Here is a 487,975-nt window from a genome sequence, read left to right on the forward strand (position 1 = left end):
GATAGTGTTCACACGCATACTTATGCCTTAAAACCAACTAGTGTGAAATATTTCAGTCATTCAATCATGCAAACTGTTAGTGCAAAGGTTGTAGCCACAAAAGTATTTAAAATATGGAATTGACATTATGATTAAATTCGGTGTCAAAAACATTTGTTCCCATAACACTGTAAAGTCCTATTTCCGATTTCCTCAGGAAATGTCATTCAGAAATGTGTTGTTATTTTTTTGTTTTTTTGTATTAAGGACACGTCAGCTGTAAGTCATGTGACTGACGGTAGCGGGGCCTGATTTGATAAAGGGTACCAAAGTAAGGGGGGGAGCGCATCCTGTCGTGACGGGGGGAAAAACTTCAGGGAGTCTACGAGAGACCTGAGGAGAAAAAGAAAAAAGAAGCGCATCTAACGCCCGAGGCATCGGATTCCATTTTGGGGATTTATTTCTGTTTGGACAAAGTTGGACAGTCAACCCTTGGGTGAGAGGATTCCTTTTTTCGTTTGGCTATCGTTTCATTGGGAAGAATGCCTACGTGTCTGGAGTGGGAGTGACCGTGAACTTTGAAAAGGAAGACGCTACAGCACGGACATTAACGGGACATTTAAAGAAAACAAATCGGTTTTGAGAGACTAAGGATTATTATATTATTTGGGTTTTCCTATTGTTTGGTTTACTTGTGTTATATAAAAGAATCTGAATAACAAAGAGAAAAGACTGTTGTGTGTAAATATATCAATTTAAAGAAACTTATTACCCTAAAAAACGTAATGAGCACTATAAATAAATAGATGATCGTTACATATGGTGGCCAGTATGGGGAAAGATTTTTTTTGATATATGTACATGTTTTGTTGAAAAATCATGGAAAGTAGAACAAGTGCGGGTTTGAGTGGCTTGTACAATCCAGATGCTTTGAAAGATCATGAGTCTGTTGATCCGGATTTTACTGTTGGTCAATTTGTAACCATAAGAGAGAAATCTCCAAGTGAAATAACATCTATGTTGGGTTCATTATATTTAGATGATGAAGAGGATGAAAATGAATGTATCGCTCCTGAAGACATCAGACACCGGAAAGCTAAACTACTAAGCAATGTTGAGGTTGTTCATGTTAATGCGGATGATGATGGTGCTAATGCAGTGGATGAGCAACAGTATAGAAGATCAAAGGCTCAGGAGGAGCAGAACATAAAAGCTGACCTAAACTGTGTAACCCATGAAGTTGTTGCTTTAAAAGAGCAGGTCCATAACTTAGAAGTAAGACTGAGGGATTCCATTACAAGTTCTTTCAATCGAGAAAGTAATTTCCGAGAATATATTGATGTTTGTTTTGCAAAAATGGAAAATAACCTTATTTCCAAGGTAGAAAAACTGGAAAAAGATGTGGTGAACTGTATGTTAAGAAGGGATTTGAAATGGAAAAACCAACTTAAAAATATTAAGGCAGAGAGCACTCCCATTGCCCAAAGGTCCATAGCCATTTCTACTGAATTACAGTATTCAACTCTTTCTGATGAACCTCGTCTTATAGTGCCTAGTCAGCCTGGTGCAACCCATTTCTACTCCACTCCTACAGTACACAGTCAGCCTGGTGCGACCCCTTTCTACTCCACACCTCCGGTTCGCTTAGACTTTCCCACTTTTGGAACCTCCAGTGAATCTTCAGATGTTGTCAGTTTCATAGAGCAATGCGAAAACTATTTAGACATACGACCATTGTCCAACCATGAATTGATGGGAGCCCTGTCTGCAGTACTGAAAGGACCCGCTCTGAGTTGGTGGAAAGCCACAAAACATCAAATACATGACTGGACGTCTTTTAAAAATGCATTTATGGCTGCCTTTCTCCCTGCTGACTATTTAACAGAAGTAGAGGAGAAATTGAGGACCACAGTCCAAAAGCCAGATCAGTGTCTGAGAGACTTTGCATATGATTACAGAGCTCTATGTCTTAAGTGGAAGCGGGACATGTCATAAGAGGAGGTTGTGCGACGCATACTAAACAACATCAATCCAAAAGTGGCAGGATGTCTGAGGGGAACGGTCTCTACAGTTGCACAACTTGTGAAAATTGGAGCCATGGTTGAAAAGGACTGTACGGGAGCAAAAGATTATTGGCAGAGAGTTCATGCTAATTCTGACAGATTCCCTAAAAAACCTCCTGACAGAAAAGCTAACCAAAAGGGGACAGTAGGTGTCACTGTAGTTCCACAACATACCATTAGAGAGCCAAACCTCTTAATGATCCCTGTTTCAATCCGAGGGATGCAAGTGGAAGCAGTGGTTGACACTGGTAGTACCTTTACTCTAATGAGAGAGAGCTTGTGGAACCAGTTGACAGGTCCTGAAGAAATATTTCAACTTACAGAAAGACAAAGGTTCGTTATGGCTGATGGAACTGTTCACCAGGAGTTGGGCCATAAGACTCTATGTCTAGAGTGGCATCAGGATCAATGGACAATAAATGTGCATGTGATGGAAGACCGCCACTAGTGCTTGGACTGGATTTTCTATCAAAGTCGGGGGCAATTCTTGATATGTCCCGAAACAGTTATGGAGTGAAAACAGATCATGGTTATAAATTCCATGCATTTCTTCATCAGACAGGAGATTTCAGGGAGTGGAAAAAATCCACCATCTCCTCTTGCCTTTCTCCTGTTAGTCTCTACTATGCACTCCAACCGGGGGAGTTTCCTCCTTGTTGGTCGGTTGTGACTGCCACAGACATGGTTCAAACCTGTGACACTGATAACCCTGACAGTTCCAGACTCATACATAAATTGGTGGAGGACTGGCCAACAGTTACTTCTGGCATTCTTGGGAAAACCACTGTAGAAAAACACACAATCTTCTTACAAGATGAAATCCCAGTGAGATCAAGAGCATATCGGGTTTCTCCTTTCAAAAAAAAAATATAATCGAGGAACATGTGGCTAAAATGTTGAAAGATGGCATAATTGAACCATCACAATCAGCCTGGTCCTCTCCTGTAGTCCTTGTAGACAAGCCTGATGGATCCTATAGGTTTTGTGTTGACTACAGAAGAGTAAATGCCAAGACCTTGCCTGATGCTTATCCCATGCCCCTCATTCATGACATCTTGGCAGATGTGTTTCACAGACTCCATAGGGCCAACCTCAGTCTCAACATGGACAAATGTCATTTCTTTAAAAAACAGTTAAGATTTCTTGGTCATGTTGTTTCAGGAGAAGGAGTAGCAGCCGATCCAGCGAAAACACAAGCAATTGCAGAGTTTCCAGGACCAACTGATATAAAATCGCTTCAACGTTTTCTGGGGCTTGCAGGCTGGTATCATAAATTTATTGCAAATTTTTCTGATATTGCGGCTCCTCTTAATCACTTGAAGAAGTAGGGGGTAGAGTGGCACTGGTCTACCGAATGTCAAGCTAGTATGGATGCTTTAAAAAAAGCTCTAACCTCACCACCCATACTAGCACAGCCAGATATGTCACTTCCCTTTCAGGTTCATACAGATGCCAGTGAGGTGGGCCTTGGGGCTATTCTCTCACAGGAGACAAAAGATGGAGAACGTGTTATTGCGTATGCTTCCAGAGGGCTTCGAGGACCTGAAAGAAATTATTCTACCTCAGAAAAGGAATGTTTGGCTGTCGTCTGGGAGGTTGAGAAATGGCGACACTATCTTGAAGGGAAGGAGTTTTCTGTCTACACAGACCATGCTGCATTGTCGTGGGCGTTCAATTGTCCTAAAACAACCTCTCGCTTGACGCGCTGGATTTTACGGTTGCAACAGTTCCACTTCAAGGTCCTCTATAGAAAAGGTTGCCTCAATGTTGCACCAGATGCATTGTCTCGAGGATATACACCCTTGATAATAAAGCCATCTCCTTGCTTTGCTGTCACCCTGAAGAGTCCTTCAGATCTGCCAACCAGTTTAGCAGAAATCGCTCAAGCACAAGATCATGACCCAAAACTTAATGAAATGAAACGGACTCAAAGTGACATCAACACTTCTCCCCAAAGGATCAGTTTTGCAGAACATCAGGGTGTTCTGTATCGCAGAATTCCCTTGCAGAACCAAGGAGAACGGTTCCAATTGGTAGTGCCTCAGGCCTTAGTCCCAGTGTTTCTCCGTTACTTTCATGATAATCCTTTGGGAGGCCATCTTGGACGCCTGAAAACCCTCCTGAAGATCCTGGATGTAGCTTGGTGGCCAAGCGTACGCAAAGATGTCTGGGAACACACCAAGAAATGTGAAACTTGCCAAAAGTACAAACCTGGCAATTGCAAACCTTCGGGTTTATTACAAAACATCACAGTCAACAAACCTGGAGAGATGCTCGGAATAGATCTCATGGGGCCTTTCCCCAGGAGCAAGAAGTCAAACGTATTTCTTCTTGTGGTGGTTGACTACTATTCAAAGTGGGTTGAATTGTTCCCCTTAAGAGACAGTAAAACACCACGAATTATCAAGATTCTGATAGAGGAAATATTCACTAGGTGGGGCGTTCCTCAATATCTGGTGTCTGACCGAGGTCCTCAGTTTACTAGTAGTCTTTTAATTGACCTTTGTAATACATGGGGGGTTGTGCAGAAGTTAACAACTAGTTATCATCCACAAACCAACCTCACCGAACGTGTAAACAGAACATTGAAGACCATGATTGCATCCTTTGTTGGCCAACATCACCATGCTTGGGATCAATGGTTACCTGAGTTTCGTTTTGCTATTAACACCGCCCAACAAGAAACCACAGGAAAGACCCCAGCTGAGCTGGCTCTGGGACGTAATCTTTATGGCCCTCTGCAGAGACTGATTTACAAACCACCTTCTCCCCAACAACAAGCAACCTACAATCTAGTTGAAAGACAACAACAACTGGCTGAGGAGGTTAAACGGAGAGTGGGTGTGCACCAGGCTAGAAATGCTAAGTATTATAATACCCGTAGAAAAGATGCGCACTTTCTGCCGGGAGACTTAGTCTGGGTCAGGTCACATCCTCTTTCTAAAGCTACTGAAAAGTTTTCAGCAAAGTTAGCGCCGAAGTGGGAAGGACCAGCAAAAATAATAAAGAAATTAGGGCCAATCAATTACAGAGTTATTTGGGGAGACCCACAAAAGAAAGAAGATACTGTAAATGTCGTAAACCTAAAGACCTATCATGGTGTTTTCCCTTAAAAGCCTTTGGCTGAAGGGGGGGTTATATGTAGCCACAAAAGTATTTAAAATATGGAATTGACATTATGATTAAATTCGGTGTCAAAAACATTTGTTCCCATAACACTGTAAAGTCCTATTTCCGATTTCCTCAGGAAATGTCATTCAGAAATGTGTTGTTATTTTTTTGTTTTTTTGTATTAAGGACACGTCAGCTGTAAGTCATGTGACTGACGGTACCGGGGCCTGATTTGATAAAGGGTACCAAAGTAAGGGGGGGGGGGAGCGCATCCTGTCGTGACGGGGGGAAAAACTTCAGGGAGTCTACGAGAGACCTGAGGAGAAAAAGAAAAAAGAAGCGCATCTAACGCCCGAGGCATCAGATTCCATTTTGGGGATTTATTTCTGTTTGGACAAAGTTGGACAGTCAACCCTTGGGTGAGAGGATTCCTTTTTTCGTTTGGCTATCGTTTCATTGGGAAGAATGCCTACGTGTCTGGAGTGGGAGTGACCGTGAACTTTGAAAAGGAAGACGCTACAGCACGGACATTAACGGGACATTTAAAGAAAACAAATCGGTTTTGAGAGACTAAGGATTATTATATTATTTGGGTTTTCCTATTGTTTGGTTTACTTGTGTTATATAAAAGAATCTGAATAACAAAGAGAAAAAACTGTTGTGTGTAAATATATCAATTTAAAGAAACTTATTACCCTAAAAAACGTAATGAGCACTATAAATAAATAGATGATCGTTACAAGGTGAGCTAACACCTGTGCTCAGGTGAGTATTTATGTTCTTCTAAAATGGATGGTGGAACGTGAAAAGAAGGAGGGAGAGTGCCCAGCCATCCCCACCCCAAGACCCCCACCGCAGCAGCAGCGGCAGCCGGAATCCCTCCAACGCCACACGGGAACCGGCAGGGAACAACCGCCGCCCGGGCGACCAAGCCCGCCACCCAGGCCAGGGCCAGCAGGACCGCCGCAAGGCCCCCAGAGCCAGAGAGCAGGGAAGCACGGAGGGAAAGAGAGCGCCGCCCCAGCCCAACCAGGAGAGCAGCCCCCCCGCTGCGCCGGGAGAGCCCAACGCAGGGCCCCACCGGAGAAGGACGCCCACAGCCCCAGACGAGCACCCCACCACCACCCAGGAGTTCCGGGCATCCCCCCGCCCCAACCCCAGGTACAGGCCAGGACCCCCCAAGAGAGACCCGCTCCGCACTCCAGGCAGCCACCCGCCCGGCCCACGGTTGGTCCAGGGAGGAGCAAGGCAGGGGCCCGCCGCCCCCGCCCAGGAGGGGGGAACCCCGGGGAAAAAAGAAGGCCCACAAGGGGTGTTGTAAATATGGCCCGACCAGGCTCGGCCACAGTTGGAAATTTGGCCGGGCCCAGCGCTCAGGAGCAAGGACCAGAACCCACCCCCCAGGGACACGAACACCCCCAGCTCAGATGTAATGTGAACCCCCCCACCGCGCGGAGAGAGCACCGCCGGGCCCAGGAAGCCGGCACCCCGGGGACACGGCCGCCGTTGTAAAGGGGCCCGTACCCCCCACCAGGGAAGAGGTAGGGGACAGATGGTCCTAGGTCCCACCTTCCTTGCAAAATGTGTGTGCATGTATGTGTGTTTGAGAGGGGGTGTGTGTGCATGTGTGTGTGTTTATGTTGGGATGTATATATTGAGGGGGGAGGGGTGTGTGTACTAAGGGGGGGTGCAGTTAAAATTGTTTTTTTTTTTTGCAATTCTGACTTAAATAAACACCAGAACACATTTTTGTTCAATTCATGCAAAATTCCAAGTAATTGTAAATGTTGCATAAACTGTTTCTTGCAACGATATATGTTGTTAGGCAAACAGAGAATCTGACGCCCTTTTGCCCTTCTCTTCATCATTTGTTGCCTGATTTTTTATCTATTGAAGTTCAATTCTTTGTGTTCAGATGGCAGGACTCCTCTGGATGTCGGTGAGCGTTCTGCTTTTCGAAAGCTGCACCGGCATCACTGAGAATCAGCTCACTCCGCTGGTGGTTAACATTTGGAGAAATTGAGTGCACCTCCTCTAAAACATTATGTTTCTCAATTTCAAAAATATGTATTTTTACATTTTTTTTTTATTTTTTTTGGGGATAAACTTACATTCAGATCAGCAACATTAAGTCTATTTTGATCTTTTTGTTGTGACTAATTCTAGGATGTCATACTTAAAATCAGAAAGAAAAAACAATCCAATGGTTAATTTTGTCCAGATAGTAACACTAACTAGTTATCGTTTTAAAACCTGTAATTAAGCATTAACCCTTTGTCTATGTGATGTCATTGTAGCTACCACGCAGGCAAAATGTTCAGCATTGCCGCAAGCATCCCGCACGCGGCAGGATTGTTGCTGCAACAGTTATCCCAAGCCAGATGGCAACGGAAAAATCCATGCATAGTATCGAGTTTTACAAAACTTTGACAACTTGTTTAATCAACAAATGGATTATGATAATGATCTGATGCTTTTTTATGTTCTAGCAGCTCATTGTGTCCAAAGGTGTACAAATGAGAACAATCCAGAAAACATCCTGGAGTATTTAGAAGATTTGAAACAATGGAAGAATTATGTTTTTGTATTCTCATATGTGTATAGACCCAAGTATTTAAGGGTCATCATTTCTGATGAGCAGTGCAAAAATGGTATTAGGACACTTGGAAATAATTTGAGTCTAAGGAATGTGTTTCGATGCAATAAAATAAATGGGGGAATGCAGTGTAAAACCTTTAAGGACCATAACAACCAGGTTGCAAACGATTGTTTATATGACCCCACCTCTCCCCAGTCTAATGATGAAAACTCTGTGACTCCAGCTGTCCAAAATGCTTCAATGCAGCGCAGTAGGGGAGGTAGAGGGAGGGTTAGAGGAAGAGGAGGTGGAGGGACGGTTGGAGGAAGAGGAGGTAGGGGGAGGGTTGGAAGAATAAGGTGGCAGAGTTTGTGAAAGGACAAAAAGCAGAAAAGCAATTGTAAATTAAAAATAAAACTGTTAACAGAAAAATCCAGTTTGATTCCGTTTTACTTTGCATAAAACAAGCTTTGCACTCATGAAGTCAGTTAACTGAATTAAAACTTGTTTTTTTTAAAAAGTTCAGTTTATATATCAGTTCAGCTTTGAGCACAAGAATTATTCCAAATAGTTACAAAATTTAGCCAATTTAAATAATCTGTCACTTAATTAAAATAATAAAGACAATTATATTTGGCATTTTATTTTCAAAAAGTTCTCTGGTAAATGTGAAGCAAAAGTCAATTAGAAATATCTAATTTGACAATTAAAATGGATTAACAGAAATGCTTTTTCATTTTCACAATGTAACTGCATCAAATGAATCGAATACAATATGAAAAATCAATACTTAAATATGCTTTTTCATTTTCAAATTAAATAAATGCATAGTTTTTGACATGATTAAAACGAAAATGCAAAGAGGGGATTGCATTTTCTTTTTCACATCCACGATGCAAAAAGTGTAGCATAAATAATTTCCAGTCAGACTTCCAGGGAGATGTCAAATTAGACATTTTTAAATGAATTTTTCTACACATTTACCAGAGAACTTTTTAAAAATGAAATGTCAATTACAATTTTCATTATCAATTTATGTAACCCCTTGTGCTATCCTAGGCACTGTAACATTGGGAGTTGGGTCATCTAGACCCACTAGACAGTGCTCTGAACCTTTTTTCTTCAATGATTTGTGATTTTCACTGATGTCCATGGATTACATGAAATCTTTCCACCTTTATCCACCTTTGTCATGGTAGAGAGAACACGTCAATGTAAGGGTGGGGTCATAGGATAGCATGAGAGTTAAGTGACAGAATAAGCGGTGTTGAAGTAGAAAAGGAAAAAGCATTTTGAAGGATTGCTTTTTCATTTTAATTTTGAGTCAAAAAATGCAGTTACATTTTGAAAATGAAAAAGCATTTCTGGTTTTGACGGTTTTTTTTTTTAATTATGCTGCACAAATGCTTCATATCATCTTCTTCTTTCTCTTTCGGCTTTTCCCATCAGGGGTCGCCACAGCGAATCATCGTTTTCCACCTCACTCTGTCATGGACATCTTTCACCCCTAACATTAGCCAACTTCATGTCCTCTGTTAAGACATCCATATATCTCCTCTTTGGCCGTCCTCTTGCCCTCCTGCCAGGCAGCTCCATCTCCAACATCCTTCTACCAATATATCCACTATCCCTCCTCTGAACATGTCCAAACCATCTCAGTCTGGCTTCTCTGACTTTGTCGCTAACACAGGCAACATGAGCCGTCCCTCTGATGTACTCGTTCCTTATCCTGTCTAACCTGGTCACTCCTAAGGAGAACCTCAACATCTTCATCTCTGCTACCTCCATCTCAGCCTCTTGTCTCTGTCTCACTGCTACCGTCTCTAACCCATAGAGCAGAGCTGGTCTCACCACTGTCTTGTACACCTTTCCTTTGAGTCTTGCTGGCACTCTTCTGTCACACAACACTCCTGACACTTTCCTCCAACCGCTCCAACCTGCCTGCACTCGCCTCTTCACCTCTTTTCCACACTCTCCATCACACTGAACTGTTGACCCCAAGTACTTAAACTCCTGCAACTTCTTCACCTCAGCCCCCTGTAACCTAACGCTTCTACCTTGATCCCTCTCGTTCAGACACATGTATTCTGTCTTACTACGACTGACCTTCATGCCTCTTCTTTCCAGAGCAAACCTCCACCTCTCTAGCTTTTCCTCCACCTGCTCTCTACTCTCACTGCAAATTACGATGTCATCCGCAAACATCATTGTCCAGGGAGATTCCTGTCTGACCTCGTCTGTCAGCCTGTCCATCAGCATAGCAAACAAAAAAGGACTCAAAGCTGATCCTTGGTGTAGTCCCACCTCCACCTTGAACTCCTCTGTCTGACCTACAGCACATCTCACCACCGTCATACTTCTCTCATACATGTCCTGAACTACTCTGACATACTTCTCTGCCACTCCAGACGACCTCATACAGTACCACAGCTCCTCCCTCGGCACCCTGTCATACGCCTTCTCTAAATCTACGAACACACAATGCAGCTCCTTCCTATGAGGGGCCGTATAAGACATTATTTATTCTGAACCATTCACATTCATACATTCTCTCTCTCACATTCATATATACTCTCTTTCGCATACATATATTCTCTTACGTATACATATATTCTCACTTGCGCATCCATATATTCTCGCTCTCACATTCATATATACTCTCTTTCGCATACATATATTCTCGTATGCATACATATATTCTCACTTGCGCATCCATATATTCTCTCTCTCGCATACATATATATTACCTTACACATACATACATTCTCACTCTCATTGTCACTCTTAGAAAAGAATATATGTATGTGAAAGACGAGTATATATGTGTGTGTGAGGAAAAGTATATATATATGCGTGTGAGAGAGGAGTATGCATGAAAAGGAAGTGACTTTGCATGAAAAGGAAGTGACTTTGCATGAAAAGGAAGGCAGATGATTTCTCGTGCTCTGATTGGACGAGAGGCCGCCACCTCCCATTTTGAACAGATGCTAACATGAACTAGCAAGAAGGAGCCACGGGGGTCCTGCAGCAGGCCATCGGAACCTTAAGAAATATTTTATCTTCACCTCAAGTGGTCACAAATCTGTCTGCATCTCTAGAGACACAAAGGAATGTCTCAAATACCAATAATGGTAATACAAGTGCCACCGAAACAGAAATAAGGGAGCTTTTCAGACCGACTCCACCAACCTCCCGCGCTTTTACTCCGTGTACAACCACCGGAGGGTGGTTGAAACTGAACCTTTGCGTGAATTATGAATTATTAATTATTTGCGTGAATTATGGGCGAATTATTATTATGAATTATTATTAAGAATTATTATTATGAATTATGGATTATTATTAAGAATTATTATTATTATTTATTATGAATTATGGATTATTATTAATTATTATGAATTGATTACGAATTATCAATTATTTGAATTATTTATTATTTTTACAATAATTTATTAATTATTTGCGTGAATTATGGGCGACACTTCCTGTAGACGCAGGAACACGCATTTACATTAAAACAAATTCCTCCTTTTTGCGATCCATAACTACATATAAATGTGGGAAAACCAGCTGTCATGTCTTAAAAAAGGCAACGGTGAGGTGAAGATAAAATATTTCTTAAGGTTCTGATGGCCTGCTGGAGGACCCCCGTGGCTCCTTCTTGCTAGTTCATGTTAGTGTCTGTGAATGGGAGGTGGCAACCTCTCGTCCAATCAGAGCACGAGAAATCATCTGCCTTCCTTTTCATGCAAAGTCACTTCCTTTTCATGCAAAGTCACTTCCTTTTCATGCAAAGTCACTTCCTTGTCATGCATACTCCTCTCTCACACGCATATATATACTTTTCCCCACACGCACATATAAACTCGTCTTTCACATACATATATTCTTTAAGAGTGACAATGAGAGTGAGAATGAATGTATGTGTAAGGTAATATATATGCATGCGAGAGAGAGAATATATGGATGCGCAAGTGAGAATATATGTATGCGAAAGAGAGTATATATGAATGTGAGAGCAAGAATGTATGAATGTGAATGGTTCAGAATAAATAATGTCTTATACAGCCCCTCATACCTTCTGACCATCTCTGTACTTTTCCATCAACATTCTCAAAGCAAAAATGGCATCAGTGGTGCTCTTACGGGGCATGAAACCATACTGCTGCTCACAAATCTCCACCTTCTTCCTAAGCCTGGCTTCCACTACTCTTTCCCACAGCTTCATTGTGTGGCTCATCAACTTTATTCCTCTATAGTTGCTGCAGTTCTGCATGTCACCCTTGTTCTTAAAGATCGGGACCAGAACGCTTCTCCTCCATTCCTCAGGCATCTTCTCACTCTCTAGAATCCTATTGGACAAACTCGTTAGAAATGCTTCATATCATAAGCATCATAATTATGATAATGATCTGATGCTTTTTTATGTTCTAGCAGCTCCTTGTGTCCAAAGGTGTACAAATGAGGACAATCCAGAAAACATCCTGGAGTATTTACTCAAATTTAAAAAATAGAAGAATAAGCTTCCGGCTAAAAATAAGCTTTGCACTCACAAAGTTACAGTTCACTGAAATTAAACTTGCATAATTCTGAAATATATTTAATAGGGCTGCAAAGTTCCTTTCATATTCAAGTTAGGCTTTTAAGCACAAAACATATCAAATAATATCTAATTTAGTCAATTGAAGCACTGATAGAATTGAAGGAAATAAGGGTGGAAAATGAAAATTTTCACTTTTTAGCCACTACTGACCATCTCTAAAAGATTTTACTTTAGTGCTTTGCTGAAACTTTTAGAACAAATCCATCGTAAAACATAACAAAGTATATGGAACTTCATGATCTTGATTTATTAAACATACAAAATTCTCTGTCCTGGAAGTTATGAATGGCTCTGTACTGTGAAAATAAAACGCAGCTTCTATTGTTGCGTGCAAAAAAACCCTCAAATATAAGATACTTTTTCACTTTGTTTTTAGTCAGTAACAGGAAGGAAGAGATTTTGAAAGTGCTTTATATAGTATTTTCATCCTGCTACACCCTTTTATTTGCATGTCTTGCTTCATTATTACCACAAAAGCTTTGAAAAGCAAATAAACATGTCATGGGATTTCTCTGTAAAGTTTGACCAAATTAAATCACAAATTCATGTTATTGAGTTTTTAAAAACAGCTCCATGTGTTAAATGTTTCAGCTAAGAAAGCTCAGCTCTGCAAACTGAAAATGTGTGCTTTATCTTGTTTTCTTTCCCAGCCTCTCTGTTCCAGCCGGTTAACTCGTATGGACTCCTCTGGAAAACATATTTAACAAAGAAAATATGTATTTACAGAAACTTAGAGCAGGTTGAGCTTAAAAAAGAGGTATCTGCACTTAAAAACAAAGAAAATGTACTATGGTTTTGGACATTTATTTTGAAAGTTTATTCTGTACTTCACAATACCTACTACAAAATAAAAGGTGGTAATGTGAAATAAATGTCAACTAAATTTCCATAAAAGTAAAATAACTTTTTTTTTGTTTTAGAGATTTTTTAATTGTACTTAACAGGATGTTTCCCAAAAAAAACAAAACAAAACTTTTATTTATTTTACTGACACTTAAAACCTCTCAAGTGGGGTGAAGAACACATAATCAGTCAAATTCTGATTATTCCCAAACAGCAGAACACCTCATACTTATTTTGTCATGTTTCTCTAGATGAAGTGATGGGTAAAGAGGATGAAAGAAATGTGGGGTTTTAATACAGGATAGTGGAAAAATCCATTTATCTATTGTTGCTGCTCATCCTTGTTTATGAACAGAAAAGAATTTTGTTAAGAGAAAAACGATTGTTTTCTTTTGTCTGAAAAAAATTCATTATGAAATGCACAGGTTTGTATTTTGTTTTATTGAAATAAGAAAGGTGATTAAAAAAAAAAACTCTCAATCTGAACTCAGTCAAATTCAAATCACTAGTTAACTTAGCAGGGATGTATTTGAATGGTGGGAGAAGCAGAAAATTGTACTATAGAAGTAAAACATGAACACTTCTTTACTCACAAAAATTTGAATTTTATTGTGAATCATCAATCCAAACAGAAACTGTAGAGTTAGAAAATGCTTAAAAAACATATAAGATAAAAGTCCTGAAATAAACTTAAACTCAATTAATACAATCAAAATGAATAAATGTTTACTTCCTAAAACATTCTAATTCAACAAAAACCACCAGCATCTTTTTTATAATGTTATTGTATTTTTTGTGTGCTATGACCAAAAATATTTCTGGTTAATTTGGTGAATTTTGTATTAAATGAGCATAACATCCTTTCATATTGCCCATTTAAAAAATGTTAACAGCAATTATCTTATCTTCTGCTCCTCTTTGAAAGTTTGTCAAAGGCACGTTTCAAAATGTGCTGTATTTAACTTAGACATGAAGCAGGTTAACCTTCTTTTTTACGTTAGATGGCAGTATTGTGCTTTTTTTTACAACACATTTTATTCCAATCAAGTTTTTGCTTGAATTAAACAAAAAATAAAATAAAAATATTACATTTGCATCCCAATCTAAATTATTACATATGACGCGCATTAGGGTCACATTAAAAGATTTTTAAAAAATAACACAAAAAACACAAATTAAAATAAAGTTACAAAATTTTGAGAAAAAAGTTAAAAGTTTACTAAAAAGAAGTTGCACATTTATTTATAATTTTTTTTATTTCATTTAACAATTTATGAGATGTTATTTATATACACAAATAAAAAAATCGAAATTAAATATACTAAAATCCAATCTTGAATTTCAAACGAATACATATTTTGTCTATTTTAAATTTCTGAAAATGTAGTTTTAAAAGGGTCAATGGAACAAAGGTTACTGGAAGTTCAACTCTAATCTATTAGAGGATGAAGTGGCTACGTTATAAATGAAATCCAAAAAATAACTGAAGACAGACAGTTTACCACTCAGAGGGAGAAATGGGAATTTTTAAAATTCAAAGCAAGACAGATTTCCATAACTCACAGCAAAAGATTGAGTAGAGATGGTAAACAAAAAGAAATGGAAATTATCAGAGAAATTAACTCTATTTGTTGTAAATCTCTATTGAGTGAAGGTGAGAAACAGAGACTTTCATTATTGCAAACCTCGCTGGATAACATGTACGTCTCTAAAGCCAAAGGTGCTTTCATTAGATCCAGAGCTAAATGGGTTGAAGAGGGAGAGAAAAGTTCGGCTTACTTCTGTAGACTAGAAAAAAGGCGACAAGAGAAAAATGCTGTTAACAAATTAGTAATTAATGGCAGGGAAAGTACAAATATGGAGGAAATTAAGAGAGAAATTTTCCAATTTTACAGCGGGTTGTACTCTTCCTCTTATTCATCTCAGGATGCTGATCGCTTCTTTAATCACATCAAGGATTTGGCTCCTAAAGTGGATCAAACCTTTAAACAAGTGTGTGAAGCGGAAATCACTATGAAAGAAGCAGAAAAAGCCATGAGAAGTTTAGCTTTAGATAAATCTCCAGGATCTGATGGGCTTACTATTAACTTTTACAGACATTTCTGGGAACACTTGAAAGAGCAGTTTCTGTTGGTCATAAAGGAAATTTCTGAGTCGAACATCCTTCCAACTACCATGAAGCAGGGCGTCATCACCCTGATTCCTAAACCTGGGAAAGACGCCAGACTAGTTGATAATTTGAGGCCAATATCCCTCCTTAATAGTGATTATAAAATTTTAACCAACATTTATGCATCTAGATTAAAAACATGACTGAATCAGATCATCTCAGACACACAATCAGGATTCTTAAAAGGACGTTCAATTCACAATAATATCCGGTTAGTTCTTGATCTGATTGACTATAATCAATTAAATGAAGATGATGGCTTCATTTTATTTTTGGATTTCTTCAAAGCCTTTGACACGGTTGAACACAAATTTATGATTCAGACTTTAGAAATATTTGGATTTGGACCTAATTTCACAAGTTTTGTTCAAACAATCTATAATGATACAAACAGTGTAGTTATTTTACCAAATGGTATTTCTCCCAGGTTTTTAATTAACAAAGGAATTAAACAAGGTTGTCCAATTTCACCGTTACTTTTTATAACAGCAACAGAAATGTTATCAATACTTATTAAAAACTCTGGTTTCGGTAAACTCAATGTTCTGGGAGAACAGTTAGCCATCATTCAGCTGGCAGACGACACGGCCATATTCATGAAGGACAGTCATCAAATACCTGAGATCATTCAGACCGTGGATTTCTTCTCTAAAGCATCTGGTTTAAAACTAAATCTCAGCAAATGTGAATTATTGCCAATTCACCATTCTGATCAGTCAGTAATTCATAACATTCCTGTTAGGACTGTTGTGAAATATCTTGGTGTTCATATCACCAAAGATAGCAAAACAATGGAGGAAATGAACTTATGGAAAACTTTAGAAAAATGAAAAGCCAATTTAAACATGTGGTCACAGCGAGACATTTCTATTCTGGGCAGAGTGTTTTTAACTAAATTAGAATGTTTATCCACATTCATTTATCCAGCATATTCACTCCCAATTCCTAAATCTGCAAGGAAAGCAATAAACCAGGCCAATTTCAACTTCATCTGGAAAAACAAAACCCATTACATAAAAAAGGAACAATAATTCAGGATTACAGTGCAAGTGGACTTAAAGCCATAGACTTTGAAAATGTGGATGGTATGATTAAAATAAATTGGCTTAGGTCTTTTCTGCAAAATGAAAGAAATATTTGGTTTCATATTCCTTCAAAGATTTTCTCTCATCTAGGGGGCATTGAGTTGCTTCTAAAATGTGACTTTGATTACAGAAAACTTCCTATTAAACTTTCTACTTATCATCAGCAGGTGTTACTGTACTGGAAACTCATATACAAACATAACTTTAGTCCACACAATACTCCCATATGGAACTGTCGGTATGTTTTATGTAGAAACAAATCTTTATTTTACAAAAATTGGATTGATAACGGCATTTGGTCATTACTACATATTATGAATGACAATGGAAACATTATCTCATTTGAAACTTTTTCCAGTAAGTTTAAATTAAATGATAGAAAACAATACAACAATGTGATCAAAGCAATCCCTCAGACTTTGATCCAAATGTCCTCCAGTTTGGTTCAAAATGTTCAAGTTCAGCTTCCATCTCTGTTGTTTGATGGTCGACCTGTTCATTCAAAACTTCCAAACTCATTTATACGATCTTTATTTGTTAGAGAACTGTTTCCAACATTTGACAAAAATCATTCTATGTCACAGAATTACACAAGAGAGGAAATAAGCAAGTTAAGGTCTCACTTCATTAAATATCCAATTTTCCCTAAATACAAAGAAATCCATTTTAAAATAATGAATGCAGTCTATCCGTGCAAAGAACTGTTACACATACGTTTTGGTTTTCCAGAAAATAACTGTTCTTTTTGTGATATAAATATTGAAACACTTGATCAGTTGTTTTTTGAATGTATGTATGTTTATAGTTTTTGGGAGGATTTCTTTTTTTGGTGCTCTTCAAAGTTTCCCTTTCCTATTTCTATTCAATTACAAAAGCACATTATATTATTTGGAGTCGTTTTTTTGGTGATAATCTATTTGATTTGACATTCAATACCTTGTTAATTTCTGGTAAATTTTTCATTCACAAGTGCAGATTCTTAAAAACCAAACCATTATTCAATACATTTCTTAAAGAAATCAGTTTATATTTTAAATCTCTGACATTGATGAAAAACAAAAATGCAATAAAACAGCGTATTTTCATTGAAGATCACAATCCTTAGTACTGTAAACTACAATTCTATATATTTTGTTTTATTTATTTATTTTCTTTTCCTTTTCTCTCTCTTTTTTGTGTGTAGTTATTATGTGTATGCTTAAAGTTCAAATAAAAAAAAAAGTAAAAAACAAATAAAAAAAAGGGTCAATGGAAAATATGTGCGTCACTTCCGCAAGCCATTTACGCAACTTCCGCTAACTTCGTTAGCGCGCCATTAGGTTAAGCTGTAAAAGTGGCGCCTGTCGACGGTCCGGTGTCTTTGTTCTTGTTTGTCTTTCCTCGTTGGTTTCTCGTTCGTCGTTTTTGTCACTACTATGGCCGATAAGATGAGCATGTCTCTGGACGACATTATCAAAATGAATAAAAGAGAAGGCCGCGGAGGAGGAGGATCGTCCGGACGGGAGAGGGGATCCGGTCGAGCCGGTGGATCGTCGCGGCCGCCGGGTCGCGGTCGACAAAGTAACTTCAGCCGCGAGAGGACCAACAGACCCGCACCGTACACCAGGGTATGGACGACAGCTAACACACACGCAACAACCATGTGGTTGAAACTAACTTTGTTTTGTGTCTAAATATTAGCTGGTAACACGTGCGGCTAAGTTTGGAAAAACCTCCGTTTTTGGGTTCAATCGGAAGTAATGATCGGGTCAGCAAGTCAATGTAGACGGGATCAGTTTAGCTGTAAAAAGTTTCTTTAATCCGATCTGGTGAGTTTCTGTGTTTCCGCTTCCTGTAGCAGCAGATGGAGGCGAAGCTTCTCACCTCAAACGTGCGAGAATCTGACGTGGAAGGAAGAATTTATCTTCAAAGTCGTTTATTATTTCACACACAGTGGGGGAAACGTCACAGGCAACCAATGAAATGTTGGTTCTGCTCGTAACCTCTTCACATAGGAGAGATTTGACCCACCAAAAGTGAGAATTTAAGTTTTCTGGCTTTTTTGTTTTTCTTTTTACAGGAGGAGCATGAGATTAGGATAGAGAAGCATAGAGAAGCTGCAGCAATTGTACAGATCTGTTGTGAGGAAGAAGCTGAAAAGTTAAGATCTTGATCTACTGGACGATCCTGATCCCGAAATATGAGCTGTAAGTCATGAAAAAAGGACAAAACTCGGGATAGAAGTGGCCCAAATCACCTGGACCAAGGCTATGATGAGGAGGAGTTTGAACACCTGGGAGTGCAAAGGAAATGTTCTGCTGATGGGAAAACCTGGAAAATCACAGGTGGTCTGGATACACCTTTACGTCCTCCTTGTAAGGCCTGATGGGGGAAATCCAGGACCTCCTGCTTCGACTGCTGCCCCCATGACGGTTTAAAAGGCCCTATATCTTGCTATTCTTTAGCCTTTCAGAGTACACTATATCTATATAAATATGATAAAACGTTACTTAAGAACGATTTTTTAAAGAAATATGATTTATTTCCCTGCCCATAAGTAAGTCGACTCCATCTCTGAGGCTCCGCCTTTCTCTCCGTGTTCGTTCCGCCCATTTCATGCTATCAACCTAAACCCGGCCTACACGGCTTTTTACCCACAAAAACAAACATCCAAACTTTTCCAAAGATGGTTGTGCATATAAAATGAAAGCGTTTAGCTGATCACTACTAGCTCCACTGAAAAAGTGGCTGTGCGTATTAGCCTGGGGGCGGAGCTGGAAGTGCAGACTTCCTGGAAGGGGCTGTTCCTCACTTTGTGATGTCACTATGTGAGAATCCACTCATTTTTGTGGATTGGGAGGGGCTGTTGCTCAGAGCGCAGCTTTGAGAGGAATACTCAGAAATGCATAAACGAATCACAGAACACCGCCTTGAAGTTTTTTATAGCGTGTAAAGAAAATTATAATACACTTAAAAGCTCAAAAAAGACGATTTAGCATAATGTAGGCCCTTTAAAATAAGGCTCAGAGATTACGTGGATCTCCACTCCATTGTAGGAGTTTCTGCTCTGCTTTTTGCTCACCCTGATCGTCTTTTGATCGATTCTGAAGGTGTTCCCAGGGGTCTTTCTATCATAATTATGCCTTTTGTAGCCCAAAAAAAAAAAGTTCTCGGACAAAATTTCTGCACAAAACACAATTTTCATCAGAGTGGGTCTTTGAGAATAAATGTTTAGAAAACAAAATGTTTCTGATTGCAAAAGAAACACTAGAGAATGCAGGAAGCCGCAAATTTCAACAACAAAGGTGCAAAATATGACACAGATGAAACCAAAAAAAAAGCCCCAAGCAGCTTTGATGGTAGTTGAGGCTCAAGAAAAACTCCAGAGTTGCAAAGTGACCACAAAGAGGACAAGGTGCACCGAACTTAGCATGGCGTACAGAGCGATGGTCCGCGTTCACATAAATCCCTTTCTTCTATCCCCAGCCGAGGGAGTTGCCGGACAAGTGGCAGCACGACATGTTTGAGGAGCATTCTCGTGGGCCGAGGGCCCAGAGTCCAGAGGCAGACGACAGCTTTGGGGGCAGCAGCAGCAAGCTGCTCATCTCTAACCTCGATTTTGGAGTTTCTGATTCAGACATAAAGGTAAATCCCGTCCAGCCCGGGGTGTCCGTGTGTAAACGCGGCACATCACTCACAGGTGGTCGTTTGCTTTGCCTCTTAGGACCTCTTTGAAGAGTTTGGAACTTTAAAGAAGGCATCGATACACTACGATCGCTCTGGTCGTAGTAAAGGAGTCGCTGAAGTTCACTTTGTAAATAAAGCAGATGCCCTCAAAGCGATGAAGCACTACAACGGCGTCCCGCTCGACGGTGAGTTTCACTGCGTTGTCTCCCGTTGGATGTCGGTGGAGAAACTCATCAAACGCCTTCGTGCTTTCAGGTCACCCCATGAAAATCCAGCAGGTGGCCTCAGACGTCGGCACGCAGAGGTCAGATGTGCCGCCGTCACTCGGCAAAGAAACGCTCGACTGATGAGATGCATTAAAAGATGTATTTTTACGTATTACAGCTCAAACAAAGGCTTCGACCGAAGCCGGCTGGGCCAGCCCCGCTTTGAACGGCGGCCAAGGGGGGGCAGCTCTGGTTTCAGAGGGGGGGGCAGCTCAGGCTTCAGAGGCCGGGGCAGAGGCGGTGGAAACAAACCCCCGGTGACGGCAGAGGAGCTGGACGCTCAGCTGGATGCTTACAACGCTCAGGTGAGAGCGCAGGCGCGCCTCTGTCATGTCCACCAGCGAAAGCGCTCCGGCTTATTTTCTCTGTGGTCTCTTTCAGTGCCAGATGGACACCAATTAAAGGAGCTGGAGGATCCAGCGTCTAATTTTTAGGTCGCCTCATGGACTTTTGATGAATCTGACTTAATTCCAATTATGCTTTGAAGCCGTTTCATTGAAGACCAATAAGGTCCATTATTTTTATTTTTTGTATTTTTATAGTCCAGTTGGTTTTGAGCAGATGTTTGAAAAGTGAACTTTGTAAAGTCAACAGTTTGGCTCAAACCTGCGTTGCTGTTTTCTTTTTTTTTTGGTGACATGAGTCTATGACGTAACAAATGGTGTAAAATATATTTCCAGGGTTTCTGTCATTTGGTACTGTACACTTCATTTGTGAACCTGTTAAGACTTTTGTATATAAATGCAATACTGTGATTATCTTTCTGAAGACGTCTTTCCTTTATTTTGTCCAATCCGTGACGTGTCACGTTATGCCTGTGTGACCTGCTTCACGTTTTACATTAAAGCATCAGGAAATTTTGTTAAATATTCTCCTCTGGGGGGCTTTAAAAAACGAATCAGTGGATCCTGTGAGGAATAGAAGGGGTTTATATGTTCTTAAAGGGCCTATATCATGCAAAGTCAAGTGTTTTAGCTTTTAGTGGATTATAATCATTCCTCGAGCAAAACAGGCCCGTATGACGTGTTCCCCATGTCATAAAGTAGAAACGGCCTCTTCCAGGCTGACGCACACCTCCACAGAGCTAGAGGTGATCGACCAAACATTGTTAATGCTCATCCATCTTTGCAAAAGTTGTTTTTGTGGGCGAAACGCAGACACACTGCCGAGGCCGGCTTTAGGTCGATGTCATGAAATGACCCACACGAAGCGAAAGGCGGAACATCAGAGATGGAGTTGCCTTACCTCTGGGCAGGAAATTTAGCTGCAAAATTACCTCATGTAATAAAAAACGATCGTTCTTCAGTGTCCCAAAGGTATTAAATGAACATGCATGGATATAGTTTGCTCTCCAATTAAGCTACAACTTTTGTTAAACCCAATTGACGTTGATTTTGGAAAACTCCAGTCTGTCCCGCTTCAGGATTTATTTTTGCTGTCCACAATTCAACAAAGGATGTCACAGACTACAGATTCTACAGTAAATCCTAAAGCAAAGGTCGTACAGGAACAGCATTTTTACGATTGTATCAATATTAAAACATTCACACACAATAAGTTACAATGATCAAGCAAACATAAGAATATATCTTCAGCAACCAGAATCTCACAGTCATCGAGAAAGAGTTTTTGTAAAGACCCACTAAAAAATTGTGTTTTTAACATGTGCTTGTGGCGTTTTTCTCAAGATAGATGACATATATGTATATAAATTAGTCTAAAAGTTTCATTTTTCAAGCATTTCTTCATCAGAAGCAGAAGAAAACATGCTGTTTGAAATGGGGCCTTTTTGTGATCTTTAAAATACATCTTTTCTTTTCCTTGACTGAGCTGGAATCTGGCTAAAAACTCAAAACTGGATGGCTCTGATATTGCCCGCCATTTTTGTTGCACCGGCAATGCTAGGTTGGGTGTGGGAGGGGCTGTAAGCTAGCGTGTTGGGTGACGGGGAGTGGGGGCTGGGTTGCTCCGTCACAACGGTCCCAGCTTCCACTCAGGGAAGAATTTCTAATGAACTACTGCCGTTCTGCACAATTATCCTAGAAAACAACTTTTTTCTTCTTCTTGTTTTGTTAAAAATCGTTTTAACAATTGTTCAAAAGATGATCAGAGTGGGTCTTTAAACCATTGAAAGCTTTTAGAATGTAAAACATGTTGGGAATGTGCTTTAAAAATAACTTTGCAATCTAGATTATAATGGATGGTTCCCTTTGTTGGAGGGGCTGAGCCCCCCACAGGTGGAAATCCTCAGACTCGCCCCTGCCCGGTCGGATGGTGAAAACTTTGCGCAGCCGGCGCGCGGGGCGGCGCCGTTTCTTTCTTCGCCATACTTGCACAAACGCTCAGATCAACGAACGCACTTAAAACCCTCCTCGGCACCGCAAAGTCCCGGCTTCTTTTTTTATTTTTTAGAATCAAGGTAAGCGCTTTGGTCATTGCAGATGAAGCGGACGATAGGCACGTGGCAGATGTGGCGCGTGCGGTTTAAGTGGAGAAAACATGTCATGCTAGTGCTAGCCAGGCTTTAGCCGCGGCGAGCTAGCTTTGCTGGATTGTTCCTTCAGATTCTGCTAGCTCCCTCATCTTTTCCTCAGACCCACCCTGTTGAAGAGGGACGACGCCTATAAAGTTACAGCAAATGTAAAGAGGTGAAGCGGGTTATTTCCTCAGACTAGTCGATAATAGTGATTTTTGTCAGTACATTTAATATAATAATCTAGAAAAATGTTTTGTCGAATTTCTGAAAAACAACCCGGTTCGTCCGGGGGCAAACGGATTTTGTGCACATCTTCTTTCTTTGTCTTAATTCATATTTAATAACGACAAATATGACGGTAGCGATGCATTTAGGGTTGGTTACCGGAGCCAAATGTTTTTCCATTATATAGTTTTGTTATATGGGAATCACGAAGCTTTCTTAAAAAAAAAAAAAAAATCAGATTTTTTTTTTTTAAATCACCAGATCGACATTTTTCTGGACAAATTTTAAATTTCCGTACACAATTCATACTTGAAATTCCTATATTACATTGACCCCAAATGAAATGTGAAACAAACTTTTATTTCAAACATAAAAGGCACTTTAATTCAAATCTAAACTGATGATAAAACGATGAGTTGAAATCGTTTTTCTGGCAGGTTTCTCAGTTTCTGGTCTCATTTACTGAGCTTTTTTGTTCATAAAACTGTGGTAGTTTCCTCCAAAATGTGGCAAAGTTTTAAAATAATGACTTCCTCAGAAAGAAAGAAAAAAAGATGGAAAAGCTGCTTACTAGAATACTGATTGAATGACCCTTTTCAATAAGAAGAAGCAGTGGATTCAGTGCTGTTATGTAATCCCGTTACTCCCCTCCTTCCTCATCCAGCATCCCAGTGTTTATACATTCAATGATGCTAAATATTTCAGCTGTATAATTCTACCATCTGTTCATATCAAGGAATAAATCAAATGTTCAGTTTCTGCAAAGATATTAGCTCCTCTGCAATGATGTGGACAATTGACCGTGGAATAAGAACACCTGAAACAGTGAAAACATACTTCACAGTTTTTACCGCTGAAATCTCTTTTATGCCTTTTTGTTTGGTCTAAAATCTGGATTATGGTTATTATTTTAAAGAATGCTACTAATAAACTGGAGGAAAATAACACTTTTTTATTCAAACTGATATTACTTCTCAGTCTTTTTTGGTGTTGTGCCATCAGATCAACTTCCTGTACAAATGTGTTCATTTCTAGGTTTTAGGTCATGGTAAATAAACAGAATGGATAGAAATAGATAATTACTGCCAATATCTGGATTTTGGACAATCAGCTAAAAATTATTGGAACAGTTTTTTTTTTTTTAAATCATGGATTTGGATTGAATGCACTCATGGAAATGTTGAACACTGTTTTTCTATTATTACTGCATCTACAGAACTTAAATGTTTGAATGGGCTGTTATATTAATTATGTGGATTTAGTATTAAAACTCTCCATTTTAATTTAGCGAACCTCTGTGTTGTTGTTTATTGTGAAGTTAGGGACAGATAAATGTAGCTTTAGGTGCAGGAGTAACATTTGACAGGATTTTTTAGAAGACACCGCTGTACTGTTTGACTGAAAATGACCAGTAAAAATCGCATATGAAATGAACTTCATCCTGAGTTTATCGTCCTGTTTTTCCCACAAAGCGTTTAGGATGCAAACAGAACTGTTCACAAATAGGACAAGCACAGAAAAAAGCAGATTTTTAAGAATTTAGTTGCTTCAATAGTATGAATAACCAGTCCTAAACAAAGCTTTTCCTCCTTTTGTTGCTTGCCGAGGTTTTAGGAAAGGAAATCTTCCCAGCAACACCCTTTGGACAACACTTCCATGACAGAACAGCAGCTGAACTGAACTCAAATCTAGGAACTAGTATATTTTTTGGTCTGATTTCCTCGTACTTCTTTAAAAATGTTGTTTTTAAATAAACGACACTGCTTTGCTGTTTCAAGCTAGTAGAAAACAAAGAAGTGAAATCCATGAAAACAGAATTTAAGAGACACAAACTCTCCATAAGTGGCTGTTATTGTCTGCTGACTGTAATAAATGGTGAATGGAAGATTTTCCTTTTTCCCACGACCCAAATCCTTTGTGTGAAACGTCCAAAACCCAGAGGAAGCGGGTTGTTGTCATGTGATGCAGGATGGCGCAGAAGGAAAACTCGTGCTGAGGGCATCGTTTCAGAGAGCTAGCTCGTCAGCTACGTAATTAGCATTTTAGCTGTTATAGTCAGTCGGTCGAGTCATGAACCTGAATAAACCTTTCCACTCACGCCTGAGCTGATCCTCCCGCCGCCATGCTTCTCTCCCCCCCCCAGTCATGGCTGAGGATGACGTGACTCCGGAGCAGCTAGCAGCCATCGCCGCGGAGAATGAGGAGCCGGAGCCCGTCAACTACAAGCCGCCGGCCCAGAAGTCAGTGAAAGAGATCCAGGAGCTGGACAAGGACGACGAAAGTCTGCGCAAATATAAAGAAGCTCTGCTCGGCCCCGGGATCAGCGAGGCGGGTAAGACACGACACGCGTTTGTGTTGATGGGATGGAGGGAAACACTTCTGCCCTTTCATCAGGAAAAATGGCAAAAAGCTCAGATGTAGGTTTTATGTATATGAATGTTGCTTATGAATCAGCCACTTCTTGTAGTTTTATACTTGGTTTTATCTTGATCAGGGCTTTAATATTTTACAAGGTGACTTGAAACCGCGCTAACACCTTGACAGCCTGTTTCTTTGCAGCAAAAATGATTTTTCCCCTTTTGGCATCATTTCCAGTCATGGTGGCTCCGCCCTCCTCAGGTCACATGACACTTTTAATGATACTGTGAGAATCTGAGCCTTTATGGCCAAACTTTTTAAAAGATGCTTATTGAGCAAAAAGCTCCTGGCTGTTTTTTGGGCTTTGCACTTATTTTTTTTTTTTTTTTTGAAGGCTCTGCAGCTCGTTTGCTCAAAGGTCCAACGGTCAAGCTGTTCTCTGACACAGAGAGTAAAGGCGTTCCCCTTGTGGGACTGAGAATGACACAAGTTTAAATAAAACGCAGCGGATCAGCTTACAGCAGAGCTGCTCTACATTCAGGTCCCCAGAGTTCGGGCCCTTCAGAGGCTCTGGATGCTGGTCCTAAAAAACCAGCTCTCTCTGTAAAAATAGAAATGAGGACAAACCTCCGTCCAATTATTTAGAAAGCAGACTCGTGTTTAAAAGTTGAAGTTTTGTGAGGTTTTTTCTTGCTGCTCTTCTGTCTTAATGGTCATCCTCGTTGTTCTGACCAGCTTTGTTTCATCGTTTAGGGATCATGAGTTTCTTAGATTTGTTCTGTGTTAATATTTAACCGTCCTCAAGCTTTCGCCATCCCCTCCGGGCTGATCAATATCTGACTGATGGAGATCCAGTCTGGTTTTTCTGGTGCCTCACGTGACCCATTTAGGATTTTCTGAGGACTGTGTGTTGAGATGAACGGGTTGAGGTGGTTTCTGGGTCGTCTGGGTCGTCGCCTTAACCCCCTGAATACTGTCATTTGAACCCCTGGTAGTGTTTTACGATGAAATGAGAAGATGAAAAGTCTCCAACTTTAGTTTTTTTGTGTTTTTAAATCTTCGAACAGGAGAGCAGTTGTGGAGCGACTGCATTCGCCTTTTCTCTGTTAAATGTTTGCATTTCCTGCTGAAGTTTTTCCTTGGAAAGAAGTGGCCTCTCTGCTGCTCCTCCTAACCTCGGGTCAATCTCCAGAATTCCTCGCTTCATTGTTTTTTTTCCAGACGTGCATCAGTTTCTATTGTTTAGTGAGCGGTGCACGTTTCCTGAACAAAGCTGAGTGAAACTTGAACAGATTTTTTGGGTTTTAATCTGCAGTTTAACTTCCAAACTTTCAACTTCCTAACATGTTTGTTATTAGACAAAAAGCTGTAGTTTGTTTCTGTTTTTGAGAGCATCTGAGCATCTGTTTCTTGTGTTGTGCCGGGCCCAAAATACAGCTAAAAATGTGTTGGGATTATTTTATGTAATGTCGAGATTTAAAACAACCAGACTGGATCAGAAGAATCGGAAACCAGTTGAAAAACCGTGAAATGACTGTATTAGTTGCTTAAACTTTCCTTTTTCTCTCTCATTTCACCTCAGATCCCAATGCTCCCAACGTCCAGGTGACCCAGATGACTCTGATCTGTGAGACGGCTCCAAACCCGCTGATCCTGGACCTGCAAGGTGAGTCCGGTTTCAGGAATGAATCCCGCCGTTCATGTCCTACCGAACCGTGATGCTGAGCGTGACAGAACGCCGCTGTGGCGCCTTCTCGGTGGCTGCTCTTTGCCTGTCCTAAATGTGGAGACTTTTTCAAAACCTTCTGGCTTAAAACACCCGATCCATCAGAACCAGAACTGAAAAGAAGAAAGCAGAGCTTCTGCTGGAAACCTGCTAAACGCTGCACATATAACCATTTAAAGATGGCGGCGCGCACAGACGCAGCGGCTCTGTGCTCTCCCTGTAATTTTGTTGTACATGTACAATGACAATAAAGATATTTCATTTCAAGATATTTCCTGAAAACAGCCGTTTGTGACACAATTTTAGACTTAGACATGGGTTAGCATTAAATAAGAACGACAAATATTCATGAAAAATTCATATAACCCACAAACTGCAAACATTTCTTCTGTTTTTTTTTTCAAAATGCAGTTTGTTTTCTTTATACTAAATGCTACTCAGCTAAATAATCCAGTTTTTTTTGTTTGTACAAGTGAGCAAAATAAAAGTACCTGATCAGGTGTGAACATCAGAGTTTCAAAATAAAAGGTTATTTTACGCCAGTGAAAACTATTGACTTTGTTGTTAAAATGTCAAAAGTGTGTCAGTGATGGATATGTGCGACATGCAGTTCTGATGAATGCAGCTCCAAATAATAACTGAAGATCATACGCAGTTTAATACATTCATTTGGATCCAAAGTCACATCTGTTTATTGATTTCTGTCTCATCAATAATTAAAAATGAAAGGAAATTGGCAGTTAGTGGATAAAAAATTATAATTTTTACACCGTTTGAGCAAAACATGGACATATTTTTGATGAAAATGTCATGTTTTGTCAAAAAGACCAACAAAAAATTCTGTTATGTCATTTCAATTTCACACTTTTCAGTGTAAAAAGGTTTGTATGCTGACCCGAATAGACAGAACAAACATTTATTTTGTACAAGAGAGAAATTCAGCATTAAGAATCCAAAGTCCTGAATGTAAGTGTTTTTAAGACAATAAACTATAGTTCTAAGGCATTTCTAACAGAGGAAATGTTGATGCACTAATAGAAGTCTGGCTTGTTTTTAGCATTTTTATGCTACTGTCATTTCTCGGCGCATGACGTTCTGTGACCTAGAGGTAAACGTGCTGCAACAGTCGGATGTTTTTGGACGTGAGTTTGGTTGTTCTGCTGGACGGATAAAGGCGAAATCCATCAGAAAAAGCCGAAGGAATCTTCTCCACACGAAGCAGCATGTTACAAATGTATAATAATAACTTTACTTTTGTGCTTTTTACAGGTAATCTGGAAGCTTTTAAGAAGCAGGCTTTTATACTGAAGGAGGGAGTAGAATACAAGATAAAGATCAGCTTTAAGGTGAGCATTCATGTGATGTTTGTTCAATTGAGATGTTTTTTTTTTTTTAATTAAGCTGTTTAAAGTTTTGGTACTTTGTGTTTTAGTTTAACCCAAAAAACTCCAGTTCAGTACTTGAACTGAGGAGGGGGAAGTTTTCCATCAGTAAAAAGGAATTTTAGGTTTGCTTCATTTCAGTCAGGAAAGCTGATTTGCTGAAAAATAAATGCAGATTTGATCGTTATTTTTTATTTTTCCCTTCTATAGCATGGGTTCTTTTATTATTGGTAGAAAGTAATGTACAGCCAGGAGCAAAATCTTTTCTTTTAAATGGAAAAACTTGTAGTTTATTTAGTTTTCTGCTGAATAAAAATGTAAAAAAACTAGTAATGAGTATCAGCTTGAATGCATTTAGCACAGAAATGTTTCAATTATCTTTTTGTTCTGAGTTGAAATATATTTTTCATGCTTTGAGCCCAGCAGAAACAAGAACTCTACCATCTTTTTCCGGTCTAAATCTGTGTTGTTTTGTGCTTTACGCTCTCACAATACTGTTGTTAGTTTCTCTGCCAAAAACATTTGCTAAATAACACATCATTGTTTTCTTGCTCAGGTAAACCGGGAGATCGTTTCAGGACTGAAGTACGTGCAGGAGACGTACAGGAAAGGAATGAAGAGTGAGTAGAAACTGTTCCTCCTCTGAACACGAACCTCCTGTGTGAGGTTCCGAAGCATCGGCATGGTTCTGCCGGTTTGACTCCTGTTAGTTAACAAAGTCGATGACTGTGAGAAAAGAAAAGCCCTGGAAAAATAAGGAAGTTGAGTTTCATTTGGAGAAGCTGAAGCCTTTGGTAATGAAACAGCAACAGGAAAAAGCTGACGCGTGTGTTTCTCTTCTGCGCTGCGGCGGATAAAGTCCACTGTGTTGATCAGCGTTGCATAACGCTGCAGAATGAACACTTCCTGATTCAGGACTATGGTCTCCACAAAGGAAAAAACCTGGGAAACGGCTGTAGGCCTCGTTTCTAATCCCGTTTCGCAGTGGAACCCTCTGAAGAACCTGGTTCTCAGAGCTCAATCTAACCTAAAAACTATGAGGCAAATCCATTGATTGTATATAAGAACTGGACTGAGTGACCCCTCCCCCGCTGGCATTCCAAACAGGAAGTACCCGCTGGCTCCAAGAAGCCAAAATCCCATCAACTTCTATAGAGAAATAAACAGCTGTTACTCTGTCATTCTATTGGTCAGAATAACCATGTTTTTTTTCCATGTGCTCGATAATATTTAAAAAAATAAAAAAACATGTCACGGGTCAAAATGATTGACTGATTTCATGAGCCGGAACTGAACCATTTTCTGTTAGGGGTGTACATAAATTTGAGATGTTTGGGGTGAACCTGCCTTCTCCTAAAGGCTGCAGGACCGGCCCAGAAACCAGGCGACCCAAATCCAAAAGCAGGTGAGCGCAGGTCATGGATGGACATTGATCGTCGTGAATACTAGTACTAGCAGCTTTACTGTGTGGTACTTCAGGCTTTACATCAAGTAGCTTTAGTCTGCATCTCTACTTGCTTAGCTTTCCGTTGTCATGGTAACTGATCTGCTGCCTGTCCCGCTGCACTGGGCGCTTTCTGAGGCAAGTTCCCCACATTTGATGTCAATTGAGAGGAGCTCTGCAGCTGAAGATGTTTCCGCGGCGCCCAATGAATGACCGCCGTCTTCCTGCTTCCTTCGACAGTTGACAAAACAGACTACATGGTGGGCAGCTACGGGCCACGCGCCAACGAGTACGAGTTCTTCACCACGGTGGAGGAAGCGCCCAAAGGCCTGCTGGCCCGTGGGCACTACGTCATCAAATCCAAGTTCACCGACGACGACAAGCACAACCACCTGTCCTGGGAGTGGAACCTCAACATCAAGAAAGACTGGAACGATTGAAAGAGGCCTTTGAGTTCTGAAGGGGGGTGGGTTGAGAGGGGGGGGTTGGTGTCTTGAGGATGTTTAAATTCCTCACACCCGCCACCCCCCCCACGCACACTCCCATAATTCTCCTCCCATTCCCGCCCTCATCTTCACCGTGTCTGCCTTCTCAATTTTAAGTTGCATCTCATGCCTTCGCCGCCACCTCAGTGTCTTAACGCCCCCCCCCCCCCCCTTGTCGGCAGTAGCAGCCCCCCCCTCCTTCATCATGACCCCCCTGTGCATCCGTCCCTCCCCCGACTAAACCGTGCCATGTAGCACCATGAAGCCCACGCTTCGGTTCAGTTCGTTTTTTTTCTCCCCCCCGCTGCTTGAAGAGATTAATCCCGCCTCCTCCCTCCTCGCCGCCTCCCCTCCGGTTGTCTTCCTGTCAGTATGAAGTCCACGTGGAAAAGCAACTGTACAATCAACTTTAGTTAGCTTTATTTTTTTTTTTTTTTTACATATAAATATAACCGTATCCGTGGACGTATAGTGTGATTGTATTCACCTCATCAGCTGTTGTGTTCACCCCCCCAACACTATCTTTTGGTATAACCGATAAATGCCTTGTAACGGTTCCCAAATGTATCAACCCCCCCTCCATGTGCTTTTTCAAATGGGGGAGGAGCCAAAGCGAACAAAGGTTGGAAAGTTTCCAGACAGCTGCCTTACGCTCAAACTTGTGCCGTCAGGCAGCCTGCAGGGCTTTCAGCCGACCACCACACGGAGCCCGCCACGGTCTGACCCCCCCCAGGCGTAAAGGCTGTCTGGTGCTTCGAGGGGCTGAATGTCCACATAATTAGGCAAACGCTTTTTCCTTGTCCTCTGCCTTAACATGTCGTTACTTCTACCCTCATTTCATGCCATCAGAAGGTCCCAGGTGAAGGGGCGTCGCAAAGAATCCGAGGAGGCGGAGCCAGGCACCGCCCGCTGCTGCTACTCCCAGAGACCTCGGCGGTGTCTGGACTCGGAACCCTGAGCCGGTCCTGGACAGCGACCCGCTCTAAAGGGGTCGCGTGACACTACCAGAGGAAGGCCCCTCAGCTAGAACTCGTACTGTACCTGAACCTATAGTAGCTCTTAGCTTGTTCCCATAGCGACGTATTCCTGTGACATACATTCCTTCACGTTGTACAGTTTCTATGCGAACGCTGGCATGCTGGTGGGGTTGTATATTCTTTCATTTGTGATTGCTCTTCTTAGTCAATAAAGATTTTGCTCAACTTGTCCTCTGCATGTGGAGCTCGCCGGCGCCCTCTGGTGGCTACTGCAGCATTAAAGCACCACAATCGCATCAGTTTCACCCAAGTTTGTATTTCATACGCAACAGTACATCGCCAAAAGCAAAATAGAAATATTACAAGTTTCCAAAAGGCACAAAAATGTAAGTCGACATGCATTTTCTTTCTCACAATGAAGTAAACATTTACAAGCGACCCATCTGATGCACATCGGCTTAAGGGGGGGAGGGGGGATACTTTGGTCAGAGGTCGCTGCTTTCATCCAGTCCACAGGGTCAATTGAAAAACTAACACACAAACTCACTACCAAAGGTTGAGCAAGAGCGAGATCTCATTCGTAACAATGATAAAAAAAAATCTACTCAGAGCACAAGTGGTACCCATAATGCAACAACCGACTGAGCTGCAGGGCCCGCTGCACTTCCACAACACTGACCACTGTGAGTTTATCAAAATGCGTGCAAAACGGTTTTTCTCTTTTCCACTTTTGGCACATTGGAGTTGTTTCCTGTGTGTGTTCAGCCACACGGCTAAATGTCTTTCCCTGCTTTTCCTCCAACCGGTCAGAAAAACAAAAAACAGAGAGCCCTCACTGTGCACGGCTTCCAGTGTCTTCATACATGTTTTATACAAAGAATCACGGAAGCAAAGCCCATTAAAATATTCCAGTTAAAAAATAAAACTTAATATAAAATTGGATGTGAGCAGGACTGTCCCGCTGGTCCTCCATACAGTTCAGCTTGGTGTACAGTAGACCTGCCAAAACATCTAAAGCCCAAACTCAGGCAAAGAATGACCCTGAAATCTGCACATTGATCCACTAGCATGTTAAGTTTTTGGGCAACAGATCCATCCTGTAATACTTTGAATCTCAAGGGTTATCCAGGCTCATCTGGAGAGTTTGCTGATGACTCGAATAAGTGCGGCGTTTTCGTCCTTTAGCCTCTGGTTGTCCGCTTTGAGGTCTCCCATCACCTGCGGGGCAAAAAGCAAACGGTCAGAGGGTCATTCTGAGGCAGAGACCAGATGGGGGGCGTGGCTTCACAGTTCACCTACAGACACATGAAGCATGACGGTTGCCCCTCACCAGAAGGAAGAAATAAAGCCTGAGGGCCAAATGCTTGTGTTATTGAAGTCTTAGCCACATGCAGGTTTTGGGGTCATCTTCGGGGCCCACGGAGGGTCGTAGGGAGGAGCAGATGCAGTGGCTCGTCACAAAAATGGAACGTACCATTCTTGTGCGAGTGGTGAAGTATATGTATGTAAAATAGAAGCTACATGCACTTATAATGTACAGGTGATGCTCCTATGCCACACTAGCTGTTAGTAAAGTGCACATACAAGCCCCATCCTGATGCAAGAATAGTGCACGGACGGGTTGTGCACGTGGATTGTAAGGATGTCCACACAAACTACACTATGGGTGATTTCCTCATTTCAGGGGAGGCAAAATATGGCTTAAATAAATAAAATGAATATACTTTTTTATTAAAAACAGAAATCAAATATTAATTTTTTTACATCTATTCTATGATTACTTTTTTTTTCTGTGTGAGTTTTCAATGTTTCTTTGGTAAGAAGAAAAAGAAAATACAAGAGAAAGAGGCAGGTGAGGCACCAGAATGGAAAACGTGTTCATAAAGAAAAAGTTTGCAGTATAAATATGAAAACAACATTTAGTTTTATGTTTAACGTGTCTGTGGGGAATACGATTCGTCTTTGCTTTGAATAAGAAATTTCCGCTCAACTTGCCGTCAAAAATACCTCACGGGTCACCGGCACACACATCGAGTACCAAAACATACGGCGTGGGTTTGAGATGAACCACGGACTGTTGGCGAGAACCAGTCGGCGGCGGGGAAAGGCGCCTGAGGTGAGACTGAACGAGAACAGGAAGTTGGGGTCCTCCGTAAAGATCCATTCATTTTTAATATGCCTCTGCCCTTTAGTGTGATCTGTGCTATTACATCTTTTCTATTCATTTTAATGTTGTGTTTTTTATTAATCAGTATTTTAATGAAGTTTCTCACATTTGTGCTTTGTAGGTAAACAGGTTTAACATCTGTCTGGGGAAAACAGATCAATAAAAACAGCAGAATAAAACTGAAATAAAGTGAACTTCCAAAGGCATCAATAAAACACAGAACCACAGATAATTTGTGATGCCTGAAATTATGAACTCCTGTTGCTTAAACTCAAATGTCTGTCTGATGTTTAGCATTAAAACCAAAAGATTTTCAGTAGAAAAACTGAAATAAATGTTTCAAGTCTATTAATTTCTTCTGATAATTTCCCTTCCAGGGGATCTAGAACACTCTATTCTCTCCAAGGTTTCACTCTAGTGTGTTTTTTTAAATGAGGCTGAAAGCGCATGCTCCCTCAGTTGAACCGATGTTTCGGGACTCGATGTGTTTACCTGTGACCCCTGGACGTACTTCTGACAGTGAGTTAACTGGGGATATTTTTTATTCAAAACAAGCAAGAGTCGTATTAACCCCAACAGACCCTAAATATTGTACAGTATTTATACATTTTTAAATCATGCATAAAGTATTGAATTTTGTTGTTATGCATACAGTTATCTAACCCACTACACCGGCCCCCACACCGCACACACTGACTTACATTTTTTTATTTTATTTCTCACCAGCTGTCAGATACGTTGGTGCCAGTTTGTGACCTATTGTGACCTCAATATGCACATTAGGTGAGGCAGTACATGTGCCTTAAGGCAGAGGGCGCTGTTGATCCCAGAGAATGTGATGCATTCGCAGCAGCAGAGAGTCAAGTGCAGCCGTCCAGTTATTAATATCGTTTAGCATCGTTTTCTGAATGGAGGATTTCGTATCTAAAGTCTGGAATTTGTGGAGGCAAGGATCTCCATGGAGACGGAGAGACTTTTAAAACTGAAGAAAGAGTTCAACAAACAGGTTATCCATGTTTACTTTAGATGGAGCGGCGCATGGACTTCATTTATGAGGAAAAGTAAGTCAATAATAACATGTTTGCTGATCCTTTTCTATGCTACAGTTTCTAAAGTCTTTATATAACGGCGTTTTTTTGGTTCCCACAAAAGCCAGGCTCACTCGTCCGGCCCTCTGCCGTTAAAAACTGGACTTTGAAGTGCTCCTCACCATTTTTATACTTCAATAGAAAGCTATAGAAGTCTGTAGCTGCTTATCCCACACAGTCTACCACTCCCAGTTGTTTGTAGAATAATCAGCTGGGATGAATGCCTTTTTAAGACAGTAGCGTCCAATCAAAAACATTTGAAGGTCATCAACTCAAAAGGTTGTTTTGTTGGATTTCCCGATGATCCAAACTTTCAAACCTCAGACAGCAGAGACGACTCGTACCTTCAGCTCATCCTCCATTTCCACGGCTTTCCTCTGGAGGGCCAACTTTTCCTGCAAACCAAAAAACAACCCCCATTACCAAACGAACATCCTCTACTTCCCATTTCAGCTGCTGTTGCAACACGCTGCAAGTTCTGACAATGACTCACTTCACACCCTCCCTCGTGCACCTGCTTTCAGAGAAAAAATGATCTAATCACACTTCACACAGGTTTGCAGCAAAGCTGGGGCATGCAACACCGAGTACAGGAAGTGGCAGCTCTGAGCAAACGCATACGTACGAATCTCTCCAGCTCCAGCAGAGCCGGCCTGTCTGCAGCGCTTTCCTGACTCTGCAGCAGAGAAACACAGAAGCCAACGTGTCATAACTGCCGTCATGAATCACTCTGAGCTCAGATAAGCGGACATGTTCTGACTGAAGGAAGTTGGAGGAGCCGTCTCTGCTTGTTCCAAACCTTCACCGTCACACACACACACACACCTGTCGGAGCCGCTCCAGCTCCACTTTGTTCTGGCTGAGCAGCAGCTCCATCTCCTGCAGCTTTTCCTTCAGCGTGTAGTTCTCCTGCAGCGTGTTGATGTACAGCTGCATGGAAACACACAGATGATGAAAAACCCCCACGAAAGCAAAGCACATTTTACACCAGATCCAGCTCCCTGTCATCCAGAAACATGTCGGCGCGCAGACACGCGTGGGGAAAGAAACAGGCTCTTTATGTATGTTGAGGCATGTCAGGGGTTCGCGTTCGTTTTTCAGAGCCTGTTGGGCATCATTCCTGTCCCAGATTCGTCTGCCTGCACCTGAGCTCTTTGCCCTCAGGAGGGTTTCTCAGGTATGTGTGTGGTGGTAGGGGGGGTCCAGACACGCACCTTTTTATAGTCTGCAGACAAATCTTCCAGTTGACTCCCCCTGGAGAGACAAGAAGTTGAAGTGGTGAGAAGAGCAGCAGAGACAGTCGTGTCGTCTTCAAGCACTTCCATTTAAAGACCCACTCTGGTAAAAATGGTGTTTTTGGTGTTTTCACGTGAGTGTTTTCAAGAACATTACGCAGTTTTGAGTATTTCTTTCTTCAAATTGTTGTGAATCGGGAGCAGATGGAAAACACTGTTGGAAAAAGCTCTTATTTGTGACGTAGAAAATACGCTGCTCTAAGCTCTCCACAACTGGAAGGGGAAGGGGGGCGGGGTTACTCTGCGCAACGGTCCCGCCCACAATTTAAGAGGCGAATTTCTGCAGAAAGCATGTCACAGAAAAGAACAGGTTTTCTGATTTTACCTAAAATAAAACGGCATAATTATAAATAAGAGACCACTGGGAACGCTTTGAAAATGGATCGAAACAGGATCAGAGTGGGACTTTAAACGACTGAATCAGCTTACAAACTACATTCATTTCACTTTCAAAAATTTAATCCATTTAATTTTCAAATGTACCTTTTGGTTGTATATCATAAGTAAAAATTATTTTTAATTTGAATCTGGAAATCCTGCATTTAAACCAAACAAATGATGCTTTTTGCCACAAAAATAGCTTCTTTTTTTTTTGTAAAAGACACAACCCATCATGACAATCCAAACAAATGAGACTCACCCTGAAGTGCTGTTTTCATTCTCCAGCTGACTGCCGTCGCTCTGAAAGGTGAGGTGGTTCACATCGTCATTTCAACAAAAACAAACATTTTCTTCTACAAACAAGCATGTCCTAAATGTGTAGACTGCGCGTGGCCGCTGACACGCTCCCGGCTCGTCTGAATACGCCCTGAGCAAATACTTTAGATCACTGCGATGTGGAGGCGGACGCATCATGTGGGCCTTTGGCGAAGCAGGTTCTGTTGCTTCAGACCGAAATGGTGCGTCTCGTTCTTCATTGCAGGGATGGAAACCCTGAACATTCAGAACAGAACTGAAACTCCAACCGCGTCAGGAATCTTTACCGATACCATCGACTGTATCTGAGACCTGGACTGAGCGAGCGTGACCTCACCCAGAGAAAACGCTTTACCTCCAGCTCCAACCAAATCAAGTCGACTCAGTGGCCGTTTTCTTCTGCGGTACAAACGTCAACATGTTAGAGACAGGAAGCTGTGATTGGTCCGAGTCGGACTGAGTCAACGTTTCTATGGCAACCCCTCTCACTAATAATCAGGATCGAGAATCACGTGAAAGAGGGCTACAAGAAATCTGTCAAATGAACCTTTTTGATGTGGGACCACCTACTTTTAGTGAGGTCAGTTTATAACTTGAATAACTAATATTACAGAAAAATCTGAAAAAGAATTTTGGATTCACAAATAGAAAGACTGACTAACAGCTGTTTGTTTCTCTATAGAAGTCTTTAAGATTTTTGCTTCTTGGAGCCAAAAAGTACTTCCTGTTTGGAACACCAAGGGGGAGGAGTCACTCAGTCCAGTTCTCATATACAGTCGATGGCAAATATTATTCAATTAATATCCTTATTTTTTTAAATATGAACACTCAAAAATCTGAGTTTACGACTGCAGAATCAGAGTTCATCCTAAAATCCTGCTGACATAACTGGAGGACACACTGCTGTTAAAACAACAACAGCTTTCAAACTTCCTCTGGTTAGTCAGACAGTCTGTTCATAAACAAAGACGCTCCTGTCGCATGTGGGCGGAGCTACAGCCAAACCTTTATAGCCTCTTCACCAAATGGGTGCATTGAGTGTGCATCTCATATTCCAACTTATAACGATCAGATTCTCCTCCTTGTTGGTCTCCTCTATCATCAACACGATTGGTTGACGTGACTCAAGTTCAGCAAAGTTCAGATATTTAAACTTTGGAAACATTGCGCTACGACGCCAGACCAATGCAAATGGATCTCTGATGCCGTCTGTTCATTGGCTTAACATTGAAACCGACCGGCCCCTGATGCGCGAACCGTGTTCGGTGTGAACGCAGCTCAACTCAGACTCTCCATCATGGCAGGACTTCCCCTGCAAAGACAGCTGAAATCCACTGCTTACTTCCTCCAGCTTCACCACCCCGGTGGAGCGTCTTTCCCTCCTGATTCGCCTCCTGTCCCTCTCTGCCAGGTGCTTGTTGCTGTCCGTCTCCACCTGCTTCAACGGGTCGGTGTCTGAAAGGGTAACGAGAAAACGGGCGGCGTAAAACATGCTGGAAAGGAAGAATGCTGTCAAAGAAGGAAACGGGGACAATTAAACAACCGAATACAGAGAAGGAATTTACGTTAGATCAATATTTGATGTGACAACACTTTGCCTTCAAAATAGCATCAGTTTTTTTTATTTTTGTCTGGTAGGTTCACCTCAGGACTAACCGCAGATCTTCTGTGGATGTCTACTCTCACACATCCTTCTGTTTCTTCATGTAATCCTTCAGGCTCCACGATGCTGCGATGAGGACCCTGTGTGGTCGCGGCCATCACCTCACGTTCTTCTCATTCTTCTCTGTGCTGAAGACAGTTCCTGATGATGACTTTGGCTGGATGTTTGGGTCGTTCTGCTGCTGCACAATAAATTAGTGGCCCTCCTGATGGAGAGGCCTCTGGTTTGACCATTAAGACCAATCAAGAACCTCAGGAACCTCCACCATGCTTCCCAGTTACCTGTAGATGATCATTATTCTCCAGTCCTTCCACAGTTTTGCTGTAAATAAATGTGAAATATTGGACTCTTCTGCAGCCTTTTCTGTCCCGTTTTCCTGCATCTCCAGGCTTCATTCCTTCGTTGTAAGTTTAGCTTTTTGCCTCAACTCTTCCATGAAGACCTCTTCTTCACCGGACAGTCGATGGATCTACTGGAGTCACTCTGCCAGTTCTGGACACCGTCTGATTCCAAAGCTTGATGCGTCTTTCGTCTGCTGAACTAAGCTTCTTTGGTTGATCCCAGCGTCTATCATCCTCAATGATTTCCTTAAAAGAGCTTGGACACTCAGTCTGCTTTGAAATCTTTGTCTGGGAAAGACAACCGAGGGTCTTGTTGCTGTCAAACGGTCTTTGCGTAGCTTTTCCACTTTCCTCTGAAGTCTCCTACGGCGGTTTCTGTCCATGACTGGGTTTCAAACGCCGTGTGATGTGAAGGTCTGTTGGGTAGACCTGGTCCTTCAAACACCCGACTGGAATCCTAGTCTTTGTCCAATTGTTTCTATAAAATTGATGCTGGTTTAAAGGCAAAAGGTAGAAACACCAACTGCTGCTTTGGTTTAGATTTGTTTTTTTTATGTGCTTACCGGTACTTTGCATTTATTTAATTGATAAAAAAGACAATGAATACTTATATTTCTCTCTTTATAGCATTTTTCACACCTGCTTTAAGCTTTTCACAGAACAGTATTCAGTGTTAATATTTGTTTTAAATAGATGTTTTTTTTTCTCTTTATGTCACCTCTGACGACCTTACAGAGCTGTAAATCACAGAAGTGCTTCGTTTGGCCTTTCACACAATATTAGTCATTAATTTTTTACATAAGAAAAAAAACTGAAAACATTCATAAAGCAAAGGGGAAGCTGAAAAAGCCCTGCAAACAGACCACCTCCAACATTCACACAGAAACCCAAATGAGGCGTGCAGAAACAGAGAATCAACCACCGAGGCGTTCAGGAGGAGCGGGAAAAAACCACATTTCCTACTGGTAGTTGCTTCTCGTTTTGTTGCTACACTAAACTGAGGTTGAGTTTCTTTAAAGCAGAACCTGTTTTAAACCATTTTTATAAACAAATGCTATCATTTCATTTAAACAAATGCACTTTTGCCGTTTTCCAAGAGCCCTCTGAGCCAAAGCTGCGCTCTCACCTCTTTCGGCGGGCGTGACGGTGACGATGGGGCTCACAGATTGGACGTTGCGAGGTGGGGAGTCCACAGCTTTACCCACGTTCTTCTCTGCCTCCTTCAGATCAGTCAGAGTCACACCCTGAGAGCACACAGCGAGAAAAAAACCCAGAAGGTCACAGCAGAGACAAGCGGACGCCTTCACACCTCAGCAGCTTCACAGCTCTGAGCTGCTGTGGAGATACGGAGTAATATAGAATAACGAGCTTCCGTCGTCAAACCACATCCAGAGAACACTATTTAACATTCTGTTCTTTAATGGAGACACTTTGATGAATGATTCAATAGATAATCCAACCCTGAATGTGGTTAAATAGGACGTTACTGCCTAGTTTTATAACTACAAAATCAGATAAACAGGTCCGTTTAAAATAAAAAGTCTCAGATGAGTTCATGTTTTAACATTTAAACCACAAACTTTCTTAAACTGAGCATTAAGGCCGGGAGATTCCCTGGTAAGTCTTTGCTGTTGTTTTTTTTTCTGTAAAAACATGAAACCACTTCAGAACACATCAGACGTGTTTATCAAAATACCAGCTCAACACGCAGGAACCCGTATCTCCTGCTGGGAGATCGGCAGCACAGAGCTGAGCGGCTTCTGGCTCAACATGAGGAGAACAAACAGCCTCACTCTAATATATGTATTTAATGTATTTCCACTCCAGTATGTTTTCATAATGCAGGGTCACATGAGCGTATTTTCTTTAAAAAAAACACACCGTCAGTAGCTAATAAAGACTTCATCACCTCAACCGGGATGAAGAAAAGCGTCTTCAGCGGCCGGAAAGAGTCTTAAAACCTTCAGAAAGTATGTTGAGAGCTTTCCTCGCCTCTTTCAAAGCATATTAACAGTTTTGAAGAAAGACTTTTATCCCACATGTGATCTTTTTCCAACTAAACTGATAAGTTCGGCGTGTTTTCATGATCTTGTCTTTTTCTAAAGAAGACCTTCTTTAGGAAGAACTGATGCTTTAAATTTCTTTTTTTTTTTAGATACTGTAATAGAAAACCTCATCCTCCTTATCTCTCTAGTGTCCTTATTTCTCTTTTTTAAAATTCTTACAGACTTGATTTTATCGGACGGGAAACCCCAAAGGAATACATTTTTTTGGTGATTTAACCTGGTTATCGCAGGTGAATTATCACCAATCTTTATACCTGAGTGGAGCGGCGAGACTGCCGCATTAGTCTGGAGCGAGCTTTCCTCTGAGACTCAGACTCTTCGTCTCTAACTGGAGCCTGGAACCTAGAAACACAAAACTCCTGCGTTAGAGGTTTTTCAATCTGATCGAAGCAGCCCAGATGTTGGGTCTTCTGTGTTTACTGTTTGGGTTGCAGTTGTTTCTTGTCGGCGTTGGGCGACTCGGCTGCGACGTCCCTCGCCTGGGGAGTTGGCTGGACTCTGGCGGTGCGGCTCGCCTTGTCCTGCTCCTTCTCCTCCTTCTCGTCTTTCTCCTCTGGTGTCTGAACCTCAACAAAGAGAGGGAAGAAGCAGAAAAATAGCAACATTTATTGTCTAAATAACCAAAAATCAAGTGGCTTTCATTGTAGCATTAACGTGTTTCTGTGGACAAAAACTAAACAGATAATTCCTTTCAATTTACTTTATCTATTTAGGATGGGCCAATCAGGAATCCTCAGATAAACGCCTACACTCTTGCATTTAAGAGACGTTTTGATGCCCTTATATGCAGATGACACTGTTATATCAGTTCAGAGTCCAAACCTGTTGAAGATTTAGATTCTGCAGGTCACTGAGCTTCTTTAAAACAACTTTTTGGTGCTTTTAAAGAATTCTAAAACTTTAGTAAAATTTTAAATGATTCAATCAGTGGCTCAGTACAAACGTCTTGAGTTTTTAAATGACGACTCCTGGTCAAAACTACGGTTTTATTCAGATTTTTTTTCGTGTGTATGCTTCCTTCTTGTCTGTACTGGACTATGTGATGTAATCTAAGTGGGCATTTTTAGGCTTTAAAGTGTTTATCATGACGCACTGAGATTTGTAGACACACAAGTTGACGTATCTGTACGCAACCATTACAGATGTTTGTTTTTCAAAGTAACTAGGCCTTTGCTCACAAGATTTTATACATCCAGAAATCCGTTCCAGCGGGTTGGAAAAAGCTGCAGAGCACATTCTAGTGAAAAGAGACGGTTCCTGTAAATATTTTTAAAAATATTTCTACTCAATGAGCTTCCAGGCGCCAATGCTGTGGAAGAACCGTAAGAGTCGGCTCATGTCAGAATGCCTTTCCTGGTTAAAGAATGTTATAATTATAATAATCCTCATCTTTACTCTTTTGGTGTCGGTGAAGCTAAACATTCAGATGACAGGAACTGGGTTTTATTGCTGTTAGGACAAAGTCCTCACTGTAAAAAGTTGTCGTTACCTTGAAATACCTTTAAAGAAAACTAAAAGTCCCAGCATGAAATATATAGAAATAAAGCAACTAGAACATGTATCCAAAGAAAACTTTCCAAAAACCTGCTATGTGCTTTGGGTGGGGGAGTGTCAGAGTTACAAAACCGATCTGCTTCTATAGTTTTGAAATGCTTTTTATGATGTTTCAGGATTTGATTTGAGCACAAAATGTTCTAAATTCTTAACATTTAAGCTCAGTTTGAGTCAGTTGGAGACATCTAGTGCAATAAAAGTGACATTTTCTGCCTTACGAAGGTGATATTATTTTGTTTTACACTGTGACTGAGTTTAATTATGTATTATATCTGCTCACTATAGTCTTTGGGTCCACAACCGTCACCACTTAAAGAGCCATTCGGGTCGATTTCTCACTGACCACAACTCAGCAGGAGCCAGAAATTTTTATTTCACCATTTAGTAAAAACTAAAACACTCATTTGAATTTATATTAATGTTACTATTATGGTAAATATAAAAAAAATAAGTTTTTTTTGCATAAATAAAATATAAATTGCCTTTTTTCAAAATATGTAATAGTTTCTAACTATTGAGGATCACATAACTTTCTTTAAAAACAGAAGAAACCCTGTTTTACATAGAATCATCCAAATGCAGTAAAAGAAATGTCACAAATGTAAAAAAAAAAAAGTTTCTTTGACTATTTGTGGTGCATTTCAGCCATAAATGAGTAAATCTAACAAATCAAACTAAATTAACCCTAATGAAGTGATCCTTACTGTAAAATTCTTGAAGTTTATGTAAAAAGTGAAAATCCGTTTATTATCTGGTGTGCTTTAATCCTAGTCCAACTGAACTTCTGTGGTTCACGCCTCAAAATCTGTTAAAATATTAGTGATAGGAATGAAGCCACATGTGGCTCCGGAGCATCGGGTTGCAGACCGCTGCTCTAGTCCCTCCACAGTGATATATTTAAATGAGTCTGTTATAATATGAAGAGCAAAGAGGAAACATGTCGTGACTTCTGAATCCTTTATGCAATCCAACCGTAGAGATGATAAAATATCTTTTGCTCACATAACTCAAGAGAATCCACCAAAAAACAAAAACTTGTTCAAGTCTCCACAGGTTAAACACAACGCACAAATATTAAAGTGGCAACCGTAGCAAAACGGAGCTTTTACTCAAGAAAGGGAACAGTTTCTTCAGTTATATGGGCCTGGTCTGGTTTTGTGACTTATAGGGCCCATACCATGCTATTCTTAAGCCCTTCATAGTAAATAATATATTCATGTATTTGATAGTATATTACCTTTGGCACACACAAAAGAATACACTTTTTTTTTTCATTTTCCTGACTTCTTTCCCAAACAGGTGGCAAGATGACTTGATATCTGAGGCTCCGCCTTTCTCTCCTTGTGGGTGCCGCCCATTTCATGACGTCTTCCTAGAGCCGGACTCGGCAGCGTGTCTGCATTTCTTTCACCAAAACAATCAACATCCAAACTTTTGTAAAGGTGGATGTGCATATTGTGCATATAAAATGAAAGTGTTATTGCCCAACAGCGCTAGCTCTGTGGTGAAAGTGTGTGTGTGTTAGCCTGGGGGCGGAGCTGGCAGCACAGACTCTTCCTGGAAGGGGCTGTTCTCCCCCGTCCACTGTGGGTTGGGAGGGGTTGTTGCTCAGAGAGCAGGTTTTTAGAGGAATACTTAGAAACAGTTCGAAATGGCGCTTTGGGGTTTCTTTTCGTGAGGAATGAAGATTATAATTACAATTAAAAGCTCAAAAAATTGATATTGCATGGTAGAGGCCCTTTACGACTTGGAGCAACACGCTGCAAAATCTGTTGCTACCAAAAGTCAGAGTATGACGAGTTTGTTTAAACACCTGAAACAGAGGCTCTCTGTGGAGTGGGAGAGGTGCTGCTCTCTACAAGATGCTCTAGCTAGCAGCAGCACACAAAACAGCATTTTTACAGCTTTAATTGCAATTCAAATTCAGGTCAATTCCCAAAGGAAATACAAGTTTTTTTTAAATATATATTTTTGTTTAAAAGGAGGACGAAAAAAAGAATAAATTCAAACTGGAAATTGAATTTGTTGTGATAAAATCTGAGATGTTATCTTTAGGCCCTCCTTCAAAGTAGAATGAAACTCTCCCCCTGGCATCCTGTGCCTCTTCTGAAATGACTGCAGCACTTTGCAGTTCCCACTTTGAAGCCCTCCTAAAGAACATGCAGTTGTGAAACTGAATATGCGATTTCACATCACACTCACACACTTTGCTTCACAAACCAAAGCCGTTTCCTGCAACAGAAACGCCGCTGTCGCCTCTGACGCCATTTTTGTTTCCACCGACAATATAAATGGTCTTAACGGTTTTATACACAAAACGTCCTCAAACCAGTTTAATCCTCTTTGGTATTAATTGTTTACACATGTTTTTGAATGCTGCAGTGTGATTGGTTTGTACCTTCTCAGCAGGACTGGCTGTGGCCACACTCTCCGAGTCTGGACTGGAAACAGTGGAGCTCTCTGGGTGAAAGAGAACAGACGTCTTTTGTAACGTGTGCCATGAGTCACACTTTGAGCGGCTGAATGAGGCGTTCAGGGGCAGGAGGGTTTACCCGGACTGCTCTCCTTCTCCTCGCTCAGGCTCCCCGAGACGCCCCTCTCTTTGGACTGGTCCTGCACGCTCAGCTTGTCTTTGCTGCTCATCCTGCACACTGAACTCCTGGAAACAAGAACAAAAAAAGCTCATCTAACTTCAGACAGAGCAGCATCAAACACATTAAAGGCCAACTCCAAGGAAAATCACATTTTTGGAGGTTTTAACATCTTCTTGTTGAATTTTTCTCATGATGGAGAAGATATATATAAAGACAATTAAGATTAAAATAGCCTGAGTATTTCTTGATTAAAATCACGATGAATCAGGAAAAAAATACAGTTTGAAAAAGCTTGTAGTTGTTGGTAGAAACTAAAAATTGGCAGGCTAAAGGCTCCCTCCTCCGCTCTATTCTGGTACATCCACTTCTAGACAAATAGATGCACAGACGTCTTTGTTTTCCTCGTCTGAGCTGGAATCTGGATCTAAACTGTGCGGCTGGATAACTCCGACATTGCTCTCCTATTTTGGTTGCACTGCTAATATTACCTGTAAGCTAGCGAGAGAGTATAAACAAAGGGATGATGGGAAATCAGCACAAGCCTACTCCCCGCAAACACAACCTAGAGGCATATTTCTGATTAACTCCTGCCGCTCTGCAGTAAGTATGTCGTACAAAACGACAGGTTTTTTGTTGTTGTTTTTTTTGGGCTAAAAACAGAATAATCCTACTTTAAAGAACACTGTGAACCCTTTGAAAACAGACCAAAGGATGATCAGAAAATACAGAACTTCCAGTTTGATACCCACCTCCTCTTCTTGTTTTGTGCAAGAGTGCCTTGTTGGTTCTGCCTGTCTAGTTTGGACTGTTCATTCCGCCACTGAAATGGGTCCAAAGAAAAACACTCAGCTCCTTAAGGCCATGAACTTTTTTTTCCATTTAAATGCAAAACATTTCCTACGTTGTCTTGTTTCTGTGACAACTCCTCCAGGAGCCCCTCCACACTTTCATCTGCCACTTCAAACGGTGTCAGACCCTGAAAAATGTCACCAAGCAAAGAGGAGAAAAGTGATAAGTTATCAGAACAGGGCTGAAAACAGAACTGAGAAGTTAAAAAAAAGCTAGTTTCCGATCCTCACCGCATTGCTGCGAGCCTGCATGTTGCAGAGCTGTTCAGCCAGTATGCGGCACGCTTCCTCCTGACCCCAGTGAGCGGCAGCGTGGAGAGGCGTCCAGCCGTCATGGTCTGTAGCAGACACGTCCAGCCCGCACTGACACAGGATCCTGGAAGATCCCAGATCCGAGACCGTCAGTGACAACGACTATTATTTTCATTACCGATCAAGCCGGAGCGCTCACTTCAGAGCTTCTATGTAGCCTTTGGCGGCCGCCACATGCAGCGGGGTGGCCCCTGTTCTTGGATGATGAACGTTGTCAGGGGGGCCGTCCACCAGCCACACCCGTGCGTCTTTCATGATTTGCTCCTCCTCCAGCCGTTTAGCTGCCTCCAAGTCCACACCTGGAAACGGGAAAAATGCTTTAATTTGAAATTTCAAAGGAAGTCCACCAAATTAACGAATGGCTGCCAAACACTGCCATTGAACATGTGACACCCACGCCACACTACCAGAGCCGGTCTGATGCAGCCTGACTCTGTCCACTTCAGGGGAAAACACCTGAGCTTCTGCAGAACCCGTTTTTACCTGATCTTCTGCAGACGCAGCAAACAAAGATGGCCGTGCTTGTCTCTGTGGACTGAGAGAGCGAGACATCGCCCAACCACATACAGTCAACTCGGTCGCCATTGTTTCACGATACGGACGCCAGACTACGTCAGTAAGCCGTGATCAGTCTGAGACAGAATGAGTAAACATTTCTATGGCAACCCCTTTCTTCAAACAGGAGTGAGCTTGTTGTAAGGCCACACCCCCCCACCACTTGAAAGCCGAATCTGTCAATCAAACATTTCGAAAGCTAAATGTGGGGCCAGCAGGCACGGTTTATTCTTTTCTGCTCATCGTTAGGTTTACATTTCATCGTTTTTGCATCAAATGGATTTTCTGAGGAGACACCGACGGGCGATTGGTCATCGGACCGCATGAGGAGATGTTTCTGACCACAAAGCTCAACGATGGTTCTGCTAATTCAATGAAAAATAAATGCAAGGGATTCATATTAAGTGAAGACAAAAGCTCTCAAAGCAAACAGAAAATCTGAATTTACATCAAAATACACATTCACCTTAGAAATTCCATCAGCAAAATGCTCAACTTAATAGAAAATCTTTTATAAAGATCAACACTTGACACCCAACGGGAAAATGGTCAACAATCAAGGAGCTGATAACTGACGTTTAAAATGGGGTTCTAGAAAATAAAAGATCTGATTGCCTCGAAGCCTCAGAGGAGCTGGAGGAGGTCAACGTGTCTGAGATGCATTCGGGGTTTGAGAAGAGGTCACTGTAAAAGCAATGAAATGTGTCCATTTCTGCTGATAAATGCCTTACAGATGAGTTTCTACGCACAATAATGGCAGCATTACTTTCGTGTTTGAATGTGAATTTTAAACTAAATACTGCATCCCTTATAGCAGCGGTCTCCAAACCTTTTCAAGCCACAAACCGGTTTAACGTCAGACAATATTTTCACGGACGAGACTTTTTTTAAATTCCCTTAATGACCCACTCCAATGAAATTTGTTGTTTGGGTATTTTTTTAACATGTTCTTGTGGCATTTTCCTAATGATAGAGGACATTTTTAAAGAATCTTAAGCCTACAATTGTGTTTCTGAGTATTTCTTTATTTACATTGTTGTGAATCAGGAGCAGATTAAAAAACTGCTGCTGGAAAAAGTTTGTAGTTGTTGTGAACAAACGACATTCGGCAGACCACACGCTCCCTGTTTCGATCCATTCAGATGCAAACACTTGCAGACAAATGGATCCATGTGCGTCTGTTTACCCCACCTGAGCTGAAATCTGGATCAAAACTGTACGCCTGTTAACTTTGTCAGCAGTAAGCGTGGCCGATTTAAGAAAGTAGCAGAGGATTTTTGACACGTGACCGTTTCCAAGCGTCAAGAATGAGTCGGCTGTGGTGAGAAAAATTCAGCAGTTCTCCAAAATAAAGCTTCTTTCAGAATCAAATAAATAAAACGGGAAAAATGTAGGTCCTGAAATTTTTCTCTACGGACCAATACCAACTGTCCTACAGTACAGTACCGGTCCATGGCCCGGGGATTGGGGACCACTGCTTTAAAGGTGAAGGGGGAAAAAAAAAGGTACTTTGTTGACCAAACGCCACCGCCGTTCTCCACACAGACCACGTGACGTCCTGATGATTTCTCACCCATCTTCTGGCTGTAACGCTGAAGGAGCGACTCTGTGGTTTCATCAATCGCCAGGTCCAGCGGAACTTCGCCGTCACAATTCACAGCAGAAAGACTTGCTCCTTTCTGCAAAAGGTATCTGATAAAATAAACAAGAACAATCTGTTCAGAATAAAACTCTCATTTAGAGGAGAACCCAGCGATCGCATCATTCTATAACATTATCTGTTGAGATGCACCTCCACAGGGAGGACAGAAATACTCATCACCAACAGGAAAAAAAAAACTTTACAGAACAAAACCATGACAAATGTTCAGAACAGCTCGAGTCTGGGTGAGTCATGCGTCAGCTGTCTAACATGACAGCAATGTTAGCATTGTGGAATCAGAAACTGTCACCCACGCTCCCTTCTGACTTGGTTTTATTTTTGACAATGGCCACTTGTAGAAAATTACACAGTTGGACTTTTGTGTTGTGCTGTCAGATTACACACTCTGCTATGTCGGGGTGGCCGCAGGAGGAAGCGGCGTGCAACGCCGTCCATCCCTCGCTGTCAACCTGGTTCACTTTGGCACCGTGATCCAAGAGGAACACGACAATTTCCAAGCTGCCGTCGATGCAGGCCTGTGAGGCACAGAATCCCCAAAAAAAGAGACATTTTACACGATATTTCACCTAAACCTCCAAGGCGGGGAGGAGTGAGGATTTCACCTGATGAAGAGCAGTGATGCCGTCAGCGTTGGAGCAGTTTATGAGGTCTGCCACGCCGTCCTCGTTCACCATCTGCTTGGCCTCCTCCAGCATCATTTTGGCCTCCTCCGTGTCCCCACTTGCACATGTAGCCAGGAATTCAGCCGCCCTGTCAAACCTCACCCGTTTCCTACAGACGCAGAACGGAGACAAAGACGGACGGCTTTGCTGAAATGTTGTTTGGCCTTTTAGAAAATCATGCTGTGCAGGAAATCAAAGTTCTATCACACTTGAAAATTCCCAAATAGGTTGTAAGAAAGATTTAGGGAGAAATCATCCCAGCAATCACTACGGTTTCTAATTCTTTTCAAGAGGAAGAAGCGTGTCGACTTCATGGTCTGAAAAGACCAAAAAACCTGTGAAAACCATGAAAACTATTTCATGATAAATGCATGAAAAAGACAAAGTTTCTAGTTCAGACACGACCCGGAAGTACAACTGTTATTTGCAGTGCTGTACTAAGGTGGAGAACAGACGAAAACACTCAAAATGAGTCATTCTGAAAGACTTTTCCACTGCACACATCTATTTTTGTGAAGAAAATCTGGCATTCGTGGACCAAATCAATTCATAACAGTCATAAATAAGAATAATTCCTTCGTTGTTGTTTACATTGTCATGTAAAAGAATAAAAATAATAAATAAAAAAAAAACAAATAAACAAAAAGGCAGATTTTGGTTCAAATGCAAAACAATGTTTTTTTCCAAACAAGATTAGGACCTGAACTAAAAGTGGGCAAAGAAAAATCGAAAATAAAAAACCCTCACATGGTTCTCAGGTCAAATTCTAGTCGCTATAAAATATCTTTAAATCCTATTTTTAAGCTTTCAGTGCTTCACAGCAGTGGTGCACAGTCTTAATTACGTTATAAGAGGTGCCATTGAGCAGGAAAGGAACCAAAACTTCGTCGTTTATTGGTTGAAGAAAGAAGATCTTTGGTTAACTGAACAGAAAATAACTTTTCTCAGACTACTTAAGTTATTTCTTTTTTTTCTAATTCTCAGTTGAGAAAGTAAATGTACTGCATCTTTAATTAAAGCACTAGTCAAACCATGAAGTCACAGCCTTAAAGTTGAGTTCCACCATTCGTTTTACTGTGCCTTCGCTAAACTTTAATGCTTTATAAAGTTCCATCAATCTATCATCGATGCCTACTTTGTCTGATAGCTTATGGGGTTGCTGGAGCCCGTCCCAGTTCTTATTGTAAGAACAACCTGGTCATTTCACCAGAGAGGGTCTCAGGTCGACACAAACTCGCTCCAGAAGAAAATAAGGGTCTTTATTTAGTTGAAACATATTTTGGGACTCAGAGGAAACAAATTTACCAAAAATACATAAAAGTTTACAAAGAAAAACCCAGAGAATAAACCAGAACAGTTCTTAGAGTAATAACATAACAAATATTCCATTTGCCTGATTCTTATTGCCTATAAAACAAGAACCGCATGAACCCAAATCAGGACTATAATGATTGTTTGAAAACAAATGTTATATAGAAAATTATAGGAGTGCAACTGAAAATCTTGTTTTTTCAGGTAAATACTAAAATAGTGAACTAAGTCAGAAGATATTTACTTATTGTGAATAAGCTCCTTGTTTTTATATTATGTTTGACTATTTTTGTAATTAATTTATTAAACTATATTTTCACTATCACAATAAAGTGCTTCATTTTTGGGGGCGGGGGATCAATAAAGGGGTGTGTTCTAATGAAGAAAAGATGATTATGATGATGATGAAAAAAAGCTCTTTCGCTCATGTTGCCTTCAAGGAAAGTAGATGTTACTTTTTTTTTGTAAACGGAAACTGCACTGGCAATTTAATCATTCAAATCATGCAAATGGTGTTGAAAATATTTTATTTCAAAAAACTTGTAGAGACGGCAGATAACCAAATAAATCCACTGATGGTTAAATCTTTAATCCTTCAGAAGTGTCATTAACGGAGCTTTTCACGCCCTCAGGAACGCAACACAGCACTCAGGATTCCTGCCGCGTCAGCACAAAATGCAGTAATGTGCAGATAAAAGCTGAGATATTCACCAAGCAAAGTGCTGCAATAATCTGTTGTCATTTTTATCAAATAACTGACACAACAGACGTTTGACAGATAACATCTATGTTTAGATATGTGAGTATGGGGCTCAGGAATTACCTTTCAGTCATCTTTAACAGCTTTAAACCTTTTTTGAATAATACTTAAAAGGTTAGTAGTTGTTGCAGTTAAGCAGCTTTAAAAAGATGTGGGGGCAGACATGTTTTTCTTGATCTTTAACTGTTTATATCTCCTAACATCGGTTCAAAGATAATTAAAGTTGTTTCAAGGTAATTTATTCGCCAAGTATGGAGGTTGGCGATCCAATTCACAGATCATACCACAATTCTTACTATATTTAATCTAAAATATGTCTGAATGGTTGCTATACCTTTGTCTTTATACTGGATGAATGACATTTTTCAATATGCATTTAAACACCATCATTTATATTTAAAACAAGAGATTAAAATCAACTAAAAACACAAAGATTTTGAGAGAAAGAAATAGTATTTATCCCTTTATAAAAATGTTATACGCAAAAGTTTGTCTGCCAACTTCCTGGTTAACTTCTGCAGTAAACAAAAGATAAACATCACCGATCATGTGGATCGTTTTACAACAAATCCTGAAAATGCTCGATTTTTCAACTATAAATCAAGGCATTTTGAATTTGAACATGAAAACAAATCAAAAAGGAACATAAATTATATCGGAAGATTACAAAAACAGTCAAACGTATTCAAAATAACTAAACAGTTTCAAACCAAAATATGTTAACGGTTAAAGATTTGAATAATTTTCACAAATATTTTAGTATTTAACATAAAAACCTAGATTTTATTTGTTAGTCATTTTAAACAAAAAGCTGTGATTTAGCTCCACAGACTTGCTGCTCCTAGTCTGAGACTTTAATGACAGCTTGATTTCATTAGTAGTCATTAGAAGAGATATTTAAAAAACTCTATATATACAAATGAATTCACTATAGTGTCATTGTGTAGGGCATTCCCATGCATGGGCAGTGCCAGTCCCTGTTGCAGTGGAGCTGAAGATCCTGCATTGTTTCTACAGGAGACCATCCCGAGAATGTGCAGGGCTGCCCATTCTGTGAGCAGCTTATCTGACATTCTTCTTTGCACAATGAGTCTCCAGAGCAGCCAGCTCAGAATCAACACTCTTTATCAGCTTCTTCAAACGTCTGTCTGAGATGCTGCTTTCAAAATAAAATGTTTAAAAACAACAACAACACTCTAATAAAGCTATGAAACTGCATTTCAAAATGAGGTTTGGAAAAACAAACGTGGACTCCTACTAAAGCTAATAGCAGGAATAATGTACTGGAGGGGAAAAGGGACAAAAATGTTGGACATGAAGACAATTTCAGAGTTTTGCTTTCTCGGCTCATGCGGGACAGATTTTACCAACAGCTGCTAGCTTCACCTCACAAGAATCATTTTTATTTGCTAATCTGCCTTTGGTTTGTGGATTTTGTCCCTAAAAACTTACGTAAACGGCTCATTCTCGCGCTGCAGCTAAGCTAGCAGGCTGTGTTAGCCGCGGCTGTCAGTTTGACAGATATGTACCGAAGCGGGTAAAGAGGAAGAATTACCCGCACTTAAATTCGTTTTGAAACTGCCGGCGACGTTATGGAGCGCTGCACGATTGTGACTGTGGCGGGTTGTAAAGGCAAAGCGCATCCAGAGCGAAACAACACAGCTAGCTGACTTTCACAGATGCTTCCTCACCTTCGGCTGAGGATGGGGCTGCTTTCATCTCTGACCCCAGACTCTGGAGGCACGGCCTCGGGCTCCCTTATTCCGTCCACGGCATCTCCTCGCCATCTCCTCCTGGGCACGTCCGACGATTTGTCGGTGCTCGAACCGGCCCAGCGCTTCAGCTGCTCCCGCCGCCGGGTCTTCGCCAAGTCCCCCATTAATCAGACCGCGGAGGACGGAGTTCTAAAAAACAAGACATACGGTGGCGGAGGCAGACACACCCTCCATGCGTGCGCTTTCACTTCCTGGTTCTTGCTCAGACTGTACCTCTCTCCCGCTGTGAGTTTGGAGGAAGCTAGTGTCGCGAGCGCCAGTCGCGAGCGCGCAACCTGACGCCGTGCTGACCAGCCGTCGTGACGTCACGGCCTTTGTTTTGCTGCTGCGTCCTGAGGAAACGCAGAAATAGGTCCGTGTTCGGACGCTGCGCTCTTACTGACCACTGCACTTCCTACAATTGTCTTTTCTTAGAATAGTAATTCATAAATCTTACAGTTCATAAAGTTTTATATAATTGGAAACATTGAAAGATAAAAACCCTAGAGATGTCCTATTTTTTACGCATTTCCAAGGATCCTACAAAACCTTATTTTATTGAACGATTGAACAAGACAGAGGCCATGGCTATTACATTCAGTAAAATATATAAAAACTAATTAGTAATTAAAAGCAGAAGGAACATATACAGAATAGATAACGGTAAGAAAAAAATTATATATGTAACATAAAATGAAAGATAAAATTCTGCCCAATATAACCTTATAATTTAGTTTATGTTGGTTATAATTTTTTTTATCTTAAATAACTTTTATTCAAGAATTAAAAGGAAAATAAAATGAAACAAAATTAATAAAAGCAATATGCTTCAGGGTCAAACTACAACAATTTTTAACACGTGTTTTCTAGAGTTTTAACAATTAATTGTTCACTTGTTTGTTCACTTGTTTGCACACATAATTAATTTACACTTGATTACTTTGAAAGAATTATAAGGAATCTGGACCTGCACTGTTCAGTACCCAGGTATTTCTCTGTGACTCACACTGGTTACGTTTTTGGCGAAAGATGTCCTGGATCAATCTTAGGTCAGTGAATCAGATCAAATTGGATTGTTTACAATAAACTAAAATCAAAAGTGAATCGAACAGACAACCACAAATTATGATGGGAAACAAACAGTTGTTTAAACAACCTAAGTGTTTTCATATAAAAGGGTTTTATGTACATTTTCAGTTCAGACCCCTGAAGAAAATCAATAGTGGAGTCAACGCACATTCTAGTGGCACTTTCGCGATTTCATTTTTCAGATCTCCCTTTTTCTGATTTTCCCAATATATGTTGTTGTTTTCGTACAGGTAGTTTGGCAGAGATTTTTGTGCCCTTCAAGACACAACTATGTATCTTATCCAGGCTGGGGACGGGCACAGGGAGACCCAGACTTGGGTCCCCTCATGGTAACATTGTCAGGCAGTAGCGTAAATGGTCTTGCCCATAGACCCACACTGGATGAAGCTCATTGTGCCCCAAATTGAATACTGGTCTCTCATGCACCAGTCCAATGCAGCCAACTGAGCCGTCTAGCTGGAAGATTTTACTAATAAAGAAATCAAAGCTCAATTTTAACATTTTTATAACCAAAAACTTCCAAAGTTGTGTAAATGTGTAAATGTAAAAAAAATGCGTTTTTTAAAAACATTTTTAATGCTACTATGTAGAGATTTACTTTTCAATCTGTCTTAGCAAAATATCTTTAAACTTCAATTAGTTCCAAGGGTCAAAAAAGATTGAGTGCATAATCTTAGTAACAAAAGAATTTAAGGTATTCCAGTTAGGAAAACTCCAGTAACATGTCACATTTATCCAAAATGAATTACTTAAATGTGAAAACATGCTGAAGGGGGGCCTGTGAGGAAGCCACATTGGTCAGAGGAATCAATGGGAAACCTCAGTTGTGACCTCTTAACCTAATTATGGTACGTATGTTCTAGTCTAAAGCTGTACTGCTTTTAATACTGCACAGAGGGAGCATTCACACTTATCAGTGTTGTTTAGACTGACACAGGGGCAGTAAAGAAAGCAAAAGTCTTTACAGTATTTTTCTAGTCTTTAAACTATTTATAGTCACAGTATTTTTATCCTATTAGTGGATAAGTGCTATTTATTTCTTTATTCTTTGAAAAATAAATATTACTATTCAGTTTTCAAACCTATGAACCCTCCAATGTCCTTATATTTTTATCTATTGTACAAATGAGAGGTACTTTTGTTTTAATTCGAACAATTTATACCTGCAATACAACCTGCAATATTCTCAGTTTATTCTCAGGCCTTCAGTATGTCTGCATCAATGCACCCAGTGGCCCACTCAGTCCCACGTCACACCCTGACCCGGCTGGCACGAGAGTGGCTAGCAGAAGACACCCCGAACTTTGACCCAGCTGGAGTGTGTGTGGGATCAGAAGAAGCCGAGGCGAGGTTGTTGTGTAAAAGTCCGCGTACAGTCCTGGCAGGCTGCCCTTTCTTCACGGCAGTGTTCAATGAGGTTGGCTGCACGGTGGACTGGATCTACCAGGAAGGAGCTGAGCTTGGTAGGTCCCTCCGTTGGTTTCATATGTCTGCAATCAAAATATGTATAAGGTAATTCATGGTGCTGAAGCCCGATAACTGAGTTACAAAAACAAGATTAACATTTAAAAATAAAAAAGCAAAAGTTAAATCAAAACAATGTTACTGGTTTTCAGATCTGTGATGTGTCAATTTTTACACATGTAGCTAAAATAAATTATTTTTTATATTTAAAGGGAATAATAAAGTGAAATGTTAACCCTTTGACCCTCATTGATGCATTTAACACCATTATTTGGTATCTTTATCAAAGCAAAAACATTAGTGACATTTTTCTTTATACCTGGAGTTTAGTTAGGATGTATTGGAGGGTCTAAAGCAGGGGTGTCCAATTCAAGGCCTCAAAGGCAGGTGTCCTAGATGTTTTCCAATCAACCTGACGTTGACGCTCCTTATTGGCTAAACACACCTGATCCAGGTAATCAACAGCAGATAAGGCAGGGTTTCTGGAAAACCAGCAGGTTGCCGGCCCTTGTGGCCTAGATTTGGACACCCCTGGTCTATAGTAACTCACACAGTTGTGTTGATGAATAAAGCCTTTGTCACATGCATCCGTTTATGGGATTGACCCAAATGGGTGCTGCAGCGTTTTGGGTTATCCGGGTCCGTGGAGGGTCATAGAGGGGAGCAGCTAAATCTGAAGGGGAGCGCAGATGTGTATTTCCCCTTGAGGTTCATATGGACACCTCATGAGATGTCATGAAAATGGATCATACCATTGTTGCGCATTTGGTAAGTGTTTTGTGAAGTTTTCGAAGGCTATTGTAAGGGTGTATTCAAACTGGACACATTTGGTTCACTTCAAGTGAACCAGAATTGTTTACCCCGATAACCCATAAAAAATTTGGTCCGGGACAGACAACCAGTCTGGGATCCATCTTTCAAGGTGGTCTCGGTTTGTTTGTAGTTGGCCTGAGCTCCAGTTTGCTCCGAGTTTTCTCAGTCTGAATAGGCTCTGTACTCAGAGTGGAACAACGTGGCCAAAACGGTCACCATAACCGGGCATTCTGGGATGTAAACAGAGTAGGAAGGAAGGGCTCTATGACCTTGATGTTTAACGCGAGCCACCCAACAAGTTGACAAAAACACCACCAAACACTAGATATATATCTAGTGTTATTGTTATATATAGTGATATTGTTGTTAATCCAACAACTTGTTTTTTAGACCCCATCCCTACATCACTTTTTAAATCCTTTTACAGGTCTTTTGAGAGTGAGATTTTAAATATCATGAACTCCTCTCTACAGACGGGTATTTTTCCTACTGCCTTTAAAACGGCAGTGGTGAAACCGTTACTCAAGAAAACTAATTCAGACCCTTCAATTTTTAATAACTACAGACCTGTGTCCAACTTGCCATTTTTAAGTAAGGTTTTAGAAAAACTTGTTTTTATTCAGCTGAATGAGTTTCTCTCTCAAAACAACATTTTTGAGATAAACCAGTCTGGTTTTAGGACGAACCACAGCACAGAGACAGCCTTGTTAAAAATCGTTAATGATGTCAGATGTGCCTTGGATTCAGGTCAGATCTCAGTACTAGTTCTACTAGATCTAAGCGCAGCTTTTGATACAGTTGATCACCTGATCCTTGTAAACAGACTTAAAAGTCTTGGCCTTTCAGGGACTGTTCCCAAGTGGTTCGAATTGTATCTCATGGAGAGAAACTTTATGGTAAGCATCGACACACACTTCTCTGGGGTCCATGAAATTAATTGTGGTGTGCCTCAAGGTTCCATCCTTGGCTCCTTGCTTTTTAACATTTACATGCTTCCTCTGGGGAATGTCATCAGGAGCCACAACATCAGTTTTCATAGCTATGCTGATGATGCCCAGCTGTATATAGCTATGTCTCCTGATGACCAATAGAAGCACTTTTTAACTGTATTTTAGATGTAAAATTATGGATGGCAAATAATTTTCTGCAGCTCAACCAGGACAAAACGGAAATTTTAGTTATCGGTCCTGAAGCCAAGAGGGAGAAAGAGTTTCTGAAGCTACAGGAACTTTCATTAAGTCATTCAGAAACAGTCAGAAACCTGGGCGTTATCTTCGACTCTAAGCTGACTTTTATCCCCCATATAAAACAGGTGGTTAAAACTGGTTTTTATCATCTCAAAAATCTGGCTAGAGTCCGCCCACTACTCTCTCTTGCTAATATGGAGATGCTAATGCATGCTTTTATCATGAGTAAAGTTGATTACTGTAACGCCCTGCTTTCTGGTCTTCCAAAAACCAACATTAGGAACCTTCAGCTTCTCCAGAACTCTGCTGCACGAGTTCTTACAAAGACCAGGAGGCGAGCTCACATCACCCCAATTTTAAAATCCCTGCATTGGCTCCCCATATGCTTCAGGATTGATTTTAAGATACTTTTAACAGTTTTTAAATGTCTTAACGGTCTTGCGCCTTCTTATTTATCAGATCTTTTAGTAAGATATGAACCCTCGCGGACCCTGAGATCCTCTGGCACTGGTCTGTTAACCATTCCAACTGTAAAAACTAAAACCTATGGGGAGGCTGCATTTCAGCACTATGGTCCCCGTTTATGGAACAGTCTGCCGGAGGACCTGAGAGCCGCAGAGAGCATTAATGCTTTTAAGAAAAGGCTCAAGACCCATCTTTTTAACCTGGCTTTTAGCTAACTTTTTACTACTTTTATGTATTTATTCAGTTATTTATTTATATGTACTTTTTATTTTATTTATTTATTCATCCATTTTATCTTGTTTTATGAACTTGAATCTGATTTTAACGCGTTATTTTAATTTACCTTATTTTAATGTTTTATTGTTTTTATCAATATGTTTACTTGTTTATTCTATTCTAATAAGATGACGCTACCACAGATTTCACAAGAGGGAAAGGATGCAATGGACTCTACTTTAACGGAAGCTGAGGTTAGGAAAGCAATCAGTAAGATGAAAACTGGAAAATCACCTGGGATAGATGGCTTTCCAGTTGAATACTACCAAACATTTGCAGACATATTGTGCCCGTTCTTAACTAAAGTACTTCAAGAAGCCTATGATTTTGGGACACTCCCTGAAAGTTTTAACCAGGCAATAATATCATTAATACCAAAAGGTGACAAAGACTTAACGGACCCAGCCAATTACAGACCCATTAGTTTAATAAATGTGGATTGCAAAATACTATCAAAAATATTAGCAATGAGGCTACAGAAGGAGCTGCCAAAGATTATTCATAAAGATCAAGTTGGTTTTGTCCAAAATAGGTTGTCAGCTGATAACATGAGGAGATTACTACATCTTCTATTCGCAATATCCCTCGATGCCCAAAAAGATTTCTATAGGGTTGAATGGAAATTTTTGTTTACAGCACTAACAAGATTTTGATTTGGAGACAATTTCTGCCGGTGGATTAAGACATTATACTCGGGACCAAAAGCTGCAGTTTTCACAAATGGGGTACTATCTCCTTTTTTTGATATATCTAGATCAGTGTTTTTCAACCAGTGTGCCGCGGCACACTAGTGTGCCGTGGGAGATGGTCAAGTGTGCCGTGGAAAATTGCCCTCATTCACTGATCTAAAAACATTTCCCATCTCCAGGAAATCAGCTCTTTGTTCATCCAAACAGGCCCTGATAAAACACTGAGGAGTTAGGAATATGAAAGATCATAAAATAGATAGATAGATAGATAGATAGATAGATAGATAGATAGATAGATAGATAGATAGATAGATAGATAGATAGATAGATAGATAGATAGATAGATAGATAGATAGATAGATAGATAGATAGATAGATAGATAGATAGATAGATAGATAGATAGATAGATAGATAGATAGATAGATTTTATTCCAGACTCATAGTCCAATCAGTAAAAAGGAGTACACAGACCCACCATTTTTAAAAAGAAATACACAGTGTCAAGAATACACGAGCTGAGGTACAGTGTTAAGTTACAATTAATACAAAAGTTAATAAAAAATACTTAAAAAACAAATAAATTAATTAACAAGGATAAGAATAAATACCAAGATAAAAAGATTACATATACCACACTATAAAATCTTAATTACAAAGACAAGTAAAAAGACAGTCCCTCCAGTGTTTCCATAGATTTGACCGGAAACGTATTGCACTAAATCTAATGTTGCTTATGGCCAAGATGAGAGTATTCTCTGAAGCGTTTGATCTGCAGATAAATTTGAACATAAGCGAGCGCATGCAAGCCCAGAGAGTGTTAATTCTGAGTGAAACGAAAAGCTCACTAGCACTCGTCCTCCTTGGCTTATTTAAAAGCACTCTTAGAGCATCATTGTACGCCACCTGCAGCTTTCTCATACTGGCACTTTTATAGTAAAAATACTTTTTTCTTTCTGTTTATTTGATTCTATCAAAGACATTTTTATAAGAATGACGGTAACGCGATTTAGCTGCAGCTGTAACTGTTATCTGAAAAGTCCCGCAGCTTTTACTGTCTCCACGACTCCACCAATCATTCTTGAAGGCTTAATCACATGTCATCAGTCTGACCAATCAGAAGTGGTTAAAGTATTCACTTCCTTGTTCCAATTTAGCTCATAACTCACTCAGTTCCAACAAAAACACCAGCTAAAGCTCGTCTTTAGCGGTGTAGCTTTCCACAGAATCCGGTATCAGACCGTGGAACAAGTGAACAAAACCATGAAGCTCAGAGACGCGAGTCTTTCTGCCGTTTTCTGGCAGTTTTCACACTACATCTCCCATGATGCATTGGCTTACAGGGACAGCGCCTCAGCGTACAATGAGTCGTCCTTGTTACACGTCTTGAAACCACAACGAACATACAGTTTGTATGTAACTTAAGTTTTATTACATCTTTTAGAAAAAACATCTGCAACTTCCTGCTTTTTCTGCCACAATTATCACAAAAATGCACGTCAGATTGCCGGGGGGGGGGGGGGGGCTGTAGATCAAAACAGACTATGAGTTTCTGCTTTTTTTTGGGGGGGGGGATGCTGGTGTGCCGCGGGATTTTTGTCAAGGTTAAAGTGTGCCGTGGCTCAAAAAAGGTTGAAAAACACTGGTCTAGATCAACCCGTCAGGGATGCAGTCTCAGCCCGCTCTTATACACAATATTTTTGGAACCAACAACCCAATCTTGGAATTCTCAAAGATGGTATGGTTAGAGATGCATAAAAAGTGTAAGCTCTCTCCACACCTTCAAAAATATGCATCTTTATGGCACAACCCTAAAAATAAGATTGGTAAACAATCTATCCACTGGGCACAGTGGTTGCAAAAAGGTATGAGAACATTTGGTCATTTATTCCAAGGGGATATTTTCATGTCATATGATGAAATTAGATGAAATATAATTTGGAAGGACACGGTAACTTTTGGAGGTATTTACAACTTAGAGATTACTTAAAAGGGAAATTAGGCTGTCGCAATATGGGAATCCAATAGAAAATTTTCTGCGACTACCCACATTGCTAAACAAGGCATCCAAATGGTATAAAATCTGCCCATGGGCTAAAAAAAACACAAGCAAAGGACTTGAAACAATATCGGAAAGAGACCTGTGTTGTACAATCGATGATGATTCATGGCAAACAATTCTTTCTGACAATGGAATGTACATCAGGGAAGCCAGAGGCAAATTTATTCAATATAAAATATTTAACAGGTATTACCACACTCCATCTAGACCTCAAGTGATGGAAATCAGTGAAAATGATCTGTGTTGGAAGTGTCATAAGGAGAGAGGTACCTTTATTCATGCAATATGGGAGTGCTCACTTATTTCTACATTTTGGAGTAAAGTGTTGGAATGCATACAGGGCTGGATAGCATGTGAACTTCCCAAATCACCAAGACTATGTCTCTTAGGGGATAGAAAAGAGGTGCCACTACTAAGCAAAACTACTTTCAGAGTATTGAATACTGGACTGGTGACATGTGCTCGTCTTATTTTTTAAATTATGGAAAGAACCCCAAATCCCAACGCTAAAAATGTGGAAAGAAAAAATGATAGAAAATAGCGCTTGTGAAAAGATGTTAGGAAAAGTGAGTTGCAAAAATATCTATGTGGCGGAAAAATGGTACAGCTTCTGTCTTTATCTATCAATGATGACACGTTAATACACTATGCATGGCAAACTGTCATCGGTAATCTTCACTTGTTTATGTTTACGTTTATGTTCTGTTTTTATTTTTATATTAGTGTTTTTTGTTTTTATTAGCGGGTTTGTTATACATGTAAACTGTAAAAACTCAATAAAATACTTAAATTACAAAAAAAAAATGCTGTAGCTGTAACTGAGGCAGCAGGTCGTAGACCTGGAATGCTACAATCACAACAAGCTTGTTGTGCTTGTTTTTTCATCCTGAGGACTATGAAGCTGAAAAATCTGTCAACTGCGCCAGCAGCGTTAATAAATGTGTTGAGCTATGTTTATTTGCAAAAAAAAAAACAGTATCAAGCACCAGATGGCAGTAGGGAGACTTTTGGTGCAGCTTAAATGCTTTCTGAAGGTCAACAGGTTAGTGTGAGAAATGTAGAGTCGTTAATAAAACGTGTGGCGGAGCATTTCTTGAACTTTAGTTTGCTGAAAGTCAAAATCACTAGGCAGACTGAAGTGCCTCAGTCCAACAAGTGGTCAGAATTTGGGTGAAGGAAAGGCTTACTTCAGTTATGTGTGGATCCACCTCTTCACACATTAACACACACACACACAGCCAGTCCATCTTTAGCTTTATCGCCGGAACAGAGCATGATGGGAGTTTCTGAGAAGTGTTTTTTTTAAAACCATAGTTTTCAGAAACCAAAAATAAATTTTCTTTGAGAAGGGGTGGGGTGATGACACTGCCTGACTTCACTGCTGTGAATATGTTAACAGGATGACTCATGCATTATTAAAAAAAAAAAAGAGACTTTGTTTGCTCTTAAAGAGGGGTCGATGGGGTTTGGTCTTTACAGCGAAATGTAAACAGGACCTTAAATATATTTTTACACATAAAAATGTATTCAGAAATGTGAGATTTATCTGTTCAGTTACTTCTTTGAATGGTGTTTATCAAGAATTTATTACACACTAAAACGCAGATCCCTCACAGACTCAAAAAATAACCCAACCTTTTCATGCTCCTAGTTTGAAAATGAATTTTTAATACACTGAATACACCCCTCCCATCTCTCACCCCCCAAAAAGAGGACATCACAGCGGGAGAAACAGTCAAAAAAATGAATGGGGACAAAATCTCTAATGTGATTAAAAAAATATTTCAAAATCCACTAGCAAAACCCAAACACACTTGTTGAAGGAAGTTTATAAATTATTATGGGATGGCCACATTACCTACGGCTTGGCCGCCATTTTGTGGTAAAGTGTGATATTTGCCAATTTTCCCTTTTGCCAACAATCTTGATGAAATTTACACACATGCCACCAAATGAAATCTACAACAACAACAGACGTTTTGTCGACCTTTGACCTTGGTAAAGGGCTGCCATCTTTAATTTAAAAAAAAAAAATCCATTTGGTACTATCAAAATCAAAACTCCTAGTGATGTTCATCTTACTTCTCCTAACTCCTCGACCAAAAATATAGGAAATTGGGGATCTTAAATGGCGTCATAGTGGCGAACTTGCCAAAGAGGCATTTCACTGTTTCTTACACATTTTCTTACCAGAACATTGGGAACATTTAAAAAAATGAATCATTGACTTAAACTGAACAAGACAATACGAGATACGATATGGAATTAATGGGAATGTAGCCATGGTAAACTAAAACACTCTGTTGCCATGGAAATCCCCAATTTTTCTTTTGCTGATTCTTCTAAAAACTACATAGATGTGTTCTTCACTACCAGGTGACCAAAACATGAAATGGTTGCTATGGAGATAAGACCAACAGAAAAGCCTCCATTTTGTAACAAAAAACATGAATTTGTCCTGTGCAGCACTGACCAAGGTGGGAGAGGTGGAGGGGGAGAGACAGACATATGTAGCAGCTAATCACCGAGTGTTGGCAGGTCAAAGGGGAGCGGCGAGGGAGGGGCGAGTAGCATCTGCTGGACTTTTAACGTGCTGTGGCTTTAATTTAAATTATATTCATTTATTTATTCAGTAACTGTGCATGTGAATATTTTGTGTGTTGAGGTCCAGAAGTTGTCACCATTACAGCTGTAGTGAGAGGTCCTGCAAGGGACCTCCTCCTTGGCGAAAGGCCAGCTCTGAACTGCCTGGCCCGGGGCTCTGGGATCGCCACCTGCTGTTCTCGGCTTCAGTCATTCGCAAAGGCTGCTGGTTGGCACGAGGAAGTGGCTGGGACTCGCAAGACCACGCCGGGCTTTCGGCTGGTGGAGAAGTACGCCATGCTGGTGGGCGGTGCTTCCATGCATAGACAGGATCTGAGTGGGATGGTGATGCTGATGGACAACCATGTTTGGACTTCCGGAAGCATCACAAAGGTGGGAAGTTGCGCTTCATCTGTAGAATGTGTCGTTCAAAAACTCTGCATGGGTTCCTCTCAACTCTGTCTGCTGCCCAGACTATACGTCGGTCTCTTTTTGGGGATTTTGGGTACTCTCGTAGATGCCTGCGTTATTACTCTAGCTGTCAAAAATGTTAATTTATCAGATATTTACAAAGATCTCTCACTCTGATAATCTTTGAATTTATTTTCATAGTGGTCCCAGTGGTCTTTCAATTATACTTATACCGCTTTTAGCAAAAAAAAAAAAAAAAAAACTCCTTTTCTAGGACATAGATTCTGCAGAGCGGCATGAGTTCATAAGAAATTTTCCTCCGAGTTGTAGGCGGAACCGTTGGCATGGGGCAACCCCGCCCCCCCTTTCCCCTTGGAGCCCGGGGCAGGGAGCTTGTGGCCCTCCCAGAGTATTAGCTACATCACAAATAAGCTCTTTAAACGACTGCTTTTTTTTTCCTGACTAATAACGACTTGAATAAAAGAAATAATCGGACTTACAATTTTAAGCCTTTTTATCTTATCCATCATCAGAAAGATGCCACAGGAACCAAAAACCTTTTGAGGTGTTTTTGATCTTTACATATATTGTACTGTTTTAAGGCTAACTAACCATAATCTTTAATCCTGGACTTTTTTCAGTGGCTTCAGAAGCTTTTGTGTATTCTAAAATAATCCTTGTTGCTTCTCCCATACCACTGTAACAAAACTCTTTTGATAGCGTTTTAGGCTTCAGAAACGCAAATAGCCTGGTAAACATACCGGTAGGGCTCCGCACTGTTTATCTCAAATATCAGACTATAATATTTCACGACAGTTCTGGTTACCCGTCATTTTATTTATTGTTGTCCTACACCAAATTCAAATTCAAATTAACTTTATTTATAAAGTACCTTTCATGTCAAACAGACAGCTCAAAGTGCTTTCCATAAAAAACAAACAAGAATACAATAAAAACAAGCCCCACATATGAAATAAAATCATTAAATAAGCCACTCAAAATAAAACACACAAAAACAAGCACAAGTAAAAGAGAAATGACAGAGCTTAAGAACAGAAAACCCAGAAAGCGCCGTCCACCCTGTCCTCCTGTTGGCCGGGGTGTCAGCATCTATGCAGCACAAGCACAACTCATCCCCAGCACCCAACCCCCAGTCCCAGAGCACCAACATGGGCGCACCAGGCCTGGCAACCCGGAGGAGCCGGAACAAGAGAAGCCAGAGGACAAGCATGGCCAAAATCTCTTGGAGCCCGAACACTAACACCTCAGCCAAGGTTGAGAAAACACTCGTAAACAGTCTAAAATGTAAAAGTAATAAAATAAGAAAGTTAAAATATGACAACAGGTAAGATATGCAAATATTAATTAAAATAAAATAAGATAAGATGATTTAGTGCCTAAAAAAGTCTAAAAAGTTAGAATAAGTTAAGATATAAAAGGACTAAAAGACATTAAACAAATAAATATTTGATAAAATAGCATATAAAATATAAGAGTAAAGATAAAAGTTCTCTCCCATCCACATTTTAATATCTAAAATACAGTTAAAAAGGTTATCAAGGGGTCCAGTGTCATCAGGAGACACAGCTACATATAGTTGAGTGTCATCAGCATAGCTATGAAAGTTAATACAGAGTCTCCTGATGACATCACCAAGTGGAAGCATGTAAAGATTAAAAAGTGTGGGACCCAGGATGGAGCCTTGAGGCACCCCACAAGTCAGTTTGTGCCTTTCAGATGAGAAATCATTTAAATTAACAATAAAATCTCTGTTTGTATTGTAGGATTTAAACCAACTAAAAGCTGTCCCAGTAATTCCAACCATGTCATGAAGTCTGTTTAAAAGGATAGAGTGGTCAACTGTGTCAAAGGCTGCACTCAGGTCTAGTAAGACTAAAACAGATACTTTCTTCATGTCAGCATTGGACCTGAGATCATTTAAGACCCTGACAAGTGCCATTTCTGTTTAGTGATGAGATCTAAAACCAGACTGAAACTTTTCTAAAATGTTATTTTCATTAATAAAATCATTCAGTTGAGTACAAACAAGCTTTTCTAAAATTTTACTTAAAAATGACAGGTTGGATACCGGCTGGTAGTTGTTTAGATCGGATATATCTAAACCACTCTTCTTCAGACTGGGTCTCACTATAGCAGTTTTTAGGGTTGCAGGGAAGACTCCAGTCTGAAGAGAGCAGTTCAAGATATTTAGTAATTCCTCCTCACACGATGTGAAAACTGACTTAAAAAGTGAAGTGGGGATGGGATCAAGAGAACACGTTTTTGTTTTCATTTGGGACATCACTTCTCTGAGTGCTGCAGCGTCAATCAAGACAAAACTGTCGAACGTTTTCTCACCGATAGGAGGACAAGCAGTAGAAAGGTCAAAACAGGGTCGTTGATTCCTCTCCTGTAGGATAGATAATCTAATGTCATCCATCTTATTGGTGAAGTGGACTGCAAACTCCTCACAGTTTTTACTGTCAAAGGTGGATGGTGGGCCAGAGGTCGGATTGATTATTTTATCAATTGTGGCAAAGAAGATTTTTGGCTTTGACTGATTTTCTGCTATGAACTTTGAAAAGTAGTCTTGCCTTGCCTTTTTAATAGAGTTATTGTAATGTATTAGAGTGTTTTTAAAAATTTGGTAAATTTGGTAACCAGTCATCAGTGGTTTTATCACGGTCCAAGATTTCCTGATCAGGGTTCAAAAAGTCTTCCAAAAGAAGTATGGACCAGGACACAAGGTCATTGTGGAGAGGGGAAGAACTGAGGACCTGTTACAGAGATGAATACAACAACTTCAGAATTTTAACTTAGAAGGGTTCCCAATATAAATGTACAACACAGTCGATATTTAGCTCAAAAATATGCAAACCACAAAATGTCTCCACAGTATTTGAGCTTGCATTGGAAAAAACAAGATTTGACCAAAAAAACAACAATTTCAACAGACTTCCTGTTGCCTTTTTTTTTTTTACATCATGCGACATGATTGAGCATTTTTCTTATCTACTAGTACAAAGTATGTCAAAGATGCTGAAAAACCAAGTTTATCAGCCAGATCACTGATAAAAAACACAGTGGTCATTAAGCCTTTTCCTTGAAACACACTTCATTCTGGCAAATACATAAAAAAAGAAAATTAAGTAGTAAATATAAATTTAACATCCTGTGCATCCAAGATTGCAAAAACCTACAAATAAAAAATGTAAAAAATATTAACCTTAATTTATGAATCTATGGCTTCATTTTTAATTCATTAATCTTAATTATCAGGGGGTACCCCCTGATGAGAAGAAAGATCAAGGAACCGATTACGTCGCCCGGATTGGCGTCACCGGGGCCACACTCTGGAGCCAGGCCCGGGGTTGGCGCTCGCAGGTGAGTGCCTGGTGACCGGGGCTCTTCCCACGGCCCCGGTCAGGCACAGCCCGAAGAAGCGACATTGGGACCACTCTCCCATGGGTCCACCACCCATAGGAGACTTCAAAAGGGGCGGGTGCATTGTGGTTTGGGTGGCAATCGAGTGCAGATGCCTCGGCGGCCCAAACCCCGGTCATGGAACTCGGCTTTTGGGACATGGAACGTCACCTCTCTGGGAGGGAAGGAGCCTGAGCTGGTGCGAGAGGTTGAGAGATACCGTCTAGATATAGTCGGGCTCACCTCCACACATAGCCTGGGCTCTGAAACTCAGTCCTTAGAGAGGGGTTGGACTCTCTACCACTCTGGAGTTGCTCAAGGTGAGAGGCGGCGGGCTGGTGTGAGCTTATTCATGAGCCCACAGCTCAGTCGCCAAGTGTTGGAGTTCACCCTGGTGGACGAGAGGGTCATGTCCCTCCGCCTTCGGGTGGGGGACAGGTCTTTAACTGTGTTCACGGCTTGCATGCCGAACAGCAGTTTGGAGCACCAGGCCTTCTTGGTGTCTCTCGAAGGGGTACTGGAAAGTGCCCCAACGGGGGACTCCATTGTCCTCCCGAGGGACTTCAATGCGCACATGGGCAATGACTGTGGCACCTGGAGAGGCGTGATTGGTAGGAACGCACCCCCTGATCAGAACCCGAGTGGTGTTTTGTTATTGGACTTCTGTGCTCGTCATATCTTGTCCATAACGAATACCATGTTCGAGCACAAGGGTGTCCATCAATACACCTGGCATCAGGACACCCTAGGCAGGAGGTCAATGATCGACTGATCGACTTTGTAGTTGTTTCAGGCGACCTTTGGCCTTGTGTCTTGGACACTCGGGTGAAGAGAGGGGCGGAGATGTCCACCAATCACCACCTGGTGGTGAGTTGGATTCGCTGGCGGGGAAGGAGGCCGGAAAGACTTGGAAGACCCAAACGTACTGTGAAGGTCTGCTAGGAACATCTGGCTGAACCCTCCGTTAGGGATGTCTGTAACTCCCACATCCGGGAGAACTTCAAACAGGTACCGAGGGAGGTTGGGGACATTTAGTCTGAGTGAACCATGTTTTCCACTTCCATTGTCTCTGCTGCTGCTCGGAGCTGTGATCGCAAGGTCTCTGGTGCCTGTCGCGGCGGTAACCCCCGAACCCGGTGGTGGACACCGGAAGTAAGGGATGCCGTCAAGCTGAAGAAAGAGTCCTACCAGGCCTGGCTGGCTTGCGGGACTCATGAGGCAGCTGACAGGTATCGGGAGTCTAACCGAGCTGCGGCCAGGACTGTTGGGGAGGCAAAAACTCGGGCCTGGGAGGAGTTCGGTGAGGCCATGGAGAAGGACTATCGGTTGGCCTCGGAGAAATTCTGGCAAACCATCCGGCACCCCAGTTCTCCACATGCACTGTCTTCAGTACAGGTGGGGGGCTGTTGACTTCGACTGGGGACATTGTCGGGCGGTGGAAGGAATCCTTCGAGGATCTCCTCAATGCCACTGACACGCCTTCTTTTGAAGAAGCAGAGAAAGAGGACTTTGGGGGGGGGCCGTCTATTACCCGGGCTGAAGTCACTGAGGTAGTCAACGAGCTCCTCAGTGGTAAGGCCCCGGGAGTGGATGAAGTCCGCCCTGAGTACCTCAAGTCTCCGGATGCTGTGGGAGTGTCTTGGCTGACACATCTCTGCAGCGTCGCGTGGCAGTCGGGAACTGTACCACTGGACTGGCAGACAGGGGTGGTGGTTTCCCTCTTTAAGAAGGGGGACCGGAGGGTGTGTTCCAACTACAGGGGAATTACATTCCTTAGCCTCCCTGGGAAAGTCTATCCCAGGGTACTGGAGAGGAGAGTCCGTCCGATAGTCGAACCTCGGATTCGGGAACAATAGTGCGGTTTCTGTCCTGGTCGTGGAACAGTGGACCAGCTCTACACCCTGTCTAGGGTACTGGAGGGATTGTGGGAGTTCGCTTACCCAGTCCATATGTGTTGTGTGGATTTGGAGAAGGCGTTCGACTGCGTCCCCCGTGGTATCCTGTGGAGGGAGTATGGGGTCCGGGGAGCCTTACTGAGGGCTCTCCGGTCTCTGTATGACCAGAGTAGGAGCTTGGTTCGCATAGCCGGCAGTAAGTCAGACATGTTCCCGGTCCACGTTGGACTCCCTGGGCTGCCCTTTATCACTGGTTCTGTTGATAGTTTTTATGGACAGAATTTCTGGGCGCAGCCAGGGGCCTGATGGCATCTGGTCTGGGGACCACAGGATTTCCTCTCTGCTTTTTGCAGATGATGTTGTCCTGTTAGCTTCATCGAGCCAGGAGCTCCAGCGTGCATTGGGGCGGTTTGCGGCCGAGTGTGAAGCGGCTGAGATGAGGGTCAGCACCGCTAAATCCTAGGCCATGGTTCTTGACCGAAGAAAGGTAGTTTGCCATCTCTCGGTGGGTGGAGTCTCCCTGCCCCAGGTGGAGGAGTTTAAATATCTGGGGGTCTTATTCATGAGTGAGGGAAGACCGGAGCGTGAGATCGACAGCGGCGTCCGTAGTTATGCGGTCGCTGTATCGGTCTGTTGTGGTGAAGACAGAGCTGAGCCGAAAAGGAAAGCTCTCAATTTACCAGTCGATCTTCGTTCCAATACTCACCTATGGTCATGAGCTATGGGTCATGACCGAAAGAACATCAACAAATAAACAACAATACTTGTGTGCATCCAGTCGTCTGCTCAAAGAGGGAATGATTGATTGGGAAAGATTTAGAGAACGGAAACCGGGAACTGATGGCGAAGAAATAAAGGAACTTTGAGTTGAGGAAGGACATAAAAAACTCCAGACACTGAAAGTAAAACGAGAAGTAATGTTTAGCGACAAAAAAAGACGGTAAAATAAAACACAAATAAGAAAGTTTAAACACATTGTTAAAAAATGCACAGAAAAAAAATAGAAACAGAAAAAAGAGAAGAAAGCAACACAGTTGGAGAAAAAACTCAAATAAAAGGTGATGTTGACTGAACTACAAGTTTGGAACACCTGTTCTACAATGTGCTTGACAACAGTCTGTCCTTTGTCAAAAAAAACTGTTTTATTAACGTGTATGGCTTAGAATGAAGCCTTTAGCTATACCTTCTCTGAGCCTGTGCTCTAAATGTGATCCAACTTTTTAGTTCCCAGCAAACAAAGAACCAGCCTCGCCCTTTCTATGAAAAAACATTTAGTGATTTACGTTGACACGTCAGACTCTTGCACCGTCTGCTTCCAATCAGAACCCACTGAATCATGACAAGAGCATTTCTAGCGAAGTTGTGTGTGGAGGTTTAACCTGCTAAGACTGAAACCAATAAATAAAGAAATGATTGTTTATTGATTTTAATTTCAAAATACCGATTTCTAACAGTCCACTAAAAAAAAGGATTTAAAAGCACGTATTTAAATTTTTATTTTTAAATCATGGATTTGTGGCTAAGGACACTGCTACTGTTTTATATGGAAAGGGAAAAAAACAGTCACATGTGATGGTTATATCCATATCTATACATACACTGGATGAATAATCTCTGACTAGAAACATGGAGGATTATAAACAAGGAAAATAAAAGATTGCGGTGAGTCACGCACAGAGGTCCATAAATGGATGATTGGATTAGAAAAAGAAAATTGAGTGTAAACCTCCTGCTGCCCCCCCCCCCCCCCCATATAAGATTCAATTCTTAATTGACAATGAATGAAATGAAATGAAATTGCAATTTCTTTTGTTTTTTGACCAAAACACCCAGGCAAATAAAAAAAAAGCATAAGATTTTGAGTATTTTAGGTATATTGAGTTGTAAAATGCAAAATGCATGTTCATTTGAATTATGGTTCCTAAAGTCTATAACAATTAAAATGCAGTTAATAGTTTTTATTCAATATGTTGTTTAAAACAATGGCTTGATAGAATTGTAATTTTTCACAAGCCGAAGAACAAAAAAGTCCCAAAACAGGAAAGAGGATCCTAAAATGTTTTTTCCAGAAATTGCATAATGTGAGTTTTCTTAACTTCCTCGTGTTAACACCCATCGCTTTGCTTAATACCAGTGAGATTGAGCTACTGCTTCATATTGATAAAGTGTCTTTAAATGCAAAGCAGAAAATTACAACAAATGCAGCCCAGATTTTGAATAAGTCTTTGTATTGTGTTGCTTATTATTCAAGATCTTCCTGAAAGGAAACACTCGGTGGAAACACCCTTGACAATATATCCTCAGGAAGCAGTACATGCTTATGGAAGCAATTCTGTAGCATTAATAAAAAGCAAAGTCAAAACCAGAAATGCTTTTTCATTTTCAAAATGAAGCTGCATTTTTTGACTCAAAAATAAAATGAAAAAGCAATCCACCAAAATGCTTTTTCTTTTCCTTCCTCAACACAGCTTGTTCTGTCACTTAATTAAAATTAAAATTAAAATGGTATTTGACATTTCATTTTCAAAACGTTCCATGGTAAATATGTAGCATAATTCATTTAGAAATGTTTAATTTGACATTTAAAATGGATTAATAGAAATGATTTTTAATTTTCAAAATGAAGCTGCATTTTTTGACTCAAAATTAAAAAGAAAAAGCAATACTTCAAAATGCTTTATCATTTCCTTCCTCAACCCAGCTTTTTCTGTCACTTAATTAAAATGATAAAGAAAATGGTATTTGACATTTCATTTTAAAAAAGGTCCATGGTAAATGTGTAGCAAAATTCATTTAGAAATGTCTAATTTGACAATTAAAATGGATTAACAGAAATACTTTTTAATTTTCAAAATGAAGCTGCATCAAATGCCTCAAAATTCAAATGAAAAAGCAATATTTCAAAATGCTTTTTCATTTTATACTTAAAACCGCTTATTCTGTGTCATAATTAAAACGAAAATGCAAAGAGGGGATTGCATTTGCATTTTAACATCCACCCTGCAAAACTTGGAGCAATATTCATTTAGAAAAAGCATTAGCAGAGGGGAGGCGGGGCGATGACGTCACTGCTTTCTCCGTGTGTCCGGCAGCTGTCGCTGAGAGACCTGGGGCCTCATTTATAAACGTTGCGTACGCACAAAAGAAGGCGTACGCCACTCTCTACGCAATAGTTGAGATTTATAAAAAGCAAACTTGACGGGAAAATGTGCGGTCCTCCACGCAAGCTCTGACCCAGGCGTACGCACAAAACGGGTGAAATGAGAAACGGCGACACCGTCGGCAGATGGAAGAAACACGTGAAAGTGACAGTGTGTGCCACATCGTGCTGGGATGTGCTGTGCTACACAATGTGGCACAGCTTAAAAACGTGCCTCTACCCCCTGGCGCTGATTGCTGTGTTGGCCCCGACCCTGAACCCCATCCCCACGCATTTGAGCCATTTGCTGCTGCTGTGCGCCAGCGTTTGGAAGTGATGCGTCGCTTGTAAAGAAAAAGAGGTGTGGAAAATATTATTTATTTAAGAATTCCCTCATTGTGCAGTTTATTTCAGTCAGGGCGATCTTGATTTCGCCCAACTCCTTGGCCACCTCTCTGATTGAACTACTGACTTCCCTCTGCATTTCAAGGACTGCATCGGTGAGGACGCGTCCACTGCTGGAGGGTTGAGAGCCGCGTGCCGTGGAGACGCTGGGGCCAGACGGCTGCTCAGCTGCAGCATCGTAACCACTGGCCCCGCTGGAACACCCAGCAACTAAAATAAAATTGTTCTATATTAATAATCTGTAATTGTGTAGCCTGCATACATGTGACTTGACTGGATTCATTTTAATTATTTCTCTTACCTGTGTCACCCTGACCCTGGCGCGTCGGCGTCCCCTCCGTCTCAGTCAGGTGGAGGACGCCGATAAGGGGGACTTAATAGGGATTAATAGGGACTTAATAGGGATTCCCCAATAATAGCGGTCAGTTTCTCATCAAGAGGGGTCAGCTCCGGTCCCCCCACCCCCACCCCCCCACGTGGCGGACACACTCTGCCGATGCAGCGCTAGACGTTTTTTTGCCTCGACTTTGATGTCCGATCATTTCTTTCATTTCTTTTTTATTTAACCACGGTCCGAGGTTGTGAGGCTGCAGCATTTACGGCGTCTGCCACCGTTTGCCGCTCACGTGCCTTTTTGGCATTAGTGATGCTCACACTGTGCCCTCCAAACAACACTTTTCTCCTCTTTTCCACCTCGCCAACGATAACTTCTACTTCACATTGAGTGAAGTTACGTTTTTTGATTTCCCCTCTGTGTTTGCCATGATTTAGCAAGCCATGAATATTAATTTGTGGGCGTTTCACGGACTATTTATGGGCAACTATGGGCGTGTCATGTAGCCGCAAAAGCTGCGCTGCATTTAGAATCGGTTGTGATTTATAAAGGGAAAGATGCGTAGGATGTGCGTGCGCACGGTTTTATAACTCCGAATATTTCTGTGCGTACGCACGTCCTATGTTTCATCCGTACGCCACTTCTGACGCAAATCCTACGCAAAGTTTTATAAATGAGGCCCCTGGTGTGTCTGTGTTCGCATTAAGATCACCTAAAACCGGGTCCTGTTCACAAACCGCTGGACCTGGACTGCTCAAACCTGGATTCCTGGATCTTAATGCGAAAAATGCAGCAGAATGTTCCTTTAGCTCCCTCGTGAATCAGAAGCTGTGAATCGCAACCAAACTTCTTCAGCGTCCCGTCTGACCGCACGGATTTAAAAACATATGATCGAGTAGAGCAGGCCCTTAATAATAATATTGACAGTAATAAAAGCACATTATGAAGATAGTCTCCTGCAGCTTCGCGCTGAGTGAGTGTTTTTGGTCCAACCAGCAACGTTTAGTACGGTGAAATCTGCTATCTGTTGATGGGGCTCCAGCTGTCATCAAACAGCAAATTCAGCGCGAAGCTGCAAATAAATGTGTAAATATGTGGAAATTACATGAGTCTTTATTTTGTTCTGGACACCACTGGAAACACAAATTCATTTGATGGTTTCTCAGATCGCAGCAGCATTTCCGCCTTCAGCGATCATCGGAGCTTCGCGCTCCGCTGTGCGAAGGCAGCTGGCGGTCCGCAGAAAAAAGCTTGTCCGCGGTGCGTCAGGAGGAGGACCGCAGAAGGCGGACATGCTGCTATGTAGTCCTGAGAAGCTGTGGAAACTCATCAGAAGTTCACAACCAACTCAAAGCCGTCTTCTCTGCCGCTAACACAGTCTGCTCCTGGTGCGTCTGTGTGTGTCAGCGGCCGGACACACGGAGAAAGCAGTGACGTCATCGCCCCGCCTCCCCTCTGCTAATGCTTTTTCTAAATGAATATTGCTCCAAGTTTTGCAGGGTGGATTTGAAATTGCAAATGCAATCCCCTCTTTGCATTTTCGTTTTAATTATGACACAGAATAAGCAGTTTTAAGTATAAAATGAAAAAGCATTTTGAAATATTGCTTTTTCATTTGAATTTTGAGGCATTTGATGCAGCTACATTTTGAAAATTAAAAAGCATTTCTGTTAATCCATTTTAATTGTCAAATAAGACATTTCTAAATGAATTTTGCTACACATTTACCAGGGACCTTTTTGAAAATGAAATGTCAAATACCATTTTCTTTATCATTTTAATTAAGTGACAGAAAAAGCTGGGTTGAGGAAGGAAATGAAAAAGCATTTTGAAGGGATGCTTTTTCTTTTTAATTTTGAGTCAAAAAAATGCAGCTTCATTTTGAAAATTAAAAAGCATTTCTATTAATCCATTTTAAATGTCAAATTAAACATTTCTAAATGAATTATGCTACATATTTACCATGGAACGTTTTGAAAATGAAATGTCAAATACCATTTTAATTTTAATTTTAATTAAGTGACAGAATAAGCTGTGTTGAGGAAGGAAAAGAAAAAGCATTTTGGTGGATTGCTTTTTCATTTTATTTTTGAGTCAAAAAATGCAGCTTCATTTTGAAAATGAAAAAGCATTTCTGGTTTTGACTTTGCTTTTTATTAATGCTACAAAATCGCTTCCATATTATGGAAGCAATCACATTCTCATGAAACTCATGCAACAGTTCTCCACCACCAAAAAAAAGATGCGTGACATCTGCCTGATCTGCTGCATTTGGGCTGCAGGTAGGACAACATTTTAATTTTACTTCAAGTAGGAAACAAAATGGTGTTTATTTTGGGTTTTGGGAGAATACAGAATACACATTCAGAGCCAAAAAAACAAGTTTGATCTCGTTTTTCTGACCGTTCTACCTCTTTCTTGTGAAACAAAACAAAAAAAAAACACTTTCTTTAAGTGTTTCTATTTTGTGCCTTCTCAAAGAGGGAAAAAGGTGGTTATCTTCAAAATTAGGAAATCCTACAATGGAGTCAGTGTAACGATTCCAGCACAGACAAAGCCACAAAGATTCGCTTTAGTTCTGGCGTTTTCATCTTACACTAAAGTTTATTTTTCTAAAAGATCATCAAAGAAAACAAAATGATTGAAAATGTGTTTGTGTTCAAGTGAATCAGCTGTTTTTAAAATGTTTCCTGACTTTTTCAAATTATTCTAAAAGTAACAATTCGTTTGCCAATGATTTGATTCATATCATAAGTTGTGGTTGTTCATCCGATTATTGATTTATTTTTGATGCTCCGCAAACAAACAAACAAGGATCAATGCCACATCCATTCACATTTTAATTCCTAAAGTTCAGCCCACTGTTGTTGTTGTTTTTTTCAAACAGAACATTAGACCTCATGTTATGGTCACATGTTTCCACACACTGGAATAAATGATTTATTTTATTTTTTAATAGTTTTATAAAAGTAAAGATCAATTCGATTAACAGCTTGCTTCAGACGGATGGATCCGGTTTAGTTGTAGGAGTATAAATCAATTCACTGATTCATCGTTACACCCCTACTTATACGTAGGTAAGTCTTGCTTCAAAGAAGGAGGTGAAAAGTAACAGTTATATACAGACCACAAAATGACAACAAGAGACCGTCGACGGTAACTACAGCCATACATATCAGTCTGAAAACCCTCAGTTAAGAGTCCTTGCAGAGTTGAAGTCTGTGTGAAAAGCTTGAAAGATGTGTAAAAGTTTCAAATGAGCTGCTGTTTTCCTGAAAGGTTCAGAATAACTGGGTTTGTTTGGGAGGGTTCTATTGAAACCCAATCCTGACCTATAATTTCAGACTTTCATCATTAAAATAACCTTTAACTTTTTTTGGGGGCCTCAACTAATTTGACTAATTTGGTTTGGATGAAGCTAAATTCTGGGCTTTACACGCGCATTTAAGAAAAACACCGATTGTAAGTTCTTGTCCTCCACCATAACGGTGTTCACACTGAAGGAGCAGGGTGGGGCTTCCTCTTCTTTTTTTTTTACTATTTACTAGCTCATGTCCGCAACCTATAGCTGGAAGAGTCTTGGTGCAAAATGTCAAAGCGGTAAAATTCTCGCAAATATTGTTCCAAGCTTTTTATTCACAGCTCTATTCTGAGAATTGAAAGACTTGGATCATTTTGGCCGGACCCAAAACCACAATTGTAAAATGTCTCTGTAATGATTGATTTATCAAACAGTTGGCAGTTCGGTGAATTTAAAGCGATGCCATCCATTCATCCCTACATAATCTGAGTTCCTCATTAGTCAAAGGTCACCGGATTTAACTTTCAACGCGGGATGCCAGTTTTGTACGTAGAGCTGGAAAGCTGTTGTGAAAAGTTGCTTAGCTGTGTGTCAACGTGAAAGTTTTGAACGTGGAAGCCCGAAACGCGCGCTGATGTGCGTCTACATTGACCTTTCTTCGGAAGTTGTCACCTGAACGCGCGTTGCCAAGGGCGGTGTAAACAAAGCTTAAATAGTCTATATCATGCTTTTCTTACGACTTTCAGAGTAAACTTCATCCATATATATGATCATATATAACCTTTGGCACACTAAAAAGGAAATATGTTATTTCTGTGAGTACATTTACTACCCAGAAGTAAGACAAATGCATACCCGAGGCCGCGTGGCCGTGACGTCAACGTTAAAGGTCTGAGGTAGCCCATTTGGCTAACAGTTTAAAAAACAATAAATGGATTAACAAGTTTATGAAGTTTCATTTTTATTTGTGGTTGACATTTTTTGTTTTGTTATCTTAAAAATTCGAACAAATTTACAGTTTAAATCTCATGCTATTGTGCATCATCACTGCGTTAGCACAGTTTTTTTTTAAGTAAAAAGAAAAAAAAGAATTAAAATGTTGCAATGCTTTAGCTCTGTTACAAAATCAAATTTCTAGGTACTGCTGCTTGTAGAAAAATTGGGAACTTACATGACTGTAACCTGAAGGAAATTGTAGTCTTAAAAAGGATTTGCTCGCTACCATTCATCAGGAAGTTCTCATGCAAGCATCTGAGTATTCACTCCTGTGAAAGAAAGTAGAAGCTATACAGACGAATAAATCCTTTAATAATACTCTCTAAGTCATTTGGTCTAAATTCTAACAAACCAAAACTCAGCCAGAGCCACAAAGTCCCAGTTAACCATTTAAAAAAATAATTTTGTGAACATTAAACCATTTATTTATACTTAATTGTAGCTTTTGAGTATTAACAATAGTTAAAAGCAGCTAATTTAATTATTGTAAATAATTAAATAGGACTTAAACCTGTCCCTCAGCCAGGACTTTAACCTGGCTGAGGGACCTGAAACAAAATCACCTTTCTGTGTGGAATTTGCCCGTTCTCCGAATGCATGCGTGGCTTCCTCCCACCGTCCAAAAACATGCTTTACAGTTTAACTGGTAGCTCTAAACTGTCCCTCGGTGTGATGTGAGTGTGTATGGGTATGTTATTGTGGCCCTGCGACAGACTGGCGACCTGTCCAGGGTGCACCCTGCCTTCACCCACGAGTGGCTGTGTTAGGCTACGGCTGCCCTGTGACCCTAAAAAGGGAGAGAAAAAAAACAGGTTTCGAAGATGAATGACTGATTAAATCATATTTTATCATATCTACATTTATAAATAACATATTTACCTTCTTTTAGACACCGAGAAGGAGGGTTTAAGGACAGGGATGTCCAGTTAGCTTAGTCTGTTTAGTTTGGCAGTCAGAGATTGGATTTTATGTTTTTGTGCAATTATCAGTGTGAAGCTCATTAGGACAACTGTGTTGCGATATTGGACAATATAAATAAAATTGAACTGATTTTTCACAGCTGCATATGCAGAAGATCCTTTCAAAATAAAATACTCTCAAATAAAGCCTTCATGGTGCAAAGTTGTGCTTGAAGACAAACACCAAGAATCTGCACAACACTTTACAATTCAACCAACTCCTCAGACAAACATATCCCACTTCTTCTACCTAATACCCACTTTTTCAAATTAAGAGCTTTTTGATTAAATCGTAGGATTTTTTTTACCTTACCTTTTCCTATGTAGAGATTTTTTTCTCCATCTTTTCCAGTAATGCAATTTTTTTAGTTCCAAACTTGAATGTCTCGTTTTTAAACAACTGTTTCTATGTCTTCGTGGCTTGTGTGACATTAGTTAATTTCATTTTGATTCCACAGAAAAACTAGAAATAATTTACTTTTTGTGTTAGTTTTGTCATCATAGATTCTAGATTAAAGAAAACTTGCCACTGATTTTTTTTTAAACATCTAACGGTTCAAATCACACTTGTTATAGTCAAATCAAATATTTCTTACCTTTCTTTTTAGTTGCAGTCTTCCCGGGTTCTTTGGCTTTCAACATTGGAACAACAGATCCCAAAGTCTTTTCTGGAGAGAAGAATGATTTTTTTGGATATAAAGTGCTTCAGATGAAATCAGCTGAGAAGATGGGGTATGTTTTTATTCGCTGAAGACTTTCAGAAAGCCCTTTTTTAATGATCACTTGTGGTTCAACTAGACACACTACTCTCAATAAATTTGGGATATTGCTTTTCCGATGTGGTATGAATATAAATCAAATGCATGAAAGCTACTTTTGATATTACTAATGGGAAGAAACTGCATTTTTAGTAGTTTGAGATGTATTACCCAAAAAATCAAGACAATATTAAAGGCAGCCCCAAGTAACAGAAACTGACCATGTCAAAAGAGGGTTTTCTGGCATTTCTTTCAATAACAGCTTGATAGGGACGTGTCCTGCTCCTCACTAACCTCATGATGTTGCTCTGAGGCGTTCCACTCTTCCACAAGTTCTGCCAGGTCACTTGGAGGTGAGGTCAGATCATCCATTCTCTGCTTCAGCTGGTCCCAGGCCTGCTCTATGGGGTTCAGGTAAATGGAAAATGGCGTATACTTGTAGAGCGCTTTTCTACCTTCTTCAAAGGCCCAAAGCACTTTACAGTCCCATACACACATTCACCCATTCACACGCACTGGTGGGGGCTTCGCTGCCGAACACTGGCACCAACCTTCCACCAGAGGCAAGGTGGGGTTCAGTGTCTTGCCCAAGGACACTTCGACACATTGGGGGGGCAAGGCAGTAATCAAATCTGGAATATTCCAATCAGAGTTCGACCGCCCCACCACTGTACCACAGCCGCCCGTCGGAGGTCATTGCTGGCTAAACCATATGAGTCACACCCAGTTCCAGATGTCCAGCTGTGACTATTCTGGTGGTGGAGCATTATCCTCCATGAATGAAAGTTGGGGTGAGCTGGTGGGATTGGGGGACAATGATGTTCCTGAGGTAAGAATGTGCACTGACTGGGCCATCAACAATAACCAAATGGGTTTTAGTCTGACTGGTGATGCCTGACTGTAGCACCTCCTCCACCAAAGCCAACTCTGGGGACCATGTTGACCTTGGCATGTTGGTCACCTCGCCTTCTCCAGCATCACTGACAACCATCATTTCTGTGCAAAGTGACCCGACACTCATCAGTGAACTGGACAGTAGACCATTGCTGCTCTGTCCAGGTCACATGGTCTTCTTAAGATGTTCATGGGGATGTCTTGGTGTCAGTGAAGTCACCTGTAATAGCCATCTGGCATTCAAGTCAAAACGTCTGAGTCCAATGGTTTGTCTGGGAACCCTAGTACCCCTAACATCTGGTAAACGGACCTGCAGCTGTGTGGCGTTTGGTAAACCATGTCTTGAGTGATGAGGTCCTAATCGTCATGGTGGTGGTCTGTCAATGGTGAGGCTCCACTTCTGGTCTGTCAGAAACTTTGCCAGTAGTTCTGTGTCTTGATGCAAGGGTGCTGATGATACATTGAGACTCACCAAGTTCACCTAAAACATCTGACTGTCTACTACCAACCAGAAGGCACACATGATGTTGTGTTTTCATGGTTGAATGATGATCTTGGAATGACTTGCTGCCAAAATCAGCTTTTTATACCCACAGAATCTTGGCATTGATGTCACATTGACAGTTTATTTTTATTTTTAACAGTATCGTGGTTTTGGCCCCGATAGGTAAGACACACTGTACACAATGAGACTAATATGTGGAAAACAGAAAACACAGTGTTTCTTTCACCCCAATTCCTCTTTATCTTGAAACTCTGTGAAGTGAAACACTGTGTTTACAACATTCCCCAAGTTTTTCCGCAATATCCCTAAATTATTGTGAGTATTGTAAGTTTTACGTCATGTGGCTAATATATGTAACCATATGTACTTTTCTTAACCTGATAGCTTAACTGTGATCCACAGAATTATTATCACGGCACCTCTGAGCTTAAACAGATCCGGGAAAGTATGCAAATACAGCCACGAAGGAAAGTCAAGTTGCCAGACTTCCCAGGGTATGAACCTCTAACACTCTCAATCCCCGTAATCAAATAAAAAAAAACAAAAATACTTCAATAAAATGTAAATAGGGAGCATTTGATGAATGTGACTACAAAGCTTTTTTTTTCTAAATTTGTTCTGTCCAACAGCTGAGCAAACAGAAGAGACCTGAAGGTCTCTTGTGTTGGACATATTTTACTTTTACAATAGGGGTTATGAATCTTCTGACACATGAGGTGTATATTTGTATATTTTGTATATGAAGCTAAACGTTTTTCTTATAAATGTAGCCAACCACAAAGCTTGTTGATTACCTTAATTTTACTTTGACAGAGTTTCTGGAATCAAACAGAACTGTGATCAAGCACTTGGGTTTGTCAATAGCTGCTAAACCCACTGGATCTGAGTTCACAGTAAGAGCTCCTCACATTCTGAGGGATCTTTAGGGGACATTCCAACTGGATTTCTCTTTCATCTTCTGTTATAGGTGTGCAGTCCAAGTGTTGTCCATGAATGCTATGGGAACTCCTACCTCAACAGTTGGTGTTTTAGCATGAAAGATAATCTTTCCTCCATTTTTAAACCAGGTTTCCAAGGTGACAGAAATGGAAATGACGTATTCTGTCCTGTCCATGTTTGCTCTGCTCTTAATCAAATGTGCTAAACCACATATTTTTTCCAGAGTGCACCAAGAATAAAGTAGACCTGGGGCCTCATTTATAAACGTTGCGTACGCACAAAAGAAGGCGTACGCCACTCTCTACGCAATAGTTGAGATTTATAAAAAGCAAACTTGACGGGAAAATGTGCGGTCCTCCACGCAAGCTCTGACCCAGGCGTACGCACAAAAACGGGTGAAATGAGAAACGGCGACACCGTCGGCAGATGGAAGAAACACGTGAAAGTGACAGTGTGCGCCAAATCGTGCTGGCATGTGCTGTGCTACACAATGTGGCACAGCTTAAAAACGTGCCTCTACCCCCTGGCGCTGATTGCTGTGTTGGCTCCGACCCTGAACCCCATCCCCACGCATTTGAGCCAAACGCTGCTGCTGTGCGCCAGCGTTTGGAAGTGATGCGTCGCTTGTAAAGAAAAAGAGGTGTGGAAAGTATTATTTATTTAAGAATTCCCTCATCGTGCAGTTTATTTCAGTCAGGGCGATCTTGATTTCGCCCAACTCCTTGGCCACCTCTCTGATTGAACTACTGACTTCCCTCTGCATTTCAAGGACTGCATCGGTGAGGACGCGTCCACTGCTGGAGGGTTGAGAGCCGCGTGCCGTGGAGACGCTGGGTCCAGACGGCTGCTCAGCTGCAGCATCGTAACCACTGGCCCCGCTGGAACACCCAGCAACTAAAATAAAATTGTTCTATATTAATAATCTGTAATTGTGTAGCCTGCATACATGTGACTTGACTGCATTCATTTGAATTATTTCTCTTTCCTGTGTCACCCTGACCCTGGCGTGTCGGCGTCCCCTCCGTCTCAGTCAGGTGACTGAGGCGGAGGAGGACGCCGATAAGGGGGACTTAATAGGGATTCCCCAATAATAGCGGCCAGTTTCTCATCAAGAGGGGTCAGCTCCGGTCCCCCCCCCCCCCCCCCCCCCCCCCCACCCGGCGGACACACTCTGCCGATGCAGCGCTAGACGTTTTTTTGCCTCGACTTTGATGTCCGATCATTTCTTTCATTTCTTTTTTATTTCGGCCACGGTCCGAGGTTGTGAGGCTACAGCATTTACGGCGTCTGCCACCGTTTGCCGCTCACGTGCCTTTTTGGCATTAGTAATGCCCACACTGTGCCCTCCAAACAACATTCTTCTCCTCTTTTCCACCTCGCCAACGATAACTTCTACTTCACATTGAGTGAAGTTACGTTTTTTTGATTTCCTCTCTGTGTTTGCCATGATTTAGCAAGCCATGAATATTAATTTGTGGGCGTTTCACGGACTATTTATGGGCAACTATGGGCGTGTCATGTAGCCGCAAAAAGCTGCGCTGCATTTAGAATCGGTTGTGATTTATAAAGGGAAAGATGCGTAGGATGTGCGTGCGCACGGTTTAATAAATCCGAATATTTCTGTGCGTACGCACGTCCTACGTTTCATCCGTACGCCACTTCTGACGCAAATCCTACGCAAAGTTTTATAAATGAGGCCCCTGGTCTTTCTGTTTGACGGCTCACGCAGCATGACTGAACAAGACTTTGAAAAAAACAAAGATTTCATTGAGAGTATAATGAAAAGTTTACCCAACACAACAATCAAGGTCAGTAAAGCGCAGCAACATTTACAGATTAGTTTACATCAGTCACATTGTTATCATCAGTAATGTGGATGTTTTATTACTCGTGCTTCAGTTTGCAGCAGTTCAGTTCTCCACCACCTTCAGGACAGTTTTTGACTTCAACGACCACGCCGCAGGGAGAGCTATGGAGAAACTGAAGAAGGAAAAGCACATGATGGCACTCACTAACACATATGGAGCCCTTCAGTTTATCTTGTGAGTAACTTCACAGCTAGTGAGAGAGCTGTTCAAACTTGATATTGTTGTGAAGTGAAAGCTACACAAAGCTTTCTGTGTGACGGGTGTCACTGATGTTGGTTCCAGAACTAACCTGTTTGAAAACAAATCAGCGGGTGCCACCCCTAATGCAACTCAAGTTCTGGTTCTCATCACGGACGGAGATCCCAGTGATCCTTACAAGAATGCAAGTCTTAAAACATATGAGGAGAAGAACATCATTCGGTTTGTCATCGGGGTAAGTTATAAATAAAAAAATAGAAATGTGTGTTTATTGAATTAGTGGAGAAGCTGTTTGCTAAAATTTGTAGGAAACATTAACAGTCTAGTAAATGTGTGAGATTTATTGTCCTGAAGATATCAAATGTCTGACCCATTATGGTGTTTTGGCAAAGTTATCATTTCAGTGTTTTGGTTTTAGGTAAAAATTGACAGCATGGAGAAAATTAAACCCATTGCTTCAGAGCCAAAGGACAAAAATGTTTTTAAAATTGAGGACTATCAGGGCCTTGATGGGATTAAAAAAAACTTCCAAAATAAGATCTTCAACATGGAAGGTAGTTTTTTTTTTCATTATCTTTTTTATACCTTTTCTTCAAGTTTGTATCTGATCTTCCATCCTCCATCAGTAAGTAGTAAGTAACCCGGTGTGATCTTCTTCAGGGTCCAAAGCTGCTCTGGCAGGAGACTTAACTAATGAAATGTCTCAGAGTGGATTCAGTGCTGCCTATCACGGGGTGAGTGATGCTAAATACTACCAGCACTTTTTAATGATTCCAAGAATACATCAATGTTGAAGTATTTAGCATGAAAGGGCATGAAATGGGGTGCAGCCACCACGAGTGTGTGAATGTGTGCGTGCTTGGGTGAATGGGACTGTGACTGTAAAGCATTTTGGGCCTTCGAGGAAGGTAGAAAAAGCGCTATACAAGTATACGCCATTTACCATATGACATTTTTTTTTCAAAAGGTAAAAACAGGCCTGAGCAACACACCTGTGCCATCAACTACAAGAGACAGAAAATAAAACACTTTACCATCAGAATTTTGATAATGGTTCTCGGTAAATCGCATACATGTAATATTGTATGTTCCACAGTTTATTCATCATTACCAGATTAGCATAAAAAAATTCATATCTAAACAGCTGGCCAAACCTACTTTATGATCACTCGTTACAACTGGAGGCAATGTGCAGTAAAAGTGTCTCAAGAAACAATAACTATCCAACCTGAGATGAGAGGTTTGTGTTTCCAAGTGGTTATTACCATTGACAGGACACCCTGGTCCTGGGCTCAGTGGGATCAAACAGCTGGCGTGGTTCTCTGGAAGAGCGTCATCATCAACATGAAAAACAGATTTCAGATCCAGACATGGAAATGGACTCCTACATGGGTAAACTTTCCACAGGCTGCTTTGTGAATATGTGCCTGTTTGAAATCAGCTTAAATGTTTAATGTCAGTCTAACTTGATGGAAAATAATGCTGCAGGATTCAGTTTATCCACTGGGGAGAGGAATGGAGTTCCTCTGTATTTCTCAGGCGCTCCCCGGTTTCAGCACACTGGACAGGTTGTGGTTTTCAATCGAACTGGAGAACGATGGATGGTACAGCAGAGACTAGAGGGGAGCAAGGAAACGCCATAAAATTATACCTACTGGAATTCAAATGGAGAAGGTGAAAATACTTGTGCTCGACAAATGACTTGATGCTGCTTGGAAAGTTTTCTGGAAAAAAAAAGTTCACTCACTTTCATGATTACTAAGAGGAAACCACTGAACTTCCTGGCAACACCACAAACCTGAGCATTAACGGAAAACTTCAAAAAGCAGTTCAATTGCCTAAAACACCACTAATACAGACATTATATTCCTCAGGTTGGTTCCTATTTTGGCGCAGAGCTCTGCACTGTAGATATTGATTTGGATGATAGCACTGACTTTCTGTTGGTGGGAGCTCCAATGTTTTACGAGCCTCTACAAAAAACAGAGGGAAAAGTCTATGTCTACACTCTGACTGATCAGGTGGGTCATCGTGAGACTGAAAGAGTCAGCATTATTGACACACTGATTTAGAAACAGAGGACATATTTGATTCCTGTAGATGCAACTGGAAATGAAGCTGAACGTGACGGCTCCATCCATGGGGAGATTTGGCACCACCCTATCCAGTCTTGCTGATCTGAATGGAGATGGACTCCGAGATGTAGCAGTTGGGGCCCCTCTGGAAGACGATAACCATGGAGCCGTGTACATATACCTCGGAGATCGAAAACGTGGGATACGCCACACCTTCAGCCAGGTGACAAAAAGACTGAGTCTGAAACATCTACTTAAGCAAATGGATCAATGCTTTGATTTTGTTTTCAATCCTCTATTTTAGTTTAATCTTCAGGGGACAAACACAAACAAATTCAGAGAAACGTTTAAAGGGAATGGAACAGAAATTCAGTAAAACTGAGTTGATGAGAGGTCTTGCAATGCACAGCAAACAGTCCAGGATACCTCACCCTTCTTCAGCTGTGTTGGCACCAGCATCTGTGACCCACAATCAAAAGAAGGCAGTTTTAGACAATGGATAGATGGCTGCATTTAAAAACATTAGGTTACTTTCAATGTGAAACTAAAAGATTCCAGATGAACTGGCTCCTATGTGGATTTAACGCAAAGACCTTGGGCTCCTGCTTAGATTTCCAGCAGGACTCATTATTACCTCAGTCTATAGCAGAGACTCCCCCTGGTATGAAAGGTCTGTAATGCCCCTCCAGCGCTCACATTATTTCCTAGTTCAATTGCCCGTATCCTACTTCTATACTGTAGATGCAAAGAAAAACCTCTAATAGCAACGTCTTTTTAGGACAGAAAAAATCTGAATCAAAAATATGAATACAGTGATCCCTCGCTATAACACAGTTTACTTTTCACGGTTTAGCTACTTCACGGATTTGCATCGTGCATTGTGTTCTGCATTCTGATTGGCTAAAAAGTCACTCCGCTTCTTCTCTACCTGTGCGTCAATAACGTTGCAGTTTAATATGTACACATATGTAAAACAGCTTGCCAAATTTACATTATGTACTTGCAAATTCTCTTGATGTTGGCATGTCGGTGTATAAAGATGTTTTTGCGAAGAAGAAAAAAAGAGCGACACCAACTGCCGATCACTATGTTCTTCTCCCGAATAAACACAGCTTCAGCTGCACCGCGGGCTTCAAAAGAAGAAAACACTGCAGAGCGGAGTCAAGATGCAGTGGCTCAGTCTGAACTTAGAGCAGTTAAATACACCTGAGTCACTATTTGTCCGACTGTACTTTGTATTTTTTCATAATCATCATTTTATATTTTCTCCCGTTTAATCCAATTACTCTCGGGTCGCGGTGGGCGGGGCTAATCTCCGCAATTTGAAGTCTTCTGTTCACATTGATGATTTAAATTATTATTTGACAGTACAGAACAGAAGTTATTTGTTGAAAAAAACGTTTCTAAAGTACTTTAGTTTGTGAAACAAATGCTTGAGCCTATTAAATTGTCTTTTTCTTTCTTTTCAATGTATAATAGAGTATTTAATTGTATCATAATTGTAAAAAAAAAATAGAGGTTTCTACTTCACGGTTTTTGCCTATCACAGGCTCTTTCTGGAATGTAACCCCCGCGAAAAACAAGGGTTTACTGTATTCACTTTTAAAACAAACAGAAAAGTAGTGTAAAAAAAGATATTTAAACCATTTATTTAAAAACCAGCCCCCACTTCAGTATATATTTTTATGTAAAAAATGTCATAAAGATGAAAAAGGTTCTCTTTATGTTTTAGAGAATCAGTGGAAAGAGTTTTGAACCTGCAATGAAGCTGTTTGGGCTAGCCATTGATGGACATGGAGACCTTGGAAACGATGGGCTTCCAGACATTGTGATTGGATCACAGGGAGCTGCTGTTGTTTTAAGGTATGCCTATAGTGAACTCTGTATGTGATTCCTGTATGCATGGTTTTTTAGGGTTAATACTTGATCATTAACTTTTTTGTAAAGATACATTTAAATATATTTTTTTAAACATTTTTTTTGTTAGACATCAAACTAGCATCACAGCTGACCATTAGGAATGTCGAGGAAACAATCCTCCAGACAGACAGTGTGACACTTGGATTTCTTAGAAAAATAACACTAAATTGACAATCATGCTCAAAGTGCTCAGTGTGCTGTGTGTGTGTGTACTAAATGTAAAAGTGCCAATGTGTCAATTGGTCAAACTTTTTAATATCAACTTAAGTCAGGGTTCTGTGGTACATCTCAAGCAGTGGCTTGCCCTCCCATTAATACTAGATAGTTCACAAGTCCTCAGCCTCTTTCCCTGCGGCTAGCATACAGTCTTAGGTTGCTGGTATGTATCGCGAAGAGCTTTTCGTGTCGACAGCTCTTCGCTGGGGACAGAGCAACTCCTGGGTATATGTCACATTTCATGGACATCAAAAGTGTTTTTTCACAACCTCATTGAGTTTCTTATGAAGGATTTTAGAAACCTGTTGAAGTTTTACAGCTCCAAGTATTCAGCGATCCATGTGTATGGCATTAAGTCATAGGCTTTTTTGTAATCAATTCAGGCAATACACAGGTTGGTAAGTCATGACTTGCAGTCTTCAGTGGCTGTTCTGTCAATAAGGAGTTGGTGTTTGACTCCTCTGGTATCTCCACCAATGCTCTTCTGTTCTACTCATGTATAGATCCATGTGCCCAATTATTTTGGTTGCAATGATGCATAAGGGATCCTTCTGGATCAAGATAGTTCCCTCTTCCGTTAGCCATTCGGGGCTAGTCCCATCTTTTGGCAGCTGGTTCAGTTGTGTTGCCAGGCGCTCATGCAGTGCAATGAGTTGAGCCAGCCTTTAACCAGTGGGTGTGTATCATGTCAGGGCTCAGTGCTGTCCAGTTTTTCATGCGTGAGGATCTCTCTTGGAGGTCTGCCACTGTGGTGATCACAAGTTTCTGTCCTCAGATGTTCATCCCTCAGAAAGACAAGTTCTGGTTGGGAGTTTGATACAGCCCCTATGCTGGCCTGGTGTTCTGGTTCTCCTATTTGAGTTGCATTTGAGTTGTACCTCTTCAATCTGAAGTTGTGGTATCAGTTGCCATTTGTGGATTTTGGAACGTTAAGCTACCAGTTGCTTTGCAGTAAACCTTGTGGATTTCAAAGCAAACTGTTTCTATATGTAATCTGATCAGGATTATTTGAGTAGTCGCATTCCAACAGAACCAACACACTGGATTATTTTATTGTTTATTGCCCCCCTGGGAATTGAATCCTGATTTCCAATGTGCTATCCATACTTTTTTTTATCTTTTTTATTTTCTTTATGTTCCAATCAATCTATATGTATCGTAGATGTTTTGTCTTGTTTTTGTTGTTGTTGTTGTGATTGCTTGACTTAAACCAATTGTACAATTTTCCTTCATGGGATGTGTTCCAGCTCCAAGCCAGTCTATAATGTTGCAGCTTCCGTGTCATTCCATCCTGAAATGATAAGTATCGAGAAAATCGACTGCGTGAGCAATGCCCATGAAGTTCTTCCCATGGTCAACCTAACAACGTGCTTTGAGTTGAAAGAGGCAACAAAGAGCGTAACAGGTAGAAGAACCAGACTCAGAAATGAAATATATTTTAAAAAATGGCTGAAAATAATATGATTTTTGGACCTGCTGTATGTATTTGTAGAAAAAGCTAACTCCGCCATAAGAATCCTTCTCAGCATGGATTTGATGAAACAAACCCATCGAGGATTCTTCAATCCAACTTATAATAAAACCAAGAGTCTTCACATGCACTGCAACTTAACCACACAAGTGACATGTTTCAACCATTCAGTCTACTTGCCGGTATGCCATTTTATATAATACTGCCTTTCTAAACTTTCTCAAGTATGTCCACACTGGTTTAAACTCCTCTTTTTGTCTGCAGAAATGTGTAAAAGACACTCTATCCCCTATCAGCGTTAAGTTAAGCTTCTCCCAGCCTGATAATGACAACGCAAGTGCTGTCCTAAACGTGGACAGTAAGAAGGAGGCCATTTTTGAGGTGTGTACTCTGAAAAATGTAACAATTTGTAACGGTGGGTCATGCCTTAAAAAAGCTAAAAAGGATACATTTGTCAAAAGATGTTGGAACAAGTGGGGTAATGTTAAGCCAGGTCGGATTCATTTTCTTATTCTAACCTTGAATTTTTACTGACAAAAATCCAACAAAACATTGAGCAAAATTAAAAGGATATTACAACTATGTAAAGGTTTTTATAAAACTTAGTAAACTTAAAGAAATGTCATTAATTATGGGAGCTTTTTTTTATTTGTTTCTAAAGAACTGTACCAAATGGATCAGAGAAAAAGTTGCGTTCATGTGTTTCTTCACCTCACTAGAATAAACACTAATTATAATCAGAAACATGTATTCATTTTGAGGCTTTTAATCATCCTGGTTAACAACAGTGTTGACTTGTGTCGACCTTCAGTGTTTACATTCTTTCGACTACCATTACTCATTTATGCAGTTAATGTCATTCCAGAGGATCCTGAAGTGGAGAAAAGCCAGCTTGCACTGATACACAACACTTATCGTAGTGAAGTTTTTATGCAATCAATACAAATTAGCCAAACTTGTCACAGAGAAAAGGTTAGCACCAGAATCAGCTAATTCCCATTGACCATGTCAAACAGTCTGAGAGTTGTAGATGTCAAGAGCGTGTGTTATTTAGGTATCTCCTGTGACATCTCTGGTGTTGAAGGGTTAAGATCAGGGTTGTGGCAGTAATAAGTAGCACAAAATGAATAGTGTTTTTCTTTTTTTAACAGATTCCATTTGAGAAACAATGCAAAAATAATGACACTTGCATTGCTGAACTGGATGTAGATTTCAACTTCATGTAAGTATATTCAACATACACGGAACAGCCATTCTGCCACTGTCTCTGACTAGATGCTCTTTCAATCTACAAGGACGCCAACGCTGTTGGTGTCCGACCAGAGTTACTTCAACGTTTCCATAGTACTGGTCAATAAAGGGGACGACTCATACAACACCAGCCTCACTGTGCTCCACTCTCCTGGCCTTTCCTTTTCCAGTATGAATGTCACAAAGGTGATTCAAACTTTCTGTCTATGAACAGGGTCATTCTTAAGAGTTTTTGGCAGCAGCATTGATCCATCAAAAAAACTGTCACAAATATATATGTAAAGGGTTTGAACTCAGCCTTTTTCTTTCCTTTAAAAGGCCACAAGACAAACTTTGTATGAGTGCTATGATCTGAAAGAAGTGCGTGACAGAACTCAGTGTGGCATCAGCCGTCCTGTGTACCGCAGCGGCTCCAAGGTTAGTTCCAATAGGCATGTTGACACCATTCCTAAAACGAGTCAAAACCAGCAGTTTCTCCAGTGTGTTTGATTCGGGCTTGTTTAGGGCTAACATCAGCATCTCTTGTGTCCATCAAGGCAACATTCCAGTCGTCTTTCCATGTCATTAAGGATATTGATTGGAATGACACAATGACAATGACCGTCTTTGGCAAAAGGTATGCACGTGAGCTAATACGTTTCGGTTCATTGCCAAAGTATTTTTTGTAATGGAGACAACTGTGTGTCCACAGTGATAACACAAACTCCAGCACGATTGATTCTGTGACCAAAACCATTAAGGTACAATATGAAATCAGGATGGTGATCGCAGTGTAAGTTTTCCTTTTCTTATCAACTGTTTAAATTAGGGGTGAAACAATCAATTGATCATTTGATGAATTGATTTATCCAACCAGATCAATCTGTCTGCGGCAAGGTGTGATTCAAATCAAACTATTCCATTATAAAACTGTTTCAAAATGAAATAAATTTATTATGGAAAATACCATTTGAATTGAGGTGCGGTAGGTTTTATTTTACTTTAAACTAAAAATGACGAAGTGACATGGACTGTAATGATGAACATTTTTTTCTGCCATCACAGCGAACAATACACACATGATGACAGCAAAATATCATCAACCATCATTCCAGTTCAACTTGTGGAAACTCTTTGAATTTAGCAAAGACGTGACCATGCAGTGTGGTAGAATGTTCTATATTACATTTGGATTATTTAATTTGAAAAAACAACAGTAAAACAACTTTATGAAATGTGAATGGATTTGCCCAAACTTCTTGTCTACTTGTTTGTTTTCACGCATATTAAATTTACACTTCATTGTTTTGAATAAATACAGAGAATCTGCAAAACTTTATCTGCACTGTTCAGTAGCCAGGTATTTATCTCTGAGTCACACTGTTTGAATTTTTGGCAAAAGATGTCCTGGATCCATTTTAGGTAAGAGAAAAGGATTGAACCAATATTGACAATAAATTGTATAATCAAACCCAAATTATAATATTAATTGAATTGTTGTTATAATGAATCGTTACACCCCTAGTTTAAATATTTCACAAAATTTCACAAAAACAGATCCTGTTAGTTATTGAATGTTTACAAAAGAATTTTGTCAAACCGAGTCTTCTTTCATAGAAAAGAGGACAGTGTCTCCTACCTGAACTTCACAACAAAGGATACAAAACCCAAAAAAATGGTCATTACTTACCAGGTGAGACACCAGCAGCATCCTTCCCTCTGAAGGCCATGTCACATAGCCACAATGTACATTTTGCACGGATGAAAACTGGTCATACGTGAATATAGGTGGAAAAAGTAAAAAAAGTTGTGGTCTGTACGTGAAATTTTTACAAATGTATCACAAATGAACCACGTCAACTACAGAAGAAGTCAGACTAAACCATGAGAAGATCACATTAATTAACATAGAACATGAACCGTGTGTGACTATTGTGGCATTTATATTCAAAGAATTGGTGATTTGTGCGTCATTTATGTAATTTGAACGTGATATGTGCGATGGTAAATGCGTGAAAAGTCTGTTAGACATATGTGGAACGGTCGTGGAAAGCCACATATGCATCTTGCAAAAATCACACACAATTGTGGAAAGTTTACACAATAATTGCATATAAACTACGTTACATATAAACTGCGTAATTCTCAACCTTCCATAAATTTTGAACAGCTCCAAATCGAATTCACATAAAGAACCGTAGCTCTGAAACCCTTGATGGACATCTATGCACACCGAACGCAAAAAACACTTGTGAATTACGTATGTCACACATGTATCCTTTCATACGTGGAAAATGTATGTTGTAGCTGTGTGACATGGCCTTGAAACAGGAAATCAATGTGTGCATGATCTGACAGTGCTCTCATCTGTTACAGATAGATAATACTGGTTTCAAGGAGTTTCCGGTCAATGTGTCGCTGCACTTCCCAACACAAGTCAAATACAACTTTGAATTAATCAACTTTCAAGTTTTAGTTCATAAAGTACGTAGACAAATCGTAAAAAGAGGCTTTCATACGATTGTTTTTCTGGTCATACTATAAGATATTAACATATCTTTTCCTTCAGAACAAAACCCAGTGCTCTAGTGCTCCCCATCTAAAATCTGAGGTGAGTAAAAAGCATTAGAATAAACTAAACATTCGGACTTCTTCAGTAAGACATCAGTTTGCTTTGTTTCAGCACTGTTCACCGGACATGGAATGCATCATCACACAGTGCAACAGTTTCAGTCTGAAAAAACACTCTACCGCTGTCTTCAGGCTGGAGGCAGACGTGCATTTTAGAGACATTCGTCATTATGCAGAGGTTCGTACTATAGCAACTAGAAACAGGAAAAACAAGGCAGCGTTCTCAATGGGTGTTCTGTTACTTGACAGATGTTTTCTGGCTTTACTGGAGGCAGCACAGACATCCGATTCAAGAGTTTGATACACGTCGATACCGACAGGAGGCGCTATGTGCTGGCTTCTTACAATGAGGTACGAGGAAGTGTGACGCAACCTCACCGATCCTTCATCCATTCATTTTTCGATCTTCTGTATTGAACACAGAAAAGCTCTGAGAAGATCAAGCTTTTGAAGAACGGCCAACACACTGAAAACGATCCAACAACGAAATGGGTATGCAAACATCCAAATGAGTACAGAGACTCCAAAGAACAATCGCTTACAGCTTTTCTGCTTTAACAGAGCGAAGTTCGAGTTGAGATCAGCGTTTCCCCCAACCAGTGGTTGATCATTGGAACTGGAGCAGGAGGGGGATTGCTGCTTCTCATCATCATAACAATCATCTTGTGTAAAGTAAGAGTTGCCAGTGAAGTCGTTGCTCTGTCATGGTGTGAAAGCTCCATAGAAGTGTCCCTTCTAAATACCTGGCTCAGGTGATTACAAATTCTGATAGATTCAAAAAGATCTAGATCAAGCACAGAGGTATCTCTTGAGAAACACCAGTGTCATCCAGCATTTCATTCTTTTAATTGTCTTTTAAATGGTATTAAATGTAGATTAACAAACCGTTGAATGTGGGGATGAATGACTCATTCGGTCCTTGGGGGGGTGGACAAATTAGAGAACCTCAGCAGTTTATTGAGTTAACACAAACATTTATAACTGTCCTATAGCTTCATTTTGGGAGCTTTAGGCTGACCAGGTTACCAAAACCCACTGAAAATAAGGTTTTAGTGTTTGGTCTTATGCTGCTTTCCATGTCTGTTACAAGCTGGGCTACTTCAAGAGGAAAAACCCGCCGGTGGACGAAGAAGAGGAAGGAGTAGTCTTCATCTTCCCCACGGAACAACACACTAATGGAACAGTTGGTAAATCAGAAGACGGAGGCGATTCGGATCGAGTTCTCGAGGAACAACAGTCTCTTCCCGAGAACAACGGAGACCCTCAACAAGAAGACCAGCCATAGGACCAGGATTCAGCTTAAACATTCAGCCTCACAGCTGCCTGAAACTATCCTGACATCTCGTAAGGAATATAGAGAAAAATCTGGAAGAATCACCAAAAGAGTTTTTTCTGTTAAAAAGCAAAACTATGAAACCAGGTCAAGAGTTTGATGACCCAAAATAAAAAATAAATGATAAAACTGATGATGCAGATACTTTTGATCAGATTTGCTACAAACTTTGCCCAGAACTGTCTCTAGTGAAGAAAAGTACTTTTTTATTTCTGAACCTATAATAAATTCAGTGTTTAAATCATAATCCAGTTCAAACAGTTCCCCGAACGGAGATCAAATGGCAAACAGGAAAGAACCGAATAAATCTGAATCGGGAGGACCCAAAGAGCAGAAAACGGTCCTGCTGTGAGCATGTTCTGTTTTAAGGAACGCGTTATGAAAATCTTACTAAAATGATTTACAGGTCTATGTAACTTTGTATTGTTGAGCCATGTCCAATGTGAAGTGTTCTAAAATAACCAATAAAGACTCAAATTAAAGAGTAAAATTCAATTTTAAAAACTTTGGACATGCTTTGAACTTTAAATATGAAAAACCTTCCAAAATAATATCTTCATTCCAATTTTTGCAAAAATAACTATAATTAGTTGTGTTAAATTCTAGTTAACATTTCCAGTAGTACTCTGACTTTGAATGTAAGCCCTAAAGAAACTGTACAGACAGAAATCACCTAATTCTGTCAAAAGAAAAATTGTAAAAATGATATTGCCATATCTAAGCATAAACTGCTCTTTTCTGCATGTGTGTAAATGTGTGTGGGTGTAAGGCAAGGCAAGTTTATTTGTAAAGCACAATTTGTACACAAAGTAATTCAAGGTGCTTCACAAAACAGAAAAAATGCATTAAAATCACAATACATCATAGAAATAATCAACGTAAAATTTTCTTTTTAAAGAAAAGGAAAATTTTGAAAATTGATTTAAAAATAAAGGAAGGAAAGGAAAGAAAAGTGCAGATAGGACCTTTCAGTCATATACATGGCTAAACAGAAATGTTTTAAGTCTAGATTTGAACATGAACACAGAAGAGGCCTGTCTTACGACTTCAGGGAGGCTGTTCCAGATTTTAGCTGCAGAATATTGAAACGCTGATTCCCCTTGTTTAGTTCTGACTCTGGGAATCAACAGGAGGCCGGCCCCTGAGGTCCTCAGAGTACGAGATGGTTCATATGGCACTAACATGTCAGAGATGTACTTTGGTGCGCGGCCATGGAGAGACTTGTACACAAGCAGAGCTGCTTTGAAGTCTTTTCTTTGAGGTAAAATAAAAATGACATAAAAAATCAGATTTCTTTATTACATTTCTTTAATTTTATCAAAGCAATGAAACACAATTCATCAATATTGTAATGAAGTTAAACTTGCACAACAGAGCAGTCACGTGACGCGTCGTTCTCCGCAGAATCCACTGCAGGGCAAATAAACATTTAATCGCTAATAATGCTCATTATGTATTTGTAGCAACTTAGTCATTCTAATAGCAGGTTAATATAGCTAATATAGATACATATCTTGCATGCGTTGCCTTCATTATAAGGCTTAAATAGGGCTTTTAATATTTTGCGGCTCCAGACATATTTGTGTTTTTCGTCCAATTTGGCTCTTTCAATATTTTGGGTTGCCGACCCCTGCTCTGGGGGATAGCACCTCTAGAGCCGCACAGAGGAGGTCAAGTTGAGGGTGGTTTGGGTGATGGACCAGGAGGAGCAGGAGCTGGATGGGATTTGGGTGAACGGTGGAGGGGGCGTGTTGGAGGGGTTTGGATTAAGGACGTGTTGGAGGGACTTTGGGTGAAGGATAAGGAGGGGGCGCTGGAGGGGTAGGAGAGCTGTAAACAGATGTATTTATGTCTGTATATCTATCTGTTCAGAGTTTTAATCATTGCTTGTTGTTTTTTTAAATGATTTAAAAGTGTTTTCCATTTTATACATACTTTCTGTTACACTTTTATTAATAAAAATATACCAAATATCTGAAGATGAAATGTTACTTGACGGAAAGCATATCCAACAGCATTAAATGATAGGATTTTTAATAATAAAATATTTTTTTATGCAGCTAAAATTATTTCCGATGATATTTCATTTTTTTTGTGATACACCGAGATGTATGAACTTCAAAAGCGTTTCTTGCGTTTGTCATTTGTTGATGTGCGCAGATGTCCGTCGAGGGTGTCTGCCAACGGGTCTTTAGGTCAATTCTGTTTTGAGCTGTTCCAATTTTTTGTTCAGTTGAGAATTACGAAATTTGAGTATTTAACGTAGTTTATTGCGAGAAATTTGTGCCTTTCCACGACCGTTCCACATGTGTTTATCAGACTAGTCAAGCATCTACCACCGTAGCATAACTTTTATATTGGGTATATCACGTTAAAATTACGCAATTGGTGCATGGATCACTAATGATTGCATATAACGCAGCAATAGTCAAGCACGGTTCATGTTGTACATTGATTTCTGTGTTCTTTGCGTGATTTATTTGTACAAGTTTGGGATGATTCATACTTTCATGGTTTTAGTGTGGTTCGTCAATGAAACATCTGTGAAAATTTCACGTAAAGAACCACAACTTTTCTCACTTCTACCACGTATATTCACGTCTGACTGATTTAAGTCCGTGGAATATGCGGAAAATGTATGTAGTGGCTGTGTGACACGGCCTTAAGGTTTTAGGATTGTCTGTAGTTGTTCAGGGCAATGAAAGCTCACATTTTTGGCTCATAAATGGATGTGAACAACCCAAGCTGCATGAAAGAAAAAGTAGAACTGTAAAAGCAGAGGTTTTAGTGAGTTTTTCTTCTTCTTTCCCTTTCGGCTTGTCCCAACAAGGGTCGCCACAGCGAATCATCCTCACCGTCAAGGACTAGTCACATGGTAGACTTGGCAATGCTTTACGCCGGATGCCCGGCCTGACGCAACCCTCTCAATTAAACCGGGCTTGGGACCGGCACACAGAAGTAGAGAAGGGACCAGGGAGCAGCCCGGTTTTGAACCCTGGTTTCACGGTCCAAAGGTGCCGCAAACCAGAACGAGCTAAACTGGCTCCTGCAGAGATTTTAGTGAGTTAATGCTTGAAATTCTTAGTTCAGGATTAATAATTTGAACAAAATCTGCTGATGATAAAAAGGTGTAGTCAGAAATCCAGGATCACTGTGTGCTGTAGCAGTGGTCCCCAACCCCCCCAGACAGCAGATTGGAAAGTCTGTTCCGGGCCATGGAGAACAAAACACGATAATAATAATATGCATAGTATTCATCAGCCAGCTGTCTAATGTAACAAGGATGCTGCTAATAAAGTTGTCCAAACAGTTATTATATTTAGAAAATACCCGCTTTTGTCGCTGTTTTAAAAAAAAATATATATTTTCAATATTTTTTTATATTTATGTGCCGCATTTTAAAAGTTAGACAAGGCTAAAGTTGGCGTCCGATCTTTTTTAGCTTCCACTTTACGGGTTAAAAATCTATAATCACATTTCAATGTTTCCTAGAGGAATTCTAGAGGACAACGAAGTTTAAAGCAGCTAAAATTAATTTACAGAGGATGAAGATAAACTTCAAAAGTTAAAGTAAACTGGAGACTAAAAAAAAATACAAAATAAAAGATCAGATGTCCGCTTCAGCCTCATCCATAAAAATATTGTCCAACATTAGAGCACTGGGTGCCACAATACTAAAATCAGAACCAAACGGTGCACCTTGATTGGGTTCCCCTTGATTGGGTTCCTGTGATTTCAGTCAAAAGCAGAACAGTTTAAAGCCTTAAAGAGGTCCTTAAACGAGCCCCCTGCCACACTCCCCGTGATCCCGTCTACTTCCTCTGTCGTTCGCCGAGCAGGACACTGCATCAGCGGTGCCGCTGGTTCTGACGGAACCGTGACCGACTTTCCCAGCTGAAGGGGGGCCGTACCGGGACTGCAAAGACCGGCTGTCTGCTGCTCCACTTTATCTGAAGTCTGGTTACAGGAAGCTGGAGTCTGATGGCCAGAAAAAAACAAAATGAATGAAATGAAGAAAGTTTAGAGGACCCGAGGCGCCGGTCTGAACTCCTGATCCTGTCAGCCCTCCATTCATACCTTTAAATGGAAGAGTTCTCTACTTTAAACACGAAACTTCATCAAGTAAGCTGCTATTCTGCCCATTCAGCTCTGTTTGTGGTCGTTTCTGGAATTTCAGCATTTACCTCGGTCCATTACGACGGTCTGGATCAAAGACTTCATCAAGCAAAAATTACTGGACCTTTTAAATTTAAACAGTTGCCCCTTCAGGCACTGATGATCGGAACGTCTTGATAATTAAACAAACCTTTTTCTTCTTTTGCCTGTGTGGCAACACGAGCGGTTAGGCACACCAAACAAAACTGAGGACTCAACCAGGTGGAGACGTGGTTCTGGCTTAAAAAAATAGTTTTAATATCAATAATAAAAAAAAACAGGATAAAACCAGATAAAAAGAGTAAGAGCTTCATATAAATAATTAAAACAGAGTAAAACAAATAACATTAAGGGCCTCAAGCCCACCTGTTGATAGCACGGGTACCCCAACAACACTGGAACAGAACAAACAATACCCCGTAACATGCAGGGGTATAGGTGCAAACAAGCAAAACACAGCAAACCAGTGAAGTCCCAGAGTTTGTGTACCAGAGTCTTTTTGTTACAGATGGTCAGGAAACGGTAGGTAGGTGTACACACGTCACTACCGGCCTCCAACTCCCAGGAGAACCTGCACAGACACGTGGTTGGCCGTAGACGAAGTGGGAGGGGGGAGCAGACGCCGCCGTCAGCGACTCCCTCGTTGGACCACCACAGCGGATGGGGGGGGGGGGGGGGGGGCGTGTAGAGAACACCTATGGACACCTCCACAAAAAGGACCAAAACTCTGTACAGCAGCAGCAGCGGGTTCCACCAAACACCCTGTGGAGGCAAACCAGAAAACAGGCAGCAGGGCATCACCTCTGCAACCAGAGGACATGCAGGGTGAAGAGGCACACATCACACACATACCAGTCAGTGGGGGATATCACAAGGAACCGGAGCGATGAAAGAAGAATTGCCGAAAGAGTCTGGTCCTTGCGGTCCAAAACTGCTGTGGGACAGGAAAATGCACTGACCTCCCGGTTCTGGGCTCAGATCGTGGTTCCGTTGCTTAGTGTCCTCCTGGTACGGACCCAGACTCACAAACAGGGATTTCAGAACTGAACCGTCAGACTTCTCTGCACAGAAGATAGTTTGTTGTTAAACCTCAACATCTTAAAAATGACAGCAGCACACTCTCACCTCTGGGGGGCGACGCATCCGGCCCCTCCTGCTGAGTCCGACATGCAGACGGGCCGCCAGCAGAATCGGTTTCAGAACTAGAGGAGCATCTGGGAGACTCCGTCTTCTGGGGAGTTTGCTTGGCATCAGCGCTAACCAGACGAGGCATAGGCAACGCCCTGATGGGCCGGGTGTCCATGGCAGGCAGCGGTCTGCAGGGAGGGGGGCTGGGGTGCGGCGCCGGCCCCTATGAGATGTTGGGATCCCTTTAGTTTCTAACGACCGTTTGGGTTTGTTAAAGCCCTGAAGGTCAGACGGAGCCTTCACACAGGCGGGTTTAGGCATTGCACCGTCAGTCACACCCACAAAACGGCCAGAAAAGAGACTCTGTTGGGAAAAGCCATCCCGGGTTTCAGAGGAGGGGTCAGGTTTCAGGTTTGACTGCATGTTCTGGGGCTGATGTGGAGTTTCAGAGGCTTTGGCCTGAACAGAACTTGTTGCAGGTCCATTATTAGAGCCTCTGACACCAACAGAGCGCTTCATTAAAGATAGAAAATCAGGTTGCAGAACAGAAACATGAGGTTTGAGCTTTGGAGGGTGTTTGGGAGAACTTTCAGTGGGAGAAGTTACTTTAGGAAGCTGACTGTTTCTGTATCCAAATGGAAGAGAAGACGAGCTTTCTAGCATGTCATCCTGTGACGTCTTCATTTGAATCGTGGCGTTTTCCTTTAATTGTTGGTTTTGGGACCAAAGTGGACGATCTGTGATTTCCTTAGAGTATGTTGGGGTTTGAGGGAAACTTTTTGTGTTGTCAACAAGTTCCGAACCTTCCATGGATTTAAAAGACCTGAGGACAGCATCCACAGAATATGGAGCTTCCATCGGATTTACCGAGCTGGAGGGCGTCTCTGAAGAAGACGGGGGGACAGAGGGAGATGTTGCTTCTTGACTTCTGGGTTTTGTATAGAAGCTAAAAAGCGGTTTGAAAAGCTGAGGCCCGAGAACCGCCTCCACGGAGTAACAAACGGGCTCCTTCTGCTCCAGACTGGACAAAGAGGGACTGTGAGGCGGATCAGCTTCTGATCCAGGATCCGGCTCCTCGTTCTGACCAACAGATATTTGCTCCTCCACATCTGCGCTGTTATAAAAACTCGGCCTGAAAGAATAAAGACAAAGAAAAACTAGGAGCTGCATTTCCAGGAGAATATGCAGGGTTGAATGCTATAACGCTAAATGAAACTTAAAGGGTAATAAATTGGAAAAAAAATAATAATAAAGAAATAATCAAAGATGACTATAAATAAAGTGAAAATAGCACAATAACAAAAAATACACATTGTACAAAAATTGTACATGTTTTTAATAGTTGATCACATGTTTGCAGTTGAACACGTTTTTACACTTTCGCAGCTTAATATTAATACTTATTTATTTATTTAATACGAATGTCATTTTTAATAATAATAATAATAGTAATAATAATTTTTGAATAATTTGAATGTGTTTAATAATAAACCGTCTGATTCCAAAGCTTGATGCGTCTTTCGTCTGCTGAACTAAGCTTCTTTGGTTGATCCCAGCGTCTACCATCCTCAATGATTCCTTTTTCGCTTCTTCAAAAGAGCTTGGACACTCAGTCTGCTTTGAAATCTTTGTCTGGGAAAGACAACCGAGGGTCTTGTTGCTGTCAAACGGTCTTTGCGTAGCTTTTCCACTTTCCTCTGAAGTCTCCTACGGCGGTTTCTGTCCATGACTGGGTTTCAAACGCCGTGTGATGTGAAGGTCTGTTGGGTAGACCTGGTCCTTCAAACACCCGACTGGAATCCTAGTCTTTGTCCAATTGTTTCTATAAAATTGATGCTGGTTTAAAGGCAAAAGGTAGAAACACCAACTGCTGCTTTGGTTTAGATTTGTTTTTTTATGTGATTACCGGTACTTTGCATTTATTTAATTGATAAAAAAGACAATGAATATTTATATTTCTCTCTTTATAGCATTTTTCACACCTGCTTTAAGCTTTTCACAGAACAGTATTCAGTGTTAATATTTGTTTTAAATAGATGTTTTTTCTCTCTTTATGTCACCTCTGACGACCTTACAGAGCTGTAAATCACAGAAGTGCTTCGTTTGGCCTTTCACACAATATTAGTCATTAATTTTTTACATAAGAAAAAAAACTGAAAACATTCATAAAGCAAAGGGGAAGCTGAAAAAGCCCTGCAAACAGACCACCTCCAACATTCACACAGAAACCCAAATGAGGCGTGCAGAAACAGAGAATCAACCACCGAGGCGTTCAGGAGGAGCGGTAAAAACCACATTTCCTACTGGTAGTTGCTTCTCGTTTTGTTGCTACACTAAACTGAGGTTGAGTTTCTTAAAAGCAGAACCTGTTTTAAACCATTTTTAGAAACAAATGCTATCATTTCATTTAAACAAACGCACTTTTGCCGTTTTCCAAGAGCCCTCTGAGCCAAAGCTGCGCTCTCACCTCTTTCGGCGGGCGTGACGGTGACGATGGGGCTCACAGATTGGACGTTGCGAGGTGGGGAGTCCACAGCTTTACCCACGTTCTTCTCTGCCTCCTTCAGATCAGTCAGAGTCACACCCTGAGAGCACACAGCGAGAAAAAAACCCCAGAAGGTCACAGCAGAGACAAGCGGACGCCTTCACACCTCAGCAGCTTCACAGCTCTGAGCTGCTGTGGAGATACGGAGTAATATAGAATAACGAGCTTCCGTCGTCAAACCGCATCCAAAGAACACTATTTAACATTCTGTTCTTTAATGGAGACACTTTGATGAATGATTCAATAGATAATCCAACCCTGAATGTGGTTAAATAGGACGTTACTGCCTAGTTTTATAACTACAAAATCAGATAAACAGGTCCGTTTAAAATAAAAAGGTCTCAGATGAGTTCATGTTTTAACATTTAAACCACAAACTTTCTTAAACTGAGCATTAAGGCCGGGAGATTCCCTGGTAACTCTTTGCTGTTGTTTTTTTTTCTGTAAAAACATGAAACCACTTCAGAACACATCAGACGTGTTTATCAAAATACCAGCTCAACACGCAGGAACCCGTATCTCCTGCTGGGAGATCGGCAGCACAGAGCTGAGCGGCTTCTGGCTCAACATGAGGAGAACAAACAGCCTCACTCTAATATATGTATTTAATGTATTTCCACTCCAGTATGTTTTCATAATGCAGGGTCACATGAGCGTATTTTCTTAAAAAAAAACACACCGTCAGTAGCTAATAAAGACTTCATCACCTCAACCGGGATGAAGAAAAGCATCTTCAGCGGCCGGAAAGAGTCTTAAAACCTTCAGAAAGTATGTTGAGAGGTTTCCTCGCCTCTAGATAGTCCCAGCGTGTAATATATAGAAATAAAGCAAATAGAGGGGGGCCTGTGAGAAAGCAACATTGGTCAGAGGAATCAATGGAAAACCTCAGATGTGACCTCATAGTGAGCTAGTAAACATTCCAGCTTGGACACTGGGTCAAACTCCACATACGATACGTTTCTGCAAGAGCCTGATGACAGCAGCCACTCTGCAGTCTGTAATCTACTGAGAACATACGTGCCTGGTAAAGGTAGGTTTGCATTTATTTGCGCGGCTCTTAACCTAATTATGGTAGGTATGTACTAGTCTAAAGCTGTACTGCTTATGATACTGCACAGAGGGAGCATTCACACTTATCAGTGTTGTTTAGACTGACACAGGGGCAGTTAAGTAAGTCTTTACAGTATTTTTCTAGTCTATAAACTATTTCTAGTCACAATATTTTTATCCTATTAGTGGATAGTTGCTATTTACTTCTTTTTTCTTTGAAAAAGAAATACTATTCAGTTTTCAAACCTATGAACCATCCAATGTCCTTATATTTTTTATCTATTGTACAAATGGGAGGTACTTTTGTTTTAATTTGAACAATTTATACAACCTGCAATATTCTCAGTTTATTCTCAGGCCTTCAGTATGTCTGCATCAATGCACCCAGTGGCCCACTCAGTCCCACGTCACACCCTGACCCGGCTGGCACGAGAGTGGCTGGCAGAAGACACCCCGAACTTTGACCCAGCTGGAGTGTGTGTGGGATCAGAAGAAGCCGAAGCGAGGTTGTTGTGTAAAAGTCCGCGTACAGTCCTGGCAGGCTGCCCTTTCTTCACGGCAGTGTTCAATGAGGTTGGCTGCACGGTGGACTGGATCTACCAGGAAGGAGCTGAGCTTGGTAGGTCCCGCCATTGGTTTCATATGTCTGCAATCAAAATATGTATAAGGTAATTCATGGTGCTGAAGCCCGATAACTGAGTTACAAAGAAAAAGATTAACGGTTAAAAATAAAAAGCAGAAATTATATCAAAACAATTTTACTGGTTATATTTTTTTATAACTGGAAATTAATTCAGATGTATTGGAGTGTCTAAAGTAACTCACGCTGTAGTGTTGATGAATTAAGCCTTTGTCACATGCATCCGTTCATGGGGTTGACCCAAATGGGTCCTGCAGCGTTTGGGTTGTCCGGGTCCGTGGAGGGTCATAGAGGGGAGCAGCTACAGTGGTGGACAAAATTGTTGGTACCCCTCAGTTAAAGAAAGAAAGTCCACAATGCTCACTGAAATGACTTGAAATGTTCCAAAGTAACAATAAATTAAAATTTGTTGAAAAATAAATAATCAAAATCAGCCATTACTTTTGAGTTGTTGATTAACAGAATTTAAAAAAAAAATTAAAACTAATGAAATAGGGCTGATTATTTTGAGATTTCAGATTTTAGAGATTTGATTATTTAATTTTCAATAAATTTTAATTCATTGTTACTTTTGAACGTTTCAATTCATTTCAGTGAGCAATGTGGACTTTCTTTCTTTAACTGAGGGGTACCAACAATTTTCCCTTGAGGTTCATATGGACACCTCATGGGATGTCATGAAAATGGATCATACCATTGTAACGCATGTGGTAAGTGTTTCGTGAAGTTTTCGAAGGCTATTGTAATGGTGTTTTTAGACTTGACACATTTGGTTCACTTAAAGTGAACCAGAATTGTTTACCCCGATAATCAAAAAAAATGTGGTCTGAGACCAGGAACCGGTCTCTGACCCATCTTTCAAGGTGGTCTCAGTTGGTTTCTAGTTGGACTGAGCTCCAGTTTGCTCAGAGTTTTCTCAGTCTGAATAGGCTCTTTGCTCAGAGTGGAACAACGTGGCCAAAACGGTCACCGTAACCGGGCATTCTGGGATGTAAACAGAGTAGGAAGGAAGCAACCATCACGATGAGACACAGCAACTCATTGAAATTCAGTCAGTTGAATGCCGGCTCATTAAAACAACTAACGATACACATTGCTTCTCACACTGTTTCCCCAACAATCTATACATCATAAACACCAATCACCGTACCTTCATGACCGTCCCCTCCTCCGTAACCGACTTGCAGTATGTCTCCACCGCACCAAAGTAAAAAGTGCTGTACCTGAGGTTGATACAGACGTTCAAAGTTGGTCATTCAAAACTTCGTAATATAACTATCCCGACAAGGATTGCAAGACGCAGGATTTCCATTATTCTTTCTCTTGTTTCTTTGCCCCGACATTGTAATTCCTGGCCAATGACTGTAGAGATCTTTTGGTTCGTAACAGAAAAGTTCGCTGAACACGGACCAAGCCCAAAGTTCAGGACTCGATCCGGACCAAAATAAACAGACTCGTTCCAGACCTAAGGACTTTTCTGGTCTGAATACACCCCAAGTTACACATCCTTATGATGTAACTTGGATGATACGAGTGATGCTGTCACACTCTAGTCATTGGTAATTTGTGATCACTGGCCCCTTACTGACTCTGCATACAAGAGGTGCGCAGGTGATAGGTAAATGTCAGTAGGGTGTCTACACAAACTACACTCTGACTGTCTAATTTCCTAAATTCTAAAAGTCAGGCAAGAAGCATTCACTTACCACTTGAACAGCACTAACAGGCTCCTTGGGCAGTCTGCAGGATTTGGGAGGTTGGACAAAAAAGAAAATTATGTACGACACGCCTGCATCTCACCTTCTTCACCCTTACTCAACCGTGTGTGTCGTATGAGTGTTCATGACAACCTGTCGCCCGCAGCAAGCCCATAGAAATTAATATGCATGGACATTTTCGGTCTCTACGAAAAAGCCGAGCGCTCTATGACCTTGATGTTTAACGCGAGCCACCAAACAAGTTTACAAAAACACCACTAAACACTAGATGTCAGTCAAATTTCTCCTGCTGTAGCTGTAACTGATGCAGCAGGTCGTAGACCTGGAATGCTACAATGCCACAAGCTTGTTGTGCTTGTTTTATAACCCTGAGGACTATGAAGCTGAAAAACCTGTCAACTGCGCCAGCAGCGTTAATAAATATGTGTGGAAGTTTGTTAATTAAAAAAAAAAAAAAAAAAACAGTATCAAACACCAGATGGCAGTAGGGAGACTTTTGGTGCAGCTTAAATGCTTTCTGAAGGTCAACAGGTTAGTGTGAGAAATGTAGAGTCGTTACTAAAACGTGTGGCGGAGCATTTCTTGAACGTTAGTTTGCTGAAAGTCAAAATCACTAGGCAGACTGAAGTGCCTCAGTCCAACAAGTGGTCTAAATTTGGGTGAAGGAAAGGCTTACTTCAGTTATGTGTGGATCCACTTCTTCACACATTAACACACACACCCAGCCTGTCCATCTTTAGCTTTATCGCCAGAACAGAGCATGATGGGAGTTTCTGAGAAGTGTTTTTCTTGAAACTATAGTTTTCAGAAACCAAAAATAAATTTTCTTTGAGAAGGGGTGGGGTGATGACACTGTCTGACTTCACTGAGCTGTGAATATGTTAACAGGATGACTCATGCATTATTCAAAAAAGAAAAATTTTGCAGAGACTTTGCTTGCTCTTAGAGCAATCCAAGATGGATTGATGGGGTTTGGTCTTTACAGCGAAACGTAAAAAGGTTTTTAAATGTATTTTTACACATAAAAATGTGTTCAGACGTAGGGGCGAGTAGCACCTGCTGACCATACAGCGTGCTGTGGCTTTAATTTATATTGTATTTATTTATTCAATAATTGTGCATGATCATTGATTGCGAATATTTTGTGTGTTGAGGTCCAGAAGTTGTCACCATTACAGCTGTAGTGAGAGGTCCTGCAAGGGACCTCCTCCTTGGCGAAAGGCCAGCTCTGAACTGCCTGGCCCGGGCCTCTGGGATCGCCACCCGCTGTTCTCGGCTTCAGTCAATCGCAAACGCTGCTGGTTGGCACGGGGAAGTGGCTGGGACTCGCAAGACCACGCCGGGCTTTCGGCTGGTGGAGAAGTACGCCATGCTGGTGGGCGGTGCTTCCATGCATAGACAGGATCTGAGTGGGATGGTGATGCTGAAGGACAACCATGTTTGGGCTTCCGGAAGCATAACAAAGGTGGGACGCTGCGCTTCATCTGTAGAATGTGTCGTTCAAAAACGCTGCATGGGTTCCTCTCAACTCTGTCTGCTGCCCAGACTATACGTCTGTCTCTTTTTGGGGATTTTGGGTACTCTCGTAGATGCCTGCGTTATTATTCTAGCTGTCAAAAATGTTAATTTATCAGATATGTACAAAGATCTCTCACTCTGATAATCTTTTAATTTATTTTCATAGTGGTCCCAGTGGTCTTTTAATTATAATTATGCATTTTTTAGCCAAAATTAAAAAAATAAATAAAAACCTCTGTCATTTTCTAGGACATAGATTCTGCAGAGCGGCATGAGTTCATAAGATATTTTCGTCTGAGTTGTAGGCGGGACAGTGGGCATGGGGCAACCCACGCCCCCCTTTCCCCTTGGAGCTCAGAGCAGGGAGCTTGTGGCCCTTCCAGAGTACTTTCTACATCACTAATAAGCTCTTGGTGATTTGGTCTTTACACATATTGTACTTTCTTAAGGCTAACTAACCATAATCTTTACTCCTGGACTTTTTTCATTGGCTTCAAAAGCTTTTGGGTATTTATTGTGAGCTATTCCTTGTTGCTTCTCCCATACCACTGTAACAAAACTTCAGGTGAAGTCTCACCCCCCCAACTCTCTTTTGATAGCTTTTTAGGCTACAGAAACACAAATGGCCAGGAATTGATTTGTAAACATACCGGAAGGGCTCCGCGCTGTTTGTCTCAAATATCAGGTTATACTATTTCATGACAGTTCTGGTCACTAGTCATTTTATTTAATGTTGTCCTACACCTTTTTTTACCTGTCATCAGTGGTTTTATCACGGTCCAAGATTTCCCGATCAGGGTTCAAAAAGTCTTCCAAAAGAAGTAAGATCAGGAAACAAGGTCATTGTGGAGAGGGGAAGAACTGAGGACCTGTTACAGAGATGAATACAACAACTGCAGAATTTTAACTCAGTAAATGTACAACACAGTCGATATTCAGCTCAAAAATATACAAACCACAAAATGTCTCCACAGTATCTGAGCTTACATTGGAAAAAACAGGATTTGACCAAAAAAAACGACAATTTCAACAGATTTCCTGTTGCCTTTTTTTTTTTACATCATGCGACATGATTGAGCATTTTTCTTATCTACTAGTACAAAGTATGTCAAAGATGCTGAAAAACCAAGTTTATCAGCCAGATCACTGATAATAAAATACAGCGGTCATGAAGCCTTTTCCTTGAAACACATTTCATTCTGGTAAATACATTAGAAAAAACAAAAAGAAAATTAATTAATAAACATAAATTTAACATCCTGTGCATCCAAGATTGCAAAAACCTGCAAATAAAAATGTAAAAATAGTAACCTTAATTTAGGAATCTATGGCTTAATTTTTAATTCATTAATCTTAATTATTGAATTAATGCATCTTAATTTTTTTTCATTAAATTTTTTGGGAAATTACATAGAAATGAGAGTAACTGCATCAGTTCCATACACCTTTTTTACACAAATAAAAGAGCTGCTCTGCTAGTTGCTGTAATTACCAAGACAGCAGGAAAAAGCAAAAAAAAAAAGAACTGAAACATGCGAAGATGCACAGAGGACATCCATTTTTTTAAGATCATATACACTACCGACAAACTGTCTCCAATTTTGGATCAATATGACTTAAACTTTGAATGAAACTTGAGAAAATAAGTTCTTTGGAGAATCCCAAATTTACCAATAGCAGGAGTTATAATTTAAAATACCTTTGAAACAAAAAAAGGAATTTAACTAAAACCAACATGAAGAAATGTTTTATCAGATCAAATCGTCATATCACATCAAATTTGTCAAAAGTTTAATTAAAGGTCTGATCTCTTTGAGCGATCAGAAACTAACATCTTTACATCGGTTCAGAATGTGCTCTTTTACTCATGTTTTTATACATTTTGAACATTTGTGTTAAATGATTCATAAAAATGTGTTTGAAATAATTGAAGTCCATTTTTGCTGGTTTGTTTCTTATAAAGGTGATAAATTTATCTAAGAGTTGATGAAAGGTCAAAGAAAAAAAGAGGAAACAAATAAGGCCTAAAGATGTGAAAACCTTCCAGCAGATAAAACTGAGAACTTGGTCCTCTACGCTGGCCCAGAAGGGTCACAACACAACACATTAACTTTACACACAACACATTAACTTTACACACAACAGATTAATTTTACACACAACACATAAACTTAACACACAACACATTAACTCACAACACATTAACTCACAACACAACACATTAACTCACAACACATTAACTCACAACACAACACAATAACTCACAACACATTAACTCACAACACAACACATTAACTCACAACACATTAACTCACAACACAACACAATAACTTACAACACAACACATTAACTCACAACACAATAACTTACAACATAACACATTAACTCACAACACAACACAATAACTCACAACACAACACATTAACTCACAACACAATAACTTACAACCCAACACATTAACTCACAACACAACACAATAACTTACAACACAACACATTAACTCGCAACACAACACATTAACTCACAACGGAAGTAAAGCAGCAATGGAAGTGCTTTTATTCTGAAATTTCCACTGGGCTGAGCGGCTAACCACCTAACAGAAATTAACGTCACAGTGAGCTGTGGAGGGAGCATGATTTTTCTACAGGAGAACCTAGCAGCAGTGTTGCCAGATTGGGCGGTTTTGGTTCTAAATTTGCGGGTAAAAATGGCTTTGGCCGGGTTTTCATAATTTGGGCGGTTTTAGGATCGGTTCGGCGTTTTTTCCCCCCTCATAAATATATAATAGCGGACTACGTTAGGCCGTGTGGCCGTTCTTTAAACCCTGACACTGTGGCTGCGTGTAGGAGGAGCCACCAGCTAAAGTTATGGTCTGATCGCGACATGGATCGGTGTCTGTGTTTATCAATCCTTTTATTATTAGTCTGAACTATCTTTTATTTTGAAAAATCATCGGATCGGGTGCTGAATCAGTCCAGTAGGGGGAAAAACTCAACGAAAGCTGTGTATTCTTCTTTCTCCTGATCTAATAAAAGGAGGTGTCTTTTGAATATTTCTTCAGCGGACCGGCCTTCTTTCATTCATTGTGTGTGTGTGCGTGCGCGCGCATGTGTTGGGGACCGCACGTGCATGTGTGAGGGGAGGGAGCGGAAGAAAGGAGAGGAACGCGCGTGCAGCAACAGAGAGGGGTGGGAGGGAGGAGTGTGCGTTCATATTGTGTGTGTAAGGAGAATCGTAATAAAGAGAAAGTTTCTGGCAACACTGCTGCTAGCTTCTCTTGTAGCAATATCATGCTCCCTCCACAGCTTACTGTGACATTACCTTCTGTTGAGTAGTTAGCCGCTCAGCCCAGTGGACATTTCAGAATAAAAGCACTTCAATTGCTGCTTTACTTCCGTTGTGAGTTAAAGTGTTGTGAGGTAAGTTAATGTGTTGTGTTGTGACCCTTCTGGGCCATGAGTTAATGTGTTGTGTTGTGAGTTATTGTGTTGTGTTGTGAGTTAATGTGTTGTGTTGTGAGTTAATGTGTTGTGTTGTGAGTTAATGTGTTGTGAGGTGAGTTAATGTGTTGTGATGTGAGTTAATGTGTTGTGTTGTGAGTTATTGTGTTGTGTTGTGAGTTAATGTGTTGTGTTGTGAGTTAATGTGTTGTGTTGTGAGTTAATGTGTTGTGTTGTGAGTTAATGTGTTGTGTGTTAAGTTAATGTTTTGTGTGCAAAGTTAATGTGTTGTGTGTAAAGTTAATGTGTTGTGTGTAAAGTTAATGTGTTGTGTGTAAAGTTAATGTGTTGTGACCCTTCTGGGCCACCGTAGTCCTCTCTGTTTTTGTCACCACTGGAATTTTCACCTTCAATCTCACTTTTACGCCGTCACCTTTTGTTTAACATCAACATGTCTATAATAACAATAATTTATACCCCAATAAACTGCTTGGAATTTATAAACTAGTGGAATTTATCTATAATGATGGTAAGGGGTAAAAATAGCTAAAGAATAATAAAAAAAAAGGAAAACATTATTTGGAATATGGGCTCAATAAAAAACTTGTCTGTGTATCCTCCACTATTTACAATTTATGTAAACAGAGAAGACCACCAGCTTGTCAATCACATGCAAACCATTAACAAACCTTACCTTTTTCTTTTTTTTTGTAGCTCTTTGGAAGTTAATTGCAATTATTTGCAGTTTTAGGCTCAAGATGATCAATCTGAATCTATCACAATCTGGAGACTCCTATTATTTCTGTCAGTCTAAGATTCAACTTAATTGAATAAGAAGCACAGACAAGACCTTTTTTTTTCATATTCCAGGGCTTTGGAGACGGGCTGCTGTCATTTTTCTAAAGTAAAGAGAATACTTTCTATAAAACTTGAAACATTTCAACAATCTATCACAGTTTATGGAAGATTGGAGTTCTGTCTGCTACTTGTACTCTTTGCTTAAATTCCAGAAAAAAGTGTCCAAAAAGTCTTACACAAAAGTTTAAAGAAGTAAAAACTTTTTGTTTTATTTTTACTGCTTAACACTGTTACTAATAGAAACACACAAAGGAAGATCTTCCTGTTTCTTGTAATATGACAAACAAGACGTTTTGTTCTTACAAAGTTTTGTTTGTCAGGCGGTGAAGGAGACGCGGTCAGTGTGCAGCTTCAGCAGTAAGATCGAGGTGGAGTGTCAGTCCATAGCCGAAGGGCGAGAGGCGGCCGCTGCAGGAGCAGACATCGTCATGCTGGACAACTTTAAACCTGAGGTTCAACACCTAAGACACACAAACTTTTGTTATTTCATTGCCTTTCCCGTACTTCAGTTTAAAACATAAGCATCTCATCCCACCTGCAGGAGCTCCACAGCGCGGCAAAGGTGTTAAAGACAGAGTTCCCAGCCGTTCTTATAGAAGCCAGTGGAGGGGTGACCCCCGAAAACCTGCCTTTGTTCTTCTCCCCTGACGTGGACATCATTTCTCTGGGTGGCATCACACAGGGATGCCCGGTGGCTGACTTCTCTCTGAAGGTTCAGAAGCATTGTGCAAGCAGCATGTGATGACATGAATAAACCAAAGTCAACAAATAAACAACAATACTTGTGTGCATCCAGTCATCTGCTCAAAGAGGGAATGATTGATTAGGAAAGATTTAGAGAACAGAAACTGATGGCGAAGAAATAAAGAAACTTTGAGTTGAGGAAGGACACAAAAAGCTCCAGACATATGAAAGTAAAACGAGAAGTAATGTTTAGCGACAAAAAAAGACGCAAGTAATAACATTTAAACACATAGTTACAAAAGGCACAGCAAAAAAATATAGAAACAGAAAAAAGAGAAGAAAGCAACAAACTAGGGGGGAAAAAAAATCAAATAAAAGATTACGTTGACTGAACTACAAGTTTGGAACACCTGTTGTACAATGTGCTTCACAAATGTCTGTCTTTGATCAATCTGAGCCAAAATAAAGCAAAAAAATAACTGTTTTATTAATGTGGATGGCTTAGAATGAAGCCTTGAGGAACTTTAGCTATACCTTCTCTGAGCCTGTGCTCTAAATGTGATCCAACTTTTTAGTTCTCAGCAAACAAAGAACCAGCTTCACCCTTTCTATGAAGAAACATTTACTGACATACGTTGACATGTGAGACTCGTGCACCATCTGCCTTCAATCAGGACCCACTGAAACATCATGAGTAGAGTTTTTCTAGCGAATTTGTATGGGGAGGTTTAACCTGCTAAGACTGAAACCAATAAATAAGGAAATGATTGTTTATTCATTTTAATTTCAAAAAACCAATTTCTGACAGTCCACTTAAAAAAAAGGATTTAAAAGCACGTATTTAAATTGTATTCTTAAAATAATGGATTTGTAGCTAAGGACACTGCTACTGTTTATATGGAAAGGGGGGAAAAACAGTCACATGAGATGGTTATATCCATACATACACTGGACGAATAATCTCTGATTAGAAACATGGAGGATTATAAACGAGAAAGATAAAAACTTGGAGTGAGTCACACACGGAGGTCCATAAACGGATGAAAAAGGAAACTGAGGGTAAATCTTCTGCTAATCAAAAAACAAAAACAACAAAATACACCCCCTAGGCAGAGATTTGAGCTCTGTGAAGTTAAAAACAGCCAAATAAAAAAACACTCATACACATAAATAAAACCAAAAATTGATTTCACTTTTTGGGTGGAGAAGTAAAACTAGACTTTTCTAGCTTTCTGAAACAGCCCCCCAGTGGTCATTTGAAGAACTGCAGATTTTCGCACTTCCTGGTTTGCTTCAGACTCATGATCAAAAGATTTGGGCCTTAATTTAAACCAAAAACTGAACAAGGAAGTGACACCAGGATAAAAATAATAACAATAATTTAAGGAAATTCAGATGAACTGACAGGATTGTTGTTTTTTCAGATCTGGCAACAAAAAAGAGATTGGAAAATATGTTAATGAGAAGGTAATAAAAATAGTAAATTAAAATTACACTGATCAGAAGCATTTTAAGAAGAAACCAAAATAAGTAAATAAGACAATTGTGACAAAAAGAATAAAAGACAAGAACAGCTTAAACATTTAAAGAAGTAGAAGCAAAATATGGTAGTTCCCCCCCCCCCCCCCCCGCCCCATATAAGGCTCAATACCTAATTGACAATTCAATTTGCTGGTTTATCATGTGTTTTGACATTTACAATTCAATATAAGAACGGATAATTTAATCTTAATTTCTTCAAATTAATATGAAAGCAGATAATATTAAAGCAAAAATCAATTGCACTTTAAATTGTCATAAGTTTTTGGTACTTAATTCAATGAAAATGTATTTAGCAATTGATATTCGGTAATGAAAAATGACGTTTCAACTCCTTGTAACTTTGCCTGTAATGCATTTTCGATTTGCCATGGTGTTTTTGTTTTAAATGTTCAGAAGAAATTGCAACCACACCCCTAACTACCTAACAACCCTCACCCCCGGTTTCGTGCATTTTCATTTTGCGGCTGTAATGTTTTTTCCAACCCAAAATTCAAACTGCCAGACTCTCATAAGACCTGTGTGAAGTCCCGCCTTCACTGACCAATAAATGAAACAGGATTTGTGCAGGAGTCACAGACAGATGTTTACAAATTTAGAAAAGTAATTTTTTAATCCTTATACAGTATGTCCAGAATTGATCCATTTAGATTTAAGCAGATAGATAAGTGCATGCCTATACAACAACAACAACGAAAAACATACATAGGGGCTACCAAAGTACATAGCAGCTATAAGGATGTGCTCCAAAAATAAATTCTATGAGTAATTCAGTCCCAGTCATAAAAACAGATTATTAGCTGATATTAAATGATTCCATTGGTTGGTTGAGTGTCTTTAGGATTTTTAATTGGTCTACCAAAAGGAAATGGAGGCGGGACTGGGCGACTTTGGGGCAGAAAAAGTGTAAATGAAAATGCATCAGGAGGGCAACGTTTTGCCATTTCTTTTGTTTTTTGACCAAAACACCCAGACAAATTAAAAAAGCATTAGATTTTAAGTATTTTAAGTATATTGAGTTGTAAAATGCAAAATGCATGTTCATTTGAATAATGGTTCCTAAAATCTATAGCAATTAGAAATGCAGTTAATTGTGTTTTTATTTAATATGTTGTTTAAAAAAATGGCCTGATAGAAACGTAATTTTCCACAAGCAGAAGAACAAAAAAGTCTCAAAACAGAAGAGCCTGAGGATCCTAAAATGTTTTTTTTTCAGATATTGCATAATGTGAGTTTTCTTAACTTCCTCGTGTTAACACCCATCGCTTTGCACAATACAAGTGAGAACGAGCTACTGCTGCATATTGATGAAGTGTCTTTAAATGCAAAGCAGAAAATTACAACAAATGCGGCCCAGATTATGAATAAGTCTTTGTATTGTGTTGCTTATTTGCTTTCAAGCTCTTCCTGGTAAAAAAAAGTGATCTAGAACTGATTTACTTGTAATATTTTACACACGAAAGTCTGTAAACTTCAATTTGTATGCAATATTTTGGACCTAGATTTCTGCTTGTTTCTGAAAAAGTATAAAAAAAGAGGAAACAAAATTTGCAAAATGCAAGTTAGGAACTGAAGTGTCACCACCTGCGGCGGAAACACCCTTGACAATATATTCTCAGGAAGCAGTACATGCTCACATTCTCATGAGGCTCATGCAACAGTTCTCCACCACCCAAAAAAAAGATGCTTGACATCTGCCTGATCTGCTGCATTTGGGCTGCAGGTAGGACAACATTTTAATTTTAATTCAAGTAGGAAACAAAATAATGTTTATATTGGGTTTTGGGAGAATACAGAATACAAATTTGGAGCCAAAAAACCAAGTGTGATCTCATTTTTCTGACCGTTCTACCTCTTTCTTGTAAAATAAAACAAAAACAAAACACTTTCTTAAAGTGTTTCTGTTTTGTGCCTCCTCAAAGAGTGAAAGAAAGGCGGTTATCTTCAAAATCAGGAAATCCTACAATGGAGTCAGTGTAACGGTTCTAGCACAGACAAAGCCACAAAGATTCGCTTTAGTTCTGGCGTTTTCATCTTACACTAAAGTTTATTTTCCCAAAGATCATCAAAGAAAACAAAATGATTGAAAATGTATTTGTGTTAAAGTGAATCAGTTGTTTTTAAAATGTTTCCTGACTTTTTTTAAATTATTCTAATTCTTATAAGTAGGGGAGTAGCGCTTTGTTTTGCCAACAATTCGATTCATATCATAAGTTGTGGTTGTTCATCCGATTATTGATTTATTTTTGACGATCCGCAAAAAAAAACAATTAAGCAAGAATTAATGCCAAATCCATTCACATTTTAATTTCCTAAAGTTCAGCCCACTGTTATTTTTTTTTTTTTTTATAACAGAACATTAGACCACATGCTATGGTCACATGTTTACACACACTGGAATAAATGATTTATTTTATTTTGAAATAGTTTTATAAAAGTAAAGATCAATTCGATTAACAGCTTGCCTCAGACGGATGGATCCGGTTCGATTGTTGGAGTATAAATCAATTCATTGACTCATCGTTACACCCCTACTTATACGTAGGTAACTCTTGCTTCAAAGAAGGAGGTAAAAAGAGACCGTCGACGGTAACTACAGCCATACATATCAGTCTGAAAACCCTCAGTTAAGAGTCCTTGCAGAGTTGAAGTCTGTGTAAAAATCTTGAAAGATGTGTAAAAGTTTCAAATGAGCTGCTGTTTTCCTGAAAGGTTCAGAATAACTGGGTTTGTAAAGGGTTCTATTGAAAACCAATCCTGACCTATAATTTCAGACTTTCATCATTAAAATAACCTTTAACTTTTTTTTGGGGCCTCAACTAATTTGACTAATTCGGTTTGGATGAAGCTAAATTCTGGGCTTTACACGCGCATTTAAGAAAAACACCGATTGTAAGTTCTTGTCTTCCACCATAACGGTGTTCACACTGAAGGAGCAGGGTGGGGCTTCCTCTTCTGTTTTTTTACTGTTTACTAGCTCATGTCCGCAACCTACAGCTGGAAGAGTCTTGGTGCAAAATGCCAAAGCGGTAACGTTCTCGCAAATCTTGTTCCAATATTTTTTTTTTTTCACAGCTCTATTCTGAGAATTGAAAGAATCATTTTGGCCGGACACAAAACCACAACTGTAAAATGTCTCTGTAATGATTGATTTATCAAACGGTTGGCAGTTCGGTGAATTAAAAGCGATGCCATCTAGTCGTCCCTACCAAATCTGAGTTCCTCATTGGTCAAAGGTCACCGGATTTAACTTTCAACAAGAACTCACTGGATGCCAGTTTTGTACGTAGAGCTGGAAAATCATTGTGGAAAAATGCTTAGCTGTGAGTTAACGTGAAAGTTTTGAACGAGGAAGCCCAAAACGCGCGTTGATGTGGGTTTACATTGACCTTTCTTTGGAAGCGGTCACCTGAAAGCAGGTTGCCAAGGGCGGTGTAAACAAAGCTTACATAGCCTATATCATGCCTTTCCTCAAGCCTTTCAGAGTAAACTTCATCCATATATGATCATATATTACCGTCGGCACACTAAAAAGGAAACATGTTATTTTTGCAAGTACATTTATCTACCCGGAATTAAGACAAATGCATACCCGAGGCCGTGTGGGTGCCGCTCATTTCATGACATCAACCTAAAGCTTCAGCAGCATGTCTGCGTTTCTCCCAACAAAGTCCCAGTTCACCATTTAAAAAATAAACTTTGTGTTTTTGTGAACATTAAACCATTCATTTATACATAATTGTAGCTTTTGAGTATTTACAATATTTAAAAGCAGCAAATTTAATTATTGTAAATAATTAAATAGGACTTAAACCTGTCCCCCAGCCAGGACTTGAACCTGGCTGAGGGACCTGGAACAAAATCACCAAAGGGGGTCCTTTCTGTTTGGAATTCGCCAGTTCTCCGAAACGCATGCGTGGCTTCTTCCCACCGTCCCATACATCTCTAAACTGTCCCTCGGTGTGATGCGAGTGTGTATGGGTATGTTATTGTGGCCCTGCGACAGACTGGCGACCTGTCCAGGGTGCACCCTGCCTTCACCCACGAGCGGCTGTCTTAGGCTGCGGCTGCCCTGTGACCCTAAAAAGGGAGAAAGAAAAAAAAACAGGTTTCGAAACTGAATGACTGATTAAATTCGTATCTACATCTATAAATAACAAATCTACCTTCTTTTAGACACCGAGAAGGAGGGTTTAAGGACAGGGATGTCCAGTTAGCTTAGTCTGTTTAGTTTGGCAGTCAGAGATTGGATTTTATGTTTTTGTGCAATTATCAGTGTGCAGCCCATTAAGACAACTGTGTTGCGATATTGGACAATATAAATAAAATTGAATTGATTTTTGACAGCTGCATATGCAGAAGATCCTTTCAAAATAAAATACTCTCAAATAAAGCCTTCATGGTGCAAAGTTGTGCTTGAAGACAAACACCAAGAATCTGCACAACACTTTACAATTCAACCAACTCCTCAGACAAACATATCCCACTTCTTCTACCTAATACCCACCTTTTCAAATTAAGAGCTTTTTATTAAGTCGTTGGAATTATTTACTTCACCTTTTCCTATGTAGAGATTTCTTTCTCCATGTTTTCCAGTAATGCCGTTTTTTAGTCCCTATAACTTGAATGTCTCGTCTTTAAACAACTGTTTCTATGTCTTCCTGGTTTGTGTGACATTAATTAATTTCATTTTGATTCCACAGAAAAACTAGAAATAATTAACTTTTTGTGTTCGTTTTTGTCAGCATAGATTATAGATTAAAGAAAACTTGCCACTGATTTTTTTTAAACATATAAAGGTTCAAATCATACTTGTCATAGTCAAATCAAACATTTACCTTTTTTTTTTAGTTGCAGTCTTCCCGGGTTCTTTGGCTTTCAACATTGGAACAAAAAATCCCAAAGTCTTTTCTGGAGAGAAGAATGATTTTTTTGGATATAAAGTGCTTCAGATGAAATCAGCTGAGAAGATGGGGTATGTTTTTATTTGCTGAAAACTTTCAGCAAGCCCTTTTTTAATGATCGCTTATGGTTTAACTAGACAAACTACTCACAATAAATTTGGGATATTGCTTTTCTGATGTGGTATGAATTTAAATCAAATGCATGAAAGCTACTTTTGATATTACTAATGAGAAGAAACTGCATTTTTAGTAGTTTGAGATTTATTACCCAAAAAATTAAGACACTATTGAAGATAGCCCCAAGTAACAGAAACTGACCATGTCAAAAGAGGGTTTTCCAGCATTTGCTTCAATAACAGCTTGACAGGGACGTGTCCTGTTCCTCACTAACCTCATGATGTTGCTCTGAGGCGTTCCACTCTTCCACAAGTTCTGCCAGGTCACTTGGAGGTGAGGTGAGGTCAGATCATCCGGTCTCTGCTTCAGTTGGTCCCAGGCCTGCTCTATGGGGTTCAGGTAAATGGAAAATTGCGTATACTTGTAGAGCGCTTTTCTTCAAAGGCCCAAAGCACTTTACAGTCCCATACACACATTCACCCATTCACTCACACTGGTGGCGGCTCCGCTGCCGAACACTGGCACCAACCTTCCACCAGAGGCAAGGTGGGGTTCAGTGTCTTGCCCAAGGACACTTCGACACATGGAGGGGCAAGGCGGTAATCTAACCCGCAATCTTCCAATCGGAGGTCGACCGCCCTACCACTGTACCACGGCCGCCCGTCTGAGGTCATTGCTGGCTAGACCATATGAGACACTCTCAGTTCCAGGTGTCCAACTGTGACTATTCTGGCACCATGTGGTGGAGCATTATCATCCATGATTGGAAGTTGGGGGTGAGCTGGTGGGATTGGGGGACAATGATGTTCCTGAGGTAAGAACGTGCACTGACTGGACCATCAACAATAACCAAATGGGTTTTAGTCTGACTGGTGATGCCTGACTGTACCACCTTCTCCACCAAAGCCAACTCTAGAAACCATGTTGACCTTGGCATGTTGGTCACCTCGCCTTCTCCAGCAGCACTGACAACCATCATTTCTGTGCAAAGTGACCCAACACTCATCGGTGAACTGCACAGTAGACCATTGCTGCTCTGGTCACATGGTCTTTTGGCCCCTCAAAACATTCACTGTGACGTATTGGTGTCAGTGGAGCCACCTGTAACAGTCGTCTGGCATTCCAGTCAAAGCCTCTGAGTCAAATGGTTTGTCTGGGAACCCTAGTACCCCTAACATCTGGTAAACGGGCCTGCAGCTGTGTGGCGTTTGGTAAACCATCATGGTGATGGTCTGTCAATGGTGGGGCTCCACTTCTGGGTCTGCCAGTAGTTCTGTGTCTTGATGCAAGGGTGCTGATGATACATTGAGACTCACCAAGTTCACCTAAAACATCTGACTGTCTACTACCAACCAGAAGGCACACACAATGTTGTGCCTTCATGGTTGAATGATGAACTTGGAATGACTTGCTGCCAAAATCAGCTTTTTATACCCACAGCATCTTGGCATTGATGTCACATTGAAAAGTGTTTTTTTGTTTTTAAGAGTATCGTGGTTTTGGCCCCGATAGGTAAGACACACTGTACACAATGAGACTAAGATGTGGAAAACAGAAAACACGGTGTTTCTTTCACCCTAATATCATTACCTCTGTATCCTGAAAATCTGTGAAGTGAAACACTGTGTTTACAACATTCCCCAAGTTTCTCTGCAATATCCCTAAATTATTGTGAGTATTGTAAGTTTTACGTCATGTGGCTAATATATGTAACCATATGTACTTTCCTTAACCTGATAGCTTAACTGTGATCCACAGAATTATTATCACGGCACCTCTGAGCTTAAACGGATCTGGGAAAATATGCAAATACAGCCACGAAGGAAAGCCAAGTTGCCAGACTTCAGAGGGTATGAACCTCTAACACTCTCAATCCCCGTAATCAAATAAATAAAACAAAAATACTTAAATAAAATGTAAATAGGGAGCATTTGATGAATGTGACTACAAAGCTTTTTTTTCTAAATTTGTTCTGTCCAACAGCTGAGCAAACAGATGAGAGCTGAATGTCTCTTGTGTTGGACATTTTACTTTTACAATAGGGGTTATGAATCTTCTGAATCTTCTGACACATGAGGTGTATATTTGTACAAACCCCTTTTGTATTTGAGGCTAAACTTTATTTATAAATGTAGCCAACCACAAAGCTTGTTGATTACTTCAATTTTACTTTGACAGAGTTTCCGGAATCAAACACGACTGTGATCAAGCACTTGGGTTTGTCAATAGCTGCTAAACCCAATGGATCCGAGTTCACAGTAAGAGCTCCTCACATTCTGAGGGATCTTTAGGGGACATTCCAACTGGATTTCTCTTTCATCTTCTGTTTTAGGTGTGCAGTCCAAGTGTTGTCCATGAATGCTATGGGAACTCCTACCTCAACAGTTGGTGTTTTAGCATGAAAGATAATCTTTCCTCCATTTTTAAACCAGGTTTCCAAGGTGACAGAATTGGAAATGACGTAGTCTGTCCTGTCCATGTTTGCTCTGCTCTAAATCAAATGTGCTAAACCACATTTTTTTTTCCAGAGTGTACCAAGAATAAAGTAGACCTGGTCTTTCTGTTTGACGGCTCACGCAGCATGACTGAACAAGACTTTGAAAAAAACAAAGATTTCATTGAGAGTATAATGAAAAGTTTACCCAACACAACAATCAAGGTCAGTAAAGCGCCGCAACATTTACAGATTAGTTTACATCAGTCACATTGTTATCATCAGTAATGTGGATGTTTTATTACTCGTGCTTCAGTTTGCAGCAGTTCAGTTCTCCACCACCTTCAGGACAGTTTTTGACTTCAATGACCACGCCGCAGGGAGAGCTATGGAGAAACTGAAGAAGGAAAAGCACATGATGGCACTCACCAACACATATGAAGCCCTTCAGTTTATCTTGTGAGTAACTTCACAGCTAGTGAGAGAGCTGTTCAAACTTGATATTGTTGTGAAGTGAAAGCTACACAAAGCTTTCTGTGTGACGAGTGTCACTGATGTTGGTTCCAGAACCAACCTGTTTGAAAACAAATCAGCGGGTGCCACCCCTAATGCAACTCAAGTTCTGGTTCTCATCACGGACGGAGATCCCAGTGATCCTCACAAGAAAGCAAGTCTTAAAACATATGAGGAGAAGAACATCATTCGGTTTGTCATCGGGGTAAGTTATAAATAAAAAAATAGAAACGTGTGTTTGTTGAATTAGTGGAGAAGCTGTTTGCTAAAATTTGTAGGAAACATCAACAGTCTAGTAAATGTGTGAGATTTATTGTCCTGAAGATATCAAATGTCTGACCCATTATGGTGTTTTGGCAAAGTTATCATTTCAGTTTTTTGGTTTAAGGTAAAAATTGACAGCATGGAGAAAATTAAACCCATTGCTTCAGAGCCAAAGGACAAAAATGTTTTTAAAATTGAGGACTATCAGGGCCTTGATGGGATTTTAAAAAACTTCCAAAATAAGATCTTCAACATGGAAGGTAGTTTTTTTTTCATTTTCTTTTTTTATACCTTTTCTTCAAGTTTGTATCTGATCTTCCATCCTCCATCAGTAAGTAGTAAGTAACCCGGCGTGATCTTTTTCAGGGTCCAAAGCTGCTCTGGCAGGAGACTTAACTAATGAAATGTCTCAGAGTGGATTCAGTGCTGCCTATTACAGGGTGAGTGATGCTAAATACTACCAGCACTTTTTAATGATTCCAAGAAAACATCAATGTGGACATATTTAGCATAAAAGGGCATGAAATAATTTTTCCAAAAGGTAAAAAAAATGCCTAAGCAACCCACCCGTGTCGTCAACTACAAGAGGCAGAAAATAAAACACTTTACCATCAGATATTTGATAATGGTTTCGGTAAATCCTGTAAATGTAATGTTGTATGTTGCACAGTTTATTAGCAATGCTACCATCGTTACTAGATTAGCATAAAAGATTCATATCTAAACAGAAAGCCTGCTGGCTTGACACCAACACCCACATCACCATAACGACAATCAAAACAAAATGATACTTGTCAAGAACAGATTTGTAAAACCACATAGAAACCAAATTCAATCACCAAAAATCCTATATCAAGCATTTTCACGATTCATGACTTCATACATTTTTGCATTTTAATTAATATTTGATATAAAATAGATTTAATAGAACAATAACTGATGGTGCACCTGTTAGGACTGGGGTGCCTGGCCAATGCCACTTATCATCTTTTCTTTCCATCCATTCACATTAAAAGTGTAACCTGTCCAACAACCAGAAAACATTTATCCTCACATTTCCCAGACATTTTTATCTAAACCTACAGTACTTTATGATCACTCGTTACAACTGGAGGCAAAGTGGAGTAAAAATGTCTTGATTAAGAAACAATAACTATCCAACCTGGGATGAGAGGTTTGTGTTCTAAGTGGGCTTTACCATTGACAGGACACCCTGGTCCTGGGCTCAGTGGGATCAAACAGCTGGCGTGGTTCTCTGGAAGAGCGTCATCATCAACATGAAAAACAGATTTTAGATTCATACATGGAAATGGACTCCTACATGGGTAAACTTTCCACATTCTGCTTAGTTAACATGTGCCTGTTTGAAATTATCTTTAATGTTTAATATCAGTCTATCTTGGTGGTCAATAATTAGGATTCAGCTTATCCACTGGAGAGAGGAATGGAGTTCCTCTGTATTTCTCAGGCGCTCCCCGGTTTCAGCACACTGGACAGGTTGTGGTTTTCAATCGAACTGGAGGACAATGGATGGTACAGCAGAGACTAGAGGGGAGCGAGGTAACTCCATAAAATTATACCTACTGGAATTCAAATTGAGAAGGTAAAATTACTTGTGCTCGGCAAATGACTTGATGCTGCTTGGAAAGTTTTCTGAAAAAAAAAAAGTTCACTCACTTTCATGATTACTAAGAGGAAACCACTGAACTTCCTGGCAACACCACAAACCTGAGCATTAACAGAAAACTTCAGAAAGCACTTCAATTGCCTAAAGCACCACTAATACAGACATTATATTCCTCAGGTTGGTTCCTATTTTGGCGCGGAGCTCTGCACTGTAGATATTGATTTGGATGATAGCACTGACTTTCTGTTGGTGGGAGCTCCAATGTTATACCAGCCTCTACAAAAGACAGAGGGAAAAGTCTATGTCTACACTCTGACTGATCAGGTGGGTCATCGTGAGACTGAAAGGGTCAGCATTATTGACACACTGATTTTGAAACAGAGGACATTTGTTTCCTGTAGTTGCAACTGGAAATGAAGCTGAATGTGACGGCTCCATCCATGGGGAGATTTGGCTCCACCCTAGCAAGTCTCGCTGATCTGAACGGAGATGGACTCAGAGACGTAGCAGTTGGCGCCCCTCTGGAAGACGATAACCATGGAGCCGTGTACATATATCTCGGAGATCGAAAAAGTGGGATACGCCACACCTTCAGCCAGGTGACAAAAAGACTGAGTCTGAAACATCTACTTAAGCAAATGGATCAATGTGATCAATTTTGTTTCAATCCTCGATTTTAGTTTAATCTTCAGGGGACAAACACAAACAAATTCAGAGAAAAGTTTGAAGGGGATGCAACAGAAATTCAGCAAAAAATGTCCAATTTCAAGATCCAGCCAAGACAACTGAACTGTTAATGTTTTTGAAAAATCACATTGATACAATCTCAGCTGCAAACTAGCACTTCATAAATCAACTAAACTGAATTGATAAGAGGCCTTGCGATGCACAGCGAACAGCCCAGGGTACCTCACCCTTCATCAGCTGTGTTGGAACCAGCATTTCTGTGACCCACTATAAAAAGAATGCAGGTTTAGACAATGGATAGATGTCTGGAATTGAAAACATTAAGGTATGTTCAATGTGAAACTAAAAGATTCGAGACGAACTGGCTCCTAGGTGGATTTAACGCAAAGACCATGGGCTCCTGCTTAGGTTTCCAGCAGGACTCATTATTTCCTCAGTCTATAGCAGAGACTCCCCCCTGGTGTGAAAGGTCTGTAATGCCCCTCCAGCGCTCACAATACTTCCTAGTTCAATTGCCCGTAACCTGCTTCTATAGATGCAAAGCAAAACTAATCTCTACTCTAATCTCTGCCTTTCCCAAATTACAGATTTCCACATCCTAAATCTGTAGTTTTATTCTCAAATGAGCAACGTGTTTTTAGGACAGACAAAATCGGAATCAAAGATATGAATTATCACTTTTAAAACAAGCAGGAAAGCAGTTTTTAAAAAAGCTATTTAAACTGTTTAATAACAAGCCCTTACTACATTTTATGTAAAAAATGTCATAAATATGAAAAAGGTTCTCTTCATGTTTCAGAGAATCAGTGGAAAGAATTTTCAACCTGCAATGAAGCTGTTTGGGCTAGCCATTGATGGACATGGAGACCTTGGAAATGATGGGCTTCCAGACATTGTGGTTGGATCACAGGGAGCTGCTGTTGTTTTAAGGTATGCCTATAGTGAACTCTGTATGCGATTCCTGCATGCATGGTTTTTTAGAGTTAATACTTGATCATTAACTTTTTTGTAAAGATAAATTTAATTAGTTTTTTTTTAAAACATTTTTCTTGTTAGACATCAAACTAGCATCACAGCTGATCATTAGGAATGTTGAGGAAACAATCCTCCAGACAGACAGTGTGACACTTGGATTTCTTAGAAAAATAACACTAAATTGACAATCATGGTCAAAGTGCTCAGTGTGCTATGTGTGTGTGTACTAAATGTAAAAGTACCAAGGTGTCTATTGGTCAAACTTTTTGATATCAGCCATTTAAGTTAGCGTTCTCTGATACATCCCATATAGTGGCTTGCCCTCCCATACATCCTATAGTTCACAAGTCCTCAGCCTCTTTCCCTGCGGCTAGCATACAGTCTTTAGTTGCTGGTATGTTTAGTGAAGAGCTTTCCTGTCGAAACATCGTGGTCTGTAACTCTTCCTTTGGCCATAATTATTAATCCTGCAAGATATCTGATAACTACCAGGGCATACCAGTTCATTGCTCTGGTCTTGTTCCTGCCTGTGAGCTGGCTTCTCTGGACTTGCCTTACTCGTTGGAGGTACTTGGTGGTCGCATCTTTTCTTGTTGCTTGTTCCAGGTTGCCAAATGCCTGTGGTATCCCATGGTACTTGTAATTGTCCTCAATATCTGCTATTTTTCCTTCTAACAGTGAGATTCCTTCTGTGTAATCTACCTAGGCTCTCTTTGACATCCTCCAATGGCATTTTTCAAGCTCGAATGACATCCCAATGTCAGTACTGTAGACCCTCACTCTTAGTGTATGGCGTTATATCATCCATGTAGAGGAAACTTATTCCTGAGTCAGTATCCGTAGCCAGTCTAGTTAACCATTTGGCTCAGAACTATGCAGAACTCAGTGGGGACAGAGCATCTCCTGGTATATGTCACATTTCATGGACATCAAAAGTGGTTTTTCACAACCTCATTGAGTTTATTATGAAGGATTTTAGAAACCTGTTGATGTTGTACAGCTCCAAGCATTCAGCGATCCATGTGTATGGCATTAAGTCATAGGCTTTCTTGTAATCAATTCGGGCAATGCCCAGGTTGGTAAGTCATGACTTGCAGTCTTCAGTGGCTGTTCTGTCAACAAGGATTTGGTCTTTGACTCCTCTGGTATCTCCACCAAAGCTCTTCTGTTCTACTCATGTGCCCAATTGTCTTGGTTGCAATGATGCATAAGGGATCCTTCTGGATCAGGATTGTTCCCCCTTCCGTTAGCCATTCGGGGCTAGTTCCATCTTTTGGCAGCTGTTTCATTTGTGTTGCCAGGCGCTCATGCAATGCAATGAGTTGAGCCAGCCTTTAACCAGTGGGTGTGTATCATGTCAGGGCTCAGTGCTGTCCAGTTTTTCATGCGTGTGATCACAAGATTCTGTTCTCAGATGTTCATCCCTCAGAAAGACAAGTTCTGGTTGGGAGTTTGATACAGCCCCTACGCTGGCCTGGTGTTCTGGTTCTTCTATTTGAGTTGTACCTCTTCAATCTGAAATTGTGAAATTAGTTGCCATTTGTGGATTTTGGAACGTTACGCTACCAGTTGCTTTGCAGTAAACTTTGTGGATTTCAAAGCAAACCGTTTCCATATGTAATCTCATCAGGATTATTTGAGTAATTGCATTCCAACAGAACCAACACACTGGATTATGTTATTGTTTATTATCCCCCAGGGAATTGAATCCTGATATCCTATGTGCCATACATACATTTTTTCATATTTTTTATTTTCTTTATGTTCCAATCAATCTATGCACCGTAGATGTTTTGTCTTGTTTTTTTTTTTGTTGTTGTGATTGCTTGACATAAACTAATTGAACAATTTTCCTTCATGGGATGTGTTCCAGCTCCAAGCCAGTCTATAATGTTGCAGCTTCTGTGTCATTCCATCCTGAAATGATAAGTATCGAGAAAATCGATTGCGTGAGCCATGCCCATGAAGTTCTGCCCATGGTTAATCTAACGACGTGTTTTGAGTTGAAAGAGGCAACAAAGAGCGTAACAGGTAGAAGAACCAGACTCATAAATGAAATATATTTTTAAAAATGGATGGCTGATAATATGATTTTGGGACCTTCTGTATGTATTTGTAGAAAAAGCTAACTCCGCCATAAGAATCCTGTACATGCTCAGCATAGATTTAATGAGACAAACCCATCGAGGATTCTTCAACCCAACTGATAAGAAAACCAAGAGTCTTCACATGCACTGCAACTTAACCACACAAGTGACGTGTTTCAACCATTCAGCCTACATGCCGGTATGCCACTTCATAAAATACTGCCTTTCAAACTTTATCAGGTATGTCCACACTGGTTTAAACTCCTCTTTTTGTCTGCAGAAATGTGTAAAAGACACTCTATCCCCTATCAGCGTTAAGTTAAGCTTCTCCCAGCCTGATAATGACAACGCAAGTGCTGTCCTAAACGTGGACAGTAAGAAGGATTCCATTTTTGAGGTGTGTACTCTGAAAAATGTTGTAGTTGGTAAGGGGGGGGGGTCATGCCTTAAAAAAGCTAAAAAGCATACATTCTTCAAAAGATGTTGGAACAAGTGGGGTAATGTTAAGCCAGGTCGGATTAATTTTCTTATTCTAACCTTGAATTTTTACTGACAACAATCCAACAAAACATTGAGCAAAATTAAAAGTATAACAACTATGTAAAGTTTTTTTTTTAAACTTATGTCATGAATTATTGTAGTTTTTTTTCTTTCTAAAGAACTTCCAAAACTTAAATAAACTCCTGCTTGGGCACTAATCCCATTTTTACTTTTTTTGTAAGTGATAGATCAGGGAAAAAGTTGCATTTGTGTGTTTCTTCACCTCACTAGAATAAACACTAATTATAATCAGAAACATTCATCCATTTTGAGACATTTAATCATCCTGGTTAACAGCAGTGTTGACTGGTGTCCATCTCCAGTGTTGATATTCTTTCGACTACCATAACTCATTTATGCAATGTATTTCCAGAGGGTTCTGAAGTGGAGAAAAGTCACCTTGCGCTGATATACAACACTTTATAGTAGTGAAGTGCTCACGCAATCAAGACAAATTAGCCAAACTTGACACAGAGAAAAGCAACTTTGCACCAGAATCGCCTGATTCACATTGACTACATTAACAGTCAAAGAGTTATAGCATGTCAAGAGCGTGTGTTATTCAGGTATCGCCTGTGAAATCTCTGGTGTTAAAGGGTTATGATTAGGCTTGTGGCAGGAATAAGTTGAACAAAATTAATAGTGTTTTTCTTTTTTTAACAGATTCCATTTGAGAAACAATGCAAGAAGAATGACACTTGCATTGCAGAATTGGAAGTTGATTTCAACTTCATGTAAGTATATTCAACATACACGGAACAGCCATTCTGCCACTGTCTCTGACTAGATGCTCTTTGAATCTACAAGGACGCCAACGCTGTTGGTGTCCGACCAGAGTTACTTCAACGTTTCCATAGTACTGGTCAATAAAGGGGACGACTCGTACAACACCAGCCTCACTGTGCTCCACTCTCCTGGCCTTTCCTTTTCCAGTATGAATGTCACAAAGGTGATTCAAACTTTCTGTCTATGAACAGGGTCATTCTTAAGAGTTTTTGGCAGCAGCATTGATCCATCAAAAAAACTGTCACAAATATATATGTAAAGGGTTTGAACTCAGCCTTTTTCTTTCCTTTAAAAGGCCACAAGACAAACTTTGTATGAGTGCTATGATCTGAAAGAAGTGCTTGACAGAACTCAGTGTGGCATCAGCCGTCCTGTGTACCGCAGCGGCTCCAAGGTGAGTTCCGATAGGCATGTTGACACCATTCCTAAAACGAGTCAAAACTAGCTGTTTCTCCAGTGTGTTTGATTCGGGCTTGTTTAGGGCTAACATCAGCATCTCTTGTTTCCATCAAGGCAACATTCCAGTCGTCTTTCCATGTCATTAAGGATATTGATTGGAATGACACAATGACAATGACCGTCTTTGGCAAAAGGTATGCACGTGAGCTAATACATTTCGGTTCATTGCCAAAGTGTTTTCTGTAATTGAGACAACTGTGTGTCCATAGTGATAACACAAACTCCAGCACGATTGATTCTGTGACCAAAACCATTAAGGTACAATATGAAATCAGGATGGTGATCGCAGTGTAAGTTTTCCTTTTCTTATCAACTGTTTAAATTAGGGGTGAAACAATCAATTGATCATTTGATGAATTGATTTATCCAACCAGATCAATCTGTCTGCGGCAAGGTGTGATTCAAATCAAACTATTCCATTATAAAACTGTTTCAAAATGAAATAAATGTATTATTATGGATATGGCAAAATAGCATTTGAATTGAGGTGCGGTAGGTTTTATTTTACTTTAACGTAAAAATGACCAAGTGACATGGACTGTAATGATGAACATTTTTTTCTGCCATCACAGCGAACAATACACACATGATGACGGCAGAAAATTATCAACCATCATTCCAGTTCAACGTGTGGAAACTCTTTGAATTTAGCAAAGACATGTGGCCATGCAGTGTGGTAGAATGTTCTAATAATATTCCGTTTGGATTATTTAATTTGAAAAAACAGTGGGCTGAACTTTATGAAATGTGAATGGATTTGCCATTAATTCTTGTTTACTTGTTTGTTTTTACGCCTATTAAATTTACACTTCATTGTTTTGAAGAAATACAAAGAATCTGCAAAACTTTACCTGCACTGTTCAGTAGCCAGGTATTTATCTCTGAGTCACACTGTTTGAATTTTGGGCAAAAGATGTCCTGGATCCATTTTAGGTAAGAGAATCGGATTGAACCAATATCGACAATGAATCGTATAAATCAAACCCAAATTACAATATGAATAGAATAGTTAGTGAAATTGATCGTTACACCCCTAGTTTAAATATTTCACAAAATTTCACAAACACAGATCCTGTAAGTTATTGAATGTTTACAAAAGAATTTTGTTTAACCGAGTCTTCTTTCATAGGAAAGAGGAGAGTGTCACCTACCTGAACTTCACAACAGAGGATACAAAACCCAAAAAAATGGTCATTACTTACCAGGTGAGACACCAGCAGCATCCTTCCCTCTGAAGGCCATGTCACATAGCCACAATGTACATTTTGCACGGATGAAAACTGGTCATACGTGAATATAGGTGGAAAAAGTGAAAAAAGTTGTGGTCTGTACGTGAAATTTTTACAAATGTATCACAAATGAACCATGTCAACTACGGAAGAAGTTAGACTAAACCATGCGAAGAACACATAAATTAACAGAGAACATGACTATTGTGCTGTTTATATGCAATTCATTGGTGATTTGTGTGTGAACTCATTTAAGTGTTTTCTATTCACTAGTTTTTATAGTTCGTTTCACTTTTATTAATAAAAATATATCAAGTATCTTAAGATGAAATGTTACTTGACTGAAAGCATATCCAACAGCATTAAATAACAGAAGGTTTCTATGATTAAAATGTTTTTATGCAGCTAAATGTGTCTGCCTCCAAGTTTGACAACACATTCTGACACAGTTGAAAGAGGGCGGAGCCAAAAATTCATGTACTAAACTGTCAGCAGACCACTCAGGCTTCATAACGGTCGCGGCACACAGCTAATATGTTTGTTTTGCGTATTTTCCACCTATGATATTTCGTGTTTTTTTTTCATGATACATGCGTGATGTACGTACTTCTAAAGTGTTTCTTGTGTTCGTCATTCGGCGACGTGCACAGATGTCCGTCGAGGGTTTCCGCCAACTGGTCTTTAAGCCAATTCTGTTTTGAGCTGTTCAAAATTTTTGGTCTCCTGAGAATTAGCAAGTTTGAGTATGTAACGTAGTTTATTGCAAGAAATGTTTGCCTTTCCACGACCGTTCCACGTGTGTCTATCAGACTCAAGCACGTCCCACCGATGCATAACTTTTATGTAAGGGTTAATGGCCAACGAAGTGTGCGTTATTATTTTTAACGCACGCCGTGGAATCCCGGTTGCTTCCGCGAAGTGCGTTAAAAAGTAATAACGCACACTTCGAAAGTCATTAACCCGCTTGTGCAAAACTTTATTTCAAGTGCAGTGGAAAAACTACTTTAAATTTGTCTTCATTGATTTTTCTGTGTTTTGGTGACAGAAACAAAATAAAATAATTTAAACTACTTAATCTCAATTTAAAAAAAAAAATCCAAGAAAAAAAAGAACAGCTAACTCAAAATGATGGAATATTACCTATGTTGAAAGAAAATCTTACTTAAAAAAAGAAGTTGCTCAAAAAAGAAAGAAAATATGGAAGATTTGATTGTTTTGTGATTTTTTTTATGTTTTGAAAGGAAACTGGAGGGTAAAAAAAAGAAAAGAAATTCTCAGAACCAAACGGTGCACCTTTCAGTCGAAAGCAGAACAGTTCAAAGTCTTAAAGAGGTCCTTAAAGGAGCTCACTTCCGCACTGCCCGTGATCCTTTGTTGTTTGCCGAGTGTGGCCCTGCATCAGCGGCGCCGCAATTCATTGGTGATTTGTGCGTCGTTTATGTAATTTGAACGTGATATGTGCGATGATAAATGCGTGAAAAGTCTGTTAGACGTGTGGAACGGACATGGAAAGCTACATATGCATCTTGCAAAAATCACACACAATTGTGGAAAATTTACATAATAATTGCGTATAAACTATGTAAATTAAAATAAAAAAAATCACACATGTATGCTTTCATACTTGGCAAATGTATGTTGTAGCTGTGTGACATGGCTTTGAAACAGGAAATCAATGTGTGTATGAACTGACAGTGCTCTCATCGTTTACAGATAGATAATACTGGTTTCAAGGAGTTTCCGGTCAATGTGTCGCTGCACTTCCCAACACAAGTCAAAGACAACTTTGAATTAATCAACTATCAGGTTTTAGTTCATAAAGTACGTAGACAAATCGTAAAAAGAGACTTTCATACGATTGTTTTTCTGGTCATACTATAAGATATTTACATATCTTTTCCTTCAGAACAAAACCCAGTGCTCTAGTGCTCCCCATCTAAAATCTGAGGTGAGTAAAAAGCTTTAGAATAGACTAAACATTCGGACTCCTTCAGTAACATCAGTTTGCTTTGTTTCAGCACTGTTCTCCGGACATGGAATGCATCATCACACAGTGCAACAGTTTCAGTCTGAAAAAACACTCTACCGCTGTCTTCAGGCTGGAGGCAGACGTGCATTTTAGAGACATTCGTCATTATGCAGAGGTTCGTACTATAGAAACTAGAAACAGGAAAAACAAGGCAGCGTTCTCAACGGGTGTTCTGTTACTTGACAGATGTTTTCTGGCTTTACTGGAGGCAGCACAGACATCCGATTCAAGAGTTTGATACACGTCGATACCGACAGGAGGCGCTATGTGCTGGCTTCTTACAATGAGGTACGAAGAAGTGTGACGCAACCTCAGCGATCCTTCATCCATTCAATTTTCGATCTTCTGTATTGAACACAGAAAAGCTCTGAGAAGATCAAGCTTTTGAAGAACGGCCAACACACTGAAAACGATCCAACAACGAAATGGGTATGCAAACATCCAAATGAGTACAGAGACTCCAAAGAATAATCGCTTACAGCTTTTCTGCTTTAACAGAGCGAAGTTCGAGTTGAGATCATTGTTTCCCCCAACCAGTGGTTGATCATTGGAACTGGAGCAGGAGGGGGATTGCTGCTTCTCATCATCATAACAATCATCTTGTGTAAAGTAAGAGTTGCCAGTAGATAACAGTGAAGTCGTTGCTCTGTCATGGTGTGAAAGCTGCCATCCTTTAGACAAGTTATGTCTAAAGGATGTGTCCCTGCTAAATACCTGGCTCAGGTGATTACAAATTCTGATAGATTCAAAAAGATCTAGATCAAGCACAGAGGTATCTCTTGAGAAACACCAGTGTCATCCAGCATTTCATTCTTTTACTTATCTTTTAAATGGTATTAAATGTAGATTAACAGACCTTTGAACGTGGGGATGACAAGTCCTTGTGGGGTGGACAAATAGAGAACCTCAGCATAAACCTCAGCAGTTTATTGAGTTAACACAAACATTTATAGCTGTCCTATAACTTCATTTTTGGAGCTTTAGGCTGACCAGGTCACCAAAACCCGCTGAAAATAAGGTTTTAGTGTTTGGTCTTATGCTGCTTTCCATGTCTGTTACAAGCTGGGCTACTTCAAGAGGAAAAAACCGCCGGTGGACGAAGAAGAGGAAGGAGTAGTCTTCAACTTCCCCACGGAACAACACACTAATGGAACAGTTGGTAAATCAGAAGACGAAAGCGATTCGGATCGTGTTCTCGAGGAACAACAGTCTCTTCCCGAGAACAACGGAGAACCTCAACAAGAAGACCAGCCACAGGACCAGGACTTAGCTTAACGAAAATTCAGCCTCACAGCCGCCTAAAACTATCCTGACAACTCGTAAGGAATATAGAGAGAAATCTGGAATAATCACCAAAAGAATTTTTTCTGTTAAAAAAGCAAAACTACGAAACCAGGTCAAGAGTTTGATGACCCAAAATCTAAAATAAATAAATAAATAAATAAATAAATAAATAAATAAATTCTACAAAAATGATGATGCGAATACTTTTAATCAGATTTGTCTTTAAAGCAAATGCTAAAAACTTTGGCCAGAACTGTCTCTAGTGAAGAGAACAACTTTGTTTCTACTTCTGAACGTATTAAAAAAATTCAGTATTTAAGTAATAATCCAGTTCAAACATTTCAAACGAAGAACAAAATGGCTAAAGTAAAAGTAAAGTAAAGTTTTACTTTATTTATCCCACAATGGGGAAATTGTTCTACGCATTTGACCCATCCCCTGGGGGGAAAGGTGAGCTGCAGACGAACCGCACCCAGGAGGCGACAGCTGGCTGGGGAGAGCGGGGATTGAACCGCCAACCCTTCAGTCATTGGACGACCTGCTCTATCGTCTGAGCCACTTGCCACCCAAACAGCAAAGAACCGAATAAATCAGAATCGGGAGGACCTACAGAGCAGAGAACGGTCCTGCTAAGTTGTTCACGCGTCCATCTTCATGAAAATCTTACTAAAATGATTGACAGGTCTGTGTAACTTGCTTTGTATTGTTGAGCCATGTGCAATGTAAAGTGTTCTAAAAGAACCAATAAAGACTCCAATTAAAGAGTAAAATCCTATTTAAAGACTTTGGACATGCTATCAACTTCAAAAGTGAAAAACTTTAAAAAATAAAAACATTTATTCCAATTTTTGTAAAAGAATTACAGTGTTAAATTCTAGTTAACAATCATAGTAGTACTCTGACTCTGAATGTAAGCCCCAAATAACCTTTACTGTGAGAAATCACCTAATTCTGTTGAGCAAAAGGAAAGTTGTAAAAATCATATTGCCATTTCTAAGCATAAACCGCTCTTTTTTGCATGTATGTAAATGTGCGTGGGTCCAAACAGATCTATTTATGTCTGTATATCTCATTTTAATATCTGTTTAGAGTTTTAATCATTGCTTCAGTTGTTTTTTTGTGTGTGAACTGATTTAAGTGTTTTCTATTCACTAGTTTTTATACTTTGTTTCACTTTTATTAATAAAAATATACCAAGTATCTTAAGATGAAATGTTACTTGACTGAAAGCATATCCAACAGCATTAAATAACAGAAGGTTTTAGTATTAAAATGTTTTTTATGCAGCTAAATGTGTCTCCGTCCAAGTTTGGCTTAGACATTCTGACACCATTGAAAGAGGGCGGAGCCAAAAGTTCATGTACGAAACTGTCAGTAGACCAGTCAGGCTTGTTGCGGCACACAGCTAATATATTCGTTTAGATATTTTCCGCCTATGATATTTCGGTTTTTTTTATACATGCGCGATGTACGTACTTCCAAGTGTTTCTTGTGTTCGCCATTCGGCAACGTGCGCAGATGTCTGTCGAGGGGGTCCGCCAACGGGTTTTTACCTAAATTCTGTTTTGAGCTGTTCAAAATTTTTGGTCTCCTGAGAATTACTAAGTTTGAGTACGTAACATAGTTTATTGCAAGAAATTTGTGCCTTTCCACGACCGTTCCATGTGTGCCTATTAGACTTTTCAAGTACGTCCCACTGATGCATAACTTTTATGTAAGGGCTAATGGCCGACTATTTTCAGAGAAATCAACAGCAAGTGGTAAAGCACCTGGTCTTGATGGCATCCCATCAGAGATTCTGAAATATGGTGGCGAGAAGTTGTGTGAATGTCTGTTAGATCTATTCAACAGATGTCTTATCTCTGGTACTGTGCCACAAGACTTCCGAGATGCTTTAATTGTCACCATCTACAAGAAAAAGGGTGACCATGCAGATTGCGGAAACCATCGGTGTATGTCACTACTGGCCATAGCTGGAAAAGTGCTTGCAAAGATTGTCCTGAATAGATTAAAGACCATTGCTGAAGTACTTCCTGAGTCTCAGTGTGGTTTCCGGGCTGGTCGTTCCACTTCAGACATGATTTTCACTCTGAGACAGCTGCAGGAGAAGGCAGCAGAACAGCACCAACAACTTTATATAGTCTTTGTAGATTTTACAAAGGCTTTTGATACAGTCAATCGTACAACTCTATGGAAGGTCCTTGAAACTTATGGTTGCCCAGACAAGCTTGTCAACATTATTAGGCAATTTCATGATGGAATGAGGGCACAGGTTTCAGTTGGTAGTGAACCCAGTGACACCTTTCCAGTTAAACATGGCCTGAAGCAAGGCTGTGTTCTGGCACCAACCCTCTTCTCTCTATATCTTACAGCTGTACTGGATACTAAATGGTAAATGGCGTATACTTATATAGCGCTTTCTACCTTCTTACGAAGGCCCAAAGCGCCTTACAGTCACAGTCCCATTCAGCCATGCACACACACATTCACACACTGGCGGCGGCTCCGCTGCCGAACACTGGCGCCAACCTCCCACCAGAGGCAAGGTGGGGTTCAGTGTCTTGCCCAAGGACACTTCGACACATGGGCGTGCAAGGCGGGAATCGAACCTGCAATCTTACGATCATGGGTCGACCGCCCTACCGCTGCACCACGACCGCCCACTATGAAAGAAGGCCCAAACAAGGGTGTCTTCATCCGCACAAGAACTGATGGTAAACTTTTCAACCTCGCCCGTCTTCGTGCCCACACTAAGACACAGGAGATGTGTGTCAGAGAACTACTTTATACTGATGACTCAGCCCTTGTAGCTAGTAACGCATCTGATATGCAACAGGTTGTAGATCGCTTTTCCTTTGCAGCTGAGATGTTTGGATTGAAGATTAATATCTCTAAAACCGAACTACTGTATCAGCTTGACCACATTATCCAACAAACACCCGGAGACGATTATGGTCCATGATGAACCACTGAAGTCAACAAAGAGTTTTCTTACCTGGGCAGTACCTTAACTAACTCAAACTCAGCTGATCTGGAAGTGGAACGGAGAATACTTTCTGCCACTAAGGCCTATGGTGCACTACAAAAGAGACTGTGGAGTTGCCATGAAATCAGTACAAGTACCAAAGTGAAGGTATATGCAATCGCAGTCATCCCCTGTTTGCTATACTCCATCGAGTGTACCACACTCTACCGCAGACATATCAAGGCTCTAACACGACTTCAGCTTCGCCACCTTCACTTCATTCTCTACATCAAGTGGCAAGATCGTATCCCAGATGTTGAGGTTTTGAGACGTGCCAACACAGTTAGCGTTGATGCCCTAATAACATCTGCACAACTTCGATGGGCAGGGCACGTGTGTCGGATGCCCAACAATAGATTACTCAAAGCAGTCTTCTACTCAGAACTTTCTCAAGGAAAAAGGAGCCGCGGTGGACAGACACTACGCTATGAAGATGTGCTAAAGCGACACATGAAGAGAGCAAGCATCCCACACTACAACTGGGAAGAAGAAGCCCTACAAAAATCCAAATGGCGTGCAACTTTAAAGGAAGCCATGACAACCATTGAAGACCAACGCCAACGTGAATACCAACAGGCACATTACCGGCGTCACTCCGTAGCAACTTCAACCGATTTCAAATGCTTGAAATGTGATCGCTTCTGCAGATCCCGTGCTGGACTAGCAGACCACATGAGAGCCTGTCATTTTTAATCCTCAAACTCAAGACAGTCAACTTCGACATACGAAGGACAGCCATACATATAATGGCCGACGAAGTGTGCATTATTACTTTTTAATACCATGATCACTTACAAAAGCAATACTTATTAACCAGTTTTTACTACTTAATTCTTCTTTTTTTTCCGATTTGGATCTCTTTTTCACAAAAAGCAGACCATTTGTTACGTTATGCGGCGCATCATGTAACATGTAGTCCGCGTCGCGCAGCAACAGCGCTGCAGTCAAGATTCGGCGATTATATATCTTTCCAATGGGTTGAATAAAGCATCAGTTCAGAGAGAAAGTTCACCTCTTACTGCTTGTTTTTGTCCAAATGATGAAGCAAAAGCTGGTTTTAAAGAAGCTGGCGCAGTGATACAAAACATTTAAGCTAGGTGACCGGAACTTCTTTTTTCACCGTGCGGTTATCAGGTTTTAATGCACACCCAGCAGCCAATCAGAATCGAGTATTCACCCGGACCATGGTAGAAAGCGCGAATATATCACGTTAAATAATGCAATTGCATAAATAAAAAACAATTATTCCCTAAATATAAACTTAATAAAATAATGTTTCCTACCTCTTAAATATAAAGACAACATTTTGTTTTAATATTTAGATTTTTCTTTTTATTCTTCGTCATGATTTGGTCAAACTTTTTGTACAAAACTTTATTTAAAGTGCAGTAAAAAAAACTACTTTAAATTTGTCTTCATTGATTTTTCTGTGTTTTGGGAACAGAGAAACAAAATAAAAGAATTGAAACTACTTAATTTCAATTTTAAAAAAAAAATCTAAGAAACAAAAGAACAGCTAACTCAAAATGATGGAATATTACCTGCGTTGACAGAAAATCTTACTTAAAAAAAGAAGTTGCTCAAAAAAGAAAGAAAATATGGAAGATTTGCTTGTTTTGTGAATTTTTTTATGTTTTGAAAAGAAACTGGAGGGTAAAAAAAAAGAAAAAAAAGTCTCAGAACCAAACGGTGCACCTTTCAGTCGAAAGCAGAACAGTTCAAAGTCTTAAAGAGGTCCTTAAAGGAGCTCACTTCCGCACTGCCCGTGATCCCGTCTCCTTCTTCTGTTGTTTGCCGAGTGTGGCCCTGCATCAGCGGCGCCGCTGGTTCTGACCGGGCCGTGCCAGACTTTCCCAGCTGAAGGGGGGCCGTACCGGGACTGCAAAGGCCGGCTGTCTGCTGCTCCGCTTTATCTGAAGTCTGGTTACAGGAAGCTGGAGTCTGATGGGCAGAAAAAAAAAAATGAATGAAATGAAGAAAGTTGAGAGGACCAGAGGGGCCCTCCATTCATACCTTTAAATGGAAAAGTTATCTACTTTAAACACTGAAACTTCATCAAGTTAGCTGTTATTCTGCCCACCAAGCTCTATTTATGTTTTTTCTGGAATTTCAGCATTTACCTCGGTCCATTACGACGGTCTGGATCAAAGACTTCATCTAACAAAATTTACTGGACCTTTTAAATTTAAACAGTTGCCCCTTCAGGCACTGATCATCTGAATTTGTTGGTAATTAAACACAAACCTTTTTCTTATTCTTTTGCCTGTTTTTCCATTTCTGTTTTTGCTTGAAAGAACCACATTCTGTGCTGCTCTTTTCCATTTTCATCCCTGAAAAAAACAACAAAATCAAGCATAAATTCAGCAAAAACTATGGAAGGACATTTTTTCTCAAACATCCAGTAAGAAAGACGAATTGTCAAAACAATTTGGTCCTTGCGGTCCAAAACTGCTGTGGGACAGAAAAATGCACTGACCTCCCGGTTCTGGGCTCAGACCGTGGTTCTGTTGCTTAGTGTCCTCCTGGTACGGACCCAGACTCACAAACAGGGATTTCAGAACTGAACCGTCAGACTTTTCTGCACAGAAGAGAGTTTGTTATAAAACCTCAACATCTTAAAAATGACAGCAGCACACTCTCACCTCTGGGGGGCGACGCATCCGGCCCCTCCTGCTGAGTCCGACATGCAGAATTGGTTTCAGAACTAGAGGAGCATCTGGGAGACTCCATCTTCTGGGGAGTTTGCTTTGCATCAGCGCTGACCCGACGAGGCAAAGGCAACGCCCTGGTGGGCCGGGTGTCCCTGGCAGGCAGCGGTCTGCAGGGAGGGGGGGTGGGGTGCGGCGCCAGACGCTGTGAGCGCCCACCCAGAGGAGATGCAAAGGAACTGTTAGATGTTGGGATCCCTTTTGTTTCTAACGACCGTTTGGGTTTGTTAAAGCCCTGAAGGTCAGACGGAGCCTTCACACAGGCGGGTTTAGGCATTGCACCGTCAGTCAAACCCACAAAACGGCCAGAAAAGAGACTCTGTTGGGAAAAGCCATCCCGGGTTTCAGAGGAGGGGTCAAGTTTCAGGTTTGACTGCGTGTTCTGGGGCTGATGTGGAGTTTCAGAGGCTTTGGCCTGAACAGAACTTGTTGCAGGTCCATTATTAGAGCCTCTGACACCAACAGAGCGCTTCATTAAAGATAGAAAATCAGGTTGCAGAACAGAAACATGAGGTTTGAGCTTTGGAGGGTGTTTGGGAGAACTTTCAGTGGGAGAAGTTACTTTAGGAAGCTGACTGTTTCTGTATCCAAATGGAAGAGAAGACGAGCTTTCTAGCATGTCATCCTGTGACGTCTTCATTTGAATCGTGGCGTTTTCCTTTAATTGTTGGTTTTGGGACCAAAGTGGACGATCTGTGATTTCCTTAGGGAAACTTTTTGTGTTGTCAACAAGTTCTGAACCTTCCATGGATTTAAAAGACCTGAGGACAGCATCCACAGAATATGGAGCTTCCATCGGATTTACCGAGCTGGAGGGCGTCTCTGAAGAAGACGGGGGGACAGAGGGAGATGTTGCATCTTGACTTTGGGGTTTTGTATAGAAGCTAAAAAGCGGTTTGAAAAGCTGAGGCCCGAGAACCGCCTCCACGGAGTAACAAACGGGCTCCTTCTGCTCCAGACTGGACAAAGAGGGACTGTGAGGCGGATCAGCTTCTGATCCAGGATCCGGCTCTTCGTTCTGACCAAGAGATGTTTGCTCCTCCACATCTGTGCTGTTATAAAAACTCGGCCTGAAAGAATAAAGACAAAGAAAAACTAGGAGGAGCTGCATTTCCAGGAGAATATGCAGGGTTGAATGCTATAATGATGAATGAAACCTAAAGGGTAATAAATTGGCAAAAAAAATAATAATAAAGAAATAATCAAAGTTGACTATAAATAAAGTGAAAATAGCACAATAATGAAAAATAAATTTTTGTGAAAAATGCCACCGCCAGGTATCTGCCCCAAGCATTCCCCATGTATTTCTATGGAGGCAAAAATCCTGGAATATTTGTAAAAGTTCAAGGATTTTAAGGCCCAAAAGTCATAGCTTGTAAAAAGCTAATGGAGCTGAACTTTTAATAGTTGAAAGATTGTAGAACGAGTTAGGCGGCAAAAAATGGCGGAAGATACTATAATGAAGAAAAATAAACAGGAAAACAACATTCAACCAATCAGGTGAAAGTTCATCCTGACTGATGCAAAAGTAACAGTTAGGATTTGCATACCTGAGAAGCTCCACAGGAATATCAGGAGGATCATTTGGTGGAGGAAATTCAGACATGTTGACGTTTGCCGGCTCTCCCGAAGACCCCTGTTCAGATTTTTTTCTCTCTTCCCAGATTTCCATGTCCCGTTTTATCGCCTGCAGCGAGAAGCCATTTCAGCAACCTTTTTGACAACCTTTCCCACAGTCTGACCTTCACAAACCTCGTCCAGCAGCTTCTTCGTGAGCTCTGTGAGCGGCTCGTGGGAAAACCTGCAGGAGTCTTGCTGGAGGCACTTTCCTCTTTGATGGAAGTACTTGCACGGGAACGATTGTGCAGCAGAGTTCAGGAAATACGCAACAGTCTGTAGTTTGGTGCACCGATATGACGCCTGACAAAAACACGGCTGAGAAGGATATTGTGCATGTACGGACAGCTCTCTCCTTTTATACAACATCCCACCACATAAAATTTGCACACGGCTTTAATGAGGTCGTTGCAACTCTGGACATGCTCCAGCTGGCAGGTGTCGGCCTGCAGGGGGGGAGAAAAGATGAGAATCGTAAGAGAGGACCGCAAACGTAGAGAACGGGAGGAAGGGCTGGTCATTTTCGTGCCTTGACGCATTGCCCCCGAAGGAAATGTCGACACAGCAAGCGTCCGTCCACCTCCAGGGCGTTCTGCTCCTTGAACTCCTCACTCATAAACACGGGCTTCTCCTGCGGATCAGGAAATATCAGCGGAAAAACGCAAAGGAAAGAGCTCCATCACAAAGCAGAAACACTTAGACACAGTTACGTCTTACCTGAGCAAAGTCGTTTCTGCTTCTTTCCCATTTTCTTGGCATATGTTTTCTGTCATCCCAGTTATTGTTTCTGCCTCTGCCATTGTTCCAACGTGGACCGTTCCAACTGTTTCTTTGCTGTTTGTGGCTGTAATTACTTTTTTCTGGCGGACCTTTGTGATGCCTGCTGCCACGGTTCTGTGGTTTACCCTTTTGGCCACGTCTCATTTCCTCGGCGTGGCGTTCAGAGCCTCGACTTTGATAGTATTTGTTCTTAGCATGACTGTCTTTGAAGGCATCACCAGATGTGTTGGTCTGGTGTCTTCTTTTCTATAAATAGAAAAAACACAAATGCTGTAAATCTGATCAAAGAAACTCGTTTTTCCATACATTAAATACTTTATTTATGGTAAAAAAAAAATTTTTTGTGACTATCTGTATCTACTTTTGATTTTTACCTTTCCATTAAGATTTATTTATTTGACTATTAGCTTTTATTTGTCATTTATTTTACTCTTTATATCATTTGTTTTAACTCCAATCATTTCCACACTGTTCTCGTGGAACGAGGTCGTTGCAGTGGAACCTCCCGGGTCTGGGTGCTTGCTTTGATCAGGGGGTGTCCCATGGTGGCATCATGACTGGCTTGTGGACAGATCCCCAAAACTATTTCCTCACATCTTCTGGGTGAATGGGTCTGTGACTGTAAAGCGCTTTGTCCTTGTAGGAAGAAAGGCGCTATACAAGTATACGCCATTTACCATTTACCATCAAGCCAGGTTTCTACGACAGCGTTTTAGGGCAGAGGTGGGCACTGAGGGCCGCATTCCTGCATGTTTTCCAGCATACCCTGCTCTGGCATGTTCTAATTGGCTGGACACACCTGAACCAGGTAATCAGCCATGAGTAGGGCAAGATTATCTGGAAATCATGCAGACACACCGGCCCTCGAGGCCTGGAATTGCCCACCCCTGTTTTAGGGCCACAAAAAAAAAAAAAGGAAATTTACGAGATTTTAAGTCGTAAATTTATGAGATATAAACTCGTACATTTATTAGTTTTATCTTGTAAATTTACGAGATAAAAACTCATAAATTTACGAGATTTTTTGTCGTAAATTTACGATTTAAAATCTCATAATTTAACAGTTATGACTTTCTTTCTCGGAAATTTACGACTTAAATTAAAAATTTCGTTTTTTTTGTAAACTGGTTCTAAAACTCCGTCGTAGGTTTCCACTTCGATTTCAATTCGATTTTTATTTAAATTCATTATTTATGTTTTGTGATGTTGGTGGGAACCGGTTGAAGACATTCTGTGTATTTTATCAATAGTTTTTTAATTGTTTTAAGTCTGTAAAGCATTTTACTGTCGTATGAAAAGTGCTTTATAAATAAAGTTGGATTTGATAAAGTGGACTCAAAGACCACAATTGAACAATCACCCATAATCCTTTCAAGAGTTTGCTTTATTTGGTCAAATTAAATTAAAAAAAAATCTTTATGTATAAGATTGAGATTCTACATGCAGGAACAACTTAAAATTTAGACGTTTGAAGATTATTTTAACTAAATTTGATGCCAAATTTCAAAGCCATTCCAGCAAAAGGCCTCAAGCACGTCCCCTCCACTGCTGTCAAACAACGATGACCATTTTCTCCAACCAGGTTGTATGAAATTAACACTTCCATATGCCATTTGTGAGCCAGCAGTCATTGGCAGAGCGCCTGTCGGTGTTCTGGGATCTCAGCGTTAAAGTTTGTGATGGTTGTTTTCAACTCAAACTTTTGGCTTGGAGCTGACATTATTTTCTCTGTGGCTTAGATGTCTCAGACAGAGAAAACAACATTATATTTATAGCATCATATGTATTTTCACGTACTGAACTAACATTTTGAATTAAAGGAATAAAAACAAAAATCATGCTTTTATTTTGGCAGCAAGAACGATCTCAATGATGCGTTTACCAGAATAAAAGCATGGTGACTTAAAACTGCACATAGAAACGTATTAATACTCTTCTCATAACAGGCAAAAACAGTGGACTCAAATCAATCAATGTAGGTCATTAAACTTCACTTTTTGAACTCACCGTCACACCGGACCCGGGTTGCTTCTGTGCTTTCCTCTTCCTCTCTCCTCCCTCTGTCCCGCATCTAAAATTAAATAGAAAAACAGTAAACCAATTAAAAAACAACAAACAAACACGATGATTGAAAACTTCAGACTGCATTTCCATTAAAATAAAATGATTTTTTAGTACCGGTTTGTGGAGTCTACTTGACAGGGAGCCTTAACAGCTTCGTTGAAACAAGGCAGGCCGGAGAACAGGTTTGCAAAAGCCATATTTTAATCAAGTTTCTTCCAAGGAGGACGGAGTGAAGCTAATGCTGTAAACACGGACTGAACCACACTTTGGCGTGAAAAACATTAATATCTTCGTCTAACATTAATTTGATTGTCTACTATTCATTTTTTTCTAGTCAATTAAAGTATTCAGAGCAAGATCACTTAAAAAGCACATTGTCGTCGTTTTCTTCCGTGTTTGGACCTACGTCACGTCCTTGGACTCTACCAAGTTACAGAAGGGGGGGGGCGCTTTTTTCTTCTGTTTGTTGTTTGGAACTACTTTTAAGTTTTTAGAACTACAAATAAATTGCAGTACTTTACAATGTATGTGTTATAGTTTAAACAATTTTAAAACATGTTCGACATAGGGAATAATGCAGATGTGTGCTGCTTTCATTGTTTTTTACCCCTCCGTGTTTTTGTGCTTGATGTTCCGCCCAACTAATTAGCATTTCTACATTAGTACCATAGGATAAGCCCACGTTTCTGAGTCTGTGTATAAAAAATAAATAATAAAAGTGGCCGGGATAGACTCCGGCAGCCCCGTGACCCTGAAAGGGAACAAACGGAAGAAGATGAATGAATAAAATATATTTTCATATGAAAAGGTTTTTGATTCCAATACATTTATAAAATATGTGAAATGCATCGATATTTTCCCAAGGATGTTACTGTCTTTACATTTTAGTGGAGAGAATAAAAGCAACTAAATTCTGACTTCTTCAGTCAGAAACATAAACAGGATTAAACGTTTCTAATTCAGTTCTTCCTGTAGTTTACAAGATTTTGTTGGAATGATTGCCAATTCTTTTGAAAGTTGTAGCAGCAGATATTTGTGATTGCATTTATTGATTAAAAAATAATAAAACCAAAATGTGCTAAATTGACCCCAGTTATGTTTTCAGTGTGATTCATTTGATATGCTTTTATTTTTACGAGTGTCTCTCAGTTTTAATGCATCAACCTGTACAAAAGGACTGGAAATGACGTGATTTGTTGTGTCCCAATGAGGACATTCATCAATCAGCCACAGTGATAAAAGTTCTGATCTGTGAAAAAGGTGAGATAGAAGCTGGACTTTGTTCCTCCACATGCGAGGCCACCCCTGAGTCTGGCTCAAAGTTCAGAGCATGCACACAGCTGGAGGATTGCCTGTGTGAGTGCATTTGGCGTTTGTGCCCCCACTGAGCTGTCTGATCCGCAGGATGAGCCGCCTGGCCCCTCTCGCCCTCGTTCTGCTCCTGCTGGGCCTCTCCATCCACAGTGGGCTAGGTCAGGACGCCGGGGATCCTGCAGCAGCAACGGCCCAGCCTCCACCTCCGTCCGGCGCAGCCTCTGACGGGACCCAGGAGGATGACGAGAGCTGGGGAGTGAACTCCCTCAGAGGCGGTTTTGAGGCCGTCAGCGGCTACTTTGACTCCATGCTGGAGTTCATGGGTGGACGAGATGGCGTGTGCCAGTATCGCTGTAGATTTGGTGAGTCTGCAAGAGGGTTATGATACTGAACACAGAGTTGGGATTCAACTTCATATGGACCCATTAAGGAGCCTCAGTGAACTAGGTCATTTTGATGTGTCCGTAGTTTCTTTGGCCTTTAGTTTATGGCCTCTCTCCACGTATTTTTAGGATAAAATTCTACAAAAATGACAAAAAGTAAATATATAGTCCATCTGACTGATAACTACAAACCTCCAGAAATGTTTTTCAATTTTATGTTATTTAGACAAACTAAAGATCAAAAAACGCTTCTCCAAACCAATTTGCTGCTCTCTAAAATTCTAAGTCCCGTTGTGAACGATAGGATTTACCCTGTAGGATCTCTGTCCTTACTATCTGGCAAACGGACTGTGGCCTCAGGGCGAAAGGAAGGGTGACGTGCAGCCGCTGACACACACATGGAAAAGGGTTTGAACCCAGCGAGAAGCCAGTGTTTCCACAAATGCAAACAGAGTTTTTTGGTTTCAAGCTGACACGGTTCTTAAAGTCCAGATGTCCTGATCAGAATCCTGATCTTTCAGGTAAAGCTCCTCTTCCCCGTCCCGGCTTCAAGATGCCCGAGCCGGACGGATGCAGCTCCTACTTCTTTGGCCTTCCCATTCCAGAGGGGGTAAGTTTCTGCTGTCCAACCAAAAAAAGTTAGAACTAGCCTTAACTTGTTGATGCTGGTTTACACCAAACGTATGATGGTTTTAAAAAAAAAAGGACGGTAAAATGGAGCCAAACATTTACCAACAGTTTCATAATTTAGCTTTAAATTTAAAGTGTCTCCTCCTGTCCTGAACTCTCAGCGGAAGAACCTCCAAACAGATAAAAATGTTTCCTAGTTTTTGCAAACTAGAAAGGCAAAATTGTTTTTGCAGAAAACGTACAATTCTTTAAAACATATTTTTGGATCGAATTATAAAACAAAGGCCATTTACTGTTTTGAATTAGTACAATTTTTCTCAACATTCTCAGAAAAATAAATTTTCTTTATGGATTTTAAGTTAACTAAAATACTAAGCGGGGGGGATTTGTGTTTGTTTAATAACTATCAAGATATCCTGTCCCTGTTACCAATTAGAGAGACAGATATTGTCCCATGAAAACAAGAAAACATCAATTTAGAGCAGACAACTGATTTAAGTGAACTTACATGCAGTAAAAATCTCTGATCTGCACATCTGCCATAAAACTGTCTGAACAACTAAACTATTATATTGAGATTTAAATGAAAAATATAAAACAGAATTATTTGATAACTTAAGATTAATTTTTGACGTGCTTGTAAAATGTTTTCTTTCAGCCACAATTAGGAAAATAAAAGCTTACCGTAGTTAAAAGCAAGTTGTAAGGTATTCCCAAAATAATTAAATAAGATTTTCTTGTTAAAAAACAGTCTTTGATTTTAAATCAGAATTTTCTACTGTTTTCTTTATAAATCATCACAAAGTGTGAATTTCTTTTTATGCAAGTAAACAGCGAGTCTCTGCTTTCAGCTACACTCAAACGTCCAACTGTCTCCTGATTACAAACGGCTTTTGATTTGCTTGATTTGATCAGGAAACTGATCAGAACCAGTATGGAAAGTGTCTAAATCTATTTACAAACACATTTACTTAACTCTTATATTGCTTTGGGTCAAAATTTGAGTTAAATATATAAAAGACCAAACTTGCTAAAACTAAAAAAAGATAAGCAAAAGTATTTCAATCTCCAAAAATAAAAGATACAGTTGAACCGAAACTTAACTTTAAATTAAAACTGGTTGCTCTCACAGGTTTCCTGATGGCATCCTGTTAACCTTTTGTTTTTTCCAAATTTGTCGTCTAAATTTTGGGAAACGAGAGAAAAATGAAGATCAGATTTTTTTATTCTATTGATATTTTCCTGTAAAACTCAAACTTTGCTTTTGCAGCCTGCAGGATTTTCAATGTAATTTGATGAAACGCTCTCTTGTCCCCCTCTTTGGAGTCAGATTGACGTTGGCATTCCCGCCATGACCAAATGCTGCAACCAGCTGGACACGTGTTACGACACCTGCGGCTCCAACAAATACCGCTGCGACTCCAAGTTCCGCTGGTGCCTCCACAGCATCTGCTCAGACCTCAAGAAAAGCCTCGGCTTCGTCTCAAAAGTCGAAGGCGAGTTCGTCTTTCAGATCCTCAAACTTATTATTGCACCTCGAATAATGATGCATGTTGATCATTTAGTTAATGTGAGCCCCCCTCATCTGTGCACTGAACCTCCTCCTCTGTGCTGCTCTCATCTCCAGCCTGTGAAACTGTGGCGGACACTTTGTTCAACACCGTGTGGACTCTGGGCTGCAAACCCTACATGAACAGCCAGAGGGCAGCGTGCCTCTGTCCTGGAGAGGAGAAAGATGAACTCTGACCTATTTATATATTAAAAAACAAAACAAAAGGAATCAACATATTTCCACCTGAAGTCCCATAAAAGCATAATTTATTAAAAACTTCTTGATGCTGTTCTGTTAGTTTCTTTGCGGCATCGTCTGTTATTTCATAAACTTCCATTAAAAGTTAAATTCATCAATGACTCTGAACTGAGTTTATATGTTAGACTGTTTATATGCAGTTACATATCATATTTAAATGTCACAACATGGGGTTATGAATCTTTTGGAGTATATTTGAATAAACCCCTTTTGTATTTGAGGCTAAGCCTTTTTTACAATTATATTTCTAAGCGTTTTTTGTTGGACCGGAGGAACAGAAAGAGTATGAAAGAGAGAGTGATGTTAGAAAAAATAATTTTTAAAAATGTGATTCATTTCAACATAAAAAAATGGATACCAGCACATTTTTTGATGAATTATTTCCAAAAAATTTTTTTTAAACAGAATTGCAGAATTATTCAGTGCTTTTGCATTTTCTATTCGCTCTTGTGTAAAAACTCATTTGTAGCTAATATGACCGTCTAAAAAAATATTCACAGCTGTGATTTGTTTTGCACACCTGGAAAAAAAGTTTTTTGCCTTTAGAAACGTAACAGGGTTTGAAAATCACCTCATATAGTTGCTCTGATGTTTCCTCTTCAGGTGCACACAAACCTTAAGAGTCACATTAAATCCTTCTAAGTTAAGAATTTTTGCACAGATACAGAAAAGTAAATTAAAATGAGCAGATTTAAAGGGGAAAATCTCTCAGAATTACTCATTAACTATATATTTATTGTTTTTTTGTCTAATCTGTACATTACAGCTTAAGGCCAACACAATGAAAGGTAAACGTGTGGAACAAACACCCATAACTATAGCAAATGTGGTTTTCAGATCATCTCTAGTACGCTCGTAAATCATGAAGAAACATTACTTTAAATGTATTAAAAAGAATTAACAGCAGAGCCTACAGAAGGATTGTTTTTTTTTTTTAAAGTAAACTTCAAAATAAAAGCACGCTCACAGAAAATAAAGGTGGACCGGCTACGGCGTATTTTCTCATGCAGCTGCCGCTGGAGTTCAGCTGGGAATGAAATTAACCGTCTGGTAAACTGAAATGAATAAAGGTGTTGGTTTGAGAACCGCCAGAACCGGCGCCCACCTCACATCCGTCTGTTCAGACCATGGATTCTGGAAGGAAAAGAAAATTGATATTTGTATTTCAGGGAAGACACAAAAATCTCCTTTATTGAAAGAAAAAACTTAAAAAAACAGGCTTATTACATGTCAAAATGTTCTGTTTTCTATGGATGCATCTGTTCAGATGACTTAATGAAACATTTCAAAGGTAAAATGCGAAACGATGAGCTTTCTTTGCTCAGAAATTTGCTAAATGTTTCCGCCGTAAAGTCTTGAAGTCTGGAGGCAGATCCTGACGGATATGGAAGCCGCCAGAATTCCCGCTCCCCCTCCAGCGGAGGAGAAGGAACACGGAGCTGAAGGATCCTTCATGTGATCGGAGGCTGCAGACCAGACGTGTGGAGCCGCAGACAGAGGATCCGTCCCGTGCCGTCCCAGAGTCGGGACATTCGCACGACACCACCGGGTCCGGAGGCGGACGGTTTTGGTGCAGGAAACACCAAAAGAAGGGGAGGAGCTTCAGCGAGTGACATGACAGTGAGATCTCTCATGAGGTTAAAGAATCTATTTCAAAGTGAAATAATGAAACCAAAGTACACTAAGTTCTAAAATTATTATGGGATGGCCACACGACCTACAGCTTGGTGGCCATTGGTGGTAACAACATGAAAAGAAAACGTGTTCATGCTACCTTTCACACACAACACACCAGGTTAAGTCCACAACCACAAAGTTTCATTGACCTTTGACCTCAGGAAGAGGTTGCCATCTTGAATTGAAAAAAAGAAAAGAAAAAGAAAATGGGGATTTCAAACTATCGCCTCCCAGCTCCTTGAGAAAAATGTTGGAAATAAAGTTTGTAGATTTTGAACGCGGCGTTAGCATGGCGAGCTTGCAAAAGTGGCGCTTTCCTGTTGCTCGCACATTTTTCATCGGAATATCGTGAACATTTAACACATGAATCCCTGGCTCAAGCTGAACGAAATAATACGACATAATATGAAGTTACTAGAAATGTGGGCGTGGTCAAGAAAAAAACCTCCGTTGCTAAGGAAATGAAAAAGATTACTTTTGTTAATTCTTCTAAAAATTACATAGAACCTGCTTGTCACCCTCAGGCGTCATCATAATTTATGCATAGTTAAGCAAATGGATGTTGGATTGTCTGATTTTGGATTGTTTTGTCGCCAATTTACTTTTAAGGTTAACTGCTCATTTCACTGAATGTATTGTCCATTGATTTGATTGGATTTGATTGATTTCAAGCATTGTAGTCAAAGCAACAAAGAATGTACAGATTTATCGAACTCATTACAGAAATGATAAAATGCATAGATTAAAACAAACAGAAAATAAAACAAAAAAAAGTCACTTAAATCACATTTGCTTAATTAAATACAGTGATCAGTAACTAAAGTCAAGTAAAGCTTGATTTATTGCTTGAAAAGGAGTGGGAAGAAGCGAGCTTCTATAATCTCACCCCTACTGAGTTCATTCATTTGATAGTTTTACATAGTTTTGTAATGCGGTCAATATATCCAGTCGGTTTAATATATGTATGTAATGTAATGTGAATAAATAATTTTATTTTGCTCTTTTAGGGTGATTTTGACATCTACCCGGGGACTGCAGATGAAAAATAGGCCTTTGGCTAACTCTGGCATATTGACAGGAATGTTTAACAATATGTGCTGTCCCTGTATAGAATAAATAAATAAAAAAAAATGTTCCGATGTAGATCAAATTTAAGACCTCACAAAAAAAGAAAATGTTCAAAATGTCTATATATTCCTACACTGAGTAGTTTTGTAAATTCTCTGACTGTAAATCTTTTCCACCCTTTATTTACATTTCTGCTTCGGTTCTTTGTTTTTTTAAAATCAATTCAAAGAGCGTAAATTTGTAAAGATTTTAAAACTTCAAATACGGAAGAGAAAGTGCTTTAACTCACGTTAGCTCAGCTCCAGGGACAGCGAGTCGTCTGGCTGTGAGGGCCGGTAGATCTGCTTAGCAAGCTTTGCTTTCTCATTAAACGCTTGAAGCTGGAATAAAAACAAAAAAAACAAAACTTTTAGGGCCTTTTGGAGACAAAAACACATTCTGTAATCTCTTTGCTGCTGTTTTTAAGCAACGTTTTTTTATGTTTTCTCTTTCTTTTAAAGAAACAGTCTTGAACGTGGACGTGTATCCGACTTCCTCCCTTAAATTTTGTACAACGACGCATGAAGTGGGAGGTTTACTGAAGTTTGATCTGCCCATAGACGACATTATGTCTACGTTTCACTTACAGGAAAGCCAATCAAAAAGATATATTATTTTAAAAAGGACATTTAATTAAATACACATTCGAAAAATTTCCCCATCAGAGATGTTTGAAAGAAATGCAATATTTGGCACTTCCTGGTTTGGATCAGACACGCAAAGCAGGATGGGAGTTTGCTCAAAATCCCAAATGCAAACCTCTAGGAAAAAACGAGGAGTTGATCAGAAGTATTGACACTAAAATGGCGTTATGATGAAAAACTTGAATAAATCCTGCCTTCTGCAGGGTTAAATGCCATTTATGGCAAATCTTTTATTAGCCAAATGCATAGATGTTGAATTTGTTTAGAAACAATCTTATTTAATTTGATAATATAAATCAAATCAAATCCAAAAGCGCCTGTAGTTTTTAAAATGCATATAAATGTAAATTGATGAAACACAAAAACAGAAATGTGGTTTTGAAGCACAGCTGTGTGAGGAACAGAGGCGGAAGTGGACCAAAGACAAGAAAATGAAAGGAGGGGAAAAAAGAGTCGAAAAAAACTTTTCCGAATGTTTTGATGGATTTTGTCTGGAATGTTGGAAAGCAGACGGGAACCTCCCACCTTTTTCCTCAGGTTCGCCTTTATCTCCTCCTCTGTCAGCAGCTGTGGTTTCCGCTCCTCCGACGGCTTAGTCGGAGCGACACGGCCCGCCTGGGAAGTTCCTGCCGGGGAGGTCACCGTTGACGGTGCCTTCGGCGCCACGGATGCCTTCGGCGCCCCGGAAGCCTGTGGCGCTGCAGGCTGCTGTGATGTCTTGGCCTTGGTCGTCTTGCTCGATGAAGAAAGTGGCTTCGCTCCAGGTTTGTCTCCCTTGTCCTTCTTTTTACGAATTCTTTTTCTGTCTGGTTTTTTATTTTTCTTCCATGGTCGATACTTTTTTTTTGGCTTTGACCCGTTGGAGGACTTTGTGTTCAAAGAAGCCTGCGTGTCGACGACTGTTAGGAATCGAGACCTGCTGTTGGCGTCGCAAGGAGACAATCCGGTCTGACCTTCAGACGCGGAAAGGTCGAGACCCCAAAGCGGGGCCGCGCTTTCCAATCCACACTGAGGGTCGGTCCACGCGGGGCTGTGAAATTCTGCTGGTTGGCAGGAATGCACGTCGGGGGGAGGGGCGAGCGGCGTGCTGTAGCTCTGAGGAAACGAGCAGTAAGGGTACGCCACATCTCTGGTGGCGTTGGCGAGGTCACTGGGGAAACGTGGGTCTTGGTACAAACTATAATGTGGGAATGCAGCAGCAGCAGAAACGTGAAGGTAAGGAGATGCTTCCTGTCGGTTTCTGTCGCTGCCCACCGGACCTTCAGCATCTTCTTCTTCTGGCTGCATTACACTCATTCTGTTTCGTTCGTGAGAGCCGCCATGTTTCAACTTTTGATCTTTCCTGTGGCGATGTGGCGAGCGGCTGCGACTTCTGGGGGAGGAGGAGGAGCCGCTGTGCTCCCCGCTGACCCGCCTGCTCCCGGTCTTCCCTCCTTGCGTGCGATCCGGTTCTTTGCTCATCTTCTCTGCTGCCATGTTTAGCTTCAGAGTTCTACAAATGTCCTGCAGCTGCTTCAACGCTTCCTCTGAGCGTGGCAGTTCTTCATCCTCCAACTTCCTTTTCTTCCTCCTTTCCAGAGGAGACGCCGCGCGGTTGTCGGAGTTCACGCTGCAGAGCCTCTCGTCTTGTGCGGTTTCGGGTAGCGACCACTCTGGACGGTCGGTCCTTGACTCTGCACTGCTGGTCTGGATGCAGCCCGGCAGAGGAGCTCCGCTGTTGGAACAGGAGCTCCCCCTCCTGAGAGGCTCCTCACTCTTGTTCCGCTCCACAGAGGGGAGAAGGGCGGGAACTACCTCCTTACTATCCATAACTATCTTACTGAGGAGGTTGATGTCCACTCCTTTGTTCAGCACGCTGAGGAAGCGCTCAAAACCTTTCTCCACTTTGCTCTCCTCGTTTATGGACGAAGAAGAACTTTGTCTGGGAACAGGAAGCTGTGAAAGTTCCAGCAAACGTTAAATGTTAGTTAAATATTTGATTTTATTTTTACGACTTGAAATCATTTATTTTGAAGCACAGAAAAATATTTATTGAAGTCATTTTTGTAAAGTACTATGAGATTTTTTTTTCAAGTTTCCTCACTGGATGAAAAACGATAGAAAGGAACGACAAAAACACACAAACTGACTTCGACATTTGTTCTCACTCAGGATGGGAAAGGTTTCTGTGTGTGGCACTAAACTTTGGAACGGGTTAAGTAATGAGCTCAAACAATGTACAAATATCCAAATATTCAAGAAAAGGTATAAAGAAGCTCTGATTTCATGATATGAAGACAAGAAGAGTTAAGGATCGACAGCTGTTTGAATAATTCCAATTATGCCTTTCATCATTTCTGTAATGAGTTTGATAAAACTGTGTAAATTCTTTATTGCTTTGACTACAATGCTTTAAAATCAATCAATCAATCAATGTACCTTTTCATTCAGCACGCTTGAATCCGCTGCGTTGTTCAGGTTCCTAACGGCGTGGAGGTCGCGCCGCCCGCTGATGTCCTCGTCTGCAGGTGACGTGTGGATCAAGCTGGGAAAGGGTGGGGGCCCATCGGAGGCCTGGGAAATGTCGGACAAACGCCGTCATAAGAAAAACCAAAATCCATCCATCCTCAGAAGCTGCTGGATGCCTTTTCTGGGTGACGGGGCAGCTGAACCAGCCACCTTTCAGTGAGGGGCAGGTACAGCCTGAACAGGTCACCAGTCTGCTGCAGGGCCGCACACTCATTCACACCTTTAGAGTAGCATGTTTTTGGACCGTGGAAAAGCCACGCATGCACGAGGAGAACATGCAAACTCCTCACAGAAACTCACAGCTGAGATTTGAACCAGGGCTGTGAAGCCAGAGTGCGAACCACTACACCACTAGGACGGCCCTGAGAAAATGACTTTAAAATATATGTATATATTTGACTACTATTAGGCTGTTCTAAGATTTCTCTATGAAGAGTTGGAAAGTCTGAAATAGCAGCCAGAGTTCTAAAAACATTTGTGTGAAAAAAACATTTAAAAAGCTCATGTTTCCTCGGTTTTGACTTCCTGTTCAAAGCAGAACATTAATCTTTAACATAAAGCTTTACATAGCACATCTCCATCTCAGCTCAAAGAGCTCATAGTGTCATATTTTCCAAAGGAAACCCTTTATTCCGTGATAATTTTAAAAAGTAGAATTTCAGTTGGAGAGGCAGAAACCATCCGTCTTCACGGTTGGACCCAACACTTTGTTTTTAACGAGTCTTGAAGTTCAGGCAGATTCTTTGAATTAAAACCTGAACTTTACCCATCCCAAGTTTCCAGGTTTTTTTCCGTCTTCCGTCTGTTCTCCGTAAACGCGTCCCTGAGCTGCAGGTCCTCATCTCTTTCCGTCTTTAGACAGAAACTCCAGTGTTTTTCTCTTTCTTGTCCAGCTTAATATGCAACAATAGATGTCCTCACTGACTCTGAATCTGCTGGAGATTAACTTAAAGTCCCACTCCGATTATCTTTTAAATGAATTTTCAAAGCGTTCCCAGTGGTCTTTTTATAAAGATTATGACGTCGTCTACAAGTGGATGCATCAGAATGATGTGGAGCATGGAGCTTGTGGGGTGACGATCGTAGCAGCTACATCACAGCTACAGGCTTTTTTTAAATGGCATTTTTTCATCTGCTCCTTATTAACAATTATTGGAATAAAGAAATAATCAGAAATGCATTTTTTAGCTCAATTTCCTTTATATACGTCCTCCATCATGAGAAAAACGCCACAAGAAAATCTTAAAAACCCTTTTCTTTCGGAGTGGTTCTTTAACTGCTAACACAGCACAGCGAATTACATTGAAAACTCTTCAATAATAATATAAACTAATATTATTATACAGTTAAAACTATTTGGTATTATTGAATTTTGTGCACTGAACTATAAAATATACTTTATTCATACTAGTTTAATGTTTCTCCCTTTTTTGTGTTTTGAAAGCCTCTGTTATGGTTTGGTGTTTTATAAACTGGATTGAAAGTGAATTATTGTCCTATTTTGGTGTAGTTGTGATGTTTAAAATGTTTTAAACGTTTTTTTCTTTTAAAAAAAAGAGCAATTTTTTTTCCAAAAGACTTGGAAATGTGGATTTACTCGTCTATAAATATAACATAAATCAACTTAAATAATCAATTAAGTGGTTAACTTTTTGTCTTCACTTTTAATTTTAGGGTTAAAAAATATCTACTATCGTGATTCCTCTATGAAAACATTTCCCATAATGCACTACTTCCATGGACATTTGTCCAGATCTTACCATCTCATCAGGGTTGACTTCTGCGTTTTTGTTCAGCAGCCTGAGAAAGCGCTCAAACGCCTCGTCAGATCGACTCGCTCCTTTAGCAGGTGAGGCAACGCCGCGGCTGGAAGAAGGCAGCGGCGCAGAGGAGGTCTATAAAAACACCAGAAGAAGAAATGAGTGAAATGTTTTTAGGGTGACCCATCGCATCATTTTTTTGTCATTCAAACCAGGATTTAGAGAATGGCAGCAACACAACTTTAAAAGGGGATTAAATACCATTGCTGAAGTGTTTCTGCAGGGTTTTCATGCTGCTTTAGTTTGTCGGTGCAAAGACAGGTTCGTTCTTTAGCAAAACAATGTATGTGTTTGATGTTCTATACCAGGGGTCGGGAACCTTTTTTGCCGAGAGAGCCATAAACGCCACATATTTTTAATTGTAATTTCGAAAGAGCCATACATTAATGTAGTGTCCCTTTCCCACACTGAGGCACGGAGACTTAACCTCTTTTAGGGTTCTTTATTCTGGTTACTATAGACCGCCACAAACGCCGTACAACTCCTGAAACTCTCCCGCCGAGACGAGACGAGAGCGCTTCTCCCAACTTTATATTCCCTCACTGCCGCTCCAGCCCTCCCATTTCCCTTATTCGGCCCATAGCTGAACCCCATTGGTCCAAATTACCTAACAACAGGCTGAGCGACAGAACTGAGAGCCAATCAGATCTCTGCATGATGCATTCAATGGACTCCAGAACTTTTAACGCTGCCCAACAGCCAAGTTAAACTCAGTCCGCGACAATATGTTTAAAACTAAATATACAAGTGAATGTGTGCATTTGATGTAATTTCAACACTTTTAAAGTACAATAAGTCTGTGGATTCTTTTTAATAACATCGTTATGCTGTTTCTAATAAATGATGAGTATTTCTCGTGGTAGTTTTGCTGATGGTCTAGTCTGGTTGATACGTGGTGAGTTTCTGCTTCATCATGCAGGCGTTGAGACTTCAAACGTGATCTTAGGTCTGAATGTTCTGTAGATGTGAGAAAAACTGCTCACATGCAGATACGGAGCCAAACACACACTCACACGCTGCAGTGAGTGACGGGCAGCGGGTTTTACGTTTTTACAATCCCTACGCGATTCACCTGCAGCCTGTCCCCACAACCCCTCAGCCCCACCCTCTGCTTTCTTCCTCACACATCCCGTCCCCGCAACTGCGCGCTCTTTCTCAGAGATGGAAGCGCGCAGTTTTAGGCACGGCAATTCACAGGGTTCCGGGTGGTGACAGTGCTGGCGCAGATTTTTTTCTCCAAGCACCGCTACTACTGCGCGCGTCTGGCATCGCATTGCGCCCGAGAAGGACTGGTCTAATGAAAAAAAAAAGTATAATTAAAGATTTGTCTGCGAGCCACATGTGACCATCAAAAGAGCCATATATGGCTCGCGAGCCATAGGTTCCCGACCCCTGTTCTATACTGTCCAAGATGGATGTTTGCTCCTCAGTGAAGTCACTTTAACAATTTTTCTAAATCCACCTAATAAAACATATGAATTTACAAATTCCACCGATAGAAACCTGCTGTGCAGATGAGGGGAGTTTACAAAACGGCGTGTGAAGGAGGAGCCTGACCGGGACCTACCTGTGGTTTCAAGTTGGCGGCCGCCCCTTTGCCGAGCGCCCCTAGAAAGAGCTCGAAGCCCTTCTCCGCGTGATGAGGAACCGGGACGTTCGGAGTCTAGAATCACAATTAAAAACACGCAGTGACAGTTGAGTAGAAAGCAACACAATGTAGAAAAATACAAATTGTGGGAAAGTTTCATCACTTTCTTTAAACGTAAAGGCGGGGCATTGGTGTTTTTCAAAGATGCTCTCAGTCATCCCCCATAAGGTTTAAAGACTCAATCTGATTAAAAACAAACTGTGTTTTGGGTGTTTCTAACATGATGTTGTGGCATTTTTCTGATGACTCACAAACCAGACGGCTCCAATATTGCTCACAGTTTTGGCTGCATTGTTAATGTTGGGTTGGGGCTGTAAGCTAGTGAGAGAGCGTGTAAACAGAGAACTCTCAGTAACAGGGAGGTGAAAGGGGGGCGGTTTTGTTTCGTGCCAATAGTCCCGCCCACAACTAAGGTGAATTTCTAATGAACTCCTGCCGCTCTGCAGAAACTATGTTCAAGAAAACATCTGTTGGGTTTTTTTGGGCTAAAAACTGTATAATCACAATTAAAAAACCCTGGGAACATTTTAAAAGAGCTCCAAAAATGATCAGAGTGCGTCTTTAAAATTGTAAAATAACTTTTTTTTTGTTTAAATGAAACAGCAATACTGTGTTTATGTTTTTGTTTTGTTTGATAACAAAAAAGTGGTAGAAAAAAATTGCTATCTAAATCATAAATGTAACTTATATTAAAGAAATGAACAAGAATGAGTCAAACTGTTTTTTTGTGCCTCTTAACCATGTAGGATCTTTATTCTTTCTAACTAAAACACTTCTAATTTACCATAAAAGATTACATTTAGACAAGTTGAACATTAAAACGCTCAATCTAAGGGTAATTGAAACAGCATGTCTACACTTATTTGTTCAATCACAGAAATGTGAACTGACCTTTTCTCTGTTGGCTGGTAGAACAGCAGGTTGATGGTGTCTCTGCTTCATGAGTGACTGTACTCTGAGTTTCAGAGGATGGGGTTCCAATAGCGAACCGCCTTCATTGAGCAGAGGCGTCTTTAATATCCCTTTCGGCTTCTGGATCTAAACAGTAAGAGATGATTCACGCTTTGTTATGCAGTCATTTTTGCAGTACTGTGACCTGAAATGCTATTTACCTTATGGAAAAAGCTTTGGGGGTGTCGCTGTAAAATGGCCTTTACCCTGTCTTTAAGAGTTTCACCTGGACCTATACCCAACTGTTGATCTGAGGATTTTTTCTCAAGCAGTCCAATTGTTTTGACAGCAATGAATGCCTTTTTAAGCAGGATTCGTTCCTCTATCTCCTGAAGCTCTTTTTTCCTTCTCAGCAGCTCTGGGTCTGAGTGTTCCCCATCCGGACACTCTGCTTCAGACTCCTTGCAGTTCTGGATAGAAGGACTTGGTTCCTTCGGATACGGCCCACTGCTGATGGAAGAATGGGTGTTGGGGCGGCATATGCGCTCAAGGCGAAGGTCCTGTTCAGCTTCACGCCTGAGGACATTTTTAGAACTGCCAGCATCTCTAAGGCGATGTGCCTCCGAGAATGAATGCTGTCTCTGGAAAGAGTAGCTCCAGTCACGAGGATTCATTGCCAGAGTTCTGAAATTACAACAAAATAGGAAAAAAAAATCAGATTAATGAGAAAATATCAGAATTCTTATTTTAGTTTTTAGCCACTCTAATAAAAAAATAAAACCAATTCAATCATGTTTTCACTTTACTGGACATAATAACTATTTAAAAACGCAAGACTCACAAAGTTGAGTTTTTTTTTAATTCAATAAACACCCAACTTTTAATGGTATAGTTATTCAGCTGTTTTTCAATAAAACTAATAAAGAACTTCAAAAGATGACAGACATTTACACATATCCAGAACAGAGAAATATAAAAAGAAACAATTAATAAAATACCAAAACATAACATTAGAATTGTAGTTTACAATACTAGGGATTGTAATACAACATGTGATCTTCAATGCAAATGGACAGTTTTATTGTGAGTTGTCCAGCAGGTTATAGGCCTAGCATAACAGCTAACATTCTTACCTTACTTCCGCTGGTCAAACGCGCCTGTTGCGTCGACGGTTGTCGCTGTTTGTTTGCAGAACAAAAACAAAGGTTCGGCAATAAAGATTAAATAAATTAGCATCAGTGAGCCTAAAATGGCCCCAAAACAGCCCGATTAAAGAAAGGAGAGCCCGAAGGCTGGTCCTTGGATGCAGAGCTCGCCTTTTTCTCTGTCAGCAGAGGGCGCATTAGCGTCCCCTATTGGCCGGAGGACCTTTTTCCCCTCAAACCCGTGAAGTTGAGATAAGATTTAGTAACAGCGCCACCTGCTGGAGGGAAGACAAATCCCAAAACGGTTCGGTTAAACTAGTTCCATGTCTTGTAATGTTCTAATTATTCAATAAGGATTACAAAACAATTAAATCTTCTTAGCTTTAATCTGTGTAGAGCATTCTTCACATCTCTAAAAGCAAAGCAAAAGCCTCTCATAACTTAAATTCTGTGTCTTTCATCTGCATTTTCTGGGATTACCATAACTCAAATTCAGGAGATCAGTTATACGTGTCTAACTACCTAAGGATGACTACTTTAAAGACTGTATAAAAAAAAGCTAAATTAAAGTGTGTAAAACCACAACTTTTAGATACAATTGCTTTTGCAGACAGGTAAAGGAATACAAATATAGAAATAAAAAACTCAGAAATGATCATTTGTGTCCCATTACATGTAAATGTGTAGTTTCCACTTACTTTTATGGTATCTACATTTTACACTACATACAAGTATTAACTATAATGTGACAACGTTGAATCAAGGAAAACTCCACAGTGAGCTTTTCTTGTTCTGGATAGATTTGCCTGTTCTTCCTCAGATACTAAAGAACGTTTACTCGGTAAACTGGTAGAACAATTTACATAAAAAAGAACAGAAAAATAAAAGTTTGACAGTAAACTTATTTTAAAATAAAATAAAAATGAAAAAAAGAAACGACAAGACAGAATTTTTCTATGAAAGAACCAAATGTGAAGATTTTTTTTCATCTGTACAGTTTGATTTTTCACTTTGTTCTTTTTTATGTTCCTCATAATAAACTAATTACACTGATGCACAGCTGAAACCATGATTATGAATAATTGGTCTAGAAAATCTCCTTCCATGTTCCTCAATTTTCATCTTTCCTTTTTTGTTACTTCATTTCTGAATTAGGTTTGATACATATTTACAACTTAATAAAAAAAAACAACCTGGAATTTGAACCTGCAACCATTAAAGTAACTGCTCAAACCTGCTTAGCAACAATAAATGAAGGTTCCTGTTCTGGAGGTTTTTACCTGAAACAGTTGCAGAGATCTCCTGATGTTCCGGTTCAGGTCCAGGTTCCTTTTCACTCTCAGGACTCCTCACCTTCAGAATCAGTAAAAAGTAATTTTCTGGACTAATTCAGCAGGCTTTGTTGGCCTCCGACCTCCTTGAGTTACCGTGACACCCAGCTGCTTCCGAACCGACACTCACGCGATCTCCAACTGTCACTACATCCACAATCCTGCAGCCTCGCGTTTCTCGTACTTTTATTTTGACGTCAATTTCCTGTCTGCCGCAAAAGCGTTACCATCTCTGTATGCTCAAGTGCCTTGCTCAATGACCGTGAGCAGTTTACCTGCAGCTCTGTGAAGCAGCTTTTGCTCGTTTCCGTTAATAGAAGAGAATTTTTTTATTTCACAAACATGAAACAGATACATAATGTTCCCATGAAACAACATGGTGGACCGTTTTTAAACTTTTTTCTAAGAAATCAACCAAAAGTGCAGGAAAAGGGGATTGGTGCGGGTCACCTGACCCCCGCCCGTTCAACCGCTCACTTAATCACCTGCAGGCAGCGCGGCCGCGCCTGCGGCTTGGCTTTAGTGTTTGGGAAATGGTTCAGGGTTTGGACCGTGTTTACGGCTGACGGCGGGAAACGCGGCGAGTTCACGAGTGGCGGGAAAAAGTGTCCAGCTGGATGGTGTGCAGGGGGGTAGATGCTTGGGGGGGCCACAGGAAGACCGGCGGGAACGCCAGAAAAAGGAGGCAGGAAAAAACCCGGTCTGACAGGAGCCAAGCTTGGGGGCAGGGCAGGGGAAGGGGGCGGGTACAAAAACTCTGACCAGTTCTTGGGCGGGTACGTGGGGATAGGGAGCGCTGGGGGCGGCTGAGTCGCAGCATACGAGGAATTCGGAAAAGAGAGGTGCAGCGAAGCCGGACTTCCGTGACAGTTGGACCTGCTGTCCTCGTATCTGTACTCGCCATAGTCGGCATTCTGCTTGGGAGGGGGCTGATGCGCTTCGTCCCTCTGAGAACTTAACGAGTCTTTCTTCGTGTCCGGGCTGCGGGTCAGCGGGCTAAAACTGGACCGGCTGGAAGACCACGATCTACTTCGGCGTTTTGAAGCAAACGCTTGTCTCGAGCTCCTCTCCTGACTGGCGCCCTGGCCGCCATCTTCGTCCTTCTTCCCGTAGAGACGCTCCTGGATCCGGCTGGACATTTGGCCGAGTTCTTCAAACCCCAGATCTAGACCGATAGCTTGGAGAACGCCCTGCATTTGCCTCCGCTTCTGCTCCTCCTCGGGCGTTAGAACCCTCTCCGCCACGGGAGGCTTGGACGCGTCTCTGCCGTCGGTCCTCGGAAGACACTTTTCCGCGTCGGAGCTCCGCTCTGGACTGAGCGACCTCTGCTGAGGCTTAGCGGGAGCGAGCGCGTGAGATCTCTCCCCCCAACCTCTTGGTTCCTGGTTCTGTTGCTTTCCAGCACGATCCACGGTTTTCCCAAAAGGGTTGGGAGACGCACGCTGATCCGAAACTTGAGTCACGATCTTGGTGAGGTCGTCCACATTCACGCCCTGGTTGAGAACTTCCAGAAAGCGCTGGAAGCCCGTGGAGGACTTGGCCTCGTTGCTCTTTGTGGCGTCGTCGGTTGTCAGAGCCTGACAGGAAGCAGAAGGGAAGAGTCGTGAGATCCTCCGTGTTCTATTTTTAGAAAGCTCTAAAAGAATGAGCAGCCGTTGAGTTCCCTGAACGTCTAAGATCTTATGGAGACAATACTTCAGTCATAAACCCAGAATGCTGCTTTTGGCTAAATGTTTCTCTGAGGCAGAGTGTGATCACTCCAGGATAAATGCAGAACTTCAGGTTTTTATTCGCTTTACCTTCAAACTTAGGATGCAGCAGAGTGTCTGGAAACATCTCGTAGGTAGGGGATAATAAAGACAGAACCAGCTCCACAGAGATTTCCCTCTGGTCACGAGCTGCATTTTATCTGTGTTTTCTTGTGATTTAGTTGCTAAGCAACAGCTGTATTGCAGGTCTGCTAAGAATTATCCACATGGATAAAGTTCAGTGTTTTTGGACCAAAAACAGCACCTGAAATCCTTTTGTTTTCCTTTCTAAAATGGACAGTGCCTCTTCTAATCCGGTTCGTCTGAGTGTGAATTCTGGTTGTGTTTACTGACCTGAAACCGCTCTTCTGTGGTTCCTTCGCTTCAACGCGGTTCACCTTTAGTGGTTTTGCTGTTTTCTTTTTTACATCTTACAATGCACTGTGTTCTGTATTCTGTTCACAGAGCTAAAAACTCTGTTGTAATGTTTTAGTACAACTTTGGTTAAGTCAATGTCAATTAAGTTTGCCGTACACAAAAGCTAGTTTTGCAGAAAAAAGGTGCACACAAAGAACAAAAAGCTTCACAAGAAAAACTTTCCATCAACCCCTCTGACACCCACCTTTTGGCCCCTCGAGGAATTCTGGGTAGTGTAGTGATCCCAAATTAAATGTTTTGATTGCTAAACCTTTTAAAATAAGAGATGTGGCCTCTTACATACCGTAACTCTTTGACCGTTCAACACGAATCCGCTGATTCTGACGCAGACAAAAGCGCCTTTCATATCTGCCTTTCATCGATATGAACATAAAGTGTTGCATGACGTTGCAAAACTGCATTCGCTGCAACAAAACCAGCTGATTTACATGGATTGCGTTAACACTTGAGCACAAGGCTGTTCTCCACTTCGTAAATGGTTAAATAGTCGTGGTGCTCTACAGAATGTCATCGCTTGAGCTCGATGTTAAAGAGTTTATGCTTTCTGTAATCTGATGGACCTCCAAAGAATTCACATCCATTTAGTCCAGACTGAGCCCTGAACCACGTCTGTATTCAGACTGCTGTTGCCCGGAGATTTCTGTCCCGGGCCAAAGTTTGTCAACAAAACCATGTGACTAAAGATCTCTGCCGTCATTGGTCAGGAATTACGCAATGGAAGTTCTGCGCTTTTTAATCTTTGTCGGAATAGTTCACAGATTCAAACTTTGTATTTTCCAGACTAACTTTGAACATCTGTATCACGTCAAGTGCAACGTGCTTTACTGTTGCTTTGGTACAGCGGAGGCACGCTGCAGGGCGGTTACTGAGGAGATGTCGGCTAAGAAGGCACTCTGATACGCGTTTATGATACAAAGATTGTTGGGAAAACAGTGAGAAGCAATGTGTATCATGATAAAAGTTGTTGTAATAAGACTGCTGTGTCTCAGTGTTGCTCCACTGCTGTGTTTGTATCCCATAATGCCCGGCTACGGTGGCCATTTTGGCCCAGTTGTTCCCCTCAGAGGAAGGAGCGCATTGAGACTGAGGAAAGTCAGAGCTAACCGGAGCTCAGTCCAGATTGGAAACAAACAGAGACCGCCTCGAAAGATGGGTCCGAGAGCGAGTCCTGGTTCCAGACCAGGGTCCACTTGGGTGGATTCAGACTGAACATTTGTTCCAGATTAGGAGGGGAAATGAACTCTGGTTGACTTTAAGCGAACCAAATGCGTCCAGCCTGAATAGACCCGAAGTAAACCGCTTTTTTTTTTCAAAGCAGAAGCTGAAAAGTTCACCTGCCCGCCGGATCTGTTGATGGAAACTCCTGCACTGTGTTGTCTGCATTCTGCTGTGGGGGGGCTGTCCTTATGCTCTTTATCCTTGAAGTGCATCTGTTTTATAAGTAGAAGCATTTCACTTATTGGACAATTTAGAAAATAATAAGACCCACATATATTGTGCATCTGGACCAACCTTTGTGGGGCGATCTGGAGACCATCTCCTCTCCTGAGAAGAATTCTGCCTCCGTTTCTGATCATCTCTGTCTTTGTACGAACCGGGAAAGCTCCTGTCGCTTAAATCGTCCGATCTCTTTCTGTAGGCGTCCTGTGGATGCCGGTGCCAGGAATCAGGAGGGGATCTCCTGTACCTGAAGTCATCCTCATCATCATCCGGCGATGCTGCATATTTATAGTCAGTACCTTTTTGATTGTTTGAAAAATCTGCTGACAGCCTGCGGGGAGACTCGTGTCTCTGCCTGTATTCGTGGTCGGTATACTCGGCCGTGTACCTCCGCCTCTTTGTTTCATAGCCATCCCAGACAGGTGAGGAGACGCGTCTCCTCACAGGGCTCCCTCTGCCCCAGTCTCTGCTCAGAGAGTCTCTGCTGTAGCGTCTCTGCGGCGAGTCGCTGGCCTCCACGTTTCTGCCGGTCCTCTCAGAGCTGCTGTGTTCATCCCTGTGATGTTTGTGATGGGAATCCCAATGAGATTCAGGCCACTTCTCTCTTCTTTCGTTGGGGTCGTCCCACTGCCGAGAACTTCGCTCAGAGTTCTGCCATCTGTGACCGGACTCGGATCTGCTCGAGTGCATCCTGTGGGGCCCAATCTAAAGCTTCAAAACAGGAAAAAAAGCTGAATCAAACTACGGTGTCTGTAGATTCCCGGTCATCCAAATCTTCTTCTCACAGGTCTTCAAAGCAACGGGGCTTTTAAAAGGTTCATCTAGAAGACGATTCGCTGCTAAATCAAAGTAGCAGCAAAATGTTCCCTAGAAGAATCTTTTAACACTTTTAACTTTGAACTACTGTAACTCTTTAAGCGTTCACCCACAAAACATAAATCCAGTGAATTCTGGAGCGGTTTAAGCCGTTTTAAACTAAATTTTACAGCAGGGAGGTGTTTATGCAAGACTCCACTGCTCTATTAAGACAATCTGCTTTAAAGATTAGATTGCAAAAATAAATAGACTTGAAAACCTTTTCAGTCCATTTTTCACCCTAATAATGTAATTTATTGCTGCATACCTATCTATCTTTTGAATATACATCATGAAATACACCTTTGGAGTTGCTAATCAATAGTCAATAGAATAGAAAAAAAATAGAAAATGGTGTTTTTGGTTGTTTTGGTATTTGTTCATGTATTGATATGTCATCGTGATATTGATCAATAATATCGCAAATCGCGAGTTATCCACATATCATGCAAACCTTATGATGCGTTTCTTTTAACTCTAAATTTGTACTTTTTCAAGTACAAAAGTTATTCTTCTTTCCTCCTATATAACTTTTGCAAGATTTTTTTTTAGTAATGAAAAGAATTGAGGACTACTTTGATTGAAAAAATTGAAAATTGAGATTCAAGTCCACTTATAGGTACATTTCTTATAAGAGAAACGGTAAAAGTCTCAAACTAAATGAATAAAACCCTGCTTGTTTGTTAAAACGGCCTGATAAACTGGTTTGGGTCGTTTCTGTTCGGGTCTTCAGTGACCCGGCGTTAGCGAGCGAGCTGTCGGTAGGCCACCAGCAGCATAGCAGCTGAGCTAGCTTAGCTAGCAGACATGCCATGGCGGCTCGGGAGCTAGCTACTCAAACAGAACAAAAAACTCCCCAGAAATTCAGCTTTCTCTCATTCAAGTGACTTTCTTGTTTAACTAATTATAACTCTGTTAAAATCAGTTTGTTTCATTATTATCTAGCTAGATCAACAAAAACTGTCCGTGCAACAAACTACGCAAAACCCGTAGAGACTGTTAAATTACCTTCTTCGGAAACAAATACACTTTCCGGATGAGGAAAACCTCCAGAAATACAACGTGAGGAAACTATATGGATGTAAAGAAATGCATTTACCCGTGCCACCGATGACAAACTGTAACGGTTAGCGAGCTTCTGAAACTGAACCCGGACGAATGAGTCAGTCAGTCACAATGAAATGCTGGCAGCGCCACCTCCTGGTGGGAGGCTGAACAGACTCTAACTGTAACGTTTTGTTTTTCAAAAATCGATAGATCATTTTTTCTGATGGTTCTTTTTTTAATTTAAATAAAATATATGATTTACAGACCGAATAAACCCTTTGTATACTTTTTTTTAATTCAAACTCTTTTTGCGGTTAGTGTGTATATATCACAGACTTTATAACTGATTGCTCTTGGAGACAAATAAGCTGTAAAATATGATTACATTTTTTGCCATCAAGAAAATCTAAACAGACTTCAATCTAATAGTTTTCTACATATGTTTAGGTTTTGTTTGTTTGTTTTGCAAATCCTTATTCCACAAGGTGTGTAAGACTGAAATCCAGGGATGGTCAATGGTTATTTATATTACATATAAATGACTCCTTAAAATAATTATAGAAAAAAAATCAAATAAAATAATTATAGAATAACAAAACCTCGAAAATTTAAATAATTCCAAATATTTAAATTTATTATTTTTATTATTGTCACAAATTACATTTGGGGGGGGGGGGGGGGTTCTATTTGTACCATGTCTAATTCATGTCTAAGCCCTCACATTTTGAAGAATGAGCTGTTTTTGCTTTTAAATGATACTCAATGCAAGTCTTCTGGTTTTTATGGTGTTGACATTTGGAACTTGATTCCGTAATAAATGTAATAATAATAAGAATAATAATTCTTATTATATTTATTATTATTAAAATAATAATTGTCAACACGGCCAAAAAGTTCTGGTTCTTTCCTAAATTGCAAATTCTCCTGGTGTTTTGTGGGTTTTTAATGAACTCTGGCTTCCTCAAATAGTCCATAAACAAGCCTCATGGACTAATTGGTGACTCTGAATTTAACTGGCAGACTATAATCTTTGCCTTTGTTCTGAAGAAGCTGGGAAAGACTTCAGAAACACCAGTGATTCTGCACATGTATACATTTTGATTTCTTAATTTCAATTTTTTCAAAATATTTGTTGTTTAAAAGCAAGGAGTGTGCGTATCTGTTTAAACGTTTATTTGCCACCTTGATGTTTCACTGTCAGTCTCGTCAGAATTGAATTGAAGCCATCATAGTTATTTTATGTGACTGTGTCTGGGTTGTGAAGCTGTGTTGTTAGATCTTATGTGTCTTTTCTATCTTATAGTTACTACAAATCGCTTTTCCCTTAAAAGTTAAAGTTATTTAGCGTTTATTAACAAAAGAGAATCAGACACATTTAAACAAATGGCTCAAAGGAACACAGCAAAAAATAATAATAAAAAATAAATAAATAATAGGAAAAACTAAATTACAAAGCATTACCATTTAAAACACAAACTAAAAAGGAGGGGAGCACAAAGGGCATCACCAATTATTCATATTGTATTTTCAAATAGGGTCCACGTTTTTAATGCATTTAAATTCTCATTTAAATTATCTAAATTTTAAATAGATTCGTTTTTCCCCCCATTGTTTATCCTATTTTATTTTATTTTTGCAAGAATTAGAAGAAGTGATCAGTTTCTTACCATTTGTCACCGATAGAGGGCGACATTTAAAATCCAACGCAGTTATAAACCAAATGTGATGACACCGGAAGAAGAAAGTTGCACCGCTGTTTGAAAGAACGGCAGCATATTTTTGCGTTGTTTTACACTGTTTTACATGGCTTAGTTCTAACGAACAGTACCTTTTAAAATATTGTCAAACACTTAAATTACACCCCAACTGTTGTTCCTTCGTTAAGCGAGCAGTGTTAAACAGAGCAGGTCGCTTCAGGCTCCGCCGGGTCGACATAGGCTAGCCTAGCTTGCGTGTCCCGTTTGCCGCTGAGCTCCGTGGGTTTCCCTGATCCGTCTCTCGCTGAGGATGAAGGTGAAGATCAAGCAGTGGAACGGAGTTGCGTCCTGGTTGTGGGTGGCCAACGATGAAAACTGCGGCATCTGCAGGATGCCCTTCAACGGCTGCTGTCCAGACTGTGAGTTAACGCGCCCGCGTGCAGATGTTTAATTCCTGTGAAGAAAGAAGTAGAAATCCCACCATCGGTTTAAAGAAATCTTTGTGATGTTTATGTTTCCTCGTAGCATAAAGGCAATTGAGCCGTAATGGCGTTTAAAACCGTATTTGATAGAAAACCTTGTAATTTCACATTTACTCTGTCTGTATTACCTAACAAACTACTTACGACTTAACAATTTTTTTTATATAACTTTATTGAACAAATGCAAGTATACAACATAAAGAACAATCAATGCAGTATACAACATACAATCAATATACAACACAAACAATGTTAAACAGCCAGGGGAGTCGATTCATTAAATATTTGCAGAGAGTTACAAATTTCAATAGTTCTGAGAGCTTTTTTGTTGGAGGAAAAGGATATTGATTTTATGTAAAAAGTTACATCTTTAATGAATTGTGGGAAGTATGGTGTTTTATTAGTAAATTTACATTTATGTATGTAGAATTTTGCCAGAAGAATTAATAAATTAATTATAAAAAATATCTTTTGTTTTTTGGGGGTCCTGAAAAAACAAAGTAATACATTTTCCCATTTCAAGGAGAAATCTTTGAAGACATGAATAATGATGAATCTACTGAACTCCTTCCAAAATCTCCGTGTGGACAAACAGTGCCAGAAAAGATGAATTACTGTTTCTGGGTGATCTCCACAGAAACTACAATCAGTATTAATATCTTTTTTAAATTTTATCATATAATGTTTGGCAGGGTAAATTTTATGGAGAATTTTAAAGGATACTTCTTTTACCTTATTTATTATTAAATACTTATGAGGGATCGTCCAGACTGCTTTCCAGTTGATATCTGGAACAAATTGATTCCAATAATTTAAAATATACGGGGGAGCGGTATAAATCTTTTGAAATAATCTGCGTATTTTTATATTAGTAGTACGCCCATATGAGAAGCATATTTTTCCTACCGGTGACTCATCCGCATTGGATATTGTATTTTGATTAGGTATCAAATTATCAGTGTTCTTAAATAACATTACTATTCCTGAGGGGATAGCCTTCTGCACCATTGAAAACTCTTGTAAAGTAATAGGTAAATTATACTGTGATAGGAATTCGTTATAGTTTAACAGCTGCCCCTCCTTATTAAATATTACGACTTAACTAATATTTGAGAATCAGAGATGTGACTACGCATGCGCGAACATTCTACTTAGTCTTGTGTTTGCCATTGTCACAAGTACAATGCAATGTAGCCGTTATGATACATAATTAAAGGGAAAATAACAGGACCACCTGCAGAAATGCTGTTTTCCTCTAGGTGGGTCGGTTAATAAATGAAGTTGATTAGTTAATTAAATTGCCTCTTCGCTACAGATGGGATGTATTTCATCCCAATCAAAGATGGATGGATGGATGTAATTAAAGTCCTGATTTTAACTAGATGACTGTGATTTGCTATTTTTGTGAATTATTGTCTCATCAATAAGAACTGGATTATGGCAACAATGCAAAAGAAATATATAAAAAGAAACAATTCATTAGGGGGGGGGATTGTATAAAATAAATGAGCTCACCTTTAGGCAGCAAATCAAATTGTGCATGACTTTAAATTATCATTATACTAAATGAATCAAATGTGATTTGTGTGTATTGTATGCATTACTGCGAAAAAGTCTCTTTGATTATGAATAATTAGACTAAAGCAGCCAGCATTGTCTTGTCATCACTGTTCATTTTATTCTTTATTTTCTAATCAATGTATTACTATATCTGAAATGGGTTTGATATATACATGTGTGTTGGTAGTTGTTTTTATTGTATTCAATCATTTAATCAATCAAATGTTCTCGTTTCATCCTGTTTAGGGACAGCAGATGTGAAATAGCATCATGGCTAAAATTGGACATAATTACATCTTTTAGTCTCTGGACATATGTTCAGTAATGTGTCCATATAAAATAAATACAATAAGATAAAATATATTTATCTTATTGTATTTATCTGCAGTAAATATCTGCAGACTTAAGAAAATCAGCTGTAAACATTCATTTATCAAAAGAGATTCCCATAAACAGATTCATGACACGTTTATTGTTGAGGATGAAGTCAGTCGGTCATGATGTGGAGATCAACACCATCACTTACAGGAGTTCGGATTCTTATTTATAAATTGGTGATGTAACATGCCCCATATAACTTTGACTTCGTGTCCATCAGCACACCCCAGCTCGAGTTAAGCCATGCTTCTCCTCATCTGCAGGTAAGGTTCCCGGAGACGACTGCCCGCTGGTGTGGGGTCAGTGCTCCCACTGCTTCCACATGCACTGCATCCTGAAGTGGCTGAACTCCCAGCAGGTGCAGCAGCAGTGTCCCATGTGTCGCCAGGAGTGGAAGTTCAAAGAGTGACGTGTCACGGTTCAGAACAACAACAAATAACTGTTCCCGACACAAAACCTGGGCGGACAATGACAAGAACAGACTCTGAGCGCAGCACGTCTTCACAGGAAAAGGCGAGGATTCCCGCCTTTAGGTGCTGAGCTGGCCGTTTGTGCCCGTCACTTTGGGAGGTTTCCCACGATTTCAGACTCTCGAAATGACATCTTGGCTGGCAAAACCTGCAGTTACGTAACTTGACAGTTACGTTTTCGAAAGTTATGTGAAAGTTGTCACAGAAAAGGAATGTTAATAAAATGTTGCTTTAAAATTCATTGTTTTCTGCCTTTTTATGCCTAATAAATGGGTTTTAGTTGGAACAAAATGAGGAGCAGAAAGGCACAAATGTAAGAATCTGTTTCAGTTTATTTAAACAAAGTATAAAAAAAACAGTAGATTCAAAATGACGACAGTGTTTGCTGGATTTACAGGTTAAAATGTGTGCATATATATAAAAAATGTGAAACTCTGAAAGCATTCAGCAGTTAAGACATCAGCTTGCAGCTCCATTCGTTAACTTGGAGGAGGTCCGGTCACCTCTGGTCAGGCCTCTGTCCTCCTCAGCCCTGCAGCTCCGTGAGAACTGAGGCAGCTCAGGACATCGGAGTCCACGATAAACGCAGCTTCTCTTGCTCGCCTATTTCTGCAGCACTTGCAGCAGCTTTTTAGATGAGAGTGAAAAACCCCAGAAGCTGGCCGCTCTCAGTCGTTTGCTGCCAACCCGAAGAGCTCCAGCAGCTCCCTGTTGTCCAGGTCAATGAGGTCGGCCGGCTTCTCCCCACAATCGTTCTCCAGCTCGGGGTCTGCACCCAAAGAGAGCAGGTATCTAGGAACCAAAAACAAAACAAATGAACCGCAAGAACCTGCAGATCATCTGACTTCTTCTTGTGTTGCCGCGGTGATGGAAAGCCCCAAAAAGCCACGGATGCTCACCGTGCAATGTGTGGGAAGCCGTCACTGCAGGCCATGTGCAGCGGGGTCCATCCCTCCTCATCCCTCTGATGGATGTCTGCTCCGTAATGCACCAGCAGTTTCACACACTCCAGGTTTCCAGACAGCACCGCCTCATGGATGGCCGCCATGCCTGTGCAGGGATGGAGAGCGAGGCGGTCAGCTGCGTGTGGAAACCAGCTTGACGGCGAGCTTTCACCAACTCCTACCTGAGTGGTAAATGGTGCCCAGGCTCACTCTTCCGGCTCGGATGAAGCGTCCGATCCTCTCCAGCTCGCCGTGCCTTACATAGTCCTGGAAAACGATGTCGTTGGGGAAGTGGACGCTCCGGGCTGGCTTCAGGGAGGCCGCAGCCTTACAGGACAGTGGAACGCCACACTTCTGGGTGTACCTGGTAATTCCCACAGACTGGGAGACGGGGCATTCGTAGTATTTCATCCTGATCTTCAAAGCTTGCAGGGTCCTCTCGACAGTTGGGCTTCCTTGAAGGGGTCAGTGGGGAAAAAAAGCCAGTCAGTTCTTCTCAGAGCAGCGCACTCGTCCGCAGATCTGTTCTCTTGAAAGCCCAGCCTCCCCGATGTCTCTTATATGCTCCGTTGGGCTATTTTAGGAGGAAGCTTCCCGCACATCCAATGGCAGCGGTTTGGAAGATGAGTAGCTCGTCGGCCCAGAGCCCACCCGCCTGCTAACCAGTCACAAGCCTCGAAGGCAGCTCACATCTCCAGGGGTATCAGTCAGTAACCTGCACCTACGTGTCACACACTGATATCCACATCCAAGGCATGAGGGACACCCCTCCAGCTGGCATAGGGGTGGGGGTGAACGCTGGAGGCTTCTGGTAAACACCAGGCAGGATGAAAGTGGTTTGCTGCTGCATTGTCTGGATGCCAAGTGTCCTGTGATGACCGTTGACTCCACTGACATAAACAGTCAAGAAAAACTGTTGATATTAATAGTAAATATTTGTCAAGAACGGAGTGGAAATGACCATTTCTGTATAACAGTCCCTCTCCACATGGATGCTGGGAAATGTGTAAAGAAGAAAGTGTTGATAGAAAAGTCTGCCGCATTTTAAAGAATCATTTAAAACAGCCAGACTCTTTGACCAAACCACTCTTCCTACTGTTCATTTAACCCTTGTGCTATCCTATGACCCCCCCCCTACATTGACGTGTTCTCCCTACCATGACAAAGGTGGATAAAGGTGGAAAGATTTCATGTAATCCATGGACACCAGTGAAGATGACAAATCATTGAAGAAAAAAGGTTCAGAGCACTGTCTAGTGGGTCTAGATGACCCAACTCCCAATGGTAAAGTGCCTAGCATAGCACAAGGGTTATCCAGCAGCCCTAAGAATAACATAAGGGACCAAGTGCAGAGCCCTGTGGCACACCAACTCCAAAAATAACTTATTAGGGAAAAGAAGAAAAAAAAACTGAAACCAAAAACATACTGGTGTTAAAAGCATCAAATGAACCAATTGTTTTATTTCATCTGAATGGGACGTTCCCAATACAGAGTAAACCAATAAGACAATGTCAATTTTATTACTTTTATCACAAATGATTAGAAATTTTACAAAGAAATTTTAAGTGAGTTTGAAAATTTTAGTCAAAAGTAGATCTAAATGAGTTTTCAAGTATGCATTGATAACTGAAAAGGTTAATAGAGGGACATCTTTGGTTTGTAAATGTTAGATCATTCAACAAAAAAGCATTTCGATTAAACAGTTACAGCAGTTTATATGAAATAAAAATATTCTTCCTGATCTTTTAACCAGAAGCACCAACAATAACATAAAGGACCAAGTACAGAGCCCTGTGGTACACCAACATTAACTATTGGAGAACAAGCAAAACACATACTGGTGTTTATAGCAATAACAAATGATTTTTTTTTTTTTTGGCTAAACGAGACTTTCCGCATTTGGATTAACCTAAACCTGAAAAAGAACAGCCAGGGCTAGACTACCAAACACTCAGGTTCTCCAATTATCTTTAGTAATCTGCTCCAAAAATGTATAAGTCTTTGAAACGTCCAAGTTACAATAGAGAACCGGCGCCAGTTGGTTTAGTTTTTAAAAAGCAGACCATTAAAGCAGCATGGGAATGTCAATGATTTTACATTATTACATATACATACCAAGGTTGGAATTCTACCATAAAAAGTAATTTGACTATTCGAGTCAAAAGCAGATTTAAATGAGTTTTCAAGCTGGTGAGGCATTGGTGACCAACTGAAAATGTCAAGTAAAAGTGGAAGATTACCAACAATAATGCAGGGAAGTACAGAGCCCTGTGGTACACCAAAATTAACTACTATTGGAAAACAAAAACATACCGGTATTCGTCACAGTAAGACATTAAGTAGTTCAATCTAAATGGGACGTTCCTAATTTGGCCAATTTGTAGAAACCTAAACCTGGAAGAGCAGATTTAAACTAAACCTACAACAATAAGATTCTCCGTTATCTTTTCTAATCAAAAAGTTAAGACAAGTTGACTCAATTTCAAGACGTGGATGAAGAAGGAAACTGCTGACAGTTCAAGAAAAACCAAACAAGCAAACATCTTTATGTATTATTGTTTATTGGCCACCATTTCACGTTTTCCACAGTAATTTGTATTATGATGGAATGCTTTGTTAGTCCCCCCCCCCCCCCCCCACTGCTCCACAAACATCCATTAACCTGCTCCACTTACAGACCCCCCCCCCCCTCCTCCTGCCAATCACACAGTGCATTCACTCCAACCACACATTCCTCACAGCATTTGTAACACACACATGCATGCACACACACGAGCGCTAAAGGGATGTGGGAGGTCAACAGTATGGACGGGGGGGGGGCGGGGCGTGCGACCGTTACTCCCCACCTCAGATATCAACAGGCTCCTCCCTCAGACCCCACTGGCCAGTAAACTCCAATCTGTCCGCTTCAGGAACGGCGGTGAATCTCTGATCAGGCATTAATGCAGTGCGAGCCGTCAGGACCGCTTCAGGGTCAGACCGGGTCTGAGGGGAGGCGTCCTCGGGCCAACGCTGCCCCAACCGGAAACAAGGGGGCACAATGGTGCAGTACAAATGACAAGAAGTCTCGACAAAACCAAAACAAAAAACTGTGACATTAAATAATAGTTTCCCCAAACTGTTGTTAGCTTAACAAAAAAAAAAAAAAGGATTCAGTAGAAATGCTGAAATGACAGGTGAACAGAAATATTTGGAAAGAAATGAAATGAAAATGATTGGTCATGGCTACAAACGAGGGCGGAGGCTCTTTGTGCTGCACTGGACAAACTAAAGACATTAATGGCCCCTTTTCCCCTGAGAGATCGATCGGTCCTCACACAAATCCTACACAACCTCTGGTCGTCTGAAAACCTGTCAAAGGGAGGACAACACCGGCAGCCCCCACCTCGTCGACGAATCCAGGTGACACCTCAACTCCACAATGAACACTTTCAAGAGGGGGGAGAAGCAAACATTTCAACAACTAGATCTCAATGCCTTTTTTTTAACATTTAGTTTAGATATAAACAAGGCAAACTGCTGATATGGAGCTCTATAGACAAGGCATCGAGGTCTCCCACAGTGGTGGAGCGCTGATCCAAAGAGTCCCCCCCCCACCTGCAAAGACGAGACCATTGTGGTCAGAAGTTGCAAGGTTTAAGATGTGGATGGAGAAAAGAAAGACCGTCCATCGGGGCCGGCTTTCTGACAGGGAAAAATAAAATAAAATAAAAAACTGGGAAATTAATGTTCACAGAACTGGGAGAGTCCTCAAAGAAGTGAAGTGGTGACGGTGACTGGTTGAAAGGGTCGGGGTGGGACTCGTCTCCTCTCGCTCTCTCCTTTCGTCTCCTCCTCTGTCTGGTGTTTACAACTCGTCGTGTCCATCCTCGCCTCCATCCTCCAGGTCAGAAAGGTCATCCGCATCGTCCAAATCCTGGGAAGCACAGGAGTCTCAGTGAGCAGGAAACCCAAAGCCTAAATTCTTCCGCATCACAGATGCAGGGTTTCGAGCAGCGGACGCGTTCATCTGGCAGAACCAACTCTGCCGTTTTAGCTTGCATGCAGACACGCACGTGCCGCTTTCAATCAGGACGCTCAGGTCTTCCTGCAAATCCCAGTAAGCAGCTGCAACAGCTGCAGGAGGCATTAGAGGTCTGAAGTCACTGCGACGCAATTAGACTTCAGAGAAAATACTTTGGTGTCTACAGTGAAGCGGGATTGTGGGTAAAACCGAGGACTCCCTGCAGGAGCCGAATGCATAGAAAGGAAAAAAAAAGCTCCTCAGGCTTAAATACTTGATCTACACATATTCATGTTTTAAAGTAATTGTAAAATTCTGTCATCTTGTCTCAAGGCTGTGAGTCTGCAGTGCTTCCCATCAGGTGGTTTGAACGACCTCACCTGGGATTCCACGTCATCATCGTCGTCCCCAGCAGGAGCGCCGCCTTCTTTCCCTCCACTCTCCAGGAACTTTGTGAAGCCCTCCAGCGTTCGCTCGCCATTGTAGTCAATCACCTGAAGCGAGAATGAACGTCAATAGATGTGCATCCGATGGATTTGGTCATTTTAATTCAGAGATTTGTAGTCGATTGGTTTTGGTTTTCAAGTTGGTTCGGATAGGGACAACCACAACCACCAAGCGTTCAAGTCTACAGCAGAACTGCAGGTCTTTCTGTAGAACTGGTTCCCACGCACACCAACAGTCTGATCTCTAGAGTTGTCACACAGCTATGTGTGTGAAATATGTTCTCCCCATCCAGTGAGCTGCACCACCTGCTCGGGAACCAGGTGGTGGTTTAACCCTCAACCCCATAATGCAGGGAAGCATTGGGCCCCATTTTCATTTTTTAGAGTCTTTGGTACGACACGACCATGGATTTGAACTCACAACCTTTTAACTGTCAGGGGCAGATGCCATCACAAGGCCACCGAGTTAGAAGGATAATGTAACGACCTTTTCCCCCCAATAGTAGCAATGATCTGGTATTAGGAAATCTAGATTTCTCCCAGTAAAGCTGATGTTTCCTGGTGTCCATCCACGGTAATCTGATACATTTTATGGTTTCACATCTACACGAGGCAGGAAACCGAAATTCATCTAGAAATGTGTATCCAAGGTAACAGTTTCCTCCTTGTGGAAACCAAACAGAACAGCAGCAAAGTGTTGCCTTTTTTTTATACGAAGAGGAGACCAGGGGATTATTATCATTATTTTTTTTAAACGGCAATTGTAATTACCGTATTTTCCGGACTATAAGTCGCACTTTTTTTCATAGTTTGGCAAGGGGTGCGACTTATACTCCGCAGCGACTTATATTAGAAATAAATTGAAATAAATACATTGTTAACCCTCCTGTTATGTTCATTTGTGAGGAACAGAGATGATGTTCCTGGGTAAATTTGATGTATGAGGTATGTTAAGTGTTAAAAGTATGTTAAGTGACTCAGAGAATCAGCAAACTTTTTTTTACAGTAAGATCTTGAAGGCTAACAACATAATATTCTATTTTCCAATGATTTCATAGATTCAGAAATGCAATAAAAGTGAAAACTGTTTCTACAAATACAGGATGAAAACAGAGTATTAGTTGGCCAATGATGCTTCATGAAAGGAATAAATAATTAAGTAAGAGAAAGAATTACTGTGAAATTATTAGATAAACAGTCTGCTATGATTGTGTCATATAAGGTTGTGAAAGTTAAAATGCGACTTATAGTCCAGTGCGACTTATGTGTTTTTTTCTACTTTATAATGCATTTTTGGGCTGGTGCGACTTATACTCCGGTGCGACTTATAGTCCGGAAAATACGGTATTTCCATACATATCAGATGATCAACTACAACACGTAGACCAACGGCTTCCAGGTTTCCAGTCTTTGTAAGCGGCCTCCGTGACCCCAGAGCTTAGTCATGGCCAACATGAGGGCGCTTGGTCAAAAACACACCCGAGGATTATGTTTTACCGACTTTTAAGTTAAGAAGGCGGCGCCATGAAGTAAATGGCGAGCTGCTCACCTGTCGCTCCTCTCCTGCAGGGAAGAACTTCAGAGTGGGAAAGCTGTGGACTTTGACAGATTCGATCTCATTGGCTGTGGAGTCCATCTTAGCCACAACGATGTCAGAACTGTCCTTGTATTTCTCTCCCAGTTTGTCCCAAATGGGGGCCAGCTGTTTGCAGTGTCCACACCAGGGTGCATCTGGAAAGAAAAGAGGAATTATGCACAAATAATTATGCAGATCTTTGCATCACAAACTGTAACTAGTTAGGAAATAGTTTCCTACTTGAATTATTCAGGGTATAATATAAACTTCGTGGCTTTGCTCCAGCTTGAATGTCTAGGAACTCCCCACCCACCTTATGCCTAAACCATAAGCCGTTTTTAAACAGCCAGACGTGGAAAATTTCTCCAAAAATAGTCAGCGTTTGGCCGAGGATGGCTGTGAAGATTGCCTTGCACTTATATATAACCAAGTCTTTTCAGGGTCAGTGTCTGGTAGCCCTTTAATTTGCTGAGATGCGAGTTGGGGGGGAGGGGGGGTGTCATCAGATGCTTCGAGAATCTGACCCTTCAATATTTGGCTAGTCCAGTTTCCCACCCAAGACGGAGGCTTTGCCAGCTTTCAGCCGCTGCAGAGCTGAAAAGTAAGACTTCAAATAGATGTCAGGAGTTGAGGGAAAACGAGGAGCCCTTACAAAACTCGATGAAGACGTTCTTTTTGGGGTCGAAAGCAACCTCCTCAAAGTTTTTGCCGACCAAAACCTTGACGGGGTTTTTGTCCCAGTCTTCAGGGATGTCCTGGCTCATGAGGTGAGGCTGTAAGGAGATGAATTTACAGATGTTACTGCAAAGAATTGTAGCATAAATAAAAAAGCTTGTCAAGTCCCACTTGCATGAAAATTGTGTTTCTGGTGTTTTTAACATGTTCTGTTCTGATGGAGGACATTTATAAAGAAAATTACACTAAAAAATTGCATTTTTCTGAGTATTGATTTATTCAAATTGTTGTAAATCAGGAGAAAAAGGAAAAATAACATTTGAAAAATTAATAGGATGGGCGGGCCACAAGTTCCCTGTATCAGAGACGGGGAAGGAGGGGCGGGGTTGCTTTGCCCCAGCGGTCCCACCCATAAACCATTGGCAAATTTCTGCCCCTTTGTAGAAACTATGGCTGTGTCCAAATCTGAGGGCTGCATCCCTTCTGGGCTGCATTTGTAGGCGGCTTACGTCACGGCGCCGCGACAAGTCCTGTCCAAACTCAACGACTCCTTCAAATGCGGCCAACGAACACGGCCTTCTTTTTCCCCGACTTCAAAGATCGGTGTGGTGTATCCTATGCTGTACATATCCCAGGATGCATTGCGGCCGAACCAGGAGATTTTCTGACAACAATGGCGGACTGTGAAGCGGGACCCGGAGTTGGAGATAATTACTCCTTTTTATAATTAAACCCCCAAGATTAAAAGTTGGATCAAATAAGCCAGGAAAATGTTGAGCTCCATGACGGTTTTACTACTCCTCTCTTTTCGGGAATTACGGTTGCTAGGCGACAGGACATCCGGCTGAAATCATCTAAAGGCTGGACTCGTCCAAACTAACAGCCGATAACATCCGGCCTACCCGTTCAATGAAGGGCCAAAAGGTCGCCCGGGAAGGCCGCAGATTTTGAAGGAGGTAGCCCTCAAATTTGGACATGCCGTGTTTTAGAAATCGACAAGTTTTTTATTTTTATTTTGGCTAGTAATGGCAAAAATCATCACTAAAAGAACACTGGGAATGCTTTGAAAATAAATCCCAAAAAGATGATCGGAATGCATCCTAAAATGTGTTTCTTGTTTTTACCTTAAGTTTGCCTTCAACAAACTGTGTGCAGAAGGCCACGATGCTCTCTGCGGTGATGTCTTTGCTCTCTGGTTTATATTTGGTCATTTCGTCCTCCAGGGTGATGAGGCGGATGGCGGGGCACTCTTCCTTCTTCAAGCCGAAGAACTCCAGGATGCGCTGGTTGTCGTCGACGTCGCTGTCGATGAAAATGAAGAGAATCTGGACAGAGAGGCAGGGGGCGGTCAACATCCGAGTTGGTTCCAACACGCATTCATGGTGCAGAGACCGTTTCCCCACCTGACCCTTGAATCCTGCTGCAGCTTTCTTAAACTGCTCCATCTTCTCCTGGAAGTCTGAAGCAGCTTTGGGCAAAAACATGAGGATGTGGGACTTGATGTCTCCGCCGAAGATTTTAGGCGCGGTCTGCACAGAATGAGAGATTTAGCAACGTCGCACCGACAGCTTTTCATTGGGACGTCACGGCGGAGTGATGGCAGGTACCTGCTCGGTGAACTCGATGACCAGAGGCAGCTGGTTGGCTTTGACAAAAGCAAGGAGGCCGTCTTTGGTCAGCTCCCCATCAAAGGTGTTTCGCCCTTCGTCAAACTGTGGAGCAAACGGACATCAGCCGCTGATCTGTTTTAATCTGCCTGAGAACAACCAAAATAGAATCTGAAAAAAATAAAATAAAACTTACTGGGAAAAAAAAGGAGGGGGTTGATGGGAGGGATACGAAACGAAGCAAATCTGAAAGCCTCTGTTTATTAAAGCGAACACCTGCTTTCACACGCTCCCGCATAACTGCGGGGCACACGTCAGCGCCGTTTATAACCGCGAGGAGATACCGGCGTGAACCGGAGACCCGACAATGGCAGTTAGAGCTGGGCTGTCTGAGCCAACTTGAAAGGGGATCATCCGACTCTTTAAGGGGTCTAGATATTAAAAGCGGCTTCACACTGAGGCAACCTCATCCCAGTGACACACCATCTATGAAAGTGACTCTGCATCAGAAACCCCCCCCCCCCCCCCCCCCCTCTCCCCAGGTTGGATCTACATGGGAGCAGCTATAGAACGATGCACACAAATGCACCTGAAAAAAAGAAATTCATTCAGCTTTCCACTCGCATTCTGGACTTTAAACCTGGTTGAGATAAGGAAACAGCAATGACCTTCAAGCCCAACATGTTGAGTGTTTCTGCACGACCACCACATTTATCAGCTGTAATCTTTCCACGCCGTCAGTGGTTTTTGACACACAGCCTCCTCCAGATTGAGATCAAAGTGCAGCCCATCACACACCACAAAATCTGACCATTTTGAGCATCAGAATGAGCTCCAAACCTGCAGCCAGCTGCATTTTGGAAAAGTGTCTGGTGATTTTGTCAAGTTCCAAGCATCTCAGCAGATATAGAGCCACTCTTGGAAGGAAGTGTCAGCATAGCTGCTTACTTTAATGAGTTGTTAGATCTATTCTTATGATACCCCAACCCATGATATTTCTACGCATCTGAGGGGGCAAAAATGTAAATATCTTCACATATAAAAAGCTTCCCTTTTTAGCACAAACGATTTCCAGTTAGAACAGACATTTTATACTAATATTTTTGCTTATCTTAAATGTTTTTGGTGCAGACTAAAACCCTGATCTGCTGGAAAGGTTTGGATTTACTTATAAGGAAAAATGTGTGCGGTCAAGAAATCAGGAGTTACAGAACGCCGTCCAGTGGATCACAAAGCAAACATGAAGTGAGAAACTGTAGATGCACATATTGTGTGTTTACTCTGTGTGGGTTTGATATCTAATCTTAATGAATAAAATTCTGTACAGAAACAAAACCAAGCAGGAAGCTGCTGTATTTAGTCTGTTGCAGGTCCTTTCTATAGGAACATGACTGGAACGATTGAGTCGTCATTTGTGTTGGATTGATTTAGACTCCATGTGCCACAGCGAATCGCACGACAAGCAGTTTTATTTCATGTTTTAACACTTACATTTGTATTTCAGGGAAGGCTTTCAACGCTTCCTGCCCACATCTGGACTTTTGCCAGTATTTTTTTTAAGTCTCGTAGCTCTTAGTTTGTGAACATTTGAAATAATTAACAGTTTATTTTTTATTATATTTATTGTTTCATTATATTTAGAAGATAATGTTGTGATTTTAACATGAATTTGGCTATAAATGGGCTTCGGCCTGTTGGCGATAATCTATAAATAAACTTTTTAAGCCATCAATACCAAAAAGTATTTGAAACTGGCATTTTGTCCATACCTGACGAGTTAGAATCTAAACTTTCACCTATAATCAGATTCAATTATTCTTTTAACTAGAGGTATTCCTGGATGTTTTACAATTTTACCTGGACAACATAATATTACTCCAGTTAAGAAAAGGTAAATGAGGAATAAACCAAAGCTTCGCTCAGAGTGATAGGAATATGGATGTACAGGGTCAGTGCTAAGATCCAAGGCCCGGTATTTCTGTTCATGCGCTCCCAGCCACCAGCTGGGATTACAGACAAGCAGCAAATGTGAGTACGTTTCATTGAATAAGACCGAGTCCATCTTTGGAATTTAGGTCAGCCTTTGACGCTGTCGGGAGGCTGCTTTTGAGACGTAGCTTTATTCGTATTTTGATAGTTCAGCCATAACTCCAGCACTTATGTAATGGTCAGGTCGAGGTGTCGGCCCAAAGGTCACAGAATATATAAAATGTTAACGGACCTCAGGGAGGCCAAGATTAGCAAGTGGTTCGGTTGGGGAGAAGGCTGCGGTATCGGCTTACAAAAGGGTGTAAATTTTAAAACGGCGGGGCGTTTTCAGCAGGTCGGCTGTAAAAGCGTTTTATATCAAAGACAAATAAATTGTCTTTTTTTTTAATCTAACATCTCCAATGCCAGCTCAGAAGAGCAAAAACTGTTTAAAAAAAAGAAAACTTGAACCAACCTTCTTGAAGAGGACAACGCCGTCCTTGGATACCTCAAATTTAGAGTAAACAGCGTCGCTGGAGGTAATGGCGAAGGGAACGTCATCCATGGCCTCAGCTGCTTTTTCATAGGCTTTGGCATCGTCTGAGTTGGCATCCTACAGAAACGCAGATAAGATTTGAGCAGGAACTTCATTAAAACGATCACAACTTCAAACATGATACATGTTTTAAGCCGGCGAGAGATCGGAGTGGCACCTTGAAAAAGCCGATGACTGCCACCTCGTTGTCAGCGATCAGAGACTCTGCATCAGTGACCTCGGTCAGGGAGGTGACGGCAGGCCCTGTGCGCTTCTTCAACCAGTTGACCATGTCATCAGCCTGCCTGCCAGCTGTAGACAAAACACAATAGGTCAAGCATTCGAGTGCGTGTGTAGGGAAGACGGGCTTCAGGCTGATGAAACAAACGGACCTAGAAGCATGGAAAAAAAAAGAAATTTAAGGATGTTACAGCTGATACCTGCGTAAATTACAGGCGTGAATGTTTTAACTTAAATACTTTAGAGGATTTCAAAGTCCCACTCCAACTATATTTTTATCTACTATAAAATCGTTCCCACTTTTTTATTACGATTACGCAGGTTTTAGTCAAAATCCTAGGCCTAGCCCAGAATTTTGACTCCAAGTTGTGGGCGGGACATATGGTGCGGATGTAAACTGCTGCTGATTCCCATGATCCCTTTGTTTACCCTCTCTCCCGCTAGCATACAACAAAAATGGCAAACACTTGAAGCCATCTGGCTGAACAGTTTTGAGCCAGATTCCAGCACAGACAAAGAAAATGAAGCCGTCAATCTATCCATTTGTCTGCAAGCAGATGCATCAGAATGGAGCGGAGCAGCGAGACTCTGGCCCACCCATTCCAGCTGCTGCATCACTACAGAGTTTTTTCAGAACAGCGGGTTTCAGTCTGCTTTTGATCCATTATGATTTGAATAAAGAAAAACTCTGAAACCCAGTTTTAATCCAACATTCCTTTGTATGATTTTTTAACTCAGAGAGGGCATTTTAAGCAGTTTTCCTTTCAAAATACCAGACTTTAAAATACCAGTTTTGTTCAGAGTGGGTTTATGGCAACTAGTCTAAAACTAAAAACAAAACTACACCTGAGGTAACATGCAAATTAGCCACTTTCTTTAGTGGCCTGAGGATGAGGCGCTTCAAGGATTCTTTGAAATTGAAATAGTCATTTGCACAAAAGCACTTCTTCCAAACTTCCTCTCCCCGCCTATTCTGAATGGATCTGGGCACAGGCCAGCTGAGCGAGGCAGACGTGAGGAGAGGCACATATGTCTGCCTCAGCTGGGAGTCGGCATGGGAGGAACGTGAGCGGGAGGCCCGGCCCCGGCCCATACGCTGCCTCATGCCTGCGCGCTGTTCGACTGCGATTGGCTGGATTGCCATTTAGATCGAATTACCAAAAAAAAAAAAAAAAAAAAAAAAAGGAGACAGTCGGCCTCACTCTCGCTAGTTTGACCGGATTCTTTTGGTCAGACAAACAGCATGTTAGCATTTTCTGCGATTCCACTCAATCTGTGGTAGTACAGTCGATTACATCAGCTTAGGAGGGAAAAAACAAACTCCTGCTGCAGTGTAAATAAAGCCTCAGTTTGCAGGCAGGAACATGGAAGCCCTTTTAAAAACTGTTTTAACAGTAGTTCAAATACAAAAGTAAAGCTTTAACATCACAGAGTTCTTCCTGGTGTCACTAATCTTTCAGAAGCCATTTGTCACTGCTACGACTGACTCGTCTTAGAACAATGTACCGCCTCATTATATGCTCTGCCAATCAGAAACAGATTTTATTCAATAAGAAATGTGCAAGTCTTAATAAGAACCCCCCCCTTGACATTTTCCTTAGGCATGATGGGAAATGAAAGCTTCTCCTTTTTACGTACAAGCATATTAATTAGTCAAGAACCTGTCAAGCTTTCAATGTAATTCAAAAAAGCTTTTTTTTTCCCCAGAGCTACAAAGTAAAATCCTGAAACAGGGCTTTTATTGTGAAATTTATGAAGGCAGATTCAGAGTTAGACTGAAAATATGGTGAAAAGATTTACAAAACTGATGCCTTGAAGTAATAATCTAATTAAAGTTAAAACAAAGTGGCACAAGAGAAACTAACCCAACACACTGAAAATATTGGCACAAAACAAACTCACCCGAGTACTCCTTAGGAGATTCTTTATCTCCTCCTTTAAAGAACTTGATGGTGGGATATCCTCGGACGCCAAACTCTTGAGCCAGCTCGGTCTCCTCTGTGGCGTCTACCTTACCCAGGCGGATTTGGGAACCCTCGGCCTTCAGCATGCCGGCGGCTTTGGCGTACTCTGGAGCCAGGGCCTTGCAGTGGCCGCACCATGGTGCGTCTGTGGATCGCATTCAGAGGTCTGCTTTACGACGCACGCCACCAAAATGGTCAAAGTACCACACTGACATATAAACAAACAAGCTTTTTAATTGTGATCATCCTAAATAAATACAATACTCCATTAAAAAAAAGGGGAATTCTTCAGGGTACATCATTTAATTTCTTTAAAATATGGAAGGAATTAACAAATTTAACTCAAATGTAGGAAGAAACTTAATATATACAAACTATACTACATTCATTATAAGTTATTCAACATAAAAGTCTAAAATTAGTAAGTATACAATTAAAAACAAATTTGAATACGTCATTTCTAAAGAATAATTAAAAATAGCGCCTTAACGTTTTGATAATTGTTTTTATTTGTCACTTCGTGAATGTTCTAACTGATATTTAAGACAAAAGACTATTGGTCCATTATTTAAATGCATAAAAGTACAAATATAAAGTACAAAAAATTGAATTAAATGGGAATAGTTTAAACCCAATAGGTCAAAAATTATGCCCTTGTACTTTATTAGGTGTGTGTGTGTGTAAGGGGGGGTGCATTCCTAACGGATGACAATTTATAAGAAGTGACACGTAGCATAATGACACCACCACCACTCCATGAACTTAACTTCCTCGTCAAAGTTGAGTCTACATAAACGTTGCTCTTTGGTAAAGTACACGTCAACCTAGCTGCACAAACCGACAGAGATCCCGCCCCTCCGAGCAAAAGGTTGGTTGTCCCGCCCACCCGCAGGTCATTGGTCAGTCACCCCAGGGGCCACTCCTGACTCGTCCAATCAAACGTCACTCAACAGGTCAACACTCCGTCAAGATGAGATCGGTGACTCATTGACGTCCCGTTAATTGGAATTGGACGGTTTTAAGTTTGCTTCGAATTGAAATAATAATTGACGCTCAAAGCGAAACCTTCAAGCATCGTATTGGAAACCACAACCGCCACTCGAAACTTATTAAAGATTCCCCTACTTTCACTGAGTTAGCAAGAGCTGCTGACAAAACAGCGAAGGCGCTGAGCAACTTCACTGCATATTACTGCAACATCCTAAACATGTTTAAAAAAAATCTATTTTGTAAAATACTCCCCTTTAATACAGAGCATTTGCAATTAATTTTCTATTTTGTATATTATTATAATAAAATGTCGCGTACGGCTAACTCGGATTAAGCTAAAAATCTGACGTTGAATTGATTAAAAAAACCTTTTACGGACGCACATTTCAAGTCATGCATGACTTTCGTTTTCTGAAAGTCATGCATGGAGACAGAATAGGGTCGTACCACTGTGAGTGAGAACAACAGCAACTTGTTTTCAAGGGACAAAGTTTAATGCTAACGCCGAGCACCGGCTTGATAGCTAGCTAGCTCCGAGTGAGTCCAGGCGCCTGCAGAGCGAAGCTAACGTTAGGCGAACAAGAAACAGCAAATTTTACTCACAGAACTCGACCAGAATGTTGGGGTGAGCTTGGAGAGCTTCGTCGAAATTACTTTTCTTCAGCACCAAGACATCTTCTTCCTCCGCAATCTCAGCCCTGCTGGCCACGGCCAGAGTGCAAAGCATCAAAAACTTCAGCATAGTTACGTCGAGCCGGTTTTTAACAGGGGGGAAAAAATAGTTGCAGAGGCGACTTGTAGCGAAAAAACTAAGAAAACCGTCTCAGTTTCTGGTTCTTTTTTGCCCTTCTTGTTTAAGGCTGGGAGAGAGTAGCTGGTATTTTGTGTCTACCGCTACTAACGTGGCAGTGCACGCAAAACCGGAGGGGTCAGCCCTAGCGCGCATGCGCCTTTATGAGGCAGAAAGCTGTTCGTGTTGAATTGTGACTGGACCGCAGCAGCCTGCACCAGGAAGTGAAAGATAGGGGCTGCGTGCGCGCCCCCGACGCCGTGCCTGCACATCCCAGTACAGAAGAGAAACAGAGGGACAAATTAAAAAACAACTTCTTCAAGAGAAGAGACATAGATCCAATGTGCTGAGTTTTAAATTATTTTATCACGTGTCATTTATTTTACTGACGGATTGCAAAAACAAAGGTGAGGATGTGGAAATCCTGTTTTTCCAGAGCAAAGTCTGAAAAATTACACTTTTTTTGGGACAATCCTTCAAAACTATAATAATTAAACCAACCCATTTTCCACTGTTTGCAAATATAAAATAAAAAAACCTCTAGTATTAAAACTCATTTTCCACATTTAATTGTCTTTGTTCCAAAGAAATAAACCAATTATGGAACAAAAAGGTAAAAAAAGATGAAACCTTTCATCATCAAAATGGTCAGCTACCTCAAATAAACCTTTAATAAACCCAGAAAATGTATAATTCACTTCAAAAACGGAGGTGGAGGCGAGGCTGATAAATAATAGCACACAGGTCTTGCAGCAAAAAATACCAAGCTGATGAGAGGAAGTTTAGACCTGATGCAACAATGGGTAATCCAGAACACTTCTGACTAATTTACTCTCATACAATCCTATTTCCTTATATTTTACATTTTCTGAAAGGTAATCTAAAGATTCAGTAGATGTGTTCACCATTATCTGTCATTGAGTTTTAGAAACATTTGAAACTTACACTCAGTTGCACTCTGCAAACATGCAGAGACTCTGCAGAGCTGGTTTGACTGCAGGTTTAGGGCTTTTAGTGCTGCAGCTAGCTCTTTTGCAACAAAAGAGAATAAAGGTTAAGACAAAAATCAGTGACACACAGGGTGCAGTGTATCCAAAAGTACAATGCATTTGCATTTATTCAAATTTTGTTGAAACGTTTTAAAACATTTTAAATATTATAAACCTGAGAGCAAAAAAAAAGCATTAAAATGTAAATAATTTCAAGACATAAAGACTTTAATAAGGGGGATCATAAATTCTGTCCTGAGGGTTGAACAAAGTTGCTCACCAACATTGTTTAGATCAGGGGCCTGCAACTCATAGCACTAAAAGAACCATTTAGGCCTGTTTTTTCCTGACCAAAACCCAGCAAAACTCACAAAGTCACAAAAAAACAAGATTTTGTGTCCATTAAGCCATTCATTTACAAAATGTAGCTTAAATACTTACAATAATTAAATTATAACAGTTTTATCTATTTTTTTACATTCAGTAGAACAATTTGAACTTTTTTTTTTAGTTATGACAGCAGAACATACAAGTTCCTTTTAAAATAAAATGAAAATATTTTCTTGAATTGAAAATGCAAGAAAGTTAAAGATGAAATTTTCTATCATTATGACTTTTGAGCGCCATCATTCTTTTATTTTTTATTTAACGTTCAAATACTAACACGACGACACTGCCTTAGAAACCGATTCTTTTTTAAATCTATACATGTAAATGAAATTGAACACATTAAGAATTTTGCCTCCATGTAAACAACTGAACACTTCTGTGCAGCAGAGAAGATAAGACACTCAATATATTGAATATTTGCTTCGTTATCTGACCTGTTGACAACACAAAAGACAAAACTCAACAAACACAAATTTAAATAATCTACAAATGCATTATTTATTCGAGTTGTCAGGGTTTTTCTTAGAGCCACAATGGAGGAATTAAGGAGCCGCATGTGACTCCAGAGCATCAGGTTGCAGAACAGTTGCTTTAGATGTAAAACAATCGGTTGCTTCTAACAATCAAGTAATGAATTCAGTTAGGCTGTTGTTTTAATATGAACATTGTCACTGTTCTGCAGTCTGGGCGACTGCAAAAAGCCGCTCTGTGCTTTTGGACAATGCTAGATCTGTTTCTCTCAGTGCAGCTGGTTTTTCCTCAGTTCAAGAGAAAACCATGGGAAGTTGATGACTGAAGTCTGATTTTAGGATTTACTATCCCATTCATAACCTCACATGTGAAGGAGTTTGGTTTTAAAACACCAAGCTTAAACTCAAATCACTTGAAATTTGACATTTTTCTCTGGCAGTGGGGCCTTTTTGGATCAAATACATTGCTTTTCTTTTTCTTTTAAGCGAGGCATCAGTGTCAGAGCCTTTTCCTGTTCAGTCTCATGTCGGGTCACACCACTCCTGCGCGCTTGGAGCTGTTTTGAAACCTGATTCAACTTGCCGTAACTGTAAACTGACCACCAACTATCACAACAACATGTTTACCCTCAGCTCTTAAAAGGGTTTGCCTCTGCAGCACAGACAAAGGGAGACAAGGTCTCCTTGTGCTCGTTGAGTTAGAATCCGGTGCAGTAAACACTCGCCAAGTTTGACCGAGGTGTTAGATCTGCAGGCCAGCTGGGGCAGTCTGTCACTTTTGCACTTGCTTTAACCCTTGTGCTATCCTAGGCACTTTAACATTGGGAGTTGGGTCATCTAGACCCACTAGACATTGATTTGTGATCTTCACTGGTGTCCATGGATTACATGAAATCTTTCCTCCTTTATCCACCTTTGTCATAGTAGGGATAACACGTCAATGTAAGGGTGGGGTCATCTAATATAGCACAAGGGTTAACCACATCCTGCAGCCACTTACTCCAAAGAAACAAAGTTTCCTATTTAGTCCAATTACAAATAAAGCACAAGACCATTTTAAAATGTCTTTTTTTTTTAAGAATTGCAAGGAAATTATGAGAAATACAAACTTTTTCTTCCACTTTTTGTGATAATTTTTTGTGTTTTGCATGTTGTAAAAATGGGAAAAAAATCAATTTAGTTCAAGATTAACCTGTTTTTCTTAAAATTGTTGCATTCAACTTTACATGCAGCAACAAAATCAACACTAACTCAAAAGTTGGAATTCTTTTCCATCAATGTTTGCAGTTTAAATGTTTAAATTCTTATCAACTTTCAGTATTTTTGTCACTTCTGAGTTATGCTATTTGTCATAAAAAATGGATATTGGGCTTTTGAAAGAGCAGGCTAATGCCATTGCAAAAGGATTTCCAAAAGATATCAATCCCTGTTGAGCTGATAAAAAAATCAGTGATGTAGCAGAGGAACAATAATTAGAAATGAGAGGATGAAAGATTTTTAAAATTGTTTCCCACAATTTAAAAACTCTAAATGCAGTTTTGTGTCTTTATCCAGAATTTTGGTTTCCAGAAAATGTAGTAAAATCTAAAGTCTTCTCAACAGAATAATCGAAAAAAACAAAAATATTTTCAATCTTATGAGCAACTTTGTGCATGAAAAGCCAGCAATCTTGCCCAATTTTACAGCTGATTGATCCTCTTTAGATTATCTATTTAATTTCTTTTATATATCTTTGGGTTTTAGCAATAAGAGCTTTTATTTATCCAAAAGTCCTCTTTTTTATTCCTAAATTAAAGAACACTATCATAACCTGCCCGTATGCTGCGTCTTTTAGCTGCATATGGACAGATTTAGTCAAACCCAGAGGACAGAAGAGGCAGAAATGTAATGATTAACATGATGAGAGCAGCAGGAAGTGCAATAATGAACAGAATGGCTGTAGTGGAGGAGAACGGGCTGGGAGATGATTGAAGGACGCTGACTCATTTGGACCTTCTCTGGAGCTTAATGGTGTTTTAATAAGGACGGTGGAGTCATAAATGACCGCTCACCTTTAAATTGATTTATTTCTGAAAGTAATGTAGTCCGAGGAACTGTTGCCATGCCAACGGTGACGATGCAGACAAGGACGTTCACTACCAGGGGATCCTGAATGTGATGTGGGGTTTTCATGATTAATGCAGTCACAAATGCCACGATCTTTTAGCACCACACTTAAAATAAACACAGGGCTACTAGCTAAATGTGTTTTTTTCAGTAATGGAAAAAAAACAAATACTTGAGTTTAGTTTTTATGTCGATGTAAGGTCACAGGTTAAATCCCTGAAGAGGTTCATCTTGCACACGTTGCTCAGTGTCATGGTCACTGCTACCGATTATCGCAGCCTTGCAGAAATATCAATGAGATTGCAATGCTGGCCTTCTCTGGTTGAGCCACGTCGACCTTCAGCTTCATTCCAGCATTATCTGTTCAACTACAACTTTTTATTTTTTTTCCACATTTAGGTGGAAAAAAAAGACGGAGAAATTAAATGAGTTTTAAAAATGATGAAATTTCCATAAAAATATAGATCTCCTAATCCTTAACATCAGCACGAATTTAATTTCCTGTGAATTATGTTTATGACCCGCTATCATATCCCTTGTGCTATCTTAGATGACCCCCCCCCCTTACTTTGACGTGTTCTCCCTACCATGACAAAGGTGGATAAAGGTGGAAAGATTTCATGTAATCCATGGACATGGACATGGAAGATCACAAATCATTGAAGAAAAAAGGTTCAGAGCACTGTCTAGTGGGTCTAGATGACCCAAATCCCAATGGTAAAGTGCCTAGGATAACACAAGGGTTAAATACGTTTGGTGCCCCCCTCCAACTACCTCGAGGTGTTAAGACCTGCGTTCACTGTGGGCATGCAGGTCAAACTGCAGGATTAACAGAGCTATTTTGATACAAACAGCTGCAGATGTTTTGTGAAATGCAAACCTTGTCATATCAAGTGTTTGGACTAAACTGCTTCAGAATAAAAGCTGTGCTATCAGCCACAGATGGTGCACACTTCGGGTTGATATTCTGCAGCATTTCCACCGATAAACTGTTGCTACCCTGAAGGATGAAAAGTGACAGTTGCAAGGTCAAAAAAGAAGTCACATTCACTGATCATTTAAAAATATATATATAAATATATATACATATATATATCATCTAAAATTTGAAAAATAAAAAATTTAAAAACTTTATTGTAATTGTGCATCCGTTCGGGAATTTTTCACTCACCGTTGAGTTTAAATTAAATCTAAAGTACACATTTATATAGTTGGCATTGACTTTATTATTGGATAGCGTACCTTAATAAATGCTTGGCCTTTATAGAAACATTCAAATGTCCTTGTATTTTCAGGCATCTGAATGAAAAATTAACATTCTTGATTTTTTTTAAAAATGGGTCAGATTTGTTTTAATTATGATATTGAATAGAAACCGTTTAGATTTTCCTTGATTTTCCATGGAAAATGTGTTTTATGATATTTTTTATGTGTTCTGTTATAAAATGGTTCCTGTAGCACAGTGTTTTTCAACCTTTTCTGAGCCACGGCACACTTTAACCTTAAAAAAAATCCCGCGGCACACCAGGATCCAAAAATTAAAAAAAAAAAAAAACGGAGAAACTCATAGTCTGTATTGATCTACAGTCCCTCCACAATCTCACATGCATTTTTTAGATAATTGTTGCAGAAAAAGCTTGAAACTGCAGCTGTTTTTTTCTAAAAGATGCAATAAAAGTTAAGTTAGAAGATGTAAAAACAGTTTGATGTGTGTTCGTTGATTTCAAGACGTTTAACAACAGATCTCCTTGAGCGCTGTCACTCTCACAACCCAATGCATCATGGGAGATGTAGTGCATTAAACGGCCGGCGGAGATCGCGTCTCTGAGCTTCCTTGTTTTGTTCACTTGTTCCACTGTCTGACATCCGATTTTGTGGAAAGCTGCACCGATAAAGACGAGCTTTAGCTGGTATTTTTGTTAGAACTGAGCGACTTTCGGGACAAGGAAGTGAAGACTTTAACCACTTCTGATTGGTCAGATTTATGACATGTGATTAAGCTCCCCAAGAATGATTGGTGGAGACAGTTAAAGGGGCGGGACTTTTCCAAAATACAGCCGGAGTTGCAGTTGAATCGCGGTACGTCATTCTTATCAAAATGTCTTTAATAAAATAAAATAAACGCAAAGAAAAAGTATTTTACGATCTTTTATATTCCTAACTCCTCAGTGTTTTATCAGGGCCTGTTTGGATGAACACAGAGCTGAAATCCTGGAGATGGGAAATGTTTAATTTTTCAGTTAATGAGGGCAATTTCCCATGGCACACTTGACCATCTCCCACGGCACACTAGTGTGCCGCGGCACACTGGTTGAAAAACACTGCTGTAGCAAACCATTTGAGGAAGAAAAGTGTAGTTACAGGAACAATGCCGCCCTCTGGTGGCGAACACACGTCAAAGCAACAGTTCAGGGAAGAAGCAGTCACCAAAGAAGGGAGTCCTCCAAGCCCAAATGTGTTTGGCTTTCCCCAGTCTTCCTCCCATTGTCATGTCCAGTCTCCATCACTGGAGTTAAACTGCTTTGTGTTTGTTGTCAGCAGCTGGAATGTCTTTGTTCCTGGAGCACGAACATTCCTGGAAACCAAATCGGACTTCAAAACAACCCGACATTCAATCTTATGACATCAACACGTTTGCATTTTCAGGTCAGACTTGAACATATGGTTTGATAATAGCAGTTTTTTTCTTTTTTGGGATGGATTTTTTGTTGTTAATTTTTTTTGTTGATAAATTGCTGCAGTCTGGCTCTCTTAATGACACAAAGAAGAATTCAGTTTGTAATCCTGACACATCAAATAAAATCCCTTTAATACAAATGAAAAAAAACTCTCATTGAAAGATTAAACTTTGTTTTTTTTCTATTCTTTAAAAAATCACAGAGCTGTTTTTTTTTTGCGCTTCAAGTTTTATTTTTAATTAAAAAAGCAAAATTGCTCATGTTTGACTGAACTTTATTAAGACAAGATATTTACAGCAGTTGAGCTGCCAGGAGCTTTTTGTGGTAAAAAAAAAAACAGAACAAAACAGAACAGAAACAAATCAAACCCAAAAAATGAAAACAGCACAGTGACAGAAGGTTAAGAAAGAAAACTAAGGTCTTGTCTAGTCCACCGGCTCTGGCAGGTCAGAGTACCTGTTTGGATCTGAGTGGTTCTGACCCGTCTCTGGCTGTTCTCCATTGAGCTCAGCATACTCTACTGAACCCTGCAGACACACAAAGCCAAAGAGCTAAATATGGTCGACTGTAAAACAAAGCAAAACGTTTGGGTTTGTGAGATCAGTGTGGCACAGTTTGCCAGCATAAGGACCGTCTCTGATGGAGCATTTGGATTCTGGGGTTTTTCACGTCTTCTTGTGGCATTTTTCTGATGACTGAGGACATACATCAGGGAAAATTAAGCTCAAAATTGCATATCTGATTATTTCTTTATTCAAATCGCTGTGAATCAGGAGCAGACGAAATAAATGCAGTTTGAAAAAGATCTCCTATTTGTGACGTAGACGTAGCTAGCGGGAGAGAGTAAAAAACAGAGAGCTCTCAGTGACGGGGAGGGAAAAGGGGGGGGCGCAGGTCTCTCCTCGTCAACTCAAAGGCAATTTCTAATGGACTCCTACCACTCTGCAGAAACTATGTCCTAGAAAACGACACAGGATTTTTTATGGGCTAACGGCATCGTTCTACCTAAAAGACCACTGGGAATGCTCTACAATAGGATCAAAGGAGTGGCACTTCATTGTAAATGTGTTTTTACCCAAAATATAAAGCACAGTTTTGCAAAAGGAGCCTTAGCATGAGTGAAAAACAGGTTCAACTGTTCTTCAAGAAGATAAACCGAAGGCAGAATCACAGTCAGAACATCTGCTGCTGCAGCGACTGGCCTGGCGGCTGTGATTGGTGTGCAGACTGAGATGGGCTTGGAGGTGACTTCAGGTCAGAACTGATGGCAGCGGCTGATAGGGAAGGAAGCCCCAACCCAGATGCCTTTGTTTGAGCCTGGAAACCTTGACGGCAGTTTCCCCCTTTTGCTCTGGTTTACTGGCCTGCTGAGGCTCAGTGAAAGCGGGACAAACTCTGGGTTTGCAACTGCAGATTGTATTCAGACCAAGAGTGTTTTTAACATACAACTCAATTTTCATGAAAAGCTTTGTCTGTTTGAGCTTCTTTTGGCTTAAAAAAGACCCCACTCCTGCGATTCTGCAGAACTCCTTTCTAATTTGTCCTCCGTCAGAACCAAAGGCATCACAGACAATATTGGTTCTAGGCCAACAGCTTATCATTTATGTGTTTTCCTGTTTTTACCTCTAACTTAGGAGAAATAGAAGGTTGTAGATGAATTAGTTAAACAGTAGAGTGAAAACAATTCTACACTGTAGAGGAAACTGAATGTGACTCATCTCAGGTGACTCGGATTTGGTCCTCCACAGAACAGAAAACGTTTTCATAAACAAAACAAGCATAAGGAGATGTAAAAAAATATAAAGACATTTCAGGTTGCTGTCATCTACAGATTCCATTTCTATGGTCATCAGCATCACACTGCTGAAATCTGCATTCAAGGTTATAACCTGTTTTGCACAAATGCTGCTTAAAAACTCGTTTATTAATTTCAGTCTTTAGGCTGTAAAAAGCATTTCTGTTTGAATTCATCTAATAAAAATACTTTTGTGTGAACGTGAGGTCAAACAAAACCAAATCTTTTAATTTGATCTCTAAATGCCGTGTAAACCAGGAACAATCTTCACATTTTTTATGCAATTTGGAGACATAACTTCAATCCTAAATAACAATTGGTGCTGTCTTTCAAACATGCATGGGTAAACAGTCTAAGGTGTTATTTTCCTCAACACTTTTGTCAGTATTTCTGCATCTCAAACAACATTGTTGAGAGCAAAAACTAACCAAGTCCCCCAACGTATTTTAATTTATATTATTTTTTTCATAAAATATGACCTTTTTGTAATTTTGTAACAACTTAATTAAAAAAAAAATTTCCTGTCAAATCTTTGATGTAATTATTTGGCTTTACAGGGTTAAATACTTGGATTTCATTCATGAATACAACTGTTGCTGTGAACTGATCCTACAATCTGATCAGAGAACGAGCAGGTGTGCCGTGTGTCACGGGTGTTACTTACATAATCGTGACCTTCAGGAGGGCCTGCAAGAAAAAGCATCAGCAGTTCATTAATAAAAGTTAATCTGAGTAATTCTGTCTGAATCAAGGAAGCATAAAAATGAAGCTTTGTCTCTCACATCACAATCTAAAATTAATAAAAACTCAATTTCTGTTGAGATTTTTAAACAAGATCCAATATTATTGTCTATATCTTAAAAAAATGCAATAATTGTCTGTTTCAACAAATAAAACCGAGACACAAAGCAAGAACTCTTTTATTTCTGCCTATGGCTGCTCAGATGTCCATCAGCGGCTCACAATTCTTCTGCCTCTGAACAGGAAACTCAGAAGTTCAGATGGATCGTCTGATAGGAACCCGGAGTTTGGTAATAACAGGAAGTCCCACAGGGATTTAACAGAACAAAGATAAAGCGCCCTCAGCTTCACAAACTAAAACCTTCGGCTGTGGTGTCATTAAGCTTGTAAGCTGCTTTGTTTTAATTTTTGATATGAAGCTCCAGATTTATATATACCCAGAACATCTTTAAGCATCATAGATCAGGTGTGTGTGAATGTGTGTGCATGGGGTGAATGGGACTGTGCTATATGACGCTATATAAGTATACGCTGTTTTATTTTCTTCCATTAAAAGAGGGTTTTAATTTGAAAACCAACTGCTGTGGACGATAACAAACATTGCGGAAAAGGAGTCGCTGTCCCCTATTTCAGCCCCAAACTGCCAAAATATGTACAAATTTAAACTTTGAGTGGTTTTACATATGAAAACATTGATTGGTTAAGATGTTAAACTCACCATGTGTGGAGTTCTGAAGCTCGCTGTAAACTGTGTCTGTCCCTCGTCTCAGCGGAGCTGTTAATGTAAACAGCGACAAGTGTTGATCTAAAGCAGGAGGTGCTGCGGGTTTCATGTCTGATCAACAGAATCCTGAAACGGGTCAGGTTCCACCACTAATGATCACTCTGGCCCACATGGGGCCTTGAGCAGAAAACTAGGAAGAAGATGCAACTGTCAAAAGCAGACGTGCAATTAGCTCAACCCTTTCCTGTTTAGGTCTACGGCTTTGCTGAAAATTCCAGCCGTTATTCCTGCAGTTATTGCGACCTGCGAGTGTATGAATTAAGTGTAATTAGGCCCCTCCCAGGAAGCGCTGGCTGGTCTTATCAACTGTAAAGAAATGTGGGCGAAGCACTGAAGAGTCGTTTGGATGAGCTGGGATAGAGTGGAGGAGAAGTCTAATAAAAACAAAACAGAAAAACTCACACATTTGACATAACAACTATTGCCAAAACGCAAATGTTTGCTAAAAAAAACTTTCAAAACATTTGCAAATCCTATTTTTTCCCCTCCGAGTTGTTACTGTGATGCAGAATTGTGCTGTACCCTCTTAAAAAAATATGTTTCAATACAGTTACTCCCTCTCAAATTACTCTGTTTAATTTCCATGAGCGAGAAAGTGCAAAATGTAAAAATACTTTGCAAGTAAAGTCAAATTGGGTCCTACTGGATGATAAAATGGGAATCTGACACTTTACACAAATATTATGCAACCTTTGAGCTGCACTGCAAAAACAGACCCCTGGAAACAAAAAAAAGAATCATAAAATTAAAAAAAATAAAATAAAAATCTGTCAATGGGGTAAGAAAATCAAGAATTCTTATTTTAAGAACAATAATTCTAGTCAGGTTATTTCTTGAACTGAGATTATTTTTCTATTGAAAACTTTCTAGCTGAGATTATTTTTCTCGCAAAACAGAAAATACGATTTTTCTTGAAACAAGGGTCTTTTTAATTTCTTAAGATTCCGTTTTTGCAGAGTACTTTAATGCAATAAATCTAATATGAAGACTGTGTTTATGTTTTTTTTTTTTACACGTCAAAAAAGTTCATGTAAAAATCCTTTTCTGCTGTTTGGAAAAAGTCTTCATTGAATGCTTGTATTTAAATCCACCCCTGCCCTCTATCAAAGTAGGGGTACCCCAGGGGCCTAGATTGGAGATCCTGCCATTTTAAATGTGTGTCTTTTACTGGTTGTAGCCTAATAAGACACTTGTCCTGGATTGAGGACATCATTTAAAGGTTGTAAAGCGTTGTTACCTCTGGCAGCTTCTGCTGAGCGAGGATGCACCACTTCCGTGTACTCCACATCTGGCTCATTGGACACTGTGCTGTGGTCCTCCTCGTTGTCTACATCAACAAAGATACTTTTAATTTATTCCAATATGCAAATGACAAAGGTGAAAACAAAAGAGAAATTCATTACGACAGAGCTCAAACAACAATAAATAAATAAAAATCTCTAACAAAGCAGTTTATGCCCGTTAGAAAGGTTAGAAACCTTAAGCTCACCCTTTATGCTTTTCACACACTCACAATAACCTCCTCTTAATTACATCCACATTAACATAACACCCTCATAATAAAGAAAGTAACGTGACTAATGTGAGAATTTGACCCAGTGAGTGTACAGAAAATGGTCTCCAACCAAATCAAGTCAATTCAGTCGCCATTTCTTCGCCGTACAGACGTCGCCACGTTGGAACCAGAAATTGTCAGTCAGCTGTGATTGGTCCGAGTCGGTTTCATGGCAACCACTCTCGCCAATCAGGAGTGAACTTGTTGGCCACACCCCCTACAACTTGAAAGCGGGCTACAGGAAATCTGTCAATCAAATGCTTCAAACATTCAGTGTGAGACCACCTGTTTTTAGTGAGGCATCCGATTGGTCAGTTTATGACTTGAATAACTTAGACTACAGAAAACAAATCACGGAATAAACGAGGATTAGCAATAACACATTAAAAAAAAAGGTAGCAGAGCAGGAATGGTCATTCTGACAGATAGACTGACTGAGTAAACAGCTGCTTTTTTTCTATTCAGACGTCTGGGACTTTGGCTTCTTGGTCCCAGCGGATACTATTGGTTTGGAACGCCACTCAGTCCAGTTCTCATTTACAGTCAATGGTTCCAAACTGTTCAGATCTGTTATTACATGCAGCTCTGGAGGAATATTATTCCATGAGTGGGAAAATGCACATTCATTCCATTGTTTCTGTCGTGACTTGGGCACATTTGAGTAAATACTGGTTGGCAGACCTCAAAACTCTTCAGTTGCAAATTTCACTAATAGGAAGATTTATTTTATGGACTAAAACAGGTATGAAATGATTTCAGGTGATAGCAGGAAACGGACTTTAGGTTTCTCAGTGAAACTCACCTGCTTCAGGTTTTCTCTCGGTCCATACACTGACTGCTGACCTGTTCACCCTCACTGTTAAACACACAGGGACTCGTCAGTTCAACAGCCTGCGCTCAAACCAAACCGACACTAAGCCTTGAAAACATGCACCAGCTGGGATGGAGAAACATTCCTTTAAAGCTACGTTCACACCGCGCATTCAAGTGACCACTTTCATTGAAAAGTCTTTGTAAACAGGCATTCATCCTTGGATGCGAGAAGCCTGGTGTGAACGTAGCATAACAGGAAACAACAGTAACATCTCACAAACCTTATGTCAAGAAAATGGTGGCATTTTGATCAAATGCAGGCAAGAAAATCCAAACATTAGTAGAATTTCAAGCACATACTACATTCAAATAAAGCTGCGTCAAGACAGTTACTGAATATTTAAAGTTTTTTGTTACACAATTTGAGAAATCAGAGGAATTGTTGCCAAATGTAACATTTCTGTTTAAGGAGTCACCATGGACTCTCCTTTGTGTTCTTGTGTCTGTATTTCAGGCGGAAGTGGTGCATAAGACGAGGACTCCTGCTCCTACTGAGAACTCCTATTGTCCTGCAGGAAAAATGAACTGTAGGAAATGACGTAAACGTGACCGTGCTGAATACAATTTTCCAAATTCCTAGACCAGGCCGCTGCATCAGAGCTCACATGTGTGCAAGTCATCTCTGACTCAAACGTTTGTGCCTCATGGAACAAAAAAAGGTTTAAAGGTTTTGTTCAACAGGAGGTTTTTCCATGGATTTTTCTATTTTAATAAAAAGTCTTTATTCCTGCCAGTGTTTTCTCTAAAAAACCCACTATTTTTCCCACTTTTATTATCCTTGAAAAAGTGGTGTGAACCTGTTCTTTCATCTAAAACATGTTTATGGAGGCTTTTTTTACATCAAATTCTAAAACCCTTAAAATATTGATTGATTTTTATTTTTCCAGAACACAAACCCCCTTTTGAGGCCAGACAAAAACATGGGTTTTTCATGAGACCACCGTCCCCATAGTAATAGGTCGCTTGTATAAAATAACACATCTGGGTTTAAAACACTTCTGTATAAAACCGATTTTAATTAACCTAAACTTGTCATTATCTTTGGATGTTCCACCAATGTTTCTTATCATTATGGCTCTCTAAAATCTGGATGTCATGACAGATGACCACCTAACCTTCTCTAGCTGCTCACTTCCATCTAACACAGTAAATCATCTTATCCTCCTTATGATCCTCAGTGTAAGGGTCTTAGCAGGGAAATATAAATCCACATCCTTTCCACCGGGGTTCCACAGGGTACTAAACGTGGCCCTTCCTTGTTTCTGAGTTCTAACCTTCCCAAATTATTTCAATCCTTTCTATGCTGATGACACACTGCTCAATCTGACATAACAGCATCATCATCCATTTCTATCTTGCAAACATCCGTATTTAGATTTGGTTTATGGACCTCCACTTTTTCTGCAGAAAGTTGTCTTTTATCAAATTTACAAGTGTAATGCATGTATCAGCATGCACAGTCAAACTGCTACAAAATGCAAAAAATACATTTTTAATGACAAAAAATTGATCGGCTCTCTGCCCTGGCCTCCTGTGGCTGCCATATCAAAGCAATCAGCGCCCGAACACAACAGCAGCGTCCAACCTGAACTCTGTTGTCTGCTCACAATGTGTGTTTGATGCACAAAAGAAATGAAGCTGAACTCTACAAACGTGGGATCGCACAACAGTAGAAATGGCTACGTGAGACACGCACAACACCTAATGAGTGTTGTGTGATTCTGACATTTTGCTTGAACGGCGCTTTGAATAAAAGCTTCTGCTGAATGTAGAAGTCTAGTCAGGCAGGTTTGCATTGTTAAGCATTTGGAACCCAGAATGACACACAAATGTTGATGCAGCTTTGCAATAAACAGATCAGAGCTCCTTTATGTCTGTGACAAACCCCAACCCTGTTACTGACGCCCATGGGATGCCCACACACTTATTACTTAAACAGGACTAAGGGGCTGGGGCTCCATCACAGAATTTGGGGGTAAAAAGAAAAAAAAAAGGGTGTTCGACGTGCCTGCGTCTCACCTACTGCAGCCATACGTTTTGTTTAAGTGCTTGCAATGACCTGTCAGTGCGCATGCCATGCGTGCATACCAGCATGGTAAATGGTAAAAGGCGTATACTTATATAGCGCTTTCTACCCTCTTTCGAAGGTCCAAAGCGCTTTACAGTCACAGTCCCATTCACCCAGTCACACACACTGAATGCGGCTCCGCTGACGAACACTGACACCAACCTCCCACCAGAGGCAAGGTGGGTTCAGTGTCTTGCCCAAGGACACTTCTACACATGGGCGAGCAAGGCGGGAATCGAACCTGCAATAATACGATCATGGGTCGACTGCCCTACCGCTGCACCATCGGCCGCCCCAGTGGTGCCCCAGTATGCCAGTATTAAAAATTTGCATGAACATTTTTGTTCTATGGGCTCACCAATCTTGATCCACCCGTAAGAGCAGTTGTTATTAATGCATAAATAATCTCAAACTTGGTCTGAACGCTGACCTTTAACCCCGTTCTTCCCATTGAACTTGATTAGACTTCAGTTTCTCAAATTCTTCAGTTTGGGGATTTTTACTAACTAAAATGAATGAAGTTGTTCAGAGATTTCCCACAACTTTTGCAGATTAGCCAGCATAAATGACACCTGATTGGTAGATGATTGACATTCTTTGATAATCCCAGTTGGGGAAAAGCTTCAGTGACAGCTGTAAATCAGCATTCAACAGCACTTATAATCATGTTTGTGTTTCTTTAATCCAGAGGAAAAATAGGGAAATATAAAGTTTTCAGCGCATGTCGAGGCAGTTTTTGGTCGTTTTAATTCTATTGTAGATGTTTTTCCTTGTTTGGTTTAAACAGAGTCTTTCCCTGCCTTATGCACAATGGGCTGTTAATGTAGCAGCGGTTGCACGGTCCATTCTGGCAAAAACAACTTCCCAGTAGAGAATGTAATCTCACACTCTGTTCCACCAGAGCTTTTATGATTAATTTCCTCCACCTGCTGCAGGCATTCAAAGTGAAACAAAATAAGCCCCACCCTCCACAGCACCCCCCACCCCCCCCACCCCCCGTGCAACATGCACCCCGCCTTTGTAGGAACTCTCTGGCAGACTCTATTGTTTTAACTTTTCAAGGAAGTCTCTTTTGTAGGTTAAATATTTCAGGAAATGAAACGACGCCAAAGTCTTCATGAGTTTGACTTTAGATGGTTGCACCGTCTGGCACACATTCTTTTAAAAATAATAACTTAATAGCATTTAAGATTCCTGTTTTCTAACATGAATTATGTCTAGTTTGAAAAACGGAAGAGTAAATGAACGCTACACACACTTCTAAATAAAATCCAGCATCTTTATTCTAGAAACCTCTGCTCTAATCAGACCAGAAAACAACCACAAATATATACACACATTTCCAGTAAAGATATGTACAGATCAAGATCAGCAGACGGACTATGAAGATGGAGATTTTACACAAAGCAAATACAACAATCAAAGAAGAACGTGTGAGTGAGTGGACATGACAAAGACACATGCTGTTGTGTTTCCACTAGGGGTGTAAGGAAAAATCGATCTGGCGATATTTGTATTGATTTAAAATGCTGTCAGGAGGATATTTGTTTAACTATTTATGAGCGTCTGTCTCGTTTTCCACTTTAACCACCAACCGCTAAATGGCAGCAGAACACACTGTGCCTCTTTGAGCAGCTCTACACCGCACAAAACATCTACAAGATCTCAGCAAAAAGCAGCCTGCTTTGTTGTTATGAGACATGAACCACTTAGTTTTTACTCAGGATGGGTACCGAACCAGAACTCTGTGCCATGTTGCTGACAGTATCATATAAAAACGTGGGTTGCGGTGCTTTGCAGCGCGCTCAGATGAGAACAAGCGAAGCAGTGCCGCTGTGCAGCGGGTCACGCACGGAGCCTCAGACTAAATGCTGTCGGCAAAGCGGGCCACAGTTCTGCAGAACTTCACAGCAATAGATTCTAGTTCAGCGACCTGACGGATCAGAGTGATGTGAACGATGCTCTGAAAAAAGGCCAACGTCGTGTCAATGAGCGGTGAAATCCGTGTTTACGTGAACCGTTTAAAAGTACTGGAGAACATTTAGCAATGTTGAGGATAAACAGCAATCTATTTCCTCAATCATACTTTTAGAACCTTGTTGGTTAAGGCACATTCATTTTTTTTCTATTACTGAAAACTATTTTGTTTTGTTGACTGTTCCCTTTCGGAAAAAAATATATTTTAAGTTACCAAAATAAAAGCACGATGAATTAGCTTGGGTAAAAGCAACTTGTACATGAAATACTGCTGCAGTGCTTAGCGTTGAAATCATTAAATAAAACAAATTTTACCATTTTATCACAATGAAGGGCATATTCATATCCAGGTAGAGGTTTTTCTAAGTCAAATTCTTGAAAAAAAAATGTTTTGGTTCAATATCGAGGTATCGTATCGCCAGACTCTTCCCGATACACACCCCTAGTTTCCAGAAAAAGAGAAGCCTGTGAGAGGAGGGGAGAGGGAGCAGTGGGTTCTGCTCATGAAAACCAACAAAAAAAAGTCTGCAGCGGCTCTGCACGATCAACAACGTTTGTGTCTCTTGAGTTCCTCTTGAAAAGTCTTTGCTTAGAGCTTCCTTTTTCCTCTAAAAACAGAAAGTGACCGCCCTTCACAATGTCCGCTCTCTAAACTGTTGCTGGAATACTGCAGCTGCTCCTGTTGCTGAAGTCAGCAGGTAGCGACGCCAAGCTACCTCGCGCCCCATTGGTCGCTCTCCCCTCCTTGTCACCAAAGAACGCCGCTGCGTCTGCAAGAAGATGATAATGGCTGCTCTAAGCAGGTTTTGCAGCAACCGAGTATGAATTAGCATTGAACTGCAGATCCTGCAGCATCTGTGTGCTCGCAGCATCCGGCTTCTTCTGCCTCTACAACTCATGAGAGGAAAAGCAGACAGTTTTGAGGGCGACTCAGAGGGTGCAAGCTCAAGAAAACAGAGAATGAACGTCTGAAAGGAGGTTCAGGTGAAGACAAAAACCTCACATGACCTCTGCATGCATTTCAGACGACTGGTCACTTATGTAAGTAGCAGGGTTGTCACGATATTCAGATTTTTAAATTGGATTTTATTACTAAAAGGATTTATTAAAAAAAAACATACATTTGGACTTGAATCAAAAAGTTTTTGACTGTTATATAAAAGTCACAGAAAAACGCAGACAAGGAAAGAAAAGCTTAAAAAAATGATGATTACCATAAATCCAAACATACCGTGACTACCCCAGAGGCTGGGCAATAGAAGAACATCACACCACAGGTTTGATGCGTTTAAGAAGACAGGAAGTGTTAAAAGGAGTTAAAAAGTCATGGAGGTTGTTAGTGACTTATGGGAGAGAAGTAAAACCAGCTACCTGAGGCTGACTTATAAACCTCTGTGCCGTGAGTTAGAGTCACTGTTAGAGAGTCATCTGATTTAGGGCTTGAAGGCTTTCTGAGAAATAGTGAGAATAAAGTCAGCTCGGCCACAAAGCGAAGAGAACTTTAAAAAAAATCACATCATTTCTGAAGGACTTCATAAACTATACAGGTAGTTTTGCATGTTGTCACTGTACTGCATTGTTTACATAAACAGATGCTGGCTTTCCCTGACAAAAAAGACATTTGATTGAGACGTTTGATTCGTTCCAACCCTAGCAAACGGTGTTATGAACGAATGTTAAGGAGTTTGTCATAACTTGGGTTGTAGAGTATCTCAACGATTGGTAAGGGTATCATGACGTACTTGTAAGGATAAAGTAAGTTACACGCACTTTTGACGTACGGGTGATGGAGTCGTACATTGCCCTTTACGCCACAGTGGCCTCCAACCCTTTTCTTCGTGAGGTTTTGCCTTTGCCGTGCTTTTTTTGCAGCTAATTCTGCTTTAGTCATCATAAATAGCTGTACATCGGTGGTACACGCGTGAAAAGTCAGTCAGATGAACGTGGAACGGTCGTGGAAAACCACAAATTTGCGTATGCACCTTGCGAAAATCACGCACAGTTGCCTAAGATCTACGTAATAATTGCACATAGACTGTGAGAAACACGCATAAACAGTGTAATTCTCAGCCAACCAAAGATTTTGAACAGCTGAAAAACCCAATTTGCGAAAAGACTGCGTACATCGACAAATGACAAACGCAAAAAACATTCATGAATGATGTATGTTTACGCATGTATCACGAGAAGTGATCGTAGTGGCTGTGACACGGCCTTAAGGTCCGAGTACTGGTCACTTTTCCATTCACAGATGGCCTGTTTCCACATCTAAGAGCAGTTGTCACGAATCCTACGGTCACACCACCCTCTGCACCGTGCACTGTCAGTACAAAGTCCATGTAAACGCGCGTTTAAAACTCTCCCCTTCGCCTTTTTCAGGCCGCTTTCAGGCTCAATGTTCAGAACCAGAGCTGCTGAACAGGGGCGGGGCCAACACAGTAATGGTGGCGCCCAATTCAAACTGATGTTTCTGCTGCAGGAGCAGCTCTTTTGAAAACAGTCATGAACGTCTGAACCTGAAACAGCAGCACACCTGAAACGTTCTTTTTGACCGGAGATCCACAGATTCTTGGGTTCACAGGGAGGAGAAGTGGGGAACGAGCCAGTCTGCATAGGTGCACTCTTACAACCCAACATCATTGGTTCTTCAATATCAGCTGGTCAATCAATTTGAAATTAACCAATTTTTTCTACGATTTATTTACAACTATATAGACAAAATCTTCCTAAATAAAGCACAGTCCTTGATTAAATGGTACATTGGGAATTAGCGATTTATGGCCTGAAGGGGTTAAGCAAAGACTTTAGTCAACAACAACAGATTTACTGCCCCACACACCCTGAAACCCTTTTTTTCCTTATTTACCCCACCCCTGAACAGTATAAGCTAAACAGAAGACAAAGCTGAGTGGCAGAAAAATATAAACCAATTAGAACGAAGTCCTGAATCCACAAAGCCAAAAACAGCGTCCCTGCTGCTTCAGCAAGTGTTTAACATGAAGCCCAAGCTTTTTATACAAATAAAAACATGGATTTGGGTGTAGAAAAAGAAAAAAAAACTTGGATCATATTTGATTGAAAAAAAATGGGTGGAAATGTCGGAAATTCACGATACAGCTTCTACATTTTCACTACTTCTGAACATCAAGTCCAAACCAGAGAATCACTAAACTCAACGAAGAAGGTAACCCGTTTAAAATGGCGTGGTCAGAGTCAATCCCAGGTATCACGGACAATGATGGAGGTCGTGATCATTTCAAATGGTTCGTGTATCATCAGCTAGGAGGAACGAGTTTATCCAAATCTAAGAAGCGCTTCTGCTACGTCTGTCAATCATCACCCATCAGTTTAGGGGGTGGAAGGTGGGAAAGGGGTGGGGGGTTGTGCATTGGTCTAGGGAGGGGGCTCTATTTTAATTTTAATTTGTGCTGGTTTTAATATTATTTATTTTGTTTTGTCTTAATGTGAAGCACTTTGTGTTTTGTTTTTGTTGAAAAAGTGCTGTATAAATAAAGTTTGATTTGATTTGATTTGAGTCACGCATTTTATTGAAATACGGATGCCGTCATGTTGGTCCCAGTTTGGTTTGAGGTCATTGTTTCTATGGTAACCACTCTCACCAATCGGGAGTTGGAAAGCCGTTAGCCACTAGCAAGCGGGCTACACGAAACCTGTCAATCAAACGTTTTGAATGTTGGACGTGAAACCACCTACTTTTATTGAGGAATCTGATTGGTCAGTTTACAACTTGAATAACTTACAATTATGAAAAAAAAGTTTATCAGAACATGCTGAAACAGAGTAAGAATAGTGATTCTGACCAAATATAGCTCTTCAAGAAGTCAATGGGATTTTGGCTTCTTGGAGCCAGCGGGTACTTCCTGTTTTGTATGGAGGGGGGAGGAGTCACTCAGTCCAGTTCTCCTATAGATTTAATACTGTGTCCCAAAAAAATCAAACACTAAATTTTTGTCTTGGTTCCAGCTCTGAGGAGCTGTGGTGGTTTGTGACAACAGGGAAAAAAGAAGCACAAATGAAGAGTTTTCCCTTTGACTGAGACAGACTTGGAGTTGCACAAAAAGAACTACCAGTAACATTCATTTGCCTCTAACATATTGACTTCTGCACAATTTCTAATGTTAAGTTCCTAGTTTAGTCTCCATTCAGCCACAACTTTATTTAATAAAGAGGTGACAAATGACTTTTTTTTTTCAGTACAAACTTGAATTGTGCAGTTTTGTGGAAACATGGTTGAAGTAACTTGTCTGACCTCTGTCCCTATGCATAAAAATAAGAAAATCCGTTTACATAACTGCAATGAAGTGACCTGCTTTAGCAATAACAAGCAAAAGAACCTGTATAGTTCTTTTTAGCAAACCCTACAACACAACACAAAATCACTACAACATCACAAAGGGCAAACAAACTCACACTGACAACTCAGGAGCTCTTTCTCGTTTGCCTGAAAGAGGATAAAATGAGAAGAAAGGGAGGTGTAGAAGGTGGAGCACCTCTGTGTTCTGTCATTCACAGTCAAATCAGGGCTGAGTTGCTGGAGGACTGTATATCTGTCTACCTCTCTTGGATTTGTAGTGCAGCACACAGCCGGCCGTCACCACCAGCAGGATGAACAAGAACACGATCCCCCCAATCATGGCTTTCTTCCACAGCGCCATGCGGACTAAAAACAAAAAAAAGTACAGATCAGACAAAAGGTCAACTGAAACGAATCAACTGGATCTCTCTGGATGGTAAACTGACAACTTTTGACCGTTTCCAAGCAGTTTCACAGAGCAGTTTTAAAAACTCATTAGCAACTTCCCAGATTCATGTAGGAATTTGAATTAAATGGTTAAAAAAAAGCAGTTGAAACTAATGGGGGATAAACTATCTAATTATCTATGTCCCCTCCTTGGTTAAGGAGCAACTCTGATGAAAATGTTGTTGTAACATGTTCTTGTTGCGTTTTTCTGATGATGGAGGACAAACGTAGAGAAATTTAGGCTTGAAATAGCATTTTTGAGTATTTCTTTATTCCAATTGTTGTGAATCAGGAGCAAAAAGATTATTTGTTTGTTGTTGATTATTTGCAAAAGATAATAATAGTTACGTAAAAAATACGCCACAAGCTCCCTGCTCTGAGCTCTCAGCAACTGGGAGGGGAAAACTACCCGGGTTTTGTCATAATTGTCATAATAAAAAGACCAGTGGGAACTCTTTGAAAATGGATCAACGGATGACAGGAGAGGGACTTTAAACAGACTAATCGTATCTACACAGATGATAAATTGTACTTAGAAACTTAGAAAAGAAAAAAAAAACAGTTCAAATACTAAGAAAAACAGCAAAAAGAGGAAAAAAAGCGTCGTCCTCTGGTTTTGACCTTAAACTTACCATTTCATTCTGACATTCGCCAATGCAGAATGTGAAAAAATAAAAAAACAATGAGAAGAATTTACTCATTTATGTAGTAAGGTTATTGTCAAAATATTTCTGTATATTCGGTGTGACAGAAGAATGATCTTCAAACTGTGAAACACAGAGGTGGGAGTATCTTGCTTCAAACCTGTTTTTTGTGACTGCAGGTTAGCAGATGGCAATCTGGCCAATTAGGCAATAATTCTGACTTTAAATGCTTGATTCTAAAGGTGAACATCAGCATGGATGTCTAAAGTCAGTCAAATTATTCAGAAAAAAACAGTTTCTGAGGAGAAAAGCTCAAATCCGCCTCACCATCTATGTCAACCGGGTTGCTTCTGACCATGATGCTGGCCCGGTTCTCCGCCTCGCAGTAGTACAAGCCGCTGTGCTGCTTGGAAACCACGGCGACTTCGTAATCCTTGAACGTCTCTGCAGAGGTGGTGATGCGGAGGGGATGTTTGTCCCCCTCACGGTACCACCTGAAGGTGACGGGAGGAGTGCCGTTCACCGCGCAGATGAGGTTGAGCTGGTCTCCCTCTGAGATGTCTGACAGGTCAGGGAGGACAGTCAGAGTCGGTCTGCTCAAAGGCACTGCGGGAGGAAAATAAGGTCAGTTTCTTTACTAAATGTAGAACATGGAGGGAAAAAGTCATTTTAATGAGATGAATGTGTTGAGGGATTTTCTACCTATGGCGCTTATCACCAGTTCCTCGCTCTGCATCCTCTTTCCACCGTTTCGTGCCTCACATTTGTAGCTTCCCAGTTCTTTGGCGTTGTAGATGACGACTGTGAACAGAGCCGTCTGATTGGGCAGATGGACGACGGTTTCCTTCAGTTTTGTGGCGTTACTGTAAAGGATGTAGGTGATGGGGAAACTCCCCACAGCCGACTGACAGAGGACGTGAAAGGGCTGCTCCAGGATCGGCTTGTTCTGGAGTGAGATTTTTGGAACTGAAACTGCAACTGAAAGAGCAAAAACATAGTCACCCGGGAGGGGCGTTGGACAATATCTGAGTTCATAAATGCAAATAGAAAAGCAGCAAAAGGTGATTTTTCCCTGCTGTACAGAGTTTTTCATTAATATATTAGCAGTTGGTCACTTCCTGAGCACAAAAGTACAAAAAAACACACATTTATGTTCAACTCAGGATATCTTTTTACTGTGCAGTCCAAAGGAATCAACTACAGGCCCATTTTGTACTCCAAACAGCATTAGGAAGGACTGCAAGGGTTCAGTCTTCAACATAGCTTTGTAAGCAGAAAGGCTTTGAGGTAACGTAAAAAAAAAAAAAAAAAAGATACTTTGGAAACATTTGTCTATTTTTGTCTCAAACAATCATTATAACGTCATAATATCCCTTGAGGTTGCCGTACAAGCTTCAAGGCACAGGCCTGTGCTCCCCCTGAGATGGAGCGGCTCTTCTGTACGACCCGCCATACGACCCCGTGACCTAGGTTCGTCCCGGCGGCTCACCTTTAGGATGAACTTTGAGGGCTTTACTGGTTTTCCTGATGCCCCTTGCTTGAGCGATACATGTGTGGTCTGTTTTCAGGGCCTTGACTTTAAACACCCCACTTCCATTGGAGGCGAAGCTTTGGTTTGAAGAAAGGTAGTAGCTCAGCTCTGCTCTGTTCAGCTTTTCCGAGGCGACTTTTTCACTTCTGCAGGTCAGCGTCATGGGCTCGTCTTCAAAGACTTCAGCCGGGGACATTGTCAGGACGGGCGCGGAGAACAGCTCTGTGGATAGATTCACAATTAAAGACGTAGACACCAAAGACACGAGTCGGCAGCGCTGGAAGACGGCTTTTTCCTTTAGATTATGGTCACTTATCCCAGAAATACCTAAATTTAAGTTTTTCAGCAAGTTCCACAGGGACGTGTGGCGGCATTTGTAATCAGGAGGCAGTCACATTTTTACACGCGGAGGTTTGAAAAAAATAGTTAATATTTTAAGGTGACTGGATGATTTTGTGACATTGGTCAGTGGCCGCCCGGGCACATTTGGTGCGGTGGCAGGCAGGTGGTAGAAAGGCAGGAATGCCATAATTGACTGATTATCTGCGGCTGTCCCACTGCCACGGTCCGATTGTTAGAAAATGTTCAGCAGCGGTGCAGGCACTCCTTGAAATGGAAATGGACCGCGATGACCAGACGTCAATCTGGTGATCCAGCCCACCGTGGGTCCAAATATGGAGGCAGTATTGATTCTGCACCAAACTTGCCATGGCGTTGATATCACCACAGCGTCTCCAAAACCCGTGTCTTGACTAACTGTGGTTGATGCTAAGAAGAATACCAAGAAGACAGAACTTTATGTTTTCTGCAATAATCATCGAAGAATGACAAAACGCACAAGAAAAACGAAGAAGGGGGGACTTCTGGTTGCTTGGCAATAGAGTAGTTCAAAGTTTTTTTCTTCTATCTTTTCTTTTTAGCCGTCTACAAATGACACGACAAGACCGCCATAACAACGCTTGCCCCTCAACAGTCCAAAATCTCCTCAAAGAAAACTAAATCGGCCAAAAAAGAGGAGGCTGGCTGGACTCTAGAAGCCATCACCACACAGCTGGGGCAGAACCATGAGGCTCTGGCCACAGAGTCTAAAACCTCCTTCGACCTGCCTGACTCAAAGTTGACCCAAACGCCCATCGCGGTGGAGGACCATGGTCAATGTGTTTTATCTCTGGAGCTGGCTTTGGAGGAGCCGAGTCAGCGGGTGACAGATCCAGATGGTCAGTTACATACATTTTGTAAGCTGGAATGGAAAAGGTTTCAACCACCCCATTAAGAGAAGAAACGTTTTTACTCATCTTAAACAACTTAAAGCAGGAGTCGCTTTCCTGCAGGAAACGCAGGTACGTAGTTCAGACGCCGAACGTCTCCCAACAGGCTGGAAGGAACAACGTTTCCATTCCTCCAGGTTTCACTTCTCATCGACCCTAATATCTCTTTTAAATCTCATAGTGTGATTTCTGACAAATCTGGTAGATATGTTGCCGTCACCGGAAAACTGTTTAAACTATTGCTCGACCTAAACATATTCGCTGCTATTATTGGAGGTGATTTTAACTGCTTGTTGAACCCCAGTCCTGGACCGCTCCTCTAAAAAAACCAGCACAATAAGTAGACTAGCTGCTCTCATCCAAGCAGCGTGCGATGTGTGGCGGCGTGAACTATAAAAGATTCTCCCGATGCCTCCCCGTCGAGCGGCGGTGGTGGTGGTTGTTGTTGTTGTTGTTGTGTCTGTAGCATTACCGAGGTCACGAATCCACTCACCAATCACGGTCACATTCCTTCTTTCACTTTTTTTCAAATGCTCCATAGTCATCATGCACTCAAAGGTGAGCTGCGGGCCTGTTGCCGTCATCCTGTGTTTGGTGTTCGTCTTCCCCATGCTTAGCCATCGGGAGTTGCCGTCCTGGCTCAGGTAGACCTCAATATTTTCAGAGTTGAGCCCTGAGGTTTCGACTCTGCACGATATGTTCAGAGGATCTCCTTCATAGACGTTGTTCTCTGGGGAAATCTCCAGAACTGGTTTGATGGAAAGCCCTGCAGATGCAAAAAAAAAAAAAAAAAGGGTTTGGAATTTGGATCCACTCTGTATAGATGTGAAACTACAAAACCCAGACTACCTCTGACTGTGACGATGACCTCGTTGCTTTCCTCGGATTTGACGTCGACTGGCATGTTATCGACGGTGTAGAAACAGTGAAGTCTGTGGAGACCCAAAGTAGTGAAGTGCAGTGTGGACTGTGCACGATTGGAGTCAGTCTGAACATCACCGAGTTCCACAGAGTCATCATAGAAGTAGAACCCGAAGACACCGGTCTCTCCAGGTGCCAAACACGTGGCCGTTACCATATCCCCCTCCGTGAGGTAAGTCCTATTAAGGTGGAGAGTCGGCTTCGACAGACCTGGTTTCAGGTTCGACACAAATGTAAAAAGAATGGCGAGAAATTGTTTTCTGAATTTCTTTTGATGTGGAGAAAAGAGTAAACAGACCTACCCATCACTTTGAGCTTTTTCGGTTGGCTGCTCAAGGTTTCACCCTCGATGGTTAACTGGCACACGTATTTGCCGTTGTTGGAAACTCTAGCCTCGGGCAGCAGGTACAGGACGTCATCAGAGGACTCGGTCATCTTGGTGTGGACTATTCTGTTTTCTTTGAAGATGGTGTATTTTCGAGTTAAAGCCAAGTTACCCGAGGTCAGGACCTTGGTCTGGCACCTCAAAGTCACGTTGGTGTTCCGAGGCACCTCTTCTGCGGGCTCGATGGTCAGGGTGACAGACGAGATCTTGAACGCTGCAGGGTGGTGAGACATGAATCTTTTTTTTTCAGGATAAGGGAAGACCCTTGTGTTTAACCTTTAAATTACTATGAAACCCTTTTTACACTTTGATAGTCTGGTACAGTTCAGTTGGGTGAGGAACCCCAAAAATGTCCCATCCTACTTTTGTTTGCTTTCATTTTGATTGGACCAAAATGCCTGGAAACATCACACAGAATGTCCTGCTGGTCCAAAGTCTATCCTTACTCAATAGTTGGTTTGCTATTAAAGTGCTCTTCCAACCATTCTAACTCAGATATTCTCACACTTAAAAGAGGCAACAGGAATGCTGCTGAACCCACCCGTGCTCTTGTTCCACCCCACTTCGACAACTGGATTAGCCGGGTATTGAACCTGTGACTGATAAATGTCTACTTCAAGCTTCTTTTAGTTTCTTCTTTTCTACTCAAAATGCACATCACTTCCTATTCCTGGTTCATATCTCCTCTTTGGTTCTGTGGAGAGTCCATTTGCTTTCACACTGTAGTGAACAGCACCAGGGTTCATTTGGAAATGAAGCAGGACCCTGCCTGGCTTTCAGTAGATTTCACTTGTTTTTCAAATGAAAAAAATTTAAATGAACCTAAATTAAGCAAACCTTATGAGAAAACAAATCCTGGTTCTTATAAAACAGCTCTGTGTGAAAGTGCCCCATCACGTTAAAGAAAGTGATAAGAAAGAAAGGCAGTTGTCTGACGTCCCGTCACTATCTGATCTGTACCCGATCAGTACGTCACACGAGCAAATCTTAAGATTTGTGACGGTAGAAATCCAGCTCAGAGCAGCTTTGGTCTATTTTCAAAGCGTTCCCAGAGGTCATTTAATGATGATGATGCGGTTTTTAGCAAAAATACGAAAAAAAACTGCAATTTTCTAGGGCGTAGTTTCTGCAGAGCAATTCATTAGAAATTCACCTCTGAGTTGTGGGCAGGACTGCTGGCATGGAGTAAGCCTGCAGTCATTTCCCATCATCCCCTTGTTTACATTCTCTCCTGCTAGCTTCCAGCCCCTCACACCCCCCCAACCTAACATTATTGGTACAACAAAAATGGCGAGCAATATCAGAGCTCTCCAGCCGTCCAGTTTTGATCCAGCTTCCAGCTCAGACGAGGAAAACAAAGAGGAAACGTGGATCTATTTGTCTACAAGTGTTTCCATCAGAATGGAGCGGAGCAGGGAGCTTGTCAAGCCAATTGTAGATTTTACAACTACAAGCTTTTTCCAACTGCGTTTTTTCGTCTGCTCCTGATTCCTAACTAATTGAATGAAAAAATCCTCAAATATGCAGTTTTAATTGTTATTTTCTTTATTTTAGTCCTACATCATCAGAAAAATGCGACAAGAAAAATGATTAAAAAAACAATGTTTTCATTGGAAAGTGGGTCTTTAAGCTACTTGGAGTAGATTAGCACCCTGGTAACATTTCCCGACAGTTTTGCCTCCTTCACGATTGTGCGACCCGTTTAACTCCATGTTCACATTTATTTATGTTTTCCTCAATGACACAGAGTTTCCATCGACTGAATTCCATCCCTGAATAATAAGAATTATTATTCTATATTGTTGTTATTACAATGAAAATCTCAATGACATCATGAATACCTCTCTGAGAAGATGCCCCGGGGGCAACTGCAGCCACTTTTGCAGCAAAATGAACTGTGAATAATGTGTCTGTTAGGGGGGGTTTCCCCGCACTGGGGAGTCAACTGCCATGAAATGAGACCGAACAAGAAGACACTTGGACATGGGTGGTATGGATCGTGCAATTCTGATCCCTAACCTTTCTCTTTTTTGTCAACTTTAAAATAAACGTTTCCATGATTGCAAACATTTCAGGAGGTACTTATGATTGTTAACATGTCAAGAGATACTCTAACCAGTAAATGCAGTAAAAGGCCTGAAGTGTAGGGCACAGATCGGGTAGCCTGTAGCGACAAGTCCCCGTCCCAAACAGCACAGGTGTCACATTATTCATAGAGCAAGTAAACAGGTAATATCCACGACATAAAATGTTAAACCAAGCAAGCACAGTTAAGTTGGAAGTGCCTCTTAATATAAAATAATCTACAAAAACAACCAAAGTATGTAAATCCTGCCTTCAAACACAAAAAAATATTTTGGTCTTTAAAGAAAACCACTAAAGCATTGGCAGCAGAAACAGTTCAGTAAAGCATGGCGGTGGTAGTTGATGATCTGGGCGTGTTCTGCAGTCACACTCACTTGGCTTTGCAAACACATAGCAGTTACCAGCCGATCAGACTTGGCTCAGGTCAGATTTCGTTTTTAAACCTGCATCATACAGGAAGTCATGAAGTTGCAGAATCTTTTGGGCCTCAAAGGTGACAAAATCAAATGAATGCTTGTTGGAAAATCACATTAAAAACTACATTTCATGAAGAGAAATGCTCTGATGGTTTTCCTTCCTTCCTGTATCACAGACGCAGATTTTCCTGAAAAACTAAACTTCACGTTTAAACACAGTCACCCACAGAAACTTTAGAAGAATAATCACCAAAATCTTTGACCTCATTCCAGGTGAAATAACACAAACAGACAAGGTTTTCAAGTTAAAATATGTCAATAAGGACGTTTTTTTAAAATTCAATTCGAAAAATGTGCACGTGAACTGTTTAATATTATTATAAAGTAGTATTTTAACAGTCTATATTTTAGTTCTGGTTTTAAAAACCTTCAAGCAATAAAATTATATTTCTAAAGTAATCCATTACTATATTACTCAAACATTCCTGTTCTAAAGATTAGTTAATTCCAAATATTGTAAATTTTTGTGCAAAAGTTTGATATTCAAACACTAAGCATTTTTTTTAAATGTATAAAAATAAAATATTACACAAAAAATAAAATAATCTGTTTTGAGGTACTAATCTTAGCAAAAAGTAGTTTATTTAAGTGTACTACAAGTTTACTTAGTCTATTCTAAAAAAAAAGGCAGTATACTGGAAGTTTACATTTTATATTGTAAAATTCCAATTTAGTGTATTGAAGTATTCAGTCAGTATACTTCTTACACGTACATGATCTAAAGTATACTTGCTATATGTATACTTAATAAACGTCATGTGTAGTACTTTTTGATGGGGGGTGTGGATCCCCTCAGAGATTTTCTTTTTGAGAAAATGTCAGAAAATTCTGTTTGGATTAAATATGTAACTAAACTTGCTCTTTGTGCCACAAAGATGAAAACAATTTAAATTATCCTAAAAGTTTGGACCTTCTTTAAAGGAAAAATTAGAGGTCAAAGTAATGTTTTAGTGACATTTCAAAGTTTTATTTTCAAACTTTTTTTTTATTTATTTTTTATCAGCTTACATATTTTTTCCCAAACTGATTTTTTTTAAACATTTCTGCTTCAGTTTGGGGGTTTTTGCTGTTTTCTCCTCTTTCAGATGTTCACATTTTGAACGTTTTCAGTAGTAGCTACGGCTGTGCTGTTCTGACTCACACCTTCCATTCACGGTTGGGGAGGCGTGTGACACTGCCCCCCAACACGCTCCCATCACAACTTTCCACCACTTTTATCTGCTAAGGAGCTTTTATCTGTCGCTTTTTCCAGGAGAAAATGATCGATTCCTTTCCCCTCGGAATGACTGAAGGACCGGGGGAAAAAAAAAAAAAATCAGGAATCAGGATCTCAGACTGTACTCACATGTATCTTCGTTCGCCACAATCCCAGACTGGATACCTTGGATTGGAGAGAAGAGTGAAGCTGCAGGTTAGTGTCAAATAAATCACCGCCTGATTAAGGCGAGCGAGGCCTCGGAGGAAGGGGGGGGGGACCTTACAGCCGCACAGGAGCGTGGAGGCGAGCAGCAGCAGGAGACCCATCCTGTAGGAGGAAAACTGATGCCGGCGGTCCTGGAGGGCGACGACTGTGTGACACCGCTGCCAGCTGGAGGGGGCGGTTTATGTGTTGGGCGGGAGCGGGCACCATCATGGCGCTTACCTCAGCCAGTCAGCGGCGGCGGTTATCACAGCGAGCAGCCATCAGCTTGGCTTAATTTGACAGGAAGCGAGTGTTGTTTCCTGAGGATGTTCGGGCCGGCTGTTGTGGAATGTTCTCCTCGCACAAGTGTGAGTGTGTGCGTGTAACGGCGGTCACAGTGAAGCCAAAGAGCGTGGGCCGCAGCGCCCCAGGCCTTTGACCTCTGACCTCGGCTGCCCCGGGGCCTCTGCAGGTAAAAATGGCTTCCTGGGGCGCTTCCAACGGTTTCAGGAGACAGAAGTGGGAGCTCCTGGAGGATGTGGAGGTGCCAGGGGGACTCCCCCTCTGTCAGTGTCATGATTAGACATGAGAGGGCGGAGCCGAAATGGGATAAAAACAATCTGATAAAAACTCTGAATCTGAATCTCACGGGAAACTACTGGAATTAAATAAATAAGAAAAACGTGTTTCAAACTGTTAAAATGGAATATTTAGTAGAATTTCAAAAAATCTTTAATTTATCAATCTGTGGCTAATTATTTTAAATTTACTTATGATAAAAAAAAACCATATAGGGTTAGATAAAGCACTTTGTGCAATAGAAACGGTCTTTTGGCCAAAAAAAGAGAAAAAAAAAGCTGGACAATCTTACAATACAATATAATTACAATAGTAACAATAGTTGTTTTAAAGTGTGAAAATTGAAATCTGCAAGGACAGATAATAAAATGAGCAATTTATGGATTAAACTAAAAAAACTAACCAACCGACGCCCCCCTCATGTGTCCCCCCCATATGTGTCTTTAGTGGGATTCTTTAGCCCTCTTTGCATTGAGTTTACCTTATTGACTGAAGACCACGACTAGTAGGAAGCTGTGGCACAGAGGTGCAGAGGCTGACCTCTGCCTTGTCCAAGTGTCCTTGAGCAACACACTGAACCCCACGTTGGCGCCAGTGTTCAGCGGAGGAGCCGCCACCAGAGTGAATGAGACTGTGACTGCAAAGCACTCTGGGTCTTAAAGCTAAGTTTGAAAACACAGTGTACAGCATTTTGCCCATACCATCACACTTCCTCTGCCAAGACGTAGGATGTAACAATTAGCAGCTTTTGCCTCTTCTCCACACTTTGAGCGTCTGATCCTAGTGCTGTTTGCAAAATCTGGACAATAAAGTTTTCCTGATGCAAAACTCGAGCCTCCTCTTCCTCCTGTCAAAAGTTTCAATCACAGCTGTGAAAGCTCAGATCCTTTTTGTTTAAAACCATCCGTCAACGGTTTATCACCATTCTCTCATAATGAGGAAGCTAAAAGTTATGAAGTTGATCAAATAAAGTCTGACATAAGCAAGAAATGTAGAAAAAATAATTATTTGATCATTTCTGAGATTAGTATAATCTCTTCTTAATATTCTAATTGTAACCATTTTGTGTAAAAAGGTGCTTTTTTAAACATAAATAAGAACTATGGCCTAAAAAGATTTTAAAATAACACATTAAGACATTTTATTCTGTGGTAGATATTTAAAATGACGATCATTTTTGGCGGTTAAAAAAAGCACTCCAGAGACATTTGATGTTTTTTGGTTTATTGGACTCGTTGCTCATGAACCACCGTCAGCAGAGCCGTCTGCAGTCACAGAGACCAACATGATTGTTTTCATTTCTACTTCTTCAAGTATTTTTTTCCCCTCCAGATCTAAAATGTTAAAACTCAAAGCATCGGGGTAGGATGTGTGCTGACTGCAGGGGGGGGGGTGGCCAGGTCCGGTTCTGGTGCACGACAAAAAGCAAAGCCGGGGGGGGGGGCACACACAGAGGGGTGTCCACACTTTGATCCCCCTCTTGAGGCCAAGGCAGAGAGGAAAACTCCAGAAATTAAAAATATAACTTAAAAAGAAGACAAACAATCATAATAAAACGGCTAAAAGAGGCAAAGCTGCAGCCCTGAAGAAGAGGCACGCTGTTGGTGATGCTGCACATGCAGAGGGAAAAAAACTAAATCCAAACAGAAAAAGGAAAAGGACACCGAGGTCAACAATGATGAATCTGAGTGTAAGGAAGCTCTCCAGATACCTGAGTGCTGAAACTAAAGCAGCAGCTCCCAATCCCAACAGAAGACTGCTGGGGAGTTCCCAAAACCAGACCTGGAAACCAGTTCAAGCATTTCTTTTTCCAGTCAGACAGGAGCACATGGAGTCGGACCGCTGCCCCCTGCTGTTCTGACCGTGACAGTGCAGCGCATCGTATTGCTGTGGCGGCGCAGGCCTTCGACCGGACGCTGCAGCGCTCTTATTGCTTCGCAGGCTGAACAGGCGAGCCGTCCACGGCGAGCTCTCATTAGGACCGCCCCCCTGCGGGTGATGGGAAGAGTCCCGGCGGGGGAGGGGAATCTGTTTGGCACACTGAGGTGTGGAAGGCCAGCGCAGGACCAGGAGTGAACCTGCCGGGTCCGTTACAGTCTGTGTGTGTGTGTGTGTGTGTGTGTGTGTGGGGGGGGGGGGGGGGGGGTGTCCTGTACCAGCTTTGTCAGTGTCTCCCCCCTCCTCTGGAACAGGAAGCTAGTGATGCTGGGGATGAGGAGGTTCTTCTGCAGGTACCGGCTCTTTTAAAATAGAACATCTCTTCTTCTTCTGTAATGTACACACTTCCCTCAGCACAGCCAAGTCTACAATCATTAGCTTCATTATAGGACTATGAAGGATCAAGGACAATAGAATAATACAATATATATATGTACACATAGAGTTGTTTCTGACAGCAGCCCCTCTACAACATAAACGGCGTATTTACAGGGAAAAAAGGTCATTTACATCCCGGCGCTCCAGGCTCAAGTTAAGTGTGTTGGTGGGGGTGTGTGGGGGTGGGTGTGTGTGGGGGGTGGTGGTGCTGGTGTGTTATCTCAGCCTCTTCTCCGCTGAATAGATGGACATGTAGTAGTCGTTGCTTCCAACGGCCAAGTGAGGCTGAAAGGAGGAGGGGAAAAAAGAAGAAAAAGATCAGAGCAGCAGAAGGAAATCCAGAGATCGTTTCTCACAGGGATTTTCCCAGACAGGCGGAGTCAGTCACGGAGCTCGCCAGCAGCTTTTAAGGGGCGCCAAAACCAGGAAACTAAAACTTCAAGAGCAAAACAGGATTCTCCATCCGTAAAAAGGTATCGTACTTGTAATAAGGGATTTGTAGGAAATGTTTCATAACTGCCGAAAAAAATAGTCTGTCGGTAAAACGGCATTGTGTGTGAGAAACGGCAAATGGGCAGACGAGAGCGCAGACGAGAGCGCAGACTAGTCCGCAGACGAGAGCGCGCTTTGATCTCCAATGACCAAACCCAAGTGACCTGTACAATTCATTTGCTTCTCAATGAATCAACCAATCAGCAGCTTTTCACTGTCATTCATGACCAAAAAACAATAACAAAAGTTTCCTTATTCACGAAGGGGACGAGACAAACTAGCGTAAGATACAATCAGAATTTCCTGAAACTAATAGCTTAATTTTTTAGTAGCAATGTGGTGATTATATTGATACGTTAATTGCCATATTTCCAGTGTCTTCCACCATTTCCTCTCGTCTCCTTTGTGTAGAATAAAGAAACTTTGTTGTTGTTGTTGTCGGGTGCTGTGTCTTTTTGGAGGTCCCTTGGAAGGAGCAGCTGCATCCTAAAGGGAGCACAGGTGCATCTTGCAGTTCCCTGGAGATGGCCTGAAGGAAAATGGAACGTACCACTGTGGTGTGTGTGGAAAGCATATTGTGAAGTCTTTGTAAGGATAATGTAAGTTAGACGCACTTATATCGTCCAGGTGATGCTGTGGTAAGACGCCCTTAAGCCACACTCTAAAACCTACCGGTTTAACAGCACTAACCAGCTCTTAGTGCAGTCTGCAGGATTTTAGACGGGGTTTAATAAATGAAATATTCTGTACAACCTGCCTGCTCTTACTGGTATTGTAGAAGTGTTTGATATGACCTGTCACTCACCGCCGTAGAAAAAAAACACGCATGAACATTTTCATTCTTCGGGCTCAGCGAGCGGTCTATCAAGTTTGCCAATTTTTTGCCCACAGACAGCCCGTTTCCACCCCTTAAGGGCAGTTGTGAGGAAGAAATAACTCACACTGAGCATGAAGACAAAAAGGAGAACATTTTAGGCACGATGGCTCCAACCGTGACTCACAAGTGGTTAAAACCATTTCAAACAAGAGTTAAATATCGCCTGTGGGAGGATTAATCCGCCTGTGTGTTCTTCAGGATGTGGGAGGGGCCTGACAGACTTAAGAACAACCTGTTCATGCCAGTCTCTGAATGCTCTCCATGTACGCAGAAAAAGGTGGTAGTTGTGTCGCTTTAAAGTTTGTTTTATGTTTTTAGTTGCTGGTCCGGAAAGCGGCACAACTGCAGAAACTGAAATCTGTTTGGAGGAAAAGACGACAGCAGTTTCTGACGCTGATGGAGAAGGTTTGACATCTGTACTTACCCAGTATGGGTGGAAGGCTAAACAGCTGATGGCGCCGATCCTTTGCCCCATGAAGCCGTCGTAGTACTTGATGTTGCTGATGACGTCACCGTTAGAGTTGTAGACGGCTATGAACTGGTTCATCGACCCGCTGAGGGGGCGAGAGGGAGGCATGAGGAGGCGGGATTCTCTGAAGGAGGCGCGTCGGTTGGTGCGTCTGCACAAGAACTCACCAGGCGAAGAGGTTGGCCTGCGGGTGGATGTCCAGCGCCGTCAGTCCCTTCACGGTCTGCAGCACATTGATGGAATCCGGCGTCCGCGGCTCAAAGAAGCGAACGTCTCCGTTAACGCTGACGGGGGGAGGGGGGGCACCGTGGTCAGAACCGGCAGAACGTACACCCGTGTTGGCGAGGAGCGAGCGTACCTGACGCTGATGATGTTGCCGTCCGCCTCCTTCTGCAGATGAGCTTTGACCACCCAGGCGCCGTGCTCCCTGTACGTCATCACGCGACTGCCAATCACAGACCACAACCAAGACCGTCTGAGCGGTTTTACATTTTTCTATACCTCAAAGAACTATAAATCTAGAACTAATTCAACAATACTTTGCAGGTTTCACCTATCGTCGGTTAATTTTTAGAACGTAACTATGGCAATAAGAGTTTTTAAAAAAAACGTACAGTTTAAAAATAAACTAGAAATGTCACTTTAAAAAAAATCTGCTTCCGTTAGATTTTTGCCTTAATTATTTTTGATTCTTTCATTATTTGCTACATCTATGATCTGTATGTTTACAAATCTGAATCAACAGGTAATGATTCTAAAAAGGAAAATGATTTTTTGCATGAAAAAAACAACAACACATAAATGTATATGAAGGTGATGAAGCTACAGTTGGTGCAAAATGAGCATTAAATTATTATTAATATCCTGCATCTTTTTATAGATATAATATCCTATTTGAAAAAATCAATACATATTTAAATAAAAAAACTTCAAAACTACCATTTTTTATGGTTTTATATATTTTATTTAAATCACTTAAGGCTTTTTAAATAATAATTTAAAAGTTGGTTAAATTTGATCTGAACTGAATTAGATTTGAAAAAATTTGAAATAGAATGAGTTTTTGCTGTAGTGTTAGAGTTTCCTGCATTCCAAATTATTATTTTACAAATACAACATATTTATTAAATTTAAATCAAAACCTTTTTTTTTTAAACTTTGATCAATTAGTTAAAAAATAAAATAATTTCCTGCCTGCAGTTTATTTTCATTCTCAGTTTAAATACTTACACGTATTTTTGTTTACCTCAAAGGATGAAAAAAGACTTTTATTTTCTGAACCTTTACAGTTTTCTTCAGGAAACTTGCTTCAACTTCAAGCCTTTAAAGGTGAATTAAAAAAAAAAAAAACTAATGCAAAGTAAGAGTCCGACTATTTTAACGTAATGATGTAATACAGAATAGTAACCACAGGGTGGCAGCAGAACATCAGAACTGAAGTAAAGAAAAGCCTCAAATGAAGCTGTTAAGTGAGAAAAATGACAGTTTTTATAATGTAAGAGGGTTTTTTTTGAGCTGGCAGGATCTGAATCCTCACATGATAAAAATTGAGTAAAATATCAAAGATTTCTCTCTTTGTAAAGCAGAAATCAATAGTTGTTCAGGAAGTCTTGAGATAGAACGTGTATCCGTGAAGTCATAACAATAAGAAAGAAATAGTTTAAGAGCTTGAATGCCAGTTTTACCACTCATTTGGACCCATCCTGCGGTCGAAGACGCGCACAGACCCGTCGCCCAGGCCTGCCACGACGAGCGAGCGATGGGAGTCGCAGGACAGGCTGGTCACGCAGCTGTCGGCACCGGTGGGGATGTCCTGGGACGCAGAAGCACAGAAAGGCTCGGGTAGCGGTTTGATCAGGTACAGAGATTTCCCATCAAACCTCCTCTGAAGTCATCCATCACGTGCAACTCATTTGAAGCTGAACTCTGCGTCGACACGCAGCCACAGGCGAGTCGGGGCCATTTGCACCTGTATTAAGTCCATCCATCATGACAGTGATTAGCAAAGCGCGGCCCATGAACGCGCTAAAGAAGGGAAAAGCACACTAACTGCCTGGAAACCAGCAGCAGAGCTCGCTCGGTGTACTCATTAAGTTTTAATGCGTTGGAAAACAGCTCAGACTTCAGATTTCAGCTGCAGTTCGGAAACTTTTGCACAAACTGGTAGCTAAACTGGACTTTTAACGCTTTTCTAATTGGATTCATGATGGATTTGAATAAAAAGAATGCAAAGATTGTGTTTCTTCATTATAGATTATAGTAATAATTAAACTCTATGTCCTATTAGTGATCCAACTCAGATGAGAAGTTAAACATTTGACTCTGTGGGGTCTTAGAGATCATTTTTTTTTAATGTGTTTAATGTTAAATGAAGTAAACTTTGTAGCACAAAGTTTGCTAAAGGCTAATTCTTTACATTTAATCCTTTCCTACACCTAAACATTCAAAATTAAACCTTAAAGCAATTAAACTGCAAATTTTTGATAACTATGTCTTTGTTGCAACAAAGGTGTAAATCCTAAAAACCAATAAAAACATTTTTACTATGCATGTGATTTATACCTTTTCAGTTTAAAGTTTAGAAAAACATCCTTTTTTTGTAACTAATGTCAAATTCCCTCCAATAAACACTTTAGTTGATATTTCACTGGAATTCAGGGTAATATATATTTTAAAAAAAACAAAACATTTTTCTGAGTAAAAAACAACTTTGTTCGTATTTCTAGTCAATCTCACTTTGAGAATTTCAAGCAAAAGAGGCAAAATTATAGGAAACATTCAGGAACATCAACTGTATAAAACAGACAAAAAAAAAAAACAGCTGGACTTAAGGCCTTCGTCAAACTCCTCATCTTTCCAGATCTGTTCTTTGGTTTTGGTTCTTTACAGGGTTATGTATATTATTTTAAGTGGAAAGTGGAAAATTTATATTTCTTTGTGTTCTCTGGTTCAAAGGGATCAGAAAGATTGGATCATGGAGGAGCTCCAAGTACCTGAACCTTCATTTCTCTGTCTGTGTCCCAGATCCTGATGATTCGGACGTCTCCGGAGGTCATGAGGAGGCCGGTCTCCTGCTCCCAGTCCACGACCATCCCAGCTCCTGCGGAGCAGCCCAGCGGTCAAAAAGCAGAAAACAGGAGGGGAAAACGCGGCACGGTTGCTCGGCCGCCATCATCGCGGCAACAGAAGGAAGCGATAACGTGAAAAGCATGAAATATTAGAGAGCTGAGATCTAATTTGTTCACAGTATGTGAGGTGCTGTTTCAATTTGTTATTTTGGAGCATTAAATTGAATTGAAAATGGACTTTCAGGAGGACAGCTGTTGAACGCGCGGCAGCATGTGTTCCTGCCTCCAAACGAGGCCCACACAATCTGCTGGAGGTTTCAGGCGACTCCTGCTGCCAAATTTAGCAAGTCAAATTAAAGAGAGGCGGAGCCGCGTCTTGCACCAACGCATAACTGACAAAACGCAGAGAGGAACAATATGAAATCAACAAAATAACACAATAATAACGTGAAAAGAAATAAAAACCGAGAGCTCTCAGGAGCAAAATAAGTGGATTTAAGCGATTTATTGCATTACATGTCAGCCTTGGTTACAAAGACTGAGCTTTCTCATAAAAACTGTGGATTTGGGGGCAGAAGCTTCACGCAGACGGGGGCACGGCGCAGCGTTTGGCGTGCATCCTGCCGAAGCCACCGGTGGGAGATGCACACGCCGACCCTGGATCTGAGCCGTTCAGCGTTTCAGCTGTGATGAGCCATACGGCCCTCGCGTGAGAAGGCGAGGGGGCGGCAGGAGCCAAGTGAGCAAAGACCCGAGACGCCCCCGGCAAAAGGAGGCTTCGTCACGGCCTGGTCACGCAGCGCGGCGGCCGCACATGCCACTGCACCCTTCCCATGATTCATGGCACCGTGGACGGTGGGGGGTGTGTGTTTTCCAGCGCCATAACTACCGTTTCACATCTTTGCATCATCGCTAGAAGCGCTGCACACTTCTTTCTTCTCTTCTGTCAGTGTTCATTCCCTCACGCTGGTTCAAATCCTTAGCTGCCTTGCTAATCGACACAAAATCATACAACTCTACGGCGCAACACAAAGAGCTCCATCCAGAAAATACAAACGAAAGGAATAAAAACGAAAAGATATGAACGCTTTAACACATTTCACCGATTTTCCACACTTCTCTTCTTAAAACAAGAGCGAGCTGTCTGACATTCTGATGGTTTTTCATGACTGCACCCGATACATTATTCAGACGTTGAGAAAAGGAGGTGTGTGATGCATTCAGTGGCTCATGCAGCAAATGAAAGGTTTTTTAGGGCGCTGGATCTATTCAAAAAGTCTGAAATGTGTAACAGAACCGTCAAGATGTGATGGGAGGAGCACACGTGCCCTCTTTCTTCATCTACGTGGAACAGATGATCTCACTAGTCCATGACACGCAAAACTTCATCCAAATTCTAGAAATGTCGAATAAAACCACCATTTCGCAATTACACTGTTTCCATTAAATCCCAATTATGCAAATAAAAACACACCAGTTCAAGAACATGGCGATGGATGTGAACAACTAGCGCTCATCTTCATCTATCAAAGGAGATGACGGCGTCTTATTCAGGCTATGGAGCGGCTACGGATGAAGGGATTCTGGGAAATGGCGGTTAGTGATTTTACAGAGGAGCTGAATTAGCGCTCTTGCCTCACAGCAAGAAGGCCCCCCGGTTCAAGACCCGGCTGGGGGACCTGATCCAGAACACCTATGGGGAACCTTTCTGTGTGGAGTTTGCATGTTCTGTCCGTGCATGCGTGGGTTTTCTCCGGCTTCCTCCCACCGCCCCAAAACATGCTTCATAGGTTAATCGGTTACTTTAAATAGTCCCTGGGTGTGAATGTGAGTGCGCATGGGATGGGTGTGTGACATGACTCATTTAATTTTTGTATCCATTGCAGTTTTGGTCAAATTTGATCAAAAGAAAACAACCTACAAGCGCTAAAACATTTTTTCGATAAAGGCGAGGAAATGTGGTGTTGGCAAATTTATCATCGCAAATCCAAATTGATCAATTTTATAGTCAATAGAAACACAACTTTTGAAGCGAAACTGTGAGTTTATGACTGAGGTTCATGGAGCTGAGGGTTCTGCACAGAATGTTCAAAGATAGAAAGAAAGTTTACTCGCCCTAAAATCTTCAGTGCCAGATTGTGAAGAGCATCTTTTTCAAAGGATGGGAACAAAAATACTTTCTATGAATCAAATATTTGCCCATTTAATCTCGTTAACTATTTTGCATCATCTTTAGTTTATCTAAACATCATCTGATCAACATCTGTGTTCCTAAAATGAACTCATTTCCCAATCTCAATTTCATTTTTTTTACTTTCCGCTTGGCGGGTTTTTGGAGCGGCACAGGAAAATATGGAATGAAAACAACCAAAGACCTGCAGCCCCATCAGAAAATCCTGTCGGCTCAAAACCCAGAAAACAACAATTTGGAAGGTGACCACAAACACCAGATGGAGGACCACGAGCTGCAGCGCTGAGAGGAGCACACGGTGTGGGAAGGTAAACACTACATGTCTCGTTAAAGACCCACTCCAATGAAAATGCTGATTTTAAGATGTTCTTGTGGCATTTTTCTGATGGAAGACAAATATAAAGAAAACAAAGCTCAAAGTGGCATTTCTGAGTATTTCTTTATTCAATTTTGATTCAGGAGCAGACGAAATAAATGCCGTCAGAAAAATATTTTATTTGTGACATAGAAAAGCAACGGGGAGATCAAAGAGGGGCGGGGTTGCCCTGTGCCAATGTTCCCACCTAGAACTTAGAGGTGAATTTCTAATGAACTACTGCCATTTTCAGAAACTACGGTATTTTTCAGAGTATAAGTTGCGTTTCGTTTTTACAGTTCTGTCAGGGGTGTGACTTATACTCAGGATAGACTTGTGTGTGATTTTTTTAAAAAACATAAATAGGCTTATATGTTTATTTTCACACTAAAGCCGCTAGAGGGCGCTGTAGGTGTGTGTGTGTGTGTGTGTGTGTATCAATATTTGCTACTGACAGCAACACAGCAGTAGAAGTGCCATCCAGAAGTTTCCCCCTGAACATTATTATTTTGTTTTATTTATTTTTCCTTCCTTGGACAAATGCAGGACAGCAAGTCATCAAACTGGGTTCCAGAGACACTAAGGAACTGCTGGAAATGCAGCTCCTGCACTACAAGGTAAAAGATTACCTTTAAAAAACAAACATATTTGATATATATGTTTTTTCCCTCTTTATTATTAGTTTTCGGTTCCTGCGACTTATACTTCGGTGCGACTTATACTCAGGAAAATACGGTATTTCCTAGGAAACTACAGGCTTTTTGATTTTAGTTAAAACAGGATCATCTTCATTAAAAGACAACTGTGAGCGCTTCAAAATTGATCAAAAGATGACCGGATTGGGTCCACAACAGAGCATTTTCACCAGCCTCTGTTTCTCTAGTTCACACACCTTTCCTTCACGCCAGCAAACACGTGCACCGCGCCGCCACGTGCTCCCATTAGGAGTCGTGATGGTTTTTTCTGAGCCACATGTGTCAGAGCCTCAGACTATTCAGCTCCAGCCTGACGTCAGATGCAGGAAAACCATCTCACTGATGGAAGAGGCAGTCCCTCTGAGCTGATGGTGAATCAGAGCTGCTACTTTCTAGTAAAGCAGGTAAACTTCACCTCCTTTGCAGCAGAGGATGACAGGATGTGACATGAATTTAAACTCAACAGCAGTCCACGCACGGCTTTTGTCTAGAGATACGGCATAATTCGTCACAAATGCATCATTTCTGGCTCTACGACAGACATAGAAACATTGTTAATAACCTTTATAGCGGCAACGATTTATATTCTCTAAACCCTTTCTGTCAAAGAAAACATTTAGAATTTATGATGAACGTTTGACTCTTAAACATGACAGTGGAAAGGTCAGGTTTTCTTATTTTTCTGTGGATTTGGATGACAGTGAAGTCATAAAAAACCTTCTATCACAGTAAACCTTAAATGAATCAGGTCTCAATCTGGTCTATCAGCTCTGAGGTTTTTGATTTCCTTTAAACATCACACAAACGGGAATGTCGTTCCTCCAAACTGAACAGGGAGAAAGCTTCAGATGAATTTACAACAAAGCAGGACAATCCCAACAGAGAGACGCAGTTGTGTTAGATAATCCTTCCTTATTTATGGGACGATGTAAACAGAATGCTCAATTCTTGCATGAGTGATTTTTACCCACAGAAAGGATCAGAGTTTGTGTTCTTTTTTTGCTGCCAAAAGTCGGTAACTCTCCCAGCGACGGGTGAGGACGTTCTTCTTTGTCCCTGTTTTAACTCTGTTTGTTAATTTTGGGCAGCAATTAACAGCAATCAAAAATCTACAAAAAAAAAGAATAAAAAGACAGAAAAAAAAACGACCAAACAAAAACAGCAGCCTAATTTTAAGAACCTTATGGGTTCTAAGGGGGTTAAAGACAAACCTATCTGGAGCCAGGAAAGTTCATAAAGTACCCACTAGGGGGCTTCCTACTCAAGCAAATTGGTACAAAACCCTAAAACAACTTAAACGAAGATTTTTTTTAAAGCTTTTTTTCCCCCAGATCAAATTTAAAATCTGCTGCCTTCGTTTGATGTGCTGCACCTTTTAGTTCCGCTCACGTCATCTTTTGATTTATTTTCAAAGCGTTCCCAGTGGTCTCTTCATGATGCATTAAAAACCTGTGTTGTTTTCTAGGGCATAGTTTCTGCAGAGCGGCAGGAGTTCATCAGGAATTCACCTCCAAGTTGTCTATGGAGCTGAGTAAGCCCGCCCACACTTCCAGTCATCCAACCCCATCACAACTCCAACATACCATTACCGGTTCAACAGAAATGGTGAGCAATGTCGTAGCTATCCAGCCGTTCAGTTTTGATCCAGATTCCAGCTTAGACGAGGAAAACAAAGACGTTCATGGAACTGTTTGTCTACAAGGGGATGCATCGGAATGGAGCGGCGCGGCGAGCTTGTGGCCCCGCCCAACATATTTTCTACATCACAGATCGTCTGCTCCTGATTCACAACAATTTGAATAAAGAAGATACACAGAAATGCAATTTTAATCTCAAAATTCTTTATATCTGTCCTCCATCATGTGAAAAATGCCACAAGAACACTTTAAAAACACAATTTTTATCAGAGTGGGTCTTCAACTTTGACGGTGTTGTGCAGATAAGGTTGTTGTGTGTTGCCGAGTCAGATCAGAATCTCTCACTGCAGCGCACATGCTGCCTCAAAACAGTAAACTCCCCGATGAACTGTTGGACTCCAGACGTACGAGTCATTTAAAGATCAGATAGAAATGTCTGGGTAAATGAAATAAGAAATGAACAAGCACGAATTATGGCCAACCCCCTCCCCGACACAACAGGTCAACGCTTTAATAAAAAGAATCAACTCCCTTCCTTCTGTCTTCATCACGTCCATCACTTCAGAACCCAAACACCGGGCATCGGGGTATCTTCCAAACCCTGCTAAAGACGGGAGTTTCAGGTTTGATACGGACATGTGAAGGAGCAGCTGCAGAAGGAGCAGCTGCAGAAGGAGCCAGGAAAACCTCTCCTCAGCTGTAAATCTTTAAGGTTTTAATTTTCTCCTCCTTGTTGAGATTCAACGCTCTCTGCCCCAATAACAAAATGTTAGCAGATGGCTTTTCTGCTCGCAGAATGTCAACATTTTAACACCATTAGGATCTCATTGTTGTTCCAGCACAATCACTAATTTGTGATTCATTCATCTTCTCCTTTGCAAGAACATATTAGCTTGACTCTCCTCTGACAGCTCCCTCTGCATTCTAATTCTGCACCATTATCCCCAGCGATGGCCTCCTATCCCACAGAGTGCAGCTCATTAAAGCGGCTTCTTCTCTCCTTCAGCCTTTCATGAATGGCAATAAACCTTCTCTGCTACTCCAGAGAATTTAATGCTTCGAACAGAAGAAGACTCCTTCCAGTGGAAGCGCTCTGGCTGACACTTTGCTTTCCGTTTGGAGCTCAGCTAACATTGGGAGGAGGAAAACACTTTGACCTAAAGCAACATTTCTAACTTCAGTTTTTTTCTCAATAATCTTAATTAGCGAGAGTCAAGAAGATCCCAAACTTGCGAAACTTTAACTACGGCAGTTTTCACACGAAGCAAGAACTTCAGGTGTGACAATTGACTGTAAATGAGAACTGGACTGAGTGACTCCTCCCCTTTCGTATCCCAAACAGAGAGCCAAAATTTCATAGGTTGTGTCCACATTCCTTCACTGCTGACTACATAGTGATCTATATAGTGCGTTCCCCATTTTGTAGTGCTGTCCAAATGCAATATTCCAAAATTGAGTGCCCTGGTAATTTCCCAGAAGCATGGATACCAACCCGTGTGCATCGATGCTCACTAGACTGGCGTATATAGACCTCAATGCATTGGGTTTGAACAATTCTTGCAAACATTTCTTATTTAAATGTACTTTTTTTATTCAAATCATGAACGTTTTCATCATCAGAACACAGTGGATTCATAAATAGTCTTTATAAAATGTTCATAGTAATTAGTTTTTTATTTTGTGAAATTTGTGACGCCATAGTTGCCATTAAAAACAGAAAAAACAAAATGGATGGTGTCTGAAATGCTTTTAAAATCAAGGGCACTAGATAGTCTTTTATTTGGACATGGTTCTAGACTTCTATAGAGAAATAAACAGCAATAACTGAGTCATCATATTGGTCAAAAGAAAACTTCTTGCACTACTACAATTTTTTTTAACATGCTCTTGATAATTCTATTATTTTCATGATATATTTTCCTTTATTTTAAGTTGTTTCAAGTTATAAATTGACCAATCAGATGACTCAATAAAAGTAGGTGGTGCCTGTTGGCCCCCATGTCCACTGTTTAAAGCTCACTTCACCTTGACTCGGATCAATCACTGCTTACTGACGACGTCTAGTTTTAAGATGGTGACCGTGTCAGTATTGCAAAAAACAAAACAAAAAAAAAAACAAAAAACAGGCGACATCATTGACTGAATTTAGTTGTATACAGGAGTAAACCATTTTCTATGGATGATGTCAAAGTCGCTCAGTCCAGTTCTCAGATACATTTAATTGTTGGGACTGAAACGGCACATTTACCAGTGGTGGTTTCACAACACAACCAAGGGGGCGGGGCAAACAACGACAACAGGAGTGAAGACCTGTTTTAAAACTGCCGTCACTTTAACCCAACAAGACGGTAGAAGAACTGTTGCCATAACTGATGCAAAACTGCCCAATTATCTAGAAGTTTCTTAAATAAAATTAGGTTGCTTAAACTACACTTCAAGTAATACTTTTTTCCTCGCCTTCACCCAACAGTAGCTGGGACCCGAAAGGCATTCAGAAGATGGAATGAGGGAAATGAATCTGTCTTTTTTTCTTTATGTCAGCACATTTATGTATTAAAATAAAAAAAAAGGAAAATTAAAAAGAAAAATCAAGATAATTTCAGGAAAAAAATAAGTCAAAGTAAACAGAATTTACTGAATAACTACATTACGGTGTTTTCTTAGAAGTTAAGAAATAACCCATCACCTAAAAAGCTGGGCCAAGATAAAAATAAAAAAGTTAAGTTTAAATGAAAAATATTCAAATTATTTTTCAATTAATCTAACCAATTTTCTAACTATTTATAACCAATTATAATCAATTATGAACAAATTTGAGTAATAAAAACATCTCCTAACAATAGATAAACTGAGAATAAACATCACTGTCAATCTTAAAATTGTGCTTTAATAAACAGGAAACTTTATTTAAAGGGTTTATATTTTTAGAAATAAATTGTAGTTACTGTCACACCTTTAAGAGGATTTTGAAGTAAATTTAATTGGAAAAGTTATAAAGTTAGGAAAAGAATTTCAAGAAATTTCTCACAATTGAATTTTTGCTTTTCATTTGACTGAAGAACGGACATTTCCACATTTCCACACTTCCATTCACGACTAAAAGCGGAGTCAAACTTTCTGCTTTACATTCTTGGAAAATCTGCAGACAAAAGAAACGAGGCTGCCTTCAGGATTTTTGTCATTTTCTCAAACTTCCGAGTCTTCTGCTCCAAGTCTTCAGCAGGTCTCAGGATGAGGATTTATCCAGCTCCCTGAGCTCTGATGTTAACAAGGCAGCAGGAGTGCAGCTGAATGTAGAGCAGGGCACAGTGTGAGCGATTCCCCACGGCTAACAAGGAGACGGCTGTCCTACTTTTACTAATGTCGTCAGAAATGGAGGACAATGACTGATGGGATGGAGTAACCTTAAACCTTTGGGTGCAAACGAGGAGAGCATGTAGGGAAGATGTAGAAGAGGTCACGTTAAACCGATCTTAGCCCAGAACCTAAACAGATGGACTGTCAATGCAGTGTGCAAGAGGCGAAATCCGATCATTTCTGCGCCTTTTTCCTCTCTGCCTTTGACGTCCCTTCCGTTCTTCTGTGCATGCTAACCAACGCGTGTTAGCACGGATCAGCCCCAGTTCTGTTCACGCTGATCTGTCCAAAGAGACAGGCTAGGAGACAGAAATCATGTCCAACGCCAGACACTCTTAATGAAACACTTAGCTCATGTCACGGCACCGTTTAGTCGAGCTTTGCTTTCATCAGGCCGCCGCCGCTACAGGATGTCTGCTCCTGACAGAAGCTGATTTATTGGCTGCTCGCTTCGAGCACAATGACATCTAGCAGACTGTGTTGAAGACCGAAGCGGCCTCTACTCAGGATATCAAAATGATTAATCTGCTTCATGCAAAGAAAGTCTTTTAATAAAGTACTCGAAAATCATCCTTTTTATTTTGATGGATGCTAAAAAAACTCAAAGTTGGAAGAAAAGTTATCCCTAAATATCTTTGGACAAAAAGACAGTATATACTTTGTTATGGCTGAGAAGATTTTTGTTTCCCCGTGCCTCACTAAGGAAATTATTTTTTCTTTCTGGGAAACAGTATTTACTACACTGAACAGATAATCTCTGATTACCTTTTCAGTCTCTAACCTACAGGACTCTAAACGTACTTTGACTGGAGTTGATACTTTGACTGGAGTTGATACTCCGGGGGTTGCCCATGTTGGGTGCACTGGGCCTGGGGGTTGGGGGTCTCTGGGGCGGCGGCTGCTGGGGATGAGTTGTGCTTGTGCTGCATAGATGCTGACACCCCGGCCAACACGAGGACAGGGCGGACGGCGCCTTCAGGGTTCTCTTTTCTTAAGCTCTGTCATGTCTCTTTTACTTGTGCTTGTTTTTGTGTATTTTATTATGAGGGGCTTATTTAATTATTTTATTACATGTGTGGAGATTGGTTTTATTGTATTATTGATTGTTTTTTATGGAAAGCACCTTGAGCTGTCTGTTTGCCATGAAAGGTGCTTTATAAATAAAATTAATTTGAATTTGATACTGCCCACCTCTGAGTCCCAACAATGATAAAAAAATAAAATAAAAACAAGTCGCTAATTGTGCACAAAACAGAGCTCTAATAAGATAAAGAATAACTAAAAATCCCCAAATTTGTCATGCACTGAAAATGAACATTAAATACATTTTTGTATACATTTATTTTGGCTGTCATTGCCAACAAAGAGTATATAACAAAGTATTTAGTTGAACTTTTGTTACTGACCAAATACTTATTTTCCACCATGATTTACAAAAAGAATTGTAAAAAATTGTTAAATTTTTTTTAAAAAATTTAAAAAAATAAAAAATGTGATTTTCTGGATTTTTTCCCGCCATTTGTCCTTCATAGTTGATGCATGTATGATGAAAACGACAGGCCTCTCTCATCTTTTCAAGTGAGAGAACTTGCAAAATTGGTGGCTGACTAAATACTTTTTTGCCCCCGTGTATTTATCAGATAACCATTCTTACTCTGATACCTTTTTTTTAAAACATGTTCTTGATAATCCTCTTTTTTTTCCCATTAAATTTTTTCTGTAGTTTAAGTTCTCCAAGTTATAAACTGACCAATCAGACGCCTCAATCAAAGTAGTTGGTCTCAATTTGAACATCTTTGACAGATTCTTCTGTCAGTCAACGTGAGGGTGTCCAACAAGCTCTCTTCCTGACTGGCGAGAGTGGTTGCCATAGAAACCACGACTCATAGCGACCCGGACCAATCACTGCTTACTGACGTGGTCTGGCTTGGTGTTAGTTTCCCGAAAAAATGGGGACTGAAAGGACTTTGGAGCTGGAAGTCAGTCATTTTCTATGTGTGACGTCACACTCACTCGGTCCAGTCTCAGGTACCGCCGATGGCTTTACTGAAGCATAATTTCGTGTGCCACTGAGAGCTGTGCATATGACGAATATCTGATCTGAATGTTCAAAATAGCAGTTAAGGCAAAAAGCATTTTGCATTTCTGTCAGATGAAAAGCGTCATCTTGTGTAATTATTTTCCTCCGGAACCATGGAGTGAGTGCCAGGGATGGGGTGGCAACGAGCAATGGGGTGGGTGGGAATGATCGAAGAGGGAATGAAAGACACACAACAAGAGGCACGCTCCCAGCTGTGCTAGTCCAGAAACGTTTGCCCTGAAACTCAGGGAGACTAGAAGAGAACGAAAAAAAAAAAATGAAAAGAAAAACTCACCTCCTTGCTTACTTCTGTCAAGATAGATGGAAACCCTTCTGGCCAGACCTGCGAGCAGGGAGGGAGGGGGTAATGGAGGGGGGGGGACAGCAGGAACGTAACAAAGCAAGCCACAAATTAGCAAGAACCCCCCGTGCACGCTGAGAGTCACACACGTTTGACAGAAAGGTCATACTTGTGAGGCGATGCGTCATCGCGTCAGAAGTATGCGGCGCCCCTGAAGTGCAAACCACATCAACAATTCACACAACGCAAATAAACAATAAAGACACTATTAAAAAAAAGCAAAACTAGTGATAAAAAAAACAACAGTTCATGTTAGAAACCAAAACATAATTTAAAAAAAACGAAAATGAAACAAAATAAACAAGAAATGTTTTAGAAAACAAAAATGTGTCTTAAGAAATCCAAATTAAATGATGAAAACAAAACCAAATAAGAAACTGGACAAGGAAAGTTTTATAGGACATTACTGATTGGATGACGTTTGTTCACCTTAACGTGATCGGATCACGGAGTTTCCGACTCGATGGAGTCGGATGAGGGATCCTGATCAGGAACCATATATTCATTTTAGTATTATTTTGGTCATTACTATGTATTTCTAGCTAATAGTTTTACATAAATGTCCTAGTGTAAAGTCTGTATATGATGAACACATCACAACATTTATTGCTGTAAAACGCAGCAGAATACGGCTCTAGTTTGAACAGGAGGCGCACAAAACCAGTTTTGACAGCTAGCGTCTTTATTGGTCTGTCTTAATGCAAACAAAAACCTTAAATTTTTTTTTTCATTTTTTATTCTAGTTATTGAGAATTAACTGGAGAGACGGCAGCGAGAAGGCTGCCAAGGGACCGTCTACAAAGTGCAAGCTCTGGGAAAAAGGGACGAAAAAAAGAAACCTATAATCTCTTAAAAACACATAAATAGTTTAATTGATATGAGCAAGTCATAAAATACATTTCATCATATTTATGCTATGACAACGACTCTGGATGAAAGTCATTATTTTTTATTTTTAGGAATTTTTTATGGAGATACAAATCAGACGATCAATAATGTTCTGAAGATACTAAAACTACAGTCACCTAACACTCTCACATGAATAATTATCAACTATTTTTACAAGTTAATAGCTCTTTTTAAGTGTTAGATGATAAAAGAAAGTTACTATAATAAAAAATTGGGGACAACCTGGATCTGTTAATTAAACTTGTTCACTTTATTCACGAGTTTCAAACATGTCGGATCAGGCTCGGTATCGCGGATCAGGACGCGGAATCCAATCGGGGCCAAACAATCCTGTCTGGATGTGTGGAATTTTGCCTACACTTCTAAAATGTTGATATGTTTTGTGATGAGTGATTCGCTGACATGATTTGCACTTAAGGGCCACCGTAGAAGTATTTCTCCGCATGCTTTCGAAAGAGAGAAAAACAAGGCAGCTGCTTACAAAAACAGCCCACTGTGGCTTCAGCAAAGACTCTAAATTAGTCAAAATCTAGAAGTTCTTTCACCGCAGCTGTATAAAAGTTTATGAATGGTGAGAAAGAGTTTTGAAGGTAATGAAGATGCATGAAGACACAGCAAATTCATGGGGAGAAATAATGCGGGACTATGAAGCTCGTAGCTGCTGCCTTGTTCAGCCTCTCTCCAGAGAGGAGGGGGGGGGGAAACAAAACAATATCAAAGACCCCAGCAAACAAGCCAGACAGTCTACAGAGGTGGTTGACTGATGGAATGGAAAAACAGCAACCAGGCATGTTATTGGGCGGTGGAGATGGGGGTGAGTGAGGACAGGTCCTGCAGGTACTCGGGCTGAGTGTGTGTTTGTCTGCCAGCTTCTCCTTCACACGGAAAACTCCTCCAACAACTGAAGCTGAGGGGCTTTTTGGCACAACGAAGCGAGGCTTGTGTAACATTTTGCCGCTTACATTATTAACATAGGACGGTTAAAACTATCAAAACACAAACATGCATGTCGTAGAACCAGAGATGCTCCTTCTGGTGGTAACAAGGTTCACTAAGAGGCTTGAAGAAACTCTTTTGTGGAACTGATTTTTTGTTTCTCTGTTTTTTGGCTTGGATTTCACGGGCCAAACAGGAACTAATGAGACAGCATGTACCCCCACCACCGCCCCCACTGTCCATGCTGCTTTCAGCCAGCGAACAGCGGAGGAGAAAAACTGTCCAGCTGCACAAATGTGCCCCTCGTACTAGAAGGAAAGATATTTTGGCAAATATTCTGCCAATTAAAATTAAAAAACAAACAAACAAACTAATAAGTGAATAAAGAAATGATCAAGTTTATGGAAACTTCTCAAAAACAAGAAGATGTTTTTATCAGTTCTATAAAGTGTGGTTGTTGATGACTTCATTGTCTGGAAATTCCCACAATCCTTCCTGCAGCTGTTCTGGTTTCTCAAAACCATCCCTGACCCAGAAATGAAGCAAACGCCTGAGGCGGAATCCGCGGAGCGCCGCATGTTAAACACCACAACACAAAAGCGGGTGGGTGTTTCTGACAGGTGTGAAGTGCCGCCGTCTGCTCTGGTTCGCATTTCTAAGGATGATCCGCCTCCAGAAGAACAGGAGTGTGTCAGCAGTGAACTTCTACAGCAAACTGATCACTAACACCTGAAAACCAAATCCAGATCCTTACACAGGAGGAGCACATTAAACCTACCTGCTGGGTCTCATGATTTACTGCTGACGGGCTGAACTTGACCCAGTTTGTCAGAGAGGACAGATGCATGATGGGTAAGGTGTGTGTAAAACAGGTGATGAACAAACAGCTGACAGCAAAATTTGCAGTTTCATGTTTTTGATGGATGCAAATCTAAAGAACCAAATTTAAAATCTACAATTTAAAAACAGAAATGGCTTATTTTGGTAACTTTTACTCGGATGAAACCTGTTCTGGTTTAAATGGAGAATGAGCTGCACTGATTGACAGCATTGACCTGTTTGAAATGAATCCTCTGGGAGCTCCTGTCAGTCATTTCTCGCCACTGCGTGTTTCCATAGTTTAAATACTTCTCTGTTTGGCGGCAAATACCAACTGCGGTTTTGAGAAGATTAAATTAAATTACAAAGAAAAACTGTGTGACTCAGCATAAATGGAAGATGGCTTTTGCATTGTCTCTAACCTCTGACCTAAGAAAATGCAAATAAGGTCCTAAAAAAGTGCTGAGTTAGCTTACACTGCTAATTATTAAGATAGATCAAAATGCATTATGTCTTTTTTTTTTCTTTTTTTGTTAAAGACAAGGATGACTGTCTGATAAAAAGAATTTATAACTTAGCATGACCAGATTCTATTAAATGAACGGTGCTTGTATTACCGTCCAAATGTCACCAATATCTTAGTTAATCCTAGAAATGAAAAAAAAAAGGTCACATTCTTTACTTCTTTCCTGATAACTTTATACGTACAGAACACTTTATCAAATATTTTCCTAATTTAAAAAGGACATTTTTGAAAACAAAAAATTTAACGGAAAAATTAAAACGGGACCATTTTTTTAAGGTTAGATGATTCGCCTTAGAAGAGATTTTTAAAGAGTTTTTTCCCCCAGTTTTCTATTATTCTCTATAACCAGGTTGACTGTTTTTAGGGCTGTGATAACTGCCACCCCATCAGGGCAGTAACCTCCTGCATCATTTTCTCTCACTTTGTATTGTGCACACACTTTTAGACACTTTCTTTTCAAACACATACACACGTTTGTTTAGTTTAAAATAGGAGATCCAGTATCACATATTTTAAGCTTTATTTTAATTGTGCATTGAGGCTGGAACCATCAAGTCAGGCCTGACACAAGAAAGCCTGCCGGTCAGCAGAGGCATTATATTCAGCAGGCAGCTAATCGGACTAAACCGTTGCCTGGGGATGGGGGAAGAAGAAACTCCTTTCGTGTTGAATATTGCTTTTCTTTAAATTCTAATTGTTGTTAATTGGTTGAATGCTGTAAAGCATTCAACCCTTTGTTTTCCTGTTTCTCTTTATTTATTATTCTTTACGCCTATCTTCCGCCGTTTTTCGCCGCTTAACTCGTTCTACAATTTTTAACCGATTTTAACCATTCAACTTTTAAAATGTTCAGCTCTTTCAGCTCATTCCTGCTATGACTTTTGGTTTTTCAAATCCTTTTACTTTTTAAGATATTCCAGGTTTTCCGGGAATTTTTGTTCCATTGAAATACATGGAGAATTTTTCGTGCAGAAGTTCACAGCTAAACTCCTTCTACAATTTTTCACCTATTTTAACCGTTTGACTATGACAATGTTCAGCTCTTTCATCTTATTCTAGCTATGACATTTTGGTTCTTAAAATCCTTGAACTTTTCCAGATATTCCCGGATATTCCCGGATTTTCCAATCTTTTTGCTCCATTGGCCACACCTTTGCTTCTTTAAACAATTGTAACTTTAACATTCTTTTGGCTAGAGACACCGTTCAAATATTGAAATGTTCACAAGGATTTGGACTTCAACATAAGGTTCAAAATTATTATGGGATGGCAACACCACCTACAGTTTGGCGGCCATTTTGTGCCAAAATGTGAGGCAATTTTAAACTTCTTCAAACTTTCACCTATTTTTACCATTCTACTATTACAATGTTCAACCCTTTCATCTTATTCCTTTCAGCTATGACTTTTGGTCCTTCACATCTTTGAACTTTTCCAGATATTCCCGGATATTCCCAGATTTTCCAATCTTTTTGCTCCATTGGCCACACCTTTGCTTCTTTAAACAATTGTAACTTTAACATTTTTTTGGCTAGAGACACCGTTCAAATATTGAAATGTTCACAAGGTTTTGGACTTCAACATAAGGCTCAAAATTATTATGGGATGGCAACACCACCTACAGTTTGGCGGCCATTTTGTGCCAAAATGTGAGGCAATTTTAAACTTCTTCAAACTTTCACCTATTTTTACCATTCTACTATTACAATGTTCAACCCTTTCATCTTATTCCTTTCAGCTATGACTTTTGTCCTTCAAATCTTTGAACTTTTCAAGATTTTCCAGGATTTTTGCTCCATTAAAATGCATAGGGAATTCTTGTGCTTAACCTCTTTTACAGGTTTTTACTTTTTTTAACCATTTTACTTTTAAAATGTTGATCTCTTTCAGCTCAGTTCAGCCATTTATTTTACACATTAAGCTTTCTTTCAGCAATACAGCATTCAACCCTGCATTTTCTTCTGGAAATGCAGCTCCTTCTAGTTAGTTTTGTATGTTCATTTACCATAGGATGGACATCAATTTTGTTTGTTTGCTGTATTTTGTAGTTTATCTTTTTCAGTCCCCCCTTGTTTGTCTACTTAGTCTGATCTTCCATATATTAGTTCCCTTGTCTTTCTAATTAGATTGGTCTGTTTAAGTAAGCTTGTTTGTGTGCTCAGTTGGTTAAGTTGGGGCTCCTCTGTTAAATTCAAAGCTTCAGTTCCTTTTGTTACTTTGACCTCTTTTAAGGGCTCGTTTAAGGGGCTGACCTCGGGTGGTGGGCAGCATGTCGGAGAGGCCTTGCCACGCCGTCACCATCTCCGGGTTCTTCTGGTCAGCAAAGTTTTTCCAGATCCGCAGCGCTCCGTCGTCTAGGCAGAGAAGAGAGAAACGTCAAACAAAACTAGGACTGAAATTTTTGTGCTTCATGTCTGATCAGGTTACATTTCACTGAGAAATAGGGACTTGATTCTTATAAAATGTTTCTTAAATGTAGTAAATATATAATATATAAGAAAAACTCATTCCGTCTTGTTGGAATGTTTCTTTTTTCACCACTGCATCCTAGATGTAACTTTAGTAGAAACTAGAAGGAGCTGCATTTCCAGAAGAAAATGCAGGGTTGAATGCTTTATTGCTGAATGAAAGCTTAATTTAATTTAACACAAAATTGCTTTTGCATTGTCTCCAAAACTGTTGCCATCCCATAATAATTTCAAAACATATGGTGTAGTCCAAAGCTTTGTGAGCATTTTAACGTTTGAATGAATAGCTAAAAGTATTTTGAAGTTATAATGGTTGAAAGTAGCAAAAGTTTACCAATGCATTTTAATGGAGCAAAAAATCCTGGAAAACCTGGAATATCAAGGAGCCAAAAGGCATAGCAGGAGTACGCTGAAAGAGCTGAACATTTTAATAGTTAAATAGTTAAAAAAAATTGAAATGTCCGAGCCGGGTCTTGAACCAGCGACCTCATGCACGAAGACTTCCCTATGTATTTCAATGGAGCAAAAAATCCCTAAATCCTGTAATATCTTAAAAAGTTGGTGGATTTGTAAAACCAAAAGTCATAGCTGGAATAAGCTGAAAGAGCTGAACATTTTAATAGTTAAATGTTTAAAATAGGTTAAAAATTGTAGAAGGAGTTAAGCGGCGAAAAGCGGCAGAAGATGAGCGTAATAAATAAAGAGAAACAGGAAAACGATGGGGTGAATGCTTTACAGCATTCAACCAACTAGACAAAAGAAGTAGAGTTTCTGGTGTGTGGTTTGATTTAAGTGTGAGTGCTAGAAAGTGCAACAAGAAGAGACCTTAAATACTGGAGAAGAAAGGAGAGAAGCATCTTTAAAGAGTTTTCTGGAAGGCGTGAAACAAATCAAGGCAAAAGCATAAAAAACTCTGCAGCCAGGATCTGCAGAAAATGCCTGCAAACTCTTGTGAGGAACCCATTACCTCCCATAAATGTCTCGGCTTGATTTAAGCCCTGCGCTTTACATTTTTAACTTTGTATCTTTATGACGGATGTCCTGGCCCACGATCCCCACCCCCCGGCACTTGTCTGATGGAGAAAAAACGGAATAAGTGCACATTACGTTTTGATGAGATGGAATTTAAATGCATTTCTCCCTGAGCCTTTTGTCAGAGGTGTGTGCCGCAGATTCATTCTTATTTAATTAAACGCGCTGAAGATCAAACAAAATCAATGGCTTTTAATGTGTGGTTGTTTTCTACAGAACCGCGTGTTATGAAGATAAAGTCATGACGGATAATTACTTTGTTCGGTGAAATGATGAAGGAGACAGGAGACAGAGAGAGAGAAATCATAGTTTCTGTGGTGCTGCTGGATGTCGACGTCTGGGTGGCGTGTGACCCAACCTGTTGCGGTGAGCAGCAACGAACAGTCGTGTCCGTTCAGATACTGCATGGCGGTGATGCGGGTGTACCGCGGGTTTCCGTTGTAGAAGTAGTCCAGCCTCTCGCCCTTCTCCCAGTCCCAGAAACTGCGGCAAACACGGCCATCAGGCGACAGTCAACACGCTGCAGAACGTCTGCAGGGCGAACCGAGCGTCTCACCAGATGCTGTCTTTGTCGGCTACGGCGATGCAGGTGTTGAAGGGGTGGAACTTCACGACAGATGGAACTCCGGGGTTACGGTTTATGAAGATTTGATCGTCCAGACGGGAAATACCTGGAAATGTAGGAAGAGAGTGGATCATAGTCAGGAAGAGGGGATTTTATAAAGCTTAAAGCAAAAAAAAGAGTCAACGTTTCGTTTTAGGATTACAGAAAAGAGGATTGGAGTGGGACTTCAGGCACCTTAACCCAAACTCTGCTGCATCACAAGAACCAAAACTCACTGGGTTTCTGAAAATGTACGCAGAGCGTTTCCAGGAAAGAGCCAGAGAGCGCTTCATTAATCAGAAACAGTGAACACAAAAATAAGCTCAGAGCATTTAGACAAACATTTATCATAATGGTCCACTCTGATGTGCCTTATTTCATTTTTCTAAGAATTTTCTAGGCTGCAGGTGCACAAAACTTAAAAAAGGTCTCTGAGAAATTCAACACAACAAGAAGCGAAACAATAATTTGTATTCATAAGAAGTTTTAGACTTTCCAAAGGACCATAGGGCTTTTCTGAAGGGACTTTAGTGAGTGGAGGACTGTGGTGGAGATGCACATTCAGGATGTTAAATGATGGTCTTAGAATCATGGAATCAAAAGCATGGCCCAAAACAAAGACGCTCCCAGGATTCCTGCATAACCACAACAATGTGCGCGTGGTCGCAATGAACGACCGAGTCATGAGTTAAGAAGAAACCAAATCAACACAAACAAAAGGTGCAGACCTCTTACAAAAACGAGGTAGAATCAGAGATTCTTTCAGCTTGTGGACAGAATAACGGATGAGAGTCACGTTTTCTACCATCACACATGACTTGTGTTGTGAAACACACAAAAATACTATATTTATTTTATAAATACACTTTTACTAAGAAAAAAGAAGAAGACATTTCATTCATGTAAGAACCATCGGTCTTAATCATTAATTTCATTTTTATTCTGTGTCTACACATGCTGTGAAGATGAGGGGGAGGTCAGTGGCCACCAACCAGTTACAGTTGGGTTTTAGACCAACAATGTTAGCATCCCTGTTAGGTAGATATTCTAATTTTCTCAAGTATCCCTGCTTTCATCATGAAAGATACTCCATTACGTTCCATTATTGTTGAGCATCATTAAGGGTTTCTCCTCACTCGATTCTGCTTTCATTTCAAGTTCCTAATAACTTTCAATAGTTGCTTCATCCTGGTGAAGTGGGGGGAAACTTCAAACTTCAAGATAAAACTTTATGTGACTTTCTAATTGTTTCAGCTCCATGAGGCATGATTTGAAACGTTTGCCACAGTCCTTAATGTCATTTTAATTTTTTTTTTCAGGCTTTGGTAAATATTTTGAGATGTTTTGTTGTTTTGGGGGGGATTTTTGTTATGGTTTCAGGGGAAAAAATACTTATACCAATGAATAAATGGTCCTTCAGTCTTAAAGTCCCAACTTTGATCCTGTTTTGATCCATTTCAAAAGCTTTCCCAGTGGTCTTTAATTGTTAGCAAGGAGCTACAGACTTGCCGTAGTAGCTTCTGCATCACAGCTACAGGCTTTTACAACAACATGTTTCTTTTATCTGATCCTGATTCACCGTGATATGAAGGAAGAAATACTCTGAAATGCAATTTTAATCTTAATTTTCTTAATATATGTCCCCTATCATCAGAAAAAAGGCCACAAGAACATGTTAAAAACATGATTTTCATCAGAGTGGGTCTTTAGGACGACATAATAACTTGTTTGATAAAATGTTTTTAAAATTGTCAATTGAAGGTACCCTAAAAATCAATTTTTTAGGTTTTGTTTACTCTACAACTGCTTGGAGGCAACACAACTAAAACAAAAATTGAAATTCATTTAAAAAAAATACAGTTTCAAGCATTAAATGATAACCAAAGGTTTGAAAAAAAATAGGGAAAAAGTGCTTCTTTCAGTAAAAGTTGGACTTGAAAAAGGATGATTCAACTCATCTGCCGAGTTTTCAATCATAGAATAATAGGTTGTCATGGCAACACTACATTCGAGTCGGCTCTTCTGCTCTTGGCTGCGTGGGGACTCTTGAGACGTCCACAATGATACGATTGAATGCGTGGAGGAAAATCCATCATGAGGTCATTGTGGACGAACACGGCTCGGGCTAAAACCCGGGATCCTCCTCACTGAAGGTCCATCCCCTGCATGTTGATGCAAGCAGAGCTTCACATCAACAAGTGAAGAAACCCCAACCACACGCCTCCCCTCTCCTCTTCCTCCTGGCTCTGTCCGTCTGGGGAGGCAGCAGACGGAATGAGGGCAGCCCTTTTACCTCTTTCAGGAACCCGTGCAGGGAATTCAATGATGGAACAGGCAGATAAAAGAGGGAGAGGAGGAGGTGCGTGAGCAAGCCTCAGCTCTGACGCCAATTGCCTCGTCAATGTGTGAGGAAGAGGAGGGGAGGGCTTGTTAGAGATTCTGTTTGAGAAAACTTCACTTGGAGGCTCTGAGTATTTGCTGGTCCTCCGGGCTGTTTGATCTGGGAGAGAGAGGGGAGTCCTGTGACTCATAAATCAGGATCTTTCCAGCTGTGGACTGATCTCCATCCCTTCTCTGACGCGGTATATCATCTGCACTCGCTCACACACCGGTGACGCCGCCTCACCACAGTCTGCTGTGATTGAGCCTCCACAGCAGTTCTGGGAGGACTCAACACAGGGAGCTCCAGTTCTCCCAGCGCTCAACGGTGAAGCTCGTTTGACAAACGCACACGCACGTCTCACGGAGGGCGGTTACCCTTAGCAAAAAAAACATGTTTCAGTTGTTTTTTTCTGATGATGGAGGACATATATGAAGAAAATTCAGCTAAAAATTAAATTTATTTAAATTGTTGACATCCAGGAGCAGGCAAGAAAATACTGACAAGATTGTATTTGTGATGGTGGGCGGGGCCACAAACTTCCTGCTCTGCTCCATTCTGATGCATCCACTTGCAGACAAATGGATCCATGAACGTCTTTGTTTTCCTCGTCTGAGCTGGAATCTGGCTTAAAATTTGTACAGCTTCAATATTCCTCATCCTTTTTGTTGCAGTGGAAATGTTAGGTCGGGGTTGTGAGGGGCTGTAAGCTAGTGGGAGGCAAACTTCATGTTTGTCAGCAGCAGCACCTTTAGGGTGTTTTTCAGACTGCAAAAAATCATTTGTTATGGACCCAGTCCGCTTAATTTAGTCCGGATCGAGTCCAGAACCTCGCATTTAATCTTTATTCAGGCCACCGGACCAAAGCTTGTAAATAAAACCACATGACTAAAGATCTCTTCAATCATTGGCCAGGAATTACGAGGGAGGGGCAAAGCAACAACAGGCAGAAATTATGCAATCCTTGTCGGGATAGTTCACTTATTAAAACTTTATATTTCTCTCACCAACTCTGAATGTCTGTGTCAACGTCAGGCTCACCCCTTTTAATGGAGGCCTTCTGCAGGGCGGTTACTGGCAAGAAGACGGCTAAGAAGGTACGCTGACAAATTTTTATGACATGTAGATTGTCAGGTAAACAGTGAGAACCAATATGTGTCTTGGTAAAAGTTGTTTGGATGAGTCTGAATTATTCTGATCACGTTTCAGTGATTTGCTGTGTCTCATCGTTGTGGTGTTATTTTTAAGAGAATTCTGTTAAGGAACAACAAGGATGACGTCACAGCAGCGCTGCGTAACGAGATACAGGAAAGCAGGAAAGAGACATTTTTTGTAATGTGTTACAGTAAATGATCTGACAAATACACATTTGGACCCTTTTTAACACAACAATCGTTGCTTTATATTTGTCTGCGGCTCATCGGTTGCTTTCTACTTTGCTTGCATCACATGGCGTCTGGCTATGGTGGCCGTTTTGGTCCGGTTGTTCCGCTCTGGGAACAGATTGTATTCAGACGGAGGAATCTCAGGGCAAACTGAAGCTCAGTCTGATTGGAAATGAACCGACACCACCTCAAAAGATGGGTCAGAGAGCGGGTCCTGGTCCTGGTCCTGGGTCCGCTTGGGTGAATTCAGACTGAAGATTTGTTCCGAATTATCAGGGGAAATGATTCAAACCCCCTCAGACTAATGAAATCCATTTGTGCACATTCGGTTTGTTCTTCAGGTTCTGAGTTATCGAGTGATTAACAAACAAGCTGGAGTGGTTTTCGTTCAAAGTCATAAACTATCAAAGATCATGGAAAATTGGAAAGAAAGACGCAGTTTGAGGCAAAATGAGCTTAATGAATACACACACACCCCTGCATAAAAACAAACACACAAGCCCTTTTGCTGAACTTTATATGACAATAAATAGCTTTTCTTTTGCCGTTTGTGTTGGTAAAATATTTTTTCATCCTATTTCTTTTACCCCCCCTAACCCAACCATTCTTCCATTTGCTCAGGAGTGTCATAATCTGTTACATTTAATACAAAAGGGCTTATATAGACACACATCTACCCAACATGCCTTGTTCTAGTAAAAGCTGTCTGACGCACGAGGGCAGCTTCAGGATCAAAAAGAACTGAGCAGGCATTAGCTGATGATAAAAAAATGCGAGTGTTTGATACATAATTTAATAAGAATTTAAAAAACTGTACAGTTTATCAACAACAAAAAAAGAAAAATTAATGAGTGATGACAATGTAAAAGCTGGTTTTTAAAATCATTCTTGCAAATACCAGCTACATCGTACTGCTTGTTCATTTCTTCTTTATCTATTATTCTCTAGTTTATTGTTTCATATCTACTCTTGTAAGCGTTTGATACCAGGGACCCGCTTGAAAACAAGAGGTTGCGTCTCAAGGGGCTTATCCCGCATGTTTGAATAAAAAAATGAATAAATAAAAAGCATGATATGTGTGCAAGAAAATGGAAAAGATTTAATAAAAACTTTGATCCTCCAGAAGAATTATTCTGTAAAAGAATGTTGTATTTAAAAAAAATCATTAAATTCTTAACAGAATTGAAACGCAAATTCAAATGCATAAAATTGATATTGATCCGGACATATTTTTAACTTTTGATACTTGATCAATTTTTGCTATGAAGATTTTTGAAACAGTGTTATGTCTATTTTACTGATAAAGTATTAGTTTTTTTAATGATATACATGATTTTTATAATTAACATTTTCTGAATAAAATAGTTATTTTTTTCCATAATAATGTAAGTAATTCATCTTTGTCATGTGAATTATTGATACTTCAGGATTCTTAAGTCTGTCTGATAAAAGTTATGAACTGGATAATGATAAATCACGTAATAAAATGGTTACGGTAGAACAGGGGTGGGATTATACAAGTTCCCTTCCTTCCACTTCCTTTCAAGCAATATTTAATTTTATGTCTAATTATCCTAAGTTTGATTCATCATTGTATGAATGTATAACTGATGATTGTATTGTTTTTGTGTATTATTCTTATTTGATTGCTTGAAATAAACCATTTTAAATCAAAAATAAAAATCATTAAATTCTAAACAGAATTGAAACGCAAATACAAAACCAAAAACCTTTAATAAAACGTGATTTAGGAAGAATGTCAGTCTCTTTTTAAAAACTGCTTCAAATGCATCATATCCACGGGTGACAAATGTAGGAGGACTTCCCACCTACTTGCGAATCTTTAAGGTTATATTTTATTGTCAAGCATACATTATATGCTTGTGGTGTTGGACGTGGAACCAACCTCTTTGGGTGATAACTCGACTCTGCCTTCTCACGCGAGCGTTTCTCAGGAACCTCCACTGACGCTCCATCCTCACCTGACTCTCCAGGTCGTGCTCCTCTGGGATCTGAACACAAAACCAGACGACAAGCGGAGCTTTAATTCCTTCAAAGCATCCAGCAGCTGCAGCAAAAACACAGAGCAACAGATAAATACGAATAAAGAAGCACATTCTGATCTGGCTACATTAGGATTTCAGAATCTTTTAATAAAACCAACAACAATTAAAAAAAAAACCTCTTTAAATCTATTTGTCATTGGTTTGTAGTAAAGTTTAAAATGACTTCAGAGTAAAAAGGCTTCTTTCAGGATACTAACACTTTATTTTCAAATTCCTCTTTACGCCTGACATGCTCTTCTATTCCAAATTCCTAATTCATAGTTTTAATAATAGATTTACAAAAAAAATAGGTATTTTTGTTTTCATGAAATCAAAAAACGGGTATTTTGAAATGCTTACGGTACAATTTGATCAACTGGATTAGGGATTTGTATGAAACTTTTCATAAATAGAAAGTTAATTCGAAAAGAGAAAAAAATGAAGTTTTATGAATTCCTCTAAAGGAAGGATGTGCATGTGGGTTTCAAATGTTTGTCTGTGTGCTTTATTAGGAACATTTATACTCAAAGTTCCCAACTCTTGTGGAGTGTTAAACTGTCCTCCGTGCACACAAGCAAAAATGCGTGCACACAAACACACACAACATTCAGGTGACATTTTACCTGTGTTTGTGTGGCTTTTAAGAAAACACATGAGACGTTTTAGCACCTTAGCGTATGAAACCAACGGTTCTGAGATGCTGCATGTAGAAAGTCAGTTTTTAAGTAATTCACATCCAGCCTGTCTGTGGACATTATGAGTGCATGAATGAAGGCCAAAGAGGTTTAGCAGTGAAACCTTCTGTGTGCGTGAGAATGTGAGAGCCAGCAGATCCTTTTGTTTCCACTGCTGTGGTTCGGTCCTGTCGCAGTACGGAGTAAAAAACCGTCTGTGGAAAAAGTGTTCAGCTCTCCTGAGATCAGCTATCATGGATCGAAACCTAGAAACGGTTAAGATGGTCTGAAAATGATTGTGTGAGGTGGAAAGACGTATTAAAAAACAACAAAGACAAGAATGTGGCTTTTTCCCCTCATCAAACTCAACATTTATGTGGATCCATGTTCAATCAACCTAAAACACCTGAAATCATGATCATGAAGTACATGGAAATTATAGAATTCAAAAGGTACTGGCTAAACTAAACAGACGAAGCTAAACTGGGCATCCCTGCCCTTAGACCCTTCAAGTTTATAACTTAAATAACTTGGAATAAAGAAAAAAAAGATTATCAAGACAATGTTAAGGAAAAGGAATCTGAGCAAGAATGGTTATTCTGACAAATAGGATGACTGTTGAACAGCTGTTGATTTCTCTATAGAAGTTTATGTTGATTTCTCTATAGAAGTCTATGGGATTTTGGCTTCTTGGAGCCAGCGGGTACTTCCCGTATGGAAAACAGAGGTGGGAGGGGTCCCTCTGTCCAGTTCCTATTTACAGTCAATGGTTTAACCCATGGTGTTCACACTGGACAAGCAGGGAGGGGCTTGTACTTCTACATTTTAGTTTTTCTACTGTTTACTAGCGTATGTCCGCCACAGTTGGAAGAGGCTTGGTGCCAAATGTCAAAGTGGTGCAAATCTTGCTCCAAACTTTTTCTTTCACAGCTCTATTCTGATATGATAAAATTCCAGCCAGAAACAAACCGCAATTATTCGTTTCTCCTCCATGATCAATTTTCAAACTGTTGCCACTTATGTGGCTAAAAAGGGGTGCAATCCATACATCAGTGAGTCCCTGATTGGTCAAAGTCTGGTTTAACTTGCGTATTCGACAAACATTTCGTACGTAGAACCCAAAAATAATCTTGAAAATGAGCGTAGCTACACGTGAACGTGATGGTTTTGAATGTTGAAGCCCAAAATGCGCGTTTACATAGACTTTTGATTGGAAGCGGCGAGGAACATGCGTTGCCGAGGGCGATGTGAACGCAACCTCACCAGCTTGTGTGTTGGTTTAAGTGCTTTCTTCGACCTGTCGCCCAAAGCAGGTCTACAGAAATCACCCGTAGGGACAGCTGTGACTGAGGCTTTACACGGAACAAGAACGACCTGCAAGCCCTGAAAAAGATTCACAGCTTTTCCTCTAACTGATCATGCAGATCTGTTAGAGGCAGATCTTTTCATTTTGCATTAATGCACTGTCAACATTGAGCAATTGTGAGAACTAACAGAACAATGACCAGCAGAGCCTCCTCATATCAGGTTAACCCTTGAAAAAACGGTAAAATGACAAAAGCACAGATGCAAACAAACCCAAAGAGAGACTAAACATGTCATTAGAAAAACAGAAACTTAGTAGATGTGGAAAACAGTGGAACTCCTCTCCTGTTAGAAGATCCTCCTTTAAATGTTGGGGATGTGAGAAATCTCATGTCTTGCCACGCCTTCACCTTTGTCAGCGTAAATGTGGAATCACACTGGATCTGTCAGAAGTCTGGGCAGAACCTATGGCTTCTGCTTTAAAGGTGTTGGAGGTCTGCAGGGACCAGACTGCTAATGGAGGCCAGAAATCAAACCGAAGGAGGCCAAATGGCTTTGGGCCATTAAGCTGCCTTCTGGTGGAATCAGCTCCCAATGGGACTCAGATTTGATCCAGCTGCAGACAATTTACCACCTAAAGTTAGGATTTTTTAAGCCCCTCATTGGAAATTAAGCTTAACTTTTTAATGATTACAACAATTAGCAGGAAATGCATCAGTTTTAGTGCCGTTTTTTTCCACTGGAGATCCCAATTTTATGCAGTTTCATTTACTTAACCTGATATAAAACCATTTGATAGGATAAAATACTTATACAAACTTTCATTCTTGACTTAGTGCCTGTAAGAAAGTTGGTGTAATAAACCAAACCACCAGTGGGAATGTCCAAATCACTTCTGTTAATCTTGAAATTCATTCAGGACAATGTTACAGCTCAAACCTCTGAATTATTCAAAAAACCATCTTTTATAGGCAGAAGGTAGCCCCCTCCCCTCCCAACTTTATCACTTTTTATATTACTTAAAATAAAAATCATCGAAACAAAAATTGTGGATTCTTTTCTTAGGCGAAGCAGGATCAACATAAATCTGTGATGGAGATTCCCATTTATGTGTGAAAACAAAAAAATAATCCAACCCATCTCTTTTCCTTTTGTTGCCTAGCAACTACTTTAAGCTGCCATTAGGGAAGCAGTGTGCTCGGATAAAGAATATGACATGATGGTTATAAAAAGTTATATTTTTGTTGTTGTTTTTTTTTTTTTAGGTGCGTTGGCTTCATCTGCTGTTTGACTGTAAGAGCGCCATCCTACTCTATTTATCATGCAGAAATACAGCAGCTTAATCCAAAATCAGATGCAGCTCCACATAAAAGAGAATGCACAGGTGAAAAGAGAAAGAGGTACCTTTGTAACCGGCTGAGCAAAGTATTTGGCGCTCCAGTCGCAGAGGCCGGTCTGCAGGGACAGACTGACATAGTTCCTGTGGCCGACCGGCTCGTCGCCGTCTTCAGCTCCCTGAACAAAAGCAGAGCAAAAAAAGCTGGTTGGATTTAAAGAGTTGGGGTCACATAAGTATAGAAATGTGTTTAACTGGCTGCATCGTCTTAATTGAAGGAGATTTCATGTCCTCACCTGCTCAGGGCCCTTGTCAAACATTTTACGAGTGCGTGGAAACTGGTGCGAGTGGGGCGCTTGTCCTCCCAGAGTGGGTGTGTAGGGAGGCCGTGTGGCCGGCTGCTCTCGGTTGGGGGGTTTGGGGACGTCGTTGGTCAGGCTGGAGCTGCTGGTGCTGGGCATGGGAGGAGAGCCACTGAGGGACCAGGAGGAAGGAAGAAGAAGACGTAAAATAAGAATTTACACTGATCGTTTGTCCCATTTACTGAAAATACTGATACCTTCAAATATCAACAATGTCAGAGATTAAATGCAATAATATGAGGTCAAATCAGGATCAGGTTAAAATGAATGAAAAAAAATATTGTAAATTTATTTTTTTTATTCGAATTTATAAATTATATATATTTTTCACAATTTTTAAATTAATGTTTTTTTCAAATATACATTTATTTTTCTAATTTTCAATATTTCTATCAAGTTTTTTTCAAATTTATGTATTTCTTGTAATTTTCAATATTTATTATAGGGCTACATTTTTTCTTAATTAAAAAAAAATTGTTTTCCTAATTATATATATACATATATATTTGGTCACACCTTCTCATTCAAAGATTTTTCTTAATTTTCATGACTATGAAAATTGTAGATTCACACTGAAGGCATCAAAACTGTGAATTAACACACGTGGAATTACATACATAACAAAAAAGTGTGAAAACAACTGGAAATATTTCATATTGTAGGTTCTTCAAAGTAGCCACCTTTTGCTTTAGAAAAATCTTGCTTTAGAGAAATCTTGAAAATTAAAATAGGGTAAATTTGAAATAGAAACATTTTAAATTTCAAGATTGTCAAAAATATTAAAAAGTACATTTAAAAAAATTTAAATTTAAAATAAATATGAAAAAAATATGAATAAATTGACATTTGGAAAAAAAACATGTTTAAGTTGAAAGATATATTGAAAAAATGTTAAAAATATTTAAAATTCAGGAAAGAAAATAATTTATTTACAATTTTGTATTTTAATTCACTTTAAGCTAATCCTGATTTGCCGGCAGGGAATAACGTCAACGTTTTTACATCACTAGAGTGCAACTGACAACAGAAAATTAACATTATTTAGGATGGTATTATCCAATTTTCTGTAATTTATTTAGTAAAATTGCAGAATAATTCTAAAAACGCCTTGAAAAAAGTTCAAAAGTAGCTATTGGTGACTAACACATCTGAAACGGATTTAGGTAGATTGAAAATGTGAAAAATGCAAGAAATGTACGAAAAACTGTACACGAATAGGATAATCCAACATTGTGGGTGTCAGAAAATTGCAAACCACTTTTCAAAAACCTGTTTTTTGAAAAGAGGTGAAATGAACAGTATCGCTGCTTGGAGCCGTTTACATGCAGCTTTTCACACATACGGTTACTGGCTTCACCTCCAGTTTTAGGTCAACTGTGGTTGGATTCTCACTCACCCCGCCTGGTGGATGAGTGTCCCTTTGCTGGTGGGGCTGGCCGGTGCCGACTTTGTGAGAGACGCAGAGTCCAGGATCCTCTGAGGTCGGGCATTCATCGTTGCCTGAGGGGAAAAAACAAAACAAAAAATACCCTTTATTTTTGTCAGAAGTGAAACAAAACGGAGAAAGAAGTGTAACACTTTAGTAAGTTTGCCTAAATTTCCAGAACTTTATCTCATTAAGCCGAGCAGGTAATATAACCTCTTCATTGTGAATTGTCTGGTAACCACACGCGAGGGAGGTGTAAACTTAATAAGGACAGTAGAGGCAAGCATGGCTGATAAATAGCAGAGTAGTTGTTTACTGAAGCAAGCTGGAGACCAAAGTGTGCGGTTTAAATCTTGTTAACAGCAGCAAACACATTTCACTGGCGGGAAGAGCCAGTAAGTTGATTTTTATGCTAATTGCAGAATTGTTGCAGGTATGTGGGTTTTTTTTCAGGCTAAGAGTCTTAGAGGCATGCAAAAAAAAAAAAAAACACTAAAGCAACATTTTCAATAAATGTGGGATTGATGACAAAAGACAGCAGTTCTAAAACTCTGTGATTAAAGGCTGAAGCGGTTCTTATGGAAACCTGCTTATGAATCTCTGTTCAGGGCAGGTTTTCTGTGAAGGTAGTTATTATATTTTGTTGTACTTCAAACTGACTGCGACGACGGACCGCTGTTTATGAAAGCAGCAGCAGAGACGGAATAAATATAAACATTTATCACAGCAAAGGTGAAAAAGGAGAAAAAAAAACTTGAATGAGGTACAAACTTTAATTTTCTTGTATTTGTTTAAAAGGCTTCATTATAAATAAAAACCAATGATTTGTTTTCTAATCGAACATGAAATACATTTCTGTACATGAAGAGGTTTTCTTTGAAATTCCTGTTTTGTAGAGTTTGATGCCATTCTAGAGAACATTTACCGATAAAAGTTATTTAGAAATAAATCTCATCATCTGACCTGAAGAATTTCCTTGATTATTAAAATGATTAACGCCACATTAGAACCAGTTGTCATCAGTAAACAGGGAATGGTCCGAATCGGTCCGGGTCATTGTTTCTATGGAAACCACTTCAAGCCAATCAGGAGTGAGCTTGTTGGGAGTTCCCATCCCTACCACTTGGAAGCAGCCAGCATTCAATCTGTCAATCAAACGTTTCGAACATTTGGCCAGCAGTCGCCGGCGCCGCATGCTTTTATTGACTGGCCAATTTCAAACTTGAATAAGTTACGGAAAAATGATCAAGATTATCAAGAAACATGTCAAAGAAAGGTGGCAGACCAAGAACTGTTGTTCTGACAAAAAGAATGAAATAAATAAAATAGTTATAGCTGTTTGGAATGCCGGGGGGGGGGGGGGGGGGGGTCGCTCATTCCAGTTCTCTTATGTAGTCAATGAATAAACTGCAGAACTTACAACTTTTTTAACCACATGTTGCATTTTCCCTGAAATTAAACAATTTTAAAATCTACAACAACCTTGGCTAATAAGAAATAATCATCGTCTGATCGACTAAAGGGTTTTGACTCTTCACAACGGTTTGTTTCACTTCTGTTCTTCTTAGAATTCGGTTTAAGCGTATTTAAACAGCATCTGAATATAAATCTTACAGTTGAAAATGAAAAAGTTGTGCAACAATTTTTTTAGGTTTACATAAATGCTTTCATCTGGAGGCTGGACAGAAAAGGACTGTAAAGGTAGCGTTGCCATGACGCATAGCAGAACGGATCACACATGTCAGCAAACACCTTGGTCACAAACATCATCACTGGTCACAAATTCACAAAATAATAGCGCAGGTGTGTTTGTGCTACTTTTGACAAAAGCGGAAAATCCTACGAGTTGTTTTTTTTTTTACTCTTTACAAGAATGCTTAACCCCATTTCTCTGATTTTCTTTGGCATTCATGAGCTGGAAAATGAACTGAGAAAAAAAGTGTCTTCTGTGTTTTCAAACCAAAACTATTTCTAGGGTTATAACAGAAGTGGTTGTAAAAACGTGACATTTAGGTTTATCTAAAGTTCTTTAAGAACTTGTTCCTCTAGCTTTGATTGATTACTTTAAAAAATGTGACTCTGGGGGAAAAAAACAAAACGAAAAATGCTTTTAATGTCTTTACAATTAAAGAAAAAGACAACATTTGAATTAGCTGCTGACCTTGTGCACACAGTTAGAAATCGTTAATATCCGACAATCAAAATCCTAATTAGAAGAGCTGATGAAAGCTCTCAGCTCCATGCTGGAGAGAATGTGAGATATGTCCACGGTGACTCGCTTTAGAAAAAAATGCATCTACAGGCAATGCTACTGGGGAAAATAAAGATGAGGTTTTGCCTGTTATAGCAATCTGAAACCAAAGTCAGATGTCTTTTGTTGAAAATCTTACGGAATAATGAAGGATTTTCTGCAGAAATACTGTTGCCATCGAGCGTGTCTGGCCTGAACTGAGTTTTTATCCAAAGATGCACAAACCTATCTTTTCTTCTTTCTGTTAGTCCTGGAGCCTGATTGGCTGAGCTGCTGTATTTAAAGGTGGGAGAGGAGGTTCTTCCTGGACCATTACCACCACTCTCTCTGGCATTTTCACAAGCTCATCATCTTCCTGTGTTTGAGTCAAACGTTTTCTGCAAGTTTGTTTTCAGGTTGAATCCATCAGAATCCGCTGTGTGGCTGGTTCTTAACGGACTTCCATCTTTAGCTTGTTTATTTTATTTAAGAGTTTTTTCCTGCTTTGAAACTAAAATCAGGTTTTCTTTAAATGGTTACAGTGTGTAGTCTAAAAAATCATGTGGACCAAAACAGTTCTACTCCAAAGAGGATGATGAGTCACTAAGATTTTTAATACCTAAAACTAAATAAATGAGTGTTTTTCCACTCGGTTTATGGCTGTAGGAGGAAAACTATGAATTTTCAGCAGCGTGAAAATGTTTACAGGTATGTGGATTAAGCAAATCAGTGCTAGTGGTTTTGCTTCTGGGGTCAAAAGAAAATATTCTGCTTATTTTTTCATGTAATGACACAAAGGTTATTTATTTATTCGGAATCAAAACTCAATCAGGAGATTGCTGTAACAAGAGTGAGTCTGAGTCTTTCAGTTTAAATGAATTTTTCTCATGATCTTTAAGAGAACAGTAGAATATGAAGGTGAAATTTTTGGTCCACTTGTTATTGGATTTTTAAAAGTGACCACAAAAGTTTGGTTTGGGTTCGGATGGGCGGGGGGGACTGCAGTGGGTTATTAAAGCTTTCAAAGTGGCAGCAGCCTCTTTACTCAGTTATACCATGCCAGGCCTGAGGGAGCCATCGGCCCTTAATTGCATTTGCACAAAAGAAATGGCTTTTTGAGGAAAGCAAATGCCAGTGGGACAAAGAAAAGGTAAGCATTGGAAACCAATGTCTTTTCCTGTGTGCTCAAAAGACAACAAACATACAAAGAAAGAATCAGTAGCTCTTTAATGCTCTTCAGACATCCTGATGGTAACAACAGGAGCAAAAACTAGTCCTGAACTTTAATTCTCAACATGAAACTCATTTAAGCTGCACTTTACTTTTTAGGCTTTTCTGATAAAAGACTTAACAAACAAACACGGTTTCAGTGTTTAAAGATAAACTAACAAACCTTGTAAGCGATGCTGTTGAGGACCTTCATGGCCAGATCTGACACCTCAGGGAAAGGATCTGCAGCCAGATGAAGCAGCACTCTCCAGATCTGCGTGTAAACACTGTTGAAGGACACACCTGGAGAGGAAACCAAGAATGCACCAAAGTCAGGTGAAAAAACATCCATCTGTGGGTAAAGGTCTGCTAGAAAGGAGGAGCGAAAATTGCGTTAAAGTGGAAAAAGATCTACAGTAGCTGCAAAACAGAGAATTGAAAAATTAGATAATCAAAACTTTATTAATCTTTAAACTTGTTCACTTTCTACAAGGATATGTACATTTTTTATTTAATGGATAAAAGAAAAAGAAAAAAAAAAACAAGCAGAATAATAACGACCTGCAGCATCGTGCTGCTGATGATCAGGGTTAATCAACACACAAACACTTACTGCTCAAAGCAGTTCTGCTCATCAATTGCAACTAGTGATGGACAGACAAAGCTTTGTGAAGCATTGAAGCCTATCATCCAATTGGTACACTCCAGTGTAAAGCTGCAGAGTCCAGTGCAAAGCTTCATGAAACTCCATAGCAGTTGTATTTGGGTGATAGACACACTTAATTTTGTGTTTTCCACATAATGGTTTCACTGTGTTCAGTGTGTCTTACTTATTGGGACCAAAACAAACAAACAAAAAAAGGACTAACAAACCTTTTCAATGTGGCATCAGTGTGAACATTCTGTGGGTATAAAAAGCTGATTTAGCCAGTAACTCATTCAAACTGCCATGAGAACACAATGTCTCCAAATGGACGAGCAGCACCACCATAGCGCCTTTAGGTCGGTAGCAGACAGTCGTGCATCAGGAATCAGACCTACTGGCAGAGTTTGTGACAGACCCAGAAGTGGATACCCGCCAGAGACAGACTACAACCACGACCAGTACCTAACGACCTCAGCACTCAAGGCATGGTTTACCACATGCACAGCTGCAGGCCCGTTTACCACATGTGAGGAGTACCAGGGTTTCCAGACAAACCATTTTACTCCACCACTTTGTCTTGAATGATAGACGATTACAGGTGACTCCACTGAACCAAGACATCACTGTGAACGTTTGTCGTACTAGACTACGTTACCTTGATGGTGCAGCAATGGTCTACCATCTTGTTCCCTGATGAGTCACCTCGCTCAGAAATAATGGTTGTCAGAGTTTTTAAGGGAGGTCACCATTGTCTCTAGGGTTGGCTTTGGTGATAGGGGGTGCACCAGTCTGGGCAGGCATCACCAGTCAGATTTGGTTGTTGTCACTGCACGTTCTCACCACACAGACATCGTAGAACCCAACATTGAGAGCCCCAACTTTCAACAGGGGTGAAGTTAGTGTTCTTCATTAAGTCTGCTGTTTCTTTTCCATCTGCCAGATGTTACCAGGAGCAGAAACAGAGCTGGAAACTTGAACTCTGAGGATGAGCTCTCATCTCCTCACACTTTTACTCTTTTTCTCATTCTTCAAAAAGCTTCTTGGCAGCGAATCCTGTTTGACACAGAAAAGAATCAGAACAACCTGAAGTCTATTTGGAGCCAGCGTTCCTCTCTTGGGGGAGGCTCATGTGTCCGATGCGACAAAAAGGCAATACAGCTTATTAAAACAGGATGAAATATGGAGGAGTACTGCTGAGGGAGAGCTAAATGAATCCTAGGAAACAGGAGGGAATCTTGACATTGATGGAGGAGTGAGTCCTCCGGTCTCAGAGGAGAGAAGTGGAAAAGGAACAGATCAAAAAGTAAAAGGGGGAGGAGATTGGAGAAGACACAATGGGCAGAGCATGCTCACTTAAACTCTGAATTAAAATGTGTGTTTTGTTTTGTTTTTGCTCTAGTCAACATCAAAAGTGATCCCAAATCATCAAAGCACTGCTGCAATGTCATCCACCGGACAGAAAACGGTGCTGAAAATCATGTAGGATGGGGCCCAAAGCCGCGGTGCTTTGCCTCAACATGATTCCGGTGTCACCCAGGCAGAGAGAAACGAATGCAACGCTGTAAAGATGCTAACCGCTGACTAAATGAAGCACTGCATCACTTTTTTACTGCCTCGCAAAATCTGGCAGAGGACATAAAGTAACGCTAACACCGCATAGCGCTTTTTGAAGCTTTAAATGGTGAAACATAGAAGAAAACAGAAGCAAATTTAAGCTCCTAATGAGAAACAAAACAGTAAACAATACAAATCAGAAATTCAATCAGCAGATCTGCAGCTCCAGTTTAGTGATTTAAAGCAAACATTTTCATGTGAAAAACCCCAATCCGAACCTCGTTTCATCTATTTTCAAAGCGTTTCCAGTAGTCTTTCAATTATAATTATGCAGATTTGACCTCAAGTCAAAAAAGCTGTGTTGTTTTCTACATTGTTTCAGCAGGGAAGCAGTAAATCATTCGAAATTGGCTTTTGAGTGGAGGGCGGGACCGTTGGCGTGGAGCACCACACCACTCCTGTCACCCATAACTGAGAGTTCTCCATTTACACTTCCTCCCACTAGCTTCCAGCCCCTCACAACCCCACCCTAACATTACCAATAAAAAGGGTGAGCAATGTGGGAGCTATTCAGCCGTACAGTTTCGAGCCAGATTCCAGCTGAGACGAGGAAAACGAGGACGTACGTGGATCGAGTCGTCTTTAGGTGGATGCATCAATGGATTTATTTTGCAAGGATTTTTTTAAGGGTATAGTTCGATTAAATTTCATTTGATTAACAACTTGCCTGAGACAGATCAATCTGGTTGGATAAACCGATTCATTGATGAATCCTTACACCCCTACTAAAAAAAATGAATATTTTTTGCTTTTTCTTATAAAAAAAGGTTTTGACACAATATATAAAAAAATAAAAGTATTTTTTTAGGTTATATTGCCAAAATACTTATGTTAGTTTTTCATTTACATAAATCTGAAAGGCATTTTTATTTGAAGTTTTGGTTCTGTAGTTTTGCCAGTAACAAGAGTGCAAATTTAAACAAACAAGAAAATGTAGAAATTAAAGTAAAAAACTAACTTGTGCCTCTAAGTCTTGAAGTACATTTGTTAATAAAATATTTCCGTTAGAAAATTAACAATTTACTAATCAGAACAACAAAATCAGGCAGCAGTGACTTTTTTCTTGACAGCAACTGTAATTTTCTAGGTGCTATGGATCAAACAACAAACTGCAGTTTTCAAACTTTATCATTCTTTTATTCTTCAGCTGGGAGGGGTTTGTGTGGCTGCTGCTGTTGTACGAAATGTGTTCTACCTAAAATGTTAGTGGGTCAATAAATCTCAGCTGTAAAGATGGCCTCCCACACAGTTGAGCTGTCCTGCTGGGTTCCTGCAGGCGGGTGTCCAGCTGAGACTGGAACCAGCACTTATATTTCCTCCCAACTGTTGCGCAATCACTCAAAGGCACTCTTAACTGTGCTCAACTGATGAGTTCAAATGGAAAAGTGAACATCCTGAAAAGGGCTTTCAGGTGAAATGAGGAACGAAGTGTAGAAACACTTAGAAAAACGATTTGATTCGTCCTACCTTTAAATAGCAACTAATGTAACTAATGTACCAGGGTTCAATTCCTGGAGGTGGAATGAACAACGGTACTGGGGCCTTTATCATATCAATGACGAGCAATTAACATCACCCAGTGAGGGCCCTTGGGCAAGACCCTTAACGCTACTGCCTCCCGAGTGCGGGTCGCCTGCAGCTCACCGCTCCCCCAGGGGATGGGTCAAATGTGGAAAACAAATTTCCCATTGTGGGATAAATGGGAAATTTGTTTCCACGTTTTGTTTGGGGGGACAGTCAGGGGCGCTCAACTCGCGCCCCTGACTGTCCCCCCAACTCCGGCTGGATGAAGCTCGTCTGCTGGACTTTAAATATGTAGTTGTAGGGTTAAATAAGTTAATTCTTCTCTAAGAGTTCTGGTAATCGCCTGTCCGTCCTGGGGGAGGATCCCTCCTCCATGTGGGCACCCCTAAGGTTTCTTTCTTTTTTTTCCGTTTTTGTAGGAGTTTTTCCTTACCGCTGTGCCAGTATAGCTTAGCCAGTTTGTTAGTTCAATTTAGTATTTTCCTATTGAACTTTATGTATTCATGATCCTTTTGAGTTCATGTTTTACTTTTTCAATTACCGATACGAAGCCCATTGAGACGACTGTTGTTGTGAATTTGGGCTATACAAATAAAGTTGAAGTGAATTGAATTGTGGGTGGTGCATTTTTGTTAAGTGCTGGTATAAGAAAGGAAGAAACAAGGGGGGAGTTTATAATATTTGAGGTCATCAAACTAATTTTAAAAAATTGTATACAAATAGACGGCCTTGAAAGAGCACAATATAGCTTTTATTATCATTACTTGGTTTCGTTTTTATGCTGACAGCATCCACACATTACTCTGTGTCCTCTTTGTTTATTCAGGAGGCGCGCGGCAGAAAAAAGCTCGCTGGGAGGCTGGGACTGTGACCAGCTGAGGCTGTGGGGGCAGAGTGTTGGGCAGGGGGCCAGAGCATCATTTAACCTGTTTGCACAGAAACTCCCAGAAGCCACTGGGAAAGCTTTAAAAGCGGGATTTAATGTCAAATTTGTTTGCTGAAAGGGTAATGGGTGTCTGGCTACTTCATTTACTGTCATTAAAACAATAATTAAATGCTGTTTGTGGCATTAACAGAACATAAATACAAAGAATAATAAAGCAAATATAATAAGCTTCTTAGTTTTGAAGTCATAAAAGCATCTTTATGTATAAATTTGTGAAAGAGTTTACGCGGAAAAGAAAATTTCAAATACATACGCTGATTAAAAAAAATAAAATATTGATGTAACAGTTGGAAAGACACCACACAACCCCAAAAAAACAGGACACAGGAGGTTTTCACGTTTGACTTCCTTTGCCCTGGTGGGAGGGAGCTAATAGCCTTCCTCTTTGTTGACAAACCAGCTGTCAGGAAGCACAGAAGACCCGCCAATCAACAGAGGGTGAGCCGCTTAACTTCCATCTGGATAAAAAAAAACTTCGTCTCTGTCGTGCCCTTTACACATCTGCGAACCCTCTTTACACTTAGCCTGGGAGCTCTTCGCCAGTCGCTGTAAGACTTTTATTGTCCCCGGAGAAACGCAAAGGTCCCCACCTCTCTTTAGTGCCATCTTATTTTCTGTTTACTTCTGTCTCCCTGAAGGCCGGCCCGCAGTTCACCGTCTCTTTATGGGAGGGCAGCATCTGTATGTTAAAGAGCAGCACTGCTGTTGTTCTGCTGCGCCTCTTTTTGGGAGGTCACTGAAAGAAAGTATAACCCTTTGTGATTTGGCATTAAGGCGGTCCTTACTGAAGGAAGTAAACCAAGTTGTTATAGGTCTAACAAGCGTTAAAAACTGTTAAAAAGCTGTTCAAACTAATGTACTGGAAAATCCATGTAGTTTTAAAGTTGCGAGATTCAATTCAACTATATTTGGGTTGCACTTTTCCTGCTACAAAGGATCTCAAACTGCTCTCCATAATAAAATAGATGATAGCAAGTTAAAAAAAGTAGTTAAAAAAGCAAACATAATGAAAAAATAAATAAAAATGCTCAGAGGCGCAGCCTGAGCGACTGGTACACGTCCCTCGCTCCCCCCCACTGAGATACATTGCTGAATAAAAAGTGGCTTCTTTGTTTTATATCATTTCCATGGCAACCATAATACTTTTTGGTCGCTTAGGTGTGACAGACAGGTCTATGTCATTTTTTAGAAGAATCTGCAAAAGTTAATTATTGTATTTTCTTAGCAACGGAGATTTTATGTCAACTACAACCACATCTATCTAATATGTTCATCTCATATGTTATATTGTTTCGCTCAGCCTGAGTCATGTGTTGTATTTTCACAATATTCCGGTAGAAAAAAAAGGTGCAAGCAACAGGGAAATACCACTTTTACAAGCTCACCACGCTGTTCAAAATCTACAAACTTTAAAACTACACTTTTTTCCCCCCCAAGTAGCTGCCCATTGATGTTCGGGGAGTTAAGAGGTGATAGATTAAAATGTCAAGAAGTTGAAATTTGTTGAAAGGTGAATTTTTGAGGGGGGAAATTTCAAGATGGCAGCCTCTTCCCAAGGTCAAAGGTCAACAAAACACCCTAAAAAACTCCCTCAGCCCTCATTCCACTGCCATACTGGTGCACAGCCTTGTATAGATTATTCTATCACGCTTCTGTTTGGACTTCTGCAAAAAACTCTACTGGTCTAAAATTCAGCATCAAAACTCAGACCCCCTCCTTCCATCAAATCAAACTTGTACTCAAGCACCTTACACCTACAAAATCCTCCTCCTGACTTAAAGAACTTCGCCCCCCCCCCATAACTCTTAGGCAACCTACAAGTCACCACTCCCATCCGCTCCCACAGGTCCTCCTCCTCCCTTTAACTTGTTATCCCCGCCATGCCACTATGGCGAGCAGGGCATTCAGTCGCTCTGCCTGGATCATGGACTCACTCCCTCATGTCCAACCTCAAAACTCACCTTCTCAGACTTGTCTACTCTTCTTGACTGCAATTTTAAACTTTAAAAACTGTAAAGCCTTTTTAAGTTTGTGCTTTTATCCCTGTTCGGCCACTTTTGAGTTGCAAGAAATAAATCTATTGTTGTTATTATTTTAATAGGCCTTCATATTCTACCAGAAGAGGAGTATTTGATGTACCAAACTGGTTCAGGCCAAACAGCATTGGTGGGAATTGGACATCAATAGAAGAGGTCGCACAGTTAAAGGAGACGGGCAGAGCAGGAAGAGTTACCTATGAGGGAGTTGAGTGAGGAGTAGGAGGAAACCCGCCGCATCTTGTCAATGGTTTCAAAGGAGAGGATGTACTCGTCGTTGTCAGGGCTCCCCAGAGTGCTGCTGGCGCTGCTGCTGGTGCTCAGGTTACCAGGCGAGAAGGCTGCGGGTCCACCTGGACAAGTCACAACATGTGGTCAATCAGTTAAGTCTTCACAGAGGAAATAAATGAATTCATAAATAATAGTCAACATCCTAAAAGGTGCTGTGCGCCCGCACGATGCGAGCAGCGCTTGAAGGCTTGTTTCTCATAACTTCATTTCAGCTTCATTCATGTCCTGCTGTAACTCACTTTCACTGAACGCTGCTCTGACTCACACACTCCCAAACACCATGCGTCGTCCTCTAACGCTGCAGGCTGCAATGTGGAAACAGAGAGAACAGAAACTTGCCCTGCTTGTGAGCTTATTGGTGATAAACAGCCCTGCACACTGGGGCAGGCGGCGAGAATGAGAATTAGAAATGGAGTCGGCAGCAGGTGAGGCACTTTGGCAAGTTCCGGAGATTTAGAGCTACTTAGGGCTTGTCCATGCTCAGTCTGGCAGCGGTACACAGGGAGAGTGCAGCTGCCCTACCAGCCTAAATCACTGAGATGTGACAGAGACACAGAGGGCTTGCAGCACATAAGTCAAGGCAGGTTGGGTGCTCAAAAGGTTGTGGAAGAAAACGGTCCAATAACAGGGATGTGACTGACAGTCGGAACAAATCTCTTCAGTAAAAAAGTTGCAACCTTTTCCATGGGAGCTTCCACAAGTTTAACTTTTTTTCTACGGTTCCTGAAAGATCAAGGAATACTATTCCATTGAGTTGTGTAACGCAAAAGCTGAACCTAGATGTGTCAGTGCAACCTGTATCAAAGAGATCTATAGGATCAGGGAGAGTGGGCGAAAAAAGTCTCCTTTAAGTAACCGACACATTCTAACGCCTTCAGCATAAGAAGAAGAGTCGCAGTTTGGTAAGAAATCAGATTGGTGTTTAAATACGGAACAATACTTCTGGCAGTCAACCGTTTCCACAGTTGGTAAACCGACATTTTTGCAGCCGATTATCACCGCTCTGATTGATCTTTCTCCTCTGATCATATCGGCTTGTAAAAAAAGATAAAGGGGGATTAAAAACACTGTGTCTAACCCAAAACATCTAAACTGGGTTCTGATTCACCTAAAAACAAGAACTAATGGGTCATTTTTCAGAAGGGGTGTGCCTAAATATACGACTGTTTGGTTGTGACATAATATTTTTACATACATGTTTGATGATTGTGTAAAGAAAACAATCCACTCTGAGACAAAATGTTTAAAAAAGTCAATAAACAAACTAATCTTTGAATCTTAAACCCTTCTTTTAAAGCTTCAAAAGACACCTTTTCAACTCACAGTGTTTATTTGTTATGAGGTAATAAAGATCCTGTCATTTTAAATATTTAATAAGAATTGTCAGATCTTACCATTTAAATATGAGGTAATTACAGTGTACACAGTCTGATTCACTGATCAGTATAAATCAGCAAAGTCATATTTTTAAATATTTTGTATGAATAAACATTTTGTGTCCCATGTCAAATATTTTCATTGTGATTAACAAGCAACAAAAAAGTAGAATACAGTCATTTTTAGGAGCTCTTGGAGATCTGAAATGTTGATTATCTTTTGTTCTGCAGGAAAGCCAAATTATAACAAATGAGTGTTTTAAGTTTTTCAACTAAAAATCCCAAAAATGTTAAGATTTAAAATAATATTAAATGTTGGAACTGATTTGTAAAAGCCCACATGTTGTGTGAGGTCAAAGTGGGTTAAGTGGCAGACTCCTTGTCTTCAGCACCACGGACAGTTCCCGCGTCACGATGATGATAATCAACCAGAAGCAGAGGAGCTTAGCAGCGTAAACAAATATGGAATACATGATAAAAGTAAGGTATATTAATACTGACATCCAGGAGGGAAACTAAGAAATATACTTTTTTCTTAAGTGGGAAAGAGCAACAACAGACATTAATGCCTCGCTTTCACTGAGTGGTCCGGTACAGTCCCGTTTGGTATTTTAAGTGTTTCCGTTATAAAATGGACCCATTAAGCTGGAGTGAGTCGTATTATTTTTGGGCCCCGGTCGTTTATAGGTCCACAGAAAAATAGTTGGGGCGAAGCTGCTATTGAAACCCGTTGATTGGCTGAAAGTGATTACAACAAATGAAGGCACCAAAAAAAGCTGCTGAACTCCTCTTCACCGCCGGCAAACTTCTCTCAAACAGCATTCCTTAATCTACTTGAAGTACCAAAAGACAAGCAGAGAAAAATGAGCTGCTGGATGACCTCTATTGTTGTTGTTAGCTAAACCGGACTGGTGAAAACGAGGTTTAACGATAACTGCTGTTAAGTAAAAATGCAAAATAGATGGCAAAAGTAATTTATAGTTGCAGAAATCTGGGGGGGGGAAAGACTCTCAGAACAAAAGTGTTTAAAGCCACATCAACCCCAAACTCTGATCATCTTCAACATTTAATTTAAGAAGAAAGTTGTAGCAAAAATAATGAAAGTCTTAGGCTTTAAACAGCAACTGTATCTGTACAGTAAATGTTCTGATGATCTTTTACTCTGATTGTTACTATTTCCTTCACTAACTGAATCCTCAGTAGCCCTCCTTTAAAGTTATGTTTGTGTCTGAACTCACTCACTACTCCCTGGTTAGAGCACTTTATAAGGCCCTCATCATTTTGTCGGAATCCGAATCAACAATTCTAACATCCAGTGACCCGGAGATTTCTCTGTGCGCACTGATGCTCACTAAATTGGTGAGTATAGACCTATGCGTTGTGGTTGAACGAAAAATATTTATGAAGTTTATTTATTTATTTAATTATAGAAGTTTTCATCATCAGATACAGTTGAGTCTTTGTCAAATGTTAATATTTGCTAGGTTTTAGTTTGGCTAATGTCATAGGTGACATTTAAAAAACTTAAAAAATAAAAATAAAATAAAAAGTATTCAGCGTGCTTCTGAATTAATGCATAATGGATAGTCTGGCACTACTGCTTATTGCCTTTTGAGTAGTACCGAGGGAATTCGGACATGTGATCTTTATCATGTTCTCTCATCCTCTATTTCCCAGCTTTCCCTGGGGTCTCACCTTCCTCGTTGAGATTGAGGTTCTGCAGACTTTTATTCAGATTCCGGGCGGTGGTGACAGCTCGGATGTTGGTGTAGGAGTTGACAGATCGCAGGCGGGGGATGGCGGGACTGTCCCTTACTGGCGTGAGGTTCCCAGGCTCTAATCAGCAGCAGACAGCAACAGGTTAGAGCATTAAAAAAAAAAAAAAAAAAAAGCTCTTCTCTTCTCACAAAAGGATTTACGAATAGATTCCAAATTACAGGATAGGTTAGGGAAAAAGAGTAATTACTGTCCTAGAATTCAGTGCTCCCCCGGTGTATAAAGCAACAGGATTGGTTGATTAAACCCCAGTGAGGTTTCAAACAAAAGTGTGGTCCATGAATGTAGAACTTCCTCATAAACTTACCCCTGCAACCCCTACACACCTGACTGAGAAGAGAAGCTTATTTCCAGCTTTAGATCCCTTGAGCTCCTCCTTAAATTTATTCTAAACCCTGTGATGGATAAACGCAAAACATATTTGGAAAAACACGCTTCATCTCCACCTCCATCTCAACGGTTTCAGACTGGAAAGTCCTTTTCAAGTCATGTTTTTGTCAGAAGGAGGAGGAAAAAAACTGCCAGAACAATGTGGAGAAATGGCATAAGCTGCGATTGCTGACATGTTTTAGCAGCTGCTGCTATGAAGTTTGGGAGACAAGGCGCTGGTGTCGCCAGGTGTGTACCTGTAGTGTTAGCGGGTGACGGCACCGAGTAGTTCTTCTCTTCTTCTATAAACTGGAGGGCAACTGTGCAGAAGTTGCTTTCATACTGAACCACCAGGTGACTCAGCGCGACCACCAGCTCCTGAAAAAAAAATATAAACACATTCAGAGAATCCAGTAACTCCCAAACAGATTTTCTTCCTGTCATGTAGGACGGTTGCTTCCGTCAAGTCCATAAATTTCTCAAAGGGCTTTTTCCTGCTTATACCATGGCCACTTACCAAAGGAATAAATAGTACATAAATTATTAGTACTTCAATCTTGATTTTTTTTTAAACACTTATATCATGCTTTTCTTAAGCCTTTCAGAGTAAACCATATCCATATATATATATATATATATATATATATATATATATATATATTGATAAATATATGATAATATATATTACCTTTGGCACACTAAGGAACACATTTTTTTTAATTAAATATGAGTCATTTTTTTACAGTTACTGTAAAAACTCGATCTCTGAGGCACTGCCTTTTTCTCCTGTGACGTCAACCTAGAGCCCACGAAATCAAACATCCGAACTTTTGCAAAGATGGATGTACATATAAAATAAAAATGTTTAGTCAGTCACAGCTAGCTACCCTGAGAAAGTGTGTGTGTTAGCCTGGGAGCCGTGATGGCAGTGCAAAATCTTCCTGGAAGGGGCTGTTCTCACTTTGTGATGTCACAATGTGAGGACCCGCTTGTTTTTGTGGATTGGGAGGGGCTGGTGCTCAGAGTGCAGGATTTTAGAGGAATACTCAGAGATGCTGGAATGGAGCAAAATACCACTTTGGGGTTGAACATTATAATACACTTAAAAGCTAATAAAAAGGAATTTTGTCATGATATAGACCTTTAAATGTTTAATCAGTTTTTCACAAGAAGCAGACTTTTAAACATGGGCTGTGACTCATTGTCATGGTAATGGGTACAGAACCTCTCAATCTGCTGCAGATGATGTGAGGACTAACCAGCAGGGGAAAGCAGTAAAGGTGCAAAAATCCTGAAAAGTGATCCAAAGAATAATTTTCGAGGTAAGGTTCACCACTTGTTTTTATCCAGACAATGAAGCAAAAGTTTGTTTCAAAGAAGCCAGTACAGCGATACAGAACATATGGGCTATGTGAACGGAACTTCATATTTAGGTGTACATTATCACTGTCCATTATCACATTTTAGTTCACACCCAGCAGCCAATCAGAATCGAGTATTCCCCTGGACCATGGTATAAATCGTTATCACGTCTCGGATGTTTTCCTTTGATTATCTGTGGTTACACACATGGAAGTATCTTAGTTTAACTCAGAAATCTCCTCAAAACAAATGGTTTTGGAGTGCTAAAAGTGCTGCTTACACCTTCAGAGAAATGTTGCTTTTATTTGTAGAGAGTGGGAGGAGAGCTCTGCAGCTTCACTCCTGTCAGGGCTGTAAGTTTAAGACTCCAACTGGGAGGTAATTAGTTTTTAAGTTAGCATTCAGGAGGCAGGGGTAAACACTCACCCCATTCCTACAAACACATCTGATGAAGTTTCCAAAATGTCAGAAAATTGTCTTTGTCCAGCAATGTGATTTCTACGTTTGTTCTCAGAGAATAAACACCAGAAAAACTGTCTTTTAATGATTTAAATGTATATTTTTTGCATTAAAGTCAGCATTACAGCACACAGAGCTTAGCATGTGGATGTTTTTGTGCTTCACAGACCTTCCGGACCACAGGGCTGCCATCATTGATAAGCTGCGCCAGCATCATCGCCACGTTGTGGTCGATGGTGGTGGAGTGATCCGTCCTCTCTCCGGAGTTTCCGACAAATGTTCCCAGAGCAAAGACAGCTGCACACCTCACCTGCAGTCACACAAACCAGACAAAGAGCTCGTCTATCTGTCCTTCAGGGAGAACTTGGCTGTAATGACATTAATGAATTCCCGTCCGAGCTCAGTTTTCAGCCTTTGAAAGTCAAATATTTGCTCACCAGAATCACACAAAAATGCTTTAATGACTATAGAGACAAGTGGATGAAAGTATTCGAGGTCATTACAGTTCAATTTTCCGGCTCAGCGTGAGAGTGAAACGCAGAGATCATTAGTCCTGAAGCCTCTTTGTGCAGAGTTTTAACATTGACGCTTTTGTCTCTGCTTCAGTGAGTCTCTCAGAGAGAAGGGGGCGTGGCCACTCGGATAGACCTGATGGCTTTGTTTGGCGGGCCACGCCCATCGACAGTAAACAGAGTAAACATCTTTATGCTTCTATTTTTCTGACATATGGAAAAAAACATGCATAAAAGACAATAACTGTTTCTTTACTCCCTCTCAGAAAAGCCTCAATTAGGAAATTAGGTCACAAACTGAGCTAAAACTGAAGAAATATTTACCTAAATTTAGCTTTTAGCTAAAACATATGAGGAGTCCCATACTATGAATGTGCAACACTGATAAATAATCTTCACTTTCAACACAAAACTATAGATGACAGTTTGGATTTTCTCGCTCTAGTGGATGTATATTTTTTAACCAATCAGCAACCTCTTTATCTTTGTAGATTAAGATTATTTCCGAATGAAAGCAAGTGGAGCAGGGCGCAGTTCACCAATTAGCCTGCGGGGGTTTGTTACAACTAAAAGCTGCTTCTAACATTTCAACAGATTTTGACATACAGCTCTAGAGCTGGGTTTAAAGAAGGATTAATTAAAATTAAAAACTGCAATTCTGATTCTTAAGATCTCTAAATTAGTTTTAAAATTTAAATTACTTTTTTAAGGCAGAAATAGCTTTTCTATTTGGGTTTTATTTTGGTCAAAACTCATTGTTTTATCCCTGAAAGTTCCAACTTTGTTTAGTATAAGTCATTATTTAAGTCAAATTAGTTTTTACAACTAAACAAAACATTTCTGAAAATGGAAATTAAACTAATAAATATATATTTAATCAAATTGTTTTGAATAGGAAATGGTATCTATTGTCAACTCGCTAATCTAAACTGAATTATTGATCCACAAAATTCTTTGTCTGTTTTTTATTTAGCAAATTACTGACATGTGTTGTAGGTAATTCAAAATCTTTTTTGTCATATTTGAACGCCAAACTGTGTAAAAAAGGACGTGGTCTTCTGACTCACAGGTCTTGGTCAGGTGTTTATCTTGTTTTAGTTCAAGTATTGTCCATAAAAAACCCCAAAAAATCTAGAGTTTGGAAACACATTGATAATAGGAGGCAATGATCATCTCTTTAGAAATCAGTCGGTCACAGGACCATAGCAGCTGTCCAATCTTTTTTTTTTTTTTTTTTTTTTTTTATACACTGTATTTTATCCCACGAAGGGAAATTCTTTCTCCGCATTTGACCAGCCGAAACCGCGCTCGGGAGGCAGTATCGTTAAGGGTCTTGCCTAAGGACCCTCACTGGGTGATGTTAACTGCTCGCCATTGATATGGTAATTGCCCCCAGTACCATTGCTCATTCCCCTCCAGGAATTGAACCCCCTTTTACCGTCCTTGAGTTTAGTTTTCACTTAAAACCAGCAGATGTTGTCTAACTCTTCCAGTTCTGCAGGGAGTAGACAGTGTACGTAGACCTTACCTAGACAGATGTCCTGCTTTTACATCTGCACAAGAGAATAACACGCATATATGTATTTGTACTTTTATGTAACACACATTGAACTGGACAGAGTGAGTGCGACGTCACCCATAGAAAATGAATTCAATTCAGTCGCTGTTTTTTTCACGATACAATGTTGGAGCCAAACAGTAAGCAGTGTTTGTTCTGAGTTTATTTGAATCAGCGTTTCTATGGCAACTACTCTTGACAATCAGGAGTGGGCCTATTGGAAGGAACTCCACAGCCCTACCAATTGAAAGCGGGCTACACAAAATCTGTCAATCAAACCTTTCCAACGTTTGATGAGAGACAACAGTTTTGGCATTACTATTGTAAATGTGGTAAACGGATCTTCTCATCAAGACAAAATGATTTTTTTGTACTTCCTGACCTCAGATATGCATGTAGCTTGATTTTGAACAGAAATATTTTGTAGTTATTAATGTAATTTTTAAGTCCAAGTCCAAGTAAGTCCAAACTAATATTTTAGTATGAGCAAAATCCCTGAAATCTGCCAGGTTACACAATCCAAGAGCAGTTGATTCATCAAGTGTCACAGAAAATGTTTTCATTTTCAGAAGAATTGGATGGAAAAAATTGCAGAAGAACTGAACTGCTGAGCCAAGCACAGGATAAAAAAGGCATAATTCTTAAAACAGTCATGTTTCTGTGCTTCATCTGTAGAGTCTTCCTCCAGCTCAGGCTCCCACACAGCTCCCCACTTTAGTCATGATATACCTGCTAAAAAAAAAAAACAGTCTGTGGATCCAGCTCACCCTTCAGGATGGGTACGTTTGGGAAGAGTCAGCTTCTGACAACTTCTTTTCAAATAAGAATAGCAGTCACATAGGTGTTAAACCCTATGAGAATCGCGTTCCCAGCAGCGCAAAAATAGTCACACAGCACAAATACTTCATCCCTTTAACAGCAGAACTTGGAAATCTTGAGGTTTTTCCTGCAGCCGTGTTTCTGACTTCTCACCTCAGGGATGGGATCCGACAGCAGGGTGTACAGCTTTTCGTGGGCGCTATCTCGGACTCCACACCACCGAGCTGGGTCGAAGTTCTGCCAGATGCGGCCCAGGCAAATGGCCACCCACTGGCGGAGCAGCGGGTGGGGGTCAGACAGCTGCTCCAGGCAGTTGGCTATCAGGTTGCCCTGCAAACAGGCTTCCTGGAGAGGACAGAGGAGACGGTGCTGAAGAACTTTCTAAAGGAAAAATTTGTTTTAGACTTTTGCTATTAAAGAAGAAAACAACTGGAAGCAGATTAGAGAAAACTGAGTGAACTATAAAGTAACTTCAGTCGATACCAGCAATACCAGCTCAGTTAAGTTACTCTAAACAAAAGAAAAGTTGTCTTGGTAGTTTATTTCCTTTCTTACAGGCATCCGTTTTTATCTTTTTACTTATTTCAAGTCAGAAAAGCAAACATTTAGGCAATAAAGTATTCTTTATTTTAAGGTGATGCTTTAAAATGGTTTAAATTGAATGTCGATGTCAGTAAAAACACAGGAAGTGTTAGGGCCGTGTCGCACAGCCACTACGCACATTTTGCACATATCGCATGAATGAAAACTGGTCATACGTGAATTTACGTGGGAAAAAATGATTCATGCGCATTTTGTATGTGATTTATTAGTGAATCCTGCGTCAATTACTTAATTTTAGTGTGATATGTGCACCGTTGGCGCGATATAAAAGTTATACACCGGTGGTACATGTGTGAAAAGTCCTTCAGACATACGTGAACATTCATGGAACCATTTGACCATCTACAAGTTTAAACTCCTCCTAGGGTTTTCTATCTATCATGTCCTAATTCCTCGAGCATCACCTTAAAACTAGCTGAAGAAAAAATAATTGGAATTAGAAATTCCATTAATTTTAAGGTAGCGAGCTTGCAAAAGTAGCGTTCCTTCACTGGACGCGCATCTGTTTACCAGAATATTTTGAAAATTTAATACACAAGTTATTGGCTCAAGCTGAACAAAGCAATATAAAAAACGACAAAAACATATTAGGAGAGTGGGCGTGGTTAACAATAAACCTCCGTTGCTAAGGAAATCCAAAAATTTACTTAAGCAGATTCTTCTAAAAATTACGTAGATCTGTTTGTCACACCCAGGCGACCGAAACGTAAAATGGTTGCTATGGAGATAAAACTAGCAGAATGGCAGCCATTCTGAAGAAAGTGCTTTATTTGTGAATTTTTTTTTTTTTTTTTTTTTAACTTGTCCTGTCCAACAGCTCCACATAACAATTTGTGAATTTGTTATGTGGAGCTCTGACCAGAGAGTGAGAGCCATGTAGCATCTGCTTAGCTAGTTATGGCGCTGGCAGCGAGGGCAGGTAGTGCCTGAGGGCCATTCAGCACCTCCTGCAACTTTTATTTTTTTCTTTATTGAAGCAAAATTACGTGATTTAAAAATGTTACTTTTTCAGACGTGTTTGACGCCTACTTTTAAGGAATAAAGCGCTGAATTGTACATTAATTAGGACAGTTGCATCACTTTTAAAGCTGCTGTTTGACTAACTTTTTACAGGTTTTGGAAACTTGAATTGTCACTTCAGTGTGGGGGACGGAATCCCCCTTAATCTCCAATAAAGTGAGGCTCCAGAGCAGAAACCCGTCTGTCATCAGCAGCAGCAGCAGCAGCAGCAGCAGCAGCAGCCTCTCTCAGGAGCGTCAGATAGCGCTTGCATCATTCCCTCGGCTCTGATCGAACCTCTCAGCTAAAGTCAGCCAGCTGGATCGTAGAAGAGAAGGCGAGCCTCTGTGGCGCGTTCGCAACAGCCCTGCTGCGGTAACGAGTGCCGCGGTTGGAAGGGGGATAAATAATGGAGATGTGAAGTAGGCAGTCTCTGCGCATTGCTGGAAATCATCTTTAATTTACAGGAACCTGTGGGAGAGGCAGGAGCTTTTCGCTCACAGGGACTCAGGAGAAGAAGGGGGTTTTCTAAGGAAAGCAGCTCCTCTGATGTGTCAGTTTTATGTACGTAATATCACGGGGAGGAATGCAGAAATAAAAAGAGCAAATCAAATACCATCTACAACGTGACAGAAAAATAACTTTGCAGAGAGAAGAGGGAATCGGGCCGAAGGTGGAATATGGTGAAGTGTGCTTGCGTCGAGACAGAAGAGTTACATCATCTCAACAGTGCGCTGCCGGATGTTTAATGAGCATCAGACACAAAGGGCTTCTGGGATTGAACACCAGAGGCCAGGAGCAGACCGAAGTGACACCTGAGGTGACAGAGTGTCAACACGGAGACGGCTGGGACGGAACAGGAGATTGCAGAGGAGACATAACTGTCACATCAACAATATTTTCCTGCAACAGGCGACCAAAACGACAGGCATTCCAGGAATGACCCGGCTCTCTGCGCAGAGAGGCAAATTAATCATAGAAGACATGCTTCTATTGGCTGCACAAACTCATGCATGTCCATACCTGCCCTGTGCTGTAGTTGTTGACAATAACTGCCAGGATGAAGACGGCCATGGTTCGATGCTCGGCCTGAAAGACAGACGGATCGTTTCACATCAGTTAACCCGGGCTGCCGTTAGACGGCAGGACGATCCGAATGTTTGTCTGTCCGATTCTCACTGGCATGTAGTTGTCCGCCAACACGGACAGGAAGTACTTGTGGCCGTTGTCTTTGACCAAATCAGCCTGACATGACTGCAGAGGAAGATGGAATCAGCAGTTATTTACATCAAATGTTCCCTGAACAACGTTTTTCCAAACGTTCACACTATTTATGCCCAATATCTATGCTCAACATTATTTCATAAAAATAAATATGCAAATTATAAAATAGCAGCAACTGGATATGATCATAAAAAATGATTACATTAAAGAAAAAGACAAAAAGTGTATTGATTGATTGATATAGTCCTTCCATAAATAGTAATAATAGATAATAATGTTATAAGTAAGTAATAACAGCACAACAAAACCTGCAGCTTTTATCTTAGTAGCATTTCCCTATTCTCTTAATGAAATAAAAACACCATTAAATTGTGTATTTTCTTTTTGTCACTAACGCACTCAAAAACGTTTATTTTGTTTGGCTGAATAGTTGCTTCATGCCCACAAATTAAAAGAAACGAAAATAAAAAAAAGGGAAAGATAATAAAATAGTTGTTGGCAGATATGATGTTGATGGATGGGATTAGGCCACACCCACAACTGATATAAGCTCCCAAACCCCAGGTCTAAGATTTTTTTTTTTATATATATGGAGAAAATGTACTTAAAACTACTTCACTATGGAACTAACCATAAAAGAAAAAAAGAAACGTATTAAGAACATATTTTTGTTTTATTGCTTCAAATTCTGCTAAATTTAAAGTTCTGTTTGCAGCAGACGGACATAAATAAATCAGGAAGAGAACCAAAATGCAAATGTTGCACTCACACTGTCCACAGCTAGGATTTTAGCCCAGATGAAAACCAGCAGAGGCCGCAGCTCTCGGGCTGAGCTCTGGAGCAGCTTCAACACGTAGGGGAAGATCCCGACAGACAACGCCTGCAAACACACAGCAGAGGCGTTTACAGGCTCACCAAGAATAAATACAAAATACGGGTTTTATTCCTCCATACAAGTAAGAATAAAACCTAGAAAATAAGCAAGAAAACAGTAGCTGGCTACACAAGATTATATTCACCTTTTGCTGCTTATTTCTCAGCTTCTGTGTCCTAACATACAATTACGAACATTAATAAATGTGTCTAAATCATTGATATATATTACAGGTTTGGTCTTTGCCTACTTGCTGCCGTCCACAGTGACGTGCGCGCTCAGGCGCCTTTGCTTTGCATTGAGTCAAATCAACAGAACCCTGCTGTTCCAGTTTAGGACAGGCAGACATCAACAAAAGAATCTGGCCAGCTCCCTCATTTCTGAACAGATTTTCACAAAACATAGCTCAAATTAAAGCTTGGAAAATTGTTGATCTTGTGTTTTATTTGAATATTTACTTTTTCTAAAGATGAATCTGTGAATAGTGCAAGAGCTGCAACTTCTGGTGTTACAAGTAACACATTGTTGTCAAATTAAAAGCTTTTAAAGATCCGCCAAAAAAATGTACAAACCAGACTAACAGCCCAGGGTCCCAGATCCAGAAACTGTCCAAGCAGTTCCAGAGCTCGCAGCCGATGCACCTGACTCAAGAGGACCTGAAAGAGAACAGGGGTCAAAGGTGAACCTCAGAACCAAAGGGTAGCCTGAGATTAAAAGAAGCGGAAGGACGGAAACAGGTGGCTGCCCCACCAATGCTGCTGATGAAACACCACGGTGCTTCCAGGGAGCGTTTGTGTTTGTGTGTGCGCACCTGCGTAGGTGGGCGGGTGCATCCTCTTGGCTGCCATTTGATTTTGGTTCTTACTGAGGCGTTAGTGCGGGACAGAACTCGGGTATTTGTGCTGTTTGTTGGTGAATGTCGGTGCCAACTGGGGCACCGTTTATAGGGATGCATATGGCAGCCGCTATAAATGTACACATGTGTGGGTGGGGCTTTGGTAGCATTAGGTGGTGCATAACAAATCCCGAGTGAAGGCACGACGCCGGACCTTCGGTCTGTCCCACTGCGTGTGTTTCCAAGCATATGGAGGAAGCTAACATACACGCTCTCCACCCACACAGGCCGCATGAATCGAGTTCTCCAGGGCTTCGGCTTGAGGGCGTGACCACAGGAACAGGGGGAAGCTGCAGGGAACACCGGCTTGTGGGTGTGTGAGTGTTGGAGCGCAAAAGCATGCGTGTTTGTTAGCGTGACACAGGTGTGGAGCCACCGGGCAAAAGTAAACTTAAACCGACACTAAAAACTATGATACTTACAAAGATTTAAAACCTCGTTTTTAGACATTCAAGATATTTTACCAGGTTTAAACTCCTCTTATCAACACTTTTGTCTTATTAAAAGCTAGTATTTAGAAATTATTATTAAAATGAGTCAAAATCTTTGTGCTCCATACTCTTGAGAATAGAAAATACTTTATTTAAGAATCACAAAAACGTATTTTTGGCATGTTATATTAAAGTTCAATACATGTTTTCAAGTTAGACTGGCATTCATTGTCATTATTTGGGAAACAAAAATGTAGATTTATGTTCTAAGAATACGTGCTAGTTTTAGATTTTATGAGAAATTATTAAGATGAACTAACTTGTGCTAAGATGGTTTTCTCGCTTTGGTCACAGTTTGTCCCAAAATGAGTCACTTCCACTTATTACACTAGTTTATTGTCACTGTAAGCAAAATTAACTACAAACATAGAAACTCCAAAACTACAAACCATTTGCTCAGATTTGGGAAAAAATTATTTATTATTGGGCTGTTCAACATTTAATTTAAAGTAATTTTGACAGCTTTTTTAGCTTATTTTTTCTTTTTGAATGCATATGTGGAACTTCTTGTTTCTAGTTTTTGATAACTTATTATCAAATCTATTGTTTAGTAAAAATTACATGCTGCATGGACATACAATTTTAATAGCTTCTAGGGATTTTCTTCTGAAGATTAGCGTTCTTTTCCCTTTTTTTTAGGATATGACATCCATATTTTGTATGTTTTTACATTCTTTAGAATTTAACGCTCACCCATTACAGGCATTATAGAGTAAAATCCCAGATTAACATAGCTACATAAAAAAGTGCGTCTGTGACTCTTTACCTGAATGGTTTAAAGGCAGTGAGTAAGCCCTCTCCTGCGTTACGGTGTGTGCGGTGAGTTACCTGCACTATGTTTTCCTGAAAGAACAAATAGGCATAACAAGGATGCCTTTGTGTTACCGTAACATTGTGGCTCGTAATCCCTTTGCGAAATTTCTTAATCCTTCTTGGATGAATCGGCAGTTGTCAAGACAACGCCGCACCGCATCTCCCGCCTCTGCGGGGCTGTTGTTCTCCCTCTCATTAAAGAGCATTATCGATGGATTACTGCGCACATTTCTCCTCAGTCTTAGCAATCCTTCTAATGGGACCAGGTTTAATTTTATGCATGAACTCATAAATTTCCCAGCGAATACGCCCGTCTTTATAATTATGCAACCGTGTGCTTAAAAGTGTGCAGAATTTGTGTCCATTTGAGTCCTTTTTTTTGTAGTTGTAAGGGAGTAACTGCTGCACAAACCTACTGCGGATACCGGTTGTTCACCAAAAAAAAAACACCACACAAACATCTAACAATCACTTTGGCTTTTTCCCATCTTTTAACGGTTCCCGATAGAACCGCTGTATGGATGTGCTGCTGCTCGCAGCGCGCCGAGTCAGCAGGAAATTACCATTCAGCGCAGACCGCTCCACGGTGCTACTACCCTGTGATATAATACAACTGTACAGAACTGCAGGGAGACATGGGGACGAGGTGAGTGTCTGACTACACTCCCAACAAATGAACACGGCTCAAACACAGGAAGCCGCTGCTCAAGTCACAGCTTTATCTGTGGAAAATTGTCCAGAGAAAACTCCAATAATGATTTCTTTTTACCTTTGGTGTCTGGGAAGACGGGAGGAAAAAAAGACTCTTACATAATAAATAATAAATAATTGGGTCTTGGGGATGAGAAAAATTCTTGCAGTGAGGAGAGCAGCACTGAAGCAGTAATTTTATAGGCTGCTTGGTGGAGTTGAGACAAATGATTTGTGAGTTTAATCAAGATGAATAATAAAGGCCTTTTTTCTGAAGGCCTGCAACACTGATGGCTCTACCCAGCAGGGATTCTGTAGTCTCTGCGCGGCTTCACAAACAGCTGCACGATGTTTGACACCTCCAGAAAAAGCATAAGAGAACAGCATTGAGGTGGGAGAAGATTTTAAGATTGAAAATCCATTTTTCTTTAGTCTTTGTCACAACTGCCCTTACGGACTGATACAAGCCGCCTGCAGACGAACCTGGACGGGTGGGCCCGCACAAAATATCAAGATCATAGTCTGCTTGGTGAGCCCATAGAACGAAAATGCTTTTTTTTTCATTGCATTGCATTGTATAATAGGGGGACAATGTGAGCAACAGGTTGCAGCTTATGCTACGTTCATAACTGACACAGAAACCCGCATTTAAACGACTGCTTCTAATGAAGAATCTATGTAAAACGTGGAGCATATGCCCGTTTCGAGCTTCCACATTCAAAACTCTAGCGTTCATGTGTCCCTATGCACGTTTTTTAGTCCATTTTCGGTTCTCTATGTACAAATCGTGATGATTGAACGTGCACTGAAAGTTAAACCAGTCAAACTTTGACCAATCAGATTTGGTAGTGACATCTGGGTGACTTTCTTGTTAAAACATGGAAGTGCCAACCAATCGAAAACGGAAAAATTGCAGTTTCTGCCCGAGAAGAATGATATGAAACCAAGTCTTTCTTATATCGGAATAGAGCTGTGAAAGAAAAAGCCAGGAGCAAGATTCACCAGATTTGTACAGCTTCGACATTTCGCACGAAGACTCTTCCAACTGTGAGTACATGCGCTACTATAGGGTAGCGACAGACCATATGCTCAACGCACGTTCAAAAACCCATGTTCCACGCTCTCTTAAAAGCGCTACGCATAGATGGCGTGTACATAGCGTTATACCATTATCCGGGTGAATACTCGATTCTGATTGGCTGCTGGGTGTGTGTTAAAAAGTGATAACCGCACGCCCCAAAAAGAAGTTCCGGTCACCTATCACAAATCTTCTGAACTTTCTCTCTAAACTGATGCTTTATTCAACCCATTGGGACGATCAGTATATATATATAAAATAGCTTTATATCGCCGAATCTTGACTGCAGCGGTGGTGCGGCGCCTTGTCATGTTACCATGACAAGGCGCCGCACCACGCAATAGTCCGCTTTTCGTGAAAAAAGCGATTCAAATGAGAAAAAAAAAGAATTAAGGACTAAAAACTGGTTAATATTTATTTCTTTTGTAAATGACCATGGTATAAGCGGGTTAATGGCCTTCGAAGTGTGCATCATCACTCTTTAACGCACGCCATGGAAGCCTGAACCGGGTGCTTCCGTAAAGTGCGTTAAAAACTGATAATGCACACTTCGAAGGCCATTAACCCTTACTTATACAACACGAAAACCCCTAAAAAACAGATTTTAGAAGAAAAAAAAAAGGAGGAAACCTCAGGGATGCCCGTCCCAGGATGGACAGGCGATGTACCAGAACTGTTGGAGAAGAATTCGTTTATCTAACTCTACAACTACATGTTTGCATAGTGCAGCTGATGGGCTTCACCCAGATGGAATTGGGGGAAAGCTGGGGGCGCGAGACGAGCCAGAGATGAGACAGCCAAGGACAGGAGCACAGCCCAAAAACCAGCAAACTTACAGCTGGAGGTCCAGATTCTGTGCTTGGTGTGTGTGGTAAAATAGATCAAGGGCATTGCTCAAGGGCACCGAAGCAGGGTGAGAAAAGAGGAGAAAGCAAAACACATTTTCTATCCTTCTAAGGTTTTGTCCAACCATTTTCAGGACTCGAATCAGCAAACTTAAAGCTGAAAGTCCAGATTTTGTGTTTGTGTGATTGAGTGTGTGTAGCAAAATGGGTTAAGGGCAGTGCTCAAGGGCACCAAAGCAGGGTGAGAAAAGAGAAGAAAGTACAGTACTTGCTGGACATCTAAGGTTTCCTCCAAGGATTAGAACCAGCGAGCTTACAATTGAAGGTCCAGATTTAGTGTGTGTGTGTGTGTGTTTGTGTGTACCTGCAGTACTATGGGGAGTTGCTCTGGGGGGTTTCTGTTCTCCACTCCCATCGTGAGCCACACCTCAAACGCCGTCAGCTGCTGTGTGAAGAACTCACTGGGCTGTGGGAACCAAACAAAGATAAGACAATATTTAAAATGATGAATTCCCCTCACACGCACGCACACACACAGTCACACAAAACGAACCCTGCTGCAGTGACTTCCCCATCATTTCATAAACGGCTCGACATAATGAGCTTCGATGTGACGCTCCGCTGCAGCAGCAACGTAAATCCTTATCCATCATGATCAAGCCCCCCACCTCGCTCTTGGCTCTTCCTCTCCCTCCTGCCACAACAGCCCGCCTGATGGATTATTTTATGGCCGTATGGTGTTTGATCACACCGCAAGTGCTGGAATTTCAGTGGGAATTGTGACGACGACGTACGTTCCGCTCGCGGACACGGAGAAGGGAAATATCAACGCTTGTCTGAAGGATGAATGGAGCTCACGCTTTAAAACACAAACATGTGGTGCATGCTGGGTAAAAGAAAACATCCCCTGCCCTTTAAATGTGAATGATAGTAGTAATTGGGTTCAAGTAAAGCAGTAAAATAGTATCAGATATGGAAGTAGACTAACAAATTAGAGATATTTCTTGCAATCTAATTCCCTGAAGTGGAAATGTTTCCAAAAGCACCAAAGACTGTTGACAGTTTTGAGGTTTGTTGACTTAATAAAATGATTGCTTGGGGGTTCAATACTGTATTGACAGAGTGGCAATCTTTATCACAGTGTAGAATAATGCAGGATACAGAATATATAAGTTATTTGTTTTCATTTAATTTTTTAGTTTGGAAAGCAGTTTTTCTCTAACTCTGAGAGCCAAAATAAAAATAGGTAGTGTGTGTAACTAGGGATTCAGTGGGGAGTTTATTATGGAAAGCGGAAAATAAAGACTTCTGAATGTAGTTTAAAAAAAAATGCATTGCTGAAGTTCATCGGAGAGGAATTAAAAGCTCCAAAACAGAAGTCAAGCCAGAGCAGAAGGGCCTCCTTCAGTGGTCCTCTGAGGTTCAATTATGGCGCCGGTAAGTGATTTCAGCCTCGGTGGAGGAGATGGCAGAGGAGGAGGAGGAAACTGCACTCGAGGGAGTGATGGGAGTAAACTCACCTCTGAACAGACCAGGTGGACGAGAGCACAAAGGCAGAGATAAAAGCAGTGAACTTTCCTGATTAGTTTGCATTAAGAGGCTCTTGTTGCCACTCCGATCCATCTAGAGTAAAGGATCTGTGTCAGCCCGTCAACACTTAGATATATGAAGACATCATCAGCTCAATCAACCACTCGCAGCGTGATTCCATTATACTCAGCATCTCCAGCACAGTCCCCTGCCACGTCAGTGAATATAACAATAAACACTCTGGTGGCTGAAAGTGCAGCACCAGTGGTTTCTGATACCACTTTTCTTTAGACTTCCCCACTTGAGTTATTAGACTTGACATTCTGCAACGTTATCCACTGGGAAAGTGAGTGTTGGTGTGCATGGCTAAGGAACGATCAGAGACGGTGCTGATGGAGGCAAAGCCGCAGTGCAGACAACAACTGCTTGGTGTTTATTGTTGTCTGTAGACAAACGACATCCATCAAGGCTAAGAAGTGCCAGAACTGAGACGGTTCCCTCGCTTACTCTGAAGGCGGTGCCCTCCATGATGGTGGGCAGCTGAGAGAGGCAGATGTCCACCGCCAGGTCCCACGCTTGCCTGCAGAGATGCAACGCATGCACACAAATCAGGTTAGAGGAACAACAAAGGCATTAGAAACAATTTGTAACAAAAGTCAAAAAAATATATCTGTCAAATCTTTGTTAAATGAACGAGCCTCTTTAGTTGTAAAAACTTGCTCACTTATAACTCCAGAAGAAAATCAACATCAGAAATACGTTTATAGCTGCGTTTCCATTGACTCTGAAATTGCACAAATTGGATTTGCGATAATATAATCAGCCTAATGGAAACGCAAAAAACAAAAAAAAACTTGCATTTAACCAAAAAAGGTTTTTGCACCTGGAGGTGGTGGCTTTTGAGGGGTAAATTGACATGTTGACATGGAAACACTTTTTTTTCTAATTAAATTAGTAATGTGACCAACAACCGGATGGCATTGCGCTTCTTGGTAGGAACTGGCTGCACAGCGGCGCCACCAGATCCAACGCTCAAAAGTGGAGCGTTGGATCCACAGCTCCTATGTAAAATCCCCAAGCACCATTTCCCAAAATGACTTCATCCATAGCTGCTCCCACGTGTAAAAAGTTTACCGCTCCGTGGCCTGAAGAAGACGCCGACGTCTCCTTTGACAGATGATGAAGAGCGCTAGCACCATGGCAGAAATTTGAATGTGTCTGCTGTAAATCAAAGAATTGCCCACATCTGTCGCCGTGTTTCTGAATGACTTATCGCGTGAGTTGGTTCATGTTTAATCGCACAGTTAGAGAGAAACAGTGTAATTGCGAAATTACAGTATGCATGACATTTTTTAATTTCTATAAAGTTTTGCACATATGTGTAACGGAAACGCAGCCAATTTAAAGGATTGAGTCTTTAAAGTAGGGACCTGAGAAAAACTGCAGATCATCACTTGACTGTATTTTTCTTTAAGCTTGCATTCTTGTTCATGCACGTACATCACTTTAGAATTCCCACACCCAGGTCCTGGAGAGGGCACTGAGGAGTCTTTAATCCCTTTTCTAAACACCAGCTCTTCTCTCATGGTCATTTCTAATTCATGGGGTTATGTAACTCACATCAAACCACATTACAGCGTCTCCATTCTCCCCCTCAGCCCGACTGCTTTCTCTTCCACTTTGCGGCTCTTTTTCCTTGCAGCAAACTGAACTTAAGGCCTCGCTGGAGCTTTTCCCTCCCAGTTAGCGTGAGTTAGGTGTTGATTCATGTTCCCAGTCGATGCGCGCTGCGCTGCAATGTAATGCGATGCTGGACGAGTGATGCAGAGTTCACCCCAAGACTCTTTCTGCTGCGTAAATGGCTTTCCCCATTATCCCAGAGTGATCTAATAGAGTTGCACTCTGGCCTGACAGCACAGCGCAGAAGGTATAATGGATGATGAATGGGAAACATGCGAAAGTACAATGCTGGAGAGCAGTGGGGGCTATTCCTGCATTCATGTCAGCTTTTACAAATATCACAGCGGAAGACGTAAATAGATCTTCGGCAAAATGATTAGCAGCTACAATTCATCATTCAGTAGTGGTAGCTGTGGTTCTATCTGGAGAACCTCATGAACTCACACAGCTGTAAGGCTTGAAATACAATTTGAAAAAATACGAGTAGCTTAAGATATTTTAGAGTTCCTGTAGAGAGACAGCATTTCTTTAGCATCTAACAGAATTTACATTTGGTTTCAGTAGAGAGGTTCCAAAACTTACATGCAATTGGAAAAATCTGCGGAGTTATCAACTTTTTTTTTACATTATAGGTATTTTAAGGCTGTAAAACCCTTTACTCACTTTTCTCAGATAGACATAAAGTCCCACTATCTGTCACACACCAAGTGTGCGAAATTTGTTCTCCGCATTTGACCCATCCTCTGGGGGAGCGGGAGAGCTGCAGACCTCGGGAGGCAGTAGCGTTGAGGGTCTTGCCCAAGGGCCCCCACTAGGTGATTTTAATTGCTCGCCATTGATATGATAATTGCCCCAGTACCTCCCTCCAGGAATTAAACCCTGGATTCCTGCGTAGCGCCATTTTACCCTACCAACCGAGCTACCCAGCCACCTACCCATGAACCTCTTACACTTTTCTCATTTGTTAAAACTCTCAAAGTTCAAAACTTCGAAAAAGAATAAGTTTGGTATTATGGCATGAAAACAAGGATCATCTTTGCAAACTGAATGTATGCTGTACTGTACAGGAGACACTACACGCACAAACTCTGACAATCGTTTACAACCAATCAGGACGCAGTAAAAAAAAAAAAGCAAGCAAAATTGCTTTAAAAAACTCCACAAAGGGTGTAAAAGGTGAACAATGTTACAGTGAGGGACCGCTGCAGAAACGAAGCACCAAGTTGTAGATTTTGTAGCGTATTGATTTTTTTGCCCTTACAGAAAAAAACACAAATATTGCTCAAGGAGAAATGTTAGTTTTAAAAAATTTGTTTGAGAATTCTCCATATTTTTTCCAAATGTTTATGTTTTGTTATTGAAACAATGAAATATTCAGCTTTGTTTGACCTCCACACAATTCTCTGTTGCAGTGTCAATACGAGTAGATCATTTCTATCACTTTTATTTTCCAGCAACAACCACTTTTTCTTTGGAATTTACTAGTTCGTCAATTTTAAAGGTGCTAAAATGTGAAATGTGAAGATTTTTCTGGAAATCCAAGGATCTATAGGATTCAGTAACATGTTTTTTGATTTGATCAATCCTTTTTTTATTTGTTTAGTAACAATGCTAATGACAATAACAAAGTGTTGGAGAAGGTTCTCATTTTAAGAGGTGACGTCTCAAAGTTGAGTCTCAAAATCTTAAAAAAAGATATTAGAAGATATTAAGTCCAGATCCCATGACAACAATGAAAAAGGTTTAGAATCTTGCCCTTTAACCTTATTGGACAATAACTGTTAAGCTCAATGGGTTGTCAGCCATCAGTAAAGATGGATCTGAATTTCCATGTAAGAATTTAAACCAAAGTTTGAGATTGGTGATTCAGTGAGGCTAAGACGTAGAGTTCAGAGTCCTCTTGTGATAAAAATCTTGTGTGAGTGTTTTCTTGACCAAAAAAACTCTTCTTTGTGTTTGTTGAATTACTTCACAGACTGTGACTGATATCCATGTAGGAACTATTGCCAACACCATCCCCAGCCCGTGCTGGTGGTTATGTAAACCAACAGCATGGAAATAAGCGGACAGACCCTGGTCAGCAAGGACAAACTCTCGGGAAGAAGGCCGCTGCACTGCTGAACATGGCAAGATTAACTCCAGCATAAACCTGTGACTCATCACCCAAAGCCTGAGCAGCATTTGTGTGTGAAAGCGAGCACTGTGGAGAACCATTTGGCGGCTGACTAAGCTCTTTTTCTCCGGCTGCCTGCAGAGAGTGTTTGCAGCAACATGAGCACACATAAAGCAGATGCACACTCCCACACTAAACTGCCCTTAAGGGAGTAATCAGCCTTGGGTTTGTTTGCTCTACTCTTTTCTGCTGCATTTGAATAATAGCTGCACGTTTGAGGGCAAGCATCAATCAATGAGCCCCAAAATTGCTCACTTTTCTTCTATCCGTCCAAAATTTGGATTTATTTTATTCCCTGGCCTTTTATCTTTTAGCAATTCTTCATTTATTGTCCTTGTGGTTTTGTTTCCTGCAGCTCTTAAAGCACCACCTGTCGCTGTGCTGCCGCCCTTAATCCTGCATGTGCTTTTGTCAAAGTGCACCTCCCAATTTCTTGGACAGTAAACACTGCAACGAACCCAAAGTGTGAAATAATGAGCCCACACAAGCAGAAAAGAGAGACTATCGCCTCCCGAATGCAGGAGGAGCAGGCTTCTTTACAAAACAGGAAAGTGTTGCCAAGCTGTTATACAATTCTCTGCAGGAAGCTAAAGAAGTGAGTTCTTCTCCACATCACCAGCCAGATATCGACTGGGAAAGACAGGGGAGAGTTTTAAAAAAGGGGAGAAAAAAGTGTAAACTTCTTTGTGCGACTGAGAAGAGATGGATAACAAGGTCATGTTTCTTTCACAGGGAGGAAGGCATTATGGACAACAGGAGTCCTGTGTGTGGATATCAGCAAGAGCGCTAATGAGAACAAATGGAGAACAAATCAGTTGGATGGTGGGACAAGTAAAACATTTATGGCTAGGTTAACCTCTCTGAGAATAGGGAGAGCAGATTTAAACACTATAATCTGCGTTTATTCTCATTAAAAATGGAAAGGACGACCAATCAGCAACTCCATTTACTTATTGGGGGGTTGAAGTCTATAACAAAACCAGTTTTTCCAGCCGCTTGCTCTCACCCCCACCAGGAGGCACAAATACCTCCAGAGAAAAAAGCTTCTTCTAGTTTCTTGGATCTCTGATTTGAAATGTTTTTAGCACACCACTTAATTCTCACTGGCTGCAAGAAAAACAGATTGCGTTGAGTTTAAAGAATCTCTGGTTTATATATTTTTTCTTGGTTACAAGGAGCTGATAAAAACTTGTCCAACAGAGCTGAAAGCCTCTGGCGTTGGACAGCTTTTACTTTAACAACAGAGGCTTATGAATCTTCTGACACACGAGGTGCATATTTGTATAAACCCCTTTTGTATCTGAGGTTAAACTTTACTTAAATTGATAATGTTTGTATACATTTTTTCTTGGACAGGATGGAAAAAAAGAAGCAAGAAGGCAAGAGTGGGATGTTAGAGAGGGGGAGTACAAAAGAAAGGGCAGAAAAAGTGGGGGGTTAAGGAGGTTGGAGGATGATTAAAGAAGTAGGAAGGGGGAATAATCACAAAGCAACAAGTTGCTGGAGGTTGTCATCATCAATATTGTTATGTGTAGATGTTCCTCAAAAGTAGACAACATCTTCTTAGTCAAAAGTTGTTAGTCAAAAGTAGATACCATCATTCGAGTGTGTCTGTGGACACTCAAAGGTACCTGTCGGCTCCAAAGATCTTCACACACAAACATGTCAACACGTACAAAATACAACCACAGCTCACACGCACATAATAACACATACAATCAAACATGTGTCAAGCATATCCTTCCATCTCTCGTGCTATTTGTGCAAAGGTGAGCTGACACGTGTGCTCAGGTGAGTGTTTGCGTTCTACTGTGGGGGATGATGGCATGTAAAAATAGAGGGAGTGCCCAGTTACCGCCACATCAAGACCCCCACCAAAGGCGAGGCAGCAGCGGCAGCTGGGGGCCCCCAGATACCTACACGGGATTCCTTTTCAACGCGCTACGCTAATTTTTCCCTTATTTCTGTTGGTGACAAAAAAATTAAACACTTCATTGAGTAAGTTTACTTAACAAAAATGCTCCTCAAACGTTTTGGAAGTTGTGTAGTAGTAGTAAGCGGTCCGAGGAAAGCAGGTTGGGGGAAATCATCGTTGTAAACAGTGATGGAGTTGAAGTTAAGTACTAAATCTCCCCTTTTCTACTGCTTTCATATCAGCTGAAATAATGCCCCAGATGCCCAAAAAATGCATATAAAAGGAAATGCCTCAGTCAATGGCTCGCGCCTTTGGTACTAGGGTGGTAGACTCCTATTTTCACCTCAGTAACCTCCTACCCTGATAACCTGTACAAACCTAACTTTTAAAAGCTGTTAATGCCTTTTTAAGAGCTAGTTAAAATAAAGCAAGCTCCATGTTTTCCTAAAGTGCAGGAAGTTTAAACAAACTGGTCTGGCGTTCTGTCCTATTGTAAATTCTGTTTCTTAGGTGCGACAAACATGTTTTTTCTATGTAAATCATGATGTAATGCTGTATGCAGTCATTGTCATCTGAAAAGAAACATAACACAAAAAATGCATCCTTGTTAGTAGTTATCATACCAAAATAAGAGAAGTAGTTTGTGGTTAAAAACCGACACTGAAAGCAACAGTTTCTCTTCATGAAATCTCCTGCACTGCTGTCGGACTTTATTATTTCCATAAACACATCTCTAAAACTTTGAGATGTCAAGGCTGTCTCGATTCTGTGCATCGCTAAACTGATCTCAGTTTTTTGAAATAATCCTAAAAGAAAAACATCACAAACAACCCCAAAATCAAGGTCACTGCCTGATTGTTCTTGGCATTCCCTTAACCTCCAATCACTTTGGGCGTTTGACAGCATTTTCAATCCCCGTATTTTTTTTTTTTTAAGGAAGTATTTACACTCATTCAATATTCATGCCCTAACATGGGGCAGGACACTGTCTCTGGACTAATGAATAAACATGTGGGTTAAGAAGTCTGTGTAGTTCTTCAGTGCTCCGTCAGTGAGCAGATGAAACCTTCAGGAAGAAGCGCCGTCTAACCTCCAGCAACACAAAGCCATAGACATCTGTGCATTTGTGTCTGCAGGAGCCTGGAGCCCTTTGTGTGCATCTTACCACATGGCATGCATGTACGTGGGGGGCAGGCGAGGGCTGCTGACGGGTGTACAGTTGTACGACCTCATTATCCTCTCCGCTAGCAGGAAATTGCGGAACAAGCTGGCCACCAGCAAGTCCTGACGAAACAGCTTCTGGAACAGATCTGAGGTGGAAAAGAGGGAGAAGGAAATTATCCAGAGCTGGACGAGTGAAGAGAGCTCAACAGGGGGCATTTGATTACCCCAAAAAAACAGACAGCAATGGACTATGGACCAATGGCCGAGAGAATTAACACAAAAAAGTATAACTGGAAAAAATGTTAGATTCAAGAAGACAGCTTCAAACAGGCTGTTTGTGGTCACATTTAAGCTGGTTAATGTATTCACTTTATCGGGGCCAAGCCAATCCCACGCCTCTCTTGGCTTGCAATTATGTGGTTCCTGTGTTTGTGAGGTGGAGGTTTGTGCTGGAGTGGGGCTGCTGCAGTGTGTGGTTTGGATCAGGTGTGTGCTCTACATTCATTACAGGGATTCTCTCTGATGCGAGCAGCTTCATTAACAGCACAGCCCTAAGGCTTTAAAAGGCTTTGGCAGCCATCAGCTTTGTCAAATTGCTATTCTAGCAGGGAAAGGTTTCGTCCCGTGGGAGTGTGTCACTGAGTGTGTGTCGCTGCAGCACGGAGGTAAACAGGTGAGCAAAAACTGGATGCGCCTGTGAGCGTTTGAATGTCATTTACCAATGCGTGGAGGAAAAGGGGGATTGTGTCATGGTGCATTGGTTGCATTGTTAGGTTTTTCCTGACTGTTTGGACATTTAAGCTGCCAAATTATGGTCGGAGACTTCCCAATTACTGTGCGCTGAAACTATAAACACGATTAATCTCCATTTGAAAAGCCAAACTGCATTGGTGGCACTTTGTATCAACATTTTAACCACTAGGGAAGTTCTCAGAATATGTGAGTGCTGTTCATATCAATACATTGTACAGCCCCAGGAATGTTGCAGAGGGGATTTCACTTATTACCTGGGTATGCTTATATTAAGAGTAACTTCCACACTATGAGGGTCTAGTTTGTTTGTTGTGTGCAAATGGCTTTAGCCTTCCTATAAGGAATCGTGAAACTCCAGACATTGAGCAACCAGCGGTCCCCAACCATGATATTTCGTGCAGCCATCTGCGTGCCCGTACAGGTTTGCCCATTTTTCACCCTGTCACACAGCTGTAGTAACTGGCGTCCTTACAGGTGGATACAGCTGTGTGAGGGTGAAAAATGGGCAAACCTGCACAGGGAACGTACCATGGGTAAGGCCTATGAGGAGTTAGGTTTGATACCTGTGACCTTAAATCCCTACATTCAATTTTTACGGTTGGTTGAGATGTTAACTCAATGTTTACTAAATATACAGATAGTTAGTTTACATTATAATGTCCTGTATGTACAGAAAAAGGCTCCTTGGAGCTTTGGAGAAAATTAGCAGCAGGAACTAACCCTTTATTTATTTACCACAAATATTATATCTGTTCCCAGATAGCTGGCAAGTTGTAACGTCTGCATTTTAGTAGCTCAAGAATATTTTAAGTTGAAATTAATTTCATTGTCCCTCTAAGTCCTATCCATATTTTGTACACAATTATAAGCAACATTGCATGGTGTAAATGCTTTCAGAAACGAGATGTTGTTTTTATGTACATTAATTCACTACATTAGTGTGGAAAGTCTCACCTCGAGGCAACACATTCCACGCAATCGTGTCGGTGATGGCCGTGAAGATCCAGTTGAGCTCTCCCAGAGGTGTGCGTCTGTCGTTGAGCCGGCCAGGGATCCTAAAACACACACAACCCAAAAATGACACAAGCATAAACTCTGTGCTGATGTTTATTTTTTACCAGTCATGTAATCATGTGACTTACGAAATACAAATAAAAACTTCTGCTGTTGTTTGATGTAAAACTGACGTTTTAGGTGACAATTAGGGCTGCCTTACATTGTGAAACACAGCCAATAAATGAGTGCAGAGACTTGTCTCATATAGCAGAATTTTCTAATATAATCATTTTAACCCAAAGTAGCGAGAAAATTGGGGAAAACTGTGAAAATAAATACGAACCCTCATTTCTGGAGGATCAAATGTTGAGGAACAAAAGGTAAAAGAAAAATAGTAAATTGACACAGAAAGCTAATTGAATTAATTGTAGCAGTTCCTTCCAAACAGTTTTTGCCTGTAAATCTCTTTAAAGGCCCACTCCTTTTATTTTTTTATGTATTTTCAAAGCGTTCCAAGTGGTCATTTAACTATGATAATGTCATCTGCTCCTGATTCACAAAGATTTGAATAAATAAATACTCAGAAATGCAATTTTAAGCGTAATTGTTTTGAATTTTGTTCTCAATTATAAAAAAAAAATCTGTAGAAACATGTTAAAAAATGTATTCTAATTAGGGGAAAAAATGGAATTTTGAAATGTGGTTGTATTTTCTCAGCTGATGGAACTACAGGCGTTTCAATCAAACTAACGGTGAGCAGAACATCTAAGCTAATAGCAGAAATGTGCCGCCCTTCCCTCTCTTTTACAGAGGATGAGGGTTCATTTCTACAGCTGGACCTGCCTGTCAGATCCGAGAACGGGTCGGGCCTCACACAGAGCAACATCTGAAGCACCACCCGTGAGGATTTCACCTGAATGCGAGCTGCAGCCGGCACAGCCACAGAGCTCAGATATACAGAGTTCAGAGAGAGTCTGCCTCAGTTACCGCACTGCATGTGAAAAACTGCTTCCGTTTTCTATTTTTAAATTATTTGAATGAAGAAGAAGAATGGCTGTTAATCAGCAGAAAGAATACCAACCTTGGTCATTCGACAGATTATGGACCCTTTATTATTTTATTTCACAGAATTACCTTATTATAAAAAAAATGCTTAATCAATTATTGAAGATGGTTAAATTGATTAATTTCTAATGATATTACTTCACTTGCTCCAAAAAAAATTGACTCATGTTTTTTCCTAATGAAACATAATTTGCACATATTTTTAACTTTTGATACTTGATCAAATTTTGCTATGAAGATTTTTGAAACAGTGTTATGTCTATTTTACTGATATAGTATTAGTTTTTTAATCATATACATGGTTTTTATAAGTAACATAATCTGCATATATTTTAGATAACTGTTTGCCATGTTGATTTCTAAAATTGTTATTTTTTACATAATACTTTAAGTAATTCATCTTTGTCATGTGCTTTATTGATGCCTAAGGATTCTTAATTCTGTCTGATAAAAGTTATGAACTGGATAATGATAAATCATGTAGAATGGTTACAGTAGAACAGGGTGGGATTATATAAGTTCGCTTCCTTCAACTCCCTTTCAAGCAATCTTTAATTTTATGTCTAATTATCCTGTTTGATAGGTCATTGTATGAATGTTTAACTGATGATTGTGATGTTTCTGTGTATTATTCTTATTTGATTGCTTGAAATAAACCATTTCAAATCAAAAATCCAAAAATCAAAAATGTGTGATGATGAATTCCTCAGGAAACAATTAGACTCTGGAAACAGAAGAGCTGAGGGATGAAAAACACAGCTTTATGTTGAAGTTATGTTGTAAGTTTAAAAAAAAAAACATTCAGACACAGCAATTCCCAAATGATTCATTTGTTTCAAGTAATACCTTTATAATAAAAAGCAATGCTGTCAAAAGATGATATACTACAAAATAATGAATGTTTCAAATCAAACTAAAAACATGTAAGCGCGAGTTAAGCCTGAGAAAAGAAAAGCTGCATCCTCTTTCATCTTTTATGAAGGAAACGCAACACCTGACACGATGGGCGATGAACCTGGATGATCTCTGCTTTCACACAGAAAAAGAGAACAAACAGTTTTCAACCCGGAGGAGATGTTCACGTGGTTTCAGCCGGCGTTCACCGCTCTGCTGGCGTCACTACGGGGGGATCTCTGATGAAACCTTACCGCTCGCTTCATCGTTATGAGCAAAAAGTATTTTAATGGTGCAACTTTGAAGGGAAGAAAAAAGAAAAAAGAATATGTAAAAACTTTCAATGAACATTTTCTAGACAGAGAGAGTTTTTTATTTGAGACGCTACAGAGTATTTTAACCTGTAGACTACCAATGAATTTTTTTTAAAAATCCAACAGAACTACAATTCCCCAAAAACCCCGTTTCAAGCTTGGTATCATAGAAAAGCCCCAAATGTCCACTGTAGATACCAAAAGTAGTTAATTCAATAGTATGAAGTGGTTGGGAGATATTCAGGCTTAGGTATGTCTTCTACAGAGGACACGTTTTTATTCCTGGTAGTCAGGACGGATGAATAAACATGCTGCCATGACGTGATAGAGTATTTTCCCAAAATGTCATGCTAAAAACCGGACACTGAAGCTACATTGTAAGACAAACATATCTTAGTCCTTTATTCTGAAAAATCTTTACTAAACCGTTTATTACAACGGATTTTCTTTACAGGTCTAAACTTGTCTGCGTTGCTTGTGTTTCTGGAAACTATGGCGATAGTGATGCATTTACAAATTAAAAACAACAAGTCTGGTGTCTCAATCAACAGAAAGGAAAACCAGCACAAAGGTTGTGTCCGAATTCCCACACAAACCCCTAACTACTAACGTCATCGATTTCACGAAGTTGAAATCTAATTAATATGAGTGTTTTGCGGCGATTATTTATTAGTCCACTGTCTTCTGAAGATAAAAACGTTGATTTTTTTTTCATTAAAAAAATACATTTATAGACAAACGCATTGCATTGCGGTCTATATTTGGCGATATAGTGAGCATCGATGCACACTGGCTTTTCAAAGACTCTTTTGGGAATTTCTAGGGCATTCGATTTTGGAATTCTAGATTCGGACAGCTCTACAAAATGGCAAAAACACTATACAGTGCACTATGTAGGGGTTTAAATGTCAATTAAATACATTTTAATGTATTTGATTAATTGATTTGAGTTGAAATGGTTTATTTAAAGCAATCAAAGCAAGAATAATGCACAAAACAATACAATCAGTTATATATTAATACAAAGATGTATCAAACTTAAAATAATTAAACATTAAATCAAAGATTGCTTGAAAGAGAGTGGAAGGAAGCGAACTTATATAATCCCACCCTGTTCTAATGTACCATTTTCATTACATGGTTTATGTAATTCCACTTTTTAAAATCAGATATCTATGTCTTACCAAAGCAGTTTCAGGTCATCAAGAATCCTTAATTATCAACAAATCACAGTTTAAAACAAAGACTACATCATTGAGTAGAAACAGCTGCACCAACGTGCTGCCGTAAAAAAAGGTCCCGGATGGTTCTGAGGGCAGAACCGGTCAGAACGTGAGCTGCATGGATGTGAGGCAGAAGGCTGCACAGATGGAGCAGACACACAAATGATTCAAATACTAGGCAAATCATCAATGCTCCAATTGAGCTGACTGGTCTTCCAACAATCAATTGTAACATGTGAGAGGCTATGAGTGTTTGTTGCCGTTTCCATCTGTGTGCGACCTTTTAAAGGTGGCAGTCTGAGCCCAGTGAGTGGCCAGTGAGTGTGCCTCTTTGCTCGTGCTCATGCCCACTCACGTGGGCATGAGCACGAGCAAAGAGGCACACTCACTGGTTGTCCAAGCATCCTGTGATTGGACAACCAATCACAAGGACCAAATACCCACACGCCCTGTTTTAGGGCAAAATATGCAAGTTTTACATTAGCAATGGATGTAAATTGTTGGCACAAAGAAGCTTTTGTTTGGCTTTGTAAAAAAACAAAATATCCCTTTGTTTTGAAAAAACTTCAGCATAGAGGGAGCAGTATCCCTAATTTTACACATTACTTTCATATCTTGTAAACATTTACCATGAACAAACTACAGTACACGTTTATCTTTAGCTGGATTCAAACTGAATTGGTGTTGTACCAGTTTGTCTGAAGATGGCAAAGATGGAGTCCAACAATCATTTAAACACAAAGAGACAGTTTTGCAATTTAGAGTGGTTCTAGTAACAAGATGATTATCAATCGGAACGCTTTCTGAAGAGAAACTGGGTTCAACGCGTAAATGTGGACAATTTCTGAAGAATTTCTCAGGAGCAAACATTTTTGAACAAGTTTAGCTTCTTCATTAGCCTCACAGGAGGACACTTAGAACCATAGCTAACACCAAACATTCTTTCATTTCCACAGTCTTGACCCTTTAACTTTAGTTCTGGTGTTGGAGTTCTTTTGACTATCGTCACTTTTTAAATGTTAAATGGCGTATAGTTGTATAGCGCTTTACAGTCACAAACCAATTCACATGCTGGTGGGGGCTCCGCTGCCAAACACTGGTGCCAACCTCCCACAGGGGCAAGGTGGGGTTTAGTGTCTTGCCCAAGGACACGTCGACACATAGGCGGGCAAGGCTGGAATCGAACCTGCAATCATCCAATCAGAGGTCGACCGCCCTACCGCTGCACCGTTTACGAAACTATTCAACTCAACTCAACTAAGTTCAATTTGATTCAATTCAAACAACTTTATTTATCTGGGGGGGGGGGCTTTAAAAGTAGCTTTAAAAAAGATGTACATTACCGGTACATAGATGCAATAAAAACAAAACACATTACTATACATCACTATAATTTCTCGATTCGAGCAAAGGTAGTAAACAATAACAAACAAAGATACACACAAACAACATAATCAAAGTGTGTGCAAGACAGTGTGTGCAAGTTTAATTGAATGTATTGCACTGATTAGCTTGGTTGCCAGTCAGCATTAAGCAGCTGCTTAGCATAATTTCAGCGTATACTGAAGCGGAGGAAAGCAGCTTCGCGCCGATAGGTGACACTTTAGTGAGGTGCTTACGTAAATCAACATTAATCATCTCACTCTGTAGCAGATAAAAGCAGCCTTGCACCGTTATGCGACACCACGTAAATAATGTGAATTGGTGCACAGTTGTTATAAAAAGCTGCTTTTCTTCGCGTCAGAATCAGCTGATTCCCGATGATCACATTTACGATTAGGTAGGTCAAAAAGATCGCCGGCAACAACGCCGGTGTTAAAGGGTTACTCTGACAAAAACCGATCCAGCCAATCAATTAGGAGGAAAACTGGTTAAAAAAAACTAACAGATATTTGTCATTTTTGAGGACAAAAACATTATTTGGACCAGATCCTTTAAGTTTTATGGTTAAATTTGAAGGACTTTTAAAAAAAACAACGTTTTTTTTATTTCATTTGTCAGTGCCTTTCGAGTAAAAAGCTAAACATGGAGCTCCAGTTTCAGATTTGAAAACAGATTTCAAATGAACAATCATGCATGAAGCAGATAATTAGCATGATCTGATTTCTGTTAAGTTTGAAAGTGTTGAGTTTTTTTAAATAGAGACAAAATAGATGACGGAAAAAAAAGCATAAAGGGTCAGTTTTGTTTGCTAGCATTATCAGACTACAATTTTGAAGAATAAATGTAACATTTTAAAAACATTTTGACTGATTGTTGAGCTTAAACGGCTCAACTTTTTTCTGGACTTTGACACACGACTTCAGTTAAAACGCTGGTCCGGCTCAGCAGAGCAGAGCGCTCAGATGAGTGTGTGCCATTTTTCTATTATGAGCTCGGAGACAATCCATTATTTAGCAGAGCAGGACATTAGCTGACTCAACATTTAGCCTTCTGTACAACACAGAGAACGCGCAATGAACCATAACACCAATTTAAGCTTCTGAGGTCCCACCGAATCTCAGTAAAATAATTTAAAAAGCTCTTATGAGTTGCTTAGACATTAACTCATGAGGAATTGTGCCATTATCTGTGCAATATACAGGGGAAAAAATGCTTGTGCTTTTCTGCATTAAGAGTCAAGAAATTTGAACTTCTCAGCATTTTTCACAGGTGCTAAAAGCTTTTACTGTGAAAAATCTAAAGTTTATGAGAGCAAGGAAGATGACGGAAGGGTCAGGCTTCGGTTTTTGCAGCCTTTCCATGGTTTTCACTCAAAGTTCGTTCAAGCTGATGATGAATTGCTGATGATGAGATGTTACAAGGTGAAATATGGGGGGTGGGGGGGGTGGGGTGGGGGGGTGGGGGTTGGATCCATGTTTAGAATCCAGGAGGCTAATGCAAAAAGCACATGTCCGAATATTTTTTTAAATGTAAATTGATGTTTTTCACGACTTTTTTTCTCTTTTTCTTTGTCAGTACCGCACACACATGTGTGCCCATTAAAATAATGACAGGAAATTGACGCAGTAAAGACCCTCATACAGCAGGCGTGTCTCATTGATCAAGCGGCAACTTAGTCTTCTCCTTGCGTCCAGTTTTAAAACCGCAGGAGGCCTGAAAGCTGTTCTTTGGGGAGGAATCATAAGAACACCCATTAACATGAAGTTTATATGTAGATTCTGCAGTTTACTTTTCCATAATCTGCCTCCCTTTTAATGGAAGACTTGTCATGACATCCAGACTGAAAGTCTGCCTCCGAGGAAAATCAGGTTTTTTGAGTTTTTGACATGTAATTGTGGCATTTTTCAAACTGTCGCAAAGACGCTCGGTTTGCATTAATGAGCTGTTGTGATGTCACAAAGGCCCAAGGGTGCATGTGCATTGCAACAAACTCCCCGATCTGCCCCGTCCAGCGTGCACAAGCTCAGGTGCAGGAGAAGAGAAGACGCCACCCTGCTGCGTTTCCCGCACGTATTTTAAGAGCGTCCAAGGTGTTCTCTGAATTTGTGCTCTCTCTCTCTGACCGAGTTTGAAGGTTTGTTAACCAGAGAGAGTAAAAATAAAAACAAGAATAACATCAGGGGACATTTGTTTGTATTGCCTCGATGAAAAAACGAAAATTGTCAAAAGATTAAGGAGGTCCGAGCAGGCTGGCTCTCTGGAAAACAGGCCAGACAGAGGCTCTCTGTCCGGCCGCCAGCTCGCCTCTCGGGGGCCGGCATAGTGATTGGGATCGCACCAGCTCCATGGGCCCTGCAATTGTCCAGGTGGTACCCGCCTTCGCCCAACAGTAACCGGGATGGGTACCACCTCTGGGTCCGTGTGGCCAAGAAAAACGTTCAGCACTTTGAAAATGACGTGCAAACAGTTTCTTTCTTGCATTTCATTTTATTTGCTGTGCTAGTGAAGTCAACAACTCAACCAACACATGTGGTTGGTGAACGCGAGGCTCTAATTTTTACTACAGTTCATGTTTATCAAAGCGGCTGACAAAGCCTGTTACAATCGTCGGGTTGCGTGTCTCGCTAAAAGAAAAAACCCCTTAAGACTAACAATAAAACCCAGCCAGCAAATTGTAAGACTGGTTCTCCTCCTGAGCCACAGCCCACATACTCTCCCAAATTTTAAAACTGTTCCAACATCATTGGCTTTTCAAAGGCCAGCAATTTATTTAAGGGGGAAACAGAGTAAGAAAATACCTTTAGAGTGAATCACATCTGTTCTGCTCCCCAAACAGATAAATGCAGTTTTGAAAATCCATTGAAGACGACATGGTTGTGAGAAAAAAGGGGTTTACCTTTACAAAAAGGCTTTCTGTGGTGCTTTTAGGATCTGAACTGCGCTCAAATGTTTCCTGCTTTATAACTTCCATTCGAAGAGGAAATATTAAAAAAAAAAACTGAAACGATGCCCAAACCAAATAGAGACAACAAGAAATGATTATGTTGCCTATTGAAGGAACAAGACTACCATAAGTTATAGACTAAAGAAGATGCTTAAAACTGCAATTAAATTCTTTTAAAGACAGTCAGGAAGATAAATTATGAATCTACCAGACAATTTTATTTATTATAAATCAAACCCAAAGAGCATTTGTTACATCAGAGCCTTATTGTAATAATTTAGTAAAAAAACATTTGTACCCTTCATTCATTAATCTGATTATCCACCCGAAATTTACTCTCAATAAAACAGATTTAGTTAAACAAAAGTAAACATTTCAGGGTTTCTCCTTATGTAACTCCACATTCATGGCCTAAAATAACTTGGGTTTAGGTTCAACTTTTCCTTGTGCAGGATGTAAAAATGCCTGATTATGCAAATTTGCCCATTATTCCTCGGATGTGCAGGAATTTCGGCTGCTGCTTCACAGATGCAGAGCGCCGGTGGGGTGTTCGGGAGAGTTTCATTCACAGATCAGCTCCTCCTAGAGTTAAAAAAAAAAAAAAAGGTTTTCTCGAACTATCATTAATTTAATCACACGGATTCACTCCATGTCCTGGATCTGAGGTTGCTTTCCAAAATCCTTTTAACCTGGAGTGAGAGGCTCTGCTGCTGCTTCGAGACTCTGTTACTTATGTTTGCTTCAACTTCTGCTTTAACTCAGAGCTGAAGAATTCACGGTCAGGTCATCTGTGGAAAACCTGACAGGATGGAGGGCTTACGGAGGGAAACCACACAAGACAGCAAAAAGCAGGAAAGAAAGAGATGGAACGTCATTCTGAGACACACTGGAGTCCAGCCCTTATGGGTGGATGCAGGCGAAAAATAGGCAACGGGGCCCACAGGTGGGCTGCTCGAAATATCAAAGTCGTAGACCGCTCAGTCAACCCAGAGAGGGAAAATGTTCAAGCACGTGTCTTTCTACAGGCAACAGGTCATAGTGAACACTTATACAACACGTAAGGGTAAAAGTAAGTGACGTAGGTGAAATGTACGGAGTCTTCATGCTTTTAACGGGCCCAATCCTGCGGACTGAGCAAGAACACCTTGTGTGCAGCCTTAGAATTTAGGAAATGAGACAATCAAAGGGTAGTTTATGTGGACATCCAACGGGGACTTACTTATCACCTGCAGCATTTGCACACGGTCAGTAAAGAGCCAGCATTTGTACTCTACTAACAATTAGAGTGTGGTGGCATAAGGGCACCATATGACAGCATCACCTGTACGTCATCAGTACATGCAACTTACATTATCCTTAGATATAATTCCCAATACAGTTACCAAACGCACGACAATGGTACATTCCATTTTCATGACGTTGCATAAGTTTCAAGGGAACTCCAAGACACCCTTGTGTTCCCCTCAAAGTCCCACTCCGATCATCTTTTGATCTATTTCCAGTGGTCTTTAATTAGGATTATGCCGTGTTTGGCCAAAAATGAAAAGGTTTGTGTAATTTTAAAGGAGTTTCTGCGGAGCGGCAGTAGGTGGTGCAGAAGTAAGCATCGGCTTATATTTCCCATGATCCCTTTGTTTACACTCTCTCCCGCTAGCTTACATCCCCCCCAACCCCAAGCTGACATTAGTGGTGCAACAAAAATAGCGAACAATATTGGAGCTATCCACCCGTACAGCTTTAAACCAGATTCCAGCTCAGACGAGGAAAACAAAGACGTTAACGGGTCTATTCATGTACCATTGAATACATCAGAATGTAGCAGAGCAGTGACACGTCGGCCCGTCAAACTACGTCACAACTGAGAGCTTTTGCTAACTGCATTTTTTCATTTGCTCATGATTCACCACGATTTGAATAAAATTGTACTCAGAAATGCAGTTTTAAGCTTAAATGATTTGATATATGTCCTCCATCATGAGAAAAATGCGACATGTTGGGGGAAAAAAACACCATTTTCATTGGAGTGGGTCTTTAAGATGCGGCCGGTTGTGTCTACGACCCTCCACAGGCCCAGACAACTTGTACGGGCCGACCCCCCGCACAGGTGCATGTGGTTAAGGTGCTTAAAGAATGTCACAGGCAAATATCTAACATACAAATGAACAAGATATGCAACGTTTGGGTAACAGAATCTTTGTGCCTGAAGCTGAAATCCTGTTTTAAACATCTAAAAAGTGGCACCACTTCACCTTTTGTAAGTTTAGTGGTACAAAATGGTCTCATTAAGCTCTTCTGCCTCACCTGAAGAGCGAGCTTTGAAATTGGAGCCAGCTTCGTTTAAGAGTGTCATTTCCTCCCCCTCACACGGCTTCATGAAAATATGGATATGATGTCTGTATTGAGTGCTGGCATCAATTTGCGAGTGTGGCGGAGAGCAAAAAAGTGTTCTGCCCTCAGAAACGGCAGACTTTTTTTTTTTTTTTCTCTAACAGAACGTGAGGTTTTCAATCTGCCAAATTGCCACTGCTTTGGCTGGGAGGCCAAAACAAAGGTAGAAAACTATACCTGCAGGATGGAAAACAGCTGACAGAAGAGTAGCAGGGAAACAGAGAAAAGAGGGAGACGGGGGGGAAAAAAACTGGATAATGATCTCTCTAGATTAAGCTCTACCGAGAGATAGGTGAGAAGATGTTGACTGCTGAGTGCCACTTACTTCTCAATGAGGTCTAACGTCACTCCTGGCACCAGCTTGGCACTCTTCTGCATACAAAACCTGCAGGAAAAACAGACATAGGGACAAGATGATGCATTTGAAACGTTTGGCCGCCACAGCAAATTTATGACCTACAGGAGAAAAGATCAATGGATAAAACATTTGAGTGAAAAACGAGAGTACCACTGCTGAGCACTGATAAGTGCACAAGGGTAGAGTTATGGACTAAAGAGAGAGGGCGGCCAGCAGGAAACACAGAGCTGTATTTTGTGAAACGTCTGCCATCATGGCTCCTGTTTACCATGTGTGCTCGACTCTGACAGGTCGGGCCAGCTGTAAGTCACAGCAGGCTGGCGCTTGGAGTCCCGTCAAAAGCGCAGCTCAGAGTCGTCTCGGGCTGTGAGTCATGGCACACCTGAAGCAGCGCAGGTGTGCGAACATGCCAGACACAAATCAGGTGGAGGCAACATTAAATGGCCAGTGGGATTACGCGTCAAATCATCTGGGTCCTCCAACACAAAGATGAGGGACAAACCACCTTCAGTACTGGATTAACAAAGACTGCAGAAACCAACAATTCTGAGCCTGTGAGCCTTAAATGCATCACAGATACATAAATAGTTATTTGAGCTTAAAACTAAAGACGATGCCCGCATTCACTCACTACTCTCTAACCCCCAAAAGACTACCTACTGTGAGGATTCGGAAGCATGTTCACTACATCTCACTATGTTAAAAAATGTGGCAGTGCATGAATAGTTATTCTGACAAATACATTAACTGAATAATAGCAGTTTATTTCTCTACAGAAGTTTATGGGATTTTGGCTTCTTGGAGCCAGTGGGTACTTCCTGTCTGGAACGCCAAGGGGGAGGAGTCACTTGGTCAAGTTCTCATTTACAGTCAATAGGTTATTTTGAAGCATCCTGGACCTTTACAGACTGATTTATGTTGAAGTTGGGGCTCCAACACAGTTTGTTAGCAAGAAAATTGCATTTAATAGGACAAAGAACTGAAACAACTTGAAAAATATTGTGTCAACAGTTAGAGATCAGGTTGCTGTTGTCTTATCCCTTGTGCTATCCTATGACCCCACCCTTACATTGACGTGTTCTCCCTACCATGACAAAGGTGGAAAGATTTCATGTAATCCATGGACACCAGTGAGGATCACAAATCATTGAAGAAAAAAGGTTCAGAGCACTGTCTAGTGGGTCTAGATGACCCAACTCCCAATGGTAAAGTGCCTAGGATAGCAGAAGGGTTAAATGAACCTACAGACTGTTGGTTAGGCTGCAGAAATAGAGTTCGATAGGATCATTTTGGAAAAATGATGTAATGGTGCAATCTTAGGGCTTTCAGCCATTCTAATCTCTTGAAATGTTAATAAAACATTTAAAAAACATGATTTGTTTTGGGAAATTAGTGCAGATGTGATTAGACTGTTGAAAAATCTTGAATGGGAAAAATTCAGCAAGTCAAAGTTTGTCTTTACAAATCTACAACTTTCAGGCAATCTTTGCCTCCCTGCCTTGTAAATGAGCAATAGCTATATTTTCCACCGGCATCCGTGATTGGGAGCAAATTTAAATTCAAAAGTGACAGAAGCCATGCATGGCTGGGGATTGAATTTTGCATCCGAACGCCTGATACAGCCTCGCTGGCGGCGACAGAGGCTGCAGCTCTTCAGTTCCTTGTGCTGCTGGAGAATAATGAGATCCCACTTGTCTGCAGCCTGACTTATTGTCTCTTTAAAGACCAGCATGGCCCCAAAGTGTGTCTGAAACAAAGAAGAGGAGCGTGACCACGGCCACGCCTAATAAAATCTCACGATTATGTACAGATACTGTAATAAAGTGTGGCGGTGGGTAGACATACATTTCAGAAAGAGCTTTCTGACTTCTCTGCATCCTGGTTTCCTATTTAACTCCAGAAGACGTCTGTTTAAACTTCAATACTTTGCCTGGAAACTGTAAATCCCCAAACATAAACAGGGCTTATTAGATAAGAATAAAGTCTGGCGAAAGCAGACAGACCAAAGTAAACAAAGCAGAGACGTAGAGACTTTGCATGAGGGGCAGTGTGTTTACATCAAACCGCCGTGTGCAGAGATGCAAGATCCCTCTGGAATGGAATTCAGGAGGAGAGAGATGAGAAAAGGAAGATAGTAGACGGGAGGTCAAACACAGTCAGTGGCATTTGATCACGCCAGTGTCTATAATAAATTTGATCCGTATGCTGGCTTTACCCCGGCTTTGAGAGAAGCATTGTTTGTGCTCCGAAACGTTAAAAAACAAACTCAGAAATTCCCGGCACGTTCTCCAAAGACAGGAAAGGCATTTTTCCAGGTCGTTAAAAAATATTACTCTTCATGAACTTGAACCTGAAATGGTTTCTCTCTGGTGCTGTGTTTTTTTTCTAATATAAAAACAGTGAATGAAATACAGTAAAGGAAAATGGATCAGAAAAATGGAATGAGGTTGATCAAGGAATCCGTAAGAAGATTCATTTTCTATTTTCATTCATTTTCTATTCCGTTTTATCCCTTTCGGGGTCACGGGGCTGCCGGAGCCTATCCTGCCCACTTATGGGAGAGGGCAGAGGTCGCCAGTCTGTCGCAGGGTAGAATGTCCACAATCACACACCCATGCACTCTCACACTCACACCTATGGACAATTTACAGTTGTCAATTAACCTATGAAGCATGTTTTTGGGTGGTGGGAGGAAGCCAGAGATCCTGGAGAGAACCCACGCATGCACGGGGAGAACATGCAACCTCCACACAGAAAGGTCCCCTATTGATGTTCTGTTTCAGGTCCCCCAGCCGGGACTTGAACCGGGGGCCTTCTTGCTGTGAGGCGCCACCGTGCAGCCCTCTAAAAAGATGTAAATTATAAGACAAGCAGTCTGTAGTCATGTAGTCACCTGTCAAAGGTAAGACTTAAGAGACTCAGGTCAGCAGTTGGAAACCTCACATTTTTCAGTTTCGCCTCCAGGATTTTGACATTATTTTCCAGCCAGCTGGTGAACAGCTTCACACGGCTGCATGTGTGCGTCTCCATGTGCCTCCAAGAGGTTTGTCTGTCTCCAGCAGTGCTCATGATGGAACCTTGGAGGCAAACTGAGAAGAGATTCCAGGATTACCGGGTTACAGAGCATCGCTCACCCAGATCCTTATTGTCTAAAGAGTTCAAAGCAATGTCGAGTGAAGGTCTTACCTTAGTTTTTGCTCCCATTTATAGAAGTTATTTCAGAAAAAGAAAAAAAAATGTAGAAAAAAGACTGTATTGATTGATTTTTACATTTTTCCATAATAATATTTAGAGGGTTGCGGGTTTGAGGCGGTCATAAAGCTGATGCAGGTTTTTGATATTTACTTCAAGCTGAATGGTTAACTCCTGTTTTTATTTTGAGGCTTTGAAATGGTTTGATTCTAGTAATCTGCTTAAATGCTCCCTCTGCTGAGAGGGATCGTCTGTCAGGTCTTCAATTGGGATTTTTACATAACATAGCAACAATAAATAGGAATACCCGTACAAAGGTTTTAAAAATGTGAGAAGCAGGAAGCTGGAAATAACATTTCAAGTTCAAATGGCCAAATTCAAATCGATTTATTCAACAATCACAGCTAATCTGATCACCTTAAAATAGTCGACATGCTTTTATGAAAAAATATCTTAATTCTGTGTTTTTACATGTTTTAAAATGGTTTTTGACAGTTACACTGTAGATCACTTACGTTTTAAATCTTATAGGTATTCTTTAAAGTTTTGTTTACATATTAATTGTCTTTAAATAACATTCGTCAAGGGGATTGGGAAAACCTTAGCCTTCTCAATAAATTTACCTGAAACGTTACTAGCTCCTCAGTACTTACAGTGGTTTTTGAGAGGATTACTTTTTACTTTTGAGAACTTCTTCCTCCATATTTCGTTATGGTAATTGAGAATTTTCTGACAGTACAACAGGCCTTTTACCTATTTTCTTCTACTCTTTTCATGTCTGCTCTTTAGAAAATGTTGGCTTGGCTTAGTGCAAAAACACGTTCTGAGCCTTTTGTTAGTATCAAAAGTTGAAAAATTTACTATATTACAAAAGAATGCTGTCGGGAGCCAGTTTAGCTCGTGCTGGTTTGCGGCGCCTTCCGTCCGTGAAACCCGGGTTCGACTCCGGGCTGCTCCCTGTTCCCTTCTCTACCTCTGCCGGTTCCAAGCCCGGTTTGAGAAGGTTGCGTCAGGAAGGGCATCCGGCGTAAAACATTGCCAAATTTACCATGCGACTTGTTCGCTGTGGCGACCCCTGATGGGAGAAGCCGAAAGTGGAAGAAGAAGACAAAAGAATGCTAATTTTATTTGAAGGATTTAGTCATGTGTGTATTAAATACTAACGTGTCCTGTGAGTTAAGCATAAACGTTAGGCCAGAGTTAAACCACTTCTGTCTTTTATTACGTTGAGGTGTTCGTATTTGCATAACAACTGAAAAACTGAGTTTACCAGCTAGCTGTGTTGTGAAACTAATATTTATAAACATAGTATAGATATTTTTACAGAATAGCAAAGACTTCACGAACAACACACTGACCCTAAACTTGACCTTTCCCAACGTTAGTTTGGTCAGTTGTGGGATCAAAACTTTGAAAAGGTGGGTCCGGAGACGGGGGAAAAGGATTAAAGACCCATGACGCGCTTCTTCATTGTTGATCTCCAGCTGAACTGCATCAACTGCAGCTGGAAGATGAGGATTCCTGCATAAAGCCCATCACAAACAGACGACCTGAACAAAGTGCAGCAGAGCTGCAGAACGGAGACGGGGCGGAAATTGAGGAGATTATTACTAACAAAGAAAGGTTGCTAAACTTAAATTAGACTTGTGAATAAGAGGGAGTGAATATGTGGGCGCCCGGAGCAGAGGGGAGGAAGTGAGCATGTACATATTAAAGTTGGAGGAGGGAAATGAAGCGGACCTTATGTGAGGAAACTCCCAGGCTGGCTGCTGCTGCTGCAGGAGTGTGAGGAACAGAGCGTCTCCTCTGGTCCCCGCTGAGCCGGCCGTCTTCTGCAGCTCATTACTTCTTTAATCAACCTTCTGGTCTGCGGAGACCGTCTCATCTTAGCTGTGTGTGTTCGAAGGCCAGGCAGGTGTTCTCCATCACTGACCACACGTGACATCTGAAGGACTTAGAGCTGGGACTATTTGGGGGTTTGATTCTGACCTTAAACCATAAATAAACACAAACTTCTCCTTAAAAAAATGCTGGAAAAACAAGCACTTCAATGAAATTTGTGGATTTTGCAGACATTAAAGGCAGGTTTTCTTTTCACCAGGGTGATATTTCAGACTTATTCACGCATACAAAGACTTTTCAAACATATGCAATGTGTTCAGGAAACTGTTCCACCTTTGGGGAGCCAAGCTGGAGACCGAGCTATCAGTATGCATGATGAGGTTTCCTGAGGTAAACCTGCTGCTCTCCTCACATCCACAGGTCTCAGGAAACTACTAAGTGAATTCAAATGTGCTCTCAGCTGCACTTTTTTCCAGCATGAAGAGACAAATGAGAGAAGATGAATGCATCAACATATTTACAAGTAATTTACATTTTTGTTATTAAAGGCTGAGCTTCCCGAGAACAGTGTGTGAGCGGTTCACCCTTTCCTGCTGACAATGGAAGCCACATTTATTCATAACAACCCAGTTCTGTGGCCCAATGATTTCATGAATTGGTCTTCCAGGTCAATTCCAGCGTCTGCTGCTCGCACATCGATAACAGAACCTGCAGAAACGTCCTTGCTCGTGGTCAACGGTGTACCTGTCTGAGGCTCTTTTAAGAAAGCATAGCCAGCAGCGAAAGCATCGCCGAGTGTTGCGTAATAACTAGCAGCACCCAAAGGCACGGCTGGTATCTGTAGACCTACTCGGAGGAAAGCAGCTGCATTCTAACTGCCGCAAGTGGAAAATTGCTTCTAAATATGCACTACAGCTTTTTAAAAGGTTCTCCAAATGTTCTGCTTTTGGTTTTTGTCACATTGGCTGGCTGCAGTCTGAGTCAAAAACAGTAGCGTGGGTCTCGGTTTACTGCAATCTAAGCTGAATTTACTGCCTCATCCATTGGCAACGATGCTGTCCAGGTCCGTGTAAACATGAGGATTGCAGTTCTTTCTGTTCTGCTGAGCAGATTAACCCGAAAACGCAGCATTTCAGGCCGTGCCAGTGTGCCAGCATTGGAGCCATGGGTTAGAGGGCTGCATTGGGATCGGGTCCCGCCGGGTCCCGCGGGACCCAACCCAAATCTCGCGGGATTGGGCGGTTTGAATTGTGCTGCGGGCGGGAGCGGGCGGCAAAAAATAAACCCCGCGGGATCAGTGCTGCCATGAATATCTCATGAATATATATTAGCGGACCACGTTAGGCTGAGCGGCTGTTGGATTCTTAGGTACTGAAGCTCCGTGAAGGCATCAGGTAGAGACACCCAATGGCCTCTGTCATCTAACCTGATGTTGGGGGTGCGCCCCGCCCCGCCTCTTACTAAGAGCGCGCTTCAGGCCGTCTGTCTGCGCGCGCACACACGCACACTTTTAACCGAACAGGATTTGTGAAAATATATTTAATAATTAAGTTGCACATTACACAAAAGAGGAATGCATCAAAAGATGAGGCTGGAGGAGGGACATGAATCTCTTTAGTAATAATATCAATACAAATACGTGTTTTTTTCCTGCGGGACGGGAGACGATACAAAATCAATGCATCTCTATTACTGTGCGGGACTAAATTCTATGAGTTTTGCGGGTGCGGGCGGGAGTGGACATACATATTGCGGGAGCGGGCGGGAGTGTAACGCATACGTTGCGGGAGCGGGCGGGATTGGTCAAAAATTCAGCGGGCGCGGGCGGGAGCGGGATGAAGAAAATAGTCCCGCGCAGGGCTCTACCATGGGTGAAGGAAAAGGGCAGGCTGTCGCTTTGGTTTTCTCTTTAAAAAAATAAACAATATATTTTGACTCAAATTTGAACATTTTAAGCCACAAAAAGGTGGTGCCTAAAAAATGACTAAAGCTTATTAAAAAAAAAAAGTCACTGGGATAGGGGACAGATCCCAAAAGAGGTTAAGTTGGCTTGAAAGACAGATTAATGGATGGAAAAACGGAAGCTTTGCTTTTATAGTTTATTTAGGCAGGAGACTCCATCCAGAAAGTGGAAACAGACGTAATGCCAAACGTCTAAAGACAAATCCTCGTCTTCCTTTGGGCTTCTCCTTTCACCAGCTGCTACATATTTGTTCATCGTAGGTTCCATCGTAAAGCTTTATGCGCTTGGCATTTATTGATGAAAAAACATTACGAATCGAACCACTTATTGCAAACTTAACTTAATTTAGGATCTAATTAAAAGCAAAAACATCAGAGAAATTCTTTTTAATTGCTAGAAAAAAATGTAGACGTCAAGATGTTAACCATGCCAACATTCCTAATATGTTCATATGTCATATTGTTTCATTTAGCTTCAGCCAAGATTTAATGTATTAAATGTTTCCAATATTTCTGTAAAAAACATGCAAGCAACAAGGTAACACCACTTTTGCGATCTCGCCACACTAACGCCGTTCAACTTCTACGTTTCTTCCCAATGATGCTCGGGAAGTTAGGAGGGGGAAAATCAAAGTCTCTAGGAAGGAGTTTAAATTTGTAGATGAGTGTAAAGGTGATTTTTTTTAAAGGAAAATTTAAGATGGTGACCTCTTCCCACAGTGAACGGTCAATGAAACGTGTGGTTGGCAAACAAAATCGCCAAATTTTCAACTTTGCCACAAAATGTCCGCCAAGGCAATGGTCATGTGGCTATCCCATAATATTTTCAAAACTTCCTTTGGATATCCTTGGCATGTGCATTTTGGTGTAATTCATGAAATATTTTCACCTTAAAAGAGATTTTGGGCAAATCATTTTTTCACCTTATTTTACCCCGTGATGTCATTATTATTATTATTATTGTTATCATTATTATTATTATTTATTTTTAGGGGCTAGCGTTGTCAAAAAATAATTTTGGGTACTAGGTGCGTGTAAATGTTGGTAAGTTTGTTTTCACTCAAATACACGGTAAGAAAGAAGAATTGGAAAAACAATGTGGTCCTTGCAGTCCAGAACTGATGCGGGACTTGCTGAAAAGTTTTATCTGCAACCTGAATGGTTTTCAGTCCTGGTTGCTTCCCCCTCTGCCTAGTTTATTTTCGGATGGGCCCCCGCTTTGCCCCCCTTCTTAGCAGCGGGGAAATCCCTTGAAGATGGCACTCCATCAGTAATGATTTTCTACTCAGCTGAGCAATGAAAGGCACTCACCAAGCCCACACCCCGTCCCTGTGTAAACCCCCCATCCTCCATCCCTCAATGCATCTCATTAAAGTTTTAGGTAAGCCAGCACATCACTGCTCACCTCCATTTATGCACTCTGAAGCTCGCCACGCCTTCATTTTCCTGCCACCTTTCTCTACAGGACAGAGCAGGGGGGTATTCCAGAAAGCAGGTTATGCTAGCTCCCACGGTAAGTTTGAGGCTAAGGAAGTTGATAACCACAGCTTTCGGTTCCAGAAATGGAGGTATGTTTCAGGGTAGGTCAAGTTACCATGGCAACTCATGCTCTGAACATAACCTGGTCTGGAGCAGGTTTAGTTGAAGGTTAGTTTCTTTTCAGAGAGGTGAAGCAGCATGGCGTGTCCATTTGAAGATGATTTAGTGGATGAAGAAGCTCAGATAATACTTTTTCCACCGTGAGAGGATGATAAGACCACGTACGGATGTTGAAAAAATAAACTTTTTTACTTTGATCTAACTTAATTGTTTGCTTCAGTTAGGATAATTAAAAATCTTTTTTTTTGTTAAGTCAGTTTAAAAATAACACGTAGTTTTCAGACATTTATTTGGCTTTCATTCAAATTAATTCAATTAAGTAGGTGTAACTTTGGTGCTGCTGTTAGATGGGCACCGCAAGGGATTGTGGGATACCATTCCCTTTGCCTGTCTGGACGGATTTGGGTTTAAGTGTGGGTTTTTGACCAAATGTGTTTAGTTGTTTTACTGCGTTTTGCCGAGTTATTTTGTCCTACTTTGCTCAAGTCTCTGCACCATGAGTGAGAGGGAGGGAGAGGATGATTTTATATAGCACCGCTACAGTCACTTATTATATTGACAATGTTAGAAAATTCCTAAATGAACGCACGCGCTAAGCACGTGCTGTTTTGTTCTTTTTAACGTCAAAAAATGAGTATCGGCCGGCTCAAACTTAGACATATGAGAGTTCAAGAATTCTAATTCATTACGATGGAAAAAAGATTACTTGAATTGGAGTAATATGACATTTAGCTAAATAAATATGTAAATTTGAGTTGTATTAACAATTGTTGAGTTTTATAGACGTAAGAAATTAGGTTGAATAAATTTAACTGAACACATAAAAATGGAAATAAGATCAAAAACTCGTGCATTACTTTGTCTGTTCTTCTGCTACCAGCAGAAACTCTTTCTTTTGATGATGCAGCCGTATTACTTTTTTGATGGACGTATAATCTTCATTCCCCGTCATTAATCTCAGACTCCGTCTCACTGAAGTATAGCGCTCTCTTTTTTTTCTCCACACGTTTCCATGGTTACTCCGGAAATCGGCGATCCATTGAGGATGTCTTTATGTACTTGACGTTCACGTGCATTAACCCAGGGTTACCAAGTCGAGCGTAATTACGCTAACTCATATCCGGTCTTTTGAAACCGACATACCCAGAGTAAGCAAGTTCAGGAGGACTTCAGCCAGAGTTCAGGCTTAAAGTCAGGCTAGTTTAAACATGCTTCCTGGAATACCCCCCAGGAGTGAGAACAGGACAAAACAACAACAACAACAACAAGCAGAGGTGGCACCAATAAAGAATAAAGGCAAATTCAAGAAGGGCTCTGAGATGCTAATCAAGCTCCAGGTCAGACAGGAAGCCCCGGAGCAGGTTGATGCAGCCCACAGCTGCCATGTTTAATCAGGAGGGGAGGCTCTGGAGCAGCAGGGCTGGTCTCGGGCAGATTGTTATTCTTTGCCAAAACTGGCAGGACGACAGCGTACGACCATGAAGCCCGTCTGTGAGGCCCCTCCAAAGAGACCCTGGGTGACCTCTACGAGTAAGACAGGTGACCCTCAAAGCGTGACGGCTGATCTTAAAGTGTGACGGCTGTCATATATCCACGCAGGAGACTTGTACCCAGAATCTATTAGAAACGGCCCCGAAGGGTGTGTTTCACAGTCATTAAATTTTTATGAAGAAAAACAGGAACTACAAATTAATAATGATGAGCAGCATGCATCTTTTATAGGAACACGAGTTTATGTAAACATATTTTTGGTTAGCTTTGAATGAACATGTATTTGGGGTTTGTTCCGCATTTGGCTAAATTATACTTTTATCAATATAGGAATAAATAAATTATAGTGATTGTAGATGTTTTTTGTGTGTTTTTAACATGTTCTTGTGGCATTTTCTGATCATTGAAGACATATAGAAAGGAAATTAGGCTTAAATAAATTTCTGAGTATTTCTTTGTCCAAATTGTTGTGAATCAGGAGCAGACAAAAAAATGCCGTTGGAAAAGATTGTATTTGTGATGTAGAAAACCTGCTGCTCCTCTCCATTCTGATGCATCCACTAGTGGACGACCAGATTCACGTACGTCTAGGTTTTCCTCGTCAGAGCTGGAATCTGGCTCTGACGCTAACCCAACAGTGTACGATTTTCCAGTGTTGCATTTAGGTTCCATTCATTTATTTTAAGGCGCTGTAATTGTAATTGGGAGAAGCTCTGCGCTGTTGAGGAAACCATAAATGTGCGTAGGCATTGGAAACATTCAATGTTTGAATGGTTCGAACAATCGTAAAGGAGGCAAAACTGACAACAGACATAAAAAAATGTAAGAATTACGATAGCTAATCAAATTAAAATTGTTTAACCATCTCAATGTTGGCGAGAAAAGTAAATGTACAGATCAGTTGGGACAAGCTCAGAACCGTTCCACTTTTACTCGCCTTTTTTGATGTACCAGTAATGTTAGGTTGGGGGTGTGATGTGATCTAAGCTAGCAGCAGGAGATCCGGTAAACAGAGAGCAACCAGCAACGGGGAACGGTCCTGCATCTCAACTACTGCCGCTCTGCAGAAACTATGTCCTAGAAAACAACAGGTTTTTGGATTTTGGCTAAAAACAGCACAACAATAATTAAAACGACCCCTGGGAACGCTTTTACAATAGATCAAAAGATGATCAGAGTGGGTCTTTCACAGATGTGTCGTCCTGAATTCATGCAAACCAACAAGTTTCATCCATTTATCAAATCCACTGAAGCTTGACCTCGACTAAGACTCTAATTGAAGGGATCAGGAACCATCCGCCCCTGAAAACCACAACATCCATTTTTTGAGGCTGATGGTAATAAAGAATTATTTAGTCAATATTTTCCGAGAGGCTTTTAGCACCTTGTTCTCCAGAAGGGAAAAGCTGGTAACCGATATCAATATTAATGACACAGAAGTGGGAGCTCATTATGCCTCGGGTCACGGCGGCGCACGGATTTGGAGAAGCGAAAATAAAACTCTGCCATGTTTATGACAGAGAAGAAACATTCAGCTTTTTTCAGTGTGACGACTTAAACTTCATTGGGAAATTTGGGAAATTATCCCCATAACTTTTAGTGTCCACAAATGAAATCTTTCATTAAAATGCAAATAAGTTTCAGGTACATAAGTGCTGATTTATGGCACCGAAGGGCTTTTGAACACTGCAGATGAAGAGTGAGTCTGCAGAGGCAGGGAGCTGCATTAAAGATGAGGTGATGACCTGTAGTTTTAGAGCTTACTTCAGACAAGAAATTCCTTTTGAGCACAGAGTAATGACTGGTCTGAGGCCTACGCCTCTCACTGCTATTCTCCAAATCTCTGTAACTGAGGTGGAGCGGCAAAATGAGGCAAAAAAAACACGGGAAAAAGATGGGGGGGGGGGGACGACAACAATCCAAGAATGCAAAGAGGAAATAAACTATTAATGAAGATGCAGGTGGAAAAAGAAGGGAAGAAATCGTATCCAAGATTAAGCAGAAATGAACACCTTTCACAGCTGGAGACCTCATTCTGAAGTGAGCTCAGCTGATTGGATTCACGTCACCAATTGTTCATGGAGTCATGAGGCGTCATACATCAGAGCTCATCTTCACGGATGCTCTGTGGAAACTGTGGATGCACAAACGAGCATGCAGATTTGTCCATTCGCCATCACTGAGTGTTAGTGCGTGTTAAGACCGTGTCATCCTCAAGACTCCTTTTGAGCCACACATTGAGGCTCCTGCAGAGTCCTGCCCCTCTCTAAAACTGCATCTGCATGTTTCAATATAGGAAAGGAGAACAGACTTGTGACAGGATCACATTATGCCTGAAGGAAAAAACAGAAAGAAAATTAAATGTATATTTTCTGTGAAAAAAAAAAGAAATCTACCAGATGTGCGTTTTCTGTTATGGGCCATTATTGATTCTGTTAAAACATTGTGGGTTGAACCCAAAGTAACATTATTTAAGGTAGCGTTTGTTAGAAACTAGGGAGGGAAAGAAAATGAATTATTTTTAGGGATTCTGAACAGACAGATTGATTCCAAACTCACCGCAAAAGCTGCTCTAACATTACAAACAACAACGACTGATAACAAAACGTCCCAGCACCCTGAGCGACATGGACTGAATGTGTCAACTGAAGACAGAGACTCAAGTGCAGCATGTCATGGTGTTCTGTTTCCTAATGGACAACTCCACAGCATCCAAAAATACAGGAGCCTGTGAAACACAGCTGGTTTCACAGCTTGGGTTTGAAAAGTTACGGACTGGAAACGAGTCATAAAATATTCTAGCCTTTTCTAGGCCTTTACTTTTTTAACAGTATGATCCTCAGCAAAACAGACTAAGGCAGTAAGAACATGATCAGAACCTAAAAATGAACTAATTTGAGTAAAATCACGTTTAGTTTGCCTTATTTTGCTTAATATGTAATAGCAAATTTTCGCTTACAACCAGTTTTGTTTGGCTGTGAAAAGCACATGTCACTACACTAATGACAAACTGAAGAAAAGTGGAACTTTTAATCAATAAATGATTACTTCCAACACCAGAAACTATCTGAAAGGACTTTTTTGCTTTAAAAAAAATCCCACAAAACTAATTTAGGAAAACTAAATTCAAGGATTTGATTAAATGAATTTTATTTTGTAGGTTACGATCAGTTTTAATATCAATGAATCAAAATTTTAACTCTATCCAGTTTAAATGGATCCATTTAATTTTAACCAGTACTGACACAGCTGAGACTCCTCATCTTGGATGAGAAAGTGAAACCAAAGGTGATTTTTGTTTAAAAAAAACCCTTGTGTTATTGCTTCTGCTGTTCAATGTCAGTGCTTCCATCGGCACGGCCACCCTGCACACAGCTGACTAATAAAATCGGTGTGCTCCCGTCGTTTGCTTTGAAGCTCCATCAGTGCGGTTCCCTGAATGATGCATCGCAGCTAATCTGCATCCGGCTGCTGCATCAGCCGAGCCGTTTTTTTGCCTGAATATCTTCCAGATATGTTCTCTGCGGGGATCATCACCCCTGCATCAATGCAGATGAGCTTTTTTCTCATCCCGCTGTAGTATTTCTCATCAGCTGAATGCTGAATGCTGGACAGAGAAATGTTTTCTACCTGAAGCAGATGCAGAAGTGGGGACCCAGTGAGCAGAGACACACCTCCAGAAGATTAACAGATGAAATAATGACTGACAAACGCTTCTTTCACAAACACAACACATGTTCTCAGCTTAGGTTAGGTCAGCTTTGGATCTATTGTAAAACCCTTCCAAGTGGTCTTTTCATCAATTTTATACCTTTTTTTAAGCTAAAATCAAATCAACCCTTTTCTTTTCCAAAGACAGTTTCTGCAGGGCGGAAAAAAATTTCATTAGAAATTCACACCTCTGAGTTGTTGGCGGGACTGTTGGCGTGGAGCAACCCCACCTATTACTGAGCGCTTTCTGTTTACACGCTCTCCTGCTAGCTTACAGCCCCATCACACCCCCAACCAAACATTAGTGGTACAAAAAAATGGCAAGCAATGTTGCGTGATTGAGTGAGACATTTCATAATAGTTGGTTTGAAGGCATAAGTATGTGTGTGTGATCATTACTTGTATTGTGTACATGTTGACATGTGAACATTTTTGAGCCAACAGGTGTGTTTATAACATCTGAGTGTGTGTGTGGACAGGCCCCGCCCTTATAGACCTGTATTACATCTGAACCTCACTTTAATGAGTATAACCATCCAGCAACTTGTTGCTTTGTGCTGCTTCATGGTTTCACCCCCCCTTTCTATAATCACCCTCCTATCCCCCCCACTCTAACATCCCTCTCTCTTCCTCCCTCCTTTCCTTCCGTCCGGTCCAACACAAAAAGTTTTAAAATATGATTAAAATGAATAAAGTTTGGCCTCGATTACAAAAGGGGTTTATTCAAATATAACTCTGGTTTGTCAGAAGATTAATAACCCCTGTTGTTAAAATAAAATATGTCCAACACAAGCTCTCATCTGTTTGCGCAGCTGTTGGACAGGATAAGTTAAAAAAAAAAAAATGGCGAGCAGTCTCAGAGCTATCCAGCTGCATCGTTTTCAGCCAGATTCCAGCTCAGACGAGGAAAACAAAGACGTTCGTGGATCCATTTGTCTGGAAGTGGATGCATCAGAATGGAGCGGAGCAGGGAGGTAAATGAATTTTCTACGTCACAAAAAGCTCTTTTTTTTTTTCCAAACAGCATTTTTTCTGTCTGCTCCTGATTCACAATGATTTGAAGAAGGAAAAAAAAAGCTCAGAAATGCTGTTTTGAAGCTTAACTTTCATATTATATAATCTCCATCTGAAAATGCCATAAAAACATGTAAAAAAAAATAAATAAATAAAAACACACAACTTTTATGTAGTGATTCTTTAAGCAACGTAAGAATAAGAAGTAGGGTTAAGAAATACTCAATAAAATACCCAGGACGAAAACATGCTACGTTACCATCTGAGTGCAATTGTGATGGGCGTGGTGAGGCAGGAGGTGAAGAGGTCAGCCGGCAGGTCGGGGTTCATAGGCAGCAGCTCGCTGGCCTCACAGGCAGCCAGCTGGATGCAGTTCTTCATGGAGGGCGGCAGAGGCATCTGCGCCAGAGGGTGGCTGGGATTGATGGCCGCCACCTGCGGGACCCAACAAGACGACCATTTTTAGATCTATCGGGAGTATTTGGGAAATACTTCGAGGCGGCATCAACAACAGGAAGCAATTTCAGGAGGAGTGTCAGTCACGAGAACAGCTATTTATTTCAGGGCTGCAAAACCTGACCGATTCTCTTGGGGAAACAAACGACAGCAGACAAACGGAGGAGCAGCTGGCTGACTGCTTCTAGATTAAGTGGGACAAAGCTGGTTTGTTGTTACTGTTTCTGTCCATCAGAGATTCACAGACACGAAGAGTATGAACGCCTCAAAGAGATGCTGTTTTCATAAAACTCCAGAATTTATTCAATTTTTTAACATTTTGTTTGTTTTGTTTTCATTCATTTATTTATTCATGTTCGCCAACCCATTAATAGGCGAATTCACACACTAAAAATTCAGATTTGAGGTTTTTCATATAAAATATAACAAATTATTTACCAAATAAACATATTAAGACAGTAAATATAACTTCAAAAAACACAATCGTCAGTTAATTCTACCTTTGAAGATGCTGATTGGAGTCCTATTTTGCATTAAAAAAAAATACGGATTCATTCATGCGAGTAGCTGGAATTATTTTATTAACAAAGGTGAAAAGAAACTTTGATGTTCAGGATTTGGAGCCGGAAATTTGGGTTTTTTGATGAGTTAATTAAAGCAAGAAACCCCACAAACAAGCCTACTGTGTTGCATTTACGCCCAACAGTTACCCCGGCCATCTCTGGTCATCTCTGTGTCTCATATTAAGCAGCAGCCTGGTCCGTTTTCACCTCATAGAGGAATCTTCTGCTAAAACCCCACAGATGAATAAATGTTAAGTAAACTGGTGAAAATGACGTGGAAGTTGCATCAGGGATCTCGGATGAGTGGTTTTAGATGAAACAGTGCAGTGCAGTATTACGTCACCGTGTATGTCTATTTGTTTACGTCCTCAGCAGTAATAGTGAGTCCTGATGCAACACATGTCAGAAGTTTGACACGTTGACGTCGGCAGGATTCTTGCAGTAACACACGATCCCAAAAACTATATCCACAAGATCCCAAAAGTGGAAAACAAAATGAGTCAAACTAAACATACGTTGAGACGATTGCAGATTGATTAATTAAAAAAAAAAAACATATGCTTATTAGATTATGTGATCAGTTGAAATAGAAGTTTTTACAGTAAATAATAAAAAATAAAAATAAAAACATTGTTTAGCATGGAGGTGGAAGTGTCATGCAGACATAGGGAGGTTATCCAGAACCAAGAAAAACATGGCTAAAATAAAATTTCTGACTTTTACATAGAAAAAAAAAAAAGAGTTCCATGCCTTGAGACAGATGGAGCTGTTGCAAATGAAAACAATAATTTTGTGATTCAGTAATACTGCAATCTCTGCTAATGTGATAAATGTAAATAAAAAAAGAAGTAAAGTCTGAAGTGTTGGATAAAAAAAGTAAAAAAGTGCTGCAGTAGAAACCTTTTTTTTTTCAAAGCCTGCCTGGTTTTAATTCATACACGAGTTTCAACCAGTCAGATGTTAAAAAAGAAAAAGAAAAAAAAAGATTAAAAAAAACTCAGAGTCCACCCACTTTGACAGACAAAAGAGCAGAGATTTTTCTCTAAGCAAATTTACCTGAACAATAGAGCTGAGATCATAAAAAGCTGCATAAGCGGCTGTTTGGAGCTTATTACATCAAGAAAAAGAAAAAAAAACATGAAACGTTTAGATTGCAGAAAATTCAATAAATCTCAAAACAAACAAAAAGTCGTTTTTCTTGGGATAAGCAATAAGAGTAATTGCTGTTTTCCCACTCCTGCTCAGAACTAGTGGAAAGTCTGACAGCACAAGATGCAAATCATTATTTCTGCCAAGTTTGCGATCTCTTGCTGGCAGGCAAAATACAACAACTAATATGCAACCTTTGAGAACATATTAAAAATATGTATTTATTTTAGGATCCAGAGGATAAGCAGCCCTTAGCAAGTGTTTTGTGAGGTTAACTAGATTCGTTTCTGTGCAGAGAGAATTAAAGAGCAGCTTTCACATTCTGGGAGTCAATACTTGCAGACATGAGCTATGGAGGAGGCATGCACATTATGTAAAGTTTTAATTATATTTGGAGCTCTTGACTATTTATGTGCTCATTGTGTTGTTGTATTGTTGATTTGTTTGCTGGTGGTTCAATATGCCTTCTGTGTCTTACAGGGCAGACTTTAATGAGCTTCTAGTCCTAATGGAGACAGTGATCCCAGCCTTCTTTGCCTTCCTGTCATCATCATCATTGACTGCTAACGCATGTTTCTTTCATTAAACAGCCGCGCTTCAGCTGAATTAGAAAGGGTTATTAATTGATTCGTTTTTATCGTGAGTATTATTAACTCAAGAAAACTGAAGACATTTTTGGAGTAGGATACTTTTTACAAAACCTTAAAGACCCTTTTTGATATAAATCTTGCTTTTTACACCATCTTGTAGCATTTTTCTGATGATGGACATATATTTAGAAAATTAAGCTTATAATTGCATTTCTGAGCATTTCTTTATTCAAATTGTGTGAAATCATGTCAGGGGTTGACATAGCCCAGAAATTTGCACTGGCCCACACGGCCAGTAGTTTTTGAAAGTTACTGGCCCGACACCGCGCACAGCGAGACCCGCCGCTCCGCAGGTGCTTGCAACTTCAGGGGGGTCCGGGGGCATGCCCCCCCGGAAAATTTTAATATGGTGCAATTTGGTGCATTCTGGTGACATCTAGCACTTATTTATACACTTTTCAATGACTAAAAATAGAGCATATCAAACTTAAATCTGCTCTAGTCTGTTTCAGATGTTTTGAAGAGAGCGCTGCAGTGTAGTAGTTAACACTAGTTAAGAAGTTTTCATGCTGCTTCTAATCACTGCTATTTCACATTTGTTCCTAATCAATAGTTAAGAAGTTTTATTGACTTTTTTGCCCTGACTGCCTTAAGGTTCTGCTTTTTGTTACTGTTGCAAAGTTACATTTACTTTTTAGTTACCTAATTAAATTAAATAATTGAAAAATTAAATACAATTAAATTACTGAGATCATTCAGCTAACTAGAAATACTTACTGCTTACAGTGTTGTAAAGAAAAACAAAATTAAGTAGTTTGACCTTATACTCCATTTGAGTCTGAGATTCAGGTATTTGGAGTTGCCTTTGATTCTTTGACATTCAGCTTAAAGCTTAGTGGATACAGTTTCATCTTCAATGCATTCATTAAATATCTTGCTGTCCATAGCACTAATTCCACCCGTCACTCCATCTAACATATTCCTATCTATTCCTGCCATGTCTTCCACATCTCTGACATGCTTCAGTCTCTCTTCAGTGACGGTGTTGGATTTATGATCATCGCGGTGAAAAACCACCAGGGGGCGCGCTGATGTGTGTGTCAGTTTAAATATATCTGCCTAAAATGTAATAATAACCCACTGGCTTGTTCCTTCGTTGTTGCTGTTTAACATTGTTTAGTATTGAATTGTTACATTCAATAAAGTTTGAAAAAAAAATGAGTGAGCGCGTGCCGCGTGGTGCTCGGCAGCGACAGCCGCGCGCGCAGGCGGGAGAGGAGGAGAAGAGTGATAAAAGGTTTCCCATAGAAACCCTTGAAGTCTGAACACAGGACTAGCAGAAAAAGTGAATTATAAAGACGAGGTAAATCTACACGTTTTCGCAAAATATACTTTATTGTAGATATTTTAGTGGCCCAAGCGGACAAGTAAAAAATAAAGTCTTGTGGTCCGTACTGCTCGAAAAACAGGACCGGGCCAGCGGACAAATGGCTATGTCGAGCCCTGCATGTGCAGATGAAAAAATGCTAGGGCGGGTCACAGGCTCCCTGCTCTACTCCCTTCTGATGCATCCACTTGCAGACAAATAGACCCACGTACGTCATTGTTTTCCTTGTCTGAGCTGATATCTGGGCTCCGAACTGTACAGCTGGATAGCTAAGATACTGCTCGCCATTTTTGTTGCACCGCTAATCTTAGAGACAGCTCTCAGGTATAAGCAATGCGAAAGGGGGCGGGGTTGCTTTGCGCCAATAGTCCCAACCACAAATCAGAAGTGAATTTCTTATGAACTCCTGCCGCTCTGCAGAGATTCTGTCCTAGAAAACAACACAAGCTCTTGAATGTTGGCTAAAAACCGCAGAATGATCATTTAAGGACCACTGGGAAAGATTTAAAAATGGCTCAAAAAGATGATTAGAGTGGGTCTCTAATACGGGACTGGGACTCACAGGCAGTGTTTTTGTTAGGCTACGACTGAATACAGCAGAGAAACAGTGACAAAACATGAAATAAGAAGGATGTCAGATGAAAGTTTTTAACATCTAGTTTGTTTTGTTTTCACAGGATAAAAAAACAAAATCAAAACCTTAAGGAAGTTTAAATAGAATATGTTTTCCTAACGACTACAATTAATATCAAATGCAACACAACTTTAAAGGTAAACTGTTTTACTATATTTGTGATACTAACTGAATGATTGTTGATACAGAAGCAGACACATCTTGGGAGAGAAAAATGTTGTTTCCATGGCAACGCAGGGAGTACAAAAGAAACTTAAGACATATCAAACTGGGGATTGTGTCAAACACACGATGCTGCTGGCAGAACTTGATGGTTAGTTAGCACACTTGAAACATAGCTAAGAAATCCTGGTTCAAATCCCGGCTGGGACCTTTTTGTCTGAAGTTTGCATGTTCTCCTCGTGCATATGTGGGTTTTCTCAGGGAACTCTGACTTCCCCCCCAGAGTTCAAAAATATACTTCATGGTTTAATTGATCATTCCAAATTGTTTGTAGTTGTGTGTGTGTGTGTGTGTGTGTGTGTGTGTGTGTGTGTGTGTGTGTGTGTGTGTGTGTGTGTGTGTGTGTGTGTGTGTGTGTGTGTGTGCATGCGTGCATGGCTGTAAGACCCTGTAACGGATGGGCGACCTGTTCAGGGAGGGCCTTGCCTTTACCCAGCAGCAGCTGAGAGAGACTGCAGCAACTGGAAGGGATCAGCAGGTTCAGAAATAAGATGGATGTCTGACAAGAGAGTTCCCAGTCTTCTGTTCCAGTGAGTTCTGAATTTGCTTCAAAGACCTCTAGGATTATTATTCCACTTAATTTATCACCCCCAACTTCACAGTTTGGCTGCAGCAGAGAAAAGAAAATGAACTCTGCTCGTGTAGAACGTGACAGACGCTCTTGGATGACAGCTCCGTTCACTCCCTTCTTCTACATGACTCACAACCCACTGGCTTCGTTCTTGAACACTGAAAAGCACATCTCTCTGTGCCCTGAGGCTGAACTGTGTCAACTGGAAGGATACGACAATAAAAAGGAAATTATTTAATGATTGTGTGATGTCTTTTTTCCCCGCAGTGTTCTCTGCTTGTCCATTACCTCATTAAACGGCTCTTAAATAAGGGGTGAAGCTCAGATCTCATTAGATGATGCATTTGCTGCATAGCTGTACAAGATGCACTGCACACGTATAAATAAACGATGCTATGAAAACACTGAAGCGTGGTCTCTACACAAAGGGGTGGCAAATATGGAAACGTGTGCATCAGCCTCTTTCATGCCATCAAATGCAGTTTGAAATGCTCCGACATGTGAGTGGGTGCACGGTTGTCGCTGTGTGGCTGGATCTAAGCCAAACTTCTGAGAACATAATGTCTGCTCTGGCTGCCTGATGAAGTCGTCAAATCCCTTCTAGCGACAGAAATCAGTAACGTGCATGTCTCAATTATCTGGTTGAGTCAGCCAAACAACGTCGTCTCAAAAGAAATCTGAGAAAAGCGTGTGACAGAGGGCCGTGATAATCCGGATGGTAAACACAACAACGCTGCAGAGGCTGATTAATGCCAAACATCCTCTGTAATTACCACATTAGCATACTGCAATCCCGCAAATTACTATGAAAATCATCGAGACAGTTTCTTTCTCTGCGGATAAAAGCGCTGCAGTGGTGAGAAATCTCAGTTTCTATAGAATGACATTCATTCATAGAACTGCGGCGAGTTGGGAGGGAAATCAGAAGCAGTAGAGCGCCGTTCATGTTGGACGAACGGCATCAGATTCTTATTCATAAACGGTTTTATTTTTCATTTTTTATCCATACATTTATTATCTGTTTTAATAATACAGGAAGACAGAAAGTTTCCTGGAAACGGCAGCAACACAATCCCACAAACGTCTTTCACACACACATCTGCAGCTAATGCACCGAGCATGTTGGCTGAGTGCACACAGGAAGTGATGAGAAAAAAAATAAATAAAGCAGACGATTCTTTACTGTGAGCACTCACCCAGCTCACATGCATGCAAATGGACCACAACATCAGCTTGTTCTGTGGGTGTGGATGGGTATGCAAAAACAAAAAACACTTTAAAACATTCACTTTTTAATTCTTCAACTTTAATTGAGGAGAGGACCGGATCAGTGACCGGACGAGGACAGGACCGGATGAGTAACTGGATGAGGAGAGGACCGGATCAGTGACTGGATGAGGACAGGACCGGATGAGTGACCGGACGAGGACAGGACCGGATCAGTGACCGGATGAGGACAGGACCGGATCATTCACCGGATAAGGACGGGACCGGATGAGTGACCGGATGAGGACGGGACCGGATGAGTGACCGGATGAGGACAGGACCGGATGAGTGACCGGATGAGGACAGGACCGGATGAGTGACCGGATGAGGACAGGACCGGATGAGTGACCGGATGAGGACAGGACCGGATGAGTGACCGGATGAGGACAGGACCGGATGAGTGACCGGATGAAGACAGGACCGGATGAGTGACCGGACGAGGACAGGACCGGATGAGTGACTGGATGAGGACAGGACCGGATCATTCACCGGATAAGGACGGGACCGGATGAGTGACCGGATGAGGACGGGACCGGATGAGTGACCGGATGAGGACAGGACCGGATGAGTGACCGGATGAGGACAGGACCAGATGAGTGACCGGATGAGGACAGGACCGGATGAGTGACCGGATGAGGACAGGACCGGATGAGTGACCGGATGAGGACAGGACCGGATCGGTGACCGGATGAGGACAGGACCGGATGAGTGACGGGATGAGGACAGGACCGGATGAGTGACCGGATGAGGACAGGACCGGAACGGTGACCGGATGAGGACAGGACCGGATCAGTGACCGGATGAGGACAGGACCGGATGAGTGACTGGATGAGGACAGGACCGGAGGAGGCCAGGACCGGATCAGTGACCGGATGAGGACAGGACCGGATCAGTGACCGGATGAGGACAGGACCGGATCAGTGACCGGATGAGGACAGGACCGGATGAGTGACTGGATGAGGACAGGAGCGGATCAGTGACCGGACGAGGACAGGACCGGATGAGTGACTGGATGAGGACAGGACCGGACGAGGCCAGGACCGGATCAGTGACTGGATGAGGACAGGACCGGATGAGTGACCGGACGAGGACAGGACCGGATGAGTGACCGGATGAGGACAGGACCGGATCATTCACCGGATAAGGACAGGACCGGATGAATGACCGGATGAGGACGGGACCGGATGAGTGACCGGATGAGGACAGGACCGGATGAGTGACCGGATGAGGACAGGACCGGATGAGTGACCGGATGAGGACAGGACCAGATGAGTGACCGGATGAGGACAGGACCGGATGAGTGACCGGATGAGGACAGGACCGGATGAGTGACCGGATGAGGACAGGACCGGATCATTCACCGGATAAGGACAGGACCGGATGAGTGACCGGATGAGGACGGGACCGGATGAGGACAGGACCGGATGAGTGACCGCATGAGGACAGGACCGGATGAGTGACCGGATGAGGACAGGACCAGATGAGTGACCAGATGAGGACAGGACCGGATGAGTGACCGGATGAGGACAGGACCGGATCGGTGACCGGATGAGGACCGGACCAGATGAGTGACCGGATGAGGACAGGACCGGATGAGTGACCGGATGAGGACAGGACCGGATCGGTGACCGGATGAGGACAGGACCGGATCAGTGACCAGATGAGGACAGGACTGGATCAGTGACCGGATGAGGACAGGACCGGATGAAGACAGGACCGGATCAGTGACCGGATGAAGACAGGACCGGATGAGTGACCGGATGAGGACAGGACCAGATGAGTGACCGGATGAGGACAGGACCGGATGAGTGACCGGGTGAGGACAGGACCGGAGACCGGATGAGGACAGGACCGGATCAGTGACCGGATGAGGACAGGACCGGATCAGTGACCAGATGAGGACAGGACCGGATCAGTGACCGGATGAGGACAGGACCGGATCAGTGACCAGATGAGGACAGGACTGGATCAGTGACCGGATGAGGACAGGACCGGATGAAGACAGGACCGGATGAGTGACTGGATGAGGACAGGACCGGACGAGGCCAGGACCGGATCAGTGACCGGATGAGGACAGGACCGGATGAGTGACTGGATGAGGACAGGACCGGATGAGTGACTGGATGAGGACAGGACCGGATGAGTGACTGGATGAGGCCAGGACCGGATCAGTGAACGGATGAAGAAAGGACCGGATGAGTGACTGGATGAGGACAGGCCTTTCACCGGGTCACTGATCGTATCCGACTCACCACTGTACACTGTGCGAACGTTTGGGTTGGCTTTCACAATCAAGCAGAAGCCAGTTTCAATGGCTACAATAGATTTTTTAAATATATCAACTTTGACCTCCCTTTTTATTTAAAATAATATTTAGTTCCCTACAGTTGCACCTTCTAAATCGGGTTCTCCTTTTAAGAAAAATACCTTTGAGTTAAAGCACCAAATGATTGGAACTATCGTTCTACGCTCTCTTGTATTGATCTGTTATTAACAGGGAAGGGTAAATATTATGAGTATCAAGAGTCGGCGGTATGATTGCCTGTTAAGTGATGAGGTAATCAAATTGTGTTTCTTTGTTTTTATTTTTTGTATTTTCCTTTTTGCTTTACCATCTGCGTTTAGCTGCGATGTTTCATTTTCAAGGGGCCGATCCTCCTCTAAAGTCCCATTCCAGTCATCTTTTGTAAAAGCGTTCCTACTGGTCTTTTAATTATGATTATTCCGTATTTAGCCAAAATGTAAAAAACTGTGATGTTTTCCATAATTTCTGCAGAGTGGCAAGAGTTCATTAGAAAATCTCCACTGAGTTATGGGCATGACTTGGTAGGGAGTACGCCTTCCTCCATTTCCCATCATCCCTGTTTAACAGCTCTCTCGTTACCTTACAGCCCTCACACCCCCAAGCTAACATTATTGGTGCAACAAAAATGGCCAGCAATATTGGAGCTCTCCAGGTGTACAGTTTTGAGCCAGATCTATTTGTCTACAACGGATGAATCAGAATGGAGTGGAGCGGGGAGCTTGTGGCCTTCCTTAGTAGCTTCTACCTCACAGTTCAAGCTTTTTCCACCGGCATTCTTTCATCTGATCCTGACTCACAACGATTGGAATAAAGAAATACTCCAAAAAGCGGTTTTCATTTGAATATTCCGTCCTCCATCATGAGAAAAAAATCCCACAGGAACGTGTTAAAAATACCATTTATATCGAAGTGGGGTCTTTAAATCTAATAGCTTAAATGAAACAAATAAGAAACAGCATAGTTTTCAGGGAGGTTTGGTCTGATGATACAGAAAAGGAGGCAAGACGTGTACAAGGATTTTCTTCAGCAGGAGGACAATGTGTCCGGAAGTCAGCACCTCTCCCTAAATCCTCCACCTGACAGCCCAACTACACCTCCTGTCTGAAAGAGAGGGAGAGGCAAGGCCTGAGCCCGGGAAAATAAAGGGGCATGTTATGCAATTTCCCATGCATTTCCCCAAAGGACTTCCTCTGTTTATTTCCTGACAAAAGTCCTTCAGCTAAACCCTCCGGCCGGCTGTTTGGGAGCAACATGTTTGTGCAATGATGCGGCAAATGCTTTTGGAATTCCCCGCATGTTCTGCCATGACAGGAGAATCACATTGTCTGAAAGGAAAATTCAGCAAGAATTGCTGACGGTTTATCCATATTTTATACTAACTTCATTTTTTTGTGTCATATTTGATCAATTCATCAAATGTAAAGATTTAAATAAACTAAGAGTCTTTACTCCTTTTATCTTTTTGTTCTTACTGGTATTTTTTTGCAACTTTTTTTTATACTTGTTGATCTCACGTTTTCTGTTCGGTATATTTATGTAGAGCTGCTGTAATGAATTCATTTTTCCTTTAAAAAGAAGAAAGTTTTATTTGATCTCACCTTAGTTCAAAACTTGTACATTTTGCTGACACCATTTGCAAACAAAATAATATTCATTTATGGTGAAATTGAAAGTTTCACCATAGGTTCTAGCTGTTTATCCATATGTATCAGCCTATGAATAAACTACCATCCATATTTAGGTGATTATTATGATTATGTTGACTTTATTTTTTCATTTCTTCCTTCTGTACGAGTTAGTGAAGATTTATGCCACCGCCTGAGAGCAGAGTGTTGTGACTTTACTGTGTTTCCATCATATTTCTGTCTCTCTTTAAAGCTTTTGAACACAGATTATGTTTTATGGTCATAAACAGAAAAGATTCAGAACTCCTGAATTTTTCTTTGTACTGCCCTTTTGTGCAGTGATAGGACAGCCCAGACATCAAATGGGTCCAAAAACAAATCTGCTTGGTCTTTATGGTAAAACTTTATATCCCTTGTAAATTTAAAGTTAGAAACAAACTACACTTTCTAGGAGAACAGAAGCTGCAGTTTTTAGGTCGGCGGAGGCTAACCTGCTGCGACCTCTGCAGGCTTAGTAGAGAGGGTAAAGACGTCGTTGACAGAGTTAGTCAAACATTGGAGCAACTCAGCAGTTCTCTTAGGTTTTTTTTCCTTTACTTAAAAAAAGGTAATGCACCCTAGCAGCAGCTCCATACTGTAAATCCCCTGCCTTCCTCCTTCCCTCTCCCCTTCTCCTCCTAATCTACAGTCTGGCTGAAACTTCTTCATGAATAATTGAAATGAATGACAGCGCCCACTCATTAGGAATTCACGTAGCACGCCTGAACCGAGAGCTGGAACGATAAGTTCAAGAAAAAGAAGAAGTGCTGGCAGAACCGTGGCTGGAAAGGATTTGGGGCGTGTATTTCTGTGTGTGGAATAAAAGGATCAAGTCAAAAAGCAGTCAGGAAGATCCAATTGTCCACTTGCATGGGGAGGTTTACAGCTGGAAACCTCAACTCCTACAGTGAAAAGACATCGACAGGGCAGTTTCCCGCTTCTTAACAGCTATGAATGTAAAACGTGTTATGTATGTTTTGGTTTTTCCTCACCTCCAGCTCCTGCTCTCTCTGCAGAGCAAATTGTTTGAAGGACTTGACGATAATTCCTGCGTTGGAGCAGTCGTAAACAAAAATGGAGGGGCTCCCCATCCACGTCTGCAGGTCGTAGATCGACAGTGGGATGTACTGAGTGTAGTTCTGTGAGAAAAAAGAGAAAGAGACAAATGCTGAAGAGTGACAAAAAGGTTCTGCATCATGTTATCATCACTCACTTTTATGGATCCATCCTTATTAAATACTAGCTTTGAGAAAAATGTGGGAAACAAGTCAAAAAGTGGAATTTTAGTGGCGTTTTAAGGTGTTTTAATAGACAATTGTTTTCTGACAAACTGTCTGATGATAACTAAATTGAACCAGGGGACTGCAGGGGTCTGGCTTTGAAGAACAATGTTAATAATTGGAAGAAAAAAAGGGTTAAAAAAAAAAAAGTCCCACTCCAATCATCTTGGATTTATTTTCAAACCAGGGTCCCTCTAATTGTAATTATGCAGTTTTTGCCAAAATTTAAAAAAATCGTGTCGTTCTCTAGGACATGGTTTCTGCAGAGCGGCACGAGTTCATCAGAAATTCACCTCTGAGTTTTGGGTGGGACTGTTGGCGTGGAGTAAGCATGCACTGATTTTCCATCGTCCCCTAGTTTCACGTGCTCTCCTGCTAGCTTACAGCCCCTTCACAACCTAAAATTAGCGGTGCAACTACAATGGCGAGCAATTTTGGAGCTATCCAGCCGTACGGTTTGAAGCCAAACACCAGTTTAGACGAGGAAAATGAAGACGTATGGACTGGAGCAGGGAGCTTGAGGCCACAGGTTTTTTCCAATGGCATTTCTGCTCCTGATTCACGATGATTTGCATCAAGAAAATACTCAACAACGCAATTTGGAGCAAATTTTTCTTCATAAATGACCTCCATCATGAGGAAAAATCCAACAAGAACATGTTAAAAACACAATTTTTTATCAGAGTAGGTCTTTAAAACTGATACATATAAAAAAAATATGTGTCCAACATTGACGGGGGACTTTGTGGCTCTTACAGGGGTTTGGTCAGTTAAAAACTAAAGAAAATGACTTTTAGCGCTTAAGGTTGCAGTTTCCTGAACTAAACCTTCATTCACTGATGTTTGAACATCCTACACAAAAACAAGTAAAAACCAAACTGTACAAAAGGAGGAAAAACAAAACAGGAAGAAGGTGAAGCTGTATGGCCTGGGGGTGAACTGGAGGAAAAAAGCAGCAGCGGTGCATCATCATTCTAAGGGGACGCTTTCTTAAAAAGACAAGGTGGGTACCCACTCAGCAAATGTGTCTGATTCAGCAGCAGAGTTAACTTTAGTGGAGCCAAGAGCTCATCTCTGCAGCTAATCCAAGGCTTGTGGTCGCTCAAGTGTGGGTTTGGTGACCACAAAAACTCTCCTTATAGTAATGTTTTAGTAAAAGCAGGAAGGAGGGTTTTTTCTTTTGTTCTTTTTTCAAACACTACTGATACACAGGAACAAAACATGACAATAAATTCTGAAGTGGACATTTTTTAAGAGAACAGAGGACAATAATATCACTTTAAAATAAAGGAATTTTACTCCAAATTATGACTGAATTTAGGGCTCCACGATATGAGGAAAACTCGCGGTATGCGATAGAAGTGATCAATATCGCCATGATGATATAACCTGCGATAAATGAACAAATAGCAAAACAACCAAAAATATAATTTCCATTTCACAGTTTCGACAACAGTTTCATTTAAATAAGAGTAAACCCTGGTCTACATAAGAGGCGAACATCTAACATAAAAAAAGCTCCATCTGATTGGTCTAAAACGTGAAGGCTTCCATCTGATTGGTCAAATGCATGAAGGGATTTATTTGATTCATTAAATACTTCAAGCTGCTATAAGATTGTTTTACCACATTTAAGGTAACCATTTATTGCAGTTTTTGCCATCTTTTGCGATATGCGTATTGCACAGCTTAGTATCGCTATAACGATAAATTTGCGAATTATTCAGCAGGCCTTACTGAATTTAAATGAAATTAATTTGGAATGACCTTTTAACAGACAAACTGGCACTGTTGAAACGATAATATTGGTAAAAAAAAATAATAATTCAGTGGCCTAGTGGAGGAGTGTTCGCCCTGGAAAGTCGTGCGTTCAAATCCACGGTTGAGTCATACCGAACACTGTATCATGACAATGCTCCCCTGTTTGACACTCAGCAGTAAGGGGTTGCATTGGGGGGCTAAACCACACAGTGGCTCCAGAGCGCAGTTGTGTCTGCAGCTCACTGTTACCCAGACAAAGGATCAAACAGAGCGAGCAAATTTCACACGTGCAAGTGTGTAACAACTTCAAATGTAAGCTGTATTTATCTATTTTCTTTATTTGACTTGTGGTTTTCAAGCGTCACCACAGAAAAAATAATCATCATGGTGCTTTGGGATACAGTTTTAACAGTGAATGCTGACACAACTGTAGAGTCAAACCCTCAACCTCGCCTACAAAGGGGCCCTTGATCTGGTAGAATTTAAATAAAAAAAATTTAAAAATAAATTTTAAAAAGTATCTTTTCAGGTTAAAAAAATAATTTTTACCCAGTTTTTTAAACTTCATTTCCAAGAAAAGTGTGATTGACAGATGAATGAAGTGTCTGCACTAATACAGATGCTTAAAGACATCTTCTTCATCTATCAGTTCATCTGGTTCAGCTTTGCAGTTACTTTTTTAGCTGTTCACTCTTTTCTGTCATTCTATGAAACGTCTTGATAAGAAGTGAAAACACGATGGATGTCAATCATCGATCTTTCTAGATGTCCCATTCTGAAGGTGCTGAATCTTTTCTAGCTCCTATTCATTGCACTTCCTGTTTCAGTGTGAAGTGGAAAGGCTTACACTTTCTTCACACTTCTGCAAGGAAGTAACACAGGGAAGTAGGAGTTGTGTGGATGGGTGAACTGACACAGTCAGACATCTTTTTCTTAACAATGATTGTGCGTCTACTAGGCCTGGAAGAAAAATCGATTGAATGAATAAATCCGAATTTTTTGTTACGGGCGATTTCGAAAAGAACTAAATAGAGTTTTTGTGTAATGCCGCATTTTTGGCTCCCGAGAGTTTCCGTAGCCTTAGTTTCACACGGCGGTTTCGCAAGCGACAAACTACAACATCATAGCACACACGAAACAGCAAGCGACAGCATGGCTACCGGTGAGAGCGGGAAGTTTGTTCCCAAGAAAGGAATAAAATAATCTGTTGTTTGGAACTGGTATGGGTTTACTGCCACAGACGTGGAGGAAGAGACCCCCCCCCCCCCCCCCCCCCCCCCGCCCCCCACACACAGGCTACAACATTTGCCTAAAGCCCATCACAGTCAAAGGCTCTCACTCGCTCTTGCGTGGCACGCGCTCAGCCCTTTTACACACGCAGCGTGCTGACACACATACTATGGAAGCGATTATGTAGCATAAATAAAAAGCAAAGTCAAAACCAGAAATGCTTTTTCATTTACAAAATGAAGCTGCATTTTTTGACTCAAAAATATAATGAAAAAGCAATCCACCAAAATGCTTTTTCATTTCCTTCCTCAACACAGCTTATTCTGTCACTTAATTAAAATTAAAATGAAAATGGTATTTGACATTTCATTTTCAAGACGTTCCATGGTAAACGTGTAGCATAATTCATTTAGAAATGTCTAATTTGACCATCAAAATGGATTAATAGAAATGCTTTTTAATTTTCAAAATGAAGCTGCATTTTTTGACTCAAAATTAAAAAGAAAAAGCAATACTTCAAAATGCTTTATCATTTTATACTTCAACACAGCTTATTCTGTCACTTAATTAAAATGATAAATAAAACGGTATTTGAAATTTCATTTTCAAGACGTTCCATGGTAAATGTGTACCAAAATTCATTTAGAAATGTCTAATTTGACAATTAAAATGGATTAACAGAAATGCTTTTTTAAATTTTCAAAATGTAGCTGCATTTTTTGACTCAAAATTAAAAAGAAAAAGCAATATTTCAAAATGCTTTTTCATTTTATACTTAAAACCGCTTATTCTGTGTCATAATTCAAACGAAAATGCAAAGAGGGGATTGCATTTGCATTTTAACATCCACTCCGCGCAAGTTATCACAATATTCAATTCGAAAAAGCATTAGCAGAGGGGAGGCGGGGCGATGACGTCACTGCTCTCTCTGTGTGTCCGGCTGCTGACTGACGCACACACGCGCACCAGGAGCAGACTGTGTTAGCGGCAGAGACGAGGGTTTTGTGATGATTGTGAACTTCTGATGAGTTTCCACAGCTTCTCAGGACTAAGTAGCTGCATGTCCGCCTTCTGCGGTCCTCCTCCCGACGCACCGCGGACAAGCTTTGTTCTTCGGACCGCCAGCTGCCTTCGCACAGCGGAGCGCGAAGCTCCCGACGATCGCTGAAGGCGGAAATGCTGCTGCGATCTGAGAAACCATCATATGAATTTGTGTTTCCAGTGGTGTCCAGAACAAAATAAAGACTGATGTAATTCACAGATATTTACACCTTGATCTGCAGCTTCGCGGTGAATTTACTGTTTGATGACAGCTGGAGCTCCATCATCAGAGAGCAGATTTCTCGATGCTAAACGTTGCTGGTGGACCAAAACACTCACTTAGCGCGAAACTGCAGGAGACTATCTTCATAATGTGCTTTTATTACAGTTATGCTAATATTTTACGGCCTGCTCTGCTCGATTATATGTTTTTAAATCCGTGCTGGCGGTCCGAAGAACAAAGCTTGTCCGCGGTGCGTCGGGAGGAGGACCGCAGAAGGCGGACATGCAGCTACTTAGTCCTGAGAAGCTGTGGAAACTCATCAGAAGTTCACAATCATCACAAAACCCTTGTCTCTGCCGCTAACACAGTCTGCTCCTGGTGCGCGTGTGTGCGTCAGTCAGCAGCCGGACACACAGAGAGAGCAGTGACGTCATCGCCCCGCCTCCCCTCTGCTAATGCTTTTTCGAATTGAATATTGTGATAACTTGCGCGGAGTGGATGTTAAAATGCAAATGCAATCCCCTCTTTGCATTTTCGTTTGAATTATGACACAGAATAAGCGGTTTTAAGTATAAAATGAAAAAGCATTTTGAAATATTGCTTTTTCTTTTTAATTTTGAGTCAAAAAATGCAGCTACATTTTGAAAATTAAAAAGCATTTCTGTTAATCTATTTTAATTGTCAAATTAGACATTTCTAAATGAATTTTGGTACACATTTACCATGGAACGTCTTGAAAATGAAATTTCAAATACCGTTTTATTTATCATTTTAATTAAGTGACAGAATAAGCTGTGTTGAAGTATAAAATGATAAAGCATTTTGAAGTATTGCTTTTTCTTTTTAATTTTGAGTCAAAAAATGCAGCTTCATTTTGAAAATTAAAAAGCATTTCTATTAATCCATTTTAATGGTCAAATTAGACATTTCTAAATGAATTATGCTACACGTTTACCATGGAACGTCTTGAAAATGAAATGTCAAATACCATTTTCATTTTAATTTTAATTAAGTGACAGAATAAGCTGTGTTGAGGAAGGAAATGAAAAAGCATTTTGGTGGATTGCTTTTTCATTATATTTTTGAGTCAAAAAATGCAGCTTCATTTTGTAAATGAAAAAGCATTTCTGGTTTTGACTTTGCTTTTTATTTATGCTACATAATCGCTTCCATACACATACACATACTCATTCTACAACGCCTATATAGTTAGTTCATTAGTTAGATAGTTAGTTGTTACTGTTATTTGTTAAGAAAGAATTCTGCGTTGTAATTAATACTTGTATCGGTATTAATTTGCGACGCGGCCGCCTGAGGATTTTTTTGTTCGCAGGCGACAACAATGGGGGGTTGGGGTCTGGGGGGTGGAGGGGGAGACGGGGTTTCTTAATCGAATTAAAACCTTAGACCCCAGATATGAGCTGTATTGTTAATCCTTTAGAAAATGGTGCTATTCTCAAGGTCAATGTTTGTCTCCTTTAGTCTACACTACAAAGTGTGACTTAAAACACAGCTGGGACTCTAAGTAAAGTAAGTAACCTTTTTATTTTGGACTAGTGAAAACAAGTGTGGAATAACAAAATAAGACAAAAACAAGACAAAAATTATATAAAACAGAAAACCAAATAAAACAAAATTATATAAACAACACAAGTCCAGAAGGGAGTGAGAAGAAGAAACATCTTATACTTAACTTTGATTCCAGGAGTGTGTTCATTTATTTATTATTCATCCCAGAAATGGGGGTTACATTTGTCTTCCGTTTGATTACCGGGGGAAAATCACAAGTCGAATAAAAAAATAAATAAAATGGGAGATTTTATTTATTTTTTAGGCCATATCGCACAGCCCTAGTGTCTACATGAACTCCCTGTTCCAGAGAAAGGGTTCAGTGCTAAATCATGCATTTACGTTTGCTGCAGCTACAGAAATGTCCTCGTATAAACACCGCTGAGAGTTTCAGAGTACACCGTCAATGAGGAAGAACACTATTTCCTACACAATGCTTCGTATAGAGGTGTGTATCTTTCCCTCTCACCTAATTCGATACGCATCTCGATACACAAAAGATTCAACAAACTTCTAAATCGATACAATCCAAATATATATTATTATTCATTTGGCATTTAAAACTATACCCAACCCCTTAATGAGGAGTGCCAAAATGCCTTTTAATAAAGAAACTTTTTTTCCCCTTACGTTTTTAGTTTTAGCAACAAAAAACAAATGTCTTTGATTGAACAGCTTCAAACATTAAAACCTGGTGTTTGGGGTCTTTTAAACTGTCCTATTCTTTGTGAGTATTAAAAGAAAAGTATCTTTTATGTATTCAGGTAAGTTAATGTATCTAATCATATATTTCGTACACACATCACAGGTCCCTCACTGTTTTCACCTTCAGTCAACCAGCTTATAATTGGACGTCTTTTTGTTTGCAGAATGCGTACATAAAAAGACAAAATCAGTGGAGAACACAACAGGAAGAAAGTTTACCACAAATGATTTACTTCTCGATCAATTTTATACCTTCTTACTTACATACATAGCGTATTGCTGGTTTTCAACAGAAACTAGTGTTACTTCCAGTACTATATTGATTTTTTTGATGGGTACCTGTTATCCTTTACATGCATATAAAAATATACCAGCAAGAATCTTTAGTTTTTCTTGATAACAATAACTTAAAATATTGCAAGTATGGTCATCCAAAAAAAATGGGAATATGAGCATAAGCGTCACCGGTGAGGTTATCATTTAGCTCATTCTCTGGTGCTGCCGAAGAATAAAATCAGCTTCCCTGCATGCCGTACCTTGTTAAAAACCCAGATCTCGCCGTTGACGGTCGGTCGTGGAACCCCGTGGCCGTTATAGTGGAAGAGGACTCGCTCCTCTTTGGCGTTACGTCTCAGTGACGTGCAGAGTTTCTTCACTTCGTCCACTGTGGGGTCCAGACTCTGTTTGTAACGTGCCTGAAACCATAGAGAAAGAAATGAAGGAGTGTTAAAGTGCCACTCTGATCTTCTTTTGGTCCATTTTAAAGCATTCTCAGTGGTCCTTTTATTATGATTGCGCAGTTTTTGCCCAAATCAGAAAAATTGCATTTTCTAGCACATAATTTCTGCAGAGCAGTAAAAGTTCATTAGGAGTTTACAACAGAGTTGTTGGCGGATCTGTGGGGCGAAGCAAGCCCACTCCACTTCCCATCACTCATCTGTTTACAAGCTCTCCCACTAGCTTACAGCCCCTCACACCCTCAACTTAACATTTCCTGCCCGGCATTTTTCCTAAGTCACAAATAAGCTCTTTTATAACCAGCATTTCTTTTATATTGAATTTGATTTACAAAGATTTGAATGAAGAAATAATCACAAAAGGAATTTTGAGCTTAATAATCTTTATCTATGTTCTCCATCATGAGAAAAATGCTACAAGAACATATTAAAAACACAAAAAAACACAACTATTATCATAGTAGGTCTTTAAATCTAAAATACCAAGATGCCTAACTTTGATTTTCTATTATTCTAAACAGAAAAATAAACAAATAAGATGAAGCTCAGCTTAATAAGCCTCAGATGTATTAAAAGAGCCTAAACAGAAAGAACAGAAAAAATTTGGGTATAAAAAGTTTGTAAACTTCCATCCATCCATCCATCCATCTTCCTCCGCTTATCCGGGACCGGGTCGCGGGGGCAGCAGTCTAAGCAATGATACCCAGACTTCCCTCTCCCCGGCCACTTCCTCCAGCTCCTCTGGGGGGACCCCGAGGCCTTCCCCGGCCAGCCGAGAGACGTAGTCTCTCCAGCGTGTCCTGGGTCTTCCCCGGGGCATCCGCCCAGTGGGACATGCCCGGAAGGAACACCACCCCAGGGAGGCGTCCAGGAGGCATCCGGACTAGATGCCCGAGCCACGTCAACTGGCTCCTTTCGGTAAACTTCCTCAACCAAAAATAAAATCCTTTTTTTTTTTTTTGCTTTTTGGAATAACTAAACAAGAATAATTTTTAGAAAATTATATCAACAATTCTTATCTGAGAAAAAACAAATCTAAACTTTTCTTAAAATTGTTTGTCTTGAAAAACAGCAACAGTCCTTTTTCTGTCGTGTTGGAGGATGTTCACTTTTGAGAATATCATCCCAAAAATAACAATCTGACTCAGAGATGACTAAAAATCCTAAAATAATCCCGACTCTGAAGAAGAGGTTGGTTATCCAAAGAGGCTTACTAACTTCATCGATCAATAATGTTCATGAAGATTTTACCACAAAGCAAACAAACTCATAACAATAAGGATTATTAAAAAGGTAGCAATATTCCAAAGACAAAAAATGAGTTGAACAGTTTAAACAAACAGCTTATGCTAAGAAAACACTGGAAAAATCGTTTCTCAAACTTTTTGTACAATGTTTCACAGTTCTGACAGTAAAAGCAGCCCGACCCAAAACCAGCAGAACATCCCCAAAACCAAACCACAAAGTGTTGACAGGGACAAGCTGCTGCCTCAGTGCTGTCAGCTGCTTTTCTCTGCCTCTGGTTCACTTCCTTGCATACATCACAGGACTATTGGATTTACGCAGCATCCTTCAGGTGGAGCTGCAAGCTGTGTATTCGCTTGCAGCTCTCCAAGTTACGTAAACATCTTTTCTTCGTCTTAGTTTTATTAGACAATTGCATGTGTGCACGAAAGAAAGGGACACAGAGGTGTCAGATAGTTATGCAACAGAAATGCAGCCGTTTGGATCGGTCTGAATCATAATCACGCTCACCAAGGCCCTTCTGTTGCATAACTAACACGCCTTTCACCAAACAGCCTGCCTCCTGTCCAAAGCCTTTTTGACAAGCCCTCATCTTGGAAAACATCTTGTGATAGTAACTCGCAAGAGCGTTGAAAAGAAGTTCACCAACCTCCAAAAGGTTCCTACAGAGCCTGACAGCTCCACACAAATGCCAGAGCTATTTAAAACACCCCTACCCTTGAAAAGATGACCTCCGCCGTGAGCCAAGACACTAATGATCCTAACCTCAGGCACACGAAGGAGACGCTTTTGGATTCTGGGGCATAGATCTAGCAGGCTTCAACCTTATTTATTATTTAACCTTATTATTATTTTTTTTTACTTTTGTCTCTCCATGAAGTTGTTTATACATTTATGTGCATTTTAAAGACGCCAACAAGTTTCTTTTGTTGTTACTTTACAGTCTTAAAAACTTACTTCTGATCATATTCAGTTTCTGAGAGTAAAGAAAATAGACGAATTGTTTCCTATTTTTTTTTCTTTATTTCTTTGACAGCTTCAATCATTTATTAGGCCCCTAAAGCACAATGTGGAACATTTTTGGGTGTTTCCATTGTCCAATGCTGTAAATGCTACAGACATTTGTCATTTTTACTGCCCCCCTTTCATGAAATTGCTCTGTTCAAGACCCCTGGAGCAGCAGAGTCACATTACTGGAGTATTTCATTTCTCTGTGGTTAATAAAGTTGTTTGATTTGATTGAAAAGGCCCCGCAAAGCAGAAAGAAGACAAATCATGGAGGTATCTTGTTGCTCTGTTCTCCTAAGTTTTTTTCCTTTCCTTTTCTTATAAACTGGCCAATCAGAGGCATCTATAGAAGTATGCGGCCTCAGGTCGAACCTTAAAAATGGCTACAAGATTTGGTGTAGCCCACTTTTAAGAGGAAGGGGTGTGGACCTCCAACAAGCTCACTCCTGATTCGCTAGAATGGTTGCCATAGAAACGTTAACTCAATCAGACCTACTTAGTCCAATCGCTGCTTACTGACATTGTCTGCCTCTATCTAACATGGTGGCGTCTAGTTTCATGCCAGAGCTGACTTTTCCCCCAACAGAAATCAGATTCAGTCTGACAAAAACCCAAAGAGTGTGTCGTCAGCCTGCAGCACATATTCTGATTTAGATTAAAGAAAATCACTGAGGGGAAAGTTGCCCCCTAATTAAGACAGAGACTCTATTTTGTAGTCGGTCTCACAAGATGTTGAGCACAATTGTTGCGTTTGTCCAGATTCCATGTAGTGTTTCTGAAAACTTTAAAACTACTTAAAGATTGCACACTTTGCGAATCATTGTGTTAAACTGGACAGAAAGATGAAACCTTCTATGAATGCTGAGACTGTGGACTGTAGAAAGATGCTGGATGCCATTTTTCCAATTACATAATCAGACTTTTGACTTTCGGGGTGGGGGGTGTATAAGACCAACACTTGCTCGCTTGTTTGTCACATCACATTTCACGCAGTGGCCAAACTGAGCAGGCATTGTTCAAAGAAGCCGGCGTTTCATCTTCCTGGACGTGGAGGAGTTTGCAGCATCATGGATGAGCTGGCAGACCGATTCAATTTGTGTGTGATCAGATAAAAGCGTCTGAGTTCTCATCTCCATGATATCAAGTGATGTCTGAAGGGAATTACAGTGTTAGTGAATGATGGATGCAAGTGTCTGAAAGCAGAGCTCCTATCCGAGTCGGAGAAAAGGTCTCATTCAGGAGGAAGCAATTAACTAAACGAGAATGGAGACAAATAGGAAACATGCAGGTGGGAAAAGCACTAATACCTTTTCTGCTTGTAGTTGTTATTTTTAATCATTCTTCATTTTAACTATCAAAACTTTCCCTTTGGGCCAAAGTCTTTCAAACAGGATTACAGTAATTGTAACATAGATCGGAATATGCAAAAAATTAAAACCAAACACCAGAAGAAAGAATAAAAACGTCAAAAGATTAACAAAAAACTGAAAAGATAATAAAAAACACAACTGAAAGTGAGGAGAACATATAAAACCCAGTAGATATTCACTATCAATGAGAATCCTCCCGTTTACACACACATGCTGCATTCACAGGCTGTGGGAAAGTTCGGCTTTTACTTTATAGGTCAAATCTATCTAAACTAGTGTTCAGTAGCATCAACTTTGCAAAATATTTCAGTCAAAAAAGCAAAAAAGAAGGCAATGAATTAATACAAATGCAAAAATAAAAACTGGAAAAAATATTTGGCATCTTTAAATTATTTTTTTTCTTAACCATTTATTTGTTTAAATAATTAGAGCACTAATCAATCTTTTTGCTTTCCATATGCCGTGAGGTTCAAAAGTGCTCTCCTCACGCAGTTTTCTGCCGCTGGGACAGCATTCCTGTGAGGAAAGTGCAGCGGCTTGTTTTTTTTTCTCCAACCTCACACCAACACAAGAGAACTTTGCATCAAGGCCATGGGAAACAAACTCTTTTTAACGGCGTGTTCAGCGCCGACTTAGACGCCATTTATCATCTTGTCGCTACCTGGGAGCGGGCGACCTTTTTGAAGAACCATAAGCATTCACAATGCAATTAAATGGTAGATTGTAAAGCTTTAAGGGACAGGACGAGCCTCGCTCGCTGTCAGAGACTCAAGGGGATTTTTAAGTGCAACACCTGTGGTGTAAAGGTTACATAAGCCTATATATGAACGCCCAATTTAGCATCTCTTCTGTGAGAGTTTCCCTAAGGAGTTAAAAGCTTTAAACATATTTTACAGAAAAATGCAGGAATCAAGAGTTTTCAACCTCATAACTGACACAATCCTATTACGTCTTGAGAGGAAGATGTCGAGTAGGACTTTATTGATTTCATTATAATTTGAGTGATCACTGTAAAGCCAAATATGGGTAAAGGGCTTTAATAAAAGGAGCTGCATGACATGTGAACTGGAATGACGGTCAAAGGGGGAAACGAGGAAAGTCCACCTTTGTCCTTCAATCACCAGCTGCACTCAACATACCAGTTGATAAAAACTAAAAACACCAGACAGACGGACAGACAGAGAAGCTGTTGGACTGTGTGAGGAATCGTAGGAAAAACAGTTTCTTTCAGCTGCTTCTACACCACGAATACCTGCAGCCTACACGTTCATGACAGGCTCTTATCTTAAAGGACTTTTTGGTTTGTTTTTTATTGAAGAAGCTGGTAAAACATCAGGCCCAAACATTGACTGCACATGAGAACTGGACGGAGTGACCCCTCCCCCTTGGCGTTCCAAACAGGAATTGCCCACTGGCTCCAGGAAGCAAAAATCCCAGACTTCTTTAGAGAAATGAACATCTATTATTTAGTCATTATATTTGTCAGAATTCTTGCTCTCCCACCATTTTTTTTTACACATTCTTGATAATCCTCAATTTTTTTTCACGATAATCCTTTTTCCCCCCCAGAGATTTTTCAAGCTATAAACCGGCCAATCAGATGCCTCCGATTTTTTATGTAGCCCGCTTTTAAGTGGTACAACAAGGTCACTCCTGATTTACTAGAGTAGTTAGCTGACTTCTTACGCGGTTTTGTTTTTAGAATGTGAAAAAACACAACCGTGTCTGATAATAGAAGAACCTTACAAGTCAGTTACCAATCCAGACATTATAAACTTTATTGAACTAAGAGTGGTTACCATAGGAACTTTGACTCAGGACCAATCACTGGCGACGTCTGGCTCCAAGATGGAAGCCACAAAACTGCAACTGAATTGACTTCATTTGGTTGGAGCCCAAAGTCATTGTCTTTGAGTGGCGTCACACTCACTCGCTCCACTTCTCATATACAGTTAATGTGCCAAACCTATGAATTTAAAGGAATAAGAGATTTTACTTGAGTGAGTACTTGAGTATTTTATTTGATCTAAAAATTAACCCATTTCAGCAACTAAAGAGAACAGAATTTGGGGGGGGGGAAATACTAACAGGAAGAATAAAAAAAGAAAAAGATTACTTTGGCGTTTCGCGTTTTTTCTGGGTAAAATAAAGAGCACACAAACAGACATCGTCCAGAGACATCTTCAGAGGAGAAATTATTTACCAATGTTTTTCTTTATGAATCCCAGTTGCTGTATTTTTTTAAGTGCAGGAAAAATCAGGTGAAGTAAAAAAAAAAAAAGTCTTTCAGAAATCCAAACCACGACTTCAAAAGCTCATCCAAGTTTGGATAAATTGTGGTGATCACCTTCTTTCCTTGTGGTCATTTTGCTGCCGAGGCCAATGTGCGTCTCCGGGCTGACTCAGTTCACAGCAGGTCATTTGGAGCAGAAAGAGAGATAACGCGTCACCCTTTCATCCTGCCAGAACACACCTCCTGTTAGACTACAGTACCTACAACCATTTCCCATATGCCAAAGTTACTAAATTTATCCTGAAATCCTTCTAAGGAGGAGGGTCATATTTCAGAAGTGCCTTGCATTGATTTTAATCTCACATAATGTCTTCAAACTTGTAGTCAGTGAAGGTATGGCCGTCCTAAAGTTTGTTGTGTGTTTGAGAGGAGTTTGGTGCTGAAAGAGAGCAGCAGGAGTGTGAACAGTCCTGCTGCAGATGACTAAGTGGCACGGCTTATGTAACTGACAGAAGGTCTAAAAACACTAAACGCTGCACGTTTGGGCGGGTGTAATCGTTTCAAATCCAGTTTTCAAGCACATAACGCAGAAAACGGCTTCACATTTCTGAAAACCGTCATCCTCCCTCTGCCATCTTCGTCTGCATATGAAGCGTGAGCTACAAAATCAATTGAGCGGTTCCTTCTGGAAAGTAAACTATCGGCATTCCTTACTTGTTTTTTATCCATAAGTTCCTCTCCATCTGTTACATGAAGTGTAGATGCAATCCGGAAACTTTGTCACATCTTAGTTTATATGTTTATTTGGATGACAAACAAATAGAACAAATGCCTGGCTAGACATTGAAAGTTGTGATGGGTGATTATAAAATTGGGTTCAAAATAAAAAGGAAAATCAGGAAACGTGTGTGTAGATGTCCTTTTTTTCTATTAAAATCTTTATGTCCTAAATGTGGAAATGATTAAAAATCAAATGTTTTATCTTAGAGAGAAGCCGTTGATGATCCACTCGCACAAACACATTAGTTTTAATTTATTTTCAACAAAGCAAAATTAAGATAAATCCATAAGCCATTATTTGTTAAGAATTAGTGATTAACATTATTAAAATACATTTCACCAATATTTCATAGTTAAAGCAACTTTTGAAGTGTATCAATCACATTTCCATTTGGTGAAGTATGAAGTTACAATTAAAGAAGGAATATAATGAGTCCAGATGTAAAGAATCAACTTCAAGGCAAAAGAAAATCTTTATCTGTATAAGATTTGACATGTTTTTTGCTTTTTATTGATTAAACTCTGACTACAAAATGGAAATGCTTTTTTCCTGAAACAGTCGGGTATCCTTAAAGACCCCTTCTTAAACTCAAGAGACCACTTCAGAATCCCAGCGATACACAAGTTTAAACAGAGGGCAACCATAAGATGTGTCGTCCTCATGGACGCTTTAGTAACCTGTGGTTCTACAAATGCTTCTGAGCAGTTACCCCCATCCCCACCTGCCGGACGCCCATTACACGGCTCTCCTCTGATCTAATCAACTGCTTCCCCTTCTTTCCAGCCACCTGCAGGGAGAGTTGCACGGCTTGGTGATTGAGGAGGGATTGGACCGAGCAAGAGTGCCACAAACCATTAGCGTGGAGTCACAGCTCAGGGAACGCCACTGATTTCCACTCAGCCGGCTACTGCGACTGCGTGTGCCTTCGTGCTTCTGGTATGGCATCGATTAGAAGTCTAATTTGAATTTTATTGAAACCTTTTCATCATCAAGACCTTTACCAAAGGCAGTCTGCAGCAGGTGTGAAAAACAAAGTTCATCACGGAAATGACTAATGAAAGAAGTTAGAGGAGTGAATTATGAAAACATCCAGTGAATAGATAAAATGTCAGAGTGTAAAATGCTGCAGTCAAAGGCATTAAGTCATTTCCATTGTCTGCATATTGTTTGTCACAAAGGGCTGCAAAAGTCTAACAGAAACTACGGCAAAACAGAAGTTCTTAGTATTGATCAGGAAGCCGAGCAAAGAGCTGCTTGTCGTTCAAAAAAAAAGAAGACACTGAAAATATCTGCCGTTTTCCTTCTTTTACATTAAGAAAAAATCCTTGTAGGAGACAATAAAAATCAGCTTGTACAATAGTGACGCATTGATGAAGTCCTGACCTGCTGAGAGGAGCTGTAAACTTAAGTCGTGTCAGATTTTTCATTTAACAACTCACCAAAAAGTGTGGATTGAACTGAAAACTGTTCGTTATTGCTCCATCTTCAAGGAAAAGAATTAAAATAATTGTTGACAGCATTTATTTAGTTGATTATGATTTATATTTGGGTAAAAAAAAAGTTTATTTTATTAGGCCTCTTTTTGTGTTCTCAAAACAAAAATAGCTTAAAATACCCCACTGTCTCCTAAAATGTTGGAAACTGTATCATGAAAAACACATACTGACCATTTTGTAATCAGTCACTCATAAAAAAAAATATCCTACATCAATTTAAAAGAAATATTAATCAAACATTGATCACTATTTGTTAAAGTTATAGGTTAAGGAACAGAACGATTCTCTTGAATATCACCTTATTTTATTTGGCAATACAGCCCCGCTGTTAGAAAGTATTGTATTTTTTCCACTGTGATTTTAACGATGTCCACTTTTCTTAATAAATGAGAAGTTTATTAACTGGAAGCATCATCATTTTCTTTATTAATCACATAATGAGCAGCACAAATAAGTTCTCACTGAATATAGAGATGTTGAATGAGTGTCATGACTCCCGTTAAATGCAGAAGGATCTGGGTTTCTGAGTTCATTTTAAAGAGGGGAGAAAAGCAGGATCAGCGGCAATGACACATGAACACAGGTGCAGTTAATCCACTCAGCTTCAGAAATAATCACAAAAATATGATGCTCGTAGCAGATGCAAAGGATGGCGTTCAGTCCTCTGCTGGAGTGTCTGATCCCAGTCCCAGAGGAGCGACCCACACATGCACGACACGATGAAGTGTCACACATGCAAGCGTCTGCCTGTGCTTAATAGTCTATTAAGCAGGAGCACAGAGAAGACTCAGGAATCGTAGTTACCACTGGATCAATAGCTTTATATGGAAACAGGGGCTGCATTGACCTGACTGTCCTCTATTTGTGCATTTTCCTCAGGATTATTAGTTTATTATTAGCCTTCATGCAGCCAGGATCTGATCAGGTCTTCTAGTATTGCACAAAGGCACATTTTTATGCACTGCAATCTACACAGAGGCAAAAATAGGCCAGACTTGGATAATCTATGCATTTGATCCCGTACAAGCTTTTTTAAAAGATTTTTTGCTGTTTTTAACCAAATTTATCTTTATCAATTAAATAATGACGTTCAATAAATGCAGATATTGGGATGTGGTTCTTTTCCTCAGTGTAAAGATTTCAGTCTGCAGCAAAAGATGTGAAGAGGTGAGGAAGAGGATAAGTTCTGCTCCGTTTGATTTCTGACAACCTTAACAGAAGAAGTGCACAAGAAAACAAATGAAAACACTTTTTGCCTCTTTGCTTGGGAAATACAAGATGCCTCAGAATTTAGAATAAAACCTGCTGCCAATAGACTTGCATTGATTTCTCTCTCTATAAAATCTTATTTTCAATAGCAATGATAAAGCTAAAAAGTCTTAAAAACGTATTTTATTATTGATCTCTGTCATATTTCAAAATGCAATATCGAGTCATTTGGCTCGTGTTACATTAATGAGTTTTTGGTCTCCAGTTTCTCTCATCTATTAGAAATTATTCCCAGTTTTTTTTGGTGGTGAGATAAATTACATTGTCTCATAATAAATGATAAAGTTGTCCAAAGAAAACGCACACACACTTCTACACAATAAAACCTTACTTTTATTCAAATTGATTTAAAGCTGCATCAATAAAACACAAGCGACGTCTGAAAAGGCACCTTTATACTACAATTTGTTTAAAAAAACAAACATGGAAAATGTGTTTTTGTAGAGCACAATGTACCGCAATGTTCCAAAGAGAAGCCTTTGGTATGGAAAACCTGCCACTGATCAACCCACTTTTCAGACAGACTTTTCTTGTTTTAGTCACTTGGAAGAGAAAAACCGGCATTCTATTCCAAATCTGATGGAGTCCATATGTGCTTTATTCAATTCACTGGAAATACAAAGATTTCACTGCCAAATGGCTGCTTGAATCTAACTGTAAACGAAAAAGTAAAAGGAAAGTAAAACAGAACCATATGTGGCTACCTCTCAAGAGAGAGGAAGATCTTTTTTAGGTACTTTTACTATAAAATTATTTTAAAAGTTGCCCTGTGACCTGTATACAGACCTGAACTCATCAGTGTTTGAGACTCTCAGGAAGGTGTTCAGTGCTAAAAATATCGCCTGCCATCCGTCATTTCAGTTCCAACCGGTGCATTTTAACGAGAGTCGTGGCGGCATCCATGTTCTCAGAGGATTAATGGTTGCATAAAACTGTACATCGCACTGCAGGTAATGGCGATAAGCAGGAAGATCCTCGTGGCTTAACTGGACTGGTGCTCTGCTATTTCAGGAAAGTGAGGTAACAGGATCCAGGAGAGTTTCTGACTGCATTTCATATTTTGTCACGGACTAAGTTGAGCAAAAGCAGCCACGTATATAGAAAGTGTCGCAGTATTTATCCCATACAGCTTTACTAGACGTTTGTGGTAAACCAGTCAGCATTGAAAACGCTTTAAAACTGAGCTTTCAGATTTAATAAACAATTCAGACAAGGAGGCAAAGATATGATCTTAATTTTGAGATGTAAATGTGTCACGCATGAAGATCTGATCTTAAGCTGTACAGGTATTAAACACTTATGTTTATGATCTAAAACAGAAAAGTATAAAACTCTGGTTGAATTGGGTTTTGAACTCTTGAAACTACACTAGTAAAACAAGACGTTCCAATAATGAAAGAGAAATTAAAAAAGAAACTTTATCGAGAGCAGAATTTAGTATTTTAAAATAAAATGATGGGCTAGTAGGACTGAATGTGTTTGAATAATCTCCCTCTCGCTCCAAAACCTGAAGGGGAAAACTGATAGCTTGTAAAGAATGGGAGAATCCATTTAACAAGGAGGAGAAGAAAGCAGGAAGACGGGGCAATACCACATTAGATAAGGGAAGCTCATTAGACAGCAACGTCCGGTTATTGTGTTACCACTCAAGGAAATCAAAAGCCACTCTCATTTCCAAAGACAATTCAAAGACGGAACAACCAAGTCACTATGGGGACGACAGAAGAAAAAAGGAAATGTGTGTTGCTGTTCCTATAATTGAATTCCTGTTTGTGTTTTTCTGAGTTGAAAAAGAAAATTTCTTTTTTATACATGAACATGCATGAACATTGTCCCTCTATGGCTTCACTGAGCGATATACAACCTTGATATTTCATGTGAGCCACCTGAACAGATCTGCAGATTTTTTAACCCGCAGACCGCTCAAATCCACCCGTTAGGGCAGTTGTGGCAAAAGCTACGCTGACACCGCCTCACACCAACGTGTTCAAGCGGCCACTTCAAGAGAAAAGTCTATGTAAACATGTGTAGATGCGCGTTTCGGGCTTCCACGTTCAAAACTTTCACTCTCACTCTCGTTATGGAGCAAAACGCAAAACTTATGGAGCAAAACGCGCTGCCGTTGGACAGAGTCAAAAACCAGGTCAAACTTTGACCAATTGGGGACTCTCATTCGGTAGTGACGAATAGATGACATCCCCTTTAATTGAAAGAAGTGCCAACCAATTGTAAATTGATCCTTGGAGGAGAAATCAATTGTAGTGCCCGGCTGGAATTCTATAACACCAAGTCTTTCATATGTCGGAACAAAGCCGTGAAAGAAGATTAGCGAGATTTGCACCGCTTTGACATTTCGTAACAAGCCTCTTCCAACTGTAGGTGGCAGACCTGAGCTAGTATCTGGTAACAACGGTCAAGTGTGAACACCATATGCTAAACAAGCATTCAAGAACGCGTGTCATGAACATAGCATAAGACAGCTTAGTCCCCCATCAAACTATGTACATAGCCCATTTTTTGACTGTGGGAGGAAGCTGGGGCTTTAAAGCTGGGATTTGAACAACCATTTTACCCCCAAGCAGGACACTAACATGTACATTGAAATAAAAGCTGTTGCTGAATGAATGTGAAATGTATTCATGTTGTTACTTTCATCTTTAATTTAGATGCGATTCATTTGCATGTTTTAGAACATTTGAAGCAGGATCATTGTTGCTACGGCTGTTGTAGACAGGTTCAGTAAAAATGTGTGAAGTGCAGAAAAATGCTCATGACATTAAAAAAAACAGTACAATTAAAAGAAGTGTAGAGAAATAATACATGCACTTTTTTTGTTTCTTTCTGTCATTTAAGTAGGCTGTGAAGTATGAAAAAACTGCCAAACTAACATACCACTTAACCACACAGAAGATGACAGTAATAAATGTGTCCCGATAGAAAGTAGAATCTCAGTCTCTATGATTTGTACAATAATCAGCATTGGTATGCCTGAATCATTTACTGGAAGACACATTTATATACAACTCAATGATGCTTTGTGGGAAAAGATGTTATACGTACATTTACCAAACTGCAAGACAGTTTATATCTGTTGACTCAGTTGCTTGGAAGTCATTCTATCAAAGGATAAAATGTCCAAAATTAAAGTCTCTTATGAGAAATACTCGTATCAAGTTGTCTCCTGGTCTAAGTAGAGGGCAGGGTTGTAAGTTTAGCAGACTTTCAAAGACAAGGAGAAAATTCCAGTTTACAGATTAGTTGTCTATTTCTTTTGTTTTAAGTCTCACTGTAACAAGACAAGAAGCTTTTCTTATTGTTTAATCTGAGGCATGAGAAAGGGAGTTTAAATGTGGGTCACACAGCTGCTGCTCTGACAGTGAATAAACTCGGTAAATCTTGAAACAAGAGTGTGAAGGTGAAAGCAGTAATCCTTTTACAAAGGGCTCTGAGGTCACAGGATTATTGTCAAAGACCAAAACCAAAAACACAAAAGGAGAGACTCCTCTGAAACCTAATGAGCAGCCAGGATGAGACCAAGCTTTTTCTGTGAAACATTAGTTTTCTGTGGAGGACTTCCTGTGACTAAAGCTTAAGACAAGGTCATCACACTAAAGAAAGGAAAACAAGTCCTGTGTCAAGTGCCAGCCTTGTTAAAGACTTAATCAAGTGCCAGATCAATCTTGTGAGATGGTCAAAGCTCTTCAGGCAGAAACAGTCTCATTTAGAAATAAGCATCTTCTCTTGAACTCTTTCTCTATTAAAGATTTAGTCACATAGGCCTGTACGGGTGCTGCAGCTTTTTGGGTTGTTAAGGGCCCATGGAAGGTCGCAGAGAGGAGCAGCCACATCTTAAAGAAGCGCAGGTGTGTCTTAGAGTTCCCTTGAGGTTCTTTGAAAATGGAACGTACGGTTGTTGTGCTTGTGATAGTGTACCGTGAAGTATTCATAAAGTAAATGTAAGTTGCTCACCCTTATGACGTACAGAGCCTTTATGCCACATACCAGTTGTTAGCAAGATGCGAGTACTGGCCCTTTACTGACCGTGCGTAAATATTGCGCATGCACGGGGTGTGCACGTGATATGCAAGTTGCGGTAGGACGCCTGTAGGATGTCCTAGTTTGTGTGGACAGTCAGGCTACATTCGAGGAGCAAGAACTTATCAAGTAAACAGCACTCCTTCCACAGTCTGCAGGATTGAAAAAAATGAACAATCTATATGATGCGCCTGTATCTCACCTACTTCACACTTATGTGTCAAGTGTTCACTACGACTTGCAGCATGAACGTAGAACAAAAGTGCACGTACGTTTTCGCTCAACCCGCCTGTCTATAATATTTCCTGCGGGCCGCCTGCATGCCACATACACGTTTGACCATTTTTCACCTGCAGAAAGCCTGTATCTAAGGACAGTTGTGACCAAGGCTTAACCTGCCAATTATTTTATACAGACTGTAAGGACTATTTGTTTGTTTTTTCTTGTCTGTGGCAAACCAGAAAGATTTGATGTTTTAGAAGTAAAATTCCTACATTTTTGTTTGTACCGGCCCGTTAGCCACTTGGTACTGGGCCGCAACCAGTAAAAAAAAAATGCATAGATTAACTTAAATTATTTTGTTGTTTTGTTTATGTTCCAGTACTGACAGAAGTTTTATTTTGGAAAACTACTGGATTCCTAACCCTAACCCATCACATCCGTCTATCTTGACATAGGTGCCCAAAGCTAAAAAGCTAAGGAAAAACAAAAAATAAAAAACATATTTGGGAAAGTTTATTTGGGGAGGAAAGAGCCAGTGAGGAAACCGAAGAAGAGTCTTCGACTTCAAAGAAAAATAAAAACTTAGAGTCATCCTTTAACACACGGATTTATTGAGACTATTCTTTCCACGCACCAGAAGCCGCTTTGCCTGATATGCGGCGACTGATTCTCAAATGTTTCACACATGCAGGTAATAAAGATGCAGGCACGGTGGATTCATGTTTATTTTTTAGAAAATACTAGTTTAACAACGGTTTTGTCGTTTATTTTGCTTTATTTATCCATCACACCTTAAAAATAGGACGCAGCTAAAGTAAGCATCCAGTTGTTAGCATCCACTTTGACGCCTTCATCATCATCACAAATACAGAATGAAGATTCAATCAAATAAAGTTGCCAACCTGCTGAAGATATTTCTGATCCGAGATGGATCTTGTAAAACGGAAATTATGGGTGAATTAGGCAACCAGCTGTTAAGAAACATTAGCAAAGAAAATTTTACTGTGATAAAAATAAACAAACAATCAATCATGATTTTTGTAAAAACAAAATATAAAAAATATTTTATTGCTCTGAAAGATGATCTAAACCTTTTGGAAGAGGGTTTAACTATTTTCCTTTACTGTGTCTTTATCATCTGCAATAAAAAAAACAACAACTAGCATTTAAGCATGAAAAATAGGTTTTTCAGAAACCGAAAGCTAAAAAATATTTAACGCTAACTTGGGTCTCATCCAGATAGGTCGGTGAAAAGATTGTCTAACATTAAACCGGTCATTATCTATTTGTAAGTCTTCTTTCTGCACACACACAATCTTAATCTGTATATAAAAACAACAACAACAGCTTCTTAAATGTATCTAACCTACAACTGCTTGATGTTTGTGATAAACCTTTTACTGTACTTTGTTCTCCAACAAAAAACTGCCTCCTAACACTTTCCGCTCCTAAATAAGACAGCTCATTTTTCTTCCTTTAGACACTCTGGACCTCTAGAAGGATTATCCTTAGAGAATAAGACACAGCAGTGAGTCAAATGTTGACATGGCCTTAAACAGCACAATGGAGGACTGCAGAGGAGCTGTGTAATGATCAATTGTTCAAAGTCTGTGGCAGACTACAAACCCCTTTAATCCGGAAAAGACTCTCTTTCCCCTAATGAAGCTCAAGGACAGAGAAGAAGAAAGAAAACCCTGTCACATTCCACGCGGCAGGACTTTTCGGTTTTTAGAGGATTTTCCACACTGACATGTTTGGACAAATTATTAGATACTTTCTGGATCTTTTTGCAATCCGTTCAGCTAAAATACCACGACATGTCTCTAATATAGAAAAGACTCTTTTGAGAGTGAGCAGACAAAGAATGGACACAATTATCTGATACTGAATCAGAGACCTTGAATAATAAAAAAGTAGTGCCGGTAATTGGATTGAACATCCGCAACAGAGACAGATGCACTGCAGCAATAATCTACGGCACTGACATGAGTCTTAAGGTGCAAAAATCAAGTGTAAAGTGGGTCAGCTGTAATGACTGGAGTTTAAGAAACTCAACAACAATTGGGCAAAGCAAAGTTAAAAGAGAGTTTCTTTTGGGTCCACCCACCTACCAAGAAAAAAAAAATTTCAGCTAGCATAGAATAAAATATACCCATTAGAAAAGCTACTGCATACACCTCCTTTTTAAAGACAAAATGACTTGCTTTTAAATGTTCTGAATCAGACTAATTCATTGATTCTATTAGATAAAACAGACTTGGGTGTGACTATTAAAAACAAATACCTGTTTCCAACCATCCACAGACTGCAATATTTCTCCCCACAGAAGGCATCAGATGAACATTCAAAGATCCCCATGTGTTTAAAATGTAAATCAGCTATTGGAACTATTGGAACTCTCACTGTGTTTGGTTCTGCCCTAAACTTTTGTCATATTGGGGAGACATTTTGGAGGACATGGAAAAGATATTGGAAAAGACTTTGACGCTAAAGCCGGTCTCTTTAATTCTGGATTACAGCGACAGTAAAGCCTCCCCTACCTCTGGTAGATTGTATGATAGTCTGTAATATGCTTCATAACAACAATTCCTCTTGTGTGGATCAATGACAAACGTTTAAGTCTGGGTATCAACCAATATTTTCCAGAATTGATTCAATCAATTTTCTAATAGAAATACATTAATAATCTAGAAAAGTTTTGATATTAATCTGATATAGTTAGCATACTGTCAATTTTATTTTTGAAATAATAAATCAATGAAATTGTTAACTCCACATAGAACTTGCACGATTTTGAAGAAGCTCCAACAAAAACGTGCAGATCATTAACATTGTAAATGTTCTAAACTAGCTTATATTACCAAACACAAATGTCCTGCCTGTCCTGGAGGTGTTTCAGTTTAGCCACTAGGTGGAGCTCGCGCTATAACATAACACTTTATTCCAGAAGATTTGAGCAAAAAACGGTGCTTTAAACTACAAATGGTTACTTTTTTTAAAAATGTTTCCCTTAAAGATTTTTTAAAAATGTATGCATGTTAGTATATAAAGCTGTTCATTTAGTAAACCATGTATGTATAGGTCGACCTAGTGTTAGCATTAGCCGTCCTATGGGAAATTCCATCAAGCTGGCAGACTTTAGCTTTACTGCTGTTATGCGGTTAGGTCACCGGAGAAGCAAAGGTATGAAAGATCAATCTCTACTTTTATTGATCAATATCGATCTATAAAGCTTGGATCGATTCAGAACGGTTAATCAATGTTATCAACCAAGCTATACAAACTTCCCTCCAAAGCAAACTGCCATAGAATTGCCATCGAAGTATTTCCCATTGGAATACGAGACCTGTCTGCTCCTCCACGAAGGATCGTTTCATGAACATACAGACCCCTGTAAGAAGTAATTTTGTTTTGGATAACACTGCTGAAAGAATTATTGCACCTGTGGATCAGTGTTGTGCTGAGTCATGTTTGTGTTTGTTGAAAATATGCTGAAAGGACAATTCAAAATATACTAGAAAAAAAAATTTAAATACCATTTTAAATATTCAGAAAGGGGTTTAGTTTTTATTGACACATGACCATCCAGAACTCTTAAAGGTTTTTATGGGGAATGTTTTTAAATCTGTAAACTGGTTTGTCCGGCCTATTTCCTCTTTTTCGGACGGCCAGAGTTCGATTACTTTATATGGTGCAAAAAAGGCAACAAAAAGGGAGCCAAATATAACAATTCATTAAAATTGACTCAACACAGACCAGTGGTTTTCCATGCAAATTTTTATGAGCCAAATTCCGACTTTTTTGTTCAAAAATTCCTAGATAGGTGCTGTAGGACTTTCACAGCCGTCTGCCATCTAGGTAGCGTCCATCAGGACATTCACAAGCAAAAATGTGACATGTGTATGGTTTCTAGCAGCAGAGAAAAGAACCCTTTCCATTTAACACAACGCAAAGTCAAATATCCCAGAGTTATTCATCTAATTTAACCTCTTTACCTACATTTCAGTGCAAGAACCTGAGCTCTTGATGGAGAAATCGCTAAATACTTGCCAGAGCACTACAACTTCAAGGAGATTGTTCGATTTAGCCAAAGTATGTAGCACTGAAATCTTTGACAGGCTTTCGTGGAATTATCATAGCTGGATGGTAAAGATTTCTATCCAAAAGAGGCTTCAAGTGTCAGCACTACACAGGCAAACATGTCCTTTCACTCAAATGTCCCAGATGGCTGCTTGATAGCTGTCAGCAAATGTTTAATGAGATCCACTCCACATCCGCCTGCACAGGGTCCAGCTGTTTCATCACGATACTGTTTTTAATTCAGGGGCAACCACTACTATTAAAAACAAAATCAAAGCAGACAAGAGGCCATCAGATAAGGCCATTAAAGGGACACTGCTGGTGAGATTGCTGACATGGATATCACCACCGTCCGGAAACACAAGACCACGCCATGAAAAGAGAACATTAATGAAGCAACAAGAGAGCAGCCATTAGCCTCTGGTGAGAAGAGGAGTTCCACTATTTATCAAACAAGAAGCACAACTAACTAGGAAGTAATTAAGGGCGAACAACTCCAGAGGTGATTGTTAGTGAAAGAAGTCAGGCTGAATGCGTCTCAGAAGACATCAGAAGAATTATAATTGGTAGCCACTTATAGAAAATACAGAAGGTCTGATAGATTGTTTTAGATACTAATAAAGAGCAGCAGCCTGTACATTTGTTAAAAGAAAGAGAGCTTGTATTACTGATAATTAAAACACCTTATCTTTGGCAGACTGTAAATACTTTTCCAGATATTATTGATAAAAGAAAGTAAAAGTAAATAAATAAATAAATACAGGAACTCTGACCACACGTGGAAACAAATGTCACTATTCAAGGTGTGCATTTTATGTACCAGAAATGCTGCAATAGCAAAAGTTAACTTTTGTCAGCAAAAAGTTTAGAGTGAAGAAAATCAACAGTGGTTAAATCAAAAAAGTGCAGAGAAATGCCTGATTTGCTTTAGCTTTCCAGAATGAGTTTGGAACTTTGTAAATAAAAACTCAAATAGAAAAGTATTCTAAGTATTCTTAGAAAAAGAAGCTTAAAAATACATTTTTCTGTTTTTTAAACTTCAAAGATGAAATGGAAAATAATAATAATAATAATTCTTAACAAAATATTTGATCTAGCTGTGCACAAATAAAGGCAACTGGTGTAACTCCAGACACTCGTGTTGGAAAAAACTTCATAGATTAAGTAAAGGTATGGCTTAGAAATAGAGATTATTAAAAAGGAAAAACATTGTAGATATTAAAAGACCCACTCTGATGAAAATTGTGTTTTTAAAATGTTTTTATGGCATTTCCATGTTGCAGGACATATGAAAATTAAGCTCAAATTTGCATTTCTGAGTGTTTTATTCCAACATTCCTCACCATTTTTTCTTGGACCGGTAATGTAAGGTTGGGGGTTGTGAGGGGCCGTAAGCCAGCAGGAGAGGGTGTAAACAGATAGCTCTCAGCAATGGGGAGGGGAAAGGGTTTCTCGGCGCTAGCAGTCCCGCACACAACTCAGAGGCACAGTTCTAAGGAACTACTGCCACTCTGCAGAAATTATGTCCTAAAAAACAAGATGTTTTTGATTTTGGCTCAAAATGGCATAACCATAACTACAAGACCACTGGGAACGCTTTTAACATAGATCAAAAGAAGATAAGAGTGGGTCTAGGCCTGCACAATATACCGCAAATCTATCGTTATCGCAAGATCAAGCTGTGCAATATGCATATCGCAAAACACAGCAAAAAATGCAATAAATGGTTACCTTAAATGTGCTAAAACAATCTTATGGCAGCTTAAATTATTTAACGAATCAAATAAATCCCTTTATGCATTTGACCAATCGGATAGAGCCCTTTTATGTTAGATGTTCCCTCCTATGTCAACGAGGGTCATTTGGAGTACAATTCTTAAACTGTTGCAATAAAATGGGAGTGATGTTTTTGGTTATTTCACTATTTGTTTATATACCGCAAATTATATCGTTATCGCAATATTAATCCCTCATATCGCATATCGCAAGTTTTCCTCATATCGTGCAGCCCTAAGTGGGTCCTTAATCTACCAAGTGTTCTAAGATTATTTTTTCTTCATGCTGGCACTTTGAAAAAACAGTTTAGGTGTAAAATAAAGCCCTTCTGTTCTCACAAAAGATATCTTCACGTTTGTAACAGCTTTTTGATATGGATAGAGTAGGCAGTGAAATATACATATTAAAAATTAAATAACAAAAAATTGGCTGCAGAGACCAAACAAACCCATGCGGTCACACTGCTGACAAAAAGAAACCAAAACGTCTGCTTAGCATGGCTGAGTACATCCAAATATCAATTTGGCAGCCCCTCCAATATGGATAAATTTTCTTAATACTGTACGACAGCATAAAAATGTCACAACGGACTGTGTTTAGTACAAAAACAACCAGGCTAAGGGCTTCAAGTTAGATGTTACACCAAATGCTCACAGACTCAACAGCACCTTTGTGTTCATTGTTTCTGAAACTTGGAAAAAAAGAGCTTTTTAATTAAATTTTCCTGCTGCGGTTGGCTGAGTAAAGCTGTTTTAATCAAAGAACAAAACATGGAGACATGGGATCTGGATCATCAACGCGGCGCTGCAAGGAAGGCAGTGAAGTGATTCAGATGACTTGCAAAGTCACACAAATGTCTTTAAGGCTGAGTGGTTTTTGTCATTGCTGAGCTCCTCCGCACTCTGAACACACACAGAGTCTGTTCCTAATTGTGTCCACCCCCAATTTTTAGGGCCCGAGCACGGAGTGCAAGGACCCTATTGTAATTCGAATGTTTATTATTATTATTATTATTATTATTATTATTCTACCGGAAGAGTCGCCTTTTTGAGGCCTTTAACATACCCCAAAACTCACCAAATTTGGCACACACATCAGGAGTCGCGAAAAATTTCGTATTTTATAGGAGATTGGCATGGGCGCACAAAAACGGCTCGATAGCGCCACCTACAGTGACTTTTGTCCCGACGCCCCGCATACGCTTTAACGTACAAGCTTGATTTTTACAGGGCATGTTCTTCAGATGGAGACCTACAAAAAAGTCTGAAAGGACCCACCTGTCAGTCGCACAGGAAGTCTGATATTTTGATGACAATATGTCATTTTTGCTGTATTTTGGACATTTGCAGGCCTCGCTCTAGAACGAACTCCTCCTAGAGATTTTGGAGTAATGACTCCAAACTTTGGTTTTGTAAACTAGACACATGTCCGATGTTAAATTGCGAAGCTTTTAAGTTTTTATGGATGTTTGTGACCATGGCGGCGCGTCAAAATTGGAGGTCGTTTCGAAAACACGCCATGAAAAGAAAAATGGCCATTACTCAGCCATGCATAATCCAATCTGATCCAAAATTTATGTGCATGATTGTAGTCTGACTCTGAACACATCTGCAGTGAAAAAATCTGGAAAAAGTGTAGCGCCACCTGCTGGCAAGAGGAAATGACATGTTTTACTTGGAGCATCACTACTCCGAGTAGGATGAGCCGACACACCTGAAAATGACGTCCACCTGTTGAAAAGCCATTGAAGTTTACTCTGACAAAAAACCCTAACTTTCAATGCGGGGGTGTGGTCGTGACAGAGCGGCAAAGTTGGGCATCTCGCTATGCACACAAAAGTTGCTCTCACGTGCACATTCCTTGTCCAATCTCACTGAAATTCAATGGATATGATGAAGCTTCTATTCTGAACCCATGGATATGACAATCTTGGACGAGCTCTATAGCGCCACCTAGTTATTGCATTGGGCACATTCTGCCCTGTATTTTCTCTTTGCTTTGTCCGATGTGCATGAAATTAAAACTGGAGATACTCAGAAGGGTCCTCTCTCATCATGTAAAGTTTCATGGGTGTACACCTGACGGTGCCTGCGTAACAGGAAGTGGTCGATTATGTGCACCCAAATAATAGAAATTTATTATAAATCAGCCGTTTGTCTCAGGAAGCTGAGATTTCAGAATTAGATGCCTTTAATAACCTCCAGCTTTGATATGTAACACTATAGGGTCTACGAGAAACTTCATCACTTGATTTTTTTAATGAAATTTTGGACTGAACAAAGATTTTTAGCATAAATTCTGTTTAGGTTATCAGCACCAAGAATTCAACTTTCATAGGCATTTATGTGCTACTGCTTCCTAAAAAAATTCAGAATGATTGAAGTTACAGGTGACATCTTAGAGAGCATTACATCCAAAAAGGTCCGAAAACGTCTTTTTAGGCAAAACTGCAAACACCTATTTTTTTGCATAACTTATCTTTCAAATATCAGCACAAAAAAATTAAAAACGGTAGGGATCTGTGTTTGCTGCCTTCCATATTTTTTTCAGACTTAAAAGTGTAACAGATGATTTATAAAAAATCCTTTTCATCCAAAAACCTGTGTTAAATCTGTCTAGACTCCAAACAAACATTTTTTTATGGTAACTTATGTTTCAACAATCGACACCAATTTTCACAGACCTAAAGCTGAACATGTCCCATAGCTCCCTGAATATTTTCATAGATATAAAATGAACTGGTCATTCTAACATCTGGCATTCTAACATCTAACATCTTACATGTCAAAGCCTCTCTCAGCCTGGCTCTGCTGAAGGAGTCGTGTTACAACCCCGCCCCCTCCTGCTGGGACCCCTGCTATGTAAATTAGCAAGCAGTGAACAGAGAGATGAGGAGTAAGAATGGTCATTACTCAGGCATGCATAATCCAAAGACAGCCAGTTAAACACTGAAAGACATATTTTTTCGGTATGTCTTTCATACATCTTTAGTATTAAAAACTCTCCAAGATGAATGTGCCTGACTCCACCTGCAGGTGGATCACAGACTTCCTGACGGACAGACAGCAGTATGTGAGGCTGGGGAAGCTCGTCTCAGATACTCGGACCACAAGCACCGGATCCCCCCAGGGCTGTGTCCTTTCACCCCTGTTACTCTCCCTGTACACAAACAGCTGCACAGCTGGTCACCTGTCTGTCAAACTCCTGAAGTTTGCTGACGACACCACACTCATCGGCCTCATCTCTGACGGAGATGAGTCGGCCTACAGGAGTGAAATAGCCAGGCTGGTGTCAAGACAACCTGGAGCTTAATGCTCTGAAGACAGTGGAGATGACAGTGGACTTCAGGAAGGCCCCAGCCCCCCTCCCCCTGTCATCCTCTGTGACTCCCCGGTGACCTCTGTGGAGTCCTTCTGCTTCCTGGGAACCATCATCAGCCAGGACCTCAAGTGGGAGCAGAACATCAGCTCCATCACTAAGAAGGTCCAGCAGAGGATGTACTTCCTGAGGCAGCTGAAGAAGATTCACCTCCCTGAAAAGATGCTGGTAGACTTCTACGATGCCATCATCGAATCCACCCTCACGTCCTCCATCACAGTCTGGTTCGCTGCGGCCACGGCCAGAGACAAGGCCAAGCTGCAACGCGTCATCCACTCAGCAGAGAAGGTGATCGGCTGCCACCTCCCGTCTCTCCAGGAGCTGCACATCTCCAGGAGCTGGAGGCGGGCAGCCAGGATTGTAGCCAACCCCTCTCATCCAGGACATAATCTCTTTCGGCCCCTCCCTTCTGGCAAGAGGCTCCGGTCCATCAGGACCAGGACCTCGCGCCACAAGAACAGCTTCTTCCCCACTGCAGCCAACCTGCTGAACAGAACCCCAACTCCCCCAGGTGACCCCCCCCCCCCCCCCCCCCGCCCACCAAAGGACTGTCGGTGCCACTTACAGGCCCCACCATCCCAGCCCATCTGTGCTCCCACTTTAATTCACCTTACTCTACTGTATATAGTGTGTTGTTGTTGTTAACTTAATTTTTAACTTATTCTTAATTGCACTATACACCAAGTCAAATTCCTCGTTTTGTAAAGTGCGCTCTACTGAACCTGGCAATAAAACTTTTTCTGATTCCTGATTCTGATTCTGATTCTATTAATCATTGTTTTTTATTCATTCAAAATGCAATTAAATCAATATTTTATTTTTTTTCTTTTCCTTTTTCTTTTTTTTTTATCTCTTATATCCTTTTTTATAATCAATGTTTGAACTTCTTTTCCTTTCTATTGTCATGGTTTCAGTTTGTTGTCTTTTTTTTCGCTTTAGTTCTTGTTCTGTCTTGTTTGGTTCTGTTTCCTGTTTTATTTTGAAAGGTTTCCTGTCTTGTCATGTTTCTTGAGTTTTACTTCCTTTGGTCCCCATCTGCCCTAATCGTGTTCACCTGTGTCTTGTCTGCCCTGTCTGTATATAAGTCTTGTCTCTGCCTTCCTCCTGTGCTGGTCCATTAACTTCTGCTCATGTTGATCACGTCTTCTTGTCTGGCGTCCATGTCCCTTGCCATGCCACAGTAAGTTTTTGTTTTTAGTTTTGTCATCCTGCTCTGCAGCGCTTTTTGTTAGTTAAATAAACCCACTTGCCCTGAACCCGTTTGCCTCCCGTCTCTGCGCCTGGGTCCTACCTGCTCTCGAGCCTCCCCCCCACACGACATCTATACATCCAATGAAATTAAACTACAAATCAACAAACACAACTGATAACAAATGTCTCTAAAAAATGATGTGTATATTTGCAGAACCTTAAAAACACCAAACAAATAACAAATGCTTCCCAATTAAAGCACAAAAAATGGAACACAAAATGTAAAACCCAAGTTAGAAATTGCAATTTGAAAAAGATACTTTTTTCAGCAGCTTTTCAAAATCAATCACCAATTCTACTCTTCTGTGGATGAAACAAAGAACTCCAGAACAATGAAGCCATTTCTCTAAGTCTCTCTCACCTTCAGTTTTAAACAAGGTCTGTGAAAATCCACCATACATTGGTCACATGAACTCAGAGACCTGCTAAAAGTGCACAATTGTAAAAGCTCTTTTATATAGACAACTGTTTGTTTGCTTAGAGCTCTAAATATAAAAAAAAATGCTTTTCTATCACCTAGACACAGATGGAGAACCATATCAACTGGATTAATAACAGGGTGGCATGTTTAGACAACATGAAGCTGTCCATCACATTTTTGACCTAAACATGTAAACACATCCTTGGCTCTGCGGTTACGAAATGGTATTTGGGAATCTCTTTATACCAGGAGCCAGCCTGGCCATTGGAACATCGCCACAGTGCCCATCCAGACTGGGACAGCAACGGGGTCCACTTCAGAGCCGTGAGCTGCTGTTTAACTCCAGCTGTCCCAGCAAGGGAGACAACTGCAGCAACATCCACTGACCAAGCTGACAAGCCCTGGCAGAAAAGATCCCCACAAGAAAAACACTGGCTCAGGCAGGCTGGTCAAAAAAAAATAGTTTTGCCATTGTCTTGCAGCTCGCAGATCAAGTGGTTTAGTTTTCCAGTAATGTCAGTCAAGAATGCAAGTTCAGATTCACAGTAGCCGCGGTTACATGGGCAGAATATCTTGATCGGATCAATGGTCGGGTTAAAATTCACCCGTGCACATGGGCACAGAAAACCTTTTTCCGATTAGAACAAACGTTCCCATGGCTCACACTCTCGTTCGGAATGAATCATTTGGGCATGCGCAGTAGTGTAAAAATCACCCGGATGCGGATATAGGTCCCGTTGTAAACAAACCGCTTCCACAGACATTTATGCAGCAGCTCGGTAACATACGAGACGATCTTCCAAACGTGCTTTTATTAATGTCATGAATATTATGAATTGCCTGTTCGCTCATCGTTATATTTAATCTGTGTGGTCAGTGCTTTTTTTGTGGAAGAATTAAGCTGGACGAAAGCTTAGGACAGACTAACACGGGCTAACATCATTAGCCTGATGGATGGACACAAAATCCAGGACCGTGCGAGAAACGCAGCAATCTGCAGCTTTCTAAGGACTGAGCGACATTTATTTCTGCTCTGAAAGTTCACACAGACCGCCCCAAAGCCACTCTGTGAGCTAGCGGCCCGAGCTCTGTTCGAACACGGTTCCTCCTGAGTCCTGCAGCCGCTAACCCAGAGCGGCGGGACGGCTCGCAGTCTCACACATAACAAAACAACAAAACGCACACGTAAAAAAGCCCCCCCCCCCGACACAAAATTATTAATCCAGCTGCTCTGTTCACTCGGGTGCCAGTGGACCGAGTGAGCGTCAGGGGGCACGAAGCGCTCCTCCTCCGAATCTCCCCCGTGAGGGGTGTAAGAGAGGGGAGAGCCAGCGGGGCGAGAGCGGAGCGGCGCTTTTCACGGGGCGTCCGCAGAGCTGGTCGGTCCCGTGTGCGCTCAAAAGCTTTCTCTCAGCGAAACACCGTCTATGCGTGACGTAAACCAGAGCAGCAGTGACACACGATCGGAATGACCGTTTACATGCTCCACGATCGGATAAACGATCGGTATAACCCACCTATCTCGATCGGAAAGAAATTCTGATCCGAATGAGTCTGACCGGGGCAGAGTATTCCGAACGGCGCGTTTACATGACGCATTTTCTTTCCGATCAGGCGTTCATTCCGATTACTTTTGCCCATGTAAACGCGGCTAATGTTCATATTCACCATATTCAACAGACATCTCCTCCAATAGCACCTTAAAAATCCTGTGCATTTTTGCTTTGCAGCTGAGGTATTTTATGATTTTCAGAATAAGAGTCATTATATGTCCAGAGCCAATCACTTCTGCACATAAGGCCTGCTGGTGAATGACGCAGCAGTAATGCAGACATTTTGGAAAGTCTGGGTCAGCTTTACAGTGAGTGATGAAACCTGTTTGTCTATTGATCATAGCAGGAGTCCCATCTGCAGTCACTGCTACCAGCTTTTCTAATTGTACCTTTTTCTGCACAAAAACTCCTTCACCGTGTTATACATTTCAACTCCTCTTGTAGTTGTCTGTTAGGGCAGATGTGTCAGGAGTTCTTCTCTTGTGGAAACCAAAAGCTATGCTGTACTGTTGCCGTCCACAGACTCATTACACTGGACGTTAACCACCTGCACTTTGCAAGATCCCGGTCCAGCTAATTGGCCAAGTTATCAGACATAGCTGACACTCATCTAGACATTGTAGTGGAAATTGAATGAGTTCTATTGTTCTCATCCTTAGGGACAGTGATAGCAATTATCATCATTGCTTGAATTTTTTTCATGCTATATGCAAAAGTCTTTGTCCCTTAAGGCAACAGATTACAGCCCCCCCCCCCCCCCCCCCCACAGGCTGCTGTCATATTAACATTAGCTTGGAGCTCCAGAATGGACAAGAAAAAACGACGAGAATGGCTCGAGCAGGGCGTTGCTCACGGGGCGGTCGCTCGTGCCAGGCGGTCGTACGTGCTCGGGCCCGCTAAATGCTACTTGTAGCTTTAATTACAATTGTCCTTGAACACACTTTTGCACCCCCACCCACATTCTACTCAACTGGGAGTTTTTTGGACCTGAAACCAGGATGAAACAACACTATCTTTTCATGTCGCCAAAGTAAAAAATAGCAGAATCAAAAGGTGGGAGGTGCATCTTTTGTCCACTGAGTCACATCCTGGCCTCCTGTGTTGTCCCCTCCTGCTCTGCATCGCTGCAGATGGCCAAAACACACACACACGCTTAGGATAAGGAAAAAAGGTTACACACCAACTGGTAACATCAGAAGACAGTAAACACAGCCAGTGTGAACATTCAGTAACAGCAAACAATAGAAGTAATTCCTTTATACAATGGAAACAAACCACTGATGATGAGAAGCAGTTACCAGAGCAACAAGGGTAGTTCAACTTTCTGAGAAAACTCATCGACGGCACTCTCTGGAAGATTCAGACCCAGAAGTTAGGAATAAAGGCTATATTTAACAGGTACATGAAAGTTATGAGGCAGTCATCAAAGCCTGGGATTGAACCTCCGCACATGAAAGCCTTAATGCAATTCATCACTATGCTGACCAGCGCAATTACTGTCAAAATGAGATCAAATTCAAGACTCACTTAACATGCTGTAGACCTCTACTAGGAAGTCAAAAACAGTCTCCTCTTTGGTCTTCCTCTACAACTCTTGCCTTCTTCTACCAATAAATGCACCGTCTCTTAGGATAGTCCTAACCGTAATCATTTTAAATCCTCAATGTCTTTGTGTTGTTAATGACAAACAAAACAACATGATCGTGATAAATACCAACTTTGGACTATCTGTTCTCTTTGTTAAGGGCTGTAACATCTGCAAAGGTGTACCACTCACCCTAAGATGGTGTCAAACTTTTAATGCATTTAGGAATCAACTAAAAATTTGTCTTGAATCCAAACAACACACACTCCTGAGGACGCCACATCCTGTTTCCTACATTGCATGAACCTGCAAATAGAAATGTTGTATGTCAGTGTTGGATGCATTTCACAGTTTTACCGTTTCCATTGTTTCATTATTGTAGATAATTTATCAAATTATATCTTTTTAATTTGTTTTTGATTAAATAAACAGATTTTAAAATATGTAGAGACTATTCTATTTAACTTTCAAACTGACTTTCTGCATTACTTTTTTACTGTTGATTTTTTACGTTTTTGGTGTTGTTGGAAACACCAGGGACTACATTGAAAATTCATTTTGCAGCTAGCATTGGTACAATTACAGAAATGTTCATTAGCGTGCACTGTCCCTGTTTAAGTAGATCTGAAAATAAACAAAATTAACTACACAACAGACCGGATTTATAGATTTGCACCTTCACAGATCTGCTCTATTCATCTTAGTACCTCAACAGAAGGGCGCCAAGTAGAAGATGGTTTATTCTGGAATTGATTCAACTTTTGTTAATGGAAATAGTATGGATGTAGTGCACTAAAGCATCCAGCGGAAATGCAGCTTAAAAGCCATAAGATCTCCAGGTCGGGATAATTTCAGATGCTTTTTCAATTCAGTGATGGTTCAAAATGAAGGTGCTGGATATTCATAGATACATAATGCACATGCATCCCCAGTAAGCTCCATTTTTAACGATGGGTGTCTAAGCAATATTGGTTCTGCATCGATATTAAGTAAGCACCAATACAAGGAAAATAGTGTTTAATGAGGCACGCATGAGTCATCGGTATCTCAGACAGAAATATTAACTAGCTTCTCCCTGTCCCATCAGGATATATCAGCCTTATTCCATGTTTTTTCCCACAGAATTTTTAGATCTGTGCTTGTTGCACATCAGTGGGATAATATTTCTCTCTGTGGCTCCTAGTGGGCAGTTCAAAAACCAATGAAGGAGCTCGTTAAAATATCATGTGTCGCCAAAAATATCAGTCCACAATTATAGATGTTGTAATTCTTCCTCGCCCTGCTACCTTTTTTTTATCTCCAGGCATTGACTGTATATGAGAATTGGACTGAGAGACCCTGACCCCCTCAAGTTCCTACAGGAAGTACCAGGAAGCCAAAATCCCATAGAATTCTATTAAGAAATAAACAGCAATTCCTCAGACAGCCCTCTTTCAAGTATTAGGGGTGTGGACTTCCAACAAACTCACACTGCGTTGGCGGTTACCATAGAAATGATGGTTCCAACATGGCAGCATCCATATAGCGACTTCACTTCAATATTATTTTACAACATTCAATTTAGGTTTTCTGAGGTTTCACCACACAGACACCCCCGGAAGGACATTGGAGCCCAATCACAGTTCAGTCCACCAGAGTTAATGTGGTATTGAAAATGTCTTCATGTTTCACAGCTCGACAGCTAACAGGTGCACAGTAACAAGAAGTTAAGGGATGCCTCAACCCTGCTTTTTAGCAACTTTTAACTATATAACCTCTGATTACAAATGTGCCGTCCTCAGAACTTTTATACAGTCAATCCAGGATATTTGCAAGCAACAAGGAAAGTTTAGATTTGTATACCAACATGGTAAAAGCAGCACACCTCACAAGCAGGCAGAAGGAGTTTGACTTACCGCTCAAGGATAATAAAAAAAAATACATGGTTAGTTGAGAAGACAGGAGGGGTCTGCAGCCACAAAGCAACAAATAGACACCACACAGATGCAAAAAAGTGGGTCTAAACCTGTTTGGCAGCTCTAATGTGTTCAGCAATTTAGCCTCAATGTGTTGGACTTTGAACAGACCGCTTGACAGGACAAACATCGCTTTTCATCTCAGAAACCAACAAGTCGAGAGGAAAGCATTTCAAACAAATAAAGGACTCAAAAAAAAGAAGACAAGCGGAGAGAATATGAAAGTGAACAAGTGAAACTTGAAAGATGACAGAGCAGAGGAATCTTGTTGAAGCAGATACACCGCAAGAAACTCAAAGCCAAGGTATTGTAACATTTCATGTCTTAGCATCATGTCTGCGGAACAAAAGCAGCCTAATATGACCCCAGTATGAGCCTCTAGGCAGAGCATGACACATCCAGATATAGAAAAAAACTTTTGTTCAGCAAAAGAATTGATTTAATTGTTTCTGACAATGACTACACAAACTGAAGGTGCAATAAAATAAGTGAATGAACACAAAGAAGCCCCAACGCAAGTGAAATCAGAGTCGCTTTATGATTGGGCAAACTACACTCCCACAAACGCCTCTAGCTGACCTAAATGAGCGGACAAGTAAATGTTCCTCTGCTGCCGTCATACAGTAACCTGCTGTTCCCCAGCTGCTTATTTTCATCCGGTATGACCACAGTCACGATCATATCTGATGGTCACTATGAATATCAGATATGACTGTACACACACAACCTAATTGCTGAATATGAGGCCTAATGAATAGTGACGCAGGAAAGGTCATTAAATATAGCTTAAACCATAGAAAAAGGAAAAACTACATGGAGGAAACACACCAGGTGACAGAAAAATATGGCAGAAAAAAGATTTCCAATAATCGAAAGAGGCATTTTAAACTGACTTTTCAGATTTTTTTCACCACTCATAAAGGTAATAGGTTTAGGATTTAGCCCAAAATCATTTAAACTACTAAAAAACAAATGTACTTGTACTTTGTCTAACTATTTTCATTCATTAAATTGTTGTCTTGTCTTATTAGCCAAATTATCCTATATGATCTTTAAAGCCTTGTTTCCACTGAGCGATACAGTCCAGTATGGTCTATCATAAAACCCATAAACTCATTAAGCCAGACCCAACTGTATCATTTTTGGGCCTCCAATGGTTGTAGGTCCATAGAAAAATGGAACAGACCGGTGAAGACAGAGCTACTGTTGAAACCTGTTGATTGGCTGAAGGTCATTAGGACAAAATAAAAAAGCGGCAAGAGAGCAGCTGTATCCCTTCACAATCTTCTCTCAAACATTTAATGACTTGTATAAACGAAGTACCAAAAGCCAAGCTGAAAAAAAATGAGCTGCTGGAAGACCTCCATTGTTGCTCTTATTTGCTTCACCCCGCACGCGCCATGACGGTCCAACTTTGAGTGGAAACGCTCACCGGGATTGCCTGGACCATTCTAAACCGGACCGGACCGCTCAGAGGAAACAAGGCTAAAGAGACCGTTTGCATGGAATGATCTGACAACAAAATCTTTAACCAACAAGTTGAAATTTGATAAGTCATGCAGCTCTTTTCTAAACGATTAAAACCTGGCTCTGACAGCCGTCCAACAGTGGTTTGTATAGCTACTGAGGATTTCTGAACTGTGTCATAATATAAGTGCTGTCAATTAAAGAGTCAGCCATATTCACCCATCACCTAATTTAATCAGCGTTTGGTCTATAAACCAGTTGTTTATTACACTTAAACAGAGTAGAGACATTAAAAGGAAATGGAGGTTGGTGCCTGGCCCAAGGGCATTCAGACAGCTGTAATGCAGAGGCCAGTTCAGTGGCCTTGTGTTTATAGTGTCCGCCTTGTTACTGGAAGGTTCAAACCCAGGCCGAGTCATACCAAAGACTTTAAAAATGGGACCCAATGCCTCCCTGCTTGACACTCAGCATTAAGGGGTTGGATTGGGGGGTTAAGCCACCAAATGGTTCTCCTGTGTCTGCAGCTCACCGCTCCCCCGGGGGATGGGTCAAAAGCAGAGAACAAATTTCGCACACCTTGGTGTGTGACAGATAGTGGGACTTTAACTTTACTACTTAAAAAAATGACATGAAGCTGACTGGAATGGACTTCTCCAGCTTCTATTAGCACAAACATACAGAGATATGTAAAGATACCAGAGCTCTGATGAGGTCTAAGATTGACAAAAAAAGGTAAACAAACAAGACATAAGTGTTAAGTAAAATAACAGAAGCTGGTAGTGGTGAATAGGCGGTTGCTGGGAAGAACGTTGCCTTGATCTGTGCATTTTCTGGATTTGAGCGTTGATGTTTGAGCTGGAAACAGGGATGGACTTCTGACAGCAGAAATAGAAACACAAAAAACGTCTAGGCATCTGTGATGTTAGAACCGTCTACATTACAGACAAAGCAAGAAAACCTGAAAAAAATGGATTCCGACTCGCTTTTCTGTCTAATATTCATTAACTTTATGCATTTAAAATGATGTATTATGAGATCTCGCCCCACTGCGACAAAAAGGCAATAACTGCAGTGTAATTGATTGCTTTGTCAACAGTTTATGTAAGGTGTGTTGGCGAACATTGTAGCCCAGTGAGTGCGGTGCTGCTTCGCTGTGAATCCTCAGGCTGGAAAAAGGAGCAGCTTTCGAAGCCTCCCACTCCTCCTCCTGCTCTCCTACCAACATTTGCGGATGACCTCTGAGGTCAATCAAGCCCAAGCCTACATTTCTTTAGCCGCTCTCCCTCTGGAGACTTTTTCTCCTCCACCGTCTTACCAAACAGCTCGTTGCTGTGTTTCTATTTCGACCTCCTCATTGTGAGATTTTGTTTGGAGTCTCCACAGCCGTTTGTGTGCTTACGTTTCCTGTTGTTACCCATCTAAAGCCATCTCTGAGATTTCTTTAGCCAACATTACCAATGAAATCTCTCAACAGAAAACAGATCAAATCCAGTCCTTTCCAACTGGATTTAAATAGTGATGTTTTTTTACCCCCAAATACACGGTATAATCTTAAACCAGATTATAGGAGTATGTTCTTTTTCTTTTCATCTCCTAAAACTCTCAAAAATATTGAATCATTATCTTCAAGACTTATGTTTTGAACTACATCTAAGCTGCAAAATCCAACCAAAAAAAACTGTTTTTATCTATGAATAAAAAAAAACCTGATCATAAATATTGATCACATGAATTGTTGCTTCACCTCAAAATAAGTTTTTATGTTTTCTAGTAATTTCCCGTAAAAGAACAAATGTAATAAATAAACAAATGCTTTCAAACGACAAAAAGTGGTTCTTACTTTGTTGCTTATCCTTTTGTCTTTGCATTTAATGCGTTTACGCTTTTATCTCATCAAATATGCACACTTTTAACTTTTCTTCTTTGATGAATGGATTTTTTATAGTCAAAACTGCAACAGTTTTTCCCTTTGAGAATGAATGAAGTGTTTTAGCATTTTCATTTTACTCCAGTAAATACTAAATTTATAGGAAATTACTCACAAGTAAGTTTTAAGAAATACAGTAGTGCCTGTGGTAGACACACCAAAATCCAAGAAAAAGTAAAACCAGCGTTTTTAAATAAAACACACACTTTCAGTTTGAAAGAAGAAAAAAACATATTTTTAAAAAATGCAACATATTTTAAACATTTAAAGCAGAGCAAACCAAAGAATTGCATTTTTTAACCCCTCTAAGCATCAAGAAGGAAGGTTTTTTTCAAGGACTCGAAAAAAAAACAAGTTCAGAATTGGTTCCAGACAGAAAAAGCCGAAAATATAACTTTTTTTCTTTGGAGTTTAACTGCTACTTTTTTGCCCACAATGAGCTCTGACAAGATAAAGAACGAAGAAGATCTGATGGAGCTCGTGTTAAAGCCCTCATAAACCTTCTCACGAGAAATGTTTGAATATCTTTTTAATTTGGAAATGTTCAGTTTGGACGTGTACATTTTTACATGGTACTTGAGCCTCCTACTCACTTACAGTAGGTTTAGCGTAGGGGGGGGGGAGTGGCTAAAGCTCATTGGGTTGCCAGGATGACTGGAAATCATTTGGCCAAGGGTAAAAACATAGAGCCACGCAGAGTATCCTTGAGCAAGACACAAGATCAAAGCATTCCCTAAATGTTGAGTAATCTAAACTACTTCCTCTTTTTACTAGTTAGTCTATTTGCTAGTAGCATAGTTTAAGTGAACCCAACCAGGGTTTGAGCAAAACCAAGTCACATGTTTCGTCGTCGTTTTTAGTAAGATTTTAAATGTGCCAAAATAAAGGAAACTGCTTTAAAAAAAAAATTTTTAACTGCAAATACTTCAACAAAAAAATAGCTGCAGAGCAACTTAGAAAAAATAAGCTATAGAGATTAAAAATATAAAATAAACCTATTACTGATTTCCTATGATCAATACCAAATGATCAATAACTTGATCACGTTTGCTACGACCGTGACAAACAAAGTCTGACAATTTAGAGGATGCCTACAAGCATTTTCTCTTGGTTTATTACAAACATCAGAATCGATATGCCACAACTTAACAAGGTTGAAAGGTGCTGTTGCTTAATAACTGGCAGCTTTGATGCAAAGCCACTTGAATCATCCAAATTATTAAAGATAGACGGGAGAAAAAATCCATAAAACAAACATTAAACAAGTAAATCTTAACCAAACATATCAACCTTAAAGTACCTCTGATTCATTTGAGTTTCATTACAATCACAGCAAGATTGAGCTCTGCACACATCCCATTATGGTGTGGGTAATGTCTGCAGTAAACGACCTGGGAGGGGGCGGCCTCACTCACCCTGGGCTGCCAGTTTTCATACTGCTTCTGCAGGTTGGCCCCGATGGTCTCCAGGGCTTTCTGTGGACTCATGGACAGAGGGTCTAGCAAGGAGACAGACACAAGAGCGTTACAAGATACACCACAGCTGCACATACAATGAATGAGTCAGGCATAGTCGTGTAGGTTTTAGAGTGGACTGAGCCGCCTTTTGCCAGTTAACTACAACACAGGGTCTGTCATTCTCTGTAGGACGTAGCGAAATTCTGTCCGATATTTTGATGTGCTCTGTGCAAAAACATTAAGACAAAGATCAAGGTTTGGATTTCCCTCATACAGCCTCATATGCGACATAAAATCTGAATTTTGTTTAAACGTCTATCCAAAAGTTTTTTCAGGAGATCACCCTTTCTTTTAACATTTAATATAACCTTAAAAGTATCCTTCCCAACCATGTGACACGTCTGCAGTGTCCTCAGAGAGCACAAAGGGAGTCTCTGAAACTTTAACTACTGCACTCCAAATGTGATGTACCTCACAGGCTAACAACAGTTAGTCTCAGGGGAGGCTAAACTATTGTTTTATATTCAAAGCCAGCCCATGGAGATGACAGTTTCAGTCTTAGCAATGGGACAAACCCTTCAGCTAGTCTGCTACTTAACTATGGACGGCTCTTCCTCCCCACATCCATAACATCGACTCCTTATCACTTTTTTAAAACACTCATCTGATAAGCCCCTCATTGTCGCTGTAACTCTCACTGTTCCATCTTCTTTTTTACCGTTTCGTTCTTTGACCATTTCTATATGGTGTTCTTGGCGTTAAGGAAAGACTAAATAGGTGTTGTTACTGTTATTATCACTTTAGCAATTCAAAACCCAAATTGCTCAAACAGCTCGGCATAAACCCATAAAGTAACCAAAACTGCCCACACCATCGTGTTTCTACGAGGCTGACTAAATATGGGCTTAGCAGTATTAGCCTGGTTTTTGCACCCATTTAAAAGTGAATGGTAAGAAAACAAGACATATAGAAATGTAGACAACAGTGATATCAGTGCTCCAGCATCTGTTATAGATCCCTAAAAACTCATTCATTAATTAAAACAATCCTCACTTAGAAAATAAATTCATGGAACCAGAGAACAATTTTCTTTTTTAATTTTTTTATTAAGTTTTTCGGCAAGAAATGTTTTCACATTTTTATGCACAAATTTAACATTTTACTGGTGAAAGTTGCTCATTCATGCTGTTAAAGCCATTAGTTACTGTATGTGAGAAATGTTTTTCGCGTAACCCAACCGAAACTAAATTCATTTGACAAATACATCTATATTCCATTAAAATGTGGGTTTGTTAACGTGAAAAAAATCACATCAGTTCAGGAGTTTGGCAGTTATACATAGACCTCAGAAAAGTACTAGGACTACAGGTAGCAACATTTGCCCTTTAGCACGGACTGATATGGGTTTCCTGGTGTGATAAAGTCCTTAAACCACAGAGTAAATCATGAACATTTCATATCTAATCGTCCCAAGGGTTTGATGTGTTGATTACTCACCTATCCAGCACTCCAGTCGTGCACAGGGGGAAGTCTTGACCACATCCGGAGGGTCCACTCCCACATTTAGGCATAACACCAGTGCAACACTCACAGTTTTCATCTGTGGGCACACACAACATTCAATTTACCATTCAAAGCTAAAACCACCAAAAATCATCAGTTTTGTTGTTTTTGGTTGTATAATTTGGCTGCTGCTGGTCGCCATGTTTAAGCACCAAAGGGTAGGTCAGACACAAGATCTGTTCTCTTTACTGCACATTTCCCCAACTGGTGTAAATATCAGAGTACCCATAACATTTAGGCTAATTCTGCTCTACTGAAGACTCGTATTTATCATCACAGCTAAAAAAGGATGGAATTTAAAAAAGATTCAAACTGGAGTCACTATAAGCCAAGAATACAACCCCAGATGAAGACCACCCTCCATACAAATACAGGAAGAGAGCAGAGAGAATGGAAGAGGCCATTGTTTGCTATTGATTCAAAAGTTAGGTGAGAGCTTCTGACTCACAAACAAGGTTGATAAAGCAACATGGAGTTCCTCCAGTGCAAATTACACACCGAACTAACAGCAAGAAACCTCGGCTTCTTTCTCATCATCACCTTGGAAACACTTTCCTTTGTGCACCACAGCACACATCGAGCTTGGTGACAATGTATGGCTCCATCCTGATGTCTAACAAGCTTTCACACTAATGCTGAACCTACAGAAGAGAACAATCACTTCTACTCTAATCATTCAGTTTAATTAGGTCTACAGTCTGACGTAAGCACTTTTCAAAGAGGGAATGCTAATGACTTCATCGGTCTGTTAAACCAATCACCTTTCAGATCAAAAACAGCTGCCCGAATAAGGATGAGTTTGCTTTCTTTTGCAGATTAATACATTTTTATTGGAACACACAGAAATGCGTTTGGTTGTTAAACATAGCAGGATAATTGAATAAAAATGTATGCAGTATATATTGCTACCGTAATTGTTAAAAACGCGTACGGCCGCCTTTTGTTTTCAATTTTAACTTTGAATTGTCATTTTTCTATTTCTTCCTAATATGAATCAGTTTTGATTCACATCAAACGTTTTATGCCTAATTTACGACAGGTGTCCATTTATATCCAGCAATCAGGGTGCCAATCAAACTTAATTGATTCCAAACACCAATAAAGGTAAACAGTTAAAACATAAATATACAACAACTCCAATAACTATTTACTATTTATAGAGCCATCCATTTCTGCTCAATCTTGTAATGTTTGTGAGCTCTTGGGGCTGAGTTCGTTCAAAACACTAAAATATTAAAGGCTATTGATTGATTAAAGACATCAACCCATCAATTAAGAAGCCTAAAAGACAAAAAATGCAATCTGAGAAGCTGCGGGGGCCTGTGAGGGGGCTGAAGGCAAATGACAGCAAACAGTCAATGGAAGCAAAAGAGGAAACCGATTCATTCTGTCTCTGAGACCTATGCAGAAACCTGAGCATCTTATTACCACCAAAGTTTGTTTGAGGTTCATTAAAAACTCAAACACTAGAGCCGCTCTCAAAATCCTGGGGTCAGATTAACACCAAAAAAACTTGTTTCTGAAAATGTTCAACAATTATGCAGACAAAAAAAAACAGCAACAAGCATCATCTTTCAACATTACACCTGCTGGTCCTCTATAGTCTTTCTTAAGGCTATGTCTGAATTCTCTCACTACTCCCTAACCACTGCAAGACTATTTATTGCAGGTCTATCTAGTGCCCTGGATTTTAACGTAACCCGGACACATGCTCACTATTTTTTTAAACAGCAGATGACGTCACCCATTTGACGAAGTAAAAACCTAATAAATACGAACATTTCACGAAGACTATTTATGGTCCTAAAATAAAACAAAAATTCAAGTGATAAATCATTCAAACGCAGCAAGTTGTGGTCTACATTTGCCAAACTAGTGCGCATTGATGCACACTAGTTTTTTGCAGGGACTTCAGAGAAATGTCCAGGGTTCTAGATTTTGGAATTGGTAGATCCGGACTAAAAAATGGCATATGCCCTATATAGCGCACAAAATAGTGAGTAGTGATGGAATTTATACACAACCTATATGTATGTTTGTGAAAGCTTCCTTCTGCTAATGAATGCGGTCATTGGTCAGTTTTCCGCATCTCCTAATAACACGTGGTTCCTGACAGACTGCCAGGTGACAGTACAGCTGGATACTTTAAAGATAACCAACAGAAGCACCTGCTGTGTAACGTACTGAGGAAGATCAATGTCACGAGGGCTGCTCCTGTGAAACTAATCAAGCCACTCCGTTATTTCCCCCCAATCCAGCAGTGTGCCGGAGGGACTCCGCAGGGCTGGATCTGACATGTGAACACATGTCACGAATACAAAGAATAGAAGATTTAAAGATCCGCTCTGATAAAAATTGGTATTCTTAACATGTTCTTGTAGAATTTTTCTGGTGATGGAGGACATGTATAAAGAAAATGAAGCTCAAACTTGTGTTTCTGAGTATTTCTTTATTCAAATGGTTGTGGATCAGGAGCAGACGCAAAAGATATTATTTGTGACGTGGAAAATACTGTGGGCAAGCCACAAGCTCCCTGCTCCGCTATGCTCCACACACAAGGGGAAGAGGGGATGGGGTTGCTCCACACTAATGATCCTGCTAAAACCACTTAAGAGAATTTCTAATGAGCTCCTACAACTCTGCAGAAGCTAACGTCCTAGAAAACAACACAGGTTGTTTTTTATTTTGGCCAAAAACGGTATAATCATTACTAAAACTACTGGAAATGCTTAGAAAATAGATCAAAAGTGATCGAGTGGGACTTTAATGTTTCACACTGATGCAGAAAACCCAACTAAGTAGATCAAACCAAAGTTCTTTAAGCAGTATGGCATTTTTTCTGCATCTTAACATATTCAGATATTTATAGATAATGTTAACAGTAATATTTATCAAATGAGAGTAGTTTGACTTTTTAATTAAAATTAGCACTAAGCAACATTTACCTGAAGCATTTGTGATATTAAAACTGTGCACGTGACATTTCCAGCTACCTGTTATTTGCTAAAAGTAGAAAAGCCAATGAAAAAATATTCCTCTATTTTCAGCAGTAGAATTCAAAATAAATATATTTACAGAAGGTTCAGTCATTTAAAACCATTAAGTGTATAAAGCCTGAGAATTTTTTACGATAACTTAAAGAAAACGACTCACAACACAGATAAAAAGAGATTTTGAACAAATGTAACCAGATTTCTATTTCAAAGCGCTTTTATTTTGAATAATTAAAAAAACAGAATGTTCTTGAAATAAACAACAAACAAAAATGTATATAATTTGTTGCTCTAACTAAGCAAAATGTAAACCAATGTAAAATAAAATAAAAAGAATACAACCAGTCAGATACTGAGATGATAATAAAATTTGTTAGATTATTAGATCATTTCGAAATCAAATTTAGTTCGAACAAAAACTAAGACACAAATTTTATAAAAGATATTATAATATCTGCTTTGATAATACTCATTATCAAAGCAGATTTTAAAATGAATCAGAAAATTATTTTGAAATAAACTGATAATTTTAGATTAACTCCATTTCTGCCGCTCAACGTGACGTTTGTACCAATGGATGTTCAATTGGTCGTTTGCATGTCAATCAAGTGATTGATGAGGATTGGTTGATGCCGTTTGTTTTACAGCTATTTTTATTTATTTATTTATGTATTTATTTTGATAGCCCCCTGTTTACTCTGACTTTCTTTGCAATCGACCACCCCCGGTTTAAATGAACCATAACTCCGGTTTAACATTTATGTGACCTGCTTTCTCCTTTACAGCAAGTTACAAACAGTTAGGGAAAATAAGTTAGGGAGAAAGAAAGAAAACAATCACACTAAATCATTTTTATTTAGTCCAAGTTTGTCTCTTCTGTTTGCAAAACATTTCTTGTGTGTGAATTAATACCCAATGTTTACAAGTCAGTCATTGGCAGGGAGATTTATCAGCAAAGGTGCAAGTTTTTTTCCCCCACAAAGCTTGGAGACAGCATGCTGGGAGAATGTGTAGATTCATCTGGGAGAGACAAATATCAGGTTTGCCCTTTAAAATGCAACATCTGAAATGGCAGCACAATTTAGAGAAATATTACTATGAATATCACCGGGGTGAGAAAAGATGTTACTGTCATTTCAGGTAAAATGTCAAACAAATCTGTTGAGAACACTGTAAGGTCATTGCCTTATTTTAATGTCAATACTGACTCACGTTTGCTTTAACACCCATAAGTCCACGGGAAATGCAGCTTTTTGAAAATAGATGCCAGATTTGTAAAGACTATTATCACACTGGATTTAATCATCGCGATTCAGGACAGCAAGATGAGTAAAAGCCTATTAAAAATGGCCCTGATGGCATTATTTGTTTTCATCCAGAGCCTGATGTAGGTATTCATAACACATCTGATCTCCATTTGCTTCAAAATCAAGAGCATTAATGACAGATGTTTCATGTTGCAGCCTGGTATGAGAATGGAGGAGCGTACATGTGTCCAACACTTTTCTTATGGATTATTCTATTTGTCTGCTCCAAACTACCTTGCAATTAGAATCCTGACCAAGTACCTCGTCTCTGGCTCTCATCTACTACTGCTCCTGCACTCGGCTGTGGATCCTGCGTCTGGCTCGTCTCACACCCCCAGCCGGCCCCCGACTCCATCTGGATGAAGCTCATCTGTTGTACTTTAAATGTGTAGTTGTAGCGTTAGATAAGTTAATTCTTCTCTATGAGTTCTGGCATTGCCTGTCCGTCCAGGGGGAGGACCCCTCCTTCATGTGGACACCCCTGATGTTTCTTCGTTTTTTCCGAAATTCGTTTTTTTTAGGAGTTTTTCCTTACCGCGTAGGAGGGTCTAAGGGCAGGGATGTCCAGTTTTAGTTTAGTTAGTTCAGTTTAGCATGTTTCTATTGAACTGAGTGCGTTCATGATCCTTTTGATTTCATGTTTTACCCTACATTTATTAGCACAAAGCCCATCGAGTAGACTGTTGTTGTAATTTTGGGCTATTCAAATAAAATTGAATTGAATTGAATCCATATCTGATTGTAAGTTTAGCCGGGTTGAGAAAAATGACTGGGGTCCACTGTCACAGTTGCACGAAGTATTAATGGATTTTTTAAAGCAATTTAAGATATGGTAAGTTTTTTATATTCCAGATAAAAAGGCAATTTTGGTGAATATTGGTGACAGCAATAATTGTTTGTCACCTGATATAATCTTGTAAGATTTGATACCTCTTAAGGCCTTAAAGACCCTCTCCAATAAAAATCATGTTTATGATGTTAACATGTTTCTTATGATGGAGGACAAATGTAAGAAGAAAATGAAGAATAAAACTGCGTTTCTGAGTATTTCTTAAGTCAAATAGTTGTGAATCAGGAGCAGATGAAAAAATGTCACTTGAAAGAAGTTGTAGTTGTCACGTAAAATCTACAATCACCAGGCCACAAGCTCTGCTCCATTCTGATGCATCAACTTATAAACAGCTAGATTCGTGAACGTCTGCGTTTTCCCTTGTCTGAGGTGGGATCTGGCTCAAAGCTGTATGGCTGGATACCTCCAATATTGCTCGCCATTTCTGTTGCACCGGTCATGTACAGTTGGTTTGTGAGGGGTTGTAAGCTAGTGGAGAATGTGAATATAGGGATGATGGAAAATGAAGACAGGCTCACTCTGTGCTAACAGTCCCGCCAAGAATTCAGGGGTGAATTTCTAATGAACTTCTGCTGCTCTGTAGAAACTATGTTCTAGAAAATGACAGTTGGTAATTTTTATTTTTTTTTTCAGCTCAAAACAGCTTTATAATTAAAAGACCACTGGGAACGCTTTTAAAAAAAGATCAAAAGATGATCGTAGATGGATTTTATGCTACGTTCAAATCAAATCAATTCAAACTTTATTTATAAAGCACTTTTCATATAAAAATATAACACAAAGTGCTTTACATTAAAACAACAAAATATAAAAACAAGCAAGCATTAATAAATAAATAAATAAATAATAGGGCCCCCCTCCCCGTACCTAGCCCCCCACGCCTTTCACACCTCCCACTCTCTAACTGATGGGAAATGACAATGAAAAATAGGCTGTAACACATATGCTGAGCACAAAAACATGATGCTGGAAACGCTAGTAATTGGAACCTCCCCCCCTGTGAACAGCCGCATAGACATCCAGATGCAACATCACAGGTGGGGACCACTCCACCACAGCTAAGCGGTGATGCAGGTCCCCACCCAGAGCCGCAGTGGCTGAACAGCAGCCGTCCCAGAGGGAGAGGTTCCAGCTGAGGAAGCACCGGAAATAAAAATGAATAAAAATGAGAATCAAAAAGTAAACATATTGATAAAAACGATAAAACATTGAAATAAGGTAAATTAAAATAACACGTTAAAAATCAGGTTCAAGTTCATAAAACAAGATAAAATGGATAAAGAAATTAGAGAAAATAAAAATAGAAAATACATATAGATAAATAACTGAATAAATAAATAAAAGTAGTAAAATAAATAAATAAAAAATAAAAAATTAGCTAAAAGCCAGGTTAAAAAGATGGGTCTTGAGCCTTTTCTTAAAAGTATCAATGCTCTCTGCGGCTCTCAGGCTCTCTGGCAGACTGTTCCATAAACGGGGACCATAGTGCTGAAATGCAGCTTCTCCATAGGTTTTAGTTTTTACAGTTGGAATGGTTAACAGACCAGTGCCAGAGGATCTCAGGGTCCGCGAGGGTTCATATCTTACTAAAAGATCTGATAAATAAGAAGGCGCAAGACCGTTAAGACATTTAGAAACTGTTAAAAGTATCTTAAAATCAATCCTGAAGCATATGGGGAGCCAATGCAGGGATTTCAAAATTGGGGTGATGTGAGCCCGCCTCCTGGTCTTTGTAAGAACTCGTGCAGCAGAGTTCTGGAGAGGCTGAAGGTTCCTAATATTTGTTTTTGGAAGACCAGCAAGCAGGGCGTTACAGTAATCAATTTTACTCATGATAAAAGCATGCATTAGCATCTCCATATTAGCAAGAGAGAGCAGTGGGCGGACTCTAGCCAGATTTTTGAGATGATAAAAACCAGTTTTAACCACCTGTTTTATATGGGGGATAAAAGTCAGCTTAGAGTCAAAGATAACGCCCAGGTTTCTGACTGCTTCCGAATGACTAAAGTTCCTGTAGCTTCAGAAACTGTTTCTCTCTCTTGGCTTCAGGACCAATAACTAAAATTTCAGTTTTTTCCTGGTTGAGCTGCAGAAAATTATTTGCCATCCATAATTTTACACACGTTCACACCAGGCATCTGACGTGGATTCAGCAATGCACATCAAGACCCTGGTGTTCACACCAGAGGAGCAGTGAGGGGATTCTTCTTATTTATCTACCGTTTACTAGCTCATGTCCACCACCTACAGTTGGAAGAGGGTTGGTTCAAAATGTAACCACCAAATAATTTCTGCCGCACACAAACCGCAAGTATGTATTTGTCTTCCATGAACAATTTTCAAACAGTTGGAATTTCCGTGAATTAAAAAGGGACATTTTCCATACATCAATACCAAATACGAGTCCCCGATTGGTCAAAGTTTAATCTGGTTTAACTTTGAACAAGTGTTCAACGGCTGCACGTTTTGTTAGTAGAGCCTATAAACGGTTGTAGAAACTTGCACAGCCACATATGAACTACAGGGTTTTGAATGCAGGAGCCCAAAACAAGTCTTTCCGCGCTTTTACAAAGACTTTTTCTTGAAAGTGGTCACTTGAACGAACATTGTCGAGGGTGGTGTGAACGTAACTTTAGTAATATCTGTCTTTACGGGTGGACACGAGTTGTCTGCAGGTGAAAAATGGGCAAACCAATACGCGATAGACAAAATATCAAGGTCGTAGACCACTCAGCGAGGTCATAGAGGGAAAATGTTCAAGCATGTTCATGTAATGGAAAAAGGAATAGAAATATTTTGCCTTTTTAGTTGTTTGTCTTCCTACTAAATTGACATCCCCGTTTCTATGGTTGCTGTGCTGCTTCAATAAGACAAAATTAAAGTTTTGCTTCGGGAACTTTTTAGTCTACTTATTCAAAGTGGAAAACTAATAACAGAATAATTAGAAGATTAGAAAATCTGTAATGATCTACAACATAATTAGTTGAAAACAAAGAATTGCTGGAGAATGTAAACCAAAGTTTTCCTTTACAAGAGTTATCTTTAATGCTTCTTCTGTGTGTGTTTGTGTGTGTGTGTGTGTGTGTGTGTGTGTGTGCGTTTGTGGAAGGAAAAGGGAAAACAAATTAACTTGAATAAGCAGTGTTTGCTTTTAGAAGACTTGTGAAACAAGGTTCATTTTAATAAAGGATAGAGGGGAATGAAAAGTATGCACAACTCGGGCATGTGCATTTAAATTGGAAGCCGTCCTCATGTCATTAATAACTGCACGGGACTCCAGGGGATTTTCCAGGCTTTCCCTCTTGTGCCTTTTTAAGACTCCCACACAGCCCTCTGACCAGAGTAGATCAATTTCTACTGATTAATCCATTTGTTAGGTCAGCAATAAATAGAGGTTATTAAAACAGCGGCTAGCCTCAATCACCCTCAGCCGGGCTAGAATTCTGCAACAGGTGAAATTCTAGATCATCACACTGAAATGAATTAAAGACCCACTCTAATATAAATCTTTTTTTGGTGATTTTAACATCTTGTGGCATTATTCTCATGATAGAGGACATACAGTCATTTTCAACGTAAAAAATGTTATCCTTTTTCTAACTGCATTTTTTTGCCCTCTTCTGATTCACGATTTGAATTAAAAAATACTCAGAAAGGCAATATTGAGCTTACATTTCTTTATATACAGTCAGGACCATAAATATTTGGACAGAGACACATTCTCTCTAATTTAGTTTCTGTACATTACCACAGTGAATTTTAAATAAAACAACTCACATGCCATTGAAGTGCAGACTTTCAGCTTTTATTCCATGGGTTAAACAAAAAGATTGCAGATAAATGTGAAAAACTAAAGCATTTTTTTAAACACAATCCCTTCATTTCATGGGTTTGTAAGTAATTGGACAAATGAGATAACTGAAAACAAAATGGTCATTACTAATATTTGCTTGAAAAGCCTTCGTTGGCAATGACACCCTGAAGTCTTGAACTCATGGACATCACCAGATGCTGGGTTTTCTCCTTCTGGATGGCTCTGCCAGGCTTTTACTGCAGCAGCTTTCAGTTGCTGTTTGTTTGTGGGCCTTTCTGTCTGAAGTTTAGTCTTCAACAAGTGAAATGCTGCTCAATTGGGTTAAGATCAGGCGACGTACTTGGCCGTTCAAGAATATTCTACTTCTTTGCTTTCATAAACTCCTGAGTTGCTTTGGCTGTATGTTTTGGGTCCTTGTCCATCTGTATTATGAAACGCCGCCCAACCAGTTTGGCTGCATTCACCTGGATTTGCGCAGACAGTATGTCTCTGAACACCTCAGAATTCATATGGCTGCTTCTATCCTGTGTCACGTCATCAATAAACACTAGTGTCCCAGTGCCACTAGCAGCCATGCACGCCCAGACCATCACACTGCCTCCACAGTGTTTTACTGATGATGTAGTGTGCTTTGGATCATGAGCTTCTCCACGCCTTCTCCATACTTTTCTCTTGCCATCATTCTGGTAGAGGTTGATTTTGGTTTCATCTGTCCAAAGAATGTTTTTCCAGAACTGTGCTGGCTTTTTTAGATGCTTTTTAGCAAAGTCCAATCTAGCCTTCCTATTCTTGAGGCTTATGAGTGGCTTGCATCTTGCAGTGTACCCTCTGGATCTACTTTCATGAAGTCTTCTTTTTTGGTAGACTTGGATATTGATACGCCTACCTCCTGGAGAGTGTTGTTCACTTGGTTGGCTGTAGTGAACGGGTTCCTCTTCACCATGGAAATGATTCTGCGATCATCCACCACTGTTGTCTTCCGTGGATGTCCAGGTCTTTTTGCGTTGCTAAGTTCACCAGTGCTTTCTTTCTTTCTTTCTTTCTAAGGATGTACCACACTGTTGATTTTGCCACTCCTAATACTGTAGCAATTTCTCGCATGTTTTTTTTTTTTTGTTTTCTCAGCTTAATGATAGCAAAATCTTCAAACTGCATGCACGAGTCCTCTAATCAACTCCAGGCCTTTTATCTGCTTCACTGATAATGACATAAGAAGGGAATTGCCCACATCTCCCCATCCAATAGCATGCAAGTCATTTGTCCAATTACTTACGAACCCATGAAATGAAGGGATAGTGTTTAAAAAATGCTTTATTTTTTCACATTTATCTGCAATCTTTTTGTTCAACCCATGGCATAAAAGCTGAAAGTCTGCACTTTAATGGGATGTGAGTTGTTTTATTTAAAATTCACTGTGGTAATGTACAGAAACAAAATTAGAGAGAATGTGTCTATGTCCAAATATTTATGGTCCTGACTGTATATAAAGAAATGTAAGCTCAATATTGCCTTTCTGAGTATTTTTTAATTCAAATCGTGAATAAAATTAGGCAAAAAAAATGCAGTTAGAAAAAGGATCACGTTTTTTCCGTAGAAAATACACTGGGTGGGCCACATGTTCCCTGTTCTGCTGGACTCCAATGCATCCACTTACAGACAAATACATTCATGTATGTCTTTGTTTACCTCGTCTGAGCTGGAATCTGGATCAAAACTGTCAGCTGGATAGCTCAGAAATTGCTCACAATTGTTGTTGCATAAGTGAAGTTAAGTTGGGAGTGTGAGGGGCTATAAACTAGCGGGAGAGTGTGTGAACAGATGGATGATGGGAAATGGGGGAAGGTTTACTCCACACCAACAGTTGCAAATTTCTAATGAAATCCTGCCGCTCTACAGAAACTGTCATAGAAAAAAGCACTTTTTTTTTGGCTAAAAATGGCGTAATCCTAATAATTATAAGACCACTGGCAATGCTTTTAACACACAAATTGGAATCCTAAAATACTTTTTAAATAATTCTGGGTTTTCTGTTTGTTTTGTTTCATATTTTAGAACCAAATCGCCCATCTATACACAGCCACTGATCTGGACCTCGACACAGTTCATTCATGTTCATTTAAAATGAAAAGTATCTGTCCAGGAACAGAAATGATGAGCCCAAAAACAGATGATATAAAAGCGGGACAGACTGAAAATCTAAGATATTTTCTGGAATGGCAGACATCCCCCAAATGTATCATTTAAAAAAAAGCAAAAAAACAGAAGCAAACAGAATTTAGGGCCATTCAAAGCCAGTGAGAGAGCTGCGCTCTTAATTCTCATCAATGACACTTCAGCAGGGTGGGAACATGCTTTGATCTGAGCTCTCAAAGGCAAATCCCAAATTACTACAGGGAGGTTGCTGCTATTATTTAACTCACATCCCAATCTCTTGCATGAAAATGAGTTTCACTTCTCTGCAGACATTTCTTGCTTTTATGGCTCAATGACTGAAAGTCCACAAGCTGCGTAATGAACTGCTTCTTCGGACTGAATTGAACAAATAAAACTAACCCAGATCTAAAGACTTGTTTCCGTATTGTTGCAAAAGGCTGGAATACTGCTGACCGCATGCTTTAGGGCAAATAAAATCTAAAGTATAAGTGTGACAAAAATAAAAATATTCCGTTTGCAAAAGAGCAAATGTCTTCAAGAGACTTCATTTAAAATCACTACGGTTGGGATCCAAATCCAGAGTATAATTTAAAAAACACCAACACAAATTGTGGCAAGGTAAAGCTTAAAACATTCAGAAATTAACAACGTTCCTAATATCAGGCCATAAGAAAGCACAGAGATTATGAGATGGTAACATGTTTATATTATGGTTAAAAATAATAATATAATTGTTACACTGTTTATAATATTGTAACATGTTTATAAAATTGTAACATATTTAAGTTTTTATTGTAAATATGCAACATGTTTTCATAAATTATATAATGTCATGTCATTGAAAAATAGTAACAATTTTGCCAAATGTTTACAATATTTTAACATATTTCAGTTATTTAATCTTTTTGTAATTTCTATTGCAATACATTTTATTTTTTTTATTTATTTATTTTTTCCTTTTTTTTAACTTGTCCTGTCTAACAGCTGGGCGAGCAGATGAGAGCTGACAGCCTCTTGTGTTGGACATATTTTACTTTAACAATAGGGGTTATTAATCTCCAGACAAACGAAAGATATGTCTGAATAAACCCCTTTTGTAATTGAGGCCAAACTTTATTAATTTCAATCATGTTTGAAAATCTTTGGTGTTGGACCGGACGGAAAAGGAAAGAAGGGAAGAAGAGAGTGGGATGTTAGAGAAAGGGGGGGGGGGGGTAAGAGGGTGATAATAGGAGGGGGGGGGATAAGACCATGAAGCAGCATAAAGCAACAAGTTTACTGGTTGTTTATCATTACGGTACGGTTCAAATGTAGTGTAAAAAGGGCGGGGCCTGTCCACACACACACTCAAATGTTATCAACACACCTGCTGGCTGAAAAAAATGTCCACATGTCAACATTTACACAAAACAGATAGTGTTCACACACACATACTTATGGCTTAAAACCAACTAGTGTGAAATATTTCAGTCATTCAATCATGCAAACTATTAGTGCAAAGGTGAGCTAACACCTGTGCTCAGGTGAGTGTTTTTCGAAAATGGACGGTGGAATGTGAAAAGACGGAAGGAGAGCGCCCAGCCATGCCCACACTAAGACCCCCGCCGCAGCAGCAGCGGCAGCCGGAACCCCCAACGCCACACGGCAGCAGGCAGGGAACAACCGCCCCCCGGGCGACCCAACCCCCCACCCAGGCCAGGGCCAGCAGGACCGCCGCGAGGCCCCCAGAGCCAGAGAGCAGGGAGGCATGGTGGGAAAGAGAGCGCCGCCCCAGCCCAATCAGGAGAGCAGCCCTCCCGCCGCGCCGGGAGAGCCCAACGCAGGGCCCCACCCGAGAAGGGCGCCCACAGCCCCAGACGAGCAGCCCATCACCACCCAGGAGTTCCGGGCATCCCCCCGCCCCAACCCCAGGTACGAGCCAGGACCCCCCAAGGGAGACCCGCTCCGCACTCCAGGCAGCCACCCACCCGGCCCACGGTTGGTCCAGGGAGGAGCAAGGCAGGGGCCAGCCGCCCCCGCCCAGGAGGGGAGCACCCCGGGGAAAAAGGGGGCCCACCAGGGGTGTTGTAAACCCCCTGGTGGGCCCCGACCAGGCTCGGCCACAGTTGGATATTTTGGCGGGGCCCAGCACCCAGGGGCAAGAACCAGAACCCACCCCCCAGGGACACGGACACCACCGGCTCAGGTGTAATGTGAACCCCCTCCCCCGCCTGGAGAGAGCACCGCCGCGCCCAGGAAACCGGCACCCCGGGGACACGGCCGCCGTTGCCAAGGGCCCCGTACCCCCCACCAGGGAGGTACATACATGCAAAATGTGTGTGCATGTATGTGTGTTTGTGAGGGTGTGTGTGTGCATGTGTGTGTGTTTGTGTTGGAATGTATATTTTGAAGGGGGAGGGGTGTGTGTACTAAGGGGGGGGTGCAGTTAAAATTGGCGGGTAGGGCACTGAGGGGACATCTCCTGATTACTCACAGTGATGTCCCCTCACCCTTCCCACCAAGGGGCCCCAAATGTCTGAGGTGTGGTTAAAATTGGCGGGTAGGGTGTTGGGGGAACATCTGCTGCTTGCTGGCAGTGATGTCCAAGCACCCCCCCTACAAAGGGCCCTACATGTCTAAAAGCCCGTACACACCGGGACGAATATTCGCCAAGCGTTATTTGCCAGCGTTTTTCGCCACGTTTTTTGTGTTCACACCCAGGCGATTTTCGCTGACAATGAGCCGAGCGAACATGCAATTTCATTCCCTGACATTAGATGGCGCTTAATGTAAACAGAAATACTCCTGTACACAAGGTGGCGCTGCGCAACTTTACGCTTGTTAAAGTCGCTTTTCACTCAGAAGAAGAGAGCAAGTATTTACGCGCTTGTCAGAATCATACAAAGAAAACATGAATATTTCAAGCATCAGTAGCTCCAACTGGTGCTTGGTTCGGGGATATTTTAGAATGTCCGTCATTATTTCTTCGCGGCAGTGTAGACGCTACTTGGCGTCTATCTTCTTCGCTGGTATGTGTGCTCAGCAAGGCATTTTTGTGTTTGAGCGCCCCCAAGTTGTGTTTTACTGTAACTTCAGAAGCTCCAGACACGTGTGCAAAAGCGCCATTCTCATTGGTTGAATAGATTTCGACGCGACGCGTCAAAAAAAAAAAAACGAACCCGAGGCGTTTTTTTTTTTTTGACGCTTTGACGCGTGGCGTTTTTTCGCGTCGGTGTGCACACTCTCATTGGTGCCCTTTGTTTAGTCACGAGGCGTTAAACGTCGGCGAAAATCGCCGGCAAAATTCGTCCCGGTGTGAACGGGCCTTAAGGTGCAAATAAAACCGAAAGAGAGGGGGCCCACTCCATACAGCAACCATGGGATTGCAATACATTTGAATGGTTGAAACTTCCACTATTGCAACATGCTTACATTAATATAACATGTGATGTAATTGAAACATGTTAACTTCATATTTTTACAATATTGAAACAATATGTTTGTTTAATGGTAATTACATTTACACTATTTATATTCTTGTGACATAATCACATTATTGCAACATGTTTGTCAACAGCTTTCAAGCTAAGAAGAAGCCAGAGTCGTTATTGTTTACCAACTTCTGAGTTATCTTTTATTTAAGGCAGGGCTCCAGACTAACCTTTTTCACTAGGAGCACAGTGGCCCCTATATGAAAATTTTAGGGGCACAACCAGAAAATTTAGGGGCGTATACCGTAAATCAACATTCTAACCAAATCTACTAATTTCCACTGTATTACTAATAAATACTTTAATAATAGATGCAGAAATTACAATGTGCTGTTTAAAATTCAGTGTCACATTTTATTCTACACTTTTGAAGATGCAACAAGAAGGTAAACTGACAGCACCATCGCTGTCATGACAGTACAAATGAGTAAAGAAAACGGATGAAAATTTATCTTTGTGACACCAAATAGGTGCAGCCAATATGCACAATAAGCGTGTTTCAGATCACCCCGGTGGACTCAACGCTGCGCAGATCACCTGGTGTGTGACATATATTTTTGTTTTTGCTCCAACATCAACTGTCAATCATCACAAAAATATCGCGAGAAAGAGGTGGGAGCAAGGGGCAAACCTACCCGGACACAGCTGGAAGCTGAACTGACTGAAAGCTGCCCTGATGACTACAAAACAATGCATTATGGGACATGTGTCCTGATAGTGTAGTGCAGTGATTAATTAAAATAATTTAAAATACCAATTCATTAAAAAAGGCTACATACATCACAAAACATTAAAATAATCATAAAATATATAAGAACACAGATCATACTAAGGGGGAGAAGAATATTAAAACTAAATTGAATGTTAAGGACAACTCCAATTTCCTGTTCTCTTTCAGTCTTGCTGCAGATTCGCTTTCATCTCACAGCCCCCCCGTCTGGTCTCCCCAATGATCCAGGCGAGGTGCCGGTTCATCTCAAACACGTCTATCGTTGCATTTTCCCTACGTATTTTCAGTGAGTCTAAAACTAATGTTGTTTTTGCTCGAGCGTGTTTAAAGTTCAAACCCCGTTAGCTGTCACGCATGTAGGTGTGGGACATTTATTCTCCTCAGCTGACCCGACTCCCGCGGGACGGGAGCGGTGAGCTGCCGTAACGACATAACCGTTTGATGCGCCGCCGTAACCAAAACCTAAACCTTCCTCCGGGTCTGTGCGGCCCAGAGAAAAGTTCAGCACGGACTGCATGTATGTAGAAAATTACGAGCGAATAAATACGTTCTAAAGGAAAGTAAGGAACTCCTTAATGTGGTCCGGGGAAGGGGCTGTCAGGTGTCCTGCTTTCAAGCCCGGTCATTGTCACGCGCCCAATAGTCATATACCCCACTGTGATTGGTTGCTTTGTCAGCTCCGCGCACGACAATGTAAAATTGTCATTCAGACAAACTGGCGGGCTGCAGTAACACTAAACCTTTATATTAAGGCGGGGACAGCAAAATATCATCTTGGGGGCCGCAAATAGCCTGCGGGCCGCGAGTTTGAGACCCCTGCTGTACACTCTGGCACTGGTACACTAGCCGCAGGTCGGAAGAACGAATCAATAGTTCGCTTACCCATAGTTCAGACGCACATATCAGGTTGTGATATTCGTCTCCGTTTCCTTCCCACAGATGTTTACGCGCGCTCGATTATCTCTAGGCCCCGCCCCCTCCACGCATTTTAGCCACTCACAGTGGCTTTGCCTATTCTTCTCACACGCAGTGGCCGCCTCACAGACAGGTATCACGCGAGTATGTAAGAGTCTCTTCTCACACCTGATGCTGTCAGAGAGAAAGAGGCTAGAACTATTTTTGACCACATGCAGCAAACAGATTCTGTTTCTGATATGACAAAGACATGCTGTGGGAAAAAAGAAATCTGTCAAACTGCAGCATATATCTGGACTATATCATTCATCGCGTCAACAACAATCACTACTTTTACTCAACAACCAGCGTCTGTAAGTGTTGACTTGGCCGCTGCCATTCAGTCATTTATTTTCACCACGGACAACAGACCAGCACAAAAAGATGTACTAAATACATCACTGAAGCCATAAAACACAGAGCTCTAAACAGGACAGAGTCTAATATTAAGTTTCAGGTTGTTTTGCGATTAAAATTAAAGATGATCAAAACGGTACAACATGATCATATTTTTAATTTATCTTTAAAATCCTCATAAATAAAAGGCCTTCCTTTTGATGGGTGTGCCGTCTGGCTCTTCTTATTGTGTTCACCTCAAACAGAAAAAGTAACAAGTAATATCTGGTGGTGAAATCTCCTAGCTCAAGGTTAAAATTGTTGGTTTGTTTAATACAAATAGAAAAATTGTGGATGTCATCTTTTATGTAAAGGCAAGACAAACGGCACATTCGAAACTGTTGGCAGGATAAGCTTTGGTACTTTAGTTTATTACAGGAAGTCAGTAAACCTTTATAAAATTGGTGCAAACCTACTGGCGCTCATTAAGTCCCTGACTGGCTGGATGTCACAGACTGACAGCTTCATAAAGGGATTGTGAGACTTCCTCCCATCTTTAATCTTACCCCTCCAAACAGCAAATAACAATATGAACACAAGCAATATGGCTCGTCTCCTTGAAACCTTCCTGATCAGCAGTTACGCAACCTTTTATCTTGTAAAGAGCCCACTTGTCGTCTGAACTTAGCCTTGACCTTTGACTCTGTCTGCACACTAAATGTGAAAACTATCATCCGGATTCCTCCCGGCAGGTGCAGCGTCCATGCGCGTAAACGTGCTTCAGCACGAGGAGCACACATGCAGCCGCGCACAAACCATTCAATAGCTGGCACCGACCCAACGGGGGAATAAACACAACACTGACCAATGGGGCAAGTAATTGTACAGCCGCCCCTCTATTCGTCTTGTTTTATGTGTGTTTGTGTGAGTCTAAGAAAGACCCTGATTTCCCACAGTGCACCACATCATTTAGGATCCACGCATAAGCCTGCTGCTGCACGCCACGCTCAGCAGGCTTAACTTTCAGCGCATTGATTCACTCCACATCCCAACAGCTGCAGATGATGTCCATCAACTAAGACAGGTCAAGGCAGAAGAGAGTGCTGCATATTATCTCAGAAAGCATTGCACACTTCAAACCTATCACATGCTTAAACTTGGTGAGTTTGACTATTTAAAAAGGAAAAGTACAACCTAGTGCGGCTCACATCCAGTGAACACAAAGCAACAATCTAGGAGGAAAATTAGTCATCACTCTGCTCTCATTAGTGTCTCAGCTAATTCTTAAATTAAAGCCAAATTCTCCTTGTAAGAAATAAAAAAAAAAAAAACTTTTACGAACCAAGACTTTCCAAATCAAAATATATGAAGCGTTTATGAAGCACAAACACAGAGTAATGAAATATGTTGGAGAGTAAGATCAAGCATGACTTTCTGATAGCTACTGCAATTTCAGTCCAGCGTTATTCTCCTAAATCAATAGCAGCCTCACATTTAATGATGCCTTCATTTCCTTTCAGTTTGACACCTCTCTGAGCGTTGCACTTTCGTTCCGCTCGTGTCCTAACTGCAGCAAAGTGTCATATTTTCTACAGGGGTGAGGAGTTTGTGGGGGTTATATGTGTGACTGAGTGACACTGCCATCATTATAATGGCAGCACTCAGTAGCCAAGAGGCATGGAGGTAAAGGACGCGGCGCTGCTGCCGATCACACCATGGTTCTGCGAGAGCTGCAACTTTCAGCGGCCGTTCGTGAAGGAAAGCTTTGAGATTGATAAAGATGCACAAGAATGTGATTTGACGCTGTGTCCTGGATGTTAAACAACAGTTTACTCTATCGCCCAGACCAAATGGAGGGAAATGTTTTTAAAGCGGTAACGTACATTTGACCACAACCTTCCTGAAATGTTTTTTACCATTAAAAAATGTGTAAACGTGCGGCAAATCTTTTCAGCACTGTTGGGAACACCAATAGCATGATGGCAACACTAACTGGGATCTTCTGAGAGACTGGTAGCTGGACTTTGTTACTTCAGAGCACCAGTTTAGGCGTTAAACTAAAAAAGTAAATACACGTCCAACATTGCTCTTAGTGGGAGGTCAGATCCCATTCTAATAATGCTTTCATGCATTAAAACATCTAAGCAATTAATAGCTAAACGTCATCAAGCGTAATTTATAAATAATGTACAGATTTACATTAAAAGAGACTTCCAGTTGAAGATTTTATGACATATTCGGACTTCCAAACGTATAAATCATTCACTCCTGACAGATGTTGCTCCTACTGAAGCCGGATGTCTTCAGAGACATGGTGCCTTCCTAAACATTGTCCTTCTGGGTCAAAAACAAACCCTTAGTGGAACTGATTTCTGAAACAACATCCTGGGTTTTTGGGACATAACGATAACTGTTACGGCTGAGCTGATATTTAAAATGCATGAATCTGGTATCAAGCTCTGGTATCAAGAAATTATTGAAAGTTTTATCCAAACTTAAACTTCAGACATGATCAGTATGAAGCTGAGATGGGCACTTGGACTTAAATCACACCGACGGTTTACATGCAGAGACTTGAGACTTGACTTGAGACTCAAACTCAAAGACTTGACAATTAGGACTTGTGAACAATGTCAATTTGTTTGTTCTTATTTTCTTTTAGCTCCAGGACGTCACTCGAGTCTAAAACAATTTTTTTTGTAAATGTATAAAGCTTTTGTAGAAACACCAACTTCCTGTTTTTTGTCCCGAAAACAAGCTCTTCAAAAGCAGTTTGTGACCATGAAATAGTCACTTCAGCCTTATGTTTTAAGACTGGACTTGCAGCTAAATTGACTTGGATTTGCCACCAAAGACTTCAGACTTAACTTGAAATTAAATGCAAAGACTTCAGACTTGCAAAAAGGGAACTTGTGAGCATCTCTGCTGTAAGGATCAAAGGATCTTAGATGGGAAAATGTGATGTTTTGACATGCAGGGCTTTAGTGTGGTTGATTTGCGCAACCTTGCACACTAAAGAATGATAAATCCATGTTTCATCATTTTCTATTAATAAAGCAGTTCCTGGTTCTCCACAAAGAAATTGTGTTTTTTGTTTACTTTTCTAGCTTGCTTTTAATTTAGCTGTAATGCACTATGTACTAGGGTTGGCAGAATGTGGTCCTCAAGAACCACAACCCTGCCTGTTTTCTAGCTCTCCCTGCTGAGTCAAGTGATTCCACATCCCGATTGGCTGGACACATCTGATTTAGGTAGTCAGCATCAAGCTGTCCAATTCTAGATGACTGAAATAAGCATCACAATGGTTATGTGGTGGAAATCATTTAGAATAAGACGAAGAATAATAATAATGAAAGTTATGCATGATGTACGTGCAGTCGATTAGAACTGGGTCCAACTGACCCATGGACTGGTGCTAGTTTGGGACCCGGGGACCAGTGTTTGAGGTCAGAAGTGTTTTATTTCCAGGCAGATTGCATCCAATACAAAAAAAACTAAATAATTCTTTATGAAAGACAGTATTAATAAGTACATATTTAATTTTGCTTCCATATTTGGCATTGTGAATATCAAAGACAGCGTTTGCAGAAACAAATGAAACCCAATCTTGCGTTTCAGATTTCCTCTCTCAGCATTAACAAAGCTCCCTGAGGGACTCATGAAGCTCAAGAAACGAGTATTGAACAGCTCTGCGTATCGACTGCACCAGAAAAGCTGCTCCAGAGGTTTCATAGACAGGCATAAAAAGAAATTTAAAAAAAGAGTTACCCTGTCCTTCATCCTCCAGCTCTGTGCCAACGCCTTGGAGCCTTCGATCTTCTCCAAGTGTCTTTTCTTCATGAAGGTCAAGGGAAGCTTCCAGTCATTCATGTCAGCCTCCTCTTCCTCAGCCAGGCCCACAGCCGGCGAATGAAGCAAGTCCGAGTCCATTTTCATGAGGGCCCTGTGGGAGAGAGCTTATGTTAGCCGCGCTGATGTGGTTCCTCAGGCTGCTGGATTTCTATCAACACCAACAAAATAGTTTGACATTGTTATTACACAAACTGTCCGCTAATATTTAACTCATCTTTGTCTCTCAGATTTGAGCAACACTAGCCAACTACTTTTGTGGTTAAATCATAATTGACTAGAAACACTAAGGTTTTATAGAATATAATACTTCATCTCAATAGGCGTACCCCAGGGTTCCGTACAGGGACCTCTTTAGATTTTTTTATTTAAGACAACATAATGTGGAAAATCCAAACTATTCTGTAAGTCATGACATCATGACACCAAGGACTCACCAATGAACAGATAAAAGCTTGTTATTTTTAACACCATGTGAAACTTCCATGCTTCTTCCTCATTGCATTTTGTTTTTTTCAAAAAACCCTAAACCCACTTTCAGTTCTTTTTTTATTTCACCAAAACGTTAGTAGACAGTCTGGTAGTTATTTTACTAACACGGATTTTGAGTTAGTGCTAACCTTCAGTTATAAGAAAACTGTTACTCAAAATAAAGCTAAAAACATTTTGTTTTTAACGTAATAAGTTACAATCTCATTAATAAAAAAATCCACTTTTCCTCAGCTCAAATCACTAGTTATGTGAAAACACCTTTTCATATTTAAAGATAAAATGATTATTTAAATGATAAATAATAAATCAAAATGTGTTGAATTGGAAATTGAATAGAGTTGTGAACTTAAAATTGTATTAAATTCCTTGTTTTGGCAGCGGTACCCAGCCATAGTGACTTCCACTCATCATCCCTGCCAGGTGACAAAAACACAAAACTAAGTCTTTGTGGTTGTTTTACAGCAAAACAGTTGGTCTTCATAATCAACCTCCTCAGTTATCGCCTCCCAAGATGCTCCAACATTTTTGAAACAACAGAAAAGAGGGACTGGAAAAGAAGCAGGACTGGGTTTGGAGAGTCCTGAAGTTTGTAAATGCTTCATTTCTGAACAGATATCTTGGTTTTTCCCAATTTGCATTTTCTATGGCTTTTTTTTTATCTTTTACTTTAAGACACTTACCATGTTTCTATAAAGTCTGACGTACAACACAAACAAAAAAGCTACAACACAACTCTTTAAAGACCGAATCCCATGATCTTGTGGCATTTTCTAATGATGGAGAACATTTCTATTGAAAATTCAGCTTAAAATGTCATTTTTTTCAGTATTTCAAATTGTTGTGAATCAGAAGCAACTGAAAAAAAAGCAGTTTGAAAAATATCACGTCAATGTACATGCTCAGTTTTCCTCGTCTGAGCTGGAATCTGGCTCCAAACTGTACAGCTGGATGGCTTCAATATTGCTCGCCATTTTTGTCGCACCTGTAATGTCAGGTTGGGGGTGTGAGGCTAGCAGGACATCGTGTAAACTGATAACTCTCAGTTATGATGGGAAAGGGGGTGGGGGTTGCTCTGTGCCAACAGTCCCGCTTCCAACTCAGAGGCGAATTTGTAATGAACTCCTGCTGCTCTGCAGAAACTACATCCTAGAAAACAACACTGTTTTTTTTTTGTTTTTTTGGCTAAGTATGGCATAATTATAACTAAAAAGACCACTGGGAATACTTTTAAAATAGATCACAAGATGATTGCAGTTGGACTTTAAGGGGGATTATGGACCACAAATAAATCAAACATCACTGAAACCTGCAACAAATATTTTGAAATCTCTGAGACAAATGAAGAACGTGCAATTAATTTTAAAATGACAGACAGAGCAAAGCGACTGTTAGGAATGAATAGTTATTCTATGCTTGAGAGATACGGTGTTTTATCCACAGACCAACACTGGTAGGAGCATGTCAGCAAACATCTACTGTTGTCCATTCAACTTTTGGTTCCTCTCCCTGCCTCTGCAGGAACCTCTGAGGGCAGAATGTGTGTTCATTTGGCTCTCTCATTCACAAAAACCAAACTACCGTTCCAACTGAAACAAGTAACTTTCAGAAACTGATTTCACTGACGTTACAGGCTGAAGGAAAGCCTCTGAAGTCCCGTTTTCTGCTGAAGTGACATCGCTTTCATTGAGGCAGTTCCTGTAGTTCTTATAAGTCAGGTTTAAAGCTCTGCTGTGAAATCCCCTTCTTACAATACAAACAACGTCACATGCTAACAGTAAATAAACATCGAGGTATTTGACATTAGTTCAAAAAAGGGGTATGATCTCAGGGGGATTTACACCTGGATGACGTCTTCATAACAGGTTAGGTGGGAACACGCCTGCTGCTCAGCTGTGAAGAACTCTGCCCCAAGGCTGACGGAGCAAACGGGAGCTGGAGGGTCCAGTTAGCTTAATGCTATCTGTCCTCGCGCGCTTCAGTCAGCCCGTGTCCAGTCGCCGTCACTTCTCCTACAGCCTCCCACGGCTTTCTGAGCGCTAACTTAAACGTATCCACTGCGAACCCCGCAGAACACCGAGACGGAAGGGGTGTACAGACCCAGCGAGCAGCTGCATACCGAGTCGGTGCGGCGGGATTATCAGCCCGGACAGGGGAAGCTCTCCGTCTTCTCCGGGCGATGACAGAGAAGGTCGCGCAAATAATCCTCGCGAGGAAGTTGTAGGGCAGCGTCCACAGCCGATACAGGAGGTCGAACCCGTCGAAGGCGAGCTGGACGGGGGTGTGCTTGCAGGGGAATGTTCGGCTCCTCTCCCCGCGGCTCTTCGCTATGGGAAGGGGTTGGAGACGAGGCCCATCTTCACACGGACAGTCTGCCACAGCCACGCTAAGCACCAGCAAAACTTATAGATGACGGTGGTCCTGCCTTGTTCCTCTACAAGCCAGCGACCATGCGAGCCGATTCGGCGCGATAATTCTGTCAGAAATCACAAAAAATCCTAAAAACTTCTCCGGAGAGGCACTGCTTCAGCACTACGGCAAGGGCGCAGCCATCTTGGGTAGGACCCAGAATGCACCGTTAAACGCCACCGTTGCTTTTCCTGTGACGCTAAAAATAAAATAAATAACTGGACCACTGTTCAATTATCTTTAGTAAAGAAAAGTACTATTCTAAATAACGTTTTAAAAAGGAAAAACAATTAACAACAATAATTATAAAAAAAAAGTAATATTTTTTACCATCGTGTAAACTTCCGGTTTTGGATTGCCGTCCAATTATTATGGGGTAAGAAAAAAGGCTAACAAATAAAATATTGAATTTGTTTTATTAAAATATGTAGCCATTCATAAACACATTTTAAAAGTTGAACGTCACAAAGCCAGCCCCCCCCCTCCCCCTAAATGTTGATTTTTTTTTTTTTTGTTGTTGCGTAAATTAAACATTTTGTTAACTTTGTGAGGCTTAGTAATAAAATTTAAAAAGTTCAGCACACAATAACTAATAAGCACTGTTGAAGATTTTAACAGGCAAAATTTTATCAAGCAACGAATGTTTGCAGTGAACAGCATTAAACTTACAATCAGTATGAAGATACTAATTTGTATCAATAACTCTTGTGGTATCTTGTGGGGTCCAGATGACCCCACCCTTACATTGGCGTGTTATTCCTACCATGACAGAGGTGGATAAAGGTGAAGAGGATTTCATGAATCTGTTTACACCAGTGAAGATCAAAAATCATGGAAGAAAAACCTGGAAAACCTTCAAACAAATGTGAAAATTTTAGACCAATAACCTGACCTTGAAATAATCTGTAAAGTCTTATCAACACAACTACAGAATACATTGCCAAGCATTATTGATAGAGACCAAAATGGATTTATATCTGCAAGGCAAGGATTTCACAATGTGAGAAGAGTTTGAAATATTATTCATTATAGCACAAATAAAGCATAAACAGGTTTACGAGCACTGGATGCTCAAAAGGCCTTTGACAAGGTCCATTGGCCTTTTCTCTTTAAGGTCATGGACAAATGTGGATGTGGAACCAACTTAAAAATGTGGGTCCAGATCATTTACAAAAATGCCATGGCAAAAATCTTGACAAACAGGAACACTTCACAGTCAATAAACATAACAAAAGGCTGCAGGCAAAGGTGTCCATTATCACCTATGCTATTTACAATGCAATCGAACCACTACCAATAGCAATACACTCCCATACAGGGCTACATAGAATCGGAGTGGGTCCAGTAGAACACAAAATAGCTTTACAGTATATGCAGATGATGTGATTGTGTTTCTCTCTCAAATAAAAAAGTCAATTCGTTCTTTAATGGAAATAATCAGAAAATATGGAGATGTCTCTGGATATAGAGTGAACCAAACAAAATCCTCTATTTTATTACATAATGAAGAAGAAAGAAAAACCCAACTTCTGAAACAATTCTGTTGTGTGGTGAAACCTTTTCCTGTCATTTTTTGCATGCTTTTGTGTTGAAGTTTGTTTTTGATGGAGGAAGTCTTCTCTGATTTTTGTTTGCATGCTTGTATGGTGGAGTTGGTTTTTGTGTTTTGTGTTGTTTCACCCCCATGAAGACTGGGTCCCAGATTGGACACCCAGGTGTGTCCAATCAGTAAGCTGATGGCCCCACCCATAAAGCTGCACTGGCAGCAGGAGAAAGGAGGAAGAGCAGCTGGTAGCCGTTGAAGGACACAGCACTGGAGCAAACTGTGTGGCTGGAGCTGCAGTCAGTGTAGGAGTCTTCTCCAGGACAGGAGTGCCACAGCGCGACGTACACTCATAGGCAGGGTGAGGAGCCCTGCCGGTGTGTAGATGTTGGGAGGAACACCCCACTGCGCCTGCAAAGGGTGGACAAAGACAAGACTGTGGCTGACTACAAGACCTGTCTCACTGGTGTTTCATGGACTATTTCTTTTAATTATTTTAACAATGTTTTTATGAGGTCCCTCTTTCAAGTTTTTACTGTTTTTACTACCTTTTTAAACATTTGGTCTTAGTTATTTAGGTTTTAACCGTTCGGGCTTTGTCGTGTTGTGGCTGCATGTTTTTATTGGATTAAATTATTGCAGTTTAAAAAACAATTGTTCCTTGGGTTTTCTGTGTGGCGCTCTTTCCCTGGTCCTGAATCTTTTGGGTGTAGCAATTTAACCGGACCCCCCTATTTGGCAAAGGTGGGGCCCGACAATTCAATTTAATGTTGTTGAAAATTTTAAATATTTGGGAATCAATATCAGATCAAGACTAGAACAGGTAGTAGAATCAAATTATGATCCTTTAACTGGAAAAGATAAACGGTTCCATAGAGAAATGGATGACACTACCAATATCAATTATGGGAAGAATACATATATTAAAGATGAGTGTAATCCCCAAACTAATTTATCTGTTTCAAAACATACCTCTGCCACCACCTCTAGACTTATTTTCAAAACGAAAGAGAATTTTCACTAGGTTCGTATGGAATAACAAAAAAGCAAAACTCTGTTTGACATTACTATTTCTTCCCTTTGACAGAGGGGGACTAAAAATTCCAAACATTGAATGGTACCACTGGGCTGCACAGATTAGATCTATAATGTTTCATTTTACTGTCAAAAACACTCCTCATTGGGTTGAAATGGAATCCCAGGATCTAAAGCTGCCCCTCCTGTTATTTCTTAATTCAAACACCTCAAAAAAGCTACGCAAAGAGACAAAGAACCCAATTATTAAACACATGAACCAAACTCAACCTCTGTCACAATACAGCCCAATTTGGGGGAACAAATTCTTCACCCTTGGAAGAGCGGCTGCCACCTTTAAAATATGGGCAGCAAAGGGTCTTTCCACCATCTCGGACTTATATATTCCACATTCTGATGTAATGATGTCATTTGAAGAGTTAAAAACTAAATATGAGTTGAGTAAAAAGCATTTTTATAAATTTCTCCAGGTCAGAAAACTTTTTAAGAAAAACACAGAAGATCCTCAATAAACCACCATGTTCTATTTTAGAAAAAATTTATGTTGAGAGACAGTTCCAAAAAAGGCGCCATTTCTGAGTTTTATAATCTGTTTTTGTCTAATTCAAACGAAGGTTCACAGTATAAAGTAAATGCTTTGAAAGAAGATCTCCAAAAACAATCTATATCTATATAATATATCGGCAGCAGATTTGAATATGTATAACAAAAATATACTGGATGTTTGCCCCAAATGTATGGAAATGCTAGGAACATACTTCCTTACTTGGGAATGCAAATGTATACACACATTTTGGGAAGAGATGAAAGTCCCTATAGAAAATTACTTTAACCCTTGTGCTATCCTAGGCACTTTAACATTGGGAGTTGGGTCATCTAGACCCACTAGACAGAGCTCTGAACCTTTTTTCTTCAATGATTTGTGATCTTCACTGATGTCCATGGATTACATGAAATCCTCTCCACCTTTATCCACCTTTGCCATGGTAGGAATAACACATCAATGTAAGGGTGGGGTCATCTAAGAGAGCACAAGGGTTAAAGCAGATCCCACTGGAGCCAACGTTTTTCTTATCAGGTACATTTCCAAAAATACACAAGGTGAGAGGGCATTTATAAATCTCAGCATTAAATTATTTGATAGGGAACTAGTCCTACATTCTATTATAAACAAAGTCTTTGAATAATCAATTTCAAATCTATGTTTTCTGCTGTATTCAAAACAATTGCTAATTACCTTAATGTAAAAAAGGACATTTTTGGATGCCAAAAGGCACGAGTGATAAATTAACAGTGAAACTGTTCATGAGCTCTAAATATTTTAACATTGGGACTTCATCATATATTGTCAAAAGGTAAAAAAAAACTGATAACACTGACAGGTTTCTGTTAATAAAGCTTTAAAGTGAGAAGAATGTCTTCTCCAGAGACTGCCTCCTAAAATCATAATACTTCCACTGCCATGCTTCACAGCAGCCTTTGCAGCCAACAGAATTTTTAAAAACATTTGGGGAAGAATACAGGGCCATATTCAATTAGTTTTCTGGCTTTATTTAAGAAATAAGTACTTCTTTATGCTAACTATAAATAATATCGCAATGCTAGAGATGATCACTGAAAATTCAAATCCAAGCCCACAAAACAAGAGAATTTGGGTGTTTGTCGTGCTCTTGTTTCATAGTGTGATTCTAACAAACTTTACAAACAAATACCTTATTTTTACTTGTTTTGTTCTAAAAAAATAGCAAGTATTTCTCTGAACCACCATGAGTCAAGTGAACAGTCACTTTACACATTTGCCCCAACATCCTTTGCTGTTCAGCTTCACACTCATTTCACAAACAGCAGGAGCCAAAGGTTTGTTTTTGAAAATGTCCTGGGGGAAAAAAACACACACACACACAAAAAAAAAACAATTCCATCTGTTGAATCAAAACCCAGCAACATGTTCTCCCTTAAACAATTGATCATGACTTTAACGAGAGCTGTTTAATTAAAGAAAGTACAGGCAGCTTGTTTACCAGTTAGCTGTGGGTCAATAATTGATTTGCTTTCAGGCACAACAAGGTGTGTATTCGTATTTGTGACAGTAATGCAATGAATAACAGCTTTATTTGTGTTCTCAGCTCCACACAGTCATAAAAAGGACATGCCGAATGGATGTAGCATGAAAATATGACGCAACACAGGATTGGCAATATGAGTAAAACTTTCTGAATTAGTCCCTGTTTATTCACTTCAACATTTTAGTCTTGACTGAAGCTTAAATGGTTAAAATGTAATTACAAAAAAATAACGCACTTACCTTTCCCATCCTTGTGTATCTATACAAATGCAAATATCCAACAAGGTTTCTCTCAGTTATTCATTCGTTCATTCATTCATTCATTCATTCATTCATTCATTCATTCATTCATTCATTCATTCATTCATTCATTCATTCATTCATTCATTCATTCATTCATTCATTCATTCAATTCATTCATTCATTCATTCATTTCATCTTCTGCCGTTTTATCCCTTTTGGGGCAGGGAGCTGCTGGAGCCTATCCCAGCCACTTGTGGGCAAAGCCAGGGTACACCCTGGACAGTTCGCCAGTCTGTCGCAGGTCCACAATCACACAACCATTCCAATCACAATCACACATAGGGACAATTTAGAGTTGCCAACTGACCTATGACCTCTCAGTTAATTAAATAAAATTCTAAATGATGTAAATTTACATCTAAATGATGTAAATTCACAACTTCTCATATATTTTACACGGATTTTTAGGAGAAAGGTTAATTAAGGTCAATTAATTACCCTACATGAAATATGCTTCTGTTAGTATTTTTTAGAGTTACAGAATAACGCAATAATTTACTGCAGAAATTGATGCTTTTGTAGCATCGCTCACGAAAACTTTCTCTGGTGTAAGTGTTGGTCTTTATTGTAATTTAGGGTTGGCAGAAAAAAATTACTATATTTTCAGATGTTTCTAAAGTTCCACTTCAATCATCTTTTTATACATTTTCTTAGTGTTCCCAGTGGTTTTGTAATTACGATTATGTCATTTTGGCCAAAATCTAAAAACCAGTGCCTTTTTCTTGGGACATAGTTTCTGCAGAGCGACAGAAGTTCATTCGAAATTCACCTATGAGCTGTGGGTGGTACTGTTGGTGTGGAGCAAACCTGCAACCCTGCCTTCTGTGTAACCCTTGTGCTATCCTAGGCACTTTAACATTGAGAGTTGGGTCATCTAGACCCACTAGACAGTGCGCTGAACCTTTTTTCTTCAATGATTTGTGATCTTCACTGGTTTCCATGGATTACATGAAATCTTTCCACCTTTATCCACCTTTGTCATGGTTGGGAGAACATGTGAATGTAAGGGTGGGGTCATCTAAGATAGCACAAGGGTTAAATGCTCTCCCACTAGCTCGCAGCCCCTTATGCTCCCAACCTAACGTTACCTGCGCCACAAAAATGGCGAGCAATTTTGGAGCTATCCAGCCATACAGTTTTGAGCCAGATTCCAGCTCAGACAAGGAAAACAAAGACGGACATGGATCTACCTGTTTGCACTACAAACTTTTTCCAATGGGAGCATTTCATCTGTTCCAGATTCACCATGATTTGAATAAAGACAATGCCATAAAAATATGTTAAAAGCACAATTTTCACTGGAGTGGGTCCATCTATCCAATCCATCCATTTTCTTAACCCGTTTTATCCCTTTTGAAGCTGCCAGAGTAAAATGTGGCTACTGTTAGGTGAAGGCAGGGTACACGCTGCCAGCCTGTTGAAGGTGCACACAGTCCCACACCCAAGAGACAACTTAGACTCCTAGAAAGCCTCTGTTTGGACTATGGCAGGAAGCCAGAGTGCCTGGAGAAAGCCCAAGAATGCTCAGGGAGAACATGAAAACTCCACAAAGAAAGGTCCCAGCTGGGATCCGAACTGGGACATTTTAGCTATAAGGCAAAGGTGCTAACCACTGCACCACCAGGTCTTTAAACTAAATTGTAAGCAATATTAGGGGGACAAAACTCAGTGCAAGGCTACAGAGTGAGCTCTGTCTCTGCAGAAGCATCAGCCCCAGTGAAGATGTTCGTCATTTGCTGAAGGGCAGATTCTGGTTTTTCTGTCTCTGTTGACTGCTTCTGTGAAGCTATGAAACCTTGAGACCAATCACTAAAATTGACACAGATGTGTCCACTTGACTTAGGACTTGGTCCCACCTGCCCTCACAGGTGGATATAGGCTGTCTGTGGGTGAAAAATGGGTAAACTTAAAAGGGGCAGACAGGAAATTTGTAGATGATGAAGATAGTAGATGGCTCAGTGAACCCGCAGAGCGAAAATGTTCATGCAAGTTTTTCCAGTGCAACATGTAGCCTCTAGCCAATTACATGAAAAGGAAGGTTACCAGGCTACCCTCTCACATTGTTCTATGGATGAGCGGGCCAACCCTGGTGTGGAACTCAACCCTGCCTCTTTCCAGTCCTCTTTGACCAGCTTGCTGCTGATTAGCTGACTCAATTAATTTCACATCCTGATTGACTGAACACACCTGATTCAGGTTGTCAGCATCAAGAAAGGGCTGGAAGACAGGCAGGGTTGGGGCTCGAGAGGACCAGGGTTGGCCAGTCCCATTCTGTGGTGTATATCTGACGTTTCTGTGGGTTTCAGGGGTCAGCACAAAGATCCGGACCAGTCTGTGACTCTGCAGCTCATTGAGCATCAAACCAGTTTTTTTCCAACACCTTTCCGTCAAAAAATAGATCACTTACTCGAGCAGTTTAATCTGTTAGATGATGAATGGAACCACACTATATATTCTTCATTCTGAGTGCGTCAATGCGTCCAATCCTCTCTGTTTTCACTGTACCGCTTTCAAAAAGCTCCAGACAAACATCACATCAACACTCAAAAGAGCCACAGTTTTGTGGAAACCTGATCAATACATGAAAATTTGAAAGAACTAAAATTGTCTACGCCTTTGGTTTCTTATAGGCAGAAGAGCGATTCACTGCCGCTTGTGCATCTTCGTCAAAACATGCTGATTAATACATATCCTCCATTATCAGGCTTGGCTTAAATGTTTTCTAGAGCTCTTCATCTGCAAACATCAGTATCCGGAGATGACAGGATAATCGATAGCTGCATACACTCGCAGCTATTCATTCGTGAAAAAATACAGACACCAATGAGCACACATCCTGGGTCTCCTTTCACTTCCTGATGAATGAGGACGTGAAAACAACACAAGAACCAGTCAGCTGAATGAATGAGGGGCACTAAAATGAAGAAAACATGGAGAAGATGGAACCTCAGTGCACAACTGTAGTTAATATGCTTTCTTTCATAATCAAATCTGGGGTTATGGCTGTGGCCACATTCGTTTTTTTATTTTGTGTTTTATGTGCCTAATTTGGGACGTCTGCTTTTTTAAGGATTTTTGTGTGTCTTTGTGTGTGTTCTCTTTCAGGTATTGAAAATAAATAAATACACTTGTTTTTGTTTTATAGACAAGATCTTTATGTGGTTTCTTATGTGGATCTAAAGACCGACTCTGATGAAAATTGTGTTCTGGGTGTTTTTAACCCTTGTGCTATCTAAGATGACCCCACCCTTACATTGACGTGTTCTCCCTACCATGACAAAGGTGGATAAAGGTGGAAAGATTTCATGTAATCCATGGACACCAGTGAAGATCACAAATCATTGAAGAAAAAAGGTTCAGCGCACTGTCTAGTGGGGTCTAGATGACCCAACTCCAAATGGTAAAGTGCCTAGGATAGCACAAGGGTTACAATGTTCTTGTGGCATTTTTCTGATGATGGAGGACCATCTTTCTCACCATCTTTCTTTTGCACCGGTGATGCTAATTTGGGGATGTGAGGGTCTGTACAGCAGGAGAGCATGTAAAAAGACAGATGATGGGAAATGGGGTTGGGGTTGCTCCACGCCAAAAGTCTCACCCACAACTTGGGAGCAAATTTCTAATGAACTCCTGCCGCACTGCAGAAACTATGTCCAAGAAAAAGACACAGGTTTTTGGGCTAAAATAATAATTAAAATACCATTTGGAACACTTGTAGATCAATAGAGGATCAGATTGGACTCAAAAGTCAGGTTCAGACTATCTCCATGTCATGCTCTACCAGATCCTCGTGATATGCAAATCCCGTTCTGACCATATCAGATGTATAGACGATATAAGGACTCACTCACCTGTTAACAAAGACGAAAACTGCTGAGGAGAAGAGGATGGAGCCCAAAGACCATGACCTTTGATTCCAAAGTGACGTCTTCACTTGTGGAGAAGTTGTTTTTTGCTTGACAAAGCGGGCAGTGGAGAGCCTGAGGAGCTCTCCTGCATTGTTCTGTGAAGAAACCCAAAGTGAGATGCTCACATTAATTGGCAGAACGAGCCCACTCTGTGGCGAGCAGCTGCTCACCTTCTCAAACACGCTCTGCGAGCGTTTGGAGTGGCCAAGTCTGAGAGCAAACCAGAACCGACTGCTCCAGTTGACTGGGCGTCGTTTCCGGCAGCAGAATGAATGCAGGCGTGACTGAAAGAGTCAAAAGATCACAAAAACCAACCAAAGCAGCAGCAAAGATCACAGACTGGTTTTATATTTAGCAAGGTCAATCCGCTGTCACACTTTTAGGAAGAGCTGGCATGAACGAGCTGTGATGCATTTCCCCAGGGATCGATCCTGGGACCCCTTCTGTTCAACCTCTACATGCTGCCACTAGGGCAGTTAATACGCAGTAATAACATATCTCATCACAACTATGCAGATGATACTCAGACCTATGTGTCACTGACAACAGGTGAATATGGGCCGGTGGATTCACTCAACCACTGCCTCCAACAGATCAGTGCGTGGATGCAGAACAACTTTCTCCAGCTAAACTCAGACAAGACCGAAGTTATTGTTTTTGGCCCACAGAAACAAAGAGAAAGTGTCAGCAGCTACCTTCATTCTCTGTCTCTTAAACCCTCAAATCAAGTCAGAAATCTAGGGGTAATCATGGACTCTGACCTGAACTTTAACAGCCATATCAAGTCAGTAACATCAGCGGCATTTTACCATCTGAAAAACATTGCCAAAATCAAAAACATAATCTCAAAGCGAGACCTGGAGATACTTATTCATGCATTTGTCTCCAGTAGGTTAGACTACTGTAACGGCCTGCTCACCGGCCTCTCCAAACGAGCTGTAAAACAGCTTCAGTACATCCAGAATGCTGCTGCTCGAGTCCTGACCAGAACCAGGAAGTATGATCACATTAGTCCTGTGCCTCAAAGAATAGACTTCAAAGCAGCTCTGCTTGTGTACAAGTCTCTCCATGGCCGAGCACCAAAGTACATGTCTGACATGTTAGTGCCATATGAACCATCTCGTACTCTGAGGACCTCAGGGGCCGGCCTCCTGTTGATTCCCAGAGTCAGAACTAAACAAGGGGAATCAGCGTTTCAATATTCTGCAGCTAAAATCTGGAACAGCCTCCCTGAAGTCGTAAGACAGGCCTCTTCTGTGTTCATGTTCAAATCTAGACTTAAAACATTTCTGTTTAGCCATGTATATGACTGAAAGGTCCTATCTGCACTTTTCTTTCCTTTCCTTCCTTTATTTTTACATCAATTTTCAATACTTTTCTTTCCTTTTAAAGTAAATTTTACGTTGATTATTTCTATGATGTATTGTGATTTTAATGCATTTTTCTGTTTTGTGAAGCACCTTGAATTACTTTGTGTACGAATTGTGCTATACAAATAAACTTGCCTTGCCTTGCCTTGCCTTACAAACCCCAGAATGTGGGATAGTGGTGAGAAACAACAGCATGTGGTGGTGTTACAACACTTAATTCTACTTATTAAGCCACAGGTTTGGGATCCCAACAATATTTATCAACAAACCTTCTATGATTCATGCCAGATTCTGGTTGTGTAATACTGAACAGCCAAGTGACAACGCTGCGGTCTTTGAGCACATCATACATAATTTAAGGCTTCAGAGGATCTGTCCAAAACCCAAGGTTACATGCTTTAATTTAAGTTTTATTGCAAGGACACACAGGAACTAAACTTTAAAAGGTTCTCAGAAAAATACACTTTTATTTATTCATGATTAAGAAGAAATATTTAAGTTGTAAAACGTTGGCCAACATAAAAACTCCCATTTGTTTTTAGCTGATAGAGACACATAAAGGAAATTAAAATGTAAAATTCCACACAGAGGTTCAGTTCTGGTAAGGATGTTTAACATTGGTCATTCCTTTTTTTGCATGAATCTAACATTCATTCAGTTTTTTTTTGGAAAATGTATTTTCTTCCATTGCATGATGCAAAGTAATCAGCTAGGTCTGTCTTGGTGGTTGAACCAAAACCTCTCTTACAGTCCCACTTTGTTCATGTTTTTTCAAAATTATCCCAGTGGTCTTTTAATCACAATGATGCCATTTTTAGCCAAACTAAAAAAAAACGATTTATTTTTCTAGTTTCTGCAGAGCGACAGGAGTTCGTTAGAAATTTGCCTTTGAGTTGTTGGTGCTGTGCAACCCCACCCCTCTTCCTGTCACCCTTAACTGAGAGTTATCTGTTTACGTTGTCCTGCTAGCTTACAGACCCTCAACTCAACCTCACAGGTGCAACTGAAATGGCGAGCAAATCGGAGTCCAGCCGCACAGTTCTGAGCCAGACGCCAGCTCAGACGAGGGCAAAACAAAGACGTACATGGATCCAGTCGTCTGCAAGTGGATGGAGATTTGGAACGGAGCAGGGAGATTGTGGCCCCCCCAAGCATATCTTCGACATCACAACTATGCACTTTTTCAAACGGCCATTTTTATTCATCTGCTCCTGATTCACAACGATTTCAATAAAGAAATACTCAAATGCAATCTTGATTTTAATGTTCTTGCGTGTTCTCCATCATTAGAAAAAGGCTACAAAAACAGGTTAAAAACACCAAAAGCACAGTTTTCATCAGAGTGGGTCTTAAACGCTTCTTTCAAATCTTAGAAAAAGGAACACAGGGTTGGAACAAACAAGAAACCTGCTTTGACTTGGAGATGATATCAAAACTTCATCTCATGCCAAACAAGCTTAAATGGTTCTTAAAGTGCCTTCCTCTCCCTTCCCCTGTGAAATAGTAGACACTTTGGCCACTTGACGTAATTGAAAGGGAATGAGGCGAGAGCTTTCTGTTCCACTGCAGCCACCTCTGCTTTACAGGGATTCAGCTTCACAATCCTGTTGAGTCCTGGGCCCACCTGCTCCCACAGTGAGGTGGCCTCAGCAGGGCACACGGCTGAAAGTATTCCACCATATCATTTAATATAAAAACATGGCCCAGCATAAAATGTAGGATGGTTGTTTAGTGCTCAGACAGGTCAATTGTGGATTTTGGTGACATTTTCCCAATTTAATCAGATCTGCACACGCGACACAACAGGCAGGTAAAGCAGCAAGAGAAAATGTTGTTTCAAAATTTTGAACGGTTTGAGGGCTGCAGAGCACAGAAACTGTTTTCACACCCATGTGACGAGTCCGTCACTGCCGCAGAATTACAATAGAAAGTAATTAAATGGCAGAGAAAAACAAAAATGCTGTGACAGGAAATCCTGAAAGAGAAGTCAAAAGTGAAGAATAAAGTTGTGCAACATGTTAAACATGCGGATTAAAATGCAATTAGCAGAAGAAACCTGGGAGAAGGAACACGGACGGAGCCGTGGGAACAGAGGCAGAGACCTGTTTATGCAGAAAAAAGTCACTTTTTAGTGATTTATTCATCAGCTACTGTTGACTAATGGGTTTCTCCTGCTCTTCTCAGCTTGTAAAATCCGTTACAAATGGTCTTAACATGTTAGCCGGTCTTTCAACATGAAAAAAAAGGTTGAAAAAAAACTTTGTTTAGTGTTTCCAAAGGAACAGAATCTATGAGGATGAATTCAAGCTAAAACAGGCTTTAACTAATCAGTCACTTGCTTCATTCCACATTATAAAAGCTGGAACAACATGAAAACATCACGTTTTCTGACATAAACCACTCTTTTTGTTAACACTAGCTTAAAGCACAACATTTTATTTAATCTTTGTCAAAGTTTTTGCTTTTCTGGATGTGTTTAAATGACTATGTTTTTTTATTTTTTTTGGGGAAAAGTTTAAAAAAAACTGGAGTACTGTATTTATGAACCTTCAAGGAGTGAATGATCAAAGTAACGCAAAAAAACACAGCGATGACATCACTTTGAGGTTAGAGTACGGTATTACAATAAGACAACCACGAGGGGAAAAAAGTTTCTGTGGGAATTTAAGGGCAAAAAAAAATAATATTTGTCTTATAAAAGCCAAAATCTGCTGAATTCTCAGGATATCAGGAAAGACTTTCTGTGGAAAAATACAAAAATACAAAGAAAAAGTGGAGTAAAATAAACATTATTTCACACAAATCCATCATATGAACACTCAAACACGGTGGGGGTAATGTAATGGTTTGGGGCTGCCCTGCAGCATCAGTATCTAGATTACTCTCCACTAAGTTTTGTCCTCAACCGTGCAAAAAAATAAATATATTTAGGAGAAGTTCTGCCTAAGATTCATGACCATGAGACATTGAAAGTTGAGTTTCATCATTCTGTAAGTGATGTGATAATATTCCTCCACAGATTTCTGAAATACGTTGCCTGTTTTTTCTAACTGTGTAGTTGTTCCCACCAAAGATTATACAACTATTACACATCTTTTAAAAAGTTTTTATTAAAAAACATTTTGTATTAATTTGTGTTAATTCTTGAGTAACAGGGAATGCTTAACCTATGACATTGTCGATTATTGCAAACTTTTGTCATTGATCTGAAGCCCTTTTTAAAAAAATAAATAAATGTATTTAAATAATTTCACATTCTCTCTTTCACGGCTAAGGTGGATCTATAGTGAACAGTACAGACCTATGAAGTTCTTCCACACTTAGCCTAATACCCAGTTACTCTGCATTAGTGGAAAGTGTGAAAATGGGGTTGTGTGTGTTTGTGTTGGGGGGTGTCTGTTTTTAAACTAGTTTTGCTCTTTTTAGATTATTTATTTTGGTGTAGAACATATTGTGGCTCCATGTATAAAAAGATTCGATTCGATTAGATTTGATTCAATATGATCCGATCTGATTTGATTTGAAGCGGGACAACTTATCTTTTTACTTTACCTTTATTTATCTAGGCAATACCAAATAAAAACCCTATTCTTACAGACAGATAAAATCTGCAATAACACAAGAAAATCAAAATGAAAAAAAAATTCAACTGTATTACAGCAGCCTTTATTTAAACAATAATTAGGATACATTTTAGAAACTGCTTTTGCAATAAACTGTTATAAACTTACAGCATCTGTGACTGACAAATATTTTTTCTACGGTTCTTTTGAAGGAAAAATGTGAAAAACTGGCACACAGCTTTGTGAAATGTGTAATTTAGGCAGACAGCATTTCTTTTATCATTGTTCAGTAATATAAACGTTTTTTTTTTAGTCTTATGCTCTAAAATGAATAATTCCAGTCCAGAAAAAGATTGAACGCTGTCTCAAAAGTGTCATAGTTTTTCCGGGTTGATTACAATAAATTATGATGAAATCGGGTCACTTCTCCAAAAATAATCAGCCTGATGTCGGAGACAAACGTCCATTCTCTCCTTTGAAGCTATTTTGACTTGTGGAGGCGAAAGCCAAGTGAGGAAAATGTTTCTGGAGGAGGTCCAACGCAAGCAGCTTGATGAAGAGCCCTGTTGCTGTAAAGGCGTTAATGTCCATGCTTGGGAGAGTTATGATGAGATTAGCCAGCCGCCCAGAGTAATTCATAATACCACACATATTTGTTTATGTCACTTTGGATTTTAATGAGGTGGGAATCAGTTGGTGAATGACTCTGTGGTGTGGCTGGATATCAGCAAGATTTTATAAAATTAAAAAGACACATTGATTACGAAGATCAAATCCTTCTCTCCTGTGACTCTAGTACAAACAAGCATGTTGAAGGAAATAATAGGCCTCAAGATGAAACTATTTATACAATTATGACATGATTGGAAACTGCTGCTTAGAATATTTCCCTCCTTCCTCTCTGGTGGGAACACCAGAGAGGAGCAGCAGACTGCTCCACGGCACTGAAATCCCATTGGACAGTCCCTCCCTGACTCCCTTCTTCATCTGCCTCTCCGCGGAGGGATGCTGGGAATGGAGACATCAGTGGAGCAGCAGGGTTAGAGCACAGAGGCTTCGACTACCTGGCAGCACATCTTCATTCTCACTTGTCAGAAGGTAAGTGTGCACAGTGGGAAATGTACACCAAACAAACATGGAAAGTTAATAACCTGAAAGTACACTTCCCTGGAGCTGTGAAATGAGGTTTGGATCAAACAAGAGGCTGAAAACAGCTGCCAGATGTAGAGCAGAGGTGAGTCAAGAACGCCCTCTGGCCTCGCTGCAGCCCCTGTCCCCTCCTTGTTTTGTCTCTGCTGCACTGTCAGCTTTCCAGTCAAGCCCCCGCCACCCGCAGCCTCTCTCTGCTCTGCTGTCGCAAACGCCAGATAAATAAGCAAGTGCTTTGTTGCCAGTGAGAGAAATGGTTCTTATCTGTCTCTGCCATTAAGGGGGGGTGGTTCTATTATAAAGCCTTGCATTATTCAGCGAGCCGGGCAGAATGATCATCATCGATTTCGGCCCTTTTCCGCTCCGGCCCCTGGAGTCCGACTCGGACTGCAGGGCTGCTGCATTGGCAGGCAGAATCTGACCTCCAGAACTAAGAGCGAGTCTCAACATGGGAGCCCCCCCCCCCCCCCCCCCCGACAGAGAAAGCCTGGCTTTGAAAGATCAAACGCCGCTCAGAAGGATGCTTTTCAGTGGAAAACAAATGCAGAAATCCTTTGCAAAAATGAGTCCCGGTGTTGCAGCCGTTTCATGGCATGCATGCAGATAGAATGCAAGCAAACCCACTTGAACATATGGTGCTGCAGCTTTGCTTTCATTGCCCGGGACAGGAGATGAATATTGAATAGATGTGTGGCGTGCTTTTGCCCCGCTCTGCACCAGCTCTGTGTGTGTGGTGTCTCGCAGTGGGGAAGCACCACTCCGCTTTATCATTAACATGAAGCAGAACACATGAGAAGCTTTGCAAACTGCTGGTAAACAAGCCTCGCATCCCTGCTTGTGGCTGAAAGCATTACTTGTTGATCTGCAGCCATTGTGAAAATGAGCGCTGATGGGGAGGATTGCTGGGTCTTTCACAAGCTTTCTGGAGATGCTGCTGAGAATCTGCAACGCTCTCATCCTGCATGTCGACAGCAAGGCTCCGCCGTTAACCGTTTGTTACAGGTCTCTGTTTCGCAGCTTCAGCTGATTACACGGCGCCGGATCGATGATTAAACAAATTAAAGAGGACTGCTGGGTCAACTTTTATCTGACGTACACATAACTTAAACGTTGCCTCTAGAAAACCAACAGGACGTGAAGTAAAGCCTCCCTAAAGCATGCTTGCAGTGAACGTTTCAAGACTCTGACGCAGAGAGAAGGGGCTAACAGGAAACCTGTGACTTTTCCATTAAGACTTCCTTCAGGTCTGAGAACATACTTTTAATGCTGAAACAATCTACTTATGAACAAGTTATAATTGTAAGATGATGTAGAAGCTGTACGTAAAGATCCACTCTGAGAAAATGGAGTTTCTGGTGTTTTTAACTTTATCTTGTGGGATTTTCTGACAATGGATGATCTATATAGGGAAAATTAAGCTTAACATTTCATTTCTGAGCATTTTTTTATTGAAATATTTGTGAATGAGGAGCAGACAAAAATATGCTGTTGGAAAAAGAGCTTATTTGTTATGTAGAAAATACTCTGGGCGGGCCACAAGCTCCCTGCTCTGCTCCATTCCAAAGTGTCCACTTGCAGACAAATACATCCATGTACGTCTTTGTTTTCCTAGTCTGAGATGGAATCTGGATCAAAAATGCACGGCTGCATGGCGGCGTCATTTTTGTTGCACCGGTAATGTTAGGTTGGGTTGTGAGTTACTGTTAATACAATTTTTATGGGTTTTTGGACATTGAAACGTATTTAAAAAACTCAAAGCATCATCATCCAATCAGCAATGTCCCATATTACCTACCTTTACTTGTTTCTCATTGTATTTCATGTTTTTAACATTTCATTTTCATTTCTGAAAACAACTTTTGTTTCTTTTTTTAATTTTGTTTTGATTTCTAAAATGTGATCTTGTTTTATTATTTGTTTAGCTTTATTAAATTGTCCTTATGATCTTTAAATTGTTCTTGCGTTGAGTGATTTGCACTACAGGGCCACCGTATGGAAGCTACCAGAGTGGCATAAAGGCTCTCAGATATGGGCAGGTTGCTCAACGTCCCACCCACAACTCAGAGGTGAATTTCTAAGGAACTGCCGCCGCTCAGCAGAAACTGTCTCCTAAAAAAAGATTTTTTGTTTCGTTCTTTCTTTCGTCTAAAAACGTCATAATCGACCACTGAGAACGATAAAAAGATGATCCGAGTGGGACTTTAAAACATCATCTTTTTTTTTTCATTTTATCGACAATACCTACAATCCTAAAAGCTTTAAAGTTTTTGAATCAGGATGATAAATTCCCTGACCCTGCATGACTCAACGTTACAGAAACACAACATCAGACCAACACTATATGTTAAACTTTAGATACATTTAATATTTGACTGAACACAAAATGAGTCAAAATGGAAATTTGTGTCTAAAAAGAAAAGTACACACTATGATTTAACAGCTCAAGTCTGCTTACAGCTGCAAAAGTTGGAGGTTGTTGTTCTCCGGTTGCTTTTTCTGTCTGTCACCTCATCTTTACAGTGATCCTTCAGTGTGGATCTATAGTTTTTACATTTTATTTTGCTCATGCTTTATCCGGTCATTCCTTCCCGTTTTGTCTCGTTAAAGTCTTGGTTTGAACTTTCTGTCACTGAGCTCCTCCTCTGTCACTGAGCACAACTGTCCTCTTCTCGTCCTTTGTTACTGCCATTCATATTTCCGCCTTGTGTTCTTCTGATTCAGGTATTTAAACAAACAGCTTCTGTTCTACAGGATTTGGGTCCTCCATAAATCACTCATCCCTGACACCTTCTATCTGAGAGCTTAGTGAGGATCTGTGCTCTGCTGTGGTTCGTCCCCAGACTGGATTAAAGGCAGGGCTTTCCTGTTTTCTCTTTTCTGTCATTCATAAATGGTGGGTGACATCCGAGTATTTGGTAGTTCCTGGTTGTTTATTAATGTTTGTGAAGCTCAAAAAAAAAACCCACTTCATATCAAAGCCTCAGGTACGGAGGTAGAGGGGTAAAAATTGGCACAGCTTGTGCATTTTACTGAATCATCAAAGTGTTACTTCACTTGTCAGGTAAAAATTCATCCTTTTGGACATTTTGGGTTTTGAAGAAATTTTTCAATCATAAACTTCGCTGCTTAGATTTTCTCAGACATACTTCTGTTTTGAAAAATTTTCCAAAAATTGCTTTTTCTATATTAAAACTGTATATGTGAGGTGTCCATTAAATGAGAGTAATGGACTTCACAGAAGCAACCATCCTCCGTACAATTCACACCGCAACGTTTTCTGTTAATTTCTGATAATAGATATACTCTACCTCATCAGGCATTATCTTGCATATACCCTGGTCAGTTACAAAAAAAGGAATATAAAATCAAATATTATTACTTTAACCCCATATATTTTTTAACATTTAAATTGTTTTTCTCAAGAGGTGGACATTAGATACTTGGTGTGACTCCTGATGGTAATGGCCGCTGAGCCTGCATCAACCCTGAAGCTTTATTTAACCCTTGTGCTATCTTAGATGACCCCACCCCTACATTGACGTGTTCTCCCTACCATGACAAAGGTGGATAAAGGTGGAAAGATTTCATGTAATCCATGGACACCAGTGAAGATCACAAATCATTGAAGAAAAAAGGTTCAGCGCACTGTCTAGTGGGTCTAGATGACCCAACGTTAAAGTGCCTAGGATAGCACAAGGGTTAACATATCTTGGCGGTCAGCATAGATTCCAGTTTCCTTGGCCGCTGCAGTTGAGGTCTGTGCCGGCCCAACCATTACCATGACAACGCGTTGCATCAAAATAGTCCGTGAAAAAGTAAAAAAAAAATAACAAGAACAATGTACTAAAAATTGATTGAACATTTATTTGTTTTGCAAGTGTCGGTGGTATATAGGCCGGATAATGGCCTTTGAGATGTCCCTTATCAGAAATGAATAGACTTCACGAGTTCAGGATTCAGTGTTGTCCGTTAATTTCTGATAATAGTCACCTAAGCGGCCAATATCTCTCACATAGTCCACACCCAGCAGCCAATCAGAATTGAGCATTTACCCGAACCATGGTATAATACAGAACGTTTGACCAGAACTTCTTTTCTAGATGTCCATCATCACTTTTTAATGGAATCCCTGCAGCCAAACACAATTCAGTATTCACTCAGACCATTTACATACATATATTTATATGTATATACATGTACTTTTTTTCCTTTTTGGAGTTGCTCTGTCCTTTTTTAATTTGTTCTTGAAGTTCTTCTACCCCCTCTGTGGTGAGAATTGATTTAAAAAGTGATATATTTTATTTCAAATACAGAACTAACTGCATTATTAACTCAGTAATCGGTGGTTATGAGGCATCCTGGCTCCTGCTGCTTCCAGAAAAGCATGTTATTATTGGAAATGATTGTTCCTGCGTGACTTTAGCCTCATCTTCTCTCTGTGGAGGCTGCTGGTGGTGTGTGATCAGTGTCCACCACCTCCTCCTGTACAGTCAGAGGAGTTATCTAACTCTCCCTTCAGTCATTTGGAAACATTTGAGCTTCCATAGCGCCCCAGCCCATGCAGTGGTAGAGCCAAACACAGCACGTGGTCAGAATTAAAAGGTTTTTGCTTCTTTATGATTACTTTAAAGAGACTCGCATGTTTTTTTTTTTATCCAAAAAATTGAGGGTGTGTGGGGCTGCGCCAGCGAGATACATTTCTCTGAAGGGTGCGAAACAGTGATTTAAGGTGGACTGGTCTTTTCTTCACACCAGTTTGGGTGTAAAGATACCTGCAATGTTAACTTATCACTTTAAAAATATTTAAGAAATTGTTCATGATTCAGAAAAAAAATCATCCAGATTTTCTACAAAGAAAACCTACAACAATTACAAAGTGTTTTCATTCTTATATCTCAAGATGCGGGTTCTTTTAATATTTTTTCTAAAAAAAAGTGGTTATTTAAAATATTTTCTCTAACTTTCATTTCTTTCTCTCTGTGCATTTTTGTGTTTATTATATTGCATTTTTGTTTCCACGTTTGCAATTTAAGAAACCCTTTCCCAGGTAAACTGAGGGGCCAGTTTTAGATAGACTAATGCAGAATAGAATAGAATAGAATAGAATAGAATAGAATTGGTCCCACAAAGGGAAACTACCTATATAATGCCCAGAAATTCTCGTCAAAAATGAAACTGGAGTGTTTTCCTTCATCCCCTCCTCGATGTTTCGCGCTCCTGTGAGCCATACGCCCTTAAATAAGGGGCAGAGCTCAGCGGCAGGACCCGCTGCCTCCCCTCTCTGATGCGGGGAAGCTGCGCCGCACGCGCTTCGTGCGCTATAAAAGCCGCGCGCGGCTCCGCCGCCGCCTCACAGCTTCAGTGGACAGCTCCGTGGTGCTGAAGCCACGCAGACCCTCAGCGCCAGCTCTCCGTTCGTGACTGGAGCCATGGCGGGATTCTCGTGGAAACTTTTTCTACTCTCTTCTCTGCTCGTCGTGGAAAGCTCCGCGCAAGACTTTGGACAGACGCAGTTCATTTGCACGTCGGTGCCCAAAGACATGGACTTGTGCACAGCCTCCATGCAGAACAGCGGGCCCGCGGAGGACCTGAAGACCACCATCATCCAGCTGCGGGAGACCGTGCTGCAGCAGAAGGAGACTATCGTGAACCAGAAGGAGACAATCAGGGAATTGACGTCCAAGTTGAGCCGCTGCGAGAGTCAGAGCCTCCCGGCTGCTGCGGGACCCGGCGGGAGGCGGCCGGGCTCCAAGAACACCATGGGGGATGTATCTCGGGGCACGACGGAGACTCTGGCCCAGCTGGGACAGACTTTACAGACGCTCAAACAGAGACTGGAGAACCTCGAGGTAGGAGAGGGGCACCAAAAGTTCATTGAAGCAGCAGCTGCAGGGTTCAGGAAACTCGCAGACGCTGAGACGCGCTGGGCTCCTTTCCTGGGGCCACATGTGTGTTACCCGAGACGCAGAAATAAAAGAATAGGAAATAATGTAAAGGGAGGGGACAAAAAAATTCACAGGAACCTGAGAAATGCTGTAAAGTGTCGGTGGTCCCACTTTAACTGTGTCTGTTCTGTCCTGCAGCAGTACAGCCGCGGGAATAACAGCGCGCAGGCGAACAGCCTGAAGGATCTGCTGCAGAACAAGATAGACGACATGGAGAGACAAGTGCTGTCCCGGGTCAACACGCTGGAGGAGAGCAAACCGGGCGCGAGGAACGAGTCCGAGCAGCGGAACAGGGTCGAATCCACGCTCACGTCCCTGCACCACCGAATCACTGACCTGGAGAAAGGTGCGTGAGGCTGTGCGGGAGTCCACAGCTCCTCTGCCTGAGATTTCACCGATTTCAGTGCCGCAATCATGTTGCGCGCGCGCAGGAGAGAGGGAGGAGAAGGCAGAGCTGCATTGCTTTGCATATCTCAAGACCACTTTGCTTTTTACTGCAATTTTCTTTCCCGCCGAAACAGGAGAGTTAAGTCATGAAAGTCTAAATTTAAACGAGATTTTTAATTTAAAAAAAAGAATTCAGCATTTAAGCAAAACGCACGAGGGAGGAGACTAATTCATTTGGATCGACATAAACTCAAAAGGAAGATGATTCTTTGAAAGAAAAGTTAATGTCTGAAAAAAAAAATCTAACAAACCCCATGTAAGAAATTCATATTTTTGTGTGAAAAAGGTAAAAAAAATAATTGTTTTCATGACGCTGTGTTTCCACACAGACAAGGACGGCAGGCCCACAGATAAGTTCCAGCTCACCTTCCCCCTGAGAACCAACTACATGTATGCCAAAGCCAAAATGAGCCTCCCTGAGATGTACTCCTTCAGTGTGTGTCTGTGGATCAAGTCCAACGCTTCACCTGGCGTGGGGACGCCTTTTTCCTACGCCGTCCCAGGTCAAGCCAACGAGCTGGTCCTGATCGAGTGGGGGAACAACCCCATGGAGTTCCTCATCAACGACAAGGTAACCAGAATGGCAGTAGAGCAGATAGAAAGCTTTGTGTGAGTCAGATGAACTTCTCTGGAGCTAAAGGGGGGGGGGCTAAGGCGAGTAACAGGAGCTGCAGAGGAGGTGGTGCAGCAGGAGGGTGTGGAGCGTCCAGGCAGGGTTTCATTGCATTGCTTCCATTTACAGGATGAATCTTTGTTTCCAGGTTGCAAAGTTGCCGTTCCTCATCAACGACGGAAAGTGGCATCACCTGTGCATCACGTGGACCACTCGAGACGGCATGTGGGAGGCCTACCAGGACGGAGTACTGCGGGGAAATGGGGAAAACCTAGCGCCATACCACCCCATCAAACCAGACGGAGTGCTGGTGCTGGGACAGGAGCAGGTGCATTTATGCATTTTTCAAATGAGTAACGGCAGCCGCTGCTCTTCAGTCCCCTGCAGACGGCATTGGAAAACAAACCTGGGATAATTAGGGATTTAATTTCCAGCAAAGATTAGAGGTAGGGGGAAACCTGCCAGGAGTAAAACATGAGGCACATTTAGAAAGGGTGCAGTTGAGGCCCGCTGATCTAATTATTGTTAATTTTAGTGTGCTTTATCAGTTTTAGATGAATTTGACCCAGAAAAGCAATAAAGGGTGTAATTTCAGAAGCGTAATTGCTTGAGGGACAAAGCTAGACATTTTCCAGACAAAAATTAAGAACCTGAAACTCATTATTGAGAAGAATTTCTCCTAATTTTAATCATCTCTTTCCAGAAAAAGGTTTAAGATTGACGCTGAAAGGATTTTCTGTTGAATTATGACAGACACTCGTGCAGTTTCTGGTTGTGACGGTCCAACCCTCTGGTCTTCCTTCACAGGACACGTTGGGAGGAGGCTTCGATGCGACGCAAGCTTTCGTTGGCGAGCTAGCACACCTAAATATCTGGAATAAGAAACTTTCTATGGCAGAGATCTACAACTTGGCAACGTGCAACAGCAAAGCACCAGCCGGCAATGTCTTCTCTTGGACAGAGAACAACATTGAAATATTTGGTGGAGCAACCAAATGGACCTTTGAGCCGTGCCGTTCACTCAACTGAACTGTGCTTTCAAGAAAGGCCTCTACGTACTTCTGCGCTTTTGTCGTTCCCATCTTCCTTTTGTTAGAGACTTCGGTCAGCTTAAATCTGGGATTTATATTAGCTATTTAACATCTCGAGGGACTCTGAATCCACGCCCCCTTGGAAGCCTCTGTGAGAAAATATTGGCATTTGCTCTCGTTTTTTTTTCCTTTCTTGGGCGTTGAGTTGAAAGCACACCTCAACTTTTTGTCTGGCTCCTCTGATCTTGGACGTGCAGCTGGTGACCTCATGTCTGGCCTGTTGGCGGCGTGATGCTGTCCGCCCCAATACCTGTCAGTGTTTCGCGCCGTGAAGTGATGTCTAATGTGGTACAGCTCTCAGTGAAACCCATCTGCCACAACGACCCCTCGTCTCCTGCTCTGTCCTTCACTTTACCCCCCCCGGAACTTGCACTGTGACCGACTGAAGAAGAATGCCGGAAGAGGAGGGTACGATGAAAGACGCCGCAAGGTCAATTCGTTATCATCGTGCGCTTCAAGTGTTTCTGTGAGAATGTCGTCAAAACTTGCCAACATCGCTACGAAGCCTGGGTGCCTTGGGCTGGTTTCTAGTATTCAGCACATTCAGTATGTTTTCAGTTGCGAACTCAGTGTGTACTCTTTTCTTCTTCCTTTCAAAGCTGGATTTATTCTCTGGTTCCCTTTCTCTGGTTGGTAAATGTACTTTCATTTGACTGACATGATGTGTTTTGGCAGGTGTTTGTACTCCTCTGTATTAGGAATGTTACCGTGTCTGTAGAGTAACAGCATGAATGACGGAGTGCTGTGAAAGCATTGTTGAAGTCTGCTTTACAATCTTCTCTGGGTCTGGGTTTTTTACTGTATTGTTATATGCTCCAAGCATGGCAAAACTGAGAGATGAAGAATTTAATTTTTGTAATAAAATTGTGATACCTGACTGTGCAGTCCTGGCTTTAGGCGGAGCCTCAAAGGCGAAGGAAGGTCAAACTGTGCAGACTTTTTTTGTCTCTGCTGCACTGAAGACGGCACGGCACAGAGGGGAAAAGTGCCTCGTCATATCAGCTTTTCAACGCCGCCCTTCAAACGAGTGCACCCTCAACTAAAACTGCTGCATTGTGTGTTTCTGTAGGAGCAGCTTCTATCTGAGTCTTTACAGTTTCAGTTTCTTCATTAGAAACTGCATTTTGGCTTCCAGCTCCAGAGACTCTGATACTCTGTTTATGTTTCATTTCATTTCATTTATGTGCTCCAAGTAAGTTATTGTTCATAAATGAACAATAACTTACTTGGAGCACAATCAGTAAAAGAAATGCAATCTGAAACTTAATTTTCTTTAAATATGTCCTCCATCATCAGTAAAGCAGAACATGTTCAAAACACCAAAAACAATTTTTTTTCATTGGAGTAGGTCTTTAAAGACGTTGTGTCTAATTGCTGAAATCAATAATGTTTTTAAGTCTGTTGCAGCCGTTGCTTTAAAAGATTGCTTTTACTACCCAAATGCCGCCTTTTGGCCAGCAGGGATGCAGCTTTTTGAGCTCATTCATCACCTCAAGAGTTTTATGCTACGTTCAGGGCATGTGACGGGTTAAGGATATGATGTACAATGGATAAGCAGGGGGGGGGCTTCTTCTTTTTTCTACTGTTTACTAGCGTATGTCCATCACCTACAGTTGGAAAGTCTTGGTGCAAAATGTCAAAGCTGTACAAATCCTGGCGAATCTTACTCCAGGCTCTTTCTTCTACAGCTCTATTCTGATATATGAAAGACTTAGTGTCATAATTATGGCGGGGTACAAACTGCAAATATTAATTTTTCCTTCATGATCAATTTTCAAATGGTTTATTCTTCCGTCATTACCAAATCCCTGATTGATCAAAGTTTGACCTGGTTTAACTTTGTTGCCACAAGTTATGTATCTAGAGCCCAAAAACGGTTGTAGAATTTTAAGTAAACACCCGTGACCTCAAGAGTTTTGAACGCAGTAGCCTTAAACCCGTGTTTACATAGACTTCTCAATGGAAGAAGGGCGCGTGAAAGAAAGCGTGGTGCAGACGGCAGTGAGAACTTAGCTTGAGAGTCGTATGATTGTAAAGTTAGTTGCAACATCCCCCTAATTAGAGTTTTATAAAAATAATTAGAAAACATTAAATGAATTACACTAAATAAGTGGTGCTATTTGGTTGATGTTGGTCCAAAGATGTAACAAGGAATAAACGAGGATTCCTTTGTCATTGATATCTTTAGGAAACTACACATAGTATGGTTGAACAGTTGATGGAACATAAAAAGCTGCCAGTAGGTTCCAATAAGAAGAAATAGACACATTCCTCATAGTTTTCAGGAATCATGGGAAACCAAAATCATAAAAATATTCATATTATATAAACAATACTAGCTTTTAGCACCAAAGGTAAAAGCACAGTTCTAGTGAAGGAGCTTTAGAAATTTCAGTTGGTTGCATGTTGATAGCTACTTTAGTGCGAGAGGAGACGCACGTTTGTAGGATAACATTCTTTGATTGCTTTCAGTAATCAAACAAAAAGGGGCATGTAGAAAATCATTGAGAGGATGTTAAGTTGAGCATTGCACACGGTTCAGTGCAATAGAAATGTCCAACTCCAGAAGACTTAAGGATTCTTGCAGCAGGAGGCGAAAAGGAAAAAACAAAATGCTTGCGATGTTGACGTTTGTAATGGAAACCAAAAGAGTTCAGATGAACAAGTCAAAGCAGCACAGATCATCTGAAAAATCAACATGCTGGTTATCAACTACAACTCCAATGTCATGCATCCCTAGTCTCCATTTGAGCATTGTCACATTTAATTGGCGTCTGGAAGCTATTACCATGGAGAGACATCAGTAGATATAAATGACACACAATTATGGTGGCGTGTAATAGACATGTAACATACACACTGTTTAGCTGCGCATTATCTGGTCACAACAAGGTGATTCATATTTACATTTGTGCCCAATGTCAATAATAAATGTCTATTAGATGTAGATGCAGTTTAGAGTCACGTTCTGGAAACATCTGCCGTATAGGCGGTTTTAGATGAATAATTTAAGTGAAATTTGCTGCAGTTCTCTTTCATGTTCCCTTTGGCACCACATGAACATGGATGTTGGTTTGTTTAAAACAGGTCAGCACATTATCACATGCAGGCCAAATGTAGAATGACATGAAGCATGTAAGATCTGAGTTATAGGAAGGTGACAGGCTTTTAACTTCTGGAGGGAAACACAACTGGACTGGACTGGACTGGACTGGACTGGACTAGACTGAACTGGACCGGACCGGACGGGGCGGGGCGGGGCGGGACGGGACTGGACTAGATGTACTTAAAATAAAAATTTAAAACAACATGGTAACCACTTGGAGCTTGTTCATTAAATGATTAGTTTTATGTATGAACTGGCTCCTATGTAAAGATAAAGGTCATTTGACTGACAGAAGACTTCTCTTTTAGAGCAACCTTAAAGCATTTTAACAGCAATTTAAAGAAAGTCTAGAATATAGTGTCATCCTGAGACCACAACCACCACAGAACAAAAAATGTCTTAAAATGTATCATTGGGTCATGTGACCACACCTGCTGATTTTATGGGGAAAACTTCAGATACAGCTCCTCATCCAGGCCTGTTCAAATGTTCAAATTTCAAGTGTTTTTTATTATCGTAATTTTCAAAGCCGTGTCAATGCTCAGCTGCTGTGAAAGTAAAATCTCGTGATCAGAGGCAGAAAAAGACTGAAACATGAATTTCACAAACTATGATAGCCTTCATGAAACTTTTTGTCTCCAGGGGAGGACATTCTCCTGTTATGATGCTTGACAGTGAGACCAGCGTGATTAGACACTGACCAGAGCTTTAGACGGCCACTCCTCCAAACACCCATCAATAACCACGTCATCCAAATTCCAGCTTCCAGCATGCAGCTCACACCTTGCTGTTGTCATGCTGCTAAGCCCTCATCCAGCATACTGTTGAAGTGCAATTGCATTTGTGGTTCAGACACAGCTTTGTGCAGAATTTAAAGCAGATAGACCAAAATAGATCCAGACAGCCTCAAGGATGATCTTAATCGGAGAGCGATACAAACATTAAGCTCCTCTTACGTGAGCAGTGGGGACTCTTCATGATGAAATACAGGAAGTTACCTGGCTGACTGGTTATGTCAATTGATTATATTTTCATCCATAAAGCTTTGACACAACAAGACCAAAGGACACGGCGTGCGGAGAAAGTTCCTGAAAGCAGTTTTGGGTTTCCAACAGAAGGCACGTTATGTAACGTTTTGCCTGCAAAGCACATTTTCTAGGACTCGTCCTTACCTGGCGACGCAAATAGATGCTGGTTCAGATGGGAGGTAAGGAGAGGCTGCCCCCATGTTTCTCAGTTCTCCACTACATCACTGCACTCAGCAGCAGCATTTACACTGATTTAGGAGTTTTAGTATTCCTTCAACAGAAAAGTAGAAAAAAGTTCAAGCTTCAGTCCATCTCTGCTGGGCTGTTGTTTTCTTGATGCTGAAGTTTTCTGTTAGCAGCTGATTTATGGCCCACTGAAGGCTGGATTTAAGGACTTTGTGCACGGTTTTGTGTGTACCTTACCGCCATAGAACGTTTATTAGCATACTGTAAATGCATTTGACTCATGGGAATGCATTCCAGCAGGTCAAAAGATTGTTGGCTTCCCCTTCTCCACCCTCAAAAACCTGTACAGCCCCCAGTGCCTCAACAGAGCACAGAACCTCATCTGAGACACTTTACACCGTGGTCACCCTGTTTGAGCTGTTACCTTCAGGCTGACGTCACAGTAAAGCAAGGACAGTTTCTATCCAACAGCAATAGATGACATAAAGATCGCTTAAAAATGTTAAAATTGAACTGCAGCTGAAGAAACCTGGTTACTCCTCCCTGCAGGTGGTTCAGTCTAATAAACTTCAGCGTCCTACTTAAGTTCCAGGTGTGCGGTCCAATCCCTCTTCTCCATTTCTGCGAGCTCTGCGTTCATCACCCCACCCTCCTCCCCGGCTTCCACCTGTGAGCTCCGTTAGGGGTAGTTTAATACCCAAAGTTTTCTATGGAGATCTTTGTTTTATGTATCTGAACGGAGCCTTATGCTAAACTAAAAGAATCATGGAAATAAATCTTCTTTACTGCATGAGTTGTCTGACTGAAATGGATAATTGTGTTGGGGGGGTTCAGACTGGAAAGGTCAGGTTAATTTGTTCCAGATCGAGTCCTGAACCTTGTGTTTGGTCTGTATTCAGACTGGCTTTCAACCGGACATCGCTGTAACGGACCAAAGCTTGTAAAAAAAAACAACCACGTGACTAAAGATCTCTTCACTCACTGGCCAGGAATTATGAGGGCGGGGCCAAGCAACGAGAGAATGAACAATGGAAGTCCTGTGTCAAGATAGTTCACTGACTTAAACTTTATATTTCGCTGACCAATTTACAATGTCTGTATCAACGTCAGATGCACCACTTATTATTTTGGTAAAATTTTGGAGGCATGCTGCTAGTCGGTTACTGAGGAGGCGACGGCTAAAAGGCTATGCTGATAAGTGTTTATGATACAAAGATTGTTGGGAAAACAATGTTAGAAGCAATGTGTTTCACATTAAAAGTTGTTTTGATGAGCCTCATCTGTTGAGTTGTATCATTATCTTGTTTGTAACATTCCTTCTCTGCTCACATCCCATAATGCCTGGCTATGTTGGCCATTTTTTGTTCAGTTGTTCCGCTCCGACCACAGAGCCTGTTCAGACTGAGGAAACTCAGAGCGAACCTAATCTCGGTTTGATTAGAAACGAACCGAGATCGCCTTCAAAGATGAGTCAGAGAGCGGTTCCTGGACCCAGACCAGAGTCCACTTGGATGTCTTCAGACTGGAAATTATGAGGGTAACTGAACTATGCTTGGTACACTTTAATGTGTCCAGTCTGAATACACCCTTAGCCTTGAACCATGAAATGTGATGTAGCCCAAAGTCACGACGATCTACTTTTGTGAAAAAAATATAGCGTCATCAGTGTTTTTTTTTCCAGCTTGCTGTAAAGATTTATGCCAAACCAAAAACAAAATACAGACATTGAGTCGTTTACCTCCAATAACTTAGAAGTAAACTATGCAAATCAAGTTTTTAAACCAAACAAAAAATAAATAAAAGCAACACACAAAAGCACAAACACAATGAAACAGCTCCCACCGGACTAAACAGTTGAATAAATGCTGATACGAAAACAAAGGCGGTATGCAAATCTGCTCCCACCGAACAGAGAAAGGGAGTATTTTTAAAGATCATGTCTCTGGAGTCAAACCGCCTGAGATTCACGGCGCGCGTTAAGTTTCTCTGCCTGTGTTATTCCTCTGTTAGAGAGCTGATAAAGACGTGACATCTCAACTGACGTCTCATTAATTCATGAGATGCCCCTCGTGGCATCCGAGACACAAATGTCGTTTTAGTTTGGAGCTGCAGCAGTTAAAACCGACGTGAGGTTTGGTCGTTTGTGATCAACTAAGGTCACTGAAGGAAACATCAGCTGAAAAAAAACCCACGAACAAATGTGGCCCTGCTCAGGATGAACACTCTGAGTGCAAAGGAGATGCTCAAACGTGTACTGCAGCCCCCCCATTAGGGACAAAGACAGAGTCTGACGCTCCTCTTCTCCTTTCCGCTCTCTGCTCATGGTGAGAGCTCTCGCAGTGGGGAGGGAAACTTGTGGCATTTACTGATCAGCAGAAGCTTTCAGGAAGGATGCAGGGAGGATAATGAGGCTTCCTGGGCAGCTGGCTCAAGGTGGATGGATGCCTCTTCCTCTTTCCAACCGTTCAAGTGGAACCCCTCCACTGAATTTATCCTGAATGTCAGGACACAAGCCTCAGCGGGCTTCACGGCTCCGAATCTCACCTCTTTATGACTTCCTATTCATCTTCCTTTGAACAAACAACACAACAAAAACAGAGAAATGAAACTTGAAGGATGGATCAAACACTATTCACTGTATAACTCACGTATCCTTGAATAAAAACCACTTTCCAGCGCTGTTTTTAAAACAAATTATTACAGCAGTAAGAAATGCCAAACCCTCAGCCTTAAAATCTATCCTTCAAATAAGTTTACTGTGTTGACTTTTCTCCATCACCAAAACTTTAAAGACGAACTCCGATCTTTTGATCTATTGGAAAAGTGTTCCCAGTGGTCTTCTTATTATGATTACGCTGTTTTAGGCCAAAAAAAGCCTGTGTCATTTTCTAGGACATCGTTTCTGCAGAGCGGCAGGAGTTCACTGGTTAATTAACCTCTGAGTGGTGGGCGGACTGTTAAGCCCCGCCTCCTTCCCTGTTGCTGACAGCTTGGAGCAGGGAGCTTGCGGCCCACCTAGCCTATTGTCGGCGTCACAAATACCGTATTTTTGTTCTTACAGGGCGCACCGGATTATTAGTCAGAGAGTCAGAGTCAGTCAGTCAAACTTTATTAACTGCGTTGACTTATTTAAAACATGCTACATGTTAACCACGTTAGCATAGCCACAAAATCACCTTGATATCAGTAAGCACAACCAGAATATTCCGAATATAAGGCACTCCAGATTATGGGGCGCACCGTGGCTTTAAAAAAAAGTACGCCTTAAGAGTTTGTAAAATTTGGAATGCCCTTTAGTCAAACTGCATTTTTTTGTCTGCTCCTGATTTACAATGATTTGAATAAAGAAATATTCAAAGGTGTTGTTTCAGCTCAATTTTCTTACTATATTGTCAGAAAAAAGCCACAATAAAAACATCAAACACACTATAGTCATCGGAATATGTCTTTAAAGAGAATTGCTTTGTTACTTTCTTGATGATAAAAGAAAATTCTGGACAAATTACTTCAGTGACTAATTCTAAATCACTTCTTTTGACGGTTAATAACAGAATATGTTGTGTTTCCAAAGAATAGCTGTGTGCTGTCTTTAAGGACTAACTGCTAACTACTAACTTTACTTGGGCAGTTTAACTTTTATAAATGCAAACATTTGTTTATATTAATAAATATCTTGTTGTCAGATAGAGTATCAGGTAAAATGCTTTTAAATTCGGATTAGTTTGTTTGTGTCACAGTAGAAACCCTGTTTTTCTGCCTTATATGACGAGAAACGAGACCTCTTCAGTGGTTGTTTGCATTGGTGCAACAAAAGTCAAAGCTGGTAAATAAAAGCATTTGGTTTTATATTGTTCACCTTTTTATTGCAATATGAAGAAGTTATCTCAGTCAATAAAATAAAGATTTCTTATCTCGTTCTTGCTGCAGCATCATAGACCTCCACAGCAGAGATGTCAGTTTGATGAACAACAACTGAGTTCCCTCTCTGAATTCATAAAGTTTTTATAAACCTCAGGCAATCTTGATAATTTTGCAATTAAATGTTATATAAAAAGACAGAAAACTATGGGGGGTTTGAGGCTTTTGGCTCAGATTGATTTCTAAGATCAATTCCTTTAAGAAAAATTTCTTTTTTTCCACCAAATATAAGGATTTAGAAGGGTAAAATGTTTTCAGTTTTTCAACGTTTGCCGTTTTCATGCTCGAAATCCTTCTCTGTTGTTTGTTTTTGAAAAGTGTGATTTAAATTGCAACACCAGAGAGCCACCTGATGATGCAAGCAGTGCTTCCATCCTGCAACACGCCTTCCCTCTGGTTTAGTTTCATGCTGTTAAACACTCCTGCAACCAAGTTTGGGTTATTAATAATCTAACTTCATAAGTGAAAAAAAAAACTCTGAAGAAAGCTCTCTTTATAAAAAAGTTAGGTTCATAATGGTTGTTCCAGATTTGGTGAAGCAAAAGGGCCATCCTACATTCTTTGAACCCTTATAATATTAAATGCAAATACATTTTTTTAAGAACATTGTTTTGCAATGGAATACTTTTCATTTCTTTGCATTTTTACCTAAATTATTGTGAATTTACATTTTGAAGAGCATAATTTAAAGGAAGAAAATCTGAATAAAAAACCTTTTGTTAATGTGTAATCTGGGTTCACATTAAATGTTACACATAATTTATTATTAAAAGCTTACTGGAAACTTCTTAATGTAAATCATGGGAACAGGAAATCACACAAATCTTAATTCATAAGTGCAAAACACAAATCTGTTCTTTTTGTTTCTAATCCACATTTTAGAAATGAGCAAACGCGTCAAAAAGCTCCAAGGACAAAGTTGCCACAGCTTTACAAAAACGGAATTTAGCCAATCATGATCAAGAATTTGTACAGTTTTTAGAAAGTGCTGGAGGCCGCGTATAATTGGTTTTATGACAGGAACCTGCGGGCTGGAAGAAATTTGAGTGTGTGCCGGACTTTGGACATGCCTGTTTTATAGGGAAGTTTAGTTTGTCGGCTCAGTCTGGATCAAATTTATTTTACTTAAGACAAAAAGTCTAAAATAACTAAATCAACTTAAATAACAGTCATTTCCAGTCTTTTTTTGTGTACCTTCAAAATAGCACTGATCGGTGTTCATGGTTCACTTGGTGCTAATATACACAGCTTTAATCTTGACTTAAAAGCTCTTTTGATGTTTTTCTGCAAACTTCAAGCTTTTGCTGTTTTTTTGCCTTAAAGATTTGATCAGATTTGTATTCCTTAAGAGCACCACAGCTGAATTCCAGCAAATCTAGGGTTATGCCTTCAAAGTGACACGGTTGTTTTCCGTCAAATTCTTCTAGCAGGGATCTATGTCGCGCTTTCAACCCAGATGCCTGCTTCTAATGCCGTTTGTGCGGGTGGGGAGGTGGCTTTCTGGAAAACTCAATAACACATTTCTTAATGAGCTTGTTAGCTTGTCTGCATCTTTTAAAGAGTGGGCATTCCCAACAATTCCAGCCTTTTCTCTTCTGCATAGCAGATCCCTTTGAAGAGAGCGTTTGATCTGCAGCCCTGTGGAGCACAGAGCCCCCTCCTGCACAGACGGATGCTCTTTCCAGTGCTTCTGTGAGCTCTCAGGTGTTTCCTAACCTTGTTTGTGAGGTACTTCAGTTTTTTTCCTCAGAGAACTGGCCCCTTTTGTTGTTCAGTGTGCTGTGTTGTAAATTATACGCTCATACGGGTCCAGTTCATTACAAATTATCATTGTTATAAAGACTCAAAGTAATCCCTTACCTCACAATGTTACTGTCTCAGAACTGTAATGTTTCATGACTTCTGTTGAGGTACTTTCTTTATGACACCAATCTGAAGTGACAAATGTTGGTTGTTTCACATTTAAATTGATGTACAGTAAGGACTTCTAATGTAATTTTGGTGATGTGAGCACACGGAGCTTATCTGGAGGACCAACCCTGACCTTTGGCCACTTTAAATCCATGAAAAGGAAAATGTATAGTTTATATTTTGGAAAATAAAAGTCCAAAACAAACAAATGGCCAGGACAACTCAGAAAGACAAAAAAAATGCAAACGCAAATAAATTGGCAGATTAACGACAGAACAGAGATGTGCAACATCCGGACTACACACTCGCTAACAAAACAAAAAAAACATGTTTGGGGATGTGAAGTGGGAATCTTGGCTCAATGGTTCAGGTCAAAATGAATCAAAACAGCTCAAAACGACTGACAATGAGCAGAAAAGGACATTCTGTAAATGCCTTGTCACCCTACTTCTTTTTAAACCGAAGTTTCTTCTTCGTGCCTTTCCATCTCCATTCTTGTATGAAAATGATTGAATTGTGAAGAGTCTTACAGCAGATTTTGTACACATGTGGACATTTTCTTTGTAAAGAAAAACATATGTGAGAACAGCTTGAAAACTCCAAGGCCACTCCGTGGTTCCGTGCTCACACACATGCTGCATATGGACGCCGTCCCTTGCTGTTTTCTTTGGCTTATTGACCTTTCCTCTGCCTGCTCTTGTTGTCCGTTCCGATTGCATCACTGTAAAACTCACTTCCTGTTTGGCTGTGTCACATCAAGCTCAACAGCTACGTCATCCAGAAGACCTATAAGACCTACATTGCTTCACTATTGGTCAATGTAGATCAAGACTTAAATTTCCTCTAAATAGTTTAATACCATTCATAGTAAAAGCATTGAATGCAACAGCCCTAAAATCCAGGACTGGCTAAAAGTCAGTTCCCTCTGCACTTGTACAGCCTGAGACAAAGTTCCTGCTGCTCCTGAGACATCTGGACAGATTTGCCTCTCCTGACCTCAGCTTCATCAACAGCCTAAAGAAAACCTTTTTCGGTCTGCCCAGACCGGAATGAGAGTCCAACTAAATTTTGCGAGTAGAATCTTCAGTCCAGAACAGTGTCTCAAACAATAAAAAAAAAAAAAAGTTCATTTTTTATATTCAAGATGTAACTATTTTATTTATTTATTTGTCTTTATAAACCAGACTACTCTTCTTCATGAGTTAGAATGATAAATCTCGTCAATAAGTAATTTGTCCTTCTAATAATGAAAAAAGTGGCACTTAAAGAAAAATTATTCCAAACTTAAACAAATTGAATTAATCTATAATTAAGCTTTTTATCCTATTAAAAGCTGAAATCTGTGTTATTTTCAGTTAAAAAAAAGTTGTTCTCCATGGAATTTCCAAAATGAACAAAAACAGAATTAAAAAATGACTTTGCACAAAAGCAAAAATGTGCATTCATATTCCTTTTTTAACTCAATACAAATGAAAACATTTATATTTTTAAGAAAGATAATCCAAAACCAGAGAAAACACAAGCAGAGAAGCAAATATTGACTTGAGCTCAGAAAGTTGATTAAACTGTTCAGACTTTTTTTTGTGTGAATAATTTTAAACACAATAATAAACTTCAACAAAGTTACCACATGTCTGAAGATTGATTTGATGGTTAAAATGTAAAAATGAAGTTATGTTCATCCACTCTCATTAAACTAACAACAACAAATTCTCACCTATAAGCGTGTTTCTTCTTCTCTCCTCTGACTTGGGTAGACCTTACATCCTTTAGGACTCTACTGCCCCTACAGGTGGAAGTTGGAAATGCTGGTAATTAGTTGGGCCAAACAAGTGTCAGTAGCTTTCCAGGGTCTTTCTACCCACTGTGGACAGAGTGGAGAGACACGGGTTCAATATTTTACCCTAATGATCAAATATTCATCTTCTGCTACTCTTCTTGTCCTCTTTAAAGACTCACTTAGATGGAAATTGTGTTTTAACATGTTCTCATAGCTTTTTTCTCATCATGGAGGATACATATAAAGAAAATTAAGCTCCAAATTGTATTTCTAAGTTTTTTTAATTAAAATTATTGCGATACAGGAAAGATGAAAAATGCAGATGGAAAAAGAGCTTATTTCTAACAGAAAATACGCTGGGCAGGCCACAAGCTTCCTGGTCCAAACTCTCAGCAATGAGGATGGGGAATGGGGGCGGGGTTGCTCTGCGCCAACAGTCCCACCCACAAATCAGAAGTGAGTTTCCGATAAGCTCTTCCTGCTCAGCAGAAACTTTGTCCTTAAAGGACCACACAGTTTGTTTGGTTTGGGCTAAAACAACATAAGTATGTTTAAAAGACCACTGGGAATGCTTTTAACCAGATCAAAATGGTGACCGGAGTGGGACTTTAACTTTCTAACTCATCCTCCTCTTTTGTTACACATAAGCTGCCCACCTCATTTGAAGAATGGCACCACCATGATGGCTTTTCTTCATATATCCCACAGATGTAATCAAGTTTCATCTGGAATTAAATATCAAAATACAAATTTCAGGCTCCAACATGAGGCTTTGACCATCTGGAAATCTGTTCTTATGTCATTTATGTCTCACTTCACTTTTGTTTTTGCTTTATTGTGCTGCTGAACTTTAACAACTAGTTACATAATTGATTCTTCTTGGCCTGGGAAAACAAAAATATGCAGTTTAAGATAGAAGATTTTTGGGTCTTATACTTTTTTTATTTCTCAGCTTCCAGTTTTTTTCTTTTACTGTTAAACATCCATTGCCTGAAACTCTCATCTTCTCCCTCCAGCCTTTTCTTCTTACTTTGAGAAAGTTTAGTTTCTTCTCACCTTTAGAAATACTCCATGAGCTCTGCCTCTGTGTCCAAAGGAGTTGGGGAGCTCATACAGCGAGAAAAATGAAGGGATAATTGAAGAAGTTGGAGATGAGGAGCTGCAGATGAGCCGGTCCGTGGTTTCACATCATTTGGGCAAAATGTAGGTGCTGAGCCTGGGGGTGGTGAAGCGCACACAGACCCGCAAATGGGAGGCTGTACGAGGCCATGGGGGTTAAGCAAAGATCTTTTAATTCAAAGTCAGCAGCGTGAATACTAAGAAATGTCCTGGGAAGAGTCGGGAGTCTGGATAAGATTAACACTGCAGGGCCTCCCTCCCTAAACTCTAATGATAATAGAGGACAGAGATTCTGCGTAGTGACACTGTGAGGAGCAACAGAGGAGGTGAAGTGGAAAAAGTAAGGAGGGGAGTGGATGAGAAACAAAAGGGACAGGCTAAATGAGGCATCAAACGAGCGGAGAAAAGACGAGTCAGAAGATGATGCAGAAGAAGCAGGATCGTGACACTGACTATCCAGACATTTTCCAGCTCTGAAGGCCCTGTTCTCACCGAAGACACCCCCTCTTTCTCTCCCTGCCTCAGCCTCCCCCCCTCCCTCCCACTCGCTGTGCCAGAGCACTGCAATAGCAGTAAGCTATGAATAATTGAACAAGCTTGAATCAGGCTGGAGAATTTCTGTTGCGGTTTTGTGCAGCACACAGGCGTCGAAGCATTCATTACAAAAAAAAACAAAAAAAAAACAACAACACACAAACAGTTCCTGACTGCTCCGTCACAGTAAATATAAAAATAACCTTGAGCACTCTTAAAGCACGCAGACTGCACGCAGCAGGAGGCTGCACAGCTCAGCCTCGGCTCACTGTGGGGATTTGATCGGGGAGAATATTGGGCTACAGATGTTTTGGAGGCTTTTGCAGCATCGTACGGCGTCGAGGTCTTGCTCAGCGTCGCAGGCTGCTTGAAACGGTTCAGGATAAGGTTTTGATATTAAAATTCTGGATCAGACTGACACTGGATGGGAATCTGTGCAGGGTTGGATCAATCAGTTTTCCCAGAGGAGAAAAAATAAGGCAGTTCCTGCACAGAGAACAGAAGTTGCCTTCTGCAGTAGATACTTTATGGCAGCAGGACTGCCGCACTGCATTCATGTGCGAAACACAAACATGTTTTCCGTGCAGACAGGAAGGCTGCCGCCAGTGTTAGGAAGGAGCAGGAGGGCGTGTCTGCGGAGGGTGTTGTCAAACCAGGCCGAGCACTTCCAGCTGCAGTGTGTTTATCTTTATCTGTTCCACTTCCAACCTAATTGGCCCAAATCTGCCATTTAACTAGGCTGTTCTTTGCCCCCCATGTGGCCGCGTGGGAGACGTGGAGCACTGCGAGGTGAAAATTCATACACAAACCGAACACTGAAGATTTGTAAGGTAATCAGGTCATCGGCAACGGTTCACCCTCCTTTCTAAACATAAACACATACATGTGGGATTTTGCACTTTTTTTTTTAAATGTCTGGCTACTTTTCATTATGTGAGGGAAATGTAAAGATCTGCTCTGATGTTGCTCTGTGTTCACAAACCTTTACGCTAGCTTACAGCCCCTTACACTCCCAACCTAACATTGCAACAAAAACGGCGAACAATTCGAGAGCTATCCAGCCGTACAGTTTTGATCCAGATTCCAGCCCAGATGAGGAAAACAAAGACGTACATGGATCTATTTTTCTATGCATCAGAACTGTTGTTTCAGAAAAGTGCAAGGTTTGATTTGATGTAATCAGATTTCTTTTAAGCAATCAAAGGAGTTACAACACTGTAAACATCTTTACAAAAGCTCCCCATATCTGCTATAGGTCCTTCTCCACATTCATCTGATTTTAGACTAAAATTGGATTGAGTGGTCACTTTTTGAGCCAAACTGGAAAAATCTGACCAGCCATCAACAAAAAGTATGTAGTATTTTCAACACTAAAACCTCTAAAGCTGAGCCTTTAAAAAGAAGGTCTGTTGAAATTTAAAAAAACAACATATGGACACTTTAGCTTAAAATAGAAATTTCTGGCTGGAAAAAAGCAAAAGGTACCTTGTGTTTGAGGACAGAAAGAAAACGGCGCCAACTTTTAAATCAGAGCTGGATCCATCACGGTTTATGCTTGTGTCGCTCTGGCACGAGGAAGATTTCACAGGGAAAAGGGAAAAATAAATTATATTAAGAAATACCAGGAATTTCTGGAAGCAAGCCCCAATCATTCCATCTGGGAGGAAAAAAAGACTCGATGAAACACTTTTGATCCAAAAGCCTTTGATTTACGAAAAGCCTGGCCTCAAACGCCAAATGCAGGAGCGCACAAACATAGTGACAATAACTTAAAAAAGGAGATCTGGACGTTTTTGAAACACCTGCAGAACCTTTAGGAACTCATAGAAACTGCAGGACACATTTAGTAATAAAAAAAAAAGGTCTGGTTGTGGATCGTGGTTCAGAACCTGGTGATGGATAGAAAGCCAGAACCCTAAACTTTGAGGGGTCAGAGAAAATCACTCAAGTTAAAACCACTAAGATTTGAGTAAACCAAAGACAAACCTTAAAATCTTAGAGTCGTGGCTTAAAAAATCTGTTATAGGGCCTATGTGTAGCAAAATCCATTTTTTGAGCTTGCAAGTGTCTCATAACGTTCATTCCTCTCAGAAGAATCCCCAAAGCGGTATTTGGATCTGTTACTTGATGGTAAAAGACAAAGTACAACTCAGTCTTCAATGCTTAATTCTTTCTTTCTTTTTCGGCTTTTCCCATCAGGGGTCGCCACAGCGAATCATCCTTTTCCACCTCACTCTATCATGAACATCTTCTACCCTAACGTTAGCCAACTTCATGTCCTCTGTTAAGACATCCATATATCTCCTCTTTGGCCGTCCTCTTGCCCTCCGGCCAGGCAGCTCCATCTCCAACATCCTTCTACCAATATATCCACTATCCCTCCTCTGAACATGTCCAAACCATCTCAGTCTGGCTTCTCTGACTTTGTCGCTAACACAGGCAACATGAGCCGTCCCTCTGATGTACTCGTTCCTTATCCTGTCTAACCTGGTCACTCCTAAGGAGAACCTCAACATCTTCATCTCTGCTACCTCCATCTCAGCCTCTTGTCTGTGTCTCACTGCTACCGCCTCTAACCCATAGAGCAGAGCTGGTCTCACCACTGTCTTGTACACCTTTCCTTTGAGTCTTGCTGACACTCTTCTGTCACACAACACTCCTGACACTTTCCTCCACCCGCTCCAACCTGCCTGCACTCGCCTCTTCACCTCTTTTCCACACTCCCCATCACACTGAACTGTTGACCCCAAGTACTTAAACTCCTGCACCTTCTTCACCTCAGCCCCCTGTAACCTAACGCTTCTACCTTGATCCCTCTCGTTCAGACACATGTATTCTGTCTTACTACGACTGACCTTCATGCCTCTTCTTTCCAGAGCAAACCTCCACCTCTCCAGCTGTTCCTCCACCTGCTCTCTACTCTCACTGCAAATTACAATGTCATCCGCAAACATCATTGTCCAGGGAGATTCCTGTCTTACCTCGTCTGTCAGCCTGTCCATCAGCATAGCAAACAAAAAAGGACTCAAAGCTGATCCTTGGTGTAGTCCCACCTCCACCTTGAACTCCTCTGTCTGACCTACAGCACATCTCACCACCGTCATACTTCTCTCATACATGTCCTGAACTACTCTGACATACTTCTCTGCCACTCCAGACGACCTCATACAGTACCACAGCTCCTCCCTCGGCACCCTGTCATACGCCTTCTCTAAATCTACGAACACACAATGCAGCTCCTTCTGACCATCTCTGTACTTTTCCATCAACATTCTCAAAGCAAAAATGGCATCAGTGGTGCTCTTACGGGGCATGAAACCATACTGCTGCTCACAGATCTCCACCTTCTTCCTAAGCCTGGCTTCCACTACTCTTTCCCACAGCTTCATTGTGTGGCTCATCAACTTTATTCCTCTATAGTTGCTGCAGTTCTGCGTGTCACCCTTGTTCTTAAAGATCGGAACCAGAACGCTTCTCCTCCATTCCTCAGGCATCTTCTCACTCTCTAGAATCCTATTGAACAACTTCGTTAGAAATTCCACTGCTGTCTCTCCTAAGCACTTCCATACCTCCACAGGTACGTCATCAGGACCAACGGCCTTTCCGCTCTTCATCCTTTTCAGAGCCTTCCTAACCTCATCCTTTCCAATCTCTGCTACTTCCTGCTCCACAACAACCACATCTTCCTCCCTTCTTTCCCTGTCATTTTCCACGTTCATCAGCTCCTCAAAATACTCCTTCCATCTTTTCTGTACACTCTCCTGGGTTGTTAGCACCTTTCCATCTCTGTCCTTAATCACCCTTATCTGTTGCACGTCCTTCCCATCTCTGTCTCTCTGTCTGGCTAGCCTGTACAAGTCCTTTTCTCCTTCCTTTGTGTCTAACCTGTCATATAGCTCATCGTAAGCTTTCTGTTTGGCCTTTGCCACCTCTCTCTTCACTCTACGCTGCGCTTCCTTGTACTCCTGTCTACCTTCCTCAGTCCTTTCTACATCCCACTTCCTTTTAGCCAACCTCTTCCTCTGGACGCATTCCTGTATTTCCTCATTCCACCACCAAGTGTCTTTACTGTCTTTCCTCTTTCCAGATGACACACCTAGCACCTTCCTACCTGTTTCCCTGATAATCTCTGCTGTAGTTTCCCAGTCATCTGGAAGCTCATCCTGACCACCCAGGACCTGTCTCAACTTCTGCCTAAATTCCTCACAAGTTTCTTCATTCTGTAGCTTCCACCACTTGGTCTTCTTTTCTGTTTTCCCTCTCTTCTTCTTCCTGACCTCCAGAGTCATCTTACACACCACCATGCGGTGCTGTCTGGCTACACTCTCTCCTACCACCACTTTGCAGTCATTAACCTCTCTCAAATAACCTCGTCTACATAGGATGTAGTCCACCTGAGTACTCCTACCTCCACTTCTGTATGTCACTCTATGTTCCTCTCTCTTCTGGAAGTAAGTGTTGACTACAGCCATTTCCATCCTCTTCGCAAAGTCCACCACCATCTGTCCCTCCAGATTCCTTTCCTTCACACCAAACCTGCCCATCACCTCCTCATCACCTCTATTGCCCTCACCAACATGGCCATTAAAGTCTGCTCCAATAACAACTCTCTCTCCTCTGGGGATACTCTCTATGACCTCATCCAACTCATTCCAGAATCTCTCCTTCACTTCTAACTCACAGCCAACCTGTGGCGCATACCCACTGACTACATTCACCATCACCCCTTCGATTTCTAACTTTAGGCTCATCATCCTGTCTGAGACTCTTTTCACCTCTAGAACACTGTTTACAAACTCCCCCTTCAGAATCACTCCTACCCCGTTTCTCTTCCTATCAACACCATGATAGAACAGTTTGTATCCTCCTCCAATACTACGTGCCTTGCTGCCCTTCCACCTTGTCTCCTGCACACACAGTACATCTACCTTCCTTCTCTCCATCATGTCTGCCAGTTCTCTGCCTTTCCCTGTCATTGTGCCAACGTTAAGAGTCCCTATTCTCAAACCTATGTTCCTGCCTTTTCCCTTCTCTCTCTGGCCACGGACCCTTCTGCCTCCCCTCTTTCTTCGACCAACAGTAGTCAAATTTCCACCGACACCCTGTAGGTTAACAGCATCGGTGGCGGTCGTTGTTAACCCGGGCCTCGACCGATCCGGTATGTCTAAAGTGTTGTGGATAGTCTTCAATGCTTAATGCACAATGTCATTTTTAAAAAATGTCCACAATATTTGGTAAACAAAGTTTTATACAGTGGGTATTGTCACCAATATCAAACTCGTCAGGTCAGCTCTGGTGATTTGATTGTTCCTTTTTCAAGATCTAACTATATGAGAAGAACAGTGCTGTTTAGATCTTCTGTTGCATGGAATCAAGTGTCTGTAAGGACAAGGCTTATTAGTAACAAATATCATTTCAAAAAGATTTTAAAACTAAGATACATGGACCACTTACAATAACTAACAATTTGAATGATATGCCATGTATTATTGTTGAGGTTATGTGCTATGTGTTTTGATATGCTGGTATAAAAATGAAATTGTTTTAACTTATTTTAACATGTGAAGCTTTTAAGGTAAACATGATGAATTAGTCACTGTATTTTCTGAAATCAGTTTTGGTTTTTGTGAAATTGGTAAAATGTATGTATTTTTTGTGTATGGACCCCAGGAAGACTAGCGACCACTTTGTGGAAGCTAATGGGGCTCCAAATAAATAAACAAATAAACAAATAAACAAATACTGCATTTCTGAGTATTCCTGCGCTCCCGACCCCTGAAAACGAGCGGGTTCTCATGAGCTGACGTAGACACATGAGAACAACCCCTTCCAGGAACAGTCTGTGCTAAAGGCTCCGCCCCCAGGATAAAACACACACCCTTTCCCCACAAAGCTAGCGGTGTTTGGCACGAAGCTTCATTTTATTTGGACAATATGCACATCCATCTTTGCAAAAGTTTGGATGTTGATTGTTTTCGTGGGCGAGACGCAGACACTCTGCCGAGGCCAGTTGGTTATAGGTTGAAATGAGGAAATCAGCGACACCCACAAAGAGCAAAAGGCGAAGCCTCAAAGATGGAGTCGTCTTACTACCTGGTTGGAAAACCTTTACGGCTGGATAGCTCAGAAATGTCTCGACGTTTTGGTTGCACCGGTAAGGTCAGGTTAGAGGGCTCTAAGCTAGCAGGGGAGCACGTAAACAGAGAGCTCTCAGCAATGGGGGGGCAATGGGGGGGCTTAAAATTCAACATCATTCAACACCAATTGCTCCTAGAAAATTAGACCAAAAATTTCTTTGACTGAAAATGACATAATCCCAATTAAAAGACCCCTGGGAACAATTATTGAAAGATCAAATGACAATCGGAGAGGGACTTTTTTAGAACATTGTTTGTTAATATTTCATTTACTCTAAAAACATTAGTTATCTAAGTTATTATTTTTAGGTTATAAGTTATCCATTAAATATTAGTTATCTACCTTTTTAAGCATTCTTAACAAGTAATCATACAGAGTCTTCTTTTTGCAAGCCTAAATAAAAATGTTAAACTTTAATAGGAAAAGTCATGTTGGCGTTGACATTCTGCTCGAATAGAGAGGAAATGTTTCCGTTGCTCGGCAGTAGGAAGCAGACAGAAGAGCTGATCCTCTGTCAGATTCTCCCCGATTTCTTCTGCCAATTACAGCATGGATGTCCCGCTGAAATATGGACCGAGCCACAGGAGCTCTGCAGAAAACCCATCCTGCCTGTAAGCACACAAAGAGGCTCGAAGACTCATCACACTCTCCTTTAAAGGGATTTGGAAGATCCCATTTACTTTTCCTCTATGCTGAACCTCTGCATGACCTTAACACAGACAAACCTTTTTAAGGTCAACCTGTCCTTATGTGGTATTTTCTTTATTTCTTTTTCCAGCTGGGCAAACACATTTAGAGATACGATGAAAGTAAAGGCTAACGCTGACCTCCAGAAAGAGAAAGTTCAGGAAAAGGTAGATAAATGAGCTATAATGTAAAGGACACACTCAGACATGGTTTAATTCAGGAATGTGAGGAGAATCCTGCTCAGCTTCTGTTTATATCTAAATGAAAAGAAATGAAAGAAATCTGGAAGATGAACATTTATTTCATTATTAGCAAAAAAAAAAAAAAAGAAAAACTCCAAAAAAGCTCAGCTAGTCTGACCAGACAGATTTTCCAAATCTATACTCAGATGGTGCATCTCTTTTTTTCCAAAACTGTATGAGCTCAGAAACACTGAGTGTTTGCGTCTTTTTGGTTAATGATCACGGCATCTTCAGCACACAGAAGTCTGGACTCCAAAAGCCTATTTTTGTGATCGACCCTTTGGTTGTGGAGCGGTCTAACTCATGGCTGAATGTTCTTCTCAAGCAGAACTTCAGGAATTTTAAAGTAAAGAGCAGAGGTTATGCTTCTATCAGAAATCCATCAATTTTCCAAACCTTCTAAATCCTTTTTTTTGGGGGGGGTGGGGAGTTGGGTGGGTCATGGGGTAGTAGGGTGACAGGTCCCCAGTCTGTCGCAGGGCCACACAACTACACACAGTCTCACATGCATGATTAGGGACAATTAATGTTCATCAATACACTATATAGCATGTTTTTGTATTGTAGGGGAAAGGGAAACCCCACACATCCACAAGGAGAACATGGAATCTCCACTTAGAAAGAACCCAGATGGGATTTGAACCAAGGCCTTCTTGTTGTGAGGTGGAAATGCTAACCACTACACCATGGTGCAACCCAATAGTACCATGAAACTTGTGTTTTTAACATGTTCTTGAGGCATATTTCTGGACACTCATCATAGGGTTAAAAAGTTTTTAGTCAGCCACTAATTGTGCAAGTTCTCCCACTTAAAAGGGTGAGAGAGGCCTTCAATTTTCATCATAGGTATACCTCAACTATGAGAGACAAAATGTTTTGTTTGTAGAGCCAGAAATGGTCTTAGAAATGTGCATAGATATGTGTGAATGTGAGAGTTTTAAACCCGGAAGCCCAAAACGCGGAACATAGACTAACATAGACTTTTTATAGACCTTTTTATGGAAAAGTGGTCTCTTTAACCATGTGTTGCCGAGGGCGGAGCCTCAGATGTAAGAGCAAATATTTGTTCTTCTTGGTCAGCAGCAGATTTCATTTGGAAACTTTTCCATTGGTCCTTTTCTGCTTGTAAATGACTTATTTTCTGAAGCTTTGCTCAAAGTCCATGTGTTACACCATCATCAGTTTTTTTTCTTTGTCAGAAAAAAACCCCCATCCATCTGATTATTGATTCAACAAGTGCGGCAATAATAAAGCCTGCAGGTGGCAAACAACATTAAACTCCGGTTTTTAAATAATTAATTTTATCCCAGTTTGTTCAGGATTTAGCAAGGAGGGAGGATGTTGGAGGTGAGGTATCAGTGTGGTTTTTTTTTTAGCCTGAAACAACGCTGGTTGCATAAAGATCTGCAGCTCTGCAGATGTCAAGGAGAGCAGCACCGAGGGACGGGCAGAGGGAGGACAGGATCGGACACATGCAGATGAAGCTTCATCAGCATTGCTGTAAGGAAATCCGTGTACACACCTGAGGGTCTTGAGTCTGTGGAACACAACGTCCCTGATGCATCACAGAGCGTTACCTTCATGGAAGCACAGGAAGCAGGAGGTGTGGTCTCTCTACTCATCAACTGTCTTGGCGCCTTTAATCTCCCCGCAGATCAAAACCACCGTGAGGCCTGGGCGCTCTGGAACTGCTCCAGGAGAAAGTTAAGACAGCTAATCTTTGCAGACGTTCTGCGCATGAAGAGCAGGGGACCACATGAAACACAGTTTGATGGTTAAAGTGAGCTGTGCGGAATCGGTGGGATAAACCTCCCAGAATAAAGAAAACCCAAAGCACTTCATCTCTTCGCTCTTTTGCAACTCATGAATCTAAGAGAATCTGATATTGTTTTGTAACGTGGAAAGAGAAAAGCAGAATTCTGTTCTCAGCCTGTGTGGTTCTGTAATATTAAATATCTGAGACAGAGTGTCAGCTTTCATTACATCCGACAAATCATAAATACCCAGTGAGTATTTCATCTGAAAGATATCAAACCAAGAAACAAACAGAAGACACACTCTCTGCAGGAGACACAAAAATACGTCAGTCCTTACTAAAGCCCACTGAAGCGCTTTTTGGAAAGAAAGTCCACACGGTGATTGCACCATCGGCCGCCCTGGAGATGGGTAGGGTTTGACGGGACCGGTTCAGATTAGACACAAGAACTAATGTGCTTGATACAAGGAAATTGAAGCCGTTAACATCAGAGACGTTGCAGTCGACACCTAAATAAAGGCCGTGTCACACAGCCACCATTTTGCACAAATAAAAATTGGTTGTATGTGAATACACCTGAAAAAGTGAGAAAAACTGTGGTCTTAATGTGAAATTTTCACAGAAGTAACCACATTGAAACCACAGAAGAAGTACAAATAAATCAATTGAATTCAGGACTGTGGAAAAACAACTGCCTTATCTTACTCTACAACTACATGCTTGAATAGTGAAACAGGGCTTCCTCCAGATGGAACTGGGGGACGGTTTGGGGCGCGAGACGACGTCCACGGCCAAGAACAGGAGCGCAGGCGAGCCAAGTGGAACCTGGAATCACTCCCGCACACCCGGAAAAATCTCTGTACTGCGAACATTAACTCCAGGAACAGCAGAAAATCCAGGCGCATGAGACAGCAAGGCTGTGGAAGATGTTTTTCTCACAGATCACATCTTTAAAAAGCTGCAGAACTCCTTCATCCCGCTGCAGACACTCATTTATCTCTGGTTGTCATCCAATTGAGAGAAAAAAAGCGAACACTTTAGTTTTGCTCTACAGCATCCTTCACTTCTGTCTTGTTTATGGCCTGTTGTGTGTTTGGGCTACAGTTGTGCACAGACAGTGTTGAGCGTTTCCTTGTTTTTCTCAGGATCTGACTTCAAAAGTGCAACAGATGGTCTTTTTTTCAGCTTCATTTTGACTTCAATGAGCGAATTGCTTCTGTGGTTTCTATTTACCTTTAAAGAAATTCTGAACCACAAAAAACTGAAAGATGCCGGAGCTGAACGTTTGAGTCGATCAGCCACAGAAGTCAATAAAAATGTCTTTTTTGGAACAAATGTAGGCCACAGGGAAGGAATGACAGCAAAGCTAAAGAAATCGTTGAAGATCTTCGGTGGAGAACAGAGCCCCCCCTTTTATTTAGCAAGAATGAGTAAGAAAATGAAGACAGAAAAGGTGCATAGAGAGAGAGCTGGTTTGATCTGTCAGAGGACAGCAGGATGGCCGCCCTCCGTCAGAGCCCTCAGGCTCCTAATCATGAGAAAGAAACGAAATCCACTCCAGTTTCAAGAGCCCGGAGCCTCTGAATCTCAGAATGACTTGCAGAGAGGATGGAGAGAAGATGGAGCAATTGCATATGGGAAATCTGAAAAACAAACAGAGCTGCAGAAGAGCAAGAATCTGTCAGTTTTCCTCCCCCAATGTCAGCCCTTCACAGACCAGTGAGGCTGAACGGAGGCAAAGACCGAACGAAGGGTCAGAGAGGAGAGCCGAACATCACTGTTTTCAATCAGGCAGCAAAAACTGAATTTCATTCTAACCTTTTCATGACTCGTGAAGAACACTAAAAAACAAAAGAAGGTTTATAAGGGTCCAGCTGGGAGGTGGAAGTAAAATGTATCCTGGATCATGGGTATTAGTTTGGGGAAATACATTTAAAAGAAAAGCTTGACAGTATAAATATGAACCCAAAGACCGTCCATCCCTGCAGTTTGCTGCATCTTTAGCTTAAACTCCGTCCGCACAGGAGCAGTGTTTCCGAGGCAGACAGCACCATCTATTCATAACTAAAGAGCTCAAAAAGACCATGTCACACAGCCACTACAAACATAATGCACATTTTACATGTATTCAATTTAAGGCTTTCGTGATACATGCATGATATTTATAAGTGTTTCTTGCGTTCGTCATTCCCAGATGTACACAGATTTCCACCAAGGACTTCCCCCACAGGTCTTTGCGTGAATTCGGTTTGGAGCTGTTGAGAATTTTGGGTTGGTTGAGTTGTAGTGTATTTTACAATACAAAGCAATTGTGGGTGATTTTTTGCAAGATGCATACACAAATGTGTGGGGTTCCAAATATGTCTAACGGACTTCTCACGCATGTACCACCGACTTATGACTTCTATATCGCGTACACGATGCACACATATCATGTTAAAATGATGTAACTGACGAACAAATCACTAATGAATTATATTATATTCATGTATAAACAGCACAATAATCATGCACGGTTTATGTTCTACATTAGACGGCAGTAGCTGAGGCAGTTGAGCAGGTCGGCCAATGATTGAAGGATCGGTGGTTCGGTACCCAGTCAACTGTTGTTGTGTCCTTGGGCAAGACACTTGACCTTCCCTGCCCGCAGCGTGGTGTGTGAATGCATGTGAATGCCCCAGTGACGGTCAGATGGTCAGGGGGGCCGTAGGCGCCTACTGGCAGCTACAATGCCCCAGGGCAGCTGTGACTACATCAGTGGTTACCATCACCAAGCATGAATGAGGAGTGAATGAATAATGGACACACTGTAAGAACTTTGAGTGTCTGGAAAAGTGCAGAAAAATCAAATCCATTCTTATTATTATTGATTTACGTGATCTTTGTGTAGTTTATATGTACTTCTTCTGTAGTTTTAACGTGGTTCATTTGTCATACAACATATTCACCTTTGACCAATTTCCATCCGTGCAGCAATTGCAAAATGTACATATAGTGGGTGTGTGTGACACGGCCTAAAAGTCTGCATATTTGACCAGAAAATTTGCTATGAATTGCGTTTTAGTTTCCAAACTGAACATCTTCCGGTCTGTGGATCTATGTCCTGCCTTAAGTTGGAGTTCACTTGAGGTATCTAATTTAGAAGCAACAACATTTCTGAGCTGCTTCAATGCCGATTTCTTGCCAGACAGTTTTTCTTTGAGCAGATGGTTGCAGGTAAATAGTGACCAAACATGAGTTTGGAGTCATGGCTCCTCTTTGAAGTTTATTTTCATAAAAGCAACAGGTCACAACTAAGTGAAGTTACAAGAAAACATCTTTTAGAGGCTACGTTTTAAAACTCTTTCAGAAGTGCTTTGCACAAACTACTGCAATTTAGTCCAGACAAGGTTGGCAGGGGTCTGCCTTATTTTTTTTAAAGCTGTGAGATTTTTGTACTCATAATTTGAATTTTACTGTAAAGGAGGAGCGTCTTAGTATCTATCTAAGTATTCTTGTCATGTAGTACTTTAGGATTCTGAAGTTAAATATGCTTTGGTTCACAGAAACTTAAAGATCCACTCTAATCGTATTTTGATGTTTCTTTTTAAATATTCTCAGTGGACTTTTAGGGGATTATCAGAAAACCTGTGTTGTTTTCTAGAAAATAGTTTCTTCAGAGCGGCAGGAATTCATGACAAATTTACCTCTGAGTTGTGGGCCGTTGGCTTAGAGCAACCCCGCCCCCTTTCCCCTCCCTGTTGCTGAGAGCTCGCAGCAGGGAGCTTGTGGCCCGCTCAGGGTGTTTTCTACATCGCACATAAGCGCCATTTTTTTCGTCTGCTGGTTCACAAAAGTTTGAATAAAGAAATACTCAGAAATGTAATTTTAGCTTATCTTGCTTGATCTATGTCCTCCATCATCAAAAAAATTACATGAAAAAAATGTTAAAAACACTATTTTCATCTGAGTTAATCTTTTACATTTCTTGTAACAGGCGAGAGTTTACTTGAATAATAAAAAAAAAAATTGTTCTTATTTTTAAAATATCCCTGAATGAGGCTATTATTTGGTTGCGTTTTCTTTAAATCAGAATTTTACTATTTTAGTTAAAAGTGGATTCACGGACTTTGTCACTTTTCAAACAGGTTAAACCTTTCTAAAACCTTAAAAAATAAGTACTCAAAATATTAATTCGTTTTTGTACAAGCACCCAGAATGAGCTTCCTCTGTAGGGTGGCTGGGCACTCTTTTAAAGATTGGGTGAGAATCCATGGGGGAAGAGCCGCTGCTGCTCCACATCGAGAGGAACCAGGTGAGGTAGCTCGGGGGCATCTAGCCCTAATGCCTCCTGGACGCCTCCCTGAGGAGGTGTTTCGGGCATGGCCCACTGGGTAGAGGCCCTGGGGAGGGCCCAGGACAAGCTGGAGAGACTTCGTATCTCGGTTTGCCTGGGAACGTCTCGGAGTCCCCCCCAGAATAGAGCTGGGTGGGGCGATGGAAGTCTGGACATCTTCGATTAGACTGCTGCCCCTGAACCCGGTCCCAGATGAGCGAAATTTGACGGATGGACAATTTTTAATTTTAGGTGGTAAAAATAGAAAAAATTGCTGATTGCACTTAGAGGATAAATCAAATCAAACTTGGGGCTTTATTTCCCAGAATGTAGCACTTCTAATATTTCAACTCTGAATCACTTCATCCCTTCATGAATTCTAATTTTTCAAAACTTGACACCCCCCCACCCCTCAGTGTGAAACTACTATTATTTTGTGGGAAATGGTTTTTAAGGTACTTTAGAATAAAATAGAATAAAATAGAATAGAATAGAACATTATTGATCCCTGAAATGGGAGAAATACCTTGTTACCGTAGCTCTATTGAAAACAGCAGACAGAAAAGTACTAAAAAATTCACTTAAAGCATGAATTATAATGAGTTGTCCAGACTCACAGGCCTGTTTCAGGAGGGAAGCAGAAACCTTTCCTCTGTTCTGTAGGGACCGCGGTCCGGTCCGTCTCCTCATCATCTTCAGCATCGTCACAGCACCTGGCCTTCGTCGACAGCTCATCATCTGACCCTTCCTGCTGATCAATACCCCCCCCCATGTATTTCTATTTCTGGCCACCATCCCCACAGCGTCAGATCCCCCACACACACTTTTTTCCGTTTGCCTCAGTGGGAACATTCTGGCTTGGGGCCCAGCCTGACTCATTTAAAGAGACATTCGGTGTCAGAGCATCACCATTATTGTCTGCGCAGATAGCGGGCGTTCCCACACGGACCTCTTGGTCTTCAGCAAAACAGTACTTTTCATTTATAACAAATGACCCTCGCTGTGTGGCAGAACAGGGCCGTTTCTGATTTATTCCTAGAATCCCAAATGTAAAAAAAGCAGAGTGACCCACAAATATAACGAGAGCGTTTTATAAAAAGATCCGCTCTGACCCATATCCTTTTAAATATGGGGCGTATGCATTAAAAACGTACAGTTTATTCAGACCAGAAAGGATGTGCTTAAAAAAAAGACAATTTTTGTTGAAATCCTCTCAACCCGCTGCTTTTTGTTTTTATCCGCTGCGCCGTCATCGGCAGCCTGTCGTGACAGAGAGAAAACACAGGAGGCAAAATATTTAGAGTCAAAACATTTCAGGTCTTAAATGATTCTAATGAGTCGACATTATTTAAGAGACATGAAGAGTCAATCTGTCAATCTTGAAGGCTTTCACGGCTGCATAAGTGACAGGTCTCCATTCAGCATTGAGAGGATGCGCTCTGCCCCCAGTGATAAAAACACCGCAGATATGCAAAGTTCTGCCAGAGCTTTGTCACACACCTCGGAAATCCTCCTGAGAAGTGAGCTGAATGGGGCTGAAAACAGAAGGAGGACTTTACATCCTAAACTTCCTTTTAGCCAAAGGATAGATTTTACCCACTTAAGGTGTGAAATGCACATTTTTATGAGCCTCAAACAGTTTGGGTTTTGCATATGAGACGCCTTGCCATGTTTTGTGACTGGATCCTTTAAGTTCCAGAGCAGATATGGACTTATAAAACCACTCTGATGTACTCAGTGGTCTTTAGATTATATATTTAATTATATCCTATATCAAAGTTTTTATAAAAAAAATTGAAATAATGTACTTCTCTTTGTTTTATTGTTTTTATTAGGTATGTTTATATAAAGACTTTGTGATATTTTGTCATTTTCATGAGTGAATTAAATAAGATAATGCCGTTTTTGTTGTTTTCTAGGACATAGTTTCTGCAAAGCGGCAGTAGTTCAGTAGAAATTCATGTTAGAGTTATGAGCAAGGCATACACCCCCCCCCCCCCCACTTCCCATCATCTCTCTGTTTACACACTCTCCTGCCACCGCACAGCCCCTCCTTACCCTAAAATGACATTACAGGTGCAACAAAAATGGTGTGCAATATCAGAGCTGTCCAGCCGTACAGTTTGGATCCAGATTCCAGCTCAAACTAGGAAAACAAAGACGTTCATGGATGTGTTTGTCTGCAAGTGGATGCATCAGGATGGAGCAGAGCAGCAGACCTTGTGGCCCGTCAACACGGTTTTCTATGTCCTAAATATGAATTTTCTCAAACTGGAGTTTTGCATCTGTTCCTGATTCACAATGATTTGTATAAAAAAATAACATGTGTTGCGGCTGCATGACTTGCAGCCCAACAGCAGGAGCCATTAGCAGCCGGAACCATTATCACTTTTAACTGCGGAGGCCTCGGCCTGTCTCCACACTTATTTTGGACCCTGTAGCAACACAATGCAAAGCAATTTGCTGTGAATAATCTCCCAGGATGCTTTTCAGTACATCATGGGGCAACTGGATGAAAGCAGCACAGTGCAGCAGAGCAACAGAGAGGAAATAGAATCGGTGACTTCCACCGACAGACAGACGAAGAAACAGGAGGAAGATGGAGCTGTTATCATGTTACAGGCTACTACAGCGCTGGTCAAGACGCTGAATGGGCAATAAAAGAGCGGCAAGACGGAGTTGTAATGGCAACATAGAGGACATAAAAAGGAGCTGACCCAGGGTCTGCATTAGAAGAATGAATAAGAAACCCGTGGAGTGTTTACAGCAGACAGAGCTTTACCGGGTCTGTCAGGGACCACATTTATTTCGGAACAAATTTACCTTCTAAAGCTTGCAGTGGTCAGTGCTGTCATTCCAGGTTTTATTGTGAAAAGCATTTAATGTAGGATGCCGGCTAAACTCTGCTTCCATAATTTTGTGTTTAGTTATAACAGACAAGTGTGATCAGAACTGAGAGTCTGAAAGACCAAGAAAAGTCAAAATCACAAAAGCCTGTGTCAGTTTCTAGGACATAGTTTCTGCAGAGCAGCAGAAGGTCATCAGAAATTCGCCTCTACGTTGTGGGTGTGGGTTGGCGCAGAGTAATCCTTCCTTAATTTCCCGTCCTGCCTTTGTTTACACTCTTTCCTGCTAGCTTACAGCCCCTCAAAACCCCCAACCTAAAATTCTTGGTGCAAGAAAAATGGTAAGCAATACTGGAACTATCCAGCCGTTTTTCAAACGGCCCTTTTAGGTCTGCACCAGATTCACAGCAACGCGAATACAGAAATACTCAGAAATGCAATTTCAATCTTAAGTTTCTTTATACATGACCGTCATCATCAGAAAAATGCTAAATAACATGCTACGAACACATGGGGAGGGAGAGAGAGGGTTTTAAAGCCTTAATCACAACTGCGGAGGAAAATTGTTGAGGAAATTTAGCTATCAAGACACTTTTTTGATAGAAAAAACCCCACAAAAGTTTATTTAGGATGGACGCAGCAAGAGAGTCACACAGTCCATCAAAGTGGGTTGGATGAGTCTGAATCTCTTCTCCAAGTTCATGATACTTTTGAAGGCCCCCCATCTGCTTTGAAGCTTGACTGCACAGAAAATGCTAAACCAATACATCCCATTAATACGCTGCACAAACTGAGACAAGTATTTCATTAAGACGTTAAAAACAGAAGAGTGCCAGTACTGAACTTAGAATGACCTCGTATCAGAATATAACGGAAACTGGTCGAAGTTAAAAGTTGACATTTTTCCCCTACGGGGTGGATACGGGCAAACCTGTACTGGGCGCGCAGGTGGTCCTCAGTGAGCCCATAGAGCGAAAATGATCATGCAGATTTTCTCTGGACTTTCTGTGGGCGACAGGTTGTGGAAAACACTTAAACAACACGTAAGGGTAACAAAGAGGGAAGTAGGTGAGACGCTGGTGTGACGTAAGGATTTTCTAACCCCTCCGAACCCTGCACAAGGGGCCCGGTAGTGCTGTACAAGTGATAAGTGGGCGCTCCTAACTGTACTCGCCCCTTGCTAGTGATTAGTGTGTAAGGGCACCGTATAACAGCATCACACTTAAGTCATAAGTGTGTGGAACTTACAAAACGTATTATTTGCACGACCATTTTCATGTTTATCCTTAAGGTGGCCGTACACGCCTCAAGGGAAACTTCAAGGGAAATCCTCTCCCCTCTGTGACCCTCCATGGGCCAGACAACCCAAAACCCAGCAGCACCTGTACAGGTGTGTGCGACTAAGGCATAAGGCTTCAACTGGATGCAAAATATTATAAAATAGAGCCAAACTTTTTGGATTTATTAAGATTCTCACATTTCAGTTTTTTTCCCCCCAGTGGATCTTTGTATTAGCAGCAGTTTATTTCCCACAGACAGAAACACGGCTCTTAAAGTCTAGTTTGTTTACGGGGGACTGTGGTGAAAAAAAATATGATTCGTTGCTCTGACGAATGAAATAGGACACAGTTATATTAATTTTCCTGCAGGAGGAGAAGAAATTGTAGAAAATGTAAGACTATTGGATTTAAAAGGCTCCCAATCGCAGTCCTCATCTGCCTTTTATCAACATCTTTTCTCACAGGTATTTTGCTGCGTCACTTTTTGTTTTACCAATTTGTCAGAACCTGAGCAGAAATAAATGATAACTGGGGTTATTGAAGGCAACACCACAGCTTCTCCATTCTCTGGTTTGGAGGTTATTCGCTGAAGGAAAAAAAAGGTCACCAATAAACAGCTGCTATCTAACATTCTGCATTGGGTCAACTTTTCTTTTGTGAACATTCTGGCAGGATCCCCCCACCCATCTGTGTTTCTGTGTTTCTGTGCCAGAAGAAGGAAGGAAATTCTATCTTGATTGTGTCACTAACCAGCGTCACACAAAGGAGCTCATGTTGGAAGGGGGGAATTAGGGAAAAGATCCATTTCCAACACACAAAGGCTTTTTGACCAAAGCAAAAATGTTGCTGGAGGACTGGCGTAAACGGTTCTGTGCTGGGTACTGGCCCCTTACTGACCAAATGCAGCAAGCACAGGGTGTACACATGACATGTAAGTGCCACTCAAACTAAGATCGGATAGTCTCATTTTCTAATTTCTAACAGTCAGGCTGAGAAGTGCACATTTTTCACCTGAACAGCACTAACTTGCGTAGTCTGCAGGATAAAAGGGGGTTGAGAGAATCATCCTCATCATCATTATTTATGAAGCGCTTTAACACAATTTAAAAATCACTGTAGCTGTACATTAAAGCTAAGCAAAATTAAAAAATGTTAAAAACATCATAAAAACTTGAAGGTAAAAACATAAAACACAAGAAAAACATAAAAATGTACGGTAACAGAGCAAAATCTCATGTGTGACCAAATGCTTGGCTATAAAAATAAGCCTTTAGTCGAGTTTAAGAATGGATAGCGAAGAGGTTTGCCTAATATTTAGCGGCAGAACCTTCCAAAGCTTTGGATCACAGATAGAAGAGGCTAGTTCACCCTTACATTTCCTTTTAAACAGTAGCTTTCCACGGGATCCGGTGTCAGACCGTGGAACAAGTGAACAAAACAATGAAGCTCAGAGAAGCGAGTCTGTCTACGTTTTGCGGTCGTTTGCACTACATCACCCATGATGCATTGGGTTAAAGTGACAGCGTCTCAGCTTACAATGAGTCTTCCCTGTTAAACGTCTTGAAACCACAAAAAAACACACATCAAAACGTTTTTTTTAACTAAACTTTTATTACAACTTTCAGAAAAAACAGCTGCAGCTTCGAGCTTTTTCTGCCACATAATCACAAAAATGCATGTGAGATTGTGGAGGGGCTGTAGATCAATACAGACTATGAGTTTCTCCTTTTTCTTTTTTTTTTTTGGATGCCGGTGTGCCGCGGGATTTTTGTCAAGGTTAAAGTGTGCCGTGGTTCAAAAAAGGTTGAAAAACACTGAACTAGATGACCCAACTCCCAATGTTAAAGTGCCTAGGATAGCACAAGGGTTCCTCTGCTGAGTTTATGTACCTTTAAACAGCCAGTCATGGATCTGAAACAAGCAGATGCTCTGAAGCAGCATGAGATCTCTAACTCTTCCTCTAACTAATGACTATTTTTCTCTTCTATGTATGGAACTTTGATTTTGCTAAAGTGTTTTTCCCTCTTTCAATCCTCATTCAATCAATTTCAATATATATATATGTATATATATTTTATCTGTCAAAAAGCAAAACTTAAAAAACACAGAATGTGCTCTCCTCAGCTCACGAAAATGCAAATCTACTTAGCTGCATAGGGCGCTTATTTAACTCCTTTATTAACTCGGGGAGATTGGTGACTTTGGAGCCATTATGTACCTTACAACTCATTAGGAAGAAATGAAGCTGATCTATAATTTACTTGACATGAGAAAATGGAGCTCCCATTTGCAGTGCGTTCCTCTGAGGATAAAATAATATGGATAAAATTCTTTTTTTTAATTCAGGAAGAAGCCGCTAAAAAAAAAAAAAAACAGTTGAAACAGCAGCTGGCTTCTGGATTTATTGATGTGCAAAACATTCATTTACATATGATGATAAGCCCGTGACCCCTCCCACACACACACACAAACACAGCAAATACATGCGGCGGGAAAAATTTGCAAGCAAAATTCCCTGAAGTCAGCACATTTCTTGATGGAAAACGAGCCTGTGAGCTGATTTGTCATGCAGGTCAGGCCTCAGGCATCGCAAGGGCTCATAACATTAACCCACACACGCACGCTCGCTCGCAGGGCTGTAAACATTAGCGGTATCTGCTCATTTCCTCTGCAGGGGCAGGCAGGAAAGCAGTAGATCTGCAGCCTTTCACTGGTAATGATCCCCTTTACACTTCACACTGCCTAAGAGATGAATGTGGCTGGATGGGGTCAGTGTGGGAGAGGAGGAGGCTCTGACGCGCTCTGCCTTTGGTGCTGTGTGTGTTTGTCCATGGCGGGAGTCACAGGCCAAAGGATCTGTGAGTTCAATTAGCTTTATGCGTGGTCATCAGAAACATGATGTCGTGGTTTGAGTTTCTTTGTATTGGTTTTTGCTTTCTTTCTTGTTCTGTCATGTTTGAGTTCTGTTTCCTGTTTTATTTTGAAAGGTCTCCTGTTTTGTAATGCTCTTCAGTTTTACTTCCTTGGTCCCAATCTCTCCTGATCATGTTCTCCTGTGTCTTGTCTGTCCTGTCTGTATTTAAGTCTCTGCCTTCCTCTTGTGCTGGTCCATTAATGTCTCTAACGGCTCTTCCCTGACTCCCTTCCCATGTGTTCATGCTATGCCCACAGTAAGTTTAGTTTTGTGTTCCTGCTCTGCAACGTTTTTTGTTAAATAAACCCCTTGCCCTGGAACCGTGTGCCTCCATCTCTGCATTTTGGGTCCTTTACGCTCACCAGCCCCTCCCAACCTAACACATGGAGACCATAGAATACTGTGCGGCATTGCTTTTTTATATCATTGAGTGTTTAAACACTGCACTGTGAACAAAAGCTCTTGTGTTTTCAGTTGTTGTCTTTTTGGGGGTTTAACATGTTCCTTTAGCATTTTTCTCATAGAAGACATATTTAAAGAAAGTTAACTGTAAAATAGGATTTTTTTAGTATTTTTTCATTCAAATCGTGGTGAATCAGGAGCAGATAAAAAAATGCACCTTGAAAAACGCTTGGAGTTGTTATGGACAAACTAACTAAACTCGGCAGCATGTCTGTGTCTCATCCACGAAATCAAACATCTGAACTTTTGCAAAGATGGGACGAGCATATAAAAGGAAAGCATTTTGCCAAAACTGGGTTGGGGTTCAGCATAGAACAGCGTCATGAAGTATCTCCCCCAGCCCACAGTCATTACATAGAAATGTTCTAAAGGTTTGATCAACAAATAACTCAAAATACAAGCTCTCTGACAAAGTGAAGGATGTGAAAAGGCAATAAAACATCCTGTCATCTTAAAAAATAAGAACAAATCCATCAACTACGATTCATCCCAGAGTTTATGAAAGAACCAGAGGAACATATGAAGGAATGATGGCATCGCTTGACTCCTATATGGTCACATTCAGGATTCAACAAGAAAAAAAAAATGAAAATGGATGAAAATTAAGTCACTGGAGAGTCAACAAGAAAGAGATCAAACACGGTGGTGGCAGTATGGTGGTATGGGCTGTTTTTGACCATACAATTTTCTCTCTAAAATCCTGATCGACAATGTAAGACAATCGGTTTGTAATATGAATTTTAAAAGTATTTAATTTGTCTCACATGAATGTAATCCTGCTGCAGAACTCAAAATGAAAACGATTTACAGTTACAGCATTTCCCAGAGTTCTCTGTAAAGGGTTTACTTCATAAGTTCCATTAAGATTCTACAGAAAATGTTTTTTAATGAACAGTCACACGGGTGAACATGCTCCCTTCATCCTGACCATTATTGACCACAGAAAGTTTAGTTGTAGGACCTGAACACGTTTTATCAGCTTTCAAAAATGCATCAGCTGTAGATTAAAACAAAACAAAATAATCTAAAAACAATGACGCAAAACAGACGTCAGCAGTAATAAAATGGATCGGAGTAAGTGAGACGGCGGGGGTTCAGCTTCTGCACTGCCTGACGTCAGCGGGGACCTGAATGATGAGGACAATGTGACAGAAAACGGGACACCTGCCACTGCGGCTGTCCCCAGGAGACGCCTGGTAGAGCTGCACACCGCTGACCGACTTATAGGGAAAAAGTCAAACATTTATGGCTGACATTCACTGCATGTTGACAGGCAGCAACTTCAATTTAGTGGGAAAGACTTCAGAATTGATGGAAAATGATACCAAGTCCCCATTTTGACATTTTAGTAAAGTACTCATTACGGTCGCTTGGTAGCAGGAGCAGTACAAATGCCACAATTATACATCACAAACTCCAACATAGACATGTTATAGATCCTTTACCTTCATATAATTTCATTCGTCTATAAGTCATTTACCCGTGTGGAAGGAGATAATCCACTGAATCTATTTAACTTTGAATATTATTTGCAACTAGAAACAGAGATGTTGAAAAAACAATGTGTAGAATTACTACATAACAAAGTTCTACTATCCTACTATATGCCTAATGTAAATTTGCCTTGTGCTGGGAAACCTCCACACCTCATTTCCATCCCAGATGGTGGTGTCTCCTGCCCTCCTGTCTCCTCTTCTCCCTTGCAGCTTGCTCCCTCCTTCTCCTTCTACTCCCCAAGTCTACTGGAAACTCTGAAATAAACTGACTCTAATGACCTCCATAAATTCATACCATTTGCAGCATTATTTCAGTGGCCTGCCAAGGAAAATCACCGCAGTGAAAGAGGCGAAGCTGCTTTAGAAACATCTTTCTGCTTAACTCCCCCTTTGCCTCTCCATTTCTGCTGCTTTCACTCTATTCATTTTATAGTGAACTCTGGAGAGCAAATAAATGAATTCACACTGGTAAACAGGATCAACATTGTCGGATTTTAGAACAACGCAATGAAAAAAACGGAATTACCTTTAACCCTGTATAACCAGTCATATAATACTTGTCACAAGCATTTCTCAGACCTCTATTTCATTAGCATACTCCAAACTTTCTTTAAAAAAAAAGTTGTGTAGAACTTGGTCCATGTTTTCTGCCCTGTAGTTCATCACCATTCCACTAGGGGCAGTAGAAGGGCTTCCCCTGCTCATTTTAAAACAACTGCATCTATGACATCTGAAAAACACTTGACGGGAAAATTTTGCTAATTTTAAAACATTTTGTGGTGCAATGAACTCATCTATTGCTATTCTTTTTTTAAATAACTACTTGCTGTATTAAGAGAATCTAAAATTTGTTGATAATTAGTTCTTCCTAATACAGCTATACCATGTGTTAAAAATGTGAATCAAATTTGAGACAGTGGGTAAATACGGTGCTTTTTTTCTGAAGAATCATGCCAATAAATTTTTACATCTTAAAACCACATTGTTGTGAGGAAAACCTTACCAAATCACTGACATATCATAATAAATACTATTTACATCTCATAGAAAAAAATTTCTCATTTATTATCTGGATTAAAGCGTTTAAGATCATCTTAATTCTAAAATAAACGTTTAATTTGCTGTTGATTCCTTGGTGTACTGGGGGGAGATTGTTATGCTACCTTTACACGCCCCTTAGCAGCGCGTGTTCACGTGGATACTTCCAAAAAATGTCTATGTAAATGCGGGTATATGCACGTTTCGGGCTTCTCTGTTCAAAACTCCCACGTTTATGTTGCTGCACATAAACGTGGCCACGTATAGTGCGTTCTTGAACGCGCACCACATGCCCTGTGTGTACATAGCATCAACTGAAACTTTGGGTAAAAATTTAAACGGACAAACGTCTCTATCCAACATATTATTCTTAGTTAATAAAGCAGTTAACTAATTCAATAATTTAACTCACATGTTTGCCTAACATACAAAAAAGTAAAAAAAAAAATGTTTCTAAAAGCATCAAAGTGTGTCAGTTCATTAAATGAGAATCCTTCCTGACCATTTAGAACCAAAATGTCACATTTGGACCCTTTTTCACCAACTCGTTAGTCTTTAAACCCAAACTGGATAAGAGCACAAGAGTCAGAGGAAAATAGAAAAACAATTAAAAAAGGTTGACAACAGACAATGACGGTCATTTTGGTCCACAGCGATCTAAAGTGCTCACATGAATTATGACGATTTAGAGAAACTAGCATCTAGTGGTGAAACAAAACTGATACTGATTTTTCTTTCCAAGTAAATATTCCGTTACTAGCAGCACACAGACACAATGAAGGAATTGTATCCCATAATAGCAAACCTAAAGTGAGCAGCAGAGCCTTCCGACTGTTGCTGGCAGCGTTGAAATGACCAGCTTGTCCGCTGAAGCCCACTGGCTCCTTCCCCAGGAGAAACTACTCGCAAAATATCTTTTTCGCTTTTCAGCAGGAACTGCTACTGTGATGGCTGTCAGACCGTCACACAACGCGCTTTCATGTGGTATTTTAGGAGTAGTCTTGGTGTGTATTGATCTGAATCCAATCACAAAACATCATTCATTTCAGCCCGTTTCAACTGACTGAACTGCCACAGCGAAATGTTCTAAACCTGTCAGGATTTCCACACAGACAGAATAAATGAACAGCTCTGTTCTGGCATCATGCTGTCGCTCACTTCATCTGTCTGTCTGTCTGTCTGTCGGTCTGCCTCCATGGTTTCTGCTCCAAAGCAGCCTCTTAATGCGAGCCGACAACCAATTTGAAGAAATAGTCAACATTTTGATTCCTGATTTGGTTGGTGTCCGAGAAATGGCCACGATGGATGATCAGGGCTGGGAGAAAAGAGGCTGAAGCCCTCCTTACACCAAGTTGGTTTTACACAAGAGGTCACACTTTAACCTCAAGGCTAGTCGTGGTCAAACTTTTAGACAAGGGGCTCTCAAATTTGACAGAGGGGCCAGACCAGGAGCAGATGCAGAAGAGTGTTTTGGTAATCCACCTCATAAAAGAAAGAAATAACATGGAATCTGGACTAAAATATGATTTAATTTTGATTGAAAATTTATATCTAAAATTAGTGGCAATTCCTCCAATTCCTCCAAGGAAAAATGCAAACGTGGAGAAATGCTGCATTCATGTGCTGTTGGATGATCGGAAAAATGCCTTTCCGACTCAGAAAAAAAACATTTTCGAACACTACCGTACATAAATGCAAAATAACTTTCTGTACCTGACCTAAGGTCAATGTATTTGCAATGCGTCGTCTATGAGGGCACACCAGAATTACAGGGAAAAAAACATTTATTAGGATTATCAATAGGATTTATTCCAGTTTGGTGGGCCAGGCTGTAGTGGGCCGAAGTTTGCCAACCCCTGCTCTAGACTAAAGTTCCTTTAAAAGTGGAGACAGTTGGGGCCAAAGGCACCACCCCAGAAACCTTCAGGAGGATTGTCCCGCGAACAAATCCTTTACCACAGGGTTCAATGGTCTAACTTTAATATAGAGTTAAAATATCCAAGACTGGAGACAATTATACAGAGAAGGGAATATTAATGCATTTTATGTTAGACTTCATTATCCCAAAAACCGGAAGCCCTGGTCTAATCTTTACTGAGCTCTGAGGTTTGTCGCGAAGCTGCAGAGGCAGGCAGGGACCGTCAAAAAAGTACACAAAAACGCCCCGGACAAACAATAACAATGTCTCACCATAAATAATCTCAAGAACATCACAAGTGCTCATTACTATCAAAACAAACAACAACAAATAACATTACCCTTTCTCTTAGAGTGAACCAGTATTTTCGAGTCAAGCAAGTTGTAGACGTGTCCTTATCTTCCCTTTTAGGACTACAACTGCTGTAGTTCGAAAAAGAATTATGGCAAAAAACTGAAAAGTTTATGCTGAAAAACGAAAACAAAAAACATTATATAAAAAAAAAACTATTGAAATGAAAATTACTGAAAAACCACAGTTTTTTTTGTAATACACGAAAAAATTAAAGTAAAAATCACTTTTTTTTTCTAATTAAGTGCAATACACTTATAATACACTCACAATACAAGTTCAAGTTTTTGGTTTAAGAAAAAACTTCACGAGGCTGCAAAAAAGGTTTCACTGAATGTTATGGAAGGAAAAAGAATGAAAAGAAGTCCTCCTGCTGCCACACATCCCATCACTGAGGACACACTAAAAGATTTGTTCAGCAAACTGCACCTCACCTACACAACTATGAACATTTACCACCTCCTGTGCTACTCCATTTTCTTTTATGCATCTTTTTTCATTCATAAATTTCAGAATTAAATTGCAGAACAACATAGAGCATGTGTATGTCACATAGAAAAAGACTCATTCAAATGCAAATCTGGTGCAATGGCTGTGATGCAGAAGATTGGTTGCAGTATCTCAGAAAAGATCTTCAGCCCAAATTAAAAAAAAAAAGACTACAACTCATGTTGATCTACTCAATCTGACATTACGTTTTATGAATGGCTGGCTAGGTGAGCCATGAGAGAGAGCCGCAGTGAGAAAGCCCAGAGGCTGCCGGTTCTTTAAAGTGAGTAATGATGTACGCATAAGCAGGCGTGTGTGGATCAGATTTTTGCCCCAACACACCACAGAAAAAAAGGCAAACTTCTGAGCCCAAACCCAGACCCAACAGTCTGAACTGCAAAGCACTGGAGTCTCTGAAGGGGGATTCGCACGTGCGTGAGGGGGAGGACGACACCGCGGCAATGAAAAGGGAGTCAAAGCTGAGATGAAGAGCTGATGCTGCAGATCAGCATGTAATTATTTCAAGCGTTTAACCTGACAGATCCATCAATTTATTTCCTCAAGGGTTGGGGTGTTCATCCATGGATGCAAACGTTAGAATAAGAAGGAATATTTTGCAATGGATTTATTCAAATTGTGCTCATAAAGTTGTGATTAACAACCATAAACTGTAGAAACTTAAACGGTTAAAACGAAAATTGGATTATTTTAAATAATTCTGAAAAGTAGTCATTTTGATTTGCATGATTATGTTTCAGAGCAGATCACGCTGAATTATTTATTTGCTCCATTCATGTCTCCACCCACCCTTTTTTTAATAGAGTGCAAAGCTGAAAGAGCAACCACAAAGAAAAACGCAAACTATGAACAGGAGGCGTGAAGCCAAAAGAGGCAGAACTGAAGGATAGACATGACTCTGAAAATGTACTTTTGTACTTTATCTCTTTGAATTTTTTAACTTATGATTATAAATAACACAAAGCAAACTCTGAGTTTAAAGATTTAAAAGTAATTATGAAGTCAGAAAGTCATATGAGATTCTTGAGGCACAGAAAAGAACCTTAATTTGATCATTTAAAAGGAGTTTCATACACAAACAAGGCTGGTAGTGACATAGCAGTACAACCTAAATGCACCTTTCATTATCTACAACATCAGACATACTCAGTCAGAAGTTTGAACACAGTTATTGGTCATGGGATAAAGAATAAAGACAAGAAAATTAAATTGGTATTTCTGACAAAATGAAAGCAATACAATCAAAAACATACGTACATATATCAAACTTAGGGGGTGGGAATCATTATGATTTATCTTCTTTCTACTACTTTCTGTTTATCGATACCATGTCCTGGATCCATTTTAGGTCAGAGAATCGGATCGAACCAACCAATATCGACTATGAACTGTATCGTCACCCACAAATGGTCATAGGAATCAAATCGTTGGTAAAATGAATTGTTACTTTACTGAGCAGCAGGTTTATGAGGGACAGAATTCAAACCCAAATTGCATTTGCCACATACACTTAAATACATAGTACAATATATAGTGGAATTTCTACCATGGTCCGGGTAAATACTCGATTCTGATTAGCTGCTGGGTGTGCATTAAAAAGTGATAAACCACAGGGATAACCGCACGGTGAAAAAAGAAGTTCCGGTCACCTAGCTTTAATATTTAGTATCACTGCGCCGGCTTCTTCAAAACATCCTTTTGCTTCATCATTTGGACAAAAAAAACAAGCGTAAGATGTGAACTTTCTCTCTGAACTGATGCTTTATTCAACCCATCGGAAAAATCAGATATATCGCTTTATATCACAGAATCTTGACTGCAGCGGTGGTGCGGTGCGACACGGACTATTTGTTACGTGGTGCCGCGCGACGTAACAAATAGTCCGCTTTTTGTGAGAAAAGCGATCCAAATTGGAAAAAAACAAGAATTAAGGACTAAAGGCGGGTTAATATTAATTGCTTTTATAAGTGACCATTGTATAAGCGGCTTAATGGCCTTCGAAGTGTGCATTATCACTTTTTAACGCGCCTCGCGTCGGACACAGCAAAGGCAGAATGGCATGTTATGCGAGTGTGTGTGGGGGGGTGAGTCCAGAAAGACGGGTACCGGATTTTCCAGGTATGGGCCCGAATGGCCTGCGGGACAAAGGTGATACTTGCTCGTGGGAGATAAAAAATGTTCTGCAAAATCTTAGAAATAAAATCTTTAAATAATGAATAGAGTGGGATTTCCATTCTAGTTTATCTTTTTTTTTTAGTTCTGTGGACTCCATTTCCCTTTCTCTATCTAAATTATTATTTCTTGTTTTGCCTCTACCTTTAAATCTATTGCTCTGCGATGGTTACAGCAGGATAAATCTTTAAGGTGAAACGCTTGTCTGTTTGTTTAAAAGGCCCCATGATAACAGCAGGAGCTTCCTATACTGTTATGCAAAGGCTGAGCAGTTTTGAGAGAACATTATCCCTCATTTAAACATTGATTGATTTCCATTACAGTTTTCTAAATTGCTTTTGCATCTCCATTTACTTGTGGGGTTTCTGACAAGTGTTGTGTATGAGCTGACTTTAACAACTTTATTTAGGAAAAACAAACAATAAAGAAAGCCTATTATTTGTTGCGTAAATGTCTGCTTTAATTTCTCCTAAATTCATCACAATCAAAATCTAATTTTCATCAACTTTGATAACATTTTTTTTCAGTCTACTGAATAACATTTCTTCCATTACAGCCTGCTGCCAAGAAAACAGAGAAAACTGTATTTCAAGACTCTCAATCCGGAATAAAACAGCAGCCAGAGATTAGAAACTATTTTTAAGAGCAAATAGTACTCCAGTCCTCTAACTGGAGTACTATAATGGTTGAAGATCTCTGGTTCAGCTTGATGTGAGCAGGGCGGTTTTAACCATTTATTTTTCACCAGAAGAGAATAACTACGGTGACTCGTTTTTGTTCACAAACACCTGTTACATTTTTAAGGACCCACTCTGACGAAAATTGTGTGGCAATTGTTGTGGCATTTTTCTGATGATGGAGGACATATATAAAAAAAAGAAAATGCCAAATCGGAATTTCTGAGCAATTCTTTATTAAATGTTTTGTGAATCGGGAGCAGACGAAAAACTGCTGTTGAAAAAAAAAGATTGTACTTGTGACGTAAAAAACACACTGGGCTGGCCAAAAACTCCCTGCTCTAAGCTCTCAGCAACAGGGAGGGGAAGAGGGGGTGGGGTTGCTCTGAGCCACAACTCAGAGGTAAATTTCTACTGAACTATGTCCAAGAAAATGACAGAGCTTTTAGTCTGGATATAAAATGCTTAAAAAGGCTGAAGTAAAAGCCAAAGAGCTTATTTTAGCTTGTAAAAAAAGCCCTCAGTTGCTGGTACTGGGTGAAAAAGACACAGGTGAGTTCTTTAGAGAAAACAAAAGCCCTAGCCTTTATCAGCTGAGCCTCTCTTCCGCTTGTCCTGTAATCTAACAAGTGCTCTTCATCACCCAACACTGATGCATCTTTATTACAATAGATCAGCTTCAATCGATGCGTCTTTGGAAGCTTCATAGAAAAAAGTGATATTGATTTTCTGCTGGGGGATGTGAATATTTGGACCTCGTGGTGAGGCGGCTGGGAAAACTAGCGATCGGGACACAAACGACTGTTGCTGCGACCCAGGTGGAGTTTTACCGACGGTTAATGCGACAGCAATGAAAATATGGAGCTGTCCCGTGTGGCCCGCTTCTTTGGCACCTTTTAGATTGAAGATTTATGAGGCAAAGAAGAAGAAAGACTTTCCCTGAGTTTTTGTTTGGGTTTGCTCTCAGAGGGAGTGACCCGGATGTCAATGTTAAAGGAGTTTGAAAAAAAGCTGCTTCCTTCCTCAGATTCAGTGTGAGGGGACTTCCAACAACAGCTAGACAAATAATCAGCAACCAGTTCTTCTAAAAATATGTCAAATTCAAACTATCTCATAAAATAAATACCTTCAGATTTAGACTTTTCGCTCATTTTAGCTCTACAATCTGCCGTGTAGGGAGTTAACAATCAATTAAATGTGGCATGAAAAGACCAGAATATAGAATACTGACCCTTTAAATTACAAGATTTAAAAGTTAAAATATTTTAGAAAGGTATACAAAGAGGATAGAACTTTAATTGATCCCACAGTGGATAAATTTGATTGTTATCATAGCTGAAAAAAACAAAATATGAGAGAAAAAAATAGAACTAAAACACAATAAATAAACTTGCTTTATTTTCATCAGGGGTCATTATGTAGTTAGAGTCTTTCAATCTTATGAAGGGGAAGGGCAGGGTACACCGGACAATTTACCAGTCACACAAACATTCATTTCCCCCTTGCCCCTCCGTAGCTATGGCCCTGGTTTACCTGCTTTCCCGCTAGCTTACAGCCCCTAACAACCCCAACCTAACATTACGGGCGCAACAAGAATGGTGAGCAGTATTGGAGCTATCCAGCCGTACAGCTTTGAGTCAGATGCCAGCTCAGACGAGGGAAACAAAGACGTGCGTTGATCTAGTCGTCTAGGAGTATATGCATCAGAATGGAGCAGGACAGGGAGCGTGGGTTCCCGCCCAGCATATGTTCTTCTTTAGGAACTTTTTCGAACAGCATTTTTTTTTTCCAGATCCATCACTATTGGAATACAGTAATGCTCAGAAATCCCATTTGAAGCTAATCTACTTGAAAACTCACAAACCCTATTTTAGTCTCCCTGGTTTCTTGGAGCGATTCATCGATGCACAGTCCTACAGATCAGGGTGAACATGACTCACTTTCAGCTCTACTATCACTCATCCAAAAGATCACGGCAAAAGGGCAAAGCACACCAGCAAAGGGAAATTGATGAGCCTTTTCACATGTTTGCATCACCTCCAAACCTTTTCATTTCTCTCTACCCAGGAGATCTGATTCAAAGTCAGGTGACCTCTCAAAATGATGATCCTGTTACAGAACAGCTTTCTGTTAAGCACGTTTGATGTCAGAGGTTTTTAGAATTGCTCTAAAGCTGAAACCATCTCGCTCCTGATCGTCACCAGTAAGTGCGTATTTACAGGCAAAACCTAACTGACGCCAAAGTTTCTTGCTTCGTCTGTCCGATCCCCTCATCCCTCAAACTCATCCTTCCTGGCATTTGTCCTCTCCATCATGCTGTCTTTCATTCCTGGGGCTCAGCGATTGTTCTTGTTATCAGCGAAGAGCGCGCTGGGTTTGTTGTCAGCGCGTCTGACGAGGAGAAGGTGAAAAATGAGACAGGCAGCAGCCATTTATCAGCACTCCAACAGCCACTCCATGGCAGTGCTGTGGCAGAGAGAGGGCTTTTCTGTGTGAGGCCAGGCATGATGAAAAGGATGCGGATTCTCCTCCTCCGCATCAAAGGGGCAGGAGGAAGAGGAGGGGGAGGAGGAGAGGGGATTTTCCCACCACGTCAATGCCTTTTCTTTCGGATAGTTCCACCAAATCCTCACTCCATCATCATCATTGGATATTAGGAAACCATTTAAAAAAAATCATTGACAAAATAAATGTAGTTGCTGTTATAATGAAAACTGAAATGTCAGTCTATCACACTGATCAAAAACATTACTTTAGCTATTATTTTTTAGTTTTTTACCTGACTTCAACCCACTGACTATTACATAGACTGACTCTGTACAGGATCAGCTGATATACACGTCTGTTAGCGCCTCTGGCTCAATGTGCAGCTCAGTCCACAGGGAGGAAATTCTACATTAAGGCAGCCCTGAGGCAAAGAAAATAAAAGATACTTTAAAAAAAACAAAAAGACTGAAAAGGTGGACACCTAAACTGGTTGGACTTGTCTAATTAAAAAGGTTTGGCTGAATCTGTAGATTAGAGTCTGTTTAAATTAAAGAAGAAAAGATCCAGAAATGATATCTGACTGCCAATATATCCGTAATTAACACAAGAAAGTCAGAAAAAGACAGATATTAAATAAAGGATATGACAAAATGGCTCAATATGGATGATTAAAATAGATGCCTTAGTCATAACTGTCATTACAGGTAGATACGCAGTGAATACTGGTAGAAAAAAAAGGGCAAACCCGTAAAGGGCACGGACATGGCCCACACAGAGTATCAAGAGTTGCAGACCGCTCAGTGAACCCATAGAGCGAAAAATGCTCATACCAATTTTTTTCCAGGCATGCTGCGAGTGACAGGTCTCAGCGATCACTTATACAACACGCAAGGGTAAAGCAAGGATAAAGTAGGTCAGACGCAGGTGTGTCCTACAGATTTTCAATTTCTGGAGCCTCTAGATCCTCCATAAAGAACCCCTAGCAGACTGTGAAAGGCTCATTTTTAAGTCGCCTAAAAAAAAATTGCAAGACACCTGTGCTACCCTCAGGATGTGGCCACTCCTCCTTATGACCCGCCACACGGCCGGACAACTCAAAGCCCATAGCACCTGAACAGGTTACAATCCCCCATATCGGTGCATATGACTAGACCTTTAATTGTCAGTTGTGGTGTTCCTCAAGGCTCCGTGCTGAGCCCCATAACATTAACTCTTTAAACATTACAGATGTTGCCAGCAACACCTAAATAACACAAGCTCTTTTATCTACTGCAACACGTCTACTGTTTACATGATCAATGGGAATCATCTGATTCTGACGCGGGGAAAAACGACTTTGCATTTTGGCTTTGCATTATGCATCACATTAACAGGTTTTGCATAATGGTACAAAGCAGGTTTTATCTGCAACAGAATCAAATGATTCACGTTGATCACATAAGCACTGCACTACTGTAAAGTGTTGCATTTAAGTGCAGAATTTTCTCTGCTTCAGAATCCACTGGAATTACGTTAAGTGCATCAACTGTTGAAGAGCTTGGTTGTTAAAAGAATGTAAACACTGGAGCTAAAGCTCTGGTTTAAAGGGATAAGCTAATACGTGCCTGAATTAAGTAATATCATACATGAGTTAGAATGAACGTTTATTGGTTTGCAGATGACACTCTGCTCTACATTAACTGTAACTCTTTTCTAAAAGCCTAAATGATTTATATTTGCAGAGATTCTCCGTCTTTCAGCTTATGGTACTATAAGACTTCAGTCCCTCAAGGCAACATAACCTAAAGGTTCATCATAAAAAAAAAGATTGACGCTTTTTTGGAAATAAAAAAACAAACCTGAAGTAGTCTCTTTATACAGAAGCTACTTGGATGATCAGTTAAATATTTTCTTGATGAAACTTTAAGTTTTGTTGCCCTGAAGAATAGAAATCCTGACCTTAATGATTTCTAATATTCAGATAAAACTGAAGTAGCACATAATTCACATTATTATGAGATTTTGAGGGCTTTTTCACTAATAGTTGGGAGTCGTTCCTTTTCATACTCAATTTTTTTAAAGACCTGTTAGCCTCTAACTTTAGCTATTTTTGAAACAAAATGTAAAAGAGTTTAGCTTGAATTGGATTAAACTTTTACTTTCTCAGTGATGCACACTTAGAAGACTTCAGATGTCAGCTGGTGTTAAATTAGTAAATCATATTAAATTAAAGCCTCAGCAGCAACACAGAGGATGTCATCTCTCCTATCATTTAGTGTATGAACACGAACAGGAAAAAAAGGCTTTTGAATTCTATTGCGAAAATTTATATTCAAAGCCTCCAGCCAAAGACAAAGATGAGATGAGAAATAATTACAGTTACATTGGATTTACCCGCCATGGAGATGGGTATTTAATCTATTACATCCCTAAGATAGAATGAAACGAAGCATAAAAAAAGGACTAAAGTCAAACAAATCACCAGGCAGCCATGACTCTCTGAGCAAATGCTGTAAAATATTAATGGAGGAGGTTTTATTGCCTCTGTAATTTAACCCTTGATATTGGGAAATGGCAAAACATGCAGAACATTCATACTATTAGTATAGCAGACAGAACTGTTCAAAAGTTCATGTGCACTTATTTGTAGGTCAGATCTAGGTTGCATGAGTTTTCAGCAAGGTTATTAGAACTTCCTCCCATCAGCTCATGCCATCGGATGCTGAGTTATTCCCTAGAGAACAAACAATAGGATTCAACTGAAAGCTTCCTCTTGTTGGAACAAATCTAAAGCACTTTCAGTTGAAAGTTTCCTCCCTAGAGGAGCCTTTAATCTAAACCATTCTACTCTCACTGAGTCACTGACTACCTTATTAGGCATACCTGTCCAACTGCTCAGCCAATCACATGGCAGCAATAAATGCATTTAGGCATGTAGACTATGTGCTGCACTTCAAACTGAGCATCAGAACAGTGGAAGAAAGGTGATTGAAGTGACTTTGAATGTGGAAAGGTCGTTGGTACTGGTCTGAGTATTTCACAAACTGCTGATCTACTGGGATTTTAACCACAACCATCTCTAGGGTTTACAGAGAATGAATTAAAAAACGAGAAAATATCCAATGAGCGCCAGTTCTGTGGGCGGAAATGTCTTTGATGCCAGAGGTCAGAGAAGAATGACCAAACTGGTTCCTGACTGATGGGAAGGCAACAATAACTCAAATAACCACTGGTTCCAACCGAGGTCTGCAGAAGAACATCTCTGAATGCACAACATATCCAACCTTGATGCAGATGGACTACAGCAGCAGAAAACCACACCAGGTGCCCTCCTGTCAGCTAAGAACAGGAGACTGAGGTCATAATTCACACCGAATCACCAAAACTAGACAGTAGATTAGAAAAGAATTGTCTGGTCTGGTGAATCTCCATTTCTGCTGCAACATTCGGATGGTAGGGTCCGAATTTGGACTCAACAACATGAAAGCATGGATCCATCCTGCCTTGTATCAACGGCTCAGGCTGGTGGTGGTGGTGTCATGGTGTGTGGGATATTTTCTTGGCACACTTTGGGCCCTTTGGTACCAATTGTTACAATGCCACAGCCTACCTGAGTATTGTTGCTGACCATGTCCATCCCTTTATGACCACAGTGAACCATCTACTTTCAGCAGGCGCCATGTCATAAAGCTGGAATCATCTCAGACTGGTTTCTTGAACATGACAATGAGTTCACTGGACTTAAATAGCCTCCACAGTCACCAGATCTCAACCCAACAGAGAACCTTTGGGATGTGGTGGAACGGGAGATTGGCATCATGGATGTGCAGGTGACAAATCTGCAGCAACTGCGTGACGCTGTCATGTCGACATGGACCAAACCTCCTACGTCGTCTGGGGGGCGCGATGCGATGCCAGGGGGGGCGCGTAGTGGTAGCGGTTTTAGGCACAGGTTGTTGTTTCTCTTTTGGCTTTTTCCCATCAGGGGTCGCCACAGCGAACAAGTCGCATTGTAAACTTGGCAATGTTTTACGCCGGAAGCTGAACAGAGGAGGAGGACCGAAGAGAACGAGAGGAGGTTTTGATATGGATGAGGTCGGAGAGACAAGGAGGAGCCAGGTTATGGAGGGCCTTAAAGGTGAACAGGAGGAGTTTGAATTGGATTCTGGAGGTTATGGGGAGCCAGTGCAGCTGGTGGAGAACTGGGGTGATGTGACTGATGGAAGGGGTTCCGGAGATGATGTGGGTGTAGCTGAGTTCTGGACCAGTTGGAGCTTATTGAGGGTTTTTTTGGGGGGAGACCAAAGAGGAGGGAATTGCAATAATCTAAACGGGAAGTGACCAGACTGTGGACCAGGATAGAAGCAGAGGAGACAGTGAGGGAGGGGCGTAGACGATTAATGTTACGTAGATGGAAATGTGCTGACCGAGTAATGTTATTGATGTGTGACTGAAAAGATGAGGAACTATCTAGGATGACACCCAGACTCTTCACCTGAAGGGAGGGGAAGACAGAAGACAAATCGATGGAAAGAGTAAGACTTGTGGCTTTGGAGAGGGTGGATTTGGAACCGACGAGAAGTAGCTCGGTTTTATCACTATTGAGTTTGAGAAGGTTTAGAGTGAACCAGTTTATGATTTCAGATAGACAAGAGTGGAGGGAGTAGGGTGGAAGAGAGGAGTCAGGTCATAACATAACTATTAAGGACAAGTACTCACTCCCTCTCATCACTTCTGTGTTCGATTCCGTTCAGGAGGCAAGGATCTCCTCAAAACTGGACCTACGCAATGCCTATCACCTAGTGCGGATCAAGGAAGGTGACAAGTGGAAAACGGCCTTCAACACACCCCTCGGACATTATGGGTACACGGTTATGCCCATCGGGTTAACCGACGCTCCCGCAGTTTTTCAGAGGATGATAAACGGTGTACTAAGAGACTTTCTCAATCGTTTCGCCTTCGTTTATTTGAACGATATCCTCATTTACTCCCAAAACCTTACTCAACATGAAAATCATGTCCGTCAGGTGCTAGAGAGACTGTTAGAAAATCAACTCTTTGTCAAGTTTTAAAAATGCTAAATTCACAGAGTCCTTCTAAAATCGAGGCAGTCAGTAACTCCTCTCAAAAGGAGGAACCCTCTGCAAAGTGTCTCCGGCTGAGCAAAATTGTGACATCGGTAACCGTGAGCTGCTGGCCATCAAACTGGCTCTAGAGGAGTGGTGTCACTGGCTGTAGGGGACTGAGCAACCCTTTATGGTATGGACTGACCATAAAAACTCGGCCTATCTACGAACAGCCAAAAGACTAAACTCACGACAGGCATTATTCATTATTCAGAAGTCATTACTACCAGCAAATCATTAAAACTCTTATTGACAATCAGACCTGAGCAGAGGTGAGGTTCCGGCTAACTAAACACCAAAATGGAACAGCACTGTTGGTCTTTAAAAGTTACTAAAACTGTTTTGTGCCCCATTCTGCACACTTTAAGGCTAGAAAAGGGAATTAGGTGAGTTACAGCGTGATACATTGTTCTTTTTTTACCAAAAGAATTCAAAATATGTCCATGAAATAAAGATAACATTAAGCTTATTAAAGTGGAAAGTCTTAAGATATTATAAAAATGCATATATCACTGCTTCAAAAATGACTGAGCACATTTATGAAAGAATAATCAGGTTAACTAAGGACTAGTTAATTAAATCACACATTTAAAAAAACTACAGTAATTAGCCACGGCTAATTTAAAATTCTTAAACTTTGTAAAACATATGGCTTTTCTGAAACACTGACTCTTTTGACAGTTTAAGGTTATTCGTGTTTAAGTTTTGTTGTATTTAACCTTTACAGACACTGAAAGCCGAAATTTTTCTCACTTTCTTGTTGAATTGATTTAAAGCCTTCATGATGTTTAATGCAGAGGAGGTGATCAGTCAGCGCTGTGACTGAAGCTGTTGCATGGGGACTCTTTAATTCTCTTTTGCTTTTTGCCAGGTTACTGCAGTCTTGGCATTCCAAATGCTTACGTACATGGCAACCCCAAATAGTTTGCCAAAGCGAGATCAAACAGAATGATAGTTTGAAACATAAAGTCAAAATATAGCAACGAATGGTAAAACTGGCAGTTATAATCATTTAATTACCACCACAGCAACAAATTAGGTCTGTGAGACAACACATTATTAAGAGGCGCTCCCAGCTTAGTTCATCGCACAAACCTAGCCAAATTCCATTCCGGTGACATTATAGAAATACTCTTTTAAAGGTTAGCATTTTGTAAATCAGCATGAAGCTGATTGAACAACCTTTATAGGTCTTGTCTGCCAAACTTTGGAAAAGCTTCTGCTCTCTATCAGATGTTCTCTGCACCGTCTTTTGGGTCCAACACATTGACTGTATATGAGGATGAGTGAGTGTTGTGTCATCCATAAAAAAACGCTTTAGTTCTGGCTCCAATGAAATGAGGGAAAGTCAACCGCCATTTTTCTGCAATTAAGACGCCGCCATGTTGGAGCAAGGCATCGTGAGTAAGCAGTGATTGGCACAGGTCGGCTTAAGTCAAAGTTTCTACCATTCTCGCCCTGTCATTTAAGAATATTGCAATAACTGTTTAAACATCATAAATGTGTACTTAAACTGTTGTGGCAAATATTTGTAATACGGTCATCACTGAGATGTTTGTAAATTCCATTTGGACTGTTCACTGACAAAAATGATTATTTCAAAACCTGTAACAAAACTTTTGTTAAAAGGTCGCAATATTTTTAATTTTATTTAATTTTTAATTAAAACAACTGGATATTATGGAGATTTAAGAAAAGCTGTTATTCTAGAAACTACAGATAAATGCATCTTGTTTGGATCTGTAGCATTTCCTTGTGTTTTTTTTTCTGTCTGAGGAAAAACAGAGAAAAAAGATGAAGTGAGAAGAAAAGTTGGGTCAAAAGAAATCTGTCTTGCCTCATGGGTCACCATCAAGTACGGTGGCCCTGAATGCAACTCACATCAACAATTCACTAAAAGCAAAAAAACTTTTTTAAAGATCACAATGACACTTAAAAAAACCAAAAACCAAAAACGGCATTTAATTTTAGAAATCAATATAAAATTCCAGAAATCAAAACAGAATTCCCCCAAAAATTTAATGAAATAAGAAAAGGCAGGTACTGTGGGACATTGCTGATTGGATGATGACGTTTGATTTTTCTCAAATGCATCCTTCATGTTCACATTCTAATTAAAGTTTTTTGATTCTCATTGAGCACATCCAGTATCACTTCATGCCAAATGACTTTCGGTTGAAATGATGAACAAACGTCATCATCCAGTCAGTGATGTCCCAGAATGCTGACCTTTGTTTTTTCAACATTTCATTTTGATTTCTGGAAAGTACATTCCTTTTTTCCCCTAAAACTTTCCATTTTTGTTTCATTTTTTGGAATTTTGTTTTAGTTCGGTGAATACTTCATGTAGTTTTGCTTTTATTTAATTGTCGTTGTGATCCTCAAGGCGTTTTTGTGTCGAGGGATTTGTTGATGTGATTTGTATTTCAGGGCCACCGTAACAAAGTCTTAAAATATTAGTAATAAACCGTAAAACTCAGCCATTTGGTCATTGCAGGAATAAAAGTTAAACCCAGAAGTAAGCAGCAAATAACTCTCCTCAGTAGCGAGAAGCTTTTATCTTCTTCCCCTGACTCTCTTTGTGTTCTGTCTTCCAGCAATCGATTTCTTTTCCAGATTCAGCCCCCCATCCCCCCTCGGCAGCCATGTTTCTACTCCTCTCTGTTGGGATCTCCTCCATCTTTCATGTTTCTCTCCTTTCTCTGACAGAGGCAGAAATTCTGTTTCTCTCCTTCTGCCACCCAGGAATCAGACCTCAGTCTGCAGCCAAATATTACAGTCCGACCCACAGTGTTTAGTGCTCTGCGTCCAGCCGCACGGCTCTGAAGTGACGGCTGATATCCAGCCGTCTCGTTTCGCCTTCACAGAGCTCCTAAATCAGAGCTGCAGTGTGCGTCCTAAACCAGTGTGAAAAGTGAGCGTGCGTTTGAAATATGTTGGTGGGTCAATAATTAACGGTGCATTTAAGGGATAAACAAACTTGTTTGGACGTAAATCTCTCAAATTCTGGTGTGAAAGAATATTGATCCCACCAATAAAACAAGCGTGACACATGGGGCTACATATATTTCTGAAACAAAAGCATCAGACTGAAGTGAACCAGCACCGTTGTTCGGCTCCCAAAAGCATTTTACAGTGCAGTTGCATCATCTCACACGCAGACACACTGGAACATCAGTTGCAACAGAACTGCAATAAAGGTACTGCTGCGTCAGTGGGAGACACCTTGGGCGTCAAATCGTTACTTGGTCATGAACGGAGGCCGGGCGGTTGAACCGACAACTCTGCCGTGAAGGAAAGAGCTGCTTCTGAAGATGAAGGCTTGACGCATTTGTTGATCAGATGGCTTAGCTACAGGATCATTAGTAACTGCTGCTGTCCATCAATGGGAACAAACCCTTAATATAAAAGCATTGTTTGAAGAACAGGACTTTTGGTTGGAGTATTTTTCATTTAAAAAAAAATCCTATTATCTGCAAATACCACAGTTTTAGTGTAGCATTTGTGAGTAAAAAAAAAAGAACAAATGCTGGAATATCAACTGAATTACCTGAGTTTATGACGTTTAAAGACATACAGCTTGAAGTTGAAATGAAACGCAGCTTTGATTTATCAACTGCGTTTTGAAGGTGCAATCCATTTGATCAAAAGTTCCTGCAGCCTGTTGAGGTGTTTTCCACGGGGCTGCTGAGTCAGCACGGAGCCGCTCTCTCTCTGCCAGAGCCTTTTTTGTAAGGAGGCTGATCAAAGCACGGAGCACGCTCGGAGGATTCACCGCGTCAGGGAGCTTCCGAGCGGATGCACATGAACATCCCATTCTATTAGAGGAAGGGGTATGTGCATACATTCCCGTGTGCCTGTGCTCTGCTAAGAAAACCCGTGAACTCTTTGGAGTTCACCTCTCCCTCCGTGCCGCAGAGCTTTGATTCTGGGCACGTCTGTAAACGCTGGAGTTCGAAGGTCGAGTGTGAATGCTGATGAGGATTTCAAATCTTCTGACGGAGCTAATGGTCTGCGCCTTTCTTCTTTAATGAGGAAGGTACGGTCAAACGGAGCAGCCTGGTCTGTTATTTCAGAAAGGAATCGTGGGATCAAAGGTTTTCTCTGCCCACCAATTGCTCGTTTTTAGTGAATTTTGACTTGAGCTGTCCTTGGATGACCCGTCCAGACCCTTCCGCAGAGGCAAAGATCCCATCAAAACTCATAAACTGCCCCCGTCGACCCCTGAAGGATGCAGTTCTTTCCGGTCACAGAGGCTGAAACTCTGGCTCTAAAGGCAGACGAACAACAAAAGCTAACAAAAACAACAAACAGTAGCATAGCAGCAAAGGTTCAGATTCAGGTTAGTGAATCTAACTTTCAAGGCAAGTAATTATCCAGAAAATGCTTGAAAGTTTGGAGTTTCTATTGGTTTAATCTCCCATTTTCATTGCATCTTTAATACATTTTGCCTGGCTTTCTCAGCAAATTATCCCCGAATGATCAGAGTCTCAGTCAACAGGCTGATCATCACTCTGGGATTTAAGGGGGCTTCCTTGATGAATCAGTTGCTGGGTTTTCTAAGCCTTTTTTTTAAGACTTCAAATCACTCCAGCGGCAGCGGATTTGTACATGAAAGTCAAATAATTGCTGCAGAAGCTGTGTGTTTTTGTCAGGATTCATGTGTGTGAGTTATTTGTCAGTTACCTAACTCTGCGGGTTCATGTATCTGCAGCTGGGAAGTGTTTGCGCAGGTATTCTCTGGAGAGACAGTCGGCCTGTGGAGAAGAAATGAGAAAGTCAGGAAGAGAGGAAGAAGACGACAGGAAGAAAGAAAAAAGAAAATTACAGAGATGTTTCACATTTTCCATCTTAATGTCACCTGAATGAAACCACTTCTTGGTTTTTGTTTTTTTTTATTTTAGGTTAATGCTGAATTTTCTCAGGTGGCCAATCAAACCTTTATTTTAACCAAATGCTTTTTCAACATCAGGTGAAACCGTGTAAGATGTTTAAGTTAAATTTGGAAGAATTAGGTGTGGCAAATAGGAGAAAACAGGAAAGTAGACCCAAGTTTGTTTAAAAAAAGGAGTAAAACATCAGCTGGGATCACCTCCAGTCACATTTTTAATCCAAATTAATTGAATTCCTTCATGGTAAAGCTTAGTGAAAGTATAAAATACATTTCCTCTCCACATCTCTTACTTTGAATAGTTTGTACTGCATGTTAAAAAAAATGTCATCTTTGGATCTATTGTTAAAGCGTCTTTCAACTAAGATCATGCCATTTTTAGCCAGATTCAGATTCTGTACTTCTTTCACGGAAAGCAGCATTCTCATTTCTGCTGGTTTCACCTACTAACTAAAAGCAGAAACAGAAACCGTCTGCTTAAAAAAAATCATTGATCGGCCGACCAGAACATTTTATGCGATCAGCAAACAGCCAAAAAAGCCCACGGGACCCTCCAGAACCCCTCTCATATTCAAGTGGCTTCCTTCACATCGCAGACTGAAGAACCACTTTTGTCTCCGGGGCAGGCCAGCTGCTGAATGCCGACTTACAATCAAGCTAGTGCAACACAGTCAACTCGACATGTGCACACTACTGTTACTTTGTTATTTTTGTGTTTTATTGAGTACTATTGTGTCTCTCCTCGTATCGAGGACTTATAGTATTGCTTTTTAACGTGTTTAACTTTCTCAATAGCTATTGTCTGGACCTTAAAAAGAATTAGCCCAAGTAAAGTCGTTGGAATTTGAAATATGTTTTTATCATGTCCTTGTAGCATCTTTGTCATGATGGAGGACATTTATAAAGGAAATGAAGTTCAAAATTGCTTTTCCGAGTATTGCTTTTTTCAAATTGTTGTGAATCAGAGCCAGTTGAAAAAATGCAGTTGGGGAAAAAACTGTGACGTGTGACTTAGAACTAACAACGGCGGGCCACAAGCTACCTGCTCCGCTCCATTTTGATGCATCCACTTGCAGATAAAATAGATTTTCTTTTTGTTTTAAAGCCGTCAGGCTGAAGGGACTCGACATAAACCGAGGATAATCAATGCTGTCTTCTGTTCACTTCTCTGCAAACTGAAAGCAGTGAACATATTTGTGTTTTAGGTTCTGCAGGGGTTTTTTTGAGTGCGAATCCCTTCAGAAAAAAAGTGTTGGTCCAGTGGCCCGGGCAGCTTTTATCCTTCAGCCCACCGTTAGACCCTAAAGCCCAACAGCTCCACACATGCTGCCCTCTGGATTCCTTTGTAAAAAATCCACTCAAGTGTGCTTTTTTTGAACTGTTTTTGTATTTTTCCTTCACTGTATAATTTTTCTATTTATTTTTTAGAAAAAAAAACACCTTCCCGCTCACATTCACGCCACGTCCCGAGTCCCTCGCTCTGTTTGTCCACAGTCTGGAGGCTACAGCAACGTGATGACAGACAGCATCGGGGCCCAAAGGTGAGCCGGCATTTTGAAATTTGTCACATCCTGCATTCAAAAAATTCCCAACTGGTGTCTCCCACAGGTGGCGCTCTGCTGTCACCGACTGTTTCCCAGTTAGCCGAAGTAACACTGTCACAGCTTGGTGAGCTTTTAGCACTCGTGGGTCTTCTTCTGAAACTCGTCGGTTCCCTTCAAATTACGGCAAACACAAAGTTTCCTGTTGCTTTCAGTTTGAAGACAAAAAGCTCCAGAGGTTCTGCTTTTAGAATGAGCAACAAAGAGCTGCTTGACGAAAATTCATCCGTCAAAAAGTCTACTCTATTCCACAAAGACCTTTTCCCAAGTTTTAAAACGGAAAACGCGAGTGAAGAAAGGTTTTTGTGCGTTTTTTTTAGCACATTGGTTAAGATTAAAACAAAACCAAAATGTGTTTTTGTAATTTACTATCAGCAGGATATGAAATTACATTTCAGATAACCTCTGGTGGGAAGTTGGGTGGAGCTTAGTAAGCCTTGTGCTATCCTAGGCCTGTTAACATTGGGAGTTGGGTCATTTAGACCCACTTTTTTTAAATGTCAAAATGATCTTAGTTTAAAGTCCTTTATCCTATTTCATCTATTGTAAAATGGTTCCCAGTGGTCTTTTGATTATGATTATACTGTTTTTAGGCAAAAAACAAACTGTGTCGTTCTCTTGGACATAGTTTCTGCAGTAGTTCATTAGAAATTTGCTAAGTTGTGGGCGGGACTGTTGGCGCACTGCATGCCCGCCCCCTTTCCCTGCACGTTGCTAAGTTCATTTTCAAACAGCTCCTTTTTGAGCTTAGTTTTCTTTATGAATGTCCTCCATCATCAGAAATCAGTCGGAGTGGATCAAAATGCAGGTGTCAACATCACATTTTGGGTTATGTTACTACAGTAGTTAATTCTGCTTAACTGGGGCCCTGTGACTACATGCATAGAGCTCAGGTCTTAAGAAGTTTGAAAACATGTCTTCGTGATTTTTTTCCTAAAATAAGAATTCTTCGTAAGACCATTTTTATCAACCCCTTTGGCAAATTCTTTGGACTGTTTAAAGAACATTTTTCAAATTTTAATATCCTGGGAACCTGCTTTTGTAGTGTGTTATGTCTTGCCAAGACCAAATAGTCTTGTCTTTGTAAAAAGTCCAGGTTTGGTGACGTCACATTCACCCTCTGGCCTCAACCTTCCTTTTATGATCAACACAAAGCTGTTTACAAGCTATCCTGACCTCCTGAGATCCTCTTTTCACACATCCAGAAACTCTCAGTGCTGCTTTTTCATCTGGAAAAAAAATCAGACTTCCTGAAAAACATCCTGAAACACCCAAGTGGATTCATTTCTGACTTAAAGCCAGCCAGTTGCCGGATAAATTGTTTAAATGTTTCAGTAGCCCATTTTTCAAATATATAGAGAGACTACAAAGCCTCTGGCCAACATTACTGGTTGCTATATGCATCAAGTATCTGTATCTATATTAAATCCATAAGTTATCAAGACACTCTGCAGCTTTTATAGCCCAGGTTTTCTGAAGGAAAGCCTTGTTGAGAAACGGCAAATGTAGATCTGACCGTCACCAAATCCTGAAATCCACCTCCCCATTCCAAATGCTTAAAACACAAAACTCAGAACAAACAAGCACACCAAAACAATCGCAGTAAAGTTATGAGTTTGGCCCACACATTACTCTGCAGCACAACTTTAGAGCAAAATGGAAAAGCGCCATATTACCGGTGAAGCTCATAAAACAGACATGAACAAAGTGAAATCTTTGTAAAAACATTTTTTTTATGGTGCGACTTTCCTGCGTGCATGTGTGTGTGTGTGTGTGTGTGTGACACACACGAGTCCCGCATTGTGTTTCGGCAGAGGTGACACCCATCAAAAACACAACAACTTTGCAGACTTGAATTATTTAGCGAGCACAGCGGGCGATGGCGGTACAGATAGATGGGTGGTCGGATGAGAACAGACAAAAAAAAAAAAAAAGATTGCCACAGTGAAGAACATAATAGAGAGAACAAAGGGGTGAGAGGAAGTTGAAAAAGTGTTGAATCATTAAGAGCAAGCTGTAAAAAACAAAAAAAAAAGACATAAAATGTGGTTTGGTGGGGGTCACAGAAAAGGCGAACGTGCAGGGGAAAAGCTATTGTTTCAGCCTGCAGGGGGGGGGGGCAGATAAATCTGCAGACTGCAACAAAGAAAAAGAAAAAAAAACAATAACAAAAATAATAAAACCAGAATCCGTCTTATGCACAAATATTCTCAGCTTCAATAACCGCACACAAAATGTGCATCAGCAATATCCCTCCGTCTCCTCAATCTCTTTTATGCTACGCCCCCCCCCGCTCATCACTCACACTGAAATTGCATCTGGGTTTTTTTTGCAATCTGGGAGCGCCATTGTAAAGCTTTTACATTTTTTACCACAATCTGTGAGGCAGGAGGAGCCCAGAGAGAGACAAACACCAGCATCCTCCCATCCTCCAATGGAGCACTGCAAAGCTTCAAACAGCATCGATGCCCGCTCACCGAACCACCTGGGGGGGCTTTCTAGAGCGCCAAATTAGGATCAGCTCCAAGTGAATGAAACAACAAGTTATAAATAAAAAATGGCTTTTAGAAACAGCTTTAAACTCTAAAATATGCTTTGTAATGGTGAAAATTTGTTTAAATGACAAAAGTTAAATCAAATTTAAAGAAACTTGAATAAGAAAAAAAACATAACAGACTTTGGGAGAGCACTATCACTACTTCAGAGGAGGGACGACACAGGCGGCGCCAACACCAAACGCCATTCTGGAGCGGGAAATCACATCACCAAAACCTCTGTCACCAGATGTCAATCATGTCCCCTGTAGCCAATAGTTGACATCACACACATTTATGTAACTGGGAATCTGAACACATTCTGTACAGGAGTCACGGCACAGAGGAGACTGGTTGACAAGATCAACAGCCAATCAAGACGTAAAGCACAGTGTGCCGTAAAAAAGAGTTAACTACGATTTTAATTCTAGCCTTTCAGCCAAAAACGAAATAAAAAATCCTGACAGTTTTTACAAAGTTTCCAATAGGGTGGTTATAGGGCTGTGGACTTTGCCTCAGTTACTTTCATTTTGAGCTTCAACCCGGAATCTATTTTGCTTTTGCTACATTGCATACAAAAAACTGTGAAAAACTCTGAAAAAGAGAAACACTAAATACGCAGCATTTGCTCATTTGCATCCTCTGTCCCATGCTGACCATGGCCAGCCAGCAAGAGACTGTAGATAAAATAACATAAATAAAAAAGTACATTATTAACGTGAAATTCATGAAATAAAATGACATAAAATTAACATAACATGGGTTGAGTTTAAAAAGGTTTAAAATACTTAGTTCCCCACAGTTCAGAAATGGCTGTGCCTCCGAGGTCAAGTCGTCTTACTTCCGGGTATGAAAAAGAACTCATAGTCAATTTTAAAAAATTGTTCTTAGTGTGCCAAAGGTAATATATTATTGTATCTTTGGATATAGTTTACTCTGAAAAGCTTAAGAAAAGCATGATATTGGCCCTTTATAGTTAAAACAAACCAGACTGAGCTGAGAGCAAATTAGCACAATAAGAGCGCGCTCAGTTTGGATTTCTTTTTGCAACTTTTTTCCTGTTCAGTGGTCTCCACCAAGTTTATTTGTGTGTTTGGTCAGCCGCCCAAAACCCCCCTTGAGAGGTGAAATTCTGAAGTAGTCTGTAAGATTCTGCATCGGAATAATGTGGCTCCCTCTCTAGATCTTCCAGAGCATCTCCTGCACTAAAAGGAACAGACTCCAATTCACAAAACCTCCTGAGGAAACGTTCTCAGTCTCAAATCCATCAAACTTTACTGATTAGAGACCCATACGGTCATTATTCTGTTCACACAATTGTGATTCAGTCCAGTTGAGCTGTAATTTCACCAAGAAGACATTAAAAGTCTGTTACAACATTTTTTTTTAACCAATCACAGTGATGATGCACCATAACAAGCAGCAGAAACAACTCCTCATTAGTTGAGGAAAATATTTCCTCCTTAATTTGTCATTTTGGAAGATGTCTTAAAGTAGAGCGATCAGCAGGAGATCGGAAAGAGAACGTGGCAACAACCCAGAGAGGAAAAGTGAACACATCCCACATCCAGAGGATTCTCAGGGTCCAGGAATGAAGGACTCCAGCTCAGCTGGTGCTTCAATCGGACAAATCAGTTCAAAAGGAGTCTGACAAGAACCGCAAACTCATCATTACTACAGGACATCCTGGCTTCACTGAAACAAACAGCACAACTGGGAAGACAAGGCAGCATAATGAGTGATTTCCAGCGGATTGAAGCACTCAGAGGCCGAGGAGAGGTCTGGAAAAAGGCTCTCATCCAGATCTTCACGTCCCATTATCAGAGAATGTTTTCCCATCAGAGCGTGGGGGGGTGGGGGTGTAATGGATTTGAACAAGGAAGTAATGAACAATAATCAATATGTGGTTACGTGGACAAAGACCGGATTCCACACGGAGTTTTTGTTCCTATGAAGATAACAACAGTAAAAAGTTGTAAAGTTCAAGATTTCTTAAAGGTTTGAAACTAAGTGAATCATATTTCTATTGTAATTTTGGAAAACCTTTCCTCCTTTTAAGCAACAAAAAAATAAAATAAAGAACCTCATCAGATCTGACAAATCTCTGAAATGATGGACATTTTTTATTAGAAATCTAAACACAATTTTTTTGGCTTATAAATAATAGCTTTAACCTGCAATCCGTTACAAAAATATATAATTTTTTGTACCAATTTTCCACTTAGCCAGGCTGCCAGCTAATTACTGGAGAAAGAAGTGGTCTGACAGCAACCACTAAGTTTGTCAAGGAGCATTAGCTCGGAGAAAATTGGGTTTCTCTTCGACTGCATTAGACTTCTTGCAGACTGCAGAGCTGGACGAGGCTCTGGCGGTGTGTAGTTATGCTGTTTGTGCACATTGGTTTTGTGTTTCTGCAGACAGAACAGAGAGGTTACAGTAGTGAAATCGCTTTTTTTATATATACATAACCTGAGCGGACAGAGTAAAAAAAAACAACAATGCTATTTTAGTAAAAATAAAGTGACTGGTTTTTACTGCTGGAAAATGACATTTCTGAAATTAAAAACATCTAAGTTTCTTTCCTTTCACTCCTTTTTAAGCGATTAATCAAGTTAAACAATCATCATATTAAATATAATCAATTTGTGTTTTTAAGTGCAAATATGTCAATTTTATGATTAAGAGCAAATATGTCAAAAAGACAGCAGTTTTTTTTTTATTTAATATTCCATTTATGAATTCATATCTTTAATAGATTTGCTAAACCCTTTTTTTAACATTTTTTTTCTATGTTCTATTCCTGAAAATTGGTTGAAATGAACTAAGAAACACATAATCCATAAAAACAGAACCGTCGGAGCTCTCAAAAGTGTTTATTTACAGACCTGCTGAGAAAATAATAAATTATTTGATCCAAAGATGTTTCACAAAAAACAATACATGACCTGCTTTTTAGAAAAAAAAAGATCTTGAATGAAATAATTTTGCTGTTGATTAATCATCAAGGTCATAGAGGGTGCCGTTGCACTGGAGTGCAGTCAGCTGACAGAAGGCTTTTATTTTCTTGATACCCTCAGGAAATTTAAATACATTATTAATAACATTAAAGCAATTTTTTTAAACCATTTTCAAAGTTTGGCGTGATTTGTTTTTCCATGTGCACTTTGTGGGTTCACCTTTCATTTTTGCAGGTTTTTAAGTTAACCAGAATGGTGAAGGTCAAAGCTTTTTATCTAACATTTATATTTGCCTAAAAATATGATGTTTTTTGAATGAACTATCCATCCAACCATCCATGCATCTTCAGAACCCGCTGTATCCACTTGGGAACATGGCCATGCTGCAGCCGACCCAGCTGATGTTGGGTGAAGGCGGGATATCCTGAATAAACACTGACCCACGCGTCTCACCCTTAAGTATTGCATTAAAACCTACTATGATGAAAACTGTGGTTTTGGTGTGTTTTTTTTAAACTGTTTTTGTTGCCTTTTTTTCAATATTTTCTCAATATTTTTTTAAAAAAAGTAGCTTAAAACTGCGTTTCTGAGTATTTCTTTATCCAAACTGATGTAAAACAGGAGCAGACAAAAAAAGAACTGTTTGAAAAAGCTTGTAGTTGTGAAGTAAGCGCTATAATTGGCGAGCTAACAGCTCCCTGCTCTGCTCCATCCACTTGCAGAAAAACAGATCCATGTATGTCTTGGTTTTCCTCGTCCGAGCTGGAATGTGGATCGGCTGGAGAGCTCCGACATTGCTCACCATTTTCGTTGCACCGGTAATGTTAGAATGGGGGTGTAAGGGGATGAAAGCTATGGGAGAGTGTAAACGGATGAGTGATGGGAAACGGGGACGCGCTCACTCCGCGCCAACAGCTCCACCACAACTCAGAAAGGAATTATTAACGAACTCTTGCCCCTCTGTAGAAACTATGTCCTAGAAAACGACACAAGTTTATAGATTTTGCCTAAAACCATGAGTAAAAAAATGGATCTTTGATTTGAATTGCTCACTTTGACCCGTCGCCCACAGCATGCATGTACATGAACTCAACCTGCGTGCACCAAACAGGTTTGCACATTTATCGCAGCATTGTGGTTCACAAATCCAGTTGACAAACTGACGTACTTCGTTCCAAAGCGGACAGAACAAAAAGCACCTGTTCCACTCAGGCATGTTACTCTCAGTTTTTCAATTCCAGAGGTGAACATTTTGTGTTTTCTGAGTGTGAAGGGAAGAGGAAGAACCAGACATTTGGGTTGTGACATCACAGAAACTTGTAAAGAACATTAAAACAAAGCAACTGTTTTTTCTTTTTTTTAAATATGTTTTCGGTTTGAGTTTGTTTAAACGTAGAACCACTTCCCTGCAGCGCAGAAATTCATTTTAAAAATCTGTTTTTGTATTTGCAATAACAGTAAAGACTTCTGGATGAGCGGCTGCCCTCTGCTCTGCTGTCATGGTGACTGCAGAGGACGAGCCGAGGCAGATCTGTGTTTGTCTTTTACTTCAATCGCATGTTGAAGTGTGAGACGCCGAGGCAGTGTGAGAATTTAATGGAGTGATGGAGCACAGGCGAGAAGGGGTGTGAATTGGCTGGCAGTGTGTGTGTGTGTGTGTGTGTGTGTGTGTGTGTGTTTTAGCCGCTCCACTATGATGTTCTGCTGCAGTGCATTCACACATCAGCCCTCACTGCAGAACCCATCCATGATGTCATTTCTCTCTTTCAACTTTCTCCGTCCAAATCCCCCCACGCCATGGAGGGCGGGGTTTGTTTCATCTGAAGGTGAGAGGATTTTATCCGACGGCGGCACTGACAGGTGGAGACGAGAGGAAAAACAGGAGGAAAGGAAAATAAGGCTGTTAACGGTTGATTTGCTGCTGCTGCTCCTCGTCTTCTCCGTCTATTTGAACTGTGCTCCGCTTGAAGGAGACCCAAAGAAATTATTGATATCAGATCAGTTCTGTAAAAACCTTGAGAATTCCTAAAACCGTTTCTTTCATTTTGATTTGAATAGAACACAAAAATCCTACAATTCTTTAAGGCAGTAAGAAGCTTTAAACCCCCAAACATCCTCATGGGTCTGTACAACAGTGTTTTTTGAAGCTTTTACCTTAAATAAATTAAAAGATATTCTGAAATTATGTATAACATTTACAATCTATAACATGGAAGTATTTCAGTCAATATTTAAGAAGAATTTTTATTTGGACGGAAAAATACTTGGGTTTAAAATAGAAGAAAGTCGTTTAAATAGAGACATTTTTTAATTATTATTTTATTTAAAAAATAAAAACATTTATTTAACACAAATAAATACAAGTTTTAACACCCCTCTTATCTGTTTACGAAACCACCTATTCCGTTTTTGGTAAGATTAACAGTCAAATAGTAAAATCTTTCCAATCTGGTTGAAAACTCAGCGTCTTTGCACGACTGTGAACTGTTTGTATTTATCTCCGCAGTGGTCCAGACTGGCAGTAAGTAAAGTGAGGATCTGCCAGGGGAGAGATTCTGGTGTCGCCGTGAAGGCTTGTTGCACAGAAGGGCTTTAATGTCAGTAATCTGCCACGGCGCCATCATTCTGAAACTCAAAGGAGACATTCTGCTTATGGAGTCATCAAAGCTGCAAATCTTTATTCAAGTGTGTAAATTGCCGTAAAATGACTGACTAGCGCGGTTTATTGTGGTTTGAAGCTTCTCTTGTTAAATTAAAGAGGCACTTAGTTTGTAGGAAGAAAAAAATGATGTTTTGTACGTCAGGTTTTAAATGAACAAACATCTCTCATTGGTTTGTCTTTTGACTGAAAAATAAATGTTTTAAATACAGATTTTTTATATATATTTAGCCAAATGAAAGTGAAAACAATTCAATGGATAATTGTTACGTAAATTATGTTTAAAAAAAGTTGGTTCCATTTAAGCATTTGAACTGACAGTTCTTCATAAAATAGTGCCAAAAACGGTGTCCTACAGGGCTCTGTGCTCAAACTCATGTTTTTTGATTGATTGGTTGGTTTATTTCAAGCAAATGTATCTTAGATTCTTCTGTTAGGTGACAAAAATACTGGACAGTTAAATTTTTGTTTAATGGTTAAACTTTACCAGAAGTAAATGGTTAGTTGAACAGTATGATTTCCTCCAGGTTTGATTCTTCTAAACTTTAATTATAGGACTTAGCTGGATGCCTCAAGACTTCACTGGGTGGTAACATCACTTTGCCGGTTAGCTTAGCACTTTGTGCTATATAAATAAAGTTTGACTGATTGATTGAATACATAGATAAACAAAGTTTTTGCCCATTAGTATTGAAGGCTGATCTGAGGTCAGTTCTTCATCGTTTTGCTCATCACTGTTTTAGCTGTCATCTAAACCCAGTTTTTCTAAAACAGGCAAAGGAGCAGGACAAGCAGAATGAATCAATACAAATAAAATAATTCGACTTTTTAAATAATACTAAAAAGATTTCATTGAAATTGGATTTTGTTTTAGTTTTTGAGTGGATCAAGATTGACCTGCTGTTGTAACTCCGCCACCTAGTGGTTACCTGGTGTATCAATCTGACTACAGTCCAGTGATGGGCGATACTAGACTATTGAAGGGTCAACATTATGGAAACTATTTTATGATTAAATATTCAGTACCATTTACCAATACTGGTAATTTTTTATTGATTAAAATCATAGACTCATGCTGTAATGTGTTGTTGCTCAGGGTAACGCACACTCTGGTCATTTATCTGATGGAGCGGTTCAATATGCTGTGGGCTGGGGGGTGTTTCGGCACAAAACTGCAATAACTCACCTAATAACCAAAACCATCTAGAAATGACACACGCACTTTGATTTACTCATTTATCATTTAGTAATTGATACTTCGAAAAGTATTTTCATCTCTATTTTGCTACCTTGGCATCAATACTCCCATCACCAAAACCAAAGTGACTGTAGTACAGTCACTTTAGTTTTCAAATGAGCTTCAAACGGGAAGTCAAAGTGTTAGCACCTCCTGGCTGTTGGGTGAACTCTTGACCTGAACATGAATTTAAACTCACATCTGGTGTTTGTGGGAATTCAGTTTTTAGTTTTAAGTCACGCTTAGGTTTTCCTGCTATACTATTACCATTCAGTGTGTGTGTGTGTGTGTGTGTGTGTGTGCCCACGTGTGTGTGTGTTTGTTCAACATTTATTTGGTAGAACTACCAATTAAGAAGAAAATGAAAAAAAAATATGTTCAGTGAATATTCTGACTTGAACATTCCTATTTAATTTTTTTTGAATATATGATTTAAAATGATGACACAGAGAGCAAACAATACATCCGATGCAAAACAATCTTTTCCACCCCCACTACAAGCCTGTATACACGCAACGATCCAATAACTTTAAACATTTTTAGTAAAGTGTTAAAAGAAAGGGTCCAAATGAAAGTGTGAGTTTCTGAGGATCATCAGCATAGAGGTTGACTGCTGCTCATGGGTTCAGTCAGTCATATAAAGTCTGTTATAAACGGCAGCACTTGTCTCTGTTTTGCTATTTTGCAGAGAGCCTCACATCAATCTGACGGCAAGGTGCCGGGGCCCAAACCATCACCCTTTTACCACCGTGCTTCAGTGTTGATCTATAGGGTTTGTGCTGATGAGCTGAACTGAATCATCGGTTCAAAGCCTTACATCTCCTGGCTTTCAATAGTTTGTTTCCAAACGGCTGTGATCATCTTAGAGGAAAGGAGCTCAAAGAGCACAATTATCACAATTGATATTTTTCCCTGTGATACTAGCAGAAAAAAAAAGAGCAGAGAGGATCAATGACAGAAACTGAATGAAGGGAAATGAGACAAAAAGACACGAGAATGTCAGGAAATAAAGGGGGAACAGTCTAACGGGGGGAACCAAAGAGGAATTGAGCCGTGAGAGGGCAGAGGAAGGTGTCCGGACCTCTTTCCTCTTCTGCCACACACTAAAAACTCACACTGTGATGGAATAAACACACACACATATGAGCGACACCCTGCATGGTGAAAAACAGACTTTGAGCTGCTGTGCAGGCAGATGTGAGAACAGCAGAGGCACAGCGCAGCCTAGTGGCAGGAAGAAAAAGACAAACGCAAAAGATGTGATGGATGTTTTACATCTGACATTTCAAGCTTTATGCAGATAGTGTTTGTGTTTTAAAACCTCAAACTACTCATTTTATATGAAGAATCCTTTTAAAAAAAGAAGACATGACTCAACAAACGTCAAGGGCAACAACAGGACAGTTTGAGCTATTGTGATATCATGAGAAAAGAACATCTTGCCTGAATTTATTTCCAATTATACATAATCTTCAATGTTTTTTTAGTTTCAAGGTGATGCTAAATTAAGCGCTGGATCAAAAGGTACGCTGTAAATAAGCGTCATACAGCGTGAAAGTGTTAAAACATTTGACTTGTATGAGAACTGACTTTTCTGGGGAGATATTGGGTTTTAGGTGTTTCCTTACGCTAACAGAGAACAAAGTATTTTTAAGCAACAAGTATGTAAATTTCTCAATGCACCTTTAGCAAAATCATTTCACATTGAGGTATAGAAAAGGTTTTAATGAGAAAAGACTGAAGTCACAAACACGTAGAGAGGCAGAATGAGAGGGAAGAAGGTTCATGTTGACCCGATCGGAGGTGAGGATGTTCATCTGTCCAGACTTCTTCTTTAGCAGACAATCGGAGTGAAACGCGCAAGACAGGCGGAAAGGTCAGAGGTCACAGATTCTCAGCTTATTCACACCAAATCTCGTAAAAAGACCCTTGTTTCAAGAAAAAAACTCATAGTTTCCTGTCAGTCAACAGAAAAAGTATCTTAGAGACTGGAATTTTTTGCGTAAAAAAAATATATTTTTTTAGTTAAAGAAAGATTTTACCATTTTAAGAGTTTTTGACCTGTTTCCAACTGGCCTGTTTTTGCAGTGTTTAGAGACTGCAGCTGAATTAACAAAAAATAAAATAAAATAAAAACATTAATCAGGAAGCAAACAGAGGTCTTTAGTAGGAAAATGGAGGAAGTCTGAAAGCTTCCTGATGGAAAACAGTTTCCACGGGCAAAAACATCAAGTCGTTCTTCTTCTATCACTGCAAAAACTGAATTGTAAGAACGTACGAAGACCGTTGTGTTTAAAGAAAATCTGTCTTATTTTCTGTCTTGCAAGACCAAAAAATCGAATCGAAAAAAGCTTTTCAATTGCAAAATAGATTTTAGGAAAACAAGTCTTGGTTGCGAGAATTTTTTTTCCTAAAATAAGAATTGGATTGATCTTTTTCTTGACCTCACTGGTAAGTAAATGTTTTTGTTTATTAAAAGAAAATCTGCTAATGCCTGGTAAGAACATTTGTCTGATTTCTAAAGCGCCTGTTTTTGCCGTGAAGGGTTTTTGATCTTTGTCTGAGAGTTTGTGTTTAGGAACAACTTTATTAATCCATTTAACCCTAAATCTCACAGATTATTAGCCCAGAACGGGACGTTTTTACCCCACAGGTGACAGAAGGACGGACACTGTTCTGTGATCAGATCTAATCTGAATGTTGGCGTCTTGATACGTTTGCAAAAAAAACGTATTTCACTCATTTGCCGTTTCTTTTCTTCTTTTCTCCTCCCTCTCAGAAGGCCTTTTAGGTCTGACATGTTCCAGTTTCTCTCGGTTAATCATTTTCTGCAGCTGGAAAACTACTACAGCATAAAAATAAAGATACAGATTAATCAGAGTTTATGGCACTTTGACTTTGAGAAATGTGAAACTCAAATTATCTGGATTTTCTCAGGAAAAAAAAAAAACCTCTGTAACTCATGATGAAGTCCCCCTTGTCTTGTGTTTGCTGTCATTTCCCCGGCGTAGCATAAATCACACACAGGATTATAATTTGCCTCTGAGCTAGCGTCGCCTGTTGGCTGTGTCCCTCTCATCCCTGACAGATGGGCCCTCATTATTGTCTGGAATGGTTTGCACTCTCCTTTGCATATGATAAGGTATTGGAAAAAGAAAGAAATCTCTGCAGTTTACGCAGAGCCGTCCCTGTTCTTCGTGTTTTCGGGCTCTGCCACACTGTAAAAAACAGGCCCCTTAGAAATAAGTCAAACATTTTGACAACATTGACAGATTTTCTTTAAGTAGGAATAAAAAAAAAGAAAGAAAGACACTTTTTTATTTTAAGAAAAAAAAATCTAGTTACTCAGACTTATTCTATTAAAGCAAGATCATTTTGTTATTGAAAAACTTTTTTGATAAGATTATTTTCTTCCAAACAGAAAATAAGACTTTCTTTTTTGCAGTGCACAGAAAGTGCAGGACGGCGTCCCACCAAACGCAGAGTCTGCAGAACGTCTCTACCTGTCTGATGGGCTCGGGCACCCGGAAGAGGCAGCAGGCCCGGGTGAGGCGCACGGCTGTGTCCAGGCTGATCTTGTGGCCAACAGAAACGTACACCGGCTTGGAGCTTTTATCGCAGCTCCGCAGAGCCTGAAAAACAGACGCAAACGTCTCTTTTCGCATTTCAGCTGTGACTTTTAAAGAGGATCTGGCTTTCAGCGGAGTACCGCCTGATGAAAAGTTTTGCTCGCGCGCCGCTGCCCTTGTTCCTCACCTTTCCCAGCACTTTGCCTGAGGCGGCGGTGAGTGGGAAGCTGTCTCCTCCTCTGTGTAAAGCAGCAATCTGCAGAAGGCAAAGAAAGGGAAGTTAAATTTAAACCCAGCATCCCAGAACAAACATCAGTAAGGAATGTGACACACCATTAACCTGCTTTCATGAACACTTCGACTCGACATCAGGACAAGAAAACAGAAAACAGCCTGACGTTTTTGAAGGGATCAAAAGGGTTTTTAAACCAGAAAAACAGTTTTTCCTTTTAACTACTGACAGATTTATGAACAGCTGTAACTAAAAGAATACTTCAACACAAAACTCCAAACAGTTCTGGGTCTTGTTAGTTTTTTTTTTTAACAATTCAGTAAAACAGAAAACAAACAAAAATCAAAGCGTAGTTTTTCATTTTATAATTTTACTTTAAGTTTAATGGTACAAAAAAAAAAAAAAGAATTTAAAACCAAACCTATAAACATCTTAACAAACAAGAGGGTGTTACAACATCATATGAACAAACATGGCATGGATTAATACGTATATTTTACAATAGGCAATAGACAAAAAAGGATGAAGACAGGACACAAAAACAACAGCGGAAAAGACACAAACATAAAAACACACAGTCATAGAAAGACATTTACTGACCCATCCATCCATTTCTCTCAAGCCGCCTTTTCCCTCT

General features: G+C 40.5%; 17 protein-coding genes, 4 long non-coding RNA genes and 1 other non-coding gene across 50 annotated transcripts; 11 read left to right on the top strand and 11 right to left on the bottom strand.

Annotated features, from left to right (window-relative positions):
• The first annotated feature begins 17,712 nt into the window (after positions 1–17,712).
• Positions 17,713–21,132, top strand: LOC101175372 (THO complex subunit 4). Its single transcript, XM_004065546.4, has 6 exons — positions 17,713–18,039; positions 19,898–20,056; positions 20,136–20,283; positions 20,354–20,402; positions 20,483–20,669; positions 20,746–21,132. The coding sequence occupies exons 1-6, from the start codon at positions 17,848–17,850 to the stop codon at positions 20,764–20,766; spliced, it is 756 nt and encodes a 251-aa protein (XP_004065594.1). The 5' UTR covers positions 17,713–17,847; the 3' UTR covers positions 20,767–21,132.
• LOC110016035 lies at positions 18,046–19,791 on the top strand. The gene is made up of 2 exons (XR_002291297.1): positions 18,046–18,396; positions 18,492–19,791. It is a non-coding gene; the product is annotated as an uncharacterized LOC110016035 (long non-coding RNA).
• Positions 21,133–22,650: 1,518 nt separating the features above from the next.
• LOC101174723 (rho GDP-dissociation inhibitor 1) lies at positions 22,651–31,667 on the top strand. Of its 2 annotated transcripts, none has more exons than XM_020707562.2 (6): positions 22,651–22,783; positions 25,209–25,397; positions 27,006–27,089; positions 28,419–28,495; positions 29,088–29,151; positions 30,216–31,667. In XM_020707562.2, exons 2-6 carry the CDS (start codon positions 25,211–25,213, stop codon positions 30,413–30,415), a joined length of 612 nt encoding a protein of 203 aa, XP_020563221.1. In that variant the 5' UTR covers positions 22,651–22,783; positions 25,209–25,210; the 3' UTR covers positions 30,416–31,667. The 2 variants fall into 2 exon arrangements, with proteins under 2 accessions (XP_020563221.1, XP_023810304.1); XM_023954536.1 differs by lacking the exon at positions 22,651–22,783 and adding an exon at positions 22,888–23,012.
• Positions 31,668–31,733: 66 nt separating this feature from the next.
• On the bottom strand, positions 31,734–53,067 carry LOC101174975 (protein phosphatase 1 regulatory subunit 12C). Of its 3 annotated transcripts, XM_023954515.1 has the most exons (21): positions 53,001–53,061; positions 52,704–52,916; positions 48,882–49,050; positions 48,664–48,794; positions 48,190–48,308; positions 46,201–46,360; positions 45,981–46,125; positions 45,803–45,877; positions 45,651–45,721; positions 44,860–44,966; positions 44,706–44,767; positions 41,174–41,319; positions 41,008–41,095; positions 39,814–39,931; positions 38,026–38,138; positions 36,628–36,668; positions 35,907–35,946; positions 35,518–35,622; positions 35,318–35,368; positions 35,037–35,087; positions 31,734–32,655 (listed from the first exon to the last, which is right to left on the bottom strand). In XM_023954515.1, the coding sequence occupies exons 2-21, from the start codon at positions 52,889–52,891 to the stop codon at positions 32,569–32,571; spliced, it is 2,067 nt and encodes a 688-aa protein (XP_023810283.1). In that variant the 5' UTR covers positions 52,892–52,916; positions 53,001–53,061; the 3' UTR covers positions 31,734–32,568. The 3 variants fall into 3 exon arrangements, with proteins under 3 accessions (XP_023810283.1, XP_023810293.1, XP_023810282.1); XM_023954525.1 differs by having other exon boundaries at positions 41,174–41,313; positions 52,704–53,067; XM_023954514.1 differs by having other exon boundaries at positions 52,704–53,067.
• Positions 53,068–55,024: 1,957 nt separating this feature from the next.
• LOC111947394 (nicotinate-nucleotide pyrophosphorylase [carboxylating]-like) lies at positions 55,025–64,059 on the top strand. Of its 2 annotated transcripts, none has more exons than XM_023954545.1 (2): positions 55,025–55,318; positions 63,481–64,059. In XM_023954545.1, exons 1-2 carry the CDS (start codon positions 55,066–55,068, stop codon positions 63,978–63,980), a joined length of 753 nt encoding a protein of 250 aa, XP_023810313.1. In that variant the 5' UTR covers positions 55,025–55,065; the 3' UTR covers positions 63,981–64,059. The 2 variants fall into 2 exon arrangements, with proteins under 2 accessions (XP_023810313.1, XP_023810311.1); XM_023954543.1 differs by having other exon boundaries at positions 55,027–55,318; positions 63,475–64,059.
• An 11,140-nt stretch (positions 64,060–75,199) lies between these two features.
• LOC101175215 (integrin alpha-L-like) lies at positions 75,200–95,033 on the top strand. The gene is made up of 32 exons (XM_023956979.1): positions 75,200–75,281; positions 78,864–78,987; positions 80,815–80,906; positions 81,226–81,305; positions 81,380–81,488; positions 81,575–81,602; positions 83,048–83,159; positions 83,251–83,393; positions 83,502–83,652; positions 83,836–83,971; positions 84,078–84,151; positions 84,692–84,809; positions 84,906–85,043; positions 85,287–85,438; positions 85,518–85,715; positions 87,225–87,355; positions 88,876–89,033; positions 89,121–89,281; positions 89,364–89,480; positions 90,251–90,321; positions 90,395–90,536; positions 90,669–90,767; positions 90,887–90,966; positions 91,042–91,122; positions 91,947–92,022; positions 92,706–92,813; positions 92,899–92,940; positions 93,013–93,138; positions 93,210–93,311; positions 93,384–93,452; positions 93,522–93,632; positions 94,051–95,033. Exons 1-32 carry the CDS (start codon positions 75,203–75,205, stop codon positions 94,243–94,245), a joined length of 3,603 nt encoding a protein of 1,200 aa, XP_023812747.1. The 5' UTR covers positions 75,200–75,202; the 3' UTR covers positions 94,246–95,033.
• Positions 95,034–95,832: 799 nt separating this feature from the next.
• On the bottom strand, positions 95,833–102,897 carry LOC111947398. The gene is made up of 4 exons (XR_002873213.1): positions 102,044–102,897; positions 99,574–100,708; positions 99,301–99,509; positions 95,833–99,210 (listed from the first exon to the last, which is right to left on the bottom strand). It is a non-coding gene; the product is annotated as an uncharacterized LOC111947398 (long non-coding RNA).
• Positions 102,898–103,037: 140 nt separating this feature from the next.
• Positions 103,038–112,121, top strand: LOC110016076 (nicotinate-nucleotide pyrophosphorylase [carboxylating]). Its single transcript, XM_023954558.1, has 5 exons — positions 103,038–103,151; positions 103,518–103,790; positions 106,684–106,994; positions 111,666–111,797; positions 111,887–112,121. The coding sequence occupies exons 2-5, from the start codon at positions 103,538–103,540 to the stop codon at positions 112,085–112,087; spliced, it is 897 nt and encodes a 298-aa protein (XP_023810326.1). The 5' UTR covers positions 103,038–103,151; positions 103,518–103,537; the 3' UTR covers positions 112,088–112,121.
• LOC110016119 lies at positions 110,790–111,995 on the bottom strand. The gene is made up of 3 exons (XR_002291403.2): positions 111,881–111,995; positions 111,649–111,806; positions 110,790–111,386 (listed from the first exon to the last, which is right to left on the bottom strand). It is a non-coding gene; the product is annotated as an uncharacterized LOC110016119 (long non-coding RNA).
• Positions 112,122–115,161: 3,040 nt separating the features above from the next.
• LOC101154755 (integrin alpha-L-like) lies at positions 115,162–134,709 on the top strand. The gene is made up of 31 exons (XM_023954550.1): positions 115,162–115,291; positions 118,420–118,543; positions 120,348–120,439; positions 120,768–120,847; positions 120,922–121,030; positions 121,118–121,248; positions 121,340–121,482; positions 121,591–121,741; positions 121,925–122,060; positions 122,167–122,240; positions 123,008–123,125; positions 123,218–123,360; positions 123,605–123,751; positions 123,829–124,026; positions 124,914–125,044; positions 126,963–127,120; positions 127,209–127,375; positions 127,457–127,573; positions 128,380–128,450; positions 128,524–128,665; positions 128,798–128,896; positions 129,016–129,095; positions 129,171–129,251; positions 130,091–130,166; positions 131,904–132,011; positions 132,097–132,138; positions 132,209–132,334; positions 132,406–132,507; positions 132,580–132,648; positions 132,718–132,828; positions 133,282–134,709. The coding sequence occupies exons 1-31, from the start codon at positions 115,252–115,254 to the stop codon at positions 133,492–133,494; spliced, it is 3,579 nt and encodes a 1,192-aa protein (XP_023810318.1). The 5' UTR covers positions 115,162–115,251; the 3' UTR covers positions 133,495–134,709.
• Positions 131,394–144,131, bottom strand: LOC101155004 (zinc finger CCCH domain-containing protein 6). Of its 2 annotated transcripts, XM_020707670.2 has the most exons (12): positions 143,812–144,131; positions 143,641–143,704; positions 141,571–141,879; positions 141,383–141,484; positions 141,185–141,299; positions 140,989–141,098; positions 140,787–140,923; positions 139,171–140,306; positions 139,005–139,106; positions 138,773–138,858; positions 138,300–138,469; positions 131,394–131,559 (listed from the first exon to the last, which is right to left on the bottom strand). In XM_020707670.2, exons 1-12 carry the CDS (start codon positions 143,892–143,894, stop codon positions 131,487–131,489), a joined length of 2,487 nt encoding a protein of 828 aa, XP_020563329.1. In that variant the 5' UTR covers positions 143,895–144,131; the 3' UTR covers positions 131,394–131,486. The 2 variants fall into 2 exon arrangements, with proteins under 2 accessions (XP_020563329.1, XP_011481448.1); XM_011483146.3 differs by lacking the exon at positions 131,394–131,559 and having other exon boundaries at positions 137,822–138,469; positions 143,812–144,128.
• Positions 144,132–144,917: 786 nt separating this feature from the next.
• On the top strand, positions 144,918–147,936 carry LOC101175621 (group XIIB secretory phospholipase A2-like protein). Its single transcript, XM_004065547.4, has 4 exons — positions 144,918–145,373; positions 145,916–146,004; positions 147,355–147,520; positions 147,652–147,936. The coding sequence occupies exons 1-4, from the start codon at positions 145,103–145,105 to the stop codon at positions 147,768–147,770; spliced, it is 645 nt and encodes a 214-aa protein (XP_004065595.1). The 5' UTR covers positions 144,918–145,102; the 3' UTR covers positions 147,771–147,936.
• A 606-nt stretch (positions 147,937–148,542) lies between these two features.
• On the bottom strand, positions 148,543–159,658 carry LOC101155251. Of its 3 annotated transcripts, none has more exons than XM_011483496.3 (9): positions 159,263–159,658; positions 158,351–158,813; positions 158,130–158,276; positions 157,158–157,253; positions 155,531–155,665; positions 153,681–153,815; positions 151,788–153,197; positions 150,869–150,959; positions 148,543–148,968 (listed from the first exon to the last, which is right to left on the bottom strand). In XM_011483496.3, exons 2-8 carry the CDS (start codon positions 158,801–158,803, stop codon positions 150,870–150,872), a joined length of 2,466 nt encoding a protein of 821 aa, XP_011481798.1. In that variant the 5' UTR covers positions 158,804–158,813; positions 159,263–159,658; the 3' UTR covers positions 148,543–148,968; position 150,869. The 3 variants fall into 3 exon arrangements, with proteins under 3 accessions (XP_011481798.1, XP_011481894.1, XP_011481850.1); XM_011483592.3 differs by lacking the exon at positions 148,543–148,968 and adding an exon at positions 148,998–149,300; XM_011483548.3 differs by lacking the exon at positions 148,543–148,968 and adding an exon at positions 148,998–149,434.
• A 1,251-nt stretch (positions 159,659–160,909) lies between these two features.
• Positions 160,910–167,889, bottom strand: LOC101155489 (bromodomain-containing protein 4). 3 transcript variants are annotated; one of them, XM_020708158.2, is made up of 4 exons: positions 167,801–167,889; positions 164,304–164,942; positions 164,126–164,221; positions 160,910–162,182 (listed from the first exon to the last, which is right to left on the bottom strand). In XM_020708158.2, the coding sequence occupies exons 2-4, from the start codon at positions 164,919–164,921 to the stop codon at positions 161,079–161,081; spliced, it is 1,818 nt and encodes a 605-aa protein (XP_020563817.1). In that variant the 5' UTR covers positions 164,922–164,942; positions 167,801–167,889; the 3' UTR covers positions 160,910–161,078. The 3 variants fall into 3 exon arrangements, with proteins under 3 accessions (XP_020563817.1, XP_011482008.1, XP_011481966.1); XM_011483706.3 differs by lacking the exon at positions 167,801–167,889 and adding an exon at positions 166,186–166,288; XM_011483664.3 differs by lacking the exon at positions 167,801–167,889 and adding an exon at positions 166,095–166,230.
• On the top strand, positions 167,876–170,961 carry anapc11 (anaphase promoting complex subunit 11). Its single transcript, XM_004065548.4, has 2 exons — positions 167,876–168,249; positions 170,514–170,961. Exons 1-2 carry the CDS (start codon positions 168,141–168,143, stop codon positions 170,657–170,659), a joined length of 255 nt encoding a protein of 84 aa, XP_004065596.1. The 5' UTR covers positions 167,876–168,140; the 3' UTR covers positions 170,660–170,961.
• A 73-nt stretch (positions 170,962–171,034) lies between these two features.
• On the bottom strand, positions 171,035–172,521 carry LOC101155165 (protein phosphatase 1 regulatory subunit 27). Its single transcript, XM_004065549.4, has 3 exons — positions 171,847–172,521; positions 171,620–171,770; positions 171,035–171,512 (listed from the first exon to the last, which is right to left on the bottom strand). Exons 1-3 carry the CDS (start codon positions 172,073–172,075, stop codon positions 171,389–171,391), a joined length of 504 nt encoding a protein of 167 aa, XP_004065597.1. The 5' UTR covers positions 172,076–172,521; the 3' UTR covers positions 171,035–171,388.
• A 1,007-nt stretch (positions 172,522–173,528) lies between these two features.
• On the bottom strand, positions 173,529–186,608 carry p4hb (prolyl 4-hydroxylase subunit beta). The gene is made up of 11 exons (XM_023954602.1): positions 186,273–186,608; positions 184,618–184,824; positions 182,654–182,787; positions 182,416–182,553; positions 179,973–180,077; positions 179,769–179,894; positions 179,490–179,690; positions 178,343–178,463; positions 177,664–177,845; positions 176,049–176,162; positions 173,529–175,581 (listed from the first exon to the last, which is right to left on the bottom strand). The coding sequence occupies exons 1-11, from the start codon at positions 186,409–186,411 to the stop codon at positions 175,513–175,515; spliced, it is 1,536 nt and encodes a 511-aa protein (XP_023810370.1). The 5' UTR covers positions 186,412–186,608; the 3' UTR covers positions 173,529–175,512.
• Positions 186,609–193,299: 6,691 nt separating this feature from the next.
• LOC101156223 (platelet endothelial cell adhesion molecule) lies at positions 193,300–216,587 on the bottom strand. Of its 8 annotated transcripts, XM_011484063.3 has the most exons (16): positions 216,439–216,587; positions 216,303–216,338; positions 212,314–212,610; positions 211,940–212,221; positions 211,584–211,856; positions 209,781–210,044; positions 208,994–209,269; positions 208,619–208,897; positions 207,462–207,566; positions 207,317–207,347; positions 204,257–204,336; positions 198,770–198,823; positions 197,650–197,739; positions 196,347–196,403; positions 195,552–195,574; positions 193,300–193,619 (listed from the first exon to the last, which is right to left on the bottom strand). In XM_011484063.3, exons 1-16 carry the CDS (start codon positions 216,479–216,481, stop codon positions 193,518–193,520), a joined length of 2,292 nt encoding a protein of 763 aa, XP_011482365.1. In that variant the 5' UTR covers positions 216,482–216,587; the 3' UTR covers positions 193,300–193,517. The 8 variants fall into 8 exon arrangements, 6 of the variants coding, with proteins under 6 accessions (XP_011482365.1, XP_011482408.1, XP_011482455.1 ...); XM_011484106.3 differs by lacking the exons at positions 204,257–204,336; positions 207,317–207,347 and having other exon boundaries at positions 193,350–193,619; positions 216,439–216,584; XR_002291590.2 differs by lacking the exons at positions 193,300–193,619; positions 195,552–195,574; positions 204,257–204,336 and having other exon boundaries at positions 196,378–196,403; positions 216,439–216,583.
• Positions 216,588–219,079: 2,492 nt separating this feature from the next.
• On the bottom strand, positions 219,080–394,825 carry rptor (regulatory associated protein of MTOR complex 1). 7 transcript variants are annotated; one of them, XM_023954643.1, is made up of 37 exons: positions 394,369–394,825; positions 391,675–391,851; positions 371,233–371,335; positions 369,694–369,776; positions 335,026–335,184; positions 327,673–327,819; positions 316,133–316,308; positions 301,030–301,089; positions 290,452–290,552; positions 288,746–288,890; positions 282,320–282,392; positions 280,647–280,748; positions 276,043–276,126; positions 275,366–275,476; positions 274,552–274,626; positions 274,396–274,461; positions 271,924–272,115; positions 269,051–269,191; positions 267,318–267,438; positions 267,018–267,086; positions 266,611–266,751; positions 263,446–263,601; positions 256,667–256,785; positions 253,014–253,117; positions 251,552–251,729; positions 251,324–251,434; positions 247,802–247,907; positions 242,083–242,197; positions 241,885–242,009; positions 240,279–240,380; positions 234,771–234,818; positions 224,086–224,192; positions 222,778–222,905; positions 221,451–221,537; positions 221,260–221,376; positions 221,048–221,177; positions 219,080–219,539 (listed from the first exon to the last, which is right to left on the bottom strand). In XM_023954643.1, the coding sequence occupies exons 2-37, from the start codon at positions 391,840–391,842 to the stop codon at positions 219,471–219,473; spliced, it is 4,119 nt and encodes a 1,372-aa protein (XP_023810411.1). In that variant the 5' UTR covers positions 391,843–391,851; positions 394,369–394,825; the 3' UTR covers positions 219,080–219,470. The 7 variants fall into 7 exon arrangements, with proteins under 7 accessions (XP_023810411.1, XP_023810410.1, XP_020562578.2 ...); XM_023954642.1 differs by having other exon boundaries at positions 391,675–391,849; positions 394,364–394,825; XM_020706919.2 differs by having other exon boundaries at positions 391,675–391,849; positions 394,345–394,825.
• LOC110016366 lies at positions 225,870–229,064 on the top strand. Its single transcript, XR_002291650.1, has 3 exons — positions 225,870–226,659; positions 227,253–227,323; positions 228,867–229,064. It is a non-coding gene; the product is annotated as an uncharacterized LOC110016366 (long non-coding RNA).
• A 430-nt stretch (positions 394,826–395,255) lies between the features above and the next one.
• Positions 395,256–487,385, bottom strand: LOC101156709. Of its 7 annotated transcripts, XR_002873252.1 has the most exons (7): positions 487,294–487,385; positions 487,041–487,169; positions 472,345–472,415; positions 430,671–430,830; positions 430,271–430,339; positions 429,552–429,698; positions 423,092–424,575 (listed from the first exon to the last, which is right to left on the bottom strand). It is a non-coding gene; the product is annotated as an uncharacterized LOC101156709 (transcript). The 7 variants fall into 7 exon arrangements; XR_002873253.1 differs by lacking the exon at positions 429,552–429,698; XR_002873249.1 differs by lacking the exons at positions 423,092–424,575; positions 429,552–429,698; positions 430,271–430,339; positions 430,671–430,830 and adding exons at positions 395,256–396,607; positions 403,451–403,602.
• nptx1 (neuronal pentraxin 1) lies at positions 414,924–418,562 on the top strand. The gene is made up of 5 exons (XM_004065550.3): positions 414,924–415,438; positions 415,673–415,880; positions 416,311–416,552; positions 416,743–416,922; positions 417,402–418,562. The coding sequence occupies exons 1-5, from the start codon at positions 415,019–415,021 to the stop codon at positions 417,621–417,623; spliced, it is 1,272 nt and encodes a 423-aa protein (XP_004065598.1). The 5' UTR covers positions 414,924–415,018; the 3' UTR covers positions 417,624–418,562.
• Positions 487,386–487,975: the final 590 nt, after the last annotated feature.

Source organism: Oryzias latipes, chromosome 1, assembly GCF_002234675.1.
Source record: "Oryzias latipes chromosome 1, ASM223467v1".
Lineage (NCBI taxonomy): Eukaryota > Metazoa > Chordata > Actinopteri > Beloniformes > Adrianichthyidae > Oryzias > Oryzias latipes.

Coding starts and splice junctions, on each gene's coding strand:
- LOC101156223 (XM_011484063.3), bottom strand. CDS start 216,481: ATGGGTCTCCTGCTGCTGCTCGCCTCCACGCTCCTGTGCGGCT. Junction 207,567..208,618: donor CAACCCGGTTGACATAGATG/GTGAGGCGGATT, acceptor TTTTGTTTTTAG/TCCGCATGGCGCTGTGGAAG. Junction 193,620..195,551: donor CTCCTGAAGGTCACGATTAT/GTAAGTAACACC, acceptor GTGTGTCTGCAG/GGTTCAGTAGAGTATGCTGA.
- LOC101155251 (XM_011483496.3), bottom strand. CDS start 158,803: ATGAATCCTCGTGACTGGAGCTACTCTTTCCAGAGACAGCATTCATTC. Junction 155,666..157,157: donor CCGCCAACTTGAAACCACAG/GTAGGTCCCGGT, acceptor GTGTTTTTATAG/ACCTCCTCTGCGCCGCTGCC. Junction 153,816..155,530: donor AAGTCAACCCTGATGAGATG/GTAAGATCTGGA, acceptor GACATTTCCCAG/GCCTCCGATGGGCCCCCACC.
- LOC101155004 (XM_020707670.2), bottom strand. CDS start 143,894: ATGGCTTTTGCAAACCTGTTCTCCGGCCTGCCTTGTTTCAACGAAGCT. Junction 141,485..141,570: donor GCAGAAACGACTTTGCTCAG/GTAAGACGTAAC, acceptor CCTGATCCGCAG/GAGAAGCCCGTGTTTATGAG. Junction 138,859..139,004: donor TCTGAGCCCAGAACCGGGAG/GTCAGTGCATTT, acceptor TGTTTTTTTCAG/GGATGAAAATGGAAAAGAGC.
- LOC111947394 (XM_023954543.1), top strand. CDS start 55,066: ATGTCTGCATCAATGCACCCAGTGGCCCACTCAGTCCCACGTCACACC. Junction 55,319..63,474: donor CCAGGAAGGAGCTGAGCTTG/GTAGGTCCCTCC, acceptor TTGTGTGTTGAG/GTCCAGAAGTTGTCACCATT.
- LOC101155489 (XM_020708158.2), bottom strand. CDS start 164,921: ATGCACTCGAGCAGATCCGAGTCCGGTCACAGATGGCAGAACTCTGAG. Junction 164,222..164,303: donor CTCCAGATCGCCCCACAAAG/GTTGGTCCAGAT, acceptor CTTATAAAACAG/ATGCACTTCAAGGATAAAGA. Junction 162,183..164,125: donor TCAACAGATCCGGCGGGCAG/GTGAACTTTTCA, acceptor GCTTCCTGTCAG/GCTCTGACAACCGACGACGC.
- LOC101155165 (XM_004065549.4), bottom strand. CDS start 172,075: ATGAAATACTACGAATGCCCCGTCTCCCAGTCTGTGGGAATTACCAGG. Junction 171,771..171,846: donor GGGCACCATTTACCACTCAG/GTAGGAGTTGGT, acceptor ATCCCTGCACAG/GCATGGCGGCCATCCATGAG. Junction 171,513..171,619: donor GGCTTCCCACACATTGCACG/GTGAGCATCCGT, acceptor TTTGGTTCCTAG/ATACCTGCTCTCTTTGGGTG.
- LOC101175621 (XM_004065547.4), top strand. CDS start 145,103: ATGAGCCGCCTGGCCCCTCTCGCCCTCGTTCTGCTCCTGCTGGGCCTC. Junction 145,374..145,915: donor CCAGTATCGCTGTAGATTTG/GTGAGTCTGCAA, acceptor CTGATCTTTCAG/GTAAAGCTCCTCTTCCCCGT. Junction 146,005..147,354: donor GCCTTCCCATTCCAGAGGGG/GTAAGTTTCTGC, acceptor CTTTGGAGTCAG/ATTGACGTTGGCATTCCCGC.
- LOC101175215 (XM_023956979.1), top strand. CDS start 75,203: ATGAAACTCATGCAACAGTTCTCCACCACCAAAAAAAAGATGCGTGAC. Junction 78,988..80,814: donor AAATCAGCTGAGAAGATGGG/GTATGTTTTTAT, acceptor TGTGATCCACAG/AATTATTATCACGGCACCTC. Junction 92,023..92,705: donor AAATGGTCATTACTTACCAG/GTGAGACACCAG, acceptor CATCTGTTACAG/ATAGATAATACTGGTTTCAA.
- anapc11 (XM_004065548.4), top strand. CDS start 168,141: ATGAAGGTGAAGATCAAGCAGTGGAACGGAGTTGCGTCCTGGTTGTGG. Junction 168,250..170,513: donor CAACGGCTGCTGTCCAGACT/GTGAGTTAACGC, acceptor CCTCATCTGCAG/GTAAGGTTCCCGGAGACGAC.
- LOC101154755 (XM_023954550.1), top strand. CDS start 115,252: ATGCTTGACATCTGCCTGATCTGCTGCATTTGGGCTGCAG. Junction 130,167..131,903: donor AAATGGTCATTACTTACCAG/GTGAGACACCAG, acceptor CATCGTTTACAG/ATAGATAATACTGGTTTCAA. Junction 132,508..132,579: donor TGCTGGCTTCTTACAATGAG/GTACGAAGAAGT, acceptor TATTGAACACAG/AAAAGCTCTGAGAAGATCAA.
- LOC110016076 (XM_023954558.1), top strand. CDS start 103,538: ATGTCTGCATCAATGCACCCAGTGGCCCACTCAGTCCCACGTCACACC. Junction 103,791..106,683: donor CCAGGAAGGAGCTGAGCTTG/GTAGGTCCCGCC, acceptor TTGTGTGTTGAG/GTCCAGAAGTTGTCACCATT. Junction 106,995..111,665: donor CTTCCGGAAGCATAACAAAG/GTGGGACGCTGC, acceptor TTTGTTTGTCAG/GCGGTGAAGGAGACGCGGTC.
- LOC101174723 (XM_020707562.2), top strand. CDS start 25,211: ATGGCTGAGGATGACGTGACTCCGGAGCAGCTAGCAGCCATCGCCGCG. Junction 25,398..27,005: donor CCCCGGGATCAGCGAGGCGG/GTAAGACACGAC, acceptor ATTTCACCTCAG/ATCCCAATGCTCCCAACGTC. Junction 28,496..29,087: donor AGATAAAGATCAGCTTTAAG/GTGAGCATTCAT, acceptor TTTCTTGCTCAG/GTAAACCGGGAGATCGTTTC.
- LOC101175372 (XM_004065546.4), top strand. CDS start 17,848: ATGGCCGATAAGATGAGCATGTCTCTGGACGACATTATCAAAATGAAT. Junction 18,040..19,897: donor GACCCGCACCGTACACCAGG/GTATGGACGACA, acceptor TTCTATCCCCAG/CCGAGGGAGTTGCCGGACAA. Junction 20,670..20,745: donor TGGATGCTTACAACGCTCAG/GTGAGAGCGCAG, acceptor GGTCTCTTTCAG/TGCCAGATGGACACCAATTA.
- rptor (XM_020706919.2), bottom strand. Junction 290,553..301,029: donor ACGTTAGACCTCATTGAGAA/GTAAGTGGCACT, acceptor TGTGTGTTTTAG/GATCCCTGGCCGGCTCAACG. Junction 251,435..251,551: donor TTGACAAGGGCCCTGAGCAG/GTGAGGACATGA, acceptor GCTTTTGTTCAG/GGAGCTGAAGACGGCGACGA.
- p4hb (XM_023954602.1), bottom strand. CDS start 186,411: ATGCTGAAGTTTTTGATGCTTTGCACTCTGGCCGTGGCCAGCAGGGCT. Junction 179,691..179,768: donor CAGCAGGATTCAAGGGTCAG/GTGGGGAAACGG, acceptor CTCTCTGTCCAG/ATTCTCTTCATTTTCATCGA. Junction 175,582..176,048: donor ATGATGACGTGGAATCCCAG/GTGAGGTCGTTC, acceptor TGTGCTTCCCAG/GATTTGGACGATGCGGATGA.
- nptx1 (XM_004065550.3), top strand. CDS start 415,019: ATGGCGGGATTCTCGTGGAAACTTTTTCTACTCTCTTCTCTGCTCGTC. Junction 416,553..416,742: donor AGTTCCTCATCAACGACAAG/GTAACCAGAATG, acceptor CTTTGTTTCCAG/GTTGCAAAGTTGCCGTTCCT. Junction 416,923..417,401: donor TGGTGCTGGGACAGGAGCAG/GTGCATTTATGC, acceptor CTTCCTTCACAG/GACACGTTGGGAGGAGGCTT.
- LOC101174975 (XM_023954514.1), bottom strand. CDS start 52,891: ATGGGGGACTTGGCGAAGACCCGGCGGCGGGAGCAGCTGAAGCGCTGG. Junction 36,669..38,025: donor GGGTGGTGAAGCTGGAGGAA/GTAAGCAGTGGA, acceptor CTCACCTTTCAG/AGCGACGGCAGTCAGCTGGA. Junction 32,656..35,036: donor AAATGGAGGATGAGCTGAAG/GTACGAGTCGTC, acceptor TTTGCCCCGCAG/GTGATGGGAGACCTCAAAGC.